Source organism: Danio rerio, chromosome 19 (genome assembly GCF_049306965.1).
Source record: "Danio rerio strain Tuebingen ecotype United States chromosome 19, GRCz12tu, whole genome shotgun sequence".
NCBI classification, from domain to species: Eukaryota; Metazoa; Chordata; class Actinopteri; order Cypriniformes; family Danionidae; genus Danio; species Danio rerio.
The window spans coordinates 20,448,206-21,024,921 of NC_133194.1; the positions used below are offsets into that span (position 1 = coordinate 20,448,206).

Sequence of the window (576,716 nt, forward strand, 5' to 3'; positions counted from 1 at the left end):
TACGGATTTTTCCATGATTTAGAAACCGCATCATGTAGCTCGGGACAAAAGGGGAGGTCCCTTAGTGGAGGATCTACTCTGCTGGGTAATTCTCTCTCATCCAGCATTCCTGTCAGACGCAGCTGCTGCTGCTCACGTGCTGGCTGCCAATCTATTACATCGAACCGGTCAGCAGCACGTGAAATCACCTCCACTAACTCCTCATATTCCGCTGACTGGGGCGGCAGATTCCCCGACCCTCTTTTTATTTGTTGCTGCGGCGCCTCGGTTTCCTCGGAAACGGAGGACGCCGCCCTCTCACGAGGCGCAGAAGAAACCGCAGAGCGTGCTTCTGACGCTCCCGAAGGAGGATTAGATCTCACGGATCCAGAGAGAGAAAGGACAGAGTCCGTCTCCATCTCATCCGCCAGATCTAGCTGCAAACCCCACGACCGAAGTCGACGCTCAGCCTCAGCACGAGCGGAACCCGAACCGCGAGGAGCGTGCGCCACGGGAGCTTTATTAAAGAACTCTCTCCGACTGCGCAGCTCTTTACGGGAGAGAACGTCACAGTGTCCACAGTCAGCATTCTCAAATGCTACCAGGGCATGCTCTTCTCCCAAACACTCTAAACACAAATCATGTGAGTCACCAGCCGTAATAAAGCGAGGGCATGGAGGCACACAACGTTTAAAGTTTTTCTCTGCCATACCAAAATAAAAAAGTAAGTTGTCAGTTTTTTTGTATTTTGTGTATGCAAATCAGTAATGAAAGATCACAGAAAGAGGGTGTATTTTCACGTGCGTGCTTCTTGAAAGCAAAGAAGTTGATACTGAATGCTCAGTACAGGCTTTTATACTCTCTGGTCTGACGACACCTGCTTAATTACATTAGATTGATTTCACATGTGCTTCAAGACGCGTATAAAAGAGGTGTTCCCCTAGCGTTCTGGTTAGACGCAGTGTTGAAGTTCCCTAGAAGGGGAAGCTCATTTTCAACGTCCAATACAGAAAGTGATAAAAACAGATCCAGCCACTGAATAGCATTTTCTTTTTAACTTTAGACAGCATTTCATGCACTGTTAACCACGATAAAGCAATTTGCAAGTGAAAATCTGTGTGTCTGACTGAGTTTGCATTACTGCTTATTTTGACCTCTGCTGGCTGAGAAAAGCTCATTTTCAACGTCCAATACAGAAAGTGATAAAAACAGATCCAGCCACTGAATAGCATTTTCTTTTTAACTTTAGAGAACATTTCATGCACTGTTAAACATGATAAAGCAATTTGCAAGTGAAAATCTGTGTGTCTGACTGAGTTTGCATTACTGCTTATTTTGACCTCTGCTGGCTGAGAAAAGCTCATTTTCAACGTCCAATACAGAAAGTGATAAAAACAGATCCAGCCACTGAATAGCATTTTCTTTATAACTTTAGACAACATTTCATGCACTGTTAAACATGTTAAAACAAGTTGCAAGTGAAAATCTGTGTGTCTGACTGAGTTTGCATTACTGCTTATTTTGACCTCTGCTGGCTGAGAAAAGCTCATTTTCAACGTCCAATACAGAAAGTGATAAAAACAGATCCAGCCACTGAATAGCATTTTCTTTTTAACTTTAGACAACATTTCATGCACTGTTAAACATGTTAAAGCAAGTTGCAAGTGAAAATCTGTGTGTCTGACTGAGTTTACATTACTGCTTATTTTGACCTCTCTGCTGGCTGAGAAAAGCTCATTTTCAACGTCCAATACAGAAAGTGATAAAAACAGATCCAGCCACTGAATAGCATTTTCTTTTTAACTTTAGACAGCATTTCATGCACTGTTAAACATGTTAAAGCAAGTTGCAAGTGAAAATCTGTGTGTCTGACTGAGTTTGCATTACTGCTTATTTTGACCTCTCTGTTATCTAAGAAAAGCTCATTTTCAACGTCCAATACAGAAAGTGATAAAAACAGATCCAACCACTGAATAGCATTTTCTTTTTAACTTTAGACAACATTTCATGCACTGTTAAACATGTTAAAACAAGTTGCAAGTGAAAATCTGTGTGTCTGACTGAGTTTGCATTACTGCTTATTTTGACCTCTGCTGGCTGAGAAAAGCTCATTTTCAACGTCCAATACTGAAAGTGATAAAAACAGATCCAGCCACTGAATAGCATTTTCTTTTTAACTTTAGACAACATTTCATGCACTGTTAAACATGTTAAAGCAAGTTGCAAGTGAAAATCTGTGTGTCTGACTGAGTTTGCATTACTGCTTATTTTGACCTCTCTGTTATCTGAGAAAAGCTCATTTTCAATGTCCAATACAGAAAGTGATAAAAACAGATCCAGCCACTGAATAGCATTTTCTTTTTAACTTTAGACATCATTTCATGCACTGTTAAACATGTTAAAGCAAGTTGCAAGTGAAAATCTGTGTGTCTGACTGAGTTTGCATTACTGCTTATTTTGACCTCTGCTGGCTGAGAAAAGCTCATTTTCAACGTCCAATACAGAAAGTGATAAAAACAGATCCAGCCACTGAATAGCATTTTCTTTTTAACTTTAGACAACATTTCATGCACTGTTAAACATGTTAAAGCAAGTTGCAAGTGAAAATCTGTGTGTCTGACTGAATTTGCATTACTGCTTATTTTGACATCTGCTGGCTGAGAAAAGCTCATTTTCAACGTCCAATACAGAAAGTGATAAAAACAGATCCAGCCACTGAATAGCATTTTCTTTTTAACTTTAGACAGCATTTCATGCACTGTTAACCATGATAAAGCAATTTGCAAGTGAAAATCTGTGTGTCTGACTGAGTTTGCATTACTGCTTATTTTGACCTCTGCTGGCTGAGAAAAGCTCATTTTCAACGTCCAATACAGAAAGTGATAAAAACAGATCCAGCCACTGAATAGCATTTTCTTTATAACTTTAGACAACATTTCATGCACTGTTAAACATGTTAAAACAAGTTGCAAGTGAAAATCTGTGTGTCTGACTGAGTTTGCATTACTGCTTATTTTGACCTCTGCTGGCTGAGAAAAGCTCATTTTCAACGTCCAATACAGAAAGTGATAAAAACAGATCCAGCCACTGAATAGCATTTTCTTTTTAACTTTAGAGAACATTTCATGCACTGTTAAACATGATAAAGCAATTTGCAAGTGAAAATCTGTGTGTCTGACTGAGTTTGCATTACTGCTTATTTTGACCTCTGCTGGCTGAGAAAAGCTCATTTTCAACGTCCAATACAGAAAGTGATAAAAACAGATCCAGCCACTGAATAGCATTTTCTTTATAACTTTAGACAACATTTCATGCACTGTTAAACATGTTAAAACAAGTTGCAAGTGAAAATCTGTGTCTGATTGAGTATGTATTACTGCTTATTTTGACCTCTGCTGGCTGAGAAAAGCTCATTTTCACTGTCCAATACAGAAAGTGATAAAAACAGATCCAGCCACTGAATAGCATTTTCTTTTTAACTTTAGACAACATTTCATGCACTGTTAAACATGTTAAAGCAAGTTGCAAGTGAAAATCTGTGTGTCTGACTGAGTTTGCATTACTGCTTATTTTGACCTCTCTGTTATCTGAGAAAAGCTCATTTTCAATGTCCAATACAGAAAGTGATAAAAACAGATCCAGCCACTGAATAGCATTTTCTTTTTAACTTTAGACATCATTTCATGCACTGTTAAACATGTTAAAGCAAGTTGCAAGTGAAAATCTGTGTGTCTGACTGAGTTTGCATTACTGCTTATTTTGACCTCTGCTGGCTGAGAAAAGCTCATTTTCAACGTCCAATACAGAAAGTGATAAAAACAGACCCAGCCACTGAATAGCATTTTCTTTTTAACTTTAGACAACATTTCATGCACTGTTAAACATGTTAAAGCAAGTTGCAAGTGAAAATCTGTGTGTCTGACTGAATTTGCATTACTGCTTATTTTGACATCTGCTGGCTGAGAAAAGCTCATTTTCAACGTCCAATACAGAAAGTGATAAAAACAGATCCAGCCACTGAATAGCATTTTCTTTTTAACTTTAGACAGCATTTCATGCACTGTTAACCATGATAAAGCAATTTGCAAGTGAAAATCTGTGTGTCTGACTGAGTTTGCATTACTGCTTATTTTGACCTCTGCTGGCTGAGAAAAGCTCATTTTCAACGTCCAATACAGAAAGTGATAAAAACAGATCCAGCCACTGAATAGCATTTTCTTTTTAACTTTAGAGAACATTTCATGCACTGTTAAACATGATAAAGCAATTTGCAAGTGAAAATCTGTGTGTCTGACTGAGTTTGCATTACTGCTTATTTTGACCTCTGCTGGCTGAGAAAAGCTCATTTTCAACGTCCAATACAGAAAGTGATAAAAACAGATCCAGCCACTGAATAGCATTTTCTTTATAACTTTAGACAACATTTCATGCACTGTTAAACATGTTAAAACAAGTTGCAAGTGAAAATCTGTGTGTCTGACTGAGTTTGCATTACTGCTTATTTTGACCTCTGCTGGCTGAGAAAAGCTCATTTTCAACGTCCAATACAGAAAGTGATAAAAACAGATCCAGCCACTGAATAGCATTTTCTTTTTAACTTTAGAGAACATTTCATGCACTGTTAAACATGATAAAGCAATTTGCAAGTGAAAATCTGTGTGTCTGACTGAGTTTGCATTACTGCTTATTTTGACCTCTGCTGGCTGAGAAAAGCTCATTTTCAACGTCCAATACAGAAAGTGATAAAAACAGATCCAGCCACTGAATAGCATTTTCTTTATAACTTTAGACAACATTTCATGCACTGTTAAACATGTTAAAACAAGTTGCAAGTGAAAATCTGTGTCTGATTGAGTATGTATTACTGCTTATTTTGACCTCTGCTGGCTGAGAAAAGCTCATTTTCACTGTCCAATACAGAAAGTGATAAAAACAGATCCAGCCACTGAATAGCATTTTCTTTTTAACTTTAGACAACATTTCATGCACTGTTAAACATGTTAAAGCAAGTTGCAAGTGAAAATCTGTGTGTCTGACTGAGTTTGCATTACTGCTTATTTTGACCTCTGCTGGCTGAGAAAAGCTCATTTTCAACGTCCAATATAGAAAGTGATAAAAACAGATCCAGCCACTGAATAGCATTTTCTTTTTAACTTTAGACAACATTTCATGCACTGTTAAACATGTTAAAGCAAGTTGCAAGTGAAAATCTGTGTGTCTGACTGAGTTTACATTACTACTTATTTTGACCTCTCAGCTGGCTGAGAAAAGCTCATTATCAATGTCCAATACAGAATGTGATAAAAACAGATGCAGCCACTGAATAGCATTTTCTTTTTAACTTTAGACAACATTTCATGCACTGTTAAACATGTTAAAGCAAGTTGCAAGTGAAAATCTGTGTGTCTGACTGAGTTTGCATTACTGCTTATTTTGACATCTGCTGGCTGAGAAAAGCTCATTTTCAACGTCCAATACAGAAAGTGATAAAAACAGATCCAGCCACTGAATAGCATTTTCTTTTTAACTTTAGACAGCATTTCATGCACTGTTAAACATGTTAAAGCAAGTTGCAAGTGAAAATCTGTGTGTCTGACTGAGTTTGCATTACTGCTTATTTTGACCTCTGCTGGCTGAGAAAAGCTCATTTTCAACGTCCAATACAGAAAGTGATAAAAACAGATCCAGCCACGAAATAGCATTTTCTTTGTGACTTTAGACAACATTTCATGCACTGTTAAACATAATAAAGCAATTTGCAAGTGAAAATCTGTGTGTCTGACTGAGTTTGCATTACTGCTTATTTTGACCTCTGCTGGCTGAGAAAAGCTAATTTTCAACGTCCAATACAGAAAGTGATAAAAACAGATCCAGCCACTGAATAGCATTTTCTTTTTAACTTTAGACAACATTTCATGCACTGTTAAACATGATAAAGCATTTTGCAAGTGAAAATCTGTGTGTCTGGCTGAGTTTGCATTACTGCTTATTTTGACATCTGCTGGCTGAGAAAAGCTCATTTTCAACGTCCAATACAGAAAGTGATAAAAACAGATCCAGCCACTGAATAGCATTTTCTTTTTAACTTTAGACAGCATTTCATGCACTGTTAACCACGATAAAGCAATTTGCAAGTGAAAATCTGTGTGTCTGACTGAGTTTGCATTACTGCTTATTTTGACCTCTGCTGGCTGAGAAAAGCTCATTTTAAACGTCCAATACAGAAAGTGATAAAAACAGATCCAGCCACTGAATAGCATTTTCTTTTTAACTTTAGAGAACATTTCATGCACTGTTAAACATGATAAAGCAATTTGCAAGTGAAAATCTGTGTGTCTGACTGAGTTTGCATTACTGCTTATTTTGACCTCTGCTGGCTGAGAAAAGCTCATTTTTAACATCCAATACAGAAAGTGATAAAAACAGATCCAGCCACTGAATAGCATTTTCTTTATAACTTTAGACAACATTTCATGCACTGTTAAACATGTTAAAACAAGTTGCAAGTGAAAATCTGTGTGTCTGACTGAGTTTGCATTACTGCTTATTTTGACCTCTGCTGGCTGAGAAAAGCTCATTTTCAACGTCCAATACAGAAAGTGATAAAAACAGATCCAGCCACTGAATAGCATTTTCTTTTTAACTTTAGACAACATTTCATGCACTGTTAAACATGTTAAAGCAAGTTGCAAGTGAAAATCTGTGTGTCTGACTGAGTTTACATTACTGCTTATTTTGACCTCTCTGCTGGCTGAGAAAAGCTCATTTTCAACGTCCAATACAGTAAGTGATAAAACAGATCCAGCCACTGAATAGCATTTTCTTTTTAACTTTAGACAGCATTTCATGCACTGTTAAACATGTTAAAGCAAGTTGCAAGTGAAAATCTGTGTGTCTGACTGAGTTTGCATTACTGCTTATTTTGACCTCTCTGTTATCTAAGAAAAGCTCATTTTCAACGTCCAATACAGAAAGTGATAAAAACAGATCCAACCACTGAATAGCATTTTCTTTTTAACTTTAGACAACATTTCATGCACTGTTAAACATGTTAAAACAAGTTGCAAGTGAAAATCTGTGTGTCTGACTGAGTTTGCATTACTGCTTATTTTGACCTCTGCTGGCTAAGAAAAGCTCATTTTCAACGTCCAATACAGAAAGTGATAAAAACAGATCCAGCCACTGAATAGCATATTCTTTTTAACTTTAGACAACATTTCATGCACTGTTAAACATGTTAAAGCAAGTTGCAAGTGAAAATCTGTGTGTCTGACTGAGTTTACATTACTACTTATTTTGACCTCTCTGCTGGCTGAGAAAAGCTCATTATCAATGTCCAATACAGAAAGTGATAAAAAACAGATGCAGCCACTGAATAGCATTTTCTTTTTAACTTTAGACAACATTTCATGCACTGTTAAACATGTTAAAGCAAGTTGCAAGTGAAAATCTGTGTGTCTGACTGAGTTTGCATTACTGCTTATTTTGACATCTGCTGGCTGAGAAAAGCTCATTTTCAACGTCCAATACAGAAAGTGATAAAAACAGATCCAGCCACTGAATAGCATTTTCTTTTTAACTTTAGACAGCATTTCATGCACTGTTAAACATGTTAAAGCAAGTTGCAAGTGAAAATCTGTGTGTCTGACTGAGTTTGCATTACTGCTTATTTTGACCTCTGCTGGCTGAGAAAAGCTCATTTTCAACGTCCAATACAGAAAGTGATAAAAACAGATCCAGCCACGAAATAGCATTTTCTTTGTGACTTTAGACAACATTTCATGCACTGTTAAACATAATAAAGCAATTTGCAAGTGAAAATCTGTGTGTCTGACTGAGTTTACATTACTGCTTATTTTGACCTCTCTGCTGGCTGAGAAAAGCTCATTTTCAACGTCCAATACAGAAAGTGATAAAAACAGATCCAGCCACTGAATAGCATTTTCTTTTTAACTTTAGACAACATTTCATGCACTGTTAAACATGTTAAAGCAAGTTGCAAGTGAAAATCTGTGTGTCTGACTGAATTTGCATTACTGCTTATTTTGACATCTGCTGGCTGAGAAAAGCTCATTTTCAACGTCCAATACAGAAAGTGATAAAAACAGATCCAGCCACTGAATAGCATTTTCTTTTTAACTTTAGACAGCATTTCATGCACTGTTAACCATGATAAAGCAATTTGCAAGTGAAAATCTGTGTGTCTGACTGAGTTTGCATTACTGCTTATTTTGACCTCTGCTGGCTGAGAAAAGCTCATTTTCAACGTCCAATACAGAAAGTGATAAAAACAGATCCAGCCCTGAATAGCATTTTCTTTTTAACTTTAAACAACATTTCATGCACTGTTAAACATGTTAAAGCAAGTTGCAAGTGAAAATCTGTGTGTTTGACTGAGTTTGCATTACTGCTTATTTTGACCTCTCTGCTGGTTGAGAAAAGCTCATTTTCAACGTCCAATACAGAAAGTGATAAAAACAGATCCAGCCACTGAATAGCATTTTCTTTTTAACTTTAGACAACATTTCATGCACTGTTAAACATGTTAAAGCAAGTTGCAAGTGAAAATCTGTGTGTCTGATTGAGTTTGCATTACTGCTTATTTTGACCTCTGCTGGCTGAGAAAAGCTCATTTTCAACGTCCAATACAGAAAGTGATAAAAACAGATCCAGCCACTGAATAGCATTTTCTTTTAAACTTTAGACAACATTTCATGCACTGTTAAACATGTTAAAGCAAGTTCCAAGTGAAAATCTGTGTGTCTGACTGAGTTTGCATTACTGCTTATTTTGACCTCTCTGTTATCTAAGAAAAGCTCATTTTCAACGTCCAATACAGAAAGTGATAAAAACAGATCCAACCACTGAATAGCATTTTCTTTTTAACTTTAGACAACATTTCATGCACTGTTAAACATGTTAAAACAAGTTGCAAGTGAAAATCTGTGTGTCTGACTGAGTTTGCATTACTGCTTATTTTGACCTCTGCTGGCTGAGAAAAGCTCATTTTCAACGTCCAATACTGAAAGTGATAAAAACAGATCCAGCCACTGAATAGCATTTTCTTTTTAACTTTAGACAACATTTCATGCACTGTTAAACATGTTAAAGCAAGTTGCAAGTGAAAATCTGTGTGTCTGACTGAGTTTGCATTACTGCTTATTTTGACCTCTCTGTTATCTGAGAAAAGCTCATTTTCAATGTCCAATACAGAAAGTGATAAAAACAGATCCAGCCACTGAATAGCATTTTCTTTTTAACTTTAGACATCATTTCATGCACTGTTAAACATGTTAAAGCAAGTTGCAAGTGAAAATCTGTGTGTCTGACTGAGTTTGCATTACTGCTTATTTTGACCTCTGCTGGCTGAGAAAAGCTCATTTTCAACGTCCAATACAGAAAGTGATAAAAACAGATCCAGCCACTGAATAGCATTTTCTTTTTAACTTTAGACAACATTTCATGCACTGTTAAACATGTTAAAGCAAGTTGCAAGTGAAAATCTGTGTGTCTGACTGAATTTGCATTACTGCTTATTTTGACATCTGCTGGCTGAGAAAAGCTCATTTTCAACGTCCAATACAGAAAGTGATAAAAACAGATCCAGCCACTGAATAGCATTTTCTTTTTAACTTTAGACAGCATTTCATGCACTGTTAACCATGATAAAGCAATTTGCAAGTGAAAATCTGTGTGTCTGACTGAGTTTGCATTACTGCTTATTTTGACCTCTGCTGGCTGAGAAAAGCTCATTTTCAACGTCCAATACAGAAAGTGATAAAAACAGATCCAGCCACTGAATAGCATTTTCTTTTTAACTTTAGAGAACATTTCATGCACTGTTAAACATGATAAAGCAATTTGCAAGTGAAAATCTGTGTGTCTGACTGAGTTTGCATTACTGCTTATTTTGACCTCTGCTGGCTGAGAAAAGCTCATTTTCAACGTCCAATACAGAAAGTGATAAAAACAGATCCAGCCACTGAATAGCATTTTCTTTATAACTTTAGACAACATTTCATGCACTTTTAAACATGTTAAAACAAGTTGCAAGTGAAAATCTGTGTGTCTGACTGAGTTTGCATTACTGCTTATTTTGACCTCTGCTGGCTGAGAAAAGCTCATTTTCAACGTCCAATACAGAAAGTGATAAAAACAGATCCAGCCACTGAATAGCATTTTCTTTTTAACTTTAGAGAACATTTCATGCACTGTTAAACATGATAAAGCAATTTGCAAGTGAAAATCTGTGTGTCTGACTGAGTTTGCATTACTGCTTATTTTGACCTCTGCTGGCTGAGAAAAGCTCATTTTCAACGTCCAATACAGAAAGTGATAAAAACAGATCCAGCCACTGAATAGCATTTTCTTTTTAACTTTAGAGAACATTTCATGCACTGTTAAACATGATAAAGCAATTTGCAAGTGAAAATCTGTGTGTCTGACTGAGTTTGCATTACTGCTTATTTTGACCTCTGCTGGCTGAGAAAAGCTCATTTTCAACGTCCAATACAGAAAGTGATAAAAACAGATCCAGCCACTGAATAGCATTTTCTTTTTAACTTTAGAGAACATTTCATGCACTGTTAAACATGATAAAGCAATTTGCAAGTGAAAATCTGTGTGTCTGACTGAGTTTGCATTACTGCTTATTTTGACCTCTGCTGGCTGAGAAAAGCTCATTTTCAACGTCCAATACAGAAAGTGATAAAAACAGATCCAGCCACTGAATAGCATTTTCTTTATAACTTTAGACAACATTTCATGCACTGTTAAACATGTTAAAACAAGTTGCAAGTGAAAATCTGTGTCTGATTGAGTATGTATTACTGCTTATTTTGACCTCTGCTGGCTGAGAAAAGCTCATTTTCACTGTCCAATACAGAAAGTGATAAAAACAGATCCAGCCACTGAATAGCATTTTCTTTTTAACTTTAGACAACATTTCATGCACTGTTAAACATGTTAAAGCAAGTTGCAAGTGAAAATCTGTGTGTCTGACTGAGTTTGCATTACTGCTTATTTTGACCTCTGCTGGCTGAGAAAAGCTCATTTTCAACGTCCAATATAGAAAGTGATAAAAACAGATCCAGCCACTGAATAGCATTTTCTTTTTAACTTTAGACAACATTTCATGCACTGTTAAACATGTTAAAGCAAGTTGCAAGTGAAAATCTGTGTGTCTGACTGAGTTTACATTACTACTTATTTTGACCTCTCAGCTGGCTGAGAAAAGCTCATTATCAATGTCCAATACAGAATGTGATAAAAACAGATGCAGCCACTGAATAGCATTTTCTTTTTAACTTTAGACAACATTTCATGCACTGTTAAACATGTTAAAGCAAGTTGCAAGTGAAAATCTGTGTGTCTGACTGAGTTTGCATTACTGCTTATTTTGACATCTGCTGGCTGAGAAAAGCTCATTTTCAACGTCCAATACAGAAAGTGATAAAAACAGATCCAGCCACTGAATAGCATTTTCTTTTTAACTTTAGACAGCATTTCATGCACTGTTAAACATGTTAAAGCAAGTTGCAAGTGAAAATCTGTGTGTCTGACTGAGTTTGCATTACTGCTTATTTTGACCTCTGCTGGCTGAGAAAAGCTCATTTTCAACGTCCAATACAGAAAGTGATAAAAACAGATCCAGCCACGAAATAGCATTTTCTTTGTGACTTTAGACAACATTTCATGCACTGTTAAACATAATAAAGCAATTTGCAAGTGAAAATCTGTGTGTCTGACTGAGTTTGCATTACTGCTTATTTTGACCTCTGCTGGCTGAGAAAAGCTAATTTTCAACGTCCAATACAGAAAGTGATAAAAACAGATCCAGCCACTGAATAGCATTTTCTTTTTAACTTTAGACAACATTTCATGCACTGTTAAACATGATAAAGCATTTTGCAAGTGAAAATCTGTGTGTCTGGCTGAGTTTGCATTACTGCTTATTTTGACATCTGCTGGCTGAGAAAAGCTCATTTTCAACGTCCAATACAGAAAGTGATAAAAACAGATCCAGCCACTGAATAGCATTTTCTTTTTAACTTTAGACAGCATTTCATGCACTGTTAACCACGATAAAGCAATTTGCAAGTGAAAATCTGTGTGTCTGACTGAGTTTGCATTACTGCTTATTTTGACCTCTGCTGGCTGAGAAAAGCTCATTTTAAACGTCCAATACAGAAAGTGATAAAAACAGATCCAGCCACTGAATAGCATTTTCTTTTTAACTTTAGAGAACATTTCATGCACTGTTAAACATGATAAAGCAATTTGCAAGTGAAAATCTGTGTGTCTGACTGAGTTTGCATTACTGCTTATTTTGACCTCTGCTGGCTGAGAAAAGCTCATTTTTAACATCCAATACAGAAAGTGATAAAAACAGATCCAGCCACTGAATAGCATTTTCTTTATAACTTTAGACAACATTTCATGCACTGTTAAACATGTTAAAACAAGTTGCAAGTGAAAATCTGTGTGTCTGACTGAGTTTGCATTACTGCTTATTTTGACCTCTGCTGGCTGAGAAAAGCTCATTTTCAACGTCCAATACAGAAAGTGATAAAAACAGATCCAGCCACTGAATAGCATTTTCTTTTTAACTTTAGACAACATTTCATGCACTGTTAAACATGTTAAAGCAAGTTGCAAGTGAAAATCTGTGTGTCTGACTGAGTTTACATTACTGCTTATTTTGACCTCTCTGCTGGCTGAGAAAAGCTCATTTTCAACGTCCAATACAGTAAGTGATAAAACAGATCCAGCCACTGAATAGCATTTTCTTTTTAACTTTAGACAGCATTTCATGCACTGTTAAACATGTTAAAGCAAGTTGCAAGTGAAAATCTGTGTGTCTGACTGAGTTTGCATTACTGCTTATTTTGACCTCTCTGTTATCTAAGAAAAGCTCATTTTCAACGTCCAATACAGAAAGTGATAAAAACAGATCCAACCACTGAATAGCATTTTCTTTTTAACTTTAGACAACATTTCATGCACTGTTAAACATGTTAAAACAAGTTGCAAGTGAAAATCTGTGTGTCTGACTGAGTTTGCATTACTGCTTATTTTGACCTCTGCTGGCTAAGAAAAGCTCATTTTCAACGTCCAATACAGAAAGTGATAAAAACAGATCCAGCCACTGAATAGCATTTTCTTTTTAACTTTAGACAACATTTCATGCACTGTTAAACATGTTAAAGCAAGTTGCAAGTGAAAATCTGTGTGTCTGACTGAGTTTACATTACTACTTATTTTGACCTCTCTGCTGGCTGAGAAAAGCTCATTATCAATGTCCAATACAGAAAGTGATAAAAAACAGATGCAGCCACTGAATAGCATTTTCTTTTTAACTTTAGACAACATTTCATGCACTGTTAAACATGTTAAAGCAAGTTGCAAGTGAAAATCTGTGTGTCTGACTGAGTTTGCATTACTGCTTATTTTGACATCTGCTGGCTGAGAAAAGCTCATTTTCAACGTCCAATACAGAAAGTGATAAAAACAGATCCAGCCACTGAATAGCATTTTCTTTTTAACTTTAGACAGCATTTCATGCACTGTTAAACATGTTAAAGCAAGTTGCAAGTGAAAATCTGTGTGTCTGACTGAGTTTGCATTACTGCTTATTTTGACCTCTGCTGGCTGAGAAAAGCTCATTTTCAACGTCCAATACAGAAAGTGATAAAAACAGATCCAGCCACGAAATAGCATTTTCTTTGTGACTTTAGACAACATTTCATGCACTGTTAAACATAATAAAGCAATTTGCAAGTGAAAATCTGTGTGTCTGACTGAGTTTACATTACTGCTTATTTTGACCTCTCTGCTGGCTGAGAAAAGCTCATTTTCAACGTCCAATACAGAAAGTGATAAAAACAGATCCAGCCACTGAATAGCATTTTCTTTTTAACTTTAGACAACATTTCATGCACTGTTAAACATGTTAAAGCAAGTTGCAAGTGAAAATCTGTGTGTCTGACTGAATTTGCATTACTGCTTATTTTGACATCTGCTGGCTGAGAAAAGCTCATTTTCAACGTCCAATACAGAAAGTGATAAAAACAGATCCAGCCACTGAATAGCATTTTCTTTTTAACTTTAGACAGCATTTCATGCACTGTTAACCATGATAAAGCAATTTGCAAGTGAAAATCTGTGTGTCTGACTGAGTTTGCATTACTGCTTATTTTGACCTCTGCTGGCTGAGAAAAGCTCATTTTCAACGTCCAATACAGAAAGTGATAAAAACAGATCCAGCCCTGAATAGCATTTTCTTTTTAACTTTAAACAACATTTCATGCACTGTTAAACATGTTAAAGCAAGTTGCAAGTGAAAATCTGTGTGTTTGACTGAGTTTGCATTACTGCTTATTTTGACCTCTCTGCTGGTTGAGAAAAGCTCATTTTCAACGTCCAATACAGAAAGTGATAAAAACAGATCCAGCCACTGAATAGCATTTTCTTTTTAACTTTAGACAACATTTCATGCACTGTTAAACATGTTAAAGCAAGTTGCAAGTGAAAATCTGTGTGTCTGATTGAGTTTGCATTACTGCTTATTTTGACCTCTGCTGGCTGAGAAAAGCTCATTTTCAACGTCCAATACAGAAAGTGATAAAAACAGATCCAGCCACTGAATAGCATTTTCTTTTAAACTTTAGACAACATTTCATGCACTGTTAAACATGTTAAAGCAAGTTCCAAGTGAAAATCTGTGTGTCTGACTGAGTTTGCATTACTGCTTATTTTGACCTCTCTGTTATCTAAGAAAAGCTCATTTTCAACGTCCAATACAGAAAGTGATAAAAACAGATCCAACCACTGAATAGCATTTTCTTTTTAACTTTAGACAACATTTCATGCACTGTTAAACATGTTAAAACAAGTTGCAAGTGAAAATCTGTGTGTCTGACTGAGTTTGCATTACTGCTTATTTTGACCTCTGCTGGCTGAGAAAAGCTCATTTTCAACGTCCAATACTGAAAGTGATAAAAACAGATCCAGCCACTGAATAGCATTTTCTTTTTAACTTTAGACAACATTTCATGCACTGTTAAACATGTTAAAGCAAGTTGCAAGTGAAAATCTGTGTGTCTGACTGAGTTTGCATTACTGCTTATTTTGACCTCTCTGTTATCTGAGAAAAGCTCATTTTCAATGTCCAATACAGAAAGTGATAAAAACAGATCCAGCCACTGAATAGCATTTTCTTTTTAACTTTAGACATCATTTCATGCACTGTTAAACATGTTAAAGCAAGTTGCAAGTGAAAATCTGTGTGTCTGACTGAGTTTGCATTACTGCTTATTTTGACCTCTGCTGGCTGAGAAAAGCTCATTTTCAACGTCCAATACAGAAAGTGATAAAAACAGATCCAGCCACTGAATAGCATTTTCTTTTTAACTTTAGACAACATTTCATGCACTGTTAAACATGTTAAAGCAAGTTGCAAGTGAAAATCTGTGTGTCTGACTGAATTTGCATTACTGCTTATTTTGACATCTGCTGGCTGAGAAAAGCTCATTTTCAACGTCCAATACAGAAAGTGATAAAAACAGATCCAGCCACTGAATAGCATTTTCTTTTTAACTTTAGACAGCATTTCATGCACTGTTAACCATGATAAAGCAATTTGCAAGTGAAAATCTGTGTGTCTGACTGAGTTTGCATTACTGCTTATTTTGACCTCTGCTGGCTGAGAAAAGCTCATTTTCAACGTCCAATACAGAAAGTGATAAAAACAGATCCAGCCACTGAATAGCATTTTCTTTTTAACTTTAGAGAACATTTCATGCACTGTTAAACATGATAAAGCAATTTGCAAGTGAAAATCTGTGTGTCTGACTGAGTTTGCATTACTGCTTATTTTGACCTCTGCTGGCTGAGAAAAGCTCATTTTCAACGTCCAATACAGAAAGTGATAAAAACAGATCCAGCCACTGAATAGCATTTTCTTTATAACTTTAGACAACATTTCATGCACTTTTAAACATGTTAAAACAAGTTGCAAGTGAAAATCTGTGTGTCTGACTGAGTTTGCATTACTGCTTATTTTGACCTCTGCTGGCTGAGAAAAGCTCATTTTCAACGTCCAATACAGAAAGTGATAAAAACAGATCCAGCCACTGAATAGCATTTTCTTTTTAACTTTAGAGAACATTTCATGCACTGTTAAACATGATAAAGCAATTTGCAAGTGAAAATCTGTGTGTCTGACTGAGTTTGCATTACTGCTTATTTTGACCTCTGCTGGCTGAGAAAAGCTCATTTTCAACGTCCAATACAGAAAGTGATAAAAACAGATCCAGCCACTGAATAGCATTTTCTTTTTAACTTTAGAGAACATTTCATGCACTGTTAAACATGATAAAGCAATTTGCAAGTGAAAATCTGTGTGTCTGACTGAGTTTGCATTACTGCTTATTTTGACCTCTGCTGGCTGAGAAAAGCTCATTTTCAACGTCCAATACAGAAAGTGATAAAAACAGATCCAGCCACTGAATAGCATTTTCTTTTTAACTTTAGACAACATTTCATGCACTGTTAAACATGTTAAAGCAAGTTGCAAGTGAAAATCTGTGTGTCTGACTGAGTTTACATTACTACTTATTTTGACCTCTCTGCTGGCTGAGAAAAGCTCATTATCAATGTCCAATACAGAATGTGATAAAAACAGATGCAGCCACTGAATAGCATTTTCTTTTTAACTTTAGACAACATTTCATGCACTGTTAAACATGTTAAAGCAAGTTGCAAGTGAAAATCTGTGTGTCTGACTGAGTTTGCATTACTGCTTATTTTGACATCTGCTGGCTGAGAAAAGCTCATTTTCAACGTCCAATACAGAAAGTGATAAAAACAGATCCAGCCACTGAATAGCATTTTCTTTTTAACTTTAGACAGCATTTCATGCACTGTTAAACATGTTAAAGCAAGTTGCAAGTGAAAATCTGTGTGTCTGACTGAGTTTGCATTACTGCTTATTTTGACCTCTGCTGGCTGAGAAAAGCTCATTTTCAACGTCCAATACAGAAAGTGATAAAAACAGATCCAGCCACGAAATAGCATTTTCTTTGTGACTTTAGACAACATTTCATGCACTGTTAAACATAATAAAGCAATTTGCAAGTGAAAATCTGTGTGTCTGACTGAGTTTGCATTACTGCTTATTTTGACCTCTGCTGGCTGAGAAAAGCTAATTTTCAACGTCCAATACAGAAAGTGATAAAAACAGATCCAGCCACTGAATAGCATTTTCTTTTTAACTTTAGACAACATTTCATGCACTGTTAAACATGATAAAGCAATTTGCAAGTGAAAATCTGTGTGTCTGGCTGAGTTTGCATTACTGCTTATTTTGACATCTGCTGGCTGAGAAAAGCTCATTTTCAACGTCCAATACAGAAAGTGATAAAAACAGATCCAGCCACTGAATAGCATTTTCTTTTTAACTTTAGACAGCATTTCATGCACTGTTAACCACGATAAAGCAATTTGCAAGTGAAAATCTGTGTGTCTGACTGAGTTTGCATTACTGCTTATTTTGACCTCTGCTGGCTGAGAAAAGCTCATTTTAAACGTCCAATACAGAAAGTGATAAAAACAGATCCAGCCACTGAATAGCATTTTCTTTTTAACTTTAGAGAACATTTCATGCACTGTTAAACATGATAAAGCAATTTGCAAGTGAAAATCTGTGTGTCTGACTGAGTTTGCATTACTGCTTATTTTGACCTCTGCTGGCTGAGAAAAGCTCATTTTTAACGTCCAATACAGAAAGTGATAAAAACAGATCCAGCCACTGAATAGCATTTTCTTTATAACTTTAGACAACATTTCATGCACTGTTAAACATGTTAAAACAAGTTGCAAGTGAAAATCTGTGTGTCTGACTGAGTTTGCATTACTGCTTATTTTGACCTCTGCTGGCTGAGAAAAGCTCATTTTCAACGTCCAATACAGAAAGTGATAAAAACAGATCCAGCCACTGAATAGCATTTTCTTTTTAACTTTAGACAACATTTCATGCACTGTTAAACATGTTAAAGCAAGTTGCAAGTGAAAATCTGTGTGTCTGACTGAGTTTACATTACTGCTTATTTTGACCTCTCTGCTGGCTGAGAAAAGCTCATTTTCAACGTCCAATACAGTAAGTGATAAAACAGATCCAGCCACTGAATAGCATTTTCTTTTTAACTTTAGACAGCATTTCATGCACTGTTAAACATGTTAAAGCAAGTTGCAAGTGAAAATCTGTGTGTCTGACTGAGTTTGCATTACTGCTTATTTTGACCTCTCTGTTATCTAAGAAAAGCTCATTTTCAACGTCCAATACAGAAAGTGATAAAAACAGATCCAACCACTGAATAGCATTTTCTTTTTAACTTTAGACAACATTTCATGCACTGTTAAACATGTTAAAACAAGTTGCAAGTGAAAATCTGTGTGTCTGACTGAGTTTGCATTACTGCTTATTTTGACCTCTGCTGGCTAAGAAAAGCTCATTTTCAACGTCCAATACAGAAAGTGATAAAAACAGATCCAGCCACTGAATAGCATTTTCTTTTTAACTTTAGACATCATTTCATGCACTGTTAAACATGTTAAAGCAAGTTGCAAGTGAAAATCTGTGTGTCTGACTGAGTTTGCATTACTGCTTATTTTGACCTCTGCTGGCTGAGAAAAGCTCATTTTCAACGTCCAATACAGAAAGTGATAAAAACAGATCCAGCCACTGAATAGCATTTTCTTTTTAACTTTAGACAACATTTCATGCACTGTTAAACATGTTAAAGCAAGTTGCAAGTGAAAATCTGTGTGTCTGACTGAATTTGCATTACTGCTTATTTTGACATCTGCTGGCTAAGAAAAGCTCATTTTCAACGTCCAATACAGAAAGTGATAAAAACAGATCCAGCCACTGAATAGCATTTTCTTTTTAACTTTAGACAGCATTTCATGCACTGTTAACCATGATAAAGCAATTTGCAAGTGAAAATCTGTGTGTCTGACTGAGTTTGCATTACTGCTTATTTTGACCTCTGCTGGCTGAGAAAAGCTCATTTTCAACGTCCAATACAGAAAGTGATAAAAACAGATCCAGCCACTGAATAGCATTTTCTTTTTAACTTTAGAGAACATTTCATGCACTGTTAAACATGATAAAGCAATTTGCAAGTGAAAATCTGTGTGTCTGACTGAGTTTGCATTACTGCTTATTTTGACCTCTGCTGGCTGAGAAAAGCTCATTTTCAACGTCCAATACAGAAAGTGATAAAAACAGATCCAGCCACTGAATAGCATTTTCTTTATAACTTTAGACAACATTTCATGCACTGTTAAACATGTTAAAACAAGTTGCAAGTGAAAATCTGTGTGTCTGACTGAGTTTGCATTACTGCTTATTTTGACCTCTGCTGGCTGAGAAAAGCTCATTTTCAACGTCCAATACAGAAAGTGATAAAAACAGATCCAGCCACTGAATAGCATTTTCTTTTTAACTTTAGAGAACATTTCATGCACTGTTAAACATGATAAAGCAATTTGCAAGTGAAAATCTGTGTGTCTGACTGAGTTTGCATTACTGCTTATTTTGACCTCTGCTGGCTGAGAAAAGCTCATTTTCAACGTCCAATACAGAAAGTGATAAAAACAGATCCAGCCACTGAATAGCATTTTCTTTATAACTTTAGACAACATTTCATGCACTGTTAAACATGTTAAAACAAGTTGCAAGTGAAAATCTGTGTCTGATTGAGTATGTATTACTGCTTATTTTGACCTCTGCTGGCTGAGAAAAGCTCATTTTCACTGTCCAATACAGAAAGTGATAAAAACAGATCCAGCCACTGAATAGCATTTTCTTTTTAACTTTAGACAACATTTTATGCACTGTTAAACATGTTAAAGCAAGTTGCAAGTGAAAATCTGTGTGTCTGACTGAGTTTACATTACTGCTTATTTTGACCTCTGCTGGCTGAGAAAAGCTAATTTTCAACGTCCAATACAGAAAGTGATAAAAACAGATCCAGCCACTGAATAGCATTTTCTTTTTAACTTTAGAGAACATTTCATGCACTGTTAAACATGATAAAGCAATTTGCAAGTGAAAATCTGTGTGTCTGACTGAGTTTGCATTACTGCTTATTTTGACCTCTGCTGGCTGAGAAAAGCTCATTTTTAACGTCCAATACAGAAAGTGATAAAAACAGATCCAGCCACTGAATAGCATTTTCTTTATAACTTTAGACAACATTTCATGCACTGTTAAACATGTTAAAACAAGTTGCAAGTGAAAATCTGTGTGTCTGACTGAGTTTGCATTACTGCTTATTTTGACCTCTGCTGGCTGAGAAAAGCTCATTTTCAACGTCCAATACAGAAAGTGATAAAAACAGATCCAGCCACTGAATAGCATTTTCTTTTTAACTTTAGACAACATTTCATGCACTGTTAAACATGTTAAAGCAAGTTGCAAGTGAAAATCTGTGTGTCTGACTGAGTTTACATTACTGCTTATTTTGACCTCTCTGGTGGCTGAGAAAAGCTCATTTTCAACGTCCAATACAGTAAGTGATAAAACAGATCCAGCCACTGAATAGCATTTTCTTTTTAACTTTAGACAGCATTTCATGCACTGTTAAACATGTTAAAGCAAGTTGCAAGTGAAAATCTGTGTGTCTGACTGAGTTTGCATTACTGCTTATTTTGACCTCTCTGTTATCTAAGAAAAGCTCATTTTCAACGTCCAATACAGAAAGTGATAAAAACAGATCCAACCACTGAATAGCATTTTCTTTTTAACTTTAGACAACATTTCATGCACTGTTAAACATGTTAAAACAAGTTGCAAGTGAAAATCTGTGTGTCTGACTGAGTTTGCATTACTGCTTATTTTGACCTCTGCTGGCTAAGAAAAGCTCATTTTCAACGTCCAATACAGAAAGTGATAAAAACAGATCCAGCCACTGAATAGCATTTTCTTTTTAACTTTAGACAACATTTCATGCACTGTTAAACATGTTAAAGCAAGTTGCAAGTGAAAATCTGTGTGTCTGACTGAGTTTACATTACTACTTATTTTGACCTCTCTGCTGGCTGAGAAAAGCTCATTATCAATGTCCAATACAGAAAGTGATAAAAAACAGATGCAGCCACTGAATAGCATTTTCTTTTTAACTTTAGACAACATTTCATGCACTGTTAAACATGTTAAAGCAAGTTGCAAGTGAAAATCTGTGTGTCTGACTGAGTTTGCATTACTGCTTATTTTGACCTCTGCTGGCTGAGAAAAGCTCATTTTCAACGTCCAATACAGAAAGTGATAAAAACAGATCCAGCCACGAAATAGCATTTTCTTTGTGACTTTAGACAACATTTCATGCACTGTTAAACATAATAAAGCAATTTGCAAGTGAAAATCTGTGTGTCTGACTGAGTTTACATTACTGCTTATTTTGACCTCTCTGCTGGCTGAGAAAAGCTCATTTTCAACGTCCAATACAGAAAGTGATAAAAACAGATCCAGCCACTGAATAGCATTTTCTTTTTAACTTTAGACAACATTTCATGCACTGTTAAACATGTAAAAGCAAGTTGCAAGTGAAAATCTGTGTGTCTGACTGAATTTGCATTACTGCTTATTTTGACATCTGCTGGCTGAGAAAAGCTCATTTTCAACGTCCAATACAGAAAGTGATAAAAACAGATCCAGCCACTGAATAGCATTTTCTTTTTAACTTTAGACAGCATTTCATGCACTGTTAACCATGATAAAGCAATTTGCAAGTGAAAATCTGTGTGTCTGAGAGAGAGAATTATGATGGACTACCTGTCAAAAAGTTTGATGGATTGTAGCCCCGCCCCCTAAGGCGGGACTTCCGGTCTAAGCCCCGCCCCTTTTATATAAACTTTATAGTTCCGGTAATTAGATTCTTATCGTTTTTATATAAAATAATAATTCCCGTAATTAGATTTTTATCAGACTAATTAAATTATTGATTCCGGTAATTAGATTTTTATCAGACTAATTAAACTTATATAATGATAATAATAACGGTAATTAAATTAGTGTTATTAGAGGCATTATTTAATATTTTTAATTAGTGCTACAAATTATATTTATTATATTACATTAAATTATATTATATTATATTAAGTTATATTAAATCATTATTTTATTAACTGATATTATAATTATATCATATTATATAATAATATTATATTATATTATTATAATATTTATATTTATATTAAATTTAATTATATTATATTATATATTGTTATATTATATTATATTATTACATTATTATATTATATTATAATTAATAAACTATTAACATAAACATTTCTTTGTTTAACCTGTTTGTGTTTCCTCGGTGTGTCAGTCTGTGTCTGAGCGTGTGATGATAAGGAAAACTTTGGATAACATCCCGTCAACTGCTTGTGAAAGATAGATTTATATCAGATGTAGAATATGTATATCTGATTGTATGTGCTGGGTGTCTCCCACTAACTACTATATGTTGTTAGGTGATTAGAAAGTGTGCTGATATCTATATATCCACATGCAGTCAACTGTATGCATATGTATGTGTGTGTGTGTGTGTGTGCGTGCGTGCGTGCGTGCATGTGTGCGCGCTCGAGCGAACTTGGGTCTGGCTTTGTATGCTTGAATCCACGACACAGTATTTACTAAAAATACTCATTAATAGGTTATGTTGTTTTTCACATTATTACTACAATAATACATATTTTAAGACACACAAACATTTTGATTTATCTTTGTCGGAGTATTAAATTAAAATATGTTTACAATATTTTTTTGTCGGCTTAGCCCCTTTATTAATCCACGGTCGCCGCAGCGGAATGAGTCGCTAACTTATTCAGCAAGTTTTTACGCAGCGGACCCCCTTCCAGCTGCAACCCATCTCAGGGAAAATGTTTACAATATTAATCCAGTAAATAACACATCTTAATCTTTATTGACAATAAATTGTCACACCTTTTAAAACAACGTTATCTAAAATTTAATATTCTAAAATGTTGAAAAACACAGATGTAAATTCAAGTTGTCTTTATAATTAATGAAAACTTTTATTATGAAAAACAATTTAAAATGAAAGTTTTTCCTTTGACTAACATGTTTTCAATTTATTTACATGCATGACCTGTAATTTATGGCACACATTGTAATACAGTTAATCCAAAGCCTAATGTTTTGAGCACTGGTCATCACTGATGTTGGTTTAAAAAAATCAACATAAAATATTTACTAAAAAGGACTTATCACTCTTTAGACATTATTGTTATTTCTGTTTCAAAAGATAAATAAAATGTAATTTTATTACAATAAATTGTAGTAATTGCATTACTAGACAACTTAGTTACTGAATTTTAAATTCAAACTGTTTTTAATTCATTGCAAATACTTGATCATATAAAGAGAAATATGTATATTATTCAGAATAATGGAATAACACTGATATTTATTTTAAGAAGAAAAATTGGCTCTCAGTTTATCTAAAAACAGTACAGCTCCAGCCCTTAGTTAAATCTACTTAATGTTTTATAGTAAATTTTTCTAGTTTAACTACTGAATCCACTATTTACATGTTCATACAATAGTGGCAAATCTAGTAAGTTTACAAATTTGTCAAAATTAGTCAAGTTTACAAATAGTTCTTGAAAGTAGACTGATTACTTTTTTACAGGGTAAATGATGCTTTTCTTCTACAAATACACTTAATCAAGATTTTTGTCACTACACGCAATTTGTTGGGAGTGTATATGTTTCTTTAAACAATGTTTTTTTTTACTGCCAAACACATTTTCAAATGATCAAACTAAAATCTAACGGAATGTTTTTTCACTCTGAATATAAAAGCTTTATCTGTGCATTTTACTTGGAAAAGTGATGTTTAAAATACTATTCATTAAACTTACTGCATGACTGGAGTTTTATTTTTACAAACCAATAGCATTGACCTAATTCAAGTTTTTGATTTTCCACTCTGTAGCAGTTTTTCAACACAAAATGTAAACGTTTTATGCATGTGCTAAAAATCTGTAATTTTGCACCACTGTCAGAGTTTGTATGTAACAAAGCATACATGTTTTTAAAACTGTCAGTTTTCAAAAGTTACTTAACGTTGTCCCCTTTCTTCTGGAGTTTTTAGGAACAACGATTTTTCATTTGGGGGGGAAAGAAAAAAAAAGTGATGTTTTGAAATACATTGGTTACACCAATATGGTGTAATGGTTAGAATTTCTGGGTTTCATCCAGACGGCCAGGGCTCAACGCCTGATTTCTTAATGCTTTTTAACCTCTAAAGTGTCCCAAGTAACATTAATAACAACACTTAGGCACAATTATTTGTATCGTAGTTGAATGCTACACTCAATACTGCCAGCAAAACACAATAATAACAAAGAGTAAACACTTTTTTTATTTTAAGAATACTTTGCAGTAAACTTTAATGCATTAGTAAGTTTATTTTATCTACCTTCTGATGCAGAATGTTTTGAAACATTTAATTATGTTTTTATGACCACGGGCATCTCACCAAAATATTTGACCTAATTGAAGTATCCAGTGCTGCAGTTTTAAAACACAAAATGTCTTTGCAAACTTTTTTGCGTATGTGTTAAAAGTCTAATTTTACACAACTCTTATAGCGTCCGTTACAATGCATACAGTAAATATCACAATAACCATTTCTACTGCCAATTATCTTTTGGTGTCTAATTCTTCACAATATTTTTTTCACGAGAACTATGAATCTACAAAGGCAAGGCAAGGCAAGACAAGGCAAGTTTATTTCTATAGCACATTTCATACACAGTGGTAATTCAAAGTGCTTTACATAAACAGGAATAAAAGAGACAAGTATAAGAAAAATAAAAACAAATAATGAAAAATATAAAAAATGATAAAAACAGATCAAATGTGTTAAAACAAGTTATAAAAGAATGAAAAAGAAGAGAAAAACATAATAGTGCGATCTGTCAATAGTGCGATCTGTCTACAAAACTAAAAGAATAGTTGCCACTAAATCTACATTAATATCTTGTTCAACAGTGTCTAATGTACTGTGTATTAAAAATGTATTCTTTTGAACTGTCATGAAAGTTTGAGTTGTGAATGTTTTGGTTTTAAACCAGAGACAACCAACAATATTATGAATACCTTTTGTTCAAATACTTTTTCAAATGAAAGATAAATTATGAAATTGTATGTCAGTGCATCTTTAAAACTAAATTGGGCAAAAAAAAAATTAGGTTGTCTTTCTAAACTGACTACAAAACCGTTATACATGAGAACTGGGTATTATTGGGTTGACTTAAACGTTAACCAATTTTAATAAATGTTCTACATTTTATACATTTGCTTTAAACAAGTGACCAGTCCTTGACACACTATGCAACATTCTAATTTTCTAAATATTTAAATATACATTTGGCATAAATACAAGGCTTTAATCAGTTTCGACAATGTTTCTATGATTTGTTTCACACCATCATGTTTTGCACCTAGCTCAATTTTTAACTTTTTTACAGGAAAGGCATAGACACTTGAGTTGATAAACTTTTATTTCAAGTAAATATACACTGAAATAGAGTAGTACATAATGAACAAACATGGATTGCATTACAATAATAAAGACAAATTAACTAAGAAAAAAAAAATACATATGTACAGTCATACATTGAAGAAAAAACAGGGTACACCAGAACAATAAAGACATTACTGATTATTACCAAACAACAAAGAAATGCTGCTAAAAGCATTCTGTCATGTTCTAGTATGTGGCTGGTCATAACTTCCACAATCTCAGCAATATTTGTTATTTTGTTTTGTGAAACCAGTGACACACAAATATCTATTATATATGTAGACATATACAGAACCTGCGTTACCCTAGCTCATCACTCAATTCAGTCAGCACCTTCAGAATTTTTGTAATGGTTGCACAGACAGCACCATTGCTATGAAAACACAGGTGTGTCAAATGATTTATCGTATTGGCCCATGAGTTTAAGGTCCCTCTCACAACGTCCATTTCTCTCTTGAGATTTTTCACACGTTTGCCATCTCCTGTACAATCATGTTTAGAATCACACGCATAATTAATGATCTTCTCCAGAAGAAAAGCCATATGGTCCCTATAATGCTGTTTAAACATGTCGTCCACAATAGACCTTATTTGACAATCAAAAACAGGGTTGCACTCGTACTCAGGCCTTTCATGCGCATTACCGTCAGTATTTTGAGAACAATAGCAATCAACCATCTTTGCATGGTGGCTGTCAGAAAAAAATCTGAAAATATTTTTAAGAAAACGTTTTTTCTTTAATCACAATACAAAGTTTGTCCCATAATCTGTGTAGATCATAAAAAGTAGTACCTTAAAGATGCGGCCTGTGTCCTTAAACAGCGATAGTTCATCCCTAATAGTTCAGTGCAAACAAGACCAAAGTAGGGGCTGTGGTCCTCAAAGATAGTACCTTTTTATGTCTTTAATCTTCTTTTTACTCCTGATCAATTGGTTCTTGTAGAAAGCTTTAGGATCAGTGACTGTAGCCAGAAGCATTACTCCTTGGTAGCTAGAAGTAATAATGGGGTGCTTTATCTACACATTCAAACAGCCCCGCCTTCACTCACGGGGCGGTACTATGAACATCTGCTATGGTGTCATAAACTCATGATAGTTGACATCTTGTCTTTTATTTAAGACATAGGCGTGATGATGTAGGGATACCTATTTTAAAAATAAAATAAAGATACAGAGTCATAGCGTAAATATATTCACAATGAAAGATTTTAGAGAACTAATATTATAGATTTTTTACATTTCATGGAAGTTTTAGGTTGACAAAATATAATGCACAGCTTAAGTCATCTCAAAACTCATTGCCAAAATGGACAATACAATTAATTTGAATGTTTTTAAGCAAATATGTACAGTCTTTTCAACATTATTCTGCAGTTTGAATTGTTCAATACAATTGTTTATTTGGATTCCTATTAGGGCTCAAAGCAGTCACATATTTAACTGAAATTTGCACCTTTCATGATAGTGTTCTTTTTCAAAGAATGATTGAGAAGAAATAGGATTACATCTACACTTGCATATTCATTTTGGAATTTAAGTGAAACATACTTGTAAGAAAATACAATTAAATTTATGAAATAACCCATATTCCATAACTTATTACAATGCCTTTGAGGTCAAGAAAGAGATCAAGTTTACGACCCATTACCTCATAATTGGTTATTAGATAAAAGTTATTTTAAAAAGTCAAGTTTGTTTAAAAACCTAGGCTTTCTTAAATTTGTTCTGTTAAAACATTAAAAAAATTTAAAAATCAAGTTATGCATTATACGTTCTGGAGATATATAAACATACACTTTACCATCAGATAATCTACGAATAACAATATTCACCAATTTTATACAAAGGGTACCAAAACCGTTTGCTTATATTTGTTGCAGAGTAGCAATAAGATGTTTTTTTTGTTTTATTTTTATGTTATGTGATACTAAATCTATTTTCTGGCCTATAATTTAGTGATATACTTATGATAAAGTTGAAATAAAAAGCTGATACATTTAGTTAAACATCATGTGCTTGACATTTTGGTAAATAGTTAAAGCTTCTGATTGTACTAATTGAATATTTAGCATTTTGAAAGGTAAATATGTGTCAGGGTATGTAAAGCTGACACCTCTTACTTGTTTGGTTGAGATTTGTGGAATGTTTCCACAAATTGAAATATTAAAGTGTTTTTCTTATTCACTATTCTGCAACTTTGATGCAACATTGTAAAAGTGTTAGAAATATACAAAAGTACATGTCATGCTGTTTTGTAAAAACAGACAGTCATATCAGTAAATAACTGCACTTCCTGAGACAAACATTTTGTTTTGCTGTAAATCTTTAATATTTTAATGTATCGGTCAGGATGTAAGCATACAACTTACATATAACTGACTTTTTGTACGACAATCTTTCGATGAACATGTTTACATTATATTGTGACATTTTTAGAGTGGTCTTTGAAATAGTTACAATATCACAGATGTAAAGTACTCGAACAATGTTTGAACAATGTTAGCTGATTGCTGTACTTAAGTACTACTTTTATGATTTGTACCCTACTTGAGTACAGTTCAAATTAATGTTTACTTTTACTTCATTACTTTTTTAAAAACAGTATTTTTTTTTTTAAAACTTTCAATTTTATTTATTCTCAAAAAAAGTTCCTCACTCCTAACAAAACGACAAAGCTGCTTAAATTAATGTTATTTACTTTGTAATTGACATTCATTTCAGTATTCCATCAAACTGGTCAGACATGCTCTTCGATTGTTTAGAAGTCATGTCCTGTCACATTGAGCTCCACAATGCACATCAACCCCAGTAAGTCTGCTATCAGTACACTTCTGTTAAGCAGTTCATAAGAAAATAGACATTCAGTCCATTGTCTGTGTACACATCCACATAATTTTATTTAGATGCCGCACAGAAATAAACTTAAACCTCACTTAAGTATATTTAAACTTATACAAACAGAGAGGGTTTAGTTATTTGTTTTACACGTACAATTTTATTACAGTACGTGTTCTAAGTACATTTGGTTAGTAGTTATTTTGACACCCTTTGATTAATTGGGCACATTATTTTTCTACATAATTTTATAGACACATGTATTAAGACAGAGAATAAATTTAAGAGTCGACTTAACTGAAATGAACTGCGAACATGTCAAATCTTTATAAAAGACGGTAATCTTATAATAACACAAATGTAACTGCTTACTGCAGTGAGAAAAATATTAAAATGAAATCACAAAAACATAAAAAGTATACATGCAGCTAGACAAAGAGCCTGTATAATTCAATGTAATTAATTATTTGCTATCTTGAAATGCCATATTTTGAAATATTAAATTTGGTATATTTGAATTGTAAATAATTTGTACTACAGCATATTCTCTGGGGTATTTAATGTACTTTTATGGGCTATATTTGATTAGCAACAAGTATACTTTGACCATATGACTGTGTAAGTTCATTACATGGTTGAATAATGTTTGAAGCTTTTGTTATTTTTATTACAATTATTTTTATAATTTTTTAATAATGTTTATAATTTTTATTAAATTATAAACATTTTCAAAATCCACAGGTAATCTAAAACTGCACTTATTCTGAGAAAAAAATGCTCAGCGGTTACTTCAGTTGTTTTCTAAATTGGTTTCTACAAATTGCAGGACATGTTTTCAATAACACACTATCCCTTGTGGTAACTGCTTTGTGTACTACTAGTTAACCAAGGCTACACTAGCTGTACTCTTGCAAGTTTCAAGACACTAGAGTACTATCACTAAAAGTTATAACGTTAAATTGTTTGGAAAGTCAGACCTGTGGTGCAAATGTTGAAGCATTGAGCATGCAGCACTGACAGGTCTCATATGGATGGTTTAAGTGGAGACATAAATGCATCATTTCATTGCATCATTTCCAGCACAAACTATTTATCTACTACAAGTATAAGTGAACTACTACTATTCTTATAAGTTGACAGGATGTATAAACAAAAATGTTATAGTTAGCTACTTGTGTGCTTAATGTTTACTGCTGTCACACTTGAAATTATACTTTTACAGTATACTCTATACTAAAAAGAACACAGTAAACATGTAAATATCGACAGTATTAAGGTCTTTTGTCTAGCTGCATGTATACTTTTTATGTTTTTGTGATTTCATTTTAATATTTTTCTCACTGCAGTAAGCAGTTTTGTGTTATTATAAGATTACCGTCTTTTATAAAGATTTGACATGTTCGCAGTTCATTTCAGTTAAGTCGACTCTTAAATTTATTCTCTGTCTTAATACATGTGTCTATAAAATTATGTAGAAAAATAATGTGCCCAATTAATCAAAGGGTGTCAAAATAACTACTAACCAAATGTACTTAGAACACGTACTGTAATAAAATTGTACGTGTAAAACAAATAACTAAACCCTCTCTGTTTGTATAAGTTTAAATATACTTAAGTGAGGTTTAAGTTTATTTCTGTGCGGCATCTAAATAAAATTATGTGGATGTGTACACAGACAATGGACTGAATGTCTATTTTCTTATGAACTGCTTAACAGAAGTGTACTGATAGCAGACTTACTGGGGTTGATGTGCATTGTGGAGCTCAATGTGACAGGACATGACTTCTAAACAATCGAAGAGCATGTCTGACCAGTTTGATGGAATACTGAAATGAATGTCAATTACAAAGTAAATAACATTAATTTAAGCAGCTTTGTCGTTTTGTTAGGAGTGAGGAACTTTTTTTGAGAATAAATAAAATTGAAAGTTGTAAAAAAAAAAATACTGTTTTTAAAAAAGTAATGAAGTAAAAGTAAACATTAATTTGAACTGTACTCAAGTAGGGTACAAATCATAAAAGTAGTACTTAAGTACAGCAATCAGCTAACATTGTTCAAACATTGTTCGAGTACTTTACATCTGTGATATTGTAACTATTTCAAAGACCACTCTAAAAATGTCACAATATAATGTAAACATGTTCATCGAAAGATTGTCGTACAAAAAGTCAGTTATATGTAAGTTGTATGCTTACATCCTGACCGATACATTAAAATATTAAAGATTTACAGCAAAACAAAATGTTTGTCTCAGGAAGTGCAGTTATTTACTGATATGACTGTCTGTTTTTACAAAACAGCATGACATGTACTTTTGTATATTTCTAACACTTTTACAATGTTGCATCAAAGTTGCAGAATAGTGAATAAGAAAAACACTTTAATATTTCAATTTGTGGAAACATTCCACAAATCTCAACCAAACAAGTAAGAGGTGTCAGCTTTACATACCCTGACACATATTTACCTTTCAAAATGCTAAATATTCAATTAGTACAATCAGAAGCTTTAACTATTTACCAAAATGTCAAGCACATGATGTTTAACTAAATGTATCAGCTTTTTATTTCAACTTTATCATAAGTATATCACTAAATTATAGGCCAGAAAATAGATTTAGTATCACATAACATAAAAATAAAACAAAAAAAAACATCTTATTGCTACTCTGCAACAAATATAAGCAAACGGTTTTGGTACCCTTTGTATAAAATTGGTGAATATTGTTATTCGTAGATTATCTGATGGTAAAGTGTATGTTTATATATCTCCAGAACGTATAATGCATAACTTGATTTTTAAATTTTTTTAATGTTTTAACAGAACAAATTTAAGAAAGCCTAGGTTTTTAAACAAACTTGACTTTTTAAAATAACTTTTATCTAATAACCAATTATGAGGTAATGGGTCGTAAACTTGATCTCTTTCTTGACCTCAAAGGCATTGTAATAAGTTATGGAATATGGGTTATTTCATAAATTTAATTGTATTTTCTTACAAGTATGTTTCACTTAAATTCCAAAATGAATATGCAAGTGTAGATGTAATCCTATTTCTTCTCAATCATTCTTTGAAAAAGAACACTATCATGAAAGGTGCAAATTTCAGTTAAATATGTGACTGCTTTGAGCCCTAATAGGAATCCAAATAAACAATTGTATTGAACAATTCAAACTGCAGAATAATGTTGAAAAGACTGTACATATTTGCTTAAAAACATTCAAATTAATTGTATTGTCCATTTTGGCAATGAGTTTTGAGATGACTTAAGCTGTGCATTATATTTTGTCAACCTAAAACTTCCATGAAATGTAAAAAATCTATAATATTAGTTCTCTAAAATCTTTCATTGTGAATATATTTACGCTATGACTCTGTATCTTTATTTTATTTTTAAAATAGGTATCCCTACATCATCACGCCTATGTCTTAAATAAAAGACAAGATGTCAACTATCATGAGTTTATGACACCATAGCAGATGTTCATAGTACCGCCCCGTGAGTGAAGGCGGGGCTGTTTGAATGTGTAGATAAAGCACCCCATTATTACTTCTAGCTACCAAGGAGTAATGCTTCTGGCTACAGTCACTGATCCTAAAGCTTTCTACAAGAACCAATTGATCAGGAGTAAAAAGAAGATTAAAGACATAAAAAGGTACTATCTTTGAGGACCACAGCCCCTACTTTGGTCTTGTTTGCACTGAACTATTAGGGATGAACTATCGCTGTTTAAGGACACAGGCCGCATCTTTAAGGTACTACTTTTTATGATCTACACAGATTATGGGACAAACTTTGTATTGTGATTAAAGAAAAAACGTTTTCTTAAAAATATTTTCAGATTTTTTTCTGACAGCCACCATGCAAAGATGGTTGATTGCTATTGTTCTCAAAATACTGACGGTAATGCGCATGAAAGGCCTGAGTACGAGTGCAACCTGTTTTTGATTGTCAAATAAGGTCTATTGTGGACGACATGTTTAAACAGCATTATAGGGACCATATGGCTTTTCTTCTGGAGAAGATCATTAATTATGCGTGTGATTCTAAACATGATTGTACAGGAGATGGCAAACGTGTGAAAAATCTCAAGAGAGAAATGGACGTTGTGAGAGGGACCTTAAACTCATGGGCCAATACGATAAATCATTTGACACACCTGTGTTTTCATAGCAATGGTGCTGTCTGTGCAACCATTACAAAAATTCTGAAGGTGCTGACTGAATTGAGTGATGAGCTAGGGTAACGCAGGTTCTGTATATGTCTACATATATAATAGATATTTGTGTGTCACTGGTTTCACAAAACAAAATAACAAATATTGCTGAGATTGTGGAAGTTATGACCAGCCACATACTAGAACATGACAGAATGCTTTTAGCAGCATTTCTTTGTTGTTTGGTAATAATCAGTAATGTCTTTATTGTTCTGGTGTACCCTGTTTTTTCTTCAATGTATGACTGTACATATGTATTTTTTTTTTCTTAGTTAATTTGTCTTTATTATTGTAATGCAATCCATGTTTGTTCATTATGTACTACTCTATTTCAGTGTATATTTACTTGAAATAAAAGTTTATCAACTCAAGTGTCTATGCCTTTCCTGTAAAAAAGTTAAAAATTGAGCTAGGTGCAAAACATGATGGTGTGAAACAAATCATAGAAACATTGTCGAAACTGATTAAAGCCTTGTATTTATGCCAAATGTATATTTAAATATTTAGAAAATTAGAATGTTGCATAGTGTGTCAAGGACTGGTCACTTGTTTAAAGCAAATGTATAAAATGTAGAACATTTATTAAAATTGGTTAACGTTTAAGTCAACCCAATAATACCCAGTTCTCATGTATAACGGTTTTGTAGTCAGTTTAGAAAGACAACCTAATTTTTTTTTTGCCCAATTTAGTTTTAAAGATGCACTGACATACAATTTCATAATTTATCTTTCATTTGAAAAAGTATTTGAACAAAAGGTATTCATAATATTGTTGGTTGTCTCTGGTTTAAAACCAAAACATTCACAACTCAAACTTTCATGACAGTTCAAAAGAATACATTTTTAATACACAGTACATTAGACACTGTTGAACAAGATATTAATGTAGATTTAGTGGCAACTATTCTTTTAGTTTTGTAGACAGATCGCACTATTGACAGATCGCACTATTATGTTTTTCTCTTCTTTTTCATTCTTTTATAACTTGTTTTAACACATTTGATCTGTTTTTATCATTTTTTATATTTTTCATTATTTGTTTTTATTTTTCTTATACTTGTCTCTTTTATTCCTGTTTATGTAAAGCACTTTGAATTACCACTGTGTATGAAATGTGTTATAGAAATAAACTTGCCTTGTCTTGCCTTGCCTTGCCTTTGTAGATTCATAGTTCTCGTGAAAAAAATATTGTGAAGAATTAGACACCAAAAGATAATTGGCAGTAGAAATGGTTATTGTGATATTTACTGTATGCATTGTAACGGACGCTATAAGAGTTGTGTAAAATTAGACTTTTAACACATACGCAAAAAAGTTTGCAAAGACATTTTGTGTTTTAAAACTGCAGCACTGGATACTTCAATTAGGTCAAATATTTTGGTGAGATGCCCGTGGTCATAAAAACATAATTAAATGTTTCAAAACATTCTGCATCAGAAGGTAGATAAAATAAACTTACTAATGCATTAAAGTTTACTGCAAAGTATTCTTAAAATAAAAAAAGTGTTTACTCTTTGTTATTATTGTGTTTTGCTGGCAGTATTGAGTGTAGCATTCAACTACGATACAAATAATTGTGCCTAAGTGTTGTTATTAATGTTACTTGGGACACTTTAGAGGTTAAAAAGCATTAAGAAATCAGGCGTTGAGCCCTGGCCGTCTGGATGAAACCCAGAAATTCTAACCATTACACCATATTGGTGTAACCAATGTATTTCAAAACATCACTTTTTTTTTCTTTCCCCCCAAATGAAAAATCGTTGTTCCTAAAAACTCCAGAAGAAAGGGGACAACGTTAAGTAACTTTTGAAAACTGACAGTTTTAAAAACATGTATGCTTTGTTACATACAAACTCTGACAGTGGTGCAAAATTACAGATTTTTAGCACATGCATAAAACGTTTACATTTTGTGTTGAAAAACTGCTACAGAGTGGAAAATCAAAAACTTGAATTAGGTCAATGCTATTGGTTTGTAAAAATAAAACTCCAGTCATGCAGTAAGTTTAATGAATAGTATTTTAAACATCACTTTTCCAAGTAAAATGCACAGATAAAGCTTTTATATTCAGAGTGAAAAAACATTCCGTTAGATTTTAGTTTGATCATTTGAAAATGTGTTTGGCAGTAAAAAAAAACATTGTTTAAAGAAACATATACACTCCCAACAAATTGCGTGTAGTGACAAAAATCTTGATTAAGTGTATTTGTAGAAGAAAAGCATCATTTACCCTGTAAAAAAGTAATCAGTCTACTTTCAAGAACTATTTGTAAACTTGACTAATTTTGACAAATTTGTAAACTTACTAGATTTGCCACTATTGTATGAACATGTAAATAGTGGATTCAGTAGTTAAACTAGAAAAATTTACTATAAAACATTAAGTAGATTTAACTAAGGGCTGGAGCTGTACTGTTTTTAGATAAACTGAGAGCCAATTTTTCTTCTTAAAATAAATATCAGTGTTATTCCATTATTCTGAATAATATACATATTTCTCTTTATATGATCAAGTATTTGCAATGAATTAAAAACAGTTTGAATTTAAAATTCAGTAACTAAGTTGTCTAGTAATGCAATTACTACAATTTATTGTAATAAAATTACATTTTATTTATCTTTTGAAACAGAAATAACAATAATGTCTAAAGAGTGATAAGTCCTTTTTAGTAAATATTTTATGTTGATTTTTTTAAACCAACATCAGTGATGACCAGTGCTCAAAACATTAGGCTTTGGATTAACTGTATTACAATGTGTGCCATAAATTACAGGTCATGCATGTAAATAAATTGAAAACATGTTAGTCAAAGGAAAAACTTTCATTTTAAATTGTTTTTCATAATAAAAGTTTTCATTAATTATAAAGACAACTTGAATTTACATCTGTGTTTTTCAACATTTTAGAATATTAAATTTTAGATAACGTTGTTTTAAAAGGTGTGACAATTTATTGTCAATAAAGATTAAGATGTGTTATTTACTGGATTAATATTGTAAACATTTTCCCTGAGATGGGTTGCAGCTGGAAGGGGGTCCGCTGCGTAAAAACTTGCTGAATAAGTTAGCGACTCATTCCGCTGCGGCGACCGTGGATTAATAAAGGGGCTAAGCCGACAAAAAAATATTGTAAACATATTTTAATTTAATACTCCGACAAAGATAAATCAAAATGTTTGTGTGTCTTAAAATATGTATTATTGTAGTAATAATGTGAAAAACAACATAACCTATTAATGAGTATTTTTAGTAAATACTGTGTCGTGGATTCAAGCATACAAAGCCAGACCCAAGTTCGCTCGAGCGCGCACACATGCACGCACGCACGCACGCACGCACACACACACACACACACACATACATATGCATACAGTTGACTGCATGTGGATATATAGATATCAGCACACTTTCTAATCACCTAACAACATATAGTAGTTAGTGGGAGACACCCAGCACATACAATCAGATATACATATTCTACATCTGATATAAATCTATCTTTCACAAGCAGTTGACGGGATGTTATCCAAAGTTTTCCTTATCATCACACGCTCAGACACAGACTGACACACCGAGGAAACACAAACAGGTTAAACAAAGAAATGTTTATGTTAATAGTTTATTAATTATAATATAATATAATAATGTAATAATATAATATAATATAACAATATATAATATAATATAATTAAATTTAATATAAATATAAATATTATAATAATATAATATAATATTATTATATAATATGATATAATTATAATATCAGTTAATAAAATAATGATTTAATATAACTTAATATAATATAATATAATTTAATGTAATATAATAAATATAATTTGTAGCACTAATTAAAAATATTAAATAATGCCTCTAATAACACTAATTTAATTACCGTTATTATTATCATTATATAAGTTTAATTAGTCTGATAAAAATCTAATTACCGGAATCAATAATTTAATTAGTCTGATAAAAATCTAATTACGGGAATTATTATTTTATATAAAAACGATAAGAATCTAATTACCGGAACTATAAAGTTTATATAAAAGGGGCGGGGCTTAGACCGGAAGTCCCGCCTTAGGGGGCGGGGCTACAATCCATCAAACTTTTTGACAGGTAGTCCATCATAATTCTCTCTCTTGTCTGACTGAGTTTGCATTACTGCTTATTTTGACCTCTGCTGGCTGAGAAAAGCTCATTTTCAACGTCCAATACAGAAAGTGATAAAAACAGATCCAGCCCTGAATAGCATTTTCTTTTTAACTTTAAACAACATTTCATGCACTGTTAAACATGTTAAAGCAAGTTGCAAGTGAAAATCTGTGTGTTTGACTGAGTTTGCATTACTGCTTATTTTGACCTCTCTGCTGGTTGAGAAAAGCTCATTTTCAACGTCCAATACAGAAAGTGATAAAAACAGATCCAGCCACTGAATAGCATTTTCTTTTTAACTTTAGACAACATTTCATGCACTGTTAAACATGTTAAAGCAAGTTGCAAGTGAAAATCTGTGTGTCTGATTGAGTTTGCATTACTGCTTATTTTGACCTCTGCTGGCTGAGAAAAGCTCATTTTCAACGTCCAATACAGAAAGTGATAAAAACAGATCCAGCCACTGAATAGCATTTTCTTTTAAACTTTAGACAACATTTCATGCACTGTTAAACATGTTAAAGCAAGTTCCAAGTGAAAATCTGTGTGTCTGACTGAGTTTGCATTACTGCTTATTTTGACCTCTCCTGGCTGAGAAAAGCTCATTTTTAACGTCCAATACAGAAAGTGATAAAAACAGATCCAGCCACTGAATAGCCTTTTTTTTAACTTTAGACAAGATTTTATGCACTGTTAAACATGTTAAAGCAAGTTGCAAGTGAAAATCTGTGTGTCTGACTGAGTTTGCATTACTGCTTATTTTGACCTCTGCTGGCAGAAAAAAGCTCATTTTCAACGTCCAATACAGAAAGTGATCCAGCAACTGAATAGCATTTTCTTTTTAACTTTAGACAGCATTTCATGCATTGTTAAACATGATAAAGCAATTTGCAAGTGAAAATCTGTGTGTCTGACTGAGTTTGCATTACTGCTTATTTTGACCTCTGCTGGCTGAGAAAAGCTCATTTTCAACGTCCAATACAGAAAGTGATAAAAACAGATCCAGCCACTGAATAGCCTTTTCTTTTAAACTTTAGACAACATTTCATGCACTGTTAAACATGTTAAAGCAAGTTACAAGTGAAAATCTGTGTGTCTGACTGAGTTTGCATTACTGCTTATTTTGACCTCTCTGCTGGCTGAGAAAAGCTCATTTTCAACGTCCAATACAGAAAGTGATAAAAACAGATCCAGCCACTGAATAGCATTTTTTTTAACTTTAGACAACATTTTATCCACTGTTAAACATGTTAAAGCAAGTTGCAAGTGAAAATCTGTGTGTCTGACTGAGTTTGCATTACTGCTTATTTTGACCTCTGCTGGCTGAGAAAAGCTCATTTTCAATGTCCAATACAGAAAATGATAAAAACAGATCCAGCCACTGAATAACAATTTCTTTTTAACTTTAGACAACATTTCATGCACTGTTAAACATGTTAAAGCAAGTTGCAAGTGAAAATCTGTGTGTCTGACTGAGTTTGCATTACTGCTTATTTTGACCTCTGCTGGCTGAGAAAAGCTCATTTTCAACGTCCAATACAGAAAGTGATAAAAACAGATCCAGCCACTGAATAGCATTTTCTTTTAAACTTTAGACAACATTTCATGCACTGTTAAACATGTTAAAGCAAGTTGCAAGTGAAAATCTGTGTGTCTAACTGAGTTTGCATTACTGCTTATTTTGACCTCTGCTGGCTGAGAAAAGCTCATTTTCAACGTCCAATACAGAAAGTGATAAAAACAGATCCAGCAACTGAATAGCATTTTCTTTTTAACTTTAGACAGCATTTCATGCACTGTTAAACATGATAAAGCAATTTGCAAGTGAAAATCTGTGTGTCTGACTGAGTTTGCATTACTGCTTATTTTGACCTCTGCTGGCTGAGAAAAGCTCATTTTCAACGTCCAATACAGAAAGTGATAAAAACAGATCCAGCCACTGAATAGCATTTTCTTTTAAACTTTACACAACATTTCATGCACTGTTAAACATGATAAAGCAATTTGCAAGTGAAAATCTGTGTGTTTGACTGAGTTTGCATTACTGCTTATTTTGACCTCTGCTGGCTGAGAAAAGCTCATTTTCAACGTCCAATACAGAAAGTGATAAAATTAGCATTTTCTTTATAACTTTAGACAACTTTTCATGCACTGTTAAACATGTTAAAGCAAGTTGCAAGTGAAAATCTGTGTGTCTGACTGAGTTTGCATTACTGCTTATTTTGACCTCTCTGCTGGCTGAGAAAAGCTCATTTTCAACGTCCAATACAGAAAGTGATAAAAACAGATCCAGCCACTGAATAGCATTTTTTTTTAACTTTAGACAACATTTTATCCACTGTTAAACATGTTAAAGCAAGTTGCAAGTGAAAATCTGTGTGTCTGACTGAGTTTGCATTACTGCTTATTTTGACCTCTGCTGGCTGAGAAAAGCTCATTTTCAATGTCCAATACAGAAAATGATAAAAACAGATCCAGCCACTGAATAACAATTTCTTTTTAACTTTAGACAACATTTCATGCACTGTTAAACATGTTAAAGCAAGTTGCAAGTGAAAATCTGTGTGTCTGACTGAGTTTGCATTACTGCTTATTTTGACCTCTGCTGGCTGAGAAAAGCTCATTTTCAACGTCCAATACAGAAAGTGATAAAAACAGATCCAGCCACTGAATAGCATTTTCTTTTAAACTTTAGACAACATTTCATGCACTGTTAAACATGTTAAAGCAAGTTGCAAGTGAAAATCTGTGTGTCTAACTGAGTTTGCATTACTGCTTATTTTGACCTCTGCTGGCTGAGAAAAGCTCATTTTCAACGTCCAATACAGAAAGTGATAAAAACAGATCCAGCAACTGAATAGCATTTTCTTTTTAACTTTAGACAGCATTTCATGCACTGTTAAACATGATAAAGCAATTTGCAAGTGAAAATCTGTGTGTCTGACTGAGTTTGCATTACTGCTTATTTTGACCTCTGCTGGCTGAGAAAAGCTCATTTTCAACGTCCAATACAGAAAGTGATAAAAACAGATCCAGCCACTGAATAGCATTTTCTTTTAAACTTTACACAACATTTCATGCACTGTTAAACATGATAAAGCAATTTGCAAGTGAAAATCTGTGTGTTTGACTGAGTTTGCATTACTGCTTATTTTGACCTCTGCTGGCTGAGAAAAGCTAATTTTCAACGTCCAATACAGAAAGTGATAAAATTAGCATTTTCTTTATAACTTTACACAACTTTTCATGCACTGTTAAACATGTTAAAGCAAGTTGCAAGTGAAAATCTGTGTGTCTGACTGAGTTTGCATTACTGCTTATTTTGACCTCTGCTGGCTGAGAAAAGCTCATTTTCAACGTCCAATACAGAAAGTGATAAAAACAGATCCAGCCACTGAATAGCATTTTCTTTTTAACTTTAGACAACATTTCAAGCACTGTTAAATATGTTAAAGCAAGTTGCAAGTGAAAATCTGTGTGTCTGACTGAGATTGCATTACTGCTTATTTTGACCTCTGCTGGCTGAGAAAAGCTCATTTTCAACGTCCAATACAGAAAGTGATAAAAACAGTTCCAGCCACTGAATAGCATTTTCTTTTTAACTTTAGACAACATTTCATGCACTGTTAAACATGTTAAAACAAGTTGCAAGTGAAAATCTGTTTGTCTGACTGAGTTTACATTACTGCTTTTTTTGACCTCTCTGCTGGCTGGGAAAGGCTCATTTTCAACGTCCAATACAGAAAGTGATAAAAACAGATCCAGCCACTGAATAGCATTTTCTTTTTGACTTTAGACAACATTTCATGCACTGTTAAACATGATAAAGCAAGTTGCAAGTGAAAATCTGTGTGTCTGACTGAGTTTGCATTACTGCTTATTTTGACCTCTCTGCTGGCTGAGAAAAGCTCATTTTCAACGTCCAATACAGAAAGTGATAAAAACAGATCCAGCCCTGAATAGCATTTTCTTTTTAACTTTAAACAACATTTCATGCACTGTTAAACATGTTAAAGCAAGTTGCAAGTGAAAATCTGTGTGTCTGACTGAGTTTGCATTACTGCTTATTTTGACCTCTCCTGGCTGAGAAAAGCTCATTTTCAACGTCCAATACAGAAAGTGATAAAAACAGATCCAGCCACTGAATAACATTTTCTTTTTAACTTTAGACAACATTTCATGCACTGTTAAACATGTTAAAGCAAGTTGCAAGTGAAAATCTGTGTGTCTGACTGAGTTTGCATTACTGCTTATTTTGACCTCTCTGCTGGCTGAGAAAAGCTAATTTTCAACGTCCAATACAGAAAGTGATAAAAACAGACCCAGCCACTGAATAGCATTTTCTTTTTAACTTTAGACAACATTTCATGCACTGTTAAACATGTTAAAGCAAGTTGCAAGTGAAAATCTGTGTGTCTGACTGATTTTGCATTACTGCTTATTTTGACCTCTCTGCTGGCTGAGAAAAGCTCATTTTCAACGTCCAATACAGAAAGTGATAAAAACAGATCCAGCCACTGAATAGCATTTTCTTTTTAACTTTAGACAACATTTCATGCACTGTTAAACATGTTAAAGCAAGTTGCAAGTGAAAATCTGTGTGTCTGACTGAGTTTGCATTACTGCTTATTTTGACCTCTGCTGGCTGAGAAAAGCTCATTTTCAACGTCCAATACAGAAAGTGATAAAAACAGATCCAGCCACTGAATAGCATTTTCTTTTAAACTTTAGACAACATTTCATGCACTGTTAAACATGTTGAAGCAAGTTGCAAGTGAAAATCTGTGTGTCTGACTGAGTTTGCATTACTTCTTATTTTGACCTCTGCTGGCTGAGAAAAGCTCATTTTCAACGTCCAATACAGAAAGTGATAAAAACAGATGTATCCACTGAATAGCATTTTCTTTTTAACTTTAGACAACATTTCATGCACTGTTAAATATCTTAAAGCAAGTTGCAAGTGAAAATCTGTGTGTTTGACTGAGTTTGCATTACTGCTTATTTTGACCTCTCTGCTGGCTGAGAAAAGCTCGTTTTCAACGTCCAATACAGAAAGTGATAAAAACAGATCCAGCCACTGAATAGCATTTTCTTTTTACTTTAGACAACATTTCATGCACTGTTAAACATGTTAAAGCAAGTTGCAAGTGAAAATCTGTGTGTCTGACTGAGTTTGCATTACTGCTTATTTTGACCTCTGCTGGCTGAGAAAAGCTCATTTAAAACGTCCAATACAGAAAGTGATAAAAACAGATCCAGCCACTGAATAGCATTTTCTTTTTAACTTTAGACAACATTTCATGCACTGTTAAACATGTTAAAGCAAGTTGCAAGTGAAAATCTGTGTGTCTGACTGAGTTTGCATTACTTCTTATTTTGACCTCTGCTGGCTGAGAAAAGCTCATTTTCAACGTCCAATACAGAAAGTGATAAAAACAGATCCAGCCACTGAATAGCATTTTCTTTTAAACTTTAGACAACATTTCATGCACTGTTAAACATGTTAAAGCAAGTTGCAAGTGAAAATCTGTGTGTCTGACTGAGTTTGCATTACTGCTTATTTTGACCTCTGCTGGCTGAGAAAAGCTCATTTTCAACGTCCAATACAGAAAGTGATAAAAACAGATCCAGCCACTGAATAGCATTTTCTTTTAAACTTTAGACAACATTTCATACACTGTTAAACATGTTAAAGCAAGTTGCAAGTGAAAATCTGTGTGTCTGACTGAGTTTGCATTACTGCTTATTTTGACCTCTGCTGGCTGAGAAAAGCTCATTTTCAACGTCCAATACAGAAAGTGATAAAAACAGATCCAGCCACTGAATAGCATTTTCTTTTTAACTTTAGACAACATTTCATGCACTGTTAAACATGTTAAAGCAAGTTGCAAGTGAAAATCTGTGTGTCTGACTGAGTTTGCATTACTGCTTATTTTGACCTCTCTGCTGGCTGAGAAAAGCTCATTTTCAACGTCCAATACAGAAAGTGATAAAAACAGATGTAGCCACTGAATAGCATTTTCTTTTTAACTTTAGACAACATTTCATGCACTGTTAAATATGTTAAAGCAAGTTGCAAGTGAAAATCTGTGTGTTTGACTGAGTTTGCATTACTGCTTATTTTGACCTCTCTGCTGGTTGAGAAAAGCTCATTTTCAACGTCCAATACAGAAAGTGATAAAAACAGATCCAGCCACTGAATAGCATTTTCTTTTTAACTTTAGACAACATTTCATGCACTGTTAAACATGATAAAGCAAGTTGCAAGTGAAAATCTGTGTGTCTGACTGAGTTTACATTACTGCTTATTTTGACCTCTCTGCTGGCTGAGAAAAGCTCATTTTCAACGTCCAATACAGAAAGTGATAAAAACAGATCCAGCCACTGAATAGCATTTTCTTTTTAACTTTAGACAACATTTCATGCACTGTTAAACATGTTAAAGCAAGTTGCAAGTGAAAATCTGTGTGTCTGACTGAGTTTGCATTACTGCTTATTTTGACCTCTGCTGGCTGAGAAAAGCTCATTTTCAACGTCCAATACAGAAAGTGATAAAAACAGATCCAGCCACTGAATAGCATTTTCTTTTAAACTTTAGACAACATTTCATACACTGTTAAACATGTTAAAGCAAGTTGCAAGTGAAAATCTGTGTGTCTGACTGAGTTTGCATTACTGCTTATTTTGACCTCTGCTGGCTGAGAAAAGCTCATTTTCAACGTCCAATACAGAAAGTGATAAAAACAGATCCAGCCACTGAATAGCATTTTCTTTTTAACTTTAGACAACATTTCATGCACTGTTAAACATGTTAAAGCAAGTTGCCAGTGAAAATCTGTGTGTCTGACTGAGTTTGCATTACTGCTTATTTTGACCTCTCTGCTGGCTGAGATAAGCTCATTTTCAACGTCCAATACAGAAAGTGATAAAAACAGATCCAGCCACTGAATAGCATTTTCTTTTTAACTTTAGACAACATTTCATGCACTGTTAAACATGTTAAAGCAAGTTGCAAGTGAAAATCTGTGTGTCTGACTGAGTTTGCATTACTGCTTATTTTGACCTCTGCTGGCTGAGAAAAGCTCATTTTCAATGTCCAATACAGAAAGTGATAAAAACAGATGTAGCCACTGAATAGCATTTTCTTTTTAACTTTAGACAACATTTCATGCACTGTTAAACATGTTAAAGCAAGTTGCAAGTGAAAATCTGTGTGTCTGACTGAGTTTGCATTACTGCTTATTTTGACCTCTCTGCTGGCTGAGAAAAGCTCATTTTCAACGTCCAATACAGAAAGTGATAAAAACAGATCCAGCCACTGAACAGCATTTTCTTTTAAACTTTAGACAACATTTCATGCACTGTTAAACATGATAAAGCAATTTGCAAGTGAAAATCTATGTGTCTGACTGAGTTTGCATTACTTCTTATTTTGACCTCTGCTGGCTGAGAAAAGCTCATTTTCAACGTCCAATACAGAAAGTGATAAAAACAGATCCAGCCACTGAATAGCATTTTTTTTTTAACTTTAGACAACATTTTATCCACTGTTAAACATGTTAAAGCAAGTTGCAAGTGAAAATCTGTGTGTCTGACTGAGTTTGCATTACTGCTTATTTTGACCTCTGCTGGCTGAGAAAAGCTCATTTTCAATGTCCAATACAGAAAATGATAAAAACAGATCCAGCCACTGAGTAACATTTTCTTTTTAACTTTAGACAACATTTCATGCACTGTTAAACATGTTAAAGCAAGTTGCAAGTGAAAATCTGTGTGTCTGACTGAGTTTGCATTACTGCTTATTTTGACCTCTGCTGGCTGAGAAAAGCTCATTTTCAACGTCCAATACAGAAAGTGATAAAAACAGATCCAGCCACTGAATAGCATTTTCTTTTAAACTTTAGACAACATTTCATGCACTGTTAAACATGTTAAAGCATGTTGCAAGTGAAAATCTGTGTGTCTGACTGAGTTTGCATTACTGCTTATTTTGACCTCTGCTGGCTGAGAAAAGCTCATTTTCAACGTCCAATACAGAAAGTGATAAAAACAGATCCAGCAACTGAATAGCATTTTCTTTTTAACTTTAGACAGCATTTCATGCACTGTTAAACATGATAAAGCAATTTGCAAGTGAAAATCTGTGTGTCTGACTGAGTTTGCATTACTGCTTATTTTGACCTCTGCTGGCTGAGAAAAGCTCATTTTCAACGTCCAATACAGAAAGTGATAAAAACAGATCCAGCCACTGAATAGCATTTTCTTTTAAACTTTAGACAGCATTTCATGCACTGTTAAACATGATAAAGCAATTTGCAAGTGAAAATCTGTGTGTTTGACTGAGTTTGCATTACTGCTTATTTTGACCTCTGCTGGCTGAGAAAAGCTAATTTTCAACGTCCAATACAAAAAGTGATAAAAATAGCATTTTCTTTATAACTTTAGACAACATTTCATGCACTGTTAAACATGTTAAAACAAGTTGCAAGTGAAAATCTGTGTGTCTGACTGAGTTTGCATTACTGCTTATTTTGACCTCTGCTGGCTGAGAAAAGCTCATTTTCAACGTCCAATACAGAAAGTGATAAAAACAGATCCAGCCACTGAATAGCATTTTCTTTTTAACTTTAGACAACATTTCATGCACTGTTAAACATGTTAAAACAAGTTGCAAGTGAAAATCTGTGTGTCTGACTGAGTTTGCATTACTGCTTATTTTGACCTCTCTGCTGGCTGAGAAAAGCAAATTTTTAACGTCCAATACAGAAAGTGATAAAAACAGATCCAACCACTGAATAACATTTTCTTTTTAACTTTAAACAACATTCAATGCACTGGTAAACATGTTAAAGCAAGTTGCAAGTGAAAATCTGTGTGTCTGACTGAGTTTGCATTACTGCTTATTTTGACCTCTGCTGGCTGAGAAAAGCTCATTTTCAACGTCCAATACAGAAAGTGATAAAAACAGATCCAGCCACTGAATAGAATTTTCTTTTTAACTTTAGACAACATTTCATGCACTGTTAAACATGTTAAAGCAAGTTGCAAGTGAAAATCTGTGTGTTTGACTGAGTTTGCATTACTGCTTATTTTGACCTCTCTGCTGGTTGAGAAAAGCTCATTTTCAATGTCCAATACAGAAAGTGATAAAAACAGATCCAGCCACTGAATAGCATTTTCTTTTTAACTTTAGACAACATTTCATGCACTGTTAAACATGTTAAAGCAAGTTGCAAGTGAAAATCTGTGTGTCTGACTGAGTTTGCATTACTGCTTATTTTGACCTCTCTGCTGGCTGAGATAAGCTCATTTTCAACGTCCAATACAGAAAGTGATAAAAACAGATCCAGCCACTGAATAGCATTTTCTTTTTAACTTTAGACAACATTTCATGCACTGTTAAACATGTTAAAGCAAGTTGCAAGTGAAAATCTGTGTGTCTGACTGAGTTTGCATTACTGCTTATTTTGACCTCTGCTGGCTGAGAAAAGCTCATTTTCAATGTCCAATACAGAAAGTGATAAAAACAGATGTAGCCACTGAATAGCATTTTCTTTTTAACTTTAGACAACATTTCATGCACTGTTAAACATGTTAAAGCAAGTTGCAAGTGAAAATCTGTGTGTCTGACTGAGTTTGCATTACTGCTTATTTTGACCTCTCTGCTGGCTGAGAAAAGCTCATTTTCAACGTCCAATACAGAAAGTGATAAAAACAGATCCAGCCACTGAACAGCATTTTCTTTTAAACTTTAGACAACATTTCATGCACTGTTAAACATGATAAAGCAATTTGCAAGTGAAAATCTATGTGTCTGACTGAGTTTGCATTACTTCTTATTTTGACCTCTGCTGGCTGAGAAAAGCTCATTTTCAACGTCCAATACAGAAAGTGATAAAAACAGATCCAGCCACTGAATAGCATTTTTTTTTTAACTTTAGACAACATTTTATCCACTGTTAAACATGTTAAAGCAAGTTGCAAGTGAAAATCTGTGTGTCTGACTGAGTTTGCATTACTGCTTATTTTGACCTCTGCTGGCTGAGAAAAGCTCATTTTCAATGTCCAATACAGAAAATGATAAAAACAGATCCAGCCACTGAGTAACATTTTCTTTTTAACTTTAGACAACATTTCATGCACTGTTAAACATGTTAAAGCAAGTTGCAAGTGAAAATCTGTGTGTCTGACTGAGTTTGCATTACTGCTTATTTTGACCTCTGCTGGCTGAGAAAAGCTCATTTTCAACGTCCAATACAGAAAGTGATAAAAACAGATCCAGCCACTGAATAGCATTTTCTTTTAAACTTTAGACAACATTTCATGCACTGTTAAACATGTTAAAGCATGTTGCAAGTGAAAATCTGTGTGTCTGACTGAGTTTGCATTACTGCTTATTTTGACCTCTGCTGGCTGAGAAAAGCTCATTTTCAACGTCCAATACAGAAAGTGATAAAAACAGATCCAGCAACTGAATAGCATTTTCTTTTTAACTTTAGACAGCATTTCATGCACTGTTAAACATGATAAAGCAATTTGCAAGTGAAAATCTGTGTGTCTGACTGAGTTTGCATTACTGCTTATTTTGACCTCTGCTGGCTGAGAAAAGCTCATTTTCAACGTCCAATACAGAAAGTGATAAAAACAGATCCAGCCACTGAATAGCATTTTCTTTTAAACTTTAGACAGCATTTCATGCACTGTTAAACATGATAAAGCAATTTGCAAGTGAAAATCTGTGTGTTTGACGGAGTTTGCATTACTGCTTATTTTGACCTCTGCTGGCTGAGAAAAGCTAATTTTCAACGTCCAATACAAAAAGTGATAAAAATAGCATTTTCTTTATAACTTTAGACAACATTTCATGCACTGTTAAACATGTTAAAACAAGTTGCAAGTGAAAATCTGTGTGTCTGACTGAGTTTGCATTACTGCTTATTTTGACCTCTGCTGGCTGAGAAAAGCTCATTTTCAACGTCCAATACAGAAAGTGATAAAAACAGATCCAGCCACTGAATAGCATTTTCTTTTTAACTTTAGACAACATTTCATGCACTGTTAAACATGTTAAAACAAGTTGCAAGTGAAAATCTGTGTGTCTGACTGAGTTTGCATTACTGCTTATTTTGACCTCTCTGCTGGCTGAGAAAAGCAAATTTTTAACGTCCAATACAGAAAGTGATAAAAACAGATCCAACCACTGAATAACATTTTCTTTTTAACTTTAAACAACATTCAATGCACTGGTAAACATGTTAAAGCAAGTTGCAAGTGAAAATCTGTGTGTCTGACTGAGTTTGCATTACTGCTTATTTTGACCTCTGCTGGCTGAGAAAAGCTCATTTTCAACGTCCAATACAGAAAGTGATAAAAACAGATCCAGCCACTGAATAGAATTTTCTTTTTAACTTTAGACAACATTTCATGCACTGTTAAACATGTTAAAGCAAGTTGCAAGTGAAAATCTGTGTGTTTGACTGAGTTTGCATTACTGCTTATTTTGACCTCTCTGCTGGTTGAGAAAAGCTCATTTTCAATGTCCAATACAGAAAGTCATAAAAACAGATCCAGCCACTGAATAGCATTTTCTTTTTAACTTTAGACAACATTTCATGCACTGTTAAATATGTTAAAGCAAGTTGCAAGTGAAAATCTGTGTGTCTGACTGAGATTGCATTACTGCTTATTTTGACCTCTGCTGGCTGAGAAAAGCTCATTTTCAACGTCCAATACAGAAAGTGATAAAAACAGTTCCAGCCACTGAATAGCATTTTCTTTTTAACTTTAGACAACATTTCATGCACTGTTAAACATGTTAAAACAAGTTGCAAGTGAAAATCTGTTTGTCTGACTGAGTTTACATTACTGCTTTTTTTGACCTCTCTGCTGGCTGAGAAAAGCTCATTTTCAACGTCCAATACAGAAAGTGATAAAAACAGATCCAGCCCTGAATAGCATTTTCTTTTTAACTTTAAACAACATTTCATGCACTGTTAAACATGTTAAAGCAAGTTGCAAGTGAAAATCTGTGTGTTTGACTGAGTTTGCATTACTGCTTATTTTGACCTCTCTGCTGGTTGAGAAAAGCTCATTTTCAACGTCCAATACAGAAAGTGATAAAAACAGATCCAGCCACTGAATAGCATTTTCTTTTTAACTTTAGACAACATTTCATGCACTGTTAAACATGTTAAAGCAAGTTGCAAGTGAAAATCTGTGTGTCTGACTGAGTTTGCATTACTGCTTATTTTGACCTCTCTGCTGGCTGAGAAAAGCTCATTTTCAACGTCCAATACAGAAAGTGATAAAAACAGATCCAGCCCTGAATAGCATTTTCTTTTTAACTTTTAACAACATTTCATGCACTGTTAAACATGTTAAAGCAAGTTGCAAGTGAAAATCTGTGTGTCTGACTGAGTTTGCATTACTGCTTATTTTGACCTCTCCTGGCTGAGAAAAGCTCATTTTCAACGTCCAATACAGAAAGTGATAAAAACAGATCCAGCCACTGAATAACATTTTCTTTTTAACTTTAAACAACATTTCATGCACTGTTAAACATGTTAAAGCAAGTTGCAAGTGAAAATCTGTGTGTCTGACTGAGTTTGCATTACTGCTTATTTTGACCTCTCTGCTGGCTGAGAAAAGCTAATTTTTAACGTCCAATACAGAAAGTGATAAAAACAGACCCAGCCACTGAATAGCATTTTCTTTTTAACTTTAGACAACATTTCATGCACTGTTAAACATGTTAAAGCAAGTTGCAAGTGAAAATCTGTTTGTCTGACTGAGTTTACATTACTGCTTATTTTGACCTCTCTGCTGGCTGGAAAAGGCTCATTTTCAACGTCCAATACAGAAAGTGATAAAAACAGTTCCAGCCAATGAATAGCATTTTCTTTTTGACTTTAGACAACCATTCATGCATTGTTAAACATGATAAAGCAATTTGCAAGTGAAAATCTATGTGTCTGACTGAGTTTGCATTACTGCTTATATTGACCTCTCTGCTGGCTGAGAAAAGCTCATTTTCAATGTCCAATACAGAAAGTGATAAAAACAGATCCAGCCCTGAATAGCATTTTCTTTTTAACTTTAAACAACATTTCATGCACTGTTAAACATGTTAAAGCAAGTTGCAAGTGAAAATCTGTGTGTTTGACTGAGTTTGCATTACTGCTTATTTTGACCTCTCTGCTGGTTGAGAAAAGCTCATTTTCAACGTCCAATACAGAAAGTGATAAAAACAGATCCAGCCACTGAATAGTATTTTCTTTTTAACTTTAGACAACATTTCATGCACTGTTAAACATGTTAAAGCAAGTTGCAAGTGAAAATCTGTGTGTCTGACTGAGTTTGCATTACTGCTTATTTTGACCTCTCTGCTGGCTGAGAAAAGCTCATTTTCAACGTCCAATACAGAAAGTGATAAAAACAGATCCAGTCACTGAATAGCATTTTCTTTTTAACTTTAGACAACATTTCATGCACTGTTAAATATGTTAAAGCAAGTTGCAAGTGAAAATCTGTGTGTCTGACTGAGTTTGCATTACTGCTTATTTTGACCTCTGCTGGCTGAGAAAAGCTCATTTTCGACGTCCAATACAGAAAGTGATAAAAACAGATCCAGCCACTGAATAGCATTTTCTTTTTAACTTTAGACAACATTTCATGCACTGTTAAACATGTTAAAGCAAGTTGCAAGTGAAAATCTGTGTGTCTGGCTGAGTTTGCATTACTGCTTATTTTGACCTCTGCTGGCTGAGAAAAGCTCATTTTCAATGTCCAATACAGAAAGTGATAAAAACAGATGTAGCCACTGAATAGCATTTTCTTTTTAACTTTAGACAACATTTCATGCACTGTTAAACATGTTAAAGCAAGTTGCAAGTGAAAATCTGTGTGTCTGACTGAGTTTGCATTACTGCTTATTTTGACCTCTCTGCTGGCTGAGAAAAGCTCATTTTCAACGTCCAATACAGAAAGTGATAAAAACAGATCCAGCCACTGAACAGCATTTTCTTTTTAACTTTAGACAACATTTCATGCACTGTTAAACATGTTGAAGCAAGTTGCAAGTGAAAATCTGTGTGTCTGACTGAGTTTGCATTACTTCTTATTTTGACCTCTGCTGGCTGAGAAAAGCTCATTCCCCTTCTAGGGAACTTCAACACTGCGTCTAACCAGAACGCTAGGGGGAACACCTCTTTTATACGCGTCTTGAAGCACATGTGAAATCAATCTAATGTAATTAAGCAGGTGTCGTCAGACCAGAGAGTATAAAAGCCTGTACTGAGCATTCAGTATCAACTTCTTTGCTTTCAAGAAGCACGCACGTGAAAATACACCCTCTTTCTGTGATCTTTCATTACTGATTTGCATACACAAAATACAAAAAAACTGACAACTTACTTTTTTATTTTGGTATGGCAGAGAAAAACTTTAAACGTTGTGTGCCTCCATGCCCTCGCTTTATTACGGCTGGTGACTCACATGATTTGTGTTTAGAGTGTTTGGGAGAAGAGCATGCCCTGGTAGCATTTGAGAATGCTGTCTGTGGACACTGTGACGTTCTCTCCCGTAAAGAGCTGCGCAGTCGGAGAGAGTTCTTTAATAAAGCTCCCGTGGCGCACGCTCCTCGCGGTTCGGGTCCCGCTCGTGCTGAGGCTGAGCGTCGACTTCGGTCGTGGGGTTCGCAGCTAGATCTGGCGGATGAGATGGAGACGGACTCTGTCCTTTCTCTCTCTGGATCCGTGAGATCTAATCCTCCTTCGGGAGCGTCAGAAGCACGCTCTGCGGTTTCTTCTGCGCCTCGTGAGAGGGCGGCGTCCTCCGTTTCCGAGGAAACCGAGGCGCCGCAGCAACAAATAAAAAGAGGGTCGGGGAATCTGCCGCCCCAGTCAGCGGAATATGAGGAGTTAGTGGAGGTGATTTCACGTGCTGCTGACCGGTTCGATGTAATAGATTGGCACCCAGCACGTGAGCAGCAGCAGCTGCGTCTGACAGGAATGCTGGATGAGAGAGAATTACCCAGCAGAGTAGATCCTCCACTAAGGGACCTCCCCTTTTGTCCCGAGCTACATGATGCGGTTTCTAAATCATGGAAAAATCCGTATTCAGCATGGTTAATGACACCAAAAACAGCTATTTATTCAGCAGTTCGTGGGCTAGGGGAAAAGGCATGTACAGTAATGCCAATGATAGAAGAGGACTTAGCGTGTCATCATCGTTCAGATCTAAAATCTGCAAGGGTCCCTCCTTTGTTGTCGAGACCATTAAGATTAACATCGGGTCTAGTCAGTAAAGCATATATGACGGCTGGTCAGTCTGTTGGATGCCTGCACACCATGTCAGTGCTGCAGGCATATCAGGCTGACCTAATTAAAGAGTGCCTAGATGGTGGGGGAGCAACACCCGAACAGCTTCGAGAAGCTCTTCGGGCGTCAGATCTAGCTTTAAGAGCTACTAAAGAGGCAGCCTCTAGTTTGGGGCGATCTATGGCTACCCTGGTGGCTACTGAGCGGCACCTCTGGCTGACACAAGCAGAAGTGTCAGAAACCGATAGAGCTATTCTTATGGACGCTCCAATATCGAGCTCAGGGCTCTTCGGTGACGCCGTTGATCGCGTCGCCGAATCCCTCGACAGAGTTAAAAAACGCTCTAGCTCCCTCGGGGACTTTCATCCCCCAAGATCAAAAAGTCTGGGCCAGCCGTCAACCAGCTCCTCATATCATGAAGTTCAAAGGATAAAACAAAGTCCTGACGTGTTGGGAGTCAGGCTTTCCAGGGCCCCCCCTGGACGCCGAGAGCACCATTCAGCGCTCTCACTGAACCAGGGTCCGCGGAGAAAGGGAGAGACCACCTCACCACGTATGCTGGTGGGGGGCTCTGTGTCTCCCGGGGTGGGCGTTCCTCAGTGTCTGAGGGCATTGGGGGCCCCACCCCCTCTGCAGGGGGGTCAAAGAACAACCAGAGGCCAGTCTCGAGAGGCTGGTACCCCTAGCACATTTTTTGGCAGCGTGGAAACACCTGCCGATGGTGTCCCAGTGGGTCCTGTTCACAGTAGAACACGGCTACAAAATACAGTTTTGTGCACGCCCACCTCGCTTCAACGGTATTGCACCCACCATAGTGAAGCCAGAACAGGCTCTGGTTATGGAACAGGAAGTACTGGCCTTATTAATAAAAGGCGCAATAGAGCGCGTTCTCCCACTCGACAAAGAGTCAGGGTTTTACAGCCGGTATTTTATAGTTCCCAAAAAGGATGGGGGATTGCGTCCCATATTAGATCTGATAAATCTAAATCGGTCCGTCGAGGCCCTCAGGTTCAGGATGTTAACCATCAAAAACGTGGTGTCACAAATTCAGTCCGAGGACTGGTTTGTGACGATAGACCTGAAAGACGCATACTTCCATATTTCCATCCTTCCCCAACACAGGAAATACCTGAGGTTCGCTTGCGGGGGCGAAGCGTTCCAGTATCGGGTTCTTCCATTCGGCCTAGCTCTGTCACCTCGAACCTTTACCAAAATAGTCGAAGCGGCACTAGCTCCACTTCGTATGCAGGGGATACGTATCCTAAACTGCATAGACGATTGGCTAATTCTAGCTCAGACTCAAGATATGGCAGTTCGGCATCGAGATGTCGTTCTCACCCATATCAGAAGGTTGGGGTTTCGGTTAAACACCGCAAGAAGTGTGCTTGTTCCAGCCAGGACGACCATTTCTTTAGGTGTGCTATGGGACTCCATGACGATGCGAGCACGTCTGTCCCCGCCATGAATCGAATCGATTCAGTCAACCGTACACAGAGTCAAACTAGGCCAGTTCATCACTGTGAAACACTTTCAGAGGTTGTTGGGTCTCAGGGCAGCAGCAGCCAGCTTGATTCCGTTCGGTCTGCTGTACATGAGACCCCTGCAGTGGTGGCTCAAATCCAGGGGGTTTTCCCTCAAGGGGAATCCTTTCCGCATGATCAAGGTCTCGCGGCACTGCCTTCGAGCCTTAAGTATGTGGAAAATACCCTGGTTCCTGTCCCAGAGCCCAGTGTTGGGGGCTGTCTGTCATCGCGTCATGCCTATGACAAATGCTTCTCTGACGGGCTAGGGAGCAACGGGCTTGATCCGCATGATCAAGGTCTCGCGGCGCTGCCTTCGAGCCTTAAGTATGTGGAAAATGCCCTAGTATCTGTCCCAGGGCCTAGTGTTGGGGGCTGTCTGTCATCGCGTCATGCTTATGACAGATGCTTCTCTAACGGGCTGGGGAGCAACCCTGAGGGGGCTTCCCGCAGCGGAACGATGGGGAGAACATCATCGTTACTGGCACATAAACTGCCTGGAGATGATGGCCGTGTTTCTGGCCTTAAAACACTTTCTCCCAGATCTAAGGGGCCATCATGTTTTAGTCTGCACGAACAACACATTGGTGGTCGCTTACATCAACCAGCAGGGGGGTCTGAAGTCTCGAATGCTATGCAAACTAGCACATCGGATCCTCCTGTGGGCCCAGAACAAAATCCTGTCCATCAGGGCAATGTATGTCCCGGGCCATCTGAACATGGGAGCAGATCTCCTGTCGAGGCAGGGGGTGAGATCCAGGGAATGGAAACTTCTTCACCCCGAGGTGGTGGAGTCCATTTGGGAAAGATTAAGGAAAGCGCAGGTAGACCTGTTTGCTTCCCAAGAGACCACGCATTGCGTACTATGAGTTTCTCTCTCGCATCCAGCCCCTCCGTGACTGGTTGCCATGGTTCAGACATAGCCGAGGCTACGTCTGTATGCTTTCCCCTGATCGCTCTGCTCCCAGGAGTCCTGGAGAGGGTCCGTCAAGACTGAGTACGGTTACTGCTGGTAGCCCCGGTTTGGCCTACCAGGATTTGGTTTTCGGACCTCATAGCCCTGCTGGCGGGTCTCTCGTGGGAGATCCCCATCAGCAGGGACCTTCTGTCCCAGGGGGGAGGAATGATACTTCATCCCCTACCCGACCTGTGGAAACTGTGGGTGTGGCCTCTGAGGGGGCCCACCTCATAGAGTATGGACTGTCAACCGAGGTTGCTCAGACCATTCTAAGCTCCAGGGCTCCCTCCACAAGGAAGCTTTATGCCCTAAAATGGGCTCTCTTTTCAGCTTGGTGCAGAGAACACCAGCTGAACCCAGTCAGCTGCCAGGTAGCCTCAGTGCTGGAATTTCTCCAAGATCGCCTGTCTGCTGGGTTAGCTGCATCCACTCTGAGAGTGTACGTGTCAGCTATAGCGGCCTACCGTTCTCCCCTAGATGATGAGTCACTAGGACAGGATCCGCTAATTCGTCGCTTCCTTCGTGGAGCCATAAGGCTAAGGCCTGTCAGCACACACAGGGTACCGACATGGGATTTAACATTGGTGCTCGAGGGCATCTCTGTTCCCCCATTTGAGCCACTGCAGGAGGCGTCAGATAAGTTTCTGACACTAAAAACAGCTTTCTTATTAGCTATTTCTTCCTTAAAAAGGGTTGGTGACCTCCAGGCTTTGTCGGTTGCACCTTCATTTCTGGAGTTTGCTCCAGGCATGTCCAAAGCCTTTCTTTATCCCAGACCGGGGTACGTGCCTAAGGTGCCCACTCATGTGGCGAGACCTGCTGTGCTACAGGCCTTTAACCCGCCCCCATTTCAGTCGTCGGACCAAGAGAAGTTAAACTTACTCTGCCCAGTTAGAGCTCTGAATACATATGTTAACCGGGTTATCAACTGGAGAAAGAGTGAACAGTTACTGGTCTGCTTCGGACCCTCAAAAAGGGGGAGTCCGGCAAATAAGCAGACAATAAGTAATTGGATAGTTGAGACTATCTCATTTACCTATCAGGCTGCTGGACGCCCTGCACCTAAATTTGTTAAGGCCCACTCCACAAGGGCTGTCGGGGCCTCCAAAGCTTCTATTTCGGGCTCAGCCCTTTCTGACATTTGTTTGGCGGCAGGATGGTCGACTCCACATACATTTGTGCGTCACTATCAACTCGATGTAGACCCCTCACCAGGGTCCTCTATTCTCACTGCGTAGTGTGTGTTCACAGTCAGCAGTGAGTCTGGCCTAGTGGGTATTGCGTTCCCCTAGCGTTCTGGTTAGACGCAGTGTTGAAGTTCCCTAGAAGGGGAACGTCTCGGGTTACGTATGTAACCATAGTTCCCCGAGAGGGAACGAGACACTGCGTATTCCGCCATACTCTCTTCTGCCTGTTACTTCTTTCAAGCAAATTCGAAGTTGATACTGAATGCTCAGTACAGGCTTTTATACTCTCTGGTCTGACGACACCTGCTTAATTACATTAGATTGATTTCACATGTGCTTCAAGACGCGTATAAAAGAGGTGTTCCCCTAGCGTTCTGGTTAGACGCAGTGTCTCGTTCCCTCTCGGGGAACTATGGTTACATACGTAACCCGAGACGTTTTCAACGTCCAATACAGAAAGTGATAAAAACAGATCCAGCCACTGAATAGCATTTTCTTTTTAACTTTAGACAACATTTCATGCACTGTTAAATATGTTAAAGCAAGTTGCAAGTGAAAATCTGTGTGTCTGACTGAGATTGCATTACTGCTTATTTTGACCTCTGCTGGCTGAAAAAAACTCATTTTCAACGTCCAATACAGAAAGTAATAAAAACAGTTCCAGCCACTGAATAGCATTTTCTTTTTAACTTTAGACAACATTTCATGCACTGTTAAACATGTTAAAGCAAGTTGCAAGTGAAAATCTGTTTGTCTGACTGAGTTTACATTACTGCTTATTTTGACCTCTCTGCTGGCTGGAAAAGGCTCATTTTCAACGTCCAATACAGAAAGTGATAAAAACAGTTCCAGCCAATGAATAGCATTTTCTTTTTGTCTTTAGACAACCATTCATGCACTGTTAAACATGATAAAGCAATTTGCAAGTGAAAATCTATGTGTCTGACTGAGTTTGCATTACTGCTTATTTTGACCTCTCTGCTGGCTGAGAAAAGCTCATTTTCAATGTCCAATACAGAAAGTGATAAAAACAGATCCAGCCCTGAATAGCATTTTCTTTTTAACTTTAAACAACATTTCATGCACTGTTAAACATGTTAAAGCAAGTTGCAAGTGAAAATCTGTGTGTTTGACTGAGTTTGCATTACTGCTTATTTTGACCTCTCTGCTGGTTGAGAAAAGCTCATTTTCAACGTCCAATACAGAAAGTGATAAAAACAGATCCAGCCACTGAATAGTATTTTCTTTTTAACTTTAGACAACATTTCATGCACTGTTAAACATGTTAAAGCAAGTTGCAAGTGAAAATCTGTGTGTCTGACTGAGTTTGCATTACTGCTTATTTTGACCTCTCTGCTGGCTGAGAAAAGCTCATTTTCAACGTCCAATACAGAAAGTGATAAAAACAGATCCAGTCACTGAATAGCATTTTCTTTTTAACTTTAGACAACATTTCATGCACTGTTAAATATGTTAAAGCAAGTTGCAAGTGAAAATCTGTGTGTCTGACTGAGTTTGCATTACTGCTTATTTTGACCTCTGCTGGCTGAGAAAAGCTCATTTTCGACGTCCAATACAGAAAGTGATAAAAACAGATCCAGCCACTGAATAGCATTTTCTTTTTAACTTTAGACAACATTTCATGCACTGTTAAACATGTTGAAGCAAGTTGCAAGTGAAAATCTGTGTGTCTGACTGAGTTTGCATTACTGCTTATTTTGACCTCTGCTGGCTGAGAAAAGCTCATTTTCAACGTCCAATACAGAAAGTGATAAAAACAGATCCAGCAACTGAATAGCATTTTCTTTTAAACTTTAGACAACATTTCATGCACTGTTAAACATGTTAAAGCAAGTTGCAAGTGAAAATCTGTGTGTCTGACTGAGTTTGCATTACTGGTTATTTTGACCTCTCCTGGCTGAGAAAAGCTCATTTTTAACGTCCAATACAGAAAGTGATAAAAACAGATCCTGCCACTGAATAGCATTTTTTTTTAACTTTAGACAAGATTTTATGCACTGTTAAACATGTTAAAGCAAGTTGCAAGTGAAAATCTGTGTGTCTGACTGAGTTTGCATTACTGCTTATTTTGACCTCTGCTGGCTGAGAAAAGCTCATTTTCAATGTCCATTACAGAAAATGATAAAAACAGATCCAGCCACTGAATAGCATTTTCTTTTTAACTTTAGACAACATTTCATGCACTGTTAAACATGTTAAAGCAAGTTGCAAGTGAAAATCTGTGTGTCTGACTGAGTTTGCATTACTGCTTATTTTGACCTCTGCTGGCTGAGAAAAGCTCATTTTCAACGTCCAATACAGAAAGTGATAAAAACAGATCCAGCCACTGAATAGCATTTTCTTTTAAACTTTGGAAAACATTTCATGCACTGTTAAACATGTTAAAGCAAGTTGCAAGTGAAAATCTGTGTGTCTGACTGAGTTTGCATTACTGCTTATTTTGACCTCTGCTGGCTGAGAAAAGCTCATTTTCAACGTCCAATACAGAAAGTGATAAAAACAGATCCAGCCACTGAATAGCCTTTTCTTTTTAACTTTAGACAACATTTCATGCACTGTTAAACATGATAAAGCAATTTGCAAGTGAAAATCTATGTGTCTGACTGAGTTTGCATTACTGCTTATTTTGACCTCTCTGCTGGCTGAGAAAAGCTCATTTTCAATGTCCAATACAGAAAGTGATAAAAACAGATCCAGCCCTGAATAGCATTTTCTTTTTAACTTTAAACAACATTTCATGCACTGTTAAACATGCTAAAGCAATTTGCAAGTGAAAATCTGTGTGTCTGACTGAGTTTGCATTACTTCTTATTTTGACCTCTGCTGGCTGAGAAAAGCTCATTTTCAACGTCCAATACAGAAAGTGATAAAAACAGATCCAGCCACTGAATAGCATTTTCTTTTTAACTTTAGACAACATTTCATGCACTGTTAAATATGTTAAAGCAAGTTGCAAGTGAAAATCTGTGTGTCTGACTGAGATTGCATTACTGCTTATTTTGACCTCTGCTGGCTGAAAAAAACTCATTTTCAACGTCCAATACAGAAAGTAATAAAAACAGTTCCAGCCACTGAATAGCATTTTCTTTTTAACTTTAGACAACATTTCATGCACTGTTAAACATGTTAAAGCAAGTTGCAAGTGAAAATCTGTTTGTCTGACTGAGTTTGCATTACTGCTTATTTTGACCTCTCTGCTGGCTGAGAAAAGCTCATTTTCAATGTCCAATACAGAAAGTGATAAAAACAGATCCAGCCCTGAATAGCATTTTCTTTTTAACTTTAAACAACATTTCATGCACTGTTAAACATGTTAAAGCAAGTTGCAAGTGAAAATCTGTGTGTTTGACTGAGTTTGCATTACTGCTTATTTTGACCTCTCTGCTGGTTGAGAAAAGCTCATTTTCAACGTCCAATACAGAAAGTGATAAAAACAGATCCAGCCACTGAATAGTATTTTCTTTTTAACTTTAGACAACATTTCATGCACTGTTAAACATGTTAAAGCAAGTTGCAAGTGAAAATCTGTGTGTCTGACTGAGTTTGCATTACTGCTTATTTTGACCTCTCTGCTGGCTGAGAAAAGCTCATTTTCAACGTCCAATACAGAAAGTGATAAAAACAGATCCAGTCACTGAATAGCATTTTCTTTTTAACTTTAGACAACATTTCATGCACTGTTAAATATGTTAAAGCAAGTTGCAAGTGAAAATCTGTGTGTCTGACTGAGTTTGCATTACTGCTTATTTTGACCTCTGCTGGCTGAGAAAAGCTCATTTTCGACGTCCAATACAGAAAGTGATAAAAACAGATCCAGCCACTGAATAGCATTTTCTTTTTAACTTTAGACAACATTTCATGCACTGTTAAACATGTTAAAGCAAGTTGCAAGTGAAAATCTGTGTGTCTGACTGAGTTTGCATTACTGCTTATTTTGACCTCTGCTGGCTGAGAAAAGCTCATTTTCAACGTCCAATACAGAAAGTGATAAAAACAGATCCAGCCACTGAATAGCACTTTCTTTTAAACTTTAGACAACATTTCATGCACTGTTAAACATGTTAAAGCAAGTTGCAAGTGAAAATCTGTGTGTCTGACTGAGTTTGCATTACTGGTTATTTTGACCTCTCCTGGCTGAGAAAAGCTCATTTTTAACGTCCAATACAGAAAGTGATAAAAACAGATCCTGCCACTGAATAGCATTTTTTTTAACTTTAGACAAGATTTTATGCACTGTTAAACATGTTAAAGCAAGTTGCAAGTGAAAATCTGTGTGTCTGACTGAGTTTGCATTACTGCTTATTTTGACCTCTGCTGGCTGAGAAAAGCTCATTTTCAATGTCCATTACAGAAAATGATAAAAACAGATCCAGCCACTGAATAGCATTTTCTTTTTAACTTTAGACAACATTTCATGCACTGTTAAACATGTTAAAGCAAGTTGCAAGTGAAAATCTGTGTGTCTGACTGAGTTTGCATTACTGCTTATTTTGACCTCTGCTGGCTGAGAAAAGCTCATTTTCAACGTCCAATACAGAAAGTGATAAAAACAGATCCAGCCACTGAATAGCATTTTCTTTTAAACTTTGGAAAACATTTCATGCACTGTTAAACATGTTAAAGCAAGTTGCAAGTGAAAATCTGTGTGTCTGACTGAGTTTGCATTACTGCTTATTTTGACCTCTGCTGGCTGAGAAAAGCTCATTTTCAACGTCCAATACAGAAAGTGATAAAAACAGATCCAGCCACTGAATAGCATTTTCTTTTTAACTTTAGACAACATTTCATGCACTGTTAAACATGATAAAGCAATTTGCAAGTGAAAATCTATGTGTCTGACTGAGTTTGCATTACTGCTTATTTTGACCTCTCTGCTGGCTGAGAAAAGCTCATTTTCAATGTCCAATACAGAAAGTGATAAAAACAGATCCAGCCCTGAATAGCATTTTCTTTTTAACTTTAAACAACATTTCATGCACTGTTAAACATGCTAAAGCAATTTGCAAGTGAAAATCTGTGTGTCTGACTGAGTTTGCATTACTTCTTATTTTGACCTGCTGGCTGAGAAAAGCTCATTTTCAACGTCCAATACAGAAAGTGATAAAAACAGATCCAGCCACTGAATAGCATTTTCTTTTTAACTTTAGACAACATTTCATGCACTGTTAAATATGTTAAAGCAAGTTGCAAGTGAAAATCTGTGTGTCTGACTGAGATTGCATTACTGCTTATTTTGACCTCTGCTGGCTGAAAAAAACTCATTTTCAACGTCCAATACAGAAAGTAATAAAAACAGTTCCAGCCACTGAATAGCATTTTCTTTTTAACTTTAGACAACATTTCATGCACTGTTAAACATGTTAAAGCAAGTTGCAAGTGAAAATCTGTTTGTCTGACTGAGTTTACATTACTGCTTATTTTGACCTCTCTGCTGGCTGGAAAAGGCTCATTTTCAACGTCCAATACAGAAAGTGATAAAAACAGTTCCAGCCAATGAATAGCATTTTCTTTTTGTCTTTAGACAACCATTCATGCACTGTTAAACATGATAAAGCAATTTGCAAGTGAAAATCTATGTGTCTGACTGAGTTTGCATTACTGCTTATTTTGACCTCTCTGCTGGCTGAGAAAAGCTCATTTTCAATGTCCAATACAGAAAGTGATAAAAACAGATCCAGCCCTGAATAGCATTTTCTTTTTAACTTTAAACAACATTTCATGCACTGTTAAACATGTTAAAGCAAGTTGCAAGTGAAAATCTGTGTGTTTGACTGAGTTTGCATTACTGCTTATTTTGACCTCTCTGCTGGTTGAGAAAAGCTCATTTTCAACGTCCAATACAGAAAGTGAAAAAAACAGATCCAGCCACTGAATAGTATTTTCTTTTTAACTTTAGACAACATTTCATGCACTGTTAAACATGTTAAAGCAAGTTGCAAGTGAAAATCTGTGTGTCTGACTGAGTTTGCATTACTGCTTATTTTGACCTCTCTGCTGGCTGAGAAAAGCTCATTTTCAACGTCCAATACAGAAAGTGATAAAAACAGATCCAGTCACTGAATAGCATTTTCTTTTTAACTTTAGACAACATTTCATGCACTGTTAAATATGTTAAAGCAAGTTGCAAGTGAAAATCTGTGTGTCTGACTGAGTTTGCATTACTGCTTATTTTGACCTCTGCTGGCTGAGAAAAGCTCATTTTCGACGTCCAATACAGAAAGTGATAAAAACAGATCCAGCCACTGAATAGCATTTTCTTTTTAACTTTAGACAACATTTCATGCACTGTTAAACATGTTAAAGCAAGTTGCAAGTGAAAATCTGTGTGTCTGACTGAGTTTGCATTACTGCTTATTTTGACCTCTGCTGGCTGAGAAAAGCTCATTTTCAACGTCCAATACAGAAAGTGATAAAAACAGATCCAGCCACTGAATAGCATTTTCTTTTAAACTTTAGACAACATTTCATGCACTGTTAAACATGTTAAAGCAAGTTGCAAGTGAAAATCTGTGTGTCTGACTGAGTTTGCATTACTGGTTATTTTGACCTCTCCTGGCTGAGAAAAGCTCATTTTTAACGTCCAATACAGAAAGTGATAAAAACAGATCCTGCCACTGAATAGCATTTTTTTTAACTTTAGACAAGATTTTATGCACTGTTAAACATGTTAAAGCAAGTTGCAAGTGAAAATCTGTGTGTCTGACTGAGTTTGCATTACTGCTTATTTTGACCTCTGCTGGCTGAGAAAAGCTCATTTTCAATGTCCATTACAGAAAATGATAAAAACAGATCCAGCCACTGAATAGCATTTTCTTTTTAACTTTAGACAACATTTCATGCACTGTTAAACATGTTAAAGCAAGTTGCAAGTGAAAATCTGTGTGTCTGACTGAGTTTGCATTACTGCTTATTTTGACCTCTGCTGGCTGAGAAAAGCTCATTTTCAACGTCCAATACAGAAAGTGATAAAAACAGATCCAGCCACTGAATAGCATTTTCTTTTAAACTTTGGAAAACATTTCATGCACTGTTAAACATGTTAAAGCAAGTTGCAAGTGAAAATCTGTGTGTCTGACTGAGTTTGCATTACTGCTTATTTTGACCTCTGCTGGCTGAGAAAAGCTCATTTTCAACGTCCAATACAGAAAGTGATAAAAACAGATCCAGCCACTGAATAGCATTTTCTTTTTAACTTTAGACAACATTTCATGCACTGTTAAACATGATAAAGCAATTTGCAAGTGAAAATCTATGTGTCTGACTGAGTTTGCATTACTGCTTATTTTGACCTCTCTGCTGGCTGAGAAAAGCTCATTTTCAACGTCCAATACAGAAAGTGATAAAAACAGATCCAGCCACTGAATAGCATTTTCTTTTTAACTTTAGACAACATTTCATGCACTGTTAAACATGATAAAGCAATTTGCAAGTGAAAATCTATGTGTCTGACTGAGTTTGCATTACTGCTTATTTTGACCTCTCTGCTGGCTGAGAAAAGCTCATTTTCAATGTCCAATACAGAAAGTGATAAAAACAGATCCAGCCCTGAATAGCATTTTCTTTTTAACTTTAAACAACATTTCATGCACTGTTAAACATGCTAAAGCAATTTGCAAGTGAAAATCTGTGTGTCTGACTGAGTTTGCATTACTTCTTATTTTGACCTCTGCTGGCTGAGAAAAGCTCATTTTCAACGTCCAATACAGAAAGTGATAAAAACAGATCCAGCCACTGAATAGCATTTTCTTTTTAACTTTAGACAACATTTCATGCACTGTTAAATATGTTAAAGCAAGTTGCAAGTGAAAATCTGTGTGTCTGACTGAGATTGCATTACTGCTTATTTTGACCTCTGCTGGCTGAAAAAAACTCATTTTCAACGTCCAATACAGAAAGTAATAAAAACAGTTCCAGCCACTGAATAGCATTTTCTTTTTAACTTTAGACAACATTTCATGCACTGTTAAACATGTTAAAGCAAGTTGCAAGTGAAAATCTGTTTGTCTGACTGAGTTTACATTACTGCTTATTTTGACCTCTCTGCTGGCTGGAAAAGGCTCATTTTCAACGTCCAATACAGAAAGTGATAAAAACAGTTCCAGCCAATGAATAGCATTTTCTTTTTGTCTTTAGACAACCATTCATGCACTGTTAAACATGATAAAGCAATTTGCAAGTGAAAATCTATGTGTCTGACTGAGTTTGCATTACTGCTTATTTTGACCTCTCTGCTGGCTGAGAAAAGCTCATTTTCAATGTCCAATACAGAAAGTGATAAAAACAGATCCAGCCCTGAATAGCATTTTCTTTTTAACTTTAAACAACATTTCATGCACTGTTAAACATGTTAAAGCAAGTTGCAAGTGAAAATCTGTGTGTTTGACTGAGTTTGCATTACTGCTTATTTTGACCTCTCTGCTGGTTGAGAAAAGCTCATTTTCAACGTCCAATACAGAAAGTGATAAAAACAGATCCAGCCACTGAATAGTATTTTCTTTTTAACTTTAGACAACATTTCATGCACTGTTAAACATGTTAAAGCAAGTTGCAAGTGAAAATCTGTGTGTCTGACTGAGTTTGCATTACTGCTTATTTTGACCTCTCTGCTGGCTGAGAAAAGCTCATTTTCAACGTCCAATACAGAAAGTGATAAAAACAGATCCAGTCACTGAATAGCATTTTCTTTTTAACTTTAGACAACATTTCATGCACTGTTAAATATGTTAAAGCAAGTTGCAAGTGAAAATCTGTGTGTCTGACTGAGTTTGCATTACTGCTTATTTTGACCTCTGCTGGCTGAGAAAAGCTCATTTTCGACGTCCAATACAGAAAGTGATAAAAACAGATCCAGCCACTGAATAGCATTTTCTTTTTAACTTTAGACAACATTTCATGCACTGTTAAACATGTTAAAGCAAGTTGCAAGTGAAAATCTGTGTGTCTGACTGAGTTTGCATTACTGCTTATTTTGACCTCTGCTGGCTGAGAAAAGCTCATTTTCAACGTCCAATACAGAAAGTGATAAAAACAGATCCAGCCACTGAATAGCATTTTCTTTTAAACTTTAGACAACATTTCATGCACTGTTAAACATGTTAAAGCAAGTTGCAAGTGAAAATCTGTGTGTCTGACTGAGTTTGCATTACTGGTTATTTTGACCTCTCCTGGCTGAGAAAAGCTCATTTTTAACGTCCAATACAGAAAGTGATAAAAACAGATCCTGCCACTGAATAGCATTTTTTTTAACTTTAGACAAGATCTTATGCACTGTTAAACATGTTAAAGCAAGTTGCAAGTGAAAATCTGTGTGTCTGACTGAGTTTGCATTACTGCTTATTTTGACCTCTGCTGGCTGAGAAAAGCTCATTTTCAATGTCCATTACAGAAAATGATAAAAACAGATCCAGCCACTGAATAGCATTTTCTTTTTAACTTTAGACAACATTTCATGCACTGTTAAACATGTTAAAGCAAGTTGCAAGTGAAAATCTGTGTGTCTGACTGAGTTTGCATTACTGCTTATTTTGACCTCTGCTGGCTGAGAAAAGCTCATTTTCAACGTCCAATACAGAAAGTGATAAAAACAGATCCAGCCACTGAATAGCATTTTCTTTTAAACTTTGGAAAACATTTCATGCACTGTTAAACATGTTAAAGCAAGTTGCAAGTGAAAATCTGTGTGTCTGACTGAGTTTGCATTACTGCTTATTTTGACCTCTGCTGGCTGAGAAAAGCTCATTTTCAACGTCCAATACAGAAAGTGATAAAAACAGATCCAGCCACTGAATAGCATTTTCTTTTTAACTTTAGACAACATTTCATGCACTGTTAAACATGATAAAGCAATTTGCAAGTGAAAATCTATGTGTCTGACTGAGTTTGCATTACTGCTTATTTTGACCTCTCTGCTGGCTGAGAAAAGCTCATTTTCAATGTCCAATACAGAAAGTGATAAAAACAGATCCAGCCCTGAATAGCATTTTCTTTTTAACTTTAAACAACATTTCATGCACTGTTAAACATGCTAAAGCAATTTGCAAGTGAAAATCTGTGTGTCTGACTGAGTTTGCATTACTTCTTATTTTGACCTCTGCTGGCTGAGAAAAGCTCATTTTCAACGTCCAATACAGAAAGTGATAAAAACAGATCCAGCCACTGAATAGCATTTTCTTTTTAACTTTAGACAACATTTCATGCACTGTTAAATATGTTAAAGCAAGTTGCAAGTGAAAATCTGTGTGTCTGACTGAGATTGCATTACTGCTTATTTTGACCTCTGCTGGCTGAAAAAAACTCATTTTCAACGTCCAATACAGAAAGTAATAAAAACAGTTCCAGCCACTGAATAGCATTTTCTTTTTAACTTTAGACAACATTTCATGCACTGTTAAACATGTTAAAGCAAGTTGCAAGTGAAAATCTGTTTGTCTGACTGAGTTTACATTACTGCTTATTTTGACCTCTCTGCTGGCTGGAAAAGGCTCATTTTCAACGTCCAATACAGAAAGTGATAAAAACAGTTCCAGCCAATGAATAGCATTTTCTTTTTGTCTTTAGACAACCATTCATGCACTGTTAAACATGATAAAGCAATTTGCAAGTGAAAATCTATGTGTCTGACTGAGTTTGCATTACTGCTTATTTTGACCTCTCTGCTGGCTGAGAAAAGCTCATTTTCAATGTCCAATACAGAAAGTGATAAAAACAGATCCAGCCCTGAATAGCATTTTCTTTTTAACTTTAAACAACATTTCATGCACTGTTAAACATGTTAAAGCAAGTTGCAAGTGAAAATCTGTGTGTTTGACTGAGTTTGCATTACTGCTTATTTTGACCTCTCTGCTGGTTGAGAAAAGCTCATTTTCAACGTCCAATACAGAAAGTGATAAAAACAGATCCAGCCACTGAATAGTATTTTCTTTTTAACTTTAGACAACATTTCATGCACTGTTAAACATGTTAAAGCAAGTTGCAAGTGAAAATCTGTGTGTCTGACTGAGTTTGCATTACTGCTTATTTTGACCTCTCTGCTGGCTGAGAAAAGCTCATTTTCAACGTCCAATACAGAAAGTGATAAAAACAGATCCAGTCACTGAATAGCATTTTCTTTTTAACTTTAGACAACATTTCATGCACTGTTAAATATGTTAAAGCAAGTTGCAAGTGAAAATCTGTGTGTCTGACTGAGTTTGCATTACTGCTTATTTTGACCTCTGCTGGCTGAGAAAAGCTCATTTTCAATGTCCAATACAGAAAATGATAAAAACATATCCAGCCACTGAATAACATTTTCTTTTTAACTTTAGACAACATTTCATGCTCTGTTAAATATGTTAAAGCAAGTTGCAAGTGAAAATCTGTGTGTTTGACTGAGTTTGCATTACTGCTTATTTTGACCTCTCTGCTGGTTGAGAAAAGCTCATTTTCAACGTCCAATACAGAAAGTGATAAAAACAGATCCAGCCACTGTATAGCATTTTCTTTTTAACTTTAGACAACATTTCATGCACTGTTAAACATGTTAAAGCAAGTTGCAAGTGAAAATCTGTGTGTCTGACTGAGTTTGCATTACTGCTTATTTTGACCTCTCTGCTGGCTGAGAAAAGCTCATTTTCAACGTCCAATACAGAAAGTGATAAAATCAGATCCAGCCACTGAATAGCATTTTCTTTTTAACTTTAGACAACATTTCATGCACTGTTAAACATGTTAAAGCAAGTTGCAAGTGAAAATCTGTGTGTCTGACTGAGTTTGCATTACAGCTTATTTTGACCTCTGCTGGCTGAGAAAAGCTCATTTTCAACGTCCAATACAGAAAGTGATAAAAACAGATCCAGCCACTGAATAGCATTTTCTTTTAAACTTTAGACAACATTTCATGCACTGTTAAACATGTTAAAGCAAGTTGCAAGTGAAAATCTGTTTGTCTGACTGAGTTTACATTACTGCTTATTTTGACCTCTCTGCTGGCTGGAAAAGGCTCATTTTCAACGTCCAATACAGAAAGTGATAAAAACAGTTCCAGCCAATGAATAGCATTTTCTTTTTGTCTTTAGACAACCATTCATGCACTGTTAAACATGATAAAGCAATTTGCAAGTGAAAATCTATGTGTCTGACTGAGTTTGCATTACTGCTTATTTTGACCTCTCTGCTGGCTGAGAAAAGCTCATTTTCAATGTCCAATACAGAAAGTGATAAAAACAGATCCAGCCCTGAATAGCATTTTCTTTTTAACTTTAAACAACATTTCATGCACTGTTAAACATGTTAAAGCAAGTTGCAAGTGAAAATCTGTGTGTTTGACTGAGTTTGCATTACTGCTTATTTTGACCTCTCTGCTGGTTGAGAAAAGCTCATTTTCAACGTCCAATACAGAAAGTGATAAAAACAGATCCAGCCACTGAATAGTATTTTCTTTTTAACTTTAGACAACATTTCATGCACTGTTAAACATGTTAAAGCAAGTTGCAAGTGAAAATCTGTGTGTCTGACTGAGTTTGCATTACTGCTTATTTTGACCTCTCTGCTGGCTGAGAAAAGCTCATTTTCAACGTCCAATACAGAAAGTGATAAAAACAGATCCAGTCACTGAATAGCATTTTCTTTTTAACTTTAGACAACATTTCATGCACTGTTAAATATGTTAAAGCAAGTTGCAAGTGAAAATCTGTGTGTCTGACTGAGTTTGCATTACTGCTTATTTTGACCTCTGCTGGCTGAGAAAAGCTCATTTTCAATGTCCAATACAGAAAATGATAAAAACATATCCAGCCACTGAATAACATTTTCTTTTTAACTTTAGACAACATTTCATGCTCTGTTAAATATGTTAAAGCAAGTTGCAAGTGAAAATCTGTGTGTTTGACTGAGTTTGCATTACTGCTTATTTTGACCTCTCTGCTGGTTGAGAAAAGCTCATTTTCAACGTCCAATACAGAAAGTGATAAAAACAGATCCAGCCACTGTATAGCATTTTCTTTTTAACTTTAGACAACATTTCATGCACTGTTAAACATGTTAAAGCAAGTTGCAAGTGAAAATCTGTGTGTCTGACTGAGTTTGCATTACTGCTTATTTTGACCTCTCTGCTGGCTGAGAAAAGCTCATTTTCAACGTCCAATACAGAAAGTGATAAAATCAGATCCAGCCACTGAATAGCATTTTCTTTTTAACTTTAGACAACATTTCATGCACTGTTAAACATGTTAAAGCAAGTTGCAAGTGAAAATCTGTGTGTCTGACTGAGTTTGCATTACAGCTTATTTTGACCTCTGCTGGCTGAGAAAAGCTCATTTTCAACGTCCAATACAGAAAGTGATAAAAACAGATCCAGCCACTGAATAGCATTTTCTTTTAAACTTTAGACAACATTTCATGCACTGTTAAACATGTTAAAGCAAGTTGCAAGTGAAAATCTGTGTGTCTGACTGAGTTTGCATTACTGGTTATTTTGACCTCTCCTGGCTGAGAAAAGCTCATTTTTAACGTCCAATACAGAAAGTGATAAAAACAGATCCTGCCACTGAATAGCATTTTTTTTTAACTTTAGACAAGATTTTATGCACTGTTAAACATGTTAAAGCAAGTTGCAAGTGAAAATCTGTGTGTCTGACTGAGTTTGCATTACTGCTTATTTTGACCTCTGCTGGCTGAGAAAAGCTCATTTTCAATGTCCATTACAGAAAATGATAAAAACAGATCCAGCCACTGAATAGCATTTTCTTTTTAACTTTAGACAACATTTCATGCACTGTTAAACATGTTAAAGCAAGTTGCAAGTGAAAATCTGTGTGTCTGACTGAGTTTGCATTACTGCTTATTTTGACCTCTGCTGGCTGAGAAAAGCTCATTTTCAACGTCCAATACAGAAAGTGATAAAAACAGATCCAGCCACTGAATAGCATTTTCTTTTAAACTTTGGAAAACATTTCATGCACTGTTAAACATGTTAAAGCAAGTTGCAAGTGAAAATCTGTGTGTCTGACTGAGTTTGCATTACTGCTTATTTTGACCTCTGCTGGCTGAGAAAAGCTCATTTTCAACGTCCAATACAGAAAGTGATAAAAACAGATCCAGCCACTGAATAGTATTTTCTTTTTAACTTTAGACAACATTTCATGCACTGTTAAACATGTTAAAGCAAGTTGCAAGTGAAAATCTGTGTGTCTGACTGAGTTTGCATTACTGCTTATTTTGACCTCTCTGCTGGCTGAGAAAAGCTCATTTTCAACGTCCAATACAGAAAGTGATAAAATCAGATCCAGCCACTGAATAGCATTTTCTTTTTAACTTTAGACAACATTTCATGCACTGTTAAACATGTTAAAGCAAGTTGCAAGTGAAAATCTGTGTGTCTGACTGAGTTTGCATTACAGCTTATTTTGACCTCTGCTGGCTGAGAAAAGCTCATTTTCAACGTCCAATACAGAAAGTGATAAAAACAGATCCAGCCACTGAATAGCATTTTCTTTTAAACTTTAGACAACATTTCATGCACTGTTAAACATGTTAAAGCAAGTTGCAAGTGAAAATCTGTGTGTCTGACTGAGTTTGCATTACTGCTTATTTTGACCTCTCCTGGCTGAGAAAAGCTCATTTTCAACGTCCTATACAGAAAGTGATAAAAACAGATCCAGCCACTGAATAGCATTTTTTTTAACTTTAGACAAGATTTTATGCACTGTTAAACATGTTAAAGCAAGTTGCAAGTGAAAATCTGTGTGTCTGACTGAGTTTGCATTACTGCTTATTTTGACCTCTGCTGGCTGAGAAAAGCTCATTTTCAATGTCCATTACAGAAAATGATAAAAACAGATCCAGCCACTGAATAACATTTTCTTTTTAACTTTAGACAACATTTCATGCACTGTTAAATATGTTAAAGCAAGTTGCAAGTGAAAATCTGTGTGTTTGACTGAGTTTGCATTACTGCTTATTTTGACCTCTCTGCTGGTTGAGAAAAGCTCATTTTCAACGTCCAATACAGAAAGTGATAAAAACACATCCAGCCACTGAATAGCATTTTCTTTTTAACTTTAGACAACATTTCATGCACTGTTAAACATGTTAAAGCAAGTTGCAAGTGAAAATCTGTGTGTCTGACTGAGTTTGCATTACTGCTTATTTTGACCTCTCTGCTGGCTGAGAAAAGCTCATTTTCAACGTCCAATACAGAAAGTGATAAAAACAGATCCAGCCACTGAATAGCATTTTCTTTTTAACTTTAGACAACATTTCATGCACTGTTAAACATGTTAAAGCAAGTTGCAAGTGAAAATCTGTGTGTCTGACTGAGTTTGCATTACTGCTTATTTTGACCTCTCCTGGCTGAGAAAAGCTCTTTTTTAACGTCCAATACAGAAAGTGATAAAAACAGATCCAGCCACTGAATAGCATTTTTTTTAACTTTAGACAAGATTTTATGCACTGTTAAACATGTTAAAGCAAGTTGCAAGTGAAAATCTATGTGTCTGACTGAGTTTGCATTACTGCTTATTTTGACCTCTGCTGGCTGAGAAAAGCTCATTTTCAATGTCCAATACAGAAAATGATAAAAACAGATCCAGCCACTGAATAACATTTTCTTTTTAACTTTAGACAACATTTCATGCACTGTTAAATATGTTAAAGCAAGTTGCAAGTGAAAATCTGTGTGTTTGACTGAGTTTGCATTACTGCTTATTTTGACCTCTCTGCTGGTTGAGAAAAGCTCATTTTCAACGTCCAATACAGAAAGTGATAAAAACAGATCCAGCCACTGAATAACATTTTCTTTTTAACTTTAGACAACATTTCATGCACTGTTAAACATGTTAAAGCAAGTTGCAAGTGAAAATCTGTGTGTCTGACTGAGTTTGCATTACTGCTTATTTTGACCTCTCTGCTGGCTGAGAAAAGCTAATTTTCAAGGTCCAATACAGAAAGTGATAAAAACAGATGTAGCCACAGAATAGCATTTTCTTTTTAACTTTAGACAACATTTCATGCACTGTTAAACATGTTAAAGCAAGTTGCAAGTGAAAATCTGTGTGTCTGACTGAGTTTGCATTACTGCTTATTTTGACCTCTGCTAGCTGACAAAAGCTCATTTTCAACGTCCAATACAGAAAGTGATAAAAACAGATGTAGCCACTGAATAGCATTTTCTTTTTAACTTTAGACAACATTTCATGCACTGTTAAACATGTTAAAACAAGTTGCAAGTGAAAATCTGTTTGTCTGACTGAGTTTACATTACTGCTTTTTTTGACCTCTCTGCTGGCTGGGAAAGGCTCATTTTCAACGTCCAATACAGAAAGTGATAAAAACAGATCCAGCCACTGAATAGCATTTTCTTTTTGACTTTAGACAACATTTCATGCACTGTTAAACATGATAAAGCAATTTGCAAGTGAAAATCTATGTGTCTGACTGAGTTTGCATTACTGCTTATTTTGACCTCTCTGCTGGTTGAGAAAAGCTCATTTTCAACGTACAATACAGAAAGTGATAAAAACAGATCCAGCCCTGAATAGCATTTTCTTTTTAACTTTTAACAACATTTCATGCACTGTTAAACATGTTAAAGCAAGTTGCAAGTGAAAATCTGTGTGTCTGACTGAGTTTGCATTACTGCTTATTTTGACCTCTCCTGGCTGAGAAAAGCTCATTTTCAACGTCCAATACAGAAAGTGATAAAAACAGATCCAGCCACTGAATAACATTTTCTTTTTAACTTTAGACAACATTTCATGCACTGTTAAACATGTTAAAGCAAGTTGCAAGTGAAAATCTGTGTGTCTGACTGAGTTTGCATTACTGCTTATTTTGACCTCTCTGCTGGCTGAGAAAAGCTAATTTTCAACGTCCAATACAGAAAGTGATAAAAACAGACCCAGCCACTGAATAGCATTTTCTTTTTAACTTTAGACAACATTTCATGCACTGTTAAACATGTTAAAGCAAGTTGCAAGTGAAAATCTGTGTGTCTGACTGAGTTTGCATTACTGCTTATTTTGACCTCTCTGCTGGCTGAGAAAAGCTCATTTTCAACGTCCAATACAGAAAGTGATAAAAACAGATCCAGCCACTGAATAGCATTTTCTTTTTAACTTTAGACAACATTTCATGCACTGTTAAACATGTTAAAGCAAGTTGCAAGTGAAAATCTGTGTGTCTGACTGAGTTTGCATTACTGCTTATTTTGACCTCTGCTGGCTGAGAAAAGCTCATTTTCAACGTCCAATACAGAAAGTGATAAAAACAGATCCAGCCACTGAATAGCATTTTCTTTTTAACTTTAGACAACATTTCATGCACTGTTAAACATGTTAAAGCAAGTTGCAAGTGAAAATCTGTGTGTCTGACTGAGTTTGCATTACTGCTTATTTTGACCTCTGCTGGCTGAGAAAAGCTCATTTTCAACGTCCAATACAGAAAGTGATAAAAACAGATCCAGCCACTGAATAGCATTTTCTTTTTAACTTTAGACAACATTTCATGCACTGTTAAACATGTTGAAGCAAGTTGCAAGTGAAAATCTGTGTGTCTGACTGAGTTTGCATTACTTCTTATTTTGACCTCTGCTGGCTGAGAAAAGCTCATTTTCAACGTCCAATACAGAAAGTGATAAAAACAGATCCAGCCACTGAATAGCATTTTCTTTTTAACTTTAGACAACATTTCATGCACTGTTAAATATGTTAAAGCAAGTTGCAAGTGAAAATCTGTGTGTCTGACTGAGATTGCATTACTGCTTATTTTGACCTCTGCTGGCTGAAAAAAACTCATTTTCAACGTCCAATACAGAAAGTAATAAAAACAGTTCCAGCCACTGAATAGCATTTTCTTTTTAACTTTAGACAACATTTCATGCACTGTTAAACATGTTAAAGCAAGTTGCAAGTGAAAATCTGTGTGTTTGACTGAGTTTGCATTACTGCTTGTTTTGACCTCTCTGCTGGTTGAGAAAAGCTCATTTTCAACGTCCAATACAGAAAGTGATAAAAACAGATCCAGCCACTGAATAGTATTTTCTTTTTAACTTTAGACAACATTTCATGCACTGTTAAATATGTTAAAGCAAGTTGCAAGTGAAAATCTGTGTGTCTGACTGAGATTGCATTACTGCTTATTTTGACCTCTGCTGGCTGAAAAAAACTCATTTTCAACGTCCAATACAGAAAGTAATAAAAACAGTTCCAGCCACTGAATAGCATTTTCTTTTTAACTTTAGACAACATTTCATGCACTGTTAAACATGTTAAAGCAAGTTGCAAGTGAAAATCTGTTTGTCTGACTGAGTTTACATTACTGCTTATTTTGACCTCTCTGCTGGCTGGAAAAGGCTCATTTTCAACGTCCAATACAGAAAGTGATAAAAACAGTTCCAGCCAATGAATAGCATTTTCTTTTTGACTTTAGACAACCATTCATGCACTGTAAAACATGATAAAGCAATTTGCAAGTGAAAATCTATGTGTCTGACTGAGTTTGCATTACTGCTTATTTTGACCTCTCTGCTGGTTGAGAAAAGCTCATTTTCAACGTCCAATACAGAAAGTGATAAAAACAGATCAAGCCACTGAATAGTATTTTCTTTTTAACTTTAGACAACATTTCATGCACTGTTAAACATGTTAAAGCAAGTTGCAAGTGAAAATCTGTGTGTCTGACTGAGTTTGCATTACTGCTTATTTTGACCTCTCTGCTGGCTGAGAAAAGCTCATTTTCAACGTCCAATACAGAAAGTGATAAAAACAGATCCAGTCACTGAATAGCATTTTCTTTTTAACTTTAGACAACATTTCATGCACTGTTAAATATGTTAAAGCAAGTTGCAAGTGAAAATCTGTGTGTCTGACTGAGTTTGCATTACTGCTTATTTTGACCTCTGCTGGCTGAGAAAAGCTCATTTTCGACGTCCAATACAGAAAGTGATAAAAACAGATCCAGCCACTGAATAGCATTTTCTTTTTAACTTTAGACAACATTTCATGCACTGTTAAACATGTTAAAGCAAGTTGCAAGTGAAAATCTGTGTGTCTGACTGAGTTTGCATTACTGCTTATTTTGACCTCTGCTGGCTGAGAAAAGCTCATTTTCAATGTCCAATACAGAAAGTGATAAAAACAGATGTAGCCACTGAATAGCATTTTCTTTTTAACTTTAGACAACATTTCATGCACTGTTAAACATGTTAAAGCAAGTTGCAAGTGAAAATCTGTGTGTCTGACTGAGTTTGCATTACTGCTTATTTTGACCTCTCTGCTGGCTGAGAAAAGCTCATTTTCAACGTCCAATACAGAAAGTGATAAAAACAGACCCAGCCACTGAATAGCATTTTCTTTTTAACTTTAGACAACATTTCATGCACTGTTAAACATGTTAAAGCAAGTTGCAAGTGAAAATCTGTGTGTCTGACTGAGTTTGCATTACTGCTTATTTTGACCTCTCTGCTGGCTGAGAAAAGCTCATTTTCAACGTCCAATACAGAAAGTGATAAAAACAGATCCAGCCACTGAATAGCATTTTCTTTTTAACTTTAGACAACATTTCATGCACTGTTAAACATGTTAAAGCAAGTTGCAAGTGAAAATCTGTGTGTCTGACTGAGTTTGCATTACTGCTTATTTTGACCTCTGCTGGCTGAGAAAAGCTCATTTTCAACGTCCAATACAGAAAGTGATAAAAACAGATCCAGCCACTGAACAGCATTTTCTTTTTAACTTTAGACAACATTTCATGCACTGTTAAACATGTTGAAGCAAGTTGCAAGTGAAAATCTGTGTGTCTGACTGAGTTTGCATTACTTCTTATTTTGACCTCTGCTGGCTGAGAAAAGCTCATTTTCAACGTCCAATACAGAAAGTGATAAAAACAGATCCAGCCACTGAATAGCATTTTCTTTTTAACATTAGACAACATTTCATGCACTGTTAAATATGTTAAAGCAAGTTGCAAGTGAAAATCTGTGTGTCTGACTGAGATTGCATTACTGCTTATTTTGACCTCTGCTGGCTGAAAAAAACTCATTTTCAACGTCCAATACAGAAAGTAATAAAAACAGTTCCAGCCACTGAATAGCATTTTCTTTTTAACTTTAGACAACATTTCATGCACTGTTAAACATGTTAAAGCAAGTTGCAAGTGAAAATCTGTTTGTCTGACTGAGTTTACATTACTGCTTATTTTGACCTCTCTGCTGGCTGGAAAAGGCTCATTTTCAACGTCCAATACAGAAAGTGATAAAAACAGTTCCAGCCAATGAATAGCATTTTCTTTTTGTCTTTAGACAACCATTCATGCACTGTTAAACATGATAAAGCAATTTGCAAGTGAAAATCTATGTGTCGGACTGAGTTTGCATTACTGCTTATTTTGACCTCTCTGCTGGCTGAGAAAAGCTCATTTTCAATGTCCAATACAGAAAGTGATAAAAACAGATCCAGCCCTGAATAGCATTTTCTTTTTAACTTTAAACAACATTTCATGCACTGTTAAGCATGTTAAAGCAAGTTGCAAGTGAAAATCTGTGTGTTTGACTGAGTTTGCATTACTGCTTATTTTGACCTCTCTGCTGGTTGAGAAAAGCTCATTTTCAACGTCCAATACAGAAAGTGATAAAAACAGATCCAGCCACTGAATAGTATTTTCTTTTTAACTTTAGACAACATTTCATGCACTGTTAAACATGTTAAAGCAAGTTGCAAGTGAAAATCTGTGTGTCTGACTGAGTTTGCATTACTGCTTATTTTGACCTCTCTGCTGGCTGAGAAAAGCTCATTTTCAACGTCCAATACAGAAAGTGATAAAAACAGATCCAGTCACTGAATAGCATTTTCTTTTTAACTTTAGACAACATTTCATGCACTGTTAAATATGTTAAAGCAAGTTGCAAGTGAAAATCTGTGTGTCTGACTGAGTTTGCATTACTGCTTATTTTGACCTCTGCTGGCTGAGAAAAGCTCATTTTCGACGTCCAATACAGAAAGTGATAAAAACAGATCCAGCCACTGAATAGCATTTTCTTTTTAACTTTAGACAACATTTCATGCACTGTTAAACATGTTAAAGCAAGTTGCAAGTGAAAATCTGTGTGTCTGACTGAGTTTGCATTACTGCTTATTTTGACCTCTCTGCTGGCTGAGAAAAGCTCATTTTCAACGTCCAATACAGAAAGTGATAAAAAGAGATCCAGCCACTGAATAGCATTTTTTTTAACTTTAGACAAGATTTTATGCACTGTTAAACATGTTAAAGCAAGTTGCAAGTGAAAATCTGTGTGTCTGACTGAGTTTGCATTACTGCTTATTTTGACCTCTGCTGGCTGAGAAAAGCTCATTTTCAATGTCCAATACAGAAAATGATAAAAACATATCCAGCCACTGAATAACATTTTCTTTTTAACTTTAGACAACATTTCATGCACTGTTAAATATGTTAAAGCAAGTTGCAAGTGAAAATCTGTGTGTTTGACTGAGTTTGCATTACTGCTTATTTTGACCTCTCTGCTGGTTGAGAAAAGCTCATTTTCAACGTCCAATACAGAAAGTGATAAAAACAGATCCAGCCACTGAATAGCATTTTCTTTTTAACTTTAGACAACATTTCATGCACTGTTAAACATGATAAAGCAATTTGCAAGTGAAAATCTGTGTGTCTGACTGAGTTTGCATTACTGCTTATTTTGACCTCTGCTGGCTGAGAAAAGCTCATTTTCAACGTCCAATACAGAAAGTGATAAAAACACATCCAGCCACTGAATAGCATTTTCTTTTTGACTTTAGACAACATTTCATGCACTGTTAAACATGTTAAAGCAAGTTGCAAGTGAAAATCTGTGTGTCTGACTGAGTTTGCATTACTGCTTATTTTGACCTCTCTGCTGGCTGAGAAAAGCTCATTTTCAACGTCCAATACAGAAAGTGATAAAAACAGATCCAGCCACTGAATAGCATTTTCTTTTTAACTTTAGACAACATTTCATGCACTGTTAAACATGTTAAAGCAAGTTGCAAGTGAAAATCTGTGTGTCTGACTGAGTTTGCATTACTGCTTATTTTGACCTCTCCTGGCTGAGAAAAGCTCATTTTCAACGTCCAATACAGAAAGTGATAAAAACAGATCCAGCCACTGAATAGCATTTTTTTTAACTTTAGACAAGATTTTATGCACTGTTAAACATGTTAAAGCAAGTTGCAAGTGAAAATCTGTGTGTCTGACTGAGTTTGCATTACTGCTTATTTTGACCTCTGCTGGCTGAGAAAAGCTCAATTTCAATGTCCAATACAGAAAATGATAAAAACAGATCCAGCCACTGAATAACATTTTCTTTTTAACTTTAGACAACATTTCATGCACTGTTAAATATGTTAAAGCAAGTTGCAAGTGAAAATCTGTGTGTTTGACTGAGTTTGCATTACTGCTTATTTTGACCTCTCTGCTGGTTGAGAAAAGCTCATTTTCAACGTCCAATACAGAAAGTGATAAAAACAGATCCAGTCACTGAATAACATTTTCTTTTTAACTTTAGACAACATTTCATGCACTGTTAAACATGTTAAAGCAAGTTGCAAGTGAAAATCTGTGTGTCTGACTGAGTTTGCATTACTGCTTATTTTGACCTCTCTGCTGGCTGAGAAAAGCTAATTTTCAAGGTCCAATACAGAAAGTGATAAAAACAGACCCAGCCACTGAATAGCATTTTCTTTTTAACTTTAGACAACATTTCATGCACTGTTAAACATGTTAAAGCAAGTTGCAAGTGAAAATCTGTGTGTCTGACTGAGTTTGCATTACTGCTTATTTTGACCTCTGCTGGCTGAGAAAAGCTCATTTTCAACGTCCAATACAGAAAGTGATAAAAACAGACCCAGCCACTGAATAGCATTTTCTTTTTGACTTTAGACAACATTTCATGCACTGTTAAACATGATAAAGCAATTTGCAAGTGAAAATCTATGTGTCTGACTGAGTTTGCATTACTGCTTATTTTGACCTCTCTGCTGGCTGAGAAAAGCTCATTTTCAACGTCCAATACAGAAAGTGATAAAAACAGATCCAGCCACTGAATAGCATTTTCTTTTAAACTTTAGACAACATTTCATGCAATGTTAAACATGTTAAAGCAAGTTGCAAGTGAAAATCTGTGTGTCTGACTGAGTTTGCATTACTGCTTATTTTGACCTCTGCTGGCTGAGAAAAGCTCATTTTCACTGTCCAATACAGAAAGTGATAAAAACACATCCAGCCACTGGATAATATTTTCTTTTTAACTTAACACAACATTTCATGGACTGTTAAACATGTTAAAGCAAGTTGCAAGTGAAAATCTGTGTGTCTGACTGAGTTTGCATTACTGCTTATTTTGACCTCTGCTGGCTGAGAAAAGCTCATTTTCAACGTCCAATACAGAAAGTGATAAAAACAGATCCAGCCACTGAATAGCATTTTCTTTTAAACTTTAGACAACATTTCATGTACTGCTAAACATGTTAAAGCAAGTTGCAAGTGAAAATCTGTGTGTCTGACTGAGTTTGCATTACTGCTTATTTTGACCTCTCTGCTGGCTGAGAAAAGCTCATTTTCAACGCCCAATACAGAAAGTGATAAAAACAGATCCAGCCATTGAGTAGCATTTTCTTTTTAACTTTAGACAACATTTCATGCACTGTTAAACATGTTAAAGCAAGTTGCAAGTGAAAATCTGTGTGTCTGACTGAGTTTACATTACTGCTTATTTTGACCTCTCTGCTGGCTGAGAAAAGCTCATTTTCAATGTCCAATACAGAAAGTGATAAAAACAGATGTAGCCACTGAATAGCATTTTCTTTTTAACTTTAGACAACATTTCATGCACTGTTAAACATGTTAAAGCAAGTTGCAAGTGAAAATCTGTGTGTCTGACTGAGTTTGCATTACTGCTTATTTTGACCTCTGCTGGCTGAGAAAAGCTCATTTTCAACGTCCAATACAGAAAGTGATAAAAACAGATGTAGCCACTGAATAGCATTTTCTTTTTAACTTTAGACAACATTTCATGCACTGTTAAACATGTTAAAGCAAGTTGCAAGTGAAAATCTGTGTGTCTGACTGAGTTTGCATTACTGCTTATTTTGACCGCTCTGCTGGCTGAGAAAAGCTCATTTTCAACGTCCAATACAGAAAGTGATAAAAACAGATCCAGCCACTGAATAGCATTTTCTTTTTAACTTTACACAGCATTTTATGCACTGTTAAACATGTTAAAGCAAGTTGCAAGTGAAAATCTGTGTGTCTGACTGAGTTTGCATTACTGCTTATTTTGACCTCTCTGCTGGCTGAAAAAAGCTCATTTTCAACGTCCAATACAGAAAGTGATAAAAACAGATCCAGCCACTGAATAGCATTTTCTTTTTAACTTTACACAGCATTTCATGCACTGTTAAACATGTTAAAGCAAGTTGCAAGTTAAAATCTGTGTGACTGACTGAGTTTGCATTACTGCTTATTTTGACCTCTCGGCTGGCTGAAAAAAGCTCATTTTCAACGTCCAATACAGAAAGTGATAAAAACAGATCCAGCCACTGAATAGCATTTTCTTTTTAACTTTAGACAGCATTTCATGCACTGTTAAACATGTTAAAGCAAGTTGCAAGTGAAAATCTGTGTGTCTGACTGAGTTTGCATTACTGCTTATTTTGACCTCTCTGCTGGCTGAGAAAAGCTCATTTTCAACGTCCAATACAGAAAGTGATAAAAACAGATCCAGCCACTGAATAGCATTTTCTTTTTAACTTTAGACAACATTTCATGCACTGTTAAACATGTTAAAGCAAATTGCAAGTAAAAATCTGTGTGTCTGACTGAGTTTGCATTACTGCTTATTTTGACCTCTGCTGGCTGAGAAAAGCTCATTTTCAACGTCCAATACAGAAAGTGATAAAAACAGATCCAGCCACGAAATAGTATTTTCTTTTTGACTTTAGACAACATTTCATGCACTGTTAAACATGATAAAGCAATTTGCAAGTGAAAATCTGTGTGTCTGGCTGAGTTTGCATTACTGCTTATTTTGACCTCTGCTGGCTGAGAAAAGATCATTTTCAACGTCCAATACAGAAAGTGATAAAAACAGATCCAGCCACTGAATAGCATTTTCTTTTTAACTTTAGACAACATTTCATGCACTGTTAAACATGATAAAGCAATTTGCAAGTGAAAATCTGTGTGTCTGACTGAGTTTGCATTACTGCTTATTTTGACCTCTGCTGGCTGAGAAAAGCTCATTTTCAACGTCCAATACAGAAAGTGATAAAAACAGATCCAGCCACTGAATAGCATTTTCTTTTTAACTTTAGACAACATTTCATGCACTGTAAAACATGTTAAAGCAAGTTGAAAGTGAAAATCTATGTCTCTGACTGATTTTGCATTATTGCTTATTTTGACCTCACTGCTGGCTGAGAAAAGATCATTTTCAACGTCCAATACAGAAAGTGATAAAAACAGATCCAGCCACTGAATAGCATTTTCTTTTTAACTTTAGACAACATTTCATGCACTGTTAAACATGATAAAGCAATTTGCAAGTGAAAATCTGTGTGTCTGACTGAGTTTGCATTACTGCTTATTTTGACCTCTGCTGGCTGAGAAAAGCTCATTTTCAACGTCCAATACAGAAAGTGATAAAAACAGATCCAGCCACTGAATAGCATTTTCTTTTTAACTTTAGACAACATTTCATGCACTGTTAAACATGTTAAAGCAAATTGCAAGTAAAAATCTGTGTGTCTGACTGAGTTTGCATTACTGCTTATTTTGACCTCTGCTGGCTGAGAAAAGCTCATTTTCAACGTCCAATACAGAAAGTGATAAAAACAGATCCAGCCACGAAATAGTATTTTCTTTTTGACTTTAGACAACATTTCATGCACTGTTAAACATGATAAAGCAATTTGCAAGTGAAAATCTGTGTGTCTGGCTGAGTTTGCATTACTGCTTATTTTGACCTCTGCTGGCTGAGAAAAGATCATTTTCAACGTCCAATACAGAAAGTGATAAAAACAGATCCAGCCACTGAATAGCATTTTCTTTTTAACTTTAGACAACATTTCATGCACTGTTAAACATGATAAAGCAATTTGCAAGTGAAAATCTGTGTGTCTGACTGAGTTTGCATTACTGCTTATTTTGACCTCTGCTGGCTGAGAAAAGCTCATTTTCAACGTCCAATACAGAAAGTGATAAAAACAGATCCAGCCACTGAATAGCATTTTCTTTTTAACTTTAGACAACATTTCATGCACTGTAAAACATGTTAAAGCAAGTTGAAAGTGAAAATCTATGTCTCTGACTGATTTTGCATTATTGCTTATTTTGACCTCACTGCTGGCTGAGAAAAGATCATTTTCAACGTCCAATACAGAAAGTGATAAAAACAGATCCAGCCACTGAATAGCATTTTCTTTTTAACTTTAGACAACATTTCATGCACTGTTAAACATGATAAAGCAATTTGCAAGTGAAAATCTGTGTGTCTGACTGAGTTTGCATTACTGCTTATTTTGACCTCTGCTGGCTGAGAAAAGCTCATTTTCAACGTCCAATACAGAAAGTGATAAAAACAGATCCAGCCACTGAATAGCATTTTCTTTTTAACTTTAGACAACATTTCATGCACTGTAAAACATGTTAAAGCAAGTTGAAAGTGAAAATCTATGTCTCTGACTGAGTTTGCATTATTGCTTATTTTGACCTCACTGCTGGCTGAGAAAAGCTCATTTTCAAGGTCCAATATAGAAAGTGATAAAAACAGATCCGCCCACTGAAAAGCACAATTCTTTTTGTTTTAGACAACATTTCATGCCCTGTTAAACATGTTAAAGCAAGTTGCAAGTGAAAATTTATGTTTCTAACTGAGTATGCATCACTGCTTATTCTGACCTCTCTGCTGGCTGTGAAAAGCTCATTTTCATTTTCAAGGTCCAATACAGAAAGTGATAAAACAGCTTCAGCCACTAAAAAACATCATTCTTTTTATTTTAGACAACATTTCATGCAATGTTGAACATGTTAAAGCAAGTTGCAAGTGAAACTCTGTGTCTCTGACTGAGTTTGCATTACTGCTTATTTTGACCTCTCTGCTGGCTGAGAAAAGCTCATTTTCAACGTCCAATAAAGAAAGTGATAACAACAGATCCAGCCACTAAAAAGCATTAATATTTTTGTTTTAGGCAACATTTCATGCCCTGGTAAACATGTTAAAGCAAGTTGCAAGTAATAATCTGTGTCTCTGACTGAGTTTGCATTACGGCTTGATTTGACCTCTCTGCTGGCTGGGAAAAGCTCATTTTCAAGGTCCAATATAGAAAGTGATAAAACAGCTTCAGCCACTAAAAAGCATCATTCTTTTTTATTTTAGACAACATTGCATGCACTGTTAAACATGTTAAAGCAAGTTGGAAGTGAAAATCTGTATCTCTGACCTCTCTGCTTGCTGTGAAAAGCTCATTTTTAAGGTCCAATACAGAAAGTGATAAAAACAGCTTCAGCCACTAAAAAGCATCATTCTTTTTGTTTAAGACAACATTTCATGCACTGTTAAACATGTTAAAGCAAGTTGCAAGTGAAAATCTGTGTCTCTGACTGAGTTTGCATTACTGCTTATTTTGACCTCTCTGCTGGCAGGGAAAAGTTCATTTTTAAGGTCCAATACAGAAAGTGATAAAAACAGCTTCAGCCACGAAAAAGCTAATTCTTTTTATTTTAGACAACATTTCATGCCCTGTTAAACATGTTAAAGCAAGTTGCAAGTGAAAATCTGTATCTCTGACTGAGTTTGCAACACTGCTTATTTTGACCTCTCTGCTGGCTGTGAAAAGCTCATTTTCAAGGTCCAATACAGAAAGTGATAAACGGTTTCCATGAGCTCTGGAGAGTTTCTGAAACATATCTGGTGAGTAAATCAACATATGCTTACTTGCAAAAGGCTTCCTGGCTAAAAATATGATTGTTTGTTATTTATGTACGTTAATTTGGTTATTTTAAACACCGCGGCCCTTTTAAACTGGTTCATTCGTGGCCGTCCATATAACGTTAGTCCATAGGCACGTGTGATAACGTACACTTGAATTATATTAAGTGTTGACAAGCATTAAAGTCGGAATGTTAACATTAATGTGTTTAAATGACCGCGTTTGCACGTTTTCAGACATTTAACGTTACAGAAGTCTCCCGGAAGTTGCGGGACTAACGTTACCCCGCAAATGCATAGAGACTCCCAGATGCCCAAGTAGATGCCCGCAAATGAATGATAATCTCCCGGAAATCGCGCGTCTCCCGCCCAGTCATTAAACACTTTGCACACCCCTCTCCACCGCATCCCTCCCAGCTCTTCAGGTACGTCGCACGCAAGTCACCCCCACCGCTCTTTAGATATGTCGCGCGCAACTCACCCCACTGCTCTTCAGGTACCCATCTCTCCCGCTACCTCCCGCAAATCAACTCTGTATCCCCCGAAAATGACTTTTCCCAACTCGGGATGTCTTATGTTAGTAAGTTAGGCTAGTTCTGTAGTCAGGAACATCTTAGTCAAGCTTTTTCTCCCACATGATATTGTGCTAAAAACTATAGGCTAAACTTAGCATGTACTCTACACAACATTTCTGTTTTATAAAAGACAATTTAGTGCATTGTAAACAGCCACCTGTCTTTAAAATTAATCAACTGATTCATATTTTAGCAGCCTAATGATAATACAGGTTTGATTTGTAGATTTATTATCAATAATCGACATCTGAATCAAAAGATATGTGAAAATACGTGAGGCATACTTTGATGTTCATCTCTCTTTTTTATCTGAATGTTATGCATATGTGTTAGATGTGTTGTTTTTTTAACAGCTAGAGTTCTCCATACAATATTACAAGACCCTGTGACGGTGGCTGATTAGAGACTGATGGTGTATTTCCAGAGTTGGTGAAATGACCAAGCACACCTTCTTTCTCATTTGTGGTGATAATAATGAAGGTATGTTTGATAAAGTTCTGTATTTGTTTCACAATAAGCTGAGAGGGTATTAGAGCATTAGAGAATAACAAATGACACGAAGGTGATACATTTTGCATTGTGGGTGAACTGTTACTTAAATAATGTTTTGCTCTTTGCTTTGCACTTTTCCTCTTCTGCATGTCGTATGTAGCGTACAGTCCACAGATAAAATTACTTATTGATTTTATCACGGTCTGGTTTTAGTCGACAGGAGGGTTTTACGACTCCTGGCTCCACAAGTCTGGATACATCCAACAGACTTATCTCCCCAGTGTCCCTGGATTACTAAGCCTGGAACTTCAAAGACATTCCTGCCCAAATACAAACACACACACACACACACACCCACGAGGCTGTCCCGACAAAGAAAATGAACTCAAAAAAATCCTGAATCAGCACAAGACTAAAGTGTTATGTTTTGTAAACTTTGTATTTCATTTCTGACTTTTCTTACCTGTGTAACCTCTCTTATAACCTGTATGCATGTTCCCTTTAGGCCTTTGTAAAGCATAAATATTGTAAGGATATGAAAAATTATGTTGATGTACTTTTAAACCCCCCATGTTTGGTACCGATGGGTTTCTGCTGACATTTTACAACACATGATGCATAGAGCAAGATTATAACTCGCAATTCTTTATTCTTTAAAGCCCTGTATTAAATGCCTGTCCGCATGCTTTAGGCGGACACTCAAATTTGCATACAAGCAGCCTCGAGACAAAGGAAGGGTTCCCGCTTGAACTTTGTACTGAAATCATTGGTCAGAATGCTGAACGGGTTGTCACGTGATCCGCAGGTATAAGCAGACTTCACCCCAAACATCCCGCAGAAAAACGTCCGAACAAAAGAACATCATTGACGGTGGCCCTTGGGCCACATGGCTCTTCACAGCCGCATGGACTTTTTCCCGCCACGCTTTTCTTTATTTTCCGGCAAAGTAAACTCAGTTTAAAGTTTGCGATCGCGTTCCTCAGAACTGTATTACAAACTCAAGAAGGACATCAAAGGAGTTTCATCAGGATGGAAGCATAAAGAGGGATACCCAGACATTAAGTCCAGGTACTTTTAGTTATGCGATTAAACTGTGCCCCTTTTATCAAAAAGGTGTTTTTTATAATATTGGTGGTCCTTAATGGTGCGTGTGGAACTCTTTTGTTTTGTCACTCTTTTACCTGAAATCTCTATTTCCTCGCTTTACTATTTATCTTTGTTGTTACACGTTCTATAGACCTGATATCTCCACGTGGTTTACCTTTTGTTCTGTGTTTAATGTATGTTTGTGCGTTTGTTCGTTATCCGTCTGACTAGTCAATAAATTCCATTATAATCAAATGAATTGTATTGTTTGCCTCACGAAAAAATGTCACTGAAATACAGATTCCCCTGCCTAGCTATTATAAGTTGTTTAAAACTTTTGAATGATTAATCTACTTCGCAAGAAGTAGCAATTAAATTCCCTTTTTCTAAATGAATAGATCGTTACCGTGTCCGCTCGGAAGAGCGGCGGCTCTGCTTGCGTTTGTTTGGTCAAACTGCCAATAAATTGATCCAGAATATTAATAATTAATAATAAGTCGTTATTGTTGATAATTAATATTCATAATCTGAGAGTCCGCTCGGTCGAGCGGGCAAGATTATATACAATCATGTGTTTGTTTGATCAAATCGACTGAAGCTGTTCAAACATTTTCTGTGAAACAAACTTTCCAATTCATTGTGATTTATGGAGCGCGCTATAGAAGAAAAAAAGGACTGCGAGAAGCGAATTTGTTTTCTTTAAAGCTGGGAGGACGAAAAGCCTCCTCTAGCCATTCTGTTCACTAAACACAGCAGAGAGCTGCCCCGTGTTGAGTGTAACAAGTTAAACTGCAGTTCATAATATTTTAAATCGATTTTGCAGAGGCGCACGTTCCGCAAATCATTTAAATATATTAGTGTGCCTTTCGGAGGAAAAGACACCTCCCTCAGCGCTTGTGGGACAGTTTGGAAACCCCAAACCTGTCCGTTTAAAAGGCCTTCCTATAGCTAGAAAACCTCTAGACTATTTCTCCCGTGTTTTCAAACTGTTAGATTAGCTGCCTAACATTTAACCTCCTTGCTTCGCCGCCGTGCGAAATTAATTTCAGAACTGCAGGACGGTTCTAAATCAATGGAGCTGTATTTGGGAGCTGCAAGTTTGCCTATTAACCGCTTTCTGACGAAAGGAATTCTCAGAACCAGAAGCGTGTTTTTAAATGGTACCAAAATCTGATATGGATGTGAATTCCCATATTTCAGTTATGTTCGTCTGGACCAAATCTGTGTACAAACGTGCACCGCCATGAGAGACGTCTCGCATTTTATGTTTGTTTGTCTAATTGTAATGGTCGAATATTATTATCAGTGTTACGGCAACATGATATAATGACCGCTTATGCGAATCTTAGTGGTTCGCGCTTTGCCTTTGTGAAGTCAGCCGCATACCAAGTTATGAATGAAAGCTCCTTTCATTCATAAAATCGGCTCTTCGAGCGCTCAGTGACTCCTCGTCCACGTAACTCGTGCGCGCGCACGTATGTGTGAATGACGTAGACACCACCCCAAAGCATAAGATCCGCCTTTCCGAGGCAGAGTTGGTGACGCGGTTCACGTCATAGGGCAAAACAACTCGCTAGCTTCTAACGACTAGCCTTAAGTAAACTAACCCTTCGCGTCTTAATATTACCAAACTGTTAGCACAAGGCTAACCGGATGCGAAGCGTAACTCGTAACAACTTGCTAGCGGCTAACGCCAGCTAAAGCTTAAGCAAACTAACCCTTCACATTTCGTAACATTAACAAACTTTAGCACAAGGCTAACCGAATGTGAAGTGCAACTCGGAAACATCTTCCCCCTGTCTCCTTCTGCTCTTCTCACATCAGTTCCGCCCAACATTGTGTCTCAAGTGGTCTGAAATGGTCAAACAGTTTGCAGTTAATTTGTTTTAATTTTGATTAAGTATTTTATTTTCCCTGTTATCATTTTATCCAAACAATAGTTTAGTTATCTAAGTATAGATTATTGGTCTGTTTTTATTTCTTTTAGTATTATGAATTATTTTCTTACTTTCAATTTTTTTTAATTAATTTTTTGCCTTCTGTCTTTTTCATTTTAACACCGTTGTCCAGTTAATTTTGTTATTACTTGATTTTTAATCAAGTTCCCAATAATCTATTTTAAACTTAGGTCATGTTTAATTTTAATTTTGTTGGTTTTGCTATTTGGGGAATAGCCTTTAATGTTTCTATTATTAACATTAATAGCAAAATATTCCCTTTTGTTTTTGTTTTTTTTTATTCCATCTTTTCCTCATGCCTTATCTATTCCCTCACCGGTTAGGTTATAGGGAAAGGATTACTTTACATAAGGGCAAGTATTAGTCTGAAGCTAAATTCCGAGATATCAAGCTATAGATCCCACATCTGATCAAAACATTTTGGGCTAACCCATTAATGTTTGTAGATGCCCCTGAATACTAAGGCACTCTTTCTACTTTTCTAAGCCGTCCTGTACTGTTTTTACCTATAGGGGATTATTATGATTATTCTTTTAAATTCTTTTATGCCAAGTTAATTTCCTTTAGCCTCCCTCCATCACAGGGTGATAATCTTTTCTATCCATCAGATACCACAGCATACAAAGGCTGTTTCTCAATATGCGTTCTTCAGCGGTCTTGCGTCCTCGTGTTCTCGTGAAACGTTATCAACAGCTGCCTAAGTTCAGTTCCAATACTCAAGACCGCAAGTACGGAGGACGCGTGAAACTTCCCGGATGTGTTCTTGATATCGAGGACGCACTGATGCTGACTTGAGCACCGAACTCGCTCTGGAAGTCCCAGAAGTCATTGCGACTGGAGGTGGGAAGCGCTGCATTTTATTTAGATTTATTATTAAAGTTTAGAGATATCACTTATTTACCTCAGGAGTTTCCCTAAATGAAACGGTGAAAGTAAACTTTAACATGAATATCTTAATAAAGGAATAAACACATTAAGGGTTGTTTGTTTGCTGAAATTCGTATTAAAATCTGTTTTATTTATATTGTGCAACATATATTTCTAATGTTTTTATGCAAAGCATATATTTTGAAGAGAGGAAAAACAATAAATCGTTGTATGAGTGCTGTAATGTTTAAATAATTTCCATTTAAAACACGTGAAGGTCACATGACCATCAGGAAGAACGCAGCATCCCATTTCTCAAAGGACGCGTTCTCTGCCCTCGCGGTCTCCTGAGTTCGTTCTTCCGAGGACACCTGGCAAGACCGGTCTCCACAAGAACGCAAGTCAGTTCTCTGCGTTCTTGGAATTGAGAAACAGCCTAAGATTCCTACTCCAACTGGCTCGCCCAGAATAGTAGATCCATAGTACTGCCCGTATCCGGACCCGAGTCCTCTGTACTTGTGTGGTTAAGCGTACAGGTTATTCAGGTTGCAGATCAAAAGATTGGGTTCATCTGTCTGACATAACTGACCCCTGCTGAAGGATGCGTTAGATACCTTGGTGTTTTGTCACTCCGGCTTGTGTGGATCACAGTGGCATCAGCAATCGTTCTCCAAGAAGCACTCTCCGTGCCAACTGGCATACGATCAATCTTGGTTAATTACCCTGTCATGATTCCACACACGTGCCCGCCTGAGTGAGATTGGCCACCTCATTCTACAGGCCTAGAGCGGCACCGGAATCATCAGGCAAAACCCAATTTTGAATCATGCCAGGCGGTCAGTGACTTCCTTGAGTGCTACGTATTGTGCTAAAAGCCTACGTTGTGTGAGTTCACAACCGAGTTACATTATCGGCAAGTGATCTGATAGTGACTGGAGTAGGAGTTGGGGAAAGTCTAGCCAGATAGCACGCTCTTGCGATTTTCATCTGAATGCCTTTCACTCACCACCAAGAGTAAATAGCATGTAAAACCTAGGGTCCGTTCTTCGTACCTCGCTTAAATGATCTAAGATTATTTGGCAGATCCTGGATCTTTTAATCTTGATAATTTATCTCTCGCTAATTTGGTTCTTCAAACAAGTTCGCGACTCAGATTAGAATGTCTGGATGAACTGATCTGAGATCGCTGCGTGTGTTATGAAGGACAGATCTATCGATCCTCGAAATCATGATCAGCAATGCAACGATTGGCTGACGGCACAGCAGCGTAATGACATCATCTGATTAATATTCAATTATCCATGTGAGCAAAATTACATCAAATTAGCAGTCGACGGTTTGTTAAATATGACACGCAAGAACTTTACACATTTGTTGTGAGCTGCAGGCTTTACTCTTTCATTTGTCAAGACAAGAGTATTCATCATGTATTTCAATGCAAATCAATGTATTTAGTTCTACATCTAGAAAAGATTTTCTTTATAATAGTAGCCGTTTTTTAATCGGTGTAAAGAAAAACTGGTTGTTTACAAAAGCATTTTTATATTGGTAAAGGTGTCTGCAACTTTTGTGAAGCATCAAATCACTGGCATATTAACTATCAAAATATGTTCATGACTGCATAAATGTATTATTGCTTTAAAAAAAAGTCACATATTGTGTATTTCTATTATACACAATTTGTACTAAAGCGATCTAAAAAGTTCATATCAATAAGTTTTCTCTTTGCACCAGATGGCAGTCTTTGTACTTTCATTTCGAGGGTGCAGATTGCATAAGTTTTATTAATATGTATAACTTTATTTATTTTATTAATGACTATAACTTTATATTGTAAGAATCAGCTCTTTGGTTTAAATCATGTTTAAACTTTGGGGATTCGAATCAAAGATTCGAACATGATTCACATAGAATTATTTAAAGCTTACACTTAACTTAAGTATTTGTCCAGCAAATAGAATGTTTAGTGTAAAGCAATTCTGTATTATATTATTACGTGGCCAACAATAACAATATAAAAACAGTATCTAATTATTTAATGAGCAAGGTAGCAGTATCTGAAGCTGAGGCATTAACTTATAAAGCACACAACACACCAACACGGATCTTAAAACGAAACAAAAGTTTATTGCTACTCTATAACACAAAGTACTAATCTACGTAAAACAAACAAACGCACATACATACACACACGCACAAGCAGTTTGAGGAGAGTTTTGGCTGAGTGGATTTAACTTCTAGCCTTTGCTAAGTTCTTAGCATTGCAACCTGAGAGAAACCATAAAAGCAGAGGATTTTGCTATTCTTTACTACTTAAACATAATTTACACCAGATTCAGTAATGGGTAGAAACCTTGTTTGTGCTACTTGCGTTCTGATGTAATTTTGGTTTCCTTGACTGGTCCAAAGGGAAATCCCGGCGAAGCTGATTGGTCAGCGTAGCAACTTCAGTGACGTGATGGAATTCCCTTGTCGGTGAAGAGGGGTTTCCTTAGTTGGTTGCTAGGGATACGGATGTTGGACAAGGCGGCGTTCGAAGTCCTTCCTGGGTTCCTGTAGTTAGGATGTGTTGACCCAGTTTCAGAGTTTGGATGTGTTGACCCGATGGCTTGTTGTTGAAGCGGTTGCACAAGCAGATCGGGGGTCGAGCCGGCAGCAAGTGAAGGTCGCGGTCTGCTCCGTGATGTAACGAGGCTTCCGGCGAGGCGATGTAACGGCCACAGCACGAGAAGAGCGACGTCCGGGCAGCGACGGCGGTGACGACTGGCAAAGATGACCGGCAAAAGACGACGATGAAATTCCTTTGTTCAAAGTTTTATAGGCTTTGGTAGATGCTGGGTCTACACAATGCTTGTCCAATCAGATAAGGTGCGGGGTGGAGTCACACCCCAATTCTGCCCTCTAGGAGGCCGGGTTGACACCTGGTGTGGGTGCTGCTTTGATAGCATAGTGGTTAAAATAAAGTCTTATAACATCGACACTTTTCATAGTATGGTTTCTTTATATAAACCAATGCATTTGAAATGTTCCTAGCTTTCAATCGATACCAAACATGAAGTATTTCACAAACATTCTGTAGATTTCATTTGTCACTGAGGGCTATTACTCAATAACTATCCATAACAGTTTTGTTAAACACATGGAACATGTACACACAAAAACCTACAGAAACATAAAGCAAACATACATTACTCAAATAAACACAGTTTTACTGTATGTCCATTAAACTTTGCAAGCGTTTCTGATCGCTTCTGTGTCTGCCTGAGAATGTGTATTCCTTGCAGACGCCAAAGGACACGCAAACCAAAAGGTACTTCTCAAAAACCGGTTTGGTGGGTTTTTGATTGTAGAGCCTCTTATTGTTTTAAGGTGTAAAGTTAATTAACACGCAACTGTGATGTTGACTGGCTAGTTATCCTGTGGATTGCCTTTTGCTGGGTGCCTGTGGATTGCTTTGAAAATGAAATCAAAGCTCAGACATTTAGGCACCAACCAATCTTTTAAGGATAACATGGTCTGTGGCTTGTTCGGTTCTGGAACGATCCGTTGACTCCCCACATCCCCCATTTGGATTGTGATGTTCCTGGCATGAACATCGGCAGACACTGCAACAAGAGGCATAGGTAGAGAGAGAACAGACACACAAGACACAAACCACATTTCCATTCCATAGACTGAGTTCTGGTGCAGGTTTTAGCTTAAATTGTTCGGGTTAAGAACACAAGGTGTAGTGTAACATTGCCTGAAATAATTCAAATTTAGTTATTTAGCTAGTTTACTTCATGGCGAGTATGGAGTGGCGCTAGCTTCAACTTAAATAAGCAATAATTCTGCAGCAATTGACACTAATTTGGGAGAAGGAGTCAATCCTACTTTTAGGCCCTGTGCATGAATTTGCAGGAGTTCCCTGTAGAGGGGACTGGAACTGCAAATCAGTTAGGGAGAGAGAGAGAAAGAAGGAAATCAAGAGGCATAGTGATGTAACAAAACAAGGTAGGTTAAAAACCAGCAATAACAGTGTTGCATATGTGGAGTGGCTCCTCTCCTACTAGAGGTTGTTCTAGCAGTGCTGTAGAGGAGAAAGTATTAGTGTTGTGTTTAACTAGGTGTTCCCTAGAATGTCAAAGGTTATGTTAGTATGTAGAGGGTAGAACAGTTGATCTGTGTCAAGTTGTGGTCCTCCCCCATTTGTTGTTCAATGATGACGGAGCAGTCAAATGTTCATCCAGTAACGGAGGTAGCGGAGTTTGGCATGGGTCAGGAAGGGTTTCAGGACTGAACTGAGGTTTGTCGGAGAAGTGGCAGACGACCCGAACGGCACTTTTGGGAGCCTGAGGGCTTTCACCTGCAAGTGTTTGTTGGTTCAGGCGGTTGTTGCTTCTCCACTCGGCGACTAGTCAGGCTGAATCTGCTTTTTCCTTTTCCCGTTTCCTGTCCTCTTCTATGCATTTGAGAAACTCTTTCATCATCAATTTTACCAGTTCTTGAGGGTCAAATCCCGGTGGGGTATTTTCCTCTTGCTGGGATTGAGTCTGAGCGTTGTCAGGGTGGAAGTTTTTGGAGTACCTTCGTTGACTCCTTGGACTTGATGATCCAGGGTTTTGATGTCTTCCCTTAGATGGTGACCAGCTTTTGTTTGACCCCCATTGGTTTCTTTCCCGGTGGTGTTCAGGTGAGCGTCATTGTCCATGCGGTCCATGCCAGTGACTGTTCCTTTGTTTAGGTCTTGTGTCATCGTAGGAGTTCCGTTGTTTATTGGACGAAGACGCATTCCACGCTGGGGATGGTGGTCTCACGCTGTTTGAGCGTTGGGCACCCTCTAGTGCCAGTTCTGGATGGGTGTTAAAGTCAAAAACTGTGGCAGTTTTAGTGTTTTTCTCTAACACCATCTTTTGTTTGTCGTGGGCTTTCTGTGTCAAATCTCGCAATTGCTGGATGCTCATTGTTCGTGGGCATGCGAGTACTCCGAGATGTTGGCTTACTGCAGGATGGAGGTTTCTCAGGAAGAGAATCTTAAAGTTCAGGTCTTCTTCCATATTCGGTTCGTTGCGAGTTCCGAAAAAGGCTTGCCTGAGTCGGTTGTAGTAAGCATGTGGGGACTCATTGCGAGCTTGTTTTGTCTCCAGAGCACCTAAAAGTCCTCGATCTGATTCAGGGTTTGCAAACTCTCTGATGAGGGCTTCTTGCATCAAGCGATAATCGTTCTTTACCCGAGCCGGCTGTCGGTCCAGGAAGCTGCGCACCTCAGTGCTGGATGTGGCTCGAAGCAAATACAGTCTTTCTTTATCAGAGACATTAGGTCTCATTTCCAGGTGGAAATCAATGTCTTGCAAATAAGCGTGGACCTCCAAACCACCTGACACACTTGGAGTAAACTTGCCAATGTTTCTGGCCAGCTTGTCAAGGTCTTTAAGGTCCAGACTGTATGACGATCTGTGACTGGCTATCACAGGCTCTCGTCGCTGTGGGGTAAGGTAAGGCTCTTCAGAAGGTGTTGGCGAAGATCTTCGGCATGGTTTCTCACCTCTTTCAATAGGTGAGAGCTCAGGAACAGGGGATCCTGTCCTGCTTGGCAGGGGCGAGGCTGGTGCACATCTTGTCTTTGGAGGTTCATAGCGCAGTGCATAGGCATGCCTGAGTTCACTGGCGGACTCCTCTTTGATGTCATCCACTTCCTGCATTAGTCTGTCGATCTCATGTCTTGCTTCGCTCAGGTGAGTTTCAAGGGCTTTGATTCTGGCCTTCTTGTCTCTTAAGTCCACCTTCGCTTCCTTCAGTAGCTGTTCAGCGTAATCTAGCTTGTTAGCGACGTCAGCGTGGTCTGCTCTGGCTTGTTCTCTTTGTTCTGTGATGGCCGTTAGAGCTTCTTGTAGTTTGTCGATCTCCTCTTTGGTACCTTCATCCACCTCATTTGCTTGTTCCAGACGTTCCTGAGCCTCTAGCTCTAGCTGCTCGGTGCGGGCTTGCAGGCGTGTCAGCTTGTGTTGGAGTTGGGAGGCGTGTCTGTCACTCAATTTGAGGGTGGCTATGAGTGTGTGACTCAAAGTACTAGTGATTTTGGCCGCTCCTTGTGGTTGAAGCTTTGACTTGGGTCTTGCTTCATGATGCTGTCTATGTTCTCATCCAGTTGGTTTTGCGTCAGGGGCTGCAGTGTTTCGGCAGCTTTAGGGAGGAGACTGCCTGTTACAATGCTCAGCCATGTTTCCAGGTCCTTCCAGTGGCCAACAGGATCTTTGGAGTGAGCCATGTTTTGCGGCGGGGGGAGGACTTAGGATTTTAACTGAAACAGACCTTGAAGAGAGATAGAGAGGAGAAAGAAAAAAAACAAGGTAGAACAATGCAAACAGACTAGGAGAAATGTTAATGTGCAATGTTAAGTGTGTTCTAATGTTGAGTGATGTGTGGTTCTCTGGAACTGTGGCCCTCTGGTGGGTACGCGTGTCTAACTGGTAGTCTCTGTGGAAAGAGTCAGTAGCACTGACACAGTGACAGAACAAAGAAAACAAAAGTGATAAGGAGACTAAGGAGTAGGGTGAAAATCTGTAGTTTCCACTTTCCTAGAGAGAGGGTTCCTTTAGCTTTTGTTAAATATAAAAATAAAATTTCTAAATACCAGGACTGAAGTTGCTATTAACTTTCTTCTGAAGTGACAGAAAGTAGGACAACAATAACAGTATTGGCTTCTGAATAGGATTGACTCCGTACACCAAATAAATTGTTTCTGGATGCTTGTTTAAAATTTGATCTAACGACGCCTATCTTCTTGGTGACCTGATGAGTGAGAAAGGAGGGGTGAGATCAGACAATTTCAACAATTAAAAGTGTTCAAGTGTCCCAAACATCTATTAAATGTTTCTAAAATTCTCTGCTTTTTGACTCTCACAAGCACAATCCTTAAACCAGCATCAATAGTCTAGTAAAAAGAAGATAGTTAGTTGAAAGAGATAACAAAGGAGTTAGTTTTCTCTTAGCATTAGGTGTAATTAAGGATGTCAAAACAATGGCACTGTTGAGTTGATACTCAAGAAGGGTTGGTTTTATTGTGTTATATAGTAACCACTTAGCCTACGTATTAGAAAAAACTGAATTTTCCTTTTGAAGTTGGCTAATTGGAGGGCTACTGTTCTAAGACTAGGCTCAATGATGGCTTAGGTTGGTACCATTACAGCTCACTGGGCTGGACTGTCCAATTGCATCAATGAAGCAGCAGGGGGAGCACTGTCTGTAAGCAGGCTTAAAATAAACTAAATTTAATAGACTAAATTCAATTTTGAATTGAACTTAACTTTAAATCTTTAACGTGGTAATAACTTTTATAAGTTATCATTAAGATTGATAAGAACACTTATGACTAAATTAAATAATTAATTATTGCTAAAATGATAGAGCCATACATAAATGACCCATTAATGAAATTAAAATTTCAAAACAATAAAGTTGGTTAGAGTAACATTTAATGCAGTTTATCATTAAATTAAACAATTATAATTTATTTAATCAGTGAGTCGTATCCCTATAAATCAACAATTATAGGAAATGGGTGTTCCTAGATGTTGATGAATGGAAAAAAGTATTTATACTTGCCCAGCCGGCACACGACCGACCTTCAACGTTGAAATATGGTTGAAATTAGGTCAGATGTGTTTTGAACGTTGAAATAATGTTGATAGAATGTTTAATGTTTAACGGTTGAAAAACAGCCTGTATATGACAAGGCTTCAACGTTGAAATGTGGTTGAAAATACGTCAGTAGTTGCTTTAATGTTGAAACAATGTTGAATGATAAATGGTTGAAAAAAGTTACAGAAATCCTTGTACAAATCAACGTTGACATTTTTTTATCATGATCTGTATGTTGAATTAACGTCATGGCTTCACCCAATATTCAACATGTTTGGTTACCATGGTATCGGAGGACTCGGCGCACGCGGCCACGCGCAGCGCTTTACTTCTCTTAATTACGAACACCTGACCTGCAGTGCAGCAGAATTCAGAGGTAAGCGTGTTTTTAGATGCTTTAATGTTTTATTTACCCCCCGATTTTGTTTTACACACAGTGTATCTTAAATGTGACTTGGTGTAGTGTTTCGAATTTTGAAGCATTTAAAACTTTCCAGTTTGGTTTTTAGTCTTTTTTTGCGCTCCGGTGACGCGCAGCTAACCTCGAGGTAATGTGACATGTTTAACGTTAGTCTAAATGAGCGTTTTTATGGCAAATTCAAAGCGATAAACTCCAAACGCAGTTTAAAGTTACTGGGCAACGTTATAAAACAATATCCTTTTTATACGCTGTATCATTAGTGTTATTATTACAAAATGAACTGCTGTCGTTTCACTGTTGTTGTTGTTTTTGCTTTTAGACATGTAACTTAACGTACTCCAGAGACGCACTAACTTGTACAGCATTGAATGGAAAAGGCTTTGTCCATGTAAGTTTACTTTAGCTTTAACTAAGCTATCTGTTAAATCTTCTTGATGCTTTGGTTGGTGATATTCTCTTTCTAATCTAATTGTTTATTGATTGTTAGGCTATGTTGTGATATTATATTGTTATATTGATATTATTATTGTGAAATCATGTTGTGATGTTATACTATGTGACAGTATTGGAGAACAAATATGTATTTAGTTAGAAATTAATGCTTAAATTACACTTTGTATAGTAGCAGATAAGAGGTGTAATGGGTTTTAATTTTCTGGGTTTTCTGGAAGGTCCAGCTGAGGGGTATCAAGAACACGCAGATGGCCTAAACCTGTGTCAGCCTGGACAGACTGCAGTTCTGCTATTCCACGCCAAGGCTTTTGTATGGATGTCTGACTACTACTGTGTTATCTAAAGGTATTACTGGAGCAAAACAACAGCACCTGTTACAGTGAAATTTGTATTCATAAAAATAGTGATACATGTGTAGCAGGTCCAGTACATGTGATGTAATTGAGAAGTTGTTTTTATTAAATGTCATTAAAACAAATAAATAAACATGCTATTTAAATAAATCTAAATATTAAAAACTTGAGGATTAAGATGAGAAATGAAATGCATCATCTGTCTTGCGAAAGGGGTCTACTTAAGAATTCTGGTGTTTTCCAACTGAAAGGGATAGTTCTCCCAAGAATGAAAATTTACTCACATTTTACTTCCCAAATGGTTTAAAACCATTATGAGTTTATTTTGTTGAACAAAAAAAGAGGCTATTCTGAAAAAAAAAACTAAAAACCTGTAAACATTGATAGTAGAAAAAAATACTATAGAAGTCGATGGTTATAGATTTCCAGCTTTCTTCAAAATATCTTTTGTGTTCAACGTGGTCAGTAAATGACGACAGAATAAACATTTTGAACTATCCCTTTAATTATCTGTCCTACATGCAGACTTTTGTAGAAGTGCTACTCCTTCTAGAGTTTTTCTCAACCATGTGTCTAAAAAGCTTCAAACAGCTTTTACAGTACATGTAATGGTTTACAACAACTTGTAATTATTAGATGTGTTGAATGTTTCTTGATTCTTTACTGCAGCCTTTGTTAAAAAAAAAAAAAAAAAAAAAAGTAATTTTTTTGAGAATCTGAAATTTGAATTCTGGAAATGCTGGCACCGGTGGTGGCGAAGGGCTTCCTGATGATATCACACCTAATTCTTCACGTTTCTTAATTAGGAATATTCAGATGGATGAATCAAAATTATTGAGTGTGACGATATTATAGGACAAATTTGGATTCAATAAAAAATAAATATTTGAATTTCACTTTGTATAATAGCAGACACCAACTTAGTTGTAACCTCGTATTTCATTTATTGCAGGTTTTCTGGAAGCTCCATTTGAGGTCATCAAGGACATACTGATGGCCTAAACCAGTGTCAGCCTAGACAGACAGACAGACATCTATTGCAGTTCTGCTACACAAGACCAAACTCTCTGCTTTTGTATGGATGTCTGACTTGTACGGTGTTCTCTAAAGGTATAACTGGAGCAAAACAACAGCATCCGTTACAGTAAAATTTGTGTTCATAAAAGATATGTGTAACAGGTCCAGTACATTTGACATAAAGGTTAAATCACAGTAAGTACTGTAAAAATAACTTGTTTGCCTTTGCCACAACAGGTCATGGTGTGTGCATACTGCTCGTAGTAAACACACATGCTGATCTGATGCGGGAGAGATATACGCAAACACATTTGTATTTACTGTTTTGTTTTGCCTCACTAAAGTGTTGTTGGAGCTTGGTATGTTCACAGTTGAAATCACTGAAGTCACATGGAACGTTTTGACAATGTGTTTTGTGCCTTATCTTGACAATGACCATCTTGGGACTATTGCTGTCTGTAGAGGATGAGGAGCATTTAATCTAAAATATTTTAGTTTGTGTTCTGAAGATTAACAGGTCTCTGGGATGACACAAGTACTTAATAACAGAACCTATATGAACAGTTAATGTGACATGTAATAGTGAAATAGTGGTCCTACATTCACAAATGTGAGCCATTATTATAAGACCCCTGTGAACATGCAATTTTTATGATACTAATAATAAAGGAATAACAAATTGCTTTTACTGTTGTGTTTGTGAGAGAGAATCAAATCATATATTCTACACATTTTCTTGATGATTTACTGAAATATTTGTCTACATGTTCCACTGTCACAGGTGCTCAGTTTTGCTGCAGTAATGCTAAACACAATAGATGGTCTTTATGCAAAAAAAAAAAAAAAAAAAAAAAAAACTACTAAATATTTAGCATGCAGACCTGCAAAGAGAAGGAGTAATGTCAGGTTTAGATTATAGCATGAGTTTTCACTTGTGAAAGTGAAGCCATTCATTCACAATGAATTGGAATAGCAAACCTCATTATTGATTTTGTAGGAAACTCACCTGGTGTTTGAGAAATAAATATGTATTTAACTGCTAGACTGATATAGATGTTTAAGTGTTTTACACTTGATTCTTTGTCCCAGTGCCATCTTTTACCTCAAGTTTTTCTCTCAACCTATAAAACCTCAAACAGATGTAATGTATTTCACTTGTGATTCTTAGTTGTGAGTGATGTTTTTTATTTTATTTTTTTTTACTGCAGCCACTTTAAAAATGGGTATTTTGTAAACTTTGTAAACGGAATTGTATTTTGGAGACTGTGATGGTTGAAGCGTAGTTTAGTTACTTAGTTTAATTTGGTTAGTATCTGTCTTTCTGAAGACGGTAACACTTTACAATAAGGTTGTATTAGTAAGTGTTAATGTATTTACTAACATGAACAAAGAACAATGAAGCATCTTTCATATAAAGAAAGTACAGTTCATGTCAGCTCAGTGCATTAATGTTAACAAGCATGCATTTTGATTTTAATAGCATCGGGACATATTTCAATTAATTAAATGATTAATAAATGCTGTACAAGTATTTGTTCTTTGTTCATGTTAGTAAACATTAACTAACTTTAATTCATGAAACCTAATTAAAAAGTGACTATTTAATTGTATGCCTTTTTCTGTATTTGAGCATGTATAGTAACCTGCATGGTTTAAATGAACTATGTATGCTGTAAATGTTGCTGTATATTTAGAATAATTGAAATAATGAGGTGTGTATTAAATAAATTGATACACAGGCTAAGTTGTGTATTTGTGTCGTGTATTTTTAATTAGTAAAAATTTGTTTGCTATATTTATGGACTTTGCGTTGTATGTAATTCCTATTTAACTTACGTTGAAATGTACGACGGTGAAACAACGTCATTGTATCAACGTTGATCCAATTTGCAAAATCGAAAGGTAATTCAACCTTCATTCAACGTCTACAAAACGACCATAATTCACCCATGAAAAAGGTAAGAGTGAAACAACGTTGTGATTTCAACGGTGAATCACTGGTGGTGGTCCGACGGTGAAACAACGTCACTATATAAACGTTGATCCAATTTGCAAAATCGAAAGGTAATTCAACGTTGATCCAACCATAGACCTGACGTTGATTCAATGTTGAATCACCGTTGAAATGCCGGCTGGGTGTACAGGTCAGAGAGCATTAATTTATAGTCATGACAACAAAACTATAATTCATCACTAATAAAACCAACAGCTTATGTGAGTTCAAACTGATTAAATTCAACAGGCCAGGTACAGCAGGAAACACAAAAATAAAATAAAATAGTAGTGATTAAACTTAGCAGTTAGATCGTGCACACTTTGATTAACTTTGCGTTTGTTAACTTTTCCAAGGTGAGTAAAGAGAAATAATCTGAGATGCAAGAGTTATTTCAAACATCAGCCATTCAATGCATTAAAGACCACTAAATGCTACGTGCTATCTCTTAGCCTTCGCTGCTACTGGAAATGCATAGACTTCAATGCAAACGCGTTAGCGTTAGTTTAGCTTAGCTTCACGCTATGCTCTTTGTTTACAATTCAAGCTGGCGCTGGCGGACTGCACATGCGCGCTTGAATGTAATTCCGGCAAGTCTCTCTGTACTTCCGGACCAAGGTTGCTGCTATGGCAACGACCACAAAGTGGAATAATAGCAAATTTCACAATATCACTTGAGATGACGGCGCATCTCACACTGTTCAAGCAAAAAGCACTAGTTAGATTTTATATCTTAACAGTACTGAACGATTCTCAACTTATGAAAGTGAGATAAAATTAATCAACAGGATTTCTGAGATTAATACAAATCGTGACAGAGATATGGGGGATCTCAGCACTCTGTGTTAAGTCTGTTTAGACTGCAAACACAACCGTGGATTCAAACCACAATTTTAATTGATCAATTTCAAAACTTCTCCTATAAACTACGCTAGGCAGCTCTCTTTGAGCTCCGCGTTTTAAATAATTTACTAAGTACTAGCAAATTACAGGGCAACAAGAATTTAGTTAGCTATGCTAAATCAGTTACCAGGAGAAAACACAGCTGAGTTTCCATCCGGGAATCGCGGCGTACGAAATCATACTGTGAAGGCCTTATATAACGTTATGAGATAAGCACAAAGGAATACGCTTTGTCTTTCTCTACATGCGCTTTAGAGCGGCTTACAGTGTGTCTCGGCGGACAACTTAAATGAAGTTTTACTTTCTTAACAACACTAAATGCAGTCAAGCAATAAAACAAATGGTACCACAATGAAATTGTGCAGTAGCAAAACTTTTGTTCTTTCTAATCTATTCTTTCCGGACAAAAATAGAAAAGATTAACAACGTGATTTCTGGGTTTTGTGCTTTAAAAGTTAGATCTGCTTGCCCAAATTTTTCTCCACCACTATGTAAGAATCAGCTCTTTGGTTTAAATCATGTTTAAACTTTGGGGATTCGAATCAAAGATTCGAACATGATTCACATAGAATTATTTAAAGCTTACACTTAACTTAAGTATTTGTCCAGCAAATAGAATGTTTAGTGTAAAGCAATTCTGTATTATATTATTACGTGGCCAACAATAACAATATAAAAACAGTATCTAATTATTTAATGAGCAAGGTAGCAGTATCTGAAGCTGAGGCATTAACTTATAAAGCACACAACACACCAACACGGATCTTAAAACGAAACAAAAGTTTATTGCTACTCTATAACACAAAGTACTAATCTACGTAAAACAAACAAACGCACATATATACACACATGCACAAGCAGTTTGAGGAGAGTTTTGGCTGAGTGGATTTAACTTCTAGCCTTTGCTAAGTTCTTAGCATTGCAACCTGAGAGAAACCATAAAAGCAGAGGATTTTGCTATTCTTTACTACTTAAACATAATTTACACCAGATTCAGTAATGGGTAGAAACCTTGTTTGTGCTACTTGCGTTCTGATGTAATTTTGGTTTCCTTGACTGGTCCAAAGGGAAATCCCGGCGAAGCTGATTGGTCAGCGTAGCAACTTCAGTGACGTGATGGAATTCCCTTGTCGGTGAAGAGGGGTTTCCTTAGTCAGTTGCTAGGGATACGGATGTTGGACAAGGCGGCGTTCGAAGTCCTTCCTGGGTTCCTGTAGTTAGGATGTGTTGACCCAGTTTCAGAGTTTGGATGTGTTGACCCGATGGCTTGTTGTTGAAGCGGTTGCACAAGCAGATCGGGGGTCGAGCCGGCAGCAAGTGAAGGTCGCGGTCTGCTCCGTGATGTAACGAGGCTTCCGGCGAGGCGATGTAACGGCCACAGCACGAGAAGAGCGACGTCCGGGCAGTGACGGCGGTGACGACTGGCAAAGATGACCGGCAAAAGACGACGATGAAATTCCTTTGTTCAAAGTTTTATAGGCTTTGGTAGATGCTGGGTCTACACAATGCTTGTCCAATCAGATAAGGTGCGGGGTGGAGTCACACCCCAATTCTGCCCTCTAGGAGGCCGGGTTGACACCTGGTGTGGGTGCTGCTTTGATAGCATAGTGGTTAAAATAAAGTCTTATAACATCGACACTTTTCATAGTATGGTTTCTTTATATAAACCAATGCATTTGAAATGTTCCTAGCTTTCAATCGATACCAAACATGAAGTATTTCACAAACATTCTGTAGATTTCATTTGTCACTGAGGGCTATTACTCAATAACTATCCATAACAGTTTTGTTAAACACATGGAACATGTACACACAAAAACCTACAGAAACATAAAGCAAACATACATTACTCAAATAAACACAGTTTTACTGTATGTCCATTAAACTTTGCAAGCGTTTCTGATCGCTTCTGTGTCTGCCTGAGAATGTGTATTCCTTGCAGACGCCAAAGGACACGCAAACCAAAAGGTACTTCTCAAAAACCGGTTTGGTGGGTTTTTGATTGTAGAGCCTCTTATTGTTTTAAGGTGTAAAGTTAATTAACATGCAACTGTGATGTTGACTGGCTAGTTATCCTGTGGATTGCCTTTTGCTGGGTGCCTGTGGATTGCTTTGAAAATGAAATCAAAGCTCAGACATTTAGGCACCAACCAATCTTTTAAGGATAACATGGTCTGTGGCTTGTTCGGTTCTGGAACGATCCGTTGACTCCCCACAATATATATAGTTAAAAAATATGTACCATTTTCCCAAGTGTATATAACTACTACTGTAAGAAAATATCAGAATTCGGAACATACTTTCTGTATTATCTTTGCTTGAACTGAGCCGATCTAATCCTGTTTATATGAATTGAACCTGCTTCCGATCAGGTTTGACCTAGCAGAACTGTTGCCATGACAACAACTCTCGGATCAGCTTTGAAGAACGAAACGATCCTGGATCGTGTCAAATCGTCAACATCCAAATCCAGCTAACTGAGTAATCCACGTACGAAGAACGGACCTCTAGTCTAAACTTAGCCCACTACAGGACTATAAAAACGAACATTTTAGACATGCCCATAGGTTTTGCTATTCTCTCTGTCTCTCTCTCTCTCTCTCTCTCTCTCTTCTCATCCTTGTCTGTCTTTTATTTTTATTTTTATTCATATTTACTGATATCCATATTAGTATTTTCTTTCATTTTTCTTTCCCTGTACACTCATTCATCCGAGCGAGGTGCCTTTTTGTATAACTTATCGTTAGTATTATTTATTTATTTTTGTTTTTTTGGGTTACTGTTATTTTATTTACTTAATTATTTTTATTTACTTTGACCTGCTCAGAGACCACGCTATTGAGAACCACCAGGGTGATTGAAATAATTGATTGATAATTTGCACAGCCTGGCGCATGACTAAAAGCCTTGAGGCCAGTACGTAGATATCAACTGTTATCTAGCCTCCCAAATTCGACATCCGAATTGTCCGGCCCCCAGTGGATCCTTGGAAGGACCAACGTCTAGCCGGCACATACCCCCTAGTTGACCACCCTGTCAGACTAACAATGTGGGTCTTTCTCTCTCCCCTGTAATCTCTGTCTCACCCAGCAGACCAGCGTGTCAAATGCGTCCAGCCCGCTGCTCACTGGGACCAACTGGAGGCCTGGTTAAGTGCTTAACCCACAACCTCCTACCCAAAGACGCCATGGAGCTGCAGCGGCCAAGCAGAGAACAGCTGGACATCTGCATTAATCCGCTGAGGGGGAACGACCTAGTCCAGAGCCATAACAGCCAAGCCCAGACTCAACTCTCCAGGGTCTTGACACACCTCACCCTTGCACCGGCCAGATCCATAGGAAAGAGTCTCAACCAGCTGGAGCATCGAGCCCGAAACGCCTGCAAGACGACGAGGGAAAAGGACGCTGAACTTCTGGAGCAAATGGACGGACTACAGCGCGCCCCGATGCGGACAACGGACACAAGGAGTGACGAGAGGAGAAAGCCAAAGATTAACTGAGTGTAAAGTTACAAAGCTGAAACACTATTGTAAAGAGCAGAACTAAAGACAGTGAAGCTCGGGTCAAAGCCTCTAAAGTCAACGGCTGAGGGCCCGAGCAAAATGCCAACACGGAACCCAACAAAGAGACTTTTAAGCATGAACTTACCAGATTTCACCCAGAACTGTCACATTCCTACAACCCATGTGACTACTCGAAAGGGGAAGTGCCGCAGTCAGCCCCAAAAGCCAAGACTAGATAGACCAGCAGAGGGGGGTGAATCCAACTCATACCGCCCCGCCAGCCAGCATTCCAGCAACGCCCATCAGCAACACAGGGCCAGGACCCCCTCCAAAGGGGTTACCCACAACAGACACCATCTGTCAACCAAAGACTTGAACCAGCTGGCCAGGGAAATGCCAACTTTCACCCCAAACCCTGCTGGAGGCGACAACATGCACTCCTACTTCTAAGACATTGACTTTTACACAGACGAGGCCAAGTGCCACTCTCTGTGACAAATTGTATCTGCTAAGAATTACTTCGAGCCGTGAGGCAAGAAGTTTCCTGAATCAACAGCCCCGTGCCATCAAAGCAGATTACGAGCCGATGCAAAAGCTCTTACAAGAGTGTTTTACCTGACCCTGTGTCAGAGTAAGGACTGATTGTCGCCATGGGTCTCAGAACAGCCACGAGGCATCACAAGCATACTGCAGTCGACTACACCAACCCTACTTCGAGACAGGAAATGAGCCACGGACGGAGAAGGATTTCACCTTCCAGATCCTCTCTCTCCCAAAAGCCTGCTTTCTGTGGTGAGTCCGCGCTCGGGCAATGCCCTGCCCCCACGCCCTGACCACCCAACAGCGGCAGAGTTTAGCTCATAAAATCTGTTTAAAACAAAGACTGCTTTGAAAGACTGTCAAACACCTACAAGCTACCCTGTCTCAGAATCTCATACGGAGCTGACTTTAAAAGACATGCTACTGTTTCCCAGCCGCAAGACTTCCAAACAGCAAGTTAAAGCCTTTCTCCGCCAGCAGAGGACAGCACCACCAGGAAGGTGCATGTCCCAACACCAGACAGGATGCTCCGAGACACACTGAGACAAGCCACTATCCACAAGCAGTCCAAAAGGAGCCTAACAGCAACCAAGGAATGGCCAACCTGCACTCGCTAGGAGCTCAAGCAACCAGCATCCAGCTAGTTACACGCCAGAGAAAGCCAAAGGTGAAAACCTGACACCAAACAACAGCACAGTGGCGTCATGAGCAGCAGAACTGCTGAAAAACTTGAAGGGGGCCACACAAGAAGTCAAGCCAGACTCCTTATGACTAGAAGGGGGGTCCAAAACCATTTACCCCCCTGAACACCTGCTTTCTGCTCCATCCCTGCAGAAGTACTGCGAGTCCAACACAAGCTAAAGACTGTGTATCTAACTGCAGCATCACGCTTCCTCCAAGAAGCAGCCAGTGCCACCATGCTTGCAACCTCAGGTACCAGAAACACTGGTCTGGTTGTCTGTTTACCTCCTGAGCCACAGCCCACCCACCAGCCACACATGCGTACAAACAACTGCTCAGGCCCCTGCACTTCAACTCTTGGGGAACCTGACCGAAATGGCGTGGCAATGACGCGCTACTTGGCTGTAACCGTGGAGATGAAAGAAAGATGAAACATGCGCATCAGCACGGGAGCAGACCTCACATTAATGTCATCTTTCCTGTTTGAGTAACTCAAAACAAGAGCTCAGAGATTAAAACGAACACTTAAATGCCAACCAGGCAGGCTGATGGTGCAAATCATACAGCCAAACTGAGGTTCAACTCACATACATTGCTCCCATTCAAGTAACTACTGTCCCTATGACTGCAGTGCACCCCTTGTACCCGTCGCCAATGGGCACATACCTGCTGCTGAATGGTAAAGATCTGCTGGAAATGCTTCAACCTCTTTCGAACTTTGAACCCCTTTAAAATATGGGCCCAAGTACGAAAACTCTCACAGCCGTCAGGTCAACCCCAACAGACTTCAGGTCACCGAGGTCGCGGGAAACTGCTGCAACCCGCGAGAACCCAAACTCAACAACATAAACGGGGTCAAGGTCGCTACTCTGCAGCCTTCAAACCAGCTAGCAACCCCAACGCTTGCTGCCCCAGGCCTCAAAGGGCTTAATGTTGAATAACCGGACTGTGAATGACACTGTACTTGCACTGTGAGCAGACAACCCAGCAGCCATCAGCCTCGCACTGTGCGACACTTCACCTGAACACACCCCCAGACCTGTGTTCAACTAACAAGCATACACACTACTGTCCAAATGCTGAACTCTCAGACATGACAACTGCCAACAGCATTTGCACATTGAACTTGAATCGGAACAGCGGATGGTTGACCCATCCCGTCCTAACTCTCACGGCCCCGCTGCACGATGTTCACATCAGAGCTGATAGCCTGATACATCTTCAGGCATATATATATATATAGACACCTTTAACGACCGGTGATAGGCACCCACACTTCTCACAGCCAACAACGATGGCTGTCACCCTCAAGAAGCCCCACTCAGGCCAGACCATGCCAGAGGCCTGCTCTGTCATCATCAAACAAGACTCTGTGGTGCCAGCCTATACAAACAGGTGCTCTATATGGCTCTCCATACGAAAGGCCGAACTCTAAACCATACATTGGGTTTTCTTCAAACCAACAACAGAAGGCATAAAACTGGGCCTCAACCTGGAAGCCATACTCTAAATTGAACTGTCCTCAAGAACAGTATATGTCTTGTGTAATAGCTGCATGGCAACTGACATAAAAATCCCCAAAGACTACCTACTGGGACGATTGGTCAGCTACGAGTTCCACGACTTTGAACTCTTGGGCCAATTAGTGGCCTCACCCTACATGCAACGACACCAGAGGGAAGCTTAGAAAACACAGACTATACTGTTCCATTCCAGCTCGCCACACTCACGTCTGTCTTACCAGTAAACAAAGAACCGGTAGGCAGAAGTGAGCTCACAGAGGACTAACGCCTTGCCGTGTGCCCAGCCACTTGTCACCCCATCACTAACATGGATGAAGACAGGGCACTTTCCTCAACAGAACAGACATGCTGAGGCCACGCAGGATGATGCCAACCGACAAACGTCAACACATCCTGTATGACTACAACGGTGCCCTTGCTAAAGACTATTTAGACTGCAAGTCCCACTGACCTTCACATGGAAATATCCAACTACATGCTGGGAAAAGGACATCGGGCTATGCAACAAAACCTGTTCGGCACCCATCTGGCCCGTCCTAAAGCCTAGGGTCAAAGGGTGCCTGACCATAGAAAGCTAAATCGGCAAATGCCATTGTCACGAGGGCCAATGACACCACTGGAACAGGAAGTGCCCAGAATTCAAGGACCAACCATCTTCTGCCTTCTGGACGATACCTGTACATCCAAATGACCAGCATAAGCTAGCTTTCACCTTGAACAACAGACACTAAACGATCATGAGGTGCCCCGTCAGCTAGGCCAACTCACCAGCCGAAAGCAACACCCTCCTGAACAAAGCATATCCCGATGCTTATGTTAGAGGCAACCTCATCTACGTTGATGACATCCTTAATGAAAGTTCCACCGTGTCTGGCCACTCAAAGGAGATAGACCATGTCCTACAACAAGTTGACTGTGGCTAGCGCAAAGACTACCGCCTAGCAAAGTCTCCGAACTGAGCAGCTCCCTAAGTGGGTGCAACTACTCCAGACACATCATTAAGAACTGTTCAAAGACTTCTAGACCCGTGACCACCCTGTCAAAAAGGGTTGTCCTTCTGTTTGACGGAAGGTCAACAGCTGGCCACGACTGAAGTGAGACAACGTCTGGGCATATGCAAGTAAGACACTCCTTGCGCCAGAAGGCAAATACTAAGACTGTAAGATGATATCGCTCTGCACAGTGAGTACCATTTCAACAGCTATTCTCCAACTTCTTTGGAGTACAAAAGCCATCATAGACACCTGCCACCAACCTGTCATGTTACTGAACAGTCAGCACATCCGGATGGCATAAAGACTAACGCCAGTACGGCCATGCGGCTGATGGCCCCCCAGGGCCACTGTATTGACATGCGTTACACCTTAAGCCACAAACCCACGCTGGGCAATGGCCTAGCTGTTTACCAAGACTGTACAACTGACAGACCATTGGCAATGCCGTAGAGGATGGACCCCAGCCACCTCTGCCCACCTGGCATTCAAGTACTCCAAGTACTAGGATGAGAATGCGTGCCAAGGTATGCCCACAGCCAGTGTCGATGGATGATCCCACAAACATTGCAGTATGGAGAAATGGCAGTCAACACTGCAACCCTCCAAAGCACAGCAGCCCATGACATCAGAGTGCACTTAGCTGCAGACTCCAACTTGCTAGACTCTGTTTCACGTTCCACCTCCCAGGGTGGAAACAAAAGGCTTCAGAACTGCCCACCACAAGCCCGTAAAACATCAACACTTTTTCTTTTTCCCAAGTAGGCGACCATAACCCTGACAACCACATCATGGTCGTCGACTGATAAAAGATGAGAACATTTCAAACTTTCAGGCACTGACAAGGACCTGAATGACCGGACGGATGCCCTTACCAAGAAGACGCATCACACGGTGGACCACGGTCACCACCCAACCAAAACCCCGAGATCTAGCAGCTGTAACCGGCAGCCAACAACCCTGCCTAACCGAACACAGCTGCCACATCCAATCTCACCAGCCCAACAAATGTCGACAAACGACATTGCGACCACGTAGGCGTCTGACTCCTCACGTCAGACCAGGTTTATTTTTACTTTTACTTTGTCTCTTGTTGTTTTTGTTTTGTTTCCACCACTCACCCCACCTACCACCCGATCCTTCTGTCTGACCTCAGCTTCAACACAGATGTCACTCAACACCTCCTGCATCTTAAAAAACAGGTGCGTGTGAATCATTTTTGGGTTGTCCCTGAAGACCCCACGACACCACAGTTCGTGCTGCCTCAGAGACAGAGGGGGGTAATGCTAATGCACTGACCCAGCACACAGCAAAACATGCCCAGGGCACTGATTCACCGAGCACCACAGCAACACAGAGGAACCATCCTCTATGATCAGACACCCAGATGGATCGGGTGGGACACTTCCATGGGCTCACAAGGAGCAACAATTGTTTTTTGTGTGTTTTTCTCTCCTTCGCTTTCTCTTCCCCTTGAACTCATATGTCAGTACAACAAGCAGGTAGAGTGTCTCTCAGCACCGATGACACAGCCCAGACCATGACATATCTTCTGATAATGTAAACAACTTGGACCGAGGCACCCCCCCTGCACCACCAACATCACACAGGAAGTGCAAAGACTCCTGGTTTTATACGCTCAGCTGCATAGCAGCCAACTCTCAAACCCACGTATCACAACCAGAGTAACAAACACTTGGCCACAAGTCAGGAAAGGGGGTAGAGACCCTGCAACCGGTGTCACAGTGGAATGCCCAGCCAAGCACAGTCATCACAGACACCACCTACTCTCTCCCCTGTTCCCTCTCTCTCTCTTCCTTTTCTACACAGGATACAGCCACAACCCTGTATCTCAGTCTCACCAGAAGACCACTGCAACCTCACAACTATACTCCTCTATCACTCATCTCTGGAAAACTGCGGGAAACCTACCACTCCGTGCCTCCCGACAGCAGGGAAGCACACATTAACAAGGGCTTCGTCATTCAATAAGATGCAAGCACCAGTGAACAAGTACACCCCTGACCTCCCCCTCAAAGCTTTCCTGCGTGAAACCAGGAAGGGGGGAAGAGCATAAAGAAACCAGGTCAACACTGCTTGAGTCTAAGCCACGACTCGTCGACCCAGCAACGGAAGTCGAAGGAAACTCACCTCCAACCCATCCTGTACGTCAAGTTAGATCTCAACCAACAAGGTTTTCTCCGAACCTCCCTCGTTGCAAAGGGGGGATATGTGTAGCGTACAGTCCACAGATAAAATTACTTATTGATTTTATCACAATTTTTAGTCGACAGGAGGGTTTTACGACTCCTGGCTCCACAAGTCTGGATACATCCGACAGACTTATCTCCCCAGTGTCCCTGGATTACTAAGCCTGGAACTTCAAAGACATTCCTGCCCAAATACACACACACACACACACACACACCCACGAGGCTGTCCCGACAGAAAGAAAATGAATTTAAAAAATCCTGAACCAGCAAGACTAAAGTGTTGTTTTGTAAACTTTGTATCTCATTTCTGACTTTTCTTACCTGTGTAACCTCTCTTATAACCTGTATGCATGTTCCCTTTAGGCCTTTGTAAAACATAAATATTGTAAGGATATGAAAAATTATGTTGATGTACTTTTAAACCCCCCATGTTTGGTACCGATGGGTTTCTGCTGACATTTTACAACACATGATGCATAAAGCAAGATCATAACTCGCAATTCTTTATTCTTTAAAGCCCTGTATTAAATGCCTGTCCGCATGCTTTAGGCGGACACTCAAATTTGCATACGAGCAGCCTCGAGACAAAGGAAGGGTTCCTGCTTGAACTTTGTACTAAAATCATTGGTCAGAATGCTGAACGGGTTCTCACGTGACCCGCAGGTATAAGCAGACTTCTCCCCAAACATCCCGCGGAAAAACGTCCGAACAAAAGAACATCATTGACAGTGGCCCTCGGGCCACACGGCTCTTCACAGCCGCATGGACTTTTTCCCACCATGCTTTTCTTTATTTTCCGGCAAAGTAAACTCAATTTAAAGTTTGTGATCGGGTTCCTCAGAACTGTATTACAAACTCAACGCATCAAGAAGGACATCAAAGGAGTTTCATCAGGACGGAAGCATAAAGAGGGAGACCCAGACATTAAGTCCAGGTACTTTTAGTTATGCGATTAAGCTGTGCCCCTTTTATCAAAAAGGTGTTTTTTATAATCTTGGTGGTCCTTAATGGTGCGTGTGGAACTGAAAGTTGTCACTCTTTTACCTGAAATCTCTATTTCCTCGCTTTACTATTTCTCTTTGTTGTTACACGTTCTATAGACCCGATATCTCTACGTGGTTTACCTTTTGTTCTGTGTTTAATGTATGTTTGTGCGTTTGTTCGTTATCCGTCTGACTAGTCAATAAATTCCATTATAATCAAATGAATTGTATTGTTTGCCTTACGAGAAAATGTCACTGAAATACAGATTCCCCTGCCTAGCTATTATAAGTTGTTTATAACTTTAGAATGATTAATCTACTTCGCAAGAAGTAGCAATTAAATTCCCTTTTTCTAAATGAATAGATCATTACCGTGTCCGCTCGGAAGAGCGGCGGCTCTGCTTGCATTTGTTTGGTCAAACTGCCAATAAATTGATCCAGAATATTAATGAATAATAATAATAATTTGTTATTGTTGATAATTAATATTCATAATCTGAGAGTCCGCTCGGTTGAGCGGGCAAGATTATATACAATCATGTGTTTGTTTGATCAAATTGACTGAAGCTTAAGCCGGAATATTAATAATTAAGAATAAACCGTTATTGTTGATTACTAATATTTATAAAATGAGCAAATTTCTGTTACACGTAATATTTTAGATTCTATTTGAACCTGAAATATCTGCTAGACTCCTGGAAAGGTGGCATCAATACTGGACCTGAAAGGGCCTAACAAGTTGAATCTGGTAAAGAAACACACGCGCACACACACACTTACACAGAGAGAACTGTTAGCTTATGGATATTTTTTTACACTGTGGCCAATATTTTGGGGAAGTCAGCATCACTAAATGATTTAAAAGATTAAGCTCCTCTAAATTTTGCTCCAAGTGTTAAATTGAGGATTCTGGACAGACAGCTGCCTGTTTTTCCAATTCTAGTCATAGTGGTTAACCCAATTATTTTTTAAGATTCCAACAGATATACATTATATTTAAAAAAATAAAATTATACATACACACAAAAAAAAAAAATTATATATATATATATATATATATATTTTTTTTTTTTTTTTTTTTTTTTTTCTCTTCTTCAAACATTTTTCTTAGTCATGCTGGAGTTTTGAAGAGTTCTTAGATGAGTATCACCCTATATCCGTGCATCAGGAACCACCAGACGAGCACTTTGTTTCTGCCATAGAAACTTTCATCCAAACAAGTCCACTTCCCTTTTATTAAATCCCGGAAAAACACAACCCTAGCTAAAAGGAAAGTATATGAGCCTGAATGACAACTGAACCATCTTTATTGTTTTTTTTCATAACTCAAGTAACATCTCAGACTATGTGTTTAAAAAAAAGAAAAAAAAAAAAATCAGTACCTTAAATACCAACATATTAAACATAACTTTTTCCCCTCAGTGCATACATGCACACTATATAAATTTAGTTATGTAAATTTATTTTAATCAGCCACATTTGCCTGAGCCAATCGGCTACCAAATAGATCTCTGAGGTTTACTTCAGGATCAATGTGATGGGGGATTTTGCGCTCATTAAACAAACCAGTCAGATCAGCTTCCAGTTTGGCTCTCTGATTGAGGTTCATGCGCAAAGAAAAAAGAGCATGGAGGTCTTCAACCAGAGGACGTCGATTTCGTCCTTCCAAACGTTTCTGCCAACTCTTGCTGCTTCGCTTATGGGGGTGCTTAAGAGGAAGAAAAAAAAAAAAAAAAAAAGTATTAAACTAGAAGCATAAACAAAAGGACCATTGCAGCACAAATTTTACAATAGGAACATTGTTTTACATTATTTTGAAGATGCTGCTGACAAATTACCACAACTACTGCTTCAGATTTTAACCCAAAATACTCCTTTTAAAAAGGGACTGAACTACCTTGAGTTTGGCCACATCAGGTTCATGATGTAACATGTGGCGTACAAGGCTTTCCTGAGGAACCAGCAAAAGGTAGAAGTACATAAATTAACTGCAGGTACACTGTATAATTTTACCTTGCACAAGATGTTAACCCTACCATTTTAGGACACATTTTGTCCCTTAAAATGTACTTACACGCATAGCAAAAGTCTTACTGCAGCCAGGGAAGGAGCAGCAGTGTGAGAGCAGCTGCAGGTGAACCTTGCGAATATGATGCTGCAGGTTGAAGGTTGTGGAAAAGTATGCCTGACAACCCTGACTAGGGCATAGTAAAACAGGCTTCTGCAACGCATGTGTCCGCTTGTGTCTCCTCAAAGCATCACGTTTCCGAAAAGCCTTTTTACATACCATACAGGAGAATGATACTGTTGAAAAAAATTAAGGATCTTTCAGAAACCAATATGGCCATTAAAAGCATGCAACTCCCAGTGAGTTCATATGCAATAACTAAATGGTAGCACCAGTTTACCTGGGTGACTTGCCATGTGTTTGATTAAACTCCCCCAGGTGTGTACAGTGATGGGGCATTCTGTGCGAAGACACCGATAACCTAAGACAAAAAATAAATAAATAAATATAGATATCCATAATCTGGTTTTATCATTGCTCTGACTAGCTTTTATTAGTTTATTTATTTATTTTATTATTTAAATAGTGGGCGGGCAGTAACCTGGCATAAAAAAAAGGGGGGTTACAAATTTGTGTTGACAAAGTTTAATGTGGTCAGTCATGTGTGAACAGTATTAAGATTCTAGCCCAGTATTCCACCTACTGGACTTTAAATGAACAAAACCCAGTTCAACCTCGAAGTTGAGTCAAAACATGACCATAACTGATCAATTTCGCAATATTCTGCAAAATATGAGTTTCATTTACTTAGGCTGCATTGTTTACATGCCTTCAACAAAGATGATTTATAGCAATTTAAAACCTATATTCAGACCACTTAAGTGCATTTTTTTGTCTTGATCTTTTTTCAGTGCTTAATCAGGCAAAAATAAATGAATGCAGCATATAAAAATGGCTGATCTGGCTTTAGATAATGGCAGTAAATGTCAGAAAATTACAAAACTAATAAACCCTCACCTAAATGTCTCCGATCATGAGCATTCCGTGCAATGTGAGAGTCAAATTTCTTTCCACAGTTGTTTTTTGAGCATCTTGTGAAACAAACAGAAGTCAGGATTTTTTTTCTTTACATTTAATGGTCAATTCTTATGACAGGCAATTTTAGGCTGAATACAATACCTGAAACTTGAAGTACCATGAGTTGCTAGGTGCAGTTTTAATGCACGTCGTTTCCTGAATGCCTTAGAGCACTGGGGTTCTGTACACTGAAAAGTAAAAAACATTTATGACAAAGCAAAGATACTCGAAGAGTGAAAAGTGACAGACAGAAAACAAATGTGGCTGTGGTAAAGAGAAAACCTGAAATTAACCTTGAAATATTCTTCATTTTCACTGTGCACATAACGCACATGTCTCTTAAGTTTATCAGCAGCTTGGAATTTTTTGCCACATGCAGTGATATTACACCTGCTCAAAAACAAAGGGTTTCAAATGTCAAAAACAAAAAAGGCACTTGTTGCAGCTTTACTACAAATAAACATTTAGTAACCTACAGCTATAGCGCTCAGCTGTAATTTTATTAGAAAATTTACCAAAGTTGCCAAAAAGGTAAAGTAAATGCACAATGTACATAGTGATAAACAATTTAAAGTGATAACTGCCAATTATAAATTACTTGAAGTGTTTCACTCCACTGTGTGCTGAAGTATGGCGATTCAGATGCGATTTACGAGTGAAACTGCGTCCACATCCCACAACACCACACTTGTAAGGTCGCTGAAGGGAACGCGCGCACGCACACGCACACGCACACACACAGAGAGAGAGAGAGAGAGAGAGAGCGCGTACTCAATGCAGCAAAAGAAAATACAACATCTGACATAAGACAACATCTTTAAAGAAATATTTCAAATGACAGCATTTAAGCAACGATGTATTACTTACCACACCAGTGTGCACGGTCTCGTGCTCTTGCAAACGCCATTGACGAGTAAATGTAGCTCCACATTCAGCATAAACGCAGTTGAACAGCTGCACTCGCGGTACAACGTCTTCTCTCTTCATTACCTCAGTGTTCATTATTTTAACAAAACGGTCTACGTTCGTTTCTATAATTACTTTTACAATAGCTTTTTCTGTAACATTCTTTTTTTCTCTCTCTCTTTCTCTCTCTCTTTTTAAGCAATAATTCCAGTCTCCGGCCGCATTGGGATTCCCTTTATAAGCTACAGTCACCTGCAAAGGGTTGTGTTAATGATGCTGGATAATTAGGTAAACTATGAGCGCGTCTTTGTGCTATTCTTGCACTAGCCCCCTCCCCTCCAAAATTAACCAAAAACACCATTCGGTTCAAAAACACCTGACAAAAGTTTGTTTAATCAACCTCCTCAAGCTAACCGAGCATTAATGAGCGCACGGCACAAATCTATAAGCGAATTAGGAAAAAAAAAGAAGTTAACAAAAAATGTAAGAGAAAAAAATGAAAAATAATAATCAACATTAACCTTTAAAGTTAACATTAAGGTAAGCTCTGGTCTTCACAAAGTCATTATGACTAAGTTATCTTTTTTGGCTAAATTTGTTAACTGTAAGTTAATTAACCTAATTCACAATGAAACAAGTCTTAACTGTTTTAATAGAGCTGATAAAAAATTCAGTTGAATTCTTTTTAGCTACCCAGCAAGCATTTTTTGGTCTAAAAGACGTCTATTAGATGTCTAAACATAGCAATCACGGCTAAATTTGGGCTGTCAGTGAAAATCTAATAGACGTCTAAGCATAGCCCAAGTTTAGACTAGACGTGATTTAGACGGCTACATATATACATCTAATAGCCGGTGAAATTTGGTCTAGGCTAAATCACGGCTAAATTTGGGCTGTCAGTGAAAATTTAATAGACGTCTAACCGTAGCCCAAGATTAGCCTAGACGCGATTTGGATGGCTAATAGACGTCTACATATATACGTCTAATAGACGGTGAATTTTGGTCTAGGCTAAATCACGGCTAAATTAGGGCTGTCAATGAAAATCTAATAGACGTCTAAGTATAGCCCAAGTTTAGACTAGTCATTTATTAGTCTGCTACTGAGCGACTAGATGTCTAATAGACAGTGAATCTGGGTCTTGGCTAAACTGGGCTGCCAGTGGCAATTAAAAAGAAGTTTACCCACAGACCATAAAAAAAAACTAATCATCAGTTTATTAACTAATAAATGACTATAGCCTTCATTTAATAGACAACAAAACACAAATACTTAATTAACAGGATATCGTAAATGGCAAATTTAAACTGATTAAATAAAGATTTTATTAATAGAAGCAACATTAACAATAAGTAAACATTGAACAGCTAACATTGAAATGTCAGTCACAATAGAAAACATTAAATGCGGTAAAAAAAAAGGAAATAAATAAATTCAAAAAGGAAAATGAACCAATTATTTTACTAAATTATTTTTTTCCTGTATCCACCCCCCCCAACCCCCCCCAACTCTCCCTGGTGCCTGTTTAAAATGCTCCCCGATTGCATTTTTTATTTCAAATTCTGTAGCTTTTGGGAAGATGGTCATCTCTGCATCTGCCAAAAAAAAAAAACACACCAAGTTTTATTTACATTAATTGTGACAGTGTCCATTCACTTAAGCTTTGATGCAAAGAGTTAGGCAATACATAGTATTAAAACAGAGATATTAAAGCAATATGTCCAATGACTATAATTTATATCAATATAGCTTGATATAAAACAAATTGAATCACTTTTTCTTTTTTTTAAATCACCATTAAACAGAAATAAGCTCTCGTGAGAATAGTTGCATGCAAACACACATGGACCTACCTGCAATCACTGAGAACAGTGTGGTTGCCTGAAATGCTGTCTTCTGCAGCAAACCAACCCCCTTCATGTTGAAACAAGACATTAGGGAATTTTACAAAACCCTAAAACATATTACAAATATGTTTAACAATACAGGACAAATAACATTATAAAATAAGTAAAATACATTTTTCCACCCATGATGTGTTGTGGCCGCATGCAAGACTTCAGTATTGAAATTACAATGTATCAGTAATGTTGTATGTTTAGTGGGCTTTACCTGTCCAGCATTTTCCTCGCACAGTCCTTCACATTTTTCCCACCAATTTTGCACATCTGTGAAACCTGAATTAAACAAAAAAATTAAAATAAAGTGTCAGGCAGCTAGTGTTATATTCTTAAGTGTACAAGTGTTTCCCAACCCTAAATGTTTATTGCCCATTCATTATTTTGTTGGTCAACTTCACAATACTAACCACATAAAAATATATATATTTAAAAAAAAATAAATAAATCAATTTACAGCAGATTGTAGGCTCGGACTATCACATTTAAAAAACATCCTATTTTCCTAGAGTGCTTTCCACAATCTCTCTCTGACTCCAAACTTGTTTAGAACAACTGAATTAACAGTAATATCTATTTTAACTAAAAAGCAGCCTGGTACCTCATTTTAACTTTATCTACTTAGACAATCATTCACTTTTCTTATAACTTATTGCATTCTGTTTGTACAATTTAAGTTTTAATGTGGCACTGCTACTATCTGTACAAGTTTAACACATCCAGACACTATTGTCAATTGCTATTTGTATACTGAAATCTTTTATTTTTTAATTGTACTGTACTTGTTTAATGAGTAAAATATTTTACTGTATTTTATCATTCCATATTATGAATTAATGTACTTTATCAAATGTGTGAGCTTAAGTAAGAAAATTTTGTTTTGGAGGTGTTTTTCTTACCATTGCTCTTCACATCTCCACACTTTTCAGCTGCCTTTCCAAATTCTCAAATGCCTCCATAGGCAGACAGTTGTAAAACAGTATCTGGTTCCACCTTTTGGCCGATTCTTCTCACGTCCTCCCTTAACTGTATAAGCAAAGTTAACACCTTCCTTTGGAATTCTTAAAGCAATAAAAAGGCATTGTTAATTTCAAATACAATAAAATGTTATATCATAACATAGATGCATAATGTTGCAAAAAGTTAAAATGACAAAATGAGCACAAATTTAATAATCGGTTGTAGATAACCAGCAAGTTTAATCCAGCAGATGAAATATAATGTAGAGAATGTTTGTTTAGTCGCACAATAATGACTAAAAAACCCTAACATTTTTAAATCATTGTTATATGACTACTTTTTTGAGGCATTTGGAATGTTCCACCAATATCCGAAAAAAAATAATTAAGAGATCACATGTAAAAGAGGAGTAACGTAAAAAAAAAAAAAAAAAAAAAAAAAAAAAAACAGGTATCTCCTAACAAATTAGGGCATTGTAGCCCTTTTTAACAGAGTAAACATTGATACTGGAGATTCCATGTTTTTGTTTGTGACAAATTGCTGCAGAGTATACATGTTTCCCATTAACAACCAAAAAAAAGCAAATGAGACACGTCCTGCTGTAGTTTTAGACCACTGAATTAAGCCTACATTTATATGAATCTTTTTGGATGTCCAATTTATCACAGATTACCACATTGTGACAGAAAAAGTGAGCAAGATTTCATTTTAAAATAATACTTTTTGACTGAGCTTTAAGTTGAATTACATTTCCATACCAACCTTTTTGACTCCTGCCCTGTGGAGTTCGGGCAGCCTAGTGCAGAGTCCAAGCAGCTGCAATAAAGACATATGAATACATTATTATTATTTACAATACTCTTATCGACAACTGAAATCTCAGACAAAATACATGCTGACCTATTTGACTTCTGCCTCTAGGAGTACGGGGAGACTGGCGTGGTGACCCAGCAGCTGCAATAAAGACATGAATAATAAATCATTACTATTATTAACAACAATACTCTTATCAACATCTGTATTCTCAGAGAGCATACATCTATGCTGACCTATTTGATTTCTGCCTCTAGGTGTATGGGGAGACTGGCGTGGTGACCTAGCAGCTGCAATAAAGACATGAATAATATATCATTACTATTATTAACAACAATACTCTTATCAACATCTGTAATCTCAGAGAGCATACATCTATGCTGACCTATTTGACTTCTGCCTCTAGGAGTATGTGGAGACTGGCGTGGTGACCTAGCAGCTGCAATAAAGACATGAATAATATATCATTACTATTATTAATAACAATACTCTTATCAACATCTGTAATCTCAGAGAGCATACATCTATGATGACCTATTTGACTTCTGCTTGTAGGAGTACGGGGAGACTGGCGTGGTGACCCAGCAGCTGCAATAAAGACATGAATAATAAATCATTACTATTATTAACAACAATACTCTTATCAACATCTGTAATCTCAGAGAGCATACATCTATGCTGACCTATTTGACTTCTGCCTCTAGGTGTACAGGGAGACTGGCGTGGTGACCTAGCAGCTGCAATAAAGACATGAATAATATATCATTACTATTATTAACAACAATACTCTTATCAACATCTGTAATCTCAGAGAGCATACATCTATGCTGACCTATTTGACATCTGCCTCTAGGAGTACGGGGAGACTGGCGTGGTGACCTAGCAGCTACAATAAAGACATGAATCATATATCATTACTATTATTAACAACAATACTCTTATCAACATCTGTAATCTCAGAGAGCAAACATCTATGCTGACCTATTTGACTTCTGCCTCTAGGAGTACGGGGAGACTGGCGTGGTGACTTAGCAGCTGCAATAAAGACATGAATAATATATCATCATTATTATTATTAACAACAACAACAACAACACTCTCATCAAAACCTGTAATCTCAGAGAACATCTATGCTCTCCTTTTTGGATTCTGCCCTGTGAAGTTCAGGAAGCCTGGTGCAGAGTCCCAGCAGCTGCAATGAAAACAAATGAATATATTATTATTATTATTATTAATAATAATAATACTCTCATCAACATCTGAAATCTCAGAAAACAAACATCTATGCTAACCTGTTTGACTTTTGCCCCAATGACTGCGTGAAGCCTGGTGCAGTGTCCCAGCAGCTGCAATGAAAACATATGAATATATTATTATTTACAATACTCACATCAACATCTGTAATCTCAGAAAACATACATCTACGCTAACCTTATTGACATCTGCCTCGAGGAGTTCGAGCAGCCTGGTGCAAAGTCCCAGCAGCTGCAACAAAGACATAAAAATATAATATTATTATTATTTACAATACTCTCATCAACATCTGAAATCTCAGACAAAATGCACCTATGCTGCAACGTTTTGGACTTCTGCTCTGTGGAGTCTCAGCAAACTGGTGCAGAGTGCCAGAAGCTGCAATGATATTGGAACATACTATTTTACCAACAAAACAATTCTGTGGTATGCTGTTAGTCTTAATGCATTTGCTCGAGTTGGGGTTTACCTGGGGTTGAAGTGAGCAGGGGGAGGTCTAAAAAACAACTCCTGGATGTTTGCTTTGTCTCTGCAAATGACAAATTTGGATAAAAAAAGAACTAAAGATCAGTAACCAACAGATCTGCATTGAATTAACGATCAAAAAATGACTGTAGTTAGTAATAACTACTGCTTTACTCATTTCTGAAGTGAAAGCAGTATGCCTCAGCAGGAACAAAGGTATTTGCACAAAAACTGAAATAATTGGTAACGATTTCTTTTACAACCCGCAAAGTACCGCGTAAGTACAGTGAAATTACAGTGTACTTTTCTGTATGTACTGTGTAAGTATAATGAACGTATGTATAGGTATAAGGGAACAAACCGTAATACTTGGGTAAATAGGGGGTAACGGCCAGATGTTCATCACGAAAATTACCGCGTAAGTACAGTGAGATAACGGTGTACTTTTCTGTACGTATAGTGTATAAATAACGTTTACGTAGGTTTAAGGGAACAAACTGTAATGCTTGGGTAATAAGGGGGTAACAACCAGATATTCAGCATGAAAAGTACCGCGTAAGTACAGTGAAATAACGGTGTACTTTTCTTTAAATTGCAAAAGAACAAACCATAATGTTTGCGTAATAGGGGAGTAACAATAAGATATTCCTCACGCAAAGAAGTATATTACGTTTAAGATGTACTTTTCTTCAAGTATTGTATACATATAGGGAATTATGCAAGGATGGTGACAACCTATTGCTATCAGCAAATGTACTGTAAGTAGTAATTATGATAGGGTACCTGTCAAAAAGTTTGATGGATTGTAGCCCCGCCCCTAAGGCGGGACTTCCGGTCTAAGCCCCACCCCTTTTATATAAACTTTATAGTTCCGGTAATTAGATTCTTATCGGTTGTAATGGAAATTCATTTTTAGATGATCTTTATATGTTAGAAACTTGTCTAAGACTCATTATTACATGTGTGTGTATCTGTGTTCTCCATATGTTCATCATAAAACCTATGTGTACATTTTTATAGATAACTATATTTCTTTAGGTGAAAGCTTTTTCATTATCCTAAGAAGGATGTGTGGTTGTTATGAGCATACCGCACAAACAGCAGAAGACGCCTGACGTAATTGTAGATGAGGCCTTATTGGGAGTTGACCTCGTAAGCAGTACAAACTAGATAAAAAGGTGAACACACTTTGCTTTAGTATCTCACTCTGCAGAAACTGTTGTTGCTGTATGACTGTGATCTTCTTTATAAAGAATAAAACTTGTAAAAGACATCCCGGGTAAGACTTTGTTTCTTGACCACTGAGAGAGCCTCCTTAGAGAAAATAGCCACTACACGGTTTAATATAAAATAATAATTCCGGTAATTAGATTCTTATCAGACTAATTAAATTATTGATTCCGGTAATTAGATTTTTATCAGACTGAAATAAAATTATTATTATTATAATAATATCGGTAATTAAATTAATGTTATTAGAACCATTATTTTATATTTTTAGGTATTTGACTAAATTATTATATTATATTATATTATATTATATTATATTATATTATATTATATTATATTATATTATATTATATTATATATATAAGTTATATGAAATTTATATTTTATTAAATAAAATTATGTATTGTATTATATTATATCATATTAAGTTATATTAAATCATTGTTTTATTAACTTATATTACAATTATAACATATTATATAATATTATTATATTATATTATTATAATATTTATATTTATATTAAATTTAATTATATTATATATCATTATTATTCTATTCTATTCTATTATATTATATTATATTATATTATATTATATTAAGTTATATAAAATTTATATTTTATTAAATAAAATTATGTATTGTATTATATTATATCATATTAATAACATATTATATAATATTATTACATTATATTATTATAATATTTATATTTATATTAAATTTAATTATATTATATATCATTATTATTCTATTCTATTCTATTATATTATATTATATTATATTATATTATATTATATTATATTATATTATATTATAATTAATAAACTATTAACATAAAAATTTCTTTATGTTCATACCGATGTTTCCTCTGTGTGTCAGTCTGGGCCTGAGCGTGTGAGTGATGATAAGGAAAACTTTGGATAACATCCTGTCAACTGCTTGTGAAAGATAGATTTATATCAGATGTAGAATATGTATATCTGATTGTATGTGGTGGGTGTCTCCCACTAAATACTATATGTTGTTAGGTGATTAGAAAATGTTTTGATATCTATATATCCACATCCAGTCAACTGTATGCATATGTATGTGTGTGTGTGTGTGTGTGTGTGTGTGTGTGTGTGTGTGTGTCTGTGTGTGTGTCTGTGTGTGTGTGTGTGTGTGTGTGTGTGTCTGTGTGTGTGTGTGTGTGTGTGTGTGTGTGTGTGTGTGTGTGTGTGTGTGTGTCTGTGTGTGTGTGTGTGTGTGTGTGTGTGTGTGTGTGTGTGTGTGTGTGTGTGTGTGTGTGTGTGTGTGTGTTTGTGTGTCTGTGTCTGTGTGTACGTGTGCGCGCGCTCGAGCGAACTTGGGTCTGGCTTTGTATGTTTGAATAGATGACACAGTATTTACTAAATATGTTCATTAATAGGTTATGTTGTTTTTTACATTATTACTACATTAATACATATTTAAAGACACACAAACATTTTGATGTATCTTTGTTGGACTATTAAATTTAAATTTGTTTACAATATTAATCCAGTAAATAACAAATCTTAATCTGTATTAACAATAAATTGTCACACCTTTTAAAACAACGTTATCTAAAATGTAATGTTCTAAACTGTTGGTTGAAAAACACAGATGTAAATTCAAGTTGTCTTTATAATTAATGAAAACTTTTATTATGAAAAACAATTTAAAATGAAAGTTTTTCCTTTGACTAACATGTTTTCAATTTATTTACATGCATGACCTGTAATTTATGGCACACATTGTAAAACAGTTAATCCAAAGCCTAATGTTTTGAGCACTGGTCATCACTGGTGTTGGTTTAAAAAATCAACATAAAATATTTACTAAAAAGGACTTATCAGTCTTTAGACATTATTGTTATTTCTGTTTCAAAAGATAAATAAAATGTAATTTTATTACAATAAATTGTAGTTATTGCATTACTAGACAACTTAGTTACTGAATTTTAAATTCAAACTGTTTTTAATTCATTGCAAATACTTGATCAAATAAAGAGAAATATGTATATTATTCAGAATAATGGAATAACACTGATATTTATTTTAAGAAGAAAAATTGGCTCTCAGTTTATCTAAAAACAGTACAGCTCCAGCCCTTAGTTAAATCTACTTAATGTTTTATACTAAAATTTTCTAGTTTAACTACTGAATCCACCATTTACATGTTCATACAATGGTGTCAAATCTAGTAAGTTTACAAATTTGTCAAAATTAGTCAAGTTTACAAGTAGTTCTTGAAAGTAGACTGATTACTTTTTTACAGGGTAAATGATGCTTTTCTTATACCAATAGACTTAATCAAGATTATTGTCACTACACACAATTTGTTGGGAGTGTTTATGTTTCTTTAAACAATGTTTTTTATTGGCAAACACATTTTTAAATTATCAATCTAAAATCTACCTGAATGTTTTCCACTCTGAATATAAAAACTTTATCTGAGCATTTCACTTGGAAAAGTGATGTTTAAAACACTATTCATTAAACTTACTGCATGACTGGAGCTTTATTTTTACAAACCAATAGCATTGACCTAATTCAAGCTTTTGATTTTCCACTCTGTAGCAGTTTTTCAACACAAAATGTAAACTTTTTTATGCTAAAAATCTGTAATTTTGTGCAACTGTGTTGTATGTTACAAAGCATACTGTCAGTTTTCAAAAGTCACCTAACGTTGTTTCCATTCTTCTGGGTTTTTTTTTTTTTTTTGGAACAACGATGATTCATTTGGGGGGAAAGAAAAAAAGTAATGTCTTGAAATACATTGGTTACACCAATATGGTGTAATGGTTAGAATTTCTGGGTTTCATCCAGACGGCGTGGGCTCAACTCATGATTTGGGGATATATATATATTTTTTTTTTTTTTTGACCTAAAGTGTACCAAGTAACATTTATAACAACACTTTGTTATTTGTGTCATAGTTGAATGCTTTACTCAATACTGTCAACAAAGCACAATAATATCAAAGAGTAAACACATTTTATTTTAAGAATACTTTGCAGTAAACTTTATTGCATGAATAAGTTTATTTTATCTACCTTCTGATACAGAATGTTTTTGAAACATTTAATTATGTTTTTACGACCACGGGTATCTAACCAAAATATTTCACCTAATTCAAGTAACCAGTGCTGTAGTTTTTAAACACAAAATGTCTTTGCTAACTTTTTTTGCATATGTGTTAAAAGTCTAATTTTACACAACTCTCATAGCATCTGTTACGATGCATACAGTAAAAATCACAATAACCATTTCTACTGCCAATTATCTTTTGTTGTCTAATTCTTCACAATATTTTTTTCACGAGAACTATGAATCTACAAAGGCAAGGCAAGGCAAGGCAAGGCAAGACAAGGCAAGTTTATTTCTATAACACATTTTATACATAGTGGCAATTCAAAGTGCTTTACATAAACAGGAACAAAAGAGACATGTTTAAGAAAAATAAAAACAAATAATAAAAAAATATTAAAAATGATAAAAACAGATCAAATGTGTTAAAACAAGTTATAAAAGAATGAAAAGAAGAGAAAAACATAATACTGTGATCCGTCAATAGTGCGATCTGTCTACAAAACTAAATGCACATCTTTTTGCAACAGTATCTAATGTACTGTGTATTAGAAATGTTTTCTTTTGAACTGTCATGAAATTTTGAGTTGTAAATTTTTTGGTTAGAGACAACAAACAATATAATGTATACCTTTTGTTCATTCTCTTTTTCATATGAAAGAGAAATTATGAAATTGTACATCAGTGCATCTTTAAAACTAAATTGGGCAAAAAAAATTTAGGTTGTCTTTCTAAACTGACTACAAAACCGTTATACATGAGAAGTGTGTGTTATTGGGTTGTCTTAAACGTTAACCAACCCTAATAAATGATCTACAGTTTATACCTTTATGCTTTAGACAAGTAACCAATCCTTGACACACTTTGCAACATTCTAATTTTCTAAATATTTAATTATACATTTGGCATAAATACAGGGTTTTAATCAGTTTTGACAATGTTTCTATGATTTGTTTCACACCAACATGTTTTGCACCTAGCTCAATTTATAACTTTTTTTTTTTTTTTTTTTTTACAGGAAAGGCATAGACACTTGAGTTGATAAACTTTTATTTCAAATAAATATACACTGAAATAGAGTAGTACATAATGAACAAGCATGGATTGCATTACAATAATAAAGACAAATTAAATAAGAAAAAAAAATACGTATATACAGACATACATTGAAGAAAAAACAGGGTACACCAGGACAATAACGACATTACTGAATATCTAACCAACAAAGAACACGTACTGTAATAAAATTGTACGCGTAAAACAATGACCAAGCATAGGACAAATAACTAAACGCTTTCTGTTTGTATAAGTTTAAATATACTTAAGTGAGGTTTAAGTTTATTTCTGTGCGGCATCTAAATAAAATTATGTGGATGTGTACACAGGCAGAGGACTGAATGTATATTTTCTTATGAACTGCTTAACAAAAGTGTACTGATAGCAGACTTACTGGGTTGATGTGCATTGTGGAGCTCAATGTGACAGGACATGACTTTTAAACAATCGAAGAGTATGTCTGACCAGTTTGATGGAATATTGAAATGAATGTCAATTACAAAGTAAATAACATTAATTTAAGCAGCTTTGTCGTTTTGTTAGGAGTGAGGAACTTTTTTGAGTATAAATAAAATTGAAAGTTGTAAAAAAATATTGTTTTTAAAAAAAGTAATGAAGTAAACATTAATTTTAATTGTACTCAAGTAGGGTACAAATCATAAAAGTAGTACTTAAGTACAGCAATCAGCTAACATTGTTCGAGTACTTTACATCTGTGATATTGTAACTATTTCAAAGACCACTCTAAAAATGTCACAATATACTGTAAACATGTTAATCGAAAGATTGTCGTACAAAAAGTCAGTTATATGTAAACTGTATGCTTACATCCTGACAGACAAACTAAATTATTATAGATTTACAGCAAAACAAAATGTTTGTCTCAGGAAGAACAGTTCTTTGCCGACATGACTGTCTACCTTTGCAAGACAGCATGATATGTACTTTTGTATATTTCTAACACTTTTGCATGTTGCATCAAAGTTGCAGAATAGTGAATAAAAAAAAACACTTTAATATTTTATTTTGTGGAGACATTTCACAAATCACAACCAAACAAGCCAGAGGCATCAGCTTTACATACCCTGACATATATTTAGCTTTCAAAATGCTAAATATTCAATTAGTACACTTAGAAACTTTAACTATTTACCAAAATGTCAAGCACATGATGTTTAACTAAATCTATTAGCTTTTTTTTATTTTAACTTTATTATAAATGTATTACTAAAATTATAGGTCAGAAAATAGATTTAGTATCACATAACATACAAATAAAACAAATAATCTTATTGCTACTCTGCAACAAACATAAGTAAACAGTTTTGGTACCGTTTGTATCAAATTGGTGAATGTTGGTGTTCGTAGATTATCTGATGGTAAAGTGTATGTTTATATATCTCCAGAACATATAATGCCTAACTTAATTTTGTAATTACTTTATGTTTTAACAGATCCAATTGAAGTAAGCCTAGGTTTTTAACCAAACTTGGACTTTTTAAAATAACTTCAATCCACTAACCAATTATGGGTAATGGCCCCTAAACTTGATCTCTTTCTTGACCTCAAAGGCATTGTAATAAGTTATGGAATATGGGTTATTTCATAAATGTAATTGTATTTTCTTACAAGTATATTTCACTTAAAATAAATAGCATGTCTGGTATCGTTAAATTTTTAATTCCAAAATGAATATGTATGTGTAGATGTAATCTTATTTCTTCTCAAACATTCTTTGAAAAAAGAACACTATCATGAAAGATGCAAATTTCAGTTAAATATGTGACTGATTTGAGCCCTAATAGGAATCCAAATAAACAACTATATTGAACAATTCAAACTGCAGAGTAATGTTGAAAAGACTGTACATATTTGCTTAAAAAACATTCAAATTAATTGTATTGTCCATTTTGGCAATGAGTTTTGAGATGACTTCAGCTGTGCATTATATTTTGTCAACCTAAAACTTCCATGAAATGTAAAATTCTATTAGTTCTCTAAAATCTTTCATTGCGAATATATTTACGGTATGACCCTGTATTTTTATTTTTATTTTAAAAATAGGTATCCCTACATCATCACGCCAGTGTCTAAAATAAAAGAAAAGATGTTAACTAAATGTTTATTCATGACTATTATGACACCATGGCAGATGTTCATAGTACCGCCCCGTGAGTGAAGGCGGGCCTGTTTGAATGTGTAGATAAAGTGGCCCATTATCACTTCCAGCTACCAACGATTAATGCTTCTGGGTACAGTCACTGATCCTAAAGGTTTCTACAAGAACCCATTGATCAGGAGTAAAAAGAAGATTAAAAGACATAAAAAGGTACTATCTTTGAGGACCACAGCCCCTACTTTGGTCTTGTTTGCACTGAACTATTAGGACTGAACTATCGCTGTTAAAGGACACCAGCAGCATCTTTAAGGTAGTACTTTATATGATCTACACAGATTATGGGACAAACTTTTGTATTGTGATTAAAAGAAAAACTTTTTCTTAAAAATATTTTCAGATTGTTTTCTGGCAGCCACCATGCAAAGATGACTGATTGCTATTGTTCTCAAAATGTTGACGGTAATGCGCATGAAAGGTCTGAATACGAGTGCAACCCTGTTTTTGATTGTCAAAGAAGGTCTATTGTGGACAACATGTTTAAACAGCATTATAGGGACCATATGGTTTTTCTTCTGGAGAAGATCATTAATGATGCTTGTAATTCTAAACATGATTGTACAGGAGATGGCAAACGTGTGAAAAATCTCAAAAGAGAAATGGACGTTGTGAGAGGGGCCTTAAACTCATGTGCCGATACGATAAATCAATTGACACACCTGTGTTTTCGTAGCAATGGTGCTGTCTGTGCAACCAATACAAAAATTCTGGAGGGTGCTGACTGAATTGAGTGATGAGCTGTGGGTAACGCAGGTTCTATGTATGTCTACATATATAACAGATATTTGTGTGTCGCTGGTTTCGCAAAACAAAATAACAAATATTGCTGAGATTGTGGAAGTTATGACCAACCACATACTAGAACATGACAGAATGCTTTTAGTAGCATTTCTTTGTTGGTTAGATATTCAGTAATGTCGTTATTGTCCTGGTGTACCCTGTTTTTTCTTCAATGTATGTCTGTATATACGTATTTTTTTTTCTTATTTAATTTGTCTTTATTATTGTAATGCAATCCATGTTTGTTCATTATGTACTACTCTATTTCAGTGTATATTTATTTGAAATAAAAGTTTATCAACTCAAGTGTCTATGCCTTTCCTGTAAAAAAAAAAAAAAAAAAAAGTTATAAATTGAGCTAGGTGCAAAACATGTTGGTGTGAAACAAATCATAGAAACATTGTCAAAACTGATTAAAACCCTGTATTTATGCCAAATGTATAATTAAATATTTAGAAAATTAGAATGTTGCAAAGTGTGTCAAGGATTGGTTACTTGTCTAAAGCATAAAGGTATAAACTGTAGATCATTTATTAGGGTTGGTTAACGTTTAAGACAACCCAATAACACACACTTCTCATGTATAATGGTTTTGTAGTCAGTTTAGAAAGACAACCTAAAATTTTTTTGCCCAATTTAGTTTTAAAGATGCACTGATGTACAATTTCATAATTTCTCTTTCATATGAAAAAGAGAATGAACAAAAGGTATACATTATATTGTTTGTTGTCTCTAACCAAAAAATTTACAACTCAAAATTTCATGACAGTTCAAAAGAAAACATTTCTAATACACAGTACATTAGATACTGTTGCAAAAAGATGTTAATGCAGATTTAGTGGCAAATATGCATTTAGTTTTGTAGACAGATCGCACTATTGACGGATCACAGTATTATGTTTTTCTCTTCTTTTCATTCTTTTATAACTTGTTTTAACACATTTGATCTGTTTTTATCATTTTTAATATTTTTTTATTATTTGTTTTTATTTTTCTGAAACATGTCTCTTTTGTTCCTGTTTATGTAAAGCACTTTGAATTGCCACTATGTATAAAATGTGTTATAGAAATAAACTTGCCTTGTCTTGCCTTGCCTTGCCTTGCCTTGCCTTTGTAGATTCATAGTTCTCGTGAAAAAAATATTGTGAAGAATTAGACAACAAAAGATAATTGGCAGTAGAAATGGTTATTGTGACTTTTACTGTATGCATCGTAACAGATGCTATGAGAGTTGTGTAAAATTAGACTTTTAACACATATGCAAAAAAAGTTAGCAAAGACATTTTGTGTTTAAAAACTACAGCACTGGTTACTTGAATTAGGTGAAATATTTTGGTTAGATACCCGTGGTCGTAAAAACATAATTAAATGTTTCAAAAACATTCTGTATCAGAAGGTAGATAAAATAAACTTATTCATGCAATAAAGTTTACTGCAAAGTATTCTTAAAATAAAATGTGTTTACTCTTTGATATTATTGTGCTTTGTTGACAGTATTGAGTAAAGCATTCAACTATGACACAAATAACTGGGACTAAGTGTTGTTATAAATGTTACTTGGTACACTTTAGGTCAAAAAAAAATATATATATATATATATCCCCAAATCATGAGTTGAGCCCACGCCGTCTGGATGAAACCCAGAAATTCTAACCATTACACCATATTGGTGTAACCAATGTATTTCAAGACATTACTTTTTTTCTTTCCCCCCAAATGAATCATCGTTGTTCCTAAAAAAAAAAAAACCCAGAAGAATGGAAACAACGTTAGGTGACTTTTGAAAACTGACAGTATGCTTTGTAACATACAACACAGTTGCACAAAATTACAGATTTTTAGCATAAAAAAGTTTACATTTTGTGTTGAAAAACTGCTACAGAGTGGAAAATCAAAAGCTTGAATTAGGTCAATGCTATTGGTTTGTAAAAATAAAGCTCCAGTCATGCAGTAAGTTTAATGAATAGTGTTTTAAACATCACTTTTCCAAGTGAAATGCTCAGATAAAGTTTTTATATTCAGAGTGGAAAACATTCAGGTAAGAGAGAGAATTATGATGGGGCATCTGTCAAAAAGTTTGATGGATTGTAGCCCCGCCCCCTAAGGCGGGACTTTCGGTCTAAGCCCCGCCCCTTTTATATAAACTTTATAGTTCCGGTAATTAGATTCTTATCGGTTTAATATAAAATAATAATTCCGGTAATTAGATTCTTATCGGTTTAATATAAAATAATAATTCCGGTAATTAGATTCTTATCGGTTTAATATAAAATAATAATTCCGGTAATTAGATTTTTATCAGACTAATTAAATTAATAGGCTATTTCCAGGTAATGAAAATATTGGTAATTAGATTTTAATCAAACAGAAATAAAATTAATATTATAATAATATCGGTAATTCAATTACTGTTATTAGAACCATTATTTTATATTTAATTAGTGTTGTAAATTATATTTATTATATTACATCAAATTATATTATATTATATTAAACTGTATAAAATTAATATTTTATTAAATAATATTTTGTATTGTATTATATTATATCATATTAAGTTATAATAAATCATTATGTTATTAACTTATATTATAATATATTATTATATTATATTATTATAATATTAATATTTATATTAAATTTAATTATATTATATTATATATCATGATTATTCAATTATACTATAGTATTACATTATTATATTATATTATATCATTATATTATTATATTATTATATTATATTATATTATAATTAATAAACTGTTAACATACAGTCAACTGTATGCATATATGTGTGTGTGTGTGTGTGTGTGTGTGTGACTGTGTGTGCGTGCGTGCGTGCCTGTGTGCATGCGTGCGTGTGTGTGTCTGTGTGTGTGTGTGTGTGTGTCTGTGTGTGTGTGTGTGCGTGTGTGTGTGTGTGTGTGTGTGATAATAAGCCTACAGGGTGAAGAGTGAGAGGGGGGCCTCATGATCATTTTTTATTAAGGCTTAAAGCACACAATAAATAAAATATACATCAGCTAATTTATTATTAATAGTATTAATATTAGTATTAATATTATTATTATTTTATAGTGTAGCGGTTCACCATGATGTTCATTAGAAAGTAAGATAATTAACATGTGTTTTTATGTTTAACATATGTATAACATTAATATTATTGATTATTATATAATACAAACAATATAATATAACAATCAATCTGTAATAAGATGATTAACATACGGTTTTGTGTTTAACAGGTATAACACTATTATTATTGAATACAATATAACATAAAGATCAAACGGTAATAAGATTAAAATTTGTTTTTGTTTAACATTTATATAACATATTTACACAAATAAATGTGTGTGTGTGTGTGTGTGTGTGTGTGTGTGTGTGTGTGTGTGTGTGTGTGTGTGTGTGTGTGTGTGTATACATATATATATTTATATACACAACTATTTTTGTTTTGTTTTTGAAAAACTAAAATATGATATTCGATTTTAGTTGTATTACATATCAATGCACTATGCAATTTTAGGTCAAGAGTAATTTTCAATCATATTTGACAGCTCACTTAATAACCACTATCAATCTTTATATGTTTAAACATTAATTAATATCATTTAAATCGTACTGAACAGTAATAGATATATTCCTAAAGTGTAATGTATAGTTTTAACGCGTTAAATTTTATACATGAAAAGATTCATATTTTGTTTCAACAACGTCTTATATTACAGGAATATTAAACTTTTATAAAGAGTCTTGTAATTTTGATGCTAATATGAAATGTCCCAAGTCACAACCCATGTATGGTTTGCTCGATAAGAAAAAAGCGCGTTCGACTGTTGACTCGTCGCATATTGATGTTTATGATAAATGACTAGTATTTTTCCACGAAACAGGGTGTGTAACATATTACGAAAACATACAGAGTTCATACAAGGCTATCTAGCACCATCTATTGGTCACACTATGAAAAATGTACTAGTCATTCTTTATTATATTTTATTGCCGAAAATAATATATTTGTTGGTTAACGCGGTAACTTTGAAAGAATAGTTGTGAATACAACGTTTTATTGTATTAACTTTTAACAAAAAATTGTATACTAATTTAATGTTATGTATTATAAGTATTTTTAATATTGGTAATATCAAAGACTATGTTAATTATATATTATAAACGAAAATGTTAAAATATGTGATGTAAATATTCTATCACATCAACGAATTATTTTTTTATCATTCATCCATTTATATAGAATATGAATACAAATGTAATACAACAATATTTATAATTTTTAAATTTTCATTCACACACACATATCTAAATAAAATATATGTTTTATTATAGTCTATCAAAACGATAGTTATCCTGAGTATGAAATAATGTATGGTATAAATTTTAAACAGTCAAAATATTGAAAGAATTTTTTTTTTTTATAAGTATATCAAATATCTACACTAAAGCATTACACCAAGTTCATTTGTGTTTTTCAGCAAGATTAAAGACATTACATGAATATTTTGTGTCGTTACGTTTTATCACTATCTATTAGATTGTATATAGTTTCATATAATAAAGTATAATATTGACGTGGTCAGGTTATTTAATTTTTTTGGGTGCCCCCTTATCGTTCCGAACCAGCTTTTAAACAAACGACAAGGCCTCTCGACATTTGACATAAAAAGGCCCCCTTTACATATCTTATTCACAGTAAACTTGAATCCGCAGTTACACTGTCATAACAACTGGAACTTCTGAAGAGGGTCAACTCTGCCACTTTTGAACAAGATATGGAATTGCGTGAGTAGAAATTGATATATTTTCATCTGCCTAGCGGTTTGTATACTACCTCATTAACCAGTGTTTGATATATTTTCATTCTATCAGCTTATGTCTTACAGAAATAAATCCTTCCGAAAGTGAAGCATTTGATGCCATCAATCGTATTTGTAAGTATTATTCCATAATTATATTTATTGTTTTGAAGATATTTAGACAATAGTTTTTTATTTTATCATTATTGTTACTTACGTTTCTCTTTTTCTTATAGCCTCTTCGACTCACATGTTTGATAATCAAACGCAAAAAGGTATGCTTTTTATTTAAAATAAATTAAAATTTTTGTTGTTTAGTGGATTCGAACCGCCTGTTGCGACAAGGCTCGGTTACCGGTCGAATGCGCTATGCATAGGCCACAGCACTGACGGATGTGGGATCACTATTGTTTACTGTAGGAATGAGTAATAACTTGTATTTTTTTTTTTTTTGTCATTCTCCTATTTTAGCGAAAATTGAAGTTATCGACTTGACGGTGGAAGAAGAAGAAGAAAAGATTGCAGGGCAACAAGAATCATTGCGAGAAGAAAAGTTTGATGCAGCGCCGGGGACTTCTGCCCCTAAGAGACCAAGAATTGTTTACACACCATATGTAAATAAAAGGCAAAAAATTTCTGAAACACCTGTGCAAGAAGAATACGATACCGATGAGGATGATGATGAAGACGCAGAATCAGGTAATAACCTATTTTTGTTTGTTTGTTTCAAACACTTAATAACAGGCGTAACGCTATTATTTTCATATTTTCACACACACACAGATCCATGGACACCTCTTGCTAGCCCACTAAGTCCTTATGCCAGTCCATCAGAACCAAATCCTTCTGCTATTAATTTTAATTTATCTGAAGGTTAGTGTTCCATTTATTTAATTGATTATGACAATATAATGAGAATATAATAAACATAATTACTGTTGAATGAAAACAAATGAATATTATTTTATTGTTAAGTATTATTTATCGTTCAATACTAAACAATATTTTGATTTCTTTTTATTACAGATACATGGTGCGAACAAGGTGCTTCCAACAGCGGTCATCATGAATCAACTCAGGGAGGCGCACATCAGCCGATTTATCCCTTTCAAGCACCAGTAGAAGAAGAAGAAGAAGAAGAAGAAGAAGACGCGGAAGACGTCGAAAGACCACAGCGCCCCCAGCAGAAGGCCGGTAGCGTCAGCAAACACAGCAATATCAAAGACTTTTTCGAGTCGCCTGCTTATTGTCTGATTCGTGAATATCTAGACAGATATGAGGTAAAAATTAATGCTCTAGCGGATTCTATTGGCCAGCAGCAGCGTGTGATAGAAAATGTCAAGGATTTCTTGTCTGAGCAACAGCGACGTATGGATGAAAAAATTGGGGAGCTTCAACAATTGATGGGTAAAAGTGAACGGGGGCATCGGTTAATAACGAAACTACTCATTTTTATTAGGCATTCATTGATGGATGAATAATTCCTAAAAGAAATATTCTCATCATCTGTACGATCATTCATCATTGTACTACTTAAAAGTCCATATTTTATACTCTGATAAATGCTATACTTGTCTTACGTTTCTAATTTTAATCGACTTTAGTTGTTTAGTGTTTTAACTTTAGATGTTGTACTCCTTTGCCTTTCTTTTTATTACGAACTTAATCATTTGTTTAGTGTTTGAGCTTTTAAAATTGATGTAATACAAATGTATTTTGATTCAACTTAACATTTTGATGTACTTTAAATTGATTTAACTGGTAGTGTTTTAACTTTTGATGTAATACAAAACCATTTTCAAGTTTTATTCTGCTTAACATTTTGATGTACTCCAAATTGCCTTAAATGTTTAACTGTTGATCTATATTAAATGTTTATTCAATTGTGATTGTTTTATTGTGAACTTACTCATTTGTTTAGTGTATGAGTTTAAATTTGATGTAATACCGATGTATTTTAATTCAGTTTAACATTTTGATGAACTTTAAATTGACTCAGCTGTTTAGTTTTTTAACTTTTGCTGTTGATTTATATTAAATTTGTATTCCTTGGAGTTTGTTTTTATTGTGAACTTAGTGTTTGAACTTTTAAAATTGATGTAATAAAATATTTCATTGTGTTTTATTCTAGCTAATCATATACATTACTTCATAATTGTATTCCTATTATTGACACACATCCATTTCTAATAACATGGTTAAATATGTATAAATAAAGATTGAATTGTATAAACACAACAAATATTAATCCTAAAATAAACAACAAATATAAATAAAATGAAAACTTAAGCAATCAAATAAACGATAAATGTAAATAAAACAATAAATAAAATACAAAAGAAAAAAGTTAAACAATAAAATAAATCTAATAACAAAACAAAATAATTCTAAAAAAACCAATAAAACTAATTTAAACATAAAAGTCTGAAATAAAATAAACATTAACAAAAATATTTGTAAAATAATAATAAAATAAATCAAAAATTACAATGGATGATGAAAATCGTACAGATGATACATACAATATTCAACCAGACCAAACTCTATCTGTTAGACTGCAAAGAGGTGTCGAAATGGATGCAGACAGAGATGAAGACATATTTGCATCTCTTCAGCATATGATTGATATGTATCCAAATTCTAGAGACATAACATTTAACAATATTCCTATTTCACAAATTACAAATCTGGATGATTTGGAAATGTATATAGAACAGGAATTGAATTTAAATTTGCCTGAAGATGTTGAATCTTTTTTAAACAGTGAACAGAGCGGTGGTGCAGTCACTCAGGAAACTAGTGCTTCTGCTACTGTTAACAGCCAACTGACAGATGATGGTTTTGATGATGATGATGATGATGACGACGACAGTCATTCAACTAGCCATGCAACACACGGTAGGACTGATATTGAATCAACACACCAGTCAAATGTCGATGATGAACAACCATCAACCTCAAATGTTGCGGAGCCTTTAAGGCAGTGGTTCTCAAACTTTTTTCACCAAGTACCACCTTAGAAAAAAATTGTCTCTCCAAGTACCACCTTACGATGCTATTTTTTAACCAGTATTAAAAAATAGCGTTGTAGGCCTAATTAAGCAGCTACAGGTGTGCACAGTTTAAAAATGATGCAAATTAATTCCTATTATTAAGAATATGTATTATTGTCAATCACTTTAAACATTTGAAATAGTCTGAACATTAACTGTGCTTGCAGATAAAAAAAAAAGTTTTAGTTAAAATATGCTTTTAAAAGTTCATTAAAAATGAAAAAAAGTAAAAAGATAAAAAGTAAAAGGAAAACTGCTGTACTTAAATCTAAAGTATTCATAGTAGCCTATTCATCAAAAGCTGGACATGTTGCTTGGACCTTATGAATATAGGCTATATGTCATATTCCTACACTTTCAGACAAATCTTGAAATATATGGTCAATGTACATATGACAGGGTTCATACAGGCACAGCCTTATGAAAATCAAGGAATTTTAAGCACTTTTTCCAGCACCTATTTTTTTTTTCAAGACTGACATGCTATGTACTGAAGACCTGAAATGTATTCTCAGCAACCCATAAAACATTGCATATGAATAGATACAAATAAAAACACTTAATAATAATATTTATGAATCATATATTAATAATATAATAAACCTGCATTAAATGCTTGTGAAATCTTTCTCAAGTACTATTACACTGCTAAAATAACAAAAATGTTAGTAAATAATACTAATATTAGGTAAAAGTACAAAGTACTCTTTTAAAAAGTACTAGTTGGTTACTTTTGAAAAAAAAAAAAAAATCAGATTTTCATTATGAAATCACTTTTTTTAAGTTTAAACCTGATTGAATGGTTTAATTGCTTAAATCCAAAGCTACATGTATAGGAATTTGTACTAACAAAGGAAGTATGGTCGATTTTTCCTTTCATGACAATTAATCTTTTTCAATAGCACTGGTAAAACTACCACATAATCTTTAAGGCCATAGAGACACTTTTTGCCCATTTTTATAAACGATATTTTCAAGCTTTGAAAGGTTAAATTAAAGTATATGGTAAAAAGATTTAATTTGGCCTTTTATTTACATATTTTACACTATTTTTCTTTACAATATGACAAATTTGTTTCTTAAATAGCTGTACATCACATGTAGATTTTATTTTACACTTGATCTTAATCTAAAATAGAACTTTAAAAAAATACAAGTACACTGTCAGTAAAAAAATAAAACAAATGGCTTCATTTTACTTGAGGTATTTGAAATATGACGACACTACATTTATCAAAGCAGTGCTTTAAGCCTCAGAGCCTTATTGTTAATTTTGATAAATAAACAATAAGAAACAAAGAATTGCTTTGACCTGTAATGCTTTAGGACAGATCAGAATACAGCTAAATGTGTAAATCACACAAATACCTCATCCAGAAACATTTCCAGCATAATTCTTTTGTCGTAAAGAAATAAAAAAAATTTCACCTTGCTAAAAGTAAGTTTCACTTCACAACACAGCCAAATAAGAAGACCATTAGCATTGTCATCGATCATGCATCAATCTAATTCTAAATATTTGATAACTTTTAATACTTTTGACTAAATTTAGTCAAGGAGCAAAGATAAATAATGTTTGCTTTAATAGTGGAGAGATCGCGATTGTATTCAATCTGAGCACACAGGCGATCATGAGAGGTCTTGCAGTTCATTTGAAAAAAGCATATTTAAGAGCTCGCATATCTGTTTTAGCGATTTGCGTACATGAATGCGCTCTCGTGTTAAAATAAAGCACTCGCCGCATTTGCAGAAATGAATAATTGCGCAATACCGCAATTCCCGCGCCGCCATTCAGAATGTGTTTGGAGGAGTGACAGGTCAGACTGGCTGTCGGAGAGCGAAACGTGTATGTAGATCATCAAAAAGGCAGGACATATGTCCGCGGTTTAATTACTCTGTTGAACATATCTACAGTGAAAACATCCGAGAAGCATTATTCCAACAAAACATTTGTTTTTAAGTTGTTTTTTCTGTCTCTGCAACACAGAAAGCATTTGTCCCGCCCTTACGTTTCACGCAACTAGACAAGGTCGACTGTGATTGGCTACTTTTCATGTCAGTCAAATCACGCTTCAGAATCAATTCTTAAACTTTGGAAGCTGATTTTCAGCAGCTTATGACACAATGCACTAAAATAAACATTCTAAGCACAGCGTTGTGATCGTACGCTTCACTAAACAGCCAATGCTGATCACATCAATGTTATATTACGCATTAAAGGATTAAGTGTTAATTGTTTCTTTCATTATTCAGCGGTTCCTCCGCGTACCACTAGGAGGAAGCCCGCGTACCACTAATGGTACGCGTACCACAGTTTGAGAACCACTGCTTTAAGGCATAGGCCAACAAGACAGATAGACATTGAAACATTGTTGAGAGATGGCGGTAATATAAACGAATATCATGTTTTACCAAGGCCTCGTTTCAATAGTGTATCGTTGCGTAGGACATTGAATATGAGTGAAATAAGATCTCAGGATTTAGCATCGTACCACATACGTTTACACGATACCATGGATGACATTGTGTCATTCGCTAGACAGATTGGTGGTGATGGTAGCGTCATCAATTTATGCCTTCGAACACCCACCCTGAAATCGGATGTAAATGCAGTTTTAACACCGGGTAATAATTACGACGTTAATCTTTTTACAGATCAAATTGCAAAAATTTTACAGAGCGATGATAAGTTATCAGATAATGAAACTGTTGAGATTGAAGCAGAGGTTGTAATGAACAGACTAGGAGGAGGTGGCGTTCGTCGTAAACTTACGGATTTGGCGTTTGATCAGGTAATCAAAAGAAAAAAGACGAGCTTGTTTATACCTACAAATATTTCAAACAAATTATGTTTCTCTATCTGTATAGCTCATTTTCTAGACCCTCAATTACCAGAGTGTGAATTAGAAAACCGTGCATCAATCATACACAATAAAGTGGGTCTTGCTATCCAAGACAAGGTCGGTTTTCACGACATAGCAAAATTTGAAAACATGCTAGACATCAAAATTGTTGTTTTTTATAGGACAAACACCGGTGTGTTACAAACATACGTAAATAACAACGAGCCTCACGACAAAACGGTGTACCTTTATTTACAAGACGAACATTACTACATGATTCTCAATCTGAAATCATTCATAGGTGCTGATTATGTATGTGAATTCTGCTATAAGGGGTACACATCGTTACGAAATCATCAATGCAAACACGTCTGTAACATCTGCTTTGACGATGAATGTTACAAGCAACCTAAAAAAATCATTCATTGTACCGATTGTTTGCGCTACTGCAAATCGTCTTACTGCTACGATGCACATAAGAAACCTATGCTTCAAGGAGAAAAAGTACCTTGCGACGTTATAAAATACTGCAAGAAATGTAATAGGCGTTACGATAAGAAAAAGTCTAAACACATATGTGCACCAACCCGCTGTGGTGCATGTCGTGAAGAACTTGTCCCGGGTGGAGAACATGAGTGTTTCATTAAGACAGTACCACTCAAAGACCCTCAGAATAAATACATCTTTTACGATTTCGAGACTCGTTATGAAAATGGGAGACACGTAGCAAATTTTGTCTGCGCAATAACGTTTTCTGGTGAAAGATTTGTAGCCGGGGGGGCTGAGTGTGTGAAAAAAATGATCGATCATTTCAGAAAACCCAGATACGAAGGCTATTGTTTCATACCTCATAACGCATCCAGATTTGACTCCTTTCTAATTCTTGAATATTTTTGTAAAGCAGGGCTTCAAATGGACATCATCATGAAAGGTTGTAAATTAATCTTCATGTTCGATGTTTCATTTAAGCAACGCTATATAGATAGCATATCCTTCATACCGATGGCTCTGTCTAAGATGCCGGCAGCATTAAATCTCACCACAACAGAAAAAGGCTACTTTCCGCATCATTTCAATAGAATAGAAAATGAGAACTACGTAGGACCTTATCCTGACAAAAAGTATTATGGTTACGAAAACCTATCGGAAAAAGATCAGGCAAAGTTCGATGCGTGGTACGCTACTACTTCAGGGGAGGTTTTCGACTTCAAGGAACAGTTGTGCCAATATGGTGTAAATGATGTTGTCTTGCTCCGTGAAGCATGCATGACATACAGAGAATCGTTCATAGAGTGTACACAAATCGATCCATTTAGTTACACAACTCTTCCTAGTTGTTGTATGGGAATTTTCAAGACACACTATCTGAAAGACCACACTATTGCTCTAACCCATGAAAATGCCTACATTCGTCAAAATAAGACATTCTCGAGTGTCTCGATTGAATGGTTGGAGTATTTAAAAAAGACTAGAAACGTTGACATTCATCATGCTCTGAATCATGGTGAAATGCAAATAGGTCAATACTTTTTAGATGGGTACTACGAACAGGGCGGTTCAAGGTATGGGCTTGATTTTTTGGGGTGTCTGTTTCATGCGCACCAATGCCGCTATGAGCCTCACAAACGCCACCCCCTGTCGGGTGTACCCTTTGGTGTTCTCAGACGACAAGTTGACGAAAAAATTGAAATTCTACAAAACGCTTATGGCTTGAAAGTAGAGATTATCTGGGAATGCGAATGGTCTAAAATGAAACAAACAGACCCTTCAGTGATAGAATTTATGAGCACTTATTCGGCGCCTGAAAGACTGAAACCCAGAGATGCGCTTTTCGGAGGTCGTACCAATGCTTATAAGTTGTATCACAAAGTGGGGGAGGGGGAGACCATTTCTTATTTAGATTTTACATCGCTCTATCCCTTTGTTATGAGTACAAAGACGTATCCAATAGGTCATCCCGAAATAATTTTCAACGACTTTCAGGCGATCGAAAATTATTACGGTCTTATTAAGGCAACTGTGTATCCGCCCCGAAAATTACTACATCCGGTCCTCCCTTACAGATGCGGCGGTAAACTCATGTTCCCGTTATGCAGAACATGCGCACACGATGAAAACCAAACATCAAGATGTAATCATACGGATGATGAGAGGGCCCTTAGTGGGTCCTGGGTCAGTGTTGAACTTTTAAAAGCGATTGAGAAAGGGTATGTCGTGGTCAAAGTCGACGAAGTTTGGCATTTTCCTGAAAGGTCGGACAAGTTGTTTAGCGAATACGTTAAAACGTTTTTACGTTTAAAACAACAAGCATCCGGATACCCTTCAAACGTTACCACTGATTCTGAAAAAGAGACATACATCCGCAAATACTATGAGCGAGAGGGGATTCAACTTGACCCTTCACAGATCACTCATAACCCCCCACAGAGGGCTATAAACAAGCTAATTCTTAACGCGGTTTGGGGGCGTTTCGCGATGCAATCTCGTCATGCGGTGAGAGAACATTTTGTCCTCTTTTAGGTGTGCTTGCATGAGACGCAGAAGTGCTTGTGGTTTTGTGTATATGTGTGTGTGTGTCAGAAATATGAGGCCATGGTCTGGTTTCAGTTTTGCAGGTGTTAGAAATATGAGACCATGGTCTGGTTTCATTTTTGCAGCTGCACCCACGCTGGAAATTTCCACTGTGCTCAGATATGAAATATGCTGATTCATGTTTACACGAAATGCTGTATGACTTGCCCATATTTGGAGTGCCTTTCTGCTATCAGCCCTGTGTGTATAAATACCCCTGCCCATCCTGTGTTTGTCAGACTGCAGAATAAACCATTCTAACTACAGTTTGTTCTCTTCTCCTGTCTCCAAGTCGACTTGCTGAACCACGCTGAATCTGGTGCCTAATTTAGGGGAATCTTACATGCGGTTACGCAACTTGTACGAGACCCTGAAGAATTCACCACGATTGTTTTCGGTAAAACTGATGCATTGAAATATTTTACGTTCATCTCAGATGATGTAGCATTAGTCCAATTTCACCCTTCGCGACATTAACGTATTCGTAGGAGCATACACAACTTCGTGGGCGAGGTTAGAATTGTACAAATTGATGGACAAACTTGGCGATCGTTTATTATACTCTGACACTGATAGTGTTATTTTTGTATCCAAGGCCGGTGACTGGATGCCACCTCTGGGTGATTATTTGGGGGACTTGACAGATGAAATAGGCGATGGTGATTATATTACCGAGTTTTGTTCCAGCGGACCAAAGTCGTATGGTTACCGTACCGCTTCCGGTAAAGTCTGCATGAAAGCTAAGGGTATAACTCTGAATGCTAAAAATTCCCAAACGATAAGGTTAGACACATTGATTGGTCTGGTTGATGGGTATGTTACATCAGGCGATGACTCTCGATACATTTTAGCTCAAGCTGACAACATTGTCAGGAATAAAAAACACCTCACACTCCACAACAAATCAGTCGTTAAAAAGTTCAAGGTGGTGTATAACAAGCGAAGACTTTTACCCGACTACACAACTCTGCCTTATGGCTTTTAATTCAGTGTATAGAGGAATGCGTGAAATGGTTGATTTTGATTTCAGACTTCAACATCCGTTTTCATGTGTCATAAGTGGACCATCCAATTCAGGGAAGTCCTTTTTTGTAAAAATGTTATTGTTATTTAATGTAATGTTATTTCTGTATGACTGTTGGCAACCTTTGTATGACAAATTGCTTAAAATGTATGACATTAAATTCATTGAAGGTATACCTCAGAGTCTGAAGGATGATCATCTACTACCCCGTGATAAAACAAACTTGTTGATTATTGACGATATGATGAAAGAAGCAAGCGGTAATTCCGAAATTGAAAAAGTCTTCACGCAATACGTTCATCATCGTAATCTCTCTGCAATTCTTATCGTACAAAATTTGTTTGTTCAAGGTAAATCTAGCAGAACCATCAGTTTGAACACAAATTATTTAATATTGTTTAAAAACCCCCGCGATGCTAATCAAGTTGCGGTGTTGGGGCGTCAAATGTATCCTGGTAACACAAAATATTTTATGGAATGTTATCAAGATGCCGTCAAGAGTCCTTTCGGGTATCTCATGATCGACTATAAAGCTAAAACACCTGAACAATTTCGACTCAGAACAGGATTGTTTTCAGATCGTCAGGTGGTCTATCTCCAGAAAAAAAGAAGATCGTGATAACGAACCATGTCCGCGAGACTATGTAAACATTTGCCTGTATTAAAAATGTTACATAAATCTACTGCTAAACAAAGACGACTTATTCTCCAGTCAGCATCTGACGATCTCATTTTAGCTCTCTGCGAACTCGCTCTCAACATCCTACACGGAGTTATACCGATCAACAACCAACAATACAGAAAATTGAAAAAGAAGAGGGCTGCGATAAAATTCCTCGCTAATAAAAAAATCAACATTGCGGCTAAGAAAAAGGTCTTTAATCAGACTGGTGGGTTTCTTTTACCACTCCTAAGCGTCGCTATACCATTTATTTCAAGTTTGATCGGTTCGAGACAGGGCTGAAGGATGGAGTATGCAGAGAAAATGTATCTCGTACCACAGAATCAGCTGGACAAAATACAATCAACAAGCGCTCGTGAAAATATTCAACAGGTGGCAGAGAACGATCTTGATACGGCTATAAGAAATATTTTACTCAGGACTGATTTGGATCAACGTGAAAAAGTTAAACTTTACTCAAACATCTTAACCAGATATTTAACAATTGTTAAACTAGGCGATCGTGAGAGTAGTGTTTTAACGCTATCGCTACCAAACCCTGAAGACGTTCATAAAGTTAACTCTGACGAAACACATGCTGAAGACAAGTCAAAAGATGATGTGACTTCTGAAGTTCTAAAGAACGTTCCGACAAAACGTGTGAAAAACAGCAAGTATATATTAGACAAAATGTCTAAAGCTAAAGATCTCAGCTCCTGGTCCGAGTCTGGTGAGTTTGTGTTTAAGGGTAAAACCATACCTGGTTCACACATGCTCGATTTAATAAACAACGTTACAGCTCCGCAACAAGTACGAGATGACCGAAGACCTAAAGGCTGGACTGAGTTTCTTCAAGCATGCGCGGAATTAAACATACCTTTTTCGACTGTACCAAACCATCAAGTTCGGAGTAAGATTATTAGTTTAAAAAACAACCCTATTGACGATGATCAGGAGATTCTGTCTACTAAAAAAACTACTCGTAAAAAGAGAAAAAATCAGCAAAGGACACAACTACTAGATGAGGACATGTTTGTTTCACCTACTCGTGATAAGAGTCGATGGATGCATTTTTAATGTCAACATGTTTCATGTTTTTTATGTTTTGTGTATCACTATCTTGAAATAAAATTCAACAAACAGATGATGATTGTAAGGTTTTTTATTACTCATTAAATTCATTTATACATCATGGAAGAATTACAGGTCTGAACACAATGGGTACACAAATACATGTTATCACTGCAAACATTAGCTTTTAGTTTTTTCACAAAAAGTTCTACCATTTTGTCATTTTTAACATAATTTTCACTATACAGATTCATCACATAGTTGTAGTCATGACCCCTAGACATATGATACAAGAAAAAAACACAGTGCTGACCACACACATTTGACATAAAGTCCTGGACACGTTTTGTAGAATATCTTGTCACTGTACTATTTCTCATTAAAAAGTTTTTAATAGCTATTAGAAATCCATCACTGTCCGGTTTGTTACCGAAACTGTCAAAGAAACATCCGACACCATCTTCCGATAAATAAACGGCTAGCCAGTGTTCCCCAGGTAGTTCTGAAGGGTGTGTGTTAATAATCACCATCGATGGTAAGTTTGTTAACGGTCTTTCAGGTAGTTGATCAGATGCCAGAGTTCCGAGAAAATGGGTGTTACATGTAATTTTGTCCATGATAGCGTTTAGCTGAATGGTGTTCATTTCCGATTAATAGTAATCAACCAGAATCTGTCTTCGGTTAGACACCTCGATGATACTGTCAAACACTGAGAAGATGATGAGGTTTATGGTATTTGGCAATGGCTGTCTGAAACGGGCTTCGAGTCTGATATTTCCAGACTTTATGAGCGAAACGTGTTGACCACAGTCTTCGTCTGGTGTAAGGTTGAATGCATAAAGAGAATAACCCCTGGCAAATTCAGATCTGCTGATAGACAGTGCATGATTTTTAAGATGTCTGCCGGTAGCTGTTACGAGTTGATAAAATTCTCGTACCACTGAGCCGTCTGTAAAATTTGGCTGTAGAGGTTTAGCAGGAATTTGTTGGCCGTCGACGTAGATGGCTAGGAACTCCAAATCGTAATGTTTGAACGCAAATGGGTTTTTATCATATGAACCGGTAAATGCATCGTTATCGGTCATCCCCAAGACGATTGATTTCGGTAAAGTCCCCAAAAATAGATTTTCCTGATTTGAAACTTGGGCTCCTTCTGGTATGGAGAAATTTTTCAGACATACCCTGTCAATCGGGTACTTTGCGTTGGTGGACAGCAAAGCCTGAGCATGGGCCAGTCTAACGTTCGGTGCGACTGATACTTTCTTGACAAATAGCGATGCAGACACAATCTTTAATTTATATGGTACGTCATCACTCCTCATCAGACAGAACTCGTCTTTACCTCTGATCATACGAATTTTTATATCGACGCCATTGAGCATTAATTTTTCTTGAAAGAAAATATCGCTGTGAATAGGACCCATCAGATCAACAATCTTACTCTTGCTTGTGTATGTTGACCTTTTCAGGAGACCCTGATTATTGCCTAAGGGGTCTTTGACATCCATATGACCAGCCGTGTCTTTGAAGAAGAGACCGGCGCTGAATGTTGATTCCAGCGTGTCTTTGTCGTAGTTGATGAGACTCTCGATGATACATCGGTACGGGTGGGTGCTTGAGCTTTGAGAGATTAGTCGATCTCCGAGACTCACGTCGACTTGTGAGAAAATGGTGGCGGCAGGGTAATTGATTAAACCGACTTTTGCAGGATCTGCTATTTCACCACCATTAGGCTTTGTGATTTTAAGTCTCAGATGCAACAATGTGTTATTTAGATCGATGTATTCCTCACCGGAGCCTGCTATAAAAAACTCCAAAGGCGACGAATCCGAGATGGCCGATAGAGGAGGTACCTCAACATACGTATTTTTTTCTATAGCCGTCTGTGTTAAAGGTACTGTAAATAAGTCAAGCTCTGACTTATTACACTCTCCGGACATACGATGGAGTAGAGCCATGTTAGAAAATGGTGTTTATGTTTCTCTTAGCGAAGGTATTTCGTCTTACAGTCTTCTTACGCTTCCTGCGTGTGAGTGAAGTTTTCTTGACGTTGCGCTTTTTCTTTATAGTACGACCACGCCTCCTGACCCCTGGTGGTTTAGACATTCTCTTACGGGCCATGACCATAAGACCTGAACCGTCTTGTTGTCTCTCGTCATGATTTCTTGAAAGCACGTTTTAAATTACGTCCGATGCTATGTTTTTTGCAGCCGATTTCAAGTGAGGCTTGGCGATGTTGAACCCTTTTTTTAACAAGGGTACAGCCATTCTAAACAGACCTCTAAATAACACTCCCAGGCCTGATCCGTACATGACACCACCGCCTGCATAGCCCGGGAGGCCTCCCCCAGCTTGATTTTGGTAGTAGTTGACATAATCGCTGATTTCGCTTTGATGTGTATTGTAATAAGGCATTTTTAAAGAGACGTCTGTTTCACCGGTCTAAAATGCAGCTTCACAATAACTTTACCGTACGCAAATCTCACCTCTCGGTTTTGATCATCTTTTATTTCTATGTTTATGTCCGTGATGATCGATTTGTTGACCGATGCGTAATGCGGTTTGTCGTATCTGACACTGACGATATCGTTGTTTTCACCGGTTATATGTACGCATCTTAAAAGTGGAACGTATGAATCACCGACTGATTGGTAGTCGATGATATCGGTGTAGACATATAATGTGTAGAATCCACCTTTGATGTCGGCTTGATGAGGTGCATATGTGCTGACGGTCCTGGTAAAATCAGCTTTTTCATGGTAGGCCGTTTGACCTAGTCCCTCTTCAGGTCTCACTCCTAATATAGCTCCTAGTTTCTCATAGAAACCTATAAAAATGTTAGGTTTTGCAATCAGATTAATTTTATTTTTTAATTCATCGTAAAACAATATCCCTGATGGTTTGATTACATCGTTTATCATTTTGATCACAGCCGGTATATCCTTATAGTATCCTCCGGGTATTTGATAACGCCTGGAAACATAGAAACCATGTAGATCTGATAGTACATTTGCTTCTAGTTTTTTTTTCTCTTCATTATCATGGTCAGGGTACATGTTTAGGTTGAAGATACCATCATCGTCTGTAATATTATACCAACTTCTTGGATATTCAATTTCAGCGAGCGCTACTTCCCATTCCCCTTTCAGGTGTATAGTTTTAGACAAATTAGTCTTATAACTAGATATACGATTTTCTGGATAAACGGATAAAGAAGCGTTACATGGGAGCGTAACGTAGAACCTGTTGTTGTCCATAGCTTGATTTGTATAATATTAATAGGCATGAAAGGAAATGTGAAATTTAAGGTTTTTGCAAGTCTACCAGGGTTTTTTTGTCGATATAGCTATTAAATTTCGATGGCCATCCTAACCATTTCACTAAAACAAGTGTAGACCTGCCTTGCTTTTTCTCGCCTAAAATCTTTTCCACTTTGAAGGATTTGTTTTTATTTACAAATATTTTCTGTATCTCTTGCTCATAAAAAACTCCTTCGATAACATCACCGTCATAATCTTTGAGTCTGTAGACGGGTGGTTGGCGTGGAATACATTCAGAAACGGTAAAAAATTCTTCGGTATAGTTTTGTTCGTAACCTTTGGCAAAGGGGCCTCTCACTTTAGAAATCCTAACCACGTCACCGACTTTAAATTTGAACACTGGTTTCTGAATCTTTATGTTACCGTAAGAGTTTTGAAACACCGTAGCTTCATTTTCTTTACAGACGTCAACGGGTCTCATCTTAATAGTCTTGTGATAACTGTTGTTGTATCCTGTCATAATGTCTTGTAAGACATTGATGTAACGCCGTGAATTAGTGGCCGTTAGAAATCGCCACATTCTACTTTTTAATGTTCTATTAAATCGCTCCACAACGCTTGCCTTTAAATCAGTAGCCGTAGCAAAATGATTAATATCATGTTTTTTCATAAGATCTTGAAAATGTTTGTTGAAAAATTCCTTTCCCTGATCAGTTTGTAATTTCCGTGGGACACGACCCTCTTCGAGTATAGACTCGAACGCTTTAGTAACTTCGACTCCACTCTTATTCTTCAACACCCGACTCCATGCATACTTGCTGAATACATCAATGCAAGTTAGCATAAATTTATTACCGTCGTTTTCTGTAGAATAGGCCGTCATATCGACGAGATCGGCTTGAAATTGGGTATCCATACCATATACCACAACTCTATTTCGTTTGTATTTTATGGGTGCTGTTTTATGTAAAGTGTAAGCGTCTTCCCCGGCCAACCATCGCGATACCTGTTTATCGCTTAGACGGACTCCAGTTTCCTTAAACACAGCATCTTTTAAACGTTTTTTACCACCTAAAGCACCGGGGCTTGATGGGTCGTAATAAACTTTCTTCATTATATCAGACATGGTCCTGTTTCGATGGATGTCAAAGAATAATGCAAAACATTGTTTGTACGAATCTTTTTTTATTTAAAGTGAGGAAACATACATGACATCAAATCAGAAAATGGTTACATGCGGTCAAGGTAAGAAAGAAATTGGACACACGATGACATGTTTTTATATAAAATGTAAGTGACCAAAGATTCAACAATTTCAGATATATCATCATCATCATTTTTTGCAATCAACGAAATGCATACATCTGCTACATAGGTAGACATACAGAGAACATCACCGACTCTAAACTGATCAGATACTTCAGACATAGCATCTAAAACTCTTTTAATCATAATACAACATGGTTCGGTACCATTAACACAAACATCAATCATATTGTCCCATGAGTTATTCATACTTCTAATAACATTCATTTCTTTTTTTAAATTCTTCACACGTTTGGATTGTGATAAACGATCATCATTCGTGGAATCATTAATGACTTTACATAAAAGACCCTTTAACTGATTTTTATAGTACTCTAATAAAAAGTTTTCAAGTATCTTGCCAGGTTTACATGTGTTTCCCATTCTGATGTTTTCAGCTGGTTTGAGGTCTAGCCACTGCGGTGCCAGAAATCGACAGCGTCACTGACGATTTTCTCACAGGAGTCGTCCAGAATCTTGGTTCTGATGTCTTCCAGTCTTGCAACGATGAATGGTTCGCTCCTCAATTCGTGTAGAATACCCAGGGCTGTTCCGTGGATCGTCTGAGGCTGTGACTTTAAACCAACACGCATCATAGCCTGTGACACAGCAGTGTGAAACTCAGGTTTGATCAGTTTATTGACGAGTGTTCCAAAGTGAGAGTCGAAGTAGAATGGTGAGGGTTCAAACAGACAGGAGTGTTGCAGCTGGCTGGGGTGGTCGATAGCACAACCCTCACATTCCTTTTTCAGCTGAGCGTTGATGATGTGTTGCATGAGCACAGCGATCAGCGCTTTTATGATCTTGAAACCGGAACTGCAGAAACATCCATCTGTGACGTCAAACTTTGTATCGTCATCTTTTTTGTACTTGTTGGTCAGGTATGTCAGGTTACGGTATCCTAGTTCGGTGCAAAATTTATCCAGCCAGTTTTTTTCATCGTTGTCCGGTTCAGAAGATTTGAATAGCTCAAAGCATGGTAAGTCGCGATCTAATGCAGAAGTTCCGAATTTCGGAAAGCATGGCAAAGCGTTTTCATCAGGAGGAATTGCTTTGATATCCTCAGGCTTGAAGATACCAAATTCTGAAGAGAGTTGTTGAGACATGTTGTAGTACTGTGGTGAACAGTTGTTGATTATGGGTTTTTATGTTCGTAGTAGATGGGCGGAGACAGTTGGGAGTGTTCCCTCCCTCGTCGCACAGACCTCTGGGGGTGAAACAGCTGAACTTTAATATCCTTGTATCGATCATTCATGTCACACCATTTAAACAATTGGTTTATGGTGGCAAAAATTTCAGACAGCTTGTTGACGTCTTGCCAGAGGATGGGGAGCAACATTTCATATCGCTCGTTATGCTCATCAGCATGTATTATGCCAGAACGCTCACGAAGCTTTGTCTTGTCATCGCACAAGAATATGAAAATACAGTCTTTAGGATTCTTTTCACAGTTGTTTCCAACCACTCGAAATCGATTGTTCGGTTTTTCAGAATCCCACTCGGCGATAAACAACGGCTCCTGTTTAGAATTCTGGATATCAGGCCAGACATGATTGTAGAATAAGAACCAGTCTTTAACTGGTAAGATCAGACAGGGGTCATCCAGACTGTGCGGCTCTCCAGATTCCGTTGTGTACAAGGTAACAACCCGCTGTTTTTTGTCAAATAGGTAATGACAAATACGTTCGCTAGGCATAGCAAACTCTTTTTTCATGTAACGTTTATTCTCGTGAAGAAAATTTGTTAGCTTCAGGTTGGTGATCCTTTTTCTAGGAGCCATCGTCAGCCTTCTCAGCATATGGTCTTCCCAATTTTCCTCCTTAGCTATAGGATTACCGTTTAAGTCGGTATTGAGATCGTCGGTCCAAATCTGACCCGGTGTGCTAGTGTTTACTTCAAAGGCAGCCATGACTTTGACATAACACTCAAACTATTTCTAGCTCTTAATATACATATACACATGTATGTTGATACCATCTGTAGTGACACACCCGTACTCTATCAGTTATATGTTGCGTCAATGCTTTCTTATCAATATTTAACATTAGTTCAAATAACAACTTATCATTCTATCGGCCTGATGTATCTGCCAGGGCGTTGTCTAACGGTCAACATTTTTCCTTATCACCTAACAAAATATAGTATTTAGTGGGAGACACCCAACATATACAATCAGATATACATATTCTACATCTGATATAAATCTATCTTTCACAAGCAGTTGATGGGTGTTGTCTAACGTTTGGAGACAACATCATATGGGTAAGTGATGGATTTAGTATGATTTATTAATTATATTATAATATAATAATTAAATAATGATTTTAATACCATCAATTTAATTTCCGTTATTATTATAATATTAATTTTATTTCTGTTTGATTAGAATTTAATTACCAATATTTTCATTACCTGGAAATAGCCTATTATTTTATATTAAACCGATAAGAATCTAATTACCGGAATTATTATTTTATATTAAACCGATAAGAATCTAATTACCGGAATTATTATTTTATATTAAACCGATAAGAATCTAATTACCGGAACTATAAAGTTTATATAAAAGGGGCGGGGCTTAGACCGGAAGTCCCGCCTTAGGGGGCGGGGCTACAATCCATCAAACTTTTTGACAGATGCCCCATCATAATTCTCTCTCAGGTAGATTTTAGATTGATAATTTAAAAATGTGTTTGCCAATAAAAAACATTGTTTAAAGAAACATAAACACTCCCAACAAATTGTGTGTAGTGACAATAATCTTGATTAAGTCTATTGGTATAAGAAAAGCATCATTTACCCTGTAAAAAAGTAATCAGTCTACTTTCAAGAACTACTTGTAAACTTGACTAATTTGACAAATTTGTAAACTTACTAGATTTGACACCATTGTATGAACATGTAAATGGTGGATTCAGTAGTTAAACTAGAAAATTTTAGTATAAAACATTAAGTAGATTTAACTAAGGGCTGGAGCTGTACTGTTTTTAGATAAACTGAGAGCCAATTTTTCTTCTTAAAATAAATATCAGTGTTATTCCATTATTCTGAATAATATACATATTTCTCTTTATTTGATCAAGTATTTGCAATGAATTAAAAACAGTTTGAATTTAAAATTCAGTAACTAAGTTGTCTAGTAATGCAATAACTACAATTTATTGTAATAAAATTACATTTTATTTATCTTTTGAAACAGAAATAACAATAAAGTCTAAAGACTCATAAGTCATTTTTAGTAAATATTTTATGTTGATTTTTTAAACCAACACCAGTGATGACCAGTGCTCAAAACATAAGGCTTTGGATTAACTGTTTTACAATGTGTGCCATAAATTACAGGTCATGCATGTAAATAAATTGAAAACATGTTAGTCAAAGGAAAAACTTTCATTTTAAATTGTTTTTCATAATAAAAGTTTTCATTAATTATAGAGACAACTTGAATTTACATCTGTGTTTTTCAACCAACAGTTTAGAACATTACATTTTAGATAACGTTGTTTTAAAAGGTGTGACAATTTATTGTTAATACAGATTAAGATTTGTTATTTACTGTTATTTACTATTAATATTGTAAACAAATTTAAATTTAATAGTCCAACAAAGATACATCAAAATGTTTGTGTGTCTTTAAATATGTATTAATGTAGTAATAATGTAAAAAACAACATAACCTATTAATGAACATATTTAGTAAATACTGTGTCATCTATTCAAACATACAAAGCCAGACCCAAGTTCGCTCGAGCGCGCGCACACGTACACACAGACACACACACACACAGAGACACACACACACACACAGACACACACACACACACACAAACACACACACACACACACACACACACACACACACACATACATATGCATACAGTTGACTGGATGTGGATATATAGATATCAAAACACTTTCTAATCACCTAACAACATATAGTATTTAGTGGGAGACACCCACCACATACAATCAGATATACATATTCTACATCTGATATAAATCTATCTTTCACAAGCAGTTGACAGGATGTTATCCAAAGTTTTCCTTATCATCACTCACACGCTCAGGCCCAGACTGACACACAGAGGAAACATCGGTATGAACATAAAGAAATTTTTATGTTAATAGTTTATTAATTACAATATAATATAATATAATATAATATAATAGAATAGAATAGAATAATAATGATATATAATATAATTAAATTTAATATAAATATAAATATTATAATAATATAATATAATAATATTATATAATATGTTATAATTATAATATAAGTTAATAAAATAATGATTTAATATAACTTAATATGAAATAATATAATACAATACATAATTTTATTTAATAAAATATAAATTTTATATAACTTAATATAATATAATATAATATAATATAATATAATATAATATAATATAATATAATATAATATGATAGAATAGAATAGAATAATAATGATATATAATATAATTAAATTTAATATAAATATAAATATTATAATAATATAATATGATAATATTATATAATATGTTATAATTATAATATAAGTTAATAAAATAATGATTTAATATAACTTAATATGATATAATATAATACAATACATAATTTTATTTAATAAAATATAAATTTTATATAACTTAATATAATACACGGTTAACCCTTACTGTAGATTATGCAGTAAATAACTGTAAAATAGCCAGTGTTTTGCTGTAATAAAAGGAAACAGTATTTTACTGTAAAAGGAGCAGGATTTGTATGAAATTTTGTAGTGCAAAGAATAAATTACAGTAATTTACTTTATGTATCCATTACAGATAGTTACTGTGATAATAAATGGTAAATTACTGCTCAACCATTATTACCCCATGTACTCTGATGCTTTATGTTGTGTATGGTCAGTATTGAGGAGAAAGTGAGACAATGCATTGATGATAAGCAAAATTTTTCTGCAGACATCTTTGTCTTTTCTTTGGTTCCTTTTATGTTTTTAACATTGAGTATCAGGAGTCAACCAATGTCAATGTCACAGAGCTAATTAAAAGGTAAAGATATCGACGAGATGCATTTAAAGGCAAAAATATTCACACAGAGCAACCAAATTATCACAACCATTTTTATAACTTTGTTTACTTTTCTATAATTAATCTAATTTACCTAGTTTAGCCTATAGTTAAGCTTTTAAATTGCACTTTAAGCTGAATATTAGTATTTTGCTAAATAACTAGTAAAAATGTGTTATTTAAAAAATATCTTAAACAGCACGTACATACATTTTTGCAGAGACTCAATTAATTTGTCTGGAAAACTTCAAATGAAGTAGGTAAAAGTGGCATTAACAGTATAGTATAAAGGCTTTCCTAAATAAATGTATTAATCAGGTTATTTTATTTATTTATTTATTTTTATTACTACAGGTTTGGAACAACATGAGGATCAGATTATTTATTATTATTATTATTTATTTATTTATTTATTTATTTATTTATTTATTTATTTTTTGCTTTGGATGAAGTTTTTATATTTTTATTGTTTTTATTCAATGATATGTGCATGATTGTGATAAATGTAGGCAGTTCCTTTGAAGGGCCGCAGTCCAGCAGAATTTAGTTCCAGCCCTGCTTTAACACACTACCTTTAGATTTAGTTTGATCAGGTGTGTTTAATTAGTATAACTGCACTGTTACTCTGTAGATTGTGTAGTAAATAACTGTAAAAAAAACAATGATTTAGGCATCACCACACACTCCCACAGGCTGTCCGTCTTATTCTAAACAAAAAGGTGTTAGAAAGAGTTTTCAGAAAATGCCGGCCCTTTAAGGGAGCCAGGTGTTTGATTTGTTTACTGCTGAGTGTGCTTTATGCTATGTCCATTAGATGTAGAGTCTGTTATGTTTTAGGCTTTAAATAAGAATCTACAATGAGTAAGTAAAATGTGTTCAAATGTTTTTGAGGGTTTCTAAAATAAGGCTGTGTTTTAAGTTATACTGTTGTTATCTTAAACTGTGTACTTGAAAGCAACATTGTTAGCTAGTTAGCCTCTCCTCATGTAACTTCTTACATTACTTTTGTTTAAGTACAGTATATGTATTTATTAAATATTGCATACTGCCATAATGTACAGATGCTAACAGTTGTATGTATCTTTCTGGCAACTAAGCCAAAATTAAATTCCATTATCTCAGTAAGGTAACATGTGCACATCATTACAGGGAATCACAAAAACATGATACACATAGCCATCCACACACAAAAGCTCCCCTTTCCGGTCCCAGGTTGTGAGTTTGTTGCAAAAGTACTTTTCAGAGCAGTGTTTCCACCTATGAATTTATATTTAAAACAATAAAAAAGTTTGTTGTCATGAGATAATTATAATAGTAAAAGATTTTATCCTTTGGTTTTTCATTGTTGCCAACTTTATTTTTGTTTTCTACAATTAATTTAAACTTTTTATTGAGATTTGACACAGTTTTTAATTATTTAAAACTTTAAAATATAAAATATTTATTTTGTGATTTTTGCTGTTCAGTTTTTTTTTTTTTTTTTTTTTTTGCATGGTCAGCATTGAGGAGAGAGTAACACATTTCACTGCAGCACTTTGTGTGTGTGTGTGTGTGTGTGTTTATTGGATATGTGATTGTGATAAATGTTGGCAGTTGCTTTAAAAGTATTACTAATACCAGGGGTTCTTAATCCTGTTCCTGGAGATCTACCTTCCTGCAGATTTTAGTTGCTATCCATATCAAACACACCTAAACCAATTAATTAGGACCTGAACACCACTTGATAATTACAGGCAGGTGTGTTTGATATGGGTAGCAACTGAAATCTGCAGGAACGTAGATCTCCAGGAACAGGATTAAGCACCCCTGCTATATACCATGGGGGTCAAACTCCAAGTTCCTGGAGAACTGCAGCGCAGCAGAGTTTAGAATCCACCCTGCTTCAACATTACCTGTAGAATTCTAACAAGCCTTAATAAGTTTGATCAGGTGTGTTTAATTAGAGGGACAGCTTAAAGTCCCGGTCACACTGCACTTTTCTCCCTATAGACTTCCATTCATACGCATGTGAGTACTGCAGACCTGGAATGATAGCTCACGAGACAAATTTCATAATTCGCAGCATTGGAAAGTTCAAGCTTGGAGAACGCTGAATGCGAAATCACATCATGTGATTGCTTGAGACCAATCAAAGATCAAAACATGACCTCTCTGGCTTGCTTTTTCAATTTCTAATTATTTTGTTTAATTCCACTACTCGCTTTGTTTAATTCCACTTCGCAGTGCAGAATATTGCATGCTTAAACATTAGTGTGACCGCAGCCTTACTGTGCAGATCTGTAATATGTAAGACAATATTTATATCTGCTGATTTTTTTAATTTTGTTAAACATTTTCTGTTATTTATTTGTTTGGTGCCAAAACAATAAAATGAATTTGTCTGAAAAAATGTTATGCCTTCTATTTTTAAATAACAGCTAAGAATACTGATTAATTTTAGTAACACTACAATAACTATATATGACATACTATTAATGTGTATGCAGTATAATGCTGTAATTTGTAACACTACAATACAGTAATTAACTCTACACAGTTTCCAGTTAGTTACCACTGCTGCTCTATTACAGTAATTAACTGGCAACACTGTTGCTAGCTACTCACTGTATTGGTTCAGTTACAGTAGAAAACTGGCAACACTGTTGCCAGCCACTCACTGTAATGGTTCAGTTACAGTAATTAACTGGCAACACTGTTGCCAGTTACTTACTGTAACCGAACTTTTACTGTACAGCCTCGCATCTTTACTGCTGTTGCACAGGGGGGCTAACTGTTGCATTTCAGTAAATGTATAGCTGATGCTTTATAGAAAAATGTAGTAATTTGGTCTTTAATCAATAAAAACCGCTGCTGTAGTTTACTCTGTTCTTAGTGTTCAAGTATACACTAGTGTGTTAAAGTTCAGCTTCTTCCCTCTTTGTTCCCTGTAGTTACAGGGTAAATACCACATTTGAGGGTTGTAAATTAAAGTGAAGCATTGTTCCTCCATTGTTACCCCCTTGTTCCCTGTACTTACAGGGTAAATACCACATTTGAGGGTTGTAAATTAAAGTGAAGCATTGTTCCTCCATTGTTACCCCCTTGTTCCCTGTACTTACAGGGTAAATACCACATTTGAGGGTTGTAAATTAAAGTGAAGCATTGTTTCTCCCTTGTTACCTGTAGTTAAAGGGTAAATACAACATTTGTTCCCCCCTTGTTCCCTTTAGTTTACAATGTAAAATCTTGAAGGCAGTAAAATAAATATACAAACACACAATATATTTCTTCCTTACACTGTAAAAAAATTGCTGTTAAAAAACGGTCAGATTCTACAGTAAAATAATGTTTTTTTCCTCACTAAAATAGTAATATTCTGTTAAAAACAGTGCTTTCTGGGTATCATTTTTGTTTTCGAGAAAGTAACCAACTGCAGAAAACTGTGAGCTAACAGAGTTCAGATTCAATGTTTTGAAGTCTGCGTTTGAAATCACGCTTTGTGTCCTTGTTCACTATTTCATACACTAGTTAACTAATATAGTTCACCTGACAGTTTTAATGAACACTACTGAGTGAATTCAGACACTGATGAACACCTGCTGTTAATAATTACAATTACTGAAGAAAATAAACAAGAAATACAAACAGTGACTTGAGTTACAACATTAAATAAAATCAAATAAAATAAAACAGCTTCAGTCTCAGCAGAGGATCATTAAACAACTCCACAAACAACAGCAGACACACTTATTACTGACTGATTTGACGTCCATACAATTCTCATTGATATCCAACAGAAATTAAGGTGTTTTTTGTGTCACCGTAATGGAGTGAGGGGCTGGTTTAGTTGGGTTCTTCACCCTTGAACTCATTTAAGAAGACTTTCCAACTGCTGTAATACAGAGTTTACAAAACATTTGTATTATAGCAATAAAGTTGGTAAATCAATAAATAGAGAAATCTATTTATCTGAAATTAGTTCTGATAAATGTTTTGGTATAAATCTGGAAGAAGGGCCTCATGCAATAGATTTTATGCTTAGTTGCAGGTATTAATTTAATTAATGAGAAGTGGAAACAGAAAAGATACCTCCGTAATTACTTAACAGTTAAGAAATAACATACAAAAACAGTTCAGTTATGACAAATACACACTCAGAACTCATGAATCTGACCTTGTATCTCAACAATGGTAACATCTCAAATGTTTCATGCTGCAATGCATGCTGGGAGTGGCACTGTACAAATATCCCAGCATGCATTGCGGTATAAATAAATTTTGTATAATGGTCTAACGGTTTTCTTTATTTGTGTTTGATTCTGCTGTTGTTTATGTTTAGACTTTCAGTTGCCTGTTTGTGAGTTAAACTGTTAATTTTGTTAAATTTTGTTAAATTTGTTATCACCATTATTGAGGTTCATATGCTGATTATTGATGTCTCTTTGAGTGCGATTTACACCATAGAGCAGTGTTATTGTCCAAGATATTCTTAAAAACGTCCAGAAATCATTGCCATATATATATATACATATAATGTAAAACAATAGATTTAACATTGAATAGGAGCAGTAAATTTTATTATACTAAATGAGAACAGACTCTGCCATTTAATAGCAACATGAACATCACCAGATCTTATTTAGGTTTTTGGCTGGCTTGCCTCAGCAAAGGAGCTTTTTAAACAAAGTTCTTAACAATTGCAGCAGCCAAATTATATAAATGTTAAAAATGATAGGGCTAAGAGCCCAACTAAAGCAAACTCTGTTCTCCATGATGGTGACGTAAAACTTTAACTTTTTCTCAAGAAGAACTTTAGTAGATGTTATACAAAAATACATGTATTAAGTAATAAGTGTAGCTGGTGATGATGTTTGTAGAGTTGTTTAATCATCCGCTGATCATTTAAATGATTTAATCAATTGTTGTTCTTCAGGTTATTTCATTATAAAGCTGTGACTAAAGTTTTGTATGTTCTGTTCTTGTTTTTTCCCTTCAGTATTTCTTCCTTTAGTCATTGTTAATCCTCAATTATCATTTAATTAGTCAGTTAATTAATGAATTTACTTCAGCTTTGCTCCATGTTTCTTGAACACTCAGTAGTGTGGACACTTCAATTAAAACTGAAGTATATGCTCTGGGGTTTAAAGGGTTAAAGGTGTGAGAGGTAAAAACACAGTGTAAAAATGTATTTTAACAGTAATATACTGTTAATTTACACAACGGAAGTAGACTGTAAAAAACAGTATATTGCTGGCAACCACAGCTGCCAGTAGATTACTGTTAAATCAAGGAAAAAACAGTATTTTACTGTAAAACCTGAAGCTAATTTCTTCTGTGTGTCACCATTGTGGAGGAGAGTAGAGCCAGTGTATGAGTTAAAGATGAACAATGACCTGCTGATGTTATTCTGCATGTTTCTCTATTTAAAGATAGCGGCTGTTTAGTTGCTGATGCAGTCAGAATCTCTCTGGTGATTCCAGATTTACATGTATGTGTGCTGTTGTGAAGAATAAGACATTAAAGTTAAACCAAACTTTTCTAATTAACTAAAATAAGTTATCATTATAAGTATGCTTCTAAGCATATATAGGACATTAATTCATAAACTCATTCAGCAGTTGACCAAGTTGAGGCAGTTGCTTTCAGTGAGCAAAATGAGTTCACTTGAGTATTGTGTAAATCAATGTAGTCCATGTATTTTTACAGCAACATAATGTAAAATAACAGTACATTGCTGGCAACTGCAGCTGCCAGTATTTTACTGGTTTTTAACGGGACAATTTTTAACAGTGTACTTTGTAACCTTTATTTTAATAAATAAGCATTTTAAAACACTTCATCTTAATCAAACATTGTCTTGTCTATCATTGCCTATACTCATTCATTTTCTCTTCGGCTTTGTCCTTTTGTTAATCTGCGGTCGCCACAGTGGAATGAACCACCAACTTATCCAGCATATGCTTTACGCAGTGGATGCCCTTCCAGCTGCAACCCATCTTTGGGAAACATCCATACACACCCATTCACACGCATACACTACGGACAATTTAGTCTACCCAATTCACCTGTACCGCATGTCTTTGGACTGTGAGGGAAACCGGAGCACCCGGAGGAAACCCACGCGAACGCAGGGAGAACTCCATGCAGAAAGGCCAATTGACCCAGCCGAGGCTCGAACCAGCAACCTTCTTGATGTGAGGAAACAGCACTACCTACTGTGCCACTGTGTTGCCACCTAGCTGCAACCCATCACTGGGAAACATCCATACACACTCATTCACACACATACACAAACACCCCTTTAGCCAAGTCCAAATAAGCCTGATTAATTTGAATATTTAATTCCCTTAAATGCAATTCTTCTTCTGGAGTTAGTATTTTTAGCAATAAAGTATTCATTTCATTCAAGAGATGACATATTTTAATGTTTTTAGATGCTTTCAGCTCTTTGCTTCTTCGAATAGCAATCTGTCTGGCTTTATATTTAAAAAATTCCCATTTTGTTTTTAAACTATCAACAGATTTTTTGGAAAATATACCTGAAAATAAATCTTTAATATTATCATTAAAAGTGTATTATAATGTTTAAAATTATCTTTTAAAAGGGAATTATTACATTTCCAATACCCACGCAAACTTGGGAGTTCATTGGAATTGCCAGACATTTTTAATATAATTTGTTTATGATCTGAAAGGGGAGCAAATGAGTGAGAAATATCATTTACAAATTGAAGAGCTGAGGAGGAGAGCAGAAAAAGATCAATTCTTGACTGGTAGGATCTATTTTTATTAGACCAGGTGAAGTCACATAAACTAGGGTGAAACAAACGCCAGGCATCTGTTAGGAAAAATTCTGAACATAAAGCTGAAATATTAGTATTTAAATGAAGACCATCATTGTTCCTGGGAGGAAATCTATCCAAAGTGTTATCAACACAGTCATTAAAATTGCCACCTAGAACGATAATAGAATCCAGGTATTTAACAATTGTTTCTTTTAGTTCCAAAGTTATTTGAGAAAATAAAGATTTATTATCTGATCTAGAATTACAACCGTAAATATTACAAATAATAAAGTTTGAGTTATCCTAAGTGATAAAATAATCCATCTCCCATCATCAGCTGATTTTGTCCCAAGAATTTGACCTTTAAATTTGTGAAATAACATTAAAACTCTAGCAGAATGGTTAGAGCCATGACTACAAATGATAGTATTGCCCCACTGATTTTTCCAAAATTTAATATCCATTTCACACGAATGTGTTTCCTGAAGCAGAATTATATCAGACTCACTGCTCTTACAAAACAAAAAAAACAGCTTTCCTTTTTATAGCGTCACGTAAACCCCTTACATTTAAAGACATAACAGAAAATGAATTAAACTTATATTTCATTAAATATTAAGAAAAAGTATACCTCTTAGATTTAGATAAAAAAACTCGACAGAGATAGGAACAACATATAAACGAGAACAATTCTTAAACGCAAACATAGGTTAATCACACCATTGCACATTGCTGTATTTATATAAGAAAAAATTAACTGAATATCAATTTTAAGGATAGCACATCATTAACTTTAACGGGGAACTTTGTTATTTAACCTTTTAAATTTTTCACATGCTAAATCAACGGAGAGTAAGCATACTACATACTATTAATTTCCTCATCAATTGAGAATAAAGAAAAAAAGACAAATCACTTAAAGTTATGATAGGTCACGTCATCGGAGTCATGGGAAAAAGAGAGAGAAAAAAATCTTCAGAGATGTGATAGTAGGTCTATTAAATCGCCCTGTGAAAGACAAATCTACTTCACATCAACATAATTGTATCTTTGACCGTCTATTAATGCGAACGAACCCCGAAAGGATGCTTTTTTGCCGTCATCTCTGGCTTTTTTAACAAGAGGCCACAGTTTTTCTCTGGCGACCCGATCCCTGTTGAAAGGGCTTCCGTGATTCGCAACTTGTTGTCGATAAGGAATTTGCAGCCTCTGGCGGATTGCCAAACGAGGTCGCGAAAACGACGGAGCACAAACAAAATGATGATGGATCTGTAAGAGCTGTCCCCTCTTTTAGGGCCAAGACGATGTACAATGTCAACAGCGGCTTTGAGATCATCGCTGATGCCAGGTACTACGTTGCTGAGAATATCAATGACCCTCTTCCGAGTATATTCTCCATCCTTCTCTCTCACGCCATGTAATTTTAGAGTCCATTTCCAACTGTAGCGCTTGGTTTCCCCAATTTCGACCTTAAAGTTTTTATTTGCTTTTTGAAGCTCCTGAATCTCCGAAGCCACCGCTTTCAGAGATTCCTTGTGCACTGCTACTTCTGTAACCAGCTGGGAAACAGTGGAGGACAAAGATTGAATCTGCGTAGCAGTTGATCCAGTGGTTATTTTGATCGCTGAAATTTTCTGCAACATCTGGTCGTACTTTCCAGACAGCTCGCGAATCGCCATCAAAATTTCGGTTGAACTGTCATCCCTGTCTTGCAGTTTTACCTTCTTAGAAGCAGGCTTTAAAGGAGTATCGGGAAGCGGGATTGCAAAAAGATCATTCATATCTGGTCGTGAGTCAAACCAGTTGTTGTCTTCTGTATTCTCCGATAAGCTTATGTCCAGTGAGCGAGGGATACTAGTTTCATCACTTACAACAGTTTCCATAGTAGGCGCACGTGTTCTCCCTTTAGAAGTTTTGTTAATTTTCTTTTTGCCCATAGAAAGTTCTGTGCAAGGTGAGTGACGTGGTAAAATATTTATATACGCATTTATACACACAAATATATGTATTCTTACGGCTATATATCGACCTTTTTCAATTTTCCTGAAGACACCTCCGAAACCACGTCCACACGTCACGCCGCCATCTTGGCCCCTGAGTTGAATCGATTCGTCTTCAACAAACCGATCAGAACAACAGACAGCTCCGTGTCCATTTGAATCCATCTCGCGATATTGTATCACTTCAGGTACACGCCTACTGATTTGTTGATTCAAACGAGTTGTGAATCAAGAAGCCTCTAAAGATCCGAATCAAACTGCAGCAGCACGCCACGAGGTTTTGCTCAGACTTTTGGGAACCATGTAACACATGTGAGTAAATCGTTGTTAGTAAATAAGGCTATTGTTACGATTAGAAATTGTGCATTAACCAGATTATATTTATTTTGTTTCATTTGTTTTAGCGTAACATTAACGTTAGTTCATGGCCGAATCTAAACGGCCAGCAGCGAATATTTACCAATGTTTACTGTCGTTTATTTTGCACATCTTGGTAACGCTTTCTTTTACAACCCGCAAAGTACCGCGTAAGTACAGTGAAATTACAGTGTACTTTTCTGTACGTACTGTGTAAGTATAATGAACGTATGTGTAGGTATAAGGGAACAAATCGTAATGCTTGGGTAAAAAGGGGGTAACAACCAGATGTTCATCACGAAAATTACCGCGTAAGTACAGTGAAATAACGGTGTACTTTTCTGTACCTATAGTGTAAGTATAAATAACGTTTACGTAAGTATAAGGGAACAAACTGTAATGCTCGGGTAATAAGGGGGTAGCATCCAGATATTCAGCATGAAAGGTACAGCGTAAGTACAGTGAAATAACGTTGTACTTTTCTTTAAATTGCAAAAGAACAAACCATAATGTTTGCGTAAAAGGGGAGTAACAATAAGATATCCATCACGCAAAGAAGTATATTAAGTTTACGATGTACATTTCTTCAAGTATTGTATACATATAAAGAATTATGCAAGGATGGTGACAACCTATTGCTATCTGCAAATGTACTGTATATGCACCTGCGTGAGTACATTAGTACTCTTATTCAGTGCTTGGGTTTTATATAGGGTGTTTAATGAATAAAAGGTTTACAACCTGTGAAATTATGAACCCTTATTGTATACTGTATGTATTTTAAATCTGCAATTCAATATAAAATATATTTCCATACACTACTTACCTTATGTTTACTCGTCAATCTCACCAAAGCCATCAATGTCTCCATAACTCACTATCAACAAATAACTTTGCATGACATAGGCATACCGTCAGGGTTCAATGCAGATTAAAACAGGCTCGCATCTTTACTGCTGTTGCACAGGGGGGCTAACTGTTGCATTTCAGTAAATGTATAGCTGATGCTTTATAGAAAAATCTAGTAATTTGGTCTTCAATCAATAAAAACTGCTGCTGTAGTTTACTCTGTTCTTAGTGTTCAAGTATACACTTGTATGTTAAAGTTCAGCTTCTTCCCTCTTTGTTCCCTGTAGTTAAAGGGTAAATACAGTATTTGTTCCCTCCTTGTTCCCTGTACTTACAGGGTAAATACCACATTTGAGGGTTGTAAATTAAAGTGAAGCTTTGTTCCTCCCTTGTTACCTGTACTTACAGGGTAAATACCACCTTTGAGGGTTGTAAATTAAAGTGAAGCTTTGTTCCTCTCTTGTTACCTCCTTGTTCCCTGTACTTACAGGGTAAATACCACATTTGAGGGTTGTAAATTAAAGTGAAGCTTTGTTCCTCTCTTGTTACCTCCTTGTTCCCTGTACTTACAGGGTAAATACCACATTTGAGGGTTGTAAATTAAAGTGAAGCTTTGTTCCTCTCTTGTTACCTGTAGTTAAAGGGTAAATACAACATTTGTTCCCCCCTTGTTCCCTTTAGTTTACAATGTAAAATCTTGAAGGCAGTGAAATAAATATACAAACACACAATATATTTCTTCTTTACTTTGTAACCTTTATTTTAATAAATAAGCATTTTAAAAGACTTCATATTAATCAAACATTGTCTTGTCTATCATTGCCTATACTCATTCATTTTCTCTTCGGCTTTGTCCTTTTGTTAATCTGGGGTCGCCACAGTGGAATAAACCACCATCTTATCCAGCATATGTTTTACGCAGTGGATGCCCTTCCAGCTGCAACCCATCTCTGGGAAACATCCATACACACTCACTCACACGCATTCACTACGGACAATTTAGTCTACCCAATTCACCTGTACCGCATGTCTTTGGACTGTGAGGGAAACCGGAGCACCCGGAGGAAACCCACGCGAACGCAGGGAGAACTCCATGCAGAAACCTTCTTGATGTGAGGAAACAGCACTACCTACTGTGCCACCGTGTTGCCACCCAGCTGCAACCCATCACTGGGAAACATCCAAACATACTCATTTACACACATACACTACGGACAATTTTACCTTACCCAATGTCACCACATATTTTTGGACTTGTGGGAGCACCTGGAGGAAACCCACGCTAACATGGGGAGAACATGCAAACTCCACACAGAAATGCCAACTGACCCAGCCGAGGCTCGAACCAGCGACCTTCTTGCTGTGAGGCGATTGTGCTACCCACTGCGCCTGCCTATACTCAAACAGCAAAATAACACATTATTTCCTTCCCCCTTTTTTTCTGGCATCTCTTGCTTGGCTTCCTCTTCTGCTCTTCTCAGCTTCCACTGAGGACTCTGATGGTGAGTGGCTGATGAAATCCCATGGGTCTTGCTGCTCTGCATTTATATAAAATATATAAACAGACAGAAAGGCTTTTAGTAAGCTATAGACATGTTTATTTTGCTGTTTAATGTGTGTGTAGTGGTTGTCCAACAATTTCACACACTAAACATTTACAGATACCATACAGACACTATACATTACTATCAAACAAATGTAGTATCATCAGATCATATGGGAGATTGTGATCATTTATAGTGATAATAATTAAAGCGCAGAGGGGAAAAGGCTTAAATAGTAGGCTACTGTGCTAAAGTCCTAGGCAAACGTTACTAGTAATTGGGTGGGGGGGCTACTGATATATCAAACTGGCATGCTACAGAAAATATCAATTTACATTTCCAAACATTAATTTTGTCATTAACTTTGCTGTAATTAACGTATAAAGGGAGAAAATCGTCTGCACAGTCAGTATGACAACAGCCACAGAGATCTGACCTGCTCATCATCCAGTCTTTCTGGAATGACATGAAGAAACTAAATCCATAGGAACTTTGGCAACATTTCTAAGATGTGCAAAGTAAACGACAGTAAACATTGGTAAATATTCGCTGCTGGCCGTTTAGATTCGGCCATGAACTAACGTTAATGTTACGCTAAAAACAAATGAAACAAAATAAATATAATCTGGTTAATGCACAATTTCTAATCGTAACAATAGCCTTATTTACTGACAACGATTTACTCACATGTGTTACATGGTGACAAGACGGAGCAATTCCAAACGTCCCAAAAGTCTGAGCAAAACCTCGTGGCGTGCTGCTGCAGTTTGATTCGGATCTTTAGAGGCTTCTTGATTCACAACTCGTTTGAATCAACGAATCAGTAGGCGCGTACCTGAAGTGATACAATATCGCGAGATGGATTCAAATGCACACGGAGCTGTCTGTTGTTCTCGCGATTATTTGATGTCACACTGATCGGTTTGTTGAAGACGAATCGATTCAACTCTCCGTCCTCCATTCCCAGAATTTCCTGTTCACGGCAGTACAAGGACGGCAGCGCGAGGTAAATAAAACAAGTATTTTTATGACGTTATGTACATAGAAGTGTTTGTTTTGGTTTTTGTTTATATCTGATGTTTGTACCTATTTTTAACAATTACACCCTTTTCACAACACTGTTATGACGCGTTTAACGATCATCAGGATCTAAAATCCTTGAGTTTTTTATTTGATTTTTTTTATAAAATAACATTTATTTGTATCTACGTATGCATTATATAATATGATTACATGTGCGAGGTGTTTCAAACAGTGTCTATGGTCATGAGTAAATTAGAAGTTATTCTCTCTTCTTGCTGGCGTTATCAGTTTCACACTATATTTTTATTTTTCTAATTGTCGAGACAACACCATCGTAAAGTTTTCATTTTATTTGAGCAAAGAAGATTGTAAAAAAAATGTGTTGTACTTTCCCATTCACTGTGCTGAAATGTAAAAAGGGTCCATAACAGTACATCAACCATATTATGTTATCTTTTACTTTATTTAGGACTAATGATGGGTTAAGACATGTACTTAATCAAAAACTAACCTTAGGGGTAGTTCACCCAAACGTTACATTTACTTACCATTTAATGAGTGACACAGAATTTAAATATGTACACTGAACTGCAAATAATCTTTACTTCAAAGTCTATACTGCCTGCACACATATTTAAGCCTTTTCCCCTCTGCGCTTTAATTATTATCACTATAAATGATCACAATCTCCCATATGATCTGATGATACTACATTTGTTTGATAGTAATGTATAGTGTCTGTATGGTATCTGTAAATGTTTAGTGTGTGAAATTGTTGGACAACCACTACACACACATTAAACAGCAAAATAAACATGTCTATAGCTTACTAAAAGCCTTTCTGTCTGTTTATATATTTTATATAAATGCAGAGCAGCAAGACCCATGGGATTTCATCAGCCACTCACCATCAGAGTCCTCAGTGGAAGCTGAGAAGAGCAGAAGAGGAAGCCAAGCAAGAGATGCCAGAAAAAAAGGGGGAAGGAAATAATGTGTTATTTTGCTGTTTGAGTATAGGCAGGCGCAGTGGGTAGCACAATCGCCTCACAGCAAGAAGGTCGCTGGTTCGAGCCTCGGCTGGGTCAGTTGGCATTTCTGTGTGGAGTTTGCATGTTCTCCCCATGTTAGCGTGGGTTTCCTCCGGGTGCTCCCACAAGTCCAAAAATATGTGGTGACATTGGGTAAGGTAAAATTGTCCGTAGTGTATGTGTGTAAATGAGTATGTTTGGATGTTTCCCAGTGATGGGTTGCAGCTGGGTGGCAACACGGTGGCACAGTAGGTAGTGCTGTTTCCTCACATCAAGAAGGTTTCTGCATGGAGTTCTCCCTGCGTTCGCGTGGGTTTCCTCCGGGTGCTCCGGTTTCCCTCACAGTCCAAAGACATGCGGTACAGGTGAATTGGGTAGACTAAATTGTCCGTAGTGAATGCGTGTGAGTGAGTGTGTATGGATGTTTCCCAGAGATGGGTTGCAGCTGGAAGGGCATCCACTGCGTAAAACATATGCTGGATAAGATGGTGGTTTATTCCACTGTGGCGACCCCAGATTAACAAAAGGACAAAGCCGAAGAGAAAATGAATGAGTATAGGCAATGATAGACAAGACAATGTTTGATTAATATGAAGTCTTTTAAAATGCTTATTTATTAAAATAAAGGTTACAAAGTAAAGAAGAAATATATTGTGTGTTTGTATATTTATTTCACTGCCTTCAAGATTTTACATTGTAAACTAAAGGGAACAAGGGGGGAACAAATGTTGTATTTACCCTTTAACTACAGGTAACAAGAGAGGAACAAAGCTTCACTTTAATTTACAACCCTCAAATGTGGTATTTACCCTGTAAGTACAGGGAACAAGGAGGTAACAAGAGAGGAACAAAGCTTCACTTTAATTTACAACCCTCAAATGTGGTATTTACCCTGTAAGTACAGGGAACAAGGAGGTAACAAGAGAGGAACAAAGCTTCACTTTAATTTACAACCCTCAAAGGTGGTATTTACCCTGTAAGTACAGGTAACAAGGGAGGAACAAAGCTTCACTTTAATTTACAACCCTCAAATGTGGTATTTACCCTGTAAGTACAGGGAACAAGGAGGGAACAAATACTGTATTTACCCTTTAACTACAGGGAACAAAGAGGGAAGAAGCTGAACTTTAACATACAAGTGTATACTTGAACACTAAGAACAGAGTAAACTACAGCAGCAGTTTTTATTGATTGAAGACCAAATTACTAGATTTTTCTATAAAGCATCAGCTATACATTTACTGAAATGCAACAGTTAGCCCCCCTGTGCAACAGCATTAAAGATGCGAGCCTGTTTTAATCTGCATTGAACCCTGACGGTATGCCTATGTCATGCAAAGTTATTTGTTGATAGTGAGTTATGGAGACATTGATTGCTTTGGTGAGATTGACGAGTAAACATAAGGTAAGTAGTGTATGGAAATATATTTTATATTGAATTGCAGATTTAAAATACATACAGTATACAATAAGGGTTCATAATTTCACAGGTTGTAAACCTTTTATTCATTAAACACCCTATATAAAACCCAAGCACTGAATAAGAGTACTAATGTACTCACGCAGGTGCATATACAGTACATTTGCAGATAGCAATAGGTTGTCACCATCCTTGCATAATTCTTTATATGTATACAATACTTGAAGAAATGTACATCGTAAACTTAATATACTTCTTTGCGTGATGGATATCTTATTGTTACTCCCCTTTTACGCAAACATTATGGTTTGTTCTTTTGCAATTTAAAGAAAAGTACAACGTTATTTCACTGTACTTACGCTGTACCTTTCATGCTGAATATCTGGATGCTACCCCCTTATTACCCGAGCATTACAGTTTGTTCCCTTATACTTACGTAAACGTTATTTATACTTACACTATAGGTACAGAAAAGTACACCGTTATTTCACTGTACTTACGCGGTAATTTTCGTGATGAACATCTGGTTGTTACCCCCTTTTTACCCAAGCATTACGATTTGTTCCCTTATACCTACACATACGTTCATTATACTTACACAGTACGTACAGAAAAGTACACTGTAATTTCACTGTACTTACGCGGTACTTTGCGGGTTGTAAAAGAAAGCGTTACCCACATCTTAGAGATGTTGCCAAAGTTCCTCTGGATTCAGTTTTTTCTTGTCATTTCAGACAGACTGGATAATGATCGGGTCAGATCTCTGTGGCTGTTGTCATACTCACTGTGCAGACTATTTTCTCCCTGTATACGTTAATTACACTGTAAAAAATGTTTGTGAAAATAACAGTGAATCTAAATTTTGTAAATAGAAAAACAATGAAACAGTGTTAAATTTACAGTATGGTTTTGTAAAAAAATAGAAATACAGTTGTAAAACGTTGAACCAAATTAAACTGTTAATTGTACTGTAAGAATGTGTATCAATAACAATGTTTATTTGTAAAATTTACTGATCACTGTTATTTGAATAGTGCAAACATGTAATACTGAAAGCTGCTGTAAAAATTACAAAATGATACTAAACAAACAAAAATCATCCTATTACAGATATAAAAAAAACATGTGTAAGCAAGTATAACAATCACAAAGTAACCAAACAAATCATGTTATCCTTACATCATTACATATTTACAAGTTTTAAATGATGGGTTTAAAAAGGCAATGTGTCTATTCAGAATTGTCCTAATGGTATATAAGGTATATAATATTTTAATATTAGGCTTTATTGCTAATTATCATATTTAATGTTGGCCTATGGAGAGATAAGGGTTATTTGTCCCTAAGGGTCCTTTATGTTTGAACACTATGTAAAATGTAATTGTTAATCCACTGTAATTAACAAAATATATATTTTTTAAAACAATAATTTAATTAATAAAATATGAATGTCTTGTTGCTATTTAAAATGTGACAGCGATGTGTTTATATATAAAATGCATGCTTTTGTGTAAATTAACGTCTGCGTTTGAATTTCAAACTCTGTTCTGCCTTGTCCAATGACTAATCGGCTATCTGATTCTTGCGGGAGCAGCCATTTTACGGACGTTTATAGTGAGTGCGCACGCTCCATCTGTCCGGCCGGTGAATGAAGCTGTGGATGACGTCTGGCAACATTTCTAACTACTGAGACACTGTGGTAAGTTTAGTAAAAAGTTTGTTTACTTTGTACTTTAAACGCTTTATTATACAAGCACCTGCAAAAAAGGGAGAGGATATTATTTGGGGTGTTGCACGGTCATCGAAATAATAATGAGTGGCACAATGCAAAGGTAACTCGGCTCCTTGTCTTATCGTCCGACTAACGTAAAGCTGAAAAAAAAAATCTTTTTTTTTGTTCGAAGTCTAAAGATGATTTACTACGTGTAATTTTTGCAACAAAACATTTGAGATACTGAGAGGCTATGTGTTGCATTGTAAAGTTCACAGAAACGAACCCCATTGCTTTTTCAAATATGTTAGTGCTGGCTGTAAGCGAACATTTTGCTCTTACGCTGCTGTAACCAAGGTTACCAGAAAAAAAAGAATATATATATATATATAGGTGAATATAAAGAGATAATAATAGGGAAAGTATTAAAAACTAATGAAAAGGACTTTATTTGTAGTGTAAAATATACATTTTTGATTAATATGTGTCCTTAGTTGATTATTAATACAGCCAATCATTAGGCGTTTTAATTTTAAGAAGGGCCAATAAGGATGCAGATTGCGGCACCACGGATTAGTTGTTTTCAGGGTTTTACACGAGGCGTTTCAGTGAAGTTTTGCAGCGCGATCTCTCGCATGGATTTGTGACTGAGCGCGGTATTTCAGTGAAGTTTGCAGCGCGATCTCTCGCATGGATTTGTGACTGAGCGCGGTATTTCAGTGAACTTTAGCAGCGCGATCTCTCGCATGGATTTGTGACTGAGCGCGGTATTTCAGTGAAGTTTAGCAGCGCAATCTCTCGCATGGATTTGTGAACTGAACACGGTGATTAAGTAAAGTGCAGCAGCGCGATCTCTTGCTTGGATTTGTGATCGAGCACGGTGTTGTGATCTCCGTGGAACCAATATATGATCTTTTAGACTATTGTTATCAATGGATTTATGAGACTGAGAAGGATATGAAGTGAGAGATTATCTGTGCCTTTCTGGAACCTTCTGTGAGTCAGAAAAAAAAAAGATCTCCTTGGTCAAGTTTTTTTTGTTGTTGTTATGATTTGTTACATGTTGGTGACGTCTGTTGGATGCAATATCTGGATCTGTTCTGGCCTTCCATAAATTCTGAGGAGGGTTTGGACTGGCGAGCCTTCCCCCACGAGTCTGTTCTAGGATTTTCTGTGAAAAAAGATTGGTTTGTGAGCTTTGAATCGGGTAGGAAGTCAAGTGACATTTCTCATTTCTCTATTTCCTTTTTTTTTTTGGATGGACAGTATTTTTTTTTCTCCTCAACGAATTAAGAGACATTTAACTCACTTCATGGACATTCTATTGAACTGGGGGTTTTTTTAACAAACAAAAAAGAACTATATTCTGCATCGTTGATTTATTCCTCATATTCAAGTGACTGTGAGACTCATTTAGAATTTTTATTTTTTTTCATTCTTTGGAAATCTATTCTGTAAAACAAAAAACAAATCTGAAAATATAACTTTAAGAGTTATATGATACAGTTTTGTTTAAAAAGTTGAAGATTGTGTGGTGTGAAGGAGTTTAGGTTGTTGAAAAACAAGGGTTTTATACCTGAAGAACACAACAATTGAGATTCAATACCCAAACTTTTAACTTCAATTTCTTTACATACATTTTTCATTTTTATTTTTATTTTATTGATTTAATGCAACTTATTGTGCTTACAAGCCTACAATACAAGTTTCATGTAACACTAATCCTCAGAGTCTGTCTGTTCACTGTTGTTGTGGCATCTTTCTCAGTAGTCGAGTCTATTCTTCTGAGACGCTGGTCCATTATACTAAATCTGAATTGTAGGTTTTATTAAAAGGATAGAAATAATAATTTGCATCGAGTGAGCGCTACAAAAACTTGGCGAGCCAGCCAGGAGATTGATTGCCGACAACAACAGTGACTTCCCAGTGAAAATCAAATCAAAGAAAACTTTTACTGTAAAATAAGATATACGAGTACCAATATAATGGATATAGTTGAGAAAGAAAAAGTGAACGTTTCAAACGCTGTCATAGTTAGTGGCATAACGTTGAGCCAGTCTGACCAAAACGTAGAAGCATTTCTCATGCGATATGGCAGTTTTAGTCGTAGTCTTATTATTGATGACCCAACATCTGAATTTCATCAGCAGGCTATAATAGAATTTTCTCAAAGCTCTGCAATGACCAATCTGCAGCCTTTGTTGCCTTTAAATGTTGTTAGTACTTCAAACGCTGATGACATTTTCACTGTGCGTGCTCTTAGCAGTGTATACTTACCTGTAGAAAAAGATGATGCTACTCAGAGCTATTTGGATAAGCTGAAAGCAATTGCCAATGCTGCTGGTGCATCCCTTCAAGACGTTCTTCAAGAGGAGTTGAGAAAGATTGAGTTAATTGAGAAAGATGCTGAACAGCTTCCTAAATTTAAAGAGGGACAAGAACGGCCTGCTGCTGATTCCCAAAGTAAGGAACTCCGTACTGTCAGTTCGTTTAATGATGATGGGTCATCTGCCACATCACCCATAATGGAAGAAGGTAGAGATAAAACTACTTCACCATATGTATCTCCATTGCTTTGTGTTGAACCTAAAAGAACCCAAAACCTGTCCAAGGAGAATGAGATGATCACTTCACCTGAAGGTGATAGACCTAACCATGCTTCATCCACAGGGATATCACATCCTGTTCTAACCATGGACATGATTGATCCTCCTAGTGTGCAGAGAGTTGTGGTTGAGCATGTTGTGTGAACAAGTGATGTCACAGCTCCACATCCTTCCTTACGTCTCAGATCTTTCTCAGGTAAAATTCCACGTCCACCAAACGAACCAGACTTTGAAACATGGCGTGCAAGTGTGGGGTTTCTTCTGGACGATCCATCTATTTCAGACCTATGCCGTACAAGAAGAATTCTAGACAGCTTTCTTCCGCCTGCTGCTGACTTAATCAAACATGTTAGTCCACAGTCATCACCCTCTGTTTATTTAGAGTTGCTAGAGTCTGTGTATGGTTCTGTGGAGGATGGGGAAGAGTTACTTGCAAAGTTTATGACTATGTTGCAAAATCAGGGAGAAAAACCATCCAGCTATCTACATCGTCTACAAGTGATGTTGAGTGCAGCTGTGAGGAGAGGTGGTATTGCAACAATTGAACGTGATCGCTATTTGTTAAAACAATTCTGCCGTGGCTGCTGGGATAATGGCTTATTTGCCAATCTCCAATTAGAAAGAAGAAAGATTAGCCCACCATCCTTTGCAGAATTAGTTGTATCTGTGAGGACAGAGGAAGACAGACAATCCTCAAAGGAAGATCGGATGAGGAGTCATTTTGGAGTGACTAAGCAAGTTTTAGCCTCTTCTAAGTCACGAGCTGCCACTAATAAATTAATTGTTTACTCACCTGATGCAACTGTTGGAGCAGCCACTAAAACTGACTTCATGAAGAAACAAATATCAGAAATTCATGCTCAACTTGCTTCCATGCAATTAATGACTCACCAAAAGTGCCAGCCCACTTCTTCCGATGCTGTGGATGTGATTTCACTAAAAAAGGAACTCTCTGAACTGCGAGCCTAGATTCAAACTGCGGGAGCAGGTGCCCAAAAGAACCTCAACAGGAGCTCAGAGGCTGAAGAAGTTGCTAACCTGACCAGACAGAATGCAGAGTTAAAATCACAATTAATGGTCTCAGAATCAAAGAAACAGCCAGGAAGAATGTCTGAGTTCAGGAGTCCTTCGGTAATGTCACAATCCAGGAAGGCAAGGCGAGAAGAGAGTACATCAGCCAACGGTGGTGGATTGACATCTCCTCGCCCTCGTCCAGCCTATTGCTTTTCCTGCGGAGAGGATGGGTACATTGCTGTGAATTGTGAAAATGAACCAAATCCCTCCAATGTAGAAGCCAAACGACGTCAGCTGAGAGAGAAACAGGCTCAGAGGGATCTGAAAAACAAAGTTGGAACATCACGGTTAAACTACCAACAGTCTCTGTAGCAGGGCTTACAGAAACTGGAATAGGACCCACATGCCCTAACAAATCTAATAGTGTGTTCAACAAGTGTTGTGATGCATAGATGCAGAAGAAAATACCCAGAGGATTGGTGGGGATGAAATGTACTGCTCAGGTTTGCTTGCTGGATACGGGTTCTCAAGTAACCACCATTCCACTTTCCTTTTATCAAACTCATCTTGCAAATTACCCTATGAAGTCGCTGGAGTCTTTACTGGAGGTAGAGGGAGCGAATGGGCAGTCGGTTCCTTACTTGGGTTATGTAGAACTCACTTTGACATTTCCTAAGGAGTATTTGGGAGTGAAAGCAGAAATTGCCACATTAGCCCTAGTAGTTCCTGATTTGATACATGTGCCCCAAGTACTAAGAGAGTAGGAACCAACTCTCTTGATGCTCTTTATGCCAACAATGCTCAGGAAAATCTAGAGAACCTTAGTCCTGCTTTTAATGGATATCGAGCATTACTCAAAATCCTGAGTGTTAGACATAGGGAAATGAATACTAAAGTTATGGGATGTGTGACGCTGAAGGGAACTGCTCCTGAAGTTGTGCCAGCAGGTAGTGTAGCTGTTCTTGATGGAGCTGTTCATCTAGGCTGTTGTCCTTCAGAAAGTTTGACAACTTTGGAACAACCAGCAATGTCATCCCTGCCAGGTGGATTATTAGTAGCCAGTGGCCTATACACCTTGCCTTCTAAACGCTCTTTTAGTTTACCTGTACTAGTGAGGAATAATACTCAGAATGACATAGCTGTCTCCCCTAAAAGCTGTGATAGCTGAAATGCACTCTGTTCAGCATGCAGTGCAGACTAAGCCAATCCATGACACTTCTCTGACACAAATTAATTCTGCCAGCACACAGATTAATTTTGATTTTGGTAATTCCCCTTTACCAGCAGAGTGGAGAAGCCGAATCATAGCTTTGTTACACACGATGCCTGAGGTGTTTGCTTTACATGACATGGACTATGGGCATACTGATAAGGTAAAGCATCGCATTAAACTCAATGACGAAGCCCCCTTTAAGCATCGCCCTAGGCCCATTCATCCACAAGACGTCGATGCTGTTCGCAAACACTTGCAAGATCTTTTGGCTGCTGGAATTATTCGCGAATCTGAGTCTCCATTTGCCTCCCCTATAGTAGTGGTGAGGAAAAAGGATAATTCAGTACGCCTGTGTATTGATTTTAGGAAACTTAATTCCCAAACGATAAAGGACACTTATGCTCTTCCCAATCTGGAGGAGGTGTTTTCCGTTTTAATTGGCTCAAAATGGTTCTCTGTTTTAGATTTGAAGTCGGGATACTATCAAATTGAGATGTAGGAAGCAGATAAACACAAGACAGCCTTCGTGTGCCCTCAAGGATTCTGGGAGTTAAATAGGATGCCGCAAGGGATCACAAATGCTCCCAGTACTTTTCAGAGACTCATGGAGCGCTGTATGGGTGACCTAAACCGCAAAGAGGTGCTGGTTTTTATAGACGACCTCATAGTTTTTTCAGAAACCCTTGAAGAGCACGAACACCGACTTTTGCAAGTCCTTACACACCTGAAGGAATATGGCTTGAAACTTTCGCCTGAAAAATGTAAATTTTTTCAGACTTCAGTGCGATATTTGGGAAATATTGTTTCTGAGCACGGTGTGGAAATGGACCCAGACAAAATTGAGGCCATTAAAACCTGGCCAAGGCCACAGACTCTGAAAGAGCTGAAATCATTCCTGAGATTTGCTGGGTATTATAGAAGATTCGTTCAGGACTTTTATAAAATAATCAAGCCCCTCAACAATCTTACAGTGGGATACCCCCCCAGTTCGAAAAAGAAACCCAAGGACACAAACCAGCAATACCTCGATCCAAAAGAAAAGTTAGGAGACAGATGGGATGCTTCTTGTCAGCAGGCATTTGAGGAAATTGTAGAGAAATTGACAACTGCTCCAGTTCTGGGATACGCCAACTCCAGATTGCCCTATGTACTACATACAGATACCAGCACTGTTGGTTTAGGTGCTGCCCTGTACCAAGAACAGGACGTAGCAGGCAGTTGAGAGTCCTTGCTTATGCCAGTCGGGGATTAAGTAGGAGTGAAGCTAGATACCCGGCTCATAAACTTGAGTTTTTGGCCCTCAAGTGGGCAGTTACTACAAAATTTAGTGACTATTTGTATGGGTCTGAGTTTATAGTTATCACTGACAGTAATCCCTTAACTTATATGCTTACTTCGGCCAAATTGGACTCAGCCAGTTATAGATGGCTCTCAGCGTTGTCAGCATATAATTTCAAGATTCAGTACAGAGCAGGATCCCAAAACCAGGATGCTGATGGGTTGTCCAGGCGCCCAAACGGTCAGCTAATACAAGATCTGGAGTCCCAAAAAGAACAAGAGCGAATTAAACAATTCACCTTGAATCACCTAGCTGAGGGAGACGAGCAATTGTCTTTTTTCTTTCCAGAAGCAGTAAAGGCTGTGTGTGAGAAACATCAGGTTAGCCAGCTGCAAGATGGGTCATGTCCTGTTTGGATGACGTTGGCAGAATCATTAACTATGAATGTGAGCGCATTACCTCATGAATTCCAAGAAGAATGTGATCATGGCCTACCTGTACTCCCTCATCTCTCTATAGAAGATCTGGCAAATCGTCAACGAGCAGATCCGGAGTTGAAAGAAGTCATGGAATACCTTGAGTATGGTGAGAAACCTCTTGATAGAAAGACCTTATCGCCTACCATGTCTATGTGGCTGAGACAGTGGGATAAACTTGAAGTGAAGAATGGAGTGTTATACAGGAAGAGATTGGATCGAGGTAGGGCGATAAGTCAACTTGTAAAACCCTACGGAACTTCGAGGGATGGTACTCACCTGTCTACATGATGACATGGGTCATCTAGGCTTGGAGCGAACACTTGACCTGCTCCGTTCTAGGTTTTATTGGCCGAAGATGGCTACTGATGCTGAGACAAAAGTTAAAACCTGTGAGCGTTGCATTCGTAGAAAATCCCCACCTCAGAAAGCAGCTCCCTTAGTGAACATTCAAACCAGCAGGCCATTGGAACTGGTCTGTATGGACTTCCTATCAGTTGAGCCGGACAATAGCAACACAAGTGACATATTGGTTATAACAGACCATTTTACAAAGTATGCTATTGCTGTACCTACCAAAGATCAAAAGGCTCGAACTGTGGCCAGATGTCTCTGGGAGAATTTCTTCTTGCACTATGGCTTCCCAGAAAAGCTGCACAGTGATCAGGGCCCAGACTTTGAATCACGAACGATTCGGGAACTGTGCAAAGTAGCGGGTATTCGAAAGGTGAGAACAACCCCCTATCATCCAAGAGGGAACCCAGTGGAGCAGTTTAACAGGACCTTACTACAAATGCTGGGAACCCTGGAGAACCAAAAGAAAGCCCACTGGAAGGAGTTTGTTAAACCGCTTGTGCATGCCTACAATTGCACCAAAAATGATGTGACCGGGTACTCTCCTTACGAGATGATGTTTGGCCGACAGCCTCGATTACCTGTAGATCTTGCTTTTGGACTTCCAGTCAGTGACTCTTCTTCTTCTCACTCCCAGTATGTAAAATCTCTAAAGGATCAATTAGAGGAAAGCTACCAGCTTGCTACTCGCAATGCTTTGAAAGTGTCTGAAAGAAATAAGAAGAGGTTTAATAGGAATGTAGTTGCCTCTGTTCTGGATGTATGTGATCGAGTGCTTGTTAGGAATGTCCGACTAAGAGGAAAACACAAAATAGCGGACAGGTGGGAACCTAACGTCTATGTTGTGTTAAGGAAAAGCAGCGGCATTCCTGTGTATACGGTTTGCCCAGAGGGAAAGGAAGGTCCGGTGCGTACCTTGCATCGCGATTTGCTTTTGCCCTGCAGGTTCCTACCCAACACTGAGCTTGAAGGGTCTATCAAGAAGAAAGAAACTCAAAAGCCTAGGACTAGGGCTCAATCCAGAATTGAAGATGCTGCGGACACACAGACTCTGCATACTTATTCTGATTCAGAGAGTGAATCTGTCAATTTTGATATACCTGGAGAGTCATTGGGCTTCACTACTAGGGTCATCTTTGAAGAGAGGCCAACACACCATTCAGAGAGTTTATCAGTTGCAAAGAACTTACCTGAAGTTTCGTCTAAGAGTCCATCCTCTAACCTGGATCAGTTAAGGGAAGTTGCACCTGCAAAAAGAAATGACAGTAGTTATAGGGAAGAGAGAAATTCACCTGAAATGTGTTCTGCTGAACCAGATACTTCTGGAGTTGAAAACAAAACTGATGGAGAAGATGAATTAGTGGAGGGAATCATAGAAAAAGAGTGTAATGACTCCAGTGAGAGAGAGAGTGAGTCATTTGAAGTAGTGAATGAAGTTGTATCTGATGCACCTATAGAAATCACAACTTCTCTTCAGTCACATCCCATCAGGCATCTTCCAGTTGTTCAAACATCGGCAGATGATGTAAGAGATACAGAGCCAAGACGTTTAAAACGGGAGAGTAGAGCACCAGACAAGCTGCAATATGCACTGTTAGGAAATCCATTGATTTCAGTCATCCAATCTTTATTACAAGGATTGAGCACTGCACTTACTGAATCAGTAGAGAATTATGATGAATACCACCACAATGAATCCAGTGTAGTTTCACCTGTGTAATTTAGTCACTTTCAAGCACAGGGACGTGCTTAGGTTCAGGAGGGGGAAGTTTAACCAAGGTTACCAGAAAAAAAAAGAATATATATATAGGTGAATATAAAGAGATAATAATAGGGAAAGTATTAAAAACTAATGAAAAGGACTTTATTTGTAGTGTAAAATATACATTTTTGATTAATATGTGTCCTTAGTTGATTATTAATACAGCCAATCATTAGGCGTTTTAATTTTAAGAGGGGCCAATAAGGATGCAGATTGCGGCACCACGGATTAGTTGTTTTCCGGGTTTTACACGAGGCGTTTTAGTGAAGTTTTGCAGCGCGATCTCTCACATGGATTTGTGACTGAGCGCTGTATTTCAGTGAAGTTTGCAGCGCGATCTCTCGCATGGATTTGTGACTGAGCGCGGTATTTCAGTGAAGTTTAGCAGCGCGATCTCTCGCATGGATTTGTGATTGAGCGCGGTATTTCAGTGAAGTTTAGCAGCGCGATCTCTCGCATGGATTTGTGAACTGAACATGGTGATTAAGTGAAGTGGAGCAGCGCGATCTCTTGCTTGGATTTGTGATCGAGCACGGTGTTGTGATCTCCGTGGAACCAAAATATGATTTTTTAGACTATTGCTATCGATGGATTTATGAGACTGAGAAGGATATGAGGTGAGAGATTATCTGTGCCTTTCTGGAACCTTCTGTGAGTCAGAAAAAAAAAAAAGATCTCCTTGGTCAAGTTGTTTTTTTTTGTTCTTATGATTTGTTACATGTTGGTGACATCTGTTGGATGCAATATCTGGATCTGTTCTGGCCTTCCATAAATTCTGAGGAGGGTTTGGACTGGCGAGCCTCCCCCCATGAGTCTGTTCTAGGATTTTCTGTGGAAAAAGATTGGTTTGTGAGCTTTGAATCGGGTAGGAAGTCAAGTGACATTTCTCATTTCTCTATTTCCTTTTTTTTTGGATGGACAATATTTTTTTTTCTTCTCCTCAACGAATTAAGAGACATTTAACTCACTTCATGGACATTCTATTGAACTGGGGGTTTTTTTAACAAAGAAAAAAGAACTATATTCTGCATCGTTGATTTATTCCTCATATTCAAGTGACTGTGAGACTCATTTAGAATTTTTTTTTTTTTCATTCTTTGGAAATCTATTCTGTGAAACAAAAAACAAATCTGAAAAAATAACTTTAAGAGTTATATGATAGAGTTTTGTTTAAAAAGTTGAAGATTGTGTGGTATGAAGGAGTTTAGGTTGTTGAAAAACAAGGGTTTTATACCTGAAGAACACAACAATTGAGATTCAATACCCAAACTTTTAACTTCAATTTCTTTACATACATTTTTCAGTTTTATTTTTATTTTATTGATTTAATGCAACTTATTGTGCATTGAAAAAATACAAGTTTCATGTAACACTAATCCTCAGAGTCTGTCTGTTCACTGTTGTTGTGGCATCTTTCTCAGTAGTCGAGTCTATTCTTCTGAGACGCTGGTCCATTATACTAAGTCTGAATTGTAGGTTTTATTAAAAGGATAGAAATAATAATTTGCATCGAGTGAGCGCTACACTGCATTTAAAGCACATTTCTATAGAGATCACAATGAGTCTGCATCAACCGTTAGTGCTAAAGCAGTTGCAGATTTTAAATTTCTAAATTTCGTTGTGTGACCTCACGTTTAACACGGCTAAAGATTTAATATGCCACTAAAAATAGCATATAGCAGAAGGCCGACCTGTGGCTTGTCCAGTAACGGGTTGCAAAAATACTTTTACAATTAAATCGTCTTTTACATCTCACATGTCCAGGAAGCATAGAGCTGCCTCAAAGAATACTGTAAGTGACATTTACAGGGAAACTGTTTCTCAGTCGTCCACTGTTATGAATGTGTTGTTTTAAATGATGTAACAACACCTGAAACTACTGAATTGCCCCATAATTTTAGTGAGTCTTTCCTTAGGAATATGTGTTTATTATACCTAAAACTGCAAGGACAGCTTCTCCTTCCAGCTTCAATAATTCAGACGATTGTTGAAGAGATGTAAAATGTGCATGAGTTGGGACAAGAATACATTTTAAGTAAACTGTGTTCCCTTTTAAAAAATGAAATGGATCTAGCAGATGACGTTGTTAGTAAAGTCTGTGTGTCTGTATAAAGGATTCAGATCTGTTCTCTTTCTGTCAACAAGGACCACTGAGAACAACATATTCAAGAAGTCAGACATTCAAGCAGATGTTCAAATACATAGAGCCTAAAAAGGTAATAATGAAAATATGACAAAGAAGCTTACGTATTACATATTATTGAAATCAGAATTATGGAAGAATTCGCTGTGTCAGCCATCTTGTAAAATAGACTCAGATAATTTTGCTGACATTAGTGATGGCAAAATCTTCAAGTCCAACCAGTTCTTTCTTAATAAACCAAAATGTCTGAAACTAATTATTTATGCTTTTGAAATTGTCAATCCACTTGGATCTGCTAAAAGAAAAGCACAAAATGGTTGCAGCAGTCTATCCTTCTTTGGGTAAATTACCTGCTCATGTGCGGTCCAATACTGATTACATGTTCCTTGCCTTGTTGTGTCGAGATAATGACCTGAAATCTGGAAGTGCTAAGATTTTCTCAGAGCTGTTTGTGGATTTAAAAGATTTGGAGGAAAATGGAATAGCTGTAGGTGGTAATGTAGTTAAAGGTGCACTGTATTGTTGCACCTTGTATTGCTGGTGGTGATAATTGAGAACTTGGTGATAATTCGCGTTCACATGCCATTGGTGGGTTTACTGAAAATTTCAGTCTTGCTCAGTATTTTTGCAGGTATTGTGAAATCAAAAGAAATGAATTTCAGAGTGATAACCCAAATGTTTGTGGTCCACAGCGCACCCCTGAAACTTATGATTCTGCTTTTCATGATTTACAATCTGAAGACAGTCAAGACATCAAAGGAATAAAGGTAAACTCTGTTTTCTGTTGCATGTCAAAGACAGTTACACTTTTTACCCAAGTCTTTACAGTGAATCAATTAAACATGCAGTGAGAGAATTTAACTTTTCAGACTTTAATACTACTGTGTCCACAGAAATAATCTAAAAAAGGAATGTCATACAAAAAGGGAAATTTTCTTGTGTCTAAAAGTGATGAGTTCAACTTCTCATCATTTTAATCCAAAATGACGAAGCTGTGTTTTTTGTAATGGGAATACAAAAAGCTGAATATCATTTTGAATACCATCTGTATTCTGTGACTAAACAGAGTACCAGGCTACAGTGTCTTAGCATTAATGACTTGGTTGATTTTTATCTAACATTATAAATAGTTAATGGGTACCAAGTCAATCCGCTGAAACACAGCGTGCTGTCGAAGTAAAGAGATCTTGTCCACAGAAGTGGAAAAAATATACTAAAAATCATCATGTATGCTTAGTTCAAATAACTTTTAGTTTAAAGAGATAGTTTTTCCAAAAATAAAAATGTTGATATCATTTACTTACCCTTGACTTTTTTTCAATCCTGTTTGGGATTTGTTTATTTTTTTATTTTTTCAAAATCATAGTTTAACTGTTGACTTTTATAGTATTTTTTCCTACCATGGAAGTCTATGGTTACAAGTGTCCAACATTCTTTTAAATGTTGTCTCGAAGTAATGACTGACTTGGAGACAACATTTCTACGTACTGCCAGCACTGAGGTCTTGCCTAACCTTCCAAAGGCAACAAAAGACATTTTAGAGGAGATATTGCAATCCATTGGAGTGGAGACATATGATGATTTTCAGTTTATTGAGGAATCTGATTTGCTGACAGCATTAAGGCCAATCCAAGCTCGAAAAGTCCTTGCTGCTTGGAAGTTAAGATGTAAGTCATGTGTTGCAGAACAGAATGCTCCAAGACAAGTTCACAAAGTAACATGTGTAAAAAGGTCTTAAAAAGAAAATGTAAATAAAATAAAAAAAACTTTGTGTTACTTACTATTGTTTGTGTATGACCTTTTGCAGGCCAGACACCAGAAACAAGCAGCTCACCACAACCTTTCACAGCCTTGCATAGACTCAGAAGACAATGCTGAAACACAATGAACACGTGGGGGCGTCTGAAGCCATGACACGCGGAGACTCTTGAAACGCACCAGACGTTCGGAGGTAATTAATAATATACACTAATACTGAAACAGTTAAGGTATTTTAGAATGACTAAAACAATATTTAAGACATGTTACAGTGTGCTCAGCCTGCTGGTTTGTCCATTTACACACATTTTCATTATCATATGATCATGATCTTTTTTTAATGTACATACTGTAATTTGTTCAGTAAAAGTGTTTTCCATCATAGTTTATGCGCACATTTTCTATCGAATAAAAGTTTATCCTACTCAGTTATGCGCGTTTTTTTATACATATTTTAAAAAAGTTATGTGCATCATGACGTTTCTATCAATCGTTTTTATGCATGTATCCAAAATGAGCATTAAAATAGGTGGGTGGAAACGTAAGGCTAAGGCGAGAAATACCGCTTCATCTTTAAAAAAGGGGAGGAGACAGACAGAAACTCTGAGTTTAGATAATAAAACCTGCTTCTGGCCAGGTTAGATTCACAGAGTAAGTTACCACAGTAACTGACTCTGAGTTAAAGTTACCTCTCTTTCAGAAACAGGCTTGGCTTACCCTGCTTTCTTGAGTTTAACAAACCTGCCATTTTGAAATGGAAAACCCAGAGTTTCTCTCATTTCAGGGTTAAAATACTCTGAGTTTTCAGTTAACCTCCTTTCTGAAACAGGCCCCTGGTAGCCTGTGTCAATAATAATAATAATAATAATAATACTGCGTCTAAAACCCTGTGGCTATAATAATATTTAATTTTTTATTTTTTTTTAAAAGCGCAGCATCGGTTACCCTATGGCAAAATAAATCATGCTAGAGGCACGAAAATGATTTCCTATTGAAATACATTGGATGGAAATTCGTGCAGGGTGAAACGAAAAAAGAGGGAAATTCTGCCCATGAACACGAATCAATAGATTAAATTTCGTGGCTATTTCACGAACTGCCGTGAGACTGGGTTGACCTCCTCCACCCAGAGTTAAGTAAGTTGATGGGTGTGTAAGAGGCTTTTTAGGACACTCTCGGGAATAAAACTGGACTGGTTCTTGTATTTAGTAGTGACTAAATTAACTCAGAGAGTGTTCCACCACTGCTATATTGCTGCTTTACAGACAAAAGTGCATGCTCGAATCTTAAGAATATAGTAGGTCAGATTATTAGGGAAATAAATAGTTGAATAAATAAATAAATTCTTAAATAACATCTTAATTGGTATCCATTAGATAGTAGTGGCCACAAAAGTCAGACAAGATACCTTGAAATATCAGGGTAAGGTTGATTGATCAATGATGCACCAGGAGCAATCCCGAGAAAACTATGACCCTAACTGGATTGGACAGTTTGCACATCTTGGGATGGTTTGCAGATTCATCAAGCAGAAGCCAAGCGCTGTTGGTAAGTTTGCCTTCTCAATTTCTTGTTGCTTTTGGTGTTAAACTCTGATATAAAAGAAATAGATGAGAGCAGAAAGCAGTAAATGGCTCAGCTAAGCTCTCGGGTTTAAAATGATTTTAGAACTGATTTTAAAAAAGATTATTCCTTTGGCATTTAATTGTCATTGAAAAGCTAAAATCTAAATATTGAGTGTCTATAGCAAAAACCAAAAGCACAGAAACTGGCAGTAACATTATGGGAATAAAGAATAGCTTATGTTTTGTCTTAGAAGATAAGATTTTGTGTGATTGCACTGTTATCTTGGTTTAGCCCTCACCCTGAGCTTGGTTTTGACTGTTAAAGTAACAGAGACATGTCTGATTAAAAAGGTGCCATGTAAGTCTTTGCAAACAAACAGCTTAATGGTTGGATTTATATATTTTCAATAATATAAGTAACATAAATGGGGGTTTCAAATAATAATTTGATGGATGCAGTTAACCCCTAAAAGATCTAAAACTATTGTTGGCTGTAAATGCATTAACTTTGAAAATGCATGTCAACTCTGTTTTATATGTTTTAGGTCCGGCTTGAGTAAAAAAAAAAAAAATATATATATATATATATATATATATATATATATATATATATATATATATATATATATATATATATATATATATATATATATATATATCACAATGAAATTATGTTATTGAAGTTAATGTTGTGTTTAATGTATGTTTAAAAATTACTTAACATGCATTAACAGTTCGGGTTTGCTCAACTCTATTTCTCTCTCATTAGATGTCAGCTAAGAGCTGCTATCTGCCTGTTCCATAACAATTGATAAGCACAGTGTTCAGTTCAGTTCAAATCACAAACAAAGATGTAAAGTAAATGCTAGAATAAATATAGAGTTTCAACATTTCAATTTGTATGCACTAATAGAGGTATTAGTAATTAAACATACAATTTAACAAATAAGAGATTACAAAATGCTTTTGAATTTAATGAATATGAACAGATAATGAATTTGAACAGTTGTTATTACTGTTTGGAAATTTCTTGTTTCGTCTTCAGTGGTGTAGTACTGTTTATAACCTTTGTCTTATCTTTAGTCTCCACCATCACATACAGGACCTGATGGCTACTGAGGTAGTCCCTGACACTTAATGGATCTGTCATGAATCTGGTTTGATTGCTAACTTTTTTCCTTGTGTTCTCCCACCAGCTGTTAGCTCTTGCAATCAGCGCGAGCGCTGATCAGCAGGCACCTGTTCTCGCTTTGCCCTTATTGACACTCCTATATCTCTCTCCCTCTATCTCCCTCTGTTGTCAGATTATTGTTGCTCTGTGCGTTACTCTACGTGTGTGTTGTACTCCAGTTACCAGATCAGATCCACTTTGTCTTGTCTCGTCCTGAAATTGTCAGATCGTGTTCAACGTTATATGTCCAAAACCAAGCACTAAGAGTATGCTGTGGAGCCATGAAAACCACACCGGTAGCAGCATTACAGGTTGAAATGGGAGAGATGACTCAACACCTTAGGAGAGACCAGCTGGCGGTTGTATACTGGGCGAACTTGAAAGGCCATAATGAAAATCACATATCACAAACAGTTCTGATGCAATGCCAAGAACGAGAGAAACAGGGCATTAAAGGCTATAGATGGACAATACAACATAAAATAAATGATATGGAAATAGATACACTAAAAATTTCGCCCACTATAGTATTTCCAGTAGTTCCCACATGGCTGCTTGATGATTTGGAAGTTGATTTTGAAATAATGAAAGAAAAACAAGATCATGAGATTGACAGTAAACAAGTGGAAAATTATATAAGGGAAAAATACAATGAAACAACTGAAATATATACAGATGCATCAGGAATTGGACAAAGGGTTGGAGTGTCATTCAGTATTCCAGAGTTAAAAATTGAAGTTACAAAAAGAATTAATAATAATTTAGCAGTTTATACAGCAGAATTGGTAGCGATATGGTTGGCTCTAAAGTGGGTAGAGGACAATAAACCAATCAAAGCAGTCATTGCGTCTGATTCAAGTTCAGCACTCATGTTATAAAAAATATAGTATCAGAATCACGGCAGGACATAAATTTTGAAATAGTACAGTTGGGAAATAATATCATTAAATCAGGAGTTATCATTTCATTATTGTGGGTACCAGCGCACATAGGGGTTAGTGGGAATGAGATGGCAGACAAGTTGGCTAAACAAGCAGCACAGCAAACTATGAAAAACATGGACATCAAATACAGCAAGTCAGAAATCAAAAGTATAGTTAAAACCAAAGTATTAGGAAAATGGCAGCATATATGGAATAATGGGAGTATAGGTCGTCAATATTACACCATACAGAACATAGTCGGGAAGGGTAAGGAAACAAGGAAAAGAAAACAGGAAGAAGACAAGTTCTCAAGAATGAGATTTAATCACACAGCACTCAATAGCACTTTACAAATGATCAACAAACATGCAGATGGGATGTGTGAATGTAACAACCAGGAAACTGTAGAACATGTATTAATGCACTGCCCAATATATCAGACAGAAAGAAATATATTATTCACACTGTTACAGGAAAAACAAGTGGAACCTAACATAAAGAACATAATAAAGTTGAGCACGGGTGATGTATGTTTTAGATATGTTTATAACTATTTGAAAGACACAGGGTTGAGTAATAGAATTTAGTATTTAGAAGAATAGTTATCTATATCATATAGAGATATTATAGAAAGGAAATATCAAAGGTTTGGGATATAAGTAAGTAGGGATTTATTTAGTTATTTATATAAAGGTTTTTTTTTTTATTGTGTTTTTTGTTTGGGTGGGGCTTTGTACAACTATAATACAAGGGTTAGATAACTCCGGATTCACACTCCAATCCAGATGGTGGCGGTAATGCCCCAAAAGCTGGTTGCCAACCGCCATAAACACATAAGAAGAAGAAGAAGAAGAAGAACGTTATGTGTACAAGTTTGCTGCATCCTGCTCTGACCATCAGCACCAGGAGGTCAGAAGTTCCCGCATCGTAGAGGTGGGCACGGGACCAGCCTGCTCTCTCTCGCTCTCGGCTGTGGGTGGCTTTTGAGTTTCATTCTTCAAGAACCAGCTCTGTGTACTCTGATATTACTACAGACTGCTTTGGTTGACTTTTCTTAATTGAACACTTGTGTTGAACTGCAATTTTTGCTCCTTGATTCTGTTTCGTGACAGGATCAGGGTGATATCTAAACTCTCTAAGCAATATCAGCTTGATGTTCAGTTGATTTAAGTGTTTAATTAACCTGTCTCAGTGTTTGAAGTCTAGTAGGTAGTCTAAATGGCTTTCATGGTTCTTGAATGCACTTTTCCAAGTTACAGAAACTACTGGATCAAGCAGGAAGCCTGCACTGGAGCTTGCAGTGTGAATGTCAGTTGACCAGTTGGCACGAGAAGGGGTGCCCTAAGATGGGTAAGACTTTCTTTTGGCCAAATAGACAGCGACCCGACCCAAAGGCATGGGACCCCCCCTGCCACGGCTGAGGCATCTACCCAGAAAGGGGGTTGTTTAATGTGGAAGATGGTGCTGGACTGTGGTGATGCTCTATCAGCCTAAAGCACCCTTAGAAGGGAACTGTTTGAAGTTACAGTAGTCAGCCTCAGTGGCACCGTCCAGACCTGATCACAAGAATCCTGCCTTTACTGAGGACATGTCTGTCCTTGTGACAAGCATCAACGGACTATGCCCGGGTATGATACCCTGAAGAAGATGATTGGTAAAAAGTTAATGGCAATGGGCTTTCAAGAACCATTGGAGACAGTAAAGTTTCCTAAAATTTTATCAATATCAATGTGGTTGGCTGCTTTAACTGCACTGGATATATAAGGTCTGATTTTTAAGACTGATGAATTCCTGAATGTGAAGCTGAGATGATTTTTAACTGACGTGTCTGATTTGTCATAGTATTTTACTGATGCAGGTCTTTATGCATGGCAAAGGACATTTTCGAGATGGTGCTGGCTAAAGATAAAGATTGGCTGTGAGATGGTTTGGATAACAGCTGAATGGAATTAAGCAGTTAAGGTAAAATAATTACAATAAATTCTCTTAGTCTTTTAAATAGTTCCAACTGAGTTTTAGGAGATAAAAACTTTTGACATTTGCAGCGTTGGTGAAAGATTAAGGATTCTGTATTGTAATAATTTTAATGTTATAGTCTAAGACTATTGAGAAATTATGTGTATGAGAAACATAGACAGAGACTGAGTGAAGGCATGAGTCATGTTTTGTTTCTGTTATCGACTTTCTTAGCAACAACATAAAGAAAACAAAACAAACCAGCTGATTGTCATAGAAAAGACATTGATTATGAACAGGAAAACTTTGAAACCTGTTAAAAGACTATGCAAATCTAGTTGAAACTGGACAGAATTTTAAGAATAAATTTGTGTGAGTTCAACACCTAAAGCAAGCTTAGTTATATGAGCTGTCACAATATTTATATCTACAATAATGCTTATTGTCCTGGGGGAAAAATTTGTCCCTGTTGTATGAATATTGTCACTAACCTCTGGAATGAGGGTTAAATCATTACCGATTGTTTAGGCAAAATATCAAACATTACAGAAGTTAATAATGATGAGTGAATCTGATGAAAAGATGATGCAGACCATGAGATGAGCTTTAAATATATGGGTTTTCTGGCTCTGTTTGCAATGGTTAATGATGGCTTCTTTTCCTGATTCAGATTACTCTCTGGAATAATAATAATTTTTCAGTTTTATTAGCTTATTGCTGTATAATTGAAGACTGCCATCCAAATTAGGTTAAAAACGCATGTCTAAATTCATTCAGAGTTCAAAGGTTAATTACTGTTGACTCTTTTCTATCTGAATGTTAAAGGTAAATATTTTAGACTTGATGGCATTTAAGCAGTGGCAAGGGTTAAATCACTAACCAAATTGTCCAGAAAGCTGGCTCACTCTAGCATAGGAAAAGTAAGCAGAGAATTGAGTTGAAGTAATAGTTGTTAAAGGCAAATGCAGCAGCAAATCACTCCCTGTCTATGTGTGTGTGTCCTCAAGGGCTGAGGAACCTAATTGTTTGGATGTTGTGTAGAACAGAGAGATAAGGTTGAATGAAAGTATTTGAAACTGATGTTTAAATAGCTAATGTAAGAAGTATTTATTCTGCTGCAGCAAATATTAACATTTTAGGAAACAAAAATGCAGCATGAGTTTAAAAGCATTTTGAAGCAGTCAAGTAAACTCAAATAAATTTTATTATTGTGAATACTGACAGTGCTTTTTGAAATGTTTTCACTTAAGTTTTACAGAAACTTAGACTGTCTTTAAATGAAAATTTAGTTGTCCATATCCAAGCTAGAGTCTTGATTATATGTGGTAATAGAATTGTTAAATCAGTCTGTTCTTGTTCAATTGGTAATGCTTTCAAACAGGTTTTACTGTCAAATGACATTTATGAAAGATGTTCAAATAATCAAACGTTTGAGCAGATAGCTTACCTGTGTGCATTTCTAATTGACCAGACCGTGAGATTCAAATGTATTTTATACAAGATGTCTGTCTAAGCTAACTGAGTGTATTAGAGATGTTAAAGACCAACAATTTTCTTCTCTTAAACTCAGACTAAACAGAATTATTACTTATTGGGGATAAATCCTGTACACAGCAGATTTCGCAACTCAATCTACAATTAGGGGGATACAAAGTTAGCGTTAGCTCTACTATAAAAGATCTGGGTGTCATATTAGACAGCAATTTAACTTTTGAAAATCATATATCCCATGTCACAAAAACTGCCTTCTTTCATCTGAGAAATATTGTGAAGCATGCTATCCATCTCAGATGCAGAAAAGCTAGTGCATGCTTTAATGACTTCTAGGCTGGATTACTGCAATGCTCTATTTGCTGGCTGCCCAGCATCCTCTATTAACAAACTTCAATTAGTACAAAATGCAGCAGCCAGAGTTCTTACCAGGTCTAGAAAATATGATCATATCACCCCAATTTTATCTTCCTTACACTGGCTGCCTGTTAAGTTTCGTATTAAATTTAAAATATTACTTCTCACCTATAAAGCTCTAAATAATCTAGCTCCTGTTTATCTAACCAACCTTCTGTCTCACTACAATCCAACTTGCTCTTTAAGATTTCAACTCATGGCTTCTGGTAGTACCTAGAATAGCAAAGCTGAGTAAAGGAGGTCGAGCCTTCTCCTTTATGGCTCCTACACTCTGGAATAGCCTTAATAATATCCGAGGCTCAGACACGCTCTCTCAGTTCAAAACTAGATTGAAGACCTATCTGTTTAGTAAAGCATACACTCAATGCATCACTTAGCAGGTTTCCACACAAGTTTCTACATCTTGCTTATATACACTATGAACAGCAGCTACGCTAATTATTCTCTTTATTTTCCATTTCCGCCTGGGGATACTCATCCCGAGGTCCTCGGATAATGTGGAGTCACTGATTGGATCCAAGACCAGTGACGAGATGATCCTAAGGTGTCCATATCCGGGACCAGGACGTATCCTGAGCTGCTGCTGCGCTGTTGGTCATGGGGGAGTGGACAGCATGAGACTGATTCCAGTGGCGCTTCAGGGACTGATGAGTCTTCGCTGAGGCCAGCTTCCACCCTCCACCGCTGAGACTGCAGCTCTGCACAAGACTTTTGGCCAGCGGAGAAATTAAAATGGTCGTGCCCAACTGAGTCTGGTTTCCTTCAAGGTTTTTTTCTTCACTCTCCTATTGGTGAAGTTTTTTTTTTCTTCTTCTTCTCTCCCCTCTCCACTGTCGCCACAGGTTTGCATGGTTCAGGATCTGTAGAGCTACCCATCGATGAATTTGCTCTTCAGTGTTTGGACTCTTAGTAATTATTTTAAACCACACTGAACTGAGCTAAACTGAACTGAACTTAAAACACTATAAACTAAACTACCCTGATCCAGTTACTATGACCATTTATGTGAAGCTGCTTTAACACAATCTACATTGTAAAAGTGCTATACAAATAAAGATGAATTGAATTGAAATGCTTCTGATTATGTTAAATGGTTTAGTCAATGTAATATGGTACAAATGACCAGTTGAGAAGATAATTTTAAGGTTTAGTTTTATTTCTGTTAAAAGATGCTTAAGTTTGAAATACTTATGATTGATCTTTGTTGAATTAGACAAACATTTTGTTAAACCCCTAAAAAGTGGGAACAAAAGAAATGGATTCACAATCCCTCTTCTTGCATGATAATGAATTGGATTAATAGCTTTGTAAAAATAACATATCTTTCTTGGTCTTTAGGTAACAGGTTATATCTATATGTAGTCTTTTTGAGGTGACTGAGGGTTTGGCTCAATATCAGAAGTGCAATAACAGTGTTTATTCATTTAGCCTGGCTTATAGAGAGTGGATTTGATATTAGTTTGTTAATTGTGAAGGTGAATTTGGCTCATTATAGCCAAGACAAGGGTGCTTGCACACTTCCTATTGATAATACACGGGAAAGTGTTGCATCACTACAATCACATTTTTATTTGAATGAAAATATATTTTGTTAAGTGAACTTGACTGACATGGAGTTCAGCAAGGTGATGATTAAACATGATTATGGTGCTGAATTGGACTATTGTGTTGTTGTGATGTTTAATGCATGTTAATGTAAACATGTTTCATTATCCTAAATTGAAGTTACAGAACATGTGCATGAATGTTTTAAGACTGGTGAAGATAAAGATGTTTTTGCAAGTCATGAATTTGAATCCTGTGTGGCTTAGGTCAAGTGGATGACATTTTGTGACTGATCAGAGGAACTCTGAGCCTTTAAATTAGCCTGGATGTTTGGATTTAGAGTTGGAGCAAGTTGTAGATGCATCAGAGGATGTATCGATGAAAATTATTAAGTATGCATTGTTTATTTCTGGAGGACTATTAGGGCTTACACATCTGTGTTCATAGACTAGACTGTGGTCCACTGTTTTTTTTTTCATATGTTTTTACTTCTGCTTGCAGGACCCTTAATCCCAGCAATAATGAGAAACGTTGGCTGACACTGATGAACCGTCTTCAAAGCTGGATGGCTTGACCCCTGTTGTGGGTGGAAGGTGGAAGAGCCCTTAGCTTGCATGGGGACTGGAATTTTTAGGTTCCAGCTTGTTCAAAAAGGGGCGACCTAATTAAGAGAGCACAAGTCATTACTTCCACTTTCCTTAGTGACCTCACTGGTTGACTAGAAGTAGAGTTTTCCACTTCGTGCAAAAAGGGGCAACTAAAGGATTTGGATTTATACCTTCCAATCCATCTCAGCATGAATCAACGTTTATCCTTTCCTTATCATCTTGTTTCTCAGTATTTTTTACTAAATATAATTATTTGAATGAGTATTTAACTTTAAAATGATTTTAACTAATGAATAAGTTAAACACACTGCTTTATGTAAGATTGTTTAGTGCATTTGCCTGTCTGTGTAACTTTTTCAGGCGCCACCAAACTAGGTCAGAGATCACGGAGACCTTGAGTGGAACTAAGGGCTGAGGACTGGATGCAGCTGTTTCTATTGTTATTTCTATGAGTAAATACTATCTAAAATGTCTAAAAGTAATTTAGCTGTTTGATTGATCTGTTTTGATTGCTAAGTTTCGACAACAGATTGTCTCTTGCGTCTATTGTGTCCCTGGTTTAGCGTTTTACAGGTCTGGAGTCAGCTCTAAACAGTCTAGTGGATGTCTGACGTTTATGCTTAAGATATTGTTCAGAATTGTACGCACAAACCTCAAGTGGAAATATTCCTAGTCTATCTGTGTTTTAATCAATCAGGTTAGAACACATATATGTATGACGCAGTTAATGACGTTATGTGAGAGTATAATTGTTATTGATTGGTGATTGTAAGCAGAGCGGCCTTGGAACTCATTGCAAGTGTTGAAGCTGGCTTCTGCTGATGAAACGGCAAACTGTCTTCAGTAAATTTTTCATTTTTAATTGCATATTTGACTCTGAGTCTTCTCTTGATCTGTCAGACTGGACATTCTTTGGGTTAAACCGTATTCCATCCCTACACTTTCCTAATGTTTGATAATTAATTAACAATGACCCATAGATTAAAAAAATATAACAATATCACTTCACATAACTGAATCTGCATAACTTTTTAAATACATAACTGGTGTAAAAATTTCAGCATTTAGGACAGCAAAACATGTCCTTCTCACAGCAGATGTGCATGCTGCATCCCTAAAGATCAGTCATTGCTTTAAAGGGATAGTTTACTCAAAACTGAAAATGCTGTAATTTCTCACAAACCTCACTTGTTTCCCTAATTGGTTTTTCTTCTGTTTAACACACAAAAAAAAATTATTTTGAAAAAAGATGAAAACCTGCAACCATTGCATTTGTTTTCCCTACTATGGGTGTTTCTTTTTTGTGTTCAATACAAGATAAACTCATAAAGGCTTGGAATCAATTAAGGGAGAGTATATTTTCTTTTTTGGGTGAACTGTCCCTTTAAGACCTTTGTTAGGGTGGTGGAAGAAGTTGCACAACTTTACGTTGAACAATATTAATTCTCTAAATGATGACATGAAAAATTAAAAGCTACTACAATAAGGTCACCAAGACTCAACCAGGGGCGGACTGGGACAAAAATTCAGCCCTGGCACTGTAGCCGGACCAGCCCACATGACCACACCAACACAGCCCCACCGACAGACACGCACATTTACTACTTATATTGGTGTACAGATAGTGAAATAATATAAGCAGTACCATATACGTAATAGATATTTAAACATTTAATGTATGTGACTGGAAGAAAAACAACCCGTTTATAACAAATTCATACATACAGTAAAACTAAATTAAAATAATTTAAAGTCCATGTGCTGTCTGTTTACCATTTGTCTGCTATTTATGATAGGAGTAACCTGTGAATGTGTATCACACACACACACCTTTACACACAAATGGACATGCAGCACTACATTCAGCATACTTTTATTCACAAATAAATATACTTGTCATTCAATGAAGTGTTGTTCTTTATTGCCACGGTCCATATACTATGTTGGCTTCTCCTTGTTTCTATGTTGACAGTAAACACATTGTCTGATTCTACATCTTCTCATCCATTTTAACTCTGTAACTCTGCAATTTTAATATGACTGTATGGCTGTCTGAGATTATACTTGTTCCTCACTCTTGCCTGACTCTTATTGTGTCCATGCTTTTTGCTGGTCTCTGCAGTCACTGTGTCATCATTATTTGAATCACTGCTTTTGCTAGGCTTGACTCATTCTAGTTTTTAATAAATATGTGCTTATGAAACAATTACAGGTGACCTAAAGAATAAATATTAATAATTATGGCCTATTCTACAGTTAAGTTCAAATGTAACTATGTAGACTTAACTACATTTTTTGTCATGTGTTCACCTCTACTGTAGAGTTAACTACTAACCCACAGTACAGTGTGTAATGTTTTTTTTTTTTTTCTACCTCTACCACACTCCTCCCTGTCTCTGCTGGGCCTACCGTAGCATCCTTTCTCACAGCACTGGTATTTGCAATACCCTAGTTAATAAACACAGTATAGGATGTAAAGATTGCAGCAAAATGTTTTCTTACTGACTGCTCTGAACATTTGAATACCAGGGTTTCTGCAGGTTTATTCAAATCAAAATTAAAACATTTCAAGACCCTTTTAAGACCATTATGAATAAATTTTTAGACTTATAAAAGATGATTATGTACTGTAACCTATGCATGTATTTAATGTATTAGTTTAAAGACTAGCTATGTATTCAGAGTTCACAACAAATGCATACAGTACTGTGGCTATAGCTTTGGGTTATTTTGCATGTTAGAATATATTCCTAGTAGCATATAGCAGTCTGTATACCAGAAATCACGTTATCTGCTGATAATGACATATTAAAATGTGCGGGAGTTCTACGCTAGACTGACAACCTTTTTTTGCGCTCCCTCTGAGCTTTTCGGCACCGCCTTTTCTTTTTACGGTACATCTCTGACAATTAGCTTGTATGGCACTTATTGTTTGTTTTACATTCTTGCTAGATTTTGATTACGTCCGCGTCACCTCAGATTGGGTCGGCCCCTCTCGAAACCAGCCGGCCGTCGCCGATTGGGTCAAATGCGCAAAATTACTATTATTATTATTATTATTATTATTATTATTATCATCATAATATCACATCTTGTAAGAGATAAAAGCTTGTAAAGGCATGTAAAAACAATACATATTTAAAAAAAAAAAAAAAAAAAAAAAAAACCTGACCGGCCCACATTTAAAAAAATGGTCCGGCCCTTCTGGCATTTGCCAGAATTGCCAGATGGCCAGTCCGCCCCTGGACTCAACGCATCTAGAAAACAAGTCATCTGACGTCCTGAATGCAAAAGCAAAAGTTGTTACATGTCCTGTATTAAAAGTTTACAGAAAGCAAAAAAAGTGCAGTCCATGGCATTCATCATCAGCTGGTGGAAATATATCTTTAGGGGCATTCTTGTCAGAGTTTTCAATGCCATAATGATTTTTTGAACCATGTAGGCAAACAGTAAAAGTCCTAATCATTGAAAAAACTACTAGTTTATGGGATGATTTTTGTGCCAATAACAATGAACGTAACTTTCCAAGAAACGATCAAAAATATCCCAGATAGCAAAATACACTTGGGCCAGTGCCGGCTAGATTGTCGCCTGCCGGAGACTTACCCCTCGTCCCGACTCCGGCTGCCGGACTCGGGCCGGATGCCTGTGGACTTACTGCCCGATTCCGGCCCGAATCAATCGGCCAGATGCGGCGGCCGAAATCGGACCGAGGGTAATGTGCGGGGGCCTGGGCCTGGGGCTGGCGCGACTCCGTATTTATACACCTTATAAAACCTTTTGGTATTACATTGGTACTTGATATATGGTATTACAACCATTTGAATTTATATAACAGCAAACGCAGGCTATAATGTAAACACAGTGTAAGCACTGCGTTTAACCTTTGAATAAAGTGCAAACTGCATACATATTCTATAACGAAAATAATCAGACAAATGACAAAATAAATAAATGTTAAACGTTTATTGATTGCAAGTAAAAAATAGTACTAAAATTTAATAAATAATTTTGTAGTGCACAAGAATATCAATATAAAAACAACAATAAAACAACACAAAGACACACAGAAAGATTTAAACAAAAAATCTAAAAATTACACACAAACACAGATGTTTTTAAAACAACCGTTTTCCCAATAGACTTGAATTTAAAACTTGTACAAACAGCAAAATTTTATATAAACCTGAATATAGAAACCAATTTAAGATATAGTAAGAAACATCTTAAAAATACCAATGACAATCCGTAAAATATACAAATATGTCAAAAGAACTGCAGAATTCTGAAGAAACATCTAAAAACATTTTTAATAATACATTAAATTAATAACAAACAAACAAATATATATATATATATATATATATATATATATATATATATATATAATTGCAGAAGTATAAAGTCAAACTTATTTTTAAATAAACTTGAACAGAATAAATTGCACAAACAGCAAGACATGAGTGAGATGATTATACATTTCATATATATACACGTCTTGTGCAATTTTATATTTATAATTTTATTTGTATTACGTTTATTGAAAATGTATCAAGATGTTTCTTCAGAATTTGGCGCACTCATACACATACATACATACATACATACCATACATATACACACACACACACACACACACACACACACACACATATATATATATATATATATATATATATATATATATATATATATATATATATATATATATATATATATATATATATATATACATACTACATACATATACATATATATAAAAGAAAGAAACAAATTGCTCAAGTATCAGGGAACATCCCAATACACTTAAAATGTTGCTTAAAAAATTAAACAAAATAGTGATGTAGACATTTCACACATTAGCTTTCTCTTATTTCTTCGCAAGTTGTAGCTACCTTGTAATGCATTTTTCCACTTCTTTATCAGTGGCATGGTATGGACATTTGTCCTCACTCCATCTGTGATTAAAAGATAAACAGATAATTGAAGTGAACAAGTACTAATGTAAAAAAAAAAGAAAAATGCTTGATATCATAAAAGTAAAACCTAAATGGGACTGTATATAGATTTTTTGTTCCTCTGGTTATAATTCAAAGAAATACAGAGATGGAACGGCCCCTAATTATATTGAAATGTATATACAAAACCAACTTACTGACTACAACAGTCCTAAGGGGGAGTGCACGAAAGGCCACTTTTTAATTTGGCCCGCTCCAGTTAATTTGTTTAGCCAAGGAGTTAGCCAAAAGCTTTTCCAGGATACGCCAAACTGCTTAGTAGAAAACACCAATGATTCCAAAGTAGGCTACCTACGAAGCAAAAAAAACAATCAAAAAAACAAATAAACTTAAAATACTTTGAAATTAGCAAGAGCTTGAACTTACCAGTTTCTTTATTTGTTCGGGCTGCTCCTTTAGTTGATTTTCAAGCTTTTCCAAATCAAATTGGCCAAAGGAAGGTCAACTGTGTTTACATCTGGAATTTCATCACGTCTGTTTTGGTTTTGTGAGAATCAGGCCCAGCTGCTGCTTTATGACGTTGCATGATTTTAAAACTTCAGTCAGTCGTGCTAAAAAAGAAAAATAACAGATTAGTATAAATCAACCTGTAGCTTATTCTCATACAAATTCTGTACATACAACAGTGGGTTAGACACTGCTGATATTCTCTAGTTGATCTTTACTTTCTAGCTGCATTAAACCTTAACAAATTTAGTGATGTCTTCAATTCTTACAAAGACATCACGAGATGCAATAAGTTCTGTCTTGATCTCAAACTGCACTAGAACAAAGACTATAACTGTTCATAGGTGTACTGCAGGTGTGTCCAAACTTTTTGGGCCGAGGGCCAGATGCAAAAAAACAAACGTTGTCGCGGGCCAAATTTTACATACATCACACAGACACGTGTGTATATGTATATATATATATATATATATATATATATATATATATATAAATATATATATATATATATATATATATATATATATATATATATATATATATATATATATATATATATATATATATATATATATATATATATATATATATATATATAATTGGGGAAAAAATAAACGGGGGCTAATAATTTAGAGGGGCTAACAATTCTATATATATGCACATATATATATGTGTATGTATATTATATACATATTTATTTATATTTTTTTCCCCAATTTCTGTTTAACGGAGAGAAGATTTTTTCCACACATTTCTACACATATTAGTTTTAGTAACTCATCTCTAATAACTGATTTATTTTATCTTTGCCATGATGACAGTAAATAATATTTGACTAGATATTTTTAAGACATTTCTATACAGCTTAAAGTGACATTTAAATGCTTAACTAGGGTTATCAAGTTAATTAGTCAAGTTAAGGTAATTAGGCAAGTTATTTTATAACAATGGTTTGTTCTGAAGACTTAAGGGGCTAATAATTTTGACCTTAAAATGGTTCATAAAAAAATTTAAACCGCTTTTTATTCTAGCCGAAATAAAACAAAAGTCTTTCTCCAAAAGAAAAAATATTATCAGACATACTGTAAAAATGTCCTTGCTTGTTTAACATCATTTGGGAAATATTTAAAAAAGAAAAAGTAATCAAAGAGGGGCTAATAATCCAGACTTCAACTGTGTGTAGATAGATAGATAGATAGAACTGCTGCTTTATTGAATGCATGTAATAGCGACACCCGGTGGTTATTTATTGAATTACGTTCATTTTTGTATAGCAGATTCTATGAGTAGGGGGTAACTGCAGCCTGGCAAAAGGTTTTTCAATGGTCGAAAGTTTTTTCCAGTAGGGGCGCGGCAAAAGGTTTTTCATTGGTCAAAGGTTGTATTTCCGGTCAAATGCGTTGGCCAATTAGAATAACATATTACTTAAGCTGCTTGTTTAGCTTAAGGGTGGATCATTCTACTTTATGCTACTGGTGTTAAGAATAAAGAATGAATTAAATCACAAGTTTCATTAAAATAATTGGTAAATCAGCATTCTTAAGGATACAAATGCTTAAATATCATTAGACAAATGATGTTTTGGTTATTTTTACTGGCTATTATAAATGCACTACTTAGAAAAGCATTTTATTCAATACTATTTTAAATTGTGACTTAGTTGTGTCCCAACTGTGTCACTGAAATTATTGCCTAAAATAATTTAAATTAAAAAGATTTTGAAAAATACATTTTATGTCGGGTAAATATATATTGTTCAAATATCACAGATTTATAACAAAGTTAACTCATTAATAAACTTATGTTAAGTGATATTAATCAGTTTAATTAGAACACAGACACAAGTTCATTAAACATTTCAGTTTAATTATCAAAAAACAAATAAAACAATCTCTTAAAAAACATGCCTTCCACTGACTAAAAATTCATACATCCGTCAGTTCACGACAATCCATTAAGTACAAATCCATCCATTCATCGTGTAGTTGCAGTGCATAGAGCAGAAGCCATTAAACCCTTGTCTGAATGCTCTGTACATCCCTTTTCCTCCCATTGCCACAGTATCCACTGGTGTTTTTGTAGAGCCAACCACAGGATTCACATCTGGAGAGCTTGAACTCTACTATATATTTGACCAAGTAACAGTGTGAGGAATGCTCCATCCCCTTCATCATAAACATCTAAAAGAACCTTTAAGAACAGGTTTGATGGTAGCTGAATTAAAGACGAAATACACACACACACACAAAATAATAAATGACAAATGTAAAAATGAAAACTAATAAAATAAACTATAAAATAAATTGAAAAAATTAAATAAATTTAAATATACATCACTAAGACCTCCTCTTGGATCCATAGCTGAAGGGAAATGCATGTATACATATTTTGTAAATATAAAATGAAATGTGTATGTATATACACATACACATATATTTGATAATTACAAACACAAGCTGATTGTCAGGTTTTTAAGCATTTAAGAGCCTTTATGACACTTGTGCTATTTAAGTCCCATCATTTAGGATGACACTAAAGCACAACTATGATGGAATGTAATTCCATAACTGGGAAAGTATAATGTGTAAATTAATTAGGTTGTAAGTTTGATTAAATAAGTAGTAAATTTGATTGCACAGCAATTTCAGTGTCTTTAAACTGTAAGAATAAAAAACAAGCCTACAAGTGCAGCAATCCACAATAAATGGTATTGTGCTGCCATCTAGTGGAAATTTTTAGTTTAAAAAGTGATTTCTGCTAAATTGGTAGTTGTAAATTGAAAAGCAGTGTTTGAGACATTTTAAAAATCATAATGCTCACATACAGTTATATATATATATTCAATTCAATTCAGCTTTATTTGTACAGCGCTTTTACAATGTAGATTGTGTCAAAGCAGCTTCACATAAATGGTCATAGTAACTGGATCAGGGTAGTTTAGTTTTTAGTGTTTCAGTTCAGTTCAGTTTAGCTCAGTTCAGTGTGGTTTGAACTCATTACTGAGAGTCCAAACACTGAAGAGCAAATTCATCGATGAGTAGCTTTTCAGATCCTGAACCATGCAAGCCAGTGATGACAGCGGAGAGGGAAAAAAACTTTACAGATAGGAGGGTGAAGAAAAAAACCCTTGAGAGAACCAGACTCAGTTCGGCATGACCATTTTAATTTCTCCGCTGGCCAAAAGTCTTGTGCAGAGCTGCAGTCTCAGCAGTGGGCTGGAAGCTGGCCTCAGCGAAGACTCGTCTGTCCCTGGAGCATCACTGGAATCAGTCTCCTGCTCTCCACTCCCCTATGACCAACAGCGCAGCAGCAGCTCAGGATACGGCCTGGTCCCGTATATTAGAGATGCGCGGTTGGCGGTTATAGCCGCGGACTCCGCGGATAAACCGCGGATCGGGCGGATGACGTTACGAAAAAATAATATTTTAATTAAATTCGGGCGGGTGGCGGGCAGTTGCACTGTTTTTAATAGCTGGCGCACCAACGAAAAAGCCTAGGACTGACTTCACAGAATGGGAGGAGGAATCAGATACACTAATTCTGGATGAAGTACAGAAGTATACCTCTACAAACTTCCGTATAGACGGATCAGCAGAGGAAAATCTACTTTCCTTTTGGGAGAAATAAGGCCAGGCATTCCCACGACTACAGCATCTTTCCAAGAGAATTCTATGCATTTCAGCAACAAGTGCTGCGAGCGAGCGCTCCTTCAGTGCAGCAGGGCGCATTATAGTGGCTATGCAGGCACTCCCGTCTGAATCCTGACACAAATGCTATATTATTCCTGCATTGTGCCAAGAATAAAAATCAAACTAGACCTAAGGTCAGGCATATTAAACTAATTAGCCTATGTTATTTAGGCTACACATATGTTCAATATAAACTTTTGAGTTCGGTCAGCTGATAATTTTACGTTCATGTTGGTTTAGCCTATTCTATTCTAGACATGTTGGCCTCGCTTTTACGTTCCAAGGCTAAGGTTATTTTGCCAGAATTTCTTTGTCGCAACTTTAATGGCATAGTATTTCGTTATGCTTCAAGTTTGAGGGGGTCCTCATCTGTCTACCATTCAGAAATCACAGTTGCGTGTGGATGTTTGAGTCGAGTTTTATCATATGCATCTATAATAAAACATCACATTGTTGTTAACCTGCCGTAAAGAAAAGTTAAAATCCTGAAATTCTATCAAAGTTAATTTAAGGCTATAATACCTATAGTGTCAATAATCAGTACACTAAAGGTTGCACAAGATTTATTTGGAGATTCATGCAGAGTGACAGCCTTATGAATCTGAGACATAGATTTGTAAGATGGCTAAGCACATGCATTATTCTGTACCCATGAAGATTAACCTACCATTGTGAAAAATGTTTGATGATGATAGCCAATAACAATAAACCATTTCAGCTGTTTGTGAAGCAATTAGTAATGTAAAAGCTGAAAAGCTCAATCTATGTTGAAAATGTATCAGCATTACAGCTTATAATGGACTTTTAGCACACAACTATAACATGCCTATTCACGTTCAAAAGAGTGTGCCATTGACTTCTTTGGTCGTGATGTGCTGCAAAATGATCTCACTAACCTTTGTTAAACAAGAACAATAAGACTTAACCAACAAATATTGTTACCCATTCATTTAAATCAGAATTTATCACTGTCAATAACATAAAAAACAAATAAAAAAAACATCAAAATCTGCTTTAAGATATTCAGTTTTACATTAACTGACCATTACAGCTTGAACAAAAGATATAATTGATTCACATAGGCTAACACATATGAATTAAAGTGCATACTAATATATTTCTCTTGGATAATTTAAAGAGAATAGTAAATATTCGAGTTTCGATCATTTTTCGTGACTAACTGCATAAACAAGATAAACAATAATATTTTATTAATCCAAAACGATTTTTACGGTTTTTATTTACACATAATCACAGAATTAATACTGTTGAATAAGTATAGACCTGTACAATGATTTTTTCAACATCCACGGTTACTTCCCAACAAACACATTTACGTTGTAGCGATGTCCGCACAACGTTGTATTTTTTTAAAGGCAACGTTGCCGCTTACGTGCTCGCTACATTGTCACAACGTAGAAATGTAAGACGTGAGAAGGCTGTAGCAACGTTGTCGTGCGACATTCAGCAACCGCGAGGCGGCGTTCTTACTACTTGTATTAATATTTTTTGTGGCAGTTTATCAATACTGCCTAGAATACAGGATAAGCAGCAATTCTTTTCCAGTATTGCTTAATATGAAATATTGTTCATTTATTTTTCCTATTTAATTTAACAACTGCATGTGTAAACTTTAAAGTGTAAAAATGCCACACAAATTAATAATCAAACTTTTTATTATATATTTCACAACATTTAATAGGCCTACATACAGCACACATACAGTATCTACTTATAAGCAAACAGTATAAAATAAAGTTTAGATTATATATATATATATATATATATATATATATATATATATATATATATATATATATATATATATATATATATATAAATTAAACTAAAGGGTAAACAAACAAGAAAAGTAAACAAGAAATCATTAAAATGTAAATAAATATATAAATAAATATATAAATTAAAATTCAAACACTGGGCAGTGAAACTCTGGACTGGAGAATACAGCAGACCGGGGAGCACAGCTGAAGACCAGTCGTAGTTGTTGGTATGGAGAAAGCAGTCAGAGGAAGAAACAAATTCAACGGATAATCCAGCTTCAGAGATCCACAGCAGACACAAGTCAAAATAGGCAGTGAACAAGAGAGGACAGATCAGAGCTTGACACAACAGCACTACACAGGAAATGACTATGACTAGCAAGTTATTGAAGTTTCAGACATTTATTGTAATTTCATTACATATAAAATCTCCAGAGTAATTATGTAGCCTACTTTATTTTAATGTTTTAATAATATATCATATACCAAAATTACATACAATTAAATAAATTTAGAGATAAAGTGAAAACAGTTTTGAGTTAACAGAAGTCAGAGTTAGTCTCCGAATACTTACTTAAATTATGAGAAGAGAAAGAACAGGCCCTGTAGTTGTGGCGTTGCTCGCTGTAAATTGAATGTTAAACTTAGTGTCATTTCAATAACAGCTGTACAAAATAATAAAGTAATTTTTCATAAGCATGATCTATTTTCCACATTATGGACATGCTGTTTTAGGTAACATAACTACATTTAATAGTAAATAGAGTAGTATACTTCTTACCTCATCCAATTCTTCTTTCCATGGATCAGGAATTACAGCAACACTGATCTGAGGTGAATTCAACAGCTGAAAACATTCTGAAAGACAAGTTACATGAGTAATTTGAAAACAACAGTGAGTGATTAAACAATAGAGTTTTATGCAACTTACGCATAATTAAAATCCAGAAATTATCAATAGAAGATTACCTCCATGTAAAAATAGCCTGTTGAGCAAAGAAAAGAGTGGGTTTTAAATAAAACATCAAAAGACAAATCAAAATAGAAATTTAGACTAGCAGACCTTTTAATTACTATCTATATTAATTAGGCATATGAACATTAATTTATATACTTTAACTTATAGGGATAGCTCACCCAAAACTGACAATTCTGCCATTTGAGCCTCATCCTTTATTTGTTGCAAACTTATTTAGCTTTTTTTCTGCTAAACAATAAAGAAGATATATTAAATAAAGCTGGAAAACTGTAACTATTTAATTCCATAGTCTTTTCCTACTATGAAAGCAAATGCTTACAGTCTTTAGTGTTCAACAGAATAAAGAAACCTAAAGGTTTGGAATCACTTATTTACAGGGCAAATAATTCGTGAGTACATATCATTTTTGAGTGAACTGTTCCTTTAACGGGACGCAATCTGCACAGAGATGTTTTGTTTTTAAAAGTTATTTTGTGTGTTTTGTAAAAAGTGGTTCGGCTCGTGTGATGAAGTATCATACTAACTGATCACGAAGGATATGGAGAAAACTGAACTTGAAAAACATTATTGTCCATTTGACTAAAGACAAGGCGTAGGTAAATAATCAGGAAATGTTTTATCGAGAGATTTAACATAATGATTTTAATGTTGTTGCCGTCCGTTAAAGGATTGCCGAAATGTTACTCGCTCGTAATAATTACGGCTTTTGTGTGTGTGTGTAATGTTGGAACAGATTGTTGTCGAAATCGTAGGTTTGTTTGAATATTCACGATTTACGTATCTTATTTAGCAAGAAGAAATAAAGCAATACTCACGTCTCCTCGGTCGTTGATGAATGAGACGACGGCTTGTTGAAATATAAACTGATTCAGCTGTGACCAGTAAATGTTGAACAGTGGTCGTCCACGCCACCTAAGCACAACCTAAAGCATGCGACCCTCATGATGTTTAAATGGCAACCTTATGACATCGTTGTGACAACCTTTAGCAACAACGTAGAATCCTCAACCTTTTTACAATGTTGGTACAACGTTGTAGGAAGGTCGCTACGTTGAGGCAACGTTGTGTGTTTGTTGGGTTTATAATGTTAAATCAGGAAAACAAAAAACACGTTTCGCCATGTTAGTTAATGGATTCATCTACAGAAACTTTCTTTAACGCAAAGTTAGCATACACACAAATTCGTTTCATGTTTCTTTAAAATAATTAAAATACTTTTCAGTTACTACACACGTTACAATCTAACATTGTGTAAAAGGAACAGGAACTTTCAGACGTGTTTGTAACTGTTAGCGTTAGCATACATTAGCTCCAGTCGTGTTTCTTAAAGCAAGTTACATTTCGTATCAAACTGTTTTAAATTACTAAACGCTGTTACAACCAAACACTGTTGAAATTAGTGATGTGACGTTGTGCGCCGAGGCTTCGAAGCATGTATCAAAAAAACGATACATCTCGCAGTGAAGCAGTGTACCGGAGCTTGATTCGTTTTGCCATCATCACGTGATCAGTGACGTCCGAAGCTTCATTTTCGCCTTTACCCACGTGACTGCTTCGAATTTTGATTCAGAGGTTTAAACCTTGGTTTAAACACCCTCATAGTAAAGTGTTTAGCTAGAGAATTGGCGTCTATTACATACATTTGTTTCAAAGCACTGCACCAGTCCCAAACACCAGTAATTAAACTAAACTACAATAGTATGTTTTAGTAAAAAGGTTTTGAACAATACTAAAGTGTATTAGCGTATTTTTTATGACTATCTTTAAAGAAAACCACCGCATATCGTAGTATTGTGTTTAACAAAGAGCATCTGGTGAATGCAACCCTGACCATCGTTCATATAGCGTCCTCCTAGAGCACTCGCCTCCCAATTAGGAATCGCTGGGTCGATCCCTGCTTGGAGCGGGACTAATTGTATTATGATAAACTTTTGAATACCTTGGATTATACTACTATCATCAGTTGTGTAATGTAATATATCTTGTGTAAAAACTACAGTAATTGAGTAATTTGTTTATATTGCTGTTTTTGTATTACTACATGAATGAGTTGGTCAGTTGTGAACATTTGACATTATGGCAACACAGTGCTTTCCCACACTTTCACCAGAAGAGGTCCTCATCGAGCTCTGATTTAGAAAGCTTCGAGTAACGAACCTTTTTCCGATACAATTGAGTCGAGCGCTTCACTGGTTCAGAAAGCTTCATTTGTTCATTTGTTTTTCATTTTCAAACGGAATAAAGGAAATGGAGAAAACGGCCATTTTTCCGTTTTTCTTTTGCTCACGAGAAAATGAAAAAACGAGGTTTTGGCTGGATTTTCGTTTTTGGTTTAGGGTAGGAAAACGGATAAATGACTAAAACTGAAATGCCCACTTTCCTCTAATTGGTCAACCAAATCTGCGCTTGTGCGTCGTCCTCAAAATAAAAGCCTTGCACGCAAGCTTTTAATTATTATTATTTAATTATATATAAACTAAGTTTACATATTCTATCATTTGAACCACACACAGTTAGCAGGCTGACATTCATTGCATATGTATAAATTAAATAAAAACGTACATCAGCAGTATTCTTAGACATTTGTCATTAAATAGTTCACTGCCAAGCTTCTTGCTGCAATGCACCTGATGCTGAGCAAAGATAGCCATTTCCGAGCAGCACCTGGTTTGTATGATTGTTTCAGAGCAAGGGCTTTATAATAATAATAATAATTATTATTATTATTATTATTATTATTATTATTAATATTATTATTATTATTATTACTGGTGCTTTTATTGTTTAGTTTTTTTTCTTTCTTTTTAATAGTTGTTAGCAGAACCAGAATAAAAACACATTGGGCCCTGCTATAAAAACAAAGGGTACCATTTGTTTTTATTTCTTTCTTCCTATTTCAATTATATATTGTAATTATTTATTTGATAATTAATACTATTTTATTGCAACACCAAAGTAGGCCTGTCTTATTATTTTTTTTGTAATTTGCTGTTATTGTAGGCTAGATGGCAGGCCATGCGAAATATTTGAAATAACATTTACTCATAACCTTACTAACTTGGAGGGCCGACCCTAAAAAAGTTTAAGTGCAATAAGCCTGTACAATAAAGTGAGCCGCAATGCATATTTCTAGCGCATTCTTTCACTCAACAATTATTGAATTATTGAATTAAACACATTATAGTTGATAATAAATTTGCACATTATTTTGACAATAAATAAGGCACCCAGTCTAATGCACAGTCTCTTTTATGGCTACACTACTGAATTAGAGGACACAATCTCAAACAAAACTTGATGCTTATTTATATTATCTAAAGTCATTTTTTACGAGGTAGGATCTGTTGTTGCAAAGCTTATATATTTTCGTTTTACTATGCAATTAATTTTCTTTAATTTGTAATATTGTCCCTCACTGGTAAAATAACCAGCCTTTGTATTTAATATATTTGTAAATTGTCTATTCAGTTTGAGGCAAGCTAAACAACCTGTTTTGCTTATTAAATGCATGTATGAAATCCTTAGTTTTCACGGAGAAACAAATCATCCATCCACACAGTTTTGTATAGGACCTGTTTGAACAAAATATACACTTCATCATAGCCTATAGGAAAATATATCTGTTTGGAACCAATTTTGTTTTGTATAATTAAGATTATTAAAAATATATTAAAAATAAAAAGGAAGAATAACATTTAAGGTGAAACGCTTCAAAATAAGATCCACAATACATGCAGCGCCAAAACACAAACTGGTTTGTTTGTTTAATAAAATAATAATATGAAATTAAAGTGAAATATTTATAATTCCTATCCATTATAATTGTATTTACTCTAAACGACAAAATCATCCGTTGCGCCGGTCAGTTTCAGCTTTAATCAAGTGATTTAAATGTGCCAGAACAGCCTTTACAGACTATTCTATAAATGAGAATATTCACAGATTACCTCGGAATAAGAACTCGGTCTGTGAAGGATGCAGAACACTGAAACTCGTTGAGAATGGAGTTGCATGTTAGATGTTTTATATCCCTTTAGATATTGTAAATAGCCTAAGTTTTTATTGAGATTGTGTCATGTCTTTTCTTTGACGCACGCAATGAACAGCTCCGAAAAGGCGCCTTTATTTAGCCTGTAGCCTAAATAATAGTTTAGATTTTATAACATATAATGTTCCATTAGGCTACTTTAAATGTATAATGTTTTTTAATATTTATGGATTATATAAAATATATAGCTAGTTTATATAAATGCGCTTTGATCATTCAAACATCATAATGCGTTGCATATTCTTCTTATTCTTCATTAGGCTTGATCCGTAAATTGTGTATTTTATAAACTGATCGTTTATAAGGACTAAACTATTAATAACTGTAATTCCTCGAATGGAAAAGTCTTGATTAAAGAAATAAAGACAACTTAATTCGGCATATGCATATAGTGCCCTTATTTCTGCGCGCATCACGCGCTTTACCGAATTACCTTTTTTTTATTATTTTATGCAATAGTAAATGCATCTGGCAGCACCGAAAAGAACAAATGTCAAGTTTTTAGCGCAGCGCACAGACAGCTCGTCTGTTAGTCTGAACCAGGGGTTTTCAAACTATTCATTGCACATCTACTGATCCCATTGCATTTTATTTAGGATAAACCACGAAGCCTTTTTTAAAATATTCCGCAGCCTATATATATATAGGCTATATAATGGCAAAATAATAACAGCAACAAATAACAAAAAAAGACAGGCCTACTTTGGTGTTGCAATAAAATCTTAAAGAGAGTTTTCACAGGTTGCCTGCATACTCTCCAATACACCACTGAATTATAGTGTCATAATATTTAATAATTAAATAATTATAATTAAGAAAAACACCTGACCTCCATTTAATAAACACTTTATTTCCCATACTCTGTTAATTTGAAGTTTAAAGTTTAAGTTAAATAATTTAAGTTAAACTTAAATGATTTAAAAACTTAAAAAGACTTAAATTTAGTAATTTAAGACATTTTAAGTCATAAGTTTACATACATTGCAAGTTGCATTTAGAATGCCTATTCTGGTCTTAATAAGCTTTTTGCATCGTTTGCACACACAAATTAAGCAGTTTAGACGTATATTTAATGTTACTTTGAAATTACTTTTGATGCAATAAATAATCCTGAATAGTTGAAAGTGTTAATATATTCTTTAAATGTAGTTATTTTATAACTATGGAATTTATTACTAAACAAAGTGAATCATTATGAATTTGCAAAGAAATAATCCACTTTACCACTGTAAAACAATGCCCCACACTTACTAGAATATATGGAAATATATGTACACTCATATATATATATATAGTGTACATATTTTTCCATATTAACAACAAAGTTGTGCTTTTGTAAAATAGAAAGAAAAAGCAAGATGCGCTTCAGCCTCCGTGAAATAGCGCGTCACAGCAATGAACTGAAAATAAAACCCTTGAAATGCTGGCGATCTTAAATTTTTTCAGCCTACACTGACTGAGATTAATGCTGTACTATTTTATTAACAAATAATTAGAATGTTTTCTTTTCCTACAACACATTCATCATTACTTTTGCCTGTGCAAATTTTATGCGGGCGCTTAGCGCGAAGGCATCTATTTTCAGGTGCAAGATGCCACTTTGGGTGACACCGGCACTCTGCCACACCCGTGGCTATGTCCCTGCTACAATAATAATAACAGCAACAACAACACCACCACCACCACCACCACCACCACCAACAACAACAACAACAACAACAACAACAACAACAACAACAACAACAACAAAAAATAATAATAACAAAAATAATAATAAGACAGGCTTTTGACGTTGCAATAAAACAGTATTAATTATCTAATAAATAATTACAATAAGCTAAAGGCATATATTAAATTAAAATAGGAGAAAATCCAATAGAAACAAATGTTACCATTTATTATAGCCCCATGCAGGGTCCAATGTGTTCTTTACTCTGGCCCTTACAACCATTGAATAACTAAGTAAATAATAATAATAATAATAATAATAATAATAATAATAAATTATTATTTTATACAGAGTATTATTTAGGCCTAAAATAGCCCTAAAACAATCATGTAAACCAGGTGCTGCTCGGAAATGGCTATCTTTGCTCAGCATCAGGTGCACAGCAGCAAGAAGCTTGGCAGTGAATATGACCTTATTTTAATGACAAATGTCTATGAATACTGCTGATGTACGTTTTTATTTAATTGATACATACGCAATGAATGTAAGCCTGCTAACTGTGTGTGGTTCAAATGATAGAATATGTAAACTTAGTTTATATATAATTAATAATAATTAAAAGCTTGCGTGCAAGGCTTTTATTTTGAGGACGACGCATGAGCGCAGATTTGGTTGACCAATTAGAGGAAAGTGGGCGTTTCAGCACCGCCTACATGTGTAAAATGAATTTTAAAGTCGTTTATCCGTTTTCCTACCCTAAACCAAAAAACGAAAATCCAGCCAAAACCTTGTTTTTTCGTTTTCTTGTGAGCAAAAGAAAAACGGAAAAACGGCCGTTTTCTCCATTTCCTTTATTCCATTTGAAAATGAAAAACAAATGAACAAAACGTACACAGACCGGCCCGGATAACACTCGCCGATGCCCTGTCGGAGCCGGAAGCGCCGGAGGGCAGCCGAGATCGGGCCGATTACTGCCTGCTATCTGGGATGGCACTGCAAAAGAAGAAAATCACAATGAAAATGAAAAAATGAACTCAGTCGCACGAATTTAACATGTTCTTCAAATATGCTTCATTCTTAGTTAATGATTTTCAAAGAATCATTTTCGCGAATCATGGATTTTGAATGCGTTGCCACAGCTTAGGCTTACGCTTCGCAAATTTTCGTTTTCTGTTTTGGCACAAACTTCTCGTGCTTAACAGCGATCTACTCTGATTGGCTAATGAGCTTTTGATGGACAGTTGCTCTCTGACCTGGAAGCACAGACGGTGACGTCAGTGGAGCGCATTTCAAAAAGTTGTTGCGGTGTGCAATACGTCGTGCTTTATGTTAAGTATTAATGTTAGTATTTTACCTACGGTCGGCTCTTTCTAAAGATGACCTCCCGGGAGAGCGGCATCATCTTCCACCTCATCTTGTCCTTCAGGGCAGCTTGAAGTAAGTTCGTGTTGCTAAAGTAACGTTTATCAATAACATCAATAAAAGTTTTATTCATGTACAGTGTGCAACAGTTCTGGCTTTATTTAACACTTTTATTGTTTAAATGTTGTGTTTAGAACTGTTATACATTTTTGGTTTATTGTGTAAAAACGTTTAATGTATATCAAGATACAGTGTATAGATGTCAATATAAAATAGATATTGCCTTCTTTTCTTTTAATGCTACTTGGTCAGGACCAAACCCAACAAACACACAACGTTGCCTCAACGTAGCGACCTTCCTACAACGTTGTACCAACCTTGCAAAAAGGTTGAGGATTCAACGTTGTTGCTAAACGTTGTCACAACGATGTCATAAGGTTGCCATTTAAACATCACGAGGGCCGCATACTTTAGGTTGTGCTTAGGTGGCGTGGACAACCACTGTACAACATTTACTGGTCACAGCTGAATCAGTTTATATTTCAACAAGCCGTCATCTCATTCATCAACGACCGAGGAGACGTGAGTATTGTTTTATTTCTTCTTGCTAAATAAGATACGTAAATCGTGAATATTCAAACAAACCTACGATTTCGACAACAATCTGTTCCAACATTACACACACACACAAAAGCCGTAATGAAGTTGTTACGAGCGAGTAACATTTCAGCATTCCGTTCACGGACGGCGACAACATTAAAACCATTATGTTAAATCTCTCGATAAAACATTTCCTGATTATTTACCTACGCCTAGTCTTTAGTCAAATGGACAATAATGTTTTTGAAGTTCAGTTTTTTCCATATCCATCGTGATCAGTTAGTATGATACTTCATCACACAAGCCGACCCACTTTTTACAAAACACACAAAATAACTTTTAAATACAAAACACCTCTGTGCAGTTTGCGTCCCGGTAAAGGGACAGTTCACTCAAAAATGATATGTACTCACGAATTATTTGCCCTGTAAATAATAAGTGATTCCAAACCTTTAGGTTTCTTTATTCTATTGAACACTAAAGACTGTAAGCATTTGCTTTCATAGTAAGAAAACACTAATTAAATAGTTACCGTTTTCCAGCTTTACATCTTTATTGTTTAGCAGAAAAAAAAGCCAAATAAGTTTGGAACAAATAAAGGATGAGGCTAAAATGGCAGAATTGTCAGTTTTGGGTGAGCTATCCCTATAAGTTAAAGTATATAAGTTGATGTTCATATGCCTAATTAATATAGATATCAATAAAAAGGTCTGCTAGTCTAAATTTCTATTTTGATTGATCTTTTGATGTTTTATTTAAAACCCACTCTTTTCTTTGCTCAACAGGCTATTTTCACATGGAGGTAATCTTCTATTGATAATTTCTGGATTTTAATTATGTGTAAGTTGCATAAAACTCTATTGTTTAACCACTCACTCACTGTTGTTTTCAAATTACTCGTGTAATTTGTCTTTCAGAATGTTTTCAGCTGTTGAATTCACCTCAGATCAGTGTTGCTGTAATTCCTGATCTATGGAAAGAATAATTGAATGAGGTAAGAAGTATACTACTCTATTTACTTTCATAATAAATGTAGTTATGTTACCTAAAACAGCATGTTCGTAATGTGGAAAATAGATCATGCTTATGAAATATTACTTTATTATTTTGTACAGCTGTTATTGAAATGACACTAAGTTTAACATTCCATTTATAGCGAGCAACGCCACAACTACAGGACCTCTTCTTTCTCTTCTCATAATTTAAGTAAGTATTCGGAGACTAACTCTGACTTCTGTTAACTCAAACCTGTTTTCCCTGTATCTCTAAATTTATTTAATTGTATGTAATTTTGGTATATGATATATTATTAAAGCATTAAAATAAAGTAGGCTACATAATTACTCACTGGAGATTTTATATGTAATGAAATTAAAATAAATGTCTGAAACTTCAATAACTTGTTAGTCATAGTCGTTTCCATCTGTCCTCTCTTGTTCACTGCCTATTTTGACTTGTGTCTGCTGTGGATCTCTGAAGCTGGATTATCTGTTGAATTTGTTTTTTTCCTCTGACAGCTTTCTCCATACCAACAACTATGCCTGGTCTTCAGCTGCGCTCCCCGGTCTGCTGTATTCTCCAGTCCAGAGCTTCACTTCCCAGTGTCTGAATTTTAATTTATATATTTATATATATATATATATATATATATATATATATATATATATATATATATATATATATATATATATTTACATTTTAATGATTTCTTGTTTACTTTTCTTGTTTGTTTACCCTTTAGTTTAATTATATATATATATATATATATATATATATATATATATATATATATATATATATATATATATATATATATATATATATATATATATATATATATATAATCTAAACTTTATACTGTTTGTTTATAATTAGATGTGTACTGTATGTATTAAATGTTGTGAAATATATAATAAAAAGTTTGATTATATTCATTTTTGTGTTATTTTTACACTTTAAAGTTTACACATGCAGTTGTTAAATTAAATAGGAAAAATAAATGAACAATATTTCATATTAAGCAATACTGGAAAAGAATTGCTGCTTATCCTGTATTATAGGCAGTATTGATAAACTGCCACAAAAAATCTTAATACAAGTAGTAAGAACGCCGCCTCGCGGTTGCTGAATGTCACACGACAACGTGGCTACAGCCTTCTCACGTCTTACATTTCTACGTTGTGACAATGTAGCTAGCACGTAAGCGGCAACGTTGCCTTTGAAAAAATACAACGTTGTGCAGACATCGCTACAACGTAAATGTGTTTGTTGGGAAGGATATGGAGAAAACTGAACTTGAAAAACATTATTGTCCATTTGACTAAAGACAAGGCGTAGGTAAATAATCAGGAAATGTTTTATCGAGAGATTTAACATAATGATTTTAATGTTGTTGCCGTCCGTTAAAGGATTGCCGAAATGTTACTCGCTCGTAATAATTACGGCTTTTGTGTGTGTGTGTAATGTTGGAACAGATTGTTGTCGAAATCGTAGGTTTGTTTGAATATTCACGATTTACGTATCTTATTTAGCAAGAAGAAATAAAGCAATACTCACGTCTCCTCGGTCGTTGATGAATGAGACGACGGCTTGTTGAAATATAAACTGATTCAGCTGTGACCAGTAAATGTTGAACAGTGGTCGTCCACGCCACCTAAGCACAACCTAAAGCATGCGACCCTCATGATGTTTAAATGGCAACCTTATGACATCGTTGTGACAACCTTTAGCAACAACGTAGAATCCTCAACCTTTTTACAATGTTGGTACAACGTTGTAGGAAGGTCGCTACGTTGAGGCAACGTTGTGTGTTTGTTGGGTTCGTGATCAGTTAGTATGATACTTCATCACACGAGCCGAACCACTTTTTACAAAACACACAAAATAACTTTTAAAAACAAAACATCTCTGTGCAGATTGCGTCCCGTTAAAGGAACAGTTCACTCAAAAATGATATGTACTCACGAATTATTTGCCCTGTAAATAAGTGATTCCAAACCTTTAGGTTTCTTTATTCTGTTGAACACTAAAGACTGTAAGCATTTGCTTTCATAGTAGGAAAAGACTATGGAATTAAATAGTTACAGTTTTCCAGCTTTATTTAATATATCTTCTTTATTGTTTAGCAGAAAAAAAGCTAAATAAGTTTGCAACAAATAAAGGATGAGGCTCAAATGGCAGAATTGTCAGTTTTGGGTGAGCTATCCCTATAAGTTAAAGTATATAAATTAATGTTCATATGCCTAATTAATATAGATAGTAATTAAAAGGTCTGCTAGTCTAAATTTCTATTTTGATTGGTCTTTTGATGTTTTATTTAAAACCCACTCTTTTCTTTGCTCAACAGGCTATTTTTACATGGAGGTAATCTTCTATTGATAATTTCTGGATTTTAATTATGCGTAAGTTGCATAAAACTCTATTGTTTAATCACTCACTGTTGTTTTCAAATTACTCATGTAACTTGTCTTTCAGAATGTTTTCAGCTGTTGAATTCACCTCAGATCAGTGTTGCTGTAATTCCTGATCCATGGAAAGAAGAATTGGATGAGGTAAGAAGTATACTACTCTATTTACTATTAAATGTAGTTATGTTACCTAAAACAGCATGTCCATAATGTGGAAAATAGATCATGCTTATGAAAAATTACTTTATTATTTTGTACAGCTGTTATTGAAATGACACTAAGTTTAACATTCAATTTACAGCGAGCAACGCCACAACTACAGGGCCTGTTCTTTCTCTTCTCATAATTTAAGTAAGTATTCGGAGACTATGACTTCTGTTAACTCAAAACTGTTTTCACTTTATCTCTAAATTTATTTAATTGTATGTAATTTTGGTATATGATATATTATTAAAACATTAAAATAAAGTAGGCTACATAATTACTCTGGAGATTTTATATGTAATGAAATTACAATAAATGTCTGAAACTTCAATAACTTGCTAGTCATAGTCATTTCCTGTGTAGTGCTGTTGTGTCTTCTCATAATTTAAGTAAGTATTCGGAGACTATGACTTCTGTTAACTCAAAACTGTTTTCACTTTATCTCTAAATTTATTTAATTGTATGTAATTTTGGTATATGATATATTATTAAAACATTAAAATAAAGTAGGCTACATAATTACTCTGGAGATTTTATATGTAATGAAATTACAATAAATGTCTGAAACTTCAATAACTTGCTAGTCATAGTCATTTCCTGTGTAGTGCTGTTGTGTCAAGCTCTGATCTGTCCTCTCTTGTTCACTGCCTATTTTGACTTGTGTCTGCTGTGGATCTCTGAAGCTGGATTATCCGTTGAATTTGTTTCTTCCTCTGACTGCTTTCTCCATACCAACAACTACGACTGGTCTTCAGCTGTGCTCCCCGGTCTGCTGTATTCTCCAGTCCAGAGTTTCACTGCCCAGTGTTTGAATTTTAATTTATATATTTATTTATATATTAATTTACATTTTAATGATTTCTTGTTTACTTTTCTTGTTTGTTTACCCTTTAGTTTAATATATATATATATATATATATATATATATATATATATATATATATATATATATATATATATATATATATATATATATATATATAATCTAAACTTTATTTTATACTGTTTGCTTATAAGTAGATACTGTATGTGTGCTGTATGTAGGCCTATTAAATGTTGTGAAATATATAATAAAAAGTTTGATTATTAATTTGTGTGGCATTTTTACACTTTAAAGTTTACACATGCAGTTGTTAAATTAAATAGGAAAAATAAATGAACAATATTTCATATTAAGCAATACTGGAAAAGAATCGCTGCTTATCCTGTATTCTAGGCAGTATTGATAAACTGCCACAAAAAATATTAATACAAGTAGTAAGAACGCCGCCTCGCGGTTGCTGAATGTCGCACGACAACGTTGCTACAGCCTTCTCACGTCTTACATTTCTACGTTGTGACAATAGCCCCTTTCACACATACAGACCTTTCCGGAAAATTACCGGCAATTTTCCGGAAAGGTTGTATGTGTGAACAGGTCCTTTTTGAAAATACCGGTAAATTCGTTCTGGCTATTTTCCGGAAAGAGAAGTTGTAACATTACCGGCAATTTGCCGGAATGCTGCGCTGTGTGAACGCAGAAGGAAGATTTCCGGAATAAGCTCGTGCACGTCTAGAACGTGCTGACGTAAGACTTCTGCTTTAGCCAATCACAACAGTCAGACGCATTTACGTCCGCGCGGTTTGTGAGAATAAAAGCCTTTGAATATTTTTCCAGACACATTTAGCTGCTAGAAGTTAGTCAGATCACGTTTATATGTTCTTCTTAATGCCAACTGTGCAAATAATCATCGATAAGATGCTTATGATAAGCCGTTGTTTGTTTACCTTCAAGCTTTGCGTGTGCCAGTGAAACAGCCTGTGAGCGTCAGCACACGCACAAATTATGAACATCTCGACATGCGAATATGATCCAGTGAAAGTTGTTCACAATATTGATCATCAAAAGAGTTTGTAATTTAGTCAAATGTTTACAAACACAAGCGCAGCCGTTTAAAGCTCATTTGTGGTGAATGATGTCAGAATTTACCGGTATTTTGGAATGGATGTGTGAATGCTCTTTTCCGGAAAATTTCCGTAACGTCCTCGCCTGTGTGAACAGCGCTTTTTTCAATATACCGGTAAAGTCGTTCCGGAAATTTTCCGGATATTTACCGGTATCACTGTGTGAAAGGGGCTAATGTAGCGAGCACGTAAGCGGCAACGTTGCCTTTAAAAAAATACAACGTTGTGCGGACATCGCTACAACGTAAATGTGTTTGTTGGGTGTGTGATTCTAAACTAAGATTTAACCGACTTATCCGGTTTGTTTTGTTTTAGTTTAGATTGATGTTTTGTTAGATTAGTTTGAGTGTTTTGCCACCCGTGTATTTTTGAGTTTTGTAGTTTGATTAGTTTAGTTCGGGTGTCGTACACACTGAAGATCTCGGTTTTTGTTTGTGTTTCTTTTTGACGCCTAGTTTAGACATTAGATTTAAGGATTGTTTTGTTTTGTTAATTTCTTTGATTTGGCTTACACTCGTTCTTGTTTAAAGATAATAATTATAAATGTTTGTTTGTTTTTTTTTCTCCCCCATTTATTATTGTTACATGTTTCAATTCAATTATTGAGTAAAAGCTTTAAATGAGAGTAACTGAACCTTGCCTCATTATTGATCTGTCGTACACATTACACCTGTCTCGCTTAAATGTTACAGCATCCCACTTTAACATCATAAAACACGTAACAGTTTAGTTCACGGAGTGGTCTTATAACAAGTTCATGACCTGAATCAGGTGCGTTAAAAAAAAAAAAAAATACAAATTGTGCTGGGCTGTGTTTTCCAAAAGTATTACAAAACCAAGTTGATCATAGCTCCATTGGTAATTCTACTATCAACTTACAATGCTTTTGGGAAACGCAGCCCAGAGCAGTGGGCCCCCAAGACCTGAAATGAAAACCACTGCTTCAACATTTTTTACAAAAGTTATGCACCTCACCTGATCATTGCCACCTTCAAAAACAAAGTGGCTACGGCAAACTTCTTTGTTCTTCTCCATGATATCCACTAGACGGTAAAGTTGGAGACCCTCACGGAGCTGTTGAAGCATACGAGTCCGTCGAGCAGCAGCATTCATTGCAATTGCTCTTTATAGAACAGAAACAAACATTGTTTTACAATCTCATTATTAAACTCACATTGTTTAGAATATAGACTTAAGGAATGCATAACATGATACCTCTTTATATTCTCCTTGTTTTGCTCATTTATAGGGCCAGTGTAGCCACAGCTCATTATTTGTTCACTGTATTTCGACAGGTCTGAAGTCTCCTCGATCTAGACAGAATTGAAGATTTTCTTGAAACATTTATAAAAGGTACATGGCAATAGAAATAAACTACAGAATTACAAATTGTTTTCAGATATACCAATTTAATCAGTGGTGAAAATTCCATGTTATTATCCCATTATTATTATTATTATTATTAATAAATTCCTTGTTATTATGTTATTAGTATCATTATCCACCTTGATGTTTTCAAGGTTTCCACTTAGAAGGTAATTGTAACACCATTCCTGTAAATATTGTGGAGCTGGACCACCTTGCGCGAGACTTACGGCAAATATTTCCCCAGCAACTCTATAACAATAACAAGAAAATTGTGAAATACAATTTCTACAGTCAGCAAGTACATTTTCAACTCATTGTAGGAGCCATTTCTATTCTTTGTTATTTGTGTTGTATGGCACTAGAGAGTGTAATACAACAGCTAAGTTAAGATAATGTTAAAAAAACACCTTTATTATTTATCTACAGAAAAAAGTACTTAAACTTTGCAGACAAACAGGACACTTTGCCTGTGTTGATTAAAAAGCATGTAATGATGTAAAATACACATTAAAAGAAGTAAGAATAATGTCAACCCAAGCAACTAGGTGATTACCTTTTCTTCAGTAGCAGGAGATAAATCGGGTGAATCAGGAGGTAGATTGGACAGCTAGAAATAGACAAAACATTTGACATATTTCCACATGAATCTTACAGAATACTCATTAGGTTTATTTAAACAATTTATCTTACCTCTGGTTCTGAGTCTGAAAGTGTCTCATATTCAGCAGTGTTGCATTCCTTTACGTGCAGAGCAAGAATCTGTAGTAGCATAGATTTGAAGCATTTCTTACATTCAGCTTTAGGCATCTGAGAGAACTCTTGGGCATCAGATAAGCTTTCTGTAAGCTTTAGAATTTATATGCAATCATTCAGTGCCTACCTGGAAAAGTGACTTGTCCTTGGTCCTGACCAAGTAGCATTAAAAGAAAAGAAGGCAGTATCTATTTTATATTGACATCTATACACTGTATCTTGATATAAATTAAACGTTTTTACACAATAAACCAAAAATTTATAACGTTTCTAAACACAACATTTAAACAATAAAAGTGTTAAATAAAGCCAGAACTGTTGCACACTGTACATGAATAAAACTTTTATTGATGTTATTGATAAACGTTACTTTAGCAACACAAACTTACTTCAAGCTGCCCTGAGGGACAAGATGAGGTGGAATATGATGCCGCCCCATGTCTCTCCCGGGAGGTCATCTTTAGAAAGAGCCGACCGTAGGTAAAATACTAATATTAATAATTAACATAAAGCACGACGTATAGAGTGGAGGAACTATGACGTCACTTTGTAGGCTAATCGGCTGCTAGCATAAAACTGGTTCCCTCGTGAAAATCCCTATAGGATTTTCCCATAGGTTTTTTGAAGACTGTGAATAATAAGCCCCTCTTGAAAAATATCTAGTAAAATGTTTTTTACTGTCATCATGGCAACAATAAAATAAATCAGTTATTAGAGATAAGTTATTAAAACTATTATGTTTAGAAATGCGTTGAAAAAAATCTGCTCTCTGTTAAACAAAAATCTAATAATTCTGACTTCAACTATATATATATATTATGTTAAAATATCCAAAGTTAACTAGTCAATAACGGTCATATCAAAGAATCACGTCATAAAAATTGTCTACACCAAATCACATATGTAAAAAATACCTTACCTTATATAATCTCCTGATCAGTTCTTCATTGTTTCTTCCTTGCTACCATTGTCACCCTTGCACATTAGTTAACCGACCTGTGCATCTTTAGCATTTGAAATTGATGCACATGCCCGCCTTGGCGCCTTCAGTGTTAATAATCTATGCGCATGCATTACTGCAACAAATTAGTTATAGTTTATGTAATTTGATCAGGTTTGTTTCGAGTCCATTCAATTCATGTTAAGACATCATAATTCTTAACAATAATAGCTATTTTAAACAAATTATATTTAAATTATTTGCTTAATTGTATTTACAGGCAGGAATCATTTTTAAGCATCTCAGGGCTGAATACTCACATTGTAGATTTATGATCTTATCATGCCTAGTCCTGGGTGTAATTAGTAACAAAGGAAATAGTACAACAATTTAAATAGTTCTACAATTTTAATTATGTTTCTATAAAGTGTGAAAGAGTTAATTCATTTTAGGTAATTTAATTATTTACTTATAATATACTTGCCTTAAATACTATAACAGTTCTATATAAATAATATCAGATAAGTAGGGTGATACATATCTTGCATATTACCTCAATTTTCCAACTAGGGAAGGACTTGTTTACTCTGACCAATGCATGTGCTTAAGAAACCATTAAATGTATTTTTGAAGATACTTTTACCCAAAGTCGCTTAGAGTCAGCATGCTGGCCAGTTACATCTGCACACCGACACATCCTCGCCAGTTCTGGTTCTTAGAGGATATAACTGTAAACCAATTTTCTTTAAGTAATATTAGGCCGCCCCATGCTTGCTCATACAAGAAGAAAGTTTGGATTAGCCATATATCATACTAAGTCAGTGATTGTCAGAAATCAGCAGGTCTCTAATGCTGTGCCTATGCTCTATTGATTGAACCTGAATGTATGAGTAATCCTGGTCATAGGCTGTGAAAACAAATCATCACCTTAGAATAATATGGTTCTATTTGACATTTTTGTCCAAATTGAGTTATTGACATACTTATTTAATGACAACTTATTTACATTATGGTATGTTTTTTATAAGTTGTTTACATTTTAAGACTTTTTATTAAAAAAAAAGTTACACATACTATGGAATGCAACAACAATGCTATGGAATGCAAAAACTTTGAAGCTTAAGATCTAAAAATCACTCCGAACGCAGATAGAACCTTACAATTCCAAGGTGACGAAATCTAAACAATTGTACTAGATTTAAATGATTTCAGGAGATATTAGAGTTAAACAAGAATTTTACATTTATTTGTCAGGCAAAGATTTTCCATTCCGATTCACATATATAAACAAAATAAGCCAATTCAGAAATGTACAACATCACTTACCCAAAGATACAGTTACGAGTTAGAGATTAATACCTGACCATGTAGAAGTACATTGCAGCATATAAGCCTTGATGCACAGCTCAGACTCATACACTGCAATGGGGTATTCTAGCTAGTATTCTAGCTAAAAACCCACAGACACTTCTGTACCTTTCCCTTAAATACTTAAATCACCATAAATTCAACACAATAATAGCTTTACCAAGACCCTTGCCTGCTCATGAGTAGACGTGTAGACCATTTTCCCTGGAGTGGAGCATCAGGCAAAGATCTCATCAAAGTCAAAACCCAAATGAATTGATATAAGGGAAATTGTAAAATATTACAGTGAAATTAAGACCACTTTACCAATCACACAGAGACATTTAAAATGCTATCAAAAATAAATATAGAGCCACAAGATACACCATGTAAATATATGATAAAACTTGGAGAATCTGGTTGGAATGTGAGTGAGCTGCGCTAGTAGAAAATGTCAGATCGAGGGCAGAGAGGTGGGCACAGGATGGGTGACTGGGACAGTTGAAGAACTGGTTTCCTAGCTGATCTTCTCAGATTAGAAAGTTTATTGTTTTGTTTATTCTCGTGGTCTTGCTCGTGTAGAGTTCTATAACAGTTCTCAGGGTTTAATTTTATGGAGAGACTCAGCATCCTTACACCATCCAAGTAAAGTCATGACATAATTGTACATAAATACTTTTTTGTGTTCCTGTTGGTGACATTTAGCTTAAACATTAATGTTAATTAATACATGAACACCATGTACTAACAAGTAATTAAGGTAGCCGTTATTCACACATGAACTCATTACACTCATTCACACTTAAGAATCATGTTGTAGTTAAAGTTAGTTTATGATTAGTGTGTGCCTTGACTCAACATTAACTTATAATAAAATATTGTTTAGTTTACAAATTATTACAACATTATTCATATACTGTTATTGTAGTGTTACCACTGTAATTTATATTTTAGTAATAGTTTATATTTCTAGCAGCTTTCAACAGCATAAACTTCCATGAAAACGATCTTCCCCCCACCAATGTGAGTTACAAGATAATTTTACATGGCATTTATTACCATACTAAAAGCAGCAGCAGATTGTTTCTCTCAGATATTAAAAATAAAATAAACATTTGTAAATTAAAGTTAAAACTAACCAACAAATATCAGTCGATCAGCATATACTTTTAATAATTTAAAAGAGGTTTAATACACCATTTAATTTAAGTGCAGTGCACTATTGTGTGCATCTGAATAGATGGTATTTAAATGTTTCTCTAGTGGTGCAGACGGTCAAATCGCTTGTCAGTAGAATCTTCTCATGTTGCATGCTGTTAGGACATGGTATTAAAATGTGTGCTGCACTGCTAATGTTTACATTTGTAATATTTATATTATTTGCTAGTTAAAAACTAAAATCTAAAGTGTATTTTTTTTTAAACTTTGAATCTGTATCTCATTTTAGAGGCATTAGCTGTCCACAAGTTTGCATTTTTTTTTAGCTGTGGCCATATACATTGAAGCATTGAAGCTTCATGACTGAAATTAAATATAGTGTATTTCCACTAAGACATTCTGGAGTGCTGAACAACAATTGGGTAAACTAGCAGTGAGCAGGTGATAGAAAAAACAAACAAACACACAAACCATTACAACATGGAATGCACATGTCCAAAGTAGAATAACTAAGTTTAGCAATGTTTTTTACATAAACCAGTATATTTACATTAGTGGTGGGCTGTTATCGGCGTTAACGTGCTGCGTTAAAAGAAAACATCGCTGTTAATCTATTCTCAAAGTTAGTTTGGGAGCTGGGTCTATTCTATGCAAGCTATGATGACTTTTACCGTGATATTTTTGCATGGATGTACACCTGACCGGTGAGACATCTGACAAAAAAGCGCCCTTCTGAATCAAATTAGCAGGATGCCCTTTTGGATTGTTGACTTTCTTCCACTACTAACTATGTTTACATGGACAGATGTAGTCTAGTTGTTTGCCTTAATAGACAATAATATATTTAAGGTGATTATGTGAAGTGCTTTCATGCGAGTTTCCTGTAATTTTGGGTGACTTTAACTGCAATTCGGCAGTTTCACTTTAACTCATGAACATTTCATTCATCCCCCATGACAGACTGGGGTATTAGACACAAATAATTAGTAAGGACTGGTGAGAGTGTTATGGAATTTAATAATGCAAACAAGTGGAAATAAAAACAAACTTCTGCTTTTCACGATGTGTGTGCATGTGCACGGTCCTTTATTAACAGCCGCTTGTGTGGATCTTGTCGGAAAATATGGCAAAAAGTCCTACATGGCGGTAATAGTTTGATCGTGGTGTTTACTTCAATAGTGCCACTAATTTATGCATAGGCCACTCCATGTCTTAATTCTATTTCTGTTTAGTTCAGTTATGACTTAAGTCGGATTAAGGTAATCAAAAATCACTGTTTCGAGCTTATGTAGGCCTACAGTTCAAAATTCGTTTAACTGAATAAACATTTAGTAAACACAAGTAACATCTTATTGAACATAATTTATTTTTATCACCAATTATCATAGTAGAACAGTTTCTCAAGCAGTTTGTACTGTATTTTGGAAACCGGAGATGAGCCACTGGTCATCTCACCGCTACCTGGCTTGAGAAACCCGTTCTCAAAGATTTGTATTTAGATATTATTTGGGTTGTACACATATTCTAAATGCCTTCGGCAGAATTCAAATGAGCTATTTTAATCTAGATTAACCAAGATTACAGTGAGATTATTCTAGATAATAAAAAAAAAAATCGATGCCCACCTATAGTTAACATATTACGTTTCTTTAATATCTGCAAACATATTATAAAATAGTTTTTGCTGTGGTAAAAACATACACACAGCACATTTAAATATGTATGACAGGCTGGTGCCTGTTATGAGATCGCAAAGTTTGGTCCAATATATTAGGATACAACTTAATTCAGAATAGTTTGGTGGTTGTAGTCTGAAAGGTCTAGGAGAAGATGCATTCTTAAAACAGTCTCAGAAGAAGTTTATGTTGTATAACAGTATGTTGGCTTTCTCTAATCACCATAATAATAATATCCATTTTATTCTACAGGTTCTCCTGTGTCTCCTTTAGTTTTGGGTTCCTGCCACCATTCAGCCAAAAAAGACTCCTCGTAGTCCCCGATTCCCTCAAACTCTTCATCAGCAGGATTCGACAGAACTGCCTCATCTGCACTCACAGAATCCTGTTAAATAATGTAGTCAAGATTCAGTAGTAATACAACACAAACGATGCTTCTCAGAGTCCTTCCTCGTTACCTCGCTCCATCCTACAACCTGGAAACTGATCAAGATCAAGGAGAGGAAACGAGGATGCACAAATAAGAAATAAGAAGCACCCATTTCTCTAGCATCAAAATACCCCATCATCACCCTCTAGCATTATCACCAAAGTTTGCATTATCTCCCCATAATCGCAAGGGTTTCCTCTGGTTTCCTCCACAGTCCAAAGACATGTGCTATAGGTTAATAGGGTAAGCTAAATTGTTTGTAGTGTATGTGTGTGAATGAGTGTATGAATGTTTTTTTTCCAGTGATGGGTTGCCGCTGGAAGGGCATCCACTGCTTAAAACATATGCTGGATGAGTTGACTGTTTATTTCGCTGTGGCGACCTCTGATTAATAAAGGGACTAAGCCAAAAAGAAAATGATTGAGTATATATATTTAATTATATATATTTTATATATTAAGGGAATTATTATATATATTTAATTCCCTTATTCAACTGTACACAAAAAAAAAATGGATCATGGCTTCAGTTGGTCCAAAGAATGTAACTATGTTCACATTAAACAATTCACTTATGTTTCTCTATTAAAACTAAAAGAGTTGTGTTGGAAAAAATAGAAAAAGTATATTTTCAAATTTAAACAGCTCGCTTAATTAAGATGAATAAAAGGGAGTTGTGTTGCTTCTGTAGTACCGCATTTTGGTCAATAGGTTAGTTGTTGTTTCAAAACAACAGAGAAAGTAAGATGCGAACCACAACAATCGCTCTCATTTTATGGGAATTAAAAGAGGAAGATTACAGTACAAATAAGAATTACAAATATCGGATATATATAAAATCGCATTAAATAAATGAATCAAGATAAAATAAACAAAAGCTAGCTATAATAATGTAGGTAGCCTATATACAATATATAAATCAAAGTGTTTCAAAGCCACATATAGCCTAACTTTCATTTTACAAAGACCTATCTGAAAAAATAAGATTTTAGATATTTTCTAAAAACAATAAACACCGGAGATGGTTTGAAAGATTATTTATAAAGTATTTGGATACGATGATATTAATCAAATCGCACAAACAGAGCATTATTTGGGTGAGTGAATGCAGAATCTAGCCTACCTTTTTTTCTGTCACCCAGTCCTGTGCAGCGCAGTTTTAAACGCATTGGGGGAAAGCCCAAACACAAAATGTGTTTTATATCCTCAAACAATACATGCCACATTTAGTTATAAAGGAGAATTTCTGTGGCTTTATATTATGGACGGCTGCGCTCACTGTGATGGGTCCCTCCGTTAGTGGCGAGAGTATTCGATTACAATGCCAACAGTCGGTCGGCGAGTAAACAAATGTAATAAATGGAAATACACAGGTCTGTGCGTATAGACATTTCATGTACTGCTGTACAGTAACGTGTCATTTTTTTGCTTCGGTTGTCTTCATTTTAATAGTTTTGTTTTGTGATGATTCTATGGTGTGCTTTATCTGCTTGATTCCCGCTGAAGTGGGTGGGTTGTGTGACGTTTGATTCGGGGAAGTTCTGTGGGCGGTGTTTGCGTGACGCACTGTGAGCTACTAGCCCGACAGTGGAAACGTGATATGATTTCGGCCTCATTTTTTAACCCCCCGGGCTATTGGCCCAGCCCAGCCCGATTAAAGCCCTGGCTCGCACTGGCCCGATAGTGGAAATGCGGCTAATGAGTGAATTTAGACACTGATGAACAGCTGCTGTAGACAAGCTCAATCACTGAAGGAAAGAACAAGACCTAAACACAGAAAACAGCAATTTCGTTGAATATGGCAGAGATAGATTCTGTTAAAGATTCTTTTGCTTCTGTGCGAGCCCTTTTGTTGTATGATATCTAAAAAATAATCAGACGTGTTAAAAACGAGAATGATTGAAAAGCCTATTTTATAGCCTATTATTATATTTTATATTGAACTTACCTACTAGATTCTGCACGTCTGTCTCTAGGATGTCCATGTTTCTTAATCTCCTCGACTATTAATTTATGGTTCTGCCGTTTTATGTCAGTTTAAAAAAACTTGTCCTTATATCGCAGGTCAAGTACTGCACTGAAACCAGGAATGCTTTTTTCAATGTTTTAATTCTTTGGTTACTTGGTTACTGGATAATATCAACAGCAGATGCATCCTCTTTGCTAATCTCTTTAGTTATTTGTTCAAAGGGAGAGAGAAGTGTAGTAACACTTTCCATCAGTGCCCACTGCTGCGCAGTGAGAGTGACCGGTAGTTCGTAATCTGCAGCGAATGCAGCAAGCGCACTTTTCTGCTCCAAAAGACTTTGCATCATGTAAAAGGTGCTATTCCACCTAGTATTTACATCCTGTTTAAGTCTCTTTAGTGGAAGATCCATTTGTGCCTGAACGGACTGTAGACGTGAAGAAGCAAGCTGCGAGTGCTTAAAATGACCTACAATCCTTCTGCACATGCAAACCAATTCTGTCACACTTCTCTGGCTTAAAATGCCTTCGTTGACAACCAACTGGAAGGAAATGCGCCATACAGGGCAAACTCAATCTCACTGTCCATTATGGCTTTAGCCATGTTCCTCGCATTGTCGCGTACCACTGTGTGCACTCTTAGTCTGTCAATTTTTTATTTTTCTAACATGTCAGTGAAGGCTTGAGAGATTGCCACCGCAGTGTAAAGTAAATTCTTGTAATGAAGCCAGACTTTGTTAAGGTTAAAATCAGAATCAATTCACTGCGCAGTAAGACTAAGCATACTACTAGGGCTTACATCTGAAGACCAAATATCTGTGGTAAAGCTCATCACGGAGTCGTTATGAAGCAGCTTGTGAATGTGATCTGCCACATGGCTGTATATCTCCGGTAAGCAGACGTCTTACCAGTCACTGAGATCCAGTGTTTTCCACTACGGAGAATGGCTGGTCGTCAAGTGTAATAAATTCCATTACTTTGAGTAATTTCACGCGCTTCCGTGCTGTCAGATTTTTATTTTCGGCTTCGTAGCATGTTGCTTTTGCTGTAGCTCTTGAAAAATGTACTTAGACCCGGGAATAAGTTCATGTTCAGGGACTAACTAAAAGATGTTGCAAAAGTTATGAGCTAAACAGCCATCGCTTTATTTGTTTATTTTCTTTGTTACCTTCCTTGTATGCCGAGTTTGAGAGATGAGTACTTTTGATAGCTATTTGCTAACTTAAACATGTTTGCTAAAACTGCTGCACAGACTATGGACGAAAAAGAAGAAACTATAATCGCAATACACAACTATGCAAGGAGAAATCTAGTTTCTGAAATGGATACACAGTCTGGGCAATTTGTGACTTTACTCGAAACACCCAAACCAAATCCTGCCAAAAGTAAACCAAGCTCTGACAGTCCCACGGTGAGTGATGCAATGCTAATGAGATTCTTGCAGAGGATGGAAGGCATGTACGAAGAGAATTTGCGCCAAATTCATGGGTTTGAAAAAACTTAAAAACTCAAACTCTATTAAACAGATAATCAACTCCCTCGAGTTCAAAGGTGAAGAGGTAAAGTGCCTGAACGAAAAGTCCAAAGCATTTGAAAGGAAAATTTAAAAACTAGAGACGGTCAATGACAAACTTTGTGAGAGGTGTAATAATTTGAACGCATACAAGAGAAGGTGAAATTCATGTTAATGGCATTCCAGAAAAAAAACGAAAGAATGTAAAGCAGATGATCATTGACCTCTTCAAGCAGGTTTCCCCAATTATCGCTGCAGACCTGCCCATCGGAGTGGACATCGCACACCGTTTGGGACCGAGATCTGCTGCAGAAAAATCCTCTCGCCGCATCATAGTCCTGTTTTCATTGTGATCACAACGGCACAAAGTTTAGAATGATGCCAAAACGTTAAACTATCTAGGGGAAAATAAAATAAACATCTTCGAGGATCTTTCCAGCAAGATAAGGATGCAAGGTCTCTCCTGTGGCCGATGGTAGAAAAAGCGAGGCAAGAGAGAAAGAGAGCTGGCTTTCACGGTCCTTTTGCTGTGATTGATGGTAAAAGACTGACCACTAAAGATGTAGCAGCTTTTCAAGACTTCTAAGTGGAAATTTAACCACAATAACAGTATTAGTTATTCACTGAACTTGTAGATTACTCTTTTTTTACTTGTAGATTATTCCTGTGTTGGTATTTGTCATTGGTTGCCTGTCTTTGATACAAGTAACATGAATGAGTAGATTTTCTTTTTTTGTTTTTTTGTTTTCTGTTTCTTGTTGTTGGTCCTGTTTAATGTCATTGTCATTAATATCTTTTAAAGGGCCATGAAACCCCCTCGTTTCAGCAGGGTGTTTTCACACCTCGACTTTGGAAAAAGTCAGAAAAGTGGGCGTGTCCAGCTCTGTTTAGGGGGGAGTGTTGGATAAAGAAAAGAGGCATGGTGTGGGAGTGTCTATTTGGGCACGCACTGACATTTAGAGTCAAAACACACACACACAGGGGAGAAAGTGATGGTGTTTACATGGACATCTGTAGTCGAATTATTTGCCAAATTATTAAATGGTGGACTTTAACTGCAGTTTGGCTCTTTCATTCAGGGAATTCATTCATGTCCCTCGCGACAAACAAGATATTTGATTCGAGGAACTGCTCTAATCATGTATTTTTAATGCAATGTTTGATACCGCACGGCGAATGAGAGAAAAAAAACCCTCAGCATTTCCCAGAAACTTAGATGCACACGGCAGGTAGCGTCAGAAAGCCGCGTGCGTTTATTCCGGTCACAAAATGCGGTGAAAATCCTACACGAGGTTAAAGTTTGGTTGTGGTGTTAACATGTTTACACTCGGTGTAATAGTTTGTTCAATACGAACAAACTGAATAAACAAAGAGCACTGGTCGCTCACTTACCAAATCTGTAGAGACAGGACAATCAGCAGCAACTAGAGCCGCATCTTTATTAAAAGGAGACGCCAAGCGAATACGGATCTCAGCGTTTGCAGATGAGAACAGCTCTCAGGTAAACAATGTGCCACCTTAGACACGTAAGTTATTGATGCCGAGCGTTGCGTACACTGTTAAACCACACATGACTCCAGCTGCGCTCTCACAGAGAGAAAATGAAAACAAAACTTAACTGCAGCAAACTATATAAGCAACACTTCACGCTTGTTTTGCCAACACAACGTGGTGTCTCTGTCGTCTAAACACTGTGACAGTAAAGAAAATTAATGTTTTTAAAGTAATTAAATTTAAATTGTAATTAAAGTTGCACAATAGAGCGCGCTGATTGGTTTGAACCAAGCCTTACTCATGCATTAATGCAACACACTGTAAGACGTAATAAGACACATTCTGGCACAGACGTCTAGTCTGCACGCTGGAATACATGCTATTATCTCATAGCTGTGACACAGTTTCAAAAATTAGTTTCAAACCGGAAGTACGAATTTGCTTGAAATAACGCAAAAACAACCAATTTACACTTTTAAGTGAACTATAGGTGTCCTAATAGTGTTTTTAGCAGTGTGAGACACATATACAACTGTCAACAGCTCAAAAAATGTGTTTTGGTGTTTCGTGACCCTTTAAAGAGCCCATATTATACATGAAATGGGGTCATATTTTGGTGGTAAGGGTCTCCAACAACAGTCTAATATGCACGCAAGGTCAAAAAACACTTTCATTATCTTGTAATCTGCATTTATTTTTACCTAATTATTCCAGCGACTCCCATATGAATTGTTCAGTGATTCAATTGTTCCCAAATCCCTCCTTAGCGCAAAGCTAATCTACGCTGATTGGACCGATGACAGTCTGTTGTGATTGGTTGATACTAACTGCCTCCAACGTGAGACAGAGTGAAATGCCCAGCAGCTAATCAACAATATAAAAGTAGTCACAGTGCATATACGCTTCATAGTGTAAGGCGTGGATTTTGGCTGCAAGTGGGTGAACGTAAATACAGGCGATGGACTTGAAAATACCAACAACTAACTATTTTATTGAGCAAAAACTCCAAGAACTGGCGAGGAGATCTCTTAGCTTGTCATACTCTGCTCTCTCCACACACACACACACACACACACACACACACACACACACACACACACACACACACACACACACACACACTAGAGTCGACTCTTTTATAGATGAAACAACAGTTTTAAACACTTAACACTTACAGATTTAAGCCTTAGCTGGATATTTCACGTCACTTAGAGCTGTGTTACACACTACATGGAAGGGCATTTTCAAAAACCCATAATATGGACTCTTTAACACTAGGGGCCTCAGGGACAGTGTCAAAAGGAAAGCCCTTTTTTATATGCTAAATAGCACAATTCAGATTTTTGTTTGATTCACAAATGCCATTCTACTAATGATGATTACAGATGGTGGAAATCTCAGTGGGGTAATGATATTTGGTGTTCACATGGCACAGAACACTCAACTGGTATAAGCATCTTAAATAAATTTGGAGGGGGAAGATAAGGGTAAGATTCAGATAGCTTGGGTCACTTTCTTGTATTAGTGATTTCACTTAACCAACAAACTAATTCTTGGAAATATATATGGATACAATACTTCAACAGATGATAAAAAAAAATTTTGTTGATAAATTAGATGAAAAGCTTAAATGTTGGTTAAACAAATTCCCTAAGGCATTTATCATTTTAGGTGGAGATTTTCATGTATCTATTAACAATTTATTAGACAGATATCCTCCAAAAAGCGCAGCTTGTTCAAGTCCAACACTATTATGCCCCACACGAGGCATCAGCGTCAACACTTCCCATTCACTTTGTATAGGTGACGTCAGGTGTTGCCAAACTGCAACTCGATGCCTCTTCAGTCCCAAAAGTTGGGACTTGCTCAACTTTTCAAGCCTCAACCAATTAGATCGCATTATGCAAATACACCAGCTCAGACAGTGGCCTATTGCTGACTAATTTCATTGGCTGACGCTGCCATGACGATCACGTCAGTGCCAACTTCAGACACGCCCTCTGTCAAGCGTTGATGCTGAAGCCTCGTTTGAATGAGGCGTTAGACCTAAGAGACAAATTTGAGTTGGTAGACATTTGGCTACAGAGATTTCCTAATAATGTGGAGTATACAGTACCTGTCCAACAAAAGTGGCTCAAGTCAATTCCGAATTGACTTTTGGCTAATCTCAAAGGATATGACTAATTTTGATCTACATACTAGCATTCAATGTACACCTTTGACTGATCACAAAACTCAATACACCTGTAGATAACTGCTATGTTCATATATGGTCTTTCCGGTGCCCGGATGAACACACAGTTTCCCTATCCGGGTTGTGGTACAAGTTACTTATGTTATGAGCAGCCGAGCACGTAAAGGGCTAAAATAAAAAAAGCCTATTGTTCCTGATAACTGTCTCCATTTTCTAATTCAACAAACTACAACACTGTTAAAGGCAGATTACAAAACAGATCATAAGACAGCCTCTTTGTGGAAATTAAACAGCTTGTTACTAGGATCAGATGATGTAAAGGATAAAATTAAATTTGATTTATTTAGCAATTAGAGTTAATTGCTAAATATTGCAAAACAGCCACAACTCAAAGTTCATTTTGTACAAATTGGGAGCTTCTCAAGTTTGAAAATGGTGTTTATTTAAGAAAAGTTGTAGCTGATTTAGCTAAAAAAATAAAGATTCTTGAAGATAGCCTGATCAGTACTTTATCTAAAACTTAACTTTTAATGGCATGTCAATAGAAGAAAAATCTGAAATGGTAGCTTTATAAACAAAACTAGATGATTTATACTTATTAAAGGCTAGAGGTGCTTTTATAAGATCTAGGAAGAAATGGCTTGAAGAGGGAGAACTTAACTGCATATTTTTTTAGACTGGAAAAGCGAAACTATTCCTTTTCAACAATTGAACAACTATGTATTAATAGAAAATTATCAAAGATCCTAAGGAAATAGCAGAATTTAGTGCTAGCTTTAAAAAAAACCTTTATAAATCAAGATGATCAAAGGATACCTCCTCCTCATTTATGGACTCAATTGATTATTTAAAGATTATATCTGACTCTGTCGGATTTTTTGTGATGGTAATATTACTTCGGAAGAAATACAAAGTGCAATTAAAAGTTTGAAAAATAATAAAGTCGCTGGGTGTGATGGATTTACAGCAGAGCTGTAGAAATTACTTGCTGATGATTTTAAACAATTTTTAACTAATCTTTTTAGAGAAAGTATTGAAAAAGATACTTTACCTCCTATGTTGACACAAGGTGTCATCACACTAAATCCTAAACCTAGGCAAGACTTTAACAATTTGGGCAATTGGCGACCAATTACACTCCTTAACAGTGATAAAATTTTTGCCACAATATTTGTCAAAAGAATTAAAAATAGTTTAGATACAATTATAGATGGGACTCAATCAGCATTTATAAGGGGGCAACACATGATGAAAAACATCAGGCTAGTTTAAGATTTATTGGACTATAATGAGCTTGTGGAACATAATAGTTTCATTCTTTTTCTAGATTTTTATAAAGCTTTTGATTCAGTTAGACACAATATTGCAAAATTTGGTTTTGATAAATATTTTTGTAAGGCAATAAGAATGCTCTGGTTACTAAAGTAACCCTCGTTTCCCGAGGAGGGAAACGGAAATGCTATCAGTGGATTTTAATCCACGAATGGGGATTTTGTTTCAGAAAGCCAATCGTCTGAAAGAGTATATAACGGGCCAATTAAATGCCAAATGAGTTGGCAGCATAAGCTTCCGCACGTGTGCCTTATTGCCAATTAGCTCCGCATATAAGCACAGGGAAAGCAAGGAAACGCCATCCTTTTAAGCTGAAGAGACTGACACTTACAGCTATGGAACAATCATTATGGCCATGCTATATAGCATTTCCGTTCCCCTCCTCGGGGAACGAGGGTTACTTTAGTAACCAGAGCGTTCTCCTTCGGATGGGGAACTTCAATGCAATCAGTGCATTCATTTAATCCACGATTGGGGAAATGTCTGGAAAACGCCATAATGACTGCACCTTACCTTTGCCTCCGATGAGAGGATAGCCAGGAATACTGTGAGTGCTCCTGCATGAAAGAGAGGCGCGGTCTTCAAATGTGATCCCTGGCCCTTACTTATCCCATTTCAAAAGAAGTTTTACAGATTTAGATATATTTTTTGGGAGTCACAAGCGTCTAGATAATTCTCGGAAAATACGACAGTACATTGGGAAAGCGTGCAGTCCCATCTAAAGCTCTGAGTGCGGTCCAGATAAATATGTAAGCTCGAACTGGACAAAGTAAGAAAAGGGCTGGGTCTGCCTCCTCCGGGGGCAGCACTTGCAAGCAAACTACCTGGTCTCTAAACAGTGTGGTAGGAACTTTGGGCACATATACCGGGCGGGGTCCCAGGGTAATGTGAGAGTAATCCGGCCCGAATTCCAGGCACAAGTCACCGACTGAAAACACCTCCAAGTCCCCGACCCTCTTAATAGTTGCCAACGCAACCAGCAGAGCTGTCTTCAGGGACAGAAATCTTAAAGATACTGAGTCAAGTGGCTCAAAGGGATCTGTATGCAGGCTCGTGAGAAGGCCCCCCTCTCATGCCCTCTTGGGATCTCGCTCTCGTTCTCACGAGCTTCATGATGAGTGAAGATGGCAGCCACGTAAACCTTGAGTGTGGAGGGCAACAGCCTGCTCTCCAGCTTCTCCTGAAGACGCACCATTCAGTAAATAGACTCCACTTCAGGGCATAGGCACACCTTGTGGAAGGGGGCTCTAGCCTGAGTGATGGCATTAACCACCTCAATCGGTAGGTTACTTAAGTCTTCCTCGCATCTAAGGTTTCAAATATCGGGGCGAGGGTGCCAGATGGTGCCCTGTCCCTGAGAGAGTAGGTCCTCTCTCAAAGGGATCTGGCAGGGAAGGGGCATCGTGATGGGGGAGAGCTCTGACATCCAGGTCCAGTTGGGCCAAAGGGGCGCAACCAGCAGAACCTGTTCCTTGTTCTCCATGACCTTGCACAGTAACTCCGTGAGCAGGCTCACAAGGGAAATGCTTATTTGCGCATGCCCCAAGGCCAGCTGTGGGCCAGTGCATCCGTGCCGAGAGAGCCCTCAGTCAGGAAAAAAGACAACTAGCAATGAGCGTTCTCAGGGGAAGCAAACAGATCGATCTGGGCTTTCCCGAATTGTGCCCATATCAGCGGATGGCATATGCCCCAGGAGCCTCTGAAAAAATTTCAGTGGGACCAATATTTTACTGTCGAGTTTTCTCAGACAGTTCAGCATCAGCTGAGCGCGTTCCCCGGAGAGGCGCGCTGTCATGGTGACCGAGTCGAGCTCCAACCCGAGAAAAGTGATCCTCTGCCCGGGGCGAGTTGGCTCTTTTCTCTCTTGACCTGAAACCCCAACAGGTGGAGGCGGAGACAGAGAGTGCCTGAAGGGGAGGACTTTGTATTGCCAAGCTCGACCTTCGAAGGCAAACTGCAGAAACTGACGGTGGCGAGGAAGAATGGAGACATGGAAATACGCGTCATTCAGGTCTATTGCTGCAAACCAATCCCTAGGACGAACGCACCAAGGGATGCGCTTCTGTGTGAGCAGTCTGAACGGCAGCTTGTGCAGACAGCGGTTCGAAACGTGCAGATCTGGGATTGGCCGTGACCCACCGCTCTTTTTGGGTACGATGAAGTACAGGCTGTAAAACCCGCTCTCCATCTCAGCTGGAGGGACCGGCTCGATTGCATCCTTCGCCAGTAGGACAGCAATCTCCTCTCGCAAGACAGGGGGCTGACCCTGGTGAAATACACACCCATAAACTTGGGGGGCCGTTTCGCGAACTGAATCGCATAGCCCAGTCTGATTGTGCGTATGAGCCACCGCGAAGGGCTGGCCGTGCTAACCAGGCAGGCAGAGCTCTCACTAATGGACTCATTGCTACAATCGCTGATGTACCAGCAGTGGGGCAGCGCGGAGTGGGTGTGCTGATCCGGGAAGCGCGAGGGTCCCGCGGAGGAGCTGGAGGCGAGAGATTCGCTCTCACTCTGCACCCAAACTCCACCTTGAACTCCTGGGTGAATTCACCGACGGTGTCGCCGAACAGGCCAGCCTGGCATATGGGGGAGTCAAGAAAGCGAACTTTGTCGACTTGGTACATAAAAGCCAGGTTTAGCCAGAGGTGGCGTTCCTGGACCACTAATGTGGACATTGTCCCTCCCAACGCACACGCAGCGGACTTAGTGGTCCGAAGAGCATAGTCGGTTGCGGTTTGAAGCTCATGTAACAAGCCCGGGTTGGACCCACCCTCGGCAGCTCGGCCAGCGCCTGCGCTTGGTAATGCTGGTAGTTGGCCATCGCGTGCAAGGTGAAAGCAGCCTGGCCCGCAGCCTTGTAAGCTCTAGCTCCGAGGGAGGCAGATAACTTACAGACTTTGGACGGGACACGAGGCGGACCCTGCCAAGAAGAGGCGCCACGCGGACAAAGATTGACGGCAATGGCGCGCTCGACCGGAGGAATTGCTTCATACCCCATGGCCGCTCCACCGTGAGGGCGGAGGAACACGCAGCGCGGGCAGAGACAGGTGCCCTCCAAGAGGTGCCCTGCGTTAGCCTACTGTGCACCTCCAGGAAGAAGGGGACGAGAGGCTTTGCCCTCTGGTCCTCTATGTAGCACCCATCTAGTCGGTCCGCCCGAAGCTTGGATGGAACGCTTTGAGGAGCGGGATCGCGGGCCCGTAGGCGACGGTTTATCTCTCGATGAAAACCTCAGATCTGCCCGAGTGCCCGCTACCAGACCCAAAAAATGCCTGGCAAGGGAGAATCCCAGCTCGACCATTTGCCGCCGCGTGTTCCCACTTTGGACCGGGAGACCACTCTCGTTCGCTCAAATCGCTGGATTACAACAGGAGGAACCCTCATCGACTCTCTCAGAAGGCTGTAAAAGTCTCTGAAGCGAAAAGGATGGCATTCCTTGCTTTCTCTGTACTTATATGCGGAGCTAATTGGCAATAAGGCACACGTGCGCAAGCTTACACTGCCAACTCATTTGGCATTTCATTGGCCCGTTATATGCTCTTTCAGATGATTGGCTTTCTGAAACGAAAAGTCCATTTGTGTATTAAAATCCACTGATAGCATTGAATAATATATATAATATATATATATATATATATATTGTGCTGAATAAGTTTCAAAAAATTATTTTTTTTAATGTATATTTTATTTTTCTTCAAACAGCCTGGAAACTGAACTGCATCATAAAACTTGTGCTTGGTATGTATCATTGTTTTAAAATCCATACAAACTGAATTGTGGTCAGTAAAATGAAATAAATATTATAAAAGACTTCAAGATTGTATTTATCATTACAGCAAAGTGTCATGGGACCCATATTAAGTTCCCAACTTTGGTCTGCAGGACACAAGTAACTTTGAAGAAAAAGGATCCCAGCCTAAAGAAAAACATGTGTCACATCCATAATTGTTTGACATCATCTTCAAGCACACCTGGTAAAGTATTGTATTTTATAACATGCATAATTCAGACTTGTTGGTTGTTGTGTACTGAAATAATATATTTGTCACAAAAATATTCTATTACTTATTGCTGCTGTTTTAATACAGTGAGAATATTAAGGTCGTTGCATATGTATTGAAAGGTGTAAATTTGCATACAGGATACCTTGTTGCAATGTCTTCAAAATAAATTTAAAAATGAAAGGATTTCAGTGGTGAGCTCATAATGATGGGATCAAAAGGAAGTGAACTGGACTCTAAGGGACTTAACACATGGCAAGTTAATTTTAATACATTTTATGTCAAGATTAATTCTGTGATTTAAATTCATATTTACACACTCCACAAATGCTGTCTTCCTACCTTAGATTGTGATGGACCTAGAATGCGACACCATTTACGAATAAGTCAAGAACCAAGTGAAACACTATTTTCCAGAGTACAGATTATGGAGGGGTCTGCAAAACTAATGGAGCAGTTTCTTCTTCTTGGAGTGCCACAGCTTGTGAGTAACCAAACACTGTTACATTGTGTGCCAAATAGATATGAAAAATCTGTGTATATGACATTTTAAAGCTCATTTGGTAAAGCAATGCATTAGTGATACCAAATGTGTTCCAGGTCCCACATATAAATAAATGTATAGATTAAACACAATCTAAGTCCCTTTGGATAAAAGTATCTGCCAAATATAATGTATGTTATTTGATATACAGTTATTTTGTTTTGTTCTTATTCTAATTTTATTGTTTTATTTAATGTACATACTGAATATTGTCACTCAGAATTGTCAATTTCATTAAATTCTGTAACAAATGAAATGCAGATTAAATAGAAAATATATTCCAGCTGTCTACACTGTATTTTGATGACTTTAAAGTACTTGTATTGCTAAAAAATGTGTCACTTGGAAACTTACACAAAGTAAACAAAATGTTTTTATTTAGGATGCTGCCTATAAGGACTTAAGAAATATATTTAAAAGAAATGGCCCAAAAGAAGGGAAGGAAAGAAGGAAGTGCTCTATGCTAGTCTCATTGGACCAGCAGAGGAAACCACAGAAGGTAACTACACTACACAGAATTTCACAGAATTACACAGAATTACTCTTCACTTTCCAGCCGCAACCCAGCACTGGGAAACACCCATATACTCTCTCATACACCTGCACACATTCACTCACTATGGCCAATTCACCAATACCATACGCATGCCTCTGGACTGTGGGGGCAACCGGAGCACCCAGAGGAAACCCACACAAACACTGGGAGAACTTGCAAACTTCACACAGAAACACCAACTGACCCAGTCCGGCATTGAACCAGTGACCCTCTTGCTGTGGTGACAGTTCTAACCAGTGAGCCACTGTGCCACCCATGGACAAAACTATTTATGTTATAAGAGAGGCCGGCAAACATGGACATGCTACAGGTTGTGGAATGGCTGTTCTCAGTGTTTTGTCTAATCATTTAGCGATGTTTTGTATGCCATTAAGCACTTTCTCCAATAACTTTCATTGAAAATTATGTATAAACATGGATGTTTGTGTATTGTTTCTATCTGCATTGTAATACATTTTTCTTCATTTTAGAGATGTTTGAAAGTTAAGTTTTGTATTTGTTCAATCAGTAAACAAGCTAACAAATGTTTATTAAAAAGTGAAATAATTAAAATTAGATTGTTGAATGCCATTAAGCTGTTAATTGTGTTTACTAATTAAATAATAAAATGTAAAATGTTTAGAGGTAGATCTTATACAAAGTACGCAGAGGTGCAATTTTAAATATTATTTAAAAATAATTTTGTGAAGTAAATTAAATAAATTTAAACAATTAGAATTTTCTGCATTGGTTTTATTTTTTATTCAATAATAAATAACTATAATTCAATAATAAATAAAGAACCCTCAAATGGTTCTAAATAGAACCATGTAACTTGAAATCAAAGAACCAATCGGGGTTCTATTTAATGAACCCTTAAAATGGTTCTATTTAGAACCTTTTTGGGGTTCCATATATGAAGCGCTTGATAGAACCATTTTTGGTTTTATATAGAACCATTTCTGGTTTTATATAGAACCATTTCTTTTAAGAGTGAAAGAACCATTTGGGGTTCTATTTAATGAACCCTTAAAATGGTTCTATTTAGAACCTTTTTGGGGTTCCATATATGAAGCGCTTGATAGAACCATTTTTGGTTTTATATAGAACCATTTCTTTTAAGAGTGAAAGAACCATTTGGGGTTCTATTTAATGAACCCTTAAAATGGTTCTATTTAGAACCTTTTTGGGGTTCCATATATGAAGCGCTTGATAGAACCATTTTTGGTTCTATATAGAACCGTTTCTTTTAAGAGTGTAAATAAACAGAGAGCTTATCCATGCCCAGGTAAATGCAGTTGTACATGCTCTTCCTATAATCAATACAAAGAATAAAGTATGCAGATGGATCATATCAATAGGAGCATCTCTAGTATAAAAGCCCTTATTTTGTATTATGGTGATTCACTTCCAGGTGATAGGTATTTAACTGAGAGAATTTACTGTTTAGACTAGTGTGTTTTGTTGACGGAGATGGGTAAGTAGTTTACAGCGTCATCTTCATTATTTGTACCCTACTTTTCTGGCTATATAGCCTCTCATTAAAAATAACTTAGGTGCTCATAAAAAGTGGTCATAACACTTTCTTATTGCACAGATCACCACACACAGATACATGTAAATTAAATAATTTTAGGTTATTTGATTTGGCTTTGCTATTTAATGATGAACATGAAATTTACCTCATCGTCCGTCTGTAAATAATTATTTGCAAACTCCAGCAGTTCCCTCAGTTTGGTAATTAGATTGTAGTATTTAAGAGCTTCCTGTGTGGACACAAAGACCAACATGTTAAAACGGTAGTGAAAGAAACACAACATGAACAAACATTACATTTTAGAATGAATGTCTATTATAAGGTCATCTCAGAATGACTAGGATGTTTTTTTTTATAAATGTATATAAACCACAACTTTTATCAACGGTGACACATCTGAGAATGGTCGGACACACAGCACCCCTTTCCTAAAAAATAAGTGGTATACTTGCTACCCCAATACTTGAACTCAGATTAAGTTTTTAGATATAAGGTTTAGGATTTGAGTTTGCATCCAATCTCCTTAATACAGGCCATAAAAAGAAAGACACACACTTTCTACAAAACATGACATATCTCTATTAATTCATTCACACACCAGTCTATGAATTAACCTGCATATTCCCTGGATGGTATTTGTCACTACTGTGTTGTCTATTAATTTGTCTTGTTATTTAAGTTTACTTGCAATGCTCTTGTCAATCTATGTACATAGTCGTAGATCAGGGATCCCCAAACTCCATCCTGGAGGGCTGGTGTCCTGCAGAGTTTAGCTCTAACCTTAAACACACATACAAGAACAACCTAATCAGGGTCCCACTCCAACCCCAAATTGATTCTCTATGCACGAATGCTGCTGACGTGTTTCCGTTAGAATCTCAGACAAGTGTGTTTATTGGAGGTGAACAATCACACTGAGACATAGTGAAATATCGAAAGGCTGTTTTTTTACAATGTGGGGGTGTAGGAATTGCTGGGTGTAAAGGGGAAGGGTCCATAGTACCGCCAAAGTCCCAGTTCATGCAAGTCCATTGTAGGGAGTAAAGTGCCAGTAGCTGGAGTATCAGTAGCTGGAGAGAGGAAGACTACGAATCTTCCATTGCGATCTCGATCATCGCCATCGCGATCCTCCACCCTGCACCCGTCGCAGCAGCAACCCGCTTGCAGAAAATACACACACCCCTGTCTACACCAATACATCTTAGTTTTTACATGGTATTTTATAACGAAAATGATTTACGTCAACACTAGCGTTTTAACTAACATTTCTAAAAAGCCCTCCTTCCACACTATAGGGCTGAAAACGCACAACATGTGACCACACACACACACATACATACATGCATGCGCACACACACACGCAAACATGCACACACAGTCATGCAGTGCATCTCACTATAGGTGTTAAATGTGATAATTAATCTTGTCTCGATCTAACAACTCTTTGGACTTTTAAATCTATCAGGTAACATGTCAAAGCGTCAGTACACTGCTTTAATCTTTCACTTTCATGCTTGTACTTAGTAATTTTAGCTCAGATACTGTTGGTTGGTTCCTGTTGGTTGTGCACCTTCTTGTAGCGTTGTGACTAAAGCTGCAATAATACTTGAAATTGTGCTTGCAAAATTCTGTCATCAACAAGATGAAGCAATTGCTCCATATTTTAAATTTCAACAATCACATGATGCGATTTTGAAGGGCAGAGTTCACCAAGCTTGAATTTTCTAATGAAGCGACATGCGAAAATTGCAGTGGTAAAAAGTACAGTGTGACCATGGCTTTATATTCCCCTCTCTTGATGTGCCTTACCTGACCCTGATCGACGTACTGATTGAGGTGAGGGTATCGTTTACATTGCAATGATGAAACCACACAGGCAGGTCTGTCATCCTCCCCTCCCCCCTTAAGCGTCAACCTGATCCTTTTGCCGATTTCTGTTGCTACAAAGGGGAGAACACAGGGGTGCGAGGGGGGACAATAAAACAATTCCTCGGTCAGGAACGAGGAGAAAATTGGTGACCTGGATGATGTTGAGGTGTACCATTCTTTTTAAAAGATTTAAAGATTATTTACAATAATAATAGATTGATAAGATTACAGTAATGATCCAAAATGCATTTGTTTCAAGTAGCAAAAAATGTCATGAATGGGATATCCTTGACGGTAATATGAGGAAACTATTGTAAACAGCAAGAGTAATATATCATCCTCTCCTGTGCCGTACTCATACAGTAATTGCGATGCTGCACTGGAACTGAACTGAATGAAATGTGGAAGCAAGCTAATCAAGCTCTTAATAGATGTACTAGAAACCTGTGTGGCAAAAAGTTGAAGCCTAACTCTGCAGGACAGGGCCGGGACTGAGTTCGACCACCCCTGATTTAGACACTCACAAATATATCTAGTCTGTTTATATCTGTTTAATTAGAACTAGTTGATTAATAATTCTTATTTCCATATGAGCTAATGTTTGTGTACGTTTATCTCTACTTACTGGACGTGGTTTAAAATGCTCATCCTGCAGTCCCCACTGTTCTCTGTAGAATCTGTAGTAGGCCATGTTTTGCTGCATCACTTGATCATCTCTATCAAACAGCATATAGGTTGCTGCACACAATGCTGCATTGCGAACATCATTTACTTAAAGGACAAACAAACAAAATACATTAATTAGGTCATCATTTTAATTATAGACTTTTTGTGGTTTCAGTGGAGGTGTTATATGCTTCGTTAATACACTTATCTTGTTTTTTTATTCAATTTGATTTACAATTGATCAAATAAAGAGGTATACAACAAACAAAGAGGTAATAGCATTTACAAGTTCAAAAATAGATGGTAATACAAAGTTCTGTCATGAAACTCTATGCATGCACAGGCTGATAGGAGCACGCTCTGCAACAGCGGTTCTCTCTGCATCCTGCTCCTCACTCCACTGTACTTTCCAGCCATCTTCAAGGGTGAAGTTTTCCATTGTCTTTAATCCAGTCTGCAGTCCCCCAGTGACAGCCGGAAAACAACAGCTGCCTTAGTTAACTTAACAATAAATTATTTTGTCATCCTCTGTTCTGCATTTTCTGTCCAGCACTGACAGAGTATTCTGGCCACATCTGATGGAGCCTATAGAGAAGTCCCCCATTCTCTCCGCCATGGAGATGCAGGGCGTTATGCTCGGCTGGAATGAGGAGGAGCTGTCAGATGGCAGGCACACCGTGGAGAGCTTATCTGCCCTGGTAATGGAGCTGACTGCCTAACTGCGGGGCCTGGGACACGATTCCACCTCAGCACCTGACTCATAAACACATTTCCCAGAGCCCAGGATCATCAACCTCCTACACTACTCAGGCCAGTCTACATCGGCTACATCAGAGTATCGGGCTTTTCTGACCCAATGCGAGGTGTTTTTATGCCCCCCAAACATTCAGCTATGTTAATGACCACGCCAGGGTAGGCTTACACGGTATCCAAATTTTGATACCGTCAAACCTCCTCCATACCTCCATATTTTTCTATGTGTAATAATAAAAAAATAAATAAATAAATAAATTAAAAAAAAAAAAAAAAAAAAAATATATATATATATATATATATATATATATATATATATATATATATATATATATATATATATATATATATATATATATATATATGACTAGGCTCAGACATCTTCACCAAACTGTTGGCTTGTGCGTAAACCATTCAGTGAATACCTTATATGCAACCTTAGGTTCGCGGTCACCTGTTTGTCTTGTTTGTATTCTTCTGCACAGGATACTTCTCTCATTCGCACGTACACACACACACACACACTCGTACACACACACACACGTACACACACACACACAGAGAGAGAGAGAGAGAGAGAGAGAGAGAGAGAGAGAGAGAGAGAGAGAGAGAGAGAGAGAGAAAGAGACTGACACACTTTATTAAAACATCTAAAACCAAAACTTACATTAAACCTCACACAAAGTCTCACTGAACAATGTTCAGCAGATAAAAAAAGGTAAAAAAAAAAAAAATCTAAATATATATATACATAAAAATAAAATAAATTATTAATAAACCATACACACAAACAATTAATTACACATAAAATTAATCATGTATCATCAATTAAATATTATTTGCCCATCCTCACAAAGTGACACTAACCATTTAAACTCAAGTAAATTATTTTGTCATTAAAAAAATCTATGTTCAATTCTTATTCTGGATTCCACCAAGGCTAAGAAAAGCTGAAGAAGATTTACTTTATGCCCCTCAGCAGCTAGTCTACATGACTTTCAGATGGCTAATTTAGCTTGTCCAATTGTGAAATTTGCTACTGTACACTTTTGCCTGTGCATTCTTAAGTATTTACACCCAAAAACAGAGTGTTTTGGTAAAAACAAAACCTAAGTTCAGTAGTATGACTTTTAACAGAGTAAATAATGGATCCAATCTGAAACACTCAGTTAAAGCATGAACAACAGATTCTGGCAAAGAACATAATATGCTTGATGAGGAAACATTTGGGTTACATTTAGAAGTATGAGAATTAGTGGGCAATGCACAATATAATAGTTCCCATTGCAAATCCCTTGATTGTTTAGTCAGAGGACCTTTGAATAAAAGCACCTAAAAGTAAAAGTAAAAGCCTTTAAGAGGGAGGAAGTTCAGCAGGGACAATTAAAACTCTTCTCTACTTTGTATCAGCTCTGTCTTTGATCTGTTAAAAATAGGCTACTTTAATACAAATCTGATATAGATCTCTCTTTCCTGCCACCTAAAAATCTATTTCTTGTAAGTTATTAAATTTCAGAAGTTTTTCTTTCCGATCATCTTCAACACAGCCCTTGGGAGACACAAATAACTTAGGAAAAGGTACTTTAGAAGGACCTCCAGATAAAAAACAATTGGCAAACAGGAGAAGTGTAGAGGGAAAAGCTGTTTTCACCCCACCAATGAGCTGCTTTACCATCCTAACAGATCTAAAACCGGCCTGATTGCAAATGTCAACCTCTGACTTCCAAGTTTTAGTTTAAGTATTTATCAAGTCTGAAATTTTGATTAATTTCTTCTCCATAAAAGATTTAACAATTGTATTGTATGTGCAAACATTTACTTCTAAAAGTGAGTTATTAAAAAGTGGTTCTTCAAGACCAAAATGATTGTTTTCATGTCTAATCAGTTTAAACCCTTTTCAAACGCTTAACACAGAAGCATAAAATTTTAAATCAGTTGAGAAATTTCCATCATAAGAAGACGATAGAAACAGATGTCTATGAAGGCCAAAACCACCAAAAGACCTGAGCAGAGCCCTACCAAAAAACACCCAAGGTCTAGCATCTACAGAGCAGAGTAGGTTTTGGACTGCATTTAGCCTTAACATATAGCTTTAACCTTAGCTACCAAATCAATCACTCCTTGACCCCCTTAATTTACTGGCAAGTAAAGGATTGCAGAGGGAAGCTAATGGTATCCATCCCAAAAAAATCTACAAAAATCTTCTGTAGTCGCTTTAGCAATTCTTTTGGTGGTTCAAGCACATTTAAGCGGTGCCACAACATAAGCTGCCAAGTTGTTAATGATAAGCACTCTTCCTCTATAAGATAATTGAGGGAGAATCCATTTCCACCTTTGCAACCGTCCAACAACTTTTTCAAAAATACCATCCCATTCTTCATCCCATTTTTGATAAACCACCAGAGAAGTACTCAGGTTCCTAACATCCTAAGTTGATCTAATGATAACAGTCACATCATCTGCATAAGCACCACGTTTGGTTGTTACTAGTTCCAAGGTAGATGAGCAAACTGTTGATATACCACTCAACTTATTTCTTAGTGCAATCAGTAAAGGTTCAATTGAAATGGCATACAGAATTCCTGAGAGGCCACACCCCTGCCGTATGTCGATACTCAATCTGAAGGGTTTTGTTAAAGTGCCATTAATTATTAGCATACTGCGTATGTCCGTATAAAAGAGTCTTATAAGGGCAATAATAGATGGGCCAAAACCAAATGCCTTAAGGCACTTAAACAGAAATTCATGATCTAACCGATCAAAAGCTTTCTCTTGGTCCAAAGAAAGAAAGCCAACATCAAGATAACTTAGCAAAAGTAATTAAGTACCAAATCAAAAAAAAAATTGTTATCGAAAATAGACCTTCTTGGAATGCAGTATGACTGATCTGCATGAATTACTGAGGAAATGTTAAGTTTAGTTCTATGCGTGAGACACTTTGAAAGTATATTTTAACCAACCCCTAGTTGGGAGACTGGACGCCAGCATCTGATGTCCTCAAGATCACCTTTTTTTTTGGCAAAAGAGTGACTACAGCTCTACGAAGGCTCATAGGAAGTGTGCCCCTTTTAAAGCTTTCTATAAAAACAGCAAACAAATCTTCTCCAAAAATCGGCCAAAACTGTTCGAAATTCTGCATTAAGTTCATCTCGTCCTGGAGTTTTGCCTGAAGACATCTCCTGAACAGCTGTAGAGAGTTCATCAAAAGTCAATAATTTATCCATCATGGATTTCTCTTTATCTGAAAAATGTGGTAAATCCTGAAGGAGAACATCAGCCATTTCTTCATTGCATGGTTCAGCACTGTACAACTCCTCATAAAAGGACAAAGTGTGTAAAATAATTTCATGAGCATCAATAATCCTTTTTCCATCTGGACATTTCATACAGCTTAAAATCTTCTTATCTACAACCTTTTTCTCCATGCCAAAAAAAAAGATGTAGGGGCAGCCATACTATTAAAAGACGTAAATCTTGAATGAACAATCCTTTCTTGAGCTTTTTCTTTCAACAAATTCCACAAAAGAAATTTGTTACGTTCCAAAGTCTCCACAGAATCAACAATGTCACCTTCAAAATTAAGTTGGAGAATTTCTTGCTCAAGCTGTGCCATCTCATTGGCTAGAGAGTTTTTAAAATAACCAGAGTACTGCTGGCAAAACAGTTTGACTTGAATTTTGCCAATGTCCCACCATTGATTCAGGGACTTATATTGTGTTTTTTTCTCTCTGTCTCCAGATCTCCCAGAAATAAGTGAAAGAGTGCACAAAGTTGTGATCTAATAATAATCTGCTATTAAATTTCCAATATGCATGCTTAGAAGAGCTCTCTGCAGTGGTTATATCATTAGATATGACGTGATGATCAGATAAAGCAGTAGGAACAATACAGCTCTTATAAAAGTGGCTTCTTTTACTTTTTTTGAACATAAATCCTATCTAACCTAGCTCCAGAAATCAAGTTGCGGTTTACTTTCATCCATGTATATTGTCTAGTCTGGGGAAAAGATTCTATTATTACCCATACGTTTTCTCAGACGATATCTTTTAGGTTTGTCAAGTTTATATATAGATGTTTTTTACATTGCCATTGTAACAGACAGCAGAAACAGTTTTAAATCAGGAAAATAAGACTCAATTATGGGTTTTGTAAAGTCAAGAAAGTTGTTAATCTGCTGAACGGAGTAAAGTTTAGTCTTACCTCCAGAAGTAGGCCGTAAATCCATCACTTTATGTTCCATTAATGCTGCATCATCCTCGACTTCATTGTCAGAACAATCCATTTGTGCATTTAAATCCGCAAGTGTTGAGATGAAATATTCACTTTCAGTTTTGTCCGCTTCTGATTGTTTATCAAAACAAAGTAGATGGATCTCAGACACTGGTTCCAAACAAATCTGTTCCAGGCTCGTTTCTGCTTGCGGTACAGCATTACTCGGTCCGAACACCTCCTCAGGAGCCCCTTCCAGGCCGTCTTTAGAGGCTATTAGCACCGGTTTCTCGGGCAGGTCACCCAGCACCTCACTCGCCTCACCTGGCCATTCTTGATCTGTTTTTTTGCATCCAAGTGGAATCATTTTGATGGGACTCACTATTTCACCATACTTCTGGAGTATTTGGTCTAATTTTTTGTTTTTTACAAATGGAGGTACGTTTGATAAAACTTTCTTGGATGGACTTGACAAAGGCAAAACTGGTACGAATGTGTCTTTGATTATCAGCCCCAATTCAATCAGGTTATTTACCATTTGACTTTCACTAAGAAAGAACACAATTGCCTTTTGATGCGGGAGGCTGATTTGATATTAGCACCACGGATCGCCAAACTAATAGCGATAAGACAGTCCTCCACTGAAACCTGGATGTTAGGTATATATTTACACCCATGTTTGAGTGTTAACTGCGAGAAATCTCCCACATCCGAACTCGTCCTCCTCATTCACTGACCGAGGTCAGGGATCAAAAAAGAAGAGGAGAGAAGAAAAACAACAACTTTAAACTAGCCCTATAATTCAGAAGGTAAGGGATAGTAAAGAAACAAGAAATTTTCACTCTCACAGCGAGGTACTCTCACCCGAAACTGTCCACACACTCCCAGCATCCACTCGCAGAGAGAGAGAGAAAGAGAGAGAGAGAGAGAGAGAGCTAACAACACAAAAGCTAACAATAACAAACAATAACAACAATAACAATAACACATAACAAGTATTGAGATGAAATATTCACTTTCAGTTTTGTCCGCTTCTGTTTGTTTATCAAAACAAAGTAGATCGATCTCAGACACTGTTTCCAAACAAATCTGTTCCAGGCTCGTTTCTGCTTGCGGTACAGCATTACTCGGTCCGAACACCTCCTCAGGAGCCCCTTCCAGGCCGTCTTTAGAGGCTATTAGCACCGGTTTCTCGGGCAGGTCACCCGGCACCTCACTCGCCTCACCTGGCCTGTCTCGATCTGTTTTTTTGCATCCAAGTGGAATCATTTTGATGGGACTTACTATTTCACCATACATCTGGAGTATTTGGTCTAATTTTTTGTTTTTTACAAACGGAGGTAGGTTTGATAAAACAACTTTCTTGGATGGACTTGACAAAGGCAAAACTGGTACGAACGTGTCTTTGATTATCAGCCCCAATTCAATCAGGTTATTTACCATTTGACTTTCACTAAGAAAGAACACAATTGCCTTATTGATGCGGGAGGCCGATTTGATAGCACCACGGATCGCCAAACTAATAGCGATGAGACAGTCCTCCACTGAAACCTGGGCGTCAGGTATATATTTACACCCATGTTTGAGTGTTAACTGCGAGAAATCTCCCACATCCGAACTCGTCAATAACAAACAATAACAACAATAACAAATAACAATAACGAGCTAACAATACAAAATGGAGACACCTGGAAAAACCACTTTGAAAAACTGTTTAGTAAAGTAAACATAAGTACAGAACAATTGCTTATATATAATAAATTAACCCATACATAGCAAATATTTGGCAAATATCAAAATCCGTTAGACTACTTAATTACAGAAAAAGAGCTATTAGATAAAATACAAGTTCTACCAACAAAAAAGGCAAGTGGTCCAGATGGTATCCTTAATAAAATGATTAGAAATATAAATCACAAATTCCAATTGGCTATAATGAAACTGTTTAATTTGGAGTGTTGGTCATTTCCCTGACATATGGAATAAAGGATTAATAACGTCCATATTCAAGAATGGAGACAAAACAGACCCAAATAATTACAGAGGCATCTGTGTGAGTAGTAATCTGGGGAAGCTGTTCTGCAGCATCATCAACACCAGACTCATAGGCTTTCTTACAGAGCACAATGTCCTCAGCAAAAGTCAGATTGGGTTTCTGCCAATTTACAGAACATCAGACAATATCCTCACCCTTCAGACTCTGATTGACAAATACGTCCATCAAAACAAAAACAAAATATTTGCTTGCTTTGTAGATTTTCAGAAAGCATTTGATTCAATTTGGCATGAAGGTCTGCTGTCTAAACTCAGGTATCGGTGGTAAAACATACAACATTAAAAAAACAATGTATTCGAACAATCAATGCGCAATCAAAATAGGAAATAAGCGAACAGAATTCTTCACTCAGGGACGGGGTGTGAGACAGGGTTGTCCACTGTCACCGACCCTCTTTAATATTTACATCAATCAATTGGCAATGCTCCTAGAACAAGCAGATACACCGGATCACATACTATACGACTCCAGTGTGAATTTCCTGCTGTTTGCAGATGATCTGGTGCTGCTGTTGCCAACAGAAGAGAGTCTACAGCAGCAGCTGGATATCCTGCACAGCTTCTGTCAGTCCTGGGCCCCGACCGTTAACCCAAAGAAAACTAAAACCCTAATATTCCAGAAAAAAACAGACGCCAGGGAAAAAAACACAGCTTCACCCTTGGTATGACAAAAATTGAACCTGCCATAAGCTACACATACCTTGGGTTGAAAATAAGTACTAATGGAAAACTAAATTTGGCTCTGAATATTCTAAAAGAGAAAGCAAGAAGGGCCTTTTACGCCTTAAAAAATTAACACAAATAGAAATTCCAATTCGCATCTGGCTCAAAATTTTCCAGTCAGTGGTTAAACCTATAGTTCTATATGGGAGTGAAGTGTGGGGTCCTCTTCTCAGTCATGAGTTTGATAAGTGGAATAAAAATCCAGTTGAAAGCCTACATGCAGAGTTCTATAGGAGCAGTCTTAGGGTACAGAGGAACACACCCAGCAATGCATGCAGGGCAGAATTAGGCCAGTATCCTCTACTCATGCGCATTGAAAAACAATCCGTTAAATTTTGGAAATGCATTAAAATGAGTGACCCAAACTCTTTTTTTTCCCTCAAAACCCAAGAAATGGACATTGAAAAAAGATGGTCCTGAAGCTGAAACACAAACCAACACGAATATGACTAACAGCAGGCAGCATCAGGACACGGACATGCTCATCCATCAAATTTAGCACAATCAAATAATTAATACACGAAAAGAAGAGTATCTGTTTTACTGGAATGAAGCAGCCGGAAAACAAAGTAAACTTCAATGTTAGTTAGAACTAAATAGAGATAATACCGCAGCAACATATCTGAGTGCAGTAAAAGACAGTAAACTAAGAACAACGACCAAAAAAACAGGCTGAGTGCTCACAATCTGACTATAGAGACGAGCAGATACAAACAGAACTGGCAACCTCGAGAGAGCCGCATCTGCCCACACTGTGCCCAGGCAGAGATGGAGGAACACTTTGTGACCCGCTGCACAAACTATCAGCACATCAGAGAAACATTCTACACCAAAACAACAGAGCATTTACCCACAATTCACTGAGTTAGACAATAAAACACAGCTTCAATATTTACTAGGGGAAAATATGACTGTCTTTCTAGCGGCACAATACATTAATGCCTGTCACAAAAAGAGAGAGCAGACCAATAAAAACATCAGTGATGCGCCTGCACGCACACACGCACACACACACCTAGATTATGATTATAATGATTATAAATGAATCATTGTAAATATTCTGATTATTATTGTTTTTATTACTGTTTTATCCGAAAAACGTAGTTTATTCTGACCTATTTTTCTATTGATTTGTATGAATAATTAATGTTGAATAATAATATAATATATTGTATATTAATGTGATGTATTGAATAATATAATGTACTGTTGATATTTTATTTAAGTATTATATATAAATATCATATTTTTATTACTACTATTTACTGTGTGTACTGTTTTTTTATATATATGTATGTTACTTTTTATGTAAACTTTTATGTAAACTTTAGAGAGAGAGAGAAGAGAAACACAGCACCGCTCTCTCTCTCTCCGTCTTTTACACACGCACGCACGCACGCACGCACGCACGCACGCACGCACGCACGCACACACACACACACACACACACACACACACAGCTCCCGCAATTTATTCAGAAATTTATTACCGTACCTCAAGAAATCTGCTCGGCTCCTGCGGTACAGCTGTAGGAATGCAGAGAGCTGTAATCGGGCCATAAAAATTAGGCCTGATGGGGCCCGAGGCCAACAGGTACATTTTGATTGACATCTTTTTAAAAGCCCAAATCCATTTGCAGCCCGACATTATACAAATGTGCTCATGCCAAAGCTCTTTCGCCTTTTTTTCCCAAGAATGAGTCATTTATATGTTTTAACATAATTTATTTGTTACAAACGTAGACTATATGCCACTTGGAAGATGGAACAAAGAAATTAAAAAAGTCCTCCGTAACATTGTATCATTTAAGCACTCTAAATAGGCCTGGGTACATACACTTTGCCTTTAAATTGGCCACCACACCAATGAAAAGAAGTTTTGCTTAACAAATCAAATTAAAATAAATTCTAAACGATAACGGGTATTTTGGCAATAACAAAATTAAGATAAAGTCTGTGCAAGATTTGTTTCACCACTTCTCTTCACAATCTGGCCTTAGGGCGACGGTGAAGCTAAATATTAAAATAATAATGCCAACATTAGCCTTTATAATGTCTTCATTATGATTATATGGTTTAATTAATATTCATTCATAATTTAAAAACACTTTACTCACCAAGATTAGGCTACGTGTTTTTGAGGAGAAACATTATTGAATCCACTGTCTTTAGCGCAGTCCTTCGCTCAGGATGGTGTGTCCAGCACCACCGAACACCCTTTTACTGCTGCTGCTACAGGCCAAGATGCAGAGTTCTGATCTGGCTAATTTTGCAAGTTTTGAGTAGGATTGTTTGTTCATCTTCTACCAGCCAGGAACTTCCATTTAATTTTCCATGACAGCAGTTTTAATGTAGCGAGTCACCTCGTCTTTTTACCTGTCAGCTTACGGTTTAGCGCTCTACAGTAATACACAGTGTATGAATGACCACCGAAATACCTTGGCGGCTAGAATGACTGTTCCTTCTGAACTGGAGACTGGCTTTGCTTTTTTTAACTTCTCCGTCATCATTTGTTTCCCCTTTGCAGAAATGGATTTTAATGCAGGGATTTGGATTTTTCAGGTCCTGCAGGGTTTTGGCAAAAATCTTCAGCTCTAATGCAGACCTCTAGTTCATATTTACCACACCTCCATTCTCATTCAGTCGAAACCGGAATACTGCCAAACTGCAGGTCACTTTGGACCGCGACTCGTCATCTCACCTCTCCCTTTCCCCCTCCCTCTTTCTCAATTCAATTCAATTCAATTCAATTCAATTCAATTCAATTCAATTCAATTCAATTCAATAATTGCTTTATTGGCATGACAATTGTTACAAATGTATTGCCAAAGCAGTTATAAAGTTTACATAAAAAGTAACATACATATATAATAATAATAATGAAAAAACAGTACACACAGTAAATAGTTGTAGTTGCAATTGTTGTTTTACAATCTTATTGTTTTACAATCAAAGTCATACCATTTTTCATTTTCTTGTTTTTTTTGTTTAAAGGTTTTCTTAGTAGTTTATTATTAGACATTGTTGCCAAATAACCAAATATATAATTTATGTTTTCTACAGCTAGATTAACACCATCTCCATTATCAGGATAACTATTTTCCATAAATGTATCCAAAAGTAAACCTATTTGGGGTTCTTCAATTGCGTTCCTGTATTTCTCAGAGCTGTCTTGTACCCATCTATAATTATTTTTAAATGTTACACAATTTACTGGATTGTGAAAATATATTAGTATTTTTGTTCCTTTTTATATAAAGTGTAATTTGGCTGTGATCTGATAGAGGCGTTAGGGGTTTAACAGTGAATGCACTGAAAGAGGACAGATCTAAATCTGTGATCATGTAATCATCTGTTGAGCTACCGAGAAATGAGCTATTGGTGTATCTGCCTAGAGATTCTCCTCTCACCCTACCATTGAGCAGATACAGACCGAGGCTTCGACAGAGCTCAAGTAGGAGCTTTCCGTTCTTATTTATTTGGGCATCAGAAATATTTACACTGTTTTGTTGATAACTCTGTCCAAATATGTATTTATTCCCACGGTCTGTGGTACAGTCAGTTAAGAACCCTGTTCTAGCATTGAGGTCTCCACACAGCAACACACTTCCCTGGGCCTGGAAGTGGATTATTTGAGTCTGGATGGATGGATGGATGGATGTTTTCATTATAATATGGAGATTCAGATGGAGGAATGTAAAGAGCACAAAGAATATGTCCTTTATAGTTTGACTGAGCTGATTGTCGATTTTGAACCAGATATGAGATTCTTCTTTTTAAATTAATTTGAAGTATTTATCGAGTTTGAGTTTGTGCCAGATTATCGTGCCCCCGAATCTCTACCATGTTTAATTTGTTCATGTTTTTGAGATGAAATGGATATTTCACAGTATCCTGGGGGACAAAGAGTATTACGATGTCTATGTCTAAAATGCTTTTCTTAAAATCCAAGGTGTTAACTTTACACCCAAGAATGGATGAGTAAACACCCTGAATATTCCACAGTGAGATTTTTAGCGGTTTCATTTGGTCAACAAACAATTTTAACATTCCTCTAGAATACAACCAATCCATATAAACCATAAAATACCTAAATATCATATAAAGTCATTTATATTAACAAGATATTCTAGAGTACAAGCAATTTTCAGTATTTTACTCACAACTTTTCCATCAGGTGTGTACAGATTAAACTGAGCATGTTTTTGATCTCTCTCAGGCTGGTGTTGTGTGTGTCCACTTGCTGTTTTAGTGCTGCAGCATAGCTCAGTTTTCCCTGTTCTTGTCTGTGACTGCTGGTGTTGTCACCCATCACTGGGACTTCTCTGAGTTCTCTGAGTCTCTCAGTTGCAGGGCCGGCTGAAGGTATGGGTACTGAGGGTCTAGGCTTGCTGGCCTTGCGTGAGAGTGCTGAGAGTGTGGGTGCACTGGCACAGGGCCTGAGTGCTGATGTTCTGTTGGCACAGGGCGTGGATGCTGATGATCTGTTGGCCCAGGGTGTGGGTGCTGAGGGTGTGGGTGCTGCTGGTGGATTCTCCAAGATGTAGGATAGGGCTCAGCTGGATGTGGGTAAGAGGCACTGTGTGAATATATTGGAATAGTGTGTGCTTTAGATGGAGGATGGTGAAGTTCTCTTTTGCTCTTTGAGGGACTGTCTGGGCTACGACCAAGAGCAACATCTTAAAGATTTTTAGCAAAAACATGCACATTGACTCTATGCAGATAGACGTGGTTTTGAAGATGGTGAATACCCAGTGTAGGGTGATATACGATGCAAATATTTGGTCTTTCAGCACATCTACGCGAGATCTCTGTGTTCACTCTCTGTATTCAGTCAGTTCTGGGTAGAAGGTTGGAGATGATTATTTTTGAAGATGGGAAAGTCTGTGTTGCTTTAATTGCCACTTGTGTGATGGCCAGGATTACCAAGTTCCTGCTTGTTCAGCTGAAGAAGGGCACTAGCTGTGTTAGGGCACCAGCGTTTCAATGTTGTGTGTCTGGGGAATAGCCGTTTCTCATCGATGTACTTGCCATTTGAGTCCATTAGGATAACTATTTCTGCCTTTCTGGATGTGTTCTCCTGATCACTAGGTTGTTTGGGCTTGTGTGTGTCTGCTCTGTGTGTTCTTCTCAGGAGATGTCTGGGTGGTGCTCGATGTAGGCTGAGTGAGGGTTTCTGTGTGTTCTTTCAGGCTTTGCATTTCTTTCTCTCTGATGATCAATTCTTTTACGTCATCAGCTCAGTGTTTAATGTGTTTTTGTCCAGTTGTAACTTTTTTATTTCTCCTCTCAGTTCTTCAACACTGTCCTTGTATTCTTGTGTGAGCTGCTGCAGTTTGTTTTCAAATTGTTGAAGGCGTTTGTTAGATGTTGTGTGTAAGAGGACCAGTTCTCGGAGCTCCACCAGCTCCTTCTCTTGTAGAGACAGGCTATTGCGTATCTGAGTGACTGACTGCTCCAGCTGGGCATCACAGTCCAGGATGGGCTCTTCCAGCTCCAGCCTGGAGCTCCTGCCTTTAAAGGTTCAGGACACCCTGGAGAACTTTTTTTTATATTAACAGATTTGTGTGTGTTGAGCATCAGTTAAGACAATGTTAGCACCTGTCAGCTTTAATTGTGGGGAAAACTAGATAATTTTGAGCTTTTGTCAGCAAATTTCAGCTTCCGGGTTTAAAATGATTTTTGGGGCGGGATCAAAATCGGCGACAAGCGCAGTACTGCAAGTGCAATGATGACGCGTCGGTTTCTCATTATTATTCATAGCGGAGTTTTCTTATCCTATGAGAAGAGCCGGCTGCTTAATTATTCATGAGACCTGCCAGACCTGCCAGAGTCAAGCCCGAGCTGTGAGACACCTCACGGACCCATGGCAATATTTAGCCGTTTATGAAGGCTCATATGCGTTTGTTTCCATGATCCACGGGGTTTGTTGCATGTTTTCCCCCGCGATCTTGTCAGGGCCGATCATACAGCAAAGCTGTGTGTGCTGCTAGCATTTTTGTCGGGAGAGCAGCACGAGAATTAGAGAATGGCGGACGCTGTCTTTTATCAGGAGTTCGTTCACATTCAGACACATCACTGTGCTGCTGTGTTTGCCTAAATCCTCCAGATTACCAGCAAGGCTAATGGATAAAATAGACAGGTCAGGAGACCTGCTGCACTGAGTCTGCTGGATATGGGGATTGAGGGAGAAGTCCTCATTTATAGGGTTTACATGAACACACTTATCTTTATAATTATATAAATTGTGATTATGTGTATATGAAATTACGAATAACAAATGTAACAGGGCATAAAATCACTGTTCATTTCTTTGCATTTTAACTTTGTAAACTATAAACTCATGCGTCTCCTCACAGTTTGTCTTATTTTGTCAGCTAGCTTCGTTCGCTCACGTTCTCCCCTGCTGGCTACACCCCCTCCTGCCCGATGCTCGCGGAGCTCCATGCCCATTAACCATGCATCTTTTGAAAAAATTCTGAAGTAGACTTTAACCTAAAGTGGGGGGTGTCAGGACCCTTTAATGATGATGTCTGCTCTGCCTGGTTGTCTCTCCTGCTCTACTAGTGATTGGAGCTCATTAAATTGATCTTGTACAGAGATGAGACACGTATCATTTCCCTGAAACATTATTGTTCCATTATGGTATATATTTACAGTTAAAAAGGTGGTGTCACTTTCCTCATCATAAATTTGGATCTTCCATTACAGATGCCGTGTTTTTAAAAGTTCTTGTAATAAAGACGGATAGCTTTGTGCCAAGCACTGCCATTTTCTGTGTACAGCAGCAAATTAGTGATGGTGGATGTGTCTCCCTTTTGGCAATAGTCGGCCATTAGGGTCTCAGGGTGTGTCCTGAGCAGTTGGTGTTTGTATGTCTTCCTATCCTTTACACTCTTCACTCTGTGTGGGTATGTGATGGTTTGGCTGTGAGGGAGGAGCACAGAGGATGGTGCAGCTGCTGCCATTTTTAACTGTCACTTCTCTCTTACTCAATGATATGTTATTAATTTGTCTTTAATTTGAGGTTTTTTCTTCCCTGTTTGTTGATTTAAAGCTTGTTCTGAGATGGTTTCTCTTACTGGATGCTTGTTGGTATTTACAATAATGCTGATTAGTTGTTTATATTTAAATCTGATGGTCAGTAATGTTATCCTTTTTGCTTAAATCTTCAATTTATCATCACTATAATGTAGTTTTATATGATTTTGACTTGCCTTATTATTGATTGAAGAGCTTGATCTTAGATAACGTCTTCTGTGTAGCTTTGTTGTCCTCCTAGATGTTTCCAGATACCCAAATACTGCTTTCCTTAGTTGTTTGTTTTCAAGAATATATGCATAAAAATTGATTATCAGTTATTTTCTTATCCTTTTTGTATTTGTCTTCAGTTTATCTGTTTTGCATTCAGTTTATCTTCACTTTTGTGTAGGTTTTGTCTGGGTTTGTTCCTTCAAGAGTTGAAAAATTTGTTGAGTTTTAGGAGCTCAAGTGAAGCATGACCTCTCATTTAAATGGAATCTCTCTCTCTCTCTCTCTCTCTCTCTCTTCCACACTGTCCCGTGACGGCAATCACGCATACGTTTTTGTAGGCATTAAATAAAATCTCTTTTGTGGTTTTGACTGACCACCATAACATAATCTATATTCATTCAGCCATGCAACTCTACGCCAGACAGGCCTGATGGGTTTTTGTCCTCTGGTCATTTTGATTTAGCTTTTTCTTATCAGTTTATTTCGGCCAAAAACAAGTCACCTATTCAAGTCAGACTATTCTTCTATATGAGCGCATACAAGAAGCCATGGTCTGGGGCAGCGAGTTAAGAAAGTATTAACGTCTTGTCCTATCCAGATAGCACTCAATCTAAACCTAATCATTCTCCTCTGTCAGGATTTCTTCACATCCCATCAGGGAGTGGCATCAGCTGGTGTATTTAGAACTTATGCGTGAAATGATTAAATGCTCATTGTTTTATGCGAGTATGCTCAGTGCATTTTTTGGATAACAGCCATCTGAAAACATCACAAGACAAACAACTAAAAGAAAAGTCTTTTATGAAAGCGATCATGCGTTTCAGTCAAGCTCCAAGTATACAACTTTGTTTCTATCCAAAATACAGTGTTGCAAAACTTTTTCAGAAGCAAGTTAAAACAAATAAACTTACTAGGGTCTCTTTGTTTTGTTTTTTCTCTTGTGGCTAAGCTGTGTTCTGTATAGTCATGATTCAGGATCTGTCCATCTGTTCATCAGTTTCTTTGAATGAAGTTAAATAAATCATTATCAATGCTTAGGCTCGGGCCTAAAATCTGTATCAAATTATCGAAATATGCAAACATGATCCCTTACTGTAGTAGTAGTACAAACTGCATGTTTTAGCTAAAAGATTTTCATGGCGAAAAAAAAAAAAAAAAAAAAAGACTCGTTGGCTGGTAATAGGCCTTATTCAAACTTCCTGGTTCTGGTAAGCGAAACAGCGCATCCCAACATCTGGTTTCAATGCGATGTTGATTGAGTAAGAAAGAATGGCAGTCCGTTCGTATACTGTCTGCACTTCAAAGCGGAGATCATGTTTTATCAAAGACTGGTGGTCTTAGTTTTATTTTGATGAGTAATTAAAATAGACAAAACTCCAGTTAAGCAATCTGCCTTCCACAAACAAGTGCTCATCATGGTCATTAATCTAGAAGCATAATAATCCCCACTTCGTTGTTTATTTTGTAATAATAGAAAATTCATACGAACCCAAATCTCTTTTTTAAATTGCTTTGACAACAAAATTATTTGTTTAGTCAGTTATATAATAAAGATGGTATACTTTTCATACAATAAAGTCCTTTCTCATTACAAAATCGTAATAACCCAGCAAGTTTTCAACTGTTATTGGTTAAATTCCTTCAGAGACATGTTATTCATTTATATTATTTCAAAGGTATTAATAAGACCATCCTTCTGATGCATCGTCTTTTGATATTACTAAATATTATGTTGGCAAATTTTGTTTTACAGTAAATACCAAGAGTAATGATAGAGCTATTCATACTCTTTCCAAAAATAAATCATTACTGTACCTTATATGCAATTTTATTTGATGTCGTTATTAAAGGGTGGATAGAAGAATAGTGTGGCTGTTACCACAGAAATATCATGTTAGAAATAGAATTAAAGAAATATCCTATAAACTTATCCACAGGTTTTATCCAGCAAATTATTTGCAAAAATTTAAAAGTGGGATTGATCTAAATTGTATTTTTGTAATGAATATGATATTAATATTAATAACAATTCTTTTGTGTTCAAAACCTTTCATCATTATTGAAAAAATGTACATTTGGGCTTTACTTGATTATCCTCATCTAGAGGAAAATAGTTTTTTATTAATTTGCTTATGTTGTTAACAAAATTGTACATTCATAAATGTAAATTTACTAATAAGAAACCAAATTTTAAGGTATTGATGACTGAAATATGCTTGTATAATACCAGTATCAAAGACTCTCTAAACAAGAAAGCCCGACCCACTTTAAAAATGTGTGAACTTTACAATGTATTTAATTATTACATATGTTATATTAAACTTTGTTTATTTGTATTTGAAGTACAATTACCCGCTGGAATGTATATTTTTGTATTGTAAAATTTTATTTGCTGTTCTTCAAATAAATAACAAAAATTAATTTTTTCCACGAGTAGGAGCTAACGTGTGTCCAGACTTGAGAAACCTTACAAGCATTAAACAACCTGTCATGTATAGGGTTCCCGCATTTACCGATAGCAACTCGCCTTTGCAACTTTCTCGCTGTTCACTATATCAGACTCTGAATAAAAAGGGAGGAGGTTAGCACAGTTTACAAATGGGACTACTGACATAAAACTAATCCTGCTGGATGTTAAATAGCCTAGTTAATCTTGCTTAAGAATGGCTTGAATGAGCAGATCTTATGCTGTTGGCTGTGCACCTTACTGGAACCTAACATTGCAAACGCTTTGTGTAAGACATGTTTTCTGCACAAATTCTGCAAATCAGTATCATCTTTTAAAGGCTGTTTTATTTAGGCTATGTCAGTTTTACACATTCACCGAACAACATCTTCATGTCCAAATTATGGCAAAGTTGACAGTGAGAAAGTCATCCTCTGTCCTGAGGCTGTCATTTTTCTGCGACTCCTAGCGAAACCGGAAATAGCGATTGCTTCGAAGGGCGCTTCTGGTGTTCGCCATTTGCAGGTTTGCCAGAAAGTTAGTTTTAGTCACCCTTAAGGCTCCTTATTGAATTCTCATTTTCACTCAAGGGTCTATTCATGTTGACTTTTAATTTTGAGGGTGTCAAAAGTAGTTATGTTTATACAGTAAATTAAATTGGCTACCGACAAGGTTCATAGTGTCATGAAAAACTTAAAAAAGCCATCATTTTGACATGGTATTTCCAGACCAGAAAAAGTTTTGTAAAACTAATTATCCCAGGGACGTCAAAATTCTCAAACGATCCAGGAAACGGGTTTGGGCACGGTTCAGATAGCATAGTGTGATTAGGCCCTAAACCTTTGTCTTTCTGACTACTGGCTGAGCCAAAGTGAAGCAAATTCTACAGGCAGGGTTTTTACCAACTCTGCCTTTGTCTTTAGGTGATACTTTCAGGCCAAAGAAACCCCTTTGTTGATAAACTTGTGTGGTCAGTGACTTTGCAAGTTTATTCACCTTCCTACCTACTTCATTTGCATGCTTTGTTTAGCCATCTCCCCTCCTCCTAAGACACAGGAACTTCTTGAAGACATTGTATGACTGCAGATCAACCAATATGTCTCAATAAAGAAATTCTACTTTTTTCAATCCTCCTGGAAAGGGTTCTCACTTCATCCTTTTATTTCTTTGTTACAACAGCTTGGTGCCATGAACCAGATAGAGAATAAAATCATCATATTCTCAACAATTTGCCACAGAAGACAGAAATCCACCTGAAAATCAACTTGGACCTTCAAGCTCAAGGAAACTTTACTTCAGACAGAATCTTTTTAGCTCAACGGCAATTTGAAGTCACTTAGTGATTTTCACAAACTCTCCGCTATTTGCTGACTGCAACTCTGAATCTACTTGAATACATTGATCCGACTTTACTCCAGACTGATTCTTTTGAGCGCAATCTCGATTTGGCGAGTTTCCCTCCTTCAAAAGAACCATACAGACCAGTCTATACAACTCTTCTACAGAGAAGAGTTAACAAACAGCTGAAGAGTTTGTTTAACAGAAAAAGCTATCCTTTATTTCAATAGAAGTAAAAGTTGATCCTCTGTTTAAGCAAAGAAATTTAGCAAGCTAATTTTATTTTATCCCTTGTTCAGGCAGGGATTTTTAGCAACGTTCTAATATTGTTACCCTCTGTTTCGGCAGAGAAGAAATTACTACACTTTTATCAGAAAAGTTTACCTTTTTTTTTACTTTGTGATGACAAATTTACAAAATGTTCAGAAAGAATACTAGACTGATCCCCACAACTGAAATGGTGGTTTAGTGACTCCTTTATGGTCAGATCAATATTCCAATATTTTTTGAGGACTCAATAATAACAGTCAGGCTAAATTTGACAAAGAAATTTAGTATTCACCCAGATAACGTTTGGACAATAGAAGAATGCAAGAAAGTGCTTGAAGCATACATTCACAAAACCAATGTGAAAGGCATTATTTGCTGCTACAGAGAATTCAGTTTATCTGGAGCTAAACAACAAGCTCAAGCTAAATCGGAATTAGAAAACAAATCTAACAACTTAACTAGAGCTGAAGATCTTTGCCCGAACCTGACAGGACCCGACAGGTTTGGGTGGGTTCAGGCTTAATTTCTATAATTTTAGACTGGGTCAGGCAGGGCTTGGGCTTGCGCAGTAAATGAACGGTCATGTGATGCATTTCGATTAGCATGAGAAAGTGATAAAATCATTTGTTACAACATTAAAATGTATCCCTGCAAAAGTGAAACAAATGATGACGGAGACATCACAAAGAGTGAATTTTGACTGCGGTGAGGCCAGCCGTCAGTTCAAAAAGAACTGTCATTCTAGCCTTCAAGATATTTCGGTGGTCGATCATACAAACAATCTTCCTCAAAACATGCTAAATTAGCTAGAACAGTATGCATCCTGGCCAGTAGCAGCAGCAGTGAAAGGGTGTTCAGTGCTGCTCAGAGAACACAGGACTGCGCTTAAGCTATTTACAGTGGATTCAATAACGTTTCTCCACAAAATAATCTTGGTGGAGTAAAGGATTTTCAAATTTAACAAAATAATAATTAAACCATAAAATCATAATGTAGACAGATTAGGCCTGTATCAACGCAATCTCAATTCGTAACTTCTTGCTTAGTGGCTAATTCGTAAGAATTTGTACGATCTAGTTCGTACAATTTAGTACGATTTGCTCATCACCCAATGACGGTTGGGGTTAGGTGCCATGCCTCCTTTTTGAAATTGTACATTTTCGTTTGAATGAACTTGTACGAATTCGTACGAATTAGCCACTAAACTTACAAAATGTAAAATACTTACATTTCCTCGTTAGATCAGGCTGGCCTATATAGGTTTATGTTGTCATTATTCTTTTAATTATCAGCTTCACGGCCCCCTTAATGCCAGATTGTAAAGAGAAGTGGCGAAACAAATCGCACAGAGCCTTTATCTTATTTTGTTATTGCCAAATACCCGTCATAAATTAGAATTTATTTTAATTTAATTTGTTAAGAAATAATTATTTTTACTGGTGTGAACAGTATACAGTATACAGTATAAGTGTACAGTATGTACCTAGGCCTATTTAGAGTGCAGAGATGTAACGATGTTACACAGGACTTATTTTATTTCTTTGTTCCAACTTCCAAGTGGCCTATAGCCTACGTTTGTTATGAATAAATTATGTTAAAACACAAATAAAAGACTCATTCATGAAAAAAGGCAAAAGAGCTGTGTGCGTGTGCACATTTAAATAATGTCGGGCTGTAAACGAGTTCGGGCTTTTAAAAAGCATATTAATCAAAATGTATCTGTCGGGCTCAGGCCGAATTCTGTAGGTAGTAGTCAAGGGGCTTGTTTTAGTAAGGAGGTTCAACCAACTCAGAGTTTAAACTTGAACTCTGAGTAGACATACCGAGAGAGTAAAAATTCAGAGTTTTCAGCTTCAGAACAGCTGATCTGAGGCCCTGTTTACACTAATAAGTTTTATTTTGAAAACGCATAAGTTTTGCTACGGTTACACCATCCATTCACACTATGCCGGAGTTCTCGAGCGTCGAAAACGGAGCGTTTTGGAAACGCTGAAGAGGCCGTTTTCATTCTAAAGCGCTGCAGCTCTGTCTCAGTGTGGATGGGGAAAATCGAAGACATCTGAAAACGGAGGCGGGCCTGCAGACATTCGCCGATCTGATTGGGACTTTTCCTCAATATTAAGTAGCTCACACACACAGTTCAGTCTCGCATCCTCTCCTTGTCAGTTCAGACCTCGCATGTTTGATCAAGGCTGCAGTCTCCCCCTTCTCAGTTTGATATGGAAAACAGACTACCGAGGACACGGGTAAATATTCAAAGGGAACAGTGTACTTTAAAACCTTATTCACATCACCCTGGCTACGTTGTTTCACTTTCTCAACAATAAAATGTAAACATGATTTAAGGAACTGCCTATTTTCATTTTAATATTAGCAACTTAACAGACAGCAGAAAAGTAGAGGCGTTGTGCTGCATGTATGAGCGTCATCTTCACTGTGTGGATATTTATAACAAAACAGAGCCTACAACTGCTGAAGAAGATTTCTATTCTCTTAGTGTGAAGTATTTTCTAAGTGTAAAGCAGTTAATTTTCTCTTCTCAAAATGTATAGTGTTTGCAGCAAACATGCCAGCCTGTGTTAAAAATACAGTGATATGTCTGTGTAAGATGAGAGTGCCTGCACAGAAGCACCACTAGGAGAAGGCTGAGTGACTGATTGTGTAGAATAACTGAATATGTAAAGCACTGATCATATATGTTAAATACTTCTATGAAGCTATATGTGTCAGAAGATAGAATGAGTAACATATTATCAAGTTATTATCCTATCATAACAATGTATGTAAACACTTAGTTCCTTTGCATAAGTTGCATCTATACTTTGCTGACACAGACCTGTAACATCTCTGCTGACATGAGCTAGTGGGCTGAGAGCCAAGAATAGCAGGACCCCTTAGACTAGAAACTTATTCAAAAATGGTCAAGAGTTAAAAAGAGACTTAGGGGTGTGTCAAATAATCCTGTATAAAAATTGTAACAAACACACTGAAAGTTTAGAAGGTGCAGGAGAGACTTCAGAAGGTGTCCAGGAGAGACTTCAGAATGCTCTGGGGTCTGCTCTGCTCTTTCTCGGCTTTATTATGGAGAATAAAGTCTATTTTCTGATATTCAAAACCTCTGGTCTGATAATTTGTAATTGATTAGACGTCGAATTTACGACAAATGGCGCCCAACGTGGGGCTGAAAAGAGACGATCGGGTGACACTGGACATGCTGGGGCTTGGAGGAAAAACACAAATATGTGGCCACGATAAAAAACGGTAAGCAATTTTAAGCTTATACGTTTGTGTTTTTTCTACCAAGGACCTGCTTGTAATGGTAAAAAAAGTCACTTAAACTGTTTCTCCAGCTATAACGAACTACAAGTAAAACTAAAAAAGTAAAAGTAAAGATATACAAGGAAAACAATGGGGTTTTGAATACCAGAAGAAAATAACAATTTGCATGCAAATGATCTGTGTTTTCCTAAGAGGGCCTTGACGGATAGGATAAACGTTAACTAGTAACTGTTACTCATGTTTGGGAAATTTATAATATTATGAAGAATATGCATAGAGCATTTTTAAGTTTTAAGAGGAAGTTCTTAAAGTGTGGTGACAGTTAAGAGATTAAAGCAGATTAATAAAGTAGAGAGAGAAGCGCGCAAAGACCTCGGAGTACCCGTTCTGTTTTAATAATAATAAATATTATTATTCAGGAGGCTGGGGGAAAAAAGGCACAAATCCTGTGAAATGCTATTTTTACTGAAGGACAGTAAAGACGGGAGCAGAAGTAACAGGTCACTCAAGAGGAGTGTAGTGGAGAATTCTGTGGTTATAGCTCTAAGGTTAGAGGCTGTTCGGACAGGTCACTCAAGAGGAGTGAGGTGTATTTATGTAATTGTAAGTATTTGTGTATTTGTCTGTGTTGCTGGGGTGCTTAGAAGCTATCACCTTTGATCTAGAGAGACTAGAATAGAGGTGAGGTTCAGGTTACACAGTGTAAGAGATGAGGTTAGGATGAGTGAGAAGTATGATTGTGTTTAGAAGTATGTTTGCAATAAGAGTGAGTTTAAAAGAATTATCGTTTTATATTATAATATAAAAGAAAAACTGCATATGTTGTGTGATTTTATGAACAATAAGATAGAGAGTGATGCAGTTTAGGGAAGAGATTGTGATACAGAGGAGGTTTAAGCCTCATAAAATTAATTGAGATCATATTGCATTTGAAAGACACAGACTGAAAAGAATAATATACTAGTTAAACATTTTTCTGAATAATCTCTGTGTGTTTGAAGTGTTTTTAAGTATAAACTAGGCAGAGAGGTGACTGAAATTCCTGACATGTCGACAGTCTGGAAGAAGGTCTGCTTCAGGAGTGGTAAGAATCTGTCTATTTTAAGAACAAAAGTTTCACAGGACCGATAGAAGCTAAAGATATATTATAAGAGTATTAAATAAATAGAAATATTATAAAGTAATGTAATAAGATAAATGAAATAAGAAAATATTCATGATAGAATAAGATTTAATAAATAAAAAGTGTTAATAAAAATGCAACTTGAAGCTATACTAATAAATATTAAGAAATAAAAAATTGAAGCATAGAAATAACTACATATGGATATAAATTGTTAAATTGATAAGGAAATAAATTTACTAAATCAGTATGAATCAAAAATAGATAAGTCAATAATTTGAGTAAAGTAAAAACTAGAGAAGAGGAAATATTTAATGAATATTTATTAATGGAAGAGGTAATGATCAAATGTTTAAGGAAAATAAGCTTAAAAAAAAGTAATTAGGAAAATCTAAGATACAAAAATGCTAATTTTTGAAAAGGAAAAGAAGCATAGGAAAATGGAGAAAAAAGAAGTCCAAACATTGTTTAATAGAATTAAAAGAGAAGATGTTTAAAAATATATATTATAAAGTAATATAAGATAAAAAAAACAGTAACATTTTGAAGAAAACAAGATTTGGCTTTAAAAGATAAAATTATGTTTAAGTGCAATAAAAAATTGTTGTGGAGTAAGTTGACTGTGGTCATCTGTTTTAAAGTCAGCTACAGGCTGTCATCTGAGCCAACAGCTATTTGTAGTAAAAGCAGTGAGTTAGATGTAAAGCATAGACACTGAGGAGAAATTAAAGAACAGCATAGTGAGTTCAAACATTTTATAGTTAATATTTTATGTACTTAAAACTAATTGACAATTAAAAACTGCATTTCAGATTGGAAAAATGCTTAAAGTAAACAAACATGTAGAGTTAAAATAGTACTATGAACTTGAAGCTATTGCAGAAAAGATTTTGAACAGTTATATTAGACATTAGGCCACCATATAGTACTGTTGAATTAAAACAGGTATGGAAATGTTAGAGAAATTAAAACAATGTAAGATGTAATGTAACTAGTGAGGAAACACTAGAATAAATTAGGAAAAATAAGTGAAGCACAATCTGAAGCCAAAGAAATTAATTATAAGAACATTTAACAAATAGAAAATTAAGCATATTTACATATGATAAAAATGATTGAGAATTAAAGAAAATAAGTTGTTAAACAGTAAACAAAAATCGATAAATAAATAAATTAATTAATAAAAAAAAATGGATAAAAGGAGTCTTTATTTGATGAAGGAAATGGGAAAAAAAGAGCCATGAGCTAAATTCTAAATATATTAATTAAGAGGACATAGGGATGAACTTTGGGGGACTGTAGTCTTGTACCTACCAGACATCTGAGTGCACTGGCAAATGGAAAGGTGTTTGAAAAACACAGAGCAAAATGGCTGTTGACACTTGTGACATGCTACAGCAGTGATGCAGGCACTGCATACTCAGGATTTACTGAGGACTGAAAAAGCTACATGTGTTCAGAGACATTCAAAAGAGACACTAACAAGAGACTGATGAACTGATCAAAAAGAAAAAACGCTCCACCAGAACTTTACATCAGCTGAGTCAAAGAAAGAAGCCAGCCCAAAGAGAGAGGGGGAAAAAGCTGAAAAGAAAAGACTGTAGCGCCAATCTGGAGCTAGTTGTCTCAGGTTGCGAGGGGGGATAGTCTGACAGTCCATCTCAAAGTAGCTCCTAAAGTCCAAATTAAGTTCAAGCATTACAGAAGGAAAATTAAGAACAAAAGTGTAGCTACCCTTTCTTGTATCAAATCAGACTCCTGTCAATTTGAGAGAGAAATTATTATCATGCAAATTTTTAAGTAAGAAAAAGTGTTATAAGGAAATTCTACAGTGAAACTTTAAATGTGTAATGATAAATTATGATGAATGTTAATATAATTTAGGTTTAAGTTTTAATAGGTGTAATCATAAAAGTCCTTAAAAATTGAAGGATAAATTACAAGGCAGTAGATTGACTAAAGAAAAATAGAAAAAGCTTTTGATAAGGCAACTAATAATTTGGACAATAAATAAGAATTGAATTAAGTATAGAAGTTAAAATTAAGCAAAGGAAATATCTTAACATAATCTTATTGTGAATGGCCTAAATCAATATTGGATATTGAAAACTGGAAAAATTCAAATCTAGAAAAATTATTTATAGTTAAAGAGAAGATTGAAATAACAATTTAAATTAATTCATAGGACATGATAAGGTCAAAAGGTAACAGTTCTAAATTACTAAAAGAAAAATCGAAAGAGAAAAGTGTTTAGAAAACAATATAAGGAATTAATAAGGAATAATAGTTAAAACAGAGCAAAAAGGAACCTACAAAACATACCATAAGTTTAAGTCAGCTAATAAAAAAGTGCATCAAAATTGTATAAACAACTAGTTTAATGGGAGTGTGTTAGGAAATAATTATGAGCAAAAGAAAATAACTCAAAGACAAAAAAAGAATTAATATATAGATCAGAAAATAAATTAGTAAAGGAAAGAAGTGTCAAATTCCCACTAAATGATTGTCATTACAGGACTGAGATGCAGATAAAATCAGCCAGCACAGTGAGGGTTAAAATGGATTAGATGCAGATCTGTCCAGAAAGAAAACCACTAAATGCTGAAATAGGTAAAAAACTCTATTGAAAAGTGTAAAAATATAAGAGCACTAATAGAAACATCTAGATACTGTAATATGCAATCTGTCCTAGACATTTCTATTTAAATTGAAATTTAAAGTAGTAATAAATGTATAAATGACTAATAATTTTTGATGGAATTTAAAGGCAATAATTACATATGAAGACAAAACAAGATTATGTTTAGGTTATGATTTAAGAAAATCAATAAGAAAAGATTTTCCAGCTGAAGTTCATATTGTATGTAAAGATATGTTCTTTTTTATGGTAAATATATTAAGTGCTTAGTTTCTATTGAGTTTATTTTAGGTAACTACTAGAGGAGGGTAGAAACTTGTTTGTACTTGTGTAGCTTGATGAATAGCAAACACTGTATACACCAGAATGCATAAAGGGTTAAAATTAGGGAAAATATCTTAGGATGAACACTGTCACAATATGTGGATGATTGAATTATCTGCAACTTCACAGAGCTCTAGTTCAATTAAAAGACTTGACTGGAGACCATTGCTCCAAACAGTGAGATGATGACTGTCACGGTTGCAGGTTTGTGCGCTCTTCCGGAATGTCTGTGTGATCATGTGGGTTTGTTTTGCTTTTGTGGCCCACGTGTGTTGTTTTGGTCACGTGGCCTTACGTCACTCCGCTGGATTGATTTTTCGCCAGCTGAATTACATCATCGTGACTATTTAAGTGCTACGTGTTTAATGTTCATTGTCAGTTCGTTACGTGTGCTCATGTGTGTCTCTCTGTCTGTGCTCAGGACCGTGAGGAGCTTCTGCTAGAGCCTGATTTCCTGTTCGATTCCTGTCCTGTTCCCCTAGCCTTAGCACCTCACTCTTTTGTTACACCTGCCTTTTTGAGTTTGACTGTGTTCACTCGCTATTGGATCCACCCGAACATTTATTTTGAACGTGACAGATGACTGTTTTTGGTGTTGACTAGATAGAGAAATATTCTGTAAACAAGCACAGTTGAGAAACTATGATGAGTAGATGATTAGAGGTAGCATCAGGAGCAGATTATGAAGCAGGGATAGTTATTACATCTGTGACAAGAGAAGTATTTCCTAAATTTTGAAATGCCTTCAGAAATAAGTTCATAATGGGTTTGCATTCATAAAGTATTCATGAAGTTAATAAGTGATCAATAAATAAAAAACATCTAAAGGAGTATGAAAAATTATGAATAAAGCAAAAGAGAGAATAATTGTATTATGCTCAATTACCAGAAATGGCTGAAAGAGATGAAGATGATCCATCAAGACCAACGCTCAATGAAATATGTGAAAAATAATAAACATAATGGGATTAATGTGTTAACAAGTGCATTGGTGAGTGATGGCATGGAAACTGACAGAAACAAGCATCTAACACTGCATCGCATGAACTGCTATTGGGTCGACCCTTGAAAGAAACCTTGCAAGAAACTTCACATAAGACCCTTGCAAGAAACCACATGAAACTGCATAAAACCTTGCATATAATCTCACCTATAACCTTGCACATAACTCTTGGAATGGTTTGCAAAGATGTCTAATACAGTAGGGACTTTAATGAAGAAACAAATAATTGCCATGTGCAAAGCGATATCTGTGCAGGAAACCAGAAAGGAGCCATGTGAGAGGGCAGAGATATAAGGTCCAATTGGTCCAGCTGATCAAGTCTATCTGTGGATGCTCTGGAGAGCTCAGGAGGAAAGGACCATATCTGGATGAGGGCAAATCCAACAGCTGCCAAAGTGGATGCCATTGATGAGGTACCAATGCCTCAAAGGAGCGAAGGGGAACAACTCCAGCAAGGGAAAGCTGACCAGAAACAGAGGAGCCTGAATATTCTAAAGCTCTAAACTACTAAGTGCAACGTGAAGCAAGAGTTTATCAGAGCAAAGTAAAGAGTGATTCTGATAATGTGCCTGAGTACCACATACAGCAGTGCCACAAGTCAAGGGATGATGAATGCACAACTGCAGATTTCAGAACTCAGACTCTCAACCACACATCTCCATCAACATCTTTTTAAAGTCAAGTGAAGATGCTGATAGCTTAGAAGAAGAGAAACAAGGATGAGCAAAGATCAAGATCAACATTTGATGCTTTTTACGTTTGCATATTGATTTTGTTTGCATATTTATTATAATATCACTTCAGTATAATCTACATGAGTGTGAAAACTAGCAGCTAGCACTGAACCAACTGAATTCTTTTGCTTAAAACGTTATTGTCTTTGATGTGTTAAGAGAAAAACAGAGAACAGTCTTTTACTTCCTTCAAATCAAGAGGGAAGATGTTTGGCTGGACTTCTGTCAAAGTACGGTGGCATAATCTGGTCAATTGATAACAGCTATGTGGCTTATATCAGTCACTAGATAGAGGTAATTAAGAGAACTGGATTATGAAATTGCACTTTGGGGTTAAAAGACAATAATATTAAGACTAAAGTCTTAAGAGGAGGGATTGAAGAAGATTTCTATTCTCTTAGTGTGAAGTATTTTCTAAGTGTAAAGCAGTTAATTTTCTCTTCTCAAAATGTATAGTGTTTGCAGCAAACATGCCAGCCTGTGTTAAAAATACAGTGATATGTCTGTGTAAGATGAGAGTGCCTGCACAGAAGCACCACTAGGAGAAGGCTGAGTGACTGATTGTGTAGAATAACTGAATATGTAAAGCACTGATCATATATGTTAAATACTTCTATGAAGCTATATGTGTCAGAAGATAGAATGAGTAACATATTATCAAGTTATTATCCTATCATAACAATGTATGTAAACACTTAGTTCCTTTGCATAAGTTGCATCTATACTTTGCTGACACAGACCTGTAACATCTCTGCTGACATGAGCTAGTGGGCTGAGAGCCAAGAATAGCAGGACCCCTTAGACTAGAAACTTATTCAAAAATGGTCAAGAGTTAAAAAGAGACTTAGGGGTGTGTCAAATAATCCTGTATAAAAATTGTAACAAACACACTGAAAGTTTAGAAGGTGCAGGAGAGACTTCAGAAGGTGTCCAGGAGAGACTTCAGAATGCTCTGGGGTCTGCTCTGCTCTTTCTCGGCTTTATTATGGAGAATAAAGTCTATTTTCTGATATTCAAAACCTCTGGTCTGAAGTTATTATCCTATCATAACAATGTATGTAAACACTTAGTTCCTTTGCATAAGTTGCATCTATACTTTGCTGACACAGACCTGTAACATCTCTGCTGACATGAGCTAGTGGGCTGAGAGCCAAGAATAGCAGGACCCCTTAGACTAGAAACTTATTCAAAAATGGTCAAGAGTTAAAAAGAGACTTAGGGGTGTGTCAAATAATCCTGTATAAAAATTGTAACAAACACACTGAAAGTTTAGAAGGTGCAGGAGAGACTTCAGAAGGTGTCCAGGAGAGACTTCAGAATGCTCTGGGGTCTGCTCTGCTCTTTCTCGGCTTTATTATGGAGAATAAAGTCTATTTTCTGATATTCAAAACCTCTGGTCTGATAATTTGTAATTGATTAGACGTCGAATTTACGACACTGCCTTCTTTCAATTTTAGTGAAAATACAAAACACACCCTCTCTTTTGCTGAATATCAGTTTTAATAAGCGATAATGGCCATTATGAAAGTATAACATACAATAAGTTTATACATTATAGGAAATAAAGGCAAGCGATCAGTCAATATACAGAATGTACATGGATTAATCATTAACTTATCTTTGCGCTTAACCAAAACACGTTACCTGTGAACAAGTAATAGATTCCAATGACCAAAGTCAGGGAATATGTCGTTAGATAAAGACAACAAGATGAATGAAATATCCCGTTTAGCAAATATAGTGAGATTAGATCCAGCGGGAGATGCTTAATGAGCAGTCCGACTAGCAGAGCTCTCATCTGGGTAGAAATTCTGCAGCGCTTGCCCGAGAGTGTGTGTGTGGTCACGTGCGTTTTCAGAGCTTTGGTGTGGACGGAGAGCAGTTCAGAAACGCTGGGTAAAACACTAGTGTGGACGCGGATCGTTTTCATTCTAAAATGCCGTTTTAGAAATAAAACGCACTAGTGTAAACGGGGCCTGAGTTTGGTCAAACAATTTTGAGTAGACCAACTCAGAGTTAAGCGTGCACACTGCAGCTATAAAAAGGCATTATCAATGGAGCACAGATATTACGAGTCACCATGGCAACATCTGAAAAAAGACATCAGCATTTCTTTCTCCAGCTGAACTTGATGTGCTCATGCAAAGATATAGCAAACATGACCATATATTTATTAAAGCAACACCATTGCATCAGTAAAACAGAGACAGTTAACATTAGAATACAGTTGCTTAAGTTAATGCATAAGTTAACATTTAAAATATTTAAGTATAATAAAAAAGTAATGTAATGTGTAACGTTTATTAACTTTTCACTTAGGAAAAATTGGGGAATTGGCCGTAATTTTGAAGTTATTTTAGATCTAATTGCATTAAATTATATAAAATAGGCTACTGCATAGTTTTTTTTACAACAAATTTGACAAAACAAGAATGCATATAAGCTTACCTTAATGTTCAGTGGAAATGTTTGATCTAAGGTTCTCACTTTTACACACGTTAATTAGTTTAAGATAACATTTCTAAAATAGTTTTTATTGGATTTAAAAGTGCACTTGTGTGTTTGGCTTTATTACTGATCAAGTGGTAGAGGTTGATATTCATTCATTCATTCATTCATTTTCTTTTCGGCTTAGACCTTTTACTAATCTGGGGTCGCCACAGCAGAACGAACCGCAAACTTATCCAGCATACATTTTTAAGCAGCGCATGCCGTTCCAGCTGCAACCCATCCCTGGGAAACATCCACTCACACCCATTCACACTCATCCACTACGGACGATTTAGTCTACCCAATTCACCTGTATCGCATGTCTTTGGACTGTGGGAGAAACCGGAGCACCCGGAGGAAACCCACGTGAACGTGGGGAGCACATGCAAACGCCACACAGAAACAGCAACTGACCCAGCCGAGGCTCGAACCAACGACCTTCTTGCTGTGAGGCGACAGCACTATCTACTGCGCCACCGCATCACCAGAGGTTCATATGACATTTAGAATGTAATCAGAACTAAAATAGTTTGTGTATCAAGTAATAATCTAGTTACATTACCTGTCCGTCGAAGGTCAGTAAGATTTAAGCTAATTATTTATTAAAAAGGGACAAGCCATTCTCATATGCAACTTTGTTCTTTGTGTGACTGAAATGTAGGTAATAGCTATGTTTCAATCCAAAAATGCTAATTAAATTCATGTGCAAAACTGGAATATGGCTGCGTTTCCATTCAATGAATCAAAAAGAACAAAACTTGATAAAACCTGATAAACTGGCGCCTAATATTAACAGTAAAAACAGAATGTAGGAGAAGCTGTGTGAATCTTTTCTTTATTTAATAAACAGCTTGTGCCTCAGAAGACAAATGCAGACAGATAATGAACGCGTGATGGTTTTTTAAGCCAGACGCCTTACACGCCCCAGATGCTCTGGAGATAATTAATAATATAATAACATTAATACTGAAATGTTTAAGGTTTTAGAATGGTTTTAGAAATACCAAACAACATTTCAGACGTTTTACAATGTGCTCAGTGTGCTGGTTTGTCCATTCACAAACATTTTCATCATTATATGATCTCTTATAACAAACCTTTTTTAATGCGCATACTGGAATTTGTTCAGTAAAAGTGTTTCCATCGTAGTTTACGCAAAACTTTTCTTACCGAATAAAGTTTATCCTACTCAGTTATGTGCATATATTTGTTATGCCTATTTTCAAAAGTTATGTGCATCATGACATTTCCATCAACTGATTTTTTTTATGCGCATATCCAAAGTGCACATAAAAATAGGTGGGTGGAAAGGTAAGGCTATAAGGCGAGAAATTTCGCTTTGTCTGTAAAAAAAAAAAACCAACAGAAAAAAAAAGACCAACAGAAATTCAGAGTTTAGAGAATTAAACCTGCTCCTGACTAGCTTAAGTTCACAGAGAGTAAGTTACCACGATAACTGGCTCGAGTTAAAGTTACCTCATACTTTTAGGAGCACATTTTAACAAGTATATCACAGAATACTTTAAAAAAAATATATTCAAAGTCTTTTTTTTCATCCATCACTCTGCAGTCTTCATAAACAAGATAATTAAATAACTTAAACTCAAAATAATCTTCCTTGTTCATTTGACAACTTTGTACTTGTGTAGGAGAACACATTTCTGACATTCAAGTACATCAAGGCACATTGTTGCACCTGTAAACTGACAGACAGGCCTACAGTTGAAGTCAATTTATTTTGCCCTCCCAATCACTTAAAATAATCTTTCTGAAAATTTTTACAGTGTTTCCTAAAAAGAATATTCTGAATTCATAAAAAGTTGTATTTCTTATTGTTTATTCAATGAATGAAAGCAGTTTTTAATTTAAATAAAATTAAGGTCAGTATTATTAGCCTCATTTAGAAATATTTACTGTATATTTTTGATATACACAACAAATCAGTTACAAAACAATTTGACCAATTATTTCAACTTTCTAATAAAAGATTATAAAATACTAAAAGGGACTTTGTCTGAATACAACTATCTTGTAAAATAACTAGTAAAATATTTTGCACTGACTGTCAACATGGGGAAGATTACAAAAAAAGTAAATATTAGAAACGAGTTAGTTAAACTATTATGGTTAAAAATGTGTTGTAAATAAATTACGTGTTGAAGACGGAAATGAATGAAGGCAAAACTAAACGAGTTGAATATGACTTACATGCGTGACTAAAAACTATATTTGATAAATGTGTTACATCTGTTCTTTGGTACTTGCTGACTGTAAATTCAAGAAGCCTTTTCTTAACGTAAAACTATGTACAATGGATTTCTGATTAATAATGGTCTCTGCATAGCAGGACTTTCTATATTAACAGTATTAAAACCACTATTGAAAACAGAAGTCTAATATAATCAACAGTAGACAATTTAATAGCGTTTCACATCATGAACATGACTGAAGTTTAATCTTTTTATTTCCTGTGTCAATTTGGGCATCAACTTCTGTCAAATGCGGGGAACTGATGCGCGCAGTGCCGCCAGAGGGAATGCCCAAGGGAGTGATTGCACGTGACACCTGCACGCAAGAGAGGCATTCCTCTACCTTTGAGCCCTCAAATGTGTCATTAAGTTTGACATGTTTCCCCCTTACACGCAACTTTTGTAAAACTCGTTGCTGTTTCAGAGTCCTTGCTTCTAAAATATGCTTTAAAATGGTTAGTTTAAGCAAATTTGATGAACGTGATCATGCGTGTTGATCACTCTCGCTTACCGAAAACCAGGCTGAATGCACTGTACTGCACTCATACGTTCCCTAAGCACCAAAATTCATATGCTGATTTGATCCGGTACATACCGCTTACCAAGGTTACCAAGGTACCCAACGCTAGGGGATAATGCATGTTGCTAATGCAAATACTTGTTTAAACATAACCAATTTTCATTGTTTTTTTTTTTTGTCTTCAGATTCTACCGTCCTACACAGGACAGCAGATGTGAGGAGACTATAAATAACTAAGGAGAAATAATTGTCAAACAAACAGGTAAACTTAATAAACTAATAAGGAGTTAACAAGGAGAGTGGGACTAGACAAGAGCACATGACACAGAGACAATACAAGCCATGTGCTCACATAAAAAACAGGACTAGAACACGCAGCCAATGAGAGAACTCATTAACTGCGTGTTCACATGAAAGACAACACTAAAGCACGTGGTGCATGTAATCACAAACCATGTGCTAAACACATAGACTAAAAGATATGGATGCAGAATTTGTGACATCACCCATAGGTTTCTGAAGAACCTAAAAGAAGCTGCCTGTAGGCGTGGCCAACCGTCGCCATTTTGTTCGCGTGTCATCGCACCAACTGGGGTATACCAAACAAGGGCAAAGAGGCGGAGCGTAAGCAAAGCTACAGACACCTGCTATCATTTTGCTTAGATGGGCTTTCCTATGGGAGAAATGCTTAATACATCATTGCCTGCGACGGGTTTGTGTTCTGATCACATGTGCTTGGTTATATATTACATCAATAAAGTGTTTATATTAAAAAAACACTGTTGTAATACATTGAGCCATCAAACACTGTTCTAATAATGTTTTTTTACAAGTGGAAAACGCAAATTACATCCAAATACTTCAGATATAGTCTGTGTTAGTAAATGCAAGGCTATTTATGAAATCCAGGCACAACACTGTATGACATCGTTTCAGATGACTGTTCTAGAGAATACAGCTAATCAGTCAAATTCTGGAGGTCTAAAGAAAATTATTACAGGTCTAAAGAAAATTATTAATAATAAATGATCTTAAATAAAATAAATACATTTATAGAGAAGGTATACAAGTATAAAATTTCCCTCACCTGGGAAACGTAGGCCACATGAATAGTTTGTGAGCACAATTAAGTGCACAAAGCATGCCATAACATCTGATAATTGTAAGATAGGATTCAAAAAGGCAGCTGACAGTGCAAAGCCACATAAATCAAAACAAAAATACAATGTTTATGGTGAGTTCAGCAGCTAATCATCCAGAATCATTTGAGGTGAAGTGACAGTGACCACTGAGACCTAGCTGTCACTCAAGGGGCCACACCCTTAATTATGCAGACTTAATAAATCTAATATAAAGGAAACAGATGAGTTATTAAAAAAATGCACTTCCCTCACAGTTGTCATTAGGGTAATATTAGCTATATGAACCAGAATCATTTTTTGTACCAGGCTGTAAACTGTTTTTCTGCTGTAAAGTTGGTCATTTTAACAGGTGACTTAATCGAAATTTGCTCTACATGGAGCCAGGACTAGCAGAATTTAGATGAATTGCAGTTTCAGTTACTTCCATATTTGGTTCACAGGGGAAAGTGGGAGGTTGATACTTGGCTAAACAACACCAACAGAATGCAAGACACGAGCATGCGACAAATGAAAACACTTACTATGCACTCACATGTGGCATGCATGTTTTTGATCCCAATGCCAACTGAAACTGAAACCAACTAGACTGGAGCCTCAAGAACGAAAACACCATGCCGTGAATAAAACAACAAACAAACTAAGACAAAAGCAAGCATCCTGAGCACGCCTGGCTCGATCGCAGTCAAGACAGTGCTCATACAATGAGAAAGACAGACATTGATGAGATATAAGAGTGCTCGACCAGAGAAAACTTGAGCCGAGCACAACATACTAGACAAGACAGGACTAATGTCTGGACACCACCAAAACAAGAATTAGTAAGACCGAATTGACAGAATCAGACTGCATGTCTGTGAATATACTGGAAGTAGCAAGTCTTGGTAATTGCTCTGCCATAATAATTAAAGCAGCAGCATAACAGAGCTATGCCACAACTACCAAATGCATCAACATGTCTATATACATATCTATAACCATACTAAATCTAGAGTTGTCATGACAGAACTAGCTACATTTTGTCATCAAACTTTCAAAATCAATGGAAATAGAAGACTAGTTTGGAGGGATATAATAGTCCTCATCAATTTTAAAGAAACATGACTGGATCACATCTTTAACATAGTGGGTGTCTTCTTGTTGACACTTTTCTTTGCAATCATAGCTACCAGACATAATGATAATAAACTTCATATTGCATATTTGCCTATTTAACTTAATATGCTTTTAAAATTTTTCCATTCTGGGAGGATTAACAGTAGCTGTGTCTGAGTTTATTTGTGTAATACTTACATTTGAAATAAGCAAACTGCATGTAGTGGAACATTGTGGCTACAAATTTATCCACAAAGTAACCACCAACATTGGGCATCAAATTCTCCTCACATTTTACTTTACACTGCAATACTTCAAAATACAACTCTAGGGGAAAAAAGAGACAGATAGAGAGGCCATTAAATTTAAACAAATGTTTTCACTGCATAAACCAGTGTTAGAATATTTAGTTAGGCCCCATTTATACTAATACGTTTTAGTTTTAAAACTGCATAAGTTTTGCTACGGTTACGCCATTCGTCCACATTATGTCAGAGTTTTCGATTGCTGAAAACTGAGCTTTTTGGAAACGCTAAAGAGGCTGTTTTCATTTTAAAATGCTGCTGCTCTGTGTCAGTGTGGATGGGGAAAACAGAGACATCTAAAAACGAAGGTGGAGAAAAAAACTCCCGAGGACACATCACATCAGTAAATCTTCAAAGGGAACAGTGTGCTTTATAGCCTCATTCACATAACCCTGGCTACGATGTTTTACTTTAACAATAAAATGAAAACATGACATAAGGAACTGCCTATTTTCATTTTGCTTTTAGCAACTTAACAGGCACCAAAAAATATTGAGGCATTGTGTAGCTACATATTTATATGGGTGTCATCTTCACTGAAAAAGTATACATATTTATAAAAAAACAAAGCCTATAACATTACTGCCTCCTTTTATTCTCATTGAAAATACGAAACATACACCCTCTTTTGCTGAATATCAGTTTTAATAATCAATAATGGCCATTATTAAAGTATAACGTGCAATAAGTTTATACATTACGTGAAATAAAAGCAAGCAATCAGTCAAATGTGCAGAATCAGTGTACTTGGTTACATTAATTAATTAACTTATCTTTGCGCTTAGCCAAAACAGGTTAGCTGAGAAGTAATACATTCAAAAGAACAAAAGTCGGGGAATATGTTGTTAGATATAGACAACAAGATGAATTAAATATCATGTTTAACAAATATAGTGAGAATAAATCCAGTAGTAGATCGTTGATGAACAGTGAGACGTACACAGATCTCACCTGTGTAGAATGCCTGGAGCTCAGACGTCCATACGCTGCATTTCATGCCAGAGTGTGGTCAGGTGATGTGAGTTTTTGGTGGTGTAGTATTGACAGAGAGTTTTTCAGAAACGCTAGGTGAAACGCCAGTGTGGATACAGATCGTTTTCATTCTAAAACGCCGTTTAAAAACTAAAATGTGTTAGTGTAAACAGGGCCTTAGTTAGTAGGATAGCTATTTGATCTGAAATTGTGAATGTGTCATTGTATCACTGACCTGCTAAGGCTGGGTAAAAGTCTTTGAATTCCTGAACATCATATGACCCTTCACAGGACAACAAACACATCTGGTATTTAGTGAAATACTCAGCAGCTGTCAGTTCCATGTCACGTACACTGCTGCTAAAATCCCCAGAATTATATAGCTTCACAGCCTTCAGGAACAAAGCCTGAGTAGAGGAAATGAATGTTATAAAGCGATTTTTAGTAATGTAAATGTGCTTCAAATCACTGACATTAGATAAATAGGATAAGAGAGATTAAATACCTCATATGACTTTTCTTCATGGTCTATGAGGTACTCTTCTAGATCAAACAGGCTTTTATAATAGTTCACACTTCTAGATAAAAGGGGGTCCCCAGGGTTTCGCTGCAGATATGTGTGTGCTGCAGAAACGGCTCTTTCCAACTCATTCATCTATGTGCACATAACAGAAAATGATTTAGTGTCTAGATTAAGCACATAGTCTCTACAGTAGATACATTAACTATATCTCTTTTGCCATTCTTAGATTGAAATACATCTTGTCAGCGCATCTGCCTAGGTGCTGTGTTGTTTCTGTGTGTGTGTGTGTGTGTGTGTATGAGAGAGAGTGCATCCGCCTTGGTACTGTGTGTCACTTGTTATAGTTGTCAGTAGCATACAGCTGGGTGTTTTTTGGGAGGCATTTTCAATTCCGATTCATTTTTCTTCCTTAATCAAATATATACCTGCCATGTGTATAGAAAAAAATGTTAATATGGTATAAGAAACACAATCAGTTGTTGGAAAATATTTAGGGTGGATATGTTTGTAAAGCTGACTTTTGACTTTAAAAGAGTAAGTGCCCCACCAGCCACAAACCTCACAGCACGTCAAATTGATGAGAAACTAATCATAAGAATCTAATAATCATAAGAAACTAATCATAATTTAATGTACATCTATCAGTTACCTTAATAGATTTAGAATATGTATTTATTTACATTTAAAAACAGGTGTATGTAATATAGGGTGAAAAAGTATCATATGGTGTAACTTGGAAAAATGATCCCACCATATGACAGTGTCACCAAATGATAAATGTAAACATGCTAATTGTAAACTGCCACATGGCAACAATGATTTAAGAATTCCTTATCAAACTGTGTAAAAATAGTAGGTTTTTTAATGTAAATCACGTCACACTAAATGACACAAAACACTGACCACTAATAAGCATATGAGATACAGAGGTGTTTAAGTAAACAACTCCCCTCTTGAACTTCTAACACGCTTCATAGATGATACTGCAACTTTCTGGCTGAGAGTGGACCTCTATATCATAATGACGACAACATTTTGCCCATTTAAAAATCACACCATATAATGCCCATTTTGGCCAGAATTTGCTTTAAAATCATGCACAGACATCAACACTTTCTGTGTCGACTATAAATGCATGCCTAATTCTGTTACTTAAATTGTGAATCTACCAATTATTTATAATTTGCTGGGATATACTGTCAAATTATTAAACTTTGACAACCAAACCACATAACAATTTAGATGGTTAGATAAAAAATAAAAAAAAAATAAAAATAATAATAAAAAAAATAATAATAATAATGTAGAGGTCTGTAGCACGCGTCATGGTGGCGCAGTTATTTTTTTGTGTTAAATAAAAGTTTGATGGTTTTACACTATAAATATACTAATTAAAAGTATGTTTATACTTCAGTAGGACTTTAGTATACTTGACAAAAGTATACTAAATACCAGTAATACTTAAATAAATCTTTAGTGTACTACAATAAAGTACACTACAGAAAAAAACATCCAAAAGAGTTTTATTAGCGTTTTTCAAAAGTGTGCTTTAATTGCTTTAAACATTAGTTGATTTTTAGTACACTGTTTACATACTATTCCTAAGTTTAAAATAAGTTAATATATAAATAATCTATTATTAATATATTGTAGTAGGAGTACATTTTGCCAAAAGTTGTACTTAGGTACACTTAATATGAATGCATTATTATCACTAACACTTAAATTGATTTTGAGTGTGGTAATTTTAAGTTTATATTAAATTGACTTTATTAAAAATCTATTAGTAATGTATTGTAGTAGAAGTACATTTTTCCAAAAGTTGTACTTATGTACACTTAATGTGAATGCAATATTATCATGAACACTTAAATTGATTTTGAGTGTGGTAATTTTAAGTTTTTAAGTAATTTTAAGTAGAAGTACATTTTCACAAAATGTCTTTACATTTCACATATGTGCTGTAATGTTGCATCTTATTTATATATTTGTGTTCTCAGTTTTTGCTAAGTTTTTGTTCTCTCCCATAAGGTATTTTTTGGACTTGTGGTTTATTGCACAAAAAAATTAAAGTGTTTTGATGAAGCACAGATGCTGTTTTCTTTGTACACACAGCATCCCAGGTAAAAAAAAAAACTGCACTAAAGTACATTTTATTTAAGTATACTTAGTACACTTTTCAGTAATGTACTAAAAGTGCTCTATTTTCGCACACTAATTTTGTACTTAATGTACTAAAAGATAGTATTAAGTATATATTAAGATAAACTTAATACCATCTAAGTGTACTCAACTGTGCTATTTTGAGACACCCTGAAATTGAACTTAAATGTACTTTTAACATACTACATCTGTATTTTAAAAAAATATTTAGTTACAACTAGAAATACACTTGAACCCTAATTTTAAACATTTAAATATATTTATGACTAATTTAAAGTATAATAGTAATATATTAAAAGAATATACAAATTGTAAGAAAAAGAAAGAAAGTGTGCTAAATACTGCTTTCAAAGTGCTCTATTTTCCCAAACTAATTTTGTATTTAATGTACTAAAAATTAGTATTAAGTACTTTTTAAGATAAACTTAAGTACATCTAAGTGTATACAATATATAACCATATAAGGATGACCCAATATGCATGCAAATGTGATCTTAGAATCGAGAAGTAAAATAATTGTGATCACCAACACGGGAGCAGAAGATAGCAAATGAATACCGAATGAGAGGATGATGATCACTCGCGCTAACAGCTGATGGGATGCGCGCGACCCGAATCGTGAAGCAACCGTGTCTGGAACAGCATCTGTAAACGCAACTGTCATTGGTTCTCTTCAAATAAACTAGACAAAAAGTGATGAACATGCATCCACAGTCCTGATGCTTTTAAAAGCTTAAAATTTGTCTTTTGTAAGCAGCACCGGTTGCTTTCACTTTTAACAGATTATTAAATGGCCTAAAGTTAACCTGCTTTACCGGTGTTTCACCTGCATTAATTTGCTTACGGTTTTATTTGCTTTCATTTTTGTTAAAATTGTTTAATTATCGTTTTTTACAATATTGCTTAAATGGAAGATTAACTCTCTATTTATGTGCAGTCAAGTGGTGATCCAATAGATCTTTAGCCACGACAGATTACCCAGCATATTTTTGATACATGACAATAGTTTTTTTTTTTTTAAGTCAATTGCTTTTCTTTCTTTTTAAAGAAATGTTTTGTTAAATAAAAATTATAGTATACAGCTATATTTTGCTAGTTTTGACATATAAAAGATTTGTGGCTAAGAAATAATTTTTGTTATAGTTTGGTCATTCATTCATTCATTTTCTTGTCGGCTTAGTCCCTTTTATTAATCCGGAGTCGCCACAGCGGAATGAACCGCTAACTTAACCGCTAAGTTTTTACGCAGAGGATGCCCTTCCAGCCGCAACCCATCTCTGGGAAATTGTTTAGTGTGGTTAGAGATAAATTTGGTAAATCGTTAATTTTGAGCTTTAAAAAAAGTTATGTGAAATAAAAACTAATTGCAATATAACACTATGAACCCATGACTCATTTGCTCATGCTCATTGAGCAAGCTCATACTCGACACACAAAAATTTAAATGAATGAGGACGCATGTGAACACAACACAAAATTTAAATCAAGTAATTTTAGCATGTCAATGTCAAATTTATGCATATAAAATATATTTTCCCAACAACAAAATTGTGGCTAGTGAAAATGCAGAGTGGCAAGTAACATTGAAAAACTACTAGCCACAGAGGCCGGTGATTAAAAAAGATAACGTAAAGCCCTGGTTACATCTAATACTCACATTTACAAACTATTGAACAGATGTTTGTATCTAAAGTATTTTACAAATATAAACAATAAATGTAATGAAAGCAACAGAACAAAAAATGTAAATACTATTATAATTTTTAGTCAAATACATTGAGTGCATAGAGAACAACAACAAAAAAAAAAACATTAGATAAAATAATGCACACAAATATTAAGATATGTTGAACACATTCACATATATGATAAAAGCTGAAAACCTGTAACTACTGACTTCTATTATATTTGTTGGTTTTTCTACATTTCATACTACAGATTTTCAGCTTTCTTCATGATATTTTTATTAGTGTAAAGAGAAAAATTAAACTCAAAGGTTTAGAACCACTTGATGGCAGGTAAATAGTAAGTCACTTTAAATTTGTGGGTGAACTATTTAGTTCAAACTACTGATTGACTTAATGTTTAACTTTGGAAAAAAGCACTTGTCTCAGTTGTTTAAAGAATTATTTAGTTCAAGTAATAACTGCTTACCTTGTGTTTGGTTTTGATGTACCAGTTTTGTTATTTTGAAGAAAATAAACAATAAATGAGTTAACAACACATTTTAAGTTATCCTCCATTTATTTACATTTAAATTATACAATTGATATTTTTATTCAGGCACTGAGGGAAAAGTCATTTCTGGAGGAATGCATCATACTGTTTACATAAGACAGGATGAAACATCAGCAAAACAAACTCATACACACAGTGAAATAAACAAAGTTACAAAAATGTATAGGAATTTTTTTTAAATATTGTATCAATTAAGCACAGAATATAAACACCTGGGGCCTCATGTATCAACGCTGCGTACGCACAAAAACTTTGTGTACGCCAGGTTTCACGCTCAGAATCGCTCACGTTTGGATTTACTAACAATGAACTGAACGTGGGAAAGTGCGCAGCTTCACGGCAGCTTTCTGGCTGGCGTACGCACATTTTTTGTGCGTGTCTGTTTTATTTCTATTGGCGACTCCTAGAGGCAGTTGTGTTAAATTCCTCTCTACAAAGTGTCTGAGCCTTGCAATGGCAGCTGTATGAGACGGGTTCATCTAGCAGGTATATAAGATTTCCATACCATACAGTTGACCAGCTAAACATTAAAGCACAATTTGCAGCAGTCGCCTGTTTTCCCAATGTAATCTGAGCGATCTACTGCACGCACATTGCTATAAAGACACTATCTGAAGATGAATTTGCATACGTGAATCAGAAACATTTGCATTCAATAAATGTGCAAATAAAATATTATGCACAAACTTATTGATGATTCCTACTTGTCTTTCTCGTGATAAATAGTAGGCAAAATCTGATATGTAGCGGGGGAAAAAAGAAGAAAGAGTTTATCAGCTGGATTCGAGCCGCGTTCATGCTCAAGCGTGTCAATACATGATCACATGCGTCTTACGAGCCACGCCACTGAGACTGTTAAGGGTATTGCAACAAGTGTGTATAAACCACACTATTTCTTTTTTTAATGCACTCAGTGCGATGTTCAGACCCAACTGTGTTAACCGTATCAGCTAAACTCTCCCACTATTTTTTTTTCTTTTGTTGTTAATTCCGGAGAACAAACTTGCAATTAACACCACTTTTCTCCGGTCTACCTCCGAAAGCAGCACCTCCAATTCACATTCTGTTCAAAGTTTCTCTTTTTGCTTGATTTTGCCATTGCTTTTTCGTTGGGTTTTGCCATTAGCATAGTCATTAGCATATTCATACGGGGGAGGAGGCAGGGAGGGGTTTTGTGCTCGTGCATGTTGCGCTCAGTTTTACGTTCATTCGGATGTACAAAAGAATATGCGTGAGATTCGGCGTACGCAGTGTTTCATACATCTAATTTTTTTCTGCGTACGCACATTTACAGCTTTGTGCGTACGCAATGTTTTAGTAAGATTTCCACGCAAGTCTTCGTACATGAGGCCCCTGGGCTTTTAACTCTTATTGGCAACTACAGCTCTTCTATACTTAAGTTGAACGTTGGTTTGTTTGACAGTTACAATCCTATGCTGTAATGTGACATCTTCACCTTCACAAGGGAGTATCATTTTTATGGTTCAGTGCTTTGTGTTTATTTACTGTTTGGTACGTTAGCATCATTCTTGTTACAAAATCCATGAGACATCCTGTATTCTTCAAGTTCACACAGCTGCTGTCAGTTCTTCTCCAACAGGCGGTTTACTTCTACACTTGTCCATACACAATTTACATTCAGTTTGTCTCAGTTACCTCCTTAGTGTTGTGTGTCTTCTCATCAGTGTCTCTCACCATCTTCAACCTCAAGTATCTCCTTCTCTGCATGTTGTTTGTCCACATCTACAGCTGACTGCAGTGTTGATTTTCTTTCCCTCCTCTTAGCTAGTCTTGCAGAGTGTGTAGTGTCTGTCTGTGTAGTTTCTGTGTGGCCCAGATGCAGAGATGGTGGTCAGTCTGGGTCAGTCTCCATCATCTCATATGCAGCTTGGCTGGCAATGACAAAGTTAGAAATGTATTTACAGCAAAAATATAACACCCTCTCTGACTCCTCCACTAACTACAAAAAAAGAATTACTAATGCTTTCCTTCTTAGACTTTACACACCTGAAACTTGCCTACAGCACTTATTCATTGTTGCTCTTATAGTTGTGTAAATTGCTTCCTTGTCCTCATTTGTAAGTCGCTTTGGATAAAAGTGTCTACTAAATGTAAATGTCTAAATGTAACACATAGAAAGAATAAGTAAAAAATAAATGTACTATAATGCTACATGCTTATGAAAATGTTATATTTGAGCATAAAAAAACTTAATTGAATTTTGAACTTGTAAGCATTAAGGACAGTTGAAAATGTACTTTTTGACAGGGAGTGAGTATTGTTACATCAGCAAATCTAAGTTGTAACTAAGGTTTAAAAAAGTACTTTACAATATTTTTCCAATCAATTACTCTACAATCTTAAATCTATAAGCACTGTTGATTCGTTGAGATTTAAATCCAGTTCTACCCCCAAAACTAAAGTGTTACATTGAATTAATATAATTATTTGAAGCTCAAGCAATCTAGTAAAGTTACTTAAATATTCTTTCGTACTTACCTTTGTGATAATGTTGAGAGCATAAACGGAGAAATGAAGATGTATTTTGTGTCTCAATGCAGCAGGCTAGGACACCCGATGTGTCTGTTGAAACTTAAAAGGAAAGATACTCGGAAGAGGCCGCTTGTAATTTTTTTGAATCTGTCAAACAATACAAAACTATTTCAAGTAATGATAGAGACTTTTGTGACAAGAACTTGACTTTTTTAGAGGTTAGGGATTCGATTAATGACCTAAAAACAATAAGTCCCCAGAAACTGATGGCCTTACTTCAGAGTTTTACAAATTATTTTCTATAGAGTTGTCTCCATTTATATTAAAGGTTTTTGAAGAAAGTATTCAGAAGGAAACATTTCCCCCAACCCTTATGCAAGGATTAATTACTCTTATCCCAAAATCCAAAAAAGGATTTGCTTTTAATTGATAATTGGCGACCAGTCTCTCTACTTAACAATGATTATAAGTTGTTAGCTATTATATTTGCTAAAAGATTAAAAACTGTACTGAACTCTGTAATAGATGAGACACAATCTGGGTTAATGGCCAAAAGACATATTGTTAATAACATAAGGCAGGTTCTTGACTTATTGGACTACTCAGAAATAATACAGGAGAACAGCTTTATTCTTTTTCTAGACTTTTATAAGGCATTTGACTCCTTGGAGCATAAATTTATTGGTCATACATTACATAAATTTGGATTTGGGGACATGCTTTTGCAAAAGGGGACATGCTTTTGCAAAGCAATTAGAACGCTATATAATAATGGCACTTCTTCAATTAAATTAAAAAATGGCACCTCACCAAGATTTGGCTTATTTAGGGGGGTTCGACAGGGATGCCCTATATCTCCTTATTTATTTTTACTTTGTGCGCAACTACTATCTACATTTGTTTATGAAAGTGGTGTACAAGGTATCTGTTTAGCAGGTAGAGAAATAGTTATTAGCCAGTTGGCTGATGACACCACTGTTTTTTTTAAAAGATGCCTCCCAAATTTCTATAGTTATTGATAAAATTGATAGAATTTTTTTCTAAAGCATCAGGCCTAAAGTTAAACTTGTCAATTAAAGAGTGTGCGGCTCCCACTGTCTACAATATCCCGACCCAGTTAAGTCTGAAGTAACATATTTAGGCATTGTGATTACTAAAAACCAAGAAAGGAGATCTTCTCTTAACTTTGATCCTGCTATTATTATGACACAGAGAAGATTTCAGACATGGTTGGAGAGAGACTTGTCTTTAAGAGGCAGGGTGTTACTTACCAAAGCAGAGGGTATATCTAGGCTTACTTTTCTTGCACTTTCTTTATATGTAGATAATAAAGTTTGTAAAAGCGTGGATAAAAATATGTTTAATTTTGTCTGGAAAAATAAAATCCATTATGTTAAGAAATCTGTAATTATGAACAAGTATGAATATGGAGGGTTAAATTTTCTTGATTTTTCATCTTTAAACAATACTTTCAAAGTAAACTGGCTTAGGCAATTTATAAGTAACCCAAACTCAATTTGGAACTTTATCCCCGATTACTTTTTTTCAAAACTGGGTGGTCTCCCTTTTCTACTGATTTGTAACTATAAGATTGATAGAATCCCTTATAAAATATTAAATTTTCATAAGCAAGCTTTAATTGCATGGTCACTGATTTACAAACACAAATTTTCTCCTCATCCGTATTTTATCTGGAACAATCAGGACATTCTGTATAAAAACAAATCTTTATTTTTAAATGGTTGGTTTGAAAAAAATATTTTGACTGTATCTCAGTTATTTAATTCAGAAGGTTTTCTTTTAAATTAAAAAGAGTTTTTATGCAAGTTTGGTTTCCCGGTGACTCCAAAAGAATTCTCCATTGTAATGGATGCAATTCCTATAATGCTTTTTAAAGGCTATGGTGGAGTATCCAGTGTTTCGTCTGTGCTATTGCACCCCTTGGAAACTTCGGTGGGAAAAATATGTTTTTTATCACAACCTTCTTCACGTAATTATAAAATCTGGTCTCTCTTTCAAAAGGAAATTGTAACAACTCCATATGTGACTTTTTTTGGATGGAAATATATGACCAAATTCAATAGAAAAAGGTTTGGTCATTATCTGTAAAATATATAATAACTAACAAAATTAGAGAAATTTCATTTAAACTGTTACACAGATTTTACCCTGCCAAGACTTTTTTTAAAAGATTTAAATCAGATATAGATACATGTTGCTCGTTCTGTAATATACCCAATGAAACTGCTGACCATATTTTTTTGGAGTTGCCCTCATACACAATGCTTTTTTTTTTTATCCTGCTGGGTTTTTTAAAGCTCCTGATGATAAAAGTAAGGAATATTTCATTATTCATCTCCTTTTAATCCTTGCTAAATTTCATATACACCACTATAAATTCTCTCAGCGTATACCTTGTTTTATTATTTTTGAAAAGGAAATTCAATAGTACATTAGAACTATTGCATCCTTTAAAAATCTTAAAGCCAATAGAACGGTTAACTTATTTTCCTTTTTTAATTTCCTTAACACATAAGTAAATATTATTAGTTTTTCTTTTTATTGTTGTTTTCTTTTCTCTTTTGTGTGCTTATTTAATTCTTTGCTCCTCTGTAAAACTCATGTACACTCTTGCATTTCTATGATGTTACATAAAATAATAATAATAATATATATATATATATATATATATATATATATATATATATATATATATATATATATATATATATATATATATATATATACACACACACACTTTATCAATGCTGTAAAAGGACCTTATGAATATGAAAATAATCACATCAATCTTTCACCGGGAGATTTCAGTGGCTGAACAACACGTCTGTGCCAATGACTGTAAAAAATATGGACGACGCGACAGCCCTTTTTCCCATTGAACGCCTTGAGGGCAAAACGCCTGCTTGACGGGCACAAACTGTCGCAAAAGACTGCTGAAATTGGAGCCAGACATGCGCAGAAGGATTGTCTGATGGAGCCAGAGGAGGAGCCGCGAAAATGAGCAGAGTCGAGCTTCCAATCAAACGCTTTATGTAAAATCAACTACGCCCCCCGAACTTCTCAGCATGCGTTTGCTGTCATATCAACACAAACAAATGTAATAACGTTAACAAATATGAGGGTTTTATATATTCAATCGCGCCAGCTCCAGGCCGCAGCGCATAACTTACTCGCGGCGTCGCGGGCTGATTCCGGCTCGCATGCGGCAGCGCCTGCTCGCTCGGCCGCCGCATGTGGCTCGATTGACTCGGACTGGAATCGGGCAGTGAGTCCAGGCATCCGGAGTAGGTCCAGCAGAGGTAACATTAGTCAGTCTGAGCTCTAAGAGATATGTCTCCGGCAGGCGAGAATCTAGCCGGAACTGTTTTGTTATCTGGGTGGCTAGGCGTGTATCAGCAGACTAATAAAGCCCGAAAAAAGCCCTGAACTTAGCGAATAAACAGTGTTCCACCAGGTATGTCAGAAACTGTAGTTTACTGCTGAACTCATTTTGTCATCGTAAAATAACACAGAAATCGAATAATAACATTTCAGTCTACTTCAGTCTCCTGCCGAAGCTCAGACGCCGCGCTTTGAGAAACTGTCAATCACAGCTGTCAATCACGATGACACGCCCAGCATTAAATTACTGCTAAAAACAAACTGTTTACAAAAATGAAGATCTGCACCTATTTCAGCACAATAACCAGTGCCTTAATCGACCAGAACTATCTTTCGGGACATTTTATTGCAAGTGTAATATTTTTTTTTATTTGGGCTCAAGTCTCCTTCATTAACACGGAGGAGGCGGGCTTTATGACTTGTACTGCAGCCAGCCCCCAGGGGGCGATCTAACGGCCGAAACCTTCACTCAAACGTAGGCTTGCGGCACACTTGGGGTCCGTTCTTCGTACCTCGCTTAAATTATCTAAGATTATTTGGCAGATCCCGGATCTTTTAATCTTGATAACTGATCTCTCGCTAATTTGGTTCTTCAAACGAGTTCGCGAATCAGATTAGAATGTCTGGATAAACTGATCTGAGATCGCTGCGTGTGTTGTGAAGGACAGATCTATCGATCCTCGAAATCATGATCAGCAATGCAACGATTGGCTGACGGCACAGCAGCGTAATGACATCATCTGATTAATATTCAATTATCCATGTGAGCAAAATTACATCAAATTAGCAGTAAACGGCTTGTTAAATATGACACGCAATAACCTTCCACATTTGTTGTGAGCTGCAGGCTTTCCACGTTCATGTGTCAAGTGTATTCATCATTCAATGCAAATCAATGTATTTAGTTCTACATTTAGAAAATATTTTCTTTACTATAGTAGCCGTTTTTTAATTGGTGTAAAGAATAACTGGTTGTTTACAAAAGCATTTTCATATTGGTAAAGGTGTCTGCAACTTTTGTGAAGCATCAAATCACCGGCATATTAACTATCAAAACATGTTTATGACTGCATAAATGTATTATTGCTTTTAAAAAAGTCACATATTGTGCATTTCTATTATCCACAATTTGTACTAAAGCGATCTAAAAAGTTCATATCAATAAGTTTTCTCTTTGCACCACCAGGTGGCAGTCTTTGTACTTTCATTTCGAGGGTGCAGATTGCATACGTTTTATTAATATGTATAACTTTATTTATTTTATTAATGACTATAATTTTATATATATAGTTTTAAAAAATTACCATTTTCCCAAGTGTATATAACTACTACTGTAATAAAATATCAGAATTCGGAACATACTTTCTGTATTATCTTTGCTTGAACTAAGCCGATCTAATCCTGTTTATATGACTTGAACCTGCTCCCGATCAGGTTTGACCTAGCAGAACTGTTGCTATGACAACAACTCTCGGATTAGCTTTGAAGAACGAAACGATCCTGGATCGTGTCAAATCGTCAATATCCAAATCCAGCTAACTGAGTAATCCACGTACGAAGAACGGACCCCTGGTCTGTGCTTACAAGTCATTCATAACAGAACACAATCTAACAAGCTTAGCCTGACTAAAATAGTTTTAAAACAGAACATTACCTGTCTAACAATAATTCTTCAGCCATGGTGTCGTCCTACCTCCATCGTGCTAAAGTAACTCCAATATTGATACAGGTTTTTAAAAGTTTTTAATTCAGCATTTGATTTCTCTCGGTCTGCCTCGTGACCGCGCAGCGCTAGCAGACGAGCACGCGCGAATGGCGGATCTGCCTGAACAGATGCGCAGAAGTCCGAATCAAAGGTACATTTGCTGACAGTCTGAGGTGGTTATCAGAAGAATGGGAGATGTCGTTCCGACAATATTTAAATGGATGAACATTTTTTAATTTTATGCTTTACCCAGAATATAAAAATACATATAAACACATTTGTAATCATTACTATTGAACTGTGAAGTGACATTCAACCAGCACAACAATTTTCTGAAGACAATCACCTACTGCACCTTTAAAAACGCACGTCATGTCATCCACTCATAAAACTAAGTCAGTTAAATTTTGAGCCAATTTTTGTGAAAACAAAAAAAAAATCTTAATATATGGTTAATGAGGGAAGTATCTATATTTGGCAAAGTATTTTTGTCACAGGCAGAAGATATATCTTGATCTGCATATACATCATTATTGGAGGTGATAGGAGGTCTTAGATTATAATACTCTTAATGACACATTTAAAATTAAATGGTTGATAGAATTTATGAAGAATAAAGAAAGTAATTTTAATGTATTTCTTAATTATATCTATTTAATACTCTGGGAGGCAAAGACGTTTTGTTGATTTTGTTTCTGTTAACAAAATTCCAGTTACATTTTTTATGGCCAGCTTTCACAGGCAATGGCTAGTATTTTGGAAAGACTTGTAATTGTTTATCAACAAAAAAAATGTGCAAGTTAGAAATTTCTTTATTTGATATTTGATTTTTAATTTATGTAATCAGGGAAGTACCAATGAAAGTGGTAAAATGTGTAAAGTTGTTTTTTTTCCAGTCAGCTATTCTTCACCCATTTAAATTTTCATAGCTTTTACATTATATTTATTGAACGTGGTCTGCGTATACGTGGCATTTGAGGGCACGTGCTTACTTCAACAAAAAAAAAAAAAAAAAAAAAAAAAAAAAAAAAAAAAAAAAAAACTTTGGGGGTTATCTCACTTCTTTGACTCATTTAGCCCCAACGCAGTTCCAAGAAATGTAAGAATTCCTACCTGGTAGTAGACAAATTGAAGATACCGGTAGGGTATCCTCTTTTCAAAGGCAGCCAAAGTTTCTCGTTTGGGATACGATTTGGAAAACACGGGAAATTTTGTTTTGCACCTTTTAAGGCACGCGGCTCGCAATATGATGTGTTCCATTATCCTGAACGTAGTCCCCGTGCTGTTATTTTCATATTCACTACACACAGTGCTACAGTTACTACTGCAAAATGCTTCGCTGTCTCTCAGCAGACGATGGAGTCGCAGGCTTAGCTCCAGATATGTAAGACTTTGCTTCCAGTCCTGAGTAGCATACATCTCTAGCGCATGTCCGTACGCAGACTCCAGTGGCATGAGGTCGTTCATGGGAAAGCTTTTAAAGCTGTATTTCTCATACTGAGCCTTCACAAAAGAGGAAGAATATGCGATACTTAAAAATACGAAAAAATACGTTTTTGTATCGACCATGTTCCTCTTATTATGCACAGATCTTTGCGTACAGTATGTCTATTGGAGCAGACCACATCAGACTGCACGTAGGAAATCTGTGGCGCGCCTCTGTTGTTTATGGTGTTGGAAAACTTTGCATGTCCCATAAAGTCTGATCTGAACCGAGGGATGTCTTCTCTGGGTCTGAAAGCCCGTCATCTTTCAGTTTTCATTCCTAAATTATATTCTGTGATAATTTACTATTTTTCAATTTCAAGTCGTTTTCAATTTCTTGTCCTATTGTTACACATGGGTAAATATGTCCTGTTATATCATGGCCTGTTTATATATATATATATATATATATATATATATATATATATATATATATATATATATATATATATATATATATATATGTGTATATATATATATATATATATATATATATATATATATATATATATATATATATATATATATATATATATATATATATATATATATAATGGTCCTGCTAAAAAGAACTTGAGAGTACAATACGGCATTCAAAAATATATTATTTGCAATGCTTGTAGTGGATTAAACGGAGACTTGCATTGCAATGACAGAATACTTGGGTAATTCTTCAATTTTGGGCGCTTTAATGTCCTTTAATCATATATCCAAAAATATTTATAATTTTGTTCAAATTCCTCTTTCTTTGTCAAACTAAAAATAAAACCTACTTAAAAAAATTGACTACCTTTCTATTATATTTTTTTCATATTATTTAACCTCCTTTTAGGTGTCAAAATCACTGTTTTTACCTTTTCGTACACCAAGAGTTTTAAACTTCAAAAATGAAAATAACTTTTTAAAATATTATTTATCTAGTATTAATGTATCCTAATTTAGCACTAGTGAAATAAGTTAAATATTTTATAGTTATTAATGTGAGACTTATATCAATATAAACTGTTGAAATGTCTTTTCCACCACTCTCATTTGCATCACCACACACTTTTTTGAAAAATATTTAAAAAGATTCCATCACACATTAAAAGTGTATATACAATGTATTAGTTCATGCTCTATTTAAATTACAAATTCAGTTTATTTTCTAATAAGCTCTTAACCAAAGTAATATAAAATTTTAGAGTATGACAGGCGTACAATTTAGCATACAACTAATTTATTTCATTGACAAATATAATTATTATAGTGGAACCGTTGGTTAAACTAGATACAAAAATTATCTTAGACAACGTTTGACTGCCATAATTTATTTAATTTTGAAATGAGCTGTGTATTGAGATGCGGTTGACATTTGTTCAGTTCACGATGGAAAAAATGTTTTCTTCTTATCTAAGTTTGTCCTTTTACAGATCCTAAAACTAGACAAATTGTTTAAACGTATGAGGCTATGTTACGTTAATTTTTAACAAGTTTTCTTTTTTTACTTCACAAGGCTAAAAGTGCCCGTAGTTGAAGAATTGCCTACTATTGTATTTTTAAAACCATTTATCAAAACGTGGCTATGATATTAGATGGAGTTTAGGACCGCGCGGTTGGTTTTTGTGTTCTTTGATTTTTAAACCACAGCATAGGCTACGTGTTCATCATCTTACATCTTGTTCAAAACCTCTGTGCTATGGCACTTACTCCAGCCCTAACAGTTCTCTTCGTTGTCATATATGCTGTATGTTGTCAGTTAGAAGATGTAATTATTGATCGCTACTTTATACCAGCGTTCTGTCCAAGAGAGGTTCAGATCGGAGACTATGTTCGGTATGACTATAACGGAACATTTAAGGACGGGCGGAAGTTCGATTCTAGGTGAGTAAATTATAATTACATTTTAACCAACATCTCAACAAATCATCAAGGCTTTTCAGGCTTCAAAGATATTTGATGGCTTTTTGAAGACGATTAAAACTGTGCGTATCAACATCTGGGCAACGTCAGAACCTAATTAAATTATTGGTGTTTAAATAAGCTTTATCAAAACTCGACCACAAATTAATGGCCCCTGAAGTCAGCTTTTGGAGGACCAGGAACCCCAATTAAAATAAATTGGAGAATCAAATTATTAATTTAATAGAAATGTATAGAAATAGTTTAAATTTGTACAAGTAAACAGACATATATGAATAAATCTATTTGATTAGTGTTTTTAAACTAATAACAAAATTCAGTAAAACAATGCATTTATTTTTAATGTTTAAAAACAGTAAGTATAACTCTATTATTTTTTTGTTTTAAAACATCAATAATCAAATAATAAAAAGTACAAAACAAAACATTGATCAGCATTCATCAACACATTATATTTATATTTAAACTTTTTCTATTTTCAATTTTAAACTATTTTCCATTTACAATGTAAATGAATAAAACAATATCTAAATAAATTCTTACAAAAATGTATTTATACGTTTTTATGTACAGCTAAAAATTTAAAATAGCTGTAGATTTAAAGTTTATTTAATTTATGTTTTAAAAAAGCTGATTTATAAAAATGTATTTTAATTAATTATTTTAAATGCACATTTTAAATATTTTTTTTAAAGGGAACTTTTTCCAATCTGTTTGCCAATTGCTATTCTTTTATCTTTTTGTCAATTGAGTAAAAAAATGCCATTGGTCAGTATACAAATAGGAGCAATCAATCACATTTCGCCTCAAATACTCTCTCACAAGTAAATATAATGCTCAATGTCAGTGGACATTGAGGAAAAACTATTGGTTATTACAGCATCAAAGCAGCTGGGTTTGTTTTAAAATTGCTAATTGCTTCAAGCAATGCAAGTGTATAGGGAATATTAATTTGTTGAAAGATTAATTGTGAATCATTTTTTACCTTGCTAGGTAGAGGGCAATGGCATCAGCAACTCGTAGCGGCACTTCTGGTGACCAATGGCCAGTTCCAAAATTCGGTGTACAATTTTTACTTTTAAAAACTCCCAGAGTAGCAGGCAGGCATAATCAAAGAAACATACATGGGTCTCACTTGACTATCAGACTAGTGTGGCACACATTATTACTCCCACCAGAGGTGTTGATCAGTGTGAGCCACATCAGGGGTAGGATCAACACTTATCAAAAACAAAATGTTTTTGCCATCTCAGTTTAATTTAAAATGTAATAAGGAAAGTAGTGGTGGCTAGCAAAGTAGTGGAAAAGGTAGATAGACAACTGTCAGTTAGCTTACCAACTCAGAGTAAAAAAAAGATGTGTGACACGATTTTATAGTTTATGTATAGTATAGTATAGTTTAGTTTATAGTTTTTATAGTTTAGCTCTATTTTGACCGTCCATGCGCCGAGCGCAAAACGCAGAGCGCAAACGCTTTCAGGGCGTGTCAGAACGCATTTTTCTTACTTAAGGACGGGAAAATCCACTTTGCGCCATGGCGCATGGTCTAAAAGGGTTGAGTTTATTTTCTTAATGAGTTATAGGTGTGTTTTGAGAATAAACCAATCAGAGTCTCATCTCCCATTACCTTTAAGAGCCAGCTGCATCGCGCCATAAGCGCATTGCTATTAACATGACATAAGTAAGTAAGTAAGTTCACTTTCGCTTTTGCTCTCCTGGTTAGGAAAACCTTACCGCACAGACATCAATTAGCCTATAAATAATTAATTTCGTTTGTTAAGTGCAAAGGTTTGTTTCAAAACTATTTCTAAATTCAGTTCTAATTTCCAGCAAACGAATAAATTATTAATAATAGCAAAGTGTGGTCAAAATACTGAGTTATTTCCAAATACACCTGCTATGCCCCATATGGTCTAAAACCTGACAGGTGGACAAATCTAAGCTTGTTTTTAATAAAACAAATATAAACAAGGATATAATAAATAATACTGCTAATAATAATAACATTATACAAAAGCAAATTGAATGAACTTAAAAAGCCTCCCGAGATGAAGAAAGTATGAAGGCGGTGGTTTTTAAATTCATGTAGGCTAGGAATTAATATGTTTTGTAATATTTTAATAATTTATATTTATATCCTATATATATATATCCTTATTATATATATCTTTAAGATATTATATATTTTTCATATGTAAAGATATTTGCGTATTGCTCTACATCTTGTGTGTAGTGTGAAAGCCAGGCGCACTTTGCGCCAGACATTAGACTGACTTTGTTCTGGTCTAAAGAACAGACTATTTACAGTTTCTCAAAATAGCAACGTGCCAAAACACCTGCTTTTTTAGACCAAAACGCCTATGGGCGCAAAGTTGAGCGCAAATGCATTTGCTATTTAAACAGTGTGGCGCAACACCTCAAAATGACCCTTGCGCCAAGCTTAAAGTAGCAAAAGACTATTGCTTGCGCCTTGCGCGACATTTCGCCGGGTTTATGATAGGGCCCAATATGTTATATCACTATAAAAGACAATCATGTTTCTATAAACACTATAAATGTGTATGTAATCTAGCAATATTTTAAAATAATTATACACACACCCAAATAAAATGGTTGTGAGAATTGGTCATGAGATTTTCTCAAATTGTTCATGACTGACAAAGTAACAACCAAATGAGAAATAATTATTCTTCGCACTACTGTTTAAAAAAGCTATTTACAAAACATTTAAAAAATGCATGTAAGGTAAAAATGACATTTAAAATTTCACTGAGTACCTATATGCCCCTTCAAACTTAAATGTTTATTTCTCTGCAGTGCTTCCCACACATAAACTTTATTTGGGTGGGCCGCCCAGGTATAATAACGACTGGCCAAGTATATTTAGTGACACTTTTTTTTACTATTGTTATCATCATTATTTTTTTTTTGTTGCATTTTTTGATATCCACCCAATATAAGCAAATTTGGGAGGATCTGGCACCCCTGGTTATTCTGGAAATTTGGGAAGATCTGGCACCCCTGGTCATTCGGGGAATTTGGGAGGGTCTGGTGCGTCTGGCCAGTTGGGGAATTCAGGAGGATCTGGCGCCCCTGGATGTTCAAGAGGGATCTGAACCCAAAGTGGCCATTGGGGAGGATCTGGCGCTCCTGGCCATTCAAGGAATTTCTGAGGATCTGAATGGCCTTTCATGAACAGGGACAGGAACTAAGGCAGGAACAGACTCGGAACAGGAAGCCCTCTTGTGAGCTAGTGGCAGATTGGTGCTTACCATTTTGTGAGCTGGAGGGCTGGTTGTGGTCACTTTGTGAGCTGGTGGACTGGAGGCTGCCATCTTGTGCCGTTACTGTGTGGTGGTAGACAGATGAACTGGAGACAGGAGTATGGTGATGCCAGCATAATAGTGGAGTTAGCAGCAAGCCCCCTTGCCAGTGGATCTTGCTGTCCTCACCCAAACACCCCCACCCTCTAAAAAAATGAAAAAAAATAATAATAATTAAGGGGTTTCTTCTTCCTCTGCAACATAGACAGTGAAATCAGAGCCAGATAGTCTTAATGTCCATATAGTGCTCTAATGTCCACTGGGGTTCATGCAAAGGCATGATTAAGTATAGTGGCTCTGATAAACCACTACGAAAAAACATCATAAGACAGACCTCTTTCAGTGATGTTAGATGTGCTAATGGACCCTTCGCTAAACCCCGCCCTCTTTAATTACTGTTGCTACGCCTGACAAGCTTTCATGCCTGGCACGGCTTTTTCAATGTGTGTGCGCCGGTTTCAGACATTGCCAGGGATATAATGTCATTTTTGGCGAAACATGTGAGATATCTGAGAAAGCCAGACAAAAAAGGACTGCAGTATGCATTACAGGGGTATATTCACCACATAATAGGCAACCGATTCGAGAATAAATCAATTAAAATTGAAGCTATCTTAGCCTAGCCGTCTCATACGCTAAGTTAACCATTTAACAGCTTAGCTCATGCTCAGCAGGAGAGGTGAAATTTAAAAATAATCTAATAATAATAAATGAAACAGTGATTTCTCTATTTTTAGCCAAAAAGCCTGATAGATTAATTGGTGTGCAATGAAATATAGCCTTACTTACCAACGAGGAAACATGCATGACAGTGCTTTAAGGACAGCCAGGGGAAACTGATGGATTTGTGATCATATATCGGTTTTGTTCTGTTAATTTGTAATTTCAAATTTTCGTAGCTTGAAATAAGATATAAATATGAAGTTCAGTAAAGTTAGCAACAGATTTGCAGATTCGTATTTTCCGGATCAATAATGTCATTATGAACTATTCGCTACTAGTATGACTACGTTAACGTTATGGTGAAGGCTTAAACGAATCATTAACGTTCCTCATTATATCGAGCCAAAAAAAGAAATAGGATAGCTGTAAAACATAGCCAGCTTTGTCTTTTTGTAATAAATACAGTTTAGATCTGTTTAGGGTAAGAGGTGTGTAAGTTATTGCCGTCTATCACTGAATGTGTCAGGAATATCAAAACAAAACCAACTTAGCTCCGCTCCTTTAGCGCCCCTCACAGAGTTTGATCCACGCTGGCATTTCTCCTCTTGGGTTTTTGGTTTTGAAAAGGAAAAAAATTCCACCATCCCATCCAAACTTTAAGAGTACTGGATATCAGATTTGGACAATCCATATGCACTCGCTCGAAAGCTTGACAGAGCCATATATATATATATATATATATATATATATATATATATATATATATATATATATATATATATATATATATATATATATAATTTATGAATATCATTAATTCTGGTTGGGTCCCCAGCGCCCCCAATATATATGTGTACTAAATACGACCTCACGTTTTATACGTTTGCAGCCTCTGCAACTTCCGTCCGTCATAAAAATGAATTTGGATAGTTAGATTTTCTGCATTTTTCGCATCTGTAGCAAATATTTTGAGTAGTGTTTTTGACAATTGTGGGCCACCAAATTAAAAACCTAATACGACCTTCGGATTCAGTGAGGGTGCAAGGACCTTAAATCTTTGAGGCTTGCGCAGCTTCTCGAAGAGAAATCAAACAAATGAGCGCCATTTTCTAAAGTCTATGAGGGTAGCACACACAAATAAACTTAATTGGCATACTGCAGTTAAATTTCAAAATGTGGTGTTTTTATATTTATAACATTTGAATACAGTTTAGCAAAGTACATCACACGACATGACAACCAAGAGAGCTGACAACTGACCATCACTTAATTTACCATCACCTCACGATTGAAAATGTGACACTGATTTCATACAGGGTTCATACAGTCATAGACTAATGAAAATCAAGGATTTTAAGCACTTTTTCCAGCACCTACTTTTATTTTTGAAACTGACACGCAACGTAATCAAGATCTGAAATGTTTTGTCAGCAAACCATAAAAACATTGCATAGGAACTATATATTAATTTATAATAAAAAACATTAATAAAATATAATTGTTAATTAATAAAATATTAATAATTAAAAATATAATAAACCAAGACTGACACGCAATGTATTGAACACCTGAAATGTCATCTCAGCAATTCATAAAAATACTGCATCGGAACTATCTATCAAATAACTATCTTACAAATAAAAACCCTTATTATTATTATTATTAATAGTGATAATTAATTAATCATATATTAATAATATTAATATAACCGTTAATAAACTGTTAATTTACTTCCCTAATTTCTGCTTGATGGAGAGAAGTTTTTTTTTTCAAAACATTTCTAAACATAGTCGTTTTAATAACTCATTTCTAATAACTGATTTATTTTATCTTTGCCATGATGACAGTAAGTATTATTTTACTTGATATTTTTTTATTCTTATAAATAAGACACTTATTTACAGCTTAAAGTGACATTTTAAAGGCTTAAGGACTAGGTTAATTAGGTTAACTAGGCAGGTTAGGGTAATTTGGCAAGTTATTCTATAATGATTATTTGTTCTGTAGACTATCGAAAAAAAATATAGCTCAAAGGGGCTAATAAATTTGACCATAAAATGTTTTTTAAAAAATTAAAAACTGATTTTATTCTTGCCAAAATAAAACAAATTAAACTTTCTCAAGAACAAAAATATTATTAGACACAGTGTGAAAATGTCCTTGCTCTGTTAAACAATTTGGAAAATATTTTTTTTTAAATTAAATTTTATAATTTTTAAAATTTTATAAATCTGACTTCAACTGTATATATCACACTGTGTGTGACTTAACATGTGGTATTGCATTTAAACAACAGTTTAACTGCATAATCGTGTATATAAAAAAGAAAATTAAATAAAGATGTTATTTTAGAGCTAGCATTTGAATGATATTCTAGCATAATATCTAAAGTGATGATATGAGATGTGTGTGTGTGTATATATACATATATATATATATATATATATATATATATATATATATATATATATATATATATATATATATATATATATATATATATATATATATATATATATATATATATATATATATACCTTATAGATATAAGGCCTTATAGATCAGAACATCTGGAATTGACATAAATACATTTACCAAATGTCTTTTGGTTTGAGTTGAAATGCATGCTTATCACTAACAACTTGCCTTCACCAAGCTTCGAAGGGCCTTTTAAAAAGGAATGGTCCAATCACTCCTTTAAACAAATTATATTCATGTACTGTTAAGGACAATGAATGCTTGTCTCTGTGCCACTTTGAGGGTTTTACTACTGTAAGCACTGAAACAGGCACATTTTTAGTAGGCACGTTTTCAATGGCTTTTTAATTCCGCCAGACATTATTTTTTGCCATATTAATTTGTTTTTCAAATCTTCTATGATGTCCATGGACATTTCAAACCTTTTAACCAAGTCTAAGGGTGTACTCACAATAGCGATTGTCAAAGGCAGTTTTCCCAGGAGAAATGACAAAACAGGAGATGGATCTGAAATACGTGAGACTAAAGTTTTCTATCATCTCCACCGTTTTTAATGGTATTCAGCTCCAGGTTGTTGTATCTGCACTAAAAAGCCAGCGGCTGTATGCAGACTCGTCATCATTCCGGATGAGACCGATAACAGTAGTGTCATCTGTGAACTTCAGGAGCTTGATGGAGGGGTCTCTTGCAGTGCAGTTATTGGTGTACAGGGAAAAGAGCAAAGGGAAAATAATGCGTCCCTGGGGGGCACCGGTGCTTATGGTGCAGGTGTCGGACGGGAGTTTGCCCAGTATGACTAGCTGTTGTCTATAAAAGCTAGTGGTCTATTGACAGACAGAGCTAGGAACAGAGAGCTGGGTCAGTTTGTTCTCGAGCAGTGATGGGACAATGGTGTTGAAGGCAGAACTGAAGTCTACAAACTGAATTCTTGCATAGGTCTCTGGTTTGTCTAGATGTTGTAGGGTATAATGCAGTTCCATGTTGACCACATCATCCACAGACCGGTTTTCTCTATAGGTAAACCGCATGGGGCTCCAGCAAAGGTCCAGTGATGTCCTTCAGATATGCTTGCACCAGTCTTTCAAATGACTTCATGGCTATAGAGGTTAGGGCAACAGGTCTGTAGTCATTGAATCCTGGGATCTTTGTTTTTTTTGGATGTGGATGATGGTGGAATGTTTATAGCTGGATGGAATGAACCACCAAATACTCTCACATATGTTTTAATTGGGGGATCCCCTTCGAGCCACATCCCAGTGATGGGAAACACCCTTATGCTCGCTCATTTACGCACATTCATTCACTATACAGCCAATTTAGTTTACATTTACAAAAATACACACACATGTTATTGACAGCTCATAACACGTTGCAAAAACAATGCAACATTACAAAACAAATGCATTGTCAAAACTGCTCATTTTGTTAATAGTACAACATTAGCATGGGCTAATTTTAGTGTAAAATAAGTGCAGTCAAAACATTGACTGTGGAACTTACTACTAAGAATGTAACAATAACAAATATATATTCAGAAGTAATGCATACATTGTCAGCACTTAGAACATAAGACAAGGCTATAAGTTAAATTCCTGTCAGATTGATGCAAATTACATTACTTACATAGCATATTGCTTTTCCAGTGTTGCATATGCTATTGGCAAGTATCTGCTCGAGGGTACTTGCATGACGCAATCTAATTGGCTTACACCTGTTTGACAATTTAAAGTTCTCTCAAAGTTCATGTTAATCGTTAGCTGCATTTGCACTGTTGCACCTAAAGCGAGCGTAGGTGCGTACTGCACATGCACCAAAATAAATAAATTAGGGAAAGAAAAACAAATAGCTGGCCAGTTTAAGATAGGCTATTCCATAAAACACAACTTATAGGCTAGGGGTCTTTTTGCTTAAGATTGCCCTTATGTTTCCCTTTTAAATGTAAGGGTGTTGCATAAAATAATAAAGTAGTTTCAATTTAATGATTAATAAATTGTATTAATATTTAATATAATATTTCTTTGCTGCATCCTCCTTAATGTTTCAGAAATGCATAATAATCTTTACACCATATTAAAGATACAGCAGCCAGTAACAGTTGTTGAGAGTTTTTGTTAAGTTTAAAAGGTGTGTTTGTGTGTGTGTGTGTGTGTGTGTGTGTGTGTGTGTGTGTGTGTGTGTGTGTGTGTGTGTGTGTGTGTGTGTGTGTGTGTGTGATACAAAATATGAATACAACAGAAAGACATAAAACTTTACAAATTATGCATCCACTTTTGTAGGCTCAATGCAACAGTGTCATTTCTAGATAAAATAGCCTAAGCCAGCGGTTTGAGGGAAAATTGTTATCTTTTATCATTTTATGCATTTTTTGGGGGTTAAACTTCACATGTCATATTTCTGAGAGAAAAGAAATTCACTGAGAGAGAAACAAAAAAAAATCACATTACAAACTGTAATGTAAAACCTGTGCATATAGTCATCTCGCTGTTCCATGTCTGTCACAATAGCCCCGTCCTTTCACATTAGGCGCTAAGTGATAGTACATTTGTAGTTTTTTTTATTCGCTTACTATAGTCATCAACATGGACACCTAGTTAAAACTGGAACTTTAAAGAAGTCAAGTGACAGTAGGAATAAACCATCTACATCAGCCTCTTTTATGGAGACGTGCTGTCACATCCATCAGTGACCACCTGAGCTGTAGTGCATCAGGACTCAGTTAGCTTTACAGCGTCCCAGAAAAATTACATTCTCATACATACCACGCGCATACACCGGAACACCTACACTGACCTGTCATCTCATCTGTTCTGTGTTACCGTTGATTATCTGGACTAAATATTCTACCATTCCAACTTTGTTTGTCATTGCGTCGTTTGTCTTTCTGGTCTTCCATGTCTCGCTTGTTCCTAGTTCCAAAGTAAGTCTTGTATTCATAGTTCGTTGTTCCGGATCGTGTTTTTGTAATTTTGCCTAAGTCTAGTTTGTAGTGTTATTGTTTCTGAGCCTTGTCACTGTTTTAGTTTCTGGTTTTGTCGTTTGTTTGTTACTTTGTATTTTGATCACCTCGTTGTTTCACTGTAAATAAATATCTGCACTTGGATCCGCACCTTTTTGTTTTTGTTCCTGTTTTGTTCACGCTAAACGTGACACGTGCAGCAGCCTTGAATATATGGCAGGGCTCGACAATATAAGGCGCTCGGCGTGCGTTTAATACGACAGTGAAAGCATGCTGAAATATTACAGAGAGCTGTTTATTGGAAAAATTGACCAAAGTTACCATCTGTATGTCAGGCTCTGTATGAGAGAGTCAGAGCTGCATTTATTATATCATAATACAGTACATATTGTAACATTGTGAAATATTATTGCATTATAAAATAACTGTTGAAAAGTAGTTTATCATTTAATCATTTATTCCAGTAATTTTAAAGATGATTTTTCAGCTTCATTACTCCACTCGTCACATGATCCTTCAGAAATCAGTCTAAATGTTAGTTATTGTTGTTGTAAGGCGAGGCAGTGGCACAGTAGGTAGTGCTGTCGCCTCATGGCAAAATGGTCGCTGGGTCGCTGGTTCTAACCTCGGCTCAGTTGCCGTTTCTGTGTAGAGTTTGCATGTTCTCCCTGCCTTCGCGTGGGTTTCCCCCACGGTCCAAAGACATGCCATACAGGTGAATTGGGTAGGCTAAATTGTCCGTAGTGTATGAGTGTGTGTGTGAATGTGTGTGTGTGTGTGTGTGGATGTTTCCCAGGGATGGGTTGTGGCTGGAAGGGCATCCGCTGCGTAAAAACGTTGGTGGTTCATTCCGCTGTGGCAACCTCAGATTAATAAAGGGACTAAACCGACAAGAAAATGAATGAATGAATTGTTGTTGTTGATATTATTATTAAGGGTAATAGTAATAAAAAGCAATAATTTTATGAAACTACTTTTTTTAATGAAACTACATACAATAAGAAAGCAGTTATTTAACATTTTAATAAATATTTAACAATTCTTTGTTTTTTTTGTTTTTTACATTTACTAAATGTCGCCTTGAACTGAATAATTTTGCTTAAAAAAAGATATCGAAAAAAATTAATAAAACAGACCCCAAACTTTTGACCGGTAGAGAATATATATATATATATATATATATATATATATATATATATATATATATATATATATATATATATATATATATATATATATATATATATATATATATATATATATATAATTATTATTTATTTTTTTTTACTCTACCGGTCAAAAGTTTGGGGTCTGTTTTATCTGTTTAACACTCACACACACACACACACACACACACACACACACACACTATCAAACTTAGTTCATCACAATTGCTAATGTTATGCTAAATAAAACGGGTATTACAATTATGTTTGGCTTTTGACACATTATGTACAGTACTGTATGTGGCAAAAAATAGCTATTAACTTTTTTTGGTGGGGCGAGTGAAAATTTTAGCAGGGCAAGTAAAAATCTGAACCACTGGGAAGATCGGGCCAGTAGAAAAAAATCCTTAGCATTGAACCTTGTGGATAACGAACTAGGTGAAGAGGGGCAGGCAGGAACAGAAATCCAGCAGAGATGTACTGATGAAAAGAATTAGGCCTACGCTAGAGAGTAAGAAAATTTCAAGTAAGAAACACAAATATAGTGACAGTTACATTGGTTACATGGATTGGAGATGCAGAAAATTAAAATTTGTAGTGTGTAGTCGTTTTGAAAGGGGTGCTTGACAGGTGTCAAATATTAAAAAGGGGTGCACACTACAAAAAGTTTGAGAACCACTGGCCTGTGCTATATTAAAATTATTTAAAGAATTATACATTTCAGATATAATAAAATCACATTAAATAATGTTTCCTTCTGTTTTGTCCTTCTTTATTCATGTTACTCCTCATCACTTAAGCTTTTCCCAGTTTCCTTAGTTAATCCACAGTAACGCTGCGCTTTTCTCCCCAGACTTCAATTCATACACAAGCGAATGCAGACTGGAAATGCAAGCTCGTGTGTTCAATAATCTCTCAGTACAGAAATTTAAAATATGGAGCAATCGCTAGTTTTTTTTTACTGTCCAATCATTGTGTTGAATGTCTCTTTTTGAGGCACTGTATGAAAGAATTTTGCTTGCTTATTCTAGTGATACTGGCTTTACTATTGTTAATGGCCTTAGTTGTTAATTACTCATTATCTCTTTGTCTCATTCCTATATATGTCTTCTTGTTTTAGCCTTTGTGGTCAGTTTTTTTTAGTTGCCTCTAAAATGTCTGCATGCTCGTTTTTTGTTATTCTCTGTGGTTTTGAAGTGTGTAAATAAACCCGCATGTGAAGGAAGGAGCAGAAGCACCACCACCACCACAATGAGACACTTACCTGTCTACTTACTGGGCACATTCTCTTGCTCTGGCTACTCCAGAAAACACCTCCAATGACCAGCACAGAGGGCTCCCTCTGGTATTCCTGCTTGACTGTCTTTTGCCAGTGTACTGGCACATGTAGCTCTCAACAGCATTCTAGCATGCACAGCTCCTGCCAAATTCACCTGTGTTCCCCAAATGGCCAGAGCCGCCACCTGATTCCCACAAATGGCTACTAGAGCCATGCGATCTTCCAGTGCCGCAAAATCCATTTAAACTTCCAGTGCCACCAGAGTCATGGAACCTAGTTGACCCAATGCACACCTGTATAGTTAATGTAATGTAATGTGATGATAAATTGTATTAATCTGTTACAATTGTGTAGGTGCAGTTAAAATTGAGACTGGCAAAAAAAAAAAAAAAAAAGTAAAAATAGGTCCCTTTTTGAAGCTTTGGTTAAAAAAAAACACAAGGTGACTAAATTTGCATGTTATTTAGATAGCTGAAGCTATTCAATTATTTTTAGCCTCCCCTTAGCACCCCTAAGAAAAAACTAAATCCTGGAGCTGCCAGTGCTCTTTGTACTGCACAGGTAACGGCAGGCTTAACATCAAACAATTCATAAATTGACTTTATTTCAGAGTAGTAGTTCACTGATATGTGACTAATAGACTAATATTAAGAATCGAGATTGAAGAGCATTTTGCAAGGGTATCCAACCAACAGCGAAAACACAACTTACAAACCTCATAGTTATCGCAACTCCATTAATGTGCAAAAATATCAAGCAATAACAGTATGCCTCATGTGTTAATCACCATTCAAACTTGAACAGCATCATTTAAAGCCAATACAAATGCATTCTATCTTGCTCCACAATTAACTTAATTTAAATAGTCACGAACAGGCTAAACTAACCCCTGACATCCTCACAATATTTAAACAGATCTACATGACGTACTTTAAGATGGAAATGGCAATGAGAAATTGCTATGTACTCTCATACAGGAATTTAATCTCTCTCTCTTTCTCTCTCTCTCTCTTTCTCTCTCTCTCTCAGCCTGAATAAGGGTTTTCCATTCATTGGGCAGGTGGGTGTGGAATCAAAAGTCATCCCAGGTTTGGATAAAGGAGTTCAGGGCATGTGTGTTAATGAGCGAAGGAAGATCACTGTACCTCCTCACCTTGCTTATGGAGTCTTGGGATCTGGTAACCCTTTTTTTATTTATTTTTTTAACAACTACATATTCTGTTATATATATTTAAATTATTATTAAATTAAATTTCAATGTGTTCACTGTATTGCTGGTTTGGATTTGTTACATGACAAAAACATGATGTTGTCATGACAAAGTAAGAATATGTGTATGAATCAAAAATAAGAACATTTGATCTACATGAATGTTTAATATTTTTGAAAGTTCATAAAACCCAACCTTCAACTTCCCACTGTTTAATGGCTTAATTACTTGTTTGCGCTGTCACATTTGTCATTTTCATTCATTCATTTTCTTTTCGGATTAGTCCCTTTATTAATATGGGGTCACCACAGCGAAATGAACCGCCAACTTGTCCAGCATATGTTTTATGCAGCGGATGCCTTTCCAGCCGCAACCCATCACTGGGAAACATCCACACAATTATTCACACACACTCATACACTACAGTCAATTTTAGCATACCCAATTCACCTTTACCACATGTCTTTGGACTGTGGGCGAAACCGGAGCATGTGGAGGAAACCCACGAAAACACAGGGAGAATATGTAAACTCCATACAGAATTGCCAACTTACCCAGCCGAGGCTTGAACCAGCGACCTTCTTGCTGTGAGGTGAATGTACTATCTACTGCATCGCCCACATTTGTCATTTTAATTATTAAAAACAAATCCAACAATGGGTTCCTTATAATAACTACTGTAAATCTGGTATCATGGAGGAGAAGACTGTGCTACATTCAGCCTGCATCTTGAAGTCCCTCTCAGCCATTGGGCCAACCTTTTTTTCCAAGAGCAACATTCTCATGAACACCAGCCCATTAAGCATCAGGCCACAATGCACTAGCCTCTGTAGGACTGAATGTAGTATTTGGTCATGTGTCCCTTGCGTAGGAACATGCATGATAATATTATATGATATATTCTCCACTGGGCAGCATGGTGGCACAGTGGGTTGCACAATTGCCTCACAGCAAGAAGGTCGCTGGTTCGAGCCCCTGCTGGACCAGTTGACATTTCTTTGTGGAGTTTGCATGTTCACCAGGTTTCCTTCGGGTGCTCCGGTTTCCCCCACAGTCCAAAGACATTCGCTATCCGCTTGTTAAGTGGTGACGTGTTTGTGACGTATGTAATACTGTTTCCGCCACTCATTTGAGTGGAGAAATCATTCGTTTATGATCACATTTTATTCCTATCACACATTAAAGTTAATTTTATATAAAATCATAGTGTACACAACAATCTCTGGGCTTGCTGCTTAACAAATACCAAAAATGTAACAATTTATAAACAAATAATCACTTTCTGGCCATCGGATATTAGGTGTAGCGTACAGTCCACAGATAAAATTTCTTATTGATTTCATCACGGTCCGACAGAACGGTTTTACGACTCCTGGCTCCAAGAAGTCTGGATTTTCGTGACAGCTTAAGTTGTTCAGGGGGCCTGGATAGATAAGCAGGAAAACTTTAAAGACATTCCTGCCCAAATACACTCACACACACACATACACCCCCACGAGGCTGTTCCGACAGAAAGAAAATGAACTCATCAAATCCAGAACCAGCACAAAACCAATGTGTTATGTTTTGTAAACTTTGTGTCTCATTTCTGACTTTTCTTACCTGTGTAACCTCTCTTATAACCTGTATGCATGTTCCATTTAGGCCTTTGTAAAGCATAAATATTGTAAGGATATGAAAAATTATGTTGATGTACTTTCAACCCCCCCCCCCATGTTTGGTACCGATGGGTTTCTGCTGACATTTTACAACACATGATGCAAAGATCGAGACCATAACTCGCATTGCTTTATTCTTTAAAGCCCTGTATTAAATGCCTGTCCGCATGCTTTAGGCGGACGCTCAAATTTGCATACGGGCAGCCCAGAGACAAAGGAAGGTTCGCGCGCAAACTTTCCCCTGAAATCATTGGTCAGAATGCTGTACGGGTTGTCACGTGACCCGCAGGTATAAGCACACTTCCCCCCAAACATCTGGGCAGAAAGAGAACGTCCCAAAAAGGAACATCATTGACGGTGGTCCCTTAAAGGGCCACACGGCTCTTCATAGCCGCATGGACTTTTTCCCGCCACGCTTTCTTTATTTTCCGGCAAAGTAAATTCAGTTTAAAGTTTGCGATCGTGTTCGTCCGAACTGCATTACGAACTCCACGCATCAAAGGACATCAAGAGTAGTTTTCATCACGACGGAAGAGAGACGCATAAAAGAGACCTCCAGACATGAAAAACCAGGTGATTTTAGTTATGCGATTAAGCTGTGCCCCTTTTATCAAAAAGGTGTTTTTTATAACCTTGGTGGTCCTTAATGGTGCGTGTGGAACTGAAAGTTTTGTCACTCTTTTACCTGAAATCTATAATTCCTAGCTTTACTATGTCTCTTTGCTGTTACACGTTCTATAGACCCGATATCTCCACGTGGTTTACCTTTGTTTTGTGTTTAATGTATGTTTGTGCGTTTGTTTGTTTGTTCGTTACGTCTGACTAGTCAATAAATTCCATTATAATCAAATGAATTGTATTGTTTGCCTCATGAGAAAATGTCACTGAAATACAGATTCCCCTGCCTTGCTATTATAAGTTGTTTAAAACTTTTGAATGATTAATCTACTTCACAAGAAGTAGCAATTAAATTCCCTTTTTCTAAATGAATAGATTATCGTGTCCGCTCGGAAGAGCGGGGGCTCTGCTTGTGTTTGTTTGGTCAAATTAACAATAAATTGATTCGGAATATTAATGATTAACAATAATTCGTTATTGTTGATAATTAATATTCATAATCTGGGAATCCGCTCGGTCGCGCGAGCATGATCATTTACAATCATATGTTGGTTTGACCAAGCTGACTGAAGCTTAAGCCGGAATATTAATAATTAAGAATAAACCGTTATTGTTGATTATTAATATTCATAAAATGAGCTAATTTCATGTTACATATATTGGTGGAGAATGCGGGCAGTTTTTCAAACATTTTCTTTGAAACAAACTTTCCAATTCATTGTGATTTATTAAGCGCGATATAGAAGAAAAAAAAAGGACCGCGAGAAGCATTTCCTTTCTTCAAAACTGGGAGGACTTAACGCCTCCTCCAGCCATTCTGTTCACTAAACACAGCAGAGAGCTGCCCGTGTAGAGTGTAAAAAATTTAACTGCAGTTCATATATATTTTAAATCGATTTTGCTGAGACGCACGTTCCGCAAATCATTTAAATATATTAGTGTGCCTGTCGGAGGAAAAGACACCTCTCTCAGCGCTTGTAAGACAGTTTGGAAACCCCAAACCTGTCCGTTTAAAAGGCCTTCTTTTAGCTAGAAAACCTCTAGCCTATTTCTCCCGTGGTTTCAAACTGTTAGATTAGCTGCCTAACGTTTAACCTCTTTGCTTCGCCGCCGTGCGAAATTAATTTCAGAACTGCTGGACAGTTCTAAATTAATGTATTTGGGAGCTGCAAGCTTGCCTGTTAACCGCTTTCTGACGAAAGGAATTCTCAGAACCATAAGCGTGTTTTTAAATGGTACCAAAATCTGATATGGATGTGAATTCCCATATTTCAGTTATGTTCGTCCGGACCAAATCTGTGTACAAACGTGCACCGCCTCGAGAGACGTCTCGCATTTTATGTTTGTTTGTCTAATTGTAATGGTCGAATATTATTATCAATGTTAAGGCAACATGATATATAATGACCGTTTATGCGAATCTTAGTGGTTCGCGCTTTGCCTTTGTGAAGTCAGCCGCATACCAAGTTATGAATGAGAACTCATTGATAAAAACGACCCTTCGAGCGCTCATTGACTCCTCGTCCACGTAACTCGTGCGCGCGCGCACGCATGCATGAATGACGTAGTCACCACCCCAAAGCATAAGATCCGCCTTCAGGGGGCAGAGTGTGTGACGCGGCTTACATCACAGGGCAAAACAACTCGCTAGCTTCTAACGACTAGCCTTAAGTAAACTAACCCTTCGCGTCTTAATATTACCAAACTGTTAGCACAAGGCTAACCGGATGCGAAGCGTAACTCGTAACAACTTGCTAGCGGCTAACGCCAGCTAATGCTTAAGCAAACCAACCCTTCACATTTTGTAACATTAACAAACGTTAGCACAAGGCTAACTGAATGTGAAGTGCAACTCGGAAACATCTCCCCCTGTCTCCCTCTGCTCTTCTCACATCAGTTCCGCCCACCATTGTGTCTCAAGTGGTCTGAAATGGTCAAACAGTTTGGAGTTAATTTGTTTTAATTTCGATTAAGCATTTTATTTTCCCTGTTATCATTTTATCCAAACAATAGTTTAGTTACCTAAGTATAGATTATTGGTCTGTTTTTATTTCTTTTGGTATTATGAATTATTTTGTTACTTTCAATTTTTTTTAATTAATTTTCTGCCTTCTGTCTTTTTCATTTTAACACCGTTGTCCAGTTTATTTGTTATTACTTGATTTTTAATCAAGTTCCCAATAATCTATTCTAAACTTAGGTCATGTTTAATTTTAATTTTGTTGGTTTTGCTATTTGGGGAATAGCCTTTAATCTCTATTATTATCATTAATAGGCATAATTTTTCTTCCCTTTTGATTTTTTTTTTTTTACTCCATCTTTTCCTCATGTCTTATTTATTCCCTCACCTCTTAGGTTATAGGGAAAGTATTACTATATAAGGGCAAGTATTAGTCTGAAGCTAAATTTAGAGCTATCAATCTATAGATCCCACATCTGATCAAAACATGTTGGGCTAACCCATTAATGTTTGTAGATACCCCTGAATACTAAGGCACTCTTTCTACTTTTTCTAAGCCGTCCTGTACTGCTTTTAACTATAGGGGATTATTATGATTATTCTTTTAAATTCTTTTATGCCGATTTAATTTTCCTTTAGTCTCCCTCCATCACAGGGTGATAACCTCCTCTATCCATCAGATACTACAGCATACTAAGATTCCTACTCCAACTGGCTCGCCCAGAATAGTAGATCCATAGTACTGCCCGTATCCGGACCCGAGTCTTCTGTGCTTGTGTGGTTAAGCGTACAGGTTATTCAGGTTGCAGATCAAAAGATTGGGTTCATCTGTCTGACATAACTGACCCCTGCTGAAGGATGCGTTAGATACCTTGGCGTTTTGTTACTCCGGCTTGTGTGGATCACAGTGGCATCAGCAATCGTACTCCAAGAAGCACCGTCCGTGTCAACTGGCATACGATCAATCTTGGTTAATTACTCTGTCATGATTCTACACACGTGCCCGCCTGAGTGAGATTGGCCACCTCATTCTACAGGCCTAGAGCGGCACCGGAATCATCAGGCAAAACCCAATTTTGAATCATGCCAGGCGGTCAGTGACTTCCTTGAGTGCTACGTATTGTGCTAAAAGCCTACGCTGTGTGAGTTCACAACCGAGTTACATTATAGGCAAGTGATCTGATAGCGACTGCAGTAGGAGTTGGGGAAAGTCTAGCCAGATAGCACGCTCTTGCGACCTTCATCTGATTGCTTTTCACTCACCACCAAGTGTAAATAGCATGTAAAACCTAGTCTAAACTTAGCCCACTACTGGACTATAAAACGAACATTTTAGACATGCCCATAGGTTTTGCTATTCTCTCTCTCCCTCGTTTCTCCTCCTCCTTTCAGTTTTATTTTTATTCATATTTACTGATATCCATATTAGTATTTTCTTTCATTTTTCTTTCCCTGTACACTCGTTCATCCGAGCAAGGTGCCTTTTTGTCTAACTTATCGTTAGTATTATTCATTTTTGTTTTTTTGGGTTACTGTTATTTTTATTTACTTAATTATTTTTATTTACTTTGACCTGCTCAGAGACCACGCTATTGAGAACCACCAGGGTGATTTAAATAATTGATTGATAATTTGCACAGCCTGGCGCATGACTAAAAGCCTTGAGGGCAGTACGTAGATATCAACTGTTATCCAGCCACCCAAATTCGACATCCGAATTGTCCGGCCCCCAAAGGATCCTTAGAAGGACCAACGTCTAGCCGGCACATACCCCCCTAGCTGACAACCCTGTCAGACTAATAATATAGCACAATGCTAACATCCACTCGATTTGGCCATGTGGGTCTCTCTCTCTCTCCCTTGTGATCTCTGTCTCACCCAACAGACCAGCATGTCAAGTGCGCCCAGCTCGCTGCTCACTTGGACCAACTGGAGGCCTGGATAAGTGTTTAACCCACAACCTCCTGCCCAAAGACGCCATGGAGCTGCAGCGGCCAAGCAGAGAACAGCTGGACGTCTGCATTAATCCGCTGAGGGCGAACGACCTAGCCCGGAGCCATGACAGCCAAGCCCAGACTCAACTCTCCAGGGCCCTGACACACCTCACCCTTGCACCGGCCAGACCCATAGGAAAGGGTCTCAACCAGCTGGAGCATCAAGCCCAGGACGCCTGCAAGACGACGAGGGAAAAGGACGCCGAACTTCTGGAGCAAATGGACGGACTACACGCGCCCCGATGGAGCTACAAGCGGACAACGCACACAAGTAGCGACGAGAAGAGAAAGCCAAAGATGAACTGAGTGTAAAGCTACAAGCTGAAACACTATTGTAAAGAGCAGAACTAAAGACAGTGAAGCTCGGGTCAAAGCCTCCAAAGTCAACGGCTGAGGGCCCAAGCAAAATTCCAACACGGAACCCAACTAAAAGACTTTATGCATGAACTTGACAGAGTTCACCCAGAACTGTCACATTCCTACAACCCATGTGACTACCTGAAAGGGGAAGTGCCACAGTCAGCCCCAAAAGCCAAGACTGGATAGACCAGCAGAGGGGGGTGAATCCAACTCATACTGCCCCGCCAGCCAGCATTCCAGCAACGCCCGTCAGCAACACAGGGCCAGGACTCCCTCCAATGGGGTCCCCCACGACAGACACCATCTGTCAACCAAAGACTTTGAACCAGCTGGCCAGGGAAATGCCAACTTTCACCCCAAACCCTGCTGGAGGCGACGACACGCACTCCTAATGCTAAGACACTGACTTTTACACAGACGAGGCCAAGTGCCACTCTCTGTGACAAATTGTATCTGCTAAGAATTACTTCGAGCTGTGAGGCAAGAAGTTTCCTGAATCAATAGCCCCGTGCCATCAAAGCAGATTACGAGCCGATGCAAAAGCTCTTACTAGAGTGTTTTACCTGACCCTGTGTCAGAGTAAGGAGTGATTGTCGCCATGGGTCTCAGAACAGCCACGAGACCTCACAAGCATACTGCAGTCGATCACACCAACCCTACTTCAAGACAGGAAATGAGCCACGGACCGAGGAGGAGTTCACCTTCCAGACCCTCTCTCTCCCAAAAACCTGCTTTCTGTGGTGAGTCCGCACTCGGGCATTGCCCTGCCCCCACGACCTGACCACCCAACAGCGGCAGAGTTTAGCTCATAAAATCTGTTCAAAACAAAGACTGTCAAACACCTACAAGCTACCCTGCCTCAGAGTCTCATCCAGAGCTGACTTTAAAAGGCACGCTACTGTTTCCCAGCCGCAAGACTTCCAACAGTGAGTTAAAGCCTTTCTCCGCCAGCAGAGGACAGCACCGCCAGGAAGGCGCATGTCCCAACACCAGACAGGATGCTCAGAGACACACTGGGACAAGCCACTCACCACAAGCAGCCCAAAAGGAGCCTAACAGCAACCAAGGAATGAACAACCTGCAGTAGCTAGGAGCTCAAGCAACCAGCATCCAGCTAGTTACACGCCAGAGAAAGCCAAAGGTGAAAACCTGACACCAAACAACGGCACAGTGGCGTCATGAGCAGCAGAACTGCTAAAAAGCTTGAAAGGGCCCTACAGGAAGTCAAGCCAGACTCCTTATGACTAGAGGGGGGTCCAAAACCATTTACCCCCCTGAACACCTGCTTTCTGCTCCATCCCCGCAGAGTACTGCGAGTCCAACACAGGCTAAAGACTGTGTATCTAACTGCAGCATCACGCTTCCCCCAAGAAGCAGCCAGTGCCACCATGCTTGAAACCTCATGTACCAGGAAACACTGGTCTGGTTGTCTGTTTACCTCCCGAGCCACAGCTCACCAACCAGCCACACCTGCGTACAAACAACTGCTCAGGCCCCTGCACTTCAACTCTTGGGGAACCTGAACAAAATGGCGTGGCAACAACGCGCTACTTGGCTGTAACCGTGGAGATGAAAGAAAGATGAAAAACGCGCGTCAGCATGGAAGCAGACCTCACAATAATGTCATCTTTCCTGTTTGAGTAACTCAAAGCAAGAGCTCAGAGACTAAAACGAACACTTAAATGCCAACCAGGCAGGCTGATGGTGCAAATCATACAGCCAAACTGAGGTTCAACTCACATACATCGCTCCCATTCAAGTAACGACTGTCCCCATGACTGCAGTGCACCCCGTGTACCCGTCGCCAATGGGCACATACCTGCTGCTGAATGGTAAAGATCCGCTGGATATGTTTGAACCTCTTTCGAACTTTGAACCCCTTTAAAATCTGGGCCCAAGTGCGAGAACTCTCTCACAGCCGTCAGGTCAATCCCAACAGACTGTCAGGTCACCGAGGTCGCGGGAAACTGCTGGAACCCGAGAGAACCCGAACTCAACAACATAGACGGGGTCAAGGTCGCTACTCTGCAGCCTTCAAACCAGCTAGCAACCCCAACGCTTGCTGCCCCAGGCCTCAAAGGGCTTAATGTTGAATAACCGGACTGTGAATGACACTGTACTTGCACTGTGAGCAGACAACCCAGCAGCCATCAGCCTCGCACTGTGCGACACTCCGCCTGAACACACCCCCAGACCTGTGTTCAACTAACAAGCATACACACTACTGTCCAAATGCTAAACTCTCACACATGACAACTGCCAACAGCATTTGCACATTGAACTTGAATCGGAACGACGGATGGTTGACCCATCCCGTCCTAACTCTCACGGCCCCGCCGCACAATGTTTACATCAGAGCTAATAGCCTGATACATCTTCAGGCATATAGACACCTTTAACGACCGGTGATAGGCACCCACACTTCTCACAGCCAACAACGATGGCTATCACCCTCAAGAAGCCCCACTCAGGCCAGACCATGCCAGAGGCCTGCTCTGTCATCATCAAACAAGACTCTGTGGTGCCAGCCTATACAAACAGGTGCTCTATATGGCTCTCCATATGAAAGGCCGAACTCTAAACCACACCTTGGGTTTTTCTTCCAACCAACAACAGAAGGCATAAAACTGGGCCTCAACCTGGAAGCCATACACTAAATTAAATTGTCCTCATGAACAGTATATGTCTTGTGTAATAGCTGCATGGCAACTGACATAAAAATCCCCAAAGACTACCTACTGGGATGATTGGTCAGCTACGAGTTCCATGACTTTAAACTCTTGGGCCAATTAGTGGCCTCACCCTACATGCAACAACACCAGAGGGGAGCTTGGAAAACACAGACTATACTGTTTCATTCCAACTCGCCACACTCACGTCTGTCTTACCAGTAAACAAAGAACCGGTAGGCAGAAGTGAGCTCACAGAGGACTAACTCCTTGCCGTGTGCCCAGCCACTCGTCACCCCATCACTAATATGGATGAAGACAGGGCACTTTCCTCAACTGAACAGACATGCTGAGGCCACGCAGGATGAGGCCAACCGACAAACGTCAGCACATCCTGTATAACTACAACGGTGCCCTCACTAAAGACTCTTTAGACTGCAAGTCCGACTGACCTTCACATGGAAATATCCAACTCCATGCTGGAAAAAGAACATCGGGCTATGCAACAAAACCTGCTCGGCACCCATCTGGCCCGTCCTCAAGCCCAGGGTCAAAGGGTGCCTGACTATAGAAAGCTAAATCAGCAAATGCATTGTCACGAGGGCCAATGACACCACTGGAACAGGAAGTGCCCAGAACTCAAGGACCAACCATCTACTCAACGCTTGATGTGGTCCCCGCCTTCGGGACAATACCTGTGCATCCAAATGGCCAGCATAAGCTAGCTTTCACCTTGAACAACAGACACTAAACGATCACTAGGTGCCCCGTCGGCTAGGCCAACTCACCAGCCGAAAGCAACACCCTCCTGAACAAAGCATATCCCGATGCTTATGTTAGAGGCAACCTCATCTACGTTGATGACATCCTTAATGAAAGTACCACCGTGTCTGGCCACTCAAAGGAGATAGACCATGGCCTACAACAGTTGACTGTGGCTAGCGCAAAGACTACCGCCTAGCAAGGTCTCTGAACTGAGCGGCACCCTAAGGGGGTGCAACTACTCCAGACACGTCATTAAGAACTGTTCAAAGACTTCTCGACCCGTGACCACCCTGTCAAAAAGGGCTGTCCTTCTGTATGACGAAAGGTCAACAGCTGGCCACGATTGAAGTGAGACAACGTCTGGGCATATGCAAGTAAGACACTCCTTGCGCCAGAAGGCAAATACCAAGACTGTGTAACAACATCGCTCTGCACGGTGGGTGCCATTTCAACAGCTATTCTCCAACTTCTTTGGAGCACAAAAGCCATCATAGACACCTGCCACCAACCTGTCATGTTACCGAACAGTCAGCACATCCGGGATGGCATAAAGACTAACGCCAGTACGGCCATGCGGCCGATGGCCCCCCAGGGCCACTGTGTTGACACGCGTTACACCTTAAGCCACAAATCCACGCTGGGTAACAGCCTAGCTGTTTACCAAGACTGTACAACTGACAGACCAGTTGCAACGCCGTAGAGGAGGAACCCCAGCCACCTCTGCCAACCTGTCATTCAAGTACTCCAAGGACTGGGATGAGAATGCGTGCCAAGGTATGCCCACAGCCCGTGTCGATGGATGCTCCCACAAACATCGCAGTATGGAGAAATGGCAGTCAACACTGCAACCCTTCAAAGCACAGCAGCCCATGACATAAGAGTGCACTTAGCTGCAGACTCCAACTTGCTAGACTCTGTTTCACGTTCCACCTCCCAGGGGGGAAACAAAAGGCTTCAGAACTGCCCACCACAAGCCCGTGAAACATCAACACCTTTTCTGTTTCCCAAGTAGGCGACCACAACACTGACAACCACATCATGGTCGTCTACAGAAAAAAAGATAAGAACAATTCAAACTTTCAGGCACTGACAAGGACCTGAATGACTGGACCGATGCCCTTACCAAGAAGGTGCATCACACGGTGGACCATGGTCACCACCCAACCAAAACCGCGAGATCTGGCAGCTGTAACCGGCAGCCAACAACCCTGCCTAGCCTAGCTGCCACATTCAATCTCACCAGCCCGACAAATATCGACAAACGACATTGCGACCACATAGGCGTCTGACACCTCACGTCAGACCAGGTTTATTTTTACCTTTACTTTGTCTCTTGTTGTTTTGTTTTGTTTCCACCACTCACCCCACCTACCACCCGATCCTTCTGTCTGACCTCAGCTTCAACACAGATGTCACTCAACACCTCCTACATCTTAAGAAAAACAGGTGCGTGTGAATCATTTTTGGGTTGTCCCCGAAGACCCCACGACACCACAGTTCGTGCTGCCTCAGAGCCAGAGGGGGGTAACGCCAATGTACTGACCCTGCACACAGCAAAACATGCCCAGGGCGCTGATTCACCGAGCACCACAGCAACACAGAGAAACCATCCTCTCATGATCAGACAACCAGATGGATCGGGCGGGACACTTCCATGGGCTCACAAGGAGCAACAATTTTTTGTGTGTGTTTTTCTCTCCTTCACTTTCTCTTCCCCTTGAACTCATATGCCAGTACACCAAATGGGTAGAGTGTCTCTTAGCACCGACGACACAGCCCAGACCATGGCATATCTTCTGATGATGTAAACAACTTGGACAGAGGCACCCACCCTGCACTACCAACATCACACAGGAAGGGCAAAGACTCCTGGTTGAATACGCTCAGCTGCATAGCAGCCAACCCTCAAACCTACGTATCACAACCAGAGTAACAAACACTGGGCCACAAGCCAGGAAAGGGGGTAGAGACCCTGCAACCGGTGTCACCGTGGAATGCCAAGCACAGTCATCACAGACACCACCTACTCTCTCCCCTGTTCCCTCTCTCTCTCTCTCTCTTCCTTTTCTACACAGGATACAGCCACGATCCTGTACCTCAGTCTCACCAGAAGACCACTGCAACCTCACAACTACCACTCCGTGCCTCCCGACAACAGGGAAGCACACATTAACAAGGGCCTCACCATTCAATAAGATGCAAGCACCAGTGGACAAGTGCACCCCTGACCTCCCCCTCAAAGCTTTCCTGCGTGAAACCAGGAAAGGGGGGAAAGAGCATGAAGAAACTAAGTCAAAACTGCTTGAGTCTAAGCCACGACTCGTCGACCCAGCAACGGAGGTCGAAGGAAACTCACCTCCAACCCATCCTGTACGTCAAGTTAGATTTCAACCAACAAGGTTTTCTCCGAACCTTCTTCGTTGCAAAGGGGGGATATATGTAGCGTACAGTCCACAGATAAAATTTCTTATTGATTTTATCACGGTCCGACAGAACGGTTTTACGACTCCTGGCTCCAAGAAGTCTGGATTTTCGTGACAGCTTAAGTTGTTCAGGGGGCCTGGATAGATAAGCAGGAAAACTTTAAAGACATTCCTGCCCAAATACACTCACACACACACATACACCCCCACGAGGCTGTTCCGACAGAAAGAAAATGAACTCATCAAATCCAGAACCAGCACAAAACCAATGTGTTATGTTTTGTAAACTTTATGTCTCATTTCTGACTTTTCTTACCTGTGTAACCTCTCTTATAACCTGTATGCATGTTCCATCTAGGCCTTTGTAAAGCATAAATATTGTAAGGATATGAAAAATTATGTTGATGTACTTTCAACCCCCCCCCATGTTTGGTACCGATGGGTTTCTGCTGACATTTTACAACACATGATGCATAGATCGAGACCATAACTCGCATTGCTTTATTCTTTAAAGCCCTGTATTAAATGCCTGTCCGCATGCTTTAGGCGGACGCTCAAATTTGCATACGGGCAGCCCAGAGACAAAGGAAGGTTCGCGCGCAAACTTTCCCCTGAAATCATTGGTCAGAATGCTGTACGGGTTGTCACGTGACCCGCAGGTATAAGCACACTTCCCCCCAAACATCTGGGCAGAAAGAGAACGTCCCAAAAAGGAACATCATTGACGGTGGTCCCTTAAAGGGCCACACGGCTCTTCATAGCCGCATGGACTTTTTCCCGCCACGCTTTCTTTATTTTCCGGCAAAGAAAATTCAGTTTAAAGTTTGCGATCGTGTTCGTCCGAACTGCATTACGAACTCCATGCATCAAAGGACATCAAGAGTAGTTTTCATCACGACGGAAGAGAGACGCATAAAAGAGACCTACAGACATGAAAAACCAGGTGATTTTAGTTATGCGATTAAGCTGTGCCCCTTTTATTAAAAAGGTGTTTTTTATAACCTTGGTGGTCCTTAATGGTGCGTGTGGAACTAAAAGTTTTGTCACTCTTTTACCTGAAATCTATAATTCCTAGCCTTACTATGTCTCTTTGCTGTTACACGTTCTATAGACCCGATATCTCCACGTGGTTTACCTTTGTTTTGTGTTTAATGTATGTTTGTGCGTTTGTTTGTTCGTTACGTCTGACTAGTCAATAAATTCCATTATAATCAAATGAATTGTATTGTTTGCCTCATGAGAAAATGTCACTGAAATACAGATTCCCCTGCCTTGCTATTATAAGTTGTTTAAAACTTTTGAATGATTAATCTACTTCACAAGAAGTAGCAATTAAATTCCCTTTTTCTAAATGAATAGATTACCGAGTCCGCTCGGAAGAGCGGCGGCTCTGCTTGTGTTTGTTTGGTCAAGTTAACAATAAATTGATCCTGAATATTAATGATTAACAATAATTTGTTATTGTTGATAATTAATATTCATAATCTGGGAATCCGCTCGGTCGCGCGAGCATGATCATTTACAATCATATGTTGGTTTGACCTGACTGGTTTGACCTGAAGCTGACTGAAGCTTAAGCCGGAATATTAATAATTAAGAATAAACCGTTATTGTTGATTATTAATATTCATAAAATGAGCTAATTTCATGTTACAGGCATGGATATATATACTGCGATCGTGATTTTCGAAAGCCTTAAATCCCTTTGTAAACGTTTGTTATTACCATTTCATGAGTCTCCCCATTCAGTTGAATTGAGCGCTTGGACCTGGAAGCCGCTTCACGTGACGTCACACTTAACAAGCGGATAGGTGAATTGAATAAGCTAAAATGGCTGTAGTGTATGTGTGTGAATATAAGAGTGTATGGGTGTTTCCCCGTGTTGGGTTGTAGCTAGAAAGGCATCCGCTGCGTAAAACATATGCTGGATAAGTTGGCGCTTCAATCTGATTAATGCCTGCCTCATATCCAAACATACTCTAATGTCTTTGTCAGGCTTTGAAACAATCAGAACTGGGTTCACCATGGAGTGGCAGCAGTGGTTCAATGATATCCAATTCTAGAATCTGCTGAATTTTCTGTTTTACTGCTTTTCTCAGTTGAAATGGATTTCGGCGTATTGGTTAAGCTAATCTAGTCACAGTTACATCAACGTGTAAGCCAATCTGTTTGGTATTGAGCTTTCCAAGTCCTCTGAACAGAGCTGGGTACTGTTTCCAAATTCAGCTAGCCACATCACTGATTGTAGCTATGTTGGGCCCAATTCTCAGGGCTCCGAGTATGATGACAGTATCTTTACCCAATAGCAACTTTCCTTTTCCTTTAATTACCACAAATTCTGACTCTGTAGCAAAATGGTTACCTTTTGGATATTTGATTTTGGCTCCTTTCACATTGCATTGTGATTTTCTTTCACATAGCCACAGAAAAATGAATAATATCTAAACATTGTGCTATATGTTAAAATGATCCGTTCCAAACCATCCTTCATGGTTTATGCCATTTCTGTCTGAAAAAGCATAGCAACCAAAAAGTGGCATATCCCACTGTTATGTTTGGAAATCAAGGTTATTCCCAACACTTTTTTTTTTTTACATTTTATACTGAAATAAATCTAAACAAATCTGAGAGTATAAAATTAAAATACAAAATGTTTTATTATTGTTAAAACATTGTAGAACCATTTGTAAATGAGAACTGTTTTGAGTTAATTTATACCCATAACGTGCAACATATAATTTTGCATACAAATATTGAAATTAAAATAATATTATGTTTTGGGAAACAATTAGCAAGTTGTATTATTTGTTGTATTATTAATTTAAATTAATTTTATCATGAATCTTTTATCTAGGTTAAAATGGGCATTTATTGTTACTTGAAATGTTTTATGATGTTTCATGAAAATGGTTTAATTATGTATTTAAATAATATTTTTTACACTTTTAAGAATTAATAATTACCAGTATTTGGCAAATTTTTAAATAAAAGGGAGAGTCAGAATTCCAAATTTTAGCTTCAAATAAAAGTGAAGAAAATAAATAATAATTAAAATATCATAAAACATAACAAACCTAAAAATAAAATAGATCAAGTATTTCAAAAATTCCATTTAATATAGTTTACTTAGATGTTTATTTATTTATTTTTTTTTTTTTTACTTATCATTCTTCATTCTTGACTGTTACACCAATCACATGAAAAGGACAGCGTTTATATGTGTGTGTCATGCTTGGATGCTTAAACAAATTACTCATTCATCTGTTTTAACGGTGATGTTTTCGTTATGATCACCTGCAGTATGTGTGTGAATGAGTGTATGAATGTTTCCCAGAACTTGGTTGCAGCTGGAAGGGCATCTGCTGTGTAAAACATATGCTGCATAAGTTGGCCTTTCTTTCCACTGTGGCAGCCCCTGATGAGTAAAGGAACGATGCCAAAGTAAAATGAATGAATAAATGTTCACAAATGCTTATAATTTTATTTAATTTACCATAAATGTTTATATTTCACCATTTATTTGATAGTAACATTTCTTCGTTTGTGTCAAATTCTTTTTGATTGATTTATTGATTGATTGATTGATTGATTGATTGATTGATTGATTGATTGATTGATTGATTCATTCATTGATTCATTCATTGATTCATTCATTCATTCATTCATTCATTCATTCATTCATTCATTCATTCATTCCAACCACCGAACACTGAATCCAGGTATGCATGTTCACGGTAATAATTCTAACTGATGAATTTTTACCTCTGTAGTATTATAATATTAGGCTATACTAACACATTCTCCTATTAAAAAATTTACACACTCTCTAGGTTCAGTTATACCACTTGGGTAACTCTGGTGTTTTTCTTTAGGTTCAGTGATTCCACCTGAAACAACATTGGTGTTTGATGTGCATTTGCTGGATTTGTGGAATAAAGAAGATAAAGTTCAAATCCGTACGATTTACAGACAGCAGAAGTGCAAGCGGAAAGTGATGCCTACTGACTTTGTTCGTTATCATTACAATGGTTCTTTGTTGGTGGGAAACATTTTTGAGTCCAGGTGGGCCAAAATGACAAAAAATCTTATTTTCAAGTGATCAATGATAGTTATTGCTTAAAATCCTTGGAAATTGTGAATTCAAAGCGTTTAAGGCAAAATATCAATATTTTTCACACAAAAAAAGCAAACAATAATGCTATAACTTTATCCAATTGACCTTGGGGTAATTTTGTTGATTTCCCTAAAGAATAATGGAAAACACTTTCCACAAAGCCACCACCTGGTCTGTGACATCATTTACTTCCGCATTCTTTAAATTTTAGAGCTCCATACTGGTCCAATACCCCAAAAGTGGTTCTGTTCTCTCATCAATTGTAATAGATTAACTTTTGCATAGATTACAATAGAGATATTTTTCTATTTTCCTATGATTACTGACATGTGCAGGAAGCACCAAAATTAAAAACCTAGACCACATAGTTCACAAAAAAAGCACCTCTTGTTTGAAGGTGTTTATCATAACACAGACAACATATACAATTATTTTAATCATTTTCAACAGTGTTATATGAAAATTCTATGGGTTTTCTTAAAAACGATACCAAACTTGTGCATTTACACCTCTGCATGTGAATTTAGGTAGGTAAAATTCAGGCGGAAAACCAAATATAGCACTTGACTTTAAGAGATTAAGCAATAATTTACCCTAGTAAATTTAACTTGTCAAAGAACAAAAGAATACTTGATTTTTAAATAAGTATAAATGCATTGGCTAAGTCCCTTCGGGGGTCGCCACTGTAGAATAAACCACATATGTCTGGCATATGTTTTATGTGTTGCCTTCACAACCCAATGTGGGTATATTAACTTATGAATTCCCAATGCTGGGAATCACAAATAAACACACATTCATACACTATGGTCAGTTTAGTTTATCTAATTCACTTATGTCCCATGTCTGTGAGCATTTAGGGGAACCAGACCCCCTGTCATATTTTTTGTTTCTCTTGTTTTTATTTATTTATTACATCATTTATAGTTATTTATTATAATTTCTGTAAATACTTTTCACAGCTATCTTCAAAACACAACATACGACACATATGTTGGGTCAGGCAGTCTCATCAAAGGCATAGAGGAAGGCATTACTGGCATGTGTGTGGGAGAGAGAAGATCAATTATTATTCCACCATTCTTGGCTTATGGTGATAAAGGATATGGTAAAATTTGTTGGATTCATAATTTATATGATTTACTATTTTGAAGAAAATTTGCAACCACTTCAACCACAATTTGCATGTGGTTGTAGGCAAAATTATTAGACTCTGTTGTTTATTGTTTAATTGCTTGTTTGAAAATATTGATCTAGGGTTATTATGCATTATTAAATGTGGGAGTTTTTAAATTATGGGTGTTTTAAAATATGTGTTGGAAAAACATTCCTTCCTTAAACATCACTTGGGAAATATATAAAACATATTCAAATTTAACAGAAAGACTAATAATTTTGCCTTTAACCTTTCATACAGTTTCCCCCTCCCCACAATGTTTAAAGCCTGGAAGCATGGAAATGTTTTATACTGAGCTGTTCATTGTCTGCAAATATATGCTTTAAATAATAATACTACTATTTTAAAATTTGATGACATTATTGGTTTTTAAAATAAATTCCAAACAACCCATACTCACACTGCTGCCAGTAAACTAATATCTATATATTTAAACATAAGCTAATTTATTATTCCCACCTTACTGTCATCTTTACAATTTAGAATGTAAATTGCAAAAGCTAACATAAAATAACTTCTTCTACAGGTACAAAGATCCCACCATATGCAACTGTGATTTTTGATGTATTACTAGTGGATTTGTTTAATGTAAAGGATGATATTAATGTGGAGGTTCAAATGATACCACAGCCATGCAGGAGAAAGGCAGTGTTGGGAGATTTCATACGTTATCATTATAATGCAACATTTCAAGATGGCACTATCTTCGATTCCAGGTGAATAGTTTTTGTTTTTATTTATATTTATAATTATATTTATAATTTTTTAATGACCAACTGTACTTTTTTTCTTTTGACATTTTTAGTTATGCTCGAAACAGCACTTACAACACATTTATTGGTATGGGCCATGTGATTGCTGGCATAGACAAAGCCCTCCAAGGTGTTTGTGTGGGTGAGTGGAGACGAGTCACTGTGCCGCCTCATTTGGCCTATGGAGAGACTGGATCAGGTAACGTTTGAAAGAAATTGGTATATATATATATATATATATATATATATATATATATATATATATATATATATATATATATATATATATATATATATATATATATATAGTTGAAGTCAGAATTATTAGCCCCCCTGAATTATTAGACCGCTTGTTTATTTTTTCCCCAATTTCTGTTTAATGGAGAGAAGATTTTTTCAACACATTTCTAAACATAATAGTTTTAATAACTCATTCCTAATAACTGCTTTATTTTATCTTTGCCATGATGACAGTATTTTTCAAACACTTATATACAGCTTAAAGTAACATTTAAAGGCTTAACTACGTTAATTAGGTTAACTAGGCAGGTAAGGGTAATAAGGCAAGTTATTGTATAACGATGGTTTGTTCTGTAGACTATCAAGAAAAAAATATAGCTTAAAGGGGCTAATGATTTTTTCCACAATATGTTGTTTAAAAAAAATGTAACTGCTTTTAATCTAGCCAAAATAAAACAAATAAGGCTTTCTCCAGAAGAAAAAAAATGTTTCATACTGTGAAATGTCCTTGCTCTGTTAAACATCATTTAGAAAATATTTAAAATAGAAGAAAAAAATCGAAGGGGGCTAATAATTCTGACTTCAACTGTATATAACATTGCACCTTTAAGCAGTATGCATTTACATTATACAGCTTAAGCTGACATGTTGCACTGTTTAATATATAAAGATAATATTATGAATCTGGAAATAGTAACAGACAAGACAGATAGATAAGCCAGACAGCGAAACACAATCAATAACAAGAAAATTGTAGAGATGTCAGGAAAAAAATCTGAATTGTTGACCAGGACAAAATAGGACTTTGTAATGTGTGAGTGTGTATGTCTTAACTAGTACAGGTGAAAAGCAACAGTAGAGATGCTGATAAGTGCAGTGGGTCATGGGAAATAGAATTTGCACATTAAAGTATTGAAGTGAAAGAGATGTTTGTTGGCATTCAAATGTTACCACAGATGCTAATTTACAAATAGATGTATAAATCAACAAAAGACACAACACATACCACTGAGGTGGTCATAGTACTCACATAGTACATAGTAGTTTGGGGGGTTGGGGGGGGGCAGATAGTTAAAAAGTAATTTTCCGCTTAGAATTATAAGGTTCTATCTGGCAGATCATTAATTGAAGCATTACTTTTTAATAAATACAATCAGTTTGTTATTAATTTAATAAAAATAAAAAAATTGGTGTCTTAACAATATTTTGATGTTTGAGAAAGTTTGCTTTCTATAACATTTATTTAATGTTTTAGGACGAATATTTCTTTTTTTTTTGTGCTAAATATTTTGTAATGTTTGTTGTTGTAATTGAGACCCCTTGAATTAAATTGAGTATTTGTGCCTCAAGGCTTAATGTCAAATTTAAATACTTAAAAAAACAGACAATGAGCAATAGAGTTGGTTAACAAAGTTTATTAAACACTGAAAAATGTTTTACTGTCTGTATAAACACAAATATTTCACATTTAATGTATTACATTTTTGTTGCAGTTTTTTTCCAACAATGTAAAATTAACATTTCATTTCAATGTCATAAATAAATACAAATGTTTTTAAAGAGCCCATATTATACATGAAATAGGGTCATATCCTGGTTGTAAGGGTCTCCAACAACAGTCTAATATGCATGCAAGGTCAAAAAACACTTTCATGGTCTTATAATCTGCATTTATTTTTACCTAATTATCCCAGCGACTCCTGTATGAATCGTCCAGTGATTCATTTGTTCCCAAACCCCTCCTTAGCGCGGAGCTAATCTGCGCTGATTGGACCGATGACAGTCTGTCGCGATTGGTCGACTCTCTCAGTCAGAGAGGGAAATGGCCAATAGCTAATCAGCGATTTAAAAAGTAATCACAGTTCATACACGCTCGATAGTGTAGACGTGGATTTTAGCTGCCACACTATGGCGAGTGGATAGTGCCACGGATAACCGAACGAAGGAGACAGTCGTGTACTCGCCATACCACACACACACAAAAACACACACACACCTCCGGATGACAACGCTCCCGCTTCCGCCCGCACCCGCCAGGTTTTAGCCTGAGAACCCGCTCCGTTTTCTGCCCGCCGCGCCCGGTCCCGCTAGAGCGGAGAACACAACCAAAAATCACCCAGTATACAGTCCAGACAGCCAAGCTGTCTGTATAAACACACACACACAGCACAAAGCTCGTTCGTTCGCTCTCTCTCTCTCTCTCTCTCTCTCTCTCTCTCTCTCTCTCTCTCATACACGCGCGTGCGCACTAACACACACACAAACACCACGCAGACTGTCTCTTTCTAATTCGCATAGCAATATCCGTGATATTGCTAGACAGCCCGCTCCCGTCCCAAATTAAACCCGTTACCGACCGCTCCCGCGATTTATTCGGAAATTTATTCCCGCGGCTGTCCCCGCGCCAGATTTCTGCGGCGCGGGAATAAATTTCCGAATAAATCGCGGGAGCAGAACTCTAGCACGGAGCTCCATAAACAAACAGCACGCGTCGCGTTTTTAACGTGACTTTGCACGCGATAAGATAAAATATCCAGTTAACCTGATACAGTACACGCGGTTACAAGTAACAAATCACAACTAAATACATTTGCAAGCTAGAGCCAACGAGGCAACAACTTTAACCGCACGTACTTACACTTGAGAAATGGAAGAAACCCATCCTGACGTCCATCAGTTACTCTTTACTGATCCTTCCTTTAACAAACTCAGATGAAGTATTCTTTGTAGCATGTAGCTTCCAGAAGTTTCCAACTGCTTGGTTATAATGCTGAGGTTTCATCTTTGGGTAGAGACTCAATATATCCATCTGCAGTGTGACTTCAATCGACCGGCATGTTTGTGTGCGTGTGTTTGTGGGTGTGCGTGTGTTTGTGGGTGTGTGTGTGTGTCTGGGTTTCTGCGTCAGAGGGCGGGGCCTCAGGTTTGAAATCTCCCGGGTTTGCGCGTGCACGTGAATAACTTGGTTTCGTTCGTACGTCATGGCGAAACACCTAATGAGTCGGTATCAAGGCGACTCGTTTGAAGCACTATGAGTCGACTCTTTTATAGATGAATCAACCGTTTTAAACACTGTATTCTTACAGATTTAAGCCTTAGCTGGATACTTCATTTCACTTAGAGCTGTGTTACACACTACATGGAGGGGAATTTTCAAAAACCCATAATATGGGCTCTTTAAATCATCACATTTAGACATCTTTTCAGTTTCAGGTTTCTTTTAAATTTTGTGTGGTGTGGCATTATTTAGTCGACTCTCATTTTGTGTTTCTTTCTGATCTTTTTCCGCTGTCAATGGAGCAGTCTGGTGAAATGACAAAGAAAGCTGATCAAGATTGCTCCTTGTGCATGCATTCGAATTGCTGATTGCTTCACAGAAAGAAAAACCTTATAGAGCTAAGCTAGATTTTGACTTTATAGATAAAACCTTTTTTGTTTTTTTAAATAAAAAGTCTTAGAATGTAAACAACTAATAAAAATTGCATAATGTAAATACGTTTATTAATAAGTTAATAAGATTGTGTATTTCATTCATCATTTAGCTAGTAATATTTATATATAAATATAAATATAGTAATATTTATATTATATAGTAATATTTATAATATAAATATAGTAATATTTATAGATGTGTGTGTTACAGAGTACACACACATCTAACGCGAGGCACGTGCACACATAGGGCTCAACCTGTGCAGTGCACATGCCCTTTTTAGTCTTGGATAGAAAGTGCCCTTCCAAAAGGATCTAACGCGAGGCACGTGCACACATAGGGCTCAACCTGTGCAGTGCACATGCCCTTTTTAGTCTTGGATAGAAAGTGCCCTTCCAAAAGGATCAAAAGTGCCCCCGCGACGCAACACCCCCTCCCACCCTTTGTTAAACCCCGCTTTTCAAAAAATTTATCCTGCACATGCCCTTTGGACAGTCTCTGCACGGGCCTGTCTAACGCCATCTTAATGTAAGCGCTTTAATGGTCAAATACATGCACATTTGTGTCAGAGAGCGGTGTTAAGTGATTATTCATATTAACCCTCATTTGTGTAATAAACAAACAAGTTGAGAATCAAAAGACACGTGAAAGAGAAACCATATCAGAGCCACACTATTCTTAATGTGACAGTGTGCTGTATTCCTGCTGCTGCTGACTGTTTTTATTATTAATCAATAATAAAATCAAAAATACAGTGAAGATGCTTAAAGCACAGATTAAACATAACAGATTTAATAACTCATTTCTAATAACTGATTTATTTTATCTTTGCTATGATGACAGCACATTATATTTGAATAGACATTTTTAAGGTACTAGTATTCAGCTTAAAGTGACATTAGGCAAGTCATTGTATAACAGTAGTTTCTTCTGCAGACAATCAAACATAAATATTGCTTAAAGGGGGCTAATAATATCGAGCTATTAAAATAGGTTTCAAAATATTTAAACCGGCTTTTATTCTAGCTAAAATAAAACTTAAAATAAATTCACTGGAGGGCGAATAATTTTGACTTCAATTGATAATCGTTTTGAATAATCGTGATTAAAATTATGACCAAAATAATTGTGATTATGATTTTTCCCATAATCAAGCAGCCCTAACCACTATGTATGTACACATGTATCTACATGTGTAATACTGATGTGATTATGCCCGGTTGGACAAAAATAAAAATACATTTACTGTATATGTTTATTCACTCTAAACTTTAAAATACCGCAGCCACAAGGATCGAAATAAAATAATGTATTTTTGTATTTAAAAAATACTACAAAATACATTTACAAGGGAGTAAGAATTTTTTTCACAAACCTTACATCAATAGGCTTATTCAATCAAACCCTTCACTATTAAACTGACGTTTAGTGAAGTAAACAATGTTTAAACAGCTTTTTTTCTGTAACCTTGTTCACATCTGTACACATATCAAGTCTAAAAGTGCTTCCCCCACCATTTTTAACGTGCTTTGCACTCAAGCTCCTTTGTCGTCTGTTATTGCTAAGTGACCATCAACTATTTTCTCAGAGGATGACAAGCTGGCAAAAAATAGTTTCAGCTCTGAGACAAGTTATTTTTTATTTTTATTTTTTTATGGAGAAAATTAAAAAGCACTGCACAGTGTTCTGTGTTTGTCTATTAGTTTACCAAAAGTAATAAATTTACCAAAATGTGTTCATTCCACATAGAGTATGAAGCTGATCGCTCAGTTCTTGTCACGTGACTCGTGGTACTTGTGGCATTCTGAAAAATTTAGGTGTTTTCAACTTTGTGCCTGGAATACACAAGCACATTGCTCTCAATATGCACACAGGCTCAAGAGATATTGTCTTAAGCCATTCAATGCAGATAATGAGTCAGAATATAGTACTATATCTGTTGATTGTGCTTCCACTCATTGTGAAGTACAATTGCCTTCATCTTCGTGCAATGATTTTTCAACCACTTAACAGTCTTATATATTAAAAGGGTGATATATGAAGAGTACATTTTAATTCTTTGTTCACAGAATTGTTTTGCACCTGAACTCTTTAATAATCAGTTTTAATACTCTTCAAAAATCATGGTGTTTGCAATTGTACTCTTCAATACAACATAAAAACATGATATCTCAGAATTACTAAAAGTAGAGTAACCTCCCGATTTATCAGTGGTTGCCACAGTGGAACGATCATTTTATCGGGCAGGTGCCCTTCCAGCTGCAACCCAGCACTGGGAAATACCCATACACACTCACTCACACACAGAAACAAACACACTCATTCACTTCAGCCAATTTAGTTTATTTCACCTATAAATGGAGCAATTCAAAGTGTTTTTTTATTATTATCATTTCTAAAGTTTATGTGCTTTACTTCAAAAAGTTACTGAGACTGATAAAAGCTCTGAAACGTTCTGAAAGCTCCACATACTGTTTTTCAGAAATGACATTTTATTTCATCTCATTTCTTAAATAAAAATGCTGATGTTAAATTGTACACTATATTGCCATTATAAATTGATGGTCTTAGCTTTGTGCATTGCATGATTTTCATTTCCATTTACATGTTACTTTCTTTATATGTATGTCATATTTTCCATCCATACCCCTAAGTATTCACCCCTTCATCAATATAAATACATTTTCTGTTCTGATCTTAAGCTTAGGCAAATCAATTTAATTTTACATTTAAATATATAGTATTTAATTATATAGTATATTGCATCAGAAAGACATGTTACAATAGTTATGTAAGTGCATTTTGTAAAAACAATATGTACTTCCACAAATTTAACAGGTATATGGGACACAATATAAAGTGGGACTAATTTGCTAAAATGAACCTTACACCCTAGATTTGTTTACAGTTTGAAAAGAACAGCTTTTGTACTTGTATTAGTGGGAGTATATTCTAATATATCAGTCTTTCTATTGGTATATCATTAAAATAAAAACCTTTTCAAGCATATTTTGCATAAAGGTGTTTAAGTATTATTGTATGTTTAGCATTATTATTATGTTTATGTTTAACCTAGATTTTTCCTAATCTGCTCTTTTTTTTTTGTACAAATTCAGGTGAGCTAATTCCTGGATCTGCTGTGCTCATCTTTGACATGCACATAATTGACTTTCACAACCCTAAAGACCAAGTGCACATCAATGTGACTAACAAGCCAGCTGCTTGCAACCTGACAAGTGATGCAAATGATCTGATTTTGTATCGCTATAACTGCTCTTTGTTGGATGGCACACGTCTCTACTCTTCGTAAGTACTCCCTATTTTTTTAACCTGTTAGCCAGCACTCAATTTTGAGGATTTACACCTACCTAAATTTAAATATTAACAGTTCCTGACTCCAGTAAGTTACAAACACAAATTATGTATCATTGGAAAGAAGACACTTTGTCTTTGACACTTTGAGCTTTACTGTGGTGAAAGGTTACATGTTAAAAAATATAAAAAGTTATACATTATGAAGTCTTGAGCAAGATATTACATATAGAGCCAAGTATTTCATGATTTTATATTTTAAATTTAAATGAAGATAGCATGCAAAATGAGATTACTGTATAAAGTTTGAGGCAATGTTGATGTCCTTCTCTCCCTCACCGTCAGAGGCTCTTTCTCAAAAATTAACTTTCCATACTAAAACATTTACAGTTGCTGAATGATTTGATCTACATTCAGAGTTTATGTATCTTTGGAAAGAAGACACTCTGTGCTTTGTTATCCATCATCTAGAGTTTATAATGCTCAAAATAAAATAAAAAAAGTTATAGATGCTTAAGTAATGTAAAAAAAAATGCATTGCACTAAACATTTTATTTCATCAACAAATATGTGAAATTAGTTCTGGTGCAACACAGAAAAGTAATACACATGTCCTGAGTATGTTTTCAATTAGACACCAATATTATGCAAAATGAAATTTCTGGAATTATTTTTCTGAGACAATGTCTTGTGATTTTCTCCCTCTCCTTGTTTGTGGAGTAGTCTGATGACCACACATATTGAAGGTTTCACACCGCACAATTTTTTTAAATGTAAAATAATAAGCAGAAATGTATAGTATGAATGATTTATTTGAGCACAAGTAGTAAATTTTATGAAATAAGTCCAGTGCATGTGCAACAAAAAAGTCTTACAAGAGTTGTTGTTTTGCTCTCTTTGCTTTCTTTGTACTTCGTGGGAGTTTGCTGCTGCTTGAAATCCTCAGCAGAGATTTAGCTACATGACAAAAAAAACAGAATTAGGGTTCTATTGTAAAAAATTGTATTTCCCCCCTTGAGTTGCAAACACAATCTACTCTGATGCCCATTTATTCATATGATAATTTATACAGATAGCTTAGCTAATAGCAGCCATTCAGATAAATGGCAAATACTGTATGATAATGCCAAACATCACTGAAAGATTATGGTTACTGGAGAGACATTCACACTTAAGCCTAGTTCACACTACAGGATTTTAAACATCAGCAGATCACTGTGCCATTCACACTACATGACCTGACTTTGTGTCTTTTAATCTCTGTGGTGTTCACACTACGCAACACTCCATGAACGATCCACAAGAGGGGGGTCACACACTACATGATCTGACAACAACTCATTCCCCATCAGTTCATTCAAGCAACCAAACCACAGCCAATGAAATTTTGAGGGAGGAGTCGTCAGAAAAAGCTGAACATTATTGGCTGCTTGTGTGCTGATGACATCACTGACAGCGTTTCAAGCTTTGGAGAAAGCATTTAAAAACATAGTCAAATCAGCTAATTTATCAGCGGATTAATCACTCATCTGCAGGTTCCAGTGGATAGATACACAGAGAGTTTTTAATTTTTGTAATTTTATAACTCTTTGAAATAAAACTTACATATTTATAACACCCTGCCGTTTTCTAACTATTAGTGTATTTCTTTCTGACATTGTTATTTTTTTTTATTACAAAACAGTAAAGAACTGAGCATTTCTGCCTTAAATTACCATATTGGTTAAAATGCCTGCATGCATGTCTGATACTTTTCACTGTGACTTTAAATATGTGTGCATTTTCTTGCCTAGCAACTTCCTGCTAACATAAACAAAACTTTCTGATGGCAAAAACATCAATTTACTTTAGATATCTTTAAAAACAGCATATTCTGTGCTGTTAAATAGCTCCTGTTCGAAAGTGAAAATGAAAGCCAAGACCTTTAAGTGTTTTAGTATCTTAACTGCATATGTATAGGCTGTATTACCAAAAAACAGTGTCATTAAATATGATGCTAAACATTTAAAGCTTAATTTTAATATCTCAATAATAGCTTTGAATGTAAATATGTTGTGACAGTATGGCGTTTTATATGAGAACGGTCAGAATGAGCAGTATGGTAATTCTAATAGTTACAGAATTCTAGTTTCACTGTTAATATAGCCTACTCTCATGTCTGTGCTAACGCAGAATGAAGGGAGTGCGTTGATGCCCATTCTGACCAATCACAGATGTTTCTGCTGCGCTCCTGAACACACAGGCACGCGGCTCATGCTGATATGCTCTCTCATTGGCTGCAGCTCGTCACTACATCTGACCACACGTGGGGTTGAGTCGGCCGACTGCTCTGGAATATTCAGCATGCTAAATGTTGGATTTCCGACTGCGAGGTGTCGGCGACGCGTCAGCGAGCCTCGTTAATGTGTTGTTCAGTAGTTCACACATAAAGAGCGGCGAGCGCCGTGCACCCGCCGTGCAGCCCGATCTGTCGGCGAGCTCGTTAACTTCCAAATCGGTCTCAAATCAGGCTTAAAATCCTTTAGTGTGAACTAGGCATTACAGGCACAAGCAGGCTAAACACAGAGAAGACCTGAGACGTAAACAATGAGGCAATGAGAGTAAATACTCACCATTAGAAAAAACAAAAGCAAGTTCATACACGTCATCTAAGTATCTGCTTTCCTCGGAAATATTCTCCACTTCGCTTCAAATAATCTCTTAAAACTCTCTTCAGCAGATTAAAACTTTTGATGATCCATTTTCTTTTTCCAAACGAGCCCCTCTGCCGTTAGCTTGAACTAGCAGCTGTGCGTGCAGGGGCAAGTGCATCTCGTGATGATTGATTGACAGCTCACTGATCCAGTAACTGCCAAAAGTGTGCAATAACATGACCGCCGACCAATAGGATCAAAATACATGCAGCCATTGGCTCGTTTCTCTGTCAGTCAAACTTCTGGGAAGAAGGAAGTAACTTCTTCCAATCTTCTTCAACTTCTTCAATGACTGAGAGGCTGCGTCCAAAACCGCATATATAGTACGCTAAAATCAGTATGCAAGCTGAGTAGTATGTCCGTATTCATAGAATTCGAAAATCAGTATGCGAGAAGTACCCGGATGACTTACTACTTCCGGCAAGATTCTGGAGTGCGCCTCCCATGCACGCTGCGCTATCCCATAATGCCCCGCAAGAGAATTTATGAATGGAAGTGAGGCGACGCAACTGATGCAGGTAGGTCCCGTGACCGTGACAGAATGGCGGATGTAGTACTTCCGAATTCTATTCATACTTTTCACATTCATACTGTATAGAACGTACTTTTGTAACGGCCGAGTAGTACGTTTAAATTCAAATGCAGTACCTACTGAGTAGTAGGCGGTTTCAGACTGTTTCTCAATTCCAAGAACGCAGAGAACGGACTTGCGTTCTCGTGGAGACCGGTCTTGTCAGGTGTCCTAGGAAGAATGAACTCTGGAGACCACGAGAACAGAGAACACGTCCTGTGAGAAATGAGATGCTGCATTCTTCCTGTTGGTCACGTGACCCTCATGAGTTTTTAATGGTAAACAATTTAAACATTAAAGCATTCATACAATGACTTTATTGTTTTTCCTCTTTTCAATATATATACTATGCATGAAGACTTTACAAATATATGTTAAACAATATAAATAAAACAGATATTAATACGAATTTCAGCAAACAAACACTCTTAATGTGTTTATTCCTTTATTAAGATGTCCATGGGGATGTTTATATTCACCATCTCATTTAGGAAAACTCCTGAGACAAATAAGTTATTTCTCTGAACTTTAATAATAAATCTAAATAAAATGCTGCAATTCCCATCTCCAGTCGCAATGACTTCTGGGATTTCTAGCGCGAGTTCGGTGCTCAAGTCTGCATCGTTGCGTCCTCGATATCAAGAACACATCTGGGAAGTTTCACGTGTCCTCTGTTCTTGTGGTCTTGAGGATTGGAACTGAACTTTGGCAGCTGATGGTGACGTTACACGAGAACACAAGGACGCAAGACTGCTGAAGAACGCATATTGAGAAACAGCCTAAAGGACATGCAGATGGCCAAAACACTCAGTTTTGTTTAGATTTTAGTAACTATAACTTTGGCTTTTTATTCAGTTTGTTGGCTCATTTTATCTGTAACACTGTATGACATAGACATTTCTTTACAATAGGTCTCCAGCAGAAACGTTGACATAAACAAATGAATAACCATCCATAATTCAACACCCTACTGAAAAAAACAGCTTAAACCAGCATAGGCTGGCTGGTTTTAGCTGGTTGACTAGGCTGCATGGTTTTAGAGGGGTTTTGGCCATTTCCAGGCTGGTCTCCAGCCATTTTCAGCCTGGTCTTAGCTGGTCAGGCTGGGAGATGACTAGCTAAAACCAGCTTGACCAGCCTAGCCAAAACCAGCTATGTCCAACTTAAACCAGGCTGATAAAGCTGGTTTTAGCTGGATTTTGCTGGTCATTTTCCAGCCTGACCAGCTAAGACCAGGCTGGAAATGGCTGGAAACGCGCCTGGAAATGGACAAAACCCCTCTAAAATCAAGCTAGTCAACCAGCTTAAACAAGCCAACCAGCCTAGGCTTGTTAAAGCTGTATTTTTCAGCAGCGCACTATTGTGTTGGTGGACTAATTGTGTTAATACATGATATGTATGCCATATCTAATAAGCGTTTTCTGCAAAACTTACACAAATTTAGCAATTACATTCTTTAAAAGCTTTCCATTGAAAAACGACTAGCTGCAATGGGTGCTCAGGGGTTGTAGCTTTAAACTGTTGTAGAGTTTTTTAAGATTACTCTTGTCCTTTTTGGTGTAATCTATTCAGAAACATTGACATGTGGAAGAACACAGCCTCAGTGCATCCTCGTCGGGGCACTGGCTAAAGGATTTAAAAAGTAATTTACAAGTTAACTATTGTCACAAATTAAACAACCTCCACCGAACCACCATCCAATATCACAGTCAGGGTTGGGAAAAAACACTTTAAAATAGTATAAACTAAAATACGTCAATTTTAGGTGTGTCAAAAAAAACTACAAAATACAGCATCCACAACATGTTTCAACACATTATACTGGGTTTTGTATTTTAAAAATACTACACAATATTTTAGGAGGGAGCATGACAAGTTTTATAGAAACTGTTTGATAGAAACAGCTTTTTTTTCTAACAAAATTTTTGCTTCTCTTCACCTCGTTCTCCTCTAATCGTTCTGTACATGAGTAGGGTATTAATAAAAAAAAATAACTTGTGTTTCTCCTTGATTTTAGTATAATATATAGTATAAAAGTGTTTTCTAAAATGTAAATTTGTTTTGTCTGTGGTAAAATAGTTTTTTTCTATGTAATTGTATCTTAATAGGTAAAAATGTTTTTCAAAATGTAAATTTGTCTCAAGCTTTGTAAAAGTTTTTCACACTTTGTAATATTGTTTTGCACTTCCCGGCCACTATAGTAAATGCTTAACAGACAATGTATTAACTATTTTCTCATCTTTATTAAATAATTCATAGTGTGAACTGTAGAAAAATCATATTTAATGCTTTGTTTATTCTCCTCAAATAAACAGTTAGCACATTATAATAATAATGTAGATTAACTTGCACGCATATCTACATTAATAATCTGTGACAAATTATAATGTAGATTAAAGTGCTCGCATATCTTCACCATTATTACTGTAGTGAATTAGCTCAAGGTTATTCTTCCCGCGCCTTTCCCGCCGTTATAATGTTGCGAGTTATGATTTAGATTTCAATGCTCGCATACCTTCTGGAACATTATATAGCGGACTAGCTTAGCGGGAGAAAGATTCATTTGAACGGGGTTTTTGATCCAAACAAACGAATCGTTCAGCGATGCTATGAACAAAGTTTGAGCAAGGTAGCAAGATCAAAGTTTAAGACATTAGATTCATCAATATACACAGGCACCTTTCTTTATACAAAATTAAACTTTATTGACTAATCTAACAGAAACTAACACCTAACACAAACACACATTCATACAAGCATAGGGAAGAGTAACAAACGTGAAGAGGTTGAGAAGATGTAATGATGGGAAAACCTCAGAGGTTGTAAGCACAAACCAAGCAAACCAAACGTAATCAAATTCAATATAACCCTTCTATTGTCTTTTTAGGGTTGAATTTAGTTCACACGAGTTTAGATGTTGGGAGGTGATACTTGCGGTCTGTCCGTGATGTCCGAGCTCCTGTTGTTGAGCGTGGGGTTCGCTGTGGTTCTTTGTTCCTCACGAGGCTGTAGTTTCAAGTTGAAGCGGCAAAAAGGATTCTGGGCGGTAAAATATCCGAGCGCGGTGCGATTAACCCTTTCCCTCTGGGTTTCTGCCTGCTTTCTTGGAGGTTTCTCAGTTTCTGAGGAAGTTGTAGAGAGGTTGAAGAAAGTTTCAAAACAGCGTGGTTCAGAGCAGAGAGGGGGGTTGCTTTTGGAGCTGGGAGAGAGAGAGGTTGAACAGAGCGGTTGTGAAGAGAAGGCCAGTTTAGCTTGGCCCTAACTTTATAGGGCGGGTTCGGATCCACCCTCCATGGAAAGTTGACCATTTAGAAGCTAACTTCCTGGAAAAATAAATTCACGGGTCTTTGTCTGAGGCAGAAGAATTTGCATAGGCAAATTTTATGCAAAGTGGGACAGAAATGTTAAAGTCTCTAAAAAAGTTAATATGTTGCACTCATATTAAAATAAAATGTCAATGATCGATTTGTACAGTGAGTAAGCTTTTCGAAAAGTCCAAACTTGAACAGTATAATAGGTTGTTTAGCTTAGGTACAGTTAAACATTATATGCAGGGGTATTAAAACCAAAAATATTAATACAAGAGAAAGGGAAACTTTGCAAAACATGTGGTTAAACATAAAGAGAGTAAAGTTTATATGAAAACATCAGTGTTAAACAAGCAGTTTAAAGAGTCCTTTGTAAGCCGTCCTTTGTTCAATGCCGCATGGCACATTCCTTTTGGGTCGTAAATAGCTTGGAATCAGGTTTCGAGTCTTCTCTGGGCAAAGTTGGCTCGGTTGGGGGATAAGAAGCAAAATAATTATGTGTCTGGTCGGCCATATTCGTTACAGTAGTTATTATAAAGTGTTACCGATTAAAATGATCCAGAGTGTTTATCTAGTCGCACACTTCACATGCTGGTAAAATTTCAGCAGTACAGATTTCAGATTTGCCCTAATTAAGTCTCCTGCTATTATATGAAAATCATCAGGGTGGGCCCACTGCTGTTTTTTTATGCTCTTCAGAAGAAGAGAGAGCAATGTTTACATTTTCTTCAGGTAGAATGTACACAGCCACGACAATCACAACAGTTAGTTCTCTTGGTAAAAAAAAGGTGGCATCTTACAGACATGTATTCAAGGGCTGGGGAACAGTGTTTCTCAATGATTGAACCGTTGTTGCACCAGTTATCATATACATTAACACAAAGAATCCCTTGTTCTGTCCAAGCATAGCAAGTAGTAAGTGCATCCTGCTACACTCAAAATCAACAAGCCTCTTGCTCGCTTTGCAAAGTCATGTCTTATGGAAAAGAATGAAACAAGTTTAGTTCTGTTAAATGATTTATTCTAGTTTTTTAACTAAACAAAGAAATAATCAAATGAATTACATGAGAACTTGATTGAATGAGATTTATAAGCTTGTCACACTAAAAGACTGGTTTACATAACCACCAATAAAACCGCAAAAAAAGAAGAAAACATAACAGCATAGTCTGCATAAAAGACTAAACTTTTGAACTTATGGATTTCTGCAGTTGTGGTATATATATATATATATATATATATATATATATATATATATATATATATATATATATATATATATATATATATATATATATATATATATATATATATATAGACCAAGGAAGCACTTTTTGAAGGCAAGTTTCGGTATAAAACAATTAGTCGCATCACCAGGCTCTCCAAAGTTTCATGCAGTTTCGGGTGTTTCATTTTTAACTTTCGACTTCTGTTGAAAGTTGACTCCTCATAGCGAACAGAAAGAAAATCCTCCGCATTCGTAACTCGGTGTTCCTTTAAGGTAATAAAATCACTGCTTAGGCTACACGGTAGAATTTTAATAAGAGTATAATCGTAATCATATTAAAATCGGAGTATTGGTGTCTTATGTGAATGTACTCAGAAAGTCTCTGGTAAAGTCGCGAGCTGTCAAAGATAGGGCATTACCGTACGTTCACACCGAAAGCGGCGAGAGCGTCCAAGGTCGCTCTGGCCGCCCTGGCGACAACGTTGTCTGCCTTCAGCTCCGGCGGCGAGAGCGTCAAAACTCGCTACAATGATCTCGTACTTAAAGGAGCCGTTGCAGCATATCAGTTACATTACTGCATAAGACATGTTTTTAGCGTAAAAATGCTGCGCACTTCTTATCCAATTTATATAACAATGGAAGATCAAGTTGCGTGTGGTGTGGCTTTGCTCTATTTATCCAATATTTGTCCATATGTCTGAAATATCCTGAAGCAGCATTACTGTTGTGTACTGTCACATCGCGTGAGATTCCCGCTTTTTAAAGATAAATTTACATAACATTAATGAACATCAGTAACTCGCCAGTAACTTATTTATAATGTATGTTCCTGTAAGAAAGCATTGTAAATAATTGGAAATCCGGCGACCACAATTAATCAATCCCTTGGGAACAACTGTAGTCGGAACCAAAGTTCACAGGTCTGTGTTGCCTGAACTGCTATCAAGCGGTGGACGTCTTTATTCAGATTGCTTGCCGCCGAACCGCGTCATAGCTCATTACCATAAAGTTGACTTCATTTCAACTCTCCTCGACGCTCACGCCGGCGAAGACGCGCCGCGCTGCTCCTCACCGCTTATCGCCGCCTATTGCTGCCGGCTCTCATTGAAAATGAATGACTTCCGGCTACTTTGACGCTCTCGCCGCTTTCGGTGTGAACGTACGGTTACTCTGCCTTTCAGCATGAGGCCTCCAAGTTTAGCGTGTTTCTTCATTAAACGCAACGAAAGCGTATGCTTCGCGTTGTTGTGTCAGAATCCTTGTGAAATACAGTAATACTTTAGGACGCTTAGTTAAAGCAAATTTGATGAACGTGATCATGCGTGTTGAATCTGAGGGGAGTCGCTCTAGTATGGAAGGTTGTTGGGGCCAAAACGTCTGCAGCGCGTTGTGTGTCTGTGTGTGTGTCTGTGTCAGGCACGTTGAGGGGTGTCAGGGGTGGAGTGAGCGACGTATCTGAATAGGGGCGTGTGCTCGTGAGACGTACCTGAAGGACGGTGTGGGTGAGTTGCGCGCAACATAGGCTACCTGAAGAGCTAGGAGGGATGTGGGGGAGAGGGGTGTGCAATGTATTTAACGACCGGTTTGCGAGAAATTATCATTCATTTGCGGGCATTTGGGAGTTTCTGTGCACTTGCGGGATACTCCTAGTCTTAGCAACTGGATGAATGTTAAAGAGGATTAAGCTAAATTGTTTCTACTCCATAACTAATGCTCTCAACTCACAGCAATAAAACTTTACAATCAGTGCAACTGTTTGTATGCTATAGTTTATTATTATAATTTTTCATTTTCATCTGCAATTCCTGTATTTTGGCATTTTTTTGCAGCCCACTTAGAATCTAACATGGAAATCAATGTTTTCTTTATTGGCATTGATTGTTTTGAAATTTAAATGTCATTAACATGCCTGTGTTTTAATTTCTATAATAAATATGGCTGTCAAGCCAGGATCTTGATGGTTTATTGTGGGTATTTTGTTTACATGAAGAAATCTGTGTTACAAGTTAAACACAAATTCTATTAAACAATTTTATTTTGAATTTTAATTCTATTAAACAATTATATTTTGAATTTAAATAGTTTTTGTCTTGCGTTTACATTAATTTTACATTTGAATAGCCAAAATTACAAGTTTAAGTATTTTAAATGCGATTGATCGCGATTAATTTTTTTAAAAAGGTGCGATTAATTTGTTATTTTTTTTATTGATTGACAGCACTAATTTATATATTAGTGCTTTCAAAATTAGTGCGTTAACGCATGCGATTGATTTTAAATAAATAACACGTTTAAAAAATATACGAAATTAACACAGTTGCAGTTTTTTTTTTCCTGTTGTAGGCAGGGGCAGACTGGCCATCTGGCAGACCGGGCAGTTTCCTGCTGGGCCGAAGTACTTTTTGGGCCAGGCTGATCATCTTCTTATGATCAGATCGGCCCATAAAACACTTAACAGACTGTCATGTTTTTCTGTAATTGAAGATCCTGTGAGCTCTGACGCTCTGAAAGTAAGATGTTTCTTTTCCGAACAGAGTGGCCCATGTGACATAATCTGCAGCCCATTGGTTCTTTTCTTTATTGACATTGGGCTGACCCAATCACAAACTTCCATGTTGGGCTCTGTGTAGCGTGCAACGTAGGTGTGTATTTGTCAAAATAGTCAAGAGTCACGCCTGTTTCTCACGCATCTGCAGTCTGCAGCATACAGCGGAGCACAGATCGATAAATTCCTGTCTATTCTATTCTAGAAATACACAATATACTTTTTATTTTTTTATTTTTTTTTACTTTTAATCTGCACCCCGGCCCACGGCAACTTCCCCCTATCCTGTTTCCTTAACCTGCAAGTCTTTGTTTTACAAATTATAAAGAATGTCTGTTCTCAAGCTCTATGAGGAGTGTCATTTATGTATTTTAAGATGCACTCTGTCAGAAGACAATCGCATGAGATATCATGACATTGTGTTTTTGATTGTCAGCATGATGTATGTAACAAAACCAATGCCAAAAGTATTGAATTAAAAAGCTTGTTGAATAACACAAACTAAAAAAAATAATACATCGAATTAACAAGTTCTTGCATTTTTAAGACTTGAATTCCAGGGTTTGTATTTTTAGGTCCTGAAATTTAACATAGCTGTTTATTTAAGCTGTGAATATTTCAACGAAAAATATTTCAAACATGTTTTCATACTTATAAATTCAATAATTCATATTCAATTTCCAGATTTCACTTACAAAATATTCAATACCCTTTAAAAATACAATGTATATAATTCAAAAGGCAATTTTCAGTTCATTTAATTTCAGTTCAAATATTCGCTTCCATAAATTCAGTGAATCAAATTTGACTGTTAAAATTCAACATTACAGGAGGATCCAAGATGGTGTCCTGCTAAGTCTACTTGTGTAGTGCTCTGCTGACAAATTAACCTTTAACAGCTAAACAAGAAATATCTTACTTTAAAGTTACCTCTCACAACTTTGTAGGGTCCAGCCAGTTGGTCCAATGACGGTATCCAATGGTGGATGAAGGTTCACTGCATGTTCGGCCTTTCCAGTGCACAATGTTGATTTATATTAAACTTAACTCATATCTGACTCCAATTTTAGTATGAGGTGGTTTAGAATATTAATATATTTATCCTCGTTTTATCTGACTCCAATTATAAAACATTGAGAAGGTTATTTTGTTTCCTTTCACATTATTTTAGATTATGATTGAATATTCTTTTGATTTTTTATTATACCTTATTCTCATTTACTCAGATTCCTATAGCATCCCGAGTCTTGCACCGGCCGGGTATACAATCTCTTAATACAAGCTTGTCAGTCTTGGTCATTAAACAGAGGCGATTAACCACTCTCCTAAAAAGGCAGAACCCTACTTACTCAATTTAGCAGATTTTTATGTGGTCCCCATAGATCTGTTATCTACTAATTCAGAACAAAGTATTTTAATAATAATCGCACAGGATTATACGTTTGTAGATGAAGGCCTAAATATCCACATTTAAATTAGTTTCAACAATATTTTGTTGTTCTAAATATTTGGCCTTTTACAGTCTAAGTATACTTGAATTAATGCCAATTTATTAGTCGGATCTCTAACAACATTGTATAGCGTGCCACGTTGCTCCGTCTAACATGTTTTAGTCCGTTACTAACCTGTACAGTGGATTGTAGTGCTATGGACAACAACATTTATCAGTGATAATAACACGAGGTTTGAATAATTCAAAACATAACAATTTATTAGTCAGGTAAATGTATTATGCCTAATTCAATCAGTCAATTCATAAACGATCAATACAAAACATCAAATTATCAAAGATAAATCCAAGATTAAAAGATGCATTCCTGACTTTGAAATATACATAACATGGAGCAAGCCATGTTATGGGCTGATCTGGTTAGGCAGAATCGCGCTGAGTCTTTCTCAGACCTTACCTTAAATAATCCAAGAATTCCCTCAAGGAAGGGGGTGTGAATAATAAAAGGCATTCACACTTAGGGAAAAGTCACACCCTTCACAGTGGTTCAAAAGATGCCTGAAGTTATATATTTACTGTTTTGATTATGTCTATTTCTGAGAGAATGAGACCATTGTACCAATCGCACTGAGACATTTCAAATGATATCAAACATGATAGTTAAAGTCTGTTTGGTTAATCTAGAACATTCAAACATTGAAATGACCATATGTGTGAGATGGGGGGATGAAGCTGAGTTTCAGCATACTCAGATGCAAATGCAGCAGGAACTGGTTTTTCCCGCATTCCCCCTTGCTGGGTTGTGAAGTCACCAGTCCCTGTTTTCAGCTCATGTTTTGAATTGTCAAAGATATCAAAATATTTGCAATATTTCAACTCTTACAACTTTAAAAATGAAATCAGCGGCAGATAAAAGGAAAGGAGGAGAAACATTGCGTGCTTCATGTGCCTCTAGCCTTATGGAAGGCCACAGCTATGCTGCTCATGGAGATAGCCCTTTACTTTCAACGCTACCTGGGAGCCCAGATAAACCGCCATCAAAGAAAGGTAGAGCTGATGATGATGATTGACGCTTTCTCAGCTAATAAATAACTGATCTGATGCCCAGGAAAAAATGGTTTGGGACAATGCGATGAAAATAGAAGGGCTAAAAAAAACTGTTGACTTTATATGTGCCGAGCTCAACGACGTTACGGGGAAGGTTGGCCTTATTGAAGCAACAGTGAGCTCTGAGGAAAAAAAGATGGAGTTCTGTGAGACAAGGATTGCAGATTTGAAGCGTTACTCGCGTTGTTGGAATTTGCGACTGCACGGAATATCAGAAAAAGAAGGTGAAAACATCAGAGCTGAATCTATTCACATATGTGTTGCCACTTTTCCAGAGGGAGGTCCGTCTCTACCGGATAAAATTGACACTGTTCATCATATCGGGAAGAGGCCAATGAACATCACTAGGCCACGGGCGGTCATCATTCAGTTCTCTTCAAGCCTAATAAGAGATGTCGTGTGGAGAGCAGCGAAATCATCAGAGTTTCTTCGTGTGAATAGTCTTCGATTTTTCCAAGGATCTTACGGCTTTCGACCGAGAAAGAAGGCTCATACTTTGGCCTGCGGTGGAAAATGCTCGTAAACAAGGAAGAAAAGCATACTTTGTGGGCCATCGAGCATTCATTGAAGGTTTAGAAATTAACCCTTCATGATCTGAACAAATAATCAAGAGAGGTTCACATAACTAATGTGGCACTATTCAGAACACTGAAGTTAGCTGTAAATGTTCTTATATAGTTATTTTGTCAGCTATTATTTGTGCGTTTTCATCCAGTAAGCTTTAGTAAGGAACTTTTTTTTCTTTCTCTTCATATTAAGAGTTTTTTGTTTGTTCGATTTTACTCTGTCTATTTTTGTTATTTCTTTCAACGCCAGGGGACTTCGAGACATTACTAAGCGGAAAGCTTTATTTTCATTTACAAAATTGTTTAAGACAGACTTTGTTTTTTTCAAGAATCACATTCAATTCCTAGTGATTATGCATTTTGGAGAAATCAGTGGTTCTTTGACATTTGGTTCGCTCACGGCTCAGAACATTCAGCAGGAGTTTTAATTTTGAAAAACAATTTTGTTGGAGATGTTTTACATCACTTTTGCGATAAGAAGGGACATTTTCTGATGTTGGTAGTTTGTATAAATAATGTTGTAATTTTTGGTTAATATATTTGGTTATAATGTAACTCGTAATAATGACTTGTTGTTTGAAACTATAGAGGACAAGATTTTCTTGTAGCTTTATACATACCCAGATGCCTTAATTTTTATAGGGGGAGACTTTAACATGGTGCCTGATAACCAAATGGATAGACTACCGCCTAAACGGTGCACCTCTGTAAACACTAAACTGAAAATTTTTATGGACAAATTTAATGTTATTGATATTTGGAGAGAAAAATTTCCAAATACTAAGTCTTACACTTGGTGTAACAAAAGTTGTTCTAGACAGTCTCGTATTGACTACTGGCTTGTGTCTCAATGTGTCAAGAACTTTAAAGCTACTAATAGCATTCTTCCCTCCCCTCTAACTGATCATAAGGCTATTCTTCTTCAGTCCCCTCTCTCATCAGACAATATATTCTCAGGACCCAGGGCATCTTATTAGAAGCTTAATTCCTCATTGCTTACACATGATCAATTAAAGAGCCCATATTATACATGAAATAGGGTCATATCTTGGTTGTAAGGGTCTCCAACAACAATCTAATATGCATGCAAGGTCAAAAAACACTTTCATGGTCTTATAATCTGCATTTATTTGTACCTAATTATCCCAGCGACTCTCTTATGAATCGTCCAGTGATTCATTTGTTCCCAAACCCCTCTTTAGCGCGAAGCTATTCTGCGCTGATTGGACCGATGACAGTCTGTCACGATTGGTCGACTGCCTTCAGTCAGAGAGTGAAATGCCCAATAGCTAATCAGCAATATAAAAGTAATCACAGTTCATACACGCTCGATAGTGTAGGCGTGGATTTTTTGCTGCCACACACACACACACACACAAACACACACACACACCTCCGGACGACAACGCCCCCGCTTCCGCCCGCACCCGCCAGGTTTTAGCCTGAACCCCACCGCTCCCGCTTATATTCAGAATTTCTTGTCCCGGTGCCCGACCCGCCCCGTTTCCTGCCCGCCGCGCCCGATCCTGCTAAAGAGCGGGGAAGAAAATAACCGAAAATCACCCAGCTAAACAGTCCAGAGACAGCCAGACAAAGCTTTCACATTTCACATTTTGGGTGCTTTATTGGCATGACAAATAACTGTACATTCGTATTGCCAAAGCAGTGCAGCGTCGCTGCGTACAGACAAGACAGTGCAAAAAGGGGCAGTAGTGCAAACAAATATGAACATAAAATATAATATAGAAATAAAGAAAAGAAATGTAAAAAAATTTAAAAAGATTAATAAAAATAACAATATATCAGTAAAACTAAAAATATTAATAAAAATAAAAATAGATTAATGGTAATTTGTGAAACAGGATAAAAGTGGTGACAATAATATAAACAGTAAGTCCACGAGTAAAGAGTTCCAGTTGTGTGTTGTAGAGAGTGGAGTGGATCATTGTGGGTTCCTCAGACGGTGGCAGGAGTGCAAAAACTGAGCTGTTAACACACAGCAGCACACACACTCCCCCAGTAGGATGGGCAGTTTCTCATTGTTTGACAGGGACTCAAAGTTTTTGTGTGTTTTTGAGTTTCGGGTAGAACTTCTTCTCCCGGATCTCTGAGTATTTTGTGCACTCCGTAAGGAAGTGCAGTTCTGTTTCAATCGGCTGCTGAGGGCAGTGTGGGCACAGCCGCTCCTCCACCGGCAGCCATGTTTGTCTGTGCCGGCCCGTCTCTATAGCCAGCTGGTGTCCGCTGAGTCTGTATCTGCTCAGGGTGTTCCTCAGACCTTTATCTGTCACTGTGTGAAGGTAGTCTGCCAGAGTATATTGTCTCTTCAGGGCCAGATAACACTGCATTTTGCTTTGCAGTTGTGTTTGAGTGTCCCAGTGGTGTGTGTAGCTGTTCTTGATATGGTGTGTGATCTGAGTCAGTGGCAGGAGTGTGTTCAGCTCCTCAGGAGACGTCTCAGAGACCCTGAAGCTCTGGGCCAGCTGGGAGAGTAGGTCTGCTCTTCTGCTCAGTTCTCTGTCCTGCAGGGCTTTATAGTGGTATGAGTCCGGGTCGCTGAGTTTTAAGTGCTTCCAAAATTTGACAGCTCTTTTCTGTATCTTTATTATCGGAGGGTATTTGCCTAATTCTGCTCTGCACCCGTTGTTTGTTGTGTGCCGGTGGACGTGTAGAATGTTCTTACACAGCTCTGTGTGCAGGGTTTCTATCGGGTGTTTGTCCCATTTAGCCAGATCTCGTTCAGGGTTTGTCAGTGGGCCCCACACCTCACTGCCGTAGAGGGCGATGGGCTCGATGACTGACTCTAGGATCTTCAGCCAGATCTGAACAGGGATGTCTATGGGGCATTGGCGTTTGATGGCGTAGAAGGCTCTGCAGGCTTTATCTCTCAGCTCATTCACTGCAGGATTAAAGTTTCCAACCGAGGTGATGTTCAGGCCTAAATAATTATACTGTGTTGTGTGTGTTATCTGATTGGTGCCTAGTGTGAATGTGTGTTGTGTTCCCTGGGGTCTGGCTCTTTTTTGGAAGGTGATGATTTTGGTTTTGTTTAGGTTGACGGTCAGGGCCCAGGTCTGGCAGTACTGGTCCAGCAGCTGCAGGTTCTGCTGAAGGCCCTGTTCGGTTGGCGATAGTAGCAGCAGGTCATCTGCGTACAGCAGGCATTTGATCTGAGAGTCATGGAGATCGAGACCCGGAGCGGTGGATTGCTCCAGACTGAGCGCCAGCTCGTTTATGTAGATGTTGAATAGTGTTGTGCTCAGGCAGCAGCCTTGTCTCACTCCACGCTCCTGGGAAAGATATTTTGTTCTTTTTGTGCTAATTTTGATGCCACATTTGCTTTCAGTGTACATTGATTTAATAAGGTCATATGTTTTTCCTCCTATGCCACTTTCAGTCAGCTTATAAAGTAAGCCTTGGTGCCAAATTGAGTCGAAAGCTTTTTTAAAGTCAATGAAGCATGCGTATATTTTACCTTTATTTTGGACTGTGTTTTTCAATTAGCGAGTGCAGTGTGTAAATGTGGTCAGATGTGCGGTATTTTGTAAAAATCCAATTTGACTTCTGCTTAAGACATTATGTGTTGTGATGAAGTCCAGTAGTCGGGCATTTATTAAACTACAGAATAACTTTCCCAGGTTGCTGCTCACACAAATCCCTCTGTAATTATTGGGGTCAAATTTATCTCCATTTTTAAAGATGGGTGTTATCAATCCTTGATTCCAGATATCAGGGAAGTGACCAACACTCAGAACTAGATTAAATAATTTTAGGATGGCTGATTGAAATTTAGGGCTGGTTTGTTTTATCATTTCGTTTAATATTCCGTCAGGTCCAGATGCTTTTTTAGGTTTAACAGATTTAATTTTGTCTTTAAGCTTCATTATAGTGATGGGGAAGTCTATTGGGTTTTGATTATCCTTGATAGTCGATTCTAGTGTTGCCAGTGTTTTTGTTATTTGATTTTGTTTAGGATTTATATCTGTTTCTACTTTATTGAATAGTGTTTGGAAATGGGTCTCCCATATTTCTGAATTTTGGATCGGTAGCTCTTCATGATCGTTTTTGATCAAGTTTTTCCAATTGTCCCAGAATTGATTTGATTTAATGGAGTTCTCTATTGTTGTCAGTTGTTTTTGGGTGTATTGTGCCTTTTTGGTTCTAATTGTTTGTTTGTATTGTTTTAGTGTTTCACATAGAGAAGCCGAATCTCTGCATTATTTGGGTCTCTGTGTTTCTGATTTGACAGGTTTCTGAGGTGTTTCCTAATTGACAGGCATTCTTGATCAAACCAGTTTTTGTCATTTTTGGGTAGATTATTTTGTCTGGTTTTAACTTTTAACTTTGCCTGTTTGGCTGTACTTACTGATGTACTGATGTACTTTGGCTTACTGATGCTCTCTCTCTCTCTCTCTCTCTCTCTCTCTCTCTCTCTCTGGTGCATGCTGGGAGTGTGAGGTGTAGCTGAGTGCGTGTTTGAGAGCGTTGAGTGATTGTTTTTTCTATCTCTTTTCCGATCATTCTTTTCTTCTCTTTTTATTTTTCTTTTGTAGTATAGACAGTGTAGAGAAAGTTTTTTCCCGTACGGAAGACTTAACAGGCGCCGGTATGTCTGTTCAAGTACAAGGAGCGTCAGCTCTGTCATTTCGGAATGGGTGCAGGTGTGTGGCAGACCCTGAAGTGACAGTGGAGGATATCCTCCAGATAATAGGAGAAAAAGTCGGATTTGAAAATATCGTCTCGGCTTCGCGGATGAACAAGGCCGTGGTTGTGTTTTTAAAATCCGAGTCACTAATAAACGAGTGGACTGTGAGCGGAATATGGGTAAAAGAGGCGTTTGTTCCGATAACCCCGCTATCCGCTCCAGCAACAAAAGTTACTATCTCAAATGTTCCACCTTTTGTAAGTAACGAGGCTATCCTAAAAGAACTACAACGTTTTGGTAAGATTGCTAGCCCTGTTAAGGGGATTCCACTCGGATGCAAAAATGCCGCGCTGAAACATGTTCTGTCTTTTAGGCGGCAGGTTTACATGTTTCTAAACTCCCCAGAGCGCACATTGGAAGCGTCCTTTCGCATCATTCATGAAGAGAGCTCCTTCATTATATATGCTAGCACAGAAAGTATGAGGTGCTATGGATGCAGAGATTTTGGGCACAAACGTTTTTTGTGCCCTCAAAAAAATGAACAACGCGCTTCTTCATCCCAAGCTGAGACGAGTAACGCGGACACATTGAGAGTTCAGGGGACAGACGAAATGACAGTACAGCAAGAGGTGAGTGAGCTGGAAGTTAATATTACTGGCAATGTGGAGAAACCTGGCTGTAGTACTGATAGTGATGCAGATGTGAGTAATGCTAAGTGTGATGAGTCTAAAGCTCAGAGTGATACTGAAGTTGTGTGTGAAGGTGCTACAGAACAGAAAGTGGTTCAAAGGAAAGTTTTGATGATGAAATGGAGGGGTTGTCACAGTGCACTGATGATGGTCTGAGAGAAGATGATGAACAATGGTCTGAGGTTGTGAAGAAGGCTAATAAGGATCTATATACCCTAGATCAAATCAATGCCTTTCTTGATAAAACAAAAGGAAAAATCTGTATTGAGATAAGTGATTATTTTCCTGATTTAGACAAATTTGTCTCTTCAGTTATGTCTGTCAGGAAGAAACATAATTATGATGAGCTGTCTCAACAGAAGCGCTTTCGTCTGAGGAAACATCTAACTAATATACGGTCAACTGGAAAGATAGGAAAAACAAGGGGAAAATCTAAATAATTAGGATGTTTAAACTACTTGTTTTCCTCTTTGTTTCCCTCTCTCTCTCTCTTTTCTATATGGAAATTTTGAGGGTGGGTTCTTTAAACACAAATGGTTTGAGGGATGAAAAGAAGAGGAACCTATTGTTAGAATCCATAAGGATTAAGCAACTAAATGTTATTTTTTTGCAAGAAACCCATAGCAATTCTAATAATGAAGCTGAATGGGGTTTGTGTTGGATCTTAGCGCTGGTGTGGCTATATTATCCTCCTCTGCTCTAAAAGTTCAAATTTTAATGATAAACAAGATAGAGTTAGGTAGATTGGTCGCTGTAAGAGCCGAAATTAATGATCTCTCTTTCCTGTTTATTAATGTCTATGCTCAAAATAATGGGGCAGATAGATTGAAGCTTTTTTCTAATTTAGAGTGTTTTTTAAGACAACAGCAAGATGGGGACTTTATTATAATAGGAGGTGATTGGAATTGCACTTTAGATTTTAAATATGATAGGAATGGTGAAGAACCACATATGCAATCAGCTTCACGTCTGGCTGGAATGTTAAAGAATCAATATTTTTCAGATGTGTGGAGGGAACAACATGCTTCAATAAAACAGTACACTTGGGTAAAAATAAATGATGGTAGGTTTTCTGGAGCACGTTTAGATCGGTTTTATGTATCAAACAATGTAAAAAATAGAGTGGTTGGTGCAAATATTATTCCTTCATTTCTATCAGATCACAAATTAATCACAGTTGAGTGTACATTTTTAAACAGGACTCATAAGAGCTACTATTGGCATTTTAACAACAAACTATTGCAAGATAAATATTTTTGTGAAACATTTAAATCTTTTTGGGAGGCTTAGAAGAATGAGAAGGGGTTGTATGAAAATTTTATTCAATGGTGGGAAATTGGTAAAGTGCAAATAAAGGTTCTATGTCAGCAATATGCTGCCCAATCCTCTGTGGTTTTTAAAAAAACAATAGAGTTATTGGAAAAGGAAATAGAGGAAATTGAAAAACGTATGACTGTTAATGATGCTGGTAACCTACAAGAATTGTGGACTGAAAAAAAGAACCAGTTGGGTTCTATTTTAAATGAAAAAGTTAAAGGGGCACTTGTAAGAAGCCGTTTCTCAACCATAAAAGACATGGATGGTCCAACATCTTACTTTTTCAACTTGGAGAAGAAAAAAAAGGACAAGAAAAATTGATGTTTGTTTTAAAAGATGATGATGGTCAGGACACCTCAGATCCAGTTTTAATGCGTAGACTGTACGTTATTATTCTAATTTATTTGCTGCTGAAACCACTGACGAACAAAGCAGAAATGAATTGTTACAGGACATTCCTTCTTTAACTTCAACGCAAAAAGAACTTTTAGAGGTTGATTTTAAGTTTGAAGAAGTTACTGCTGCTGTTATGGACCTTTCTTCAGGAACAGCACCTGGGATAGATGGGTTATCTTCTAAATTTTTAAAAACATTTTGGACTTTAATAGGAGCTGATTATTATGAAGTGCTTAAAGAATGTATGAAAAAGAGGATTCTTCCTGTCAGTTGTCAACGGGCTGTTTTAACTTTGTTACCAAAAAAAGGAGATTTAACTCTTTTAAAAAACTGGAGGCCAGTAGCAGTTTTGTGTTCTGAATACAAAATTATAGCAAAATGTTTATCAAACAGGCTAAATAATGTATTGCATGAAATCATTCACAAAGATCAATCATACTGTATAAAAGGAAGATCGATTTTAGATAATTTACACTTAGTACGGGATGTTTATGATTTTGCTTTTAAAAATAATATTAATCTTGGATTTTTGTCATTAGACCAGGAAAAAGCTTTTGACAAAGTTGATCACAACTACCTTTTTGAAACTCTAAAAGCTTTTGGTTTTGGTGACAGTTTTATTTCCATGGTTAAAGTTCTTTATAATAAGGCTACATGTATGGTTAAAATGGCTGGTGGTCTTAGTGTTCCTATTGAAATTCACAAGGGTATCAGACAAGGTTGTCCTCTTTCAGGACAACTCTATAGTATAGTTATTGAGCCACTGTTGTGTAAATTAAGATGTTTAACTGGGTTAAGTGTTCCTGAACTAGATTTCCAAGAGCCTGTAAAGATTTCTGCATATGCTGATGATGTAACAGTTATAGTTAAAGATCATAGTGATGTTCATTTTTTAAGAGAAATAATTGAACAATATGGCAAAGCATCATCTGCAAGAATGAACTGGAGTAAAAGTAATGCTCTATGGTGTGGTCAAGCTGCTAATGGTCCTATGCTTCCGGGTAATTTGCAGTGGGGCAGAATGGGTTTTAAATATCTAGGAGTCTTTCTAGGCACTGATGATTTAATAAAACAAAATTGGGAGGGGCTTGTGGAGAAAGTGTGTGCGAGGTTGTCTCGCTGGAGATGGTTGCTACCCCAGCTTTCCTATAGGGGGAGAGTATTGATATGCAACAACTTGGTGGCCTCATCTCTTTGGCATAAAATGATGATTTTAGAGCCCCCCAGGGACCTGGTGGCAAGGATCCAAAAGCAACTCATAGACTTTTTTTGGTCAGGACAGCACTGGCTGAGGGCATCCGTTTTATACTTGCCTATCCAGGAAGGCGGACAAGGACTTGTGGATATTGGATCCAGAGTTGAAGCCTTTAGACTTCAGACGGCTCAGAGGTTGCTTTATGGGAAGGACGTGTGTTGGGCAGGAATTGCCTGTGCACTTTTAAAGAAAGCTGGTAACATGGGCCTAGATCGTCACTTATTTTTAATGGACACTAATAAGCTGAATTTAACTGGTCTAACAGCTTTTTACAGATCACTGCTGAGAACATGGTCACAATTCAAAGTTTCAAGAGAACTCGGAAGTATACGGGGCCTCTGGTCGAAAGAAGAACCACTCCTTTTTAATTCTGCTATGGACCTGAACATTTTTAAATCTGATTCTTTCAGAAAAGCTTTGTGGTCTGCAAAGATCACTAAAATTGGACATTTGGTTTCTGGAGGACAATGGATAAATGCTGAGGCCTTAGCCTTAAGATTGGGCATGAGATCAGTACGGGTGGCTGAAAGACTGTTGATTGAAATACAGGAGAATTTACCAGTGAACATTAGATTGACTTCAGAGGAGGACGTTTCAGTATTTCCAGAGTTGATTCTTTCAGCGGATACAGGAGAATGGCAGGAGACAGAAGGAGGACTTCTCTCTTTTAGAATACCTCAGCCAAGTCTGTTTGAAGATGCAGGGAAAAAAACTCTGTATACACTTTGTGTAAAAGTAGTGCATTTTCACATGCTTGAAAGCCTGAAGGAATCAAAGTGGCAGACTCTTTTTGAACCAGATTCTTCTCCCAAAGGTTGCTGGAGGACCCTGTACAAACCTCCTATTGAAAAAAGGTCTGGAGACCTTCAGTGGAGGATAGTGCATGGTATAATAGCCACAAACAGACACAGAGCACACATTGATCCACAGGTGATGGAGGGGTGTCCTTTTTGCAATATGGGAGAAAAAGTGTTTCACTTATTTTTAAATTGCTCTAGATTAGAAATGTTCTTTTATCAACTGAATGGATACTGTCAAATGTTGGGAGAAGTTTTTACACCCAGTCTTTTTATTTATGGGCTTAAATACAACAGGAACAAGATGCATGTCCATGTTTTATTAAGATTTATTTTTGGAAAAGCAAAATTGGCTATTTGGTTGTCACGGAAAAGGAAACTGACAGGTCTGGGTTTGACTGATGTTTTTTTGGTTTTTAAGGAACTTATTAAATCCCGTATTAAAATAGAATATGCGTATTATAAGTTGATTGATGATTTGAAATTGGTCAAAATGGTTGTTTGGAAATACTTGTTTGATTGTTGAATGTTAGCCAGCTCTCTCTCTATATATATATATGTTTATTTTCTAATGTATGTATATGAATAAGGTTTGTGATTTTTCATTAATGTGGTAAAAAATGGTTGTAAATAAAGAGATTGTTAAAGTCAAAAAAGTCTCTCTCTCTCTCTCTCTCTCTCTCTCTCTCTCTCTCTCTCTCTCTCTCTCTCTCTCTCTCTCTCTCTCATTCGCATAGCAATATCCACGATATTGCTAGATAGCCTGCTCCCATCCCAAATTAAACCCGTAACCGACCACTCCCGCAATTTATTCGGAAATTTATTCCCGCGCCGCAGAAATCTGGCGCGGGGACAGCCGCGTCGCGTTTTTAACGTGACTTTGCAAGCGATAAGAGAATATAGCCAGTTAACCTGATACAGTACACTCGGTAACAAATCACAACTAAATACATTTGCAAGCTAGAGTAAACGAGGCAACGTACTTACACTTGAGAAATGGAGGAAGAAACCCATCCTGACGTCCATCAGTAAGTTGCTCTTTACTGATCCTTCCTTTAACAAACGCAGATGAAGTATTCTTTGTAGCATGTAGTTTCCAGAAGTTTCCAACTGCTTGGCTATAATGCTGAGGTTTCATCTCTGGGTAGAGAATCAATAATGTCCATCTGCAGTGTGACTTCAATCGACCGGCATGTTTGTGTGCGTGTGTCTGGGTTTCTGCGTCAGAGGGCGGGGCCTCAGGTTTGAAATCTCCCGGGTTTGCGCGTGCACGTGAATAACTTGGTTTCGTTCGTACGTCATGGCGAAACACCTAATGACTCGGTATCAAGGCGACTCGTTTGAAGCACTATGAGTCGACTCTTTTATAGATGAATCAACCGTTTTAAGCACTGTATTCTTACAGATTTAAGCCTTAGCTGGATACTTCACTTCACTTAGAGCTGTGTTACACACTACATGGATGGGGATTTTCAAAAACCCATAATATGGGCTCTTTAAAGATTAAAATTTCATTTTTAATTAAATATTACTGGCTCAAAGCGAAAAAAAGACAATAAAAATGGATTGAATTGGGAACTTCTTAAACATGAAATTGGCAAATGTGCTAGGAAATTTGGGACTCAACTAGCTAAACTTAAAAAGCAAGAGGAGGAGTCTATTGTTTATAAAATAATATACCTTCATAACAAATTTCAGGATGGCCTATCAGACGCAGAATTTCAAGAACTTTCTGAATTACAAACTAAGTTAGACTTAATATGTAAATACAGAGCAGAAGGCTCTTTTATTCGCTCTAGAAGAAGATGGCTCGAGCAGGGAGAGCACAGTACAGCTTATTTCTTTAGGATGGAAAAGAATAATTCTAGAAATCTAACTATTAATTCCTTGAATATTGATAGAACTGAGTCTTCTGACCCTAAACAAATTGCTACCTTTTGTGCAAATTTCTATACTAATCTTTATAAATCTAATCTAAGTTGTGATGATTCTGCACAGTTGTTTTTCCAATCGTTGAAGGGAACTAAAACTTTATCTGTAAATGAGACGGACACCTATGATAGAAATATGATAGAAATATAACTGTTGCTGAAATAATTGAGCCTATTGAAGCCCTTAAAAATAATAAATCTCCGGGTACTGATGGGCTGACGGCTGAATTTTATAAAATGTTTGCTCAAGATTTAGCACCTTTTTTACTTGAATTGTTTTTATAAAGCATTGAATCTGAAGCACTTCCTTCAACATTATCTCAAGGCTTACTTACTTTAATTCCCAAACCAAAGAAAGACATTCTTTTTATAGATAACTGGCATCCAATTTGCCTCTTAAATTGTGACTACAAAATATTAGTATTATTTTTAGCCAATAGGCTTAAAAGTGTGCTAGGAACAATCATAGATGAAACACAAACAGGTTTTATCCCAAAAAGACACATTTCTAATAATATCCATCTCGTCTTAGATTTATTAGATTATGCAGAATTAGTTAAGGTGGAAAGCTTTATTCTTTTTTTAGATTTTTATAAAGCTTTTGATTGTCTTGTGCACAATTTTATTTTACAATCATTGCGCAAGTTTAACTTTTGGTGATTTCTTTTGTAAGTCCATCCGCACGTTATATAAAAATGCTACCTGCTCTATTAATGTCAAATCGGGTACATCACCTAGATTTGAAGTTTTTAGAGGAGTTTGTCAGGGTTTTCCAGTCTCTCCTTACCTATTTGTAATAGCATCTCAACTTCTTACCTCCTATTTGCTGAACAGTAGTGTACAAGGTATTAATTTAGCTGATAAACATTTTCTCATAAGCCAATTAGCAGATGATACCACTCTTTTTCTAAAGGATGAATCACAGATTCCTCATGCTATTAATTATATTAAAATGTTTTCAAAAGCTTCAGGCTTGACTCTAAACTTAGATAAATGTGAGCTGCTTGCTATAAAGTCCTGCTCGGCCTCTGTTCTTTATAATATCCCTGTTAAATCTCAAGTATGCTACTTAGGTTTAACTATTTGCAAAGATGACAATATTAGAGGTAAATTAAATGTTGACCCAGTAATTGCCAAAACAAAAACAAAAAAAATATTCCTGGCTTCAAAGGGACTTATCTTTAAGAGGGAGGGCACTCCTTGTCAAAGCTGAGGGTATTTCAAGAGTAACATATCCTGCTCTCTCACTGTTTGTGAACAAGTCTTTCTGTGCTGAGGTTGATAGAATGCTTTTTGACTTTCTTTGGAAAAACAGAAGACACTATATCAAAAAATCTGTTATTATAAACAGTTATGATTATGGGGGTCTAAACTTTCTTTATTTTTTTTCAATGAATAATACTTTCAAGATAAATTGGTTGAGGCAATTTTTGAATGATCCTGATTCCCTTTGGAATTAATTCCCATGTATATTTTTTCCAAACTTGGTGGTCTCCCTTTTTTATTAGTATGTAATTATAATATCTCCAAACTTCCTATTAAATTATCCAATTTCCATAAGCAAGTATTATTAGCATGGCATTTAATATATAAACACAACTTTACTCCCCATAGGTATTATATCTGGAATAACCATGATATTTGTTATAAAAATAAATCTATATTCTTTCTTAATTGGTTTAGGAACAATATTTGCTTAGTTTCTCAACTTTTTAATAATAATGGTCATTTACTCTCTTATTCTGAGTTCTTAAGTAAATACTGCATTCCTATAACCCCACGAGAGTTTGCCATCGCTATGGACGCAATTCCCAGTGGAACTATTACCCTTTTAAAAAACTCTTTTCATTCTGTTCTCCCTGTTACTTCATTAATTAATGATTGTGCAACAGTGATTGGAAAAAAAAAATTCTCGCTTAACCCTTCTCTCAGAAATAAAAAGATTCGGCATCTTTTTCAGAATGAAATAACCTCTATTCCTCATGTCATATTTCACTGGAGTAATTTATTTGATGACATTCCTTGGAAGATTGTGTGGTCTTTACCCAACAAATTTCTACTCACAAATAAGGTTAAAGAGGTTCCCTTCAAATTGCTACATAGAGTTTATCCAGTAAATGTTTATATTTTAAAAAAATGCTTTTTGAAAAGGATCCCCTTTGTTCCTTTTGCAGAATAATAGATTAATCTGTAGATCATCTTTTGAGAATGTGCCCATATTAAGATTTTTTTGGAAAGAATTCAGTTTATTTATGCGTGTATCTCTTTTATATAATTTTTCTTTGTCATACAAGGATGTTTTATTTGGTTTTTATCATGTTGATAAAGTTAAAGATAAATATTTCTAATAAATCTGTTTATTTTACTCGCAAATCTTTTTATACATAAATGCAAATCTTTGTCTGTAAAGCCCCTTTTTCTTATTTTTTGTAAAGATTTGAAATATTATTTAAATACAATCTCTACCTCCAGCAATGTTAAAGCTTTAAAATCCGTAACACTATGTGATTCTTACAATATTGTCACTTTTTTATAATACCCAGATGACTGTCTTGTATGTGATCTTGTAAACAACACTGTGACCTTGCTTTAAGGCAAATTTAAAGTGCTTTTTGTAATTCATATTCCCCCTGGCATATTCTTAAGTTTGTAGTTTTGTTCTGTTCTCTACCTTTGTTGTTATTGGTTTTGTACCTTTTCTGTAGATTTTTGTATTCTTGTTAAACGTTCTAATAAAAAATAAAAAAACAAAAATAAAAAATTCAACATTATATCCGGGAACTGCAGGAAAAAAAAATAGATTGCAGATTGAAGATCGCTAGCTGATCCAGTTTTCACCAGCAGGTGGAGATGGAATAATGTAAGATTTTTAACCCAGTAAACAGGCGAGAAAAAAGCTAATAAAGGCACAAAAGTAGCATTTAATATTAATATCAATGTCTTGGACATTATAGTAATAAAGTAATAAAAGGAGTATGAGTAAAATGTGTAAATTATGTTTGGGTCATATTTGCCCTTATGTAATGGAAGCCAGCTGGTGATCGCGTGAACCTCACTCCTCGGATCCAGCGCCAGACGTTGTTCTGCAGTCTTTAGCCTCCTCTTTAGAGCATTTGTCTCCCATGCCGGTATCGCCTGCTTGCGCTCTGCTCGGACCGGTAGGGTTACATGCACATAAACTGTCTTTTGATGAATATGATGTTACACATTCTCTATCTTTATTAATTCATTCTTCCATATATGTAAAATATTATATTGACAGCTAAAACGTAGGAGAAACAGGTGAGGAAATATAATAATAATAATACAAAATAGATAAACATTGCCAGGGCTAAGACCAATTAAGAACAAAGATATGCAAAACCAGAGAGATTTTATGAGAATGTCACACAAAACAGCTTACTTTGAACTGTTAAACATAGAGTGTTTAGCAGGTTTGATTTAAGGTTGGGCATGATGTGTAATTTAAAATAATTTAACATAATGTGCGAATGCATTAAAGGAGCATCTTCAGTTATTCATACAGAACCGTCTAATATATGGCATATGCAACCATACGGGGTTATTAGACTATGAAGTGTTTGCGCTGTTTAAACGCAGCTATGTCAGGATTAAGGTAGGCTTTATATATTCATTAATTAAATTATTATTATTATTATTGTTATGATTATTAATATTATTATTTTATGACATTTATTTAGGCTTTTGCGCTTAAATAAGTCATGCGTGATTCTAAATGAATATTTCTATTGATCCTTTTTAGCATATCTTTGCCTGGCTGCCTTTCTCTTCTTCTAATTGTTGGGGTTCTGCCATGGTTAAACGTTTGCAAAATGTCTTTAGTTTGTCCAGATTATTGTTTTATTGTTATGTAGCCTATAGGCGAGAAAAAGGTATTAACGCAAAAGTGACAATGTCTCAATTATAAGTAATAAAATTATAAGTAATAAAATGATGATATGAGGTTTGATAATATAGGCTAACTGACTTTAATTTGTTTTCAGTAAAAAAAAAACTATTTTTTTTTAAGTTTATTTATTTAAACTGTTTTTATTGTAGTCTACTTTTCAGCGACCGTTTTTATTTTATGATTAGCAATGTTGATATTTTTTGCAGTTTTTAAACATCTAAACTTAATTAAACTGGTTTAAATTTAATGTAGTTGTCGCTTCAGCTAGTTTCATAAGATTAATGTTTAGAATGCGTGGTTTGACATGCGTGGTTGATTGGTTCCTGCAAAGCAGCTCAGTGTTCATCATCATGCGGTTATTACTGAGCTTGCCATCTACTGGAGAGATTGAATTTGTTATTCTATCAACTCTTTTCTGCAAGTGTGTTTCATGATTTCACAAAGTCAAACCATGTTATGTTTTTATTTTATATTTTGAGATGATCATATTTAAAGAAACAATTGCTTAAGGTAGCTAATATTTTCTTTTTTATTTAAAAAAATCAGTAGGCTATAAAAATCTGCATTTTTGTTTCTATGTCAAAGTAAATGATTTAGGATTCTGTTAAATGAGTGTTGCATACTCATAAGCTCACACTAGTTAAATCAATTATAATATCAGAGAAGACAGATATAAGAAAGCCATTAATATTCATCACTCTTTTTACAATTAGGCTATACAAGCAACATTTTGCACCGACAGCTCCACTTTCGGAAACAGTAAACAGTGAGGTGTTATTCATAGGCCCAGGCATGGAATATGTCATGATTAATATAATAATGGAAACACTCTTGTATTCTCATGCTTTGCCATTATGGCCAAGAATAATGTCACGTCTTTCACTTTTCACATTCATAATTATGCACAAGCCCAGATATGATCTGAAACTTCAGAAGAATTCCCATAATATATTGGCAGCCGTTCACCATCTCTTAACCAGTTTGACGTGCGGCGCTGGCTCTGACCGGCCACCGGAGCGCGCGGCCACTCATTTGCTTTTGTCGCGTGCAAGCCGCATCAGCACAGGTATTAAAACGCCAATCATTTCATTCATGCATCAATTCATTCATTTTCCTTCCGCTTAGTCTCTATTTTAGAGGAAAAACAATAATCTGGACAAACTAAAGACATCACAGTTCTCCCTCACAGACCCATTATTATCTGTCAGATGTGGTTCAAGCACGAGAGAAAAACGTTCTCCTAGATCACGTGTCCTTCTTCAGAAATACAGTTGAGTGTGTGTTTCCCTGGCCTGTCAGCTGTTAGCTCAGCGGCTCTTCAACACACACACACACACACACACACACACACACGCGCGCGCACGCAATACTTCACTGCATTATAGAGCAAACCAGATTAACAGGTATGTAAGTCATGCAATTTACAACCAATATACATATCCAATAAAGGTCTGTTGTTGATACTCTGATGTTCATTCTAATCACGAGCTGTTTATGTTTCATTTAGCTTGTTGTATTTACCACGGCTTGTGTTTTTCTGTCATTTCAAAATGACACTAGCCTATATGTTCACTTTGTCACAGTTAATAAAAACGATGTGTCAGTGGGACAGCACAGGCTATGTGTGTGTCAAACATTTTGGTGAACAACATTTGTTTGTGCTGGTTATATATTTAAAAGAAAGAGAAACTGTTGACTTTATCGATGACGAGGCTTCATTTAAACCGCAGTAGATGCCGTCTGATAACAAGGAAAAAATGCCTCACAGCAGCTGTTTTCCATCCCATTAGATTGCATTTTTTAAATAATCAGTCCAGGAGGTGGTGCTGATCGACAACAGTATTAGTTCAAAGATGATAAAAGCAGGTAAAATATATTAAAACTATCATTTCAAAGCTGTCCATGTGACTGTTTAAACACATCAGCTGTCGACCGGAAGTTCATAGCATTCTCCTTCCTCATACACGCAAAAAAAAAGCGTAATTGTGCGTTCTAAGAAAAAGGTCTATATAGATATCAATAGGACATGAACATGTAATTTGAAGGGCCTTGCATTTATTTGACCTTTGGAAAGTTTTCTAGATTTTGGCTAAAAATATTAGAGAAATTAAAAAAACTTTAAAATTATGCTCTTTTTAAATTTATGAGTAAATAACTAATGTTCTCCACTGCTGGAGACATCATAAGCGCTCAGAGAAGTCTGTGCTGATCAGTTACTGTTCTTGAAGAAAATATATTAATCTAGTGGGAATTCTGGATTTTGCATGAATAAAAATAAACCAGGGCTAAGCATAAAATACATCAAATAAGTTGGCCAAGTTGTAATAAGTGTTTTTAGTTTACAGAAAACTGGAAAGCAATAAATTGCTATTTTGACTGTTTTCTAACATGTACAAGAAAATAGAAAAAAAAACTACATGTAAGAAAAGCATTTTTTGCAGTGGTAAAATTTAAATCCATTTTTAAAAAAAGGTTTGTATTTTTATTGCGCATTTCTTGACTGTTTGGTTTAATTTTGACTAAATAATAATAATATGACTGCTATTGGCTGCTTCTAGCCATTTTTGTTTTTGTCAACACTAAATACAACTCAGATTAATGTTTTGTGTCTAAATGTTTAGTTTTGTGTCAAGTAGTCATATAAAAGGTGTGATCAATAGGCAGTTGTTTCTGCAGAATAAAATCTAAAATTGTCCTAAAGTTCCAGTGAAATTAAAATAACGTTATTTAGATATTGTAGCAGTATGTTAGACTTCAAGGATATCTATAAGCTAGTGTGATACAAATCAATGACAAAAAAATAAAAATAAAACTGATATAACATGTAAAACTTGTTTGTCTCTTCCGCTTGAATGGATCAATGATTTTTTTTTCATCACCTCATATTTTAATTACTCATCAAATCTTCTGATCAATCAAATGCTCTAAAAAATCTGATATGTCCCACCCCCCTCAAGACACTTTTCATTGTCTGTTCATTTGATGTGCTTGAACTTAATCACTCTCACTGGCAAAGCTGTGAGAAAACAAAACAGCTATTTTTCTGTTTTAAAGGGGAGGAGCTACTGGAAGGGCCGGCCCTGTGCTCACTATTCAATTTTTGCACTGTTTTAATTTTATGTTTGTGTTAAAGTATAAATGTTTTTTTTGTTTCACACCATGGTTTAACTTAACAGCCAAAAATATACTTTGAGGATGTGAGGCAGCATTGCTATATTGGTAATTTGGTAAAATTACAGTAAGCTGGTGTAACGGGGAGGCTGAGGTGTTAGAATCCATATGCAGAAGTTTATAAGAAGGATTAGGCAGAGACATCAACGAGTAAATAGGCGGAAAGTCGATAACATGTAAGCAGTCCAAACCAATCAACAAACACAAGGGCAAATCCAGACAATGTTGTAAGAGTGCAGGCAGAAGTTTAATTTCACAACAATCAGTCCACAGGATGACACTACACTGTAAAAAAAAATTGTTAAGAAAACATAAAAAAATAAGGCAACTTGATGCAGTAAGAACTTTGAGTTGTCTCAACAACTGTTTTTTAGTTCTTCTTAGTAACAATATTTAGTTGAGCTAACATAATTTTCTTTGTTCATGCAATATTGATTATAGCATTATACTAATAAAGATATTCTTGTCACATCAACTAAAGCAACAGTTACTGCAATTGAGTCAATTAATTTTTTTCTGTTTAGTGGTTGTTTTTTTTTTTCAAATTTGCAAAATATGTAATTAGTACTAGTTAGCATATCATTCTGTTTTAATCATTCTACTTACAAATGACTAACACAAACTTACTACTTCTTCAATTTATTTCCACTGAAAGCAACAGATAAACAAGCTTTACAACAGGAAATAGCACAAACATTTGTAAATATTTTAAGATGAAAAGTGCTTCAAATTACAAACTTTGCAGTATACAGACTTTTCTGCTAATTTGCACGCACATATGCTAGCTTTAACATTTTAACTGTAATAACAGCACAGAAATTAACAATTTAAACATTGCATTTAACACAAACTAAATTTGCTTTGAATGCTTTTATGCACAAATTATAAACAAAAGGGTTGATTTGGACACCAGTTTCCATAAACATTTAAACCAAAACAAAAGTTAAGTGCTTGGGTGTCTTGACAATATCTAAATATTAAAATGTAAACCTTTTAATTTTAAAACCTTTAACGGTAATTCTTCATAATAACTACACACTACGATTCATTAGCAAAGCATTAACAAATAGTTAATTAATTATCTGTTAAGCATTAACTCTACATTATTAGACGTTAGTAAGCACTTTATAAATACAGCTACAAAAGATGTTATTAGCTCAAAATGTGCTTAATGATTGTATTTCATACTTTGCTTTTTACTAATTGTTCCTACTGAATTCAGTATTGCATTATTTACAAACCATTTGTATTTAAGTGTAGCTGGTGGTTTTTAAGATCATTCAGCATGAGTTAGTAAATTATTAATGGAACTATTCAAATTAACATTTATACATCTTATTATTCAGGCATATAGTAATGGTTACTATGTATGTTAATAAATGCTTTATTAACCCAGCTTCATCCATTTTTGTGACCTAATCTAAAGTGAGACTATTTTTGCTTTATAAATCTCGTATAAATGACAATTAAAAGCTGAGTATCAAATGAACAATAAATGTTTGCAATCTAATCTAAAAAAATAAAATTACTGTAAACTTTAAACATCGCCGAATAACAGAAATGTCAAAATACAATTAGCAATAAATACAATTGAATAAAATTGGATAAAACAATATATTATGATATAACATTTCAGTGTTATTTAGCAAAGTTTAAACTGTACAGTAACTTCATTTTAGATAAGGTTGCAAAGATTTTTTTTTTTCATTTGATAGTTTGATTTGTGTATCATTAAATAAATAGAAATGAATGAAATAGTTCATGCTCTTTTTCCCTGTTCGGAATATAACTGAGCCTTTAATAGTCATTTATAGGGGATTTATAAAGCAAAAATAGTCCTCACTTTAGGTCACAAAACTGGATAAAGTCAAGTTAATAAAGCATGTATTAATATATAAATAAACTAATAGTATATGCCTGAATAATAAGATATATGAGCGTTATTTGAATAGTTTATTAATAATGTATTTTCACATTCTGAATGATCTGGAAAAAAACACCACCTATTCTTAAATAACTGGTTTGTAAATAATGCAATACTTATGTAATGAAAAAAAGAATCATTAACAAAGTATGAAAATGCAATTAATTACAATTTAAGAATATAGCCAGCTGTGGCTGTATTTATAAAGTGCTTATTAATGCCTATTAGAGTTAATACTTAACAAATAATGAACTAACTATTTGCTAATGCTTAATAAATGATTCATAGTGTGTAGTTATTATGAAGTGTTACCCATTTAACTGAACACAGTGCCTAAACAGTGGCTCTCATGAATCAGATTTAGTACTCAAATTGTACATTAGGTCTTTGTAACATCAGACCATTGACACAACACTGTTTACAGTATTAGTTTAACATCTTGTTTTTAAGAGAAAGCACACGTTGCGTACATCCAGTCCCAAGCTCCATGAAAACATTCTGAATTGTGTCAAAAGTGTACCGGAGTTCATTGGGATAGGAAAAGTTGAGTGCATAAAGAAGGCCAAAGAGGTATGCTACAGCACTTGAGGTATCTGGAATGTCTTCCAAAACAACAACCTCTTCCAGTACAACAGCAATGTTCTGGATCACTGGTGATGCTGCCCGGGAGTCATCTTCCGTAACATAGATAGAGAATGCCAACTGATATGCCCTTTGTTCCATCTTCAGTTTCCTGTGAAAACACAATAAGAATATTTGAGCATAGAAAGTCATTATAGTACTTTATCTACAAACAAGCAAGATATTATATTGCAAGTAGGGCTGTCATGCTTATGAAATTTAGGTGACGATTAATTGTCAAATAAATATTTTGATTAATGGTGATTATAGAGATTTAAAAAATTTAGCAAGTACTTGTTTATTATAGGGCTATAACAACACACACATTTAAATAATTGTAATAAAGTTATTTATTCAGTTAAAAATATATACCGTTATCTTTCAGAAATATGAACATTCTGTAAAAATAACAAACCACCATAATACAATGACCATGCAAACTTAATTGCAGTTAAGCAAAATGACCAGTTACATCAAATAGTTATGATCATAAAAATGCTATGTAATGTGTAGTTTGTCTGTAGGAAGACATAGTGTTATAATTCAAATCATTAAGCAAAAGTGAATGTAACAATTAAACTGACAACATGTAAATAACAAGGAGCCCAGATCTACAAACGCATAAATCATCAGGATTCATTTGCAACATTAATGCAGTAATTGGACTTTAAATATTTTAAGTTATTTATTTTAAAATACTGTCATAAATAAATAAATAAATAAATGCTGATATGTTGTACTCTGAATACAACAGCTGCCATTTTGGTTGACAAGAATAACGTCTCAGACTCTCGGCACAACTCTAATTTTATGTAATAACAGACAAGGCAACAGTTTCTCTTGCATCTCTTTTACATGTTCTTTCCCTTAACTACCTGCATAAATCAGTGAGCAGGTCTAAATTGGTACTAATATAGAACCAGATATCAATCTTTTAAAAATAACAAGATACTTGTGAATCATGAAATTTACAAGACACATTTATACGTAAATTTACTCCTTATACCTTAAGTCAGAAGATTTGAAATTTCTGTTAATGATACCTAAATTAAACATTTTAACTTAGCTAATCAAAAGTTTTCATGAAAGCTCCAAATAGATTGGCACTTAACTTTTCAAGACACCAGCAATACAGAAGCAAGTTTGGACACTCATGCTTTAAACCATTTAAAGTGTTTGATACCTACTTTACATTTCTTGAAAAGTTTAGTTTGTTTCTCTCGAAGAAAAAAAGGCAGGCCCTCCTAAGCAGCAGTCCTTCTGTGATTAACAATTTCTGTTGTCTGCAAAAACATTAAAAAGGGACAACCAAAAAGTCACAGAATGAAAACTGAAATATCATCAACTAAATAGATCAAAAACATGTAAATAATGAAAATTATTAACTTGCCCTTTCATCAAGTCTTTCCAGGAGCTCTTCCATTTCATGTCCAAACGCTCCTTTTCTGGCTCTGTATAATTTCAGAAGCTTTGGTGTGTACTTGTCAGTGGCTGCCATGGAGACTCCTAGTAGGTCTTTGTTGGTAATGCGGAAAAATTCCTCACAGATATTTTTAAAACAAACCAACCAGATTTACAGCAATCAATTTTTTCTGTAAACAGAGCATGTTGCATTCTGTAAACTTAAAGCCTAATAAGAAAGAAAAAAATTATCTTTACCTGTTTTTGAAAAAAGAGTGCAGGCCACCTCTCCTGAACCTCTACAATCATTGGCTGCTCTTGGACCATTTCTTTTCTTCTAAGGGAAAATGTTAGTTTCATTTTTTCACTTATGGCTGCCATGTCTCTTCTGCATTAACTTCTTACGTTTCAGATGATTTTGTAGGTGAAGAAAAAATCTTTTTTCAGTACAAATCTCAAGAAATTCACATAGTCCACAATTAAAAGTTGAAAGATCTTGACTGACTCTATCAGTGTTGTGGTGTGATTTAGATAAGTGGGATCGTAAAGCACCTGCAGTTTTAAAAGCACAAGCACACTCCGTGTAAAGACAGGGCCAGTTGGAAATTCTATGATGATGTAGCTGATAGTGCTTCAGAAGGACATCTTCACTTGAAGTGCTGAATTTGCAGTTTTTACACTTCATGAAGTCTTGAGGAGATCATCTTGAAAACAGAAATAATCAGTTATAACCTTGTATTGTTAAATCACAACTTTAAATAAATTATAATTCTAACAAAAATATATTTGAAAAAGCTTCACATTAAAAAGTTTTAAACATTTTTCAAGTTTATGCCCCCATATTTTAACATGAAACACGTTTGGGAGCAGACAATGGTATTAATATCAATATATGATATTGATGTATACAGAGGAGTCCACAAATAATGTAATATAGTTAGAAATAATATATGCTTTGAAATTAAGAGTATTTTAAACCTAATAGGAACTATTTATATTAATTTGATAGGATTAAATAACGTTTTAGGCAATATTTTATAAAAAAATATATAAACTACATTTACATATTACTTTATCTAATATAATCTGAATGTCCGTGCTTTATATATGCGTCACAAATTTATAAGTAACGTTACAACTTACGGTCTCACTCGCTCTTAGTGATGGGAAGTTCAGATCATATTACTCATTTGGACCTTTGAGTCTCGTTCGTTGAGATGAATAAATCTTTTTTTCAAGTCATTTCCATCAATTTGCCAAAATATTATTAAAATGATACAAGTTATTTCAAACGCATCCACAACTAGCCCAGTCATAACTTGAATGCTATAAGAAAAAGAAAATAATCGTTTGTTTACCTAGTCTTTTGTCTATGATTATGTGAGCTCAGCTCTTCTGTCAGGTCTTCAAATTTGAGGGGTTCGTCTACGTCACACAGACAGACCCATATAAGCTTAACCAAAGCAAAGTCTGAACCGAAAGGAGCCATAAGTTCACCTTTCGAGTCATCTGGTTTTTGACTCGTTCGTTCATCACGTGACAGCATGTAAAGAGAGATGACTCAACGCCGAGGACTCGAAAGATGATTTAAAAAAATTTCCGGCTCTGATTGCATTTCATTGCCTAATGTCTTTAAAGTGATTAACGAATGACTTAAACCCGATAGAGGACTCGATAAATGAACTAATCTTTTCCTCCACCTGCACAAATGTGCGCATGCGCGAGTGAACAAATCACTCCCATAGAGGACTCGTCGTTCTCGAGTCATACAAAAGATTCGTTCAAAATGAACGAATCGTTCAAGAACGACCCATCACTAGGCGGTGCACACACAGAGAGAAGCACGTAAAATGAAAAAAATGTGAAAACTCGCTAGAGAAATGAAAACGTTTCACCTAAAAACAAACAAAACCTCTGAATTCCCTAACAAAAATGTGTTAATACTATGGTCCCAAGTTAGCCATCTTTTATCAGTGATTAACAGTTAATTATAAAGATGTCATTTTAGTGTTAACATGAAACATTTTAAACTTAAACGGCACAGAAAAGCAGTTTCCGTTTTCTTCCCAAGTAATGTCTTAAGGAGCGGCACAAGCTTAACTGGCGTTAGGCAAACGACTGTGCCGACCTCACGGTCCTCCGCCCTCTCGAAGGTGCGGGCGTGGGCGGGAAGGATGTCGCGCAGGGTCTCCATGCCTCCCTGAGCGATTGACTCTGCCTAATTCCGCCATTCATGTCATAAATACACGGAAAGATTTAAGAGTTTGGACTTAGCTGAAACTATAGGCCACATTAATTACTGACTGCATTTGAAACTTAAGCATATGCAATAATTCTCGTCGCTAAAAACAAACCGTCAGGTTGGGAATATAGTAAAATTCATTGCATGCATAGAATTAGTGTTAATAAGTGTGGTTACTCACCTACAGGAACAAGTTAATGTTTAGTTCTTCATAGAGTCGAAAATATCTGTGAAGTCCGACATGGCACCAAGACAAAATGGAGATGAAAAGTGAAACGAATGGTCAAAACTCTGGTAAACATGTAGACATAACATTTTAGCGAATATTATTGACATAACATATATTTTTATGTAGATCAGTAGTTATTCACAATTCTTAGTATATATGACAGAAAAAGTACAGTGTGCTGAACAAATTGAGATTTTATTTTTTACAGTGTAGGATTGCAGTCATGAAAGTCACACAGGATAGCAGTCATGAAAGTCACAAGATAGCAGTCATGAAACAGGATAGCAGTCATAAAAGTCACTTGGAACAACGCTTGACAAGGCAGGTAAACTGGCAATACTTTGCAAGGAAGCATGGCCTGAGCTCTCACTGAAATACAGCACAAACAGGAAGTGAGTGCAGAGGGAGCGGAGCTGAGTCAGTAGTAGGGTGAGGGCTCCCTCTGCTGGCGTGGCATTACAGAACCTCTGGTCGGTCAGGTCTGGCTCGATTAAACTCCTTTGAGAGAAGGATCCAGAATGTCCTTGGCAGATACCCATGATCTTTCCTCTCATCCTTATCCTTCCCAGTCCACCAGAAATTGGAGCTGACCCCCTCTTCGTCTCGTGTCCAGCAACACATTTACCCTTTAGGGCCTATTTTTTGGTTGAGATGTTCGACTTGGCCATTAGCTTGCAGGTGATACCCAGACGTGAGGCTCACATTGATTACCAGCTGCTGGCCCTCCATACTTGCGAGATAAATCCCGATCCCGATCCTGAACCCGAGGTGTGCCCCGATCACTCACAATGTCCTCAGAAAGAGTTTTGTAGTTGGTGGACAGTTTGTCATATACCTGGATGACCTGCACAGATGGATCTATGGACACATTGGATAACTCTCTGGCATAAAATTGTTGGTACGTAGCTCTTGTTGGATGGACATTGTGGGGGTGGAGCTTCGTTTTGTTGCTCATGTTGGATTTCCTCCATGATGTCCCATAAGACAGGAGCAATGACCACTGTAGGGGGAAGTAGGCCAATGGATGTATGGCTCCCTCTAGCCAATGTCTCCATTCAGCAATTGCCTCCTTCATAGACAGTAATTCCTTGTTACCCGTTACAACGTTAACTTTCTGGAGTAGAATGCACATGGGTGCAGTTTACCTTGTTTTCCGTGCCTCTGTGACAAAACTGCTCCAATTTAAAATAAATCACATTCCGAAACAGAGCACAAAACTCCATTATTGTGCCAAGTAATTTCAAAAGTTGTTAAGTCTTCCACAAATTTATAAAACTTAAAATCAATCCACACTCTTGATTTGACCAACATAAAAAAACAACTTCTGAAACACTTTGGCAAGGCTTTTGCTTAATTCTATTTTTTCAACTTATATAAATTGCAATTTTTGCTTGTTCAAGCATAAAATTAAGCAATTGACAAACATTCCTTTTTTTTGGTATACTTTGAACCTAGAATTAATAGTTTTGTAGTAAAAGCCTCATTAAAGGGCATCTAGGTTACCCCTTTTTTTATTTAAGATGAGTCTTTTGCGTCTCCAGAATGTGTCTGTAAAGTTTTAGCTCAAAACACCCATTAGATATTTTATTATACCTAGCGTTTGTGAGAAATACTACAGTAAGAACTTTACTAATCAGTATTTGTTGCAGAGTTGCTACGATGAGTCACACACAATGTCGTTACAAAGTTCACGTACACACAGATATACACACACATACACAGCGCAGACACACACACACACACACACACACACACAAAGACATCACACGCGTTTAGCTATGCACTCTTTTTTAACACAAATGTGATAGGATACAGGTTAATATCCACTGCTGTATGAATATTTGTTATGTTAATGTACAAAATAAACCTTATTTAATGTCCTTAAACCGGGATTGAAGGGTCTTCTTTCATAATTGTTCTGACTGTGCTGATGAAGTAAAGCTGAAGTAAATCGCTGTAATTCCTTACACACATGCACTGTTTTAAAACATTTTAAACTAATAAAATTAACCCTTGATCACATTTAATGATGATTGATGATCCTAGCAAATTGAACAGACCTTTTATTCCCGGTTGCTTTGCGCACGTCCTGTCATGTTGATTTTTATTATACACGTGACTACCGGGACATGACAATATGCAGCTGTCAATCAATTCGGTGGGTGGGGGGACCGCACTCCTTCGTCAAGTTGAGATTGGTCTGAAAACAGCTTCAATTGGTCCACCATTTTTATCTTGTTAAATTGGGGAAAAAAGGACTGGGTGTGTTTATGTATATCAACCCACTATGACAATCTATACACTATACCTACACATGCCTGTCCAAACAGCTTGAAAAGTAGATTTTTTACCAGATGTGCCCTTTAATATATATAAAAAAAACTTTCCAACATCTTAAAAAAGATTTGCAGCCTAATTTACATAAAAAATACACATCAAGTTTAAAGGCCTGAAATATTATCTCCTTTTTAAAACAGAAAGGGCATCCAAAACTCACTTCTGGGTGAATTACAGAAATGAAAGATTTTACAGCTATGATATTATAAGGGATTCTCCACTTTAAATCCCCAGCCCTTTTAGATAATGGTGGCTCTAAGTTATTGTTGTCTTTCAGTACACTGTAAAAAATTCGTAAATTTACGGTTTATTTCCAGCAGCTGAGATGCTGGAAAAAAATACTTAAAATAACAGCCATTAAATTACAGAAATTTAACTTAAAATAACGGACATTAAATTACAGAAGTTATTTTCCTTAAATTTAAATTTCTGGTAAATTTTTGTAATTCAAAACCCGGAACCACACCTGTTCTACTGAATTCAAAGCAGCAACTTCACTGTTATAATTTTTTTTCCATAAGAATTTGCATCCCTTTCCTCTATACTGTCATTTTAATTTTGTTTCTTAGAACAATTCCGAATTAAATATCCAGTTTTCCCACATCCAAAACACTTGTATTCACAAAACAATGTATTCAAATCCATCAATGCGAAAGCTGGGCGATAAGTCCAATTCAGGGTCGTCATTAATAATCATTTATGCAAAATGCCTGAAATGATTTGTTTGAGCATCGGAGAGTAACAGTTTATCAAAATCTTTTTAATTGGAGAAACCAATTTTCTGTACATTGACAGTGCATTTACAAGGATTTCATCACTAAAATAGGGAGGTACATTCGATTAATAAACTCTCTTTGATGGTAATGAGAGAGGCAAAACAGACAAACTCCCCGCCAATCACTTTTCCCATTTCTACAATTTCATTCCCATTTTTATGATGTTTAGGAAAATTATCATGGCGTTATTCATTCTAGAAGCAGATTAAATTGACTTATGTCTTACCACCTCCCCAACAGCCATTCAACATTCTTCAACGCTTTGATTGCATGGTGCCAAACTTTGCAAACTTGGGGTCGTTATGCTTCCCAAAAAGAAAGGGGTAGCACCCGGCCCAACTACTCAGTTTTAAAGCTAGCCAAGAGCAAAGAACAGAGAAAAAAAGGAAGAAAACAACAAACACTCAACCACTCGTGTCAAGCACGGCAAGGGTTAACAGTGTATGTTGTATTTTTGTATGTTTATATTTATGTCTTTTTTGTTTGTAACATCATGATCCTTTGAGACATTTAATTTAACTGTATGTCCTAACATGTAGTAGAATGACAATAAAGCTCAAATTGAACTTCACCTGTCTCCTGTGTCTACAAGTACAAGAACTGTTTATTACAAGAAAAGCCAGATCTGAAGTATTTTAAATAGTTTGCCACTCACCATTGATCCGCTCTACCTTCATTTCATGGCCATATGAAACCTGTAAATAAAATACTGTTAAGTTTGACTTAGCCCTGTCCTTTCATTTTTAAAGAAAGTCAACCATGGATTAATTGTGCTTCTAAAATAATCATGATAGCATTTGTGATTTCTTGAAAAGGGGAAATTATTTAACCTAAACCAGTATTAATCACCCAGGCTGAGGTTTATATTCTAGACAAGAAAGAAATAGAAAAAATGAGACATATATTTTTAGTTGAGTAGGCAACCTGTATTTGGGATTTACTGTGTAATTTTAATGTTATTACAATTATTAATATTATTCAAGAATTGTTGTTAATCATTGTTAATGTATTATCTGCAGAGATGACTACCCAGAACCACCACGTGTCATATTAGGTCAAGGAAAGCTGATATCTGGCCTGGATGAAGGTTTGCATGGCATGTGTGTATTAGAGAGGAGAGAGATCACTGTGCCACCACATCTTGCACATGGTGCCAACGACGGTAAGTAATTCACTTTACCTATTTTTGTTTATTTAATTTTTTTTTTAAATATTTCTTTTCAGTGTGGAAAGGTGTAAGTGGAAAGTCCTTATCCTTATTTCAGTTTGATGATGTATTTCCAACTGAACCTAAATATTAAGAAGGGGTGGGGATTTATTTTTGCTATTTTCAATTTCATAAGGTATCTTATAGCATTGATAATGTAATTTAAACAAAGTATAGTCAGTTAAATAGACCTAAGCATTTGTTTAGTTGTTCAAGCATAAAACGAGATGAAAAGCATTTAAACACAAGAGCTTTGAAGAGCAGGAAAAGTTAGTGGCAGTCGTTGTCTTGGTAACATAAGTGTAATGTCAAAAGATTTTTTTAGATTTTTAATAAGTTGAATCACAAAACATAAATAAATAGTGATATTCTGCCTAGCTGCGTTACTGAGGTAAAGTTGGTTTTATATTTGTACATTCTTTCATTTTTGAACAATAAAAACCTATGACACAGTTGCTATATTTACCACGCTACTTTGAGTATGGCTTTGTTGCAAAGTTTGAGGTTTGGGGAAACCATCAGTATAATGTATAATTCTTGCACCCCACCGGCCCAGAACTATGCTTAGTCACTTACATTGGACAAAGTATAAGTCTTCACAGAGACGTCAGCAGAGACCAGCAATCATCGAATGCATGAAATATTGCATATTGTGACAAGTTTTGCTTGCTACACAACTGAAATGTGCTGGATATGTAACAGTTTTTTCAGAAAGTTTTTTTAGTTGATTTTTTATGCTATTATGCTAAATTTTGCGTTATACCAGGTCTCTTACTGCACCTTTAATAATGATTAATAAATAGATTATAACTCCTGACCAATAGGTGGGACTGTAACAAAGTTTATGTAATGTGATCGGTCTGAGGTGATAATGCACATTCATTGGGGGAAATAATTATTTAACACATTTTTCTCAGAAAACATATTTTTAAAGGTGCTGTTGACTTGGAATTTTCACGGGATGTTGCAAACAATCAAATAAATCCCTATATGCAAAGAAAAGAAAACTAATTAGTTTACAAAATAAGCTATGCAATAAAATCATAAAATGACCAGCCAATCACCTGAATAAAAAAAAACTGACTTGAAAACAAAAGTCAGATTTGATAGACGAGACCTACAGAACGTCCAAGTTTTTAAACTCTGTTGTTGTAAAAAAAAAAACACACCTGAGCAATGCATGTAACTTCCTTCTTCATAGGAGAGGCAACTTTAACCTGCCTTCACCAAATGTCATTCCTTTGTCATTCCATTGTTATTACACACAAGTCATTTTTCAGCTTTTTTTCCTGTTTGATTTTTTTTTTTTTTTTACCAAAACCTGGTTCAATTCCATGTCAACAGCTTCTTTAGAAATATTATTAATGATATGACATGTTCAATACTTATTTCCCCAACTGTATGTTTAATTATTGCAGAGATACAGCCTCGGGTGCAGTTTGGCATTGTGCCAGCATATTTTTTTAGTGCTGTAAACAACAGCATTTTACTTCGACACAGACTTTTTTGTCAGCATGGTCTGAAAATGTGAAGACATCAAAGGCCAGAAAGGTCAAGAGTTCAAAAATATAGGTTTTCAACCTAATTTAATATGGAGTACAGAAGTTTTGGTCAATTAATTGATAATTGGTATCAATGTTCTTGGCATGATCCATGAAAGTCCAGTCTCATGACAACCTGGCAAAATCATTTTAAAGATATTAGCATTTTTAAAATATCTTGATATCTTTTAAAGACAAGGGGCTCTATTTTAACCTTCTAGGTGCAAAGTCCAAAGTGCAGGACACAAAAGCATTAAGGGCATATCCGAATCCCCTTTTACTATTTTAAAGATGGGAAAACACGCTCTTTGCCATAGCGCATGGTCCAACAGGGTTGAGCTCATTCTCTTAATGAGGTGTGTTTTGAGAATAAACCAATCAAAGTCTCATTTCCCGTTCCTATTAAAAGTTAGTACAGCCTGTAGCAAATTTAGCATGTTCTTTGTGAGTAAAGCAGATGATAAAATGTGGGTACAAACATTTAATAAAAAATTATGGTTTTGTACAAACAAATATACATCTATTTACAAAGTCCATGTAATCAGAGAGAGAGAGAGAGAGAGAGAGAGAAAGAGAGAGGCCATTTAATAACTTTTTTAAAATCATGATCACATTTTTTAATAACAGCAACTTCACATGAAAAGATTGTTAGTAAATAAAACATCGTCAAATACACTACAAAGAGCCTTTTTTAACACACCATCTCTGTTTAAAAAAAAAAGTTATTTGTTGCTTTATAATTACGAAAATCAACTAGAATTCTTGACCTTATCATATTTGAATAAAGCGTTATTACATGAATATCAGAGTTCTCCTCAATTTTCCGTTTCCTGCTAATATAAACTGCCATCTTTGCTTCACCCAATAAAAATTAAGCAACTGACATTCATATGAACCTTTACAATAATATTTAAAACCACAAATGGAATTCTCCATTGAAAAAATTTCATCGAACCATTAAAATACCTCTTGTAAAAAAGGCTTTAACCTACTGCAATACATAAAGGCATGGAACACTGTTTCCCTTTGCAAACAAAAAGGACATTTTTGATTGACTTCTCGAATTATTACTGAAATGAAAGCATTGACAGCTATAATTCTATGCAAAACTCTCTATTGCAAATCTTCTTTTTTATTTAAAGGTGACTTACAATGTACTCCCCACTCAGGCTTTGAATTTTCATTTAAATGTAAGACATTACTCTATGGTGGGTCTTTTTTACCATCAAGTCATTTCTCACTAAAAGCTTTGACACAACATTTTTACACTTTTTTACAAGATACTTATTCATTTACACACACAAGGAATTTGTTTTGACTACAGAAGCTTCCAATGTACATAAAGTGACAAGTGACAACACAAAATAAATATGAAAAAAAAAGACGATAAACATTAAACAGAGATGCAGTTAGTCAAGAAATCTGGATGTTGAATGGTATGTACAAATTTGTTATAAATATACAGGTTATAAGGTGTTGTGTACAAATGCGAATGTAGAAAGTGTTGCATTGTGTATTGACATAAGGTGCTTTGTACAAGTGCGGATGAGAAAGTATTGCACATAATTATTGCACAGTTGAGGGATGTTTAACTGTTCATAAGGTAGATGGCCTGATGAAAGAAACTTTTCCTGTGTCTGGCTGTTTTTCTGCGTGGTGCTCTGAAGCGCCAACCAGACAGTACCAGTTCGAACAGGTAGGTGCGAGGCGTCCAGAGTGATTTTGCGAACCCTTTTACTCACTCTGGAAGAGTACAGTTCTTGAAGTGTAGGAAGGGTAGTGCCAGTGATTCGTTTAGCAGTCCGGACTATTCGCTGTAGTCTACGGAGGTCGGTTTTGGCAGCTGAGCCAAACCATACGGTGTTTGAAGTGCAGAGGATGGATTGGATGACAGCTGAGTGGAACTGTACGAGCAGCTCCTGTGGCAGGTTAAACTTCCTCAGCTGACGAAGGAAGTACAGTCTCTGCTGGGCTTTTTCAACAATAGAGTCTATGTGAATGTCCCACTTCGGTGCCCAGAAACCTGAATGACTCTACTCGAGCCACAGTACTGTTTATGATGGTGAGTGGGGGGAGTGCAGGGAGGTTTCTCCTAAAGTCCACTATCATCTCCACTGTTTTGAGCGTGTTCAGCTCCAGGTTGTTTTATCTGCACCATAAAGCCAGCTGCTCCACTTCCTGTCTGTATGCAGACTCGTCACTGTTCTGAATGAGGCCAATAACTGTAGTGTCATCTGCGAACTTAATAGCCGCATTTCCACTGTCGGGCCAGTGCGAGCCAGGGCTTTTATTGGGCTGGGCTGGACTAATCACTTGGGAGGTTGAGCAGTGAGGCCGAAATCATGTCGCGTTTCTACTGTCGGGCTAGTATCTAGCAGCGTGTCATGCAAACCCCGCCCCCAGAACGTCCCCCTAATCAAATGTCACACAACCGCCTACTTCAGCGGGAAACAGGCCGATAAAGCACACCATCGCATTGTCACGAAACCATTAAACTGAAGACAACTGAAAAAACAAATGACCCGTTACTGTACAGCAGTACATTTTATGTCTATACGCATATGCCTGTGTGTTCTTATTTATGATATTCATTTACTCGCCGACCAACTGTTGGGATCGAAATCGAGTGGTCTCGCCAGCGCAAGGAGCGCACCATCCATAATACAACACCACAGAAATTCTGCGTTAATAACTCGGTAGAAAATGTATTTTATAACATCCTCATTGAGATAGACGCAGTCAAACGTTCAGCCCAAATGCTCCGGAGAGACCCGAAACATTAATTTTTATTTATATATGACACACAATATGTGATTCCCCTTTATTTAAGGATGTTGCATATTATATCTTAAGTAAAGGAAAGTGTTAATTATTTCAGCACATAAGAGCAACAAAATAAGTTCTACTAGGGCAAAATATTGAAGTGGGTTTGCTAATTTCAGGTAAACAGCTTATATAGTAAGAGGTAGTGGTCTGTAATATCATCAGGTATTTCAGGGTATCCAGGTATTTTGGTTATGCGTTAAGCTGTGTGTCCCTGATGATCTTGGTGATCCTAAATAGTGTGTGGATCTGAGGTAGATTTGCCATTCTTTTATCTAAACTCTTTATTTCCTCGATCGCTTTCTTTTCCATGTTTTTGTTGTACGTTTGTTTGTTATATGTCAGACTAGTCAATAAATCCCATTATAATCAAGTGGATTGTATTGTTTGTCTAACAGAAAAAGTCACTTAAATGATCGAGCCGAAGTGCTACAAAGCTTTACTAAAACAAGTTTACCAAAACTTTTAAACTATTAATCTACTTTACTTTTAGTAATTATAATTCCCTGTCTAAATGAATAGATCCTTACAAAATCCGCTCAGACGAGTGGGCAAGGTGTTGTTACATTTATTTAGTCACATTAACAATTAAGTTAATTCAGAATATTAATGATTAATAATAACTTGTAATTGTTGATAATTAATATTCATAATCTGAGATTCTGCCAGACAATAAATACCCTTGTCTAATACCTCTACAGACTTTACAAACACACAAACCACCATTACTTTTTTAAAATACTCTCAACATAAAGAGTTTTGATATAATTAATAAACAAAAATTTAAAAATTAAAAAACAAAATATCCTAGAACTGTCCAAAGATAATTATGCTCTATCCAACCAAAAGCTAAATTTAGAACCTTGGAGAGACCTCAAACCTGTCATGCACAAGTAAAACATTATACGAAATCGATCTACCAGGCACACAGTAGGTCTGGTCAAGATAGATGACAGAACTCATCACCCCTCCCAACCGATTTGCCAACACTTTGGAGAGCAGTTCTGCAGAGCAGAGACACAGGTCTCCAGCACTTGATGTCCATCGGGTTATCTTTTTTAGGCAGAAGGGTTAAAACTGCTCTACAGTAGCTCAAAGGCAGTCAGACTTTCATTCAAAACCTCCAGTAGTTCTTCTTTTAGTTCAGCCCAAAAGGTCTTATACCAGTCAATTGGCAGACCATTGATCACTGGACCCTTTCCAGACTCTATTGCTTGGAGGGCTTTATGCAGCTCTTCATGTGAGATTTCTTTGTTAGCCTTCTTCAACACCTGAGGCAAACAAACGAAAAAGTCAATCTTTAAACCTCATAACCTGCTCCGAGTTTATTTTTGTACAAATTTTGACAAAAAAAAAAAAAACTGCTTTCCTATGAATTTCAGCTGGTTTTGTCAATCACCTTCTTGAGTCACAGTACAAAGCATAAATGGTTCTGCTCTGGAAATTCTTCTTTTCCAAGTTAAAAAAAAAATCTGGATGGAGCATCCATTTAGTTTATATTCTAAAAAAAAACATGATCTGACCAGAGCTCCCTGTGTTTTAAAATCCAGCAAATCAGCCAACTGCGTCTTCTTGTTGACTAACAAATCATAATAACTTTAAACACCAGTTGATTCAGCTTAAAACTCCTGAAGTTTTAAAATATTGGACTCCAAAGCATTCATAACCAAACTGATCTCTTTGGTGACGTTTTGAGTTAACTGTATACAAAATTGCTTAATTTGTGCTTTTCCAAATTCTCTTCCAAAAATTTCTAAAGAACTAAAATAAATCTTTGTTGTTTTAAATTCACCCCAAAACACCTTAAAAGCATCTCTAAAAACCTTTTTTATTCTCCATTCTTACTCTGGATTCCACTAAGGCTAAGAAAAGCTGAAGAATACTTACATCTTAACCTCCAACAGCAGTCTACATGACTTTTAAATGGCCAATTTAGCTAGTCCAAATATGAAGTTCGCTACAGTACACTTCTGTTACTATATCATGTGTCACTTGCACCCAAAGAAAAAGAATGTTTTGGTGAAAACAAAACCTAAGTTGATTAGTACAACTTTTAACCAAGTAAATAATGGATCCAATCTAAAAACATAATAAAGAGATTCTGGGAAAGAACAGAAAATGCTCACTAATTTAACATCTGGGTATGAGAATTGATGGGCAATGCACGATGTAATAGCCTCCACTGCAAATTAGACTATTAAGGCAGAGGACCTTTGTAAAAAAGCAAGGAGAAAGTTCAGCAGAAACTGTTAAAGATTTTCTCCATTTTGTATCAGCTTTGTCTTTGATATGCTCAAAATACGCTATTTTAACTCCAGACCTCCAGATAAAAAATAACTGACAAACAGAAGTGTGAGGGGGAAAAGCTACTTTCACCCCACCAATGAGCTGCTTTACCATCCTGACAGATCTGAAACCAGTTTAGTTGCAAATGTCAACCTCTGACCTTATAGCCAAAGTGTTAATCAAGTCTTTAATTTTGATATTTCTTTTCCATAAAAGTTTTAACAATTGTATTAGATGTACCAATATTATCTCATAAAAGTTAGTTATTAAAAAAGTTAGTTATTTGGTTTTCTTCAAGACCAAAATGATTGTTTTCATGTTTAATCAGTTTAAACCCTTTTCGAAGGTTTAGCACAGTCCAGTGGCCGAGAGGCCAATGTTACGGAAAGGTGAATCTGTAATCCTATGTCATTGATGTGGACGGCACATTGTACAGGCGCAGCAATGTGGATTTGCGGAGGGCCGAGCAATTTGGTCCGTTTAATCATCAAGAGGCAGAATCAAAGGAGATCAGCCAGTGCGCAACCGGCTGCAGTGAAATGGTAATTATCAGCGGGAAAGAACACATCGGATATTATAGACTGTGAGCCAGAGCAAGTTCAGGACCAAAGATTGACAGTGGCCAACAAACCGTAACCAATGGAAACACTCATCATCATTCGCAGCGGTCGTCAATCATGGCCACCACAGAGACTTAACTTATGCAATCTAGTGACTGAGGCTAGCATCAGTTGGACAGTTCAAGTAATAGATAAAAAAAATTATTTAATACATTTTTAAAAAGTTATACATTGTTTGGTAACATGCTGTTTATATCCAGTTTGGGGTTTTAGTGGTTCTTAGTAGAGTTAAGCGATTCTTTAAAGAAAGATATAGATGGTTTAATACCACGGTTTAATACCATACATGGCCTGTATCTTATGTTGACACTGTTGTGCTGGTTCACGCGCAGGTACAGAGACAGCCATCAATAAAGACAGAATAAATCAGTTCTTGCCTGTTTATTGCATAGAACACAAACAACAGCCATATAGGTTTTGAACATTATGGAGGTGAATAAACGAAGACTATTTTAAATCGGGAACTTTCTGTTCAGAGTTGCATTGATAAGCTCTTTGATGATATTCCTTGAAACAACTAACCAACATTAAAAAGAAATCATTTTTGCAGCTTGTGCATCACCATGCTAAAGAATGACATTGAACACCATCTCCTGTGGCAACGCCCCCTAAAAAATGTAAAATTCACTAATAACAGGTGAACAAGTTGTATAATAAAAAAAGCATAAATTAAAAATATATATATATAGTGTATGACATGCAACATCATAAGTTAAAATATTAGTTTATTATTTTTTAGTACCTTCTAGTCGGCATTAAAGAGGTATAAATTTTGGGGACCTTGTAAAAATGTATTATTGCATTGTGCAGCTATATAGGTAGGATTTGGTGGGCTTATTATTACAGATGCTTATATAAGCTTATATAAAAATATAAGCTTTGGTAATAAAACCTTCTCTTGGTTTAAAAATGATTTATTTTATGATTTATTTAATGATTTTTTTCAGTCAAAAAATCTTATTTTCTTTATTTGTATTAATGATGCAGGTAAGGGAATATTATCTGTAAATTTTCATTGTTATGCTGACGATACAATTATTTAATCAATGGCATCCTTATTACCTCAAGCTATAACAATTCTTCAGGCATCTTATTAAATTTCTTAAAAATTTTTTTAGAACTGAATTAAGTTTTACATACAAACAATAGTAAATATATCATTTTTAAACAGTCGTTCTACGAATACTGCTTCACCCATTCTCAAAATTGAATGATCACAGATTGAAAGAGCAACAGCTCTCAAATACTTATTAGATTAGATTTTAGATTAGATTCAACTTTATTGTCATTATGCATGTACAAGTACAGTCCAACGAAATGCAGCTTAGGTCTAACCAGCAGTGCAATAGCAGCAAGTGCAGGATACAGGTATAAGTTATAAAGTGCAGTTATAGAAAAACTGTGGTGATATTTACAGATGGATGTACTATTAACATTATATACAGGTTGTATTAGTTATGAATAGAGATTTACAATAGATGAATATATGTGCAGGTTGCTATTAATAATCAGAAGTGTGCAGATAAATAAACATAGTTACAGATGTATATGTGCATTGGGTGTGTACATAATTACAGATGTTTATGTGCAGTGGGTATGTACAGTTCAAATAAGTAAATCAGTGTAATGTTTGAGGAGAGTAGGGGGTTGTATTGGGGGGGGGGGGGGGGGGGCAAAAGAGTCAGTGAGGGGCAGAGTTTAAGAAGGAGACAGCTCTGGGGAAAAAGCTGTTCCTCAGTCTGCTGGTTTTTTGTCCGGGGGAGCCTGAAGCACTTGCCGGAAGGCTGGAGTGAAAAGTGTCCTTCAGAATACTGCGTGCTCCGCGCAGACAGTGTTTTCTCTGGGTGTCCTCTATGCCTGGCAGTGTGATCCCTGTGATGCGTTGGGCAGTTTTCACCACCCGTTGCAGTGCCTTACGCTCAGCAACAGAGCAGCTTCCATACCAGACTGTGACGCAGTTGGTCAGGATGCTCTCTATTGTGCAGCGATAGAAGTTCACCAAGACGGCTGATGACTTAATATGCCTTAAGAAGAATAGGCGCTGCTAAGCCTTCTTGACCAGGCTGGAGGTGTTGGTGGTCCAGGAAAGGTCCTTTGAGATGTGGTTCCCCGGGAACTTGAAGGATGAGACAGGCTCAACGACCATCCCATTGATGTGGATGGGATTGTGTGAGCCTGTTCGTCCCTTCCTGAAGTCCACAATGAGCTCCTTGGTCAGATGGTTTGTGTTAAGGAGCAGATTATTGTCGGTGCAACAAGTGGCCAGATGCTGTATCTCCTCCTTGTAGGCAGTCTCATCATTATTGCTGATTAGACCAATCAGTGTGGTGTCAACTGCAAGTTTGATGATGGTATTGGATCTGTTCACAGGCCTACAGTCGATAGTAAAAAGGGACTGGAGGAAGGGGCTCAGCACACAGCCCTGTAGTACACCAGTGTTGAGTGTGACAGTGGCGGAGCAGATGTGGCCTGATCTAACATTCTGAGGTCTGTTAGTCAGAAAGTCTATAATCCACTTGCAGAGAGGCATGTCGATATCCAGGTATCTAAGTTTGACTTGGATGGTATGACACCGTTGAATGCTGAGCTAAAGTCAACAAACAGCATTCGTGCATAAGTGTTTTTATTGTCCAGGTGTGTGAGTACAGAGTTCAGTGCTATGGAGACTGCATCTTCTGCCACGGTAGGCAAACTGATGTGGATCCAGTGTGGATGGCAGAGAGTCTTTTTGATGTGCCAGCACCAACCGCTCGAAGCAGTTCATGATGATGGGTGTGAGTGCTACAGGGCGGTAGTCATTCAAGCATGTTGAGCTGGAGTGTTTGGGCACTGGCACAATAGAGGTGGTTTTAAAGCATATTGGCACAGCTGCTAGGTTAAGCGACAGGTTGAAAATGTCTGTGAATACCCCAGCCTGTTGTTTTGCACATGCTTTGAGGATGTGCCCAGGAATACCGTCTGGTCCAGCAGCCTTGCGCACATTGATCCGGCACAGTGCGGTGTAGACTTCTGAAGAAGTGAGTGTGATAGGTGAGTGGTCGGTTGAGGAAGTGATTCTGGTGTAGGGTTCTTTATTGTCTATTTCAAAGTGGGCATAAAAGTCATTTAGCTCGTTTAGGATGGAGACATCTGTGGCTGTGGGTGTGGACTGGCTGGGTTTGTAGTTGGTGATAGGCTGGATACCCTGCAACATTCGCTGAGGATCAGAGTTGGAAAAGTGCTCCTCTAGCTTTAGCTTGTACCTGTGCTTGGCCTTTTTGATGCCCCTCTTTAGATTAGCCCTGGAAGTGCTGTAGGCCAGTGCATCCCCTGATCTGAAGGCAGTGTTGCGTGCCTTCAGCAGGAGGCGCACCTCCTTGTTCATTCATGGCTTCTGATTTGAGTATGTAGTGATCGGTTTCTGGGTTGTAACACTGTCTATGGTGGTGTTGATATATTCCAGAACAGAGTAAGGCCCCGTTTACACTAGTGCGTTTTAGTTTGAAAACGCATAAGTTTTGCTACGGTTCTGAGCAGTGAGGCCGAAATCATGTCGCGTTTCTACTGTCGGGCTAGTATCTAGCAGCGTGTCATGCAAACCCCGCCCCCAGAACGTCCCCCTAATCAAATGTCTGATTATCAAATGTAAATCTGATTGGGGCTGCAAAATTTGATTGGGGCTTTTCCTCAATATTAAGTAGCCCACACACAGTTCAGTCTCGCATCCTCTTCTTGTAAGTTAAGACCTCGCAAGTTTGATCAAGGCTGCAGTCTCCCCCTTCTCAGTTTGATATGGAAAACATATCGAGGACACGGGTAAATCTTCAAAGGGAACAGTGTACTTTATAACTTCATTCACATCACCTTGGCTACGTTGTTTCACTTTCTCAACAATAAAATGTAAACATGATTTAAGGAACTGCCTATTTTCTTTTTAATATTAGCAACTTAACAGACAGCAGAAATGTTGAGGCGCCGTGCTGCATTTATGAGCGTCATCTTCACTGTGTGGATATTTATAACAAAACGGAGCCTATAACAACTGCCTCCTTTCAATTTCAGTAAAAATACGAAACGCACCCTCTTTTGCTGAATATCAGTTTTAATAATCGATAATTATAAAAGTATAACATACAATAAGTTTATACATTGTAGGAAATAAAGGCAAGCGATCAGTCAATGTACCTGGATTAATCATTAACTTATCTTTGCGCTTAACCAAAACATGTTACCCGTGAACAAGTAACTTAATAGATTCCAATGACCAAAGTCAGGGAATTGGCCTATGTCGTTAGATAAAGAAAACAACATGAATGAAATATCACGTTTAGCAAATATAGTGAGATTAGATCCAGCAGGAGATGCTTGATGAGCAGTCCGACAAGCAGAGCTCTCATCTGGGTAGAAATGCTGGAGCGCTTGCCCGACTGTGTGTGTGTGGTCACGTGATGTGCGTTTTCAGCGTTTTGGTGTGGACGGAGAGCTGTTCAGAAACGCTGGGTAAAACGCGAGTGTGGACGCGGATCGTTTTCATTCTACAACGCCTAAGTGTAACTGTCAATGTCTGTGTGAGAGCCACGTGTGGACTGGTAAACAAACATACTCCAGTCTGTGTGTTGAAACCTGTCCTGGAGTGTGGAGTCTACCCCCGCCAACCACACTTTGATGGTCCTCACAGATGGCTTCACACGGTTGTTGAGGTGTTAGTTCTTGGGGGTAAGGAACAAAGAAAGGTGATCTGATTGACCCAAGTGGGGGTGGGGGGGGGGGGGGGGGGGGGGGGGGGGGGGGGGTTGGGGGTTTGTTTCCCCTTGTGTGGCAGAAAATATTTTGATGGAATTTGGGGAGCACTGTCTTTAAGTTTGAGTGATTAAAATCCCCCGCAACAATAAAAGCAGCCTCTGGGTGAGCAGTCTGTTGTTTGCTGATGGCTACATGAATTTCGTTTATAGCAAGCTTGGCATCAGTATCAGGAGGAATATAAGCAGCATTCACAATGGTGGATGTGAACTCCCTTGGTAGATAAAACGGTCTTCTTTTAACCATTAGAAATTCCAGGTTAGCAGAGCAATGTCTTCCAACGACGAAGACATTGTTAATATAAATGCATTATCCTCCACCTCTGGTTTTACCGGAGTCATCCGCTGTTCTGTCTGGTCGGAATGTGTGGTGCTCAGTTAGCGATGCAGCATTATCTGGTATCCCACTGTTTAGCCATGTTTCTGTGAAAATCATGACAGTTTTTGCTGTGGTTGATGCGCAGTCAAATCTCATCCATTTTATTCACCAGTGACCGTACATTGACGAGAAAGATGCTGGGTAAAGAGAACCGGTGTGGTGTTAGCTTTAGCTTAGCTCTTAGCTGGCCTCGCTTCCCCCGCCTTTATATGAATATGTTGTGATGAAAAGTTAGCATTTGATGTTAATATCGATTGCTTGGTGAAAAAACCTTAAATCAAGATTGCCAATGTTTAAAAAAATAATAATTTAAAGTAAGAAAGTCAATAATTCACTCTAAGTTTTACTTATGGTATGATTCCAAAATATATGTTTATTCTTTTGTGATTCTGTAGAATTAACTATTTCACCAGATTTTCATCTGAAATTGAGATATAAGTGCTGTGAATTCATTCTGAACATGAAAAATTAGCTTTTTCTTATTATGCTCTTTGGCTGTGGAAAAGTTTGAAAAAGTGAATGCTTTCTTTCACCAATTCTAAGCATTTATTGTAGTGTGTGTTGAATGAACCTTGTAATTGTTTTAGTTAGGAGGTTAAAGTGCAATACATGTGTTTTAATTATATAATGTTTATTTTTTATTTTATATGTCAAGTTATATAAAAGATAGGCTAAATATGAAACGTTTCTGTACGGTCATCCTGGCCAGGACTCCTTGGAAGAAAGGATTCCTGTTAATTGCAATGGGACCTAATAATAAGTACATTAACATATCTTGTACATAAATATCAGATATCCATCTGATCCCAAACCCATTTGAAAGTAGTGCATATAACAAAATAAAATTATACATGCAATGCAACTTTGTAACTGTAAGCTCCACTTCTTGTCTCAGAAAAATGACCTGTGCTGTTGTCATCACACTGTCAGTTATTCTTAATTACCTCTTTTTTTTCCAGCAATGGGCATACCCACCAGTGCAGTGTTGCTGTTTGAGGTAGAACTGTTACAACTGCAAAAAGGTGTTCCTGAGGGCTTTTTGTTCATCTGGCTACATGACAGTCCTGAGCCGTTGTTTCCTGCCATGGATATGAACCAAGACCACAAAGTTTTACTAGAAGAGGTATGTTCTCTGCTTTCTTATTATTATTAATGTTAATGAAACGATTTCTACATGGGCATATAGAAGAATTAATTAGGAACCAAGCACCAGTGGTGCATAGACCCTATTGAAATTGTTCCTGTCAGGGTTCTGCCACTTTGGTCTTGTAAATTCTTGTTTTGGTGGCAGAGCTCTGACACTACTCCACGTCTGGTCCTGTTTCTGTCTCTGTGTGCGCGCGCGCGCCGTCGTGGGTGTACGCAGAGTGTGCGCGCTGCCACTTGATGTGGCCGCGCACGCTCTGCGTCCCTCAGACGCGCGCGCTCTTGTACTAGTGTTTGTGTTTGTTCTGTCAGCAGCGCGCTGCTTTATTCTCGGCGCCTCCGTCTAGTTGGTTTCAGTTTTGGTTGGCGCTGAGATGAAGCATGCGCGTTGCTTATGTGTGAGCGCACGGTAAGGTATTTATCTATCGTGTGCTTGTGTCTTGCGTCTCTTGTCAAAGCACGTGGCTTGGTGTTTACATTGTGGTCACGTGCTTTTGTCGTGTGCTTCAGTGTTGCGTTATGTGAGCGCATGGCTTGTATTGTCTCTCAGTGTCATGCGCTCTCCCGTCTGTTGTCTAGTCCCACCCTCCTTGTTTACTCATTATTAGTTTGTCATGTTCACCTGTGTGTCAATTTACTTTTTGCTTTATAATCCCCCTCATGTTTTCAGTCATTTGCCTGTTCGTCGTCGTCGTTATTCCCATGTCGTGTGCTATCCAGTCCTGTTTGTCCTGCCAGCCCATCCAAGTTTGTTTGAGTGTTTGTTTTATAGTTATGTTTTTCCCCCTCGGGGTGTTTTTTGTTCTAATTTTGTTTTATTTTTATTATCAATAAATCATCCTGTTTGCACTTGAGTCCTTGCTCCCTCATCCTTCCTGAACCCTGACAGTACGAACAGGCCCAAACAGAGGACTCAGCAACAGGATGAGCATAATTATCCTTCCACCCACCACAGCAGAGGAGAGACAGAGGCGCCTTCAGGGGCTGGTGTCGGCCCGCCAGCAAGGTCTGGAGGTAAAAAGCTTTGCCCAGTTTTTTTGGACTTATGCTAGGGGGCTTGAGTTTGATGACGCCACTCTGAAGGAAGCTTTTAATCTCTGTCTCGATGAACCCCTGCCACAGTGGGAGATGGATCAGCTTGGGGTGTTGGACTTCTGGGGCTTTTCACTTTATCTCCACCACCGTAAGGATTGGCAGATCCTCACACCTCCAGCTGATTGTGGCAAGTACTCCACCCTTCCTTCCTCTACGAGTGCAGCTCATGACCTCCCTCTGACTCGGTCGAGTAAACGGAGGCTGCAGAGAAAGAGGGCTGCCCAAACTGCTGCATCAGCCCCTGAGCGCCCTCCAGTGTCGGCTCCAGCCCCTGAGCGCCCTCCAGTGTCGGCTCCAGCCCCTGAGCGCCCTCCAGTGTCGGCTCCAGCCCCTGAGCGCCCTCCAGTGTCGGCTCCAGCCCCTGAGCGCCCTCCAGTGTCGGCTCCAGCCCCTGAGCGCCCTCCAGTGTCGGCTCCAGCCCCTGAGCGCCCTCCAGTGTCGGCTCCAGCCCCTGAGCGCCCTCCAGTGTCGGCTCCAGCCCCTGAGCGCCCTCCAGTGTCGGCTCCAGCCCCTGAGCGCCCTCCAGTGTCGGCTCCAGCCCCTGAGCGCCCTCCAGTGTCGGCTCCAGCCCCTGAGCGCCCTCCAGTGTCGGCTCCAGCCCCTGAGCGCCCTCCAGTGTCGGCTCCAGCCCCTGAGCGCCCTCCAGTGTCGGCTCCAGCCCCTGAGCGCCCTCCAGTGTCGGCTCCAGCCCCTGAGCGCCCTCCAGTGTCGGCTCCAGCCCCTGAGCGCCCTCCAGTGTCGGCTCCAGCCCCAGAGCGCAGCTCAGTGCCGGTCCCAGTCCGGCTCCTTGCCCTGCCGGCGCCACCCAGACGTCTTGCCCTGCCGGCGCCACCCAGACGTCTTGCCCTGCCGGCGCCACCCAGACGTCTTGCCCTGCCGGCGCCACCCAGACGTCTTGCCCTGCCGGCGCCACCCAGATGTCAAGCCCTGCCGGCCCCAGCCCGGCACCTTGCCCTGCCGGCACCTACCAGACGTCTTTCCCTGCCGGCACCTACCAGACGTCTTTCCCTGCCGGCACCTACCAGACGTCTAGCCCTGCCGGCCCCAGCCCGGCTCCTTGCCCTGCCGGAACCTACCAGACGTCTTGCCCTGCCGGCCCCAGCCCGGCTCCTTGCCCTGCCGGCGCACCCCAGACGTCTTGCCCAGCCGGCCCCAGCCCGGCTCCCAGCCCCGCCGGCTCCCCTCTGGTCTTCAGCCCCGCCGGCTCCCCTCTGGTCTTCAGCCCCGCCGGCTCCCCTCGGGTCTTCAGCCCCGCCGGCTCCCCTCGGGTCTTCAGCCCCGCCGGCTCCCCTCGGGTCTTCAGCCCCGCCGGCTCCCCTCGGGTCTTCAGCCCCGCCGGCTCCCCTCGGGTCTTCAGCCCCGCCGGCTCCCCTCGGGTCTTCAGCCCCGCCGGCTCCCCTCTGGTCTTCAGCCCCGCCGGCTATAGTTAAGTCGCCTCTAGACCAGCCGGTTCCCCACAGGCCTTCATCCCAGCCGGCCCCCCACAGACCTCTGGTCTTGTTTACCCTCATAGACCCTCCCTGGGTCGTCCCTCCTGCTCCTCCCTGGTGTTCCTTTCCTCCACCCTGGACGGACCCACCGGCTCCACCCTGGTTCCCTGCTGGGGCTCCTGACCCGCTGGACCCACCCTGGACAGTTCCTCCGGTCCCACCCTGGACTGATCCTCCCTTGTCTTGCCCTCCCATCCCTCCCTTGTTTGTCGTTTTGGGTCTGGCTTGGCTTCCCTCCCTCCCCCCCTTCATGTTGTCTTGCCTGTTCACCTCCCTGTCTTGTGTCTGTTGATGTTGCCAGTTTTGTTGTCTTGTAGTTCTTGTCTGTCTTGTACCTTGTTGGATGTTCCCTTTAGGGACGCCAGGTGGCGTCCCTTTTGGGGGGGGCTAGTGTCAGGGTTCTGCCACTTTGGTCTTGTAAATTCTTGTTTTGGTGGCAGAGCTCTGACACTACTCCACGTCTGGTCCTGTTTCTGTCTCTGTGTGCGCGCGCGCGCCGTCGTGGGTGTACGCAGAGTGTGCGCGCTGCCACTTGATGTGGCCGCGCACGCTCTGCGTCCCTCAGACGCGCGCGCTCTTGTACTAGTGTTTGTGTTTGTTCTGTCAGCAGCGCGCTGCTTTATTCTCGGCGCCTCCGTCTAGTTGGTTTCAGTTTTGGTTGGCGCTGAGATGAAGCATGCGCGTTGCTTATGTGTGAGCGCACGGTAAGGTATTTATCTATCGTGTGCTTGTGTCTTGCGTCTCTTGTCAAAGCACGTGGCTTGGTGTTTACATTGTGGTCACGTGCTTTTGTCGTGTGCTTCAGTGTTGCGTTATGTGAGCGCATGGCTTGTATTGTCTCTCAGTGTCATGCGCTCTCCCGTCTGTTGTCTAGTCCCACCCTCCTTGTTTACTCATTATTAGTTTGTCATGTTCACCTGTGTGTCAATTTACTTTTTGCTTTATAATCCCCCTCATGTTTTCAGTCATTTGCCTGTTCGTCGTCGTCGTTATTCCCATGTCGTGTGCTATCCAGTCCTGTTTGTCCTGCCAGCCCATCCAAGTTTGTTTGAGTGTTTGTTTTATAGTTATGTTTTTCCCCCTCGGGGTGTTTTTTGTTCTAATTTTGTTTTATTTTTATTATCAATAAATCATCCTGTTTGCACTTGAGTCCTTGCTCCCTCATCCTTCCTGAACCCTGACAGTTCCGTTTATTATTGTTATTAGGAACTAAGCACCAACAGTAAAATGGCTCAAAAGAGCCACCTATACACTTTGACAATGTTAAATTGTGAAGATCTAGAGTTTTTGTCAGAGTGTGTGTCTATGGCAGGCTCACAAACTTTAATGTTTATCCACAAAAGTGGAAGTTGTTATAACTTAGGCATGCATTGTCCGATCTTTCTCAAAATATATGAGTCCTAACCTGAACACGTTTACATGCCAATATCCAGTTAGAGTCATAGCACCACCTGCTGGCAACAGGTAATAACGTGTTTTACACTGTAACAAATTCCTTCTCAAAATGTAATCAGATCAGTTCTTGTCATCCATGGTAAAACTGTCACATTGCACAACATGGAGCAAATTAATTTGTAATGACCAGACTGCAGATGTATTATTTTTTGACAATGATCTGGCTCCATGCAGATAATCTTTAACAACAGCTCTCCCTTGACCCACCTTTTGTACACACAAGTGAACAACCGGTGTTTCATCAATTGGCCAGGTGCGGTCCATTACTTTTCAAATGTTCTGTATTATCTGGCCTTTGCACCACTGAGCCTAGCCCTCTTGACCTTCATGCATATATGAACATGACACTGCTGAATTTATTGAAAGGGTGTGTGAGAGAGGCTAAGTTTTGGCACGCAAGAGAGGCCACACATCTCCATACAGTCTACCACCATTGGCTGATCTTGTTTCTTCGTGGTGTTTTAGTTGTGACATGAAAAATACTTTACTTGTCACTGCCACCATAGGACAAATTGTGCATTGCTGCCAAAAATGTTGGTGAGATCCGTGTTCAAATTAAGGGGGGAAAGAGGGTGGCCAAGCTTGTTGAGCCAGGGGCACTGGTCCCACCTTAGAACTGCTACTGCTCCTCGGTAGAGCAATTGTCTCCCATGCAGATATTGTTTTGTCGGGGTCAAAATTGACGATATTATGATGTTGCACATTATCTCTCTATTTTCCATGTGCATAGCTTTCTTAATGACTGTTGTAAAGAATATAATCTATTTAAGTAAGAGAAACAGGAAAATAGTATGTCAAAAATTAAATAGATAAGCACAATGTTAGCAGTAAGGACAATTGAGATGAAAGATATTAGTTACAAAACCAGGAAAATATAACACAGATGTGCCTATATGTGACCCCCCCCTACACTCTTACTGTTCAATATTGAAATCAAAATCAGAAAAAGTTGGAACAGTATGGAAAACGCTTTTTTGTCGTAGTTTGCACCACACATTTATTGGAGATAGGTTGGGACTGCAGGCAGGCCAGTCAAGTTCTTTTATCATCTTCCTCTATAGCCAGGACTTTGTGATGGGTGCAGAATTTGGTTTTGAATTGTCTTGTTGAAATATGCATGGGTGTCCCTGGAAAAGAAGGCAGCATATTGTGTTCCAAAATCTCTATGTACTTTCAGCAGTAATGGTGCCTTCATAGACATGCAAGTTACCTTTGCCAAGGGCACTGACTCATCCCATACCATGACAGACACTGGTTTTTGGACTTGTTGCTGGTAACAATCTGGATAATCCTATTCTTATTTGGTCCACACAGCATCAATTTTTGCAATTCCTTTTGGCACAGTGCAGTTTTAACTGCCATTTGTGAATGTAACTAACCATTGTGGTATTTGACAAAGGTTTGCCAAAGTAGTCCTTAGCCCATGTGGTGATATCGCTTTTAGATTAATGTTATTTATCGATGCCTGCCTGAGGGATCAGAGATCACGATAGTTCAACTCAGCCTTGCTCCCATGTCCTTTACGTAGGAAATGATTTATTACTTACAAAATTATTCCAGAATCCTTGAATCTTTTATTTATGTTATGCAGTGTTGACGATGAAATATCGAAGTGTCTTCTGATCTTCTATTTAGGAACATTGTTTTTAAAGATTTCAATAATTTTATTTTGTTTTTGATGGCAAACTGTCAATCATTGCCCCATCTTTGCTCCAAAAGGACTAGACCTTCTTGGATGCTGTTTTTGTACTTTTGACACTTGTTTCAAATTACATCATTAACCAATTTACCTGAATAAAATGAAATGAAGTTTATAAGACAAAACTTTAAATATTTTTGTTCATATTGTCAGCAATGAGGGGCGAGGCAGTGGCGCAGTAGGTAGTGCTGTCGCCTGGGTTGCTAGTTCGAACCTCGGCTCAGTTGGTGTTTCTGTGTGGAGTTTGCATGTTCCCCCTGCCTTCGCGTGGGTTTCCTGCCGGTGCTCCGGTTTCCCCCACAGTCCAAAGACATGTGGTACAGGTGAATTGGGTAGGCTAAATTGTCCGTAGTGTTATGAGTGTGTGTGTTAATGTGTGTGTGGATGTTTCCCAGAGATGGGTTGCGGCTAGAAGGGCATCCGCTGCGTAAAAAACTTGCTTGATAAGTTGGCGGTTCATTCCGCTGTGGCGACCCCGGATTAATAAAAGGGACCAAGCCGACAAGAAAATGAATGAATGAATGAATTGTCTGCAATGAAATACAAGTAAATTTGGAAATCACTACTTTGTTTGTTTCTTTATTTTCCATTTCTGTTTCAACTTTTTCTGATTTTGGGTTCTTCCATCATATATTGGGCAGCCATCCAGCATCTCTCAACCCAGATTTCTACTTGAGATGTGCAGCACGGGCTCCAACTTTGGCACTGGAGTTAATCACTGCCACTCTAGTCATTCATTGCCACATGCCAACATGGATTCAATAGAGTCAGAATAAATTCTGAACATCCTTAGCTCAAACATTTAATATTTTTTCACAACCATTTTCCCCCTCAACATGTTATTGAATTTTCATTCTCATATGTTTGGTAGACTTGATAGACCGCCGATGAATTCTCCGTTGTAAGCATGTAGTTTCCAGAAGCACTCGAACTGGGCTGGGCTATAATGCTGAGGTATTTTTGTAAAAATAAACCTCAACCACTGACTCAACACAGTTTCATCTTTGGGTAGAGACTTTCAATAATATCCAGCTGAGCACAACGTTGATTCTACCGGCATCTGCTACAGTGTGTGTCTAGCCTTTTTTCTGTGTTAGTGGTAGGGTTGGGGATCGTTTTTTTCGATGGCGGTGCTAAATCGATACTTTTTAAATGGTACCGGTGCCAAAACGGTGCCTGAACCGATACCTTTTAGCCACAAAATTAATTGACAAAAAATATACATTTATCATTATAATTGAACAATATAAATATATATTTATAATAAGTTCAAAGTATACATCAATTCATATTTTATTTATTTGAATTGCATTAATATATTTCTTTTGATCATTTGTTTGTTAGCATAAATGCAAAATTTGCATTATGCCATTAACATTAAATTAGCTTACTACTAACCTGTGGAAAGGCAGCCATCAAAATCAGGGAACACCTTTTTTCTGGGTTTGGGGCTTGTACCTTTACATGGACATCGTTGATCTAATGATTTGCCTTAATCTAATTAAGACAATAATATAATTCATGTGTGTACATGAGCTGCTTTTTGAATGTTACATTTGTGATTCCCAGTTACATGTTATAGCACATAGATCCATCAACATCATTGCGTCACCAGCCAATACATGTTTCCTCTGCAGTTTGTGTCTGTGGTCCTTTAAGATAATCAAAAATCACTGTTTACATAATAGACTCGTGATCAGAGTACCGTCTTAATATATTACAATCAGAGTATTTGTGTTCATGTAAACACACCCAGATAATGTGCCAGATAATGTCACAAGCTGTTAAAGACAGTCCATTCCTCACCTTTAAGGTGATTCCATGAGCCCTCACATTTCATAAGTTTGACGTGTTTCTCCCCTACACACAATTTTTGTAAAACATCTGCTGCATGTTAGTGTTTCAGAATCCTTGCTTGTAAAATATAGCTATACTGCAGAATGTTTAGTTTAAGCGAATTAGATGAACGCAATCTTGCGTGTTGATGAAGTGAGTCGCTCGCCACATGCGCCGTACTGCACGCTTTGCCTTCTATAAGCTACAATAACAAACGCCTGACATCACTGACATCCATATCCCTTAAAGCTAATTAGAATTAAACATTTAGAGACGGTGTGACACAATGCTTACTTATGTGGGCCTTTAACGCACCCCTTTATGCTAGTTAAGGGCGTCACACAGTGGATGCACCACTTATACACCAGATATGCACATTCGCATGTTATTTAAAATGAAACTATTGGCACCCAGATGGCGCTTTGTGGCATTGCAACTTGCGAATTCTAAAATGCATGGCACTGCGCATCGCCAAACGGCGCTTCTGGTGTGCGACCTGCTTTACGTTCTTGTTGCAGCACCGAAATTCATATGCTGATTTGATCTGGTGCATACCGGTTCCCAGGTTTTGGTACCCAACCCTACTTAGTGGGCGGGGCCGCATGCTTCAAATCTCCTTAGTTTGCGCGCTCAACAATTGGGCGGGGCTTAAGTTTTATAGGCACGTCTTGTCGAAAAGGCTAAAGACTCATTGTCAAGACGATTCCTTTGAAGTACTAGGAGTCGACTCTTTTGTAAATTAATCAATAGTTTTAAACACTGTCCACTTTCAGATTTAAGCCTTAACTGGATATTTCACTTCACTTAGAGCTGTGTTGCAAACTACATGGGAGGTCATTCTCAAAAACCCATAATAGGGGCTCTGTCAAAAATTGAGATTAGGAGAAACATTCACTCTATGATAATTAAGCTCTTTGTTAAGAAAGGAGCATAAAACATATATATAGTGGAAGCAGGTTTGAGGAAGAATACAATATCTTGCAGTCCATTCTCTGTTGCTCTCGGGCCTAGAAAGAAGCATAATAAACAGACATATTAATATTATTGCATATAATTATGGTAATACTTCGAAATAAGTATGTATAATAATGTAATACCAATATGTATACTACCATAAATAATGAACATTACATTAATTACAGTATTTATTTATCTGTTAACGTTAGATAACAAAGTTGTCTTTTTTGGTTAATGGCATAATCTAATAAATGCAAACAGACATTTGTGACTTACATGATATACCAGCTGATTGCCAACTGATTTAATTTTTTTTTTTTCCTTTGCAGTTTGCAGCATTCATTATGTTACAGGTGGCTGAAGGCAGAGGCCGCATCCATCCAGGAATAGACAGTGACAAAGCCCTAAAAGAAATGTTCAGAAATCAAGATCGCAATACAGATGGAAAGATAACTGAAGATGAACTGAACATCATAGTAAATGAAGAAAAGGAAGTGGTTACACATATGGAGTTGTGAGTGAGAACAACCAGAAAATAAGGTGCTTAAAATTTTTTAACTGTCTTTATAAAATTCGTAAAGGTTTTATGAGGGGTAAAAACTACAATAAATAAAAAAAAAGAATTATATATTTATATAATTATACACACACATATATATATATATATATATATATATATATATATATATATATATATATATATATATGTGTGTGTGTATATTTGTATATATATATTTTTTGTTTATATATCAGTATGTGTATATATATATATATATATATATATATGTGTGTGTGTGTGTGTGTGTGTGTGTGTGTGTGTGTGTGTGTGTGTGTGTGTGTGTGTATGTATATATATATATATATATATATATATATATATATATATATATATATATATATATATATATATATATATATATACACTGTAAACGATTTCTTGTTAAATTAACAGTAAGTTACTGGCAACAATTATCCAGTAGCTGCTGTATTTCATAAAACAGTAACATTACTGTAATACTAATTACTTTAGTATTACATTTACTGTAAAATGTAATACATCATTTTACTCTTTTCTTTTTTTACTGTAACACTAATTACAGTAGTGATACACATACTGCAAAACTGAAAACAGTATTTTACTGTACATTTTTACCATGCAGAACTACGGTATTTTAATGTTACTTTCATTATTACTGTATAGTATTTTACAGTTATTAAATGTTATTTTATTGTATTTAATAGTGCTACTTTATAATGAGCAAAATATTTTCAAAAATTGCACAAATGTTATTTTAACTGTTCAAGAAATACAAGAAAAATAAAGAAACTGAAACTTTAACTTCACAATAAAAGTTTATTGTGTAAACCCTACTGAAACAGTAGCAATTATTCAATATAACAAAGCAACAGAACACTAATGAACAATTGATCATTAAAACCAGTCAACAATTAATGTATCAAAAAGTATTACAATTTAAAAAAAAAAACACCGCACTGCTGTTTTATATAAATGAAACACTGTTTTTTATTGTTTTTTGTTGGCAAAATACAGATTGTTGTCTATTTACAATTACACTAACGTTAATGGGGAAAAGATCAGTCAAGTCAACACTTGTCAAGTGTCCACACAGGTATGTAAAAAATAAAGTCTCATCCTAACTTAATGTCTGACTCTGTATAGCTTGAATATCTGATTCCATGACTACACTAGCGCTTCCACGGATTTAAGAGGGGTGAACACAGTTCATTCTGACCTTAAGAGGCTACATATTTAAAATAAATAAATAAATAAAATAATATATTTTAACGTGACTAATGTTAATCAAGTACTCACTAATGTCGAAGCACTTCCAGGTTGTCAGAGATGTAGACAGGACAGAATATGTTTCATCAAATGAGCTCTTGTGCAGCCTTTGTTGGACATCAAGGTAGTATGTTCACCCACACTGTAAATAAAAAAAAAATCTGTTATTTTGCATGTTTTTTTTCCCAGCAGCTAGGGTAATAGAGTCATTTGGGTAAGTCAAGTGGTTTATAATAATTTTATTTATTAAATACTTGCTTACCCATATATAGATGTAAAAGTAACCAAAACAAATCATTTATTAAAATGTGAGGGATACTAAGCATGTTTGGTCTACAGAGAGAAGTAAACATTTACTTTAAGCATTGATCCTAATGAATCTATTTCTGAACTACATCCAACCTCGCCTCGGAAACAGCATTTTTGAGCATTTAGATCAGGGGTGCACAACCCTGTTCCTGGAGATCTACCTTTCCACAGAGCTCACCTGCAACCTTGATCAAGAACACCTGTCTTTATTTACCAAGTGCTGCTTCAGATACTTAGTTTGTTTAGTTGCTATTGATCAGGGTTGGAGCTAAACTCTGCAGAAAGGTCGATCTCCAGGAACAGGGTTGAGCACCCCTGTTTAAGACAATGAAAAATAAGACATCTAGATGATATTTTATATTCAATCATTTGTGAAATTTAAATGACTTCTATTCAGTATATACATAAAATAAAATTAGAATAAGAATAAAAAATAATACTCTATGTCAAATAAAATACTTCAGATCTAAATAAAGCAGGTGTTTTTACCTAAAGGTTCCTTTCCTCCAGTTAGTTTAGTTGCAGATCCCTCCACATCTGTGCTTTATTTGGTTCCTGACTTAAGAGTAACTGATGTCACATTCCAGGTCCATCACAATCTGAGCTGGAAAGAAAATATGGCAAAAGACAAGACACATATAAATAAGTCTCAGAATAAAATATTTAAAAGGATAGTTACTTTTCTGCCACCATTACTCCATGTGTTTTAAATCCATTTAAATTTCTATTGAACACTAAAGCAGATATTTTGAAGAATGTTAGAAACCAATAACTATTGACATCCATATTTCAACCAAATTTTTTAAAAAAAATATGAGTTTGTGTTCAATGGAACAAAAAAAATCTAACTATTTTGAAACAAGTGGAGGATGCCAAAGATGCCATTATTTTAATTTTTGGGTGAACTATCCCTTCAATTCAAGTGTCCCGCATTACTCATAAAAACTGATGTATCGCTTGAGGAAAACTAAATCAAGTACCTCGTGTGAGCAAGTGTGATGTCATTGTATTCAGCCAACTGACCCAGCCGAGGCTCAAACCAGCAACCTTCTTGCTGTGAGGTGACAGCACTACCTACTGTGCCACTGCGTTGCTACTGGAAGAAGAAAAAGAGGTTGTACATGAAACTCCTCACAACAAATCTGTGAACAACTTGACATTTCAAAATCTAATCAAAATAGGGAAGACATCAACATTACCTTGAACAATCAAGTGAGGAGAGATTGGTAGCATCAGTTTTTTCAACATCAATTGCTGTAGCTGCAAAAAAAGATAAATATAATAAGAGTAAAATAAGACAACATTTAATGATCTAAATCTATGGTACAACCATACACATCTGTATGGGGTTCAAATAAATTTGAATAAAAATCATTCCCTACACCTGAACACCAAAATAAAATGTACAATTAAAGACACACTAACGTTATACAATAAGCTCATTAACCAGTGAGAAATAGACAATAAATATGAATTATGTTAATATTAAAGTACGCTTAAAAGACATCAACTGAATTTTATTATCAGCTCAATTTAATAAAACAGTTAGACTTGTTTCATCAGTGAGTTTAGTGAATATATTTAGTGAATAACTTACAGTTACCAAATTTAACCATAATGATAACGTAGTCATAATGACCACGTGAAGACCAGAGCTTACCTTATCTGAGTGTTGTGCTGAAATAGAGAATTCATTAATGCAGTTAACCCCAAGTAAAAGTGAAGTTTTTTTTCAGGTAAGGTTACTATGGTCAAAAACTCACTCAAGATAAACTCACTGTACGTTATCTAATACCTCGCAAACACTACAAACACGGTCTGGCATGGAGGAACTATGATGTCACTTTGTAGGTTAATCGGCTGCTAGCATAAAACTGGTTCCCTCGTGGAAATCCCTATAGGATTTTCCCATAGGCTTTTCGAAGATTGCAAATAATAAGCTCTGTGTTCAAACACTGTTCATTACACTTACACGTTTTGTCCAGTCGGATAATCCTCACACGAAGATACAACTTTGAGCACTTTTGGATCTTTAATGCAAATGCAAGAACTGAAAAGCTAACATGAGGCTATAAACGGACTACAGAGCCCTCGGGGCGCGCGCCTGTGACGTCAGCCCCACCCTGCTACAGACAACTTTTCAAGCTTATTTTTAAATATAATGTCCATGACAAAGAGTTAATCTCTCTGTATATTATATTATACTCCACGCTATATATTATAAACAAATAAATACGCAAAAATACACAGACCTATGTGCCTTTTGGATCGTTTTTACATGGGAAATACATCTGTTTTGCTTTACGGTTGTTCTAAAAGTTTTAAAACTGTGTATGAATCTGCTTCTATAGTATTAACATAAGACATATTTAAGAAAGTGTATCGCTCGCGTGCACACAGTCTTAACAGACGACAGAAATTAGGCGTGAGGAACAAGTCTATCAAATGCCTGCAAGTTCCATCATCATGGACACAGAGCAACAATCAATATTCCTTTTTTGTCACGAAGTACAGTGAAAAAAAGCTTTAACAGTCACATCTGCTATACATTTTATAGAGGAGTGTAAATATTGCAGTTATGACAGAGTTAAATGTGTTCAGTTGAAGAAAAAAAAGGCACGAAAAAAATCACTTGATCACGTTTTAATGACAGTTAATATGTGTGTATTTTTACACATTTATTCACACGTTTGCATTACTGAGAGTAGGAGAGAGACAGGCTGCACTGGTCAGCAGTTCTTCATTATATCGTTTAATTAAAATAAATGATTAGCATATTAATCTGTCTCGACAGCCTTTAAAAGTGAAGGAATTATCAACACACAATCTGAATTCCCAATTAGAATAATACAACACTATAAAATACTATTCATGAAAATACCTAAAATCACAGACAAATCCAAATGCCCAACACAAGCAAGCTGCGCTCCAGACCAGATCAGCTCGATGACGTATAATGTCCCCGACACCGACTGTAGTCCCATTTAGCAACTTGATAGCAACGGTCTTTTTAAAGAAGCGTAATCGATTTAAAAATGCAAGAGTGTGCTGTAACTGATGTGTTTTTTATCGTAGAACAAAACGTGAAATTATCTTGAAATTGTGTTAGCCACAGACCTTATTTAAGCGATTTTACTGAAACCCCATTCAAAAAACCCATTGACTTTAGGACGAGGGAACCGGAAGTCCTAAAATGCTAACTCGCTTCCGGGTTTTTGCATACAAATTGACGTCATAGTTCCTCCACTCTATGGCGGATGAGAAAAGCCAGATCATATCATAAATATTGCGTTTAATATGTCACGAAATGAAGTTTTAACAGTTTTTCATGCGAGAATGTAGTTCTTCCAAACTCAAATCTGTGGTTTGTTTATAGATATCATGTCTAATTTTAAGTGTGCTTTGCCGATAGGGAAGTTTCTGACCTCCAGGGGTTGACGGCGCTCCATCACTCATGTATCGGGCAAACCTCATGCTTTAATCGGCCTGGACATTATTGAGACATGCCCCTGCCTTCGATGACTAGATAATAAATGTGTTATAAAATAAAGTTTTAACCGTTTTTCATGCGAGAATGTAGTTGTTTTAAACTCATGTCTGTGGTTTATTTATTAAGATAATGTGTATTTTAATATGTTGTTTTGAAAATGCGGAGATATGTGACCTCTACGGTGGCCCATATGGTTGCCCAATATTCTTGAATCCGTCTAAAGCAGGTTGGTCACTCTGAAATTTAAGCTGACATTGAAATCATTTTGTGTGTTTAACAGTCTTTGGTTACGTGAATCAATTATTTTTGTTCCAATTTACGTTTTGGTTTAGCACAAAGTTATGTTTATTAAATATTATTTAATATTTCCATGTTACCTTATAAAATGAAGGAGCAGTGCACCCAAAAATGGAAAGCCAGGGGACAGTTTAATGCACTGAATAGTCTGAAGAAACTGGTTAGGTTATTTACTTCACAAAATAATTTGTCTAAAAATAAATAAACATAATAATCATAATATATAGTGTGTGTGGAGTTGTTCTTGGTCATTTGCAGTACTGTATTTAGATGCACAGTAACTGATTTTTCCCCAACATTCATTATAAAATCTACAGTAACATACTGTTAACCATGTCCACAGTATAGAAAAGTTGAAAATACATTATTATACTGTGAAAACAACAATATATACAGTAACACACTGTGCACAGCTTATACAGTAAAAAACTGTTGAGAAATGCAGTATAATACTGTGAAAACAACAGAAATCATTTACAGTGTATGTATGTATATATATATATATATATATATATATATATATATATATATATATATATATATTTATTTATTTTTTCAGTTTATATATATATATATATATATATATATATATATATATATATATATATATATATATATATATATATATATATATATATATAACTGAAAAATCACATGTACATAAGTATTCACAGCCTTTGCTGTCTTTTGGAATATGATGCCATAAGCTTGGCACACCTATCTTTGGGTATTTTTGCCCATTTCACTTTGCAGTACCTCTCAAGTTCTAACAGGTTGGATGGGAAGCAATGGTGTACAGCCATTTTCAGGTCTCTCCAAAGATGTTCAATAGGAATTAGGTCTGACCTCTGGCTGGGCCACTAAAGGACATTCACCAAGTTGTTGTGAAGTTTGTCCATTGATATTTTGGCGGTGTGCTTTGGGTCATTGACCTGCTTGAAGATGAACCGTCACCCCAGTCTGAGGTTAAGAGCACTCTGAAGCAGGTTTTCATTCAGGATGTCTCTGCACATTGCTGCATTCATCTTTCCCTCTATCCTGACTAGTCTTCCACTTCCTGCTGCTGAAAAACATCCCCACAGCATGATGGTGCCACCACCAAGCTTCACTTTAGGGATGGTATTAGCCTTGTGATGAGCAGTGCCTGGTTTTCTCCAAATACAGAGTGATCATTGGGTTATTGATCACCTCCATGACTAAGCCCTAGCCCCTTCTCCCCCGATCATTCAGCTTAGATGGCCAGCCAGCTCTAGGAAGAGTTCTGGTGGTTTCAGACATCTTGCACTTATGGATGATGGAGGCCACTGTGCTCATTGGAACTTTCAGAGCAGCAAAAATGAATCGTAACCTTCCCCAACCTTGTGCCTAGAGACAATCCTGTCTCGGAGGTCTAAAGACAATTCCTTCATCTTCATGCATAGTTTGTGCTTTGACATGCACTGTCAACCCTGGGACCTTATATAGACAGGTGTGTGCCTTTTCAAATCATGTCCAATCAACTGAAATTACCACAGGTGAACTCCAATTAAGCTGCTGAAACATCTTAAAAATTGATTATTGGAAACGTAAATGTATCTGAGCTCAATTTAGAGCTTTACGAGCAAGGCTGTGAATACTCATGTACATGTGGTTTTTCAGGTTTTTTTATTAGTTCTTTTATTTTCTTGTCGGCTTAGTCCCTTTATTATTCCAGGGTGGCCACATCGGAATGAACCGCCGACTTATCCAGCACGTTTTTACGCAGCAGATGCCATTCCAGCCGCAACCCATCTCTGGGAAACAGCCACACACACACACACACACACACACACACACACACACACACACACACACACATACACACACACACACACACTCATACACTACGGTGTACAATTTAGCCTACCCAATTCACCTGTACCGCATGTCTTTGGACTGTGGGGTAAACTGGAGCACCCAGAGAAAACTCACGCGAACACAGGGAGAACATGCAAACTCCACACAGAAACGCCAACTGAGCAGAGGTTCCATCCAGAGACCTTCTTGCTTTTTCAGGTTTTTTATTTTTAATAAATTTGCAACAATAAAAAAATACATTGCCATTATGAAATAGTGTGTGTAGAGGTTTGAGGAAATAAATTAATTTAATAAATTTTGGAATAAGGCTGTAAATGTGGAAAAAGTGAAGCGACATGAATACTTTCCGGATGCACAGTACATTAGTAAGCAGTTTATAAATACAGCTACACATGCAATGTTCTTGACTTATTTTCAGACACATACACACAAACACACACACACACACACACATAGTGCTCAATAATTATATTTTCATACTTTGTTAATGATTCATTTATCATTAATAATTTATGTTTTGCATTATTTACAAACCACCAGTGTTTAAAAATATTTGACTTTTTAAGATCATTCAGAATGAGTAAGTAAATGATTAATAATATATTCAAAATAGCGTTTATATATATATATATATATATATATATATATATATATATATATATATATATATATATATATATATATATATTATTATTATTATTATTATATACATATAGTAATAGTTACTCTGTATGTTAATAAATGCTTTATTAACACAATTCATGCAGTTTTGTAACCTAATCTAAAGTGCAGACTGTTTATGCTTTGTAGATCCCTTGTAAATTGATTTAATGAATATGGTTTGAGTTACAGCAGTGGTTTTTGCATCAAAAGTATTTAAAATGAGCTGGCCTATCTGGAGCTGGTTGAACATTTTTTGAATAATTACTGATATAGGCAGTCCAGAGATTGGTACAATATGGGCAATATTATTACAAAAATAAGAAACAGCAACTAGTTTTGATTAGATTTTAAGTAAAAGTGTTAGGTATGACCATGCATATCATGTACAGTAATTTGATGATGATATGTAGTTTGGGTGCCTGTGCGAAACATTGTGTAATACACAACAATTAAACACTCAAAACACATAAAATTGCCTCAGTAGTGGATTTCTTTAAAATTCTTACAGACCTCTAAAATGAATCGAAAATGCCCATCAAGTTTCTTTCTGATTAGCCATAATTAACCTTTTTAAATATAACCTGATCAAATTATAATTTGTTAATGGTGGCCAGTATGTAACGCCTCCATGGAAATGGACGAAGACACTGCATCCCAAACTTCAAGTTGATCGGACAAACAGTTGCTTGATTAGGGTTTTTTTTTTTTTTTTACTTTATAGCACCACCATGTAGCCAAAGTCTGCTGGGTTTTTTTCTGTGATGTCAAATTGACCTTATACATATGTGTATCACATTTTGTGAAACATTTTGAATCTCATCCTGTTTAAAAGCTATAGCTGCAATTACATTTTTGTACACTACAAGAACATTTTTTTGTGTACCGTTTTACCCCCTCAAAAAAATAAAAAATTGATGTTCAGTGTGCAGAAAATATTTCTGCTCTGGTTTGGTACAGATCAGGCAAAAATCTCAGGACTAGTTTACAAAAGTAAACTATGGTCAAAGCTTGATTTTGTGGAAAAACAAATATAAAATGAGTCTATGACAAATAGTCTGTTCTTCGTTTGTGGATTACTCAGTTAGCTGGATTTGGATATTGACGATTTGAAATGATCCAGGATCATTTCGTTCTTCAGAGCTGATGCGAGAGTTGTTGTCATAGCAACAGTTCTGTTAGATCAAACCTGGTTGAAAGCAGGCTCATTTCATATAAACAGGATTAGATCGGGTCAGTTCAAGCAAAGATAATAGTAAAAGTATGTGCCGAATTCTAAAATTTTCTTACAGTAGTAGTTATATACACTTGGGAAAATAGTAAATATTTTTAGCTATATATATATATGTGTGTGTGTGTGTGTGTGTGTGTGTGTGTGTGTGTGTGTGTGTGTGTGTGTGTGTGTGTGTGTGTGTGTGTGTGTGTGTGTGTGTGTGTGTGTGTGTGTGTGTGTTTTTGCGTTATTTCGAGCAAATTTGTACTTCTGGTTTGAAACAAATTTTGAAGCTATGTCACGGCCATGAGATCTTAGCGTATATTCCTGCATGTAGACTGGACGTGACGTCTGTACCTGGGAGTACCGTAATTCGTCTATCAGTGTGCTGCATTAATTCATGATTAAGACTTGGTTCAAAACCAATCAGTGCGCTCTATTGTGTATGCGAACTTCATTAATATGCATGCTAGCTTCGAAGACTGTACCTGAAACAGTGTTCAGACGGCAGAGAGATGACACGTTGTGTTGCCAAAAGAAGTGGGAAAAGAATAAGAATTATATTACATACACACGGCTTTCTGACTTACCGAGTGCATCTGAGTTACTGAGAAATGCAGAAGTTTTTTCTTTTATACGACGTGCGTACAAACAATCCACCATCATTAAACACAGTCACTGTCTTTCTCCCCTGCGTGTGTGTTTGTTTTTCCTCAGTGAAAATCGACGCGTACCCAAATGGAAACTCTCATTTTTATTCAAATCCTTTCCCTTTTACCTCTCTAACACTTCCACCCAAACAGAGCTAGACACACCCACTTTCCTGACTTTTTCCAAACTAGAGGTGTGAAAACACCGTGTTGAAAGGGGGGTTTCATGGCCCTTTAAGTACAATTTGTGTATGATAATAGAAACGCACAATATGTAACTTTTTTAAAAACCAATAATACATTTATGCAGTCATTAACATGTTTTGACAGTTAATATATAATGGTTTATTTGATGTTTTACAAAAGTTGCAGACACCTTTACTATTATCAAAATGCTTTTATAAACATCCAGTTATTCTTTACACCGATTAAAAAACAGCTACTATAATACTACTATGGCTACTATAATAAGGAAAATCCACTCTAACTGTAAAACTAAATAAGTTGCCACATGAAAGGGCCAAGCCTGCCAAGTACACCCGTCTGCAGCCCACAGACAGACGGAAACACATTGATGATGTTATGCTTTAGAAATATTTACATGGCTACATATCAATAATGGGTTGCTTTCTTAGGTTCGAGACATCCCTAGAGGAAACTATTAATTTAGACTTTATTACAGTAACACAGATCAGCGATTAGAGTTTGCCCCTCACACAGTTTGTTCAATTTCTGATGTATATGATGTTAAATAACATAAAAATGATTATACACAAAACCTGTGAGATCAGGATAGGTGTTTGATGTTACTGTAAACAACGAAATGTATCATATATGAAACATCTGGGATCAGGACCGGAATCTAATGTTAAATTTTATAAAAGTGATCATACATGAAACACCTAGGTTCAGGACAGGTATCTGGTGTTAAATTATGTAATAATTATCATACATCAACACCTGGGATCAGAACATGTATCTGATGTTAAATAATATAAAACTGTTGGGAAACGCTTGGGACCAGGACAGGTATTTGATGTTACTATAAATAACAAAATGTATCATATACAAAACACCTGGGATCAGGACAGGTATCTGATGTTAAATTTTATAAAAGTGATCATACATGAAACACCTGGGTTCAGGACAGGTAATCTGATGTTAAATTTTATAAAAGTGATCATACATGAAACACCTGGGTTCAGGACAGGTAATCTGATGTTAAATTTTATAAAAGTGATCATACATGAAACACCTGGGTTCAGGACAGGTAATCTGATGTTAAATTTTATAAAAGTGATCATACATGAAACACCTGGGATCAGGACAGGTATCTGATGTTAAATTTTATAAAAGTGATCATACATGAAACACCTGGGTTCAGGACAGGTAATCTGATGTTAAATTTTATAAAAGTGATCATACATGAAACACCTGGGATCAGGACAGGTATCTGATGTTAAATTTTATAAAAGTGATCATACATGAAACACCTGGGTTCAGGACAGGTAATCTGATGTTAAATTTTATAAAAGTGATCATACATGAAACACCTGGGTTCAGGACAGGTAATCTGATGTTAAATTTTATAAAAGTGATCATACATGAAACACCTGGGATCAGGACAGGTATCTGATGTTAAATTTTATAAAAGTGATCATACATGAAACACCTGGGTTCAGGACAGGTAATCTGATGTTAAATTTTATAAAAGTGATCATACATGAAACACCTGGGTTCAGGACAGGTATCTGATGTTAAATTATGTAATAATGATCATATATCAACACCTGGGATCAGAACATGCATCTGATGTTAAATTATATAAAACTGTTTGTAAACACTTGGGACCAGGACAGGTATTTGATGTTACTGTAAATAACAAAATTTATCATTTACAAAACACCTGGGATAAGGAAAGGTATCTGATGTTAAATTTTATAAAAGTGATCAGGACTATATACTACAAATAAAAGACACTGAACATGAAACCCCTGTGATCGCATACAGGTATTTGAATCAAACGGTTGTTTTCACAATCTGTGCATGATCCGTGGCTAATGCAAATTCACAAATAAGCCACATGATGATGTAGTTGCAATTACGCTTTACAGAAACCCCTGGAAAAAGTGCTTGCCTTGTACAAGGCAAAAAATACAAGCATAATATCCTGTATGAAATTAATCAACCCAGGCTCATTATGGATGCATACTCAAGTTTAAATTTCTGGGAACAACGAAATACATAACTGGAGGTATGTCTGCTCACAGTTTTTGTTTTGCAAATCCGCCAGAGGCAATTACACAGCGGTTTTATATCAAAAGTTGATAATGAAATAAAAATATACTACATTTTGATGGCAAAATATAACCCTTTAAGCGATGGCTGTTATTTGTTTCAGTATTCAAACATTAAATAACGAATGCAGCAAGTGAAATAAATATGAAACTGCACATATATAGCAGGATATAAAGCATACTAACAAGCTGTAGGCAAATTCTTGCTTGACGTTTTAAAAAATATTTGCGTAGCTACCCAGTATATATTAAAGATCACTGAGAACAAAAACACAGAAACATGTTACTTACATCCAACTTATGTATAACTGAATCATATAATGGCATATTGCTGAAAAGATGAAAACTGCTCATTATATTTTTATAAAACATTTGTCAAAACGTATTGATATTTTTGAGTAAAAACAATACCGACATTTAAGAATCTATATTTATTTAATTTATTCATTCATTCGACTAGTTTATTGGTGCTTATATAGGCTATAGTATAAATCATACAACAGTACCTTGGACAGCTAAAGTGCCACTCCGTAATGCTTTCAAGCAAAGTCTAAATAAATTAGGATTGATTTAAAATAAGGGATTGATTTTCTAACATAGACTTTTGCGTGGCCGACATTACAACATGCCGTAACCGCTTTGTTCGATGCGCAGCAGGAAAAAAAAAAGTCTTTCAGCAGTGCATGTAGTCGTTAGTAAAGTTCTCTCCTGGATCAGAGCAAGTTTTTGTGCTCCCAAATACTGCGCTGGCGCTTAGTCAGGCAAATTAAAGGACTCATTGCCTCGAATGTCAATCAAATTAATCAAGCTCTAGCCACAAATTAAATAATAGGCTATTTTAATATTTCTAAGATTTTAGATGACATCTTAGTAATTATATCATGCATGGTTAATTGTATTCAAGCCTATGAAATTATAACTTAAATAAATAAAATATCTTCGTAAGAATGTGATGTGTTATTCCCTTCTCTGGCAGAGACTGCTCTATTGTTTTAAAACCCTTTTTAAACTGTATCATTTAGCCCTGGCTAATTTTTTTATATTAAATGTATGGTGGATTTCTGACTAGCGCGCATCCGCAGAGCCAGTTGTGGTAGCTTGGCAACAGAACCGTGATGTCAACACACAGAATCTGTCGGCACAGTTCAGCACGGTTGTCTAACCATGCCGAGAATGGTTTGTAATTGTGCCACACCGTTCCAGGCTCAGTGAAGAAACAACCGTAACTGTACCGCAGTGTTCTTAGAACGATTTGGCACGATAGTGGAAAAGTGGCTCCGGATTCTGGAACCATTTTTTGACGGACTCAAACCCTGTCATCTGAAAACACCGAAAAAGCCGTCCGTATGAAATCAAGCAGTCAGCTGTTAGCACTAAAAGGAACAAAAGCCATATGCGGCATCGTACCCTTATCGTAGCCATCATTTTAAAGATGAAATGGTCATACCTGTGCCTACATAATTTGGATACTCTAGAAATGTAGACAGGGGTACATATCCATAATGAGCATGTTGAAATTAATCAGCAAAGATGTCAAAATAGAACATAAATTTAAAATAATAAAACTCTGAACACTCAAGTTTTCTAGGTAGTATTTATCAAGAGAGTAAAGAACTATAATAAAATATTCAGCATACCTTATTGAAGCAACTTATATTATTCGTGCTTTACACTTTCATCTTCCTTAGTTCTGTTCTGTTGTTCTGCCTTTCCGTAAGCAACTACAGTACCTACGTACACTTGGTTTTGTGTTTTACTCAATAATGAGGTTTATCAGTTCAACCTTACTGTAAACACTGAAAACCCCTTAAACTGACAGCCCTTTATTGTACAAATAACAGTTTAATTTACATTCACTTTTGTAAACATATTTTGTAAAATGTGCATGAAATTTGTACATAAAATCATAAAATAAAACATTGGCAGTTGACATTAGAGTAGTTAGCCGAAGGGTAACATGGATGTTACAAATAATTTACAATAAACGTATTTCTTGATTTCATTTTTTTTATTTCTCATTAATTGAACTGAATGGAGCTCATAATAACAAAATAAATCATGAGTATAACTTCCTAATTATATAAATGTGTAAATAAATTGTTATTATTATAATTGTTGTTGATGTTGGGCGACTCAGTGGCACAGTAAGTAGTGCTGTCGCCTGACAATAGGAAGGTCGCTGGTTCAAGCCTCGGCTAGGTCAGTTGGCATTTCTGTGTGAAGTTTGCATGTTCTCCTCTGGGTGCTCCAGTTTCCTCCACAAGTCCAAAGACATGTGGTACAGGTAAATTGCTAAATGAAGCTAAGCTAGAGTATGTGTGTGAATGAATGTGTATGAATGTTTCCCAGTGATAAGTTGCAGCTAGATTATATATATATATATATATATATATATATATATATATATATATATATATATATATATATATATATGTGTGTGTGTGTGTGTGTGTCTGTGTGTGTGTCTGTGTCAATCCATTAAAAAAAAAACTAATCACACTTTTTTTTAAAAGTTAATCACGATTAATCACATTTAAAAGACTGAAACTTGTAATTTTGGCTATTCCAATGTAAAATTAATGTAAACGCAAGACAAATACTATTTAAATCCAAACTATAATTCATTATTAGAATTTTTGTTTAACTTGTAACACAGATTTCTTTATGTAAACAACATACCCACAATAAACCATCAAGATCCTGGCTTGACAGCCATATTTATTACAGAAATTAAAACACAGGCATGTTAATGCCATTTGAATTTCAAAACAATCAATGCCAATAAAGAAAACATTGATTTCCATGTTGGATTCTAAGTGGACTCCAAAAAATGCCAAAATACAGGCATTACAGATATGGAAAATTATAATAATAATAATAATAATAATAATAATAATAATAATAATAAAGTATTGAATACAAAACAATTGCACTCATTGCAGGGCTGGACTGGGACAAAAAAAATCGGCCCTGGCATTTTGGGCCAGAGCGGCCCACTACATCAGTCAAAATGCTCACCATCTGTGCATGCCCTTGAATATATTTACCAACTCCCATTTTATAAATGCACAAAAGCCATATATAGGAAATAACAAGAGTTGACAAATTAAAAACTTAAATTTATTTTATTATTACAATAAAACTATAATCCACACTGGAAATGTGGGTGCATGTGTGTTTTGAGGGAGCCTAATAAATAATGAACATGACAAAAACTGCCTGCTGATGCAAACAGTTAATGTTGATTAATAAAATAAAGAAAAATAATAAAAGCAATGTATCAGAGACCCTTTAAAATTGTTTAACTCAACAATGAAAAATCAAATGTTGCCAAAAGATTTTACATTGTCAATCAAATGAACTTAAACAACTGAAAGCAGCAACAAATATTTGTTTGGGCCCAAACTACAAAACTAAATGTAAAAAAAGTTGTTTAAGTTGCACACTAGTTTGGTCATGTATAAATATCATTATAATAACCATATTGTATAGGTATTATTGCTATAAGCCATATCATGCTGACGATCAAAAACACAATGTCATGATCTCATGCGATTGTCTTCTGACCGAGTACATCTTAAAATACATGATTGACACCCCTCATCGAGCTTGAGAAGCAGACATTCTTTATAATTTGTAAAGTAAAGACTTGCAGCATAGGAGTAAGTTGCCGCGGGCCGTGGGGCAGATTAAAAGTATATAAAAAAAGTATATTTATATGGACAGATAGGTAACTAGATAGAATAGACAGGGATATATTGATCTGTGCACCGCTGCAGAGCGCAGACGCAATAGGCAATGCCTTCTCTCCCACGGACCCGCGCGTAAGAAACAGGCATGACTCTTGGCTATTTTGACAAATACAAATACAAACTTTTTTTCGAAACTCTACAGAACAAACCATCATTATACAACTTGCCTACTCTAACCTGCCTAGTTAACCTAATTACCCTAGTTAAGTCTTTAAATGTCACTTTAAGCTGTATAGAAGTGTCTTGAAAAATATCTAGTAAAATATTATTTACTATCATCATGGCAAAGATAAAATAAATCAGCTATTACAAATGAGTTATTAAAACTATTATGTTTAAAAATATGTTGAAAAAAATCTTCTCTCTGTTAAACAGAAATTTGGAAATAAAAAGTGTGTTTATCTGGGGGGGGGGGGGGGGTCTGGGGTAATTCAGGTGTGCTCATAATTCGGACTTCAACGGTATATATATATATATATATATATATATATATATATATATATATATATATATATATATATATATATATATATATATATATATATATTCAAATTTTCGATCAATACAGCAATATTTAGTTTACTACAGGAGTGCTGCCCATTCACAGTATTTTAAGTTGAAAGACTTGTGGAATGGTGTGATGACATTTTTTTTAATGTAACAAAGACTTGAATTGATTTTTGACCTTCGATCTGTGGGGATTACACAACGAAAAACAAACTTTGAGGTATAGTAATAAATATTAGACTTGCATTTATAACTTTTACATAATATCACAATATCACATTGGGATTATCAAATGAGAATGTAATGTGTACAGGAAGTTATTGCCTTTTTTTGTAATGATTTGTGACAATGTAAAGGTCTGAGTTCAATTGACTTTGTAGTATTACTCCATTTATGTTGAATGGAGCTTACATTAAACTAGAACGTAAACCTGCATTTTCCACAACAGTCCATGGAGCACAAGTCTCATAAAATTTTCTGTTATAATAAATGTTATAAAACTGTTTAAAATATTGTTTATTCATTAAAAAATAGCATTTGTAATGTTTAATTTTCTTTCATTTTCTTTTTGGCTTAGTCCCTTTATTAATCTGGGGTCGTCACAGCGGAATGAACCGCCAATTTATTCAGCATATATTTTACGAAGCGAGCCAGCTGCAACCCATCACTGGTAAATATATATACACAGCCATTCACAAAAATACATATGGGCAATTTAGCTAACCCAGTTTTCCTTTAATGCATGTCTTTGGACTTGTGGAGGAAACCAGAGCACCCTAAATAAAACCCACGTGAACTGACCCAACCAAGGCTTTAACCAGCGACCTTCTTGCTGTGAGGCGAACGTGCTGCGCCACTGTGCAGCCCTGTTTCATTAATTATTTTCACTAATTCTAATTTCTACCTTTTTGCTTGAGCTAATGATAGAATTTTGTAATCTAGATTTAGTAAAGTGATTGGTCTCCCTTATGCATGGGCCTGTATAAGATTTTGACGGGTCGATAAACTTGGATAAAAATATCACAATATTGTAATAACTGCTTTAAAATAAGCTTTTTTTAAAAAATGTTTTTGTACATTTTTGGTTATTTTTTATACTGCTGGAGAGATACTGTTGTCCTAAAAAAAAAAAGTAAAAAATCTTACACATACCCACTGTATTACAGAAAAATTTAGCAGTTTTAAAACCTTGACTTTTCCAAACCATGATATACCTTGAAAACGGTTATCGTATGCCTAGTTTCTATGTTATCAAGGGATACCTGGTTAAGGTATTAAAGTTATTACCTGTTTCATAGAAGTACCTAAATCCTCTTTACTAATACATTCATTATACATTCTAAGTAAAGGTGTCTGGATCATATCTTGAAATACATGCATAAAACTCAATAGATACTCCATATGAGCCTGGGGATTTACCCTTCTTTATGGACAGCATTGCTTTGGCAAGTTTGTCTAAAGAAAGTTTATCACAGTTTTTTTTTTTTTTTAATTTATTTGAAATTACTAGTTGAGGGTTCGATTCCTCATATAAAAGAATTTGCAAGCTTTTCTTAATAATATGAACATTATAATTTGTTATAAACGGAAAATACAAATTTATTCATTTGACTGGGATTTTTTCCCCTTGCCATCAATTGTTAAAGCCGAAATACTTTTTTTTAATATATTTAAGTAATCTATTTAATTTCTCAATTTAGATAAATACAGTAGGCTTCCTCTGTGTTGACATTCTTTAAATAGCTTAATAAGCTCAATAATAATTTCTTTGGCATCTTTTAGAATTTACTGCTTTAACTTTCCTTTGATGCATTGATAACTAACGTTGAATTAAAAAAAATCTCATATTTGAAGATTCATCTTCCAAAATAGAAGCAGTTTTTTTAATGGAATTTTGTTATTTTCATCTGACTTTTTACTAAATTTCAAATAGCCTCTGATTCTTGTGCAATTGTATTTCTCTTCCTTTTAAGAAATTAAGCATTGAATGCAGCTCAAATTGCACTGCTCCAGATCTGCATCCAGTAGAAAAGTTTGCATGGTTGTAACTTGTATTTTGTTTTAGTTCTCATGATGGCAAATCCAGTGACTATTCAGACCCTGACATGGAAACTGAGTATGTTACCTTCACCGCACACCACAGGCACACAGCCAGAACAGCTGAAATGTTTTAATTCACAAGCCTGGAATACATACTTGATTATTGTTTTTCCTTTAATGAAAAATTTAATGAAATATGAAAGGCACATTAACTTTATGGGCTGGTCCATTTGAAGTTCTCTAAAAGTTGAAAGCTTATAACTTGAGTAAGCTGATTTACTTGACCATTTTAAATATTGGAAGTACTGATCGGCACAGGAAAACAATTCTTTTTGTTGTTGTAAAAGTTGGTTTAACCAAAGCAGCCTTCGATCTGTCAAAAACATGCGGCTATACACTTAGATTTATTTTTATTATAATGACAATTAAACCTTCTCGAATTATTTATATTTAGGAGGAATAGCCCAAATATATAGGCCTATATTTGATACACACATAATTGTTATATGTTGTTTATGTTAAAAGGATTTGAAAATAGTTATCTCAAAACCTCACGTAATTTATTTGTTTCAAAAGGCTATCGTGGACAGCTTAGTCACCCAGAAGCCTCCATATTGAGCCTATGTGTCCTATCTGTATTAACATGCTGAAAAACACCATGACCATTTCTGCATCGCATTGTCATAGCACTCTGGGTGAAGCCAAATATGTGGATTACCTGTTTTCACATCTCACCAAAATTAATATATTAGTTTTTCTCAGTTGTTTACATGTATCCAATACTTGTAGTCACATTTTCTACATTCGCAACACAATTAGCATTACATCGTGTTGTAACCATACAATTCATGTTGTTTTCACACTATTCAGTTTGGCAAAATGGTTACGTTTTCTTGTCACATAAGCTTGTCCCATACCAAAATTATGAATCTTTCTCATCCTTTTCAAATGCTTAAATGCAGCATGACAAAGTAGACAATATAGGGTAAAGAAACAACTATAAACTGTTACTGACTACAACAGCATCTGATAAGAATAATTTGAATAACTTATTTAACCACCTAAAACTAGGCAGCATGTTCATCCTGGATGCAGTGAAGTTGACTTTATATATTTGTAATAGGGATGCACCAAAATGAAAATTCTTGGCCAAAAACCAATAAATACGAAAGCAAAGAACTGAAACCGCGAAAGAAATTGTGCCACTTAGTAGCAACATTCCACGACTGTGTACTAACCTTTATATAAGGCATTGCACTTGCATAAATTTATATTATAATTCCAAAGAATAAATCAAATTCAAATAAAATAAAAATGCAAATAAAAAAATACAAAAATCACTTCTGGGTATGGGGACTTTGAGAGGTGGAGCTTGTCACGAGCCTGGCGTTTTGAGGGTATTTAAATAAGGCCAGTGCATAAATAACCATTTTCAGGGGTCAATTTAAGGGAATTTAAGGCTGGCATAAGGCATTTCCACTTGTGCCCTAAACTGTTGCTATAACTATTTTCCCTTAACACACTTAAACCAAAACGGCTCCCTAAAATAAGCAAACGTGATTAACCATTGTTATGCACAAAAAATTATGATTTTAAAAAAGCATTAAACAAAAGTTTCAAAAGTACTAAGTGTATGAACAAAAAAAAAAAATTCAACATTTTAGCAGTTAAAATTTGAAATCTCAAAAAATGGTGTAATCCAATTCAATTTGCATCCGAAACTATTTGCCACTGCCAGGACATAAAAATGTTAGCAAGTTTGTGATATAAATTATGTTTTATTTAGATTTTAGAGGCTTGATAATAACAGAACAGTTACAGTATAAAAACAAAAACAGTATAAAAAAAAAAAAACTTTCATTTTATTAGGAAACAAAGCAAGCGGTCCATTCAGCTGCACCCCTGCTCTTGGTATTTAAGCATTTTAAACCAATAAAATCATGTGTATTCATTTATTGTCCTAGTTTAGAACTAAGCTACCTGCTGCATCAGAAATGTGTATTTGTGTATTTCCCTACTTAATAATAACATGCGAAAAGTGTTTGAATTAAAGTACCAGAATGACTAAGTGGCAAATGCATATCCTGATTGTTCATATAAAGCATTCATACTGTATTAAAATAAAATAAGCACCTACTCAAGTGCGATTTTACATGCAGCTAAAGGAAAACTATAATTTCAGGTAGATTGATTCTGCAGGATTCATAAATTCACAGTATACGTTTTGTTTAAACATTATTAGATTGCATGACCATTTTAAAAAATAAACACTTGACACAATGACTGAATGATTTCCTTTATTTGTAAATTTACTTCTTCTTGGACACACCCACAGTGCGACCGCGACGACCAGTTGTTTTGGTGTGCTGACCACGCACACGCAGACTAGAAACAGAGAAACACATGAAATGATTAAGTATTACAATAAAAGCATATCACAGGTGAAAATTAATAATACCATGCTCATTAGGGCTGGACGATTTGGCTTGAAATCAAAATCTCAATTAATTGAACATTTTAACTACTACAATTATACATATATATACACCCACACATACACCCACACCCAAGGGCTGCTCGATTTTGGGAAAAATCATAATTACGATTATTTTGGTCACAATTGTAATCACGATTATTCAAAACGGTTAGAGTAAGTCAAAAATTATTAGCGCTCCTGAGAATTTTTAAAAAAATAAATATTTCCCAAATTATGTTTAACAGAGCAAGGAATTAACAGTATTTCCTCTAATATTTTTTCTTCTAGGCTTATTTATTTTATTTTGGCTAGAATAAAAGCAGTTTTAAATATTTTGAAACCCATTTTAAGGTCCCCCTTAAGCAAGGTATATTTTTGATTGTCTGCAGAAGAACCTACTCTTATACAATGACTTGACTAATTACCCTAATTAAGCCTTTGAATCGCACTTTGAATCTGAATGCTTGTATTTTGAAAAAATCTAGTAAAATATTATGTACTGTCGTTATAGCAAAGATAAAAGAAATCAGTAATTAGAAATGAGATATCAAAACTATTTTGTTCAGAAATGTTGAAAAAAAATCTTTCCATTAAACAAAAATTGGGGAGGAAAAGGGTTGCTAATATTCAGGAGGGCTAATAATTCTGCATATATACAGTTATATTTCACAAAGGAAAGAGAAATAAATACAAGAGAATAAAAATATGAAACAAATTGTGCTCTAAGCATCTTCACCGTAAGAAAAACACTTTAGCTAAAAAGTCCTTTAGTCAAGAGCACCGAGGGATTTTCTCATTGTTTGATTAATAATGATGAAAACAGGCGGCAGCAGGAATTGCCCGCTGTCACTTAATGGTTTCTCTTTTGATTCTCAATTCATTAATTTCACAAATGAGGGTTAATATGAATAATTTGTTGAAAATGTGTGTGTGTGTTTGTGCGTCCGTATGTGTGTGTGTGTGTGTGTGTGTGTGTGTGTGTGTGTATGTATGTATGTATGTATGTATATATATATATATATATATATATATATATATATATATATATATATACATACATACACACACACACACATACATACACCCATCAGGACGCATGCACACGCACGCATATATATATATATATATATATATATATATATATATATATATATATATATATATATATATATATATATATATATATATATATATATATATATATATATGTGTGTGTATGCTTTGCAAAGTTTGCCATCAGTTTGACAAGTCACCCACTTTTTGTTAAATAATTTCGAACCGCAATAAAGTACCTCCCCATTTTCTATACTGCTCTTTTTGTTTGCATAACATTTTTATTAACAATTTTTTAAGTATTGAAATTCTAGATTCGCAGACTTTATTTTTGACACATTATATAAAATATGCGGCTAAAACATAGCTATTAACTTCCGTTTTTTTTTTTTTTGGTGGGGCTCAGTGAAAATTTTGGCAGGGCAAGTAAAAATCTGAACCACCTGCCCGATTGGACCAGTACAAAAAATCCTTAGCGTTGAACCCTGATGCGCGCTGTTAATCGCGATTAATCACATTAAAAGACTGAAACGTAGTTTTGGCTATTCAAATGTAAAATTAATGTAAACACAAGATAAAAACTATTTAAACTCAAAATATAATTCATTATTAGAATTTTTGTTTTAACTTGTAACAGATTACTTCATGTTAACAACATACCCACAATAAACCATCAAGATCCTAGCTTGACAGCCATTTTTATTACAGAAATAAAAACACAGGCATGTTAGTGTCATTTGAATTTCAAAACAAATGAATGCCAATAAAGAAAACATTGATTTCAAAAGTTAGATTCTAGTTAGTTACATTTATTCTAAAACACCTTAACCTTTTCAATGTTGATGTTATTATATTATTAATGACCTCCAGAACGTCTGGAGCGTATTAAGAGTGTCTGTTCTTCATGTCTAATGGCTTCAAATCCCCCCACGCGTTCATTGTGTCTAAGTACATAAATTTAATTAATATATTTGGATGAAAACATAGCTATTGCCTACATTTCAATCACACAAAGAGAGAAGTCATGTACGAGAATGGTTTGTCTTTAATAAATTAGCTTAAATTTACTAACCTTCAACAAGGAAATGTACTGTTACTACATTAATTGGATTATTATTCATTCCAAAAACTGTTTAGTTCAACCTCTTTCACTTGATCAATCAAAAAGGCAGACACAAGTGCCCTTTTAAATCTATTAAAACTGATCAACGTGCATAAAAGTGGGAACGTGTGTAAAAATTATAACGTCACATATTACATTACTTTATTGTACTTAAACATTTAAATACTTTAAATGTAAAATTACGCTTTAACTTGAGCTGTTTTCCCACGCTATCTGTCTCTCTTTCACTGATGCAGTGGTGTTGCTTTTTAAAATATATGATCATATTTGAAAATAACTGCATGAGCACATCAAGTTCAACTAGAGAAAAAAATGGTATTCTCTTATTTAAGATGTTGCCATAGTCACTCGTAATATCTGCGCTTCATTAATAATAACTGTTTATATTCTCTGTGTGCACGCTTAACTCTGAGTTGGTCTACTTAAAGTTGATTGACCTAACTCAGATCAGCTATTCTGAAACAGAAAATTAAGTTTTTAATCTCTCTGTAAATCAACTCAGAGTTCAAGTTTAAACTGTTGGTTGAACCTCCTTACTGAAACAGGCTCCAGATGTGGCTGCAAAGTGGCAGAAGTAAAAATCAGCCTCAAGGCTCCTACACACCGAGACGCTTTTCGTTTGCGTTTATTGTCAGCGTTTTACGAGACATTTTTCCGCATTTAAACTAAAACTATTTTTACTGGCTTCAGGTGTGCAAAAATCACTCCTTGACGTTAGATGGCGCGACACAATTTTAAGCTTCCAACACTAGCTTGTAACACAGAAGAAGAGGAAGTCCACACGCTTGTTAATAAGTTACTAGTGACTCGAACTAGCATGATTCAAGTAGCAGCTCTAGCGATAAAGAAATGATTATTGTTCACCAGAGCAATAAGCAGCTCCACGTTCATATCGCCTCTGGGCATCTTCTTCAACGTGCGCTCAAAAGTGCCAACCTGATTGGTGGAGAAGGTTTTAACGTGGCGTATCAAATAAAAAAAATGAGCATGGTGTTTTGTTTTTTTTTTAAATGACGCTCTTGCGGCTGGCGTTTGCACCCATTGACGCCCATTATTTAGTTACGAGGCGTTAAACGTCGACCGAAAACGCAAGCAAACAAAACAAGTGGTGCTCGCTGCAGAGCCAGAGAGGGGGAGCTTAAGCTTGAGCTCCACCTTTTTTGCACTTCTACGAGTGATGTCACAGGGGGTAGGGTTAGGGGTGGGGTTGGTGTATGCATTAAAACAGCTTACAGGAGGAGGAGCAACAGCTCATGCTCCCCCTCGCTGGAGCTCAGCTCTCCTCAAATGGCTCTGCAGCGAGCACCCTCTCAAAAAAAAAACATCTCTTGTGCACGGGCCTTCACACTTAAAGCAGACTTCTACTTCTGTATCGAGTGATCACCATGACTCACGATGTCTGCTATGTGCGTAGCCATACACTTTTTACTTCAGCATGCTGTTTGTTGTTTTGCATAAACACTTCTGAAATGCAAACTGGCAGCGGGTTGTCACGTGTGTTTTGTTTTTTCTGAACGCCATCGTAAACGTTCAAGTTATAACTCGCTTATTTAGAGGAGAGAACTGGCAGACGTAAAACAACTTTAATTATATAACAATACAAAAGTATCCATCTGGAGCTCCTCCACAAGACTATACACTTGTAAACACTCGCACAAATTACATGCTCTCTGCATGCCCACAGCTCTCCACGTGTGTCAACACTACTAAACCAATGAGTCACGGAGCTTGCAACGTGTAGGTAAATTGAGACGTGCATGCGTACACGACTGCAAGAAAGTTGCACCAGACCATATGCATGCTCTCAATGCAAAAGTATACTGTAAATCAAAAGCTTACTGTACAACAGAGTGTGGTCACGTAACTCCACACACGGCAGGTAAAAGAGTTGACAAAAATAAAGGGAAAAAATTCAACCTAGAAAATTTAGATCACTTACAGGTTCTGAATGTTGATTGAGGTTATTTTATTTTATTTTTTGATTAATCGCCCAGCTCTAATGCTCATTACAAGTCACCAGTAATTACTTTTAAATAGACCCTGATCCACATTTGACTGGACCTGATGGCATCCATGTCAAAGGTCAGGTCTAAATAAATAAATCGGTATGTTCGGCTTGAAGTACTTTAAAGCATCAGAGGTGGAACTTACCCCCAGAAGTGACGGAGACCACGGTGAGCCCTGATCTTCTTCAGCCTCTCCAGATCTTCTCTCAGTTTATTGTCCAGACCATTAGCAAGGACCTAGGTAAAAATAATAATGTACTCAAAGAAGCACTCCATTTTTTTGGAAATGGATTCAATTCATAAGTTAAATTGAACCATTTATAAATTTATTTAACATTTAACTGACCTTTAAAAAAAAAAAAAAAAAAAAAAAACGTCTTTTTTTTTTTTTACAGGTTTTCATATCTACATTTTATGAGACTACAATAACAGTAGACAAAATGGAGTGTAAAGAGTCAAAGTTTAGTGTTTTAAAAAGAACAAATTTTTTCAATTGTTAAGCAACCCTAAAATCCCTATGATTAATCCTGTGTCCTCTGGGCCCGGTTTTTCAAAAGTAATCCATTAGGATTTTGGATAAGGGTTTGTATCAAATCTTAAAAATGGGTTTTTGAAAAGAAAAAACGGATTACATAATCGGATTAGATCACGTAATCCAATCTTGGTTTTGATCCGGATCAAACCTTTAGTTTAGCATTTTCAGACCTTTTTTGTAGGATCTGGATCACTTTGATCCAAAAAAACTGGATTAAACTGATCACATCAGGGGTCCGTTCTTCGTACCTCGCTTAAATGATCCAAGATGATTTGGCAGATCCTGGATCTTTTAATCTTGATAACTGATCTCTCGCTAATTTGGTTTTTCAAACAAGTTTGCGAATCAGATTAGAATGTCTGGATGAACTGATCTGAGATCGCTGCGTGTGTTGTGAAGGACAGATCTATCGATCCTCGTAATCATGATCAGCAATTCAATGATTGGCTGACGGCACAGCAGCGTATTGACATCACCAGATTAATATTCAATTATCCATGTGAGCAAAATTACAAATTAGCAGTAAACGGTTTGTTAAATATGACACGCAATAACTTTCCACATTTGTTATGAGCGGCAGGCTTTACACTTATGTTTCAAGAGTATTCATCATGTAATTCAATGCATATCAGTGTATTTCATTCTACATTCAGAAAAGATTTTCTTTATTATAGTAGCCGTTTTTTTAAATCGCTGTATGGAATAACTGGATGTTTACAAAAAGCATTTTGATATTGGTAAAGGCATCTGCAACTTTTGTAAAGCATAATCACTGGCTTATTAACTGTCAAAACATGTTTATGACTGCATTAATGTATTATTTCTTTTTTAAAAAGTCACATATTCTGCATTATTATTAGCATACACTAATTGTACTAAAGCGATCTAAAAAGTTCATATTAACAAGTTTTCTCTTTGCACCAGAAGATGGCAGTCTTGGTACTTTTATTTTGAAGGGTGCTGATTGCATAAGTTTTATTAATATATATAACTTTATTTATTTTATTAATAACGATAACTTAATATATATATATATATATATATATATATATATATATATATATATATATATATATATATATATACACACAAACAAAATTATTAAATAATACTATTTTTGGATCATTAAGTATCTTACAAGATAAATTATTTATTCAAAAGGTTTTAATTTTATTTGTTCATCCATCAGGCTATAGTGAGTATAGGCTTTAACGTATTCAGCCTTTCAGTATAGGCCTACAGCAAACAAGAGAGTTTGGCCTGATAAAATAATCCCCCAAACAGCTGTCAAAACTGACCAAAAACAATCAATTTTATTCTGTCACTAACTGATATGTATATATTTTTTTCCATCACAATGGAAAATATTTTTCTTTTTAGAATATTTATTAGTGATGCATGCAATGATTACAGAAAAACAAAAAAAAAAATGCAAAGAATGGCAATGACCGATTTTTTAAATCTCTTTCAACAATTGCAAAAAGAAACTGAAAGGGCAGAAGCACAGCTTCGTCTGGCAGAGAAACAACTGACTAACCAAACTGCAGCAAACCAAGGCCAATGACTTGGGATCCACCTCCTAAAGGCTACGCTCAGACAAGCTGGTCTCTCCACATCAGATGAGGAAGTCTAAAATTATTGTGGAGTTTTTGACATTAAGTCTTTTTTTATTTACATCTATATTTGAAACTTATTATAAATATCCTCAATGTACAGTGTTGTAGGTCTCAGATGAGCGGACTGCTGAAAGAGGATGGGGTGGGGTTTTTCTTGTTTTTATTATTTGAATATTTTAAAAATTTTCTTAGTTTTCATTTCAAATAAAAATAAAGTTATATTGACCCCACGCTGGCTATTCTACTTGTCGCTCTTTACATATCTATAGTTCTACATTGTGTTACGTTATAGAACGTATTAATTATTTGTTTGCTAATTTTATATATATAAATATTATATATATACAGATTTGTGTTTTGTTTATGCATTTGGAGCTGATGTTGTGTTGTGCGCTGTGGAGCATGCGCAGCTTTCTCTCTCTCTCTCCCCCTCCCTCTAGACTGCGCTTGATTGCGGTCCAGCCGTGTTGCGTGTGGGAGCGTATATAAGCTGGAGGAGAGGAACAATGGAGAGATCTTTCTGCTCGGTGCAGGTCGCAAATCTCCGTCGTCGTTGTCGCCGCTGTGGTTCCGAGCGTCTCCTATCTCCTGGCCCAAATTGTTGGTTGACTTGGTGTGAATTGATCGATTTCTGTTACTGACTATTTAATTATTTTCTAAAACGGCTCTCTGTTAAATCTGAACCTATTGGCTTTTCTGATTAAATATTGATATATATCATTTTTGGTTAGAAACAGAAGCGGTAGGTTGGGAATCGCCATTTACTTTAAAACGTTTTCTCCTGGTTTGTGGTAGCAAGGGAGAAAGGGAAGTTTGCTGTAATTTTATTTGGGGTACTTTTATTTGAGCAGGTAAGTTAGAATTATTTCCCTGCAAGATAGCTGTCTTTTTGTTTATTATTTTGGCCTGGATTCCCTTCCGAAGAGATGCTTCTATCTTTGTTGTGTAAGGAAATAAATATTGTTACTACTTGATCAGCGTTGTGATTATTGTGAGTTGGGACAGGAGAAGGGGAAAACCTTAAATTGAGTATTTGAGTTTATCTCTTTGTTTTTTTTTTTACACTTGTTATTGTTCCCACCAACCCTAGACTGGTCGGGACGTGATTTCCTATCCTGTTTGAGCACTGGTTATCCCGATTTAGTGATCATGAAAAGTTCCTTTCCGGATCTGATTGATCCAATCCAATGTTGCTTTGAAAAACTTTGAAAAAGTAAGCTGGATTGCGTGATCACTGATCGCAAAAACAGGATTACTAAATCCGGATCAATTTTATCCGGATTAAACCTTTTGAAAAACCGGGCCCTGGAGTTTGTTTTCCAAATCAAACTTGCAAAGTCTAAAAGATGCAAGACTGAACTTTCTGTAGGCTACTTAATATTAAGCAAAAAGTTTCAGTCAGATTCCAGGTGAATGTCTACAGCCACGTCTTCGTTTTACACCCATCCACACTGACAGGGAGCAGCAGCATTTTAAAAAGAAAAACGGCCTCTTCAGGGCTCAAAAACTCTGGGATAATGTAAATGAAAGGCGTAATCGTAGCAAAACTTGCACGTTAAAACAGAAACATACTCAACTTAAGCTGTGGGTCATGTTATAGGTATTGTACTGAACTTCTGCTTTTAAAGCACATAACATCCAAGAAAAACAGTGCTAGACATGCTTGATAAACTTTTAAAATGGTAATAGACAATCATACCTGGCTGTATTTCCCATCTTTTATGTCCTTCTGTCTGTTCAGGAACCAGTCTGGGATTTTGTACTGGCGAGGGTTCTGCATAATAGTCACCACCCTCTCAACCTATTCAATAAAACCATAATCATTAAACATTTTAGACCTTTAAAAATTCCTTAAAGAATAATAAAATTTTTCACTTATTTTTCCACTTGCGTTTATCAAAAAATCTTTCTGGGTGGAATATAAACTGCTTTAGAACTTAATAAAATTGTGTCATCTGACATGAAATCTGTGTTGTAAGAAACAGTTCAATGTCCATTTAAACATTTACAAACCCACCTCATCCTCAGTGAGTTCTCCAGCCCTCTTATTTAAATCAATATCAGCTTTCCTCAGAACCACATGGGCATATCGCCTTCCAACACCCTATTAACGGAAGTAGATTACAATATTAAAAGCTTAAATCATATTAACATACAGAACAAAATTGATCTAGTTAAAATAGTTCACCTTAATAGCGGTGATGGCAAATGCGATTTTACGTCTTCCATCAATGTTCGTGTTGAGGACACGAAGGATGTGCTGAAACTTCTCTGGGATGACGAGGGACTGAAAATAAAAATAACAAAGTCAGCATGCATGACACCACAAGGTAATAGTATACAGAACAACTAGCTCCTTTATCCTCTTCTAATGAATTTTGGGCAAGCATTTCAGCACATTATTGTAACGGCTCCATACTGACCTTATGCAATTACATAGTACGCTTTAAATATTTAGGGGAAAAATTCATACATAAATTTGTGTCACAATACAGATGCTTAATTTTTAGCATGATCCTTAAAAACACTAGTATGGTGTCTTTTTGAAGCGGCGCGGTCAACAGGGTAGGAGATATCGGTAACTCTTTAAAACGTTAAATCCTACTTAATAGCTGAAATATTCATTAAAAATAGTTAAACGTGTATAAAGGACATACAATATTTTATCGGTACAACTGTACACAGATAAATAAGACCGATGATGCGTGATTTCAACTTAAGCTTTGAGAGTACCATTTCGCACTCACCATCTTGATCGCTGGTTCCGCGCAAAAAGGAAGTTGTCATGGTCTCGCGATATTTTCACCACTTGACACGCAAACTTTAGGGTGGTTCCGCCCTATTTTTTACGGTCTATGGTTCCGTCACCAAGTACATTTCTGATAGCCTGTTATCTAAACTAATATATAAAACCTATGAGGTTTAAAACGTATTATATTACTTATAAGATATTTAATATTGTTTTGTTTTAAATAACATTTCTTAAGATTTTCAAACGTAACACTGCATTTTCGCGGATTTAATAGTTTGGTAACAGGGACTAAAATCCTAAACGGACGTGTAGTTTTTATGTACTACAGACGGCATGGCGGAGGCGCTGATCGGTGGAGCTGTTCATATAAACACATCCGCTGATTCTGTGACCGGTGCGATGGCCTGTATAACGTTACACGATGAGGTAATCATCTTTTTTTTTTACATGAAACATCAGCTTTGGCTGTGATCATATTCCACATTTTTGACGTTACACCAGTAAATGCTAACAGCCCCAGAGCTGGATATAATAGAGATGTGTAGTTTGTTATTAAATATCATATAGTTTTAATGTAGTTCGTACAAAGGTTGGTTTAGTAATCGCGATTGCAATGGAGCTATGCAGGTTATTGCTTTATTCAAAATCTGAATATCCCACAAATTTTTGTGTGGCACCATAAGATCACGTGACCAATGTCTGCATTGAAAAAAAACTCACACATGATATTAAGGTACGAATTCAGAAAACACCGATTCTGAGAAGTCATCATGACACAATATGAAAGTATGATTTATCATTTGATGACGTCAATGGTAAAAACATACATATTTTACAAACGAACTTTTTAATGCAAATCATGATTTATAAAAAATAATTAAAAAACGCAGTTGCCCGTTTTTGCAAATGAACATACAATTGATTTGTTGATGATTTTTTTTTGTTATTGTTTTGTACTCTTATTTACCTGTAGGCTACGATGTACCTATCATGTAAATATGATTTTGATCACCAGTACAAATATTTTTGCAGTGCCATGGCACTCAGTGTTAAATATAACAGTTTAATATTACCAACAAAGCTCTTATACTGATATGTATGTTGCTTATGCAGCTGTGTTTCTTGCAGGATTTGGTAACACATTATATACATACTATATATATATATATATATATATATATATATATATATATATATATATATATATATATATATATATATATATATATAGTAACGGAATATATATATATATATGTATATATATATATATGTGTGTGTGTGTGTGTGTGTGTGTGTGTGTGTGTGTGTGTGTGTGTGAATGTGATTGAACCTCAAGTTCTCAACAGTTTTTAAAATGAAGTATCTGAAAGCAGGAGAAAAAGACTATGTACTTGGCAAGCTTTATGAGAACTACAATTCCGTGAATATTTGTAAATAGAAAAACTAAAAGGTTATAGTGCATCTGGAAATTATTCCCTGCTTCACTTTTTCATTATGTTATGTTACAGCCTTATTGTAAAATGGATTATATTCATCATTTAAGACAATGTGAATGATTTATTTATTTTTTTTGCAATAAATAAAGTACACAAGTACAATAATTACTTAAGGCATTTGCTTAATACTTTGTTTAAGTATCTCTGGCCCCAATCAAAGCCCTAAATTTAGCTGAGTCTGATGTTTCACACCCAAAAAAAAATTCTGTTTTTTTGTTTGTTTCTAGTCCAAATATCAATGCATGTGAAACAAACCTTTAAGGAATATTTACTGCACCTTATTGAATTTAGAGTCCACAAGGAAATAAGGCAGTCTGATTAGGTTTTAAGAAATTTCTCTTAAAGAATTTGACTGATGCACTGCATAAAACATGAATGAATGTTTCGAAGGCCACTTAGAAATATGAGATATTGCAAATAAAAGGAAAGATCCCGATGCTCAAATTGGCTTGCCTCATATTTGCCTTTATTTTCTTTTAAATCTCAGAGTACTGGTCTTCCTAAATACCTGCTTACTGAAATTAAATATTAGATAAAGTACTAAACTACACTTAAATACTTTGTCATTCAGGTAAAGTTTTTTCTATTACTGTTTTAATTGGCATGATCAGCTGTTTAGTGATGATTGTTTTTGTGATGTTGATAGAAGTCAAACTTTGATGTGATTCCTCCACTAAATTTTGGTGATCTGGACATCACTACAGATGAATTAATTCTGGATGAGGTTGATAGTAAGTGTGTATTTTTCTAAACTAAATATAGTACTTTTTTTACCGTTTTAATAGTAAGTTCCTTGTAAATCCTAATTTGCCCTTTTTCAGTTCACATTCAAGCTAATCTGGAGGATGATCTGGTGAAAGAGGCGCTGAAGACGGTGAGATGCAAGTTTTTCTACATATCTGCATTATTATCATTATGAATGAAATATTATCTTGTGTGTTTCTGTGTCTCAGGGTGTGGATTTGAGGCAGTACTCTAGGCAGGTGGAGACTGAGCTGCAGCAAATCGAACAAGCATCAATCAAAGACTGTATCCATATGGCTGTCTTAAATGGCTTCATGTTCAGGTCATGTTTCACTCTTATATAAATGTGACAATGTTTTTCTTATCTGTTTGATAAATGGTCATGTATCGATAAACATTAAGCATGCATTTTTTTTTTATTCAATAATTAAGGCTTATTTAAAAAGTTGTCATGGAAACTTTTAGAGAACCCTTAACCATTGTTATAATGCAGATATCAAAGAGAGTCAGAATATTGCCTCTTTACACAACCAGATCACAGCTTGTGACTCCATACTCGAGGTGAGTGTACTAAGAAAGCAATAGTACTATATGCTGTTGTGGTTTGGTGAACTGTGACATGCAGTTCTGAATTGTGGAAATATATTTAACCAGTTGAAAAATTGAATATAAAACATTGGTGAATTTCATTAAAGTATAAAATAAGAGATGCACCCTTTGGCTGATCTTGGTCCCCCGTGGGGATCTGGGGTAGAATAGGTCCTTAGCACCCCGTTGCTGGTCGTATGAGACAACAAATGAGACCAGTTGTTGGCTGTGAGTGGAAGAGATCCTGGTGCTTGAGGATCACTGTGGCTCCTACTTCATTTAGACGAGAGGTTGGAAAGGCCAATACCAATCAGCTTGTCAGAACTTGCCCTGGAACTATTTTGGGATTACTATCAACCATACAATTTTCATTCCTTCCAGAAGGCGCTGGCATAAGTTCAATTGAGAAGTATAGACCTTGTGTTTATATGCTCAAGTATACCATTTTTGTATCCTTTATACACATACAGTGGACTTGTGTGGCTCTGTACATCCCTTTATTGGACTCCGAGGTGGGTGAGGAGCAGAAAAATATTAACAATTTTTTTTCTAAACATGACGATAAAACAAAACGTATACTGGATCAAAATTTGGGGGCTGAACTGATTTTATTTTCTCATCTGAAAATAAAAACCATCAAAGATTTATTTTATTGAAATTTCTGAAATTTTGGTGAAATGTGCTAGGAAAGCACACTCAGGAAATTTATTACAAGCAACAACTTTGGCTGGAATTACTATGAAAGCTTACCCTCATCCTTCTTTGAACAAAACTAACAATGTAATCTGCACCAGAGAACTGCAAGAAAAGGACAAAACTAAAATCGCTTTAGAATTGAAAAAACTAGGTGTGATCAATGTTAAAAGAAAGATTGTCAAACAGGATGGACAGATGATTAAAACAGGAACATACATTCTGAATTTTCTGAATTTTTCACAACCACCAAGAAAATTTAATTTGGATATCCAAGTGTCACTGTGGACATATTTATACCAAATCCACTGAGATGTTTTAAGTGTCGGAAAATTGGTTATGGATCTGCAGGATAAGACTATTTGCCAAAATTGTGGAGAGGATGAGCATGAAATGAACTGCACAAAACCTTCTAAATCTTTCTCTTTAAGCCAGATGGGGCAATTCTTTGATGAAGCTGCATGATCTCCAAGGCGGTTTTTACAGAAAATTAAACATACAAGGAAGGAGAGCTATCTTTAAGCTTGTAAAATAGTTGAAGGACTCCCTGCCTTTACTTCTAGTAAGCCCAATTCTGCCATTTTTCACACCAAAGACACAAACAACTAGTTGTCAGACATCTCCTTGGTTATCCAAAGACAAAGCTCAAGCCATAAGCTCAAATACAAAAAGCACAGCAACTTAACAATCAAATCAGAATAAAAGTAACCTAAAAAAATGACACTTGAAAAGATGTTTGAAATGACTATGCCTAGTCGTTTCTTACCTAAGTGTCTTTTCCACTAGAGGATAAAAAAATCATTAAATACATTGGAATTGTTGGGCACTTACCCCAACTAACAAAGACAAACTTTGCAGAATTTCAGCACTGTTGTTTTTAACCTACTTGATGATTGTAATCCGGAGACACACTTTTCTCCAAATGATGCCGTGACTTTTAAAGGTTTTAAAATATGAAGTATATGTGGACTAAATTTACAACGACTTTCTGGGGATCAGTTATCTTGCTGAAAGTGATATAATTCTCAGTCAAATTGCACTGGATACTCATTACTAGCAATAGCAGTTCAACTAACTCTTTATAGAGCTATTACATTATGCTCTATCTATATTCTCCCTTATGATGCTGTGATGCCTCAAGAACTGCATTAACTTTTTTTCACAATTACCAATTGCATATATGCTAATGGGTTGATTTTTAACAGCCAGAATCTTTTATCAGGTGAAGACCGATGTGATGTCAAAGAAAGAAGAACGGAAGTTTTTATAGAAAATGGTCATTTATGTCTACTGAATGATGAAACATAAATATCTTCAACCAGGCCATAGAACCTATACTGCAATTGATTTGACAATATGCAGTGCTGATCTTTTCCTTTATTGTTCTTGGAGGGTCTGGGATGACCTGTGTGGGAGTGACCACTTTCCAATTGTCCTCACATTTTCACAAATGGGTGTACAACTTAGACCTTCAAGGTGGCAACTCAAGAAAGTACACTGGTTTACTTTTCAAACTATGTGTTTCTTTCAGCAACCCAACAAAATCAGACAACCATAGAATCCTTCACTCCGCAGTTGATTGCTATAGAAGATGAAATGATTTCAAAGACGTCAACAAAACCACAACGAAAGACCAATCCATGTTTTACTGAGCAATGTAAACCCATTGAAGCACGGAAAAAGGCTGAACGTGTTTTTAATAAACATCCATCAACTACAAATTTCATTTGTTTCAAAATTTGAAGAGCCTAAGCCTGCAGAATTTGGAAAGTTGGAAACAATTAGTATCAAGTTTAACATGCTAAACTACCCTGAAGAGGAGCTGGAACATGATTTGCAAAATGAAGGGAATGGAAAATAGATCTTTTATTCAACATATTATAAAACAAGGGATACTTCAGAAAAAAACAAATGGATGTAGCATATACACTAGCTGAAACCTTTGAAAAGAACTCATTAATAAAAAACTGCTCTCCTGAATTTCAACTAATTTGAGCAAAGCAGGAATGTAAAGAACTGAATTTTTGTTTTGATAACAAGAATGTATATAACCAACCTTTTAAGATGGAAGAATTAATGAACCTTTTAAAATCCACATAATACAGCTATTGCTCCAGGTAAAATTTATCATCAAAAGAAGGCTTTCCATCTTCATCTCAAACGTCTCTCGAGAGAAAGAAACCTCAGAGTCCATGTGGTAAACTCTCCATCAAATATACAGAAACAAGAACTCAAAGTTCCTCAAGAAAGCATACTCTGTTACACTTTTCAGTATCAAGATAAATATCATTGTAGAAGTCATTGGATCAAACATGTTCTGCAACCTTTATATGTATGATCTTTGTGGTTGTTGAAGAGGGAAGAATATGAGCACAATTGGAAGGCAACTACAAATATGCATTCACAAAATTATCCAGGGGTCTGTTGAAAACGGTTTTAAGTTCTCTAGAACAAAAACTGTTTTTAGATGTTTTTGCATCCAGCGATCTCTTTATCGTGATCTAGAACTTTTTACGGAGATCCGATCAAAGCTGTTAAAGATATATTGCTGTTAAATCAAGTTTTTAGATCTTCTTGACAACAAAATTACTTGTATCCCTCATTTGAAGTTGTTAAAAACAAGTGCCTGAAAGGTATGAATATAATCAAAGTGTTGGCAAAAACTAAATGGGGAACAGATTTTACTGTACTTTTTGGACTATGGGAGTATAATTTATGATTCTGCCAGGAACTCGTATAAATAGATCCTTAATACAGTACACCATGAAGGATTACGGCTTGCTCTTATTCTGCAGTTTTTAACCCACAGTTTGTGCAGTTGTATTAGAGTAAGCCAAAAACCATCAGACCATTTCAATTCAAACACACTTCCCTGACTCATTGGAAATTAAAGAAAGCATCTAAAGAGAGGAACAACTCATCCCAATGTATATAGACAACAACATCTGTATATTAGAAGCCAATATTCTCAACACTCAACAATATCTACAGACGATTCAAAGGTGGAAATTGGCATAGCAGCAGCAATGGTGATTGGACAACATTATTGGATCAGTCTGCATACAAGAATGTTCAATATTCACAGCTGAAGCCCGCACTTTACTTTTAGCTTTGGAATATATGGAAAATGTCCAACAAAAAAACTCTTATCAGTTTACTGACTCCAAATTATGCTTCTATGCTATGGAATTGTAAAAAAAAATTATCATCTTTTAATTGATAGTATTTTAACCAAAGTTCATTCACCATCTACAAAATCAGTTTTATCACAGATTTAAGACATTTTGAGACTAGATTTGATCAAGTGATTTTACCAGATGTTGTATTTGAAATAAACTATCCTGCTTTTAATGATTACAGAAGGCTTTTTTATGAAATGAACTTTCTTAAGGATATTTTTAACAAAGTAACATCAGTACATTAAAAAAATGTATGTATTTACACATAACAAAATCCTATTTAATTTATGCATTCATTTGTTTGTTGTTTTTAATTGTATATTTATTATTGAAATGTTCTTGCCATGAAAATAGCCTTGGTTGATGACTTGGTTGCTTCTTTACTTAAGTTAATAGCACGGTTGAGCCTGGTTAGTACCTGGATGGGAGAGCACACAGGAAAAACTAGGTTGCTTTTGGAAGTTGTGTTAGGGGTGCTCACCCTTTGGTCTGTGTGGATCCAATGCCCCACAGTTGCTCCGCATCTGTCACCAAAACAGTTTGTGATGTATCAAGAGCCAAAGTATCCAGGGTTATGTCAGCATACCACCAAGAATGATAACCCCCAGCAGTAACTGTGAACGAGGAAGCTGTCTGAAAGGGATGCCAAGGTGCTAACGCAAATTGTATCAAAAAACATAAAACCACAGCTGCCCAACTCATTGCAGAAATAAATGTGCACCTCAACTCTCCTGTTTCCACCAAAACTGTTCGTCAGGAGCTCCACAGGGTCAATAGACATGGCCAGGCTGTTATAAGTAAACCTTTGGTCACATGTGCCAATCCTAAGCGTAAATTTCAATGGTGCCAGCAGTGTAAATCTTGAGAGTTATGGTGTGGACAAGCCCCCAAAAACCGTACCACCCAGACTGTTGTATGCCTAGAATGAAGCATGAGTGTGGATTGGTAATGGTTTGGGCTACAACTTTATAGCATTACCTAGGCTAACTGCTTGTGCTAGATGGGCGAAAAGACTACCAAAGACTACTGAACCGTTCTGGAGAAAGGTTCAAACATTGTATTTTGAAGGCAGCCCCGTGTATGAGGATGATAATACTCCAGTATACACAGCAAGACTGGTGACAGAGTGGTTTGATAGACATGAAAGTGAAGTTGAATTTCACCCATGGCCTGCACAGTCACCTGATCGAAATATTACTTATTTAGAGACAAATGTCTCTAAATCCCTCTGGCCACTGTGCAGAAATTGTATCTAATTCCTGAGAGGAATTATTGCTGTATTGGCTACAAAAGGAGGCCTTGCATTATGCTATAACCAGGTGTTTCAGTTTCATTGCCCAACCGTGTGTGTGTGTGTGTGTGTGCGTGCGTGCGTGCGTGCGTGTGTGTGAGTGTGTGTGTGTGAAGTTACTGGTGAAATTATATGGACAGAGAATCAAGGAATCTTTGTAATGGCATGCATATGAGAAGCTACAATTTGACATTGCCTGCATTACAGTTCGTGTTTAGCATTGGTGCTGCTTGACATTGAACTGCTAAAGTGCTAATTCTTTTTTGTGTCTAGCGTATGGAGGGCATGCTGAGCAGTTTCCAGAGTGACCTGTCTTCCATCAGCAGTGAAATTCAGACATTGCAGCAACAGTCAGTCAGCATGAATATGAGACTCAAGAACCGCCAGGCTGTCCGCAGTCAGCTCAGCCAGCTGGTGGATGAACTAGTCGTCCCTAGCACTATGATCTCGTAAGAAAACATATTTAGCATGTAATTATTGGGACATGCTTTACCTTTTGAAATTACTGAATGAAGAACTGTGTGTGTTGCAGTGTGATTCTTGACAGTCCTGTAACGGAACAGGAATTTTTAGAGCAACTTCATGAGCTTAATAACAAAATCAACTTTGCTAAAGAGCTCAGCTTCAGAGAGACCCTTGCTTGCTCAGATATACAGGACATTGTAGATCGCCTCAAAATCAAAGTGAGAGCAAATCCAAATTTCATTGATAAAGTATTTTGATCATCCTCATAAAGTAAATCTGTGCTTCTCAACTGGTTTGGCCATGTGACCCATATTTTTCTATGTTCATTAAGATGTGACCTACATTTTCTCTCTCTCTCTCTCTCTCTCTCTCTCTCTCTCTCTCTCTCTCTCTCTCTCTCTATCTCTCTTTTATATTCTAGCAAATGTAATTTACAAAAAATGATTAGCAAACAAATACTCCATTTTAGTTAACATGCATATCAACTGAAAGATTCGCTGGCCCAAACTACAATTGTTAATAAATATAACAAAACTAATAAATAAATTGAAAAACACATAACATATTACATTTATAAAACCAACCTAAACTATAAAAGGTATGGAAATGCTCAGCATTGGTTAGTACAGGATAACAGCTGGCATCCCAGAAATATTAGTTTTTCTGAGTTGAGAGATATTTTATATCATAACAAGTAATAAAAATAACATTAGAACTTTGACACTGCTTTTCAACATTTTTTCAGCAACCGCAGACAGTGAACTGTGAGAATGTTTTTTTCAAGCACTTGGGCCTTTCTTACAGAAGCATGAACAGCTTCACACATCTTCAAAAATCAAAAAGTGCATTACCAAATCACTCCATGACCTACTCAAAATGGATTTGTGACCCATTTTAAGTCACAAAAAACCAATTGAGAAACACTTTAATAGGAATACAAGAATACAAAATTTAGGTTTGTGTTGCAGTTTTTTAATTTTTAATTTTGATCACAGGCTGTCACAAAGATCCGGGAGTTCATCCTACAGAAAATTTACTCTTTTAGAAAGCCAATGACCAACTACCAGATCCCCCAGAACACATTACTCAAGTACAGGTACAAAACACACTCCTTTAAACTAAACCAAACAAAGACTTTGGTTACATCAGAACAAGCAACAGGGGTTATTAGTAAAATTTGTCCTGGTGAATAGCAATTATTAACTCTATTAAATTAAATTCTTAAATAATTAATTTATAGATATTTTATCAATACAATATGTTACACCCCCCTAAATATGTCTGTTTCTGATCATTTATAGGTTTTTCTACCAGTTCCTGTTAGCCAATGAGAGAACAGTTGCAAAAGAGATCCGGGACGAGTATGTGGATACCATGAGCAAAATCTACTTAAGTTACTTCAAGTCATATAGTGGCAGACTGCTGAAAGTCCAGGTGAAATTGGTTTAAGATAGCAAAAGGTTTTCAAAATCTAAAAAAATTGTAAATTTGAAGAAAAAAATGTCCATGGAAGTCATTTTGTACAGGTTTAAATCCCAGGACAATATCTGAATGCATAAATTATGTATTCAGAATTGTAACGGAGACACTTACCAAGTAACTAAGACACTTACAAAGTATCAACTCAGATCTTCATAAAATGAATAGAAACATATTTAGCATTAAATAATTAATTCTAATAATTAATAGTCAATTCTCTGCTAAAAACTATTTGCCTTGAAAGTGTCATGAATTTAAACACAAGGAGGCTACTGTGTGTATAAAATATGATATTGTGTAGTCTTATAATGTGCATGTATGATGAAGCTAATGTAATATGCAAGATTATAATATCAAGTGGCTGTACAATTTAAATAACTTCACTTATTAATGCATACATAAAACACGTGCATATACATCTAAAAATTACTCACACACCTGAGCTCGCTATTTCCTGGAGTTTGTAATTGTCACAATCAGCTGTTCCTGCACAGTTGAAAACATTGCTTTTGCTTTTATGTCAATGGTTTGAGCTATGCTGAAAAGATGTGTGCAAGATTTGTTTTACCACAACATTTTACCATAGAACCCATATCTGGTAAAGAGTGAGGATGAAATATGACATCTGCAGATCAGCATCAGCACAAATGTGGTTTGAGGTGATATGATCTATATATGATAGTTATTTTTTTCCCATCATATATAGACTCACCCCTATGGCTTGGCCTCTAACAAACATTCTCTGTCAACTCAAGGTATTTGAATAGAGAATTGACATGGCAAATGATGTAATAAGTTAATATTATTTGCTTCTTGCAAGAGAGAGCTGGTGCAATGAAGTTTAAGATGTATCATTGTTAATAGTAAAATAAATTCAAATAAATTTACAATATAGGAATAAGTTTGACAAGGGAGCTGAATTGAAACATCTGACAATGTAAATTGAAGTATAATAAAGTATTTCTAAACCTCAGCTCGTTAGCTGAAGGGACACTTCTACAGGCACTTACCATCCCACACTCTTAAATCGATGCACTTACATACTCTACATCTTAAAATTAATACAAATATAAAAGTAAAGGCATGCTCAAGGCTCAATGATGTTGTTGTTTTTGTTGTTGTTGTTGTTTTTTCAATTAGTCCTGTTTGTTCCTTCTTTCTCTCTATTCGTCAGTATGAAGATGTTGCAGACAAAGATGATCTGATGGGAGTGGAAGATACAGCCAAAAAAGATATCCTTAACTGATTGCTGCCTATTTAGACATAAATGGCAATAGTGACATACATACACCAAACCTATTGCACCACTGTTTTGGTATCTTTTAACCAATGTCTTATCACAATCACATAGAATTAGCATGCCAAGTAAATTTCAAGTCTTTTTCTATATTCTATTACAACGTGGTTGATTTCTTTAACTGCTCGGCAGGTTTTTTCTCTAAGCCTTCTCTCAAAAGTAGAAACACCATTTTTACTCTCGGCCAAAGGGGGGCAATATTGAGCCCCGCAGAGCTGGAGGGGCCCATACTAATCCCACATGCTGCTCAAAGAGGAGACTCCAGAGTAAGTGATCTATTGCTGTACAAATCTTCCAGTTGCTGCCATGGAAAAGATGCATTTCATACTTTTAATTTCATGCTATTCTTTCTTAGTCAAAGATAGAAACCTGGTAGAAGATAAAACAAGATAAAAACATGCAACAGTTTTTTTTAAAGACCTAGTGGAATTCACCACAGTATAAATGTTGCCAGCATCAAGATAGTTGAAAGCATATACCCAAATTAATTTGCAATGCAATAGGCTTGACAGCAAATGTAATTCTGTTCCCATCTTTCCAAGCTGTTTTACAATACGTGTACCTAAAAGTAGCATTTTAAAGCCAAAATAGGGTTTATATAAATGTTCATTTAGTAAATGTGTCTGTTTGTGGCTCATAACAGTATTTTGTCTCACTCATTTCTCTTTGTCTCTGTCAGTACCCCTATGAAACTCTCTTCCGCAGTCAGCACTATGCTTTGCTGGATAATGGCTGTCGAGAATTCCTGTTCTTGTCTGATTTTTTCATGGTGGCAGGGAATTCAGCACTGGACTTGTTCAACAGCATTATGGGAAAAACACTCAGCATTTTTTTGGTACATTTATTCTCTTACTACAATCTGTGTATTTAAAGGAATGTCACATTACTGAGTATTTGTTTTCTTTTTTTTTCTTTTTTTTAGCATTCTCTAATTTTATTAATAATAGTTTTTTTTCTACCTGTAGAAGAATCTGTCTACATACTTGTCAGACTGTTACGATAGTATTGCAGTATTTCTCTGCATTCACATCATTCTGCGCTTCAGAGCCATCGTAGCCAAGAGGAATATCCCTGCACTTGACAAGTCAGTCCCTGTCAGTACAAACACATTCTTATACCCCTTATTGGTAGTTTTTTTTTTTTTTGATCAAAAATACACCATCAACAATTACTAAAAAAACTTAAAAGAATTGTTTTGCTCTCGAATGTGCTTCTGGCTTGTTACTTTTCAAATATTAACTTTGTTTGAGTTTTTGAATTTGTGCAGAAAAATGTGTGGTGGATTGTTTACTTATAGATTACAGGCTTTGCATATTACATTTTTTTATAACAATACCTGCTGTTCCAATAGTTTTATGACAGTTTGTGTTTGGTGTAAGTTTTTGAATTGCTTTTGTTTTTGTGTGTGTGATGTGCAGGTACTTAGAGGCTGTGCTAGAATTGTTGTGGCCGAGATTTGAGCTGATTTTGGAGATGAACATCCAGAGTATTCGAAACACTGACCCTCAAAAACTGGGTGTACTGGATACCAGACCACACTACGTATGAAGCCTCACACACAAACACATGCTGAAATTTCACATTCATTTTACACAACATTTTGTGAGTTGGATGCCCCCTAAAATTAAGGTGTTTCTGGTTGTGAAATTATTAGTCATTTTTGGCAAACAGGTGAGATATCTGAGAACACCAGACAAAAAAAGGACTGCAATATGAAATACAGGGCTATATTCACTACATAATATGCAACCAATTATAAAAAGGTATGGATTTGTGCCTAATGTTAGCCTCTTTGACCCATAACAATGTACAGTACCTATAACTGTGAGTAGTGTTGGGGAAAGTTACTTTTGAAAGTAATGCTTTACAGTATTGTGTTACTCCCCAAAACACTTTTGTACTTTTTATTTTAATAGTGAAGCAAAATGAGCATTGAGACAATCCCCTTTTATGCATCTTCCTTGAGTTCAGAACAATAAGAATACTTCGAGTGCACAAAAGTGAGGCTTTGCCATCTTGGTTTCTGTTTGTTTCTGCAGGGTGAAAATTCTCTAATTAAAGGTGCAGTAGGTTGTTTTGCCAAAATGCTAACCCATTATTATCTTTGGGTGGCAGAGGAGGGACAGTGTTTCAAAGCCACGCCTCCTGAAATCGCGAGCAAGCGCACTGCAACATGACAGCAGACACTTGTTCATGTCATTCTCCAGTTAGAAATGTAGTTAGTGGTTGGCAGGAATTACACTTTTTACTAAGCCACACTTACATGCTATTTCAGGGAATTGTCTGCCCGACAATATTCAATTGGATAAACATTTTATTTATTTACCCAGAATATAAAAATATATAAATACATTTAGATTTATTACTTTAATCATTACTATTGGACTGTGAAGAGACTTTCAACCAGCACAACAAAAAATGTTTTTGGAAGACAATCACCTACTGCACCTTTAAGTGCGGGATTCAACTTTAATTTTATTTCAGCTATATATTTTATAAAAGCAAATTAATTAAACTAAAAAGTAACTCAAATAATATTACTTAATTTTTTTAAGTAATGTGTTACTTTACTTGTTACTTAGAAAAATAATATTGTTACATAACTTAATTATAATGCGTTAATTATAATGTGTTACCCCCAACACTGACTGTCAGGATGTTTGTGTGCTTTTTTATACAGTTTCTATTTTAATTTGCAGTTTAAATTGACATGCAAAGTAAAAGTATTAATGGCAGATTTCCTTACAAGCAAATATTAATCCGACACCAAACATAAAAGCAGACACTATAACATCATCACCAGTGACTAAATCTCCAAAAGAAAGATCATCAGGGAATTGTAGCTCTGACAGGTACATGAAATTACTGAAAAACTGCTGCGAGTTAAGTATATTGAAGTATCGCAAGTGCTGAGTTTGCGATCATATCTCTGTTTTGTTCTGTTGTGATCCAAAATTCATAGCTTAAAACAAATGGAAATATGACTGGATTGTGCTGCTTTTACGTCCTCCCACACATCTTGATCCATGCTTGGCATTTCTCCCCTTGGGTTTTAAGTTTTGAAAAGGGAATAAAAAATCTACCACCTCATTCAAACTTTTAGGATACCGGTTATGCTAAACACACGGCCCTCCCACGCCTAGCTACGGTTGCTAAGCCATGATTATGGTGTGTGATAGTTTTTGATTGTAGCTTAGGGTCAGTAACAACAACAAATCAACAAATTATCAGTGATTATTACTGCTTTTAAATTTTACTAGATTTATTTATTTATGTTGTAACCTCAAATTATAACCCATCCCCCCCCCCCGTTCTCTGATGCATATTTATTTTGCTATTTAATTATTTTTTTAAATTTGGTAACTTTATTTTTGTTGTGATTTTTTTTCTGATTAGGTGTGTTGTCACATCAGATCATTATCTAATTTTTGCTCCTTCTTATGTATCTTCCTTCGTCATACCAATCACTAGCATGTCCTTAATCCGCACATTTCCTGTTGTCTTTCCCTTCACCTCCTGCCTGGTGGATCCATTCTCAACTATGTTTTTGTTCTAACCAGGCTAGGCTGCATTTTTTCCCCAAAAATACATTAACAGTAATAAAAATGTTTCTTCCAAAATATTTACATTTTTCTTGCAAATATATTATGAAGTTCTGTAAAAAATCTGAATTTTTATCAGCTATTACTCCAGCCGGGTACATAATCTTTAAGTAATTCAAATAAGCTGATTGGCCCCCTCAAGAAAAACTTTCTATTATTTAACGCTGAAAACAGTTTTATCACTTTTCAGCAAATATACATTAAATTGAAATTTTGTAATGAAATTACAAATGTTCTGTTTGTCAAAGAATCCTAATAAAACATCTAAAATTATAAATCATAATTAATGCAATCCACTAATCCACTGTTTAAGTGAGACCATAATGTTAATTATTTGCTGCCCTGTTACAAAACTAAAGTTAAACAAGAGAAGCCTACTGTAATAGAGATATTGCGATTTGGTCTGAGGACTGTAAAGAGAGACTGAAAGGCGTTATGATGATACAGATTGGGACATCTTTTTTGATAATTGTGCAAATGTGAATGAGATAACAGAAACAATAACATCTTATGTTATTTTTCTGTGAGAATAATGTTGTACAACTAAAACTGTTAAAATATACCCTAATAACTAGGTTTGGGTCTTGCATGAAATTACAAATGTATAAGTAAGAAAAGGGCTGCTTTTGCACAAGGTAATATGACGCTTACTGAAGAGGAAAAAAATGAACTCATATTGATTATTTTAAAAATCCAGAGCACAATATAGAGAATGGAGAAACACTTTGTCACTGGTGATGCTCGTAAAGCATGGAGCAGTCTAAATAGTATGATAGGCAGAGAGACACTGAAGCAACACTGCTTATATAGAATATCTGTCATCCAGAAATTAATCAAATATTTTTTTTTATAGTAGATTTGATAAAAGCACACATGCAGGTAGATTTGACGGAGTGGTTAGCCATGTTAAGATTATTATTTCTCTTACAGAAGTGGAGATATAACTTGTTGTCATTCACATGTTATTAAGCACCTGACCTGAATGGTCTCAAAGGACAGGCAATAGCAGGGTGCATTTACCAATAGAAAGAGGTTTTCACATTAGATTATTAATAGATTATTTCCGGTCTTGCTTGATGCACATACAGTCAACACATACCACAGTTTACTGAGGTAAAAACTAAAGTATACTAAAGCCTTTATCCCTATAGTTAAACTATAGTCATTTACATAGAGTTGAAATTACCTTTAAATATAACATAATACACTTTACTGTAGCATGGTTCAAAAAGGCCATAGTATTTACCAGAAAAAAATTTATTTTTATTTTATTTCATGTAGGTAAGAATCACATCACACCAGAGACTGGAATATGGCTGGAATGGCTGCTTTGCATAACAAGAAAACATAACAATTAAATTAATAAAAATAGTTTAAAACTGTTATATTAACTAATTCATTTTGAAAATATTATTGTTTCTACTCTTATGACTGATAAAATGAATGCAGCTTTGATCAGTGGAAGGGATCGATTTCAAAGTGATTTACACAATGTGTTCTGTTCATAAAGAAATGAATGCATGTGTCATGGTGTATAAATTGCATGTAATTTTGTTTTATCTTTTTAGATCACACGTCGGTATGCTGAATTCTCCTCTGCTATTGTTAGCATAAATCAAACATTTCCTAATGAGAGGACCAACACACTTCTTGGGCAGTTGCAGGTGAGCAAAAAAGCAATGCTCTGCCCTTAAAAGGTAAAGTAGCGCATGTTGAAAACTGTTTAATATGGATCTAATTTTCAGATTGAGGTGGAGAACTTTGTGCTGAAAATGGCGGCTGAGTTTCCCTCTAGACGAGACCAGCTAATTTTCCTGATAAACAACTATGACATGATGCTCAGCGTGCTTATGGTAATGTTTCTTACAAATCACGCCACACCATTTATTAAACGTTCTGTAGTTCTGTAGGTTATAATACTATGTTTATGTATGTGTTTATGAAGGAGAGAGCAGCTGATGACAGTAAAGAGGTTGAGAGCTTTCAGCAGCTTTTGCTGGCGAGAACACAGGTACATCATGGGGTACTGAGTATCAGCTCATATTGGACCTGTCTTGTGGAACTGAAATGTGTAATGTGCATAACAATTGTGTATTGGTGTGTTATAGGAATTTATAGAGGAGATTCTTTCTCCTCCATTTGGAGGTATGATTGCGTTTGTGAAGGAGAGTGAGGCACTAATGGAGAAAGGGCAGCTTGACAAACTCAAAAATGATGAAGGTCAGAGCTGTTTTCATTAAGATTTCAATTTCATGTCATTCCAAACCATTAAGGCTTCTGTTCATCTAGGGCTGGGCGATAATTCGATATCGATAATTATCACAATATAAAATTTTTCGATATGACGATATTGACAGTTTGATAATTGCTCGATAATATTTACGCACTATGCGTAACATTGCGCAAGCATTTTGCAGCCTGCCCTTCCGGATGCTGCACGCCGTACAAGTTTACAGCCATACATTGTTAGTTGTACTTAAAGGAGTAAGAAAAAAGGGTAAAAAAGGTCAGAGTCACAAATATTATTGACAAGAAATGTCACTAGACCTCAGTCTTGAGCTACTTAGCTTATTGCTATCGACACAAAACAGCAACGTGCACTGCAAACTGCCCAAGACAACTCGTGTCATCACACGCAGGCAACACCACAAGCCTGTTTCATCATTTAAAACAAGACCACCCTTATAAAGATGCTAAGAAATTACAGACCTAAACAAGTGCTGGAAAACCAGGGCAACTACCCAACAGAGTCTCATGTCATCATTTTCGAAAGCCGTCCTTTATGAGAAAAAAACCCAGAAAAGAGACGAAAGATATGACAGACAACACAATCTCAATCACATCTCAATGAACACTTGAAGCTTGCTCTGGCTGCATTAAGGATATTCACACTACAACAGTTACACTAATAAAAATAACATAATAAAGTAGCAAATTCAAACTAAGGCCATGCGCAGAGCGCAAAATGCAGGGCGCAAACGCTTCCAGGGCGTGTCAGAACGCATTTGTGCTAATTTAAGGACGGGAAAATCCGCTTTGTACCATGGCGCATGGTCTAAAAGGGTTGAGTTTATTTTCTTAATGAGTTATAGGTGTTTTTTGAGAATAAACCAATTAGAGCCTTATCTCCCATTACCATTAAGAGCCAGCTGCGTCGCGCCATAAGCACATTTTGACAAAGTAAGTTCAATTTTGCTTTTGCTCTCATGGATAGGGAAACCTTTATGCACAGACATCAATTAGCCTATAAATAATTAATTTCGTTTGTTAAGCGCAAAGATTTGTTTAAAAACTATTTCTAAATTCAGTTCTAATTTCTAGCAAACTAATAAATGAACAATAATAACCAAGTGTGGTCAAAATTGAGTTTTTTCCAAATACACCTGCCATGCCCCATATAGTCTAAAATTTGACAGGTGGACAAATCTAAGCTTGTTTTTAATAAAACAAATATAAATATGGATATAATAAATAATACTGCTAATAATAATAACATTATACAAAAGCAAATTGAATGAACTGAAAAAGCCTCCCGAGATGAAGAAAGTAAGGCAGTGGTTTTTAAATCTTCATGTAAGCTAGAAATTAATATGTTTTGTAATATTTAAATCATTTACATTTACATGCAGACGCTTTTATTTATATCCTGTATATATCCTTATTATATATATATATATATATATATATATATATATATATATATATATATATATATATATATATATACAGTATATATATATATATATATATATATATATATATATATATATATATATATATATCCTTAAGATGTTATATATTTTTCATATGTAAAGATATTTGCGTATTGCTCTGCATCTTGTTTGTAGTGTGTAAGCCAGGCGCACTTTGCGCCAGACAATAGACCGACTTTGTTCTGGTCTAAAGATCAGACTATTTACAGTTTCTCAAAATAGCAACGCGCCAAAACACGCCTGCTTTTTTAGACCAGAACGCCTATGGGCACACATTTGAGCGCAAATGCATTTGCTATTTAAACATCGTGGAGCAACACCTCAAAATGACCCTTGCGCCGAGCTAAAAGTAGCAAAAGAGTATTGCGCTGCGCCTTGCGCCACATTGCTCCGGGTGTATGTTAGGGCCCTAAGTATCAAACAAAAATTTGTTAAACTCCAAGGGGATGATAGTGAAGCCAAACAAAAGAAAAATTTAACAAAACAATTCTAATTTATGAATAACCCCTCTTACCTCGCTAAAAACTGATGAAAAGAAAAAAAGTCCTTCAGCGTAGTACGCCGCATTCTTCCTCATAAAATAAATATAAAGATGACATTCACCTCTTACCTGATGTCTTTAACAATACATTTTCTACGTGTTTGCAAAATGTAAGTCGGTCGACATCTTCCCTATCCACCTTACTCTGAGAAAAGTGTGAACTTGAGGAGATAGCATATAGCTCAATATTGTCGAGAAAGAGCCGAGCCAAAAAAATAACATACAAAGCAATCTAAATAAATATGAACAAAACTCACAAAATTTCTCAGAGTGGGCAAAAGTAATGCAAAATAGTTTTACCCAAACGAAAGTTAAGCAAAAACAACGAAAAAACGCACTCTCCGCTTTTCATTTCCCCGCGCGGCCGCGCCATCTCCACCTGTGTCTCAGACTGCACCGTGTGTTGTAGGAATGATTCTCCTCGCAAGATGCTGCAGTCGTGGAATAAGCGACCTTGTTTCTCCCAAGACGATGGCAGATTTTTCTCTGACTCCTCTAACTGAAACTTTGAACAGTAGGCTATCTTGCACTTCCTCCATTATTATTGGGCGTCTCATATCTTCCCATTCTGCAAAGCCCACTCTCTGCTTTTTCGCTGCTCCACTGCCATGTCCCACTATACACCTGCAACCGACCTGCAATTAGCTAATTATAATGTATTTTTTATTACCCGACCTGCGGTTTATCTGTAGCGCCCGCAGATATAACCGCTATTTACGCATTACTAACGGGAGGCAAAAATACAACCTTTACGGCTACAACCGTAACATTAGTTTCAGACAAAACTGCAATGCATTTTACTGCTGAATATGTCATGTAAAAACACTGTGCAAACACAGTATATGTATATTTTTCATTAATTTAAACAGAAACCTATCTATCTAAATGAAAACTTAATCAAAAATGAGCATCACTATGTCTGTATGTATGCACAGAGATCAAGCCTCTCATCTGAGAATGTGGACATTGTGCTGTTCTTGAAGAAGAACTTAAAACTTATTTAAATATTCCAAATGTCCTTAGACAGGACAAGCCTGTTTATCTTTCACTAGTCTACACTGCAGTTATTTATTTAACTTTAGTTTACTTAGTTAAGATGGCTGCACTAAAGATAATAGTTTTTTCTGATTGGTCTATATTGGAGGTATTTATTTAATTGTTGTTGTTTACTCGGGTATCCTGACTGTACTAAAATGTGAAAACTGAAAATTCTGTGACCATTAACTCACCTTTACTTCCAAACCGGGTTGTTCCAAACCGGTTTTATTTTTATTTTTTTCTGATGTTAAACAATAATATCCAATAACTTGTAGGTAATGTCTTTGGTTGTTGAAAACTTGAACTGTAAATGCTGAATTAAGATTGTTCTTTTGTTTATTATTGTATTATTTATATTGTCAGACAGCTAAAACATTTAACTTAATGTGTTAAATCAGCTGCACAGAGCATTTGGCATACTGAAAATCTTGTAAAATGGATAGATATAAAGATTTTACGTTTATCGTGATAAATATCGACATCGACTGATACAAAAAAAATAATCGTGATAATTTTTTTTGCCATATTGCCCAGCTCTATGTTCATCTTTTAGTGTACTTTCACACTAGCTCTTGTGGTTGGTGCTCATCTGGGTTTATTTGACATCAGAGTTTGGTTCATTTGGCTAATGTGTATGGCGAGTGAATAGTGATACAAATCACCAAAGGACACTGTACTTCTAGCTGTGAAACCTTCACAGATGTGTGACACCCATGTCACCTCAAAATGTGATTAATGTGATTATTGAGATATAACACAATTTAACAATTTAATATAACACCCAACATAAATTATAAATGATAGTGTTGAACAGTAAATACTGGGATAATAGTTTCTAGTTTACATATAAACACTGGTGTTTACGGTAAGGATTAAATTATTAAATTAAACACTGTTTAAATGACAGTGCTTTTAACTTGACGTTCAAAAATAAAAGTTGTAGCACCAATTGCATTATTTCACCAGCAGGTAGATTCAGCCATCAAAATTTGCCACTAAATAATTCTTCAGAAATTATACACATAGTAATGAAACTTGACGTTTTATGAGTGAATTACTCGATCATACATTGAAAATGAGACAAAAAAATAAATACAATGTGTTGTTTAAATTATAATATTAGATTTTTACATTTAGCATTATTAGCAACTGTAGCAAAGATCATTTCTCACAGTATTGCATATTTTATGATTTATTTTTATTCAATGGATTATTTATTTATTTATATTTTTCTTAATAAAATTGCAGCTTCTATTTGTTCTATTTGTTAAAACCAAAAGTTTCTCGTAGTACTATTTCTGTAATATATATATATGTGTGTGTGTGTGTGTGTGTGTGTGTGTGTGTGTGTGTGTGTGTGTGTGTGTGTGTGTGTGTGTGTGTGTGTGTGTGTGTGTGTGTGTGTGTGTGTGTGTGTGTGTGTGTTATACGCTTTATCTTCCTGTGTCTATTTGTCAGCTCGTATTACTCAGTTGGTGCGGGGATTCTCCGGCACATGGAAGCAGTCTGTGGAGGCCCTGAGTCAGGATGTTATGCGCTCCTTCACCAACTTTAAAAACGGAACCAGCATAATTCAGGTACAACATAATGGCAACTTAAAGTTTTGGGACAATTTTTGTCCTAATGGTTTTCTTTATCTATTTACAATGTGCTGTAACAAATTTGAAATCATTATGGTTGTGTTCACTAGGGAGCGCTGACCCAGCTCATCCAGTACTATCATGGTTTCCATAAGGTCCTCTCCCAGCCAACATTCCGCAGTCTGGCAGTGCGCTCTGAGCTCATAAACCTTCATCATCTGATGGTGGAAGTCAAGAAACACAAACCAAACTTTTGAATGCAACACTTAAGGAAGAAAAACTTTACAAAAAATAAAATAAATAAACAGCTTTCAGAAAATCTATTGACATATTTAAAGGGATAGTTCAAACATTCATTCTTTTTTTTTTTTTTTTGGCTTAGTCTCTTCTTCAGAGGTCACCACAGCAAAATAAACTACCAATTATTCCAGCATATGATTTACAGGGAAAGACCCATACACACGCATTCTAACACATTGTAAACTACGACCATTTTAGTTTATTCCATTTACCTCTACCGCATGTCTTTGGGCTGTGTGGGGTAACCGGAGTGTCCAGAAGATAATTACACGAACCCAGGGATAACATGAAAACAGAAATGCCTGCTGGCCCAGCTGGCGAACCAGCAACATTCTTGCTGTGAGACAACAATTTAATAATTAAGGAACATAAATTTTAAGGCACACTGGAAACCAGTAAACATTGACTTTTAAAGTTAATTATATACTATGGAAGTCAATGGCTACCAGTTTTCAAAAAAAGAAACAGGTTTGGAACAAATTGAGGTAAAGTACATGAGAGGCAGTTGAAAGAATTTTTATTTTTGGGTGACCTTTTTCTTAAACAGAAGTGTGGGTTAATTTTTGTTTCCACTTGGAGTACTTTCTTTCTTTTTGATATTATTAAGAATCATTCAGTATCTTGTTTTAAGCTGATTATGGTATTTTTCATTAGGTGCATTTGATTAGTTTTTCTCCAATGCAATTTGGTTTCTAGCTGTTTAATTTGTAAATGTACTTGCAACTTCACTAAATATTTTATTTATTGTTTTTTTTATTTTAATTTGTGTATGATCTGCATATAATCACATATTTAACCAATCAGAAAGTAAACATTGACCTGTCTTTTGTTTTTCACTGAAAAGTTCTTTATGGATGCATTATTGTTGTATTTAATTTAAAATAATAAAAAAAATACATCTTTTGAAAAAAAAATGCAGCATATTACAGTTTTTCTCAGTCGCTTTGGTGCATTTCTCACTACACTTACATTTGCACAACAGTTAATGCATTTTTCAAAACAATTAGTGCAAACTGCGAAACCTAGCTGTCAAAATGAAAAGTCCTGACACCATTGTTTATGAACAAGATAGTCAAATGGCTTTTCATTAGTCAAATGTCATGTCTTCATTATGACAGTTTACTCTGTACATTTTTTCAATGCAAAAAAAGTTAGATTTTGGTGACACGTCATGAAAATGCTTAAGACAGCACTATATATACTATTAGCACAGCCATTTGAACACTACAGTAAAGTTAGACATCACTGCACTGAGTGAGGTATCTAAGTACAAGACACTGAATATGTATGTTTCACAATTTTACTGCATTTGCTCTTTGCAATCCTAATTTACTCACAGCATTGTGCAAAAGAATAAACACACCCTTATTTACAACAAACATAAACTCCCTTTAGGTAGAGCTGTTCACAACTGTGAACAATATTGCAGTACATATTGGAACTGAGCCTACAACATACACAGGTCTGTAAATCATTCATCAAATTGTTAAATTTTAATGACATTTTCAGGAAAATAAAGATTTAAATTTGTTTTATAAAATTTGTTTGACAGATTTTGACAACTAGTTCACCATTTTTGTATGTAATGACTCAAGTAATGAAATGAGGACTATTAGTTTTATATGGAATGACTATTCAGCATTTACAAATTTAGTTCATTTTGACGGACATGACAGAAGCAAATGATAATGTTATAAATAGCAGAGAGTGGAATGAAAGCAATTGATGCTTGTCCAAAAGCATTCACAATTTGTTGAAAAGAATGAGAAACTGCTACTAGGATGTGCACAAATGACTAATTGTTTTGAGAAATGCATTAACTGTTGTGCAAATGTAAATAGTGTAGTGAGAAATGCACCAAAGCGACTGAGAAAAACTGTAAGCTGAAAGTTCTAATCATTTGTACTTAAAGGGGTAAATTAGTGCCTTGGTACCATAAAAATTCATGTTATCAAAGTGCACACCTAAAAAGTATAAAAGTCTACCTTTTAAAAAAACCTTGTTTTAAATATTTATTTTCAGAGTTTACTATCTCACCAGCATTCGAAAATGGATGTCTGGAAAGAGGTCTTTTGCTGATGACCCTAAATTTGTGCTGTATAGGATTTATATGACTGGTAGTATTTTGCATAAACAACATGGAAACATGGATTTTTCCTGCTACTGTATATATCAACAGCTCAGGCTTGTGGTGATGATTTAATAGTGTAAAGGATACTTTAGAACACTTTCAAATACCACATGTATGTTGCTGGCCATTTAAATTCCTTTAAAAATAGAATACATCTCAAACTTATTCCCATGTCAATGATGGAATCACCATAATGCTGGGAAATTGTACTGACCAGTGAATTTTTCTATCAAAAATAGGGGTTTAATGCATCACAATTCTCATGGTTCATATCACATAATGGTTTTTGATTATAATAATAATCAAATAATAATTTTTTTGGATCAGCCAAAAAGGGGAGAAGACAAATATAATTTGCTTTCTGTTTATTACAAAAATAGTCCTGCAAGAAACTTTTGGTTTTTCACAAACCTAAGCCATAATTTTGATTAAAAAACAAAAAAAAAAAAAAAAAAAACGAATAAATAGCCAGCTTAAATAATTATAAAAAAGAAAAATATGCAATACAATGAAACGTGATCATCGCTACTATTACTGATTATGCTATATATAAAAATGTAACAGTATAATTTGTACAACAAATATTTATCTTTTCAGTTACATTCACAATAAATGAATGAGTAATTCACTCATAAAACCTTTCATTACTAGATGTATCATTTTTGAAGTGGCATATTTTTGAAGGCTGGTTCGCTAATGTTTTGCCCTCTGTAAACGTCCCCAGTGGCGGAGATCGCGGAGTGAGCTCATGAAAATATACTATGATAATTTATTCAATTCAATTCAATTCAGCTTTATTTGTATAGCGCTTTTACAATGTAGATTGTGTCAAAGCAGCTTCACATAAATGGTCATAGTAATTGGAACAGTGTGGTTCAGGTTTTAGTGTTTAAGTTCAGTTCAGTTCAGTTTAGCTCTGTTCAGTGTGATTTAATCATTACTGAGAGTTCAAACACTGAAGAGCAAATTCATCGATGCGTAGCTCTACCAATCCTGAACCATGCGAGGCAGTGGCGACAGCGGAGAGGGAAAAAAAACTTCACCTGGTGGGAGTGAAGAAAAAAAACCTTGAGAGAACCAGACTCAGTTGGGCACGACCATTTTAATTTCTCCGCTGGCCAAAAGTCTTGTGCAGAACTTCATTCGCCGTGGTTTATGCTGGAAGATGGCCTCAATGAAGACTCGTCTGTCCCTGGAGCGTCGCTGGAATCAGACTCATGTTCTCCACTCCCCACGACCATCAGCGCAGCAGCAGCTCAGGATATGGCCTGGTCCCGGATATGGAATCCTTGGGATCATCACGTCGCTGGTCTTGGATCCAATCAGTGACTCCGCCTAATCTGAGGACCTCGGGATGAGTATCCCCAGGTGAAAATAGAGAATAAAGAGAATAATTAGCGTAGCTGCTGTTCATAGTGTATATAAGCAAGATGTAGAAGCCAGTGTGGAACCTGCTAGGTGATGCACTGAGTGTATGCTTTACTAAACAGATAGGTCTTTAATCTAGTTTTGAACTGGGAGAGTGTGTCTGAGCCTCGGACATTACCAGGAAGGCTATTCCAGAGTGTAGGAGCCATGAAAGAGAAGGCTCGACCTCCTTTACTTGATTTTGCTATTCTAGGTACTACCAGAAGCCTTGAATTTTGAGATCTTAAGGAGCGAGTTGGTTCGTAGCGAGACAGAAGGTTGGTTAGATAAACAGGAGCTAGATTATTTAGAGCTTTATAGGTGAGAAGTAATATTTTAAATTCAATACGAAATTTAACAGGCAGCCAGTGTAAGGAGGATAAAATTGGGGTTATATGATCATATTTTCTAGACCTGATCAGAACTCTGGCTGATGTTAATCTTTATGTTAATTATTATAGTGTTTCTGAACTTTTTTTTTCAGTATTGGGTTATGTTTATAGTTTTTGTTATACCAGAGCAAATATAGAAGTTAAATAGGCTATTAGCCAGTTTGGTATTTATTGGGTAGCAATTATGAATGATTTTGATTGATGTAAAGCTTTATTAGAATTTAAAAAAAATATTTTTTACTAAAGAAGTCACTAAATATATTATTCCAAAAACCTGTGCTAAGAACTAATGAAGTGGATATCTTTGTTTGAAAGAATTGAAAAGAGTTAAATCTGAACTCAAATACCTAGGTATTGTATGTAAAGAACAAAAATGAGATCAAAGCTAGAGTTTGCATGTAGTACTACAAATTTTATGTAATTTTGCTCATATTAGTAATTAAATATTAATCGGATGATGTCAGTACGCTGCTGTGCCGGCAGCCAATCGTTGCATTGCTGATCCTGATTTCGAGGACTGATAGATCTGTCCTTCACAACACACTCAGCAATTTCAGATCAGTTTATCCACTTTTTTTTATATATATATATATCTATTATTGGTCATTTTGCCTTTATTAGATAGGACAGAAATGAGACAGGAAACAAAGTGGGAGAGAGAGTTGTCGGGGTGGAAAATGTCCTCTAGCCGGGATTCGAATTCAGGATGCCCTAGTGTGGTAAAGTTGGTTTTGTTTTCGATATTTCTGACACATTCAGTCATAAACGGCAATAACTCAAAAAACCTCTTACCCTAAAAAGATATAAAGTGTGTTTCCTACAAAGTTATTGCAGTTTATCACTGAATGTGTCAGGAATATTGAAAACAAAACCAACTTAACCGCGCTGGATGACCTGACGTGCTACTGTTGGAGTGCTAACTCATCAAGACATTGTAATATGATTTGTGAACTCATTTGAAGAAACAAATTCAGTTATCAATATTAAAAGATCCAGGAGCTGTCAAATCATCTTAGATTGTCTATGCGAGGTACGAAGAATGGATCCTAAAATAAAGCAGTTTTTGTTTTGTGGTAGAGGTACACAGTAAATGGCTATTGTCATGATGATCATTGCAGATGCAGACTGCAAACCTAGAGCGTCAATTTTCTAAAGGTCAATGGGAGGCTATGCTGTTTCAGTAAAGCAAAACGTAAAAAAAAAGATTGAGTTTACCGTGAATTTCAGGATATTTAACTGGCATGTTGATGTTGTTGGTTTAGTCATGTTGTTTTCATCCACATATGGTTTACTGTCTTTTTGTCTTGACAACAAATGTGAATTCTCTCAGCTGTTGCCATGATATTATAGTTTAATCAGACAGACAGAAAACCTTATAGATGATAATGCAACCACACCCCACATTTACTGTGGGGCAGTTACTATTCAAATGTGCGTGTGTGTGTCATGCATCACACACCAAGATTAATTCTGATTGGATATTTACCAAAATACATCCCTCAATCACATTCTCTTCTCATTTTTTAACGAAAATGTAATTATGTTTTAATCATAGTTATTGTCATCATCACTTGTGTGTTAAAGACTAGCTTCTTCCCTCCTTGTTCTGTGTAGTTACAGGGTTGCTCTTGAAGGTAGTAAAATAAATATACAAACACACTATATTTCTTTACTTTGCAACCTTTATTTTACTAAATATGGATTTTAAAACACTTTTTTCATCTCATAATCATTGTCTTGTCTATCATTTTGTATAATTAAACAACAAAATGACACATTATTTCCTTCCCCCTTATTTATGCAACTCTTGCTTGGCCTTTTTTCTGTTATTTTTTTTTCTTAACCTCCACAAAGGACTCTGATGGTGAGTAGCTGATTGAATTCCATGGGTCTTACTGCTATGCATTTTATAAACTGTGGGTATGGAAAGTGTTCAGAACCCCTTAATTTTGCTGTCATATTGCAGCCATTTGCTAAATTCATTAAAGTTATTTTTTTCTTATTAAAGTTTTTCCTGTTTGCTTTGACCTTGTTAAAGAAACTAGGTTACACTTCATTTTTATTTTCACTATCCACTAGCAGAGCAAAAGACCGGTCTTGCAAATGTGTAAACTCTTTCTCATTGGGTTGCCACATTTTCCCCACCATTTTTCAAAACAGCTAACACGGATGTCCAAACTCCATTGTTTTAGTTATGGTAACCAAACAGAAACCATCTATTCCTAACTATTAGAAACTACCAACATCAATATGAATTCAGTGAAGCACCGGTTTGACACTCCTTCACACAAATCTTCAAAAAGCAATCAGTCTGCAAACCTTATAAAACAGTGGAAGGTCTGTGTTGTTCTGTGACAGCATGGATAGAGGAGGTCAATAGTGGCTATGTCTTATACTCCCAAAAGATTTGACTGTATATTGGTTTACATGTGTTTTCTCTAATATTTACAGTGATTTATTACTTTTGTCTGTTTTACAGTATTTCAGTTTTCAGCCACAGTTTGAAAATTGTCCTGAATTCAATATAAATGTAATCAAAGCATTTCTTATTCTGGATTCAATTCTTTGCAAAAAGGCAAATTTGACAGCCTAACAAATGGCATTGGCAATAGGCTACAATGACAAGCAATGGTGGTGCACTGAGTTCTGTATTTTGTATTTTGTATTTTGTTGTCCATTGTGTAATGATTAATTGAAAGAGCTCATATACTTGTTTGCAAGTTGTGTTGTTTGAAGGTAAAACTAGCCTTTGTTGCATATTTTAAATGTTTTGACACAGTATGTGCCTTTTGCAAGCAAAATGTGTCATTTTGACCATGAGTGCCGCTGTTTAGGCCTGTGTGTTAACTGTTTTGAAAATGTGGAGTTTTAGTTGACAACTACATCCAAGCAATCGAGAAAAACTGTATTAATTATATTAATTATTTTATTTTTAATAAATCTGCAACAATTTCAAAACATCTTTTTTCACATTGTCATTATGGGGTATTGTGTGTAGAATTTTGAGGAAATAAATCAATTTAATCCATTGTGGAATAGGGCTGTAACATAAAAAAATAAAATAAAATGAAAAAGGTAATGCGCTATGAATAATTTCCGGATGCACTGTATGGGTTGTGTGTGGGGCATCACGGTGGTGGAGTGGGTAGCATGATCACCTCACAGCAAGAAGGTCACTGGTTCGAGCCTTGGCTGGGTCAGTTGGCATTTCTGTGTGGAGTTTACATGTTCTATTCGGGTCAAGTGGGTTTCCTCAGGGTGCTCCGGTTTACCCCACAGTCCAAAACATGGTATAGATTAAATGGGTAAGCTAAATTGTCCAAAGTGTATGAGTGTGAATGGGTGGGTGTGGATGTTTCCCAGTGATGGGTTGCAGTTGGAAGGGCATCGGCTGCGTAAAATATATGTTGGATAAGTTGGGGACTAAGCCGAAAATAAAATAAAAATGTGTGTGTGTGTGTGTGTATATATATACATACATACATACACAGAAGGGCATCTTTAAATAAGATAGATCTATATGAAACCAAATGGTCAGATAAACCAAGATTTGGCAAAGATAATTGACACAAATGTACACTTTATTAAGGTTTGCTACTTTGCAAAAAAAAACTTTGCTACTAACAAATCATTATCTTAGACTTTTAAATAAAGTATTAATTTGTTGCTTAATAATAGTTAGTAGTTGGGCTTAGTAGTTGGGTAGAATAACGCATGTATTTTAGTATAAAATATCTTAATATGAAGCAGATAAATAAGCCAGTAATTTGTACTTAAAATAAAGTGTTACCTTACAATATTCAACCAACACCATTTATCAATTTTCTTTTTGGCTTAGTCCTTTTATTAATCTGGGGTTGCCACAGCAGAATGAACCCCCAACTTATCCAGCATATGTTTTACGTAGCGGATGTCCTTCCATCTGCAATCCTTCACTGATAAACATCCATATTCTTGTTCACACACATACACTATGGACAGTTTTATCCTACCCAATTCACCTATAGCGCATGTTTTTGGACTTGTGGGGGGTTACCGAAGCATCTGGAGGAAACCCACGCTAACATAGGGAGAACATGCAAACTCCAAACAGAAACACAAATGAACCCAGCCGAAGCTCGAACCAGCGACCTTTTTGCTGAGAGGCAATCTTGCTACCCACTGGCCACCATGACGCCCACATCATAACACTTATAATTATTTACGCAATAACTTTTTTCTTTATTTCCTAAAAACAGCAATTGCAAGTATGTTCTTTGTAGACAAATGTCTAGCTGGTAACTGCAGTCTCATTTAAGAACATGACTCTGGGTCCAAAAAAAGCAAAAACAAAAAAACAAAGAGAAAAAGTCAAATACAATTCAATGAAGTGATCACCATCCTTTATACAGACGAATTCCTTGTTTCTCGTGAAGCTTAAGTGCTATAAGATACTCATAGCTTCCTCCATGATTGCCAGCATTCCGAGGATGCTTTTTATGTTCAAAGTAATGATGCCAGTTTCCATCTTTATCTGCTCCAAACCCAAAAACACTCACCTAGACAAGAAATTAAAAAAAAAGTGACAATCAAATATATTTCAATGTTACCTTGTTTGTTTTTAAACTGTAGATATTTGTAAGTATAATGTCATTTTGTAAACATAGCCCTTCCACCTTTCAAGTGACTTTTTTCAGGATTATTCTAAACATTTGAAGATTGATAACTGAACCATTGTAGTTAAGTAAGTTTCAATCATAATTTTTCTCTCTTTATAAACTGGAATTTAGATAAAATTTGTATAGTAAAACACAAATCATCATAAAACTTTTAGACATTATACACACTCAAGGTGTATATTAAATCATTGTCATATTAAACATTTTTTTTTATAAACGTATTTTTGTTTGTTTGTTTTTTCAAACTATATACTATAGTCATACTATATCTATAGCCTGAAACAAATTTTTACTATTTTAAGTTAATCATAAATAAAATATATTTTTCTTGAAGGTTTAGCATTTATGTGCTTGAAAGAACTACTGAGACTAGGAGAAAATTTGTCATCTTCCAAGTTCAGATTTGCATAGGCCTATACCAATTTAACCATTGCTTTATGGGTTAAAAGGAAGGACTTACAGTAGAACAGACTTTTAGTGAAGAAATGAATATGTTTATGGCAATGTTAATATGTCTGAACTTGGTGGTATAGATCTGTTATGCTGCTGCTGCTTTGATTATCATGGCAGAGCAAGTACTGAGACCTGCTACTGCCAGTATATTCACAGGCATGGCATCTGAGCATTTAATACACTGCTGCTGCAAACATAATATATAATTAAGCCCCAAAAACAAGCAGGAGAACATGAAGACAAACAAACTAAATGTAACTGATTATGTGTAAACATCTATGGCAGAAGCAATATGCATCTTTAACACGAGTAGAATGGAATAGACAATGAGATAACACCTCCCAAAACAAGCAGATCTATTGCCAGGACATGTGTTTGTTTTATTTTTTTTATTGCCACCATAGGCTATAGGACTACATGTTTTCTATGTATGTGTACCAGGGCTACCTTGCTGACCGGTTTACGATAGTGAACTAGTGTAGGTGCCTGCGGAACCTTTCTGAATGGCTTATCACTAGTGAACTAGACTATATGTTGACATGGGGCGTCAGCGTCAAAGCTTCCCATTCACTTTGAATGGGTGACGTCAGGCGTTGCCGAACTGCTTTGTGGATCCGTCGGAGCCGCTTCTGAGGTGTTGCTTGCTGCAGAAGTAGGGACTAGCTCAACTTTTCAAGCACCGACGGAAGCATCAGCCAATCAGATCGCTGTATGCAAATACACCAGCTAGACAGTGCTGACTGAATCTTATTGGCTAACGCTTCTATGACGATCGCTTCAGCCCCAACTTCAGACACGCCTTCAGTCAAGCGTTGACGCTGAAGCCCCGTTTGAATGGGAAGTAAGCCCTTGTTACTTTGCTAACCAGCTAACGGTAGCGCACTAGCTTGTGTGTGAGGCTTGACACTGCCCAATGGCTTAGCATAAACCGTGCAATATGTGTTATTGTAGCAAAATATCATGTAGCAGCATGATAGAAATAAATAACCCAGCAACTACTTGAGGAGTATAATTAAATTATGGTTATGCATTGCCATATTCTGTGGATTCATCTTTTGATTCCAGTTAAGAGCTTTGTTCTTTATTGTTCAAACACACAAGCTCTTGTGAAAAGCACACACCCTGCTAAAATCGTGTGACAATTTGTGTCTGCCTAAACTGCCTGACAATCTATGTAATTATACAGGGTATATATAAGAGTAAAAGTATTATTATTATTTCTTCTTTTTTTGTTGGAACTCATTACATACATGTGTTAGAAATAAATAAATGAGGAGAGAACCCAGTCCAGGAAACTCAAAACAAGCAGAATTCCTTTATTGAGATGTGTTGGTTCATTTGCAGTCATATAGCATCTTCTAGAAGTCCACCAGTCTCCCTTCAGGAGTCTCTTACAGATCTGCAATCTGCTAGTTTTACCAGAAGTCTGAAAGCAAGTCTAAAATGAGTCTATCATATTTTTTTTAGGAAGAGGGGAGTGGCTAGGTGGAGTAATTTGTGCATAAGGTCTTACTGGAAATGCAAACCTTTTTAAATGACTCAGTTCAAGTGGGTGAACTGGATTGATCAGTTTATTAAGAAGAATCGCTAAACTGTTAACATATTTGTTAATGTGCGTTACATTTTTCACCTATTTCAATATGCTTCTGAGCTTGCACTCCCATGGTCTTTTCTTGTTGTTAAAGCTAGCATCACTGGTGCCATATGAGAATGCACCACTGACAAAACCCTGCTGAAGCTGATACAACTTTTATCTGTAGAGACAATTAAAAGTGACAGTGTTTGGGTGCTCTTCTTTTGTCTGAGATAATTAAATTACCCTTATTACTGAAATGTGTATAATCCACAGTGTTGTACACTTGAGATCCTCAACACAACAGAGATGAGGATCCAATTGCAGGTTTATTTGAATCATCAGACAGGCAAGGTTCAAACAGGGACAGACAGGAGCATGCGGCAAATCCAGATAGTGGTTAATATCACAAGTGGATTGTCAAGGAAACAATAACCAAACAAGGTCAAAAACCTGAAAGGCAAAACTAGGATAATGCTAAGTAACCCTCACTACTGGATACAAGATTAAGCAAAGCTTGTTAGAATATTATCCCATGTGATTAGTCCTAAACAGCTTCAGCTGTGTAAATGTAATCAGAGGGTGAATTAGGGCTGGTGTGTCTGTAAAGTGCAAGATGGGTATGTAGTTCAGTTGAATGTGAGTGTTCTCCAGCAGCCTGTAAGGGCAACACTGCTGGTGTTCATAACAGAGCCCCCTACTAGGAGCAGCTTCCAGGCACATGTTCATGCAGCAGAGTTGTGCCTAAAGTGTGTAGCTGAAGTAGATCTGGGATCTTTGGTTCAGCAGGTACTGGCAGGTCATACAACCCCATTAGGTCAGGAGGCACTGGTGGTTCAGACAACCCCAGTAGGTCCGGAGTCTCTGGGTCAGCAGACACTGGTTTGTCAGATAACCCAAGTGGGTCGGCAGCAGTGGTGGAAAGAGTACTGAAAAATCACACTCAAGTAAAAGTAGCTTTACTTGCCCAGAAATGTAGTGCAAGTCGAGTTAAAGTAAGTTAAAGGATTGAAGTAAAGTGTTGTAAATATTACTCAAAGTATGAGTAAAAAATAGTCAATTTAAAAGTACTCAAGAGTAATGAGTAGAGTGCATTACACTAGGAAAGGTTAATTCATTTACGTGTAATTTGTGCATGTGTGTAAACATTGTCATGTGCGTAACATAGTGCATTTAGTTATTGTTTGAGGCTGTAAGACTTGAGATATCACAATTATTTTCATGTCTTTGACAATGCAAACCTGAGCTGAAAACACAGAGACAGTCAGCTCCACAACCCAGCAGGTGGAAAAATTGCGGGAAAAACCAACTCCCCTCTTTTCCTCCATTTACATTCAAAACATCTCCCAAAACCCAGATGGTCACTAAGCCCCTTTTCACTCAGCTCACACAGAATGGTCATTTCAAAATATGAATGTTCTATATTAAAGTCACTTTATCTATCATGTTTGATATCATTTAAAATGTCTCAGTGCGACTGGTACAATGGCCTCTGTTTAATGACCAAGACTGACATGCTTGTGTTTAAGAGATTGTATACTTGGCTGGTACAAGACTCAGGATGGTAAAGGAATCCAAATAAACGAGAATAATATAAAATAACGAATCAAAGAGAATATTCAATTATAATCTTAAGTAATATTAAAAGTAACTAAATAATCGTATCAATGTTTTATAACTTGAGTCAGATAAAATAAAGGTAAATATATTAATATTCTAAACCACCTCATACTAAAATTGAAGTTAGATATGAGTTAAGTTTCAAGTAAATCAACATTGTGCACTGGAAAAACCGAATATGCAGTGAACCTTAGTCCACCAGTAGACACTGTCATTGGACTAACTGGCTGGACCTTACAAGGCCCTTCTGGTCATCATACAGTAAGTATCCATCATCTTCTCATCAGTTACATTCAGTCTAAGTAGTCTCTGGGTCACTGCGTGTAAAAAATCTTCTTAAACACTTCTAATGCTTCCAAACAGTTTGCTGCATGTCTTGAGGTAGTTCACTATGATGTGAATTTGCAGGACTGATTTTAATAATCCCCATAGACAGGAAATAATAAAGTAGTGACTGCAGGTTGTCGGAACGTTTATTTAAAAAATGTTTATTTTGTACTATTGTTTTTATATGCATGCTAGTTTAATAAATACTATTTCTGCTACAAAACAAATGAAAGATTATAATAAATTATTCAATTCAAGGCTGAAAGCTGCAAAGCAGTAATCAATAACTTAATTGAAAAATAATATACACCTAAACAAAGAATGGACACAAGAAAGGAAAAAAAAGTCTCACTTCTATAGCTCTTTAAAAGTTTTGGTTTGTGTCATTTTAAATACTCAGTCTCGTTATGTGCTGATTTACATTTTTCTGTGTTTGTGAAAAAAGCAGTATCTCGAGTATCGAGATGCTCTACCGTAGTAGAGCATCTCGATATGACCGCTCGCGCAGTAACATTCTTAGTAACAGCCGCAGTTGCAGTTAAACTCAGTAACAGTGAGCTTCTTTGTTGATGATGTGTAGTGTTGGATTTTTACATTTAGCGAACATTTGCGCTGAACATGCAGTGAATGCAACTATTCAGGCACTTTTCTCCGAAAACCCTCAATTGATCTCGGCTGGCAGGTCAACTTTCACCACATAATCTCTGTCATCGGTGCCATTATTTGCACCTTTAGTTGGGATTTGCAAACCTGTGTGCTTTTCTCTCTTCAGTCGTTTGCATTTGCCGCGGTCACATAAACTCCCTGTTATCTGACAGAGGGAAGCCTTTAGTGATTGAACAGCTGATATGAATCAATATAGCACCAATATAATAGTCTTCTTGCAGACATGGCTATAAGCCTTACGGCAAGGACATTTTCACAGTATTGTCTGATAATATTTTTTCTTCTGGAGAAAGTCTTACATGTGTTATTTCAGCTAAAATAAAAGCTTCTATTTTTATTTATTTTTTGGATAAAGATACAGGGATGATCTGTTGATTGTCCTCATAAATTTGTACTCTTAAAATGCATGTAGGGCTTTAACAATTATTCCAGAGCACTCTTAGAACTACAACCATTTTAAGTGCTGCTTAAGTTATGATGCTTTTTCGAAACAACCTATAATATTACGATCAGTCATCATTGTCTGGAGCCTATTGAATTTATTGCACTTTTTAAAAGACCCCTGCATGCTAGATAAAATGTTTGTAACAGCCGAAGCACACCGTGTATGTGCTGTTGATGTGTGTGTGTGTGTGTGTGTGGTGTAAGAACAAGCAAACTACTTAAAAGTGGCAGGCCTTCTGTGGTACTTGCTGTCTGAATTCAGAAGAAGTTTTTTTAAAGCTACCACTAATTCTGTGCGAGGAAATAATTTATGGATTTTGTATAAGCATAAAAACAAGGTATAATTTAAGATACAGGTAAAATAGTAATTAAAAACTATTACCTGGTCACAGATGTGCAGGGCAAATATAAGTGTAATAAAACCAGTGGATGGATATCTGCCATGTTTCTGCAGCCAATGTTCTTGGACATACTTCAGAAAACTAGGATGTAGGACCATCACCTAAAACCACAGACAGAAATTACACCGGTACACCTAGACAGTAATTATATTTAAGTTATTTGAATAAAATATTAAAACAACCCTTTTAGGCGAATGCCAAATACAGTAGCAAGTTAAACTTGTGGGCTAATATCTTGAAGCACTGACTGATTGACACTGACACACTTTGTGCTCACCTTGTTTCTGTTTGCTTTTATAGTGGGTTTTACTGGAATGTATGTTCTAAAGAGAAAGGAAAATATGCTATTATGACAATTTCTAAACAACTGCATTTATTATAGTCTAAACATTATATATTTGCATATACAAACTATAAATGCAACATAGGATCATTCTGAAAACGTAGCCCTAAATATGTTTCTGGAGATCACAAATTATGTAGCCAAAAGTACGTATGGCTGCATTTCATTTTTAAAACGAACGCTTCTGGGCGATATGATGCTGTTCCTTTTTTCGCTTACCAGCTGACCGCTTACCTCCATATGGACAGCTTTGCTGCTGTTATCAGTTTGTCCAGTTAGCTCGCCATGAATGTCAGTGAACTTGGGATGCAGAAAGGGAAGGAGGAGGGTGGGTCAGTCGATTGGTCAGCCAGTCAGTCGACAGCGGCCTCTGCTTGATTTAGGCAAGAACAGCAGGTGTGAGTGGCACTTGCAAGAGAAATTCATTCATTCATTCTTTTTTTTTTATTAATCCTTTTTTATTAGTCCTTTTATTAATCTGAGGGTTGCCGCAATGGAATGAACCGCCAACTCATCCAGCCCGTGTTTTATGCAGCGGATGCCCTTCCAGCTGCAATCCATCTCTGGTAAACATCCATACACACTTATTCACTCTCATACACTATGGACAATTTAGCCTAGCCAATTCACCTGTACCACATGTCTTTGAGCTGTGGGGGAAACCAGAGCACCCGGAGGAAACCTACGCGAATGCAGGGAGAACATGCAAGTTCCACACAAAAACGCCAACTGACCCAGCCCAGGCTTGAACCAGCGACCTTCTTACTGTGAGGCGACAGCACTACATACTGCGCCACTGTGTCGCCTGCAAGAGAAATTTGATATCTCAATAAGTCTACAAAGCGGCAATAAAACGTAGCTCCTGGGATGTATTTGGCGCACTCAAGAAATATAAATAGAGGTATGTTTTCAGAATGAGCCTGGGTTGTATAAATGTATTCAGCTCCACCCTGAAGAAGCATAATGCATATTTAATTGTATCTTTTATTTAAGATACAATTCATATTTATATTTAACTGCACATTTTAAGAATCGTGTTGTCTTACTCTGCTTTTACAGTGTTTTCAATTACATTATAGCATTAAAATACAATACAATACATTTATGTCTAGTATGGAACAAAATCAATGCCAAAAGTATTGAAAGAAAAAACTTGTCAAATAACACAAAAGGAAAAAAAATAATAATAATAATCACTTGAATTGCCAGGGTTTGTATTTTTAGATCATGAAATTTACTATAGCTGTTTATTTAAGCAGTGAATATTTTAACTAGAAATATTTCAAACACATTTTCATACTTTTAAATTCAATACTTCATATTCAACTTCCAATTATAATTTCCAAAATATTCAGTTCTGTTTAAAAATACGATGTGTAGTGTTCAAATGGCAATTTTCTGTCCGTTTTATTTAGGTTCAAAAATTTGTTTCTATAAATTCAGTGGTTCAACTTTAGTTGTTAAAATTTAATTTAAATTCAGGAACAGCAGGAGAAGAATGAACATCACCTTCTGTTTTTTCATTAGCAGGTGGAGATGGACCAATTTAATATTTTAAACCAGTAATTAGGTGAGGAAAAAAATCTAATAACAGCACAAAAGTAGCATTTAATTTTAATATCAGTGTCTGGACATTATGAGTATTAAAATGATTATGAGTGAACTGAGTAAGATCTTTTGGACATTTACACTTAGCGAGTGGTCTCATAAACCACACTCCTCAAATCTCACGAGGGGTCCAGCGACAAACGTTATTCTGCATTTGCGCATTTATCTGGTATCACTGGGACTGGTGAGTCTACATGCGCATAAACTGTCTTTTGACAAATATGATGTTACACATTATCTCTATCTCTGTTAATCTTATCTTTTATAGATGTAAACTTTTATTATTATTATTATTGACTGCTATAAAGAATTCAAACTGCACAAGAAAGAGAAACCGGAAAGGAAAATATTATAATGATGAAATTAAATAAACCAACACACAAGACCAGGGGTAAGCACAATTAGGAACAAAGATGTTAGTAGCAAAACCAGGAAAATATAAAGAGATTGTCACACAAAACAGTTTAGGTTACTTAGAATTGAAATAATAATAAGGGAGACTTCCGGGGAAAACGGGCGTGTTGGCAGGTATAGTTAGACATAGACTGCGTCCGAAACTGCCTACTACTCAGTAGGTACTGCATTTGAATTTAAACATACTACTCAGCCATTAGAAAAGTATGTTCTATACAGTATGAATGTGAGCAGTATGAATGGTATTCGGACGTACTACATCCGCCATTTTGTAATGGTAATGTAACCTACAGTTACAGTCAGTTGTGTCGCTTCCATTCGTGAATTATCTCGCAGGGCATTATGGGATATCGCAGCGTGCATGGGATGCCCACTGCAGAATCTCGCCGGAAATAGTAAGTCATCCAGGTACTTCTCGCATACTGATTTTCGAATTCTATAAATTTGGACAAACTACTCGGCTTGCATATTGATTTTAGCGTACTATATACTGTAGTATGGAAGTATGTGGTTTCTGTCGCAGCCATAGTTTTGTTCAGTTATTTTTAAAAGTATAGCGTGCCATTCCTATTATTCAGTGCCAATTTAGAGTATAGCAACTGTATGTGGAAAAAATGTCAAATTTTTCAACATTTTTTGTTTTTTAATGTTGTATGTCTCCATGCCACCTCTAGCAAGTTCCTGCCCTAGGTACTTGTCTACATTGCTCATGCCTAAATCAGCCACTGGTCAACAGAGTGGAGTCTCAACCGTCTCAACCGTCTCTCAGTTATCAAAAAAAAAATGATGGTTCCTGATAGTCCAAAACATCTTACTCATTTTACTCATAATCATTTTATTACTTACAATGTCAAGATGATATTAATATCCACTGATATTAATATGACAGTAAATGCTACTTTTGTGCCGTTATTAGCTTTTTTTTTACCTATTTACAGGTTAAAAAATATTAAATTGGTCCATCTCCAACTGCTGGTGAAAACCAGCTAGAGATCTTCATTCTGCAATATATTGTTTTTGCTGCTGTTTCAGATGTAATATTAAATTTTAACAGCCAAATTTAAACCACTGAATTTAAAATAAAATGCTCAAAAAATTGCCGGGTAAAAATTATACCTTGTATTTTTAACAGAACTGAATTTTTTGGAAGTAATATTGGGAAGTTGAATATGATGTATTGAATTTATAAGAATGAAAATGTTTAATATATTTTTAGTTGAAATATTCACAGCTTAAATAAACAGCTATGGTTAATTTCAGGACCTATAAATACAAACCCTGGCAAGTGTGTGAGTGATTTAAAGAGAGCACTATGGGCTATGTGTCAGAGCAGGTCTTATTAATATTCATGATTCCAAATATGGTCAATGTTGAGCTGTGATTAGCAATGTGAATCTAGGGGTATTTTATGTGATGAGCATAAAGTGAGCATATAAAAGCATTTCTGGAATTTTTTAAAACTTACCTAATGGACAAAACTACTATGTAGATATCCGAGAACAATTTAACAAAGTAAATGTAATGTTAAGTTTACATGATGTCAAAAAAATCATTGTCATGCATGATAATTTGTTTAACGGGCCTCACCGATCAATGTGTTTTGTTGTAAATACACTAATTAGCCACTGCAGATCTAGAGTCTTGAAAGGAATCAGCACCAAATAAGTGGAGTTATCCATGTCCACAGCACTCTCAGGGTAGATCATACGGTGAGTGGTCTTAAGCCCCACATCCCGCTCAAAACCCTCAGTTGGTCCTTTATTTATCCTAAAAAAAGGAACATTATACACACACACACACACACACACACACACACACACACACACATATATATATATATATATATATATATATATATATATATATATATATATATATATATATATATATATATATATATGTATAGTTTCAACTTATTATTTCTAGAATATTAAAAATTAACTGTCGTTGGTAATTGTTTTTATATCTAGCTACAAAAGCACAGTTTATGATGCAAACACTTTGTCAGTTTACATCAAGAATAAAAGCACTTGTTCTAATTCATGTTACTTTTACCACCACAATAGATGTTCATCCTTCTTAAGCACACACAATGGGCTTTATTTTGACGATCCATGCGCAAAGTGCAGGGTGCAAACCCATTCAGGGCGTGTCAGAATCCACTTTTGCTAATATAAGGACGAAAAAAATCCGCTTTGTGCCATGGCACATGTTCTTAAAGGGTTGAGCTTATTTTCTTAATAGGTTTGTTTTGGGAATAAACCAATCAGAGTCTCATCTCCCATTCCCTTTAAGAGTCAGTTGTGTTGCACCATAGCACATTTGCTATTTACATGACAACTTTGTAAATGGAAAAACTAAATGTTTCACTAGCAAGAAAACATTCAAGGTTACTAAAGTAACCCTTCGTTCCCCGAAGAGGGGAACGGAAGCTCTATAAGTGGATTTGATGTTCTAAATCCACGTATGGGAGGATTTGGTTCAGAAGCCGCTCGTCTGAAAGAGTATTGAACGGGCCAATGAAAGCAATGAATTGGCAGCGCAAGCCTGCGCAGGTGTGCTGCATTGCCAATTAACTGAGCATATAAGCACACCTGGTGCCAGCAGACGCTATCCTTTTTAAGCTGAAGAGACTTAACAGCTAAGGGACAGTCATTATGGCGACGGAGTATAGTGCTTCCGTTCCCCTCCTCGGGGAACGAATGGTTACTTTAGTAACCTCGAACGTTCCCCTTCGGGGGGAACTCCAGCACTATAAGTGGATTTGATGTTCTAAATCCACGTATGGGAGCCTATTGAAAGCGCCACAATGACTGCACCTTACCAACACCCATCATGAGAGGGCAGTCAGGCAAGCGTGACGCACCCAGATCATGAGAGGCGCGGTCCTCCAACGTGCCCTTGGCCCTAACTTATACCACTTCAAAAGAAGCTTTACGGAATAGGTATATTTTTTTGGGAGTCGCTAGCGTCTAGATAATTCTAGGAATATACGACAGTACGTTGGGAAGCGTGCCATCCCAGTAGGGAGGACGCTGCGGAGACCATCCGCACCCAATAGGGAAACAAATGGATATACATATGGACTAACCCTGAGAAGGGGGAGTGCGCATAAGAAGGTGGTTAGCGGATAGGGAAAGCACGGGTCCGCCCAGGGGGGGAACTTAACCGTGGCGGAAAAGCATATGGGGATCACCAGCGGGGATCGGCCATAGCAGGCACCTATACCCAAAACGCGGGCTGACCAGCGGGCAGACCTACAACGTAGTGGGCCAGCAAGTGACTCCTCCGCTGAGTCAGTGCTGGGGGCCTCGGAGGAATCTGCAGGGCTCACCAAATGGGGAACTTTACTGACAGACAGGAGGGTGCACATCTCTCCGTGTTATGGAAAAAAGGCACCGCAAGCGTGCTACAACACCCACCGAGTTGTTTCCTCAATCACCAAAGGTCCCTAACACCCTTGAGGAAACCGGCTCCACTCGCAGATTATAAAACCTTGCAAATGTGTTGGGTGTCGCCCAGCCCGCAGCTCTACAAATGTCTGTTAAAGAAGCGCCGCGCGCACACGCCCAAGAGGATGCAACTCTCCGAGTAAAGTGCGCACGCATTCCCGGGGGGCGCGGCTCACCTCTGCTCAAATAAGCACATGAAATGGCCTCCACAATCCAGTGGGATAAACGTTGTTTAGACACGGCACTTCCCTGCTGCCGTCCGCCATAACAGACAAAGAGCTGCTCAGAAGATCTAAAGTTCTGAGTACGGTCCACATAAATGCGCAGGGCGCGAACTGGACAAAGTAAGGACAGGGCTGGGTCTGCCTCCTCCGGGGGCAGCGCTTGCAGGGTTACTACCTGATCTCTAAAGGGAGTGGTAGGAACTTTGGGCACATAACCCGGGCGGGGTCTCAGGATAACCTGAGAAAAATCCGGCCCGAATTCCAGGCACGAGTCACTGACCGAAAATGCCTCCAGGTCCCCGACCCTCTTAATGGAGGCCAACGCGACCAGCAGAGCTGTCTTCAGGGACAGAAATCTTAACGATACTGTATCGAGTGGCTCGAAGGGATCAAATCGCAGGCTCGTGAGAACGAGGGCGAGATCCCAAGAGGGCGTGAGAGGGGAGCGAGTTGGATTAATTCGCCTAGCACCTCTGAGGAACCAGATGATGAGGTTATGCTTTCCCACGGTGCCGCCAGCCACCGCGTCATGGTGAGCGGAGATGGCGGCAACGTAAACCTTGAGAGTGGAGGGCGACAGCCTACTGTCCAGCTTCTCTTGAAGGAAAGAGAGCACAACACTGATCTGGCAAGATCGGGGGTCTTCTCTGCGAGAGACACACCACTCAGTGAATAGACTCCACTTCAGGGCATAGGCGCGCCTTCCTGGAGGGGGCTCTAGCCTGAGTGATGGTATCAACCACCGCGGGCGGCAGGTTACCTAAGTCTTCCTCGCATCTATGGACCACACGTGGAGGTTCCAGAGATCGGGGCGAGGGTGCCAGATGGTGCCTTGTCCCTGAGAGAGTAGGTCCTCTCTCAAAGGGATCTGCCATGGGAGGGCTGTCGCGAGGAGGGAGAGCTTTGATATCCAGGTCCGGTTGGGCCAGAGGGGCGCAACTAACAGAACCTGTTCCTCGTCCTCCCTGACCTTGCACATTAACTGCGCGATCAGGCTCACTGGGGGAAACGCATACTTGCGTATGCCCCGAGGCCAGCTGTGGGCCAGTGCATCCGTGCCGAGAGAGCCCTCGGTCAGGGAATAAAACAACCGGCAATGAGCGTTCTCGGGGGAAGCAAACAGATCGATCTGGGCCTCCCCAAATCGCGCCTATATCAGCTGGACAGACTCGGGGTGGAGTCTCCATTCTCCAGAGTGAATCCGCTGCCGTGAGAGCACATCGGCTGCACGGTTGAGCATACCTGGGATGTGAATGGCGCGCAGCGACTTCAGCCGCGGGTGATTCCAGAGGAGCAGACGGCGGGTGAGCTGAGACATGCGGCGAGAGCGCATACCCCCCATGCGGTTGATATATGCTGCCGCCGCCGTACTGTCCGTCCTGACCAGCACGTGTTGCTGCTCCAGCACCGGAGAAAAACGGCGGAGAGCAAGGAACACTGCCAACAGCTCTAGGCGATTGATATGCCAATGCAGCTGGGCACCTACCCACAGGCCCGCAACTGCATGCCCGCGACACATGGCTCCCCAGCCTCTGCTGGAAGCATCTGTTGAGACAACAACATGACTGGACGCCTGTCCCAGAGGCACACCGGCCTGCAGGAACGAGGGGTCGTTCCAGGGGCTGAGGGTGCGGCGACACAGCGCAGTAACAGAGACTCGGTGTGTGCCTGCATGCCATGCGCGTCTTGGAACTCGATCTTGAAGCCAGTGCTGAAGTGGTCTCATATGGAGCAATCCCAGCGGCGTGACAGCCGCAGCGGAAGCCATATGCCCCAGGAGCCTCTGAAAATATTTCAGTGGGACCACTAACTTGCTGTCGAGCTCCCTCAGACAGTTCAGCAGCAGGCGAGCGCGCTCTCCGGAGAGGCGCGCTACCATGGTGACCGAGTCCAGCTCCATTCCGAGAAAAGAGATCCTCTGCACCGGGGCGAGTTTGCTCTTTTCCCAGTTGACCTGCAACCCCAATAGGCGGAGATGCCGGAGCACCTCGTCTCTGTGCGCAGTCAATTGCTCCCGAGAGTGGGCTAAAATCAGCCAGTCGTCGAGATAATTAAGTACGCGGATGCCCGCGAGCCGCAGGGGCGCTAGGGCACCCTCTGCAAGTTTGGTGAAGACGCGCGAAGACAGAGAGAGCCCGAAGGGGAGGACCTTGTACTGCCATGCACGACCTTCGAACGCAAACCGCAGAACTGATGGTGGCGTGGAAGAATGGAGACATGAAAATACGCGTCCTTCAGGTCTATGGCTGCAAACTAATCCTGAGGACGAACGCATCGGAGGATGCGCCTCTGCGTAAGCATTCTGAACGACAGCTTGTGAAGGCAGCGATTCAAAACGCGCAGATCTAGGATTGGCCGTGACCCACCGCTCTTTTTGGGTACGATGAAGTACGGGCTGTAAAACCCGCTCTCCATCTCGGCTAGAGGTACCGGCTCAATTGCACCCTTCGCCAGGAGGGCAGCAATCTCCTCTCGCAAGACAGGGGCGGACAGTGGATTGACCCTGGTGAAATACACGCCCGTGAACTTGGGAGGCCGTTTCGAGAACTGTAGTTCTTAGCCGAGTCTGATCATGCGTATGAGCCACCGCAAGGGGCTGGACCGCGCTAACCAGGCAGGCAGAGCCCTGGCTAATGACGTCATCGCAGCAATCGTTGACGTACCCGCGGAGGGGCAGCGCGGAGCGGGTGTGCTGATCCGGGGAGCGCGAGGGTCCCGCAGAAGAGCTGGAGGAGAGCGATTCGCTCTGTCTCCGCACCCTGACTCCTGAGAGGGGGCTTGGGGGCTGGGAGAAGGGAGACCGTCCCCCCAGCGCCCGAGAGCCGCTGGCGAAGCATGCAGGCCCTGCGAGCTGAGAGGCAGCGCGTCCCAGACTGGCAGGGCTTGAGCTGTCACATCCGGGGAAGGGAAAAAATGCTCTTTGTTCGAAACTTTGGTGGCACTGAAATGTACCGTTGGAATATGGGCCCCGCCCTCTAACGGGGAAAGAGCAAGTCTCCTCTTCTCCAGATAGCCTGTCTCAGGGAACCTTCGCGGTCCGTTTACCGGACTTAGCGGCACCCTGGGCAGGAGGGGCTACCGGCTTTCGGCGTGCTCGACGCACACGCTTCGCCGGAGGCGGGGGCGGGGCATCGGCCGTTGGCGGGCGCCCCCGGCGAGGAGCAGCGGAGGTGGATGGCTCGGCCGGGGATGGAGCGGGCTTACGGCCCCGCCGATAGATGACATTGCCCATCGTATCCGACTGCTCCTTCACTGCCTTGAACTCCTGGGTGAATTCACCGACGGTGTCGCTGAACAGGCCAGCCTGGGATATGGGCGAGTCAAGAAAGTGAACTTTGTCAACCTTGCGCATATCTGCCAGGGTTAGCCAGAGGTGGCGTTCCTGGACCACAAGTGTGGACATCGTCGTCCCCAGTGCACACGTGGCGGACTTAGTGGTCCGGAGAGCATAGTCGGTCGCCGTGCGCAGCTCGTGTAACAAGCCTGGGTTAGACCCACCCTCGTGCAGCTCGGCCAGCGCCTGCGCTTGGTAGCGCTGGTAGGTGGCCATCGCGTGCAAGGCGTAAGCTGCCTGCCCCGCAGCCTTGTAAGCTCTAGCTCCGAGGGAGGCAGATAACCTACAGGCTTTGGACGGGAGACGGGGCGGACCACGCAAAGCGGGGGCGTCACGTGGGCAAAGATTGACCGCAATGGCGCACTCCACCTGCGGGATCACCTCATACCCCCTGGCAGCTCCACCATCCAGGGTGGTGAGGGCGGAGGTGGACGCAGTGCGGGCAGAGAAAGGTGCCCTCCAGGACTGCGTGAGCCTACTGTGCACTTCCGGGAAGAAGGGGACGAGAGGCTTTGCCTTTTGGTCCTCTACGTACCACCCATCTAGTCGGTCTGGCCGCGGGGCTGGGGGATGAACCATCTCCAACCCAACGGCCGAAGCAGCCCGAGAAAGCACGGCCAACATGTCCGCTTCAGGATCCGTTTTGACGGCGCTCGCCCAGAGGGGGCGAGCGGGTCCGGATCATCGTCGGACAATGAAAGCCCACCCTCCGATGCCGCGGAGGACATCTGATCTCCGGTGTCAGCGAGCGTGAGAGCTACCATCTGATTAGACGGATCACTCCCAGTACCCGAAGCTTGGATGGAGCGCTTGGAGGAGCGAGAGGTCCGCGAGCCCTTAGGCGGCGGGTTGTCTCTCGCTGGAGCCCTCAGATCTGCCCGAGCGCCCGCTGCAGAGCAGGGGGCGACAGGGGTGGCTCGCTCTCTTACGAAAGCTAACCGCGATCTCAAATGCGCGACGGTCATGGCATCGCAGTGACGACATGAACCGCCCCCGAGCACCACATTAACATGCTGGACCCCCAAACATGTAATGCAGTGATCGTGCCTGCCTCATCCGGAGCCAGGAAACCCCCGCAACCAGAAACGCACAGTCGGAGCGCCATCCTGAAAAGGACGTGCTGCACTACTGTGTTGCTCTTTTAGAATGCTTTGCAGCAATACGCACCGCTCTTGGAGGACCGGACCCAAAGGGACGCCAGGCAAGGGAGAAACCCAGCTCGACCGTCTGCCGCTGCGTGGACTCACTCTGGACCGGGAGACACTCGTTCGCTCGAAGTGGCTGTAGATCAGCAGGAGGAACCCTCATGAACTCGATCAGAAAAGTCTCTGAAGCGAAAAGGATAGCGTCTGCCGGCGCCAGGTGTGCTTATATGCTCAGTTAATTGGCAATGCAGCACACCTGCGCAGGCTTGCGCTGCCAATTTATTGCTTTCATTGGCCCGTTCAATACTCTTTCAGACGAGCGGCTTCTGAACCGAATCCTCCCATACGTGGATTTAGAACATCAAATCCACTTATAGTGCTGGAGTTCCCCCCGAAGGGGAACAGTTAAACAGAGCGTCTGCAGCGTGAGAATGAGAGATAAGGCCTCTTATTATCTAATTTCGCTTTTGCTCTCGTGGATAGGGAAACCTTGTACGCACAGACATCAAATAGCCTATTAATAATAAATTTTGTTTGTTAAGCGCAAAGATTTGTTTCAAAAATATTTCTAAATTCAGTTATTATTTCCTGCAAACTAATAAATGAACAATAATAACGAAGTGTGGTCAAAAAAATGAGTTATATCCTAATACACATGCTGTGTGTGCAAATCTAAGCTTGTTTTTAATAAAAAAATATAAATGTGCATATAATAAATAATACTGCTAACAATAATAACTTTATACAAAAGCAAATTGTCACAAATAAACTGAAAAAGCCCCCTGAGAAGAAGAAGGCATGAAAGTATGGTTTTATATTTATGTAGGCTAGAAAATAATGTTTTGTAATATTTTAATCCTTTATATTTATATCCAATATATATCCTTATTATATCCTATATGTATGTATGTATGTATGTATATATATATATATATATATATATATATATATATATATATATATATATATATATATATATATATATATCCTTAAAATTTGTATTCTTTTTCATATGTAGAGATGTTTGTGTATTGCTCTACATCTTGTGTGTATTAAGCAGTAAGCGAGGCGCACAACTTATGCGCTCTGTGCTGTACAATCGACCGGCTTTCTTCTGGTCTATAAAAAAATCTATTATAGTTTCTCAAAACAGCAACACGCCAGCAATGCGCCTCAACACGCCTTCCTTTTTAGACCAGAACGCATTTGGGCGCACATATAAGCGCAAATGCATTAGCTATTTAAACAGCGTGGCGCAAAACGTCAAAACGACTCTTGCGGCAACCTGAAACTAGCAAACAACAATTGCGTCGCGCCTTGGTGTATGACAGGGCACAATGTCTTTTAGACTGTCATTTAGACTGTAACTCCACCCATTTCTGATTGGCTATAGAAGAACCAGATTAAGCCTGGTTTCTTCCATGGTTTGTTCTCCACAGTCACCCCTGTCAATTGGTGGATTTTTGGCCAGTGTCTCCCCTGGCTGAGTGTCAATGGAGATAGTCTTCAGTGGATTATTCTTTGACATTGACTTTTGAAATTTTACTCTAATCTTAGAACATCTTGGTTTTAACATTCAGTCCATGAAAAAGGGAATAGAGATGATATGTCAAAGACAGACAAAATTAGATTTTTAGGAGACAAATCACTTTGACCTTGTTTTAAAAAAGAAGAGTGAAATTTGTGTGTTTAAGTGCTAAGTCCTGTACCAAAACCACAGTTTTTTTATGGTAATCCACTTAAATTCAAGGATTGAAAGACTTCCTTTCAAATGTTAATAGATAAAAAAATCTATTCCTGTAGTGGAGAAGGTTTTCTATCTATGGATGTCACACCCAGTCTCCCTTGTGTGTTTGTTTTTGTCATGTGAACTCCACCATGTGTTCCTTTGTTCCCATTCTCGCCATGTCATTATGTTCATCAGCTACACCTGTGTTCATCCCCTGTGTATCTATTGTCCCTGGCTGTATCCAAACCGCATACTTCCAGACTATATAGTATGCTAAAATCAGTATGTGAGCAGAGTAGTATGTCCGAATTCATAGAATTTGAAAAACAGTATGCGAGAAGTACCCGGATGACTTACTACTTCCGGCGAGAGTCTGAAGTGCACATCCCATGCATGCTGCGCTATACCATGATGCCCTGCGAGCAAATTCATGAATCGGAGTGAAGTGACGCAAATTACGCAGGTACTTCATGTGACTATGTCAAAATGGCGGATATAGTACGTCCGAATTCTATTTATACTTTTCATACTATACTATACTATACTATACATATTTCATACTGTATAGAACATACTTTTCTAACGGCCGAGGAGTACCTTTAAATTCAAACGCAGTACCTACTGAGTAGTAGGCGGTTTCGGATGCAGCCCCTGTGTTTAGTCTTTCATTGTACGGTATTCTCTTTCTTCGTGATGTCTCGTTTGTTGACTGTTTTCCCCCCATGTCCTTCCAGTGTTCTTCCTCGTAATTGTAATAAATATACATATTTGATAATCTTGCTAGCCTGTGCCTTCATCATGTGAACCCGGGGCATTATATAATACCGGACCAAAAGAAAAAGTTAACAGCATGTTTTCCCCTCATTTTATTTTCATAGTCTTTTTGCCCCAGTGTTTTATTTTTCTCCTCCTCGTGTTCTTTCCCTATGGATTCCATTTACACTACTGAATTCCTCATCCTCATGATGAAGCAGGGGAAAGCAGCCTTGAGGACCATATGGACATATTCCTTTTCCTGGCACAACTATCCAGCTGGCTGGACAATGTGTTCTGCGGGTTCTACAATTTCAACTTGAACACTGCTTGCAGAGCACGGTTGTCCGAAGATGGTCCTCGGGGCAATCTTGCCACCTATGTGGAGTGGACACTGGCGAGGAACCAACCATCGTTCGACGTCACTGCCAGTCCAGACCCTACGACCAGCCCAACTGCCATCTGCAGGAAGCGTACACCAAGACTTGCAGTGTGTGAGCCAACACCATCAAGAGTGACAGAGCCATACAACACTGTGCAGGAGGAGCTCAACCAACCATCTGACCAGGTGTGTGACTCGGCTACAACTCTAAATATGGGAGACCTGGGGGACTTTGAGGGAATGAGCGAGTCCACCAACCCACAGCAAAGTGTGAGTTGTCCCTGGACCCTGATATACTGCTCATTGACTTCTGGAGCAAAGTCACGCCCCTCCAGCTTTTCCCTGACAGCCCTCCAGCCCTGCTAATCCCCAAAGACGATAGAACCCTGGTTGCGAGCAGCACCCCATTCCAACCCGCCCTCGTCACCTTTGTTGATGTCATTTGCCACAACCATTCTGCCTGTACAGGTCCTTTCCAACATAGACATACAAGAGTTCTAAAAGACCCCTCTTCGAACCAGGTTATGCAGGACAATAATATTACCTGCACTTCTTCTATTATGCCCAATGTAAACAGCGAGCATGTGGCCTTATCTTAAACATATGGAGATGTTTTTGCTCCTCAACAAGGTTGTGATGTTGGCTTGTTAATTTGATACAACTGTCCACAGGCTCTTCTTTCATGAAAGGTGGTGGCTGGTGAAGAAAATTAACGTTGTGCATAGGGGATAGATTTAGGATGGAGTGCAATTGGTCATGGTAATCCATGTATTGACTCTGGAGATACATAAGGAGCAACTCACCAGGTTATTGTGAGGCAAGTAATGCCATGTATACAGGCTTCAGTCAATCTTAGTTTGTGCACTATGTCTGTCGACACAAATCAAAAAAGTATTTTCCCCAATGGACATCATTGTAGCAAATTAACTTCAAATTAATTGAAGATTAATTTGAAGAGGGCTTTAAAAGAATTGACCATTTAAATCCGAATAAACAAATTTAACTTCAACTACGGCTATTGCTATAAAAAGAATCAATTTATGTTTTAAATGGCTAATGTTTTAAGGCATTAGATTCATAAACATGCACAGGCACCCTTCTTCCTACAAAATGACAGTTTGACTAATCTAACAGAAACTAACACCAAACACAAACATACATTAATACAGACTGTAGAGAAGAGTAAAGGAAGAAAAATAAGAGTTTGAGAGTGTAAGTATGTAAAAATCTTGGATTTTGTAAGACCAAACCAAGCGAACCAAAAATAATGTATTTTACCCTTCTATGGTTTCTTTAGGATTGCATTTAATTTACTCCAGTTCAGTAGTAAAGTGGAGGCGTTATTTGTGTTTCTTGTGTGACACGAAGGACTCCCTCTGTTAAGCTAATGTTCCCACGTGGTTAGCAGGTGGTGGTTTATGGTGTACTATTTGTTGAATAAAGCAAAATAATTATTGGCCACATCCATAACATCACCAAGGTGTTTGAGTCTGATTTTAATGAGCGAGAATCTGAAGATTGTAGCATGTCTCAAAAGGATCTTCGATTCTTATGGAAAATAAGACAGGCCGAGAGCTGACAAATACACTGTTGAGGGTCATTTGTCATTTTAGGAGAACTCCAGTAGCAATTATGTGTGATATAGAACATATGTTACACCAGTTTCACGTCAAAGCAGAGGACAGAGATTATCTTAGGTTCTTATGGTGGGACATTTACAATTTTGAAGCTCAAACATCCGTATATCAAATGAAAGTTCATTTATTCAGTGCAGCTTCATTCCCTGGTTCTGTGAATTATGGTCTTAAACATCTTGCTGCTCAAGGAAGAGGAAGATTTTTCTGAAGATGTTATGAAGTTCATCCAAGGGAACTTGTATGTTGATGATGGATTAGTAATTGTGTCAACTGAAGCTGAAAAAATTGTGATGGAAGCTAAGAAACTCTGTTGTACTGGGAAACTTAAACTTCACAAGTTCTATTCCAACAAAAAGAATGTTATCCCTTCAATCCCTCAAGAAGATCTTGCTAACGGGGTAAAGGATTTGGACATGGATCTGGATGAGGTGTATGTGGAGAGAGCATTTGGTGTTCAAGGGTCAATTACATATGATAATACATATTCCAGTTTATAGTCACTATAAAGGAACATTTGTTTACTTACAGAGGAGTGTTGTTTACGATTGCATCTGTGTTTGATCCACTTGGGTTTATGGAACCATTCATTTTGGTGGGCAAGACGATATTACAACAGTTGTGCAAATAGATGCATGCACATGCACTCTTGTTCTAGTTCTTCCATAGGTGGACGCACCTTCTTGCTTACGAGGAGAAGAGAAACCGCTTTAGTGGACCAGCCAGCACTATTTTGTTGTTCGAGTGGTTCGTATAGCTTTTCTTTTGGAGATTTATTTATTTGTCTGATATCATTTATTTGTTGTCCGTAGGTAATATTGTTTTCATTTTTATGTGTTGGGTAAAAATAAATCGATTTCTAATGTTTATAATGCTTACTCAATTCCGTAACATTTGTCTTTTTGGTCTATGTAACTGTACTGATATTGTAGGTGTAATAATGTGCTTTTGATTTTAGGTTGCCTTTTTTAGATTTGGTATTGGGCAACTGATGAAAATTTGCCCTTGTGGCTAACTGGCTTATTTACAGTTTTAAAGTTGATAAATGAGCATTGTCGCTTTTCTACAAAAAATATACTTTAAATAAAAAGCCTTTAGTTGTTTTACATGGAAAGTATCACCTGGGTGGGTGTGGGATTTCCTTGCCTGTAATTGTGTCCCAGTCCTCCCCTTATTGCTCTATTATTTGTCACAACTGTGACACCACCTTTATTTATATAGACCTAATGCAGTTCACATATACCGTCAGGGCTTGACATTAACTTTTTTGATCACCAGCCCCTTGGCTAGTAGATTTCCAATATTACTAGCCACTCGCCATTTTTACTAGCCACACTTTTCTTGTTGGGAAAATATATTTTGCTTAAATTTGACTTTGACATGCTAAATTACTTGATTTAGATATTGTGTTATGTTCACATCCCTTCTCATTCATTTAACTTGTGAGTATTGTGTGTTGGCTTGCTCAGTGTGCATGAGCAAATGGACTGTGTCAGAATGCAATTAGTTTTTATTTCATGACTTTTCAGGACTCAAAATTAGGGATTTACCAAATGTATGTATTACATCAAATAAGGATTTCTCAGCCACATTTTTTAAATGTGTAACAACATGGAAAATAAAGCTTTATAGGTGCAATTTTTAATTCAAAAAACTTTTCTTTAAAAAAAATTACATTTAAAAAATAATTATTGTCCTGTATCTAAAATATGCACAGTAATCTGTCCTGGCTAAAAGTCCCAAATCACCAGTTAACTACACATAAACCAGGAGTAATCTTCCATTAAAGCAATGTTATTGTAAAAAATGATAATTAAACCATATTAACAAAAATAACTTTAAGCAAAAGAAAGCAGGTGTAATATACCGTGCACACGGTTAATGTTAGACCTGTTGATAATCTTTTCTAAGAATAATTAAAATGAAAGCAGTGACGGCTGCTGCTTACAAAAGAATATTTTTTTTATCTTGAGCTCTTGAAAGCAGCAGGACTGTGGGTGCACGATCATCGCTCTCTGTCCAGTCTATTTTAAAGGGAACCAATCGTACCCGTTGCACTTTTTCTAGGCACGGTTGCTTTGCTCAAGTTAACAAGTGTGCGCACGCTTTTTAACAGTAGCTCGCATCACATCAGCTGTTAGTGTGAGTGATCATCCTCTCCTTCTGTAGTCACCAATCTTTTGCTTGCGCAAACACATTTATTTTTTTCAGTCGTGCTTCTTCTCGATTTTAATATTACATTTGCACGAATATTGGGCCATGCTTACTGTCGAACCCTGCTTTTAAGAAAACTACAATTTAAAAATTATTTCCAACCAGTCAATGTGGCTAGTGGAGGTGTCTGTCTAACCCGCCAGAGCTGAAATCTACCCACATTTGGCGGGTTGGCGGGTGTTAATGTAAAGCCTTGTATCCCATTAATTCAGTTTCACTTACCCCGTAGGCCTAATCTATTTTTTATGCTGAAGACAAGACCGGTCTTTCAAACTTTTCAGACCATCTGTTGCTTGAGAATATTTAAACACATATTTAAAAAAAGAATTCATTCATTCATTGTTTTGTTTAGCTTAGTCCCTTTATAAATCTGGGGTCACCACATCGGTATGAACCGCCAACTTATCTAACATATGTTTTACGCAGCGAATGTCCTTCCATCTGCAACCCATGACTGGAAAACATCCATACACACTCATTCACACACACACACACACACACACACACACACACACACACACACACACACACACACACACACACACTGACAATTTAACTTACCCAATTCACATATACCACATATTTTTGGACTGTTGGGGGAAACCGGAGCACCCAGAGGAAACCTATGCAAACACAGGAGGTCATGCACACTCCACACAGAAATGTCAACTGACCCAGCTGAGGCTCAAACCAGGGACATTTTTGCTGTGAGGCAATCGTGCTACCCACTGAGCCACCATGACGTCCATTTAAAATAGATGAAGAAAGATATTCTGGCCATCAACATGATAAGACAGATAAAAATTTCCCTCAGCAAAGCACAACCGAGTGTGTACGTTTTTCATGGAAAATGTGATTAAAGGTCTTAGTTTGTGATTAGTGTATAATTTGTTCTTGATAAAGTAACGTTTAGATTTAAATATTAGCACATAATTCATGTACTGCTATTGTAAAATGTTAATAATTCACATTAATTATGAACATGAAAAATAGTGCACTTGTTTTTTTATTTGAATTTTGGTGTTTGCTAGATGTTTTTTTCTAATGCTATATTCCAAAATACATATGGAAACAAGTGGATGAGGATGGCCCTTCCTCCCTGTCAAATAGTGTCACACTTTAAATTCCATCCTATTTGTGCTTTTGCACTTACAATAAAAAGCAAATAGTTGTATTCATATTTGAAAATGTACTTTTATTACACAGTTTTAACTAACTGATAATGTAATAAACATAAAGTTTAATTCTTTTTCCTTGGTGAACTGAAAATATTATGAAAACATTTCAAATTATGGCATAGATTAGTAAAATATCTGAGTAAATGTATTTAATAAAATTGCTTAGAATCATCATAAATCTGATCTTTGTTATGGCAAACCATGTCCATGTCTAAACAGAATATTGTAACATTTCAGGTGTTTTGGAAACAAGCTATATAGTAGAATCTGTTGCACCATATTTAAATGTACTATTTAAATGCAAATAACATATTTAAATATTCTATGCAAAGTTTGAACTGACAAAAGACATTGACTACACTGTAAACTATAGACACTTGTTTCATTGTGGATACAACAACAAAAATTAAACAGTTTAAAAAAACTATACTATAAGTGCAATGATTTTGTATTTAGTGTTCATTCACCTAATGACAAGATCATGGGCATCGATGAGAACACCATAGTGAGATCCATTAAGGTTCCCTGAATTCCCCACTACAGCACAGGTTCTGCAGCGGCCTGGACCAGCATCAGAGTAATCTTCTTCATTTGGGAATATGCCAAATAACATCTCTGACACTGCTTTGTAGTTCACTCTGCTTTTATACTGTAGCTTCTGTTCGAATAATAAAAGAACATATATGATTTTTGAATTTTCTTCTTTGTTGAATAACAAGTGTAACCCAATAGATTCTAGCAGTATAATCAAGTGGATTATTTTTTCTTTTCTTTTAAATGTATCAACGTGTTTCAGTAACAGTGAATTCCTGTTATGATATGGCACTTACTTGCCACCACCTGTAGAGTGCATCGCTGAGTATGCTGTTTTTCTTAGTCAGTAGAAGTTCGATGTTGGGGTCGTAGTGCATTCGGAACCATGCGTCATAAAAGATGTCAGCCACACACTGACCACATGCACAAACTCCAAAGATGTGTCTTTGTATAGAGGGTTGAGAGAATATAAATAAACAGATGATCAAACTCACACTTAAGGTGAGGCATCTTGTCCTTTTGGTGGCAAAGCACAGCAGTTTATGCATATCTTGATCCCTTTAACACAAAAAGTATGAATGACATAAAGAAATTAAGCTTAACATATGAATAAGATGTATGTATGTATGTATATTTGTAACAAGTTCAGTAAAATTTGCGGTTCATCTAAGCTTTTTAAAATAATATATATATATATATATATATATATATATATATATATATATATATATATATTAGTTTAAAAAGCTTAGATGAACCGCAAATTTTACTATATATGACTTTTATACTATATATATATATATATATATATATATATATATATATATATATATATATAAATATATATATATATATATTGAGTGTGTGTGTGTGTGTGTGTGTGTGTGTGTGTGTGTGTGTGTGTGTGTGTGTGTGTGTGTGTACACTCAAGTGCGAAATTATATGTACCCCTTGAAAATTCTGACCTAAAGTTGCATTTATTCAACCAAAAAGTTTGTTTTTAACTGCAAATGACACACAGGCTTCTCCCAAAAGATGATAAAATTATGTACAAGAGACATTGTGAGGGAAAAAAATATTTCTCAGCTTCTTTTATTTACTTTTTAACAAAAAGTGGCATGTACAAATTTATTTATTCACTTTGCAAAATTTCAGTTTATGGGAAAATCCAAAGTTCTATACCAATGCATATAGTCCAAGCTATCCCAAACCTTCCTAGTTAGCCTGATTCATTGGAAACGGGTGTTTTAACCTATGCAACAGGTGAAAAAACAGAAGCTCTCTGTTGTTGGTTCGTGGACAGTCATGGCTAAGACAAAGAAGATAAGTGAGGACATGCGGCTGCGCATTGTGGCTGCTTACCAGTCAAGAAAGGGTTAAAAGACCATATCTAAATGTGTTGACGTTCCAGTGGCTACAGTGCGAATGTGATTGGAAGCCAAAAATGACACCTGTGCTGGCCAGTAGGATTGTGAGAGAAGTGAAAAAAGGTTCACCACCAAAGCCATCATGATGAATCTGGGCTTTGCTAGTGGCAACACCTAAAGGCCATAGACAACTGGATAAAGAAGACTGATCTAGGTAACATTTTATTTTGATGGTCCATTTGATTATTAGTAGACTGTTTACTTAATATCTGTTGATACTGTTCCTTAAACAGACATTTAACTGAGTATAAGAAACTTTGCAAGTACATGCATTCGACACGGTTCATCATTGCATTTTGATTAACAGACTGGAAAAACTTGTAGGTCACTGTGGGAAAGTTTTAAATTGGTTCAATACATATGTTACAGAAAGGACATTTCTGGTAAATACAGATGAATAAACATCGCAAGAACATAATATATTATATGGTGTTCCTTAATGATGTGTCCCAAATGCATCCATGAGATGTTTCTTGCACAATTCAAGCCTGGCACAGCCAGTGACTCCTAGAAATAGACTAAGTGGCAACCAAGAATAGTTTGGTCGATTACTGGAGAGACAGTTTACGGCACAGAAAGACGGCCCTTGGGACAGTATGGGTTAGCACCCCAGCCTGTGTCTTTCGTGAGAGAGAACCCAAACAAGCTACGGAAAGCCCCACAGAGATATACCCCCAGGAGATCCCGAGAGGGGGGGAGGATGAGATCTCCAATCGGACGGATCAAAGGTTAATGACCCATGCAAATGAACAGATGACGGAAAAATATATATATATATATATGTGACATGCATTTGCGGAAAGCTGTGTAAGAACCATCGAGGCCTAAAAATCCATCAGGCCAGAATGAAATGTTTGGAGCAGGAGAGTAAGGTGCAACGCACAGGTCCTGAGCCTGTTGAGACGCAGGAAGAGCCCGGCCCGGAGGCAACCCACAGAGCCAAGTCCCTCCATGTACCAGAGCCTCAAATTCCAAGCGAAATAGTTCAACAGCGGATTAAATGGCCCCCAGCCAGCAAACGAAGTGAGTGGCTGCAGTTCGATGAAGATGTGTCCAACATCATTCAAGCCATAGCCAAAGGAGATGCAGATAGCCGACTCAAAACGATGACTACCATCATCTTCAGCTATGCTCTAGAAAGATTCGGTTGCGTAGAGAAAGGAAAGACCAAGCCCAACACCCCCTACACTATGAACTGTAGGGCTACCCAGATACATCACCTGCGTCAGGAGCTTCGCTCCCTCAAGAAACTGTATAGGAAAGCTACGGATGAGGGATGAGGAGAAGCAACCATTAGCAGAGTTGAAAAACATTTTGCGGAAGAAGCTGATGATCCTACGCAGGGCAGAGTGAGACAGGGGCTAGAGAGAGCCAGGAAGCGAGCTGCCTTCATCAACAATCCCTTTGGCTTCACAAAACAGCTGCTCGGGGACAAGCGGAGCGGTCGACTTGAGTGCTCAATAGAGGAAGTGAATCGCTTCATTGAGGACACAGTGAGTGATCCACTGAGAGAGCAGGAGCTGGAGCCAAACAAAGCACTTATCAGTCCCACCCCTCCAGCAAGAGAGTTCAGTTTGAGGGGGACTAGTCTGAAGGAGATCAAGGAAATCATTAAGGCATCTAGCTCAACATCTACTCCAGGCCCTAGTGGCATACCTTACCTTGTCTATAAGCGCTGCCCAGGGCTTTTCCTGCATCTGTGGAAGATCTTAAAGGTGATTTGGCAACGAGGAAAAGTTGCTGAGCAGTGGAGGTGTGCCGAGGGAGTGTGGATTTCTAAAGAGGAAAACTCGAAAAACATCAACCAGTTTCGAATCCTCTCTCTATTGAGTGTTGAAGGGAAGGTGTTTTTCAGCATCGTCTCACGAAGACTGACAGAGTTCCTCCTCGAGAACAATTATATTGACCCTTCAGTGCAGAAGGGAGGGATTCCTGGAGTTCCCGGCTGCTTGGAACATACTGGAGTAGTTACACAACTCATCAGAGAGGCCCATGAGAACAGAGGGGACTTGGTTGTCTTGTGGTTGGACTTGGCAAATGCCTATGGGTCCATACCCCACAAGTTGGTTGAGCTCGCTCTACACCGCCACCACGTTCCTAGTAAGATTAAGGACCTAATTCTGGATTACTACAATAATTTCAGGATGCGGGTCACATCTGGTTCAGAAACATCAAACTGGCATCGCATTGGGAAAGGAAAAATAACAGGCTGCACCATCTCAGTTATTCTTTTCGCTCTCGCCATGAACATGGTGGTCAAGTCAGCCAAAGTGGAATGCAGAGGGTGTGCGACAGCCCCCTATTAGAGCGCATATGGATGACCTTACCATCGCAACAACAACGGTCCCAGGGAGCAGGTGGATCTTACAAGGACTTGAAAGACTCATCGCCTGGGCTAGAATGAGTTTTAAGCCCTCCAAGTCTAGGTCCATGGTGCTGAAGAAGGGGAAAGTGGTTGACAAGTTCCATTTTTCCATCTCAGGAATGTCATCCCAACCATCACGGAGCAACCTGTCAAGAGTTTGGGGAAGCTCTTTGACTCCAGCCTAAAAGACTCTGCAGCCATCAAGTAGTCCAAAAGAGAACTTGGAGCTTGGCTGACGAAGGTTGACAAATCCGGCCTGCCTGGTAGATTCAAAGCCTGGATCTATCAGCACTCAATTCTGCCCCGAGTTTTGTGGCCTCTGCTGATCTATGCAGTCCCAATGTCAACAGTTGAGTCCCTAGAAAGGAAGATCAGTGGCTTTCTTCAAAAATGGTTGGGCCTCCCACGCAGTCTTACCAGTGCTGCACTATACGGGACAAGTAACACCTTGCAGCTCCTCACAGAGGAATTCATGGTCGTACGCACCAGGGAAGCCCTACAGTACAGGGACTCTAGAGACGGCAAGGTGTCATCAGCCTGCATCGAGGTAAGGACAGGCAGGAAATGGAATGCTGGGAAAGCAGTGGAGGTGGCAGAGTCACGCCTGAAACAAAAGGCTCTGGTGGGCACTGTAGAGACAGGCAGAGCGGGCTTGGGCTATTTTCCAAAGACCTTAGTTAGCCAGGTCAAAGGCAAGGAAGGACACCACCCACTCCAGGGAGAGGTTCGAGCAGGTGTGGAGAAAGAGAGAGTCAGCAGGGTGGTAGGACTCCGGCAGCAGGGAGCATGGACTAGGTGGGAGAATACACTGCTACGTAGGATCACCTGGGCGAACATCTTGCAGGCGGATTTTCAACGAGTCCGTTTCCTAGTACAAGCTGTCTACGATGTACTGCCAAGCCCATCGAACCTCCACGTTTGGGGAAAGAATGAGACACCTTCCTGCCTTCTTTGCTATGGAAGAGGCTCTCTAGAACATCTCCTCAGCAGTTGCTGCGAGCTTAGCCTCAGTCATTAACACCAGCAAGAACCATCGTGCTCCAAGGAAGGCAGTCCACTTCATCAAAGCTGGAGAAAAACCCTGGGCCCTCCCACAATTAACAACAGGCCTCCTCCACAAAGCCTCGGACTGGCAGCTGGAGGTCGACCTGGGAAAACAGCTGAGGTTTCCTCATCACATCGCTGCAACACGTCTCCGTCCAGACATTATAGCTATTTCAGAAGCTTCAAGACAGCTAATTATTCTGGAACTTACAGTGCCGTGGGAAGAGCGTATTGAAGAAGCGAATGAGAGGAAGCGCGCTAAGTACCAGGAATTAGTGGAGGAGTGCAGGTAGAGAGGCTGGAAATTTTTCTATGAGCCCATAGATATCGGATGCAGAAGCTTTGCAGGGCGTTCACTTTGCAAAGTTCTCAGTCATTTGTGCATTACAGGCGTGGCGAAGAAAAGGGCCATTCGATCCGCAAGCGAAGCCGCAGAGAAGGCCACAAGGTGGCTGTGGTTTATGAGGGCAGATCCGTGTACTGCTGTTAGGACACAAGTCGGGTGTATGATGTTGAAATACTTATTGCAGACAAAAAACCTACGCAAGAGAGGATTGAAGCAGAATTGTGTCCTTTATGTATACAATCTAAAAAAGAAATCAAGATCCTGGGTGTTATTTTCGATAGTGATCTTAATTTTAAATTTCATATTAATCAAGTTACAAAAACATGTTTTCATCATTTAAGAAACATTGCCAGAATTGATTCTTTCCTATCTTTTGATAATGCTAATTGTTTTTTTTTGTTTGTTTGTTTTTTTGCTCTCGGCTTGATTACTGCAGTGCTATTTATATTGGTTTACCTAAGGGTTATATAAGAAAGTTGCAACTGATATGCATCCTACTTTTATTTCTTTTTAAAAAAAAACACCCCAGGGTTGCCAACTTTGGTACAGTACCCGATCAAAATGGCCGCTCAAAACCCGTTGCATCCTGTTCTCAACCTCACCCCCGAACACCCTCTCCCCCTCGGTGTCCCGGGTTTTCAGAGACATGTTGGCAGGTTAGATGATCTCTCTTTTTGTATATTGTAGTGCTGTATTTATACTGATTTGCTCGCATTTCAGGAATGTGTGTTGTGTTGGCAGATTGAAATAAGCAAAGTCTGCACATGTTTAGCGTTTTTCCTTATCGCAAACTCAACAGCAGTCTGGTAACATTAATGGATTTGTTGTTATTTTCAGGGTTAATTATTGTGAAATCCCGATTGCAACAGAGAAATACTGTAAACTGTAACACTGTAAGATGATATCTCTGTAGATGGATGGCTTTTCATCTCACAATCAGCCTTATAATCTTAAAGTGTAACCAAAATCAGCAGTTTTGTCATCACTTTAGACAGAGTCATTTAAACACTAGCTCTAAAGTGATGTTGGTGAATTAGTAACGGCTTCTGCTGTTTTGAAGTCAGCTGCAGATGTGAATGAATGGCAGAAGAAAGTAGTTCCTAATAAAAAACGGATTTTAGACTCTCTGTTTTTGATTTTCTTCTTTATGTACAAGATTATGCCGTTGAATTGTTGTATAAACACAATTATGGCTGTATATCAGCACTGGTGGGGCGCACGCCTCCCACCATTACACAATCACCACTATTGTGTGATTGTGTGGATATATGCATATAGGTGTGTACATGTGTGCTTTTATCTGAGTATATATTTGTTGTTTATTTTGCTTTATTTGTCTATTTTTTTTTATTTGGTTTATTTTACAAAGCTTGTTTGTTGTTTGTGAAGCACTTTGAGTTGCATGTATGTAGGAAAAATGCTATACAAATTAAATGTAGTGTTATTATAATTGCAATTATTATTATGTCAACTTACACTTATCCTAAACCCTGCCTCACAGTCTACTTATAATTTAATGAGAATTACTTGACATGTAGATGGAATGTAACTTAAATTCAACAAACAGACCATCAAAATAAAGTGAGACCCTGGTCTATTGTTTTATGGTCAGATGAAACAAAAATGCAATTGTTTGGTCACAACAATGTAGCCCTCATTTGCCATAAAAAATGTTTTTCTTTTTTTTTTTTTCCAGCCAGTTCACTATAGGGAACCTGCTCACATTAAATGGCACCATTAAAAACATATTTTTATTATTGAAAAGGGTATGAATAATTTTGCACATGCCAATCTCACACAATATATTTTTTTCTATTATATTATAGTACATCATATTATTATCTTTTGGCAGAAGCTTGTGAATTCAATTAAACCAATCAAGCTATATTTATTTAGTGCTTATACAGTTTCAAAGAGTTGTTGTTCATCTAAGCATTTTAAACAAAAATTGCAATCAAATGTTACATTATGATTATAATATAATCATGTATATGTAGGCCACAGTTAATCATTTAATTTACAAAAAATAAAAATAAAAAAATAAAAAACAGGTAACAAAGTCATCTTTTACTTTTTTTATCCTGAAAAGCCATTTGTAATACATATACTCTACTTCACTTGGCACAAATAAAGCTGTGAGTTTCAACCCACCTTTGCAGATGTGGAGAGCAGAAGGATAAAATCACACTTCAAGTGTTTCATCATCAATTGTGTCTTTAGTAGCTCAGACTGCAGCCATGAATCCTGAAGTTAAGGTACTCTAGTTTAACCTGTGTGTCAGTGTAAGTGCGTGTATTTGCCTTCACACAGGAATGAGAATATTTGAATAACTACAAATAAGCTTGTATTCCTTCATTTCTCTTTTACAGGACTTCCATTTTTTTGACCTTCAATGTTAAAAAAGCATTGACATCTGATCTAAAGTTTAAAATACTTAAATAGACTACAAACACATTTCTACATGCCCAAATCCACCTTTGCAAAGTCACATAATAAATGTAAAAATGTGTTGCATATAATGTTGAGTAACATGCTATCTATCTATATATGTAAACAGATATCCCATGTAGGTCTCATTTAACATTTAGCTTGGATTGCTCTTCTGCTTAAGAAAAAAATTCTGAACTCAACAGATGTCTCGTCTTCCTAACTTTCAAGTCTTTACATTTCTCAAAACTTTCTGTTCAAAAGCAGACATTCAACATTGCCCCGTGCTCTGTTCTTGAAGTTCCCCCTGTTCTAGATTTAAGGGGAACAAATAAGAACAGCTTGCCAAGTTGTCTTGCATGGTCTTGTCTGTTTTCCTCATTTACAAGTTACTTTGGATAAAGTAAATATAATATCTTTCTTTATCCAGAACATGTCCTTTTCAAGGTTAACATTTGAATACCAGATCCAAACCAATTTCAAACCAATGGACACCACTGTATAGTTTATACTGTGAGTGTCACAGCAGCACATCTTATGTGCATATATAGTAGCTCACATGATTTCCATGATTTTGACTTGCATCAGACACACTTGCTTCACACTAGAATAGTATTATACCAAAATGAAAATTTTTGTTTATTAATTCATCCTCAATTTTTTCTTAAAATCTTAGACATATTTGACTGATATTCAATTAACTCTTACTCTTAATTAAGGTCTTCATGGATTCACTTAGATCTAAAAAGCTGAGGTCTGACTGGAGACCAGAGTGAGTTTGGGTCCAAATCTAATGTGTGCCATGAGTCAGGTCCAGTGTTACATGCTTCTGGTCTCAGGTAATTTAAAATGTGTTTACCAAATGTACCCAATCAGATATGATCCCTTTAATGATTGTCTATTTACAATATTTTAATCATATTAAATGCCTACAGCCTTACAAGCAGCCGCTCAGAATGCTCATGCAGAAGCACATCCCCCGGTGTTTCTGTCCTCAGAATTGGTTTGCACCGATAGACCTGAAAGACACATATGTTCATGTCTTCATTTTCCACGTCACTGGCAGTTTCTGCGGTCTGTGTGCCTCTAGAACAAGGGTTCAGGCATGTTGTGTTTCTGACGGAAGCTTCCACTACAGGATGTGGGGCCATGTGTTGCATGCATACCATACACAGAAGCAGCACATCAGCGTGAGGTGTGAGTCTCACTGAAGCAGCTGTGCTGCGAGAGTTTTGCCGCTGGGTCTATTTTTGCAGCGCTGCAAAAAAACATATTTAAAGTTTGTAAATCAGAGGGAATGCCCTGAAAGTACAATATCCATTAAAATAAAATAATTTCTACCAAGTTATATTATATGTTGTGTAGTTTATACTCACCATGAACAAACACGCATGGTGGCATCTGGTGTAGCTGGGGATAGAAGAAGACACCTGAAAGGCACCATGGATGACACTCGTCTTATAATAGAGGTTCAACATCAAACAGTCCTATTTGACCTAAAAAAATGTGATGTATAAAGACTTACAAGCCAAAGAAAAGCATGGGAGGCAGTGGCAGAAGTGGTTGGTATGGATGGTTAGTAGAGTCGTCATTTAGAATACACAACGTAACAAACAAATAAAGATAATTACATTGAAGATGTAAATTTAATATGTTATCTTTTGGATTGCATGTAATTTTGCTGTACATGTGTACATTTATATGTACATAGATTGATTTGGCAATGATGCGCTCATCAGCAGTCATTACATATGTTAACATTAACAGTTTTATGAAGATCAAAACAAACTATATTAACACTTCATAATTATATGTGAAGTTCAGATCAAGTATTCTTTTATAATGTGCATTTTTAGGTTTCTGTCTGTAAATGTAGTATATAAAAAGTTACAAAAAAGTAATTTTATTGGTTTTAAAGTGAAATAACTAAACAAAAGCAGAGAAGAAAAAAATTTGTTACTTTGTTTTTGCATTTAATCTTTTAAGGTACCCTTTTGACTAATTTAAAGCCACAAAATTATCTTAACATAATGTGATTTCTTTATACCCTGTGTAATATTTTTGTGGGCAAATGGAACACAATCTTGTTTTTAATACTTTTATTTAATTTTGAAAGAAACAATAAATACAATTTGTACAACTGTCTACAATATAAATGATTCAAACAAACACTTTAGAGTGATTATGATATTTGTACAGAAAAGATAATGATAGGAGGACATTGTCTATAGTCAATATAAAAATTACAGTCTTTATAGCTTTATGCAATTACTCAGCTTAGATCACATTGTCTTGCCATGGCACTTTTCCTTCAGGGGAGCAAAAAAATATGAGTATATCATCATAGGCTTCTCTGCTTACTCTATTTCCACCCATGTTTTAGACTGCACGCCCCTTCTTTCTTCAGTTGCATCCAGCCATCTCTGATTTTCTGCTGGATTTATTAGAAAATTTTGGATGATGCATGCAGCTATTACAAGCTGCATTTTCTGGCTGTACATTCGTGTGAAGTATCCTCCATCTGAATGCCAAAAGCACACTTCACTACCACCTTTGCTCTTGACATTTTGTAATTGAAGATTTTTCTCCATCTTGGAATTCTGAAAAAGTCTCATTAAATATGTTTTTAGTGGAAATGCATCAAAGAAAATGTGTAGTCTGCGTCATTGAAAATTTCCTCTGGTTAAAATACATGCTCCAAAAGTGTACAGGTGCCACAAGGGTGACAAGTGAAGATGGAAGGTATTAAGAGATGCCAAATATGCAACCTAGAAGTTTAGTATGTATTGTGTCTTTAATAATTAAATTTTTTACTTTAAAATATCAAGACTTTTTGTAATAGTGTCTTATAAACCTTTTGCATTCATAATAATATTATAATATTTGAATGATGATGACAATAAATCTTGACTAAACTGTAGAAGTGCATTGTGTATGTTGTTTTAAATATACTTATCTATTTTATCATTAATCTATTATAGTGTGAAGTTCCAGACAACATCTGCAAAGTGAGGAAGAATCAGTGGACATGACAGTGGAGGATGTGGATACAGAGGTAGCAGACCTTAGTAGACCATAGTCCATTTACACTTATACAGATGCCTGTAACACCCTCACAGACCACTCAAAGATCCAAATTTCCCCCACAACTGCCTGGAACCTCCACTCCACCACTTACATCAAGACATCACACCCTAACCCTCTCTGCACATCCCAGAGTACATAAACCCATGACTGATAGTCAGCCTCCAAAGCAGAGAAGAAGATGAACACAACAAGTAACATTGAACAACAACTTTTGGACATTATAAAGCAACCAACAACCTCTGCACAACCCCAGATTACGACAGGAGGATGAAATGTACTATTTTGCCCTGAGCTTAGTTCCAAAACTAAATAGGCTGCTTCCTAGGAACCGCAACAGGGCACAAATACATAGATTGAGTTACCTAGCTGAGATAGAATTAGATGATGAAGCTAAGAAACAGCAAGAACTTCAACCCGCCCACTTTTTTCTGTCACCCAGTACACCCAAGGAGCAGGATTTTACCACCCCACAACTGCTGATCACGGAAAACAAGGCCGCCACCCCCACCAGGAGAAATCACACATAGCAACAGCCAGCATGTCAGTACAACATTTTACCAATGTTTACCAAGAAATTTAATATTAAGTATAATCTTGTTTAATCTTCACTAAAATTCAGCAAAAAAATTTTGTAAATATTTTTTTTTTAATATTTAATACTAGTGATATTGTTGTTACTTGTTTTTTATTTGTATTGTTTAACAACATTCTTTGTATAGTCATACAAGTTGGATAATAATATTTGTTTATGTTTTAGTATTTTAATAATATCTTGTTTATAATGTTCACTAAAGTGTAATAATGACTTTATTTTATTGGTTATTAAAAGTTTCATCCAGATGACTTTTACAACGCAATTACAAACAGACAAATACACTTTTAGACACAAAATTAAAACAGCAACAAAATTAAAACTTTATCAACACACTGACATTATTTTACAAGAAGTATTTCCTGAAGTATTTTAGGTGGCGGTCTTGATGCAGTCGCAATTCTACCACAAGATGGTAATATGTACCATATTGTCTCCTACAATGGTTGACTGGGTGCACCCAAGTTCTGCGTCATACCCTCTCTTTCCCAGTCTCCTTAATCTCTCTCAATCAGGCACGCATATCACACTCAGAAGTTTGGTTAATATATGCCTTAAAAATACATGTTTAATAAAGGTAAAAATAGACAAAGGTAATAAAAAATGTATTAATTTTTCCCAGCATGGTACGCAACTTGTTAAATTAATTTAAATTTACAGTAGTTTTAAGCTCTGAAAAAGGTGCTTTATCCATGTCTTGTACACACTTAAAACTTGTAACTTAAAACTTTGTTTTGTAGGAATACTTACATTTAGACGAAATCTAAAATAATTAGTTTATTGCATAACAGTATGTATGACAGATGTATCTCACAATACTAGCAACACAGCCAATGCAGTGTAATTTCACCAAAAGGTTGTAGCAGTGGATTTGTGACAGAAAAAAAAGGTTTCCTTACAATAGCATGAATGCAAAGACATCAGGATATAAGTCAATTCTATATTATCTTTGTGAACGGAAATTCTCAAAAATGTTTGAGTAGACTGTGCTGAATGACACTATAACATAAGTATTCTAACTACTTCAAAATGTATACTAGTGTATAAAAGACAAAGATATTGAGCATGTATGTCGCTAAGAATGTCATTTACCAGTGTCTGAAATACAGATGGCGCATTGACCAGCCCAAGAAAAGAACCCAGTAATCAAAGTAAACAAAGAGAGCATTAATGATTTTCCATTCATCATCCTCCCTGATGTGCACAGAATGATATGCATTATGGAGATCCAATTTGATAAAAACACTTGTTCCTCGTAGGATTTTGAAGTCTAATAACATGAGGGACAGAGTATGGTGGTTCTTTTCTGTTATGCTGTTCAGCTAACAATAATCTATGCAAGGATATGAGACATCTTTCTACTTTACAAAAAAGAAACTGGTAGCCAAGGTGAAATGGTCTATGGTACTGGCTGCCAGCGATTTAGAGTTCAGAGAGCTATTTCTCTAGAGCCTCGTACTCTGGTTTGGATAGAGAATACAATCTGCCAAGATATTTGCAATGAGCCTCATTAAATGAGGTCAATACTACAGATGTACATGACAGGTGTGCCACCTATACATAACGGCCCCAAGGGACAGACAATATGGGGATTGTGCTTAGGGAGCCAGGGATGGCCCAGGATTAATGGGTTAAAACCAATGCTAAACAAATAAAACTGAGTAGTCCCTTGAGGATTTCAGGAGATGGCAAGACTTACTGGAATAGTCACTTGTCGTATCGGGTGAAGAGACTGAACATTGAGGGTGAAAACCTTGGGTGGATTGTCAATGTCCGTGCAAGGAATGCCATGATGTAATACCACGACTCATAGATAAAATTCCCTTCAGCCCCAATGTAAATGAAAGCCTTGCAGGTGATGGAGGTGCCACAAGTTCTCCCTGGTCTACTTGCGAGCTTTTCCTTTTATCTGGCATTTAGCAGCATAATGCCATGCGTCGCCACAGAGTACAGGCACAACCTGCTCACCAGGTGGTGCTGATGCTATGCAGCTTTATTATGTAGGCCACCAAGCTACAAAGGTTCAGTGCAGAGGACTCACATCAAATTTAAAGTTATTTCTTTGCAAACACAAAACACAGTTGCATGTTTACTCAGCATTACAGTTTGCAATCAAACTTTTGTTTGTAATTTAATGCAAGTTCTTTTCTTGTTTGTGGTCAGTGAACAGTTTATTTTATGTAACTCATATTTCATTCATTCATTCATTCATTCATTCATTCATTTTCTTTTCAGCTTAGTCCCTTTATTAATCTGGCCACAGCAGAATGTACCGCCAACTTATCCAGCAGATGTTTTACACAGCAGATGCCCTCCCAGCCGCAATCCATCACTGGAAAACACCCATACACACTCATTTTCACACACAGTACATTACAGACAATTTAGCTTACCCAATTCACCTATAGTGTGACCTTGTGGGGGAAACCAGAGCACCTAGAGGAAACCCACGTGCAGGGGCAGACTTAACCAATAAGCGAGGTAAGCAGCTGATTAGGGCCCCGGAGAATTGGGGGCCCCCGACCAATGCCAAGAAGCCTATATTAATCATATAGCTCTTTTTTTAAATATTCTGTCATATGTTGTAAAATCTGTCTATAACTGTTAAGATTTGAATGTTATTACTTTTCAAAACATCTGTGCAGGTGTGTTGAGGCAAGTTGGAGATAAAATCAGCAGACACCAGCAGTCCAGGACCAAGTTTGAACATTCCTGCTGTACATAGTAAATTTGTGAACTTGTTTTTTATTTGTAAATGTATTACTTTTAATTTTACACCAAGAAGATAAAGGTTCCTTTAAATATTAAATAATAATAATTTAAATATATACTTTAAGTATTTAATATACTTATTTTATATATATATATATATATATATATATATATATATATATATATATATATATATATATATATATATATATATATATATATATATAAATTATTTATTTATTTATTTATTTATTTATTTATTTATTTATTTATTTAAATAGCCTACTTTTTAACATGCAGTTTACTTTTCAAAAATGCTAGGGCCCCATACCTGGAATTGCTTAGGGCCCCCAAATCACCAAGTCTATCCTTGCCCATGTAAACATGGGGAGCACATGCAAACTGACCCACACAAATGCCAACTGACCCAGCAAAGACTCGAACCAGTGACCTTCTTGCTGTGAGGCGACATATACCCACCAAGCCACCGCACTGTCTGTAACTTGTGATTTAGATACTCAAATTACAAATTCAATTTGACCAAAACATTTTCTGTTTCAGCTGCAGAATAAATTTTGGTGACAAATTTTATTTTGATACATTTTTCGAGAAAAAAGCTTTGAATTAAAAAAAAAAAAAAAAAAAAAAAACACAATTGACAAATTTGATAAATAGATGAATTTGCTACCCTTTTGTTATGTCAGGAATGAAAACATCCACTAAATATCTACAAATACTTTTATATATTTTTTTGCATAAATCTGTTAATCAGCCTCAGTCCTGATAAAAATGACTAAATTGCTTAGAAAACTACAGGATTTTAATTCTTTAATTGCCAAATTTATAAATGATGTTACTGATTTGGTGAAAAAAAAAACTGACAAATTATTTTGTATTTTGAATATAAAAATTGTGGACTGGATTTTTTTTTACCTTTTATCAAAGTCGTGGACATGTGAAGCAACATTGTCTTAGATGCATTGTTTTTGATATTTTTTTTCTTCCTAATTTACTGTTGGTGACATTTTTTTTATTATTACAAATCCATAATACCATATAATCATGCATTTTTGATTGGTGGTGGTTTTCTTTGTTGGGAAGAGGTACATTTTGTAATTTTTACTGTTGATTATCCGTTGGCACGATGAACCCTTTAGATTTGAAAAGAATATGTGAAAAAGCTTAGTTTCTAGATTTTATTTCTGTGAGAGTGACCTTTACACACTTACCTGGATGTGTCTAAAATAATCAAAATATGCATCTCAGCCCTTAGAACTATACGTGGAGTAAATAAAAGCTATAAAAACAAAGACTGTGCATTTATGCAGCAACAAATGTGATTATAATTAAAGTCAATTTGGCAAAACAGCCACCAAGCGTAAATTAGGGGAAAAAAATAAAATCTAACACTGCATCAAAGTTAATGTTGAAACTAATCTCACATATGTCCAAGACTGTAAAAAATGTTATTAAAAAAGTCCAGTCCACAATTACATTTTATACTGAAAATACGTCATTTTTTGTGTCTTTTTTTACCAAACCAGTGACATCATTTATGAAATTGGCAATTAAAGAGTTCAAAACTTTTTTATTCAAAATTATAAACAATTTAGTAGTTTTGATCAGGACAGAGGTTGATTAACATATTTATGCAAAAAATTTGAAAGAAAAATATTTATTTAATGCATTTTTACAGCAGTTTAATTTAGTGGATGTTTTTATCCCTAGCATAACAAAAGGGTTGTAAATTTGAACGGATTAATGATTTTTTATTATTTACAAGACTGAGCCCTAGAAGGCCAGTTAGAGTCAGGGGCTGTGACATCATTCATTAGCCATGAGTTCGGACATACAGGCTAGTGTGAATATGAAGAAATCTTTGTTATTTTGTGTGCTGCAATTGGGAGATTTGTTGGATAATTCTGGCCCTAGTAAAGATGAACGCAAATATGACATGTTATTGTAATGCAGAAAACTCTCCAGTCAACCAAGGGTATGTTTACACAATATTACAATATACTGTAAACAGCAGTTTAACAAGGTTTCCACTGTACTACAGACAACATCGTTTCAAATCACAATAGTTAAGATTAGACTGGTCTGGGAAAACGCCTAAAAACATGTACCCACGTCATAGATGTCGTGGATTTTTACCATCGTACATGCACAAGTTAGTTTGCTTGAGTGAGCATGGCGAATGTGACATAAAACAATGGCAAGCCAAAGAAGTCATAAATGTACTATCACCTAATCACATTTACAAACACATTTAACAGAGCTAATGTCATTTTAAACGTTGTCAAAAACACATCTAATGAAGCACACATTATTTTATCTTCATAATTATCTAATGAGCTATAGACAAACCTGTTTAACAAATTTGATCTAAGCATTTATGCTGTTGTTTTGTGTTCCATTTAGATGCTCTTCGCTTGATGTTGGACAAAATAGGCTTATTTATAATAGGTTTGTCTATAGCCTGTTAGATAGTTATGAACACATAACAATATTAATAATAATTAATAACTTTCATTTTAATCTGATAAAATTAATCACGTTTTTTAAAATGCAATTTACATGTAAATTAAAAATGGTAAGCCTATGTTTCATATGAGTTATATATTTAATTTAACATAAAGCAATGTATCATTTAAATTGATTATTTTAACATAAATTAGCAGGCTATAGGCCTTTCATTCTCAACTTTTACAACTATCTTGTGTGATTTTAATTATTGTTATAAATGAAATACTTGAAGTGAAACAGTATTTTACTGTAAAACGAGTAAGATTTGTATGAAATTGTGTAGTGCAAAGAAATAAATTACAGTAATGTACTTTATGTGCCCATTAAAGATAGTAACTGTGATAATAAATAGGAAATTACTGTTCAGCCATTACTGTCCCATCTACTCTGATGCTTTTTTGTGTTATATATAATAGTGCATTTATCTTAATGCCGAAAACAATGATTTGGACATTGATACACACATACACAGGATGTCTGTCTTATTCTAAGCACAAAATTGTGAAAAAAAAGTTTTCATAATGTTTTGTCCCTTTAAGGGAGTCAGGTGTTTGATTTGTTCACTTCTGAGTGCTCCATTCTCTGTTAAGCTGTTCTGATGTAGAGTCTGATGTTTTAAGCCATAAATAAGAATCTACAATGAGTAAGTAAAATGTGTTAAAATGTTTTTGAGGATTTCTAAAGTAAGTCTGTGTATTAAGTTATATTGTTGTTGTCTTGAACTGTGTACTTGAAGGCTACATTGTTTTTAAGTAAATAATAAAAAGATTGGATCCTTTGGATTCTCTATGTTGCCGACTTCATTTTTGCTTTTTTGTTTTTATAATTCATACACTCAAACACTACAGACAATTTAGAGTGTGTGTGTGTGTTGATGTTTCCCAGAGTTGTGTTGCGGCTGGAAGGGCATCCGATGCGTAAAAATGTGCTGGATAAGTTGGCAGTTCATTCCGCTGTGGTGACCCGGATTAATAATAGGACTAAGCCGACAAGAAAATGAATGAATGAATGTTTTTTATAATTATTTTAAGCTTTTTTTTTATTAAGAATTGATTTGTGTGCCTGTTTTGTAACCATGTTTCTAGCCATAGAGTAAGTATGTGTGTGTGTTATTTTAATATGCTGTGTTTTTAGAATTATTTTAAACCTAAAAAAAATTAATGAAGTGTTTTTTTTTTCTTTTGGTTCTTTTTATGTTTTTGTCTTGTATTTTTGTAACCTTGTATATCAGGAGTCAAGTATTGCCTCATTAAATCTTATTCAAAGGTAAGTATATACTGTATATCAGGGCTATTCAATTAGTTTGGCATGGGGGTTCATGAAAAGAATCCCAAACAAAGGGCCGGAGAGATATGACTTGCTATATGAGTGATGACACAACTACATATAAGAGCCCATATGCTGTATTTGTGCTCATTAAGACACCCACGTTGGCTGTTTCTACATTAAAATGTTATTATATTGTATTTTAAAACAACTGCATTGTCCAATTGACTTTTTTTTGTTTATAAACATTCAAAATGTTGTATTTTGCACAACAAAAGCAGTGCATTGCTGAAGTAGGCTTCTTTTCATTTAAACACATTCATATGTTGTTTTGAACAGCATAATAATAATAATAATAATTCCTTACATTTATATAGCGCTTTTTCTGGGCACTCAAAGCGCTTTACACATCACTTGCATCACTAATAACACTAATAACTAATCACTAATCACTAATAACAATTAGTGATGCAACATTATAGATTTTGGTTGTACGATTATATAGTCTGAAAAAAAAATCATGCTTTCACGATTATTATGTCTAATGTAATTTAAAACAACAAGCTTTATATTAGGGAAGTAGCTATTTAGATTAACTGTTGTTATCATCTGGCTTCATGCGTATATAATCATTTTAATAATAATTAGTCTAACATATATTTTGTTTACATTGCACTGAAAGGCATGCACAACTCTCACCGTGAAATGTTTTCTAGTGCGTGCGCCCGGAAAGAGGCAAGCGCATTGCTCCGCTTGTGCGCGCATATTGACACTCTTACATTAGAAATAACAAACTTGCAAGCGGAAAACACGTGATATGGGAACGTCCGCTGCTATATTTAATCCGGTGTGCATGCAAATTAGCCTCAGTGCCGCAGGCCGCCAATTGAATAGCCCTGGTGTATGCAGTATAATGCTGTGAGTTGCAACACAACAGTACAGTAAATAACTGTTGCCAGCTACTCACTGTAATTGTTCGGTTACAGTAATTAACTGGCAACACTATTGATTTTCCTCCATTTCTTAGGTCCAAATAAACTGAAAATGAACACTCTTAACTTCTCTCCCAACCTCCTGTTGGCCTGCAGATACCCATACTCGTGGATGCTGCTCTCTCATTGGCTGTAGGCAATTGCCAATGTTATTTTCAATCAGAACACATTTAACACAGCATGATTTACTGACAGCTCCAGATATTTACTGTAGCATGCCAAATATCTCACAGGCTTTGTCGACTCATCAGCGATTCTCTCAAATTGTGTCTTTGAAAGTCCATTGTGTGTGATTGTTACTCATGTGAATGAGCACTGATTTGTCTGTGATTTCAGGCAGACAATTTCTCAAAACCTGATGATGATTCAAAATCGGGGTTCAAATCACGCAGTCTGAACTCGGCATAACCCGCCACAGCTGAAATCTACCCCCATTTGGCAGGTAGGTTAGTGTTAATGTAAAGCCCTGTGTGTGGATATCAAAGTGCTATCAAAGTTTTAACTACTATGATGTTAAAAACAAAATAAAAAACAACTAACGTGCCAAATAATGGTTGTCCCCTTTCATCTGCTTTAAAGCCAGAATGCAGTTTGTCTGGTATGTTGTCCCCAAAAAACTGAAAATTATTACTCACGTGAATTAAACTTGTGGGGCTCTATTTTGACGGTCCATGCGCAGAGTGCAAACGCTTTCAGGGCGTGTCAGGACGCGCTTTTGCTAATTTAAGGACGGGCAATCTGCCTTGTGCCAAGGCGCATGGTCTAAAAGGGTTGATTTTATTTTCTTAATGAATTATAGGTGTGTTTTGAGAATAAACCAATTAGAGTCACATCTCCCATTCCCTTTAAGACCCATCTGCGTCGTGCCAAGAGCGCATTCGCTATTTACAGGACGCAAAGTAAGTCTAAGAGGAAAAAATGAGCATTTCACAAGCAAACAGTTAACAGTTAACAGTTTTTTTTACAGAAAACTGTTAAACAGAGCATCTACTGCGTGAGAATGAGAGATAAATGATCTACTTTCACTTTCGCTCTTGGATAGGGAAACCTTTACGCACAGACATCAATTAGCCTATAAGTAATTAATTTCGTTTGTTAAGTGCAAAGATTTGTTTCAAAACTATTTCTAAATTCAGTTCTGATTTCTAGCAAACGAATAAATGAACAATAATGACCAAGTGTGGTCAAAATACTTTGGAGTTATTTCCAAATACACCTGCCATGCCCCTAATGGTTTTAAACCTGACAGGTGGGCAAATCTAAGCTTGTTTTTAATAAAACAAATATAAATATGGATACATTAAATAATACTGCCAATAATAATTACCATATAAAAAAAGCAAATTGTTATGAATGAACTGAAAAAGCCTCCCGAGATGAAGAAGACATAAAAGCAGTGATTTTTCATATTTATGTAGGCTTGAAAATAATATGTTTTGTAATATTTTAATCCTTTATATTTATATCATATCTATTCTTATTATATCCTTTATATATCCTTAATATTTAACTTTTTTCATCTGTAAAGATATTTGCCTATTGCTCTCTTGTGCGTATTAAGCAGTGCGTAAGCGAGGCACTAAATCCGAGAGAGGGTGCTCGCTGCAGAGCCATTTGTGGAGAGGTGAGCTCCAGAGAGGGGGAGCATGAGCTGTCGCTCCTCCTCCTGTAAGCTGTTTTAATGCGTACACCAACCCCACCCCTAACCCTACCCCCAGTGACATCACTCGTAGAAGAAGTGCAAAAAAGGTGGAGCTCAAGCTTAAGCTCCCCCTCTCTGGAGCTCACCTCTCCTCAAATGGCTCTGCAGCGAGCACCACTTGAAATCCGACGCTAAAAGGAGGTCTAAATCCGGAGTTTAGACCGGGTTAGTTTTGGTCTAATGAAAAATCTATTATAGTTTCTCAAAATAGCAATGCGCCAGCGGTCCGCCTCAGAATGCCTTCCTTTTTAGACCAGAACGCCTATGGACGCACAAATGAGTGCTAATGCATTTGCTATTTAAACAGCGTAGCGCAACGCCTCAAAACGACACTTGCGCCAAGCTGAAACTACCAAAAGACTATTGCGCCGCGTCTTGCGCCATACTGCGCCGGGTGTATGATAGGGCCCGTGAAGTGAGAGTCGCAAAATGTGAGTCTGTCTTGCACTGTAAAAAAATGCTGTTAAAAAACGGTCAGATTCTACGGTAAAATAATGTTTTTTCACTAAAACAGTAATATTCTGTTAAAAACAGTGCTTTCTGGGTATCATTTTTGTTTTCGAGAAAGTAACCAACTGCAGAAAACTGTGAGCTAACAGAGTTCAGATTCGATGTTTTGAAGTCTGTGTTTGAAATCACGCTTTGTGTCCTTGTTCACTATTTCATACACTAGCTAACTAATATAGTTCACCTGACAGTTTTAATGAACACTAATGAGTGAATTCAGACACTGATGAACACCTGCTGTTAATAATTACAATTACTGAAGAAAATAAACAATAAATACAAACAGTGACTTGAGTTACAACATTAAATAAAATCAAATAAAATAAAACAGCTTCAGTCTCAGCAGAGGATCATTAAACAACTCCACAAACAACAGCAGACACACTTACTGACTGATTTGACGTCCATACAATTCTCATTGAGATCCAACAGAAATTAAGGTGTTTTTTGTGTCACCGTAATGGAGTGAGGGGCTGGTTTAGTTGGGTTCTTCACCCTTGAACTCAATTAAGAAGACATTCCAACTGCTGTAATACAGAGTTTACAAAACATTTGTATTGTAGCAATAATGTTGGGAAGTCATTAAAAAGAGAAATCTATTTATCTGAAATTAGTTCTGATAAATGTTTTGGTATAAATCTGGAAGAAGGGTCTCATGCAATAGATTTTATGCTTAGTTGCAGGTATTAATTTAATTAATGAGAAGTGGAAACAGAAAAGATACCTCCGTAATTACTTAACAGTTAAGAAATAACATACAAAAACAGTTCAGTTATGACAAATACACACTCAGACCTCATGAATCTGACCTTGTATCTTAACAATGGTAACATCTTAAATGTTTCATGCTGCAATGCATGCTGGGAGTGGCACTGTACAAATATCCCAGCATGCATTGCGATATAAATAAATTTTGTATAATGGTCTAACGGTTTTCTTTATTTGTGTTTGATTCTGCTGTTGTTTATGTTTAGACTTTCAGTTGCCTGTTTGTGAGTTAAACTGTTAATTTTGTTAAATTTGTTATCACCATTATTGAGGTTCATATGCTGATTATTGATGTCTCTTTGAGTGCGATTTACACAATAGAGCAGTGTTATTGTCCAAGATAATCTTAAAAACTTCCAGAAATCATTGCCATATATATATACATATAATGTAAAACAATAGATTTAACATTGAATAGGAGCAGTAAATTTTATTATACTAAATGAGAACAGACTCTGCCATTTAATAGCAACATGAACATCACCAGATCTTATTTAGGTTTTTGGCTGGCTTGCCTCAGCAAAGGAGCTTTTTAAACAAAGTTCTTAACAATTGCAGCAGCCAAATTATATAAATGTTAAAAATGCCAGGGCTAAGAGCCCAACTGAAGCAAACTCTGTTCTCCATGATGGTGACGTAAAACTTTAACTTTTTCTCAAGAAGAACTTTAGTAGATGTTATACAAAAATACATGTATTAAGTAATAAGTGTAGCTGGTGATGATGTTTGTAGAGTTGTTTAATCATCCGCTGATCATTTAAATGATTTAATCATTTGTTGTTCTTCAGGTTATTTCATTATAAAGCTGTGACTAAAGTTTTGTATGTTCTGTTCTTGTTTTTTCCCTTCAGTATTTCTTCATTTAGTCATTGTTAATCCTCAATTATCATTTAATTAGTCAGTTAATTAATGAATTTACTTCAGCTTTGCTCCATGTTTCTTGAACACTCAGTAGTGTGGACACTTCAATTAAAACTGAAGTATATGCTCTGGGGTTTAAAGGGTTAAAGGTGTGAGAGGTAAAAACACAGTGTAAAAATGTATTTTAACAGTAATATACTGTTAATTTACACAACGGAAGTAGACTGTAAAAAAACAGTATATTGCTGGCAACCACAGCTGCCAGTATATTACTGTTAAATCAAGGTATAAAACAGTATTTTACTGTAAAACCTGAAGCTAATTTCTTCTGTGTGTCACCATTGTGGAGGAGAGTAGAGCCAGTGTATGAGTTAAAGATGAACAATGAGCTGCTGATGTTATTCTTCATGTTTCTCTATTTAAAGATAGCGGCTGTTTAGTTGCTGATGCAGTCAGAATCTCTCTGGTGATTCCAGATTTACATGTATGTGTGCTGTTGTGAAGAATAAGACATTAGAGTTAAACCAAACTTTTCTAATTAACTAATATAAGTTATCATTATAAGTATGCTTCTAAGCATATATAGCACATTAATTCATAAACTCATTCAGCAGTTGACCAAGTTGAGGCAGTTGCTTTCAGTGAGCAAAATGAGTATTTGTAATTTGTAAAAAAATGAGTATTTGTATTTGTATAGGTGCATCACTTGAGTATTGTGTAAATCAATGTAGTCCATGTATTTTTACAGCAACATAATGTAAAATAACAGTACATTGCTGGCAACTGCAGCTGCCAGTATTTTACTGTTTTTTAACGGGACAATTTTTAACAGTGTGGGCTTGACAAGCAATTTCACCCTTATGCAAAAATGCAATCACAACTGAGAAAGCATTTGGTACTGTCATCTCAAAATAGTGTGAGTTTAATTTCCATTGGTGCATTTGCTGAATGCGTTGTTTATGAACCAGCATTTTTGAAATATTAGGAAAGTTGTAAACAACTTGTCCATGTCTTTTGGGCTTAAACTGAAAATTAAAAAAATAAATAATCATTTATTTTTGCTTATTGGATTCTTTTACAAGCTTCTTACGAGTAGATTTACCTAAACATGCATTTAAAACAGCCTAGTTTGTACAGTTGTAATAGGCAATTAGTTAAGGAGTTAAAGGGGAAAAATTCGGTTCAGTCAGACCTGAAAGTCTTTATACGTTTTAATTCTAAAAATGGAATTTTCGCATTTTTTAAATAAAAAAAAAATATTCAAACAGTAATAATCCAATGGCATGTGTGCATTTTTGTGCAAATAAAATAATCCAAACAGTATTATAACCAATAAACACAAACACACAGCAACATTAAGAAAAATTATTTGAAAGTAGCAAAAAAATATATACAAACATATAAATAAATATTTCCCAGTGATGGGTTGCGGCTGAAAGGGCATCCGCTGCGTAAAACATGTGCTGGATAAGTTGGCGGTTCTCTCTGCTGTGGTGACCCCACATAAAAAAAGGGACTAAGCCGAAAAAACATGAATGAATGAATGAATGAATGAATATAAATAAATAATTAAATAAAATGTATGGATTATTTTTTTTATTCTCCATACATGTTTAAGATCAAGATGCTCTGCCATTGCTGCGTCAATTTCTGTCTATATCATCTGGATTGTACTTTACACTACTTTTGTACTTTTGTTAACAATTTTTTATTGTGCAAAATAAATAAATCTAAACAGTATTATTCCAGCAACATTTGAATGTCTGATGACCATTGAAATGGCGTTCCCCCAATGCCTTTATAAAAAATATGTATTTATGAAAAATATATCTAAAAGTTTAACAATAAATCAAACTAACACCCATTGTGTCTGTAAAATGATTAAAGTTAATAGATTTGTGGGGGTCTAGAAGATAATATAACCTCAGAAAAAGGACACTGAAGTGGCTAATGAGTTGATTGTTATAGGGTCAATGACATGACACTCATTTTTAACTGTCCATGTCATTTAAATCAATTAAAAAAGATTACAGTTTCAAAATAAATAACAAATTACTTGCATACATTCTCTATTTTGAGGAAGTCTATTTATTATTTTTTTTAATCCATTTTAAGATCATTCTTAGGGGATTATTGCAAGAATGTCAAAGGTGTAAATAAAAAAAGTGATACCAAATAGTTTATCTTATTTAAAAATAAAAATTCTCAATGAAACATTGTATCAGCTAGTTTGGCATTATTTAATATTTTAGACTTATTTATTTGTAAATAAGGCACATAAATATAGCACAATTGTTATAATTATTATAATTAATTTGGGAAATTACATCTGTCAGCTGGCGAGGCAGTGGCGCAGTAGGTAGTGCTGTCGCCTCACAGCAAGAAGGTCACTGATTCAAGCCCTGGCTGGGTCAGTTGGCATTTCTGTGTGGAGTTTGCATGTTCTCCCTGCAGCTGTCAACTGAAACTCCATATTTTCAAACACACAGGCCTAAACAGCGGCACTCATGGTCAAAAGGACACATTTTGCTTCCAAAACGCACATATACCGTGTAAAACATTTAAAATAAGCAACAAAAGCTAGTTTTACCTTCAAACAACATAACTTGCAAACAAGTATATATATGAGCTCTTTCAATTATAGTTTTTTTCCAATTGTTTACACAAATTTTCTGAAAGCATGTCTCATATTGTCAGAACTCTACACACAAATAACTAAACACACACACATTGGGCAAAACTCTTCAATTCTTCTGCAAAATGAAACTCTACGTTCAAAACAATGTGATTTTTTCTCAAAATGGTATTTTGTTTTCAAATGACACACGCAAACCATCACATGAATAGACATTCATAAGATCAGTTGAACACTGATGTGCTTAATGTAAAACACTATGACCACTTCTCCATTAATCATAATGAATTTCTGTAAGCCTTTTTTTGTTCCGTGTTACACTTACTACAGACAGTACATAGGCCTACAGAAGTGCATTGTAAAATATTTCAGAATATTGTTTTTATACAAAACAAACAAATACCAAATAAATTTTACTGTATTTCCCCACAAATACAGTGTACACAGTGTTCATCCCAACCAACACAAAGTTGCACATAATGTGGACTACATATACCATCAACAGAAGTATTTACTGAATACAGTTACAGAAAAAAATAAAATAAAATGAAAAAAAAACAGCTATACTGCATCCTTTTTTCTGTTTTGGTCTGACCAAGCAGTGGAAATGTCACCTTTCATGCCGAAACCAGCCATGAAAAGCATGAACTGCTATAGCTTGGAGAAAAGTGTATACGTGTGTGTGGATTTTGGTCATACACTTTTCATCTCCAGACAGAAAAAAAAATACTCAATAGGTTTGAGTAATGGAGAATATGGAGGGGGAGATAAAAAAAAACTAAAAATCATGGGTGGGCAGTAAACTAGTTGTGAACCAGATGAGCTCTGATTTCTAAATTGCAATTCTGTGTGACAGGTGTTTACCTATGTGATGAATTAGTATGCAAAGTATGACAACTGACTTTACAATTGAGAATGACAGTGTGTTCTATGGAACAAAATCAATGCCTAAAGTCTTGAATTAAAAAGCTTGTTGAATATCACAAACTGAAAAAAATAATACACCGTATTAACAAGTTCTTGCATTTTAATGACTTGAATTCCAGGGTTTGTATTTTTAGGTCCTGAAATTTAACATATCTGTATATTTAAGCTTTGAATATTTCAACGAAAAATATTTCAAACACGTTTTCATACTTAAAAATTCAATAATTCATATTCAATTTTCAGATTTCACTTACAAAATATTCAATACCCTTTAAAAATACGATGTATAATATTCAAAAGGTAATTTTCAGTTCATTTTATTTCAGTTCAAATATTCGCTTCCATAAATTCAGTGGATCAAATTCGACTGTTAAAATTCAACATTTCATCCGGGAACTGCAGGAAAAGCAATAGAATGCAGATTGAAGATCGCCAGCTGCTCTAGCTTTCACCAGCAGGTGGAGATGGAATAATGTAAGATTTTTAACCCAGTAAACAGGCGAGAAAAAGGCTATTAAAGGCACAAAAGTAGCATTTAACATTAATATCAATGTTTTGGACATTATAAATGATAAAATGTATGAGTAAAATGAGTAAATGAGGTTTTAGTCATCTATATTTGCCCTTATGTAACGGAAGCCAGCTGGTGATCGCGTAAATCTCAGTTCTCGCATCCAGGGACAGACGTTGTTCTGCAATCTTATCGGAGCTTGTCACCCATGCCGGCTCGCTCCCTGCTCGGACCGGTGCAGTTACTTGCACATAAACCGCCTTTTGATGAATATGATGTTACACATTGTCTTATTGACTCTTTCTTCCATAGACGCGAAGTATTATATTGACAGCTAAAGAATATAAACGTAAGAGAAACAGGAAAGGAAATATTATAATAATACAAAATAGATAAACATTGACAGGGCTAAGAACAATTACGAACAAAGATATTCAAAAGCAGAGAGATTTTACGAGAATGTCACACAAAACAGTTTACTTGGAACTGTTAAACAGAGTTCAGGTATGATTTAAGGTTGGTTATGGATGGGGCGTCTAATTTAAAATAATTTAACATAACGTGCGAATGCAATAAAGGAGCGTCTTCAGTTATTATTTAAACGCAGCTGTGTCAGGATTGGGATAGGTTATATAATTTAATTATTATGGTGGCTTGAAAAGCCAACATACTGTTATCTCACGTAAACTTATTATTATTAGGCTGGCTTGTCAAAGCCAGACTACTGAAATGCTATTTAAACTTATTATTATTTTTTTATTTTTTTTTATTAATCTTCTGAGACTAAATTTCTAACTCTATCTCCTCCTAGAGCTTTTGAGCTATTACCACCAAACTTGCTCCAGACCTCCAAACTATTCTGACTCGTGTTGCTATATCTCCTCAGACTGATCCGACTTTCGGTTTTCCGAAAAACGTCCCGGGACTGTCGGAAAAATCCCATAGGCTTAACATTGGATCAAACTTTGTGAGCTCATAACTCTGCGTCAGACTGTCACACAGACTTCTAACTGGGCTCATTTAACTCAGACTATCAAACTGCCAATGACTGATCACCTTTAAACTTTCTAGCCACGCCCTAGCAACCACTTTTGGACCCTAGTAACTGCCCCATAGACTTCTATTCAAAAGACTCTCATTGACTTAACATGGGATCAAACTTTATGAGCTCATAACTCTGCATCACACTGTCATAGAGACTAATGGCTGAGCTCATTTAACTCCGACTACCAAACTGCCAATAACTGATGAGCATTTAACTTTCTAGCCACTCCCCTAACTACCACATACTGCACCCTAGCAACTGTCCCGTAGACTTCCATTCAAAAGACTCTCATTGACTTAACATGGGATCAAACTTTGTGAGCTCATAACTCAGCATCAGACTGTCATACAGACTAATGGCTGAGCTCATTTAACTCAGACTACCAAACTGCCAATAACTGATGAGCTTTTAACTTTCTAGCCACACCCCTAACTACCACATACTGCACCCTAGCAACTGTCCCGTAGACTTCCATTACAAAAAACTCTCATTGACTTTACATGGGATCAAACTTTGTGAGCTCATAACTCAGCATCAGACTGTCATACAGACTAATGGCTGAGCTCATTTAACTGAGTCTAGCCAGCAGCCAATCACTGATGGCCTTTTAACTTTCTAGCCACACCCCTAACTACCACATACTGCACCCTAACAACTGTCCTATAGACTGTAATTAGCTGTGCTATTAAATGCTTATAATTCTAACATGCTAATGACATGCCAATCATGCTAGCAACATGCTACTCATATGCTAATCATGCTAATGACATGCTAACTCATACTGGAAACATGCTAATGACATGCTAATTTGTACTAGAATCATGCTAGTAACATGCTAATTCATACTAGACTCATGTTAATAACTGGCCTACATGCATATCTTTGCTTAGCAGTGTCCTATTGACTTGGGGGATGGCTCATCTGACTCAGACAACCAATGAGCATCTCAATATGATAATGAAGCTCACAAGCCACGCCCCCAAATTGATTCCATAGACTTTCATTAAAATAGGCCAAGATGCATATCTTTGCATAGCAGTGTCATAGAGACATGGGGGTTGGTTCATTTGACTTAGACAGCCAACCACATTCAAGTTCACTCTGTAACCTTGCCCATAGCAACAAAACAGAGTACCCTAGCAACCATTCATCAACAGCTATATCCCAGCATCGGAACATCGTAGAGACTTGGAGATGGGCTCGTTTGACTCATGCTAGCAAACGGAACTTCCTATATGCTACACATGCTAGCAGTGATTAGCTACATGCTAATATTGACTAGCCAAGTACTGTAACTTGCTAGAAATGCTTACTAAGTATAAATGTTTTATCAAGCATGTATGTGAGGCTTGCCTAGTAACCAGCCAGCGTACCCTAGCAACTGCCTAGCAACCACCCAAATTACCCTAGCAACCGCCTAGCAACCACCTAGCAACGGCCTAGTAATGCCTTAGTAAGGGCCTAGCGACCACTCAGGACACCCTAGCAACCGCCTAGCAACGCCTTAGCAACCACTCAGAATACCCTAGCAACCACATAGCAACACCTTAGCAACCACCTAGCAACCACTTGGGACACCTTAGCAACCGCCTAGCAACACCTTAGCAACGACCTAGCAACCAGTCAGAACACCCTAGCAACCGCCTAGCAACGCCTTAGCAACCACCAAGCAACCTCTCAGGACACCCTAGCAACCACCTAGCAACACCTTAGCAACCACCTAGCAACCACTCAGGACACCCTAGCAACCGCCTAGTAACGCCTTAGCAACCACTCAGAATACCCTAGCAACCACCTAGCAACACCTTAGCAACCGCCTAGCAACCACTTAGGACTCCTTAGCAACCACCTAGCAACACCTTAGCAACCACCTAGCAACCACTCAAAACACCCTAGCAACCACCTAGCAACACCTTAGCAACAACCTAGCAACCACTTAGAACACCTTAGCAACCACCTAGCAACATCTTAGCAACCACACAGAACACCCTAGCAACCGCCTAGCAACATCTTAGCGACCACACAGAACACCCTAGCAACCGCCTAGCAGGACCTTAGCAACCACCTAGCAACCAATCAGAGCACCCTAGCAACTGCCTAGCAACAACCTAGCAACCACTCAGAACACCCTAGCAACCGCCTAGCAATGCCTTAGCAACCACCTAGCAACCACTCAGAACACCCTAGCAACCACCTAGCAACATCTTAGCAACCACCTAGCAACCACTCAGGACACCCTAGCAACTGCCTAGCAACGACTTAGCAACCACTCAGAATACCCTAGCAACCACCTAAGCATGCTATGTGACATGCTAATTCATACTAGAATCATGCTAGCAACATGCTAATTCATACTACAATCATGCTAATAACATGCTAATTCATACTAGAATCATGCTAATAACATGCTAATTCATACTAGAATCATGTTAGTAACATGCTAATGCATGCTAAAATCATGCTAATAACATGCTAATTCACGCTAGAATCATGCTAGTAACATGTTAATTCATACTATAATCATGCTAATAACATGCTAATTCATGCTAGAATCATGTGAGTAACATGCTAATTCATGCTAGAATCATTCTAGTAACAATCTAATTCATACTAGAATCATGCTAATTCATGCTAGAATCATGCTAATAACCTGCTAATTCATACTAGATTCATGATAGTAACAGGCTACTTTATACTAGAATCATGCTAGTAACATGCTAATGCATGCTAGAATCATGCTAGTAACATGCTAATTCATGCTAGAATCATACTAGTAGCATGCTAATTCATGCTAGAATCATGCTAGTAACATGCTAATTCATACTATAATCATGCTAATAACATGCTAATTCATGCTAGAATCATGCGAGTAACATGCTAATTCTTGCTAGAATCATTCTAGTGACATGCTAAATCATACTAGAATCATGCTAATTCATGCTAGAATCATGCTAATATCCTGCTAATTCATACTAGATTCATGATAGTAACAGGCTAATTCATACTAGAATCATGCTAGAATCATACTAGTAACATGCTAATTCATGCTAGAATCAAGCTAATTCATGCTAGAATCATGCTAGTAGCATGCTAATTCATACTAGAATCATGCTAGTGACATGCTAATTTATTCTAGAATCATGCTAGTAACATGCTAATTCATGCTAGAAGCATGCTAATAACATGCTAATTTATACTAGAATCATGCTAATAAAATGCTAATTTGTACTACACTCATGCTAATAGCATGCTAATCCATGCTAGAATCATGCTAATGCATGCTAGAATCATGCTAATAACATGCTACTTATACTTTTTCAAACTGTTTTTAAACTAAATAAACTATTACCAACAGGCTTTGTCAAGCCAGCCTCAAAGTTTGTCTCGACGAACTTTACTGTCTAGTTAGGCTGGCTTGTCAAAGCCAGACTACTGATATTCTATATAAACTTATTATTCTTCTTCTTCTGAGACTAAAAAACAAAACGCATCTCCTCCTAGAGCTTTCAAGCTATTACCACCAAACTCACACCAGACCTCCGAACTATTCTGACTCGGGTTGCTATATCTACTCAGACTGATCCGACTTTCGGTTTTCCGAAAAACGTCCCGGGACTGTCGGAAAAATCCCATAGACTTAACATTGGACCAAACTTTGTGACCTCGTAACTTTGCGTCAGACTGTTGCACAGAACTCTAACTGGGCTCATTTAACTCATAATATCAAACTGCCAATAACTGATCCCTTTTAAACTTTCTAGCCACGCCCTAGCAACCACTTTTGGACCCTAGAAACTGTCCCATAGACTTCCATTCAAAAGACTCTCATTGACTTAACATGGGATCAAACTTTGTGAGCTCATAACTCTGCATCAGACTGTCTTACAGACTAATGGCTGAGCTCATTTAACTCAGACTACCAAACTACCAATAACTGATGAGCTTTTAACTTTCTAGCCACTCCCCTAACTACCACATACTGCACCCTAGCAACTGTCCCATAGACTTCCATTCAAAAGACTCTCATTGACTTAACATGGAATCAAACTTTGTGAGCTCATAACTCTGCTTCAGACTGTCATACAGACTAATGGCTGAGCTCATTTAACTCAGACTACCAAACTGCCAATAACTGATGAGCTTTTAACTTTCTAGCCACACCCCTAACTACCACATACTGCACCCTAGCAACAGTCCCGTAGACTTCCATTACAAAAGACTCTCATTAACTTTACATGGGATCAAACTTTGTGAGCTCATAACTCTGCATCAGACTGTCATACAGACTAATGGCTGAGCTCATTTAACTCAGTCTAGCCAGCAGCCAATCACTGATGGCCTTTTAACTTTCTAGCCACACCCCTAATTACCACATACTGCACCCTAGTAACTGTCCTATAGACTGTAATTAGCTGTGCTATTAAATGCTTATAATTCTAACATGCCAATGACATGCCAATCATGCTAGCAACATGCTACTCATATGCTAATCATGCTAATGACATGCTAACTCATACTGGAAACATGCTAATGACATGCTAATTTGTACTAGAATCATGCTAGTAACATGCTAATTCATACTAGACTCACGTTAATAACTGGCCTACATGCATATCTTTGCTTAGCAGTGTCCTATTGACTTGGGGGATGGCTCATCTGACTCAGACAACCAATGAGCATCTCAATATGATAATGAAGCTCACAAGCCACGCCCCCAAATTGATTCCATATACTTCCATTAAAATAGACCAAGATGCATATCTTTGCATAGCAGTGTCATAGAGACATGGTTGTTGGTTCATTTGACTTAGACAGCCAACCACATTCAAGTTCACTCTGTAACCTCGCCCATAGCAACAAAACAGAGTACCCTAACAACCATTCATCAACAGCTATATCCCAGCATCGGAACATTGTAGAGACTTGGAGATTGGCTCGCTTGACTCATGCTAGCAAACGGAACTTCCTATATGCTACACATGCTAGCAGTGATTAGCTACATGCTAATATTGACTAGCCAAGTACTGTAACTTGCTAGAAATGCTTACTAAGTATAAACGTTTTATCAAGCATGTATGTGAGGCTTGCCTAGTAACCACCCAGGGTACCCTAGCAACTGCCTAGCAACCACCCAAATTACCCTAGCAACCGCCTAGCAACCACCTAGCAACGGCCTAGTAATGCCTTAGTAAGGGCCTAGCGACCAATCAGGACACCCTAGCAACTGCCTAGCAACGCCTTAGCAACCACTCAGAATACCCTAGCAACCACCTAGCAACACCTTAGCAACCACCTAGCAAACACTTGGGACACCTTAGCAACCGCCTAGCAACACCTTAGCAACCACTCAGAACACCCTAGCAACTGCCTAGCAACGCCTTAGCAACCACTCAGGACACCCTAGCAACCACCTAGCAACACCTTAGCAACCACCTAGCAACCACCCAGGACACCCTAGCAACCGCCTAGCAACGCCTTAGCAACCACTCAGAATACCCTAGCAACCACCTAGCAACACTTAGCAACTGCCTAGCAGCCACTTAGGACTCCTTAGCAACCACCTAGCAACACCTTAGCAACCACCTACCAACCACTCAGAACACCCTAGCAACCACCTAGCAACACCTTAGCAACAACCTAGCAACCACTTAGAACACCCTAGCAACCGCCTAGCAACACCTTAGCAACCACCTAGCAACCACTTAGGACACCATAGTAACCACCTAGCAACACCTTAGCAACCACCTAACAACCTCTCAGAACACCCTAGCAACCGCCTAGCAACACCTTAGCAACCACCTAGCATCCATTCAGAACACCCTAGCAACCACCTAGCAACATCTTAGCAACCACACAGAACACCCTAGCAACCGCCTAGCAAGACCTTAGCAACCACCTAGCAACCAATCAGAGCACCCTAGCAACTGCCTAGCAACAACCTAGCAACCACTCAGAACACCCTAGCAACCGCATAGCAATGCCTTAGCAACCACCTAGCAACCACTCAGAACACCATAGCAACCACCTAGCAACACCCTAGCAACCGCCTAGCAACATCTTAGCAACCACAAAGCAACCACTCAGGACACCCTAGCAACTGCCTAGCAATGACTTAGCAACCACACAGAATACCCTAGCAACCACCTAAGCATGCTATGTGACATGCTAATTCATACTAGAATCATTCTAGTAACATGCTAATTCATACTAGAATCATGCTAATAACATGCTAATTCATACTAGAATCATGCTAGTAACATGCTAATGCATGCTAGAATTATGCTAATAACATGCTAATTCACGCTAGAATCATGCTAGTAACATGCTAATTCATACTATAATCATGCTAATAACATGCTAATTCATGTTAGAATCATGCGAGTAACATGCTAATTCATGCTAGAATCGTTCTAGTAACATGCTAATTCATACTAGAATCATGCTAATTCATTCTAGAATCATGCTAATAACCTGCTAATTCATACTAGAATCATGCTAGTAACAGGCTAATTCATACTAGAATCATGCTAGTAACATGCTAATGCATGCTAGAATCATGCTAGTAACATGCTAATTCATGCTAGAATCATACTAGTAACATGTTAATTCATGCTAGAATCATGCTAGTAACATGCTAATTCATACTAGAATCATGCTAGTAGCATGCTAATTCATACTAGAATCATGCTAGTGACATGCTAATTTATTCTAGAATCATGCTAGTAACATGCTAATTCATTCTAGAAGCATGCTAATAACATGCTAATTTATACTAGAATCATGCTAATAAAATGCTAATTTGTACTACACTCATGCTAATAACATGCTATTCCATGCTAAAATCATGCTAATTCATGCTAGAATCATGCTAATAACATGCTACTTATACTTTTTCAAACTGTTTTTAAACTAAATAAACTATTACCAACAGGCTTTGTCAAGCCAGCCTCAAAGTTTGTCTCGACGAACTTTACTGTCTAGTTCTTCTTCTTCTTCTTCTTATTCTTCTGAGACTAATTTTAAAGTGTATCTCCTCCTAAACTTTTCAAGCTTCATACTTCAAACTTTCGTCAAACCTTCAAACTGGTCTGACTCGGGTTGCTATATCTGTTCCAACTGATCCGACTTTCGGTTTTCCGAAAAACGACCCGGAAAATTCCCAAAATTCCCATTGACTTAACATTGGGTCAAACTTTGTGACCTCATAACTCTGCATCAGACTGTCCTACAGACTTCTAACTGGGCTCATTTAACTCAGTCTAGCCAGCAGCCAATAACTGATGACCTTTAAACTTACTAGCCACTCCCTAGCAACCACTTTTGGCACCCTAGCAACTGTCCCATAGACTTCCATTGTAAAAGACTGCCATTGACTTAACATTGGGTCAACCTTTGTGAGCTCATAACTCTGCATCAGACTGTCCTACAGACTAGAGTCAGGCCTCATTCAACTCAGTCTAGTCAGCAGCCAATCACTGATGACCTTTAGACTTACTAGCCACTCCCTAGCAACCACTTATGGCACCCTAGCAACTGTCCCGTAGACTTCCATTCGAAAGACTCTCATTGACTTAACATGGGATCAAACTTTGTGAGCTCATAACTCTGCATCAGACTGTCATACAGACTAATGGCTGAGCTCATTTAACTCAGACAACCAAACTGCCAATAACTGATAAGCTTTTAACTTTCTAGCCACACCCCTAACTACCACATACTGCACCCTAGCAACTGTCCCGTAGACTTCCATAACAAAAGACTCTCATTGACTTAACATGGGATCAAACTTTGTGAGCTCATAACTCTGCATCAGACTGTCATAGAGACTAATGGCTGAGCTCATTTAATTCAGTCTAGCCAGCAGCCAATCACTGATGGCCTTTTAACTTTCTAGCCACACCCCTAACTACCACATACTGCACCCTAGCAACTGTCCCGTAGACTTCCATTACAAAAGACTCTCATTGACTTTACATAGGATCAAACTTTGTGAGCTCATAACTCTGCATCAGACTGTCATACAGACTAATGGCTGAGCTCATTTAACTCAGTCTAGCCAGCAGCCAATCACTGATGGCCTTTTAACTTTCTAGCCACACCCCTAACTACCACATACTGCACCCTAGCAACTGTCCTATAGAATGTAATTAGCTGTGCTATCAAATGCTTATAATTCTAACATGCTAATGACATGCCAATCATGCTAGCAACATGCTACTCATATGCTAATCATGCTAATGACATGCTAACTCATACTGGAAACATGCTAATGACATGCTAATTTGTACTTGAATCATGCTAGTAACATGCTAATTCATACTAGACCCATGTTAATAACTGGCCTACATGCATATCTTTGCATAGCAGTGTCCTATTGACTTGGGGGATGGCTCATCTGACTCAGACAACCAATGAGCATCTCAATATGATAATAAAGCTCACAAGCCACGCCCCCAAATTGATTCCATAGACTTCCATTAAAATAAGCCAAGATGCATATCTTTGCAAAGCAGAGTCATAGAGACATGGGGGTTGGTTCATTTGACTAAGACAACCAACCACATTCAAGTTCACTCTGTAACCTCGCCCATAGCAACAAAACAGAGTACCCTAGCAACCATTCATCAACAGCTATATCTCAGCATCAGAACATCGTAGAGACTTGGAGATTGGCTCGTTTGACTCATGCTAGCAAACGGAACTTCCTATATGCTACACATGCTAGCAGTGACTAGCTACATGCTAATATTGACTAGCCAAGTACTGTAACTTGCTAGAAATGCTTACCAAGTATAAATGTTTTATCAAGCATGTATGTGAGGCTTGCCTAGTAACCAACCAGGGTACCCTAGCAACTGCCTAGCAACCACCCAAATTACCCTAGCAACCGCCTAGCAACCACCTAGCAACGGCCTAGTAATGCCTTAGTAAGGGCCTAGCGACCACTCAGGACACCCTAGCAACCGCCTAGCAACGCCTTAGCAACCACTCAGAATACCTTAGCAACCACCTAGCAACACCTTAGCAACCACCTAGCAACCACTTGGGACACCTTAGCGACCGCCTAGTAACACCTTAGCAACCACCTAGCAACCACTCAGAACACCCTAGCAACGCCTTAGCAACCACCTAGCAACCACTCAGGACACCCTAGCAACCACCTAGCAACACCTTAGCAACCACCTAGCAACCACTCAGGACACCCTAGCAACCACCTAGCAACACCTTAGCAACCACCTAGCAACCACTTAGGACACCCTAGCAACCACCTAGCAACGCCTTAGGACACCTTAGCAACCACCTAGCAACACCTTAGCAACCACCTAGCAACCACTCAGAACACCCTAGCAACCACCTAGCAACACCTTAGCAACCACCTAGCAACCGCTTAGGACACCCTAGCAACCGCCTAGCAACACCTTAGCAACCACCTAGCAACACCTTAGCAACCACCTAGCAACCACTTAGGACACCTTAGCAACCACCTAGCAACACCTTAGCAACCACCTAGCAACCACTCAGAACACCCTAGCAACCGCCTAGCAACACCTTAGCAACCACTCAGAACACCCTAGCAACCACCTAGCAACACCTTAGCAACCACCTAGCAACCACTCAGGACACCCTATCAACCACCTAGTAAGGCCTTAGCAACCAAGCAGAATACCCTAGCAACCACCTAGCAACCACTTAGGACACCTTAGCAACCACCTAGCAACACCTTAGCAACCACTCAGAACACCCTAGCAACCGCCTGGCAACACCTTAGCAACCACCTAGCAACCACTCAGAATACCCTAGCCACCACCTTGCAACACCTTAGTAACCACTTAGCAACTAGTCAGAACACCTTAGCAACTGCCTAGCACCACCCTAGCAACCACCTAGCAACCACTCAAAACACCCTAGCAACCATCTAGCAACACCTTAGCAACCACCTAGCAACTAGTCAGACCACCTTAGCAACTGCCTTGCACCACCTTAGCAACCACCTAGCAACCACTTTAAACACCCTAACAACCGCCTAGTAAAATGCTAATTCATGCTAGAATCACGCTAACAACATGCTAATTCATGCTAGAATCATGCTAGTAACATGCTAATTCATGCTAGAATCATGCTAACAACATGCTAATTCATGTAAGAATCATGCTACTAACATGCTAAGTCATGCTAGTAATATGTTAACTCAAGCTAAAATCATACTAACATGCTATTTACACTTTAAAACCACTTAAAACTTTCAGATTCGGCTTTTCAAGCCACCATAAAGTTTGTCCTCAAACTTTAATATCTAGTTATTCTTCTTCTTTCTTCTGAGACTAATTTTAAAGTCTATCTCCTCCTAACCCTTTCAAGCTTCATACCTCAAACTTTCGTCAAACCTTCAAACTGGTCTGACTCGGGTTGCTATATCTTTTCCGACTGATCCGACTTTCGGTTTTCCGAAAAACGACCCGGAAAATTCCCAAAATTCCCATTGACTTAACATTGGGTCAAACTTTGTGACCTCATAACTCTGCATCAGACTGTCCTACAGACTTCTAACTGGGCTCATTTAACTCAGTCTAGCCAGCAGCCAATAACTGATGACCTTTAAACTTACTAGCCACTCCCTAGCAACCACTTTTGGCACCCTAGCAACTGTCCCATAGACTTCCATTGTAAAAGACTGCCATTGACTTAACATTGAGTCAACCTTTGTGAGCTCATAACTCTGCATCAGACTGTCCTACAGACTAGAGTCAGGCCCCATTCAACTCAGTCTAGTCAGCAGCCAATCACTGATGACCTTTAGACTTACTAGCCACTCCCTAGCAACCACTTATGGCACCCTAGCAACTGTCCCGTAGACTTCCATTCAAAAGACTCTCATTGACTTAACATGGGATCAAACTTTGTGAGCTCATAACTCTGCATCAGACTGTCATAGAGACTAATGGCTGAGCTCATTTAACTCAGTCTAGCCAGCAGCCAATCACTGATGGCCTTTTAACTTTCTAGCCACACCCCTAACTACCACATACTGCACCCTAGCAACTGTCCTATAGAATGTAATTAGCTGTGCTATCAAATGCTTATAATTCTAACATGCTAATGACATGCCAATCATGCTAGCAACATGCTACTCATATGCTAATCATGCTAATGACATGCTAACTCATACTGGAAACATGCTAATGACATGCTAATTTGTACTAGAATCATGCTAGTAACATGCTAATTCATACTAGACTCATGTTAATAACTGGTCTACATGCATATCTTTGGATAGCAGTGTCCTAATGACTTGGGGGAAGGCTCATCTGACTCAGACAACCAATGAGGATCTCAATATGATAATAAAGCTCACAAGCCACGCCCCCAAATTGATTCCATAGACTTCCATTAAAATAGGCCAAGATGCATATCTTTGCATAGCAGTGTCATAGAGACATGGGGCTTGGTTCATTTGACTAAGACAACCAACCACATTCAAGTTCACTCTGTAACCTCGCCCATAGCAACAAAACAGAGTACCCTAGCAACCATTCATCAACAGCTATATCTCAGCATCAGAACATCGTAGAGACTTGGAGATTGGCTCGTTTGACTCATGCTAGCAAACGGAACTTCATATATGCTACACATGCTAGCAGTGACTAGCTACATGCTAATATTGACTAGCCAAGTACTGTAACTTGCTAGAAATGCTTACTAAGTATAAATGTTTTGTCAAGCATGTATGTGAGGCTTGCCTAGTAACCAACTAGGGTACCCTAGCAACTGCCTAGCAACCACCCAAATTACCCTAGCAACCGCCTAGCAACCACCTAGCAACGGCCTAGTAATGCCTTAGTAAGGGCCTAGCGACCACTCAGGACACCCTAGCAACCGCCTAGCAACGCCTTAGCAACCACTCAGAATACCTTAGCAACCACCTAGCAACACCTTAGCAACCACCTAGCAACCACTTGGGACACCTTAGCAACCGCCTAGCAACACCTTAGCAACCACCTAGCAACCACTCACAACACCCTAGCAACTGCCTAGCAACGCCTTAGCAACCACCTAGCAACCACTCAGCACACCCTAGCAACCACCTAGCAACACCTTAGCAACCACCTAGCAACCACTCAGGACACCCTAGCAACCACCTAGCAACGCCTTAGCAACCACTCAGAACACCCTAGCAACCATCTAGCAACCACTTAGGACACCTTAGCAACCACCTAGCAACACCTTAGCAACCACCTAGCAACCAGTTAGGACACCCTAGCAACCGCCTAGCAACACCTTAGCAACCACCTAGCAACACCTTAGCAACCACCTAGCAACCCCTGAGGACACCTTAGCAACCACCTAGCAACACCTTAGCAACCACCTAGCAACCACTCAGAACACCCTAGCAACCGCCTAGCAACACCTTAGCAACCACCTAGCAACCTCTCAGGACACCCTAGCAACCGCCTAGCAACACCTTAGCAACCACCTAGCAACCACTCAGGAAACCCTAGCAACCACCTAGCAACGCCTTAGCAACCACCTAGCAAACCTTAGCAACCACCTAGCAACACCTTAGCAACCACTCGGAACACCCTAGCAACCGCCTAGCAACACATTAGCAACCACCTAGCAACCACTCAGAATACCCTAGCGACCACCTTGCAACACCTTAGTAACCACTTAGCAACTAGTCAGAACACCTTAGCAACTGCCTAGCACCACCTTAGCAACCACCTAGCAACCACTCAAAACACCCTAGCAACCGTCTAGCAACACCTTAGCAACCACCTAGCAACTAGTCAGACCACCTTAGCAACTGCCTTGCACCACCTTAGCAACCACCTAGCAACCACTTAAAACACCCTAGCAACCGCCTACTAAAATGCTAATTCATGCTAGAATCATGCTAACAACATGGTAATTCATGCTAGAATCATGCTAGTAACATGCTAATTTATGCTAGAATTATGTTAACAACATGCTAATTCATGCTAGAATCATGCTAGTAACATGCTAATTCATGCTAGAATCATGCTAACAACATGCTAATTCATGTAAGAATCATGCTACTAACATGCTAATTCATGCTAGAATTATCCTAGTAGCATGCTAATTCATGCTAGAATCATGCTAGTAACATGCTAATTCATGCTAGAATCACGCTAACAACATACTAATTCATGCTAGAATCATGCTAGTAACATGCTAATTCATGCTAGAATCATGCTAACAACATCCTAATTCATGTAAGAATCATGCTACCAACATGCTAATTCATGCTAGTAATATGTTAACTCAAGCTAAAATCATACTAACATTCTATTTACACTTTAAAACCACTTCAAACTTTGAGATTCGGCTTTTCAAGCCACCATAAAGTTTGTCCTCAAACTTTAATATCTAGTTTAAATTATGATTGTTAATATTAATATTTTATGACATGTATTTGGGCTATTGCGCTTGAATAAGTCATCCGTGATTCTAAATTAATATTTCTATTTATCCTTTGTAGCTATCACTTTGTCGTCTTTCTCTTCTTTTATTTCTAGTTTTTGTGGTTCTGCCACGGTTACGTTTGCAAAATGTCTTTAGTTTGTCCAGATTATCGCTTTTCCTCTAAAATAGAGACGAAGCAGAAGGAAAATGAATGAATTGATGAATGAATGAAATGATTGACGTTTTTATGCATGTGCGGTGTGGCTTGCTCACGACAAAGACGAACGAGTGGCCGCGAGCTCCGGTGGGCGTTCAGAGCCAGCGCCGCATATCAAACTGGTTAAGAGATGCTGCATGGCTGCCAATATGATAGGAATTTTTCCGAAGTTTCAGATGATATCTGGGCTTGTGCATAATAATGTAAAATAAAAGTGAAAGTCATGACATTTGGCCAAGCATAAGAATAGCCTACAAGAGTGTTTCGATTATTATCATGACATGTCATGCTTGGGATTATATGAATAACACCTCGCTGTTTACCATTTCCGAAAGTGGAGCTGACGTCGGCGCGAAATTGCTTGTATAATTGTAAAAAGAGTGATGAATATTAATGGATTTCTTATATCTGTCATTTCTGATAATATAATTGATTTAACTAGTGTGAGAGTATCCAACACTCATTTAGCAAAAATGCATCCAGAATCCTAAACCAATAACTTTGTCAAGCCAAAATTATGATTTTATAGGCTAATGATTTTTTTTAAAACAAGAAAAAAGAAACTATTAGCTACCCTAGCAATTGTTTATTTAAATATGATCATCTCAAAATATAAAATAAAAAAATAATGGTTTGACTTTGTGAAATCATAAAATACACTTGCAGAAAAGAGTTAATAGAATAAATGAGCAAATACATTCTCTCCAGTAGATGGCGATTAAAGCTCAGTAATAATCCCATTATCCCATGATTTGCAGAAACCACTCAACCACGCATGTCAAACCAGGCATTCTAAACATTAATCTTATGAAACTAGCTGAAGTGACAACTATATTAAATTTAAACCAGTTTAAATAAGTTTATATGTTTAATAACTGCAAAAAAGATCAACATTGCTAATCATAAAATACAAACGGTTGCTGAAAAGTTATAAATAATGGTTTTCTCATTTAATACTAAAAACAAATTAAAGTCAGTTATAACTGCCTATTATCAAACCACAGGCGACTCATTTTATTACTTATAATTGGCTGCGACATTGCCACATTTGCGTTAATACATTTTTCTCGCCTATAGGCTACATAACAATAAAACAATATTCTGGACAAACTAAGACATTTTGCAAACGTTTAACCGTGGCAGAACCCCAAAAATTAGAAAAAAGAAGAGAAAGACAGGCAGAGTGATAAAAAGGATAAATAGAAATATTAATTTAGAATCACTGATGACTTATTCAAGCGCAATAGCCAAAATGCATGTCATAAAATATTAATATCAACAATCATAATTTAAATAATTAAATTATATAACCTATCCCAATCCTGACATAGCTGCGTTTAAATAATAACTGAAGACGCTCGTTTAATGCATTCGCACGTTATGTTAAATTATTTTAAATTAGACGCCCCATCCATAACCAACCTTAAATCATACCTGAACTCTGTTTAACAGTTCCAAGTAAACTGTTTTGTGTGACATTCTCGTAAAATCTCTCTGCTTTTGAATATCTTTGTTCGTAATTGTTCTTAGCCCTGTCAATGTTTATCTATTTTGTATTATTATAATATTTCCTTTCCTGTTTCTCTTACGTTTATATTCTTTAGCTGTCAATATAATACTTCGCGTCTATGGAAGAAAGAGTCAATAAGACAATGTGTAACATCATATTCATCAAAAGGCGGTTTATGTGCAAGTAACTGCACCGGTCCGAGCAGGGAGCGAGCCGGCATGGGAGACAAGCTCCGATAAGATTGCAGAACAACGTCTGTCTCTGGATGCGAGAACTGAGATTTACGCGATCACCAGCTGGCTTCCGTTACATAAGGGCAAATATAGATGACTAAAACCTCATTTACTCATTTTACTCATACATTTTATCATTTATAATGTCCAAAACATTGATATTAATGTTAAATGCTACTTTTGTGCCTTTAATAGCCTTTTTCTCGCCTGTTTACTGGGTTGAAAATCTTACATTATTCCATCTCCACCTGCTGGTGAAAGCTAGAGCAGCTGGCGATCTTCAATCTGCATTCTATTGCTTTTCCTGCAGTTCCCGGATGAAATGTTGAATTTTAACAGTCGAATTTGATCCACTGAATTTATGGAAGCGAATATTTGAACTGAAATAAAATGAACTGAAAATTACCTTTTGAATATTATACATCGTATTTTTAAAGGGTATTAAATATTTTGTAAGTGAAATCTGAAAATTGAATATGAATTATTGAATTTTTAAGTATGAAAACGTGTTTGAAATATTTTTCGTTGAAATATTCAAAGCTTAAATATACAGATATGTTAAATTTCAGGACCTAAAAATACAAACCCTGGAATTCAAGTCATTAAAATGCAAGAACTTGTTAATACGGTGTATTATTTTTTTCAGTTTGTGATATTCAACAAGCTTTTTAATTCAAGACTTTAGGCATTGATTTTGTTCCATAGTGTTCCTTGTGAAAACAAGAGATGTTCTGCATGAAAATTGTGCAAAATGCAGAGAATTGTGTGTGTAGTGTTTTGAAAAAAGTGTTTTAAATCCGCAATTTGGGTGTAAAGCAGAAATTGTGCTTGTAGTTCAGCAGAATTGGTTCAGGGGGTTGGTGCATCAGTTACATGTTGTAGTATGTCTGAAGTACAATTAATTGTGTGTAAACAATTGGAAAAAAAACTGTAATCATTACACAATGGACAACAAAATACAAAATACAGAACTCAGTATGAATCACATTGCTTGCCATTGTAGCCTATTGCCAAAGCCATTTGTTGTTTTTCTATTTGGACTGTCAAATTTGTTCTTTTGAAAAGAATTGGATCCAGAATAAGACATGCTTTGATTAAATTTATATTGAATTCATGACATTTTTCAAACTGTGGCTAAAAACTGAAATACTGTAAAAAAAAAAAAAAAATACAGACAAAAGTACAAAAGTAATAAAATACTGTAAATATTAGAGAAAATGCATGTTAACCTATATACAGTCAAATATATTGGGAGTATAAGACATAGCCACTATTGACCTCCTCCATCCATGCTGGCACAGAAAAACACAGACCTTCCAACATTTTTAATGTTTGCAGACTGATTGCTAATTGAAGGTTTGTGTGGAGGAGTATCAAACCAGTGCTTCAGTGAATTCATACTGATCTTGGTACATCTAATGGTTAGAAATAGATGGTTTCTGTTTGGTTACCATAGCTGAAACAATGGAGCTTGGACTGCTTGAATGACATCCGTGTTAGCTGTTTTGAAAAATGGTGGGGAAAATGTGTCAACCCAATGAGAAAGGTTTTACACATTTGCAAGACTTGTCTTCTGCTCTGCTGGGATAGTGATAATGAAAATGAAGTGGAACCTGGTTTCTTCTACCAGGTCAAAGCAAACAAGAAAAACTGTAAGATGGTGTAACCATCATTTATTGAGTCATTTTGTTAATATTGTGCACAAGATCATATGACAGGAAAATGTATCACAGAGAGGGACTCTTGATAGGACTAATTGCTGCACGCAAAGCTTAGTAACTCTCTTCACAGTTTTTTCCAATTCTTTGCACACATTTTCTGAAAACATGTCTCATATTGTCAGAACTCTACACACAAATAACTAAACACACACACATTGGGCAAAACTCTTCAATTCTTCTGCAAAATGAAACTCTACGTTCAAAACACTGTGATTTCTTCTCAAAATGGTCTTTTGTTTTCAAATGACACACACAAACCATCACATGAATAGACATTCATAAGATCAGTTGAACACTGATGTGCTTAATGTAAAACACTCTGACCACTTCTTCTCCATTCATCATTATGACTTACTGTAAGCCTTTTTTTGTTCAGTGTTACACTTTACTATAGACAGTATAAGCCTACAGATGTGCATTGTAAAATATTTCAGAGTATTGTTTTTATACAAAACAAACAAATACAAAATATATTTTACTGTATTTTCCCCACAAATACAGTGTACACAGTGTTCATCCCAACCAACACAAAGTTGCAGATATCGCGGTCTACATATACAATCAACAGAGGTATTTACTGAATACAGTCACGGTAAAAAAAAAAAAAAAAACAGCTATACTGCATCCGCTTTTCTGTTTTGGTCTGGCTAAGCAGTGGGGGAAATGTCACTTTACATGGCGAATCCAGCCACGAAAAGCATCAACCTGCTATAGCTTGGAGAAAAAGGTATACATGTGTGTGAATTTTGGTCATACACTTTACATCTCCAGGCAGAAAAAAAATCCTCAATAGGTTTGAGGAATGGATTCTGTGTGACAGGTGTTTACTTATGTGATGAGTTACTATGCAAAGTAGGACAACTGACTTTACAACTGAGAATGAAAGTGTGTTCCTTGTGAAAACAAAAGGTTTTCTGCATGAAAATTGTGCAAAATGCAGAGAATTGTGTGTAGTGTTTTGAAAAAAACTGTGTTTTAAACCTGCAATTTTAGTGTAAAGCCGGAATTGTGCTTGTAATTTAGCAGAATTGGTTCAGGGGGTTGGTGCATCAGTTAAATGTTTTAGTCACTGTGTCTGTAGTACAAGTAGTTGTGTGTAAACAATTGGAAAAAAACTGTAAAATGTGAGATGCTTGACCTTTTAGGGTATGGTCAGGTATTCCTAGATATGCATGCGAAATGAGGAATACAGTGATAATAGATCATTATTGAAACAATTAGTATTTTTTTTTTTATTAAATTTAAAATATTCCCACCAAGCCCATGTGCATACATAGGTGTTGATGATAATGCCTGTCAAAATTGATTTTAATTGAAATGTCAAGCGGTGTAACTGGTTACACCATTGGGCTCTTATTACCAGAGTTTTTCTGTTGGGGTCAATTTAGTCAATTTAGTCTAACATCATTAGTTCATGGTGCTGATAAAAAAAATGCAAAAGAACTCAATTTAACATGAGAGAGGTAACAATTTTGACGAGCTTCTGTTGACTGAGCACACAGCCTTGAGTTTTGGAGGTTTTCATGCTTGATGCACTCACCGTTGTTAAACAAATGAATTTATCTATAAATAGGTTGTGGATAAGTTAGGAGGACACTCATGAGAATGTTTTCCATGCTTTGTTGTTGGTCGGTCATGTGTGTTTGCAAACATTGGCCTTAAATCCCAGCACCAAGGCAACAGTGAGAGAGCCGCAGCACTTTTTATATAGCATACTTGTCAGTGTTTGGACTGAATGGCATAAAAGTATAAAAGTGGATTTTTTTTCTTTTTTGTAATATCATCTACACTGTAAAATAAATTCAGTAAAATTTACGGAAAAATACTGGCAGCTATGGTTGCCAGAACTTTTTAGTAAAAAAATAAGTTTTTACAGATTTTTTTTGTAAAATTGTATTGTATAGAGAAAAATGTATTCATTAACTGATGCAATGATAATTTACAAACCTTTGAGTTAATTATTTATATTTGCAGAAAGCAACAACCTTTTAATTGGAATTTACTGGCATTAAAATCAATATTTTAAATGTCTAAGTAATATATCTGAGCATATTGATATTGAGAACCATGTACATCAGTTTACTACGAAAACATTAAAAACATAAAAAAAACATAAAAACGTAAAGTTATTAAATGCATTATTGTACCCATGTGTGACTGTAATTAACAAACAGACTTTTACTGCATTAGTAACTACACAGTTACATTTAAACAAAAGAAGATACAGCATAACATCAGATTCTCTCAGTTCATCTTGGACTTGCACACAGATGCTACTATCCTCCACAATGGTGCCACAAAAATGTTTTACAGTATTTTGCTGTTGTTGTTATTTGCTGTTGTTGTTATTTTACAAAAAAATATTGCCAGTTGCCAGTAATCTACCGTTTTTAACATTTTACATTCGTAAATTCAATCTACAGAATATTTCTGTTAAAAATACATTCCACAGTCTGTATTTTTCGTCGAACACATTTAACCCCTTAAATCGCAGAGCAAAATCCTCACTAGTGTCCTCACTACAGAGGGTTGAACACTCAGGCAGTGATGAAATTATTGAGACAATTAAGTGTCTAATTAAAGGAGGATTAATAGTTATTGATGAACATCTGTTAACAGTAGAATCACTGAAGGAAAGAACAAGTCCAAATAACACAAATTACAGCCAAAATTAAAGATGAAATCAACTGAAAATAAAACTCTAAATAAAAATAATAATTAATAAAAATAATTACACACTAAAACTTTTATTTTTTCAAGATCTCAGCTGAGATCATTAAACAACTCCACAAACATCAGGAGCTTAATTTATTACTGACCTTTGACTTTATTTCTGTCACGTGAACAAAAGCTCTCCATGAAATTTCTGTTGTTCTTTTGAAGTCACCATGATGGAGGACAGAGTCTGCTTTAGTCTGACTTTTCAACTTCTTGTTTTAAGTTAATTTTTATTTTGGCTGCTATAATTAATAGTGTTTATCATACTGTCTTGATAGCATGAAAAGCCAAAATAAAATATAAATTTAAGACTGATGAAATTAACTGTCATGTAGCCACCTTTGCCTTCTTGTGTTCTCATTGAATAACATGGTAAGTGTAAGAATTGAGTAATAAATATAGATTAAACCACTGAAGCTTCAGCAATCAATGACAGTTTAACCGGTGTTAATACACCATTCACAATGAGAATGTTTGAACTGTGGCAAATCTTCAAAACACACAAACATCAACAATTAGTCTTTGAATCTCAATAATGGTGACAAATAATCTAAATAAAAAAAGGACAATGCAAAACAATCTACTGAAATATTACACCCCAAAAACAACATAAAATAAAGGAAAAGAAAGAAATGTTAAGAGCATAAAGCTGCATAATTTATTCATGCTGAAATGTATGCTGGTACCCAGCATGCATTGCGGAATGAATTAATTATGCAGTTTTTTTTTTTTAGCAACCATGGTTGAGGTTCATATCCTAATTCTTGATGTCTGTGTGTCTTAAATAAGAAGCTGAAGCACTCAAGGTTTTTTACATGAAATTCTAATTATTAATTCCTTCATAATTGTTTGTTAACCTTTCTGGAAATTGTACTACTGTCCCATATAACATTAGATAATTAAAATAATTTGCTATTTATTGTGATTTACAAAATTAATTCTGAAACAAGTACATAACGGTTTTCATTGCTTTTCTTGCTATAACTGATGAGTTTCAGAAACACTGTTATAACAGCCAAAAAAAACATTAAGATAGAAGAGTACAGGTTCAAAAGGCCAACTAAAGCAGCCTCTGATCTCCATGATGGTGAGGTCAAATGAAACATTTTCAATAAAAAAATATAAACCTCGGTTAATTATCAAATATTCTTGCAGATATGACAGAACTGAAGTCAAACTATAATCAGTGAAGCTGCTAATGCTGTTATTTAATGGAGTTGTTTAATCCTCTGTTTTAATTCAGTTGGTTTGGTGTGAGGCTGTGTCTGTGGTTTTATTTCTTGTTCTGTCCTTCAGTGATTGTGCTTGTTAGCTGCAGATGTTCATCAATTCACTTATTTGTGATCATTCACTCTGTCTAGTGGACTAAACTAATTGACTAATTTAGGGACTAGTGAATGAGGGTGTGTGGTGAGATTTCAGACACTCTGATTAGTTTCTCGAAAACAAAGGTTAGATCTGTTACAGCTATTTTCCGTATTTTGTACTGAAATGAGCTGTTAATCATTTAATAAGTTTTCACTGTAGATTGTACAGACTTTTACTGTTAAAATCTTAAACATTTTTTACAGTGTACATATTTATTTATTTTTTATTTTTTTTAAGCCTATTGGCTAAACCCTGTTATCAAAGTTCCGAATGGGTAGATATCTTCAATATCCTCCAAGGACAGAGCAGTAGGCACACAACGCGCCACTTCTCCCATCCGTCCATCACGTATCCAGCTGCAAACATCCCGGCAAGACAAGTTCAAACTTCTCATCAAAAAGATGGTGTCAATTGTGTTCAGAGCCCAGTTGATTAAATCCATAATTCCTTATTCATTTAGATAGCAAGGCACAGAGAGCCTCAAAGATAGATTAAGACGAGACAAGAGGAGCCAGGAAAGATAAGGGTCAGAGGAAAAAAAGTGCGACCGCCTTCACCAAGAGCCAAAGAATCTTGGACTGTAACATGGTCAGGTAGTTTGTAACTGGTAACTGACTTGTTTCAACTGGTGTAATGGGTAATTTTCTTAAAAGTATATAAATGGAAATACATTCATTCATTTTCTTTTCAGCTTAGTCCCTTCATTAATCAGAGGTTGTCACAGCGAAATTAACCACCAACTTATCCAGCAAATGTTTTACGTAGCGGAGACCTTTCCAGCCACAACCCAACTATGGGAAACACCCATACACTCTTGCATTCACACACATACACTACGGCCAGCTCATTTAATTCACCTATACCCCATGTCTTTGGACTTTAGACGTTAAACCGAGGTCCCGACTCTCTGTTGTCGTTAAAAATCCCAGGATGTCCTTCAAAAAAGAGTAGGTGTTTTACCCGGCATCCTGGCCAAATCTGCCCACTGGCCTCTGTCCATCATGGCCTCCTAACCCTCCCCATATCATGATTGGCATATCATCACTTTGTCTCCTCTCCACCAATCGGCTGGTGTGTGGTGTTCGGTCTGGTGGAAAATGGCTGCCGTTGCGTCATCCAGGTGGATGCTGCACACTGGTGGTGGATGAGGAGATTTCCCCCATTGTGTAAAGCGCTTTGAGTGCCCAGAAAAGCACTATATAAATGTAAGGAATTATTATTAATTATTATTATTACCTTGCTGTGAGGCGATCATGCCCACCACGCCCCAACATGGAGATAATGTGAAATAAAGTTTAAAAGTTAGTGTAATGAAATAGTTAAATTTTTTTATTCATTTATTTATTTTTTTTTACAATTTTTACAAAATTTCTCAACGATTATTTAGAAATCAGATATGTTTTTAGCATGGCCAAATATTGGAAAAACTAATTAAAATGTACATTTAGAGATAATTTTAAAAAATGGTGCAAATTTAATTACATGAACTCAACTAAAATATAATCTGTACTTTTTAAAGTACCTGACGACTTTTTTTAATGATTTTTAAATCTCTTATCTTGCCACACCTTATTTGTCACCCTATAAATTGCTTTTAAATAGCAAGCACTGTGTAATTCTAATGACCTCATTAATCTCTACATTTGGTATAATTATTTAGTTTTAGTTAACAAATATACACTGCCTTTAACAAAATCCTCAAAAATTGCTGAAAACCAAAAAATTTTAATACCCCTACCTGATTAGCACAAGTGGTCGACATCATGAAGCAAAAGTCATGTGTGAGTGACAGCCTGCCGTTGTTGGTTGGAATTAATCACGTTACACAGTCGACGTCGAGCGTATATAATTTGTTATATCTAAATTACATAACTAAATATTTTTAATAAAAAAATAAATCAACAAGCTGTATTGCAAAGTTCAAAAACAAAAAAAAATATTGAAATTATTATTTAAAACACACGTGTGTTTGTGTGTGTTAGACCTATTATAATTTTTAAAATAGTTATACAGAAAAACGTTCTGGGAGGTTCCCTCTAGGTTATAAAACAAATAACCAACAAGGAACGCTCTGGGAAGGTTCTATTTCACCAAACCTCATCAATCTGCGTACAAATTACATGACTTTACACTTTCCCTTTGGGTGCAATGCATACACTAAAATCCATTTTTGTGTGCATACGATACGCCAATTCTCCCCATTCACTTCTGTTGAGAACAGATGCTCACAAATCCCACGCACCAACTCTATGGCAACGATGTTATGAAAAGATTCAGTTCCAACGCACAGTTCACCTGATGAGGGTCCATATTGAAGCAAATTAAGTCTTTTTTCTCCTTTTCGTGAAGAAATCACGGTGTTAACAGTATTATTTTGATCGATTTAATGTTTCTGCATCACGTCATATGGAGTCATGCGTTAGAAATAGCAATTTGTGCGTTAAAAGTGGTCATTCAAGTGGTCGTTCGGTTTGCACATCTGGTGGCCTAGCATTCACAGCCTTTTGCCATTGGTGATACATTAATTTATCAGTTTTTATGTTTTTTATTATGTTGTGACATGATTGAAGGTTTTTAAACATGGGGGTTAACGGCAGATCTACAGATAAAATTATAGTAGTGCATCTTTAACCTCTAGCTCTCTCGATCTGTGGTTGTCACATGCTGTAAGACAGCTACTATTGTGCCCATACCGAAATCAGCTAAAACCACATGATTGAATGACTGGCGTCCGGTTGCTCTGACATCCATCTTCAGCAAGTGCTTTGAGCAGCTGATTAAAAACCACATCTGCTCTGTACTGCTCGCTCACACTGACCCTCTGCAATTTGCTAACAGAAATAACCGCTCCACCGATGATGCAATTGCTTTCACCTTGCACACTGCTCTGTCTCACCTGGAAAACAAAAACACATATGTGAGAATGCTGTTTGTTGACCAAAGCTCAGCATTCAGCACCATAGTGCCTGCCAAGCTGGTGATGAAGCTCCAGCCTTTGGGTCTACACAGCTCTCTGTGCAACTGGATCCTGGACTTCCTGTCAAGCAGACACCAGGTGGTCAGAATGATCAACATTAAATCATCCACACTGATCCTCAGCACTGGTGCTCCACAGGGCTGTGTTCGCTGCCCACTTCTGTACTCCCTGTACACACATGACTGTACAGCCAAACACAGCTCCAACGTCATCGTTAAATTTGCTGATGACACAACGGTGGTGGGCCTAATCACCGATAATGATGAGATGGCCTACAAAGAGATGGTGCATAGTCTGATACAGTGGTGTGAGGAAAACCACCTCTCACTCAACATCAGCAAAACCAAGGAGCTGGTAATGGATTTCAGGAGAGAGAAGAGAGAACACACACCCATCACCATCAATGGGACACAAGTGGAGAGAGTCAGCACTTTCAAGTTTCTCGGAGTCCACAGTGCTGAGGAAAGCACAACAATGCCTCTTCTTCCTCAGGCGTCTCAGGAGGTTTGGAATGAGCCCCAACATCCTCCGCTCATTCTACACCTGCACTGTGGAGAGCATCCTGTCTGGCTGTATCACCACCTGGTATGGTAACAGTAACAGCAGCAATCGCAAAGGCCTACATAGGATTGTGCGAACTGCTGGACCCGTAGTAGGAGGTGAGCTTCCCTCCCTCCAGAACATCTACACCAGGCGGTGCATGAGGAAAGCCAAGAGAATTATCAGCGACTCCAGCCACCCAAGCCATAGACTTTTCTCTCTGCTACACACTAGCCGACTGAAGCAAGAAAGGGAAGAAAAGTTTCTTCCCTCAGACATCAGGCTGATGAACACTTGCAAATGAATAAGTGCAAATAATAATAGGTGCAAATAAGCTTTACTCTCAAATTGTTGTCAATGTTATTAGCTATCTGTAGCTAGCTGTAATCGGTATTACAGTGCATACAAGCCGATTTGAGATAGTAGACACCTTAGTGTAAATCATGCAAGCATCATTAGTTGCTGATGCATGGTTTGGACCATTAATATTTTGGATACATTTTTGTTAATAATTTATTACATTTATGTATATTTATTTATTAGTTTGTGTTGTCTAAAAGACAGAAAAACACTGGATTAGGCTCTTTCTGAGATTTTTAATTTTTATATACAAAAATTGAGCACGATTTAGTCTAAAGTCATTGTCCTCAGCAGATAGTCATTTGCTACATTATTTGCTACATTATGAATTTACCAATACAGTTTGCAAAAAAAGATTCTGTAGCTATTAATGAAATTGTATATTAAATGATGTAACTTTAGCCTCGTTAAATGAATGAAATAAATCGCAAATTTTAAGTCACATATCTGATGTGGTCCAAGCTTTGCTTTGAATTGTGATAATCAGCTCAAGTTTGAGTTGCAGTCCGATATCACATTTAACTGAATTACATTTATTTATTTTTTGGACAATGTTAGGTGGAAATAAGCACAAACTAGAAGCTGTTCTTCTATTTGCAAATTTATTTGTTGAGGAGATACAGGCAAGTTTAATTTGTTATAAACAAATATGTAATCATTTAACTTCTGTTAGTTAATGCCTAGTTTTCTTAAAAGATAAAGTCCAAACAAAAAGAATCAGATAAACCTGAACTAATAATAGTGCTCTTTGTACTCAGTAGTCTTATTGCAAATAGATAATATAAATTACATTGAAATGACAAATACTGTACATATAGGTTTGATATTTTCCATGTTGCAAGCTTGATACATTATTAATTTATTTTTGCATATCTGGCAAGCAGTTTCAAAAAACTGTCCTAATGTGGCTTATTTTTTTCCCAACAGTTTGTTCTCCATGGGTTAGCTCTTCCCTAACTGCGCCATGTACTGTGAAGCAATGAAATATTTTAAATATTTACATTTTAACTTGAAGCCCCATATATATATATATATATATATATATATATATATATATATATATATATATATATATATATATATATATATATATATATATATATATATATATATATATACATATATATATATATATATATATATATATATATATATATATATATATATATATATATATATATATATATTATATGTATTATTTTTATATTATAGATTATATATTATATGTATTATTTGTATTATCTTGCTTTTGTAAAGTAAAGGCTGCTCTATATTTAAAGTTGCTTTATTGGCTTGACATTTACAGTATTGCCAAAGCATTTTAGATCTGTATAAAGTATGTAGTACATTAACATTATTAAATAGAAATATACAGCAAATTGTTAATATTAGAAAAAGACAATATTGTTAAAATTATAATTATCATTAGAAAAAAAGTAGATTGTTTTAATAAGGCAAATTAGTTGATTAGACATTTCTAATAAATGTTTTAAAGCCATTATATATGTAATTCTTTCCGACTAGCCTATGTAGTAAAGTTTATCTGAGTCATTTATTAAATAATTAATCTTTTAGAAAGCTAAAGTACAACCCCTATCCCGGACATTTCAGAAGATTCTGAAACTGTTGGACGCATTTTGGCGGAGCACATGAGATTGTCAAGTGAGTGACAGATCGCGCACACAGAACCAGCAGTATGAAACGGAGCGAGAGATTTTCCAATGGTTAATCGATCGTGAATGTTTGGCTTTCTTGGACGAATATAAAGTGCAAAAGGATGATAGTATTAGTATTATTCATGTGTCACCAGGCCAAGTAAAGTCTATGTGTGAGAAGCACTTTATTTAAATAGCAAGCCTTAGAGAAAAATGTATGCTTTATTATTAGTCTAAATAGTAGGCTATACTCTAGTAACATTAATTGCTACCTTCTATAAACACTGTAATAGCATACTTTTCATAAACACTGAAGGGAAATAGCATCTACTGTACTTTTTGTTTAAATATTTACACATGTAAATAACGCAGCCAGTATCTCTTGCTGCTTGCACTAAGTGTAAATAGCATCTCTTGCTATTTGCACTGAGTGTAAATAGCATCTCTAGCTGCCTTACTTAAATGGGGTAGACTTTTGTAGTAAAAAAATGTCATTGTAGTAATAAAAAAGTTATTAGATTAATATTTTTACAAAAAGAGACCTAAAACCTAGAGGAAAATTATTTTGTAATGTTTATTTTGAAGATATTGTGTGGAGAAAAGATTGGTTGATTCCTTTTCAGTCCTGCATAGGTAATAAATAGAGGCAACTACATTTAAACATTTTACACAACATTTATGTTAGCAATTACACATTAACTAAATTATGCAGACTGGTGGAAACTGTTCAATCTGTTTACATCACTCAAAATCTTTGATTCCTCTTTTTTATGAATGTGAATGTAACGAAGGGTCTGACACAGAGGGATCAATTTGCAGTATATTTATTAAACACAGTTTAATAAAAAGCACACAGTATGCACTAGTGTGCGAACTTAAATCAATCACAGATGTATAGGGTCGATAGGCTGGCGCAGGCATACACAGGGTGATATAGCAGGCATGGGTCAGAGGCAGGCGGTTAGGATCAATGTCGATATTCAGGCTGGGTTCAAGACAGGTAGCAGGCAAGGCAAGGCAAGGCAAGGCAAGGCAAGGCAAGGCAAGGCAAGGCAAGGCAAGGCAAGGCAAGGCAAGGCAAGGGTTAGCAACAGGGAGATCAGGTAAGGCTGAAAACCGCTCAGCAATGTTAACAGAGGCAGAACAAGACTTCGCACTGGAGCGTATGTTTGGGCTGCTTATATGTGTGCGTGGGTAATCAGTGTGATGTGGACCAGGTGTGTGGCAATCAGTGTCTGAGAGGGTGACGTAATGTCAGTAGTGCGGTGATGATGACCTCTGCTGGCCAGCGAGGAGAATGACTGGGACCGAGTCAGTGACAGAGAACAATTAAAAAAAAACTTGGGAAGATCTATCATTGTATGTCCAAAAAAAATCAGGTTTTAGTTGTAACTTAACCCCCAACGATGTTATTTAATTATTTATTTTTTTATTCATTTATTTATTTATTTATTTATTTATTCATTCATTCATTCATTTTTGTTTCAAACTATTTATCTGTGGAATTTATGATGAATCTTTTAATTTAATTTAATTTTTATTGTATGTTAAATGCAGATTAAATAACTCTAAACCTTGTTTAAATGTTGCTATTATAGATTTTCATTTGTATATAGAATCGCTCCAAAATATTAATAGCGAAAAATGTAAAAATAAAATTATAGTGGCAAAGGAGCTGAAGTTAATTGACTAGTAAACTTGCTGTTATTTGTATAGGTTAAAATAATATCATTGTAAAGATCTCTTTGTTGAACTGTTTTTTATTTATTTAATTTATGTATTTTTTTTGTTTATTTTTACTTTTGTTTATAGTTACTTTTGTATTTTTTGGATGTCATGTTTAAATTGTATATTTGCTGTTGTTTAATTTAAAAAAAAAAAACATATTTGTACCCATCTGTTCTCAACAGAAGTGAGAATTGGCGTATCATATGCACACAAAAATGGAATTTGGCGTATGCATTGCACGCAAAGGGAAAGTGTAAAGTCATGTTATTTGTACGCATATTGATGAGATCGGGTTGAATAAAATATGAAAATAACTTACACAAAAAGTTTTGATAAGATTCTCGTTTGGTTATAAAAATCAGCTAGAACCTAGAGGGAAGTTCTCTGTGGGTAATGACCATCGAAAATAATCTGTAAGGAACGTTTTGGAAAGTTGGACGTTTTCCAAACGCGAACCATTTGAAGATTGTGTTTGCAGGGATGCCGCAATCAGGTTGTTTATAAGAGGTGTTGCTGAGCAATTTATGTTTTTTACAAATAAAATAATCACATATATTTAAAGCTTTAAATTCTTCTCACGTGTACTTAGCGTATATATGATGCTAATTTCGAGTTCAAAAACTAATATCGAATTAATATTATTTGGAAATATGCGTAATTGCCACCGCGCCCTGGAGTCTCTTGTAACCTCTGTTGGTGTTTCATTGCCTTCCGTCTTCGGAAGACTGCCGGGCGTTCCCTGGGAGTATAAATCTAGCGGATCTAACAGGAGTCTGACAGCAGTGTAACGGTCTTCTACTTGAACTTAGCTCATTTACAGCAGAAACCATGAACAAAATCATTTTCGGCTCCTTTGTGCTCGCTCTTTATCTCGCAGTTGGTAAGATACCATTTTTGTTACACTTAATTCATGTCAGCCTATTAAATAATATAGGATTTTGCGCTGTGAATTTATCTTCAGCAGAAACGGATCGTTTGAGTTTAGCTTTTAACAGCAGCTATAATCGCAGTAACCTATATTAGTATTTGTTTGTTATTTCTAAACTGTTTACAACATAATTTTACAATATTTGATCTGTCACAAACATAATTTTACAAGCCAGTGGTTTATGAGTCATTATAGGCTAATTATTGCATTTAGTGTGCTCAGTCTAGATCAAGTTATATGAAGATTTTGGATGTTTCAAACTTTTAAAGTAATAATGCAGTTTGGAATTTGTTAATAGAATGTTATATTTGGAGGGTAGTTGTTTATGTTCCTGCCTATTTGTCATAGATTTGTGCTTGTTCTTGGGAAAGAGACAGGTTAGCCTGAGGCAGAGAGACCCACCCAGTTTGTAACAGAACTTGACTGATCTTGCCCACTGAACCAGTTATTTTAGGTGTGAATTAAGAGCTGCCCTATACAATTGTTTGTTATAGAGTAGAGACACAATGAAGAAAAGGAGACAATAAAGTTCCATATATGTTACAAAGTGAATAAAGAGAATAGTGCATTCTTTTATTTGAGCTTGAAAAGTTGATACACTGGGTCACATTTGATTATGTATTCTTACTTTTTTTTCTGTGCTTACTGCATTTCTTGACTAATGTGTGACTGAAATGAACACAGAGTGGCAAAAAGGAATCCACCTCTAACACCATCTGATCACATATACCATATTTCCATCAGCAAACTATATTTAAGTTTTTGATTATTTGCACTTTGTTAGAGCAAGTAATAGCTTTTCAGTGCTAATCTAGTTAAATAAACAATGATCCTGTCCCTGTCAGCTTCAGGAAAATTTGAAATGTCAGCAAATAAAGAAATACAAAGGAAAGAAGCAGTTTTTGTGTAGTATTTTGTGAAAATGCTGAAAATAACAAGAAAGATACATCAAACCACCCAAACTGTTAAGAAACAATGTTGGGAGAGATTGCTAAGATCTGCTAAATTGCAAGATATTTGATTTGAAGAAGCAGCATATTTCATAACTTATGTAATTTTGCATTTAATAATTCAAACGTATAAATTAATGTAGATGTTCTACACTCCAAACTACAAACCCAATTGACTTAAAATTTTATATCACATTAAGGTCTATGTTATCAAAACTTTTAAACCAAGTGCAAATATTAGAAGTTGTGTACATAAAGTGAATAGCAGCATTTATATTCATTGTTAATTTTTAGCTATATTAAAACAAAATTTTACTTGCAGCAAGTGTATTTTGATGCTTTTATTTACAGTGGCATATGTTTCTTACTAGTTTTATAATTCTAGGCTACATTATAAAACAGTATGCACTAATACTATGTTGAGTGTAGTTGGAAATATTTATCAAACTGTTGCAGTCTTTTGGGGTAAATGAAGATCTACAGTATATCTTCCTCTAACACAAAGAAAAGCCAGAAGCCTAGGTTTACTGTGAATGTTTACCAGCTAGTAAACAGGGGAGTTAATAGTCACAAAACCCCTTTAGCTTTTATAAATTTTTCTAAAGCTTTAATAAAATGGCTATTCATCATACAAAGTAAGGTTTTACCAAATTAGATAAAGCAATCAATACAGGTCACAGGTTTCTTTTTGTGGATACATTTACAACAGCTAAAAATGCAGATCAAACAAAATACCCTTTTCACAACACTGTTATGACGTATTTAACGTTCATCATAATCTTAAAACTTTGAAAAATTTTAATATTTTGATTTGTAAAAAAAATTGTATGAACATTTATATGCTTTTATGAATGTATAATATCTTTATAGGTCAAATTACAAAAAAAAAAAAATGTATCGCTTATGCAAGGTGGTTCTTATGCAGCATCTACGGGGAGAGTAAATTTGACATTATTCTATCCTCTGGCTGCCGTCATCAGTCGCACACAATTTTTTTTCTCTGAAAGTCCTGATAACACCTTCGTCAAGATTTTCTTTTATTATTAAGCAAATAGAGTAAAAAAAATGTGCTCTACTCTCCCATTCACTGCACTTTAAGTTTACCCAGATATGACGCCTTCCACTATTAAGCAACCTGTAAATGTGAAAAGGCTTCTCCAGAATCATGGACAGGAACTATCCATTTTTAAAGCTTTTTCATTAAATACTTATTAGGTGTTTTATTTGAATGTTTAATATTTTTTAATGTTTAAATTGTTTAAAGTAATTTCATTTTCAATCTCCTGAAGAAAAAACTGAAGAATGGTTTCAGCAAAAAGGTGAATTTATGCAGGTTTACTGTATCCAAAATGTCCTCTTCCAGACATCTTACCAACCTACAGAATACTTCAGTTGTGAAAGAAGGGCGTTGCTTGTCATTTTAACCACTGTAACCAGGCATTAATTAGAGTCAGCCAATAGGCTCTGCTAGCAGTATGGGTTATTTGTGCAATTAAAGACACACAGTATGTAAATACTGCATTAAAACAAGTACAACAATTAAGCAGATCCTTTTTTTTATTTTGTAGCTTATTAGTTATTATGTTTCATTGGCCTCTAAGGAGTAACAGGCAAAGCCAGTACTCTTAATAAAATGTTTGCCACATTAATTGAACAGGCATTGTAACTACCTGTTGGGTTATCATTAAAACAAAAATTCAATTCAAACCTAGGTTTGTTGGATCCAAAATGTCCTCTTCCAAACATCTTACCAACCTACAGAATACTTCAGTTGTGAAAGAAGGGCATTGCTTGTCAATAACCAGGCATTAATTAGAGTCAGTCAATAGGCTTTGCCAGCAGTATGGGTAATTTGTGAAAGTAAGACACACACACATGCACACACACACACACACACACACACACACACACACACACACACACACACACACACACACACACTGTGTAAATAGATACTGCATTAAAAAACAAGTACAACAAATAAGCAGAACCTTTTTAATATTGTAGCTTATTAAGTTTTGTTGGCCTCTAAGGGATAACAGGCAAAGCCAGTACTCTTAATAAAATGTTTGCTACATTAATTGAACAGGCATTGAAACTACCTGTTGGTTTATTATTAAAAATAAATAAATAAATGTGAATTCAAAAGTTGAATTTAAACCTGGGTTCAATGTATCCAAAATGTCCTCTTCTAAACATCTTACAGAATACATCAGTTGTGATGTACAGAAAACATCTTACAAACATCTTACAGAATACACCAGAATACATCAGTTGTGAAAGAAGGGCGTTGCTTGTCATTTTTACAACTGTAACCAGGCATTAATTAGAGTCAGCCAATAAGCTCTACCAGCAGTATGGGTTATTTGTGCAAGTAAGACACACAGTGTGTAAATAGATACTGCATTAAAAACAAGTACAACAAATAACCAGAACCTTTTTTTATTTTGTAGCTTATTACGTTTCATTGGCCTCTAGGGGATGGCAGGCAAAGCCAGTACTCTTAATAAAATGTTTGATATATTAATTGAACAAGCATTGTAAATACTTGTTGGGTTATCATTAAAACAAAAATTCAAAAGGTGAATTCAAACCTGGGTTTGTTTTATCCAAAATGTCCTCTTCCATACATCTTACCAACCTACAGAATACTTCAGTTGTGAAAGAAGGGCGTTGCTTGTCCTTTTGACTACTGTAACCAGGCATTAATTAGAGTCAGCAAATAGGCTCTACCAGCAGTATGGGTTATTTGTGCATACAAGACACATATTATGTGTAAATAGGTACTGCATTAAAAACAAGTACAACAAATAAGCAGAACCTTTTTTATTTTCTAGCTTATTACGTTTCATTGGCCTCTAGGGGATGACAGGCAAAGACAGTACTCTTCATAAAATGTTTGCTACGTTAAATGAACAGGCATTGTTACTACCAACTATTCAGCTATTTAGTTTCCACTTTCCATACTAATACGCAACTCCCTCTCTGACTCCTCCACTAACTACAAAAAAATAATAATAATAATAATTTACTAATGCTTTCCTTCTTAGACTTTACACACCTGAAACTCGCCTACAGCACTTATTCATTGTTGCTCTTAAAGTTGTGTAAATTGCTTCCTTGTCCTCATTTGTAAGTCGCTTTGGATAAAAGCGTCGGCTAAATGACTATGTAAATGTAAATGTAAATGTACCTGTTGGGTTATCATTAAAACAAAAATTCAAAAGGTGAATTCAAAAGGTGAATTCAAAAGGTGAATTCAAACCTGGGTTCGTTGTATCCAAAGTGTCCTCTTCCATACATCTTACCAACTTACAAAATACTTCAGTTGTGAAAGAAAGGCGTTGCTTGTCCTTTTGACTACTGTAACCAGGCATTAATTAAAGTTAACTAAAGTTAACATTAACTAAAGTTAACATTAATTAAAGTTAGCTAACTGCCAGCAGTATGGTTTTTTGTGCAAGTAAGACAGACAGTGTGTAAATAAATACTGCAATAAAAACAAGTACAACAAATAAGCAGCACTTTTTTATTTTGTAGCTTATTAAGTTTTGTTGGCTTCTAAGGGATAACAGGCAAAGCCAGTACTCTTAATAAAACGTTTGCTACATTAATTGAACAGGCATTGTAACTGTTCTGTTATCATTAAAACAAAAATCTGAAAAGTTGATAGAGTGGTGTCAGGAAAACAATCATACAGAAATTGTTTTTTAAAAAAATCTTAGAGTGCCCATTCAAGGGTTAGAGAACGCATTATGCACTTGAGAAAAAATTGTGTCATGTAATTGTTATTTTACATCGTTTTTCAATTAATTAATTAAACATGCAGGTCACATGCAGGTCTGTAAACGATAGATTAAGGCTAAAATGCTTGCCTTCTCAATACCACAATCATGAAGAAGCCTTAAAAATATACACATTTTCATAATCTTTTGAGTAAATAATGAGAAATTTGGGCTCACTTTTCCAACACAAATTTCATTAGTGGAAAACTGATCATAAATGTACTGCCTGATTTGTTTGATTATTTTCAGCTTCAGGCTTTAGCAAGTGGTGACTTGCTTGAAATCTGTCTGCAGCACATTCAAAAAGCATTCCTGTGTTATCTACAGCTCTTCCACATATTTTAGTGCATGCTATCAAAGTGGAAATGTGATTTTTAATCCATTCGTCTTTATTTTAAGTGTTATACTGTTATTTCCATGAAATATGGTTGTCCAGTGTCAATTTATTAGTTCATCAATTGCTAAAAGAATTGCTAAAATATTCAGAATTAAACATTTTATCAGTTTTAGATGATATACAGTATGTGAGATATAGTGAGAAATACCATTATTGGTTTTGTAAAAAGGAATTCTTCAGAAGATCCAAAGATAAATTTGTACAACCACGTTGTTGTAATTGTTTACCTTTAGTCATCCATACTGCTAAATGCAATTAGGTGGTATTGGTAATGAACGCCACTACAAAACTGTGAATCATTGTGGAAAAAAAAACACTTGAAGCAGCTTTATAGCTCATCAACAACAATTTTCCATGACTTTTATTTTCCATTTTAACTCAAAATCTTGGAGACAACATTTCCTTAGTGACTAATATGGAACTATTTATTTCAAAGAGCTTTAAACAGCTTGATGTGTCAAAGCCATATTCTCTGTTACCTCCACCCATCCTATTTGCAGCTCCTAAAACGGTCCTGTGCCTGAAAAACAGGTTTAAGAGGGATTTAAGAAAAGAGACTCCCAGGAAAGAGGGAAGAACTTAGTAATTATCTGAACTATCACAAAGTTATGTTTATACTTGTTTAGGTCTTATGAAACATGTTTAACTCTTTTAGTGGTAAGGTCCCTTTTACTAGTTTAGGTATTCGGAATTGTGATTCATAAATTCATTGAATAAATTAATTCATTAATTTTCCTTCGGCTTAGTCCCTTTAATAGTCAATAAATGAATGTTAATATTAATTTAGGGATTCATCTACAATTCTGTACACTATTGTGTATAAATGTATAATATGGCCTCATTTAGATATCAAGATAAACATAGGAAAACTGGTAGGTGGGTTGATGGACTTAGGAGTGGGTGTGGTAGAAAGGAGGGGTTGACTGCTTTTGTCATTTATCCCTAAAAGGCTTTAACTTCCACCTCAGGGTGTGACCGAAACCATTTTGTGTACAGTTTTTTCTATGTTGTATTTAGTTTCTGTGTGAAGCATTTACTAGGGGGACAAAATTCCCCACACAGTTCAGTAATACCCAAACTCTTTCTCATTGAGACGTTTTTAAACCATACTAGATTTTTTTTAAATGTAAAAATCTTTTTGAAAAAAAATAAATAAATAATTGTGACGGGTGCATTTAAAAATGAAGCTAATTTTCGAGGAAAGAATATACATTCTCTACTGGATAAAAGGTTTTGGGGAGCCCTCTACAAAAACCACAAAACTCAGCATACAAAACTCAGCATGTTTTTGTCGAATGTTTTGTATTAAAAAGTGTAAACTTTGAAAGTGTAATCTCACTCAAAAACAAAAATTGTCTTAGTATTTTCTCACTCTTACTCAGTTGATGGGCTAAGTTTATGCACAGTTCTTTGTCACTCCTGTGAATGACATCATTTAGCAAAAAGTGTTTATTTTACAAAAGAAGCCAGACCTGTAGAGCAGGGCTGTATAGTTGTTTCTCAGTGTTTTTTCTTGTTACGTGAATGTTTCAAGTGCTTCAGATGACTCGTACACTGAACATCAGGTCTAGAGTTAACAATGAGTGGAGAAAGATGTGTTGAGAAATGTTGAACAGTTAGAGTTACTGCCTTCCCACTAAAACAAGAGATTTAAAAAAAGTTCATTATTACCTTCAAAACGTTTAACTAAATTATTTGATTTCTTACATAGGTAATCCTTACAACAGTCACTAACAGTTTTTTTCATTAAATCTTTTTTTGTCAGGTCATGGTCTGCAGTGTTATGAGTGTAAATTGGGTTTTTGGGATGTTTGCTTTACAACCAAAAAGACATGTGATGCTGGCCAACTGTGCTTCAGTGGATTAGGGAAAGCAGGTAAGTTTATGCTTTTCAGAAGCTGTAACACCCACATTTTACAAGATTTTTATGAGGAAAAAATGCTTATAATATAGCAAATATAAACCAAATGTTGTTAGGCAGAACATGCAAAAAATATACTGACGATATAGCACTGATTTGAGTGTCTCATTGATTTCATAAAAATATTAAAGGAAGTGCACGCACACATTTTTATCTAAAATGAAAACAGTTATTCAACATAGTAGTTTAATTTACTATTCATCGTTCAAAGCTGTATTATTTTGCTTTACATTTTTCAATATCCAGCATTTGCCTGTTACAAATATTACAAGATTTGCTTTGTAATCAGTGTTTCCACACATTTAAATTTCAGGTGGTCTTGTGGATGTAAAGACGAAAGGATGTCTAGAACTCTCCAAATGCAACAAAACAGAATCGACGACTTTCCCAGCCAACTCAAGCACTCAGATATATCAGATGACCAAGACATGTTGTGCTACTGACCTGTGTAACTCGGGTCACATTCACATCTCTGCTGTCAACATGGCTTTCACTTGCATCACTACTGTGCTCATGGCCAAATTCCTTATTTGAGGAGGATCATTTCAACTTCCATATATACAGAGGAAATCATGCATAATAATATAACCACTTCCCTGTTGCTTTAATACGGCTTTAAAGAAGGCAATATAAGACATTTATACAATGAATATTTTAGATGGGTCACACACTGGAACTTGAATAGCAGTCAATCCTAAATTAATGTTTTCAATTGTAAAAATATGGCAAAACATACAATCAATTTACCAATATAGGCAGGTTTTCATATAATAATCAGCATCGAGTAACATTCTGAATATGGACATAAAATCCTTGTTAAATTAATTTTTTATCACTGGTGAAATGTTGTTGTCTATTTTTTTTTTTTTAATCCGAATAAAAACCATACTTTAACAATAGTTCATGGTCTTCTATTCTGGACCAAGTTATTAATGCATGCATTGTGTTTAGGAAATCGTTTAGTTTAAGTATTGGGGATTTCATGCATGGTATTTTAGGTGTATAGCTTTTTTTTCAACTTTAAATAATTTTTTATCCTTCACTGGCATAAATCTGTGTAAACTACATCAAGAGGAATGAAGGCTTATGTTTACAACTGTCTGCAAAGCAATGATAAGGTCTTTGCCCTGTTTTAACAAATTATCTGTTTAAGTTGCCATTATAATGTGTGCTGCCATTTCAATATGAGAGCAATAAACTGGTTTTAAAATAAACAAAATATTTAGCATTTGTAATTTATGTGAGTGCTGTTTCTTAGCTTCGTTGTAGTATATATATATATATATATATATATATATATATATATATATATATAGTTGAAGTCAGAATTATTTTCCCCAATTTCTGTTTAACAGAGAGCAGATTTTTTCAACACATTTCTGAACATAATAGTTTTAATAACTCATCTCTAGTAACTGATTTATTTTATCTTTGCCATGATGACAGTAAATAATATTTCACTAGATATTTTTCAAGACACTTCTATACAGCTTAAAGTGATATTTAAAGGCTTAGGTTAATTAGGTTAACTAGGCAGGTTAGGGTAATTAGGTAAGTCATTGTATAACGAGGGTTTGTTCTGTAGACTATCGATAAACAAATTAACTTAAAGGGGCTAATAATTTTGTCCTTAAAATATAAAAATTATAATTATTATAAAAAATTAAAAACTGCTTTTATTTAAGCTGAAATAAAACAAATAAGACTTTCTCCAGAAGAAAAACATATTATCAGACATACTGTGAAAATTTCCTGAATCTGTTAAACATCATTTAGAAAATATTTTAAAAGAAAGAAAATTCAAAGGGGGGGCTAATAATTCTGACTTCAATTGTCTATATATATATAGTGTTTGTAAATTGACCAACAGGGATTCTTCTAATACTTCTAATAATTTTTTGACTCATCAAAGATTCAGCTTATTTTTTTTTATAAACCTTAAACTTTATGCTGTTAGCTTGATTAATCCAACATATTCTATAACTTAAATTTCTGCCTATGATTTCTCAGATATTATTTAAATAAAATTTAATGTACACATTTATCAAGAGTGAAGTTTGAGAGAGCAGAAATAAGTGTGGGGTGAGTATTCAATGAGATGTTTTCCTACATTTGGTAAATAATAAATAAGCTTATCTAATTATTATGCTTTAAAATTAATTCCTTTATTAAGGCAAAACCATGCAATACTTTCCAGTTTGTTTTTGTAATGTTTTTCCCATGTTACATTTTTAAAAACTGTGCAAATAAGCTTTTGTGTACTGCATATTTGCTTCAGACTGATTACTCAACAATTAGGTATTTGTTACATCAATATCATGAGTCACTGACTCCACTTGCCCCAGCATGACATATGTTACATTGTTAGTTTTGATAAACTGTTCCACGCAGTGGTTTAGATAAGTGCGACAATATTGTATTACATACACTGACAAAAATTTAAATAAAACTAATTGAAAAAAACTAAATACATTGTTAACAATATACACTTGCTAACTTTGGTACCATGATGAATTTAGCCGGCATTCTGGTTTTTGTTCAAACTCGCTCATATGTTGAAGATTTATTAGTTAATGTGAGATATATAGGTATTTAATAAGTGGTCTTTAGTTTGTGGTTTATGCATGGCAGATACAGGGTGTGGCACATTTTAGGCACTGGTTTGACCATTCTCCTCTACAAGACAAAAGGAATTTCAGCAACTAAGTGAAACAATAATATGCCAGTTTGTTTGATTCAAAATTTGGAAGATTTTGTTTTAACCAGCTGTCCATTGTTTACTGTCTATTTATGTGCTTACATGGTCTTTCTATTTCTAATGTATCATCCTAAGAAAATATTGTGTGTGCTTTTGAGTGTATATGGTGTCAATAGTTTGGTATCTCCCAACTCCCCAAACCAGAATGCTTTGCTCATTCTTCACATTCAGATGCTTCTTTAAACTTGCGCATATTCATTGCTCTCCTTTCTAACAAAAAACCCCACCCTCTTGTGCCTGACCATATATTTGGACAAATTCCAAAAAAAGAAAAAAGCCATCTAGTCTGCTGCGGTACAAGGACCTGTTCATCTTACAAGAATCATTTGAGGACTGCTCTCTGGTTTACATAATCAACATGATGAACAGAATTCTGCTTGGAGTCATTACTGTGATTGGTTTCTTCACTCTAGGTAAGTCCACAGAGAAATAGGTCATTATGAAAAGTCTTGGGTCTTTTTTCTTTTTTTTTTTTAATTAGACGTGGGCATGGAAAAGCTTTGATCCATCATGATTAATAAACAACTTAAACAAAAATGTAAGGAAAATTACTGTAAGTTTAACAGATAGGTTAACCTTGGTTTTGATTTCAATATAGCTTTTGATCTATTTAAAAAAACATTACCTGTTTTAAGAAAAGTAGGACAAAAATGACAGTAAAAATCATTAAATTCATTCAAATGAAAGTACAAGACTTGAAGTCTGCATTGCTGAAGCATCAGCAACTGCACTAATTCTTTTGCTTGTGCTAAAAGTTCACAAGGGTCCAGTTGCATTTAGATTTTGGAAAGAACAGCAAAACGAGACATATTGATAATTATATTGTTATGATTGTTGTAGAAACAAAACATTCTTTAACATTTTTTTTTTAATTCAATTAAAAAAATTTATTCACAATGTGAACATCTTTCATGAAAAGTATTTCAAATGTCTATACAAGATTACTCAAGAATAGCATAGTGTAAGCTCAGTTTGTCCCACTATTAAACTAAATGTGTTTTTATACCAACTCGTTGTTATTTGAAATTGAATTGTTAGATTGCTCATAATTTTATGTTTTCTTTCTGTTTTTCCAGCTGAAGCACTAACGTGTAATTCATGTAAAGTGGGGATCCTAGGCAAATGCTTGTATAGTTCCCAAGTCGCGTGCGCTTCCTCTGAGATCAATTGCTACACTGCTTCAGCAGGTGAGAAAGTATACACACACACACACACACACACACACACACACGCACACACACATACACACACACACACACACACACACACACACACACACACACACACAAATGTTTCAAAGAACTTAATTTAATACAGTTTTTTTTATAATTGGATGAAGGGTTATGTAAACTCAAAACATAAACCTCACACAAACCAACACTATCTCACACCAATTCATAACTTTTTGATTTAGTAGCTCATATGAATGTGTACATTTTGCTATGATTTGCTCATCCCCTAATGACGGTTGGGTTTAGGGGTGGGGTTTGGTGGCATACCTGCTTTTAAAAATCTTGCATTTTCATTCTTACTAAATGTGTATGAACTAGCCACTAAACTGACAAAGAGTAAAATAGTTATGTTTCCTTGTGAGACCATGAACTGTAGATCAAACAAACATTTATAGTTAAGGACTATTTTAAATACTTTTAACACATGCCAATATATTTGCAACAATTCTGAGAAGCACAGGTACAACCAAACCAAGCCAATATTACACAGCCAACATGCAATAAGAAAATCCTGATGTATTGTGTTTCACAGTGTTCAATGTGACTGGATTCCTGAGTCTGTCTTCAAGTGGCTGCACATCTAATTGCAACAACACTGTTGGAACCATCCTGGGCGCGGGATACTCAATCACCAAAACTTGCTGCATCACAGATCTGTGCAATGGAGCAAGTGCTGTTCAACTATCCACGACTGCAGCTTTCAGCACTGCCCTGCTGGCCTCCATCTGGAGCAGTTACATGTTATAGAATCTCATTGTTACGTTACCTAAATCAGTAAAGATGTCTTTTAGGATGAATTTATACCATCAGTTCTAGTAATTTAATTTTTATCGGTCTTAGTTTACTTGTCTTATAAATAAATCTTTACGTGTGATGCAGTGATGATATTTACACACAATGTAAAATGTATTTTTTCTTTTCTCTTATTTTAATTTTTTTTATCATGCATTTTTAATAAAATATTTGGAATGAGGTGGAATATCTGAGCTGAATAAATCTAAAGACTGAATAAACTTGAATGGACTTTAAAGTGTATTTATTGTTTTGTATTACTGTATTTCTTTATTAGTGATGTAACGGATCACCGAGCTCATGATTTGGATTGCATTACAGTTTTTGTGTGATGGATTGAATGGATCTTTCAGATCCGCAAAAAAGGGAGGAGACAAATGTCATTTGCTTTCCAATTATTACAAAGACAGTACTGTTAGCCGATCACCTAATAACATTAAATTACATGTAACAACATTTTTAATTACACTTTACTTTAAAACGGGACTAATAAGTTTTAAGTTATCTTGACTCATATTCTATTAGTACATTTTTACTCAAATTTTTTAATATTTTAAAACTTAATTTCATTTAGTGATACTAAGTTTAATTTAATCTAATATCGTTTATTTTACACAACTTATATATAATTTAAAACATTTATAAAAGTAGCCTCTAGTAATAAATATAGTTATCTTTATTTATTATCTTTTAAGACACCTTGCATTTTCACAGGCACTAACAATTATCAGAATAATTCGTAATAAAAACACAGACACATCACCCTAAATGCTTCTGCTTTAAAATTTTCACCCTGAACCTCAAAAACAGGTTGTATGTGTCAGTCTTTTTAATACTTAATCGGAGAGGTAAACAAATATCAATTGATGTATGGTTTGTTAAGAAAATATTTGGCAAAGATACAACTATTTGAAAATATGGAACCTGGGGGTTCAAAAAAATCTAAATACGATCTAAATCTAAATAAGAAATCTCATTTAAATTGGAGATTTAATTGAAGTTCTTAGAAATGCATGTTACTAATCAAAAATGAGGTTGATACATTTACAGTAGGAAGTTTACAAAATATCTTCATGGAACATGCTCTTTACTTAACATTTAAATGATTTTTGGCATAAAAGACAATTGATTTTAATACTCATTTCATATGAAAAAAGTGGAAAAAAATGATCTATAATCTGTAATTATTATACTATTATATTGTGTGCCTGCTGGGCAATAACTAAATGCACAACAGAATGTTACATTTACTCACATTCACAAATTACAAGTAAAAGCATCAACCTTTTATAGCTTAATACTCACTACGCTTGATGACTTTTGAAAGGGCTAAATTTTACTCATATTTTAAGTAATATTTACAACAAATACTTTTACTCTATACTTGCACTACATTTTTAGGCAAGTAATGGTACTTTTAAAAAGTGTGATATTATAGCACTCTTTTAAACACTGCCATTTTCACAAGTCATACTTTATGCTCTTTTACATGACTATGGTCAAGTATAGTAATGTATAAGGTTAGGCAAGTATGGTACAGAGATGTAAGTAGTCTGTCTTTCTATCAATATCAATCTTTTTAAATGTAACATTCACTTAACATTCAAATTCAGTAAAAGCTAAAGTACTGAAAGGTTACAACAGTTTATGGATGACTTCTATTCTTACATAAGAAATCCATACAGTGCTGTGAATGTGTCCCCTTTAGTTCTTGTTCTTTGCATTAATTAAGAGGAACAAATAAAACACTATCAGGTTTGCATAATGTTTATCTTATTTGATTAAAGAAGGGCTTACATAAAAAGGTCTTGAAGTACTCCAGATCATCCTTATGTAATTACACCGGAGGTCTCGTGGTGACATCATGTGCTTCCTAGAGAAACAAATCAAAAGTAATAATTAATGCAAACATATTTTGAAACTTGTTCTCTAATGGTAACACAGGAAACTAATCAAACAAAAATATGTTTCTGTAACTCTAGTTATAAAATATTTTCATTCATTCATTCATTTTCTTGTTGGCTTAGTCCCTTTATTAATCAGAGGTCGCCACAGCAGAATGAACCGCCAACTTATCCAGCATATTTTTTGCAGTGGATGCCCTTCCAGCCACAACCCATCTCTGGAAAACATCCACACACAAAAACATCCACACACACATTCACACACACACTTATATACTACGGACAATTTAGCCTACCCAATTCACCTGTACCGCATGTCTTGGGCTGTGGGGGAAACCGGAGCACCCGGAGGAAACCCACGCGAACGCAAGGAGAACATGCAAACTCCACACAGAAACTCCAACTGAGCCAAGGATCGAACCAGCGACCATTTTGCTGTGAGGCGACAGTACTACCTACTGTGCCACTGCCTCGCTGATAAAATATTTTAATTAACAATATTAAACTTGATCAAATGCAGCTTTTTAAATTTTCAGTCAGCTTCCTGATGCAGGTTTGTGCAACAATACTCCGAAGAGTCTTAAAAAATGTGATCACTGCTGTGATGATGATGATGATGATAGAGTTAGTGCTAGACATACCTGCAGATCATAAAGTAGTGCATTTGCTGTCTTGCCTGTTCTTGAAACCTTCTTACCATACAAGTCTATCAGTCGAGAGGAGCATTGGTCCAGCTCTGAGTAGAATGTAGTCCATATGTACAAACTGGTTATTCGGTGGACCTCTGCACACCTGCAGACACACAAAAACAAATAAATGTTAAGAATTGAGTACTTATTTTCTGCATCAATAACCTCTGCACAGTGCCTTTACTACGTTATCTGCCAGATCACACACACATGATTGTGAAAGGTGTGTGTTGGTGCTGAGATTTTTTGTTTTAGAACAAATACTTAAAGATTGACAGACTTATAACCTGAGACTTGATCTGTAAAGCAGGCAAGCCATGCTGAAAGTCACTGGCCAATAGATCTCCCTTGGCAATATCTTGCCGGTGCAGTGCAGAGGCATTTCTTAACTTCTACAAATATAAATAGTCAATACAAATACAAATAGAGACATTGTAGAGGGCTAATTCTGGAAAACTGCTATGCTGAAAACATTCATTCATTCATTTTCAACCTAGTCCCTTTATTAATCTGGGATCACCACAGCAGAATGAACCGCCAACTTATCCAGCATATGTTTTACACAGCGGATGCTCTTCCAGCTGCAACCCATCACTGGGAAACTCCAATACACACTCATTCACGCACACAGATTCATACACTACAGTCAGTTTTAGCATACCCAATTCACCTGTACCACATGTCTTTGGACTTGTGGGGGAAACGGAAGCCCCTGGGGAAAGCCCACGCGAACACGGGGAGAACATGCAAACTCCACACAGAAATGTCAACTGACCCAGCTGAGGCTCAAACCAGCAACCTTCTTGCTGTGAGGCGAACGTGCTACCCACTGCGCCATCACATCAACTATGCTGATAACTGTAGTGCGTAAATAATTTTAGATTGGTTTTAAAGGATGTAGAACATATTCTGCATTTCCACTCCTCTGAATCTTAAATTAAGGCTTATCACTTTTAAAAGTCAGCAGGCGTTGAGCTCCAAATTAGCCCTTCAGATTTCTTTATTGAATTGTTTATAAAACCAGGAGGCCCAAAAGGCTGCATTTTTTTTTTTTTTTTTTTTTGTATTTAACTACCATTTAAGTATCTTTCAGTGTAAATCATATCTGTCAATGTAGATGCCACACCACTTGCACTCCACTTAAGCTTTCAAAAAAAATCGAAACCTAAAACATTATTTGCGGAATATTTATCACAAACATTATCAGTCATACTCATTTTGTAATACCTGATCTACATAAGTTAGACAATGAAACTGAAATGCCTAGTTTTAAAACACAATAATTAATTGGAATGCTGTAGTAGGGCCTCCTTTTGCAGCCAATACAGCATCAACTCATCTTAAGAGATACAGATACAAGTCCTGCACACTAAACAAAGGGATTTTGAGCCATTGTGGCCAGGTCACTGCATGATGCTGGTGGAGGAAAATGTGTACTCCTCTATGAAAATGTGAGTCACTCCTCTAAAACACCCCAAAGTGGCTCAATAATATTTAGATCTGGTTGCTATGGGAGATGTTCAACTTCACTTTCATGTCCATTCTGTCTTCAGTCTTGCTGTTAGTATTGGTGCATTATCATCCCTACACACAGCACCACCTCCAGGATACAATGTTTGAACCAATAGGTTCACATGGTCCTCCAGAATAGTTTGATAGTCCTTGGCAGTGGCACACACATCTAGCACAATTATTGGGTATAGGGAATGCCATGATATTACAAGCCAAACCATCACTGATCCACCTCATGCTTCACTCTGGGTATGCAACAGTCTGGGTGATATGCTTCTTTGGGGTTTCTCCACACCCTAACTTTCCCAGATGCGGGAAAGACAGTGATGGTGGACTCATCAGAGAACAATACATGGTTCATATTGTCCACAGTAGTTGCAAAAGATCCAAAGATGCCACACTGCCACTTTAGCTCTCAAAAGTGTTGCCACTTTAGCTCTGATTGACATTAAAGATTTTTTGAGAACTAAAGTGGCAGTGTGCCGATTTTCTTTGGATCTTTTGCAACTAATGTTTGTTTTTTGATCGAGCACCTGCCTTCAAGATTTTCTAGATGTGTGCACATTTCTGTTTTTTGCATCATATTGTCCACAGCCCAAGATTTTATTACTGCTGACACCATTGAAACCAACGACTGGCATTTGCATGAGTGACCAAAGGATTAACTATAGCAGCCCAGCCATGTATATTGACCCTGTGAAGCTCACTGCAAACAGTTTTTGTGAAAAAAGGAGAGTTGAGCTACACATTTAATTTTGCAGTGAGTTAGACAGATGTGGTTTTATGTTTTTTGGATAAAATACGATTTAGCACCCAGGCATCCCTCTCACAAAGCTTCTACTTGAGTGGTTCTACTTGCGTTCTTGGTGGTATGCTGACATTACCCTGGATGGCATGGCTCTTGATAATACCCCAAAGACTTGCTGTCTTATTCACAGATGAACCAGTGAGATGCACATCAACAATTTGTCCTTTTTTTAACCATTTTTAGCCTACACGTGGATATCCAATTGTAAAGTTAATTGAAGCTGAAATCTTTTTTTTAACAACTGAAAAAAAACCTTATAAATACACATTTTTTATTTTTTTTGTTTTATTGTTTTTTTTCCATTTTGAGTTAAAAACAAGTTAACAGATGAGTTTTGTATTTGGTGTCTATTGAATAATATATATATATGTTACATTTTTTTATTATTCATTTTCCAAACTAAATAGGAAAATTGAATGATCGAATGATAAACAGATTAATCTGCTAGGCATTTAATCTGTTTGAAATGATAATTTTAACTGCAATACTTGCTCAGAACTTTCACCGAGTTAATTCCAGAGCATGCTTGCAAAATTATTGGACATGGATGCGTGCATCGACACATGCCGACTCTCATTCTGCTCTGACACATTAAACCAAAGGTGCCCAAAATAAGTAATGGAGGGCCAATGTCCTGCAGAGTTTAGCTCAAACTTGCCTAAACACAAATGTTTCTATGTTTATAATGGTTTTTAACTCAAGGCCTCGGGCCCTGCAGGAAACCAGTCTTCCAGGACAATTTTTGGGCACCCCAAAAAAAGTTTGGGACAATCAGGATTTTGAAAAGAAATTGAAGAGAGATTTTCTCACATAAGCACTGCAGTTGTACAGGGTAAGCCACTTGAGCAGCTTTCCCATACCTAAAGCTAGAAGACCTGTCTGCGTGATTACATCAGTACACTTAGAGAACTGAGGCTGGTTTAATAACTATATTTATAGCTTTCATCTTCAAGCCAGAGATTGTGAAGCAACAATGTCCAAGCATTTTTCCCCTCCTGCTTTAAAATGAGCGGTGATAATGCTGCCAAGCAGATCACACAACAGGCATATGCACCAGCAGAGTTTCAGTTTTTATGCACTTTTTAGTAGGTAACAATTTGAAAAGAGAAAGTTTGAAAGCAAAATACTCACATTTTCAATCAGTTGCTAGCACTTTATTTGAAATCTAATCACTTTTCAAAACTTTAGATTAAAATATATCAAAATTAAAGCATTTTTGAGGATTTCCAGATCCGGTTCCCACACTGAAGATTTGTGATTCTCTAAGAAAAACTATTTTACTATATATAAAATGGCTTATTTCGGTGAGAAGTTTGCATTGTTGTACCTATAAAATAATAATCTCGAAATATTGTGATGTTAACTTGAGTCTGCGACCATAGGCGTCTATTAAAATACATTTTAAAAAAACATAGTTTAATTTTAACTTATACTATATGTTGATTAAAAAACACATATTTTTATCTATTTTCATAAATAAGTTACAAAATTTAGTTGTCTTAAATTTCAGATGTTCAATATTCAAGTTAAGAAAATGAAATTAAGAAATTAAAATTCAAAAATAATTTTAAAAGCATGTAGCCTAATATTCAGTTTTTATAAATTTCAATTGTTAATATTTAAAATGAACACAATTCTTTATTTTATTTATTTTATTAGATTTTATTAGGTTGGTAGTAATAGGGTTTTCATATACAATAATTACAATGTCAGTGTTCCAGTTTTACCACTAGGTGTCAGAATGCATGTTGTAAAATCCATACTTTCCCTTTAAATAAGAACCACTTGAAAAGGAATATTTTAATTAAAACTAAAAACGTTAAAATGTACAAACTGCAAACAATAACGTTTTATTTGTTTAGCCCTTTCAGTAGTTATGGTTACTAAAAGTTAGTGGAAGTTCAGGCTCGTCGAAATCAGGAAATGAGAGAGAGCGAGAGAGAGGAAGTAGGTTAATCTTGCTCTAGGCGTTATCGATGAATTTCGATACTGAATAAGTAATTTAAATTATTTATACAACATACATTACACTAGAATTGGACACTTTCTGGCGTTCATAGATACTTTGCTCTACATTTAACAACCACTGTCAGATTCGGAGTTCAAGGGAGTGAAGTTTCAAATTGACCACGACATAGAGGAAGTGAGCTCGGTGATAAAGCGGCAGGAGTACAATATATAAGTTTGAGTTAGAATCTCAGTATCGTAAAGCGATATAAATATTCGTATTTTGTTTGAAGTTTGGTTTAACAGTTTGAACTCCAGCATGAGTGAGGAGAGACCTGAGGTTGAGCTCTTCGTGAAGGTGAGTTTACCCGCAAGCCATTATTGATACATTTATAAGGACTAGAGTTTCAACTGACAGGCAGACAACGCATGGATCTTTACATTATGAAATAACAAAAAATAAATAAATAAATAAAAATCCAAAAGGAATAGATATTATTCTTATTTCTATTTTAGAAAACAAGTAGTATTCTGCATCACAATAAAATTTGCAGTGTTATTATTATTATCTATTGTTCTTAGTGTTGCTGTGATTCTAGGTTGTAATTAGCATTACTGTGCGTTATATGCACTACACAGACATGCCACATGCTACCAGTACAGCATCAATACTTCCTGTAATGTACTGGAGTGATATAGCACAATCCTTTTGAATTCTTTTTTCAGTGAGTGTTTTTTTAACCCATCTGTATGTATGTAGTTCAGAGATGCTTAATTTAGTTTTTCCTGTTTCACTGGAAGCAAGTTGAGATTTAAATACTAATATATTATAGCCTAAATATATAATAGTACAACATAGAAAAACTTTACACAGACGTGCATCTGTTGGCGTTTTTTGCTAATTTATCTTGTAGAGCATTTATGAGATCAGACACTGCTGTTGGCTTGGCTCAAAATTTCTGCTCCTGTTCAAAACATATATTATGGGGTTTAAGTCAGGGCTCTGTGTGGGCCAGGTACATTTTTATACACCATTACTAATCCTGTCATTTCTTCGTGAACTTTTATTTGCGCTGAGGCAGTCAGGCTTACCCAAACAAAAACGTGATGCATGCATGCTGTTTTTTGTTTGAGTGCATGAAATAAACTCCCTTGTATTGTCATTTTGCATAGTCACTCTTTTGTTTTGCTGGTATACAAAATTGACTATCAATGTTCTTTAAGAATAAATTACTTCCTGTCACAAAGGACACTTGACCTAATCATCTTGCATTTGGGTACAATATGATTCCTTGTATGTACAGATGTTAAAAAAGTTTCTTTTTGTGATTAAGTGCAAGGATAACAAGGGGCTACACCATGGGTGCTCATCCATACTCCTGGATATACCATCTTGCAGAGTTTAGCTCCAAACATAACTAAACCAACTAAGAAGTATCTAAAGGATCACTTGGTAATTAAAGACAGGTGTTTTTGATCAATGTTACAGATAAACTCTGCAGGAAGGTTGATCTTCAGGAATAGAGCTGAACCCCCCTGGTCTATACACAGTCATTCTCTGAATTTGTGTATTTGTTTATAGGCAGGAAGTGATGGTCAGAGTATTGGAAACTGCCCGTTTTCTCAGCGGCTTTTCATGGTCTTGTGGCTAAAAGGCGTAACTTTTAATGTGACCACAGTTGACATGAAGAGGTTGGTTTTTCTGTTGCATTGTGTATCTTGAGCAGTGCACCTTTTTAATTGAAATGATTAACATAGAAATTTCCACCCTGCCAACTTCCTCTTTCTCTGTTTTGTGAGCAGGAAACCAGAAATTCTAAAAGATCTGGCCCCTGGTGCTCAGCCTCCTTTCTTGCTATATGGTACAGAGGTGAAGACAGACACCAACAAAATAGAAGAGTTCTTGGAAGAAACACTCTGTCCTCCTAAGTAACTTACTTCATTATTGCATGCTTCATTTCCTTTCATTGTGTTGCTAGATATCATCACTGTGCTTGTATTTGTATACTTATTATAACTGTATGGATACAAATCCTGATGTTGAACTTGTAATCATACTGTAACATGTATTTAAGTGTTTTTTCTTAAATGTGGGTAAAGTAATTATGAAATCAGAATACAAATACAAATTACAGTATGTAATTTTCAATCTTTAATTTTATAAATCAGGGATGTCAAACACAGATCACGAAGGGCCACAGCTCTACACAGTTTAGTTCCATTCCTGTTTCAACACACTTGCCTGTAGGTTTCAAACAAGCCTGAAGGACTCAATAAGTATGATCAATTGTGTTTGATTAGATTTGGAACTAAACTGTGCGGAGCTGCAGCCCTCCAGGAACTAAGTTTGGCACCACTGGTATGAAGCCATTTTGTCTATCAGAAGAATTAAATTTTGATTGGCCCTCAGTCTTCATTAGAACAGAAATGGTTTGATAAACTAAAAGTTGCTCATGTTAGTCACTCTGTTTTTCCAAATCCTGAAGTTCACTTAATCTTGGATCTGGCCTGTATTAAGACTAGGTAGTTTTTGTGGTCATTGATGAGTCTTGAACACCTTGATTATTTGGATCAGCTGTGTTTGATTAGGGTTGGAGCAAAACTGCAGAGCTGCGGTCCTCCAGGAATTGACTTTGACACATACACATAAGGACACATGAAATGTGGCCTTCAAATGACCGGTTGCTATAAAATATTATTTTTACAGACGACAAGGACTTAAGCAAACGTCCAGCAAGGCTTATTCAGTAAGGGCAGAATTCTAGGTTTTTGCACAAGAGGTTTTTTTTTTTTGGTACAATAAACAAAATACCTCAATTTTATTTATATATATATAAAGTTATCAGTCATCCATCCATCCTTAGTTTTGTGAATTCATACAAATTATCAGGTTGTAAAGATATAGAGAATTAACAATGGAAACTATTACCATGTTTCTTAATAATATTGCTACATACTATATATAGATATTTTAGATGTAGCACATTGATGGGGAGTGATGGGGATGGGATTGATCATCACTGAAGATGAGTGATCACTGATCATTGTGAGATGACCAAAGATGCAGGGCTGTTGAGAATAAATGGCTTATTTTCATAACAATACCACAGTATAGCCAAGCCAACTTTGCTTTGTTTGTTCCTGTCATGTTTTTGATGATTAATACAGTAACCTATGCTGCAATGTGGGATTTCTTGGCCAATTGTAATTAAAAGAAGGATCAGAACCAAAGACTGTTAGGACCAATTCCCATGATATTTTTAGCCCTACTTTCCCCCTTCCGCTTGGCCCTTGAAACAGAGTATATATATATATATATATATATATATATATATATATATATATATATATATATATATATATATATATGTGTGTGTGTGTGTGTGTGTGTGTGTGTGTGTGTGTGTGTGTGTGTGTGTGTGTGTGTGTGTGTGTGTGTGTGTGTGTGTATGTATGTATGTATGTATGTGTGTGTGTGTGTGTATATATATATACATTTATTTATATATACATATATTTATATATTTATATATATTTATATATATTTATATATATAGTTTTGTGGTCCCACTTTATATTAAGTGGCCTTAACTTATATGTACTTACACAGGAATTAATAGTTTGTTACAATGTACTTAATGTGTAAATACATGTATTTACTGTGTACTTATGCTTGATTAAATACATGTATGTAATTACATCTTTAGTTAACTTTTGTAATTACATTTGTAAATACACTGTTGACCATCCCTTACACCTTAACCCACCCTTAAACCTACCCATGCCACCAAACCTGTCCATAACCCAACCTCTTTCCCAACTCAAAAGCACCACAAGTGTTCTCAAATACATTATAAACACAGTAAGTACATTGTATTTATTGTATTTATTTTTTTTATGTAAGTACATAGTAGTTAAGGACACTTAATATAAAGTGGGACCAGTTTTGTCTCTTTTGTCTCTTATGAAATGGGAAGACCAAACTGTTATGTTTAATATATCTATCTCTTTTGCTACAATTTATTCCTCCAGATATCCACGGCTGGCAGCTTGCAATCCTGAATCTAACACTGCAGGTCTTGATGTGTTCTCTAAGTTCTCAGCCTACATTAAAAATTCAAACCCTCAGATGAACGACAGTAAGTGCAAAAAACATTGGTGTTTATTTTCATTAAATTCTGTTAAAAAGATTGCTATTATTAAAGTCAGCATGAAATCAAAATGTTATCTTCTTGATTTTATATATGGATAGTTGTGCATGTTATCAATTATGAATCTTTGCACTTCATTATTTTTGTAAAAATTTATTTGCCCACATAATCGTAATCTAAATAATCATAAAACAGTTCTGATGTACAGCAGTTCTCCACAACAAAGTACAAACTGGCATGCAAATCTTCCTCCATTTTGTTAGCAATGCCCATCTTCCAACAATCCAAAAGGTTCCCAAAGCAGTACTTTTTTTCTTATTTTATAATCATTTAAAGTTAATGTATGTCAGCCTAGTGGAAATGGAACAAGCTTGACTTCTGTTTCATGCTGCCTTTATGTTTCAGCTGTGAGGTTCATGACCAACTGATCGGTTGTCATCAGGAAGTATGGACTCATTTCACTCTTCGGCATTTGCGAAACTATGTAAACACAGCATTGGCTGCTGCTGAAGTGAATGTGTTTTTGCACTAGCTCAAATATTTTCCTATCTTTTAAGTTTAGGGATGTTGACTGACTTGTGAAACTCGAGAAAGTCTACAAGTTCTTTGAGTACAAGTTGTACAAGTACAACAACTACAAGTAATTTTCGACTTGTGCGTCTACACAGCTGTTGACTTCACGGAACACTTAATATTATCTTGCCTTTTCTTCTGTTATCACTGAACTTAAAACCTTCTGCCCTTACAATGTGATGCATCCCTGTTTTTCAAGATAGTTGTAGACTCTGTTGGCCCTGGTCTGATACCTCTCTTAAATAAGTGTTTACAGACTGGTTCGGTTCCTTTAAGTCTGAAAGTGGCCCCAGTTACCCCTCTGCTCAAAAAGCCTTCCTTAGACACCTCGGTTTGGAATAATTTTCACCCTGTCCCTGTGGTTCTATTTGTTTCTTAGATCCAGTTGTGTATGCTATCTGTGTCTCCCTATTAACAATCACCTTACATTGGACAAACATGTTTTTTCTGTTGTCAAGTTTTTTCCAACTCTGTTTACTTTTCAAAATAAAACACTTTTTTGCCTGAAAAGTCACGTGATACAGTTATCCACACTTTTATAACTTCACACTTGTATTACTGTAATTCTCTACTTTATGGCATCTCTAAATCCCAGGTAGCTTGATTTCAAGTGATCCAAAATTCTGCAGCCAAATTCCAGAAAAATGGTCGCAAACATGACCATGTCACTCCCATCCTACACTCCTGTGCCACTGCATAACTATAGATGTGTTTATTGAGACGTAACGTCGGATTCTGATTGTGTCTGAAGCCGCGTGATCGAGCCTGATTTCCGGTTACGTTATCGGATTGGGACATCCCTAGCTCAAAGTAGAATATATGAAGTCTATGTAACCTGTGTATTTGATGATTAGTCAATATTAACTATTATAATTAGTTATTGGCTATTAGTAGTCATCTGTTGAATTGTCATTGACAGGCCAAATTTAGCCTTTTTTAGCCATGCTGTTGATGTATATACAGTCCATTCGGAAAGTATTCATACCCCTTCACTTTTTCCACATTGTTTTATGTTACAGCCTTATTCCTAAATAGATAAATTCATTTATTTCCTCAAATTTCTAGACACAATACACCATAATGACAATGTGAAAAAAATTTTTTTTTAATTGTTGCAAATTTAATAAAAAAATTTAAAACCTAAAAAATCACATGTACATAAGTATTAACAGTCATTGACCTCAGTCTGGGGCGACGGTTTATCTTACAGCAGGACAATGACCCAAAGCACACCGCCAAAATATCAATGGAGTGGCTTCACAACAACTCGGTGAATGTCCTTGAGTGGCTCAGCCAGGGCCCAGACCTAAATCTTGTTGACCATCTCTGGAGAGATCTAAAAATAGGAATGGGCAAAAATTCACTAAGACAGGTGTGCCAAGCTTGTGGCTTCATATTCAAAAAGACTTGAGGCTGTAGTTGCTGCCAAAGGTGCAACAACAAAGAATTGAGCAAAGATTTTGAATACATATGTACATGTGTATTTTTTTATTTGTAATAAATTTGCAACAATAAAAAAAAATCGTTTATCATATTGTCATTATGGGGTATTGTCTGTAGAATTTTGAGGAAATAAATGAATGTAATCCATTTTGTAATAAGGCTGTAACATAAAAAGTGTGGAAAAAGTAAAGCGCTATTAATATTTTCCGGATGCACTGTATGTCTAGTAGATGTCTATTTAACAAACATTGCTAGGTGGGTGGTGGCTGTGTGAACAGGTCTTAGTATACATTGTGAATAGCACTATAGCTCTGAATGTTCAATAGTAAATACATAAAAATAGGGAAGGTAATTGCAATTGTCAGGTTTTCAAAGTAAGCTTTTTGAACTGTTTTTTTTGTGCAGATCTAGAGAAGGGTTTACTAAAGGCCCTGAAAAAGTTGGATGACTATCTGAGCTCTCCTCTCCCAGACGAGATTGATGAGAACAGTGCCGATGATGTCATTTCCTCCACCCGTTCTTTTTTAGATGGACAGGAGCTTACCTTGGCTGACTGCAACCTGCTGCCCAAGCTACACATTGTCAAAGTGAGACAGACTCCCAACAGACTGCCCCTTAAATAACGTTTACAAAATAAATGCTTAGCTTTATTTTCTCTATTCTCAGGTTGTTTGTCTGAAGTTTCGAGGTTTCTCCATTCCTCGCTCTCTGACGTCTCTGTGGCGATATCTGGATGCAGCATATGCCAGAGAGGAGTTCTCATCCACCTGTCCCAGTGATGAGGAGATATATGTGGCCTACTCTTCTGTTGTGAAGGCGCTTAAATAGAGGAAGGGCATTCCTAGTCACGCTCTCATGTGTGTTATTACCAATTATCCTTCCAGATTACCCTAGTGTTTCATGTTACTGTCTCAAGCTTGAGGTTGTTTGCACCAGCAGGGTCCCAATGTTTCACTTTTAAACTAATTATGGTCAAATGTTTTATATTTTTAAAAACTTCTGAACCGCAGAGGTCAAAGTCATTTCTATTGTTATTCACATTGGTTGCCTGCAGTTTTAGTGGTAACAAGAATAAATATTATTTTATTTTTCAGTATTTTTATATTGCTTACTGTGAACTGCTCTTCACAGATAAAGACCTGTCTTTACATTCATCTTGACCTCCAAGTTTGTTACACTATGTAAAAGAGAAAACCAGTAACAGTAGCAAGCAATCTTTTGTTGATGTATTTTTTTCATATACAGTATCAAGAAAACATTATAGTTTGTAATGAAGGACTTCAATTCATTGGTGTTCAATCTTAGCTTCATAGCACTTAATGAAATTCGCTCATGTTGTTGCTGACTGCTTCTAAAATTACCTTCAAAAAATATTCATATTAAGTCATGCAGTATACCAAGTCTTATGCCCTTGCACCTCATTTTACACTTCTCACTTCTCTAACCACCTTATGCTTATACAATATGTAATTCAATGATACAATTTCTAATAAAGATTAAGTGAAAACATAAACGCGTTATTTTTTTTTTACATTAATGTAGCATTTTAGATATTTCTTAAATTTTAATCTATAAATAAAAATATATCATCTTAAATTTTTGCCCATATTACAGATATTTTTTTCCATTTTAGTTCAGATTTGAATAGCCATTTGAATAGAACTACTTAATAGTCTAATAGTGTAAATGGAATTTAAATTTTTTTTGTACCCTCTTTCTCTTTTGTGCATAGCAGAACTAAACCTTTTGCTTTTACTCATTGTGAAGATAAAATCTGGTCTTTGTGTTGAGAAAAAAAAAAACATTTAAATCCTAATTAGACCGGTATGCCATCATAAGTTGTGAAAATTACCAACAGAAGAAGGCTTTAAGACTAATTTAATTTGTAATTATTCAATTATTCCTCTGACTGGGGAAAGTTGAATGAGTTGAATCAGTTTTTTATTTGCCTATAGGCTAATGAAAACAAGTTTCACCATTTTTGTTGAAAAAAGTTTCACCGAATTCCTATTATTTTTTATGACAAATGATAATAAATTTGTATTTAAAAGTAAGTATTTTTTTCATATTTCTTTATTAATTGTTGTTTATTTAAAATGATAATCCCATAACATTATTTATAAACCTGTAATAACTTACAGTTTAAATGCAAATTTGTAAATAAATACTTTGTGATAAAATAGTATGGTAAGCACTTTGCACAAATTGTAGGAAATATTTCTTGTACAAGTGTGGTTATGATCACCATCCGACCAGCTAATTAAGCAAAGATTAGTGCTTAAAATGTCACTAAAATACAGTATTCAAACCCTGCATGAGATGAATAACGGGATACATGGTAGAAGAAAAAGGTCGTTTGTTTGAGGCCCAGCTGGGTCAGTTGGCATTTCTGTGTGGAAGTTGCGTGTTCTCCTCATGTTCGTGTGGGTTTCCTCTGGGTGCTCCGGTTTCCTACAGTCCAAAGACATGCGGTATAGGTGAATTGAATAAGCCGTAGGTTACAGTATGTGTGTGAATGCAAAAGTGTATGGGTGTTTCCCAGTGTTGGGTTGAGGCTGCAGGTCATTTACTGCGTAAAACATATGCTGAATAAATTGGCGGTTCATTCCGCTGTGGCGACCCCTGATTAATAGAGGGTTTAAGCTGAAAAGAAAATGAATGAATGAATGAATAAATGTGGCAAATAACTGCACAAAGGTCCCCTTTTTCAGAATAAAGAACCACCCTTTTTAATAGGCTCGCTATGGGGCTACATCCCACCTCTCTCGGAAATCTCCCGCATATTCATAGTGGCTCCCTAATGCCTGCAAATTACATTCAACATCCTGACAATTGTGGAGGCAAGAGGGAGTGAGTGAGGGCAAGATAATATGTCAAGTGTAGTGATAAAGTAAGCTTTAAATTATGCTAATGAATAGTGCAATAAAGTAAACATTTCTTTAGTTCAGCATAAATCATTGAATCGGATTAGACCATTAGCATGACGCTGTAATGTACAATGATAATACGCAGCACATGAAAACCAACTACTTGCACAGGGAGCGCATCTTGCAACCATGCTTTATCAAATAGCACAACATATTTAGTATGTATTTGATTTATTCAACCAACAAACCAAGCTTTTCCATTCTGAGAACTGGTTATTAATAACCCATATAAACAATTAATTTATAAAATACATAATCTACTGCTATTAATAAAACAAATATACTGTAATGACCTGTCCCACAAGACAGGTAAAAAAGAGACCATGAAAAGAGGCCAAGATCTATACTACCCTGACGTCTCAGGTGGTGTACCGCACACCAGTTTATAAGCAAACAGGACCTTCAGGTAGGAGCAGTTATGGGAGGCCATTGCCCTGCAGCCACCATTTAGATGTCAGAGCTCACTGGTTCTAGTCTCCTCCCACCACTCACTAGTTGGAGAGACTCCAGGCAGGCCCTGCAGGATCTTGGTAGTACAGGCCTGCATACTCTAGTCATTATCACTGCAAGTTCCACTTGCCCCAAGGAGCGCAAAGTACACTGTAAACGATTTCTTGTTAAATTAACAGTAAGTTACTGGCAACAATTATCCAGTAGCTGCTGTATTTCATAAAACAGTAACATTACTGTAATACTAATTACATTAGTATTACATTTACTGTAAAATGTAATACATCATTTTACTGTTGTTGATTTTTACTGTAACACCAATTACAGTAGTGATACACATACTGCAAAACTGAAAACAGTATTTTATTGTACATTTTTACCATGAAGAACTACGGTATTTTAACGTTACTTTCATTATTACTGTATAGTATTTTACAGTTATTAAATGTTATTTTATTTTATTTAATAGTGCTACTTTATAATGGGTAAAAATGTTCAAAAATGGCACAAGTGTTATTTTAACTGTTCAAGAAATACAAGAAAAATAAAGAAATTGAAACTTTAACTTCACAATAAAGGTTTATTGTGTAAACCATGCTAACACAGTAGCAATTATTCAATATAACAAAGCAACAGAACACTAATAAACAATTGATCATTAAAACCAGTCAACAATTAATGTATCAAAAATTATTACAATTTTAAAAACAGGTGAAAATACTGCTACAAGACAGGAAATGATGAAGGCCAAATGATGTGGAAAGGGACAGTGAAAAAGGGCAGGAGCACTTCTGATGATCCTGCAAAAATGACAAGCAAAATCAATCACTGAAGTAAAAACTAATCATCCCTCAAACCATTTAATTCATTCAGAAACGAAACACTGCACTGTTGTTTATATATATATATATATATATATATATATATATATATATATATAAATATATATAACAGTTATAATATATATATAACAGTTTTTTAAATAGTTTTTGTTGGTGAAATACAGTTTGTTGTCAATTCGAAATTACACTAACGTTAATGGGGAAAAGATCAGCGGGCACTGTTCTTGAAGATCGCTAGTCAGGTGTCCACACAGATGTGTAAAAAATAAAGTCTCATCTTAACTTAATGTCCGACTCTGTATAGCTCGAATATCTGATTCCATGATCACACTACTAGTGCTTCCACGGATTTAAGAGGGGTAAACACAGTTCATTCTGACTTTAAGAGGCTACATATTTAAAATTAAATAAATAAAATAATCTAATTTAACGTGACTAATGTTAATTAAATACTTTTAGGCTTTTAACACGTATAAATCCACTTCTAACTTACAGATAAGATTGCGTTAGAGAACATGAAAGCCGTGGGTGATTTTTAAAAATAATGCTAATGATGAGTTACTGATATTTGGTTTGCATAAAACAAAGTAATCACTAAGCATTCATTTTTGGCAAAATCTGCAGAGAGGCTCAGCGACACGAGGAAATGTGTTAAAGTTGAGTAGAGAACTAAAGAGCAGTCTAGCCTACTTCATGAAATGTTTGTGGTAATATTCTGCTGTCAATTCGTATTACTGTATTTTAATATGCAGCAGTGATGGCATGTCAGCGAGACAAATAAACATTTTATCGAGTCATTTCATACAATTTATTTATTTATTTTTTATACAAACCCTCCAGTGACATTTCCTCAAACTAAATCATCATGACGTTACTGTGCACAGCATCAGTAAAACGTTGAGAATAATTTAAATACTTAATTTTTTAAAACAGTCACTGCTGATTAGAAACTAACATTAAAGCTAAGCTTACAGAAATCCTGTATGCATGACAATATAAAGATGTATTACTCTCTGATGTCGAAGCACTTCCAGGTCATCAGAGATGTAGACAGGACAGAATATGTGCTATCAAATGAGCTCTTGTGCAGCCTTTGTTGGACATCCAGGTAGTATGTTCCCCCACACTGTAAGAAACAAAAACAGAAACAATTTATTAAAATGTGAGGGATAGTAAACATGTTTGGTCTACAGAGAGAAGAAAATGTTTAATTTAAGCATTGATCCTAATGAATCTATTTCTCAACTACATTTAACCTTATCACGGAAACAGCATTTTTGAGCTTTTAGACCAGGGGTGCTCAACCTTGTTTGCTTTAAATTAGAATTAAAACAATAAATCTCTATGTCAAATAAAATACTTCAGATCTAAATAAAGCAGGTGCTTTTACCTAAAGGTTCCTTCCCTCCAGTTAGTTTGGCTGCAAATCCCTCCACATCTGTGCTTTATTCGGTTTTTGTCTTAAGAGTAACTGGTGTCACATTCCAGGTTCATCACAATCTGAGCTAGAAAGACAATATGGCAAAAGACAAGACATATATAAATAAGTCTCAGAATAAAATATTTAAAAGGATAGTTTACTTTTTTGCCACCATTACTCCATGTGTTTTAAATCCGTTTAAATTTCTGTTAAACACTAAAGCAGATATTTTAAAGAATGTTAGTAACCAGTAACTATTGACTTCCATATTTAAACCAAATTTCTTAAAAAAATACGAGTTTGTGTTCAACGGAACAAATTAAATGTATAACTATTTTGAAACAAGTGGAGGATGCCAAAGATGCTATTATTTTCATTTTGGGGTGAACTGTCCCTTCAATTGAAGTGTCAAGCAATAGTCATAAAAACTGATGTGTCGCTTGAGGAAAACTAAATCAAGTACTTTCTTTGAACAAGCAGAATCATTATGCCATTGTATTCAGTGATTCTCTTTTACATTTTCCCACTATAAAACAATAGCTTCACCATGCAATCTATGTTAACACAAAAATGAATAGCATAAAATAACATATTGAACTAAACTTACAGTTTCCTGGCTGTTTAAAAAACAAACAAACACATACACCCAGTAAAATTGCTAATAAACACAAAGACAACAGTTATAGAAAAAAATGTTTGTCTGATATTTACTCAGCACTTGGTAGGCAGATAGCATAGCCGTGGCTGTTTTAACACCAGATTTTTTTTTATCTTAGAAACTGCTGGAAGAAGAAAAAGAGGTTGTACATGAAACTCCTCACAACAAATCTGTGAACAACTTGACATTTAAAAATCTAATCAAAATGAAGAAGACATCAACATTACCTTGAATAATCAAGTGAGGAGAGATTGGTAGCATCAGTTTTTCAACATCAATTACTGTAGCTGAAAAACAGATTAATATAATAAGAGTAAAATAAGACTTAACATTAATTAATCTAAATCTATGGTACAACCATACCAATCTGTATGGGGTTAAAATACATTTGTACACAAATCATTCTCTGACCCCATCAATTTCTCTTAGAATAGGATGGATATATATATATATATATATATATATATATATATATATATATATATATATATATATATATATATATATATATATATAGTGATAATGACTTTGGCTTATATCTGTGTACTCAGAACGTACACTCACTTCAGGTACACCTGAACACCAAAAATTAAATGTACAATTAATGACACACTATACATCAAGCTCATTAACATTATTGAGAAATAGACAATTAATATGTATTTTGTTAATATTAACGTTAGCTTAAAATAATTCAACTGCATTTAATTTTCAGCTCCATTTAATAAAACAGTTAAGACTAATTTCATTATGAGTTTAGTTTAAATAACTAACTTACAGTTGATAAATTTCACCATAATGATAGCTTAGTCATAATGACTATGTGAAGACCAGAGCTTACCTTAACGGTAAACGTTTAACTTTTCATGGTGACTTCGCCTTCATCTCAGTGTTGTGCTGAAATAGAGAATTCATTAATGCAGTTACAATAAGTTAAAGTTATGTTTTTTTCAGGTAACTTAACGTATGGTCAAAAACTCACTCAAGATAAACTCACTGTATCTAATACCTCGCAAACACTACAATGACCGCCTGGCGTCTGTTATTTCTTGTTTAAAATACCGTTTGTTAACGGACAGCGTGACATAAGAACCTACAACTAATGTCACTTGGTTAATTCTTTTAAATTACACACACAATACACAGAAATACTTATAAAACAATCCTTTAACGGACAGAATTTGACTTTAAAACACTTACCGAGGATGAATTCGCTGGATGAAAGACGACAGGTGAATTTCAAATTAGGAGAGCCGTTGCCTGCATGTCGAGTCGTGTCCGTTCGGTTCTATGAATCGGCTCCTTAGTGAACAGTAAAGAATCGAATCCGCCTAAAACCGATTCCTTTTTGTATATGATTCATTACTATTTCGTTATACTGCTTGGCCACAAGCATTTATACACTAATTATACACTAATTGCATATTGCTGAATGTGCTTGTGAACACGTGTGATCAAATAATTCCCGAGCAAACGGTTCAATTCGGTTCAATACGATTCAGAGTTGCTCGAGTGCTGAACCGAACCAGTGCAAACGTGATATTGATTACAATATGGTAACATTGTTTTTTATTCACTTTACCAGCGAAATTATTACATATATCTGACCTTGACAATAAGAATAAAGTTCGTTTGAAGTGTTTTGAGAATTATATATAAATATATTTTTTTTTTTTCTCCCAGAATTCATTTCACATCAACAAGCAAATGGTAATGGCGGATGAGAAAGCCCAGCTAATATTATAAATATTGCGTTTAATATGTCACGAAATGAAATTTTAACAGTGTTTCATGCGAGAATGTAGTTCTTACAAACTCAAATCTGTGGTTTATTTATAGATATCATGCGTAAATTTTAAGCGTGCTTTGCCGATAGCGGAGATTCTGACCTCCAGGGTGTCCATCATCACTCATGTATCCGGCGAAACGAGGTTATAATCGGCTAGACATGTGAGACTTGCCCCGGTCTTAGATGGCTCTATAATGAATGTGTTATAAAATTTAGTTTTAACCGTTTTTCATGCGGGAATGTAATTGTTTTAAACTCAAGTCTGTGGTTTATTTATAGAGATGGTGGGTATTTTAAAATATTGTTTTGAAAATGCGGAGATATGTGACCTCCATGGTGATGACGGGTGCCCAAACCTCATGAATCCGTCTAAAGCAGGCTGGTCATTATGACATTTAAGCTGACTTTGGTTTCATGATGAATCAAATACTTTTGTTCCAGTTTACGTTTTGGTTAAGCACAAAGTTATGTTGATTAAAAATGATTTAATATTTTCATGTTAACCTTATAAAATTAAGGTGCAGTACACCCAAATATGGAAAACCAGGGGACAGTTTTATGCACTGAACAGTCTGAAGAAACTGATTATTTTATTTTTCTTCACAAAATACTTTGTCAAAAAATAAAATAAACATAATAATAATAATATAAAGTGTGTGTAGAGTTT

The 576,716-nt window shown here is 36.5% G+C and overlaps 8 protein-coding genes, 10 long non-coding RNA genes and 1 pseudogene across 54 annotated transcripts in view; 10 read left to right on the top strand and 9 right to left on the bottom strand.

Moving 5' to 3' along the window:
- Positions 1-32,945: 32,945 nt before the first annotated feature.
- Positions 32,946-153,269, top strand: LOC141379062 (uncharacterized). The gene is made up of 3 exons (XR_012395016.1): positions 32,946-33,067; positions 129,998-131,673; positions 152,899-153,269. It is a non-coding gene; the product is annotated as an uncharacterized lncRNA (long non-coding RNA).
- LOC141379060 (uncharacterized) lies at positions 96,628-100,333 on the top strand. Its single transcript, XR_012395014.1, has 4 exons — positions 96,628-96,723; positions 97,088-97,156; positions 97,440-97,566; positions 98,527-100,333. It is a non-coding gene; the product is annotated as an uncharacterized lncRNA (long non-coding RNA).
- Positions 113,211-116,124, bottom strand: 42sp43 (P43 5S RNA-binding protein). The gene is made up of 9 exons (NM_001100406.2): positions 115,874-116,124; positions 115,605-115,705; positions 115,300-115,396; positions 115,109-115,194; positions 114,947-115,020; positions 114,330-114,410; positions 113,996-114,225; positions 113,819-113,872; positions 113,211-113,629 (listed from the first exon to the last, which is right to left on the bottom strand). The coding sequence occupies exons 1-9, from the start codon at positions 116,006-116,008 to the stop codon at positions 113,387-113,389; spliced, it is 1,101 nt and encodes a 366-aa protein (NP_001093876.2). The 5' UTR covers positions 116,009-116,124; the 3' UTR covers positions 113,211-113,386.
- A 60,416-nt stretch (positions 153,270-213,685) lies between the features above and the next one.
- LOC101885945 (uncharacterized) lies at positions 213,686-215,469 on the top strand. Of its 2 annotated transcripts, none has more exons than XR_011007557.2 (5): positions 213,686-213,849; positions 214,653-214,707; positions 214,785-214,861; positions 215,024-215,073; positions 215,385-215,469. It is a non-coding gene; the product is annotated as an uncharacterized lncRNA (long non-coding RNA). The 2 variants fall into 2 exon arrangements; XR_011007556.2 differs by having other exon boundaries at positions 214,653-214,669.
- Positions 215,470-216,709: 1,240 nt separating this feature from the next.
- On the top strand, positions 216,710-218,307 carry LOC137488497 (uncharacterized). Of its 6 annotated transcripts, none has more exons than XR_012394764.1 (5): positions 216,710-217,062; positions 217,214-217,268; positions 217,353-217,418; positions 217,576-217,625; positions 218,162-218,307. It is a non-coding gene; the product is annotated as an uncharacterized lncRNA (long non-coding RNA). The 6 variants fall into 6 exon arrangements; XR_011007555.2 differs by having other exon boundaries at positions 217,342-217,418; positions 218,162-218,305; XR_012394765.1 differs by having other exon boundaries at positions 217,214-217,230; positions 217,342-217,418; positions 218,162-218,305.
- Positions 218,308-223,707: 5,400 nt separating this feature from the next.
- On the bottom strand, positions 223,708-302,275 carry p3h4 (prolyl 3-hydroxylase family member 4 (inactive)). Of its 9 annotated transcripts, none has more exons than XM_073931033.1 (8): positions 302,109-302,275; positions 300,848-301,044; positions 282,170-282,319; positions 281,900-282,071; positions 280,586-280,714; positions 244,706-244,851; positions 242,357-242,440; positions 223,708-227,049 (listed from the first exon to the last, which is right to left on the bottom strand). In XM_073931033.1, exons 2-8 carry the CDS (start codon positions 300,908-300,910, stop codon positions 226,906-226,908), a joined length of 888 nt encoding a protein of 295 aa, XP_073787134.1. In that variant the 5' UTR covers positions 300,911-301,044; positions 302,109-302,275; the 3' UTR covers positions 223,708-226,905. The 9 variants fall into 9 exon arrangements, with proteins under 9 accessions (XP_073787134.1, XP_021323802.1, XP_073787133.1 ...); XM_021468127.3 differs by having other exon boundaries at positions 301,688-302,134; XM_073931032.1 differs by lacking the exon at positions 302,109-302,275 and adding an exon at positions 301,233-301,292.
- Positions 271,287-273,913, top strand: LOC141379057 (uncharacterized). The gene is made up of 2 exons (XR_012395009.1): positions 271,287-271,361; positions 271,579-273,913. It is a non-coding gene; the product is annotated as an uncharacterized lncRNA (long non-coding RNA).
- LOC141379061 (uncharacterized) lies at positions 286,576-289,228 on the bottom strand. Its single transcript, XR_012395015.1, has 2 exons — positions 289,088-289,228; positions 286,576-288,480 (listed from the first exon to the last, which is right to left on the bottom strand). It is a non-coding gene; the product is annotated as an uncharacterized lncRNA (long non-coding RNA).
- On the top strand, positions 297,322-429,184 carry fkbp10a (FKBP prolyl isomerase 10a). Of its 15 annotated transcripts, none has more exons than XR_012395001.1 (13): positions 297,322-297,536; positions 310,470-310,618; positions 326,970-327,159; positions 328,174-328,319; positions 328,915-329,104; positions 329,194-329,339; positions 335,930-336,119; positions 378,254-378,396; positions 391,828-391,991; positions 400,876-401,086; positions 402,099-402,177; positions 417,939-418,031; positions 428,651-429,184. XR_012395001.1 is itself a non-coding variant. In XM_073931624.1 (11 exons), exons 1-10 carry the CDS (start codon positions 297,352-297,354, stop codon positions 401,062-401,064), a joined length of 1,692 nt encoding a protein of 563 aa, XP_073787725.1. In that variant the 5' UTR covers positions 297,322-297,351; the 3' UTR covers positions 401,065-401,086; positions 417,939-421,225. The 15 variants fall into 15 exon arrangements, 9 of the variants coding, with proteins under 9 accessions (XP_073787725.1, XP_021323978.1, XP_073787726.1 ...); XR_012395000.1 differs by lacking the exons at positions 417,939-418,031; positions 428,651-429,184 and adding exons at positions 402,392-402,474; positions 406,072-406,639; XR_012395002.1 differs by lacking the exons at positions 402,099-402,177; positions 428,651-429,184 and adding an exon at positions 418,124-418,663.
- On the bottom strand, positions 367,934-371,771 carry LOC141379058 (uncharacterized). The gene is made up of 3 exons (XR_012395010.1): positions 371,640-371,771; positions 371,437-371,532; positions 367,934-370,361 (listed from the first exon to the last, which is right to left on the bottom strand). It is a non-coding gene; the product is annotated as an uncharacterized lncRNA (long non-coding RNA).
- Positions 399,033-404,741, bottom strand: LOC103909220 (uncharacterized). Of its 4 annotated transcripts, none has more exons than XR_012395008.1 (7): positions 404,632-404,741; positions 403,859-403,919; positions 403,640-403,752; positions 403,149-403,263; positions 402,381-402,492; positions 400,823-400,950; positions 399,033-400,596 (listed from the first exon to the last, which is right to left on the bottom strand). It is a non-coding gene; the product is annotated as an uncharacterized lncRNA (long non-coding RNA). The 4 variants fall into 4 exon arrangements; XR_011007558.2 differs by having other exon boundaries at positions 403,640-403,755; XR_011007559.2 differs by lacking the exon at positions 404,632-404,741 and adding an exon at positions 404,320-404,535.
- rps18 (ribosomal protein S18) lies at positions 421,682-430,978 on the bottom strand (the record flags this gene model as incomplete). Of its 2 annotated transcripts, NM_001423550.1 has the most annotated exons (6): positions 421,682-421,786; positions 426,205-426,296; positions 429,910-430,011; positions 430,228-430,314; positions 430,399-430,497; positions 430,958-430,978. In NM_001423550.1, the coding sequence occupies 6 exons, from the start codon at positions 430,958-430,960 to the stop codon at positions 421,711-421,713; spliced, it is 459 nt and encodes a 152-aa protein (NP_001410479.1). In that variant the 3' UTR covers positions 421,682-421,710.
- Positions 430,979-431,270: 292 nt separating this feature from the next.
- vps52 (VPS52 subunit of GARP complex) lies at positions 431,271-453,792 on the top strand. Of its 3 annotated transcripts, none has more exons than XR_012394997.1 (20): positions 431,271-431,388; positions 433,105-433,189; positions 433,280-433,332; positions 433,412-433,487; positions 433,696-433,763; positions 439,227-439,402; positions 439,486-439,636; positions 440,414-440,514; positions 440,720-440,852; positions 442,072-442,127; positions 442,325-442,460; positions 442,874-443,029; positions 443,160-443,288; positions 443,613-443,736; positions 447,365-447,460; positions 447,542-447,649; positions 447,742-447,807; positions 447,905-448,016; positions 452,547-452,665; positions 452,779-453,792. XR_012394997.1 is itself a non-coding variant. In XM_068215267.1 (20 exons), exons 1-20 carry the CDS (start codon positions 431,296-431,298, stop codon positions 452,923-452,925), a joined length of 2,175 nt encoding a protein of 724 aa, XP_068071368.1. In that variant the 5' UTR covers positions 431,271-431,295; the 3' UTR covers positions 452,926-453,792. The 3 variants fall into 3 exon arrangements, 2 of the variants coding, with proteins under 2 accessions (XP_068071368.1, XP_068071369.1); XM_068215267.1 differs by having other exon boundaries at positions 443,160-443,278; XM_068215268.1 differs by lacking the exons at positions 439,227-439,402; positions 439,486-439,636 and having other exon boundaries at positions 443,160-443,278.
- A 6,621-nt stretch (positions 453,793-460,413) lies between these two features.
- Positions 460,414-493,380, bottom strand: st3gal1l3 (ST3 beta-galactoside alpha-2,3-sialyltransferase 1, like 3). The gene is made up of 7 exons (XM_021468306.3): positions 493,318-493,380; positions 486,281-486,542; positions 485,918-486,108; positions 470,993-471,172; positions 467,318-467,363; positions 467,022-467,141; positions 460,414-461,436 (listed from the first exon to the last, which is right to left on the bottom strand). The coding sequence occupies exons 2-7, from the start codon at positions 486,530-486,532 to the stop codon at positions 461,272-461,274; spliced, it is 954 nt and encodes a 317-aa protein (XP_021323981.1). The 5' UTR covers positions 486,533-486,542; positions 493,318-493,380; the 3' UTR covers positions 460,414-461,271.
- On the top strand, positions 488,242-492,009 carry LOC568019 (uncharacterized; annotated as a pseudogene).
- A 54,390-nt stretch (positions 493,381-547,770) lies between the features above and the next one.
- LOC141379059 (uncharacterized) overlaps positions 547,771-576,716 on the bottom strand; it is a 40,759-nt gene continuing 11,813 nt past the window's right edge. For 2 of the 3 annotated variants that reach the window (XR_012395011.1, XR_012395013.1), the window contains 2 exons: positions 557,538-557,632; positions 555,077-556,809 (listed from right to left, as the gene is read on the bottom strand). This is a non-coding gene — a long non-coding RNA (uncharacterized lncRNA). Of the gene's footprint in view, positions 548,754-555,076; positions 556,810-557,537; positions 557,633-576,716 lie in introns of those variants that run through there. The other variant, XR_012395012.1, reaches the window with a different exon arrangement.
- lye (lymphocyte antigen-6, epidermis) lies at positions 553,168-555,177 on the top strand. Its single transcript, NM_001386338.1, has 3 exons — positions 553,168-553,325; positions 553,989-554,099; positions 554,677-555,177. Exons 1-3 carry the CDS (start codon positions 553,271-553,273, stop codon positions 554,889-554,891), a joined length of 381 nt encoding a protein of 126 aa, NP_001373267.1. The 5' UTR covers positions 553,168-553,270; the 3' UTR covers positions 554,892-555,177.
- On the top strand, positions 561,831-569,472 carry clic1 (chloride intracellular channel 1). The gene is given in 6 exon segments (NM_212682.1): positions 561,831-562,154; positions 563,379-563,488; positions 563,600-563,725; positions 565,829-565,935; positions 568,369-568,550; positions 568,630-569,472. Coding segments are annotated over 6 exon segments (726 nt in total). The 5' UTR covers positions 561,831-562,115; the 3' UTR covers positions 568,792-569,472.
- Positions 571,903-575,557, bottom strand: LOC137488498 (uncharacterized). The gene is made up of 6 exons (XR_012395007.1): positions 575,461-575,557; positions 575,102-575,157; positions 574,488-574,547; positions 573,573-573,687; positions 573,193-573,308; positions 571,903-572,140 (listed from the first exon to the last, which is right to left on the bottom strand). It is a non-coding gene; the product is annotated as an uncharacterized lncRNA (long non-coding RNA).

What these genes read in the sequence shown, in the direction of transcription:
- st3gal1l3 (XM_021468306.3), bottom strand. Translation starts at nt 486,532, where the DNA reads ATGCATAAACTGCTGTGCTTTGCCACCAAAAGGACAAGATGCCTCACC. An exon ending in GCCCATGATCTTGTCATTAG is followed by an intron (nt 471,173 to 485,917) that starts GTGAATGAACAC and finishes TCCTTTTTTTAG; the next exon opens with GATAAATAAAGGACCAACTG. An exon ending in CCCTGCACATCTGTGACCAG is followed by an intron (nt 461,437 to 467,021) that starts GTAATAGTTTTT and finishes TTTCTTGTCTAG; the next exon opens with GTGAGTGTTTTTGGGTTTGG.
- p3h4 (NM_001126438.1), bottom strand. Translation starts at nt 295,757, where the DNA reads ATGGTCGATACAAAAACGTATTTTTTCGTATTTTTAAGTATCGCATAT. An exon ending in TTCAATTTGTCTACTACCAG is followed by an intron (nt 282,320 to 295,301) that starts GTAGGAATTCTT and finishes ATGTGCACATAG; the next exon opens with ATGAATGAGTTGGAAAGAGC. An exon ending in CTTTTACCCAGCCTTAGCAG is followed by an intron (nt 280,715 to 281,899) that starts GTCAGTGATACA and finishes TTTTTCCCCTAG; the next exon opens with AGTTGTATTTTGAAGTATTG.
- lye (NM_001386338.1), top strand. Translation starts at nt 553,271, where the DNA reads ATGATGAACAGAATTCTGCTTGGAGTCATTACTGTGATTGGTTTCTTC. An exon ending in GATTGGTTTCTTCACTCTAG is followed by an intron (nt 553,326 to 553,988) that starts GTAAGTCCACAG and finishes CTGTTTTTCCAG; the next exon opens with CTGAAGCACTAACGTGTAAT. An exon ending in TTGCTACACTGCTTCAGCAG is followed by an intron (nt 554,100 to 554,676) that starts GTGAGAAAGTAT and finishes TGTGTTTCACAG; the next exon opens with TGTTCAATGTGACTGGATTC.
- vps52 (XM_068215267.1), top strand. Translation starts at nt 431,296, where the DNA reads ATGGCGGAGGCGCTGATCGGTGGAGCTGTTCATATAAACACATCCGCT. An exon ending in GTGGAAGATACAGCCAAAAA is followed by an intron (nt 442,128 to 442,324) that starts AGATATCCTTAA and finishes TAACTGCTCGGC; the next exon opens with AGGTTTTTTCTCTAAGCCTT. An exon ending in CAAACTCAAAAATGATGAAG is followed by an intron (nt 448,017 to 452,546) that starts GTCAGAGCTGTT and finishes TCTATTTGTCAG; the next exon opens with CTCGTATTACTCAGTTGGTG.
- fkbp10a (XM_073931624.1), top strand. Translation starts at nt 297,352, where the DNA reads ATGGCACTTACTCCAGCCCTAACAGTTCTCTTCGTTGTCATATATGCT. An exon ending in GGCACACGTCTCTACTCTTC is followed by an intron (nt 336,120 to 378,253) that starts GTAAGTACTCCC and finishes TATTATCTGCAG; the next exon opens with AGATGACTACCCAGAACCAC. An exon ending in ACAAAGTTTTACTAGAAGAG is followed by an intron (nt 391,992 to 400,875) that starts GTATGTTCTCTG and finishes TTTCCTTTGCAG; the next exon opens with TTTGCAGCATTCATTATGTT.
- 42sp43 (NM_001100406.2), bottom strand. Translation starts at nt 116,008, where the DNA reads ATGAACACTGAGGTAATGAAGAGAGAAGACGTTGTACCGCGAGTGCAG. An exon ending in AGTGGAGTGAAACACTTCAA is followed by an intron (nt 115,397 to 115,604) that starts GTAATTTATAAT and finishes GTTTTTGAGCAG; the next exon opens with GTGTAATATCACTGCATGTG. An exon ending in AAAATGAAGAATATTTCAAG is followed by an intron (nt 115,195 to 115,299) that starts GTTAATTTCAGG and finishes TTTACTTTTCAG; the next exon opens with TGTACAGAACCCCAGTGCTC.